Raw genomic sequence first — 546906 nt, 5'->3', positions numbered from 1 at the left:
TCCTATTAAACATATTTTCACATTAATCATGTTGTAAGGAAGAATTAGAATCAATAGGAGGAACCACAAGAAAGAAGAAACAAAACAGAAAAGAAAGGGGAAAAAAAAAGAGCAAATCAGTTGCTTCAATCTGCATTCAGACTCCACAGTTCTTTCTCTGGATGTGGATGATATTTTCCAGATGATGCAGTTTATTAACAAAGTAACATAATATCCCAAAGACATAGGAAATTATTTACAATGTTTTACTCATGAGAAAAATAATAGTCTAAAACAGATTTGAACTCAGAACTTCCCGACTTCAAGTTTCTATCCAGCATATCCCCTAGCTGCAACCAGAGTCCTTGCCCTCAAGGAGCTCACATTTTAATGGGAGAGATAATATGAAAATATGAGATACATATGTGTGTGTGCACACACACATATATATATATATATGTGTGTGTGTGTGTGTGTGTGTGTGTGTGTGTATGTATATATATATGCACACACACATATTGTATCTGTGTATACACATACATAACACTCTTGTATAACACTCTTGTATAACTCTTGCATAAACATACATAAATGTTATACGTGTGTACACATAGTGTAAGTGAAGGGTAATCTCAGAGGGGACAACTAGGTGGTACAGTAGATAGAGTGCCAGGTGTGAAGTCAAGAAGATTAATTTTCCTGAGTTTAAATGTGACCTCAGACACTTACTAGCTGTGTGACCCTGCCTCAGTTTCCTCAACAGTAAAATGAGCTGGAAAAGGAAATAGCAAATCACTCCAGTATCTCTCCCAAGAAAACCCCAAATGGGGTCATGAAGTTGGGCACAACTGAAAAAACAACTGAACAAGAGGGAAAAGTAATTAGATATGTAGCATATATAAAATATTTATGTTATGTGTAATATATATATAAGATATATACACATACATATATGTGTATCTAGTATACTAGATATTATATATTGTATAGCAAATCCTGCCTCAGACACTTAGTAGTTGTATGACCCTGGGCAAATCATTTCCCTTCTGTGTGCCTTAATTTCTTAATCTGTAATATGGAGCTAATAATATCACCTACATCCCAAGATTATATATGTGTGTATACACACACGTACGCACACACACACACACACGTGTAAATGGGAGGTAATCTTAGAGGGAAAGGTGATAACTAGTATGGGGGAGCTCAAAGAGAGCTGGGAAGGGCCCCTTTTAGAAGGTGGAATTTGTACTGAGTCTTGAAGGAAGCAGGGAAACCAAGTGGCAGAGGTGAGAAAAAGCATCTTCTAGAGGTACTGAAGATATGAGTAATCTCTTCTTCCATATGATCATGTCATATTGATATGGCTTTGTATTGATGGTTCAGGTCCAGATGTCTTCAATATCATTATATCCCAGGAATTTGCTTTATTCTCCAAAATAATTTAAAATCTATTTGTGTTGCTTCAATGTGACACATTTCTGCCATTTTGGATTTCTTTATATACATATTTCAATGAATACTATCAGAGAAACCAACACTAAAACTTGTCCCATGGTCTCATTACATAGAAGCATGTACCAAACAGGATCTCATGGCAGAAAATTCTGTATGAGTTTCTATCCCATAGAAAGGATGAGAAAAAGCTAGAAAACAGAATTAGAAACACATACGCGCGCGCGCACACACACACACACACACTCAATTGAGGAGGCACAAGGGAGTGGTTTCAAGAAATTGATGAACATGGACAGGCATTTCAATGATCAACTTAGATTTTCAAGAGACTGGATCAGACGATGGAAACAAGGCAAGTTCCAGAGGATGAAAATAGAAGCGTGGGACCTCCTTGTCAGAACAGTGTCACCAGTGTGAATACTAAGGATGAGCTAAGATGAGCAAGGGAAGGGAAGGCACCAAAAAGGATGTTTCAGGCTATTGTTGATGTGATGATCAAAGAATGAATGGGACTGCTGCTCGATTCTTTTTTAGTTTGTTTGCTCTGCCAAGAAGGATGATCTGTATACAGAAAAAGACAAACTGAAACTAATGGGGAGCTGATTCTCAAGATAAGTAAGAGGATCATAATAATAATAGCTAGTATTTATGTAGCACTTTAGGGTTTGCGAAACAGTATATATATAAATCATCTCATCTGATCATCACAACAATCCTGAGAAGTAGGTACTGTCATGACTCCCATTTTCTGCAGATGAGGAAACAGAGTCACCTTAAAAGAGGTGACTTGATCAGAGTGACACTGCTATTAAGTGTCTGAGGCAGATTTGAACTCAGGCCTTCTTGGCTCCAACTCTGGCTTTGTGTCCATTATGCTGCCTAGAAAGAGAGCACCTAGTTGCCCTTAATGAATTCAGGTCACCTGCTGTGGACAAAACTGCATCCTTAGGTTATGAAAAGGACTGGCAAGTACCATTGCTATGCTTTTGTTGAGTCATTTCAGTTATGTCTGACTCTTCATGACCCCACCTGGGGCTTTCTTGGCAAAGATACTAGAGAAGTTTGCCATTTGCTTCTCCAGCTCATTTTACAGATGAGGAAACTGAGGCAAACAGGGTCACACACCTAGTAAGCATCTGAGGCCAGATTTGAACTCAGGACTCCTAACTTCAGGCCCATTACTCTATCCCTTGTACCATCTTGCTGCTGCCCACTTGCTATGCTACTGTTAGTGATAAAAGTTGCAGAAGTAGTGGGGAACTCAGCTTGGGCAAACATACCAGTTATCAAAACAGTGTCTCTTTCCGGGATCTCTAAATAATGTGAGTTTAACTCAATTCCTGGCAAAATTATACAACAGATTATTAAAGAAATGTTTGGTGAGCACATAGAATAAGAAGCAGGTATCATAAGGAACAAACATGACTTCATCAAGAACAGATCGTGCCAGACTTTTTTGTTTACTTTTTTTTTTTTAGACAGAGTGGCAGTGGATAGAGTTTAGCTAGATTTTAGCAAAGAATTTGATTAAAGTTCCTCATGCTGCATTGTAGAAAATATGGAAAGATTCAGGACAGAGGATAATCCAATTAGGTAGGTTTAAACTAATTGAATGACTGAAGCAAAAAAAAAAACAGTTGCAAACGTTTCCATGTCAGCCTTTGAAGGAGGTCTCCAAGGGATAGGGATATGTACTTGGCTGAATGTTGGTTAATTTTTTTTTTATCAGTGATTTAGTCAGGAGTGGGGGACCTGTGGCTTTGAAGCCACATGTGGCCCTCTAGGTCCTCAAGTGCAGCCTGTTGACTGAATCCAAATTTCACAGAACAAATCCCCTTAATAAAAGGATTTGTTCTGCAAAACTTAGACTTAGTCAAAAGGCCAAACCCATTGAACTAGAAGGCCACATGTGGCCTTGAGGCTGCAGGCTCCCCACCCTTGATACCTAGATAAAGGCACAAATGACACGTTTATCAGATTTGCAGGTGACACAAAGCCAAATACCAAATGGAAGAGTCAGAATTCAAAGACAGGCCAAAACATTGAACAGAATCTACTAATAAGACTGAGTAGATATAATTTAAATTACACTTGGATTAAGAACATCGATTTCACAAGATAGGATGGTGAAGGAATGGTTAGAAAGCAGTTCATCTAAAAAGGATTAACAGGAGAGGAAGGAGATTATGACATGATGGCAGCTTATTAAAACTTAGAGGAGCTTAGATCCTCCACAAGCACCTAAGTAAGGCTCTAATTCCAGACAGAATAATGATAAAGAAAACCAAAAAGAAAGAAGCTATAAGTCATTCCAGCTAGTCCAAGAGTGCTCTAAAGGATTGTCAGAGTCCTGTGGGAGTGCTAAGCAAAGACAACACAGAATCAATGGAATGTCAAATCATCAAGTAGCCTGATCCCATGATGGGAAACAGGGCTATCCTAGCACACAGAGAAGTCTGGCCAGGGACACCATAGGAGATAAGGCTAGATCAGAGCACAGGAGCCTTGGCTTCAGCAGTCACAGGAGAAAGGGCCAGATCACCATCACCTCCACAACCTGTCTCTGAGCCACCACAGAAGACAGTGCCAAACCAACAGGAGACTTGGGCAGCTCGTATCAGAGATGCCACAGGAGACAGGGTCAGACCAGCACCCAAAAGCACACACCTGAACTGCAGCATGGAATGAGGCCAGACCAAGGCCAAGCAGCATAGCTTCATGCAACCTACAACCATGCCATTCCAGAAGCAAGAGAGAAGTTAGGAGCAGTGCTTAGCATGCTTAAGGCTGCAAGTTGCCCACCCCTGTGCCTAAAGAAAGTGCAAAGCACATGAATCTTGCAGGAGGTCTGCCACCAGCAAAATCAACATCATGCTGTGGGGTCACAGAAAGGAACAGAGCAAACTCCAAATTCAAGAGTGCAAAGAAGAGACAGAAAAGGAGTCAAGTCAAGCCACCAGGAGACCGAGTCAAAACCCAAGAATTCTTACAGAAAGTGGGGTTTGTTCTTAACCATAGCATCTGGGACCAAGTGAGTCACTCCCATACTACCAAAGAGTATGGAATGGAGTGGAGTCTGAGCTCCAATCCTGAAAATGAAGCTGGAGATTTGAGTAAACAAGAAAGTGCTGAACACACTGATCAAACATTATGGACTGAGAGCTGTCCGAGAGATAAACCCAATAAATAAGAGTAACTCCACAAGAAAGCCAGGTAAAATCTCAGAGGGAAAAAGAAATGTCCTGGCCAAAAAAACTACAAAGACTGCCTGGAAAAAATGAAATAAGAAATAAAAATGTAGTTAAAGGAAGTGATAGTGGGGTGGGGAGGGAGGGAAAAATGGCAGTGAGAACTGAGAACTTAGAATAGAAGATGGTAATGACTCCCGGCAAATGAGAATGGGCCAAACAGAAAGAAATGACTCTATGAAGCAACAAAAAATATTAAAAATAAAATGGAAGGGATTTGGAGGTTTGAGTGGATTGCAACTTTGACATAAATCAACAATAAGATTGACAGCCAAAAAAAAAAAAGATTATGATCTTTAGCCACACTAAAAAAGGCATGATTTCTAGGACTAAGTTCTACTGTGATCTGTCCTGCTCAGGTGAGTAATGAGTTCAGTTCTAGGCACCATGCTTTAGGACACAGACAACTAGGAGAACATAGATCTTGAGTTCATGCAATAAGAGGATCAGTTGAAGGAAATGCATATATATATATGTATACATTCATACAAATACACACATGTAAATGTTTAGCCTAGAAATAAAATATATATACATATTATCCATATGTACACATATATGTGTATGCATATTTACCCATATACATATGTGTCTATACATATGTGTGTGTATATGTTTAGCCTAGAAATAAAAGATTTAAGGTGGGACATGATAGCTTTTTTCAAGAATTTGAAGGATTGTCATGTAAAGAAGGGGATTAGTCTGGTTCGATAAATGGATGGAAGTTGCAGATTGGAAAACTTAAGATTAATGTCAGGAAAAAATTCCCAACAATTTGTCTGTCTGAAAATGAAACAGGTTGCCTCCATAGATTGTTGGATCACCAAGCAGAGACTGGACAGCCACTTGGTTATCTTATAGTTGGGATTCCTTTAGTGTGTGGGTTGGATTAGAGGCCCTCTGAGGTCCCTTCCAAATCTCAAAATATGTTATTCTGTAATTATACTAGTCTTCCTTTTGGATAACAACCATAGTTAGGTGCCTGAATGATGCTTTAACTATTCAGCTAATATGCAACTGTGAACTGTGTTTCTTTTGTGTTTAACGTCACTCTGTTTGGCAATTTGAGATCCTTGACAGCTATAAATCTATGCTCCAATTAACATAATAGTCCTACTTCTTGTAAGGGAAGGTCATGAATAAACCATCTAGTCTGACTTCCTCATTCTATACATGAGGACCAGAGAGGTTAAGGTCTTACCCAAGGTCACACAAATAGCAAGTAGTAGACCTGGGATTTGAACTCCGGTTCTCTAACTCCAGATTCAGACCAGTTCCTTCTTTACCATGATGCCCTTCAATGTTCATGTTATTTCCAGGACAGGCCTGGTGGCTACCTGAGGGTGAACATTCCCTGCCCATTATTAGATGCCACTTCTTCCTTCAGCTGAAAATTTATGCTACTATCCAAGCAAGGTAATGAGAATATCCCTCTGTTGACAATATTACGGTTGGAAACTCATTAGGCGTTCCTGCAATTTTTTTCTCCGTAAGTATCCCTTGAGATATAAATCAGAAATCCAAAGCAACAAATGAATGATGACAGGCTGCCCTTCATTTTTATTATTATTTCAAAAAATTTTAATCGTAGATTTTGGGGGACACTATCTGTGATTCCATTAGTATAAGGACCCCCATAATGAGTATATTCCTTCCACTATTGAAGATCAACAGCTTCTCAAATCCTGGTCTCCCTGACTCTCAGACCAGTGCGCTAGCTCCTGCTCTCCCGCACTTCCGCTCCCCCTCCCTCTCTCCCTCTCTCCTTTATGCTAGCCTTCATTTCTGTTACAAATTATGATTTTGATTATAAATAATAAATATTAAAAATAGCTAACACTTACATGGACTTTACATTTGTATATAAGATGACTTGTTATCTCACTTGAGGCTTTCATAATCCTCAAGGAAACTGAGGGTCACCCAGTGCTTTTGATCCCCAATCCAGGAATATGACGAGTTCATAGCAATGGAAAGGGCCAAGCAAGATACTTGTCATATCTTTAGGGCACTTAATGAAAGAGGTATCTTTTCCCCTGCCTTTTCAGATGAGGAACAGAGAGCTTATATACAAGAGGAAGTCCTATTTTAGCTTCTTTTTTCTCCCAAATTTCTATCATAGAGGTTCTCACACTTTTTGATTGCAGGACCTCTATACATTCTTGAAAATTATTGAGTGTTCTCCAAAGAGTTTTTGGTTATGTGGGTTATATCTATCAATATTTGCTATATTAAAAATTAAAATATTTTGGTAATATCATAAAAATAGTTTTGACCTCACAGACCCCCTGACAAGCTTTCAGGGATCTCCAGGGGTCCTGGGACCATACTTTGAGAATCACTGTTCTATTGGATTTTGAACTCCCCAATTCCCCTCCCCTCTCCTCCACTCTCATTTCCTTCTTCATTATCAATCATTTTTGTTATCATCATAGTTACTAAAAATATCAGGAAACATGGTGTTCTGTGCATAGGACCATAACTAATTAGAAGTGGCCCAGGCCAAATTAAGAGGAAGCAGGGTGAGATACGAGGCTGACTTTATCATTGACAACAATGGCTCCAAATGTTCTTCTACTACGTCCTTACTCAGTGAACAGAGGTGGTGGTAAATGGAATGAGTTGCAAGCAACCAAGGAAAGTAGTCGGAGGAATTAGCAAGAGAGAAGTGAGTAATGGGGCCAGAATTGCAGCCGTCAAAGTGGGTGGCTATCCCAATCTCATCCAATGAATGAGAGCTTGCTTTTGTGAAACTATAATGGCAACTACTTGTGGCAAAAGGAGCACTGAATTAGGAGACAGAAATACGGTTTCAGATCCAAGGTCTGCTACTTAGTACCCATGAGCAATTTACTTAACCTTCCTCATCTGGAAAATTATGGGGTTAGACTAGCATGACCTCTAAGATCCCATCTAATTCTAAATCTAAGAGGCTATATAAGTTGAAAATAATGGTATTGCATTCCTGTTTTACTGAGAGTTTGTGGAGGGCAGAGTGAAAGGGCATATATAATAACTAATGATAATAGTTAACATTTATAGACTGCTTACTATGTGCTGAACACTGTGCTAAGTACTTTAAAATTATTCTCATTTGATTCTCACAATAACCTTGGGGGGGTAGGTGTTATAATTAACCCCATTTTACAGATAAGGAAACTGAGGCAGAGTGACTTGCCCAGGGTTGCACAACTTGTACGTGTCTGAGGCCATATTTGAATTCAGGTCTTCCTGATTCCACGCTCGATGCTCTATCCGCTGTACTACCTAACTGTCCCTATGTTAATAATAATAGAAACATTTAATAACACAGTAAGAGTGCTTACTTTGTGCAAGGCTCTTCATAATTACTATCTCATTTGATCTTCCCAACAACCTGGAAGGTAGTGCTATCATTATCATCCCCATTATCAGTTCAGGGTTACAGAGCTAACAAATGTCTAAGGTCAAATTCGAACTCAGGTCTTCCTGATGCTAAGTTTGGCAATCTATATACCGCCAACTAGCTGCCCCTATGGTATGGAAATATTAGGAGTGTCTAGGTTGAAAGCTGCTTATTACTAGGAATGAAGCTTTGCTACTGAATTCTCATCTTCAAAATGAAATATTCCAGAAGAAAATCTCACTGTGAAATTGATTAAGGAATATAACTGAAAAGTGTCCCCCTAAAAAGCATCCTCAGAATGCTCCTGATCTGGTGCTGAGAATATCTATTCAATACTGGGTTCTTGATGCCTCTTGGCACTAACTGACATCAGAGCGTAATTGGCTGAGGTCTCCTCCTCAGAGGGATGCAGGAGGGCCATCCAATTTTGATTACTTGTAACAACATGCATCTCATCACCATGACAGTGAGGCAAATCATCGTGCCTTGATGAAGTTTCTCTTTTCAATCCTGTGAGGCTAAACTCAGCAATCATAGATAAAGACATGGTGAGTCAGTGGTCTGGGTCTCATTAGCACAGTGGGGCCCTTCTGTCTGCTAACAACCAGCTTTTTTGAACATTTTACAAAACAAGTAAAACATGCTGCCGGAACCGGGCAAATTCCAGCAAGTGTCATGGGAGCCCAGCTCTGCTGAAAAGCTGCTTTAACCCCTCATTTGCCAGGCTTCCTTCTTGACACCACATAAATCGATTCATTCCTGGGAAGCACATGGAAGGAAAAATACACGTCCAACTTTGTCCTGAAGAATAAAACAGTGCTGCTATTTTGAAGGGTTGACTGGTCAAATACAGCTTCCCTAAAAAAAGATTTGCAGCCAAAGGAGATGATGTGCCAGCCTGTTGCTGAGTCTAAAGGCCGAAGAGACAGGAAGTAGCAACTGACGGCAAACAGCTCTGCCTGGAAGTGGGCCAATGAGGTGGTTTGGAACATTTTGACTCAAGGAGGTGGCCCTGGGGATTGTAGACATGTTTTGCAGTAAAAGGGGGGAAATGGGAAGAGGTTGAGCTCCTGGGCCTTAGCAAATGAAAGCAACTATTTAATTCAAAGTTGACCACAAATATAACCTAAAGGAGACTAGTTACACAGGGTCAAAAAAACAGCGATAGGGCAGCATTCCCTGGCCTTTCCTCCGCCCCATCCCCAACCACAAACACACACACACACACACACACACACACACACACACACACACACACACACACACACACACACACACGATGGCAGCCTTTGGAGCAGAGAACCAAAACTCTGAATTTTTATTAAGAAAGGATGAACCCCAGCCTTTCACAATCCTGATTTCAGAGGCCTTGCCAACATTTTTAAAATGTAAAGCCAGCAGGGCAGAAGGTTCTAGTTATAAGCTAGCGTCCCCTAAATCCCCCTCAAGAAAGGAAATTGGTGAAATAAGATAAAAACCCCTTGAGCTTCCCAATGGCAGGTGGGGGTGGGTGGGTATTGTTTATTGTCCACTGAGGTCATCACCTCACTTCCCCTCACAGGATTTATAATTAGAAGACCAGAATTTGAATTCTAACTCTGTTGCCTGTATGATCCCAGTCAAGTGACTACATATATCTGGACGACCTTGGTTCCTTTCTCTATAAAATTATGGTTGAACTTCATGATCTTTAAATTTCCATCTGATTCCTGCCCTCAAGATGCTTACAATTTAATGTTAAGAGCTTACAATTTAATAACTGTATAATAGCTAGGGGTGGGGCAGCTAGGTGGTATGGTGGTTAGAGTTAGAATCAGGAAAACCCACCTTCATTCATGAGCTCAAATCTGGGTTTGACTCTGGGCAAGTCACTTAACCCAGTTTGCCTGTGTTTCCTCATCTGTAAAATGAGCTTTGACAAGAAAACACCCAAATGGGGTCACAGAGAATCAGACGTGACTCAACAATTATACATATATATGTGTATGTATGTGTGTGTGTATATATATATATATATATATATATATACATATATATAACATATATATGTGTGTTTATATATATGTTATATATATGTATATATATGTTATATATACATATGCATATATGTATGTATATATACTTATTTTGCATTTCTCTCTTATTAGCTCTCTCTGGACTTTTTAGAAACCATTTAAAGAGGTTACATGACTTGTCCTTATTTTTTATTTCATTCTCATTTCTTAGGATCCTTCTGATCAGAAATCCTGCAGTCCAATGAAACAAAAAGAACTTTTCCCCTAGGGCTCTTTTTCTTTTAGGTTATCAGCAAATCTGAATTGCTAGGGATTTCAGAATACTGATTTGGGTAGAGAACCTGTGGCCTAGAGGCCATGTGTAGCCTTCTAGGTCCTTGGGTTTGGCCTTTTTTTTTTTTTTACTAAATCCCAGTTTTACAGAACAAATCCTTTTATTAACTGGATTTGTTCTGAGAAGTTTGGATTCAGTCAAAGGGCCGCACTTGAGGACCTAGAGGGCCATATGTAGCCTCGAGAAGGCAGGTTCCCCATCCCTAGTAGGTGATTTAATTCTCATCAGTTAAAAATATGGTCCCAACAAACCTACTGTTCAGCCCTGATTGAATAATCCTGTACTGAACCAATCTGAGAATAGGATGGATCAAAACAAGTGAGTTAAATTCATTTCACAATGTCACTCAGAAATGAGTTTCTGAAGCTTATCAGGATTAGTGTCAGCCTGAGACATAATTAATAAGGCCATCCAGAAGATAGATAGATTGTAGAAGGCCAAGAAATCCTCCTGAAAAATGGCAGCCTTGATTTTTCAGAACAAGGCCCAGAGAGAGATCCTATCAAGCAAAGAGATGGATTTGAGCTCCTGAAGGATCTTGCAAAAGAGTACTGGAAGGGATATAGCGTCTAATTTTGAATTGTTAACAAGTTCAGGAGATACTGAACCAATGACTGAACCTAACCTCAAACATGCTACTCAACAAAATTTCACATCCCTGCTAGGGATGGACACCTCGTCTGTGGCCTTGCCCCAGGCAAGAGTTGTGGAAAGACAATTCATGGGCTTGCTCTAGGATTGTTGTTGTTTTCTCTTAAAACAAACTCTCTAAGCCATGCTAAATACCTTTGCAGGTCACTCCTGTTCGGGAATACAAGTAAATATCATTCAGATAGCTCACCCAGGCTGCCCTATTCTCCTAAGGTAATTCGGACTTATAACTGAAAGTTTCAGCCAGGTGTTATGAATTATTCTCACTCTTTGGCCAGGAGAAAACACTGATCTGTCTCCCCAAACTAGATTACCTTGAAGAAAACAGGTATTCCTTTTACAACACAGTATGCAGAGCAGACTTAAAATGTAAAAATAGTTTTATTCTGCCAACAAATATGCCTTCAGTTAGAGATGATAAAGTGGTTTAAAATGAAAATATTTTTTCATGTGCTTGTTAAAAAGAAAAAATATATAAGAATGATTACATATTATACCTTCAGATTGTCAGTGTTTTATAAATATTCTCTTATTTTACACTCACAATAGCCCTGTGAAGCTGGTATTATTTTTATCCATATTTTACAGATGAGAAAACAGGCTAAGATTAATTGACTTGCCCAGGTTCACACAGCTATTATCTGTCCAAGACAGCATTTGAATTTAGGTTTTTCCCACTGGGTTCCTCCAAAAATAAGGAGAACTGCAAAGTCTATATCCCAAAGAGATTTTTAAAAAGGTGGAGAGGAGGCTCTACTTGCACTAAAATATTTATTGCAGCTCTTTTTGTGGTGGGTAAGAATTGGAAATCAAGGGAATGCCCATCAATTGGGGAATGGCTAAACAAGTGGTACATGATTGTGATGGAATACTATTGTGCTATAATAATATAATGACAAAAATAATAATAAATATAATATGTGACAATATAATTACATAATAATGACAATAATAACAATATAATGACAAGCAGGATGACTTCAGAAAAACTTGGAAAGACATATTATGAATTGATGCAAAGTGAAGTGAGCTGAACCAGGAGAATGCTGTACACAGTAATAGCAATGACAGTATGATAAAGAATTGTGATTATTTATAAATAATTATTCTCAGCAAGACAATCCAAGACAATCCCAAAGGACTCATGATGAAACATGCTATCTGCCTCCAGAGAAAGAACTGATGTTGTCCGAATGAAGACTGAAGCATACTGTTTTTCTCTTTATTTTTTGTTTGAGTCTTCTTCTATAAAAGGACTAATATGGAAATGTTCTACATGATTGCACATATATGACCTATATCAGGCTGCTTACTGTCTCAGGAAGGGAAGAGGGGAGAGGGGAAGGACAGAATGTGAACCTCAAAACTTTTTTTTAAAGTGTTAGAAACTTTTAATGTGTAATTGGGAAAACATAAAATATATTTTAAAATAAAAATAAAGGAGAAAGAAACAAGATAAAAGGGATAAAAGGTAAAGTTAAGGACTCTCCTTCCACTGTAAAGGGAATTCAGAGTAATATTGAAAGTCTTAATTCTTGGTCTCTTTGGGCTGAACCCAAATTCTAAGGTGCAAATATGGAGACTGCAACTGCAGTTTAAACCATCTTCTATGTTTGTAAGCATCAACACAGAGAAATTTCAGAGAGGCTGTGCCTTGCATAATAATGATAGCTTACATTGACAGTCTGGAAGAGCTTTACATACATTTTTTCATTTGATCTTAACACTAACTCTGGGAAGTTGTTAGGGCAAGTATCATTAGCTTCACTTTGCAGATGGGTCAATGAGGCTTGGAGATGTTAAAAATACTTTCCCTTCTAGTGAGTAGATAGCACAGGACTTAAAACAGGATGTCCTGGATCTAAGTCTCATTATCATTCTACTATTCCATATTGCTTCTAAGTATATAAAGCTATTACATGGGCTGAGGGTTGAGGCAAAGCTGTTGTTGTTCAGTCATTTTTTAGTCATGTCCAACTCTTTCGTGACCCCATTTGGGATTTTCTTGGCAAAGATACTGGAGTGGTTTGCTATCTCCTTCTCCAGCTCATTTTATAGATGGGGAAACTGAGGCAAACAGGGTTAAGTGACTTGCCCAAGGGCACACAGTTAGAAGGCATCTGAAGCCAGGATTACCTTCCTATTCAGTGAGTTGGCTAAGAGACAGTTGGAGTTTTCTTCATGATGTCAAAGGTTCTAAGGGGAAGTCATGAGATTGGTCAAGTCTATCCTCATTTCCCACTTGCAGATCTGTACTTTGTGCTATTTGGGGCAAGAGATAAATTACTAGTGTCTGAGGAAGATCCCCAGATCAACCAGATAGGCACCCTGCTCCCATGAGTTCAAGATTTATTGGTGGGGAAGACATATATCCCAAAACAAACAAACAACTATCTTACAAGTCAGAATTGGAAAGAAACAGACAATATGGTGCTTTCTTATCCTATTCCATGCTGGGATAATGTCAACACCTGCCAAACTCACAAGCTTCTGAGAGATTTAGTTCCCCAAGAGAATGTGGCATTTATATCACAATACATGCCCCCTTAACACTCACAAATACCTATAATACAAGTCAGAAGCAGATAGGAGCATAAATGTTGCCACGGAGATCTCATATTCCAAAATTATTCTCTGTCATGGGACTAGTTTTCTTTGAAAGTCTACTATGTAAGATTACTACTCTTTACCAAGTACTCTCAACCAGAGCCAGAACTAGGAAGGCAGCAGGGGTCAAGTCCCAGGAGAAAAACTATCCCCAGGATGGCAAATTCAAAAGAAGTCTGATAAATTTGTATTCCTCTAAGGAAAAAGTGGTGGAAGTTGAGCCCGAGATAGGGAGAACAAGGGGTAGGCTCAGGAATGGAAAGCACTGTGCCGCTAACTCCCACTCTGTCTCATGGGATTCCCTAGGTCAGTCAGTGAGGATAGGGGTGTCAGAAGAAGTGACTGTAAGGATGGGTGGGTTGTGTCCTTGTCAATAGGACCAGGAGAGAAGGATGTACCAGCCCCAGAAATATGATCCTGATCTCGTTGAGCAGTGGCTCAAAGCTTCTTGAAAGTGGGATGGAAAAGGCAAATAAGGCTAGTGGATAGATGGATGTTCTGTTTACTAGGGCAGGCCTCTGTTTTCCCTAAAGAAGGCTTCTGTGCTACAGTCCCTGGCAAAGACTAACATTTCATAAAAGCAGAGTGCCACCCTTCCACTCCATTGCTCTCCTGAGTCATGAGACCAGAAAGCTAGTACTCAAGAAGGATCAGTGCCTCTTACCCCCACGGGAAGGGCAGCCACATGTTAGAAGGCCGTTATTTCAATAACCTACCTGAAATAGCTGGCTAGGAAAGGTTATATGGTTCTTAGGGACTAGCAAAGCAGCAGGGTGAATGGTGAGGCCTTAGGCACCTGTGTTAGAAGGCCATATTTCAATAACCTACCTGAAATAGCTGGCTAGGAAAGGTTATGTGGTTCTTAGGGACTAGCAAAGCAGCAGGGTGAATGGTGAGGCCTTAGGAACCTGTGTTAGAAGGCCATATTTCAATAACCTACCTGAAATAGCTGGCTAGGAAAGGTTATGTGGTTCTTAGGGACTAGCAAAGCAGCAGGGTGAATGGTGAGGCCTTAGGCACCTGTGTTAGAAGGCCATATTTCAATAACCTACCTGAAATAGCTGGCTAGGAAAGGTTATGTGGTTCTTAGGGACTAGCAAAGCAGCAGGGTGAATGGTGAGGCCTTAGGAACCTGTGTTAGAAGGCCATATTATAATAACCTACCTGAAATAGCTGTCTAGGAAAGGTTATGTGGTTCTTAGGGACTAGCAAAGCAGCAGGGTGAATGGTGAGGCCTTAGGCACCTGTGTTAGAAGGCCATATTCCAATAACCTACCTGAAATAGCTGGCTAGGAAAGGTTATGTGGTTCTTAGGGACTAGCAAAGCAGCAGGGTGAATGGTGAGGCCTTAGGCACCTGTGTTAGAAGGCCATATTTCAATAACCTACCTGAAATAGCTGTCTAGGAAAGGTTATGTGGTTCTTAGGGACTAGCAAAGCAGCAGGGTGAATGGTAAGGCCTTAGGCACCTGTGTTAGAATGCCATATTTCAATAACCTACCTGAAATAGCTGTCTAGGAAAGGTTATGTGGTTCTTAGGGACTAGCAAAGCAGCAGGGTGAATGGTAAGGCCTTAGGCACCTGTGTTAGAAAGAGCCAGACAGACTATCCCCAACTAATGACTTGGGAAGTGTGTAGTAGACTCAGGGGTCACAGTGGAATGGGACTCTAGGTTGCTTCCAAGAGAAGGAAAATGGAGGAGGGCCAGCTTCTAGCCAAGGGTGGATTAGGGCAAAGGAAGAGTAGAGTTTCCAACCTATTCCTAGTGGTTGGCAGACTGAGAAGGGGAGTAGAAAGTCTTCACTAATCTTTAAGGTCCCTTTAAGATGAGAAAGCTTTTTGTCACTATTCAGAAATTGTTTAATCATTTACCCATGCTGCAGTGGTGGGCTCCATCTGGGAAAGGTGAAGAAAACAACCCATCCATGTCCATCCCAATCCTTCTGTAAGTTCACCCCAGGCAGGATTTGACTTTACAGGCTGGATGCTTCCCTCAATTTCTCCTGATACCATGAGGCTACTAATGGAACACTCTATCTACTTCTTATCCCTAAGGTCCAGACATATGAACGTGCATATGTTTGAGTATCTCCTTTAGTACTATAAAGATGACTGACCAAATTTTCTATTGCCACAGTGTATGACCCACTTATGGAACAAACACTACATTGTTATTGCTGTTCAGTCATTCAGTTGTGTCCAACTCCTCATGACCCGTGGACCATAGTATACCAATACTGTCCATGGGGTTTTCTTGGCAAGGATACTGGAGTGGTTTGCCACTTCCTTCTCCAGTAGATTGAAGCACACAGAGGTTAAATGACTTGCCCAAGGTCGTATAACTAGTAAGTGTCTGAGTTCAGATTTGAATTCAGGTCTTCCTGACTCTAGGCCCGGTGCTCTATCCACTGAACCACCCAACTGCCTCAAAGACCTTTAAATTTGAAAACCTTTACATTATATTTGTCAATTATCTATTTATTAATATGAATTAATTAATATATATCAGTTAATTAACATTTATTAAGTACCTGCTATGTGCCAAACATTATGCTAAGAAATGTGGATACAAAAAGTCCCTGCCCTAAAGGAACTTACAATCTAACAGATATCTATATCTACATATAATATCTATGCAATTATTTCCCTATTATTAGCCTCTTAGGGCTTTTAAGATACCATTTAAAGGTACTAAATTACCTAATAATACCCTTTTTGGTGGGTAAACCTGAGTAATCCTCTTTCTGTCTCTAAAAGTAGCCATGAACATCATCACTAAGAAAACCCAAGATGTAGGGAAAAAATCAGAATTTTATAGTTAGCATAATGAAATATGTAACATTGTGTGGTTTTATTTTTGTTTTGCTCTAGACCTGTGATTTTTTCAGAATGGGAAACTCCCAGTGTGGAAACTCCTGCTTACTGGTATAGTTGATCAATTCATTTGTTACAGTGAAAGGTCTTGTCCTTAGTCACACAAGCAGTATGTATCTGAGGCAGAACTTGCCCCATTGCCTTTCAGCCTGGTCATATGAAGGACACGAAGAGAGGAGAGGTAAATTTCTTCATCTCAAGTATTGTGGTTTGTTCTGGTTACTATAGTTAAAGAAGGATACTCATGGGCTGGAGAGTGGTATTGGTAGAAGAAATGTTCTTCCCTAGGAGTTCCCTTTATCAATGAAATCCCCTATTCAGTCCCTATTCCTTCTCCTCCCTAAATCCTAACCTCTTTAGCATTTTCAACTGAATAAACCAAGTCACAGAGAAGCTAAGTGATTTTCTGAAAGTCACTGAGGAAGATCCTAGTGAAATTGGAACAATAATCATCTGGGGTCTAGACTAATGCTTAGAATGGCCCTGGCCTTCATACCACCCAGCTAATGTTCCAGGTAATGACATTGACATTAACTCTATTATCTAATCACATGAATTGTGAAAGCCCTGGTACATGAGGCTTCTGATATTACGATACTTGTTAACTATGTTGATTAACATAGTCATTCTGCGCTTCCTTTGGGTCTCACTGTTCTCATTTGTAAAGTAGAAGAACTAGATTACATGAACTCTCATGTTCCTTTCAAATATAAAATTCTATGACCTGTGAATCTCTACTTTGCTGAATTTTACCATGCCTTCTTCATCTCTTCTTATGCTTGTCAACTCACCTTCCATTTCAAGTAGATGTACTTTGTGTTCATTCCCTAAGTATCCACAGAATCTCAAACTTTCAGCATTGGAAGGAATGTTAAATTAGCTCACCTAAATCCAACTCAGATGCAAACAAAAATCCTGTCTCCAGCAAAGTAGGCTAGTGGTCATTTGCCTTTGCTTGAAGATGTCCTTTGAGGCCTCAGCTGTCACCTCCGGAGGCCGCCTGGGGCTCTTATGGATAGCTCTGATTTTTACAAAGCTGTTTATTATATTAAACCCAACTTTGCCTTTTTGTAATGTCCACTCATTAGTTCTGTCTTCTGGGTCCTGGTAGAACAAGCTTAATTTTTTTTTTCTTTCCAAACACTTGAAACCAGCTATGATGTCCTATGCCATCTTTCCCCCTAAGTAACTGAATGCTGTTTTTAATATTTTTTTTTCCCAATGAAACTTTCATTTCTCTTATGGTCTTTGGAATTAACTATGATCATTAGCCCAGGGTCATCAGATAAACTTGCTTTGCCTCAGTTTCCACATCTATAAAATAGCTATACCAGTGTTCGTGTTGACCACTTTCCAGGAGCATTGTGAAGAAAGTACTTTGCAAACTTCAAAACACCAGAGAAATTGAGTTGTTGTCATTCTTATCATTATCAAAAACAACATGCCTCTCTGTTTGATCATCCAAGTTATCAAGCTTAACCACAGGCTAAGATCCTCCACCTTGATGAAACAATTTTTGTCATTTTTATTGCTTAATAGGATTTTCAGGAAAGAAAAAATTGATTTTTTTTTCCAGCTAATATGTGTAAAAATTTCTCCTCATCAAGTTTGGCAGAAGCAAAGTGATACTGCCATCTGTTGTTTAGAATTGGCATAAACTCAGCCTGTTTACCTCCCCTCAACTCCCCTCTCCATTCTTCTTTTCTCTTTTCTTTTCCTCAGTTCTTCTTTCCCCTTCCTTTCTCTCCTCTCCCCTCTCCAAAATTCTTTCTTGAGCTTGCTAGCTGTGGGGAAGCAAAACTTGCTTCATTCTTTAATGGGAAAACTAGTGAAATGTCGTTTCAGTCTTAGATAATTAAGAGTTAATTGCATAACAGTAAATGGAACTTCATTCCTCATGAATGACTCAAAACATTCCCTTTAGACCATGCGCTCTTCACAGGAAATGGCCTAAAATTTTCTGGTTTAAAGAATGTCAAGCTAACCATCCTCTGTGGACATTTTTGCCAAGATAGGCAAATGCTTACGTTCTTATGAAATGAATATAAAATTTCCAGTTTTTCACCAGACAGCAAAGGTACGTTTCTTCACTCAAGTTCATTTGAAACAAGAGTTCTTAGTGTTAAGAGGCTGGTACCTGATTCTGGGCCCTGTGGTTGACATTGGTGGATTTTCATGATATAGAAGATAAGATGGACTTTCTTCTTTGTTTCTAGAGCAGTGTGATCAAGGTAAGGTATTCTTGAGTGTGTCACAAGCTGTTTTCATGACTTTCTTGCTACAGATGCTCAGCATTTCTATTTCCATGTTATACCATATTCATAATGGAAAAGAGAATAGGGTCTCATGGCTCACTTCATCTTGTGCTAAGCAGTTTACAAAGCACTTTCCGCCCAACAACCATTTAATGGAATGAGTGGAAAAAACTTTTATTAAGTGTTTACTATACTCTAAACATTGTGCTAATTAATGGAGATACAAATTAAAGAGCAAGACAGCCCCTGCTCTCAAGGATCTCACATTCTAATAGGAAGAAACACATATAGGAAGGTCAGGAAAAATGGAAAGGCCCCATGGTCCTTAGAGTGCAATTACAGGGTAAATGACAAAGATCAGGAGTCTTTAGTGAATAATGACCAGGCCCAGTGGCCCACCATCTTATAGGAAGGATCCTAGTTGGTGACTTCCTGCTCATCTAAGCATTATGGGCAGCCATGTCCTCAATCAATCATTGATGGGAAGGTGGATATAGTCCACTGAGTTGGAGTGGATTACCTCCAATGGTTGGGTTGAGATGGGATGGGTTAGCATCTAACTGGAAGAGGATAACCAACATCTGGTAGGAAAAGGACAACAGAGGCTCTGAAGAGAAAGTTAAGATCTCCCCATGGCCACTTCCTTTGAGCCATCAAGAGACTATAGGCTGTGGGTGGCTTCCAGCAGGTTTGGGTGAAAAAAAGGAAAAGGTCCTCAAGGGGCACAGTGGCTCAGCCAGACCAAGCAGGGAGCCTGCTGGAGATCTCCATCCATTTCCTAAGCACAAAAGCAGTCTACATGCACCATCTCCCAGGATCTGAGTAGCTCCACAGAAGGGCTATCATTTCCTCACCCCAGACATAGAAAGGATGCAATATTAGTTGACATTTCTGTGATGTTATAGAGCATTTTGCACCCATTTTCATATCAGATCCATTGAGCAAAGCTAACACAAAGGTAATACACGTTATCTGAGGCAGTGGGATGTAGAATACAGAGGGAGCTGGATTTGGAGTGAGAACAACCTGAGTTTGAATCTTACCTCGAATGTTCACTTGCCTGCGTGACCTTAGGAAAGCCACATGACCTGACCCTCGGTTTCCTTATCTACAAAAGAAGGGTAATAATGGTACCTGCTTCTCACAGAAGTTGTGTGGACTGAATGAGTTAATATATAAACAGTAGTTTGTAAAATTTAACATCTTATAGCAATATGAGCTATCATTATTATTATTATCATTATCATTATTATTACTATCTCTCTTTAGCAGATGAGAAAATTAAGGCTAAGCAGCCAGGACAAAGCTATGCAGCTAATAAATGTTAAGGCCTTTGACTCTCAGTTGATGACTCTCTGTCCTCTACCACAGTTGCCAACAGAAAACTGAGCTCCGAGAGGTCATGTGACTCTGTCCTTGTTTGTACAAGTAGTAAGTTGTCAGTTTGGGGCTGGAACTTGGGTCATCCCCCCCTCCCAAATCCAATGATCTTTTCATTGCACTGCACTAAATTTTCTTTATAACAATGAATTCTAGGAGCTACTTTCTTCTTCCCTGGGAGTTCTTTTTCATGTGGGTGAAACCTTAAGGGGTTAGGATCACTGTTTTGTTATTGTTGGAATGTTATTAGGCACAAGAGAATTTCTTGTGCATTGGTTAATATTGTACCAGATTCCTCAATAGATTCAACCACAGAAATGACTTTTCAATCACAGGCAGCTAGGTGGTACAGTGGATGGAGTGCTGGGCCTGGATTTAAGAAGACCTGATTTCAAATCTGACCTCAAACACTTAGTATGACCCTAGGAAAGTCACTCTGTTTGTCTCAGTTTCCTCAATTGTAAAATGAAAATAATAATAGCACCCCCTTCACAGGGTTGTTGCAAGGATTGAGTAAGTTAATCTTTGTAAAATACTTAGCCTAATGCCTGGCATGTAGTAGGCACTTAATAAATGCTTATTCTTTCCTTCCTTTTCTCAATTACTCTGTGATTATTATTTGTGCATTAGCGATGCATAAACCAAAGAAATTTATGCTCTCCAAATCTACTTGACACTGTTATGGAGGCTGTCTTGCCTGGGGTCCAAACAGAAAAGGGATTCCTAGGTTTGCCAGATACTATTTGTAGGTGATATGATGTGGCTTCCTCAAAAAGACTGCCCTAACCATCCATACAGGGAATATTAATTAGATGACAAATGCCTATTGTCTGTGGCATGCTGTTGGACTATTGGCTCATTTAATCAATACACATATCTGAGAGAGATGTTACCTGTAGACAATAAATTGTACCCAGAACTGAACAGCATGCATAAAGTGGACTAGACTGAATTTTAAAAGTTATGCAGGGTTTTTAACAATCCTAAACTACTCCCCAACACAAAAGCCCAAGGTTTTGGTTTTGTTTTAATATCAGTAGTTTTCCAGTGATACTATACAGTAGCAAATAATGAAACATGACAATCACTGAAAGGGCAAAATTGCGAACATTTCAGAAGGAGAAGAAAAGACATATGTTGGTTAGAAAAAGGCCACAACATATTTCCAAACATAGTTTACATGCAAAAAGTGGCACAAAGTAGATTACATCAGATATGTATGCTCAGAAAAGGAGGAGGGTAGGTCGTGTCTTTAAAGCAACAGATGGACAGTCTATATGTTGCACTGGGATCCGTGAAATGTAAAGGAACTTAGAGAAAGTCCTGTAGAACACAAAGCAAGATGGCCTGGGTAAATTGCAATCTGAGCAATGGAGAACATATCCACCTTGATGAGATCATGGATCCATGAAAGTACCGAAATCCTGGTTCTAAGAACAAACTTACAAAGCATTGCTTCGTCCCTTATGTTGTATTTTCAGGACTGTTAAATCATGACATTCATTTCTCTCTTTGGATCTATGTTGGTCATTTATATGCGGGTCCCCTTCAATATTGGTTCTTAGACTATAAGCTAGAGGGTAGGAACTTTGCCTATTTAAATCCATTTACATACTGCCAATATAGCACATGCCATGGGCAAGATAGACATTGAATTAGATTCACTGTTGATCATTACTAATTGAACACCCCCTCATGCCCTCCTTACTATACAAACATTGATTCAGATGTAGCTTATCATCCATTGGGAAATCAAAACAAGCAACAGGCAATCTGCTTTCTGCAGTGGAGAAGTTAACATTGATTCTACAATAAGGTACTAGAATTCCGGTTTATTTTACCTTGCATAATTCCACTGGCAAACTATAACAATATTTCTTACGTGTTATGATTATGATTATGTCTGTGTAAACAGTTGAGGAAACTGAGGTAGAGGTTAAATGACTTGCCTAGGTCAAACAGCTAATTAATTATCTGAGGCTAGATTGGAACTTAGTTTTTCTTGACTCCAGGTCCACTGCTTTATCCATTGTACCACCAATATGCCTGTAAAGGAAGATTTCTTACTGGATGACAGAATAGAGGAAGGAGTTATCAATTATAAATATAGGGTAAGGGTCTCTGGATTCCATACTTCGGATTCCGTCTAAGAAGAGAGATGAATGTCTGCTCTTTTAACGAGGATCAGACTCCCTTCCATCTTGCCTTATTTCTGGGTGAGGTTCCAATGTCCATAGGCCTCATCCTAAGAGATCAAGCAGAGAGAAGATACTAGAAATAGCAGGGAAAGCTTGTGGAGTTTTGCCTCGAATTTGTTTCCTAGGGAACTTGGCCACGGGATGCTAAGGGAGCGAAAGCTTGAAGGTTCTGCTTTTGCTCTTTCTCTTTTTCCTGCTGAATGGAGATAAGAGAAGAAACTATAAGCCTGGCTTGGCTGTAGCCTCCCTTTTGCATGATTTGATGTTTGATGAGAAATCAAGAGCCCAATTTCTGCTGCTGCTTTTATTCCCTTCCCTTTCCTTCTCCTGAACCTGGGGTTTACGGATGTTCAAGGAGGCCTACCTCCTCTGCTGTGAGGACTTGCTGGGCCCTTTCTGGGCTGCTCACCCACCTCTGGCATCCAACCAGTCCAGCCACCTCCCACCTGTGGCTCCAAGAAGCTCTAGCATGCGCAGCGACCACACCCTAGTAAACCATCTTGGCAGACAGGTTGAGGATAATCAATAGGCCACAAACCCATTGATGAGATGGGGGGTATCTACCCCAAACATGTGAAGACTTCCCTCAGTGGAATGGGTGGATGAGAACAATTTGTTCCAATGGCCATAAACGTGGCTGAAGCAGGCTCTGTGGAGCTCTTAGAGCTTGGTCAGACATAAAAGATGCCCAGGTCATCCACTACATTCTGGGCCATCACCAGTCCTCTTGACTCGTGTCTTGCCACTGGATTTCGATGACTCTGGAGGAGAGAGTGAGGTTGACGAATTTGTTTAACCCTGCCTCACTTAAATCCAATTCACACAAAAGCCAAGACATCCCCCTGTGATGTCACTGACCCTCTTCAAAAGCAAAGGATGAAAAACTACCCCATAGACCTTTTCTATCCTGGAAGTGAGAAACTGAGTGGTAAAAACTTGGTTTTGTATTCTCAGTCTCTTTTACTCTACTTTCTAACCTCTCCTTTTTCCTCTCTCCCCTCCCTCCTCTCTATTCCTTTCTCTTCCATTATTTGGTCAGTTCAACTTTTGGGGCATATTAAAACTAAATACAAAAAAACCCTAGGAATCCTGGAATCCTAGCTTTGGGGACACAGAAGGCAATAGCAAGATAAAGTTTGAGCAGGGCTCCCCTTTGAACCAACCCCTAGTCTCATTAATGGTTCAAGCCAGGAAGAATCACAGGATGCCAGGTTCTTAGGCATTGGAAGTAGCTGGCCACTAGTGCCTGTAATACCTAGGAAAAATGCAATTAATTAGATCCCTAGGCCATCAGGTAAATATCCTGTTCCTCTCCAAAGCTGGCCAATACAAATTTGACACATCACCCCCTTCCCTGCTAGGAGTTCCAGGATATGCTACTGTGACTCCAATCAGTCTAGAAAAATCCAACATTGAAAATCCCTCTGCCCCAGTATCCCCCCCCAAAAAAAAAAAAAAAAACTTACTCAAGTCTTATAGGATCCAGGACTTTTTACCAAGTACTGACTAGAAAACGTGCTAAGCCTCCAAATGTGGAATAGCTAAGTTGGCTCATAAAAATGGTGCTCTTAAAAAACCAGAACAAATACATAAATTCCCATAGCTTGTAAACTCATAGGCGCTGACTAACATTTCACAGTATTGAGGGAGATGGGGTTTAGAAGCATAAAGGCAGAACCATAGCATATCAGTATTTGAATGGGCCTCAGAGGCCAACTGGAACAACTTGGGTATTAACAGTAATCTCTACAACGTTGCTGACACAAGATCCTTCAGCCTCCTCTTGAGAACCTTCAGTATTGGGGAACTCATCTCCTATGGTAGCTATAGGTCAGCACCAGTGAAGAGGCATTGACTCTGCAGCCCCTGTCTCCATGCTCATCACCCCCCTCATTACTCCTGGTTCCCTGGTCCCAACCTCTATGGTCAAGAACAAGAAGTTGGCTCCCTCCTTTACGTGACAGTCCTTCACATCCTTGAAGCCTTCTTCCAAGTTCTCCCTGAGTATTTGCTTCTCTAGGCTAAATATCCCTAATTTCTTCAACCAATCCTCAACCACACATATAGAGATTTGGGGCAAATATTTAAACAAAGCTTTTTCTCAGCTTCTTCACTTTACGATACTCTTGATTACATGACGGTGGGAGAATGTGTGAGAAAGACAAAGAAAGATGAAAAAAAGTCAGTAATAGGAAAGAAATACAAATTTCCAATTCTGTGTTAATCTGTGTAAAATATGCCCTTAATGTCAGGGCAGAGGTGTAGGGAAAAGATAAAGAGAGGTATTAGAATAAATTGCCTCCAAAATCTTCCTAGTATACTGAAACAAAATATTTTTAAAATGTCTTGTCACCCATCAATACTTTGCAGGTGCCCAGGTTTCTGAAGGGTGACTGAAGGTGAGAGGACAATTCTTTATAATTATTAGCAACTTATTTTCTACTAAAATCTACACAAGCCTGACACCTGGTGGTATAAAGTTGTGGTATAGAGAAAATTAGGAAAAGAAGAGGTGGAAGAGCCCAAGAAAAAAGAAAAACCATGCAATGTGTTTTGCAAGAGAGTCTGTGGCCTGTGCAGACCAGGGCAACATATTCTCAAATTGACGTCCTTTTCGCTTCTTCCGCCCCATGCCCGGCATTTGAACAGACCTTCACTCTTACAGATAAATGTAGGCAGAGCTGACCTTAGAAAAAACTATGAAATCAGAGATGTGCCTTTGGGGCCCCCTAGCTTTCTTTTGTATCTCTTTCTCCTCCTTTGTGAAGTGATTGATGGCATACCTCTCCCAGAGCATTTTCATCATAGCTATGGAATATGGCTTTGTTTCTTCTTACAGAGAGTTTAGGCCAAGACCCTAGGATAGCATTAGACTGGTCAGGGACTGAAGAGATCATCTGGTCCAGTCTTTGAATTTTATAAAGAAGAAAACTAAGGCTGGAGGTCATATAACTAGTTAGTGGAGTTGAACAGTCATATTTCCCAGTCTGGTGACTTTTGCTCTTGAGTGGGAAGCCTTAAGACTAAAATTTCTTTTCTTTTCTTTCTCCCCCCTCACCCCAACCATGCTCTTATGAACTCCACTCCTCATACAAGGAGTACTCGGGAAGCAAGCTCTAGCAGTGAGAAGAATTTTATGCAACTGAGCATGGGTCTCTAGTTACATCTAATCTTGGCCTCTCCCTCCCTTTCCTGTCTTCTTATACTTTATTTTCCCTCCTTTTACAGTACGTTCCAGTCACATTGGTTTTCTTGATTTTCCTTATACATGACACTCCATTTCCCACCTCCAGCTCCTAGCATTTTTACTACTAGTCTCCCATGCCTGGAATGTTCTCCTCCTCTCCTCTGCTGGCTTCTCTGGCTTCCTTCAAGTCTTAACTAAAATCCTACCTTCTACCAAAGGTCTTCCCTGGTTCTTCTTAATGCTAGTGCCTTCCCTCTGAGGCTACCTCCAACTGAACTGATCCAACTTGTACATACATGTTTGTTTGCATGTGGTCTCCTGCATTAACAGGTGAAGTCTTTAAGATCAGGAATCACTTTTATCTTTCTTTGTATCTCTCGTGCTAAACAGAGTACTTAGCACATAGTAAATGCTTAATAAATGTTTGTTGATTGACATTCAGAGACTTTGTAGCCATCAATTTTTAAAGGAGTTTCTGAAGTAGTTATTAGTAATGATCCTAAATGGCTGGCATGATAGAGTACTTTTAGATTTGTGAAGTACTTGCTGTTGTGGTGGTGTTGAGGTGTTCAGTCATTTCCTACTCTTCGTGACCCTATGGACCATAACACACCAGACCTTTCTATCCTTCACTATCTCTCAAAGTCTGTCCAACTTCATGCTCATTGTTTCCATGATGCTATCTATCTATCTCATCCTCTGCCATCCCCTTTTCCTTTCACTTTTAATTTTTTCCATCATGAGGATCTTTTCCAGTGAGTCCTATCTTCTCATTGTATGGCTAAAGTTTTTAATTTTCAGCTTTAGCGTTTGACCTTCCAGTGAGTCGCCTGAATTTATTTCTTGAATTATTGACTGATTTGATCTCCAAAGGACTTTCAAAAGTCATCTCCAGCAGCATCCATTCTTCAGAGCTCGGCTTTCCTTGTAGTCCAACGTTCACAGCCATACGTTGCTACTAGAAAAACCATAGCTTTGACTATATGGGCTTTTGTCAGCAAGATGATATCTCTGCTTTTTAGTATGCTGTCCAGATTTGCCATAGCTTTCCTTCCAAAGCACAAGCATCTTTTAATTTCATGGCTGCAGTTGCCATCTGCATTGATCTTTGAATGTTAACTAATTTGATCCTCATAACAATCTTGCGTGGTAATTACTATTATTATCTCTATTTTACATATGGGGAAACTGAGACTGAGAGAAATTAAGTGACTCACATGGGGTCACATAGCTAGCAAGTGTCTGTGCCAGGATTTAAACTCAAGTCTGCCTGACTAGAAGTCCAACACTTTATCCATGGAGTTACCAAATATGGGGCTATATCAAAGATACTTTGTAGGTTGCCAGAAGTTACCAACACTGACTTGCACAAAGTTGGTTCTATCATTCAATAAAAGCTACAATGAAAAAGGAAGTAGAATGGTAATGTACCCACATTGGGAAGATCTTTTATGGAACATTTTTGGGGACATAATTGGAAGGTATAGATGGGTTAAGACCTACACCAATACTTCCACCAATGTGATCTTTGAAGAATTGAAAAAATAAGACAAATAGAATTAATAATTTTTGGGGAAAAAAATATATATATATATACACATACATACACACATATCTATCTATCTATAAAACATCTATACAAATTAGAAAATAAAGTCAATAGAACAATCCAACTGGTTGTTTGTTATGATGTCATTTTTAGTGTATTACCACTTTTTTAAGGAAAAGAAATATTTTAACTGGATTCAACCAGGTTTTTAACTTGATTTTTTAAAAGCCTGCTTGTGTGTATAAATACAGTCAATTTAGGAGTCATCATTTCCCCTCTCCTGGGCCAGGTTGTTCTCAACAACCACAAATCATTATATACCAAGCATCAGTAGATTTAAGCAAAGTTAAAAGGTTAAAAAATAATTCCAAAGTTAAAAGGTTAAAAAGTTAGTGCTTTATTTGCATAATAGTAAACCACATAATAATAGCTGACATGCACCTTAAAGTTTAGAAAGGGTTTTTTTGGGGGGGGTTAAGTGCTCAGGGTCACACAGCTAGTGAGTATTATGTATCTGAGGCTGGATTTGAACTCAGGTCCTCCTGACTCCAGGGCCAGTGCTCTCTATCCACTGTGCCCCTAGCTGTCCTAGAAAGTTCTTTACAAGTATTTAATCTTCATGACCCAAAAAAGTTGGTCTTCATAGAGATTACCATTTTCATTTAGAAGAGGAAACTGCGGGCCAGAGAGGTCAAGTAGCTTACCTATGGTCTTAACATGGATAAGGGCCAGAGGCAGACCTGGAACCATGCTCTGTTCTAGTCTTCCAGTCAAGCTCTCTCTACTCCAGAATGTTTGTTTTCCAAGAGCAGTTTACTGATTAGCCCTAGGGAGTGACTCTTGTCTATGGGATGGTGGAGGAATAAATTAGGAAATTAAAGTGATGTAAAAGCAAAACATCACTTTAACTTAACCTTGCCTCTTGATTTGTTTAAAAGCCATTTTACTGTCATCTTTTGTAGTTATTTTTAATCATTCAATCAACAGGCATTTTTTAAGCTCCTGAAATATGCTAAACACTATACTAGGCACTGGTAAAAGTGAAAAAAGGAGCTTTCATTTTAAAGTACGGATTAGCTTATTTAAAAGTAGAACAAAACAAGACAGAATTGTTTGGGAGCAAATATGGATATGCTAAAGAAAACTGATTGGTCTCAGTAATTCTCTCCACCCAGCACCCAAGTAAAGTTTGAGAAAGGGCAATTCCAGTGGAAAGAACAAAAAAGTACCTAAAAAAGGCTTTCTTTCTTTAAAAATCAGTGCATTGGATTCTAACACAATAAGTGATATGTCCTACATGGCTGTTGGATAGTTTTTCTATGTCTTGAGTCATTTCAAGCTCTTTTCCGTGGGTTAGTTAGAAGGATGTCCTTCAGGGGCAGGGAACCTGCAGCCTCGGGGCCACATGTGGCCAGATTCAGTCAAAGGGCCACCCTTGAGGACCTAGAGAGCCACATATGGGCTCAAGGCCACAGGTTCCCAGCCCTTGAGAATTCCTGGACCTTGAATGGAGGTTCTCTGGGTGAAGGGCTCCTTTGCAAGGGCTCTGCGTCACTGAGAAGTCACACAGCTCAGTGTCCTTTCAGGGATATCTCAGCAAGACCCTTCTGGGACCTAATTGGGTTTTCTACTATTGGCATCAGGCTCAGCTATTCGCCCTCCCCGAGAGACCTACCACCTGACTGTTTAGTATTCATTGTTACCTCAATGCCAAAGGAAGTGTTTATAGCTTATCAAAGAAAAAGGACAAAAAAAGAAGACAAAGGAAAAAATTTATGCGAGAATGCACCCCAGGCAGGAGATTTCCACTGAGGAGAGCATTTACTTTGATAGGAGGTCTCAATAAGAAAAACAACCAAAATCAGCACTCAAATGGAGGGGCTGCCTGTGGGGGCACACACACACAGGGGACCTATTTTCTTAGATCCATTTTGCCTTTTGCTTTGTTTTGCTCTCATGAATTTGTGTGTGTGTGTGTGTGTGTGTGTGTGTGTGTCTAAAACAGACCTGTGTTTTACTGACAGATGTGTTGTCAATGACAGGGCCTTTAATTACTGAATTATCCAGATGGGAAGAGGGTTTGCTGACTCCCAATTAGAGGTTTGATTCTATTACACTGTAATGGAAGAAGTAAGCCACTCACAAATTAATGACCTGACTCTTGAGAAAGAAAAAAAATGTTCTTCCAGACTCTTCCAACAATAAGGACACCATTTGCCACTGCCCACAATTGGCAGCATATTTCACCAAGGAAGAAAATGTGGTCTTTGTGGGCTGCTGGCAGATGGTGAGCTTTAGAGAGTTGTCTTGTATTACAGACAAGTCGCAATTATCCATGGTAATTGGGGCCTGGTGAAAAGAATGGATGGGCGAATTCCTCAGAGATTTCTCCAAACCTCATTTCAACACAGTTCCATTCAGTCTCCTCTCTGAGAAAACTTTTCACTGGAACTTATGAGGCTGGTGACTGAAATGATTTGAGTTGGACATCTTTCCAGGCTTCTTCACTCTCCCTGGGTTAGGTGCTAACAAGAGTGAAATCACTAAAAGACAATAAGTAGAGCCCAAACTAATCCAGACCTTAATAATCTACTCTTGATTTTACTAAGAGAAATCTAGACTGTGCTTTAAAAGTCAACAGTCATACTTTCTTCTTGGGGTTTTCCTTCAGCTAGCTACTCAGAAAGATGGTGAAATTCTATGCATTTAAGGGCCACTGATAAATTTGATCATATTTATATCTAGAAGGCACTTTAGAGATCATTTAGTCTCACCTTTTCATTCTACACATGAGAGAACTGATATCTTGAGGGTTTAAGAGACCCGCTCATGGTCACACAGGTAATAAGTAGCAAGAATGTGTTTCAAAACCAGACCTTCAGATTCCAAATCCACTGCTCTTTCCAATACATGGTTGCCTTCTGTCCCATTTTCTGCAGCAGATTGCCCCCCATCATCCCCATTCTCACATTATCCTCAACCTTTCACTATCTACAAGCTGCTTCCCTTCTGCCTGCAAGCACACTCTTGTCTCCTCCATTCTCAATCCCCCTTCCTTGACCAATTAGTCCTTATTTGCCATCATCCCATGTCTTTGGCTAAACTTTGTGAGAAGGCTAGTCTATAATAGGTGCCTCCACTTTCTTTCCTCCAACTCCCTTTTCGTCCTCTGCAGTCCAACTTCAGACCTCATCATTTAACTGAAACTGCTTTTTCCAAAGTTACCAGTGATCTCTTATTCACCTAATCTAAGGACTTTTCCTCAATCCTCATCTTTGTCTTTCTTGACCTGCCTATTTGACACTGTAAATCACCCTTTTCTCTTTGACACTTTCTTCTCTCTAGCTTTTTGTGGCATTGCTTTCCACTCAGCTCTCCTCTTCCCTGTGTGACCACTCCTCAATTGAAGGCCATCTGCAGTCATCCTGACCTTGCCACTGGAGAGCTCTGGAGGAGAAAGTGAGACCAGTGACCTTGCACATCCCTCCCTCTCTTAAATCCAATTCATTTGCAAGTCATGGCATCATCTTCCTGATGTTATGATCCTCTTAGAGAATGAGTGGGATAGAGAACACTTACCCAAACAAAAATTCAGAGGTTTCTCTCAGTAGAAACAGAAGTTTTATCTTAGCAAGTCTCGCGTGAGAATTGGGCATCACCTACCCAGGGCGGATTGGAGTAGGGAGGCAGGATATAAGAAGCAAGCAAGCAGTTATATACTCTTAGGCAAACCCCTCCAAGAAACACCCCTCCCCACCTGTTTATCTCAATCTCTTTATCCTCATTGGTTGAGGCAAGAGACCTCTTACAGTCTATATTTAGAACCCAAGAGATACATTTTACCCAAAGCAAGCTTGGGAGCTAGAAGTTGCCTTATTTGGCAAAGATAAGGCTGGGGTGGTGGTTACGAAACAAGGGAGAAGGTGGGCAACAGATGTATGACCCGATCACATGATTTACAGGAAAACAAAACTTAGGCCCGGCTAAAACCTTAACTAAATTTTGGGGCATAGCTTCCATTTCATATGAGAAACTTTCACTTGTCCCACACAAGAATTAAGGAAAACAACCTATGAGCTGTTCAAGCTGCCCCACTGGGAACCAACTGGCCAGTTCCAGTTGGGCAACACAGCTCCTTCTTCCTCTCCTCCCCTCCCCTCCCCTCCCTCCCCTCCCCTCCCCTCCCTCTCCTCTCCCCTCTCCCTCTCCTCCCCTTCCCTCCTCTCTCTCCTCTCCTCTCCTTCTCCTCTCCTGTCCTGTCCTGTCCTGTCCTCTCCTCTCCTCTCCTCTCCTCTCCTCTCCTCTCCTCTCCTCTCCTCTCCTCTGCTCTTCCCAAAGGTGTGTAAATTTTGTTGGCTGAAACCTAGCAAGACATCTTTGGGTTTAGCGGCTAGGTTACTTTCTTAATGACCATGCCTTAAACCCAATTCACTCTGGCTCTCATTGGTTGGCCCACAACAGGTCCTAACCCAAACACCACTTAGTGGTTATTCTTTGGGCCCTGATGGCTCAGAGTGAATGGTAAATAGTAATTGTTTCTGTTTTGGCCAGAAATCCCAAGAGTATTCACTTCCCAGATTGATTTTTTTTTAATTAAACAAAAGGGGCCATTCCTTGGCTTATTTCTTCACCAGCCTTAATCACTGAAGGGGCATTGCCTCAAAGTGAGAACTTGGAGGAAAGACCTTAGCTTAAAAAAGGCCAAGTTCTCCTACCATATCTGGGCTATCTGCAGTCATCCTGATCTATATCTTGCCGAGGGACCCAGATGGCACTGGAGGAGAAAGTGAGGCTGGTGACCTTGCATAGCCCTCCCTCTCTTAAATCCAATTCACTTGCAAGTCAAGGCATTATCTTCAGGTTGTCTTGGTCCTCTTAGATAACGAATGACTAACAGCAGCTTCTCAACTTCCTTCCCTGGATGGATGTTCCACAGGACTCTGTCCTGAGCCCTCTTTCTTCTACCTCTATGCCATTTCACTTGGTGATCTCACCAGAGTTAATAGATTCAATTATCATCTGTATGTTGATGGTTCTCAAATCTATTTATCCAGCTTTTTCTGGCTCAGCAAGCAGCTCTTAATTGCCAAATCTAATAACCTTTTCTCAATCCTCAACTTGTTTGATTTTTTCTGGAAACTTTAATGCTGTGGATCACCTTCTTCTCCTTGGTACCCTCCACCCTTTTTTTTTTGGTGAGGTGATCTGGGTTAAGTGACTTGCTCAGGGTCACACAGCTAGTAAGTATCAAGTATCTGAGACCAGATTTGAACTCAGGTCTTCCTGACTCCAAGGCTGGAGCTCTATCCACTGCACCACCTAGCTGCCCCCATACTCTTTTCTTTCTGGGTTTTCGTGACACTTCTCTCCCCTCCTATCTATTTGACCACTCCTTCTCTGTCTACTTTGTTGGATCTTCATCCCAGTTATTCCCCCTTACCTTGTGTGTCCCAAAAAGTTTTGTCCTGGTTCCTCTTATCTTCTCATTCTATACTACTTTACTTGGTGATTACATCAGCTCCCATGAATTCAATTATCATCTCTATGCTAATGACTTTCAAATCTATTTATCCAGTCCTCCAGAGAGGTAGAAGCCAATTTGAAAATCCAGGCAAAGATGTATGGATAAGGGAAGAGTTTATGACCAAACAAGAGATAGAAAAGATTATAGAAGGTAAAATGAATAATTTTGATTACATGAAATGAAAAAGGTTTTACACAAAGAAAAGCAATACTGCTGAAATTAGAAGGAAAGCATGAAACTTGGGGGCAGGGGGAGATTTACAGCAAGTATCTCTTATTAAGGCCTAATAAGAGCCATTCCCCAATTAATAAATGTTCAAATGATATAAGCAGATGGTTTTCAGAAGAAGAAATCAAAGCTATCAATAGTCATATGAAAATGATCTAAATCACTAATAACTAGAGAAGTGCAAATTAAAATAACTCTGAGATACCATCTCATACTGACCAGATTTACTAACACAATAGAAAATGAAAATGACAAATGCTAGAGTGTATGTGGAAAAATAGGTACACTAATGCTCTATTGGTGGAGCCGTTAACTGGTTCAACTATCCTGGAGAACTATGCCCAAAGGACTATAAAACTGCGCACAGAAATACTGCTTTAGATCTGAATTCCAAAGATATAAAGAAAAAAGGGGAAAAAACTACATATACAAAAATATTTATAGCAGTTCTTTTTGTGGTAGCAAAGAATTGGAAATTGAGAGGATACCCTTCAACTGGGGAATGGCTGAACAAGGTGTGGTATATAATTTTAATGGAATAATATCATGCTGCAATAAATAACAAAGTGGATAGTTTCAGGAAAACCTGGGAAGACATATATGAACTGATGAAAAAAGAAGTGAACAGAGCCAGAATATTATACATAGCAATAGCAATACTATAAAGATGATCAACTATGAAAGACTTAGCTACTCTGATCAATACAGTGAGCCACAAGAATTCCAAATACTCCAAGGTGAACTCTTAGTACAGATCGAAGTATATTTTTTTCATTTTATTTTTCTTGCTTTTTTCTTTTTCTTTTGCAACATGGTAAATGTGGAAATATGTTTTGCATGACCTCACATGTATAATGGGTTAGTTGCCTTCTCAGTGGGAGAGGAAAGGGCTGAGGGAGAGAAAGAATTTGAAACTCAACATTTTTTGAAAATGAATTTTAAAAAATAAATAAGCACTAAAAAAGAATCCCAGCTAAGATGCAGAAGGTCAGTTCTACTGAAGATGAAGAAAAAGAGTGATTTGAGAAAGGGCTGGCAAGGGTGTTAGCTCAATTGGTCTTGGCAAAAGTTGAACGTAAGCCCTAAAATTCAGCAGAAGAGAATAAATCTGAGGGCAGAAATAAATAAATAAAAAAGTCAAAGTAAAAAGAGCAAAAGAAAAACAAGCAGAAGTGCCTAAGAAGAAAATAAAGATGACTTCCCAAAGGAAAATTAAGAAACTCTGATTTCAGGTCCCAGGCTCCAATTCAACAGGAGAGAAATAGACCAAGTCTGCATAGTATCTTATTCTTACACCAAGGCTGTTATCAGTGATCCCTGTTGCTTCTCTTCTTGAACATTGGAGAGGAATACTTTTTTTATCACCTATTTTGTAAATGCAATTTTTTAGATGCTCTAGAAAAACTTTTTTAAGAAGGCAGAAATCCCACCTAATCAATTTTTTTTTTACATATATAGGCAAGCGTAAATGCCTTTTTAATAGGCAAAATCATGTGCTGGTTCTCATTTTTCTTAGTAACAACAACAGTACTAATAATAACAAAAATATTTATATAACATGTAAAGATTAACAAAATGCTTTTACTCATATTATCTCGTAATGGTATATTGATTAAGGGAAGCATGTCCTATCTGGTACATAGACCTAACATTCCATAGGCAGTTTTTGTATCATAGGGAAGTGAAGCACACATGGATCAAAATTTAATTTAATTTTTACTTTTTATCAATTTTAATTAATTAATATATCAATATATGAAAATAAAGTATATAAATTTATCAAAATTTAATTAATTAAAAATTAATTGATGATTAATTTTATTTTTCAAATGCTATCTTTTGTTTTGACACAATTTTAATTTCCAAATTAAGTGCTCCTTCCCTTTGTAGACAACCAGCTATCACCTATAAAAAAGAATTTAAAAAGGAGGTAGAGGGGAGAGGCTCAGCAAACCTGATCAACATATCAACTGAGTTTAGCAGTGGGTATAATATTCTTCATCCATAGCACATACCCCACCCCCAACCTCAGCAAAGAAAGGAGACAGGTAGATTTTCTCATTTCTTCTTCAGGACCAAGATTTAGGTCTTTGAATTTGACAGATCTTATCATTTCAGTTATCCATACCATTGTTTCCTAAATTGAGCTGTTCCTTAGTGTTATATCTGCCTGTCAGAATTGTGAACTGTGAGACTATCATCTCTGGTTGGGGCAGTCCAACTTTTTTCTAATGTGTTATAAGAAAAGGAAGGCTTTATTAGTGTGGTTTTATTAAACATGGAGTAAGCAAGACTTTCTTTGCAGATGATTAATTAAACCATATTGGTTTAATTACTGGTACTTGGTGTTCTTTTCTTTAGGTACAGATGTCTCCAAACTTTTAAATTGGAAAGTTACTAGACAATAGAAAAGAATTCCAACTATATGATTTTTAGATCCTTTAATAGGTACCTTAAAAGATATATAACTTGTTCATAGTGTCTGTATACTGATCACCAAATAATCAATAAAATCTTGGTTGCAAGAGAAAAATCTGTTTGCATCACATTTTGCCAATTTAAGCAAAAGAGATTGATGGTCCCTTTTAATTTGAAGAAGAAGCAGGAAGGAAGGAAGGAGGATGAAGAAAAGTAGCCACTAAGCTAGATCTCACAGAGAACAGCACCAGTGTAGGAGAAAATAATACAATTAGATACATTCAGGAATGAATTTTTAGGAGGCAAAGTCCGAGAACAGAGACAGCAATAAAAATCACAGTCTTGGATGTCTACATACAGCTACAGAAAGGATGCAAAACAAAGTCCTAAACCTAGAAATCCTAATGCAAAGAGTCATGTTTGAAATCAGATAGATAATGAAACTGGGTGACACAGGACTGTGGGCAGAATATGGCTTTGGAAGAGTATACATTATTCATTGGGAGTAGGATAAGTAAATAAGGAATGGGGGACAGAGTAGGGTATATCTCCAATGTGTACTGTTAGGCCATGAGTTCTGATCACAGAGACATAGAGAAAGTTATGCTGGTAGAGAGGGAGAGAGAAAGAGAGAGACAGACAGAGAGAGACAGAGACACAGACAGAGTGCAACAAACATACTACAGTAAAGGCTATTTCAGGTAAAGGTAAGAGATGTTTATTAGTCAGTGCCTGCTAGTGAAAAAGTTAAAAGCTTAATAGGTGTTTTTGTAGGCGTTTGGTAGGTGCTTAATAAACATTGACTTGCAACTTCTTGAAACTTCTTAAAATTTTAATTTAATTTATCAAAAATTAATTAATTGACCATTAATTTTATTTTTCAAATGCTATCTTTTGCCTGTTAAAAAGTTTAATATTTTCGATGGGGGAAGGAGAGAGGAAGAAGGTAGGATTTGCTGTGTGTAACATTCTTGAGTTCCATGAGAAGCTACTTCCAAGGTGACTCAGACAACAAGAGACATCCCTAAGGCTATTTGCTGTTTCAAAAAGGTGCACAGAATAGGCCTCCGTCACTGCCTGCCCAGCCATGCCCAAGTTTGCTAAATGCTATCTCAGCAAGAATTAAGAGGGAGCATATATACTGGCCAGGACTTTTTCAACAAAGTGCCTACCATGTATATGTCAAAAACTTAAAGATGTAACAACAGAGAGAACTTTGTCTGGGGACTTCTCTAATAATATCAAGCAAGGCAAAAATAGGGAGATATATGATCACCACTGTCACAGAGGATGCCATGAGCACAGTCCAATTCAAGGAGGGATTCCCTAAAAATGGGGGGGACAGATGTTCCAGTTGGTGGGTTATATTAACACAATGGCGTAATCCCTGCAACATTGTAGAGCCTAGTAAATGAGATCCATATATGACCCTAAAGAGCTCAGCCTCAGTATCTTTGAAGCAAAAAACAAGGATATGCAAGAGGATGGATAACCCATATCTTTTCCTTAAGAACATTCTAATTTGGACACTCAGATGGATAACAAAGCAGGCCTGGAATTGAAAAAGAAAGGAAGGGGGAAGCTGAATTGCCTTTGAGAAGTTATGATGTGTTTTTAATGACTCATAGTGTCTTTCTACAACTGTGCTTTTTATCAATAATTGTCTACTACATGGAAAAATCAAAGTTACAAGTCGTTTAAAGTACTATGGAGAGGCTCATGATGAGTTTGAATAAGTTGCAACAAATGGCACAGTGAAAGGGGTTGGCAGCCTTTGGTTGGGACTTTGAGGTGGGAAGGTTCAGGGAAAGAAGAATTAAGAATCCAATGATGGGGAATGAAGAATTGAGTGTGGATGATGACCTCAGGAGTTTGGAAACACTGGGATGTGTAGGGTATGATCAGGTATGACAATGATAATCACTGAATGGAAGGTATCACTTTCTTTCCAGAGGAGGCTATGCCTGGCAATGAGATACAAAATGGAAGGCCCGTGATCAGAGGGAAGGCCTCTGTTTCTAATCTTTTCTTCCCTACAAAGGGTGGAGATTAGACAAGAGATGGAATCAGGGGGAGATGGATGTCTCAATAATGCAGATGAAAGGCACCGGCCTCCATGCCACCTTTGTTCGGGGGATGTGAGCAGTAGGACATGGAAAGTGCGCAGTCAGATGGGAAAGTCCTTAGCAGTAGTACTCTGCCTTCATCAGACTACACCCCTGCTTGGTCTCGTGTGCCATATTTTCAGAAGGACTATGATAAGATGGATACTTTTGACAGAGAGATAACTAGTACGATAGAGTACCTTGAAATCAGGTAGAATTGGCTGAAGGAACTAATGACAATGGCCTGTACAAGAGAAAACTTAGGGAGGGCATGATAGCTGGCTTCAAGTCCTTGAAGGAATATGGGAAGAGAGATTAAATCTGATCTTATTGGCCACAGCAGACAGATTTAGGAGCAAGGGATGAAAATTGTTAAAAAAAAAAAAAAAGCAAATTTGGGGAGCTAGGTGATACAGTGGACTGGAATCAGGAAGACTTGAGTGTAAATATGGCCTCAGATACTTACTAGGTATGTAGCTCTGAGCAAGTTACTTAACTTCTGTCTGCCTCAGTTTTTACATCTGTAAAGTGGGGATAATAATAGCACCTGCCTCTTAGGATAGTTGTGAAGATAAAATGAGATATTTGTAAAGCACTTTGCAAACGTTAAGGATCTATAAAAATGCTAGCTGTCATCATCATTATTATCATCATCATCATTATTTAGGATTGATGTAAGGAATGCCTTCCTTCTAACTAAAGCTAACCAGGAGTGATAATGGGCTGTCTCTGGGGTGGCTGAGTTCCCCTCAATAGGGGTCTTTAAGCCAAGAGGATAAGCACATTTCAATTTTGTTATAAAGGGCCTCTTTGAGTTGGATTAGGTACCCTCTGAGAATCCTCCCATTAGGAGGTCCTTGAACTGATGGTTCCATACTCACAGTTAAGCTTGGGAACCAAATTCTATTAGAAATCGAGAATCTGAACATCTTTGGAAATATTAATCTCTTTTAACCAGGTCTAGGCAGGCTTCTTCTACTGATCTGGAATACAAGATTTGGAAGCAGGGCTTAACTAAGGGTTAATTCCTTGGATGTTTTCTTGGAAGATTAGGGTTAGCTTTTAAGACTTTTCTAACTGAATTTTTTTTTCTTTTCTTGTTTAACCCAAATCTTTGCATGGCTCCTCATAAAGATTTGTAGTAACAAATCTCTAAAACCCCTAAACAAAACTAAAGGAGGCTTATGTGCTGATTTCAGAGACAGTAGAACAGAAGAGAGGTTTATTTAATTCATTTATCCTAATTCAAGCAAAAGAAAGCAAGTTAGGAGTTAGCAAAAGCAAAATACTGGTATATGGAACTGGGAAGTTAAGTTCTAGTGCTTGTTAGGAGCAGAAAAGTAAGGACCACAAGGATACTTCAAGCCATTAAATGACATTATCATGGAAACTAGCAATGCCTTCTCCTAGAGCAAAACTGAAGAACAATTATTGTCTAGTCATTTTTCAATCATGTCCTAGTCTTTGTGACCCCACTTGGTATTTTCTTGGCAAAGATGCTAGAGCAATTTGTCATTTTCTTCTCCATCTCATTTTACAGAAGAGGAAACTGAGGCAAACAGGGCTAAATGATTTGCCCAAGGTCACATAGCTAGTAAGTATCTGAGGCCACATTTAAGCTCAAGAAGATGAGTTTTCCTGACTTCAGGCCCAGCACTTTATCCACTGTGTCACTTAGCTGCCAGAGCATGGATTGAGGAGCAGAGACTGGTGATAATTCTAGTGGGCTCCCTGGAGGAAGAAGGATGATCTGTTTTGTTCCTCTGTGGTGCAGCATAACCACCTTCAGTCTTTCCACAACCATTGAGAACAGAATCCTATGGTCAGTAAGAGCACAGAAGACACAAATATCCCAATAAGGAGAAATGAAACATGATATGCACCTACCTCCTGACAGGAAAGTAGGTGATGCAATCAGGGTATAGAATGCTATATACATTTTTTCAGACATGACCAATGTGGAAATTTTCTTTGAGTGACTATATATATTTGTTACAAGGATTTTTCTTATTTTTAATGGGGGAGGAGCAGTCTGAGAGGGACAAAAAAATAATGCTTGGTAATTGAAAAATAAAAATTAAATTAAAAACGTATAGAAGTACTAGGTGCCTAAAGGGGTGGCCAGTGAAAGATGAGGATGAAGGTCTGAGTCCTAAAAGAAAAGTTCGGGCTGAACTTATCCTCTACAGTTCTATAGAGGACAGGGTAAATCAATAAGTCAATCAAACAAACATTTATTAATGCCTACCGTGTGTGAGGCATTTTGCAAAGCGCTAGGCATACAAAGAGAGTAAATGAAACAATCTCTATAGGCAAAGAGCTTACCATTATCATAATGGTGCTGAAAATTGAAACTATTTTTCTCTAGTGATCAGTTTACTTAGTAAGTAGTAGTGTGGCATTGCTTTTGAATGCTAGACTTAGAATCAGTAAGACCTGGGTTCAAATCCTACTTCTGTCATTTACGATTTGTGTGGTTTTAGGCAAGTCATTTAATCCCTATATGATTCTGTTTCCTTATCTGTAAAATGAGAGGATTGAACTAGAAGGCTTCTAAAGTCCCTTCCAGGTAGTTCCTGCGCTAGGATCCTAAGAACCTCAGTTTCCTCACTTGTAAAATGGGGGCTTATAATACCTTCACTACCTGCACAGAGGTATAAATGAAGTACTGCATGAGATGCTGCCTTCCGTAGTAGATAGTGACCTCAGAGTCACTAAGACCCATGCTCAGCTCCTTCCTTTGACACAGATGGGTGTCTGAGCCTGGGAAAATCACTTCATCTTTCAGTCTCTCCAGGAAACTCTTGAAGACAGAGTAGGTGTTTGTCCTTGATGGTGAAAAATATCCCTTCATTGAAAGATACATCAATAAAATCACAAGTGCAAAAAACTACATATATCCAACCCAAACAACATTTATTAAGTGCCTGCTATGTGCCAAGCACTGGGCATACAATTAATAAAAAGAAAACTAGTCCCTGCCTTCAAAGAGTTTACAATCTAATGAGGGAGGTGGAGACAGCACACAAAAGGAGGCAAAAAAGCAGGGGCAGGGAGAATCAGAAGATAGCCAGGATGGGAGCAGCTTGTTTTGGGGAGTTGAAATCAGGCAAAGCAGCAGATGCAGAGTGGAGTAAATTGAGAGTCCAGTTTCTGCCCTCTATAAAGGAAGGCTTGGGAGGAGTTTGGTACTCTGCCTTCCGGTCAGAGAGGAGGCTGAGAGAGGTGATGTCGATCAAGACAAGTTAGCCTTGGTAGTGAGATTGGAGGTGATGAGCTTATCCTGGGAGGGCCATCTTGGAGATGAAACCAGTCAGAGCAGCAGATGCAAGGTAAAAATAAAAACCAAAAAACCACACACATATGTGTGTATGTATTTATATGTGTATGCATGTGTGTGCACACATTTGCATATATGGGTCGTACATATGCACACATTTGCATATGCATATACATGTTTATATGCGTATATAGAGATACGTTGTACATATATACACACCTACATGTCTGTATATTTGTTGAATCCTATGTGTTGTGGAAACACCAAAAAAAAACCTGTTATAGCTATACCCATAGCCCATGTGAGAAATGTGCAGGTAATAACCTGCCTTATTATTCCTGAGCTGGTTGACCCAATTCTCATTGATCCTAATCCAGAAGATCATGAAAGTGGGCTTAATCCTTCTATTGCTGCTATGTACAGAACAATCTCACCACACCACACCTTGCCTGGGCATAGATTCAATCATACTGCAGACATTACTGCATGGACATTATACACCTGACAATACAGTGTATACCTCTACTGTGCCAAGAAAAACTCAGAATAAACAACAATAAATCCAAAACAGAAACTATAGCAACAACAAAAAAAATCCTCATAATGCAGAGGCACAAGTGACTTTCTTTCTTTTTGCCTTCCTTCCTCTGTTCCCTCCCTCTCTTTCTCTCTCCCCTCACCTCTCTCTTCCTTCCTCCTTTCTCTCTCTTTTCTTCCTCCCTCCCTTTCCTTCCACTCTTTTCCTCCTCCTTCCCTTTCTTCTTCACTTCCTCTCTTCCTTCTCTCCTCTTTCCCTCTTTTCCTTTCTTCTTTCCTTCCTTCTCTCTCTTTCTTCTTCATGATTAGAATAAGACAGGAAGGAATATGGTATGGTGGTTAGAATCCAATGGATTTGGAGTCCAAAAACACCTGAGGTCAGATCCCACCTCAGACACTTAGATGTGTGACCCTGGACAAGTCAGCTAAGCTCTCTTTGCCTCAGTTTCCTCATCTGTAAAAGGAAGGGGCTGGACTCGAAGTTTCCTTCTAGCTTTAAATCCATAATCCTTTGAGTGCCCTGTGAGGTAAGTAGGTCCTCTCACACTGAATTCTGGAGCCTGGTGTTGCTGACCCAAAATGGCGGATTTCATCTTGGACAAAAGGCTTCACTTTTCTCCTTCATATGAAACTTTTCTCTCAGATCCCTGAGATTATTTCCTACATGACAATCCCCCTTCCAACCTATGATCCCCATATTGTTTACACTCTTTCTAGACCATGTTAACATGCTACCATGTTCTACCCACAATGGGTGTGGGAAGGCTCAAGGTGGTAGTATGATATTACAGACATACACAATGGAGAAGCCTTCTTTCTCCAAGAAGCTGGCCAGACCATCAGCTCTGCCTTCTGTGTGAGCTTCTCTCATGCCTGTCAACAGAGAAGAGAGCATGTATAGCTAGAAACAAACAAAAACTCATTTTAGTTATCCCAGTTGGTTTAGGATACACAGAGCATGCCAAAGAGTCGTAACAGTGGATATTGGCAGGATATGAAAAGCCAATTGGAATGCAGTGTGGGGAATCCCAGAGGACCTGGAGTTCAAATAGTGGGCTCTTTAATAGTGGGCTCTGCTACTTAAGACTGATGTGATCTTGGGCAAATTCTTTAACTTCTTGGTCCTTTAGTCTCCTCAGCTATCAAGTTGCCTGGGTTTGGATGAAAGGACCTGGAGAGGTCTCTTCTATCTCTAAATATATGATCCTGTGTTGCTGTTCAGTCATTTTCCATCATGTCTGTCATGACTCTTTGTGACCCCATTTGGAGTTTTTTTTTAAAGAGATATAAAACAAATGCATGTTTTTAATTCAAAGGAATTATCTGTATCTGAGCTAAAAGATCAGTGACTGTAAAATCCAGTCAATATTATAAGCACTTTTTTTCTTTACTATACAATGAAATAGTAAAGGGTTAATTGGGTAAAACAGAACTCAGTTAAGCCCTTCTTTAAAACAACTACCAATCTTCTTGTGCCATGCCTCTCTTCCAAAATTGCAGGTTTCTGACTTTTTATATTCAGCAGGAATAAGAAATAAATCCTTCATAACAAAGCACTTTTTATAAAATCATTTGGAGTTTTCTTGGCAAAGATACTGGAGCAGCTTGCCATTTCTTTCCCCAGCTCATTTTACAGTTAAGAAAACTGAGGCAAACAGGATTAAGTGACTTGTCCAGAGTCACACAGCTACTAAATGTCTGAGGCCAGATTTGAACTTGGGAAGATGAATCTTCCTTACTCCAGGCTGGGCACTCTATCCACTGCACCACTATGATCCTGCAATCTGCTCCCAACTAAGGCTAGTACTGACAATGTCAGTAAGACCTGAGCTCAGTTCTTCCCTCAGACATTTGAGTGACTGGGCAAGTCACTTAACCTTGGTCTGCTTCTATACAATGGGGGTAATAATAATAACATCTACCTTTCAGGATTGGCGTAAGGTTTGAGATAATACTTATACACTTTGCCTATCTTAAAGTGTTATATAAGTGCTAATTATTATTGTTATTATTATTATAGGTTGAGAAATGCTTTTATGATCTAATGGCCCAGAGCACCTGGGTTCAAATTTTATGTCTACCTCTTACTGTCTAAGTGAGCTTTGTCGAGTCCCCCATACTGTGCCCGCCCCCCCAGATGCCTCTTCTCTTATTAGTGTAGTGCAATAGAAAGGCCACTAGACTTGAAATCAGAGGACCTTAGTTCTAATCCTCGAACAAGAAAATCCTTCTCCCTAATCTAAGCCTTCTCACTGGCTGTTGGTTATAGCCTTCGATGCTCTCCCTGCCTCCTGACTGCCCTGGCTTCCTTCAAGTCCCAGCCAAGATTCAACCTTCTACAGGAAACCTTTTATGATCCCTCTTAATTCTAATGGCTTACCTCAGTTTATTATTATCAATTTATCCTCCCTATAGCTTGTTTGTATGTCGTTATTTGCATGTTATCTCACCCGCCAGATAGTGAGTCCTACTCTCTTTGTATCCCCAGTTCTTAGCACACAGCACGACACATAGTAGGTGCTTAATAAATGTCTACTGATTGATTGAGTCACTTAAGGTCTTTGTTTCTTCCTTAGTTTCTTCCTCTGAAATCTGATAGCTTCCAAGGTCTCTCTCAGATTTAATCTATAATCCTATGCTCTAGAACAGAAATCAGCAAACTGTAGTTGGCTTCTCTGCCTGTTTTTGTAAGACACTCAAACTAAGAAACTTCATTTAAAAATATAAAACAATTGCTCAGCTGTCAGCTGTACAGAAACAAACAATGAACTAGAATTGGCCAGTGGGCTCTAATTTACAATGATTTAGAACATTGCAAATGGCAAGCCATTCTTTAGTGACTTCAGTATTAACAACTATTATTCTAATATATTTTACTTTTTACATGAGCTGAGGCCTGAGGGAATATTATAAACTAACCTAAAATAACCTCTTTAATTATTCTTATAAAGTAATTATTATTAAGCTTATAATAATTGAGCTGAAGGTCATATTAATAATATTACTGTTATTAAGTTACATAGCATCATTGCAAACAAGGTTAAGTAACTTTCCTGGGGTCACACAGCTGGTAAGTGTCTAAGGCCAGATTTGAACTCACAAAGATGAGTCTTCCTGACTCTAGACTTGGCACTCTATCCACTGCGCCACCTAGCTTCCCATAATTGATTTTTAATTAATTAATATTTAATGACCCTATATATATGTATATACGTATATATACATATATATGTATATATACATGTATATGTATATATATGTATAGATATACGTATATATATACATATATACGTATATATGTGTATATATATGTATATATACGTATATACGTATATATACATATATACATATATACACGTGTAGATATACATATATGTATATATATACATATATATGTGTATATATATACATATATACATATATACATATATATATACACGTATATATATGTGTATATATATGTATATATACGTATATACGTATATATACATATATACATATATACACGTGTAGATATACATATATGTATATATATATATATATACATATATATGTGTATATATATACATATATACATATATATATATATATACACATACACACACATTTGATTTTCACAACAACGTTGTGAGGTAGTATTATTATCCTCATCATACAGATGAGGAAACTGAGGAAGACAAGGTTAAGTGACATGGCCAAGGTAAAAAAGCTAGTAAGTGTTGGAGGCTTGTTTCAAACTTAAGTCTCCTAAGCAGTTCTCCTACTCTGCCACCTAGCTGCTTATTTCATTGTACAGAGTCAATAAGCATTTGTTAATCACTTACTATATGCCAGGCACTATGTTAAGCGCTGGAAATATGAATAAGAAAAAGAGAGACAGTCCACGATGTTTGGCATGGCGGCATGATGTTGCTAGAGCCAAAACCAAGCAGAGCAGTTGGTGTAAAATGGAAAGATGGCTGGAAATTTGGAGCCCCCTATAAAAGAAGGCTTTGAGAGGAGTTTTTTGCTCTGCCCTCTAGCCATCCAGGCAGAGGCAGAAACCAATGAGGATACTGAGGAGGTGTTGAATACCAATGCCGAAGCATTGATGCTGAAATTTCTGGTGATGAGTTTATCCTGAGGGAAGCATCGTTTTTGTACAGCTGAAACCTAGTAAAGTAGCTTGTATTGTGTTGTACTTAAAATACAGAATCAGATTTTCAGGGAGAAATAGTTTCCTTCAAGTCTTTTGCTCTTGAAAGAATGAATGATGCTGGCTGGCTAGCAGGGTGAGTCTGTGCTTGGCTAATGGAACCCAGGGCCACTTCTGAACAATGTCTATGTTGGGAGGGCTTACAAAATGAATGGGACTTGGGATGCCTGGGCTTAAGATCAGAATGGAAAACACACTTAGGGTACTCTATAGTTTATTTGTGCTATTTTGGCAAAAAAGGGACTTTGTGGGTTCATCAAGATTTCCCGACTGTTTATCATCCAAATCAACTGTTCTTCCATTTCTCTCCTACCTCTACCCAACCTAAACCCTTGTCAGATTTCCACTATCCAGGTCTCCTATGTGATACATTTCATATATACACACACATATATGTGTATAAATACATGTATGTATATATACACATGTGTATTTAAGAATATTAATTAATATAAATTATTAATTTTAATTGATCAGTTATTAAAATCTATATTTAATTGGCAACTCTGTGAGGCAAGCTACAGGATAAATTTGTACCTCACAATTAGGTGTGAGTCTAATGGCTGAGTTAGAAAGAAAAAAATCAGCCCTGAGAAGTTAAATTAAGTGAATGTATAGGATTATATAGCAGTCCTTTCTTTCAGGTTCCTCTCTATATGAGCATACAATACACTTCGGAGGGCCTAGTTATAATCTTCTTTCAATAAATCCTGCCCTTTATAGATTATATCCTTCCATTCCAATAATCTTCTTAACCTAATCTTTAAATCATTGCTGAAGATGGATCTTGGTAACATCAAAATAAGCTCAAGGCCTTGTTCGCTTCCTAATTGGAGTTTTCTCACTCTTATCCACCTTGCCTAGGACTGCCAGATTAAACTTCTTAAAACAAAACTTTTAGCATGTAGGTTTCCTGCTCTAAAACCTTCAGTGGTTCTCCATCAACTACAAGAAAAACTACAGACCAAAGTGGGAAAAAAAAGCCTTAGCCTGATATTTTGGGTCACATCTGACCTGTCCTCTCTTCTCAATATTCTCTCTCACCTCTGAAAACTCCTTGCTTCCAACCAAACTGGTCTTCTCACCACCCACCACCATGCAAACCTAGAAACACTGTATTAGTGCCAGGTATTATTATTAAATGCACAACACTGAGAGGTAGGTGCTATAGGTTTTAGTAATCCTATTTTACACATAGAGGTTCAGAGAAGTGATTTGTCCACAGTCAAATGGTTAGTTAAGTGTTCATAGTGGACATTGGGACCCAGGTCTTCCTAATTCCGAACCCAGAACTCTATCTGCTATGTTGTTATTGTTATTCAGTCATTTCAGTCCTGTCCAGCAGTTCATGATCCCCTTTGGAGTTTTATTGGTAAAGATAATGGAGTGGTTTGCCATTTCCTTCTCCATTTCATTTTACAGATGAGGAAACTGAGGAAAACAGGGTAAAATGACTTGCCAAAGGTCACACAGCTAGTAAGTGTCTGAGGTCAGATTTGAACTCAGGAAGGTGAGTCTTCCTGTTTGCAGGACTGTGCACTATGGCATCACCTAGCTTCTCCCTAGCTGCTATACCACCTGATAAATTACCTAAGACTCGGAGAAATCACAAGATCACAAATTTCAAACTGGAAGGGACCTTAGGAGGCATCCAATCCAACCCTTCACTTTACAAATGAGTGGCAATGCTCAAAAAGATTACAAGAGCACAGATTTAGAACCAGAAAAATCTTAGTGGTGTCTGGTCTAACTCTCTTACTTTACCAGTAAGAACACTGAGGTCCCTAGTGGTGAAGTGACTTTGCCCAAGGCACACAAATAGTAAGCAGGATTGGAACTCAGGTTCTTTGACCACAAATCCAACACTCCTCATACTGTACCCTACTGCTCAAGGTCACACAGCCTGTGTCGGAAGTCTGCTTTTAATCAAGGGCTCTTGACTTTTTAAATTCAGATCCTTTTCCATTACAGCTTACCAAGTTACCTTTCTGGTGTTTAGGTCATTTCTCCAACTAGACTGAAAGCTCCTTGAGGCCAGAATCCATGGTCTTACGCTATATGTGTGTGTGTGATCCCCTTTAATGCATAGAACAGGGCCTTGCGGAGAATAGACACCTAATAAATAAAAGCTTGTTGATTTGATTGATTTGATTGTGTATCTACCAAGTATAAGAATGTGGATAAAAGATTGGGTTTATGTGTGTGCTTTACAAAACACCTAGCAGAATGGGTCTTTCTGAATGCAGAGACTATTATTTGAAACTATACATAAATTGGTTTATGTATAAACATACAACATATATATGTATAGATGTAATACATGTACATTATTCATCTATAAATCATATGTGTTAAAATAGCATTAGAATCATGGAATCTCAGGGTTTAATGGGATCTCAGAGATCATCTACTTTAACCTGCACCTGGAAAGGAATTACCACTATATCCCTGGAAAGAGTTCTCTACTCCTTCACCTAAAGATCTCCTGTAAGGATGAATACACTATATCTGGAGTCCATTACCTTTCTGGATATGGCTCTAATACTCGGGAAGTTCTTCCTTACAATATTCTAGCATGTCAGAGTCTTACCCAATGGAGATTGGCTAAAAAGCCTACAAGGTGGATTACCTACCACTTGGAGATAATTAAAGCATGTTTGAGGCAGGGCCTCATCCTCATCTGTAAAATGAGTTGGAGAAGGAAATGGCAAACCTCTCCAGTATCTTTACCAAGAAAACCCCAAATGGGTCACAGAGAGTCAGACAAGACTCAAAGGATGAGCAACAAAAATGAGGTGGGGGAGGGGTGAAAGATCTTGACTCCAAATCCACATGCATTTTACTGCCCTGCACTATATTATTTTTCTCTGGTAAAGAGGACATATATTATATCATATTGTTGTTGTTTAGACTTTTTAGTCACACCTAACTCTTTGTGATGGGTTTTCTTGGCAAAGATACTGAAATGGTTTGACATTCCTTCTCCAGCTCATTTTACAGATGAAGAAACTGAGACCAACAGGGTTAAGTGACTTGCCCAGGGTCACATAGCTAGTAAGTGTCTGAGGCTGGATTTGAACTCAGCTCTTTCTGACTCCAGGCCTGGTGCTCTATCCACTGAGCCACACTGCTTATTTATTATTCTGACTCAAATTCAGAATATCAAACATGAGGAGGCAAAGGGGGGGGCTGGGAAATTTCTGTATCAAAGGCAGATAATTTTGGGGGGACAAAGGACTGTGACTGAGTATCAGGCGTCAGGGCTATCTTAGCCCAAGTCTACCCTGCCAGACTTTTTTGGTCCTTAGCTGTATGTGGTACCTTATAGTCTTGGCTATGATTAAAGACCTATCATCTTGACCTTGTCATGGAGAGGCTTCTTAGACACTCCACTCTAATAGATGGCAGCTGAGAAGGAAAGCAGAAGCCAAGGAAACTCAGAGGCTGGCAGCAGAGAGAAATCCTGGGACATCATACAACAGTGACCATGAGAAAATGTGGGGCGTAAGACTGAGAAGACATCACATGCCATGCCTACATACCCAACACAGACTCTACACCATGTCCTTTGGCTGACTGCTAAAAACAAACACATCAGTGAAGGTTTCTGAGCTATGAGCAATTTGTTTTTGTTAGTTTTTCTTTTGAATGGATATGGACCCAAAGGCTACAATAAACCTGAGGTCGCTTTTCTAGGGGCAGCTGGGTGATGCAGTGGATAGAGCTGCCTGTATAAAAGTGCAGCATAGCTAGTATACCAGGAATGCAAGAATCCAAGGATTCTGGCTCCCAACTCAGTGTAGAGTTACAAGTAACAGACCCTCTCTGGGCCTGAGTTTCATAGCAAGAAAAGCCTAACTTTAGAGCTGGAAGGGACCTTAGTCATTGAGGTCTTACCCCCTTTCTGAACAAATGGGTTTCCTTTTAATCTCTCTGGGGCTTAGTTTCCTATTGTATAAAATAAGAAGGCTAGATTCCATGTCCTCTAAGGTCCCCTCAAGCTCTACATCTTATTGTTATGAAACTTAGTCAATCAATAAACATTTATCAAGCTCTGACTATGTGGCAGGCACTCTGCTAAGTGCTGGGGATCCAAATAGAGGCAAAAGACAGCCCCGGCCCTCAAAGAGCAGTTACTGTGTGCCAGGCACAGATCCCTTTTAAATCTAAATCTATGACCTTAAGTAAATGCAAAATACCCCTATCCTAGGGCTGATGGGAATAACATGATGTTTAAGATATATTTCCTGGCCTTAAGGAAATCAGTGTTGGGTAAGGAATGGAAGACATACACACAATTTAAAAATGATAACTGTGAACATGACTAGGAAGGGTTTTCATGGATTTTGATAGCAGCTTAATCTAATCAGTGCTTAGGAAATGTGTTTCTCTTTGCAGATGTTTCACCATCTGTATCATCCTGCAACTTAATTATATGCTTTGAATCACAGAATTTTTGGAAAGGACAGAGCTTAGAAATCTTTCCCGCCTGTTGAATTCTCTCCACTCTTCAAGACTTAGTTCTAATCCAAATTATCTCCTTCCCACCCGAATGAAAGTGCAAAAGGAAGAGAATAAGAATTTATATGGTGCCTACTATGTGTCAGGCCCTGTGTTAAACACCTTTTTACAAACAGATCTCATTTGATCCTCACAACAACCCTGCAAGGTGGGTTTATTATGATCCCCATTTTATAGTTGGGGAGACTGAGGCAGATAGTGGTGAAGAGACGCAGTCAGTGTCTGTGGCTGGATTTGAACTTAAGTCTTCCTGACTCTAGGCCCAGCCGTCTGTCACCACCAGCTGCCTCAAATTTCCTCTCTAAAATCTCTCATAGCACTTTTGCGTCTCTCCTGTACCCTTTTAATTTCATCATAATTGTGGATTGATTACAGGATGATAGAAGGAATGAGACAGGTCATCAGGGACAACTCCCTTATTTTACAAAGGAAGAAACTGAAATCCAGAGGGATCGAGTGATTTTCCCAAGGTAGTAATAGGAAATCCTGGATTTGAATTTAGTTATGAAATTCCACGTTCTTTATCTTATACTATGTTTCCTCTTGTTCTCTCAGTAAGAATATAACACCAAGAGGTGATGCAAGCTTGCTCCCTTAGTCATTCCCTGTATCTCTCATATTCATTCTCTTCCTTCCTGTTGGCAGGGTGGATGCTGAGTGATTAAAATTAAGAATGAAAAAAGAGACAGTAACAACTTGTCAGTGGAGAGTGTTAATGAATGCTTTTTGAATGGGGAGGGGTTGAGGTGTGTATCCTGGGTCCTGGTATCAGTTCCCACAGAACAATCTCACACATTTCCTTTACTCTGAAGACAGTAACGAGTCGTTGTGGCACCGGAGACTGAGTGATGAGTCAGGAAGACCTGCAGAGACATGGCCTTGGTCTTAGATTGACAAGGCTGTCTAAGGCTGTCCTCTCTAACTCATAGCACACCTAAGTTCAAGAAAACCTCAGATTTATGCCCAAAGGGCTATACAACTATACATATCCTTTGATCCAGCAATACCACTGCTAGGTCTGTATCCCAAAGAGATCATTAAAGAAGGGAAAGGACCTTCATGTACAAACATGTTTACAGCAGCTCTTTTTGTGGTGGCTGAGAATTGGAAATCAAAGGGATGCCCATCCATTGGGGATGGCTCGACAAGCTGTGGTATATGATTGTGATGGAATATTACTTGTGCTATAAGAAATGACAAGCAGGATGATTTTAGAAAAACCTGGAAATACTTGCATGAACTGATGCTTAGTGAAGTGAACAGAACGAAGAGAATTTTGTACGCAGTAACAACGAAGAACTGCGAATGACTTAGCTATTTTCAGTAACACAGTGATGCAAAACAATCCCAGAGGACTAACGATAAGCATGCTATCCGCCTGCAAGGAAGAACTGATGTTGTCTGAATACAGACTGAAGCATGCTGTTTTCTACTTTCTTTCATTCTTTTTCTCAATCTTCTTGTACAAAATGACAAATATGGAAATGTTTTACATGATTGCATATGTATAACCTCAATCTGATTGCTTACAGTCTCAGGGAGAGGGGAGAAAAAGGAGGGATGGAATTTGGAACTCAAAACTTAAAAACGATGTTAAAAATTGTTTTAACATGTAATTGGAGGGAAAAGAAAATATATTCAATTTAAAAAATAAAAAGGGAAGAATAAAAAAGATCTCTTTGTCCTTTATGTAATGCTGATAAGTAGCCATCTTCTCTTCACCCTCACCACCACTACTTCCCATCATTATGACCATCATTAGATGATCTCTCTCCTGGCGTTTCCTTTGTTTTTGTAACAACCCCTGGCAAAAAGCTGGCAGGCTACAACCCCCACCTCCACCCCACCCCGGGATTTGCAGTTCTTCCCCAACTTTGGGAGAGAATAAACCAGGAAGAGATCAGCCCTCAGACAAAGAGGGAAGGAGCTATTTTCCCATGCCTGGTATCACCTGGAGTTGGGAGACTCTTCATGGCTTCTTTTGGGGGTTTTCTTGACAAAGATACTGGAGTGGTTTGCCATTTCCTTCTCCAGCTCATTTTACAGATGAGGAAACTGAGGCAAACAAGGTTAAGTGACTGGCTTAGGATCACACAGCTAATAAGTGTCTGAGGTCAGATTTAAACTAGAAAGATGAGTCTTTCTGACTCCAGGCCCAGCACTCTATCCCCTGTGCCACCTAGCTACTCCTCTACCACCTAGCTGCCCCTCTTTGCCCATAGTAAGTGCTTAATAAATTCTTCATTCATTCATTCAAACATTCAATGAATATCATGCAGATATTCATCAACTAGAGGATATATTACTTAAATAGCAAGCGAAATAAATGACAAGAAATATCCTTTTACACACAGGGGTATACTCACACAGGTTATCATATTACATATGGGGAAAATGTATGGCCAGGGAACAAACATGGAAGGGGTGCATGCATAGGGAGCATATGATTGGTAGCATGAATAGAAAGGATTCACATGCAGGAAAAACACACAAAAATAATGTGCATGAATAGAAAACTCATGCTTTTAAATCAATGTCCCTGTTGCAACAATTCTCTGCCTCTGATATTGCAGCTTGCTCCCCCATAAACCCCCATTGTGTTCTGATGAAGCCATTGGCTTCAAGCTGGCAATTCTGTCATCAATTTATCTTTAGTATGAAGGGAGAGTTTATTAGGTTTTTTAGCTTATAGCCCCAGGGTTTGTTTAGTTTTTTATGATTTCCAACCCCAGCCATAAGCACACACCCAGTTAATTAAAGTAATCTTTAGACTTCTGTCTGCCTTATAAACTTATGTCTTCTGCTGCAGTTCAGACTCCCTTAATCTAGACTCTTATTTGAGTTGTAGTCATCATTTGCCTTTAACTCCTGTCATAAATCTAGTAGCCTGCCTGGGTTTTTATAAGTTCTGGGAGTTCCATTTAGCAAAATTGCAATGGAGCTATAGTGAGAAAATTTCTTTCAATACCCATGATTTTCCTGGTCTATGAAAATCTCCTTGGAAGACCACATAGAGAACTGGGTGGAGCTAATGAAGTAAGCAACATTTGTTCTACTCTCCAGCAACCAAATAACTTTACTTCCCTTTCTCATCCTATATGTACACTTCAATATTTCAAGAATCTGTGATTTTGTCAGGGTAGGTAGTCCTTCTACCAGTGTAGCTCCTCTGTCTTTCTACAACTCAGAGTGAAAATTCATCAACCTGCAGCCAACTTGGGGATGAGTTACTCCAAAATTAGCTAGGCTGATACCTGCCACTGTTCATCACCAGGCCATCACTGTTATGGCATGACACAACATTAGGATGCACCTTTAGTGGAGCATTGATGGGTGTAGGTAGGTAGTAGACGGATAGATAGACAGTAGATGAATGGATGGAGAGAAATAGATACACAGAACTGGATAGATAGAATATATATTATAGACATATATAGATATAGATATAGATATATGTGTGTGTGTGTATATGTGTGTGTGTTTGTGTGTATGTGTATATATACATACACATACATATACACACTATATATACTATATATACATACACACTATATATGTGTGTGTGTATATATATATATTATGTACGTGTGTACATATATATACTCAAATTTTAAAAGTCAAGTCAGATCTATTGTATTTTGTCTCAGTGACTGTTTCTTACATTTGGGGTAGACTATGCCACTATCGAATATTCAAATCATTGCTTTTTGAATGAGACTATGGTCATTGACCTCATTTTCCTACAAAGATATGAGAGAGTTCATCTTGTTGAAAAACCAGATTCATTCTCTGAAACACAGTTTTCATTTTCTGAACCTGTGTTTGGAAGATTCAAAGGGAGATGACTATCAGTCACAGATACTGCCTTGTTTAATGTTAAATAAAAATCTTACAAGAATGACAGAGAGAAAGTATAAGTGGAAGGCAAGAAGGAAACATGCGTTTAAGCTCTTTATATTGGATCCTCACAAAAACCCTGGGAGGTAGGTGCTATTATTATCCCTATTTTACAGATGAGGAAACTGAGGCAGATAGAGATTAAGTGAGGTGCCCTTCAGACATCTCAATCTGAATGTTCATTAGACATGTTAAACTCAACGTATCTAAAATTGAACTCATTTTTTTCTCCTAAAGCTTTCCCCTTTCCAAACATCCCTATTACTATCAAGGGTGCTACTGTCCTCCAGATCTCTCAAGCTCACAACCTAGGTAACATCCTTGACTTTTCACTATCTCTTATCCTTCTCCTCCCCCACCCCATCCCATCCCTATATCTAATCTGTTGTCAAGGTCAGTTGATTTCACCTTCACAGAAGGTCTAGAATATACCTCCTTCTTTCATCTGATATTGCCATCACCCTGGTGTAAGCCCTGATCTCTGAATGCCTGGACTTTAGCAAAGAGATTTCTGGTTGGTCTGTTTACCTCAAGTCTCTCCCCACTCCAATCTGTCCTACATCCAGGTACCACTCCGATTTTCCAAGAGCGTCAGTCTGTGTCACTCCCATTCTTAATAAAGTCCAGAGGCTCTGTATCACCTCCAAGATCAAATACAAAATCCTCTATTTGGCATTCAAAGTTTCTTATAGCCTAGCTCCCTCCTGTCTCTCCAGTCTTCTTGCACCTTAGGCCCTCAACATACTCTTCAATCGAGTGACTTACTTGCTATTCCCTAAACAAGACACTCTATCTCTTGGCTCAAGGCATTCTCTCTTGCTGTCTCTCATTCTTGGAATGCTCTCTCTCTCCTCATCTATGCCTCTTGGCTTCCCTCAAGTCCTGTCTAAAATCCCTCCTTCTACAGTAAGCCGTTCCCCTTCCCTCAAGTTGAGGGAATAATATCAACTCTGTTGATTCCTACTTAACTGGTATATAACTTGTTTATATGTATTTGTTTGCATATTATCTCCTCTACTAGACTTTGAGCTCCTCAAGGGCAGGGCCTGTCTTTTCCCTTTCTTTGTGGCCTCTGTACTTAACACAGTGAGTGGCGCGTAGTAGACCCTTAATAAATGCTTATTGATTTAACTGACTAGGTCTAGGAACTTCTTTACCAAATATCACAGTATTAATGAAAGGAATGGATGAGTTTGTTTGTTTGTTTGTTTTTTGCTAAATCATTTAATCCCATGGCTTCAACTTCCATTTTATGAAGCTGACTCCCAAACTTATTTCTCCATCTCCAAAAGTCTACCGGATTTCTCTCCCTGGAAGCATTTCCCCCTAAGTATGTTCTTCCTTCATGAGGTAGCTAGGTGGTACAGTGGATAGAGAACTGGGCCTGGATTCAGGAAGAGCTGAGTTCAGATCCCAACCTCAGATACTTCCTAGCTGTGTGATCCCGGGCAAGTCACTTAATCTCTCTCTGCCTCTGCCTATAACAGCACCTGTCATTCAGAATTGTTGTGAGTATCAAATGAAATAATATTTGTAAAGCATGCAGCACAGCACCAAGCACATAGTAGGTACTTAATAAACGTTTTGTTTTTCCTTCTTTATTTTTCTATTTGTGGCACCTTTCACACTATCTGCCACGTCCATAATTTGAATTTTTAAAAACTCTTTCCCTTCCACTCTTACATCCAATCAGTTATATCCTATTAATTCCACCTTAACAACACCTCTCAATATCAACCCTTTCTCCTACTGACTACTGCCCTCCCCCTGGTACTAGTGCAAGATGACCGCAACAGCTCCATTCTCTCTATCTCTCATCCATCCATCCACTGCCATACTGATTTTTCTTATGCATAGATGCAGTATTGTCACTTCATTGTTTAAACATCTCTGTAAAGGACAAACTCTCCTGCCTGACGTTGAAAGTTGTCCCAAGTCCAGTGTAATACATTGCCTTTCCAAACTCACCTTACTCCCATCTATTCACTCCATGCTACACTCATATTGAAATGTTGGTGCCCTATGCTCCTACTAGACTGTGAATTTCTTAAGAGCAGGCATCATGCCTTGTTTGTACAAAACAAGTGTTCATTTTTTTAAAGGCTATTGGGGGTTAAGTGACTTGCCCAGGGTCATACAGCTGGTAAGTGTCAAGTATTTGGTCCAAGGCCGAGTTTGAACTCAGGTCCTCCTGACTTCAGGGCTGGTGCTCTATCCACTGTGCCACCTCGCTGCCACACGAGTGTTTATTTTATTATATTCAAATTCATTGATCTTCAATAATCTTAGAACATAGAAAATTCATGCTGGAAAGGATCTGACATGTCATCTAGTAGGATACTTTATTTTATAGATGGGAATGTCAACTATTATCTCTTCCTGGACTTTGATGGAAATGGCGTTGCTATTTATGATAACAATGACCTTTTCTCTAGAGAAAGGATTAAGTAAGAAGGATTCACTCCAGAGGTTTTTCAGGTTTTGAGCAGGATATGATAGAGTCTTGGGCAAAGACCTGTCTTTTGTTTGGATCAAACAGAGGAAACTGGGCTCCATCCTTCCTCAGTGTTTTCTCTCCTCTTCTCCTCTTCGACACAAGGGATGCTAAAGGGCTCTGGGGTAGCGGAGGGCATCATCAAAGCTAGAAATGCTCTTACAATCACATTCTCCTTATTTTTTCTACTTCCTAGTTTGATGAAACAATGTATTCAGCTGCTGCCACCTGCAGATGGACTCCTAGTATAAACCTTGTAGAACTAACTTCTTAAACCCATATTTAGAAGGCTGAAAAACCCTGTCTCCTAGGGAGGAAGCAATTCATGTGATTAGCTTAATGTGATTTCATTTTAATCCAGTGAGTCAGCATCATAAAGTTTTGGGATTTCATAGGGAGTCTAGGTAAAGTGAACAGACCGAGAGAGATAGAGAATGGACATGCTGAGTGGACACAGAATTCCTTTCTTTGTTAAAGACCTGCTGCCAGCACTAATGTGGATAGCCATTCATTTCACTCCACCTCAGCTGAATGAGAAAAATTGCTATGAAACATCACAGTTTGGTATTCTTTTCTAACCCTTTACTCACCTCTTCTCCTTAAAAAAATCATCTCCTTTGTGTCCACAAGTAAGGATTATAGATTAAGAGGTGGAAGGGACCATAAAGATTCTCAAATACAATCTACTTCTTTTATAGATGAAGAAACTGAAGCCCAGCAAGATTAAGTTACTTGTCCAAGGTCACTCAGGTAGTAAATGGCAATCGTGATTAAAACCAGATCCAGGCACTCTTTATACTGCACACTGTCTCTTCTACTTTCTCACCTTTTTTAATGAGTGTCATGAGATTGTAGAATTATAGATTTATACTACGTAGAACCTCAAATGTCATCGAGTCAACCCACTCATTTTACAGATCATGAAACTGAGGATCAGGAAGGTTAAATGATTTTCCCAAAGTCACTTCATCATAAGTGGGATGTGAATCCAGGTCCTCAGTGTATCTCATTCTCTCTCTCTCTCTCTCTCTCTCTCTCTCTCTCTCTCCTCTCTCCTCTCTCTCTCTCTCTCTCTCTCTCTCTCATTCTCTCTCTCTGTATGTCTCTCTCTGTTTCTGTCTCTTTGTCCCTCTGTCTCTGTCTCTATCTCCTCTCCCTCATTCTGTCTCATTCTCTCTCTCTCTCTTTTGGTCTCTCTCTGTCCTTCTCTGTCTCTATCTCCCCCTCCCTCTCTCACACACATATTCTCTCTCTTTCTCTCTCTCTAACACACACACACACACACACACACACACACACACACACACACTCACTCACTCTCTCTGTCTCTCTCTGTCTCTGCCTGTCTCTCTCTGTCTCTCTCCTCTCTCTCACACACACTCTCTGTCTCTCTGTCCTTTTCTGTCTCTATCTACCTCTCCCTCATTCTGTCTCATTCTCTCTCTCTATCTCTGTCTCTCTTTATTCTCTCTCTCTGTCCTCTGTCTCTATCTCCTCTCTCATACACACATTCTCTCTCTCTCTTTCTCTCTCTATCTATCTCCCTCTATCTCTCTCTGTCTGTCTCTCTCTCTCTCACACACACACACACTCTATCTCTCTGTCTCTGTCTCTCTTCCTCTCTCTCACACACACACTCTCTGTCACTGTGTCTCTGTCTTTTTGTCTCTCTGTCCTTCTCTGTCTCTATCTCCCTCTCTCCCTCATTCTGTCTCATTTCTCTCTCTTATTCTCTCTCTCTCTCTCTCCTTCTCTGTCTCTATTTCCCTCTCCCTCTCTCTCACACACACATTCTCTTTTTCTCTCTGTCTCTTCATCTCTGTCTGTCTCTCTGTCTCTCTGTCTCTCTCCCTCTCTCTCTCTCACACACTCTCTCTCTCTCTCTCTCTCTCTCTCTCTCTCTCTCTGTCTTTCTGTCTGTGTCTGTCTCCATATGTCTCCCTCTGTTTCTCTGTCTGTCTGTCTCTCTCTTTCTCTCTGTCTCTGTCTCTCTCTCTGCCTCTTTCCCTGTCTCTGTCTCTCTTTCTGTCTTTGTCTCTGTCTCTCCCTGTCTCTGTCTCTCTGTCTCTCTCTCCTGTTATTTGATTAGCAGGCAAGTAACAATAGATGTTTTCACTTCCTAGCAGTTCAAATTGTATGTGTGCACAGGAAGTGTAGTTAGAGTTTCAAAGAAATCTGTCAGCAAGCCATGACTGCACCCTAGTGTGTACTGACTATCCCGCTTTGGATATTTTTGTCAAGGCAAAATAGAAATCTGGCCAATTCAATAAAAGGCATTCCTGTTAGTCACCCAGTGACTAAGCCTTGACAAGAGGAAAATAAAGGAAAGAAAATGGCATTGTCAGCAACATTATTAGGGTCCCTTCTATGCTACTGCCTGCACTCATGCTTGTGGATTAGGTCTCCAGGAGATGGCTTCTACCTCAGGTTCTGTGGAGTTTACACTATTTATATTGTAGTTCATAAGGCCACACCAGTGTGTTTTCCCTTATAAATCATCCAGGAGACACAAAGAGCTGTTAGCAAAGACATTTACTAGAATTGCGTAGTAAAAACAGTGGCCTGGGCTCAAGAAAACCTGAGTTCAAATCAGGCCTTAGACACTTCCTAGCTGTGTGATCCTGGGCAAGTCACTTAACCCTGTTTGCTTCAGTGTCCTCATCTCTAAAATGAGCTGGAGAAGGACATAGCAAACCACTCCAGTATCTTTTCCAAGAAAACCCCAAGTGGGGTCACAGAGTCAGTCATGACTGAGTTCACACACACATACATGCATACATATGGTTACCTCATAAAAATCAACAACTCATGTGCTTAAACAGATTGTTTCATTGCCACATACTGTAAGGCAACAGAGTAATAGAGTACAGAGTAATAGAAAAATGTAATAATGAAAACTAATACCAGCTGTTAAGAAATGAAGGGAAGCTGGGAAAGGGGCTGACTACAAAATGTAGCATAAAAACATTAAAACTTAATGCACAATGACATAATATGTATAATGGGTATCATATTGCTTGCCTTCTCAGTGGGCAGAGGGGTGAAAGGGGGGGTTTGTAATTCAAAAAAAGAATGTTAAAAAATTTAAAAAATAATATAAAAAAAAACCCAATTCACAGGGGTGTGTTGGAGGGGGCAGTATCCATTATGGTATGACTCCATGGGAATTATGAGGGGTCTATAAAAAGTGGTCATTTGAGAACTGTCGGGGGAAGGAATGATATAGATTAGGACTAGATAGGATGATATAATATTCATCAAATGGAGAAACAAGTATGAGAGAAATTTAGGAGTGGGAGGATTTTCAATTATCAACTCTATCCCTTTGTGACCCTAAACTGAACCCATGTCAATAAAGCAGACCAAAAAAAAAAAAGAGGAAGAAGATGACAGAACCCTAACAAAGAATCAGAAACAACGACTTCCTCTTATTCATTGATTGATAACAGACTGTACTAAACCACCATGCAAAAAGAGCTCCTTCAGTATTTTCCTTCTTCAAAAGTATTCCATATTTCTAAACACCTTTATTCGTGGGCTCATATATTAGAAAGTACTTAGCCCCTTCCCCAGTCTGTTATAAATAATCCCAACTAGGATGACTCTATGGAAGCTTTTGCCCACAGTGACTGCAGGCAATCCAAGCTCAATTCAAGGTCTTTTCCATTTACTGCATGTCATTTAGACCTCTTTGTTCCAGTGGGACCTTATTCATCTCTGAGCTGGACTTTGTCATTCCCAAGGTTGTTTTCCCTTTCCTTTTTCCTAATATAGCTCTTTAAAAGAGCATGCTATTCACAAGGGCTTCTTTCACAACCATCATTTTGAAGTGAGAAAAAGGCTAAGAGCAGAGAGCTCATCAAATGGCCTCTGTCATTAGACCATATTCACTAACATTAAGGAGCCGCAGGCCACCATTCAGAAAGTGCCCACAAGTAGTAAGGGGCATGGAACAAATCAAGGACTTATCTTATTTCAAAGGCCCTAAAAAAGTTGCTCCTTTGGAACGGTATTTAATTCTTTGATCCCACTTAGTTACCAAGATTCATAGCTTAGATGAATTTGGAAAACACCTGAGAAATAAACCAAATTGTCTAAGTGTGGACTTTGTGTGATTAAAGTAATGAATATTATCAAGCCAAAAATACGAATTTGAACTAGACCTTACTGATCTATGACTATTTCAATTACATTTTGAATGTGACAACCACAAACATTTATTTGGCATCTACCATGAACAAAACAGTATGCTAGGTAGTCGTTTAAAGTTGGTAAAATGAAGGAACTGAACAGCCACAGCCCAAGAGAAAAGAAAACTTCTAAACCCTGCTCTTGGGAACCAGTGCCTAAGAGATAGTATTCCCTTCGACCCAGCTATTGAAACAAATCCCATGGTGGAGGACATTCCCATAGTGGTGAGTTCAGGAAAGTTCAGAGTTCTTCATCCACAGTCCCAGCTGTTAAAAAATCCTCACCATCTTCTTCTCCTCCTCCTCATCTTCATTGCTGTGATGATATAATTCGTAGCTGCTTCCAAATTGAAGGCTTTTCCACCTTCAGAGTGACATGAGTAACTCTCTGTAGTCTTTTGAACAATAATATGGAAAAGCAACTTAACTCTTCCCCCTACTCACTGATCTCCTAGCTCTATAACAAGATACTAGTCTCCTGGAGAGGAAAGGGAGCACTGAAGAATAACAAATCACTCTTGCTACATTTAACACTTGTACATTTTATTTAATTAAATCAGCCATTGTACACATTGCAGCTATGTGTTGTTAGTGTTGAATTTTTTTTCCTTTAACTAATACATGCCCTCATAGATATATTCAATTGGTGTTATCACCATGGGAACAAGATGCTGATTCATCAACTTAAAATTCACTTTTTTTTTCTCACAGTATTCAAGTTCTTTGATAACACAGCAAAAAACCAAAATCAAAAAAGGTGAATAACCATTATGTTGTTACACAGACATCATCTGCACCGCAAAAAACACAACAGAAATGCTTTCTTGAGCTCCGTTAAAGGTCAACCAATGCTGTCCTTGACAAGAAGAAATCCGTGGTGCATCTTAAATGTTCCACCCTGGATCTCTCTCATTTTGACTGCCAAAGAACACTTTATTCCCTATCTGACTGCCAAAAAGTGCTAGTACGGGAGTCTTAGGGGTTTGGCCTCTCAGCAACTTTGCCTCCCCCAAAAAAGTTGTTTTTATTTTTTTCTCTTGGCATTATTACTTTAATGATCAAATGCCATTGTATGCAGCCTTTTTTTTTTTACTTTCAGAACAAAGAGTGAGTCATTTTTTTTCCCCACAACAGGAAAAGACCAGATAGGATTGGAAAATTTTCAGTCCGTGGAGGATTGACTCATTTTTTTTCCTTCATCTTTGAATACACTTTATCAAATAACTGATTCAAAATGTATATTGTTTATATGTAGATATTTGCATATATATGTTAAAATACTACACAGCTCCAACCACTAGAAGAATAAGGTATAGGACATGGAAATTTCTCCGATTTTATATTCCCTTCTTTGAAACCAAACAAAAAGTGCAGAAATGTTCTTGTAAAGTCTTAGCATGTTAGCCAAAAATGTAAACAAATAAACTGAAAATACTAACCAAAATCAAATTTTCTGAACCTCATCTGCAAACAGAAAAACAGTGCCAATCTGAAGTTCAAAACTGATCACTCAGTGCTAAGAGGAAAGGATGATAAGCTCTCAACATGATTACAAGAGGGTTTTTGTTCTTGGATTGAATTTTTAAATGCCACATGCATGTATCTGGGAAGAGGCAATCCAGAAAATTAAAAACAAACAAACAAACATGGTGAAAGAGTTTAACTTTATATCTAGTGAGTAAACCTTGTTTCCCACTGAGTTATCTACAGTGCAGTGGCCAGCAGAAGGTACCACCAGTAAGACAATGTGGTTTGCTAAAGCAGTGAGAACAAAAAACAACTGTGTTATATCTATTTAATACACCCTGCCCACAAGTCCCAGTTGGAAGGATTTCAAAATTCAAATGTGCCATAGGATGTAGTTTAGCTGCTAGAGATTTGATTATTTAATCGTTTTCTTTAGTTCCTTCATTGGTTTTGTCCCCCAGAATTCTTTAAGTGGCAGTTAGAGAGTCTTAAAGTGTAGCTGGGCACAGCCAGCGGGCACTTTGCAGCAAGGGCTGTACTTGAAGGTGATCTCCACCTGACCCTTACAGCCCTTCATGGTGAGAGATCACTAAGCTGGAAGTCCTATAGACAAGGTAGGTCGGAAGGGCGCTTTTGCAGCAGATCTGTATTTTCAGTCGATTGTGTTAGCAATATCTTTATTAATCATTGTTCAGCAATTTCTATAAACCCTTTATTCCAGGATGATAAATGTAGTCATGATAGACATTTTCTTTTAAAGTTTTGTAAGTTCAAGCACTTTAGCTATGTACAGTTTGTGGAAGTATTCTTTTCATCAGAACATGTACATGGTCACTCAAAGAGGCCTGCAGATGGTGCTGTCCGGATCAATGGATTCTCATGGAACTAGCTCGGAAGCAAAGGAACAACTGAAGTGGTGAGTTCCCAGTAGAGCCCAAAGTCAACAATTTAGTGAATAAACCATCCAGAATGAAGGATACTATCTTTGGTCACAAATTGGCTTACAGTTAAAAACAAAAGAAAGAAGAAAAGAGAAAGAAAAAGAAAACCAAAAGCAAGTGTGTGATAGAAGTAGAAATGCCAGTGTATCCCATTAATTAGGCAATTTGTGATCACTATACCTAGTGAAGAAAGTGAAAGCTGCATACTAAGTAGGTATGTAGTTTTCTTGTATAAGATGTGGGCAGTCTTTCATTTGGCCTCATGCTTCCAATCCTCCCTACAGAAATGTCTAAGAAGTTGCTGGAGGTCATGCTGGAGGTCATCCGGATTTAATGCTTCTGGTACATCCTCAGCTGTTCCAAGTGAATGTGTTTTCCATGCTGGTCCTTTACTACAGTCCTCTTCTGTGTCCTGGCTTTATTCATTGTTGTCCTGAAGGGAAAGAGGAAGGAAAGAATTATTGTTTCTGTCTCTCCCTGTAATTCTTTCTCTCTGTATCTGGGTCTTCGCCTCTTTCTTTCTCCTTCCCTTCTCACTGTGTCTCTCTCTGTCTCTCTGTCTCTGTCTCTCTTTCTCTTTCTTTTTCATTCAAAGACAGCTAAGTTTACTAGTAACTAATGAAAACCACACTGGGCTGAAATGTGAACCAAAAAACCTGAATTCTAGTCAGGCCTGGCCATTAACTATCATCAGAAAATCACTAAAATTCACAGGATCTCAGTGTTCAATGAAGGAGTTGGGCTAATTTCATCACTTGTAAGATAAGTCAGTGATTTTTTTTGAATCTTGAAAAATAAAGAATATGCTCATAAGTAAATGTAAAGAGATCAAAATTCCACAAAAATAGTTCCTGTATTTACATTATTGTTTTATCTATATATGTATGTATGTATGTATATATAGATATATATGGAGAGAGACAGAGGAAAAGGGAGAGGGAGAGGAAGAGGGAGTGGGAGGGAAGGAGAGAGAGAGAGAGAGAGAGAGAGAGAGAGAGAGAGAGAGAGAGAGAGAGAGACAGACAGACAGACAGACAGACAGACAGACAGACAAAGAAAGAGAAAGGTAGTATGGGTTATATCAATATTAGGACCCACACACTTCTTCTAACCTAGGAGAGGTTTTTTGAAGGGACTGAGTGACACCCCGAAGGATGAAGACTCTAGGTTTCAATTTGCTGAAGTGTTGATGGCCCCTATATTATTAATTCATGCATATACATGCTACAGTGATTTCCATATATAAATACAAAGCCTTAAATATGGAACTTGACATAATACACCTTTAATGAATATACAATTATTAGTCATTATTACAGTTTTAACTAACCATTAGAGGCAAGTAGTACAAGACGTGACCTCCTGACCCTGGAACACCACCTTTGGTAGGGATAGAAAAACCATGGGGCTGTAGCCCTGATGGGGTGTGGGAAGCAGTGGAGTCATGAGTTGAGTCAAAGCCAGGGAAGAGCTTGTCCTTTAATTACTCTTACCAACTAGGTGCAATGCTGTGTTGTTTTAAATGATACTAGCGCCATCTAAATATCAGTACCTGATAAAACCCTGGTTGTGGTTCTGATTACTGTTTGTCTATTTTCTAAGCTCTAGTTCATTATTTAACAACTAGAAGGCATTTCTTTTGAAGTTCAAAATTGAAATTATTGTAACTTTTTGTTTATTGTTCTTAACATGTGAATAAGGCATATATTATTTATGTAATCCATTGACATATGTAGTGGAGGGACAGTTTACTCCATTTGAAGACACAGAAATGGAGAGACAACAGGGTATGTGGAGAGAAGTTCAATTTGTGAGGAGGTAATAGGGTGAGATCAGGCTGGGCAGGAAAGTTAAGATTTTAATGATAGGATTTTAAGTGGTCATTCCCCAAGAATATTTTTTTTTCATGGTAATACTTTACTGAACAGAAAGTCAGAGTACAGTATTACATACTGGAATGTGGAGTAATAGCAAAAGGGGGAAGAGGGATGGGGGAGTTCTTAAAAAAAAAAACAACAACAGCCCACTCACCACATTGTTCCCAGTATAAACATAGGACATCAGAAGGGCATATACATAAGGATCATCAAAGATAACCTTTTGGAAAGGGATGAAGTTTATTATCTAAGCTAGGAAAATCATTGATTATTCACTAAATTCAGGGAATATAAGTCATCTCATTTCTGCAAATGAGCTTAGTGCTAGAGAAATCAATCCCTTAGATAACAAAGAGATTTCTTACAGGTGATGCAAGCTTTGAAATAGTAAATGAAAGCCATCTGCTTCTGGCTATGGGGAAGGGGTTGTTTTATCACATTCGAGTTTCAGGGATTATGGTTTTGGTCATCTAGTGCGCCTAGTTCAGGGGTGGGGAACCTGCAATCTGAAGTCCACATGTGGCCTTCTAGGTCCATAAGTGTGGCCTTTTGACTAAATCCTAATTTTACAGAACAAACCCTTGATTTGGGAACTAGGCCCAGGTGTTAGCCTAGAATATCAGGCGAAGAGATTGGTCCTCATCAGAAGAGTAAAACCAGTTTTGAGAATTAGCTAGTTGATTGGCATCAGGTAAATTAACCAGCATAGAGAAAGGGGTTGTGGGTGGGAGAGACACTCCAGGAACTGGAGTGATACAGACCTCAGCAAGAGCCAAGGAGACCATCGTAAGGATTATGCAGGTTAAAATGTAGAATGAGCCAGCCCAGGGACTGAATCTTTGGGGTGGTCGGATAGAAAAGCTTCCTTTTAAGTAATTTTGCCATAGTAGAGATAAAACTAGGGAGGAGGTCTTAGAACAGAATCAGAACCAACCTGCATCTTTGTTAGATTAAGGACCCAAGAGTTTGTGTTAGCTTTGGGTTAGAAGCCAACCTGGACAAGAATGAAGTGGACAAGACTTTATAAACAAGAAGCAAAAGAATGAATTCGTTAAAGAAAGGCCAAGTCTAGCTTCATTTCAATTTTCATGGAAGACCAAGGTAACTTTGGAACTCTCCCTTCCTGTTTTTAATCTATTTGAAGCAGGGGATCCTAATGTGAGGCCTATGAACTTGCATTTTTAAAACATTTTGATAACTGGATATCAATATAATTGGTTTTCTTTTTAATCTTATATATTTTATTTTATGCATTTTGAGAAGGGGTCCATAAGTTTCATCAGACAGCCAAAGGAGGACATGGCCAAAAGAAAAAAAATCAGTAATGAACCATGGTTATGGCCATATCTCAAAGTGAAAATGAGCTGCCTATAAAAGGTTGTAGATTCCCCTGGGGTGGAGGTCTTTCAGCAAAGGATGGAAGGGCCTTTGTTGGCTATTCTTTCATAGGGATTCCTGGTGAGGAACAAATAAACTCATCTCTGAGGTCCCTTTCAGCTGAGTCTGTGATTCTCCTGTTTTATACCCCTGCATGCTTTTGGGCATAGGTAGACCTAAAGGGTGATAGTATCCTTTAAGTGTGACAGAAAGGTAACAGATGAATTAGATACTTGTGTCCTTTTCTACAGGGACATCTTGATTTCATCTTCACTCAGGGGAACCTGAGAGGGAATGCAGTGCTTGAGATACCTAAGAGAACAGGTGAGTAAGCTTTGGGATCCTAGATCCCAGATTAAGAGAGCATGGAGTTCAGTGTTAAAGATGAAAGACAGTAGGACATAATTAATAGGTTCAGGTCAATAATAAAATATTGTTTAAAGTTACATTTTAATCGCCTAGGCCACATTTTATCCACACAGTCTTTGCAATGCTCTCCTTAGCTCTTGCTGAGGTCTGTATCACTTCAGCTCCTGAAGTATCTTATTTCACTCACAACCCATTTCTCTTTGCTGGTCAGTTCATCTGATGCCAATCAACTAGCTAATTTTGTGCAAGTCACTTAACCTTACTGGGTCCTGGCTTCTTTCTTTATCTATAAAACAAAAGGATTTAAATAGATGATTTCTAAGATCTCTTTCAGATTTAAGATTCTATGGTTCTAAAGTATAGGTGAGGGAAGGGAGAGAGCAAGAGTTATCTGGGTTTCTCCTAAATGACCTCATTAATGATAATCTTAAACATTCCAGAAATCCAAATCACTTCACTTTTTTTTGTGGGGGGAAAATGTTAAAGAGTGTATTTGAATTCATATTATTTGAAGTTAAAATTATGTAACAAAATAGTCACTGGTTCCAGTCCAATGAAAATATTCAGTATGAATTCTAATAATGCAGCTACTTCATGGGATTTACTATTTGCTCTTCTCAGAATCTAGCTGTACAGAAATAAAACCCCTGTGAGATACTGGATACTGCTACTGCTTTTCACATTTGGCTGAAAAAGAAACTAGTGAGAGAACCTCTGATTTCTTCCTGCAAACTTGGCCTGCTTAATGGGTTTTAAATCACTGCAGAGAGCAATGGGAGTTTGAATAGTAACTTTTCACTGAGGTACTTTATTAATCTCATTAATACTCGAATGAACTTCCTCAAAGCAAGATACAGTGATTTATCAAAGGTTTATTGGCGAATCAGTGATTGAAACAGAAGAAAAACAAAGATTCCCTAATCACATTCACAGCCATGAGCACAAGTGATGCTTTCTGATTTTATGGGCTGTTTCTGGCAATTCATTCTGCAATTTTTGTTCAGTATCTTTGAATGCAGTCAAGTGTCAAAGGCGAATAAAGATCAGGTCCATGTTATTCACCACTCACATGCAGAGGCTTTAAACCTTGTTAGTTAAAAAGTGTTACTTTCGTACTTTACAAAGCTAATATTTAGGAAGACTCCCAATCAACATGATTTCTTATTGTACTAATGGGCCACTCTCTGTGCTATAGAAAAGAGATATGGTTCCACAAAGTTGATTTTATCTCTCAAGTGTAATAGGTTATTCTGTATTTTTAAATATTTGTTATTGATGCACGCAATAGTCTTTTGTGGTTTAAGCATTTATCTTGTTTTGGAGGAAATAAATAGCTCTCCTCTACCTAGGATCTACTTTGTACACTGAGAAATTTTTCTGGAAAAAAAGCAAAAAAACCCCAAACAACAACAACAAACTTTAGTCCCTTTTAAGGGCAACTCTAGGTATGAGCCAAATCTAAGCTTTATTTAAGAAAAGTGTCCCTGGGACTCCTGGGTGAGGGAAATGATCCAGAGACTGAAGAAAAGCTTCACACCCCTCTGTGGAGAGAGACTGCTTCCAGGATTGAGTGTGGCTTGGGTGAGTCCAGCATATAGCCCCCTTTGTTAGAAAGGGGCTCCTAGGCCATCACCCAACACCTGAATTTTCTGTGTAACTACGTATGTCCATGTTATTTCCTTTTGTAGAATGTAAGCTCCTTGAGGGCAGGGATTATCATGATTTTGTCTTTGTAGCACCAGCTATTAGCACAGGGCTTGGCATGTCGACTTGCCAAAGCCTTGAGATGTAATTAGAGTCAGCATTTCATCTAGCAGCTATGATGTGAAAGGTCATCAGCTGAGTTGGGTGTCAGATGTCCTGGCCAGATCATGAATCCTGGCTCTAGTTATTTCTATTGATGTGACTTCAACCTCAAAATTTCCATTTCCCCATCAGCAAAATGGACATTATAATACATTACCATCTTCTACTTTGCAAACAAAAACACTGTAGCATTGCAACTATTGTTATTACAACTCCCCTACTGCCATGAAAATCTTTTGTACAATGTTAGTTGGTTAATATTTCCCTATCATAGTAAAAGCATCATACCATGCCAAACCAAACCTTTTAATAACTGATCCATCCTCTTTCATGATCTCATTTTCTACTAAACTGGGTAGATGGACTTTCGCATGGCTACCTGTATAACTCAAAGCCTGAAGTAAAAATGCAATGCAAAACAAAATCCCATTATTAAGCCACAAACTCCTGAAGGAAATTGAATGAAAAAAATTTTTTTAATCCAAATTTAATATGGACAGAAATACTGGAAAGGGAAAAAGAACTGGGTGGCAATAAAAAAATAAGTTTTGGGTTACACTGTAAAGCTATGTTTTTAATTAAGTGGGACATTTTCTTCTTAGCTTGAAAAAAATGATAACAGCAAACTCCAATTGCTTTGAATTAGGAGGCATAAGAGGTGCACAGAATTTGCCAATTACTCCACAATTCCCTGTAAACCTTCATAAGCTACACTGCTCACGAGCAATTGAACATTGGCTGCTATTTCATTTGTTCCTTCAACCAACTGCCTTTCTATGATGGTGACATAAATGAAGAATGAAATAACCAAAAGAAAAAGAAAGACATAAGTCTGTAACTTGGACAATCCACACTTTGATAATCAAAAGTTTGCAGAGCTTCCAGAATGTCAGTGACTAGATGGCAAAAATATTTCTCCTCACCAAAGTTAAACTGAAAAACTAAATGGACAAACCGTTTGCGTCACCCTCTCCTCACACCTAATCTGTTTAGTAGACGGAGGGCACATACATATTTATTTCTCAACCAGCCTTCTTTTTGCTGGCTGAGCTAGAAGTGCCCATCCATTTGTAAACTTCATGGAAGAAAAGGTCAAAGAATGCTATGGCATCAATATTCCATCTGATAGCACTAAATCTAACATAAATGAAGTAAAGTTTGACCATCTGTATTTGGATGTGAAACTAAAGGAAACATTTAAACACGAAAAACCAAGAAGTGTCTGGATTTTCATAAAAAATTCATCTTTGGCTGATGGAAATTCAGTAGCTAAAACTAGCATCTTCCAGATTGTTTTTTAAAAAAAATATGTCAAGTTTAATGTAGAAATTTTTTAGGAAGTGAATTCTCAAACTTATAATTTATGAAAACTAGAATTTGAAGAATTTTATCTTTGCTTTTGATTTATGTATGGAGTAGGTGAATTCCCAAACTACTTATTCACAGAAACCAGAATTTGATGAATCTTATCCTTACTTTTGATTTATGTATAGAGCACACCCATTATTTTATTTAGCTCTTTTTTGCAAATATCTGAAATGACTATGAACATTTGACTTGTAACCTTCTTTATAAAAGCCATTCCAATCAAAAGCACTCATTTAAAAATGACAAGTATGGGGCAAAAGGGTTGATAACATAATCCTGAATAATATTATATTGCATGATCATCAAAGAATTACACATACATACAAAACACAGAAAGATGATGGTAATGCTGCTATACCTCTTCAAAGTCATCTTTGGCTGATGGAAGATCAGTAGCTAAACTAGCATCCCCCAGATGTTTCTCCATCCTTTCTCCATGTACCACCGTTGTTTTAACAACTTTGCTGACCTTACGGCCTTCCACAGGCTCAGACTGAAACTGTGAAGCACTGGGCTCAGAGAAAGTTACCTAGTAAATGAGGGACACACAGGATAAAATTTCAGTCCATCATACTGGGCTGTTAATAAATCTGCACTTAAGTCAGTCTCCTGAACAAGTGGGGAAAATTCACAGGAGAATCACCAGAGCATTTCAGCTTCACTCACTAGTAAACTTGAGAACAATTCAAAGGAAAACTGGCTTTTAACACCCTTTTAGTGAAAATGCTTTCAATAAAAAACACATGCTTATTACTCATTAGATAATATGATAGTGACAAAGGGAAGGAAGGTGGTGACCAAAATGGACACTACCTTTAAGTATCCATAAGAAACTTGAGGGCTACTTGACCTTGATGAAGGTTGTTTATACAACACTAAAAACCACCAGTTATTTCAGTGAAAGAAATTGGTTGGTTTTAACTGTTTGTATGAAAACAGGAAGATAAAAGTCATTTGTAGACTTACATTTTTCAGTGCAGAACTGGGGTTGTGTGAACATAATATAGCGTTCCCCAAAAGGTGTGATTATGGATGAATTCTTATGCTATGAGAAGTGGAGAAGGCTCATTTGCCTAAAAATAAGGCAATAGGTCACCCTGACAACTGACAAGAGCCTTTGGAAGAAGGAAGACAAGGATAGCACCAGTATCTGTGATTTCATTGGTATAAGGAATTCCTGGGTGAGGAAATTGCAGCTTTGAGTACTTTTTCTACAATATAAAGAGTAGCACTTAGATTTGCCCAGGGTTACTCAGCCAGTAGAGATGGGGCTTGGATCCAAGGCTTTAAAGCCAATTCTATCCACTATGTCACACTAAAATTAAAAACCCATATCCACAACCAACACTTAAGAAGCTTTGGAATCCTCTTGGAAATAGTTCGGAGCAATTCTGAATACCATTTATCAAAAATGGACTAGAAAAGGCAGATAGATTAATGACAAGAATCACTGACATATATGTGCATAATTTCCTTATGCTGTTTACCCAACTGCTCCATTCTATTCCAATTTTTTCTTACACTTTTGCTGTCAGGCTATGACATGAATGGAGAATGGAAACCAAATTATCAAGGGCAGACAGTGGAAAAATGAGAACAAATCTCCCTGTGTTTATTAAAGTAACACATAAAATGATTCCTTCACAACAACGTGAAAGATGTAATAATGTACTCTGGTCAAAAAGATACAAAACAGACATGGACCTATCTCAATGAATCCTCTCCCCCAGGTCTCTCCCTCCTCCTTCTGAGTTCTCTTTCTTCTTCCTCCATATACTGAGTTATCTTGGGATGTTTGGGGTGAGATATGCTCACCTCTGACTGTTCACTGTCACTCTTCAGCACCACACGTTTTATAACCTTGGAATAACCATCTCCTTCCTCAATGTTCACAGGCTCCTGTAGTGTGCCACACAACGTCATTTCTTCTTTTTCTATGCCTTCTGGGGATAGGTACCGCCTAATGACCTTTCTGGTGACCTGTAATTATCATTGTCATGTTTGCATCTCAATTTTGCCTTAAAATATTGAGGTATGGATAAGTTTTTAGAGAGGGAAAGATAGTGAAAACCCAGATGTTAAGGTAAGAATAATCATACCTTCTTCACCACAATGTGTCCATATTCATCAGTGTATTCTTCTTCTGTTACTGTTTCTGGTGGTATGTCAGGCATATCATCTCCCTAAATAGCCAAGAGAACCATGTCGTACAGTGTGCATTTCAAGTAAATTACTCCAAGTGTTTAAAAGTAAAATTAAAAGAAAAAAATTAAAGGAGCTGAGAAGCATTGCTAAGGTGCAAAAACCTGTAAGTAGTTTAGTTATGATAATTAAAAAAAGGAAGAACATGCGCAAGAAAAATCTGTTAGAGGAAAAAGAACAAAAACATACACAGCCCATAAAATTGGTGACTTTGAAGAGACCAGATCTTCCTGGTCCTCTGTCATATGACGTTAGGGAAACAGGTTAGGATTGCAGGAACCACCACATTTCTTTCCAAACAAAACTTGTTAGTGTGATGGGATTCATTTTCAAATGGTCATGCATTATTCAGGGAGCGTGCTAAACCCTCACTGCCGCAAAGGGCCATGGGCCACTCTCAGAGGGTCACCTGGACAAGGCTGCCCAGGCGCGTGCAAGAATTTCAGAACTTGTACCTGAATTATCACTCGGCGACGAACAACCCTGGTGGTTACCATAGCATCCTCATCTGAGCTGACATCCAGCTCACCTAATTCCTTGGTGAGCTCCTAGTGGAAGCAGGGAAGCATGGCTTTGTTTAATATGCCAAACACTATTTAACTGCTGGTTTCTGCCTGAGTTCACACTGGGCTTTGAGAGTGTTTATTCAGGGATCTGATTATATTCCTTTGCTTGAGAAAAGTCTACCAAGAACCATCAAGTGATTTCTAATTGAGATATAAATGCATAAAAGAAGGCAACTGTAGCAATGAATGTTGTTCCCAGGAAGAATGTTGGCTTTGGTTATGGTGACTGATTAATGCCATCTGGAATCAAACTGTTACTCTGAAGGTTGTTATGGCATCATCTGTCACAATCTGGGGAGAAGAAATGACAGCTTTGCTTTTGGTAGGGGCTACTGTCTCATATGTATGTAATTGGATGAACACCTATAACCAAAATGATATAATTAACATTTGTATTGGGTCAGCTGCACGTAGGCTGAAAATTAATAATTTAATGAATAGGAATTTCTGCTATGTATAGAGTACCACAGGCAGCATGGCATAGTTGTTAGAAATTTGAGCTTTCTAGTGGAATTCTTTCCAAGAAAGGCAGTGTAGTTCAATGTATGGGGAACTCATGGCTAGCATTCAAATCTTAGTTTTTCTGAGTTACTCTCACTGAATTCCTTCAATGTAGTGTGGCTTTAAGAAAGTAGGTTTAAGGGACAGCTGGGTGGTGCAGTGGATAGAGCACCGGCCGAAAGTCAAGAGGACCTGAGTTCAAATCTGGCCTCAGACACATAACACTTACTAGCTAAGTGACTCTGGGCAACTCACTTCACTTCAACTGCCTCGCAAGAAAAAAAAAGTAGGCTTGACGCTGTCTCTTTTTCTGCATTTGTAAAGTGAAAATTGTGCCGAGTTGCTGCTTAACAAATGTTCAGTGAGTCATATGTGTCTACTGTTGAGCCCAGGAGAATATTTTGAAGGCTGCGGAAAGTACGCTTGATATGATTTCGGTGATGGAGGGACCTCCTGGTGTACGTGACATTCCAGGACCATAGATTTGGGGTAGTGATGAACATTGAAAATCATCTAGGCCAAACTGATATTTTACAGATAAAGAAAATGAAGCTTGGATAACTTAAATAACTTGTCACAGAATACACATGTAGTTAAATAGCAAAGCTGAGATTTGAACCCTGGTCTTCTGAATGTATTTGTACCATTTTTTCCAAGAATGGAAACACATTATTTCCTTTAATGGAATGAATGATATTTTAAAACAAAAGTAAGTTTGAAATTTTTAATAAATGCATATGAAAACAAGACCTGAGTACCATTAATTACTCAGGAATCACATTCAGGTAGGTTAATATGCCAGTGGAAGAGAGCATAGGCTTTGGACTCAGATGACTTGTGTCCCAGTGACTTGGACTCTCCATCCCTTCCTCTGTAACTTTGGGAAAACACTTAACTTTCTTCTCCTGTCCTCAGTTTCCTCGCCTTAAAATGAGAGATTGGCTGCTAAGGTTTCTTCTATCTCCATTTAAAGAAAATTACCAGGTCTATTTCTCCTAGCAACTACACTCTTATTCATGCTTCTCTTAATGGGAATCCCATGAAATAAGGAAAATACCTTTCTTAAACCAGTTTCCAAATTAGAACATCAGAGTCATGGGACTGGGATTAGAAAAACATAGCCATGTTTTAGTCATTGGGAACATACTTCAAGTTGACATTTGGAGATTTGAGTAGATTGTGAAATTCAAATGCTATTTGTTCACTCTTAGGGGATTCAATGTGAAAGATAAATTGAATGAATGGCTGTAGTTTTCTAAATTCAGAGACTCAGACTCTATAAGTAATAAATGAATTGAACTCCTTGGGAATAGTTTCTATTCATGGAATTTTCCTCATGAAACTGTCAATGGAGCAGTACTTAATGTCAAAATTAATATCTAATTATTAGTAAAATAGTGAATACACTTTAATTGGGAAAAATAAAGTTTGTAAAATCTTTTCTGAAGGAGAATAAAGAGTGCTCTGATTGGGTTTCAAGACCTACTGGTCCATATGTGAAATAATTTCTTTTTCTAAGATAAAAGAGACAGAATTGGGGCATTGTCTCACTGTGTTTAAGATCTGGATGGGATCTTTTAGATCATCATTTTAAGTCTATACATTTTGTAAATAAAGAAATTGCTGATCACAGAAGCTGAATCACCTAGATGCAGATAGATAGAATGAAGAACTCAGTTAATCACTGAGCACTGGAAATTTTCGGTACTCGTCCAATGACTAAATTCATAGAATTAATATCCTGATCAGTAAAGATCTTGCAGTGAAGGTTAGATGATCACTTGTTTGGGATGTTAAAGAAAGGATGGGTTATTTCAAGTCTGATTCTATCAAGTGACTGTCCTGACACTGAGAGGTTCTATGATTCTAAATGCATTGGTTCTAAAAAATTAGAAGTTATGAACTATTTCCCTTGTGCCTTGGTTTTAATTGATTTAGAAAATCTTTATGACATAAATAATGCATTCATCTAAAAGGGAAATCTCTAGCTGGAAGAAATAGATCTCTTCCATTGTTTATTTGATTTGGGCTTTTTGGAAGGTAGAGAAAAGAGGAATCTTGTTACCTTTTCAAAAGATTCCTCTTCAGATTTTTCAAGTTTCTGTGGTTGGTCTTCAGCTGACTCTACAATGACAAGACCACTGCTCCTTGGAGAGCTTTCTTCCTTACTTAATGGGAACTCCTCAGGTTCTTGCACGATGGGAGATTCCCCTTGATCACTGGGCGTTGGGGTCTGGAGGTAGAGCCTCTCTTCTTCAGACGTTGCAGTAATTTCTTCAGGTGTTTTAATGAGGGAACCAGATACTTGGACAACTTTTCTTGCTTCTGCCTGTTCAGTTCCTGGAGTGGTGACACTGGACCAGAGAACAAAGGTAATGACAAGGCAGGCCATTAAAAAAGAACAAGGTAGTGAGGTGGCACAGCAGACAGAGTGCTAGACTTAGAGTAAGGAAATCATGAGCTCAAATCCATCCACAGACACTTACTAGTTGTGTGACCCTAGGCAAGTCACTTACCCTCACTTTGCCTCAGTTTCCCCATCAGTAAAATGAGGATAATAATAGCACCTACCTCACAGGGTTGTTGTGAGAATCAAATAAGATCTATTTGCAAAGTAGTTTCCTCATCTGTAAAATGAGCTGGAGAGGGAAATGGCTAACCACTCCCAGTATATTTGCCAAGGAAATCCCAAAATGTGTCATGAAGAGTTGGCCCTGACTGAAAATGACTAAACAACTAGCATAGTGCCTGATACATAGTAAGCAGTTGGTAAATATTAACTAAAGCTATTGTTCTTCTTCATCATCATCATCCCCAGCGCTTACATCCCTTCAGAGGGAGAAGTGATCTCCCATTTTCTCTAACAATACATAGTATCCCCAAAAATTTTCCCATAAGAACAAAAGTTTAAATTATGCCATAACTTAATTTTCTAGGGGTAATGATGTATTGATGAAAATCTTTCTTAAATTTGTTAGTCTGCTGCATTAGTAAAGAACATATTTATTATTTAGCATAACTTAATCTTTCCTTAATGACTGTCATCATTGTGAACATCAATTATTACACAGTGCTATAATACAATGATGTCTACGGTGTATACTGAGCAGTGTCTCATTGTTTGCCTCCATATTAAATGGTCACATTCTATTGTGAATTTCATAGTCGGAATATCTGCTATAAGTGTATTCATTTCCGATCACCTCTTTTTACTGCTCTCAATAAGCATCTACTAAGCACTTACCGTATAACAGATAAGCACTGGAAATGCAAAGACAAAACTTTCTGTACTCAAGGAGTTAAAATTTATTGAGAGAAGAGCAAGGCAATATGGGACAGACTATTTAGGGAAGCTTTATAAAAGCAGAGGGAACTAAAAATGAACAAGATTCAAACAGAAAAGAGGAAAAGGCTATTCCAGGTCAGGGTGACAGGAGCAAAGGCTTAGAGTTAGAAATTTTTCCTGAGAACATACGGTTTGTGTTGCTGGTTTTTTTTTTTGAAAGAGAAATAAGGTCAGAACCCCTACGCACCCTCTAACCTTAGTATTTACTATTATCTGTATTCTTAATTATGGTATTTAATCACACATTTCCTTGTTTTGTTGCTCTTCCCAACAGAATTGTAAATTCTGGGAGGACAGGGGCTATGTATTATATCTCTTTAATATTCCATTCAGCAGCCAACATAGTGGTATACACACGCAGTAGATCCTCAATAATGAATCCATCATCCAAGTATTCATCAATAATCAATCCACGATCAAAGAATCTAAGCATTCATTAGATTCCTGCTATGTGCCAAGCAGTGTGCTAGGCATTAGAGATATGCAGACAAAAACTGAGTAGTCCTTGCCCTCATGGAGCTTACATTCTATCAAGGGAGACAACATTTATGTATGTGAGTATATACTATAAAATATATACAAAATATATTTTATATCCATAAAATATATATACACACTACAAATTATATGCAAAATATAAGACAATAGTGTCTTGAATAATTGAAGGCTTTTTTGCATATATTATTCATAAGGTTTTTTTTTTTATTGATACACAGATCAACACAGATACAACCGAGAAGGAATAATAAGCTTTTGCATGCATACATGGTATCCCAGTATTCCTCCAGTAAGATCAAGCTAAATTAGTACCCTATTAAGTTAAGAAAAAACTTTACTTTCATTTAAGTCTATATAGTGACTCATAACATTCTTATGGAATTAATTCTAAAACGTGGGAAAAATATAAGAATATAGTAAAAATGGAGTACTAAGGCTTAAAATGGTCATCTCAATCATTTCAATTCTCGTATGTTACACCCCTCCATGGAAGAAATTGAAATTAGCTGGATGAAAAAAAACAACAGCAACACTGGATGCCAAATTAGAAGACCTGGGTTTGAATGCTGATCCCACTACTAATATAGGACCATGGGTAAATCATATCCTTTCTCCAGGCCTCAGTTTTGTCATCTGTAATAATTTGGATTAGATGATTTCGAAGTCTTGTTCCAATTCTGTGTCCTACAATTCTTTGACAAGCATGCCAGTCATGGTGATTTAAAAGTTTAAAATGGGAACCTGGGCCCAGAGTAAAAATACCCAGATATACCTATATAGTCCTATTATTATGTTGTTATTAAATTCTCTTGGACATTAATAATGCTTTATCAATCTATTGATTGATTAATATTAATCTATTAAATGTATTGTCTAATATGCTTTATTAATTCCCTGTGACTGTTGTATCAAACATTCCACCACTGCCACAGAGTATAGCAATTCTAGCACAATCTTTCAAGTGCTGTCCTATTTCATGTTATTCCTGATGTTTTTTTAAAGAATTCTTTCATTGATTGTCATATCTACATATTTTAATTTTGGGGTATTTAATTCTATTCCCATTTGTGAGTAGTTATAAAGTGCTTCAGAGTGCCCATCTGCCTTTCTTCTTATCTTCATTTTCTTTCTTTTCATTTTAAAATTTTCTTTCTTCATTTTCTATTTTCCTTTATCTCCAAATCCAAAACAGCAAATGGTTATAGGCACCAGTTAATACTGAAAGGAAAGATCGTTCCAGTACCCTCCTTATTTTTTTCTTCATTGTTGGATTTGCTTTTAAGAATCAGCAGTGAGATACAATGACATAGATGTACATGGTGGCTATTAAAATATCTGATGGCCTACTTCAGGTATGGAAGGTTACTGCTATCAATTTAGGGGAGCTCCCCAATCAGCTTGATGAGTTCATAGGATGGTGTGTCTTTGTAACTTTTATTCAATATTACTAATTAGAACTATATGGTTGGTACAATGGGTTGGAGTTATCCTCTTTGTTCTGGCCTATGAGAGCTGGTGGTGGGGTAAGTTGTAAAGGTGATCTTTTTGTCTCTTTTTTGGAGAAAGATAGGATCACAGATATGATTGGAACTAGGTCTGGGGTCAGGAGGCAAGGACTTTATACATAGTCTGGCAGTCCCCCAACATATTCCATAGCTGCTTTGGGTAGAAGCATGTAGATGTCATATGCTCTTACCTAGGGGCCTGAAGGAAGAATTCCTGAATGTGGGCTTCCTGGAAAAAGGAGGAGGGGTTTCCTGAACACTGCTGAACTCCCACAAAGTTTCAGAATCCAACCTTCTAGAAGAGAAGGGGCATGTTTTATTTTATTTTTATTCAGTATAAGGAAGGAGATAGGGAGGGAACAATTGTGAGCCAAGCACTGAACTCACTGAGGAAGGAAAGAGAATGTCCTAGAAGTCTACAGATAACAGCCATCAGGATTTAGATTGTATGATAAATTTAAAGATTGTGAACCTCAAATGAGATTACTTAGTGAAGGTAGCTGAGGAAATGGAAGTGACCATAGGGAACAAGGATTATTACAACTCTCCATCATGACCAATCAGTTGGGAGATATAAAAAGAGTAAATGGAAAAAGTGGTGAGGGAAGTGAAATTGTCAGGAGAGAGCTGTCTTAGCAAGGGCTAGAAAATAGAAAGAGTAGGGGAAGAAGTTTAAGATTAAAGAAGGCTTGGCAATGGTAGAACAGGCTTTCGAGAGTGCACAGTGGAAAGAATAGGTAAATCTGGAGTTGGATGGTAGGACAAAAGTGTTAAGGTGGCTAGGTCTGAGGAAACATTAAGTCTGAACAGCAGAATTCTAGAATCTGGTCTTCTGAGAGAGAAATGGGAGCTACTGGGCAGTTCCATCTCTTAGACCCTGGAATTCAGTTTTCTAGAAGGAAAACCAGTTCTTGGGCATTATGGCCTCTTAGGAAGAAGAGGGATGAATATATGGGTCAACATCTAGAAGCAATAAAGAATGAAGCCAAACATGGAAAAGCAAAAGACTTGGACTTTGCCCTCCTGAATTATTTGGCAGTTCAGATCCAATGGTGAAGAAGTTTGCCTTGTTAGCAACCTGAGATTTATCTTCATTATGGGGAGTTGGGGAGTTCAAGCCCTTAGGGTAGTTCCAATGAGGCTGCAGGCCTATATATGTCCACTGGGTAAAAGAGTTTCTATTTCGGTTGATGGAAACATTATCTCAGTCATGCAAGTTCAAAACCTTAGAGTCACTTCTTTATTCTTTCCATCAGAGCTATAATTAGGAATCCTGGCACTTAGGGAAAATTCAGTTAAGAGCCAAAGAAGGGGAGGAAAAGAAGTACCAATAGTTTAACCTGGTTATATTTATTGTAGTTGTATTGGGAGAGGGAGTGACCCATTCTCTATATTAGGTCCTAGTACTTAAGATACATCTGTAAACCTTGGAAAGCTCAATTCCTGGCAAGAAGAAGGTGGAGGATAAGAAAGGGAAAAGTAGGCAAGGGTAGGGGGAGACTGGCAGTGGTGGGAGATAGGCTTAAGTCTGGTACCGTATTGGTGAAAGACTGGTAGAAGAACTCGAGGCTGGTGGGATTTCAATTTGCCCTGTTGTACAGGATACCCAAATCGATGAGATCCCCCCACCCAGGTCAATTGAAATATCAAATGTATAAGTTTCTATCACTGAAGTTATATGTATATAATATTCGTAAAGTGCTTTGCAAACCTTAAAATGATAATACTAGCTATTATCATTATTATTATATAAGTTTTCTTAAAGGACAGTCCATTGCACCATTTGTCATGGTACAATTATGAAAGGCTATTAAAGAGCTTGACAAAGAAAAGACAGGGCATTAACCCTATGACCAGTTGTCACAACTGAGTCTTACTCAGGGTAGAAGATATTTGTCTTAAGTTTATTATTTACATGAGGCTTGCCCATGACTTCTCAGTCCTAAAGCAAGAAGAAAGAGGGACAAATCATAATGTCTTTTCTGCTGGAATGTAAGCTCCTTGAGGGCAGAAACTTTTTTTTTCTTTTTTCTTTGTATCCTCAGGACTTAGCACAGTGCCTGGCATGTAATAGATGCTTAATAAATGTCTTTTGACTAAGGACTTGATAAATGCTTGCCAATGGATTGGTTGTTTGATGAACTATTATGTAAGGTGGATCCAGACCTTAAATTAACAAATTAAAGTCTACACCAAAATGTGTTAGCTTATTCTCTCTGACCAAAAAAAAAAAAGTTCGTGACACAAACTCATGGCCTGGAGGCAAAATCAGCTTTGGCAAGAACATAAACAATGGGAACATTTTGTGGTTATAGATATATGTTGGTTCGGATAGGTCTTTCCAAATTTCTCTGAAAATAGAGAATGTTTCCAGTGCACTGGAGATCTTCCTCTCATTCTTTTAATGTTGGCTTTGATATTTAATGCTTACTTCATACTTGTATTCTAGCCTGGGCCCTGCAGTCACCCTTGAGGGGAGTGATTCCAGGGGAGAAAGGAGCCCCCTTTCCTTGCCACCACCCATACCAACTGCCACTGATGGGCAAGTAAGCCCAAGGGCACAGGGAATGGAAGCACCACATGGAAAACACTGCTCTTGCTTTCAACCACTTTGTGACGTCAATTGGGTTTTGTTTGCAAAGACATTGAAGTAGTTCGCCATTTCCTTCTTTAGCTCATTTTAAAGGTGAGGAACTGAGGCAAATAGGGTTAAGTGACTTGCCCATGTCACACACCTAGTAAGCATCTGAGACCAGATTTGAACTCACAAAGTTGAGTCTTCCCAACTCCAGGCCTGGCTTCCTATCCACTGTGCCACCTATGACCATTATACCAGGAAACAATTCCCATTGACAGTGAGCCCAGCAATTGTAATTGAGGGGGCTGCAGCCATAACTGCTGAAGATCCAGACAAGATATATTTTACTACCAAAGTCCTTGGTACTGTCAAATGGCTCATCATCAAAAATTGATATGATATTACCGGTGGAAATGACATAGAAAAAGACGTCTCAGTCTTCTTTCCCATTGCACCCTAAATACCATGAGAATCTTTCATCTGACTTGCAGCTAGAACCTATGTGTTGTCTCCTCCAATAGAATGTGAACTCCTTGTGAGCAGAGATTGTCTTACTTGTATATTTCCATCCCCTATGCTTAATATGGTACTTTGTCAATGCTTAATGTGTGATTTTTCATCCATTCATTTTTGGGTTCCAGCACAACCCCCAGGCTATGCAATTCATTCTTTTTCCACAACCAGTTCACCTTTTCTGACCACACATGTCCTTGACAAACGCCACTCTTATGGAAAAAGTCACCATGTTGTAGTTCACTATGCCCTCTCCATCCCCTCTCCATGCATCTTTAAATTGCCCTTTGGGTCACCTACAATTTTGATTATTTAGAACTAATAGTGTTCTAAAGTGTATGTCTGAGCACATCACCTCCAATTCAAACTCCATTTTCCTCTACAAATGTATCTCAAGATAGCTCTGTAAGGGGGCAGCTAGGTGGCACAGTGGATAAAGCACTGATTCTGGGCTCAGGAGGACCTGAGTTCAAATCCAGCCTTCGACTTTTGCTAGCTATGTGACTCTAGGCATAGTCACTTAACCTGAATTACCTACAAAATATAGTTCTACAAGTTCATTTCTGATATTTGAAAAACCCTCTTTTGACACTTACAAGTATTCCTGCTGGTGGTCGACAGAAGAATCTTCTATCAGATCTTCCAGTTTCCCTGAGAACTCAGCTTGCACTCGCTCTTTGTGAATGTGCTGAGTCAGCTCTTCCACTGTCAATTCTCCCTCAGTCTTAGGGATGCTGTCCTGAAAGGAAGAATAGCCAACAGAAATGTCCTCTTCGGAGACAATGGGGGGATGATCGGAAGATGGCTCGTGCTCTTTAGAAACAGCTTGCTCATGTTTCTTCTTGTGCTGTGGAGTGCACACCTCTTCCTGAAGCACCGAAAACCCTATGGATAAGAAAAGAAATTGACTTATTGAACCAAAAGAGATGGCACTTCTACACTGCACGACCAAGGTTCTCTCAAAGAGGTTCAGTGATTCAATATACATAAAAAACTAAGCATCTGTGCATAGAACACCATGTTGGGTGCTTGGAGACCCAAAATTTAAATAAGATGCTTCTTGACCTCACAGGACTTCTGCCAAGAAAACAGATTCACAAATAATTAGAGTCCAAAATAATGTGTATGTATCGGAGAAACAGTGCTTTCCATTTATTCATAAAATGGTATGTAAGGTCCAAGCATTGGAGGAGGTAGTTTTCTAGTTGGACTTTAAAGAATGAGTAGCAGTTGGTTTTGCAGAGAGGTAAGGAAGGGACTGCAGGGCATGGGAAACTGCACAGAGGTGGGAAAGTGAGGCATGCCCAAGGAATGTCCAGGTTAGCTAGGTTGTAGAGTACGTGGAGGATCGCAGTATGAGATGATAGAGATAGGGTAATACCAGTGTAAACAACTGCCCTCTTGACAGTAGGCCAAACTGTGTAAAAGTAATGCTATGAGAAAAGCTCACCATTTATGTTTAACTAGCATAGTTCACCACATAAATCAAGAATACCATCAAATGTGCTATTGTAAATGATATTTGATTCAATACATTCTGCTCATGAATGCTCACTCAATATGTGTTCATAGACCAGAGCTATTTTTTCATAACTTTTTTTTTTCCAAAGAGGGGAAATCCCTCCCCCCACAAGGTTTTAAGTGCAGCGGCCGCTCAAGACTCAATCTGACTATTGATAGGGGCTTTCACTTTCACAAATTCTGACCTGGCTGGTTTACCTCTCCTTTGACAGCCTGGTTCTACCTCCCACCCCCTCCACCCCAGCTCCCCATCCTCCCACTTCACTGGTCCAGATTAGGGACTCATCATATTAGAATTACACTTAGTGTAGGCACCCTATCAACTCTGGCCCTATTGTAGCACAGAACTCCAGAACCAAGTAATAGACCAACCTCAGGCTCCTTGTACCAGGGACTACGAGATTACTACTTGCTTGTTTACAACTAGAAGAAAAAACAATTACATTGGTCTCTGACGTGTCCTCATAGAGCTAGCTCTATAGTAATAATAAGATCAAGGTTTTTTGTTTCCCGGTGCATATAAAAGTTATGTTTATAATATATTGTAGTCTATTAAGGGTGCCACAGTATTATGTTTAAAAAGACAAATGAACATGACTTAATCAAAAAATACTTCATTGCTATAAAAAAAAATGCTAATCATCATCTGAGCCTTCAGCAAGTTGCAATCTTTTTGCTGGTGGAGGGTCTGGCCTTGATGTTGATGGCTGCTGACTGATCAGGGTGGTGGTTACTGAAGGTTGAGATGGCTGGGGCAATTTCTTAAAATAAGACAATGATGATGTTTACTGCATCCCTTAACTCTTTCTTCTATTTGAACATGTAAAGGACATTATAGGGCTATTAACTGACCTACTTTTGCAATGTTGTGTCTCAGGTAATAGGGAGGCCAGAGAAAAGAGAGATAGGAATAGCCAACTGGTAGAGGAGTAAGAACACACAATAACATTTATTGTTTGCCATCTTATATGGGTGTGGTTCATGGCATCACAAAACAATTACAGTGGTAACATCAAAGATCACTGATTACAGATCACAACAGATATATTAATAATGAAAAAGTGTGAAATACTGTGAGAATGAGCAAATTGTGATGGAGAGAAACAACACGAGCACATGCTGTCGGGAAAATGGTACCAACAGACTTGCTCAACACAGGGTGGCCACAGACCTTCAACTTCTAAAAAACAAAACAAAAAACCCTCAGTATCTTCAAAGCACAATAAAGTGAAGTAAGATAAAATGAGGTATGCCTGTAGTATATATTAACATTAGCAAGATAGTGCCAGAATTAACGTATTTTCCTTCTGAACTTTGTTTTTGTATGTGTGTGTATTTTTTTTTATTGCATCACTATTATTGTTGTTTTTGTTCTTCCTCCATTCTCAAAGAGAACCTTGACATCAGGGAGGTGATGCCATTATGTGCAAGTGAATTGGATTTAAGTGAGGGAGGGCTGTGCAAAGTCACCAGCCTCACTTTCTCCTCGGGAGCCAAATGGGTCCAGTGGCCAGATACAGATCAGGACAACTGGAGATAGCCCAGGATGTAGTGGGGGACCTTGGCCTTTTCAAGTTAAGGTTTTTTAGAGTTCTTATTTTGAGTGAGGCAATACCCATTCAGTGACTAAGGCTTAATAAGAAATGAGGCAGAGAATGGCCTCTTTACCTAGTCCAAAAAAAAAATCCATCTGTGAGGGAAGACCTTCTTTTCGGGCCAAAAGGCAAACAATTGCTATTTATATTCATTCTGGGCCAATCAGGGCCCAAATAATGACCAAGTAGGGATTGACCCTATTATTGGCCAATCCATGAGAGCCAGAGGGACTTGGGATTAAGGCTAGTGCTTAAGAAAGAAAAAAAAGTTTCAGAAATTAAAATTTACTTTCCCTTTCAGCAATGCATCTGTGTGTGTGTGTGTGTGTGTGTGTGTGTGTGTGTGTGTGTGTCGGGAGGGAGGGAGGGAGAGGGAGAGGAGAGAGAGAGAGAGAGAGGAGAGAGAGAGAGAGAGAGAGAGAGGAGAGAGAGAGATGGATGGATGGATGGATGGATGGATGGATGGATGGATGGATGGATGGATGGATGGATGGATGGATGGATGGATGGAGATAGATATGCCCAACTGGTCAGTTTCAGTTTGGTCCCCAGTGGGCTGCTCATTTTCTTCTCACAGAGGTTGTTGTTTGTATCACTATCACTACCCACTGACTCACCCTCTCTCACTTCCTTATCAAACAAAAGCTTTCCTCTGTAACACTAAGTATAGTCAAGCAAAACAATGGACCACATTGACTGTGTCTGAAAACATATGTCATTCTGTATGCCAATCTATCCCAAACCACTCTGCCAACAGAAAGCCTAGAAGCAGATTTCATCATCAGTCTTCTAACGTGATTAGTTATTGCATTGTTCAGAGCTGTGAATTCTTTCAAAATTGTTTCAGGTAAATCGTTCTTCCCATTCTACTCATTTCATTCTGTGAGTTCATTTGAAAAAAGAGAATCTTCCCAGTGGACTGGAGGTTTAATATTTCCTGTATCATCACAACACTCAGGCTGTATCATTCCTCCTTCTTGTCTTATGACCATTTTGTCTTTTCTGGGCACATGTCTTTTATGCCATTCTTTATGAATGAGTCACTATAGAACACATGGCATGGTTTACTATGCTCCCTGTGCATCTTTAAATTGTTTCAAAGTCACGTACAATTTTGATTCTTCAGAGGTAATGGAGTTTTAAGTTATACAATGAGCATGGGATCCCCACTCAGTTAACTCTAATTAACCCTATTATCTCCTGTATCAAAGATAAAGCTCAGTTTGACAGAATAAAAAGTAGTAATAAGCATTTATGTAGCACTCTGAGGTTTCCAAAGCACTTTACCTGTGTTATTTCTTTTGGTTTTGGTTTTTTTCTTTTTTTCCTTTTTTTAGCCAGTTGGGGTTAAGTGACTTGCCCAGGATCACACAGCTAGTAAGTGTCAAGTGTTTGGTCTGAGGTCGGATTTGAACTCCGGTCCTCCTGACTTCAGGGCCAGTGCTCTATCCACTGCGCCACCTAGCTGCCCCTCTGTGTTATTTCTTTTGATCCGCACAACACAAGCTGATTTCTTCATAACTTCTTAGTCTTACCCCCACTAGACTATCTATTGTTCCTTGCACATAACAACTCACCTCTTACTTCCATGCCTTTGCACAGGCTGCTCCCCATGCCTGGAATGCCCTCCCTCCTCACTTCTGCCTCTGAGTTTCCTTGGCTTCCTTCAAGACTTAAAACCCACCTTCTGTAGGAAGCCTTTCACAGTGCCATCAGTTCCTATTGTGTTTCTCTCCGATGTTTCCTTCCATATTCTCTGTATGTATCTTGCATGTGCTTGTTTATTTTCATGTCATCTCCCATTAGAATGTGAGCTCCTTGAGGGCAGGTATTCTTTTCTGGGTTTGTTTTTTTTTTTTGATCCCCAGTGCTTAGCACAGCGTCCGGCACGTATTAATTGCTTAACAAATGCCTATTGACTGACTATCCCATGACTTATAGTAATGTAATATTACTGGAAAATATTGGTGTTTAAAAGTTGGGCTTTTACTGCTAAAAGCTTGGCATCTTTTTATTTTTTTGGTGAGGCAATTGGGGTTAAGTGACTTGCCCAGAATCACAGAGATAGTGAGTAAGTATAATGTGTCTAAGGCCAGTCTTGAACTCAGGTCCTCCTGATTCCAGGGCCAGTACTCTACCCATTGTACCACCTAGCTGCCCTTAAAGAACTAGCCTTTTTTTTGTTGTTCAGTCATTTTCAGTCATGTCCAACTCTTCATGACTCCCATTTGGGGTTTCTTGGTAGAGATAATGCAGCGGTTTGCTATTTCTTTCTCTAGCTCATTTTAGAGATGAGGAAACTGAGGTAGACAGGATTAAGTCACTTGCCCAGGGTAAGATGCTAGTAAGCATCTGAGGCCAGATTTGAACTTGGGAAGATGAGTCTTCCTAACTTCAGGGCTGGTGCTGTATCCATTGTGCTACCTAGTTGCCTGAGCTTGGCATTTTTAAAAGTACTTTCTAATTTCCTGGGGTAATATAGTTCATTCTTTTCCTCTTATTCCATTCCGAGTCAGCAACTTGTATATCTTGAATGTCTGTTTTTCACACACATGCCCACATACATATATAAAAAAACATACATGTATGTATACATATGTATATGTGCATATATGTGTCTATATACACACACCCACATACACACACTGGACTCTCAATGAGTTGCCCATAGAACTCTAAAATTATGATCCTTTGAAAAGCATTTTATAATTTGAGTGACATACTTTTTTGTAGGATAATTAGGTTAACATCTTTTGTTAAGCTTATGTTGTTTTGAAGTGACTTTGTAATATTCTGAGGCTCAGGACATTTATTCAACATTTATCTTTGGACCACTTAGATTCGAAATGGGTCAGCATGATGCTGAATGATGTCCAACTTGGGTAAGCATATATAGCTCCCTGGTTTACGTCTTTCTTGGTATCAATAGTCACTGGAATATTGAACAGGTATTTCTGTGCTTGTATTAGCTGTAGACTCTTCTACGAATTTAAGCTGCATCTGAAAAATACCTTGCCTATGCAGAACCTTTAAGATCGCATTTTGTCCCAATCAGTCAAATCCTTTGAAATTAACAAACACGAGAGGATCTTATGTTCATAAAACTTCATAGTCAGTTGTGGGATTGTGAAAATTGTTCTGCTATAGAAAATCATCTATGAAATAGGTGTTAACCTGTACCTGTTGTCTTTCCCCTTGGTGAGGAGACAAAATGTCCACTGACTGAGGTCGTTTCCACACTTTTTTCAGAATAAGATGATAAAACAACAATTCTCATAGGACCATATGTTAAAACTGCCCCAGAAAGCCTCTCTTAGCATGATCTGAAACATGAGATTCTAATTTGATATTACATCCCTAGCTGGATTCATTGTGCACTCAGGTCTAGGTATTAATTTATTATTTGCTGATGTTAGTTATAAAATACTGTATTACCTTAGTCAAAACTTTGTCTTATGAAAAATTTATGAAGCACTTTGAAAAACAAAGTGCTATGAAAATATTATTATTATTATTAATTATGATTGACTATGAAGGTAAAAGAATAAAATTTGGAATACTAATTGTACTATTGCATATACTTTCATGATTTTTTGTTAATTTTATAATATCTATTAATAATACTATTATATACAAAATAATAATATTAATATTAATAATAATAATACAAATATAGTTATATTTGTATACTATGAAACTTATATAAATATATAGTAATATTATTAATATTAATTGAGGTTCTCTACTCTTCTAACTTCTTAAGGTTGGTGCCAAAAAAAAGGCAAAGCTGATATGTAGAGATATAAGTGGGCAGAGAAACTGCCCCGTTTCCTCCAAAATATTTTGCAGTTAATAAAGATTAAGTGTATTATTTGCATCAGTATCAAATTCAGAGTGCTTAAGAATGCTTTAATTTATCAGTTAAAATGAATGGAGCATTCATTTCCTTCTTGGCCCAAAGAATTTTCTTGTGGTTAGCCGTGACTAGAATATGAGGCGGAAGAGCATGTGGGCTGTTTTTCCTTTCCTATCCACATTGTTGAGCATTCCTTTTCTAACAGCACAGACAGCATAATAATAACACAGTTTTGAAAAATTAAAGGTTCTAAGTAGCTTGAAGGTAGCCATCCTACTGTAAAATCCATCAAAACTTCAAGTAGGAAAGAGATTTACATGAGAAAGGGTTTCACTAGAGAGTAAAGAAATCCTGATTGAATTAAAGTTTAGGTAAAAGTACATTTAATATATAAGAAAGGGTGATCATGGCAAAGAAGTATTAGTCTTTCTCTCTTCTGTGTGTGTGTGTGTGTGTGTGTTTTGATACTTGCCCCAAAGAACAGAACAAGAAACAATAGGTATAAGTTTTAACATGTCAAACTTAGGTTTGATATAAGGAAAAATCTTCCTACCAATGAGAACCCTCCACCTGAAATGGGCTGTCTCTTAAGGTAGCAGGTTCTGCCCTCACTTTGGGCTTGGACCTAGGCTGGAAGGTCACTTGCTGGGCATGTTGTAGACTCCTCTACATTTTTCCTCAGCTATGAATTGTTCTAGATGGTCTTTGTAATCTTTCCTGAATAAGGTATTTTCCAATTGCTTGGTGCTTGGAATTACAATATTTGATTAATTTCAGAAAGGAAAGAAAAAAGGGAAAAAAAGATGAAATTTTACCTTCACTATGGTCCAGTGCAATTGTCTGCTCAATTTCTGCATAAGTACGGCTAGTCCGCTCTTGGAGAGGTTCCATGGTGCTAGTTTCCATTAGATGAACAATATCCATCCGATTGATTTTAGTTAGACACTCAGTGAGGCTTTTGTCTGTGGAATTAGAGAAGGAATACTTATAATAATTGAGAATTTGTTGGTGGTTTTATCTTCTCTTGAATAGCGATTCATTGAGTACCTACTGGAGCTTTTGATATAATAGGAGAAATGAACTTACTGTACTGAAAACCAGTAGATGATGGAGAGGTAATGCACAAACCAGTACATGATACAGTAGGACATAAATTTTAGGGAAATGTAAAATAAAGGAAAGATAAATATGGAGTATAGTTAATCAAGAGAGGCTTCCAAGAAGACATGAGTCTCAAGCTAAGTCTTTAAGGAAGTATAGGATGCGGATTATTGGAAAGGTGGGAAGTTTTAATCTATTTTATATCATAAAAAAATTTGGGTGTTGGGATTTAACAACAAATACATATAAACATAAATTAGACATTACAAATCCTATTCATTGATAAAGTTTCCTAGCTGGCTCTTTTAAAAGTAGTTGGAAAATGACAACCAAAGAGGGCACCCTATTATAATGGAAGTGTATTACATCACTCTACTTAACACCACTACTGAGAAATTATCAGGTTTCTTCTTAATAATCTATCATTATTATTTTCTCCATGAACACATTAAAAGATCTAGAGGAAAGGTATACTAACTTGCAAATCTAAAATAAGTACTTTATTTTGTATGCTATTCACTGCTTACCTGTGGCATGTTTACCATCTCTTTCAAGCCAGTATTTTAGTAATGCATGACTCTGGTCCTGTAGGGAATTGGGGTTTTCAATTCGGATTTGGTGAATTTGTTCTTCTGTGAAATCCAGTTCTCTTGCTAATTCTAGGAAGAAGAAAACCATTTTGTCAACCTTTTTTCCTCTTCTATTTATCCCAAAGTTTAAGTCACAATAAAGATTTACAATGGATGTGATCGATTACTATATAATTCTCTGTCTTAATCTGATTTATATGTGGACCATTACTGTTTCATTTCTGTTTATTAGCAATGACCACAGTTTTTCTGTGGGGGTTATCTTCCTCCAAGGCTGGTGCATTTCATTCAATTCACTACCAGAGAAAAGAGAGCCATCATTAAGCAATTAGCGATGGCATCAGTATATAATCAAATTGTATGTACAAAGTTAAAGAAGACCTTCCTGTGTATACCTATAGTCATATCTTGGATAATTCATTATGGAGAAATACTGAATAGCGGTTGGACGGCCATTTTGAAGATCCTTCAATGATGCCCTTTGAGTTTGGGATTCTAGGATTTTGTAAAGAAAAATACAGGAGACTTATGATGATTCAAATCCAATCATCCTCAAGTGGACAGAATTTCTATGAGGCCTTTCTTTTACAGTGAAGGTAATCCAGTTAACTAATTGTATGAGCCAGCTGCTTGAGGTTCCCAACCAGTCACTTTCTGTGAGTCTAGAAAAGTCCCTTTGAATGATGTTCAAATCTGTATTCTTTAGTCTAACACCTGCTTAGGGTCACTTAGAGACATAATGTCTATATGTTTAAAGCAGTGAAAAGATCTAGTGCCATTACATGTTGTAATAAGTATTTGAAAAATGCATCAAAGGCTTTATCCTGGAGAAGAATCAGTAAGTTTCATAGAGTTGGAACTGGGAAGGGATCTTAAAGGTCAGCTAATCTGACCATTACTTTTTACCGGAAACTGATGCTTGAAGAGGTTAACTAATTGTCCATGGTTATACAACTGAGATATGATTAGGACACAGGTCTAGAATCCACATGCTCTATCCATTATGCTACTCTGGACTTGGGAGATGTAACATCTGGTTTTGACACAAGTTGCATGATACTGGGCTAGCTAATTATGTAATTTCTAGCCTCAGTTTTCTTATCTGAAAACTGGGAATGATAACGATTGCAATAACTCTACTACAAGAGATTGCCATGAAAAAAGGTCTTTGTAAACTTTAAAGCATTTTATACATTTGAATTATTATTATCATTACCACTAGCACACCAAATGGTACCATTTAATCTTGCTACCAGTGACAATCAGATAATTTTAAATTATACAAGTCTGATTTTTTTGTAAAGAGCATGCTGTATCACCAAATCTTTGAACTGTTTTCAAGAGGGAAGAGTTATATTCTATGATTATCTCAATGCAGTAGTTTATATAAATAATAGGAAGGATTCAACATATAGGTAATCCTACTTGAAATAATTACAATTAGGGTAACCTATGGTTTTAACAACATGTATAATGTCATTTGATAATACCTCTTATAATCTTATAACTTGCCTTACTGAATGTGTTTAAAAATTAGAAAGTTTTAAAAAATTCTAATATTTGCCGAAGCCATATATTGGCTTCCTTTATTTATACTTCCAGTGCTTGCCATGGAGTTTAGCACATAGTAGGTGTTTAATACATGTTGTTTTGCTGACTGACATCAAAATTTTTGAGACAAAATCAGCAATTTTTCTTAAATTTTGAATTAAACTTATCACACTTGATGAAAATTAGATTTGATGAGCATTTCTGAACCTAGTCACCTCCCAAATGCTCTGCTTTCCAGTTCTCCTAGGGGGAATCCCATAATCTACACTTTTTTCCCCATTGAATATACTTGGTATTCAAACCAGGGATTTGTCTTTGGAAAAACAGATTATTCTCATTTTACCTGTCCAGCTGAAGCCAAGGTGATCAGCGATATGAGCCAATCTTTCTTCAATATGCTCCTGGTCATCCTGCGGATCTAGAGAAGGTCAAAGAAAAAACAGCCATAGGTTGTCTATGATACAGTGAGAGGAAATGACAATATGGGAGACATCACAAGTAAGGAAACTACTTTCCTAGTGTACTGCTACAAGGTTGCTGTTACATTGAGAATCATATTTAGTCACCTCTTGCCCTGAATTCTAGGGAGGGGGGGAAGACAAAGTACCTAAAAGGAACCTTTGAAAACAGCTGCTTCCATAGCTCTTTCATCCTAAGTGGATATGAGTTGTCTATTTTTAATAAACTATACTTAGGTTAAATGATATTAAGGTACTACTTTTAAATGACCCGAGATCATGTTGCCTACCAAAAGGGGACCACCTTATTTTCTTCTCTCTTATAAGGTTCACAATGGGTCAACTTCAGAACAGGTTAGGAATTGGGAGAACCTAGCCATGTATTACACCAGTGATCTTCAGAGTCGACTCTTCTAGATCTCCCTCGAACAATCTGGAGCCTCATTTGAAGATCAAATGAGATAATGAATTAAAAAGAGCTTTGCAAATCCTAGAGGGATGGAGCTGATATTGCTGCCATTAATGAATTACATGCACTTGGAATATGCTAGAACCTCAAGGCCATATGTGCATGAAGCTGGCTGTTAGTTTGCATTTCAAGTGTCATGCTTGTCTCTCTGAAGCATTGCAAGCTGTCACATCATTCCCACAACCTGATATTTGCCGATTCACTGTTCCACCCACTGGTGGTCAATATTTAACAAAAAACAAAATCCCCTTTCCAGTACAGTCATTGCTCAAACCCCCATCAGGGAATTAAAATTACTCTTGTGAATTTCAAATCATTTTAGGATTACTTAATTCTGTTTTAATAAATGGTCTCATGAAAATTTTGCAGTATCTAATTGTAAGAATAATCAAGTTGTTGGAAGATGTCTCCGCTCTGTTTTTCCCTTTCACGTTTTGATTTACTTATGATGGGTAATATTCCTCCTTCTCAGTCCACTTGAGTCTTGCCAAGTTTGAGTTTTTGTCTCCTCAAAATATGTTTTTGTATCCATCTCTGCACATTCCCATTTATCTACTACATATATGAAAAGCATGTGAGGTTTTATTTTTCTTTTACCTTTTCTTTGTTTGCTTAAAGAGTTTAGCAGTGGTAACCAACCTTTCTGTACCAAAAACAGATCCACAAGAACTGGAATTTCATGATATGTGAAATCTTCTTGAGCAAATTGCTTCCTAATAATTACAAAATTGCAGGTACAAATGATTTCAGAGTGCATAAGAGTGAGAATAAAAAAAAAAACAAAGTACCCTTAGACTGCCAAACAAAATCAATTTGGTTGTTTCTCCATCAGCAACATTGCTTAAATTTATGGCCAAAATATTACTTCAGAAAAAGCAAAACTCAAAACTTGCATGTCCTGAAGCATATAGCAGTTAGGCTAAAGGCAAACTAAACGTTGCCCAGTTTGATCATAAATGTGAACGTTTTCCATAAGCATTCTCATTATGCAATCTTGAGATTGTTTTCATGGACAACAAGAGTCTACAGAGAAAGCACAAAACACAAACAGCTTACACAAGCACATTAACCACCACAGAAAGCTTAAAGAAAATGAGACACAAATCACCAAAGGAAAAGCAAAAATATATATATATTAAAAATCATGACATGCGTAGCACAGGGAATCCCAGTGGCTGGCAAATACCTTCAGCATGGTCATGGCCATTGTCATCAGGAATGCGCTCAATCAGAGTCTCAATGGACTCATCCCAAATGGGCCTGGTATCAAAGATGTCCTCTTGCACTGACTGCTCCGTCTCAACGGGTAGCACATTTTCAATTACAGAAACTTCCAGGGCACTGCTGCTTTCATCATCTGACACTAATTCTTGCTCCCTCTCTGATTGGGTAAGCCTATCTACTAACTTGGAAGCTTCATCACTAATCTCCTCAAAGAACTCTATGGAATTTCTATAAAGGTCAAAAAAGTGTTCCTTACTATCTTTTGTGGGGCTAATGGTCCTGCAAGATGAAGAGGTGTTTCTACTTTTAACTGGCAACCTTGAGGAAAATGTCTTTGGTTGTAGAGTTCCCTCATCTGTTTCTAACTGGAGCTGGGTCTCCCCTGAACCCTCTCTGGCCTCTGATTCTACCTCAACATAACTCCTAGCTTTTTCTAGATGCTTGGTCTTTGAATCCCAAGAGCTAGCATCAGATTCAGATTTACTTCGATTATCATGTCCTTTGCTTATTGGGTCTGAGGGCTGAGGAATCACTGCCTGCTGGTCAGATATCTCTGTGTGTGTAAACTGTTGCTCAATTCTTTGGAAGGAAGCTTTGATGGGGATTTTAGACTTTGGTTTTGCTTCATCATTCTTACTTTCATCATCTGGGCTGAGTAGAGAATCCTCAGAAATGGAAGCCTCACATTCTACAGGTGGCAATTCTGGGGACAAAGGTGGTAGAGTCCGGACAGGAATTTTGGACTGGCTTTCAGCAGAAGGCACATTCTCTGTGGCTCCAGTGGGTATTTCAATCACAGATTTCTGATCCTCAGGGGAAGAGTCTGGGGAATCATCTTCTCGTTCAGAATAGACAGACCTGGTGACAGTAGAAAAGTCTAACTGAACTTCTGTAATAGTCTCGGGGGAGTCAGAACAAGGCATCTGAGCTGTGCTGGATGCACTAGCCACATCACCAGTTTCCTGAGGGAAGAAAGTCTCAGCTTCTGTTGTGTCTGTGGAAATTGCCTCTTTTGTGGTTGATTGAGAGGAAGCTGAAATTCCCACTTCGACTGGAATTCTTGATGTGTGTTCAGCTTTGATGGCTCCAGCATCTATAGAGGCTTTTTCATCTACTTTCTCACTCGAGTCTTCTGTTGGCAAATCTGTTTCTTGTGCAATTTTTCTTCAGAATCTACCACTGATTCTGGTAATCTCTCCAACAGAGAAGGCTCCACTGTTGTCCCTTCTTTTATGTCTTTGGATAAAGTCTCTTGGCTGGCTTCTTGCCCAATTTGGAAAAAGTGAAAACTTTCATCTGCATAGGTTCTTTTGGTCATGTCAATGGCACCACTTCTGGTCATCTCAAACAGTTTTCCTTCCTGGAAGAGAAAGGGATTTTGTTCACTCGTAGGTGTCCCCTCTTCCGTTGGTGTTCTAGCAGGTGTGGTATCAGGCGTTGTACCCTGGGACTGCCTGTCTACCATCAATCCAAAAATCTTTTGTTCCTCTTCTTTCACTCGAGCCTCGAATGCTTCATCGTCTTCCCGTATTTCACTCCAGGAATCAGAATCCACATCCGTTTTGGTGATGATGACTTTACTTCTCTGCTCACTGGCAGATGCAGGCATTCCTAGGGATGAGGTAGTGTCACCTGTTTGCAGGGAACTTTCTTGTTTTGGTTCTATTTCCATGTACTGGTCTTCAAAAAGTGATGTTTCCTTTGAAACAGATCCACTAAAGGAACTCTCCACTATTGTGTCATGAACAGTGGATTTTACGGTAATAGAATGAGCTTCAGTGGAAAGCAAGTTTCCTGTTTGTCTAGTGATTGTTTTGGTCCTACTTTCTTCACTAGAGAAAAAGTATTGGGAAGGGACATTTTCATAAGGGCTTGTGATCTGTGGAGCATAATGTTCATCAGTGTCAGCCGCATCAGTTACAGGAACAACCATGGACAATTTATCTGTATCGAGAGCAATGGAGGAGTCTTCAGTAGGAACATTCTTGGTAGAGCTCTCAAAACTGTGATCACTTTTCGCCGTGTCTAATTCTACAGCTGAGGATGTGGCAGAGCTATCTTTATCTTGCTCTATTTCATCAGATGTTGAGCAATGGGAAACTGAGGGCAAGAATTCAGAGCTTTCTTCACAGGGACAATCTACTTTGGTGGATTCAATTCTGTAAACATCAAGATCTTGCTTTTCTCCTGCTATGTCTTTTTCCTGAGTATCTTGCTGATGTAATGATTTTTTGTGGGCTACCGATTCCTCTTCAAAATCATCACCAGTGGAAGTTTTGATGCCTGGTTGGAAGGAAATGGCTGGCTCATTAGGACCGCTGTGTTCACATTTGTGTCCAGTACAAGACTCTGCTTGGACGGTTTCTATCTCCTTGCTGGCATCAGAATACAGATCCTCTGATTCTTCAACAGAAACTGTGTCTCTTTCCTCAGGAGAAGGAGATTCAGAATCTTTGTCCACTGTAGGCTTCGCTGGGTCTTTCTGGGTCTCTTCCTCCATTTTGAAAGTGTATTGCTTAGAAACAATGGGCTGGAATCCTGCTTCTTCAGGGCTGGAATTGGAATCTAAGTCAGATGGAAGTGGAGAAGGAGGCTGTACTCGGATGACTGGCTCCAAGAGACCTGAGTCAACACCCTTCTTCAGCTGGGTCAACTCGGGCTCACTCTCTGAGGACGAGGATGTCTTCCTGCTTTCAGATATCATGACTACTACTGGTGTGTCCCCTTCCCTTTCTTCACTTGCCATAGGCTTTTTTTCTTCTCCTGCAACTGTATTGTCACTATCTGGCTCAGAGCCTGGAGAGGAGTCTTCTTGTTTACAGTCCTTTTTGCAGTCCCTCTTCTGCTTGGCTTCCTGTTCCAGTTCATCAAACATTTTGATCTTGGTTACCATTTTAAACATTTCCTCTTCAGGGGTGAACCTCTTCTTTTCTCCATTTTCAGAATCATCCTCCTCTGCACATTCAGGGATGATTGCTGGCTTAGGTGCATTGGCATCAGTTGCTTTGGGGGTGATTTCATAACTAATTTCTTCTGAGCTGGGGGTGTCAGGAGAAAGAGGACTCTTCCCAGAACTCTCCATTAGAGAGGTTTGTTCTAAGCTGTCATCCTCAGCGCTACCATCAGGGTCACGGAGAAGCCTGGAACGCACAGAAGCTAGCTCTGTGAAGGCTTCGGCTTTGGAGGAGGGTGCAGGAAGTGGAATGTGACCTGTGAGAATTCCAGCCTTCATCTTTGGCTCAACTGGACTGCTTTCAAGGGAATCACGGCAAGGGGATTCCTTCAAAGGACTGGGCTCCAAAGAGTCAGGGGTTTTGTGGGAGGAGTTGTCTTCTAGGACTGGACTTGCTTCCAAAGAGTCTTTGTGACTGATTGCCAATGATTCATCAGCTACGGGGCTGAGGCCTTCACTATCATGGCTAGGAAGGGAAAGTTCTAGTCCTTGGGGGCTTCTGACAATGCCATGGTGCTCAGGTTCTGACTCTTTACCTTTCTTTACAGAGGTGTCCAGATCTTCATCTTTCTGTATGGAGGTGTCAGAAAGCTCTGAAGCTTTTGTTTGATCTGTGTGTTCATCGGTGGTTGGTTCTTTGTCCTTGCCACCAGCTTGTGTCAGGGAGGTTGAGCCATCAAGCGTCAACTGACTTTCACTGCCGGCTTCCTTGGCAAGTTCTTCTGATGCTTCCTTGGGTAGGCTTGTACTATTGCTGCTGGTGCTCGTATGATCAACTTCTTGTCTGTGGCATATATCCCTAGAACTGTCCTCATCAGCCTCTTTTGAAGGACACTCAGCAGTAGACTTCTCAGTCTTATTAACTATAGCAAGTGGCTTTTCAGAAGCATCTGTGACATCTTTGGTTGTGGGGTATTGTTTTGCTGAATGGGTTTCACTTGGCCCATCTACCACGGCAATTTCCTTTGTTTCCCCAGTTTGTTCATCACTTTTCTTTGGTGAGAAAGAAAGACTTTCAGGGCTTGTCTCAGGAGTCTCTGCAAGTCCCTCATGCTTATAGCTTTCCTCTGAGCTAACCTGAGGTGGTGTCCCTTCCATGAGGCTTCCACATGGAGAAGCAGCCACCCCCTCATGTTTAAGGTTTTCACAGCTGCCATCTAAAGCACCGCTCTGTAAAGTCAGCACAGGCAAAAACCCATCCTTCATGTAGTCAGATGGAAAAGTGGCATTGAATGGGCTTGTGAGCACTTGATCTAAATGGACCTGTGCCTTTCCTGTGTCTTCATGCTGTCGGAACTGTTGGTATTTGTCATTGTCTTCTAGCTCTTCCTTAATGACCTCAGAGAAGTCAGTTGAGGTTTTTCTGTCTGGGCTGATCTGGAGATCAAGGTCTCCCAGTTCATCAGCTCCCTTTCCCTTTGTTAAGGAACTCTCTTTTGTGCTTTCTTCTTGAAGCACTGAGTGAGTGGGTTCAGTTATTTTTAGACCCAAGACTTTCTCCTTTCCGCCAACTACATCTTCTCTCTTCACGCCTCCTGAGGAAACCCGAGCTCCTCTCTTGGAATCAGAAGATACTGTTGTCTGAAACTTCTGGCCTCGTTTGATTGTCTGACTCTCTGATTTCTCGGGGCTTTCTTTCTGTGTTAGTGCCTGACCCCTTTCTTTTTCTACCCGGGCTTTTCCTTTCTCTTGTGGTGGTTTTTGTTTTGCAGATTTGTGTTCAAATAATCCAGTTTTATGTTTAGATGGGTCCTGACCTGACTGGAAGGCTTTCATCAATTCTCGAACTGACATTGTCTCTTCAAGCCTTTCTGTTCTTGAAGATGGTGATACAGGTGGGTGCTTCTCTGTTTTTGAGGAGGGTGATACAGGTGGGTGCTTCTCAGCTTTTGAGGAGGGTGATACAGGTGGGTGCTTCTCAGCTTTTGAGGAGGGTGATACAGGTGGGTGCTTCTCTGCTTTTGAAGAGGGTGACACGGGTGGGTGCTTCTCTGTTCTTGAGGATGGCGATACAGGTGGGTGCTTTTCTGTTTTTGAGGATGGTGAAGTGGAAGAGTGTCTTTCTGTTTTCCCAGAAGGCGATATGGGTAGGTGTTTCTCTGTTTTCCCTGAAGGTGATACAGGTGGTCGTCTCTCTGTTTTCCCAGAAGGTGAAACAGGTGGTCGTCTCTCTGTTTTGCTGGATGGTGATACAGGTGGGTGTTTCTCTGTTTTCCCAGAAGACAACATGGGTGGAGGCCTTTCAGTTCTGGCTGAGGGTGATATAGGTGAATGTCTCTCTGTTTTAGCTGAGCCTGAAACAGGAGGATGTCTGTCTGTCTTAGCGGAGGGTGAAGCAGGTGAATGTCTTTCTGTTTTAGCTGACGGTGACACAGGGAGATGTGACCTGTGAATTGTCTTTTTAGGGAGCTCCTGAGTTACACCCTCTTTACCTTTCACCCTGACAGGCAATTTGCTGCGGCCTTTCTGTTCATCTTCTACGCGTTTCTGCAGTGCCTTTACTTTGTCTTTTATTGAGCCAATGGGTGTTTCTTCTATCACTGGAGACACAGCTCTGACAGTGGGGACAGCTTCAGGTGCTAAGCCTGATTCCTCATCTAATGACTCCTCTGAGCTACATTTTTTAAGGTCAGCTGTGCCTTCACTGGTTTGTAAACCTTCCTCCTTTTGCTTTTCTTTTAATTTCCTCCTCACTGGCTTCTTTATCCCCAAGCTTGGTCTGTGTGGTTCTTGTATACTCTGTGTCTCATCTTGGCCCTCCTTTTCTGAACTCCTGCTAATATCAGTAGCCCCAGATTTCTTTCCTACTGCATCTTGGCCTGTCTGTGGCCGCACTTCGTGAAGAGCCTCATAAGAATTTAGATCATCAGTGAGATACTTCACTATCCCAGTTGGGTCTTTTTTAACTTCTTCTTTTTTCCCTGTTTCTAGTCTAACCTCTACACACGGAGATTCCGCGACTTCTAAGGGAGCCTTTCGCTTAGCCTCTTCAATTTCCTCATCACTGACAATAACCCACTCTTCTTCTACTAATTCTCTCCCTGACTGAGACTTCTGATTTAGGCGTTCTTCTCTGGTGCATGTTCCACTTCTCAAAATTTCATTCACTTTCTCTAAGTCCTCCTTAACTCTTTCAACAATTTCAAAAGGCTCGCCTGGCTCTTCGTCAGCTGCCTTTACCAACTCTTTCACCTTAATAGAGCCTGTCTTATCTGAGGCATCTGTTGTCAAGATGGCAGTCATCTTAATCAAATCTTGCTTCATCTCAGAAACTTCAGAGAGCAAGTCCGGACTTGCTAGGACGGGAACTTCATTAACGAGGTGGCTTTTCACGACAGACGTTTCTGTAGATTCTGTCTCATCGTCTTTGACGTGAACAAAAAAACATTGAAAGTAAAATGGAAATCAAAAAAGATATCGGAAAATGTAATCAGGACTGAAACAACACAAAGTCTTTGGCTGCAGTGGTAGGAAGATCAACAAAATGGGCTGGGAATGGTGGATCCACAAGGCCTCGGGGTACAAGAGCAAAGCAAAGCTAACAGAAAACAAACCAAAAAGGAAAAATGAGCAGGAAATAACTTGCTTAATTTTCTCATCGTAGCAATCCACACACACAACACCAAAGCTGTAACAGACAAAATCAACGAGACATTAAAAAAGGCCACAAATCAAAACAATGGAAAAAAACCACAGTGAAGTTACACAGAGGTATCTCAAGATTGTTCAGATGTTACAGATCAATGTTCAAATAAAAAAATAAACAAGGGGGAAAAAAAAGGTGGTAGTGGGGGGAAGCATTAGAATTGCCAGAAAATTGATTTCCTCTAAGAGAAAGCCAGTGGTAGCAAACTGTCAGAATAACATTTGAAAATGTGTTCGCATTTTTAAATAACCAAAACAAAGAATTCTTCTTGAGTTCTATGTGTTCAATTCTGGTATGTGCAACATGTTAGCTATATTAGGTACGTCAATCTGAGTCAGCTGCAAACCGGCATTTCATCTAAGGGAAACTCACACCTAACAATGAAACAAACAGTGTCCTGTTGAGAGGCACGGGCCTTTCCTTGGAGCAACCTCCTTGTTTAGACACAGAATGAACAGATCAAAGGGAGAAAAAAGAAGAAAAGGGGAAAAACAAGGATAATTGTGAATCAACTGATATGTGAGTTGAAAGGTAATGGATGGCAACCCCAAACTCAGAGACATTCACACTAGACACACGCACTGTTTATGTAAGCCAAGTTATTTCCATGCAAAGCAAAGATGGGGCAAAATTGCTGGGAATATAGCCTTATTGAAGAGCACTGGCAGGAGAATGGTTATAAATAAGAGTTGGTTAAGGAAAAAAAAATACTGTGGTGAAGCATATTTATTTCCCTACAAACCAATATGCAAAATATTGGATGTAGGCAGCTTATGGTGCAGACAAATGTGTAGGCATATGAACCAAGAATAGCAAAGAGATTCGGAAAACTAGCCTCTAGTTAAATTGACAGAGGAGTTTCTGAAAGGAAATAAATTTTGTCCCTCTTTGAAATCGTCAACTTGGAGCACATTTTGGTAGCTTATGATTTGAGTTTATCAAGAGTATATACTTTGTCATTTTAAAAATACATCATTGGCATCTATATGCCTATATTCAAAACTAAAACTAAAAATAAAAACCTTAGTGCCTTAAATCATTTAGTTACAATCATAGAAGAACCCTTCTCTCATAAGCAAGGTGAAGCAGCTTGGGATAGTGGAGGGAGGGCTAGACTTGGAGTCAGCAAGACCCGAGTTGGAATTCCTTTACAGAGATTTAATACATACTTGTGGGCAAATCATTGTGCTAAGCCTCAGTTTCCTTGTTTGGAAAATGGGGGAAATAATAACACCTACCATCACAGGGTTGTTGTGAGATTAAATGAGATGAAGCAGTATTATTGTAAAGCCCTTTGAAAAATTTAAGGCACTAAATACGTGTGAGCTCTCTCCTCTTTATTGACCCCCCCCCCGGTCTTCTCTCTCTTACTATACTCTATTCAGGAAAAGTTCTTTTTTACACATTAGTTTCAGAGGAGGACATAGGGAAATGAGATAAAACATCTAATAGAATCAGAGAGAACAGTATAGGTCATTCCAGCAAAAAAAATCTCTTTGGGAAATTAACACTTTTAAGAAAAAAATGATTTCTGCTGGCTTTGGAATTGGGAAGACCTGAGTTTAAGTCTAGCTATGTAGGCTGAGAAAATCCCTTAACCTCTGCATTGCCTCAGTTTTCTCATCTGTAAAACAGAGATAATAATGGTATCTACTTCGTAGGGTTGGTAAGATCAAATGAGACAGATATAAAGCACTTTGAGAACCTTAAAGTGCTACATAAATGCCAGCTATCATCATTATTATTATTATTGTTAGAATTGCTCCCCTTTTGAAGGACAAACTCTCAAAAATCAAACTTTCAAAGTTAGTATATTTCTGATGATTTACTTATTTTTGAAAGTTTGGGTTATGATGCCCCCTCTCAAATAAAACAAAACAAAATAAGCTCCAAACCATACAGGCTAATATGAAGTCAGATGTCTTCATTAAATCCTTTAAAGAATTGATAGGGTATGTATGCATGAAATGCAATCATGCAAAAAGAACCCAAAATACTTTGGGATTTTTTTTAATATATAAAACAACAATTTAGTGGTACAAAAGGTACATTTTCCTCAAAGGTGCATATTCATTTGAGGTAGGCCATCAGATGTAATATGAATTAAACGGTCTGGGAAATTTATAATATTTTAAGTGTTTTAAGGCTTAAATGAGTTGTCAGGCAGCTGTCTCATGGAATACCTCATAAAGAGGAATTCTGGCCTTGGGAGAAGGATATCACAGTGCTCCACACATAACAAGCTCTTCATAAAGGCTCGTTTATTTGACTGATAAACAATGTCTAAAAACCACCAAAGGCCCTTCCAGTTCTAATAATCGATAATTCTATAGTTCCCACTTAAAAACAAAGAAAAATTCCATCTGAAACAGATCTAAGTGGGGGGGGGCAGATTGTACTGTTATCCAAACACATCTCCATGCTAAGGCATCCTTGGTTGGCTTTGCCCAATTGGGTCTTTTTCTTTTACTTGTTCATTGCTGACTTCTGCAAATGAACAAACACATTTTTCCCTCATCATATCAGAACTGATTTCCACATAGAGCCATAAGCTTGGTAACACTTCACCACAGAAAAAGGGACTGCATAGCTTCATAAATTTCAGACAGTATCACTTTTGTACATACAGGCACCTTTGCAAATAATGAATTTTACTCAGAAATTGGTAGGTGGACTTAAAAAGTGATACTGTCCTTTCACTAAAAATCAAGTGTTGGAGTATTAGCAATAAAAAGACAAAACATAAAATGGTGGGATGGGATTCTAAACGAGCATAAGAGCATAGCAGGATTATCAGGGATGTCAAAGGAAAGTGAATGCTTAAATGAGGAATCATTGTATTTTATTGCTAATTAGCTCACTGATTAGATATGTTTGTAATTTAACTGGAAAGCTGCATTTGTAAGTATAAATTAATGCTTAATAATGATAATGTAATTATAATAATAAAGTTATTATCATTGTTAGTAATGGCAACTAGCTTGCATTTTTCTCTCATGCTTTTTTTAAAAATTCATAGCCAGCTTTCATACAAACTCCATTTTATTTAAAATCTTACTTTTTTCTGATGTCATATCGATCTGAAAGAAAACATACATAAATTGAAATGGTTACAAACAGTGTCTTGTCTCAAAGCCTCTGGTGTGCACAATATCCTGTTACCCACATACTACATACAAACGGGATGAGGAATGACTACGTAGCTGATTCTCACTCTCAGAGCTGATGGCCTGGGGTTGTGGGCAATCTTTCTTATTCTTGTTCATCAGAATTGAGATAGTTTCTCTATATTCTTCACCAAGAATTGAGTATTGGGAGGGTGATAAGGTGAGGCTTCAAGTGGTTTAAATCCTATTTAAAGCCTTTCCAAAAAAGCTAGGGCAGGGAAGGAAGTATTGGACTGGAAGAATTCTGAATGTTAGAAGTAAATGTGTGGGGGGGGGACAGGGAAGAGCTCAACTTGGCACTGGAGCCTGAAGGTTAATTTCGTGGAATGAAAGGTAAGGAAAAGGAAGGATGCCAAGGGTGATAATCTGTGTTTTGTTCTGTTTTGCATGCTATTTTCATTACAATGAAATCAGCAAGGTCCAAATTCTCTAATAATGTGATTTCATTTTTTTTGTCTGTTTCAGACCTGTGATTTCTTTGGCATGAGGAACTCCCAGATGAAGAAATTCCTTCTGCTATTGCAGGTCTGTATCTTCTCTGCAACTCAGCGTATAAGAGAGTTGTTTTGGGACATTATGTGACTTGCTTGGGGTCAAGCAATTAAGTGTTCTTGACTCTGAAGCCAATTGCCATGCTGACTCATGATTTCTATAGTTTGCCTTTAATCACCTTGATACCTTTCCCTTTCACCTAGATGAAAGGATTTGTTAAAAATCCCCAATTTTTACACACCAAAATTGTCATTTGTATATAATTTTGTATAGGTTTCCAGTATTTTTTCCAATGGGAAATATGAGGATTAATTCACAGAATGATATACTTCCATGCCTCATAGGTTTAGTTAAGGCTGAATTTCAGTGGAAACAAAGAATTCTGTTTTCTCACGCTTAGTATGCGTAATTTGATGTGGATAACGACTGCCTTTTACTTAATCATCACCCCTCCTGTTACATCACTCCATTTAAAGTGGAATTGAAAGCATGGGAGTTCAATTGAGATGTCTCGCTATTAAGAGGCAAAACATACAAAGGTTTTTCCGTGTTTTATTTTCACATCTGAAATGCTTATTTTCAACGATTTATTGGATATCTCCCAATCTTTATACAGTTAGTGTCACAATAAATATACTTATTTTTAAAAACTGAAGGAACCTAAATTTCAAAAAGTAGAGCCCAATTTAGTATTTAGTTGGTATAGTTAAATATCCATCTTTCTATAACTGGAAGTTTTATTTTTTTTTAAAACCACCATTTGAAACATCAGTAACTGAAACACCCCACTTCTTGATTACTACTAGAAACAGAATACTAGATTACATGGGGGAAATAATAATTAAAGTCTCTTGAGGAATTCTATGCAGAATAAGTCTTTCAGTTTTGGACATGGCTAATGCAGGAATTTGGAACAAAAATGCAGTCAATCAAAACAAAGGTGTTTAATCCCCATCCATCCCCCAGTGGAGGAGGAGAAAGGGAGAAAATACATGCTTAATTGGAGGGGGGAGTTGTTTTTTTAAGTCTCTGGGATATTGGTTCAAGTCACCATAATAATGTGGAAATGCCTAAATCAGTAGTTTTGTACATGGCATCAATTTTAGTGGAAATCTCACCACCCTCTGAAGCTGGGACAGCTGGGCATTTTCCGTGTTTCATGAGCGTGTCTTAAGGGTTGGGGAAGGATCAGTAGCTGATAGTCTGAGTTCTCCTGCCGCAGCCATCCCTAAAACACATTTTTCTTTCCAAATTGAGCACCAGTTGATTTTGTGGTTGGAAGTGGCAATCTTTACCTTACACTTTGCTTATACTACAAAGGCATGATACACTTTCAGAAGGTCTTTTAAATTTTATACTGTTTGGTGTTCAAAAACAAGGTTGTTGAACCCTCTTCTTGAATTAGAGACCAAAGCTCCACAAAGGGTGGACCTTTCATTGGATAAGACGTAGGTCACTAAAAGTGAACCCACAATTTTTCAGCCTAGTTGATGGCCAGCAAAACAAAAGTATAAACCACCTTAAGAAACGTGTAAGTCCTGTGTGACTTAAGCCTCTAAGAAAATCATTTCAGTTCAGTGTCAGGGAAACAGAAGTAGGCATTATACTTTTGGGCTTTTCAAGAACAGCTGCTTCATATGCATGCAGGGTCCCACTTGTTAGTGATTAGAACACTGATAACAGCCATAAGCGAGTGACACAGTAGCAAAATTACCTCTTCCTCCTGCTCTTGATCTGATTCTGACTCCTGGCAGCCAAGATGCCATGCAAAAGGAGGAGGCAAAAACAAAACAGTAGGAAAAGCAGAGACTATTTAGATACAAAGAAGAGGAAAATACCCTGTTGCCAAATGCTAACAGGAAGATATTCAGAGAGCATACTTTTTTACAATCAAAAGACAGGCAGAAAAATTCAAGAGGATTGACTTAAACATTGAAGTCTGTAGACAAAAGATCAAAATTATAGTTAACTGCTAGACTGATGGTAGATTTCAATGCCTGACTTACACATGCTAACATAATGCATACCAGAGTAGTAATAAGAAATGTTGGTAATTACATATTGCTTCACATATACTTAATATGATTTTTTGTTATAATTCCATGTATAAATATTTTTTGGACCATGACACATTCCACTCATTAGAGATGGATTATGAGATTAATAAATATATGTTAGAATGCTCTGGAGGCACATGCTGAAAACAATTTAGCATAAGAACATTAGTTTTAACTTCAGTTAACCATTGCTACTTAATCAGTAAAGACATACATAAACAGACTGGAAAAAGTAATATTTGATAGACTCCCCATTTTGTCCAATGTACTGATTAGTAAGCAATTCCACAGCACTAGAGTATTGGTTAGGATTACGTTAGAGATGTCTTTTGCCAAAAAAAAAATACATTGCATAAGCACAGTAAACTCTCTGATATTCTATGTCTTGGGACTTTCTATTAAATAATACAATAGTAATGATAGAAATTCATTAGGATAACTCTAGGGCTATATAAGAGGCTGAATTGCCTTATAAATAAAAAAAAGATTAAATGATATTTTAATAACACAAAGTACCTTTTATTACATCCTAATTGTCCAAATTCATATCATTCATACCTGGTTGCTATATGTTAAATGTATTCAATAAAATTGAATTAAGCAGAATATACAAGTCTTTAAGTGTGCTAGATAACAGATCCCTGGTCCTACTCCACATACATGCCCCCATCCTTATTCTCATACTCCTCCAGCACCTCCCAGTGTTAGTGTGAATCTGGTCTTAACGAACACTGATAATGATTATTTCTACTGAGACTTCAACTCTGAAGAATTTAAAAGGGGAAAACTTCAGAGAGAAAACAGGCAGCTGTCTGAAACATCTTGTGTCATGTAGGGAGAAACCAGAGACCCTAAGCCTCTCCCCCTGTACAGTGCATGATATTAAAGTAGAGCTGAAAAAGTCTTTTAGACAATTGAAATTATGTTTATATGTATATGTGTATATACACATTCTCTAACATTAAACATGCAATTCTTTCCATGATGGGATGAAAATATCATGGGATTTCCCTGATTTTAAAGTCTATAAAATTCCTGCAGATGTTCAATTTCTTTCTTTCTCTTTCCTTCCTTCCTTCTCTCTTTTCTTTCTCTTTCCTTCCTTCCTTCTCTTCTTTTTCTTTCTTTCTTTCTTTCTTTCTTTCTTTCTTTCTTTCCTTTCTCTCTCTCTTTCTCTCTCTCTTCTTTCTTTCTTTCTTTCTTTCTTTCTTTCTTTCTTTCTTTCTTTCCTTTCTCTCTCTCTTTCTCTCTCTCTTTCTCTCCCTTCCTCCCTTGGCATTCAGGGTTAAGTGACTTGCCCAGGGTCACACAGCTAGTAAACATCTGAAGCTGGATTTCAACTCAGGTCCTCCTCACTGCAGGGCTGGTGCTCTAACCACTGTACCACCTAGCTACCCCTAGATGTTCTATTTGGGAAGTGGAATGTGATGATATCTTGTTGGGTCTGAATAGATTACTCTGGTTTCAAAATGAAGGAAACATAGGAATCAAGACAATGTAAGTTTCTTTGTTATCAGTTAAAAATGTTAAATTATTGGAACCATAACTTTTGCCCCTCTTCAGTGCTCACAACAATTTTTAAGAAATCTATCCATTTTTAATTCAATTATTTCCTCTGGCAAAAGAATAAAAGTGACTGCTCCTTTTCCCCCCTTAGGTTGAGAGCTAGAAATGGTACTGGGAATTATAAAGAATCAATTCTGTGTGATCACAACTAGGTTGCCTTTGTCTCCCTAAACAAAGCTGGGGAGAATCTAGTCCCACAGTGGTTGAGGTTCTGCTGCAGTAAGTTAGACGGTACCTTAGTATAAAGTGGCAGTGTGATATTTAAATTGCAGATCGCTTGGTGCACCAATCCTCTTGTCGATTTGGGCTCCTTCATAAAGGAAAGTCTTCCACAAGGTTCCTGAGTTGTGTCCCGTACCTACAAGAAGGACAGCACAGAAACAGAGTTTGGAATTTAGACCTACTTCGTTCTTAGCAGACAGTGTCCAAAACCATCAGGAAGGGAAAGTTTTGGGGCAGAGAATCTTCTCTTAATGTGTGTATCTGTATGCATATGTATATGTATACATCTGTGTGTACATGTGTGTGTGTATATATATATATATATTCCTTTATATATGTGTTATATCTATTTTATTTATATATGTATTACATACATAGATATGTATATGCTTATATTACAGACATCTTTATTCATGATATTTGTTTCCAGCCAGGAATCAGAGTTCTATTTTAGACATGACACATTGTAGGTTTTGGTGAAGATCTAAATAACATGTGAGAAAGCATCTTTCAAAAGTAAATGATCTATAATGAAAGAGAATAATTTGTACCGTAATGTACCTTTTAGGAAAATGTCCATTTGGATATCTAGTTTATGGGACTGAATTGTGAAGAATGGAAAATGGTGAAGTAGACAGAGGTAAAGGGAAATGGTGTTTTCTTTTTATTCCGTGGTTTTAATATGTAATTTTTGAACCTTACAGGCTTGTAAACGTGGCTGCCTTAGCTATGTCTTGGATCAGCAAGTCAAGAAACATTTCTTAAGCACTCCTATGTGCCAAGCCCTGTGCTAAGTACCACCTTGGAGAGACAAGTCAAGGAAAGCTTCTGGTTTTTGTGAAAAGAAGAAGAGAGAAGATAGAACTTTTGGCAGGCAGTCTCATTTTTTTCTGTGAAATATGAGACAATATTCTCAGATGCGAAAGTGGAAGGAGGATTTGGAAAATGACTGTGGAAAGTGGGATAATGAATCAGTTATAGGGAGGTGTAAAAGAATTAACCTGTATGTATAGAGGCTGGAGAAAAAGATTTTGAGCCAGGTACTGAACTCACTGGGGAAGGGGAGTGTCCTGGAGGTCGGGAGACAAATGCTAGCAGAGGGGTTAGGGAAGGCTTCCTATAGAAGGTGGGATTTTAGTTGGGACTTAACGGAAGCCAAGGAGGTCAGTAGGCAGAACATTCCAGGCAAGGGGAACTTGAACCAACTGGAGTTGAGAAATGGGGTGGCTTCTTTATGTAACAGCCAGGAAGCCACTGTCACTGGATTGAAGAGTATGTGTTGGGGAATGAGGCATAAAAACCCTGGAAAGATAGGAGGAGGAGGGGTTATAAAGGGCTTTGAATGCCAAATAGAGCATTTTGTATTTGAATATGGAGGTGCTAGTGAGCCACTGGAGTTTGAGTATGTGTGGAGACTTGAAGTAGACAAGACCCACAAGCAGCTATTGCAATAATCCAAGCATGAAGTGATGAGGGCCTGCCTTAGAGTGGGGGAAGTGTCAAAGAAGAGAAGGGGTCATATATGAGAGATGTTGCAAAGGTAAAATCAGCAGGCCTTGGCAATAGTTTGCATAGAGGTGGTGGTGAGAGATAGTGAGGAGGCCAGCCTGAGTGGCTGGGAGGATGGTGGTGCCCTTGACAGTAATAAAAATATTTGGAAAGGAGTAGATTTTTTGGGGGGGAATGAGTTTAGTTAAAGGTATCTGATAGGTAGTTGGAGATGTGAAATTTGAGAATTATCACCATAGAGATAGCAATTAAATCCATAGGAACTGATCAGATTACCAAGTGTACTATAGAGGGAGAAGAGAAGCGGGCCCAGGACAAAACCTTGTGGGACCCCTACAATCAAAGGGTGTGATTTGGAAGAGAAATCAGCAAAGGAGAACCAGGAATAGTCTGATAGGAGGGAGGAGAACGTGGTGTCCCAAAAACCTAGAGAGAAGAGAGTGTCAAAGGCTACTGAAAGGCTGAAATCAAGCAAAAGGCACATTTCCTAGGTTCTTGACAATTTGAAAACAGACCATTGGAATTGATGACTAAGGGATCATGGGTAACTTTGGAGAGAACAATTTAAGAGGGATGATAATGTTGGGAATTGGACACATGTATGGTGTATGTATGATGGACTTTTGAAGAGTTTAGTTACAAAGGGCCAGAAGTGATAGAGGATTGTAGAGGAAGCAACCTGTTGGAGGAGACAAGATGGAATATCACTTGAACAAGTGATAACAAGGGTTAGCCTTGGTAAGGGGTAGGGCCACTTCATCATGTGAGACAGGGGTGAAGGAAGAGAGCATACCAGAAAGGCACCTGAGTGATAGGAGAAGAGGGAGGTCAGAGTGAATGGCCTCAACATTTTCTGTAAAATAGGAAAGGTTCTCAGCTGAGAGGGTGAGGAATGTTTTAGGAGGGATAAAAGGTATGGAAGAATGGAATAGTGAGTTGATAAAGGAGGTATAGCAAGATTTCCTAGCAGCAGTAAGGGCCCAGTTGAAGTTGTGTAATCCAAATCTTTGGTGGACCCTGTCAGAATGATCATGTGATTTTCTTCACCTTCATACACGTTAAGTACATGTGTAAGAGTAAATGTTGGGAGTGACCTAAGGCTGAGGCTTGGTAGAGCAGTCAACAGAATGATAAGGGGGCTAGGGATTCACAAGAGGAGGAGTGTAGAGTCAAATTGGCTCACTAAGAAGGTCAAGAGGGGGAAAGAGTGGCTATTGCAGGAGAGATAGCCTAGGAGAGAATTGAGGGGTTAAGGGATTGGAGGTCATGGTGTGAACAAAGAGCAAAGTTTTGTAAGGGAAGGGAGAGATGACAAGACTAAGGGTATGACCATCTTTGTGTAGAGTGGAGAAATAGCTCATAGGAAGCAAGTAGGGTAAAAAAATCTGTTGCTTAGGGGGTTTGAGGAAGAGTCAATATATAAGTTGAAGTCTCCTATTATGAGGGTGGGGGTTGGGGAGGAGAGGAAAATGGTGAGTCATGAACCGAACTCTATGAGAAAGGAAGGAAAGTGATCTGGGTGTTGATAGACAACAGCTACTAAGATTTTGATTGGGTGGGAGATATGAATATTATGAATCTCAAAAGAAGAAAGGTTAGTAAGTGATGGAAGGAGGGAGAGAACATGGAAGTGTCAACAAGGAGCAAGGAATATTCTGACTCTTCCCACCTTTACTAGTGTTCTGAGGAGAATGAAGAAAGATAAAACCAGTACTGGAAAGGGTAGCCAGCGAGGCTGTGCCATTTGGGTAGGAGCCAGGTTTCAGTAATTTGTTAGTAGATGGAAGGAGTAGAAGAAGAAAAGATTAAGGATGAAAGGAAGTTTGTTGCCTATAGAACAGGCATTCTAAAGGGCACAGTGAAAGGGCTGGGTCATGTTTGTTTGAAAATTTGACATAGGAGGGTGGAAAATGGGATCTGGAAGATGATCTATGGGAGTTAAGAATCACTGGATGCAAAAAGCTGTGAGACTTCGTCATTCTCTTAAAAGAGAACCTCTCTTAAAAGAATGAAATTGAAGGATCTGTTCAATCATACACAGTTTTGAAAATACAAATTTAACAATGCTTAATTGTGAAATTTAATCACTAGTCAGCTAGGTGATGCAACAGATAGAGTGTTGGGCCTAGGGTCAGGAATATCTGAGCTCAAATGCAGCCTCAGACACCAAACAGCTGTGTGCCCCTGGGCAAATGAAAAATAGGGATAATAGCAGCACCTACCTTGCAGGATTATGAAAATTAAATGAGATAATATTTGTAAAGCACTTAGTAGGCACTACATAAAAAGCTTATTCACTTCCCTAATAAAACTCATTTAAAAAAAACAACATTAAGGAGTCCTCTGCTAAGTCATATCATTTCAGTTCAAAAAGCAATGGAAGTTAGCTATAAATATAAATCTGCTCTATATGCTTAAAGCTATTCTATGACTCTAGGAAAAATGCCATAATATGAAAACAAAGATAAACTATTCCCCACTACCATGAATTACCTTAAGTTTACAACTTTCTCAGCATTTATGCCATTACCTTGACAAACAGTGGAAGTCTGTTTTCTTTGAAGGCAAAAAAACTGAATATGTGATGTTGACCACTCTTTGTCAGTGGTACTAGATTCCCAAAGCAGTCCACGTAGATAGGTTTTCCTTCTAATACCTATGGGAGAATTGCAGGGAAAGGAGTGGAGAACATGTTAAGGTAAGTGGAGTTTTATTTGTTTGGTGAAGATATAACTGGGCATTCACCTAGAATTGAATACTCCCAGAGCATATATGCACCTACCATGACTTTTAGATTGTCCATAATAATTTAAATTAATATGATGCAAGACATCTGGTGTTACCTACCCATTTTATAACCATTTGGAAGTTTCAAATGATTAGAACCATTTGAAGTCTCTGCAAATGCTACTCCTTGCTTTTCGATGTGCTATAGAAAAATAGCACTGACTGTAAAGACCCCAGTATTTTTAAAAAATGAATAAAGCTTTCTTGTTAATGAAACTAAAATTACTAAACTGAGTTACTTCGGCACCATTGAGATTCAGATTATGCTGCTAGCCAGATAAATTATAGTGTTAAACTATATTAAAGAGAAAAGTTTATTGGTTAAAAAAATACTCCACTCCTAAATTCAACATAAGGTTCTCAGCAACTTGAAAACTTAAAAACAATAACCTAATTTTTAAGGGGCATGATTCACTACTCATCCTAATGGAAACGTCTGCGATAGATGTCTATATTCTGCTCCAGCCTTTGACCTTTACTCTGTATGTATCTCTCTACTTCAAATGTGTTTCTTGTAAACAACATATTGTAGGATTAGGGTTTTTAATCCACACTTCTATCTGATTCTGTTCTATGGGAGAGTTAATCCCATTCTATTTTGCAATTTTTTGAAGATTTTACAAAGACAACACTTTTTTCCCTGTAGGACCCAACAACCCCAGCATCTACTAAAAATCACGCTCACTCCATAGAAGTATTGACTATAAAAGCTCATAGGAATTTTGGAGCCACTTTTAACCCAGTAGTCGATAGGTCTGTAACCATCCAAACCAGTAGATGAAGTGAACCCCAGTACTACCGGACAAAGCTATGGTTATTTTGTTTTGTTCAGTCTGGACTCATCTTATTTTCATTCTGCTTTCAATCTATTTAGGTTGGATAGTTACAAGGGGTCCATCTGGCTTTGTGCATCCAGTACCTCCACATCCCTGCTCCTGGCGACCTCAGCAAAGTTCTCCTGTTGTTCTAGAGTCTTGTCCACTTTGTCATCAGTCATGCAGAAGCATCGCAACCGTGCTTCGATGGGATCCTGTGATTTGGCAAACACTACAAATTTGGCCATATAGGGTACGCAGATAATCTCTCTATACACTTGGGAAGCAAAAGTAACAGATTCCTGAATTTGTCGACAGTCTATCAACCAGAACCTAAAGAAAGAAACAACATAAAACTAGTAAGTACTTCACTCATTGTAGTTGTTCAATAAATGCAGAGTGGAGATGGATGAAATATGATCACATCTTTAAGGAAAAGTTCTTGAATATTTTAGTTGTCCCTTTAAGGGGAAGGGGCTTCTTTCATAAATCATCTGAAAGTTTGTACTATTAAGAACGTTGCAAGAGTTTTAAAAAGACCTTTATAACCTTGACCTTTTCCTTTGGTCAGTTCTCAAAAAAATGTTTTACCTATGAAACAACTTAAATTTATATTACATACCCCCAACACCAATCGATGGTAAATACAAAACTGCATTTCCTCTCCGTAACCTGTGTCTCCTCAACTTGTCAATCACTATCAGGAATCAAAGAATTTTAAAGTGGTGGAAGATACTGTTAGGATTAACTAGTTTGACCCCTGAGTTATACAGAAGAGGTAACAGCCTTATTACAGTAGAGGGAAAAGGGAGGGAGGGAGGCAAGAATTGTTTGGGCCTTACTTTCACCAGATTTGGCTCAAAGAGGGAATAGTATATACTTTCAGTTGCTTATAGAAATCTATCTTACTCTACAGAGGAGGAGAAAGAAAAGGGAGAAAGTGGTCAGAACCAAAATATTGGTGAGGGGGGAAAGGGTGAAAGGAGAAAGAAAAGTATAAATGGGGGGGGGAAACAGTATGGAGAGAAATACACAGTAATCATAACTGTGAATGGGATGAATTCTCCCATAAAACAGAAGCAGATAGAGAACGGATTAAAAACCATACTCCTATAATATGTTGTTTACAAGAAACATATTTGAAGCAGAAAGATACACAGAGTTAAAAGTAAAAGTCTAGAACAGAATATATTATGCTTCAGCTGAAGTAAAAAAAAGCAGGAACAGCAATCCTGACCTCAGACAAAGCAAAAGCAAAAATAGATCTAATAAAAAGAGATAAGGAAGGAAACTACATCTTGCCAATAGTATCATAGGCAATTAAGTAAAATCAGTACTAAACATATGCACAAAGTGGTATAGCATCCAGGAGAAGTTCAGGGAGTTACAGGAAGAAAGACAGCAAAACTATATAGGGGATCTCAACCTACCCCTCTCAGTACTAGATAATTATAACCACAAAAATAAACAAGAAATAAATTAAGGAGGTGAATAGAATTTTAGAAAAGCTACATATGGTAGGCCTCTGGAGAAAATTGAATGGGAATAGAAAGGAATATACTTTTTTCCCAGCAGCACATTGCACCCACACAAATATTGAGCATATACTAACTAGGGCATAAAAACCTCATAATCCAAAGCAGAAAGGAAAAATATTAAATGCATTCTTTACAGACCATGATGCAATAAAAATTACATGTAATAAAGAGCTATGGAAAGATAGATTAAAAATTAATTGGAAACTAATCCTGAAGAATGAGTGTGTCAAACAACAAACCATAGATACAATAACTTCATCAAAGAGAATGACAATAATGAGACAACATACCAAAACACTTTTTAGGGGAAATTTTATATCTCTAAATGCTTACATGAATAAAATAGAGAAATAAGAGATCAATGAATTGGGCATGCAACTAAAAAAATCTAAAATTTTAAAATCCCCAATTAAATACCAAATTAGAAATGCTGAAAATCGAAGGAGAGATTAATAAAGTTGAAATTAAGAAAACTATTGAAGTAATAAATAAAACTAAGAGCTGAATAGTAGCACCTCCCTCATAAAACTGTATGAGACTCAGATATGCGAAGTATTTTGCAACCCTTAAAGTTCTATATGAATGCTACAAGTATATGTAAGGAATATTTTAAAAACAACAAAAAAACCTCATACGGATAACTGGTTGCTTTTAATACGCTGGGCAGCCAGGTGTTGCAGTAGATGAGTGTCAGGCTTAGAGTCAGGAAGACTCATCTTCCTGAATACACATCTGGCTTCAGACACTAGTTGTATGACCCTGAGCAAGTCACTTTACCTTGTTTGCCTCAGTTTCCTGGAGAAGGAAATAGCAAGCCCCTCCTGTATCTTTGCAAGAAAATCCCAAAATGGGGTCACAAAGAATCTGACACAACTCAACAACTTTCTTATACTCCTGCAGTTTCTCCAGTTTTGCAAATCAACTGTTGTGTGTAGGAACAAACTTTTGAAGGCCCTTTACATTTTGTTTTAAAATTGTGAGTTATCATTCATAGGATATTCACTCATATACTTTTGTTGTTTTAAGCAATGTTGGTCATTTTGCTGACAGCAGGAAACTCATGTTTAAGACCTGTGAGTCTTTGGAAAAGTCTACTGGATGCTTCTCAAATCATAACAAGTTAGAATGGGAAGCTATCCGTTTTCCTTATATTGGACTCTAATGGGACATGTTTTTCATTATGTCATCACTATTAGTTCTCCTGAGAAATCTAACTTAACATATAAAATTAAACCCACTGTACATAAGAAAGTATCTAGTCTTTTTCTCAGAGAGAATGGAATAAAACAAAGTCAGGAGCAGGGACTTCCTGTGCATCACCATACCTGGCAGACACATTAGTTGTAAAGGAAACACATTCATTGACAAATGTGAGTGGTGTGGTCCCTGTGATATCTTCCCACTGTGCTGGAGTCGTTCCACCTGAAATAATAACAATTGCAGACAAACAAAAATTAAGGATCAGAAAAAGCTCCATCCACAGGATTATAAGAGATAGGGCTGAGATAGTTACATGCCAAGGATCATTGTGGTATCAGTTTTATAATTAAAATTTTGGCTTAAACATTAATTGTTAGCCCCTGAAGACTATATTTGAATCAGGTACATTTTCCAATTAAACAAATACCTGGCCAAAGTGGAGACTATTAATTCTACATCAGTAGAAGTATTAATATATAAACATTTATAATTTTTTTTCCTATTAGAGATTTGATAGCACAATTAACCTTGCTGAGCATTTTGAGTAAATATGGAAAAACCAGAGGTTCCAGAATGCTGTGTGCATACCATGCCAAAGCAACCTATGGTATTCTTAATCATCTATCAATCCATAAGGATTAAGTGCTGGCTTACTTTGTCCTGAACACTGTGCTAAGGGTTGAGGATACAAAGAAAGGCAAAAATATGGTCCCTTAGCTGAAGGAGCTTGCATTCTAATGAGGGAAATATTTAAATGTGTGTATATATATAAGTTGTACTCCTACATATCAAGCAGATATTTAGGAAGTGCTAAAAAGGGACGCCCTAAATAACATTATTTTTAAAAAGATGGTTTTCTTTTTAAACAGATAGGAATCAGACAGTTAAGAACATGGAAGTCATTGCCAAATCAACAATGACTTGTTATAATATAATCAAAATCAATAACTAATGAAAATGAGAATATGCACCAAAAGTAATTCCAACCTGACCTACTTAAATGTTCCATTACTGCCCTGAATCTGAAATGGATAAAACAACAGACCCTCCTCATTTCCTAAAGAAGTATAACTGACATAAATCAAACACAGTTTCCTTGCCAAGGCAACCCCTATTTAGAACATGAAATTATTTTTAAAGTTATATGGAGAAGGGGGGTGATTATAACAGTATTGCCTGGAAAAATATATTTACAGAAAGCTTGGCAAGAGACCTAAGTTAAGACAAAGCATACTGAAGACATTTAATAATGAACTGGAAGGACAATAAAAATATTGTTTCTTTTTCATTTGCCTTTTCTCGGTCCTCATTTTTCTTGACCTCTCTGCAATAGACAACACTGCTCTCCATCTATTCCTTTTGGTTATATTCTCCTTTCTGGGTTTTTACGATGCTGCTCTGTTGTGATTCATTTCCTATCAGACCATGCTGGTCTTTACAGGCTCATCATTCATGACTTGCCCCCTGTGCATGGACACACCCTGGAGTCCTATCCTGGGCCCTCTTCTCTTTTTCTTTGTATTCTTTTGATGATCTCAACAGTTCTAACGGACACAAATATCATCTATATATAGGGGACTCACAAATCTTCAGATCACACTTTAGTATCTATCTCCAACTGCCTGATATCTCTGCCTTGACGTCCAAGAGGTACCTCAAATTCAATTAGTCTAAAATAGAATTCATTCTCTTTCCTCCCCAATATATTCCTCCTACAAACTTCCAATTTCTGTCAGTAGCACTTTTATTCTTCTAATCACCAAGGTTTTCAATATTGGAGTCATTCTTGACTCTTCATGCCCAATCAAACTTTACAGCCAATTGCTTCCCAAGTCTTGCTGATTCACATTCCCACCTATTCATACCACAACCACTTTAATTCACTCCCTCATCACCTCTTACCTTGAGTACTGCAATAACTTCCCAAATGGTCTCCATGCCATCATTTCCTCCTTTCTCTAACCCATCCTTCACTTAACTGACAAAACAATATTCTTAAATTTCAGGCCTGATCATGTCATTTCTCTGCTCAAGAAGATTCAGTGATTTCCTTTCATATAAAATACAAACTCCTCTGTTGGGCATTAAAAACTCTTCATGAGCTCTTTCCAGACAGACTGCATGCAACTCCTTTCCAAACATTCTGTGTTCTGGCCAAACTGGCCTGTTTTCTGTTGCCCATACATTCCATCTCTTGACTCTATTCCTTTATAAAGTCTATCTCCTATATCTGCAATGGTCTTCCTCCTGACCTCTAGCTCCCTTCAAGGCCATATTCCATCTCCTTCAAAAAGCCTGTCCTGTTTATCTCAGCTGTTAATATCTCCATTGCTATGTGTTTATTTTACTATAAATCCTTAATTATATGTTCTAACCCCTCCAGTAGAGAGTAAGCTCCTTGAGGGCAGGGACTGCTTCATTACATTTTCATCCCCAGCTCCCTGGACAGTGTTTGCTACTTAGCAGTCACTTAATGTTGATTCATAGCACTTACGCAAATTACCATTTTGTATCATTTCTGATTGCATTTGCAAGAAGATTGTACTTAAGACAGGATAAAAAGGGATACATAGATTATAATCTGTACCACTGGATTAACTATCCCATCCATCAAGGAATGGCACCCCAAAATACCTCAGAGTTGTTTGCCTGATTTTTTCTTTCAAATGAGTTAGCGTTATGTGGATACAGGCTATTTTCTGAGCAAGCTGGTCTATGGCATGTGTCTAAATCTACATCAATATATCGTCCACATAACAAAATTAAAAGTGAAAAAGGGGGAAATTTGAGTCATTAATAAATAAACTTCAGCACTGAAAAAATAAATTCTGTTAAAATGATCATTCATATAGACACATCTAAAGATGGAAAAGATTCTGAATTGTAAAGTTTCGCTTTAAAAAGCTGAGCAACAGATCATTGTAATTACTTTTTTTCCCTCTAAGATATAAAAGAAAACCTTCACCAGGTGATGACTAATTAAAATTTCTTTAGTCCATGTTTCTATAGTTCTTTCATTTAGCACCTATCTCCAAGGGTTGTTGTGAGGATGAGATTAAATAATAATTGTCAGGCACTTAGCACAGTGCCTGGCATGTAATAACTACTAAATAATTATTAGCTAGTATTATTTAAATAGTATAAGGCAAGCTAAGTCAGCATTTTCATGCATCTAGCATAAATTCAGTGGAGATGTCTTTATAACTCACCTGTTATGCTGCATAGTAACCTTAAAGTAGGTGTATCACCCCCGAAACCATTCAGCATGCCGTCACTGGAGGCTTTGGGGACAGGAATTGTCATTGTGATTGGCTTGTGAAATTTTCTTCTTCTGGGTTCCAAAGTGACTATTGGACTGAAAGTAGCTTTATTGCCCAGGATCTTCCTAATGAGTTCATTGTGCATAGGTTGGGCCTTTCCAAAGCGAGGGAAAAACATTGAAAATAAAATTTAACACTGAATCATATTATGCAACATCTCTCAACCCCCCTAAAACCCAATCCTCTACCTCTTCCTAAATGTTAGTTTGATTTATTTCTGAAGTAATTTTACAGAAAGCTTCATTATCTAAATTCACACGAGTGTTCATATTTTCAAAGAGCTTTGTGATTAACTGTATATTACTGAGTGTACCTCTAATACCTTTACAGATTTTATTAGCATAACCAAATTCATATAAGAGATAGTGCAGGATAACACGGCCTGGTATGCTGTGGTCCATGGGGTCACAAAGAGTCAGACGTGTCTGAATTGACTGAACAACCACAAAACCCAAATTCTTCAGAATTGTTGGCATGCCAAATGCTATAGATACCTGCAAACCAACACGGATCCGCTTTGTTAGCGCTCCCTCAGGGAACACAGCCTGCACTTGGGACACCACGGTACTGCTTAGCACACCTCCCTCTGGTCCGATCAAATTGCTGTCCTGCTTGATACGGGACACCACGGCAAAGTACTGTGGGAAGTCTCTGGTGATGATGCGACATATACGCTTCTTTTCCAAATCTTCTGGGCTATCGAGCACTGAGACAAGAAATGACCCATTTTTACAAATCGAGGATATCTTAAAGAAAATATTTTCATGTATTTGGGCCTGTGAGAATAATCTAAAGTAAAGAGAGGTCACAAGAAAAATGAAAATAGCAGGACCTCTCCACCCTAGTCCAGTACTGTATTTTAACTTTCTACTTCTTTTTTTTTTTTTGGTTGGGCAATAGGGGTTAAGAGACTTGCCCAGAGTCACACAGCTAGTAAGTGTTATGTGTGTCTGAGGCTGGATTTGAACTCAAGTCCTCCTGAGTCCAGGGACGGTGCTCGATCCACTGCTAACTTTCTACTTCTAACGGGAGAATTTAAAGAAAGAACAGTGGTCTTAAAATTATTTACAAAGGCAACAGAGGGATGATGCCTTGAAAAATTTTGCTTTACAAATGAGGAAATTACGATTTTCTCATGTTCACCTAAACTAGTAAATGTCACAGCCAGAATTCAAACCCAGGTCTCTAATTCCAAATCTAGCACTTTCCTCCCCACACTGAAGTGTTTGCAGCATATCATCATTGCAATGTTTATCTTTGATTCTTATAACTCCAACTTTTTTTTTTTAAGATTAAAAAGTAGATCTGTCAGGTCATAGAAAGTTGATGAGTAATGAAGAATGGTATTCATCTCCTAACAGCAAAGAGAAATGAAATGTGCAGAATGATAAACACACTTTTGGAAATGAACAGTGTGAGAATTTGTTTTATCTTGACTACATGTGCATATCTGTCTAAAAGGTTATTTTGTTCCCTTCCAGGGAGTGGAGGATAGAGAAAATAAATCTTGTTAATATTTTAAAAGAAAATTTAATTTAAAAAAATTAAATGAGATCAAACTGCTTTAGGGCAACTAGGTGGCACAGTGGACAGAATGCCAGGCCTGAAGTCAGGAAGACTTGAGTTCAAATTTCACCTCAGACACTTACTAGTTGGTGACCTTAGACAAGTCACTTAACACTATTTATCTCAGTTTCCTCATCTGTAAAATGAGCTAGGGAAGGAAATGGTATCTTTGCCAAGAAAACTCTAAATGCGGTCATAAAGAGTCAGACTGGAAAAAAAAGATTAAAAACTGTTTTAATGCTTTCATCTTTGCCTCTTTTGAACTATAAGAACTCATTACCTTCATCCATACCATTGAGGATTTCATTCAATTCATCCTCTGTGTATTCACAATAATGCTCTTTCCAGCTGTCTCCATTTTCACTTCGAAGAATCACCAGTTCCCTCTCTTTTCCTCGAAGGGCCGCGAAATGAGGGATCTCCACAATTACAGGCCTGGTACAGCAACATAGGATGTTAAATATGGGGAAGAGCTCCCCAGGGGTAAAGTAAGAAGTTCTATTCTGTCTGTTCCAAAGAGACCTGGAATGACTCTCTTTCTAGTGGCAGGCACATCATGGACGGCTATCAGAGTGAGGAACTACTCCCACCCTCACCCACCCTCCCAAGCCTCAAGTAAATGTTGCCTTAAGTCAAATGGTGCTATACTATGAATGCATGTGTGAATCCTGGACCCATCATTTTGTAAATATGTGGAAAATACATTTAATCAAATAAACTCATGGGCAGCTCTACGATTTCTATTTGTCTTTAAAACATTTTAAACAAGGTACAGGGTGGCAGACGAGAAAGGACAAATGGTAGTTTAAGAGGGAAAATGGCTGGCTTGTATGCTTCACAGGTTGATGTTCTTAACTACAGATAAGGTGATGTGGAAAGATTTCATTATTTATGGAGAGTCATGCATTCATGGATTGCTTGTATTTTCTCCAATCAAGGAAAAAAATAGGCATATCTCCACAATATGAAACTAACAAATGGGAATGATCAACTCTGCCCAATTGTGTCATATGCCTATTATCATTAACTTCCACTGGATGCACTATCCCATAGAGAGTATTGGCTTTTTTTTTTTTTTAACGTTATACGCTCTTAGCATACAAGGTTTCCTTACGGCTTCTGATTCAAATCCAGGTTGCTTTGCTACAGACTTTACATTCAATCCGACAACACCATAAATGGCACATAGTACAACTAGGCAGATCTCATGCTTGAACGAAAAAAAAAGTCACAGAACTTCAAGAAAAAAAGGTATTAAAACATATCACTCAAAACACAACAACAAAAAATAACCACACGCCACAAGAGTCAGAAATGGCCCGCTAAAGGTAGATATACAGAATTTAAATCATATAGAGGGACAGTGTCATGGGCACAATGACATAAAGAGAAATCATATTGCAGAAGAAAGAGAAGAATGGGAAGGCCAGCAACCATCAATTTGTTTTAAGTCGCTCCTACCCAAGGAATTTGGTTCCAGGAGGCCCCAGCTGAAGGATTCGGCTGACCAAGCTTTCTCCCTCATTAAGTGGGGGAGGAGCCGTTGGCAGGTGAAGTTTACTGAGTACATCCAAAGCAGCAGTGAAAGAAAGAACATAAGTAAGCTTGATGTATTTTTCTTTTCCTCCACAGAAACCAGTGTCACCATCTGATCAACAGAATGGAGTAAGTTTCACACTGCCTTGGGTTCTGCCCCCTCCACTACTCACAAGGCCTAGTGAATTGAAGCCCAGGTGTACTGTGGAGGTGCAAATGTAGTGGGAAAGCATCTGTTTTGGTAGACCTGTCACTATCCATTTTCATTGCTAGGACACTCCTCAGAAAGTTTACCCCACGGGAGAAGACCAAGCTGTTAGGGATGCTATAAAAACTTTGGCTCTGTAGAAATGGTTCAGATGAGTTTTCATGGATATTTCTTGATAGACTTAGAGATCAATATTAAAAAAAATGGTGGAACCAACTAAGGGTGTGAGAGAAGAAAAGGGATTGATATGGAGAAAGAACAGCAAGGAATGATTCTAAGCATTAGAGAAATTTATGACTGAACCCAGAATTGGCCAGTTGCTATTTTTTTTTAAGGGATATGGAAAATGGCTTCTGTAATTAGGAAATACAGATAAACCTATTTCCAGTTGTGAAAGTTGTTTGATGCTTTGAGATCTGCACCGGATCTCAAAGCTTCAGAACTGGCTGGGTTCTCAAGCAGAAACACTGGGTGCAGCAACAGTCAAATTAAGCTAAGGGGACTCTTGGTCCCTAGGCTTCCTTCCTGGCATTTCAGGCTTAAGCAGGTAACGATAGGACTTAAATACAATTGATTCGTTTCAAAACATTTTGAAACTTTTCCCTCTCCCCCAGTTTCATTCTTTTGCCAGTTTTCAGCAGTTGCTATTCATTTTTTTGGCACCTTGGGATGATACCACTTCATATAATAGCAGCTGAACAAAGAAACAAAAGACTGGAGAAATGCTGGTTTGGGTTCAAAATTGCTAAAATGAGCATGGCAGGAGTTAGTCTTGATCTTCCAATGTTCCTGTAAAGTAAGACTAAACAAACTGCCATAGTAATTCTAAGGCTCCAAGTTGCAATTTTGATTGGGGGTGAGGGGATAGGGAGTGGTTTGAATCACAAAGGCTCAGTTATTTGGAAGTCCTAAGGAAGAGGTTCTTAACCTTTTTTGTATTATGGATCCCTTCTCAGAATAATGTCTTTAAACACATAAAATAAAACACACAAGTTACATCCCCCACACCCAATTTTTTTTTTAAATGCTCACAGACCCCAGGTTAAGAAACTTCATCCTAAGGTAATATAGTTTTGCACCTGGAAGGTCCATGTCCAGTGATTCAGGGTTATACCTAGAGCAGACTTTAACAATAATTTTGGATTTTGTTTTTTTTTTTTTTGCACTAAACAGGTATGTTTTAAATATAAACTACTTACCGCCAGCAAGAACATGACTTTTATGTTAGGAACCCAGCAATAATTGTGATATTGAAACAATCCGTTACAAAAATAGTGAACTAAATAATTAAAATTGCCATTTGAACCAAATTATAAGGCATTCACAATCACATTAATCATTAATGGGCTATTACCTTTGTTATGGTATGCCCAATGTCTGTTTTCAGACTGGCCCAAAATACATTTTCAGTTTCATTTCTAGAATCTCACTTAGAAGATGTAAACTTTTTCATGATTGACAGAAAGATTCACTAAAAACCCTTACCCAAGGAACTGGGCACCAGAAGGTCCAACTTCAATCAGACGGCTGGCCAGGCCCTCTCCTTCCACCATCGGGGGCATTGTGGCCAGTCTATGGCGTTTGACTAATCGGCAAGTGACTCGTGTTGGGGCAGTACATTTCCGAGGTGGAATGATAATCCTGAGTCCATTGTGTCTGCAACCACGCATAGCACCACCTCGGGCATCCACCATGAAACTAACCAGGAAACTAAAAATTGAAACAGATTAGATGTATTTGCAAAATACTGGGTATATGTTCAACTCTGGTGTTTTAGTACTCTTCATATACTTTATTTCTTCCAAATACCTTCCTTCCTAAATGTGAACAATAAATACCACCTGCTTCTTCCCTTAGATACATAGCAGCAAATATTTGTTTTAATGAGTAATCCTATTTTGCACCAATGCCTGTGATCCTGGATCTTCGTACCAACATGAGGAATTATACTAATTTGTGTTGACAATGGTGACATCAAAATGTCAGCTGGGAATAAAAATATGACTAAATGAGAAGAAAGTAGAAGGGAGTAATACAAAACAACTTCAGCATACATCAGTGTATTCTCATTCTGTTGTAAATGAATAGGTCTATCACCACCATCCCTGTCTCTTTATGTATAAGTGTGGGTATATGTTTAAAGATGGTCCCTTGGAAAAACCGCATTTAGATAGGATGTGAGGGCAGTCTTTTGGGGACATAAGATCCATTAGCATTTAACAGGTTTTTGATACGATCTGATTTTCTAAAATTAGCTCATGGCCAACTCATCATCTTCTATTAATCAGAATTTCTAGGCTCAACTTGGTGCATGCACAGCCTTATTTGACATCCTCAAATTTTAATTTTAACTTTTTTAATTTTTTTTTTATCTTTAGGCAGTTAGGGCTAAGTGACTTGCCCAAGGTCACATAGCTAGTAAGTGTCAAGTGTTTGGTCTGAGACCAGATTTGAACTCAGGTCCTTCTGATTTCAGGGCTAGTGTTCTATCCACTGCGCCACCTAGCTGCCCCTTGACATCCTCAAATTTTATGAGCATTACTGATGATAAGTTTTCAAAATCAAACAGGATGCCAAATTCTGAGTAGACTTTATTAACCTTCTTCAGGTTATTCACTGCCTTTACTTCCATACCTTTCATAATCTACTTCCTTGATTGAAACCACAATGAGAAAAAATAAGGAACAATTTCAATGTTAATTCCTTCTAGTACATAATTTAGGCTAATTATGCTATTCTTGAAGTAGAGATTTAAGAAATTTGGGGCTCATTTAGATATCAGTAAGGTTTTTCCATGAAGTAGTTTAAGCTAAGTGGCTTATCCCAGCTAATCATTGGCCGATACAAAAATACCCCCATTCTTTTTGCCTTGTTAATACTTCTAGAATAGATCTGAAAAAGATCTGGAATAACAAGGACCCTATTGTCACTCACACAGGAAGGATTTCGTTACTTTCGTGAGGTGAGTTGGATGGAGAGAGATGCACTAGTCATTATTTCAAGTAACCTTATTCCATCCTAGCTTTTGCCTGTATCTCTCTGCCATGTGTTTCACACATCAAGGCCTCTTCTATTTGTTCAGTAACAGCACTTAAACAAGGGTCTTGCATATACACACAGGTAAAGTAGCCACTCCTTAAACAACCCTGCTCTTTAAAAATAATTTCTGATTGCATCTTTATGAGGTGTGTTTGAAAATCAGAATGCAGGTGGCAGGGATATTACAGGTTCACCTAGCAGCATAATTATGGCAGAATTGCAGCAGAATCATCACATCTAGATATATCCATGACAACACTTTAAACTGAAAGAAATGTCATAAACATAAATTATATGATACGAACACAATACATTTATGTTATCTTTCAGGGCATACCAGAAAAGAAATGTTAGCATCCAGTTCATATCCAAACACACAAAAAAACTTCATTCCACATGCTGTCAAACAGAAATCCCACTGTTGATTACAGAATGGATGAGGAGGCACCGAGTGCCAGTCTGAAGCATGTCATGCATAATGAGACCCCATGAAGAAGTACGGCAGTCCTTCCCACACATGCAGCAGCCAGCCTACCACCTACCATTCATTCATTCATTCATTCCCAGCCCTCTAAATTTTTAGTGTGAGGTGTAAACTGGGGAGTACAATCAATAGCTCAGTCCTGAAGGGTTGATGTTTCTTTTCCTTATCAAAAAACAATAAGAAAATGTTGGCTGCTTTTCATCTCTTACTATTAGAGCTTAAGCATGAGCCTTATATTATTTTTTTTCTATTTGAATTTTAAAGACTCTATGACTCATAAGAATGATAAAGATTTTAACATGTGTCCAAAATTTTCCATTTCCCCCCATCTCTGGCTGTGGTATTTGTGTGGAGATTTGTAATGAATTTAAAAATCTTGCATGTCCATGATAGTAAAGATTTATTAACGTTTCATCCAGTGCATCCTCCATGGCCCATACAATGCTGCTAACCCTTATATGATTGCCATTGCTTTCTCTGTTCTCATGTTGTGGGACTCATCATCTATTATTATTAGTGTTGCTATTGATATTAATCCCCATCATTTGAAATGACTGTTTGGGTGTACTTACGATCCTCGTATTGATGCTTTTATGTGGTATTTGTGATCATAAGTTAATGTATAATTTAACAGTTGTACCATACCTAAGTGGAACATATTGGATGGATTATTCCTCTCTCCTAAATTCTTTCGCCTTCTAGCTACTTCTTTTTTTTTTTTTTTTACTTTTTAAGGCCCCCACAAGGACACCATCATTTCTGGAGTACTTTATCTTCCAGACAAATGAGAAATATATTGAAATAAAATATACATATTTAAACAATCCTGTTCTCTTCAAGGTCACCAGTGACTTCCAATTCTCAGATCCAACAGCCTTTTGTCAGTCTTCATTTTTCTTGACCATTCTTAGGCATTTGTAGTTCTCCTTCTGGCTGGTCTACTTATCTACCTCCACCACCTCCATAGTTCATACTTCAGTGACACTGCTTTCTCCTTATTTTCCCTCTAGTTCTGACTCATCCTTCTGGATGTTCTTTACTGGTTCATCTTTCTCTAAGTGTAGATGTTCTCCAAAGCTCTGGCCTTCTTTACCCTCTCCTCTTTTGCATCTGCACTATGCCTTCTGGCCTTCTTATCCATCCTCATGGCTTCATTCACCACTTCTGTGCAGCAACTTCCAAATCTGTATCCAAATGTTAGCCTCTTACTTCAATACTAGTTTCATGTTTCCAACTGCCTTCTGAATAACTTCACACAAATAGGAACAGGGAAGGGAATAAACTTTTATTAAGCATCTACTGATATGCCAGGCACTGTGCTAAGCTCTTGATAAATATTAGTTATCCTATTTGATCCTCATAACAACTTTTGCAAGGTAGGTGCTGTTATTACCCCCATTTTATAGATGAGGAAACTGAGGAAAACATAGGTTAAATGACTTGTCCAAGATCACACAGCTACTAAATGTCTAAGGCTAGATTTGAACTCGGATCTTCCCAATTCCAAGCCCATCCATTTATCATCCACTCTGCCTCACCAGCTGGTGTCTCAATATTACCTCAAATCCAAAAGTCCAAAGCTGATCTCATCCTGCTTGTCCCTCCCAATGTCCTTATTTGTATCCATTGAAGTACTATCTTCCCAGTCCTCAAGGCTTAAAACTTCTCAGTCAGCTCCTTGAGAACAGGAATTGTTTCGTTCTTTATACTCTCTTCTTCAGCACCTCGCAAAAGTGGCTTGCAAATAGTAGGTTATTGAATAAATGCGTTTTGCCTGGGTACTCTTTGTTTCTTTCCCTTTCATCACACTCCACATTTAATAAGCTGCTTTTAAAATCCTGCCATGTCTTTCTTGAGCATTACCTTTCCCATCCCATCCTCTCCTGTCTACTCAAACTGCCTCTCTGATATTAGTTAAGGCCTGTAGGTCCTCTTGCCTGGCCTGCTACAGCTTCTTGAATGATCTCCCTGACTCGTGTCCATCTCCTGTCCAACTCAAACTCAACACAGCTGCAAAGGCAGCCCCCTTGCCTCTTACACCTTTGCATACTTGTGCATGCCTTCCCCCATACTTGACCAGCATGCTCTCTACATCATTGCTGTTGCAATCCTCTTCTGTCAAGACTCAATTCAGCAGCTACTTCCTTATTATAATGAAAATAATTTCTCCCCAACCCCCCGCTGCATTCTGTTATATCACATACTTTGGACTTTTCCTTTGCTCTTATCACATTCATACTACTTCACACTTACTTGAATATATTCTGATTTTGTTGTTGTTGTAGTGGAGTCATTTTAAGTCATATCTAACTCTTCATGACCCCATTTTGGGGTTTTCTTGGCAAAGATACTGCAGTGGTTTGCCATTTCTTTCTCAAGCTAATTTTACAGATAAGGAAACCGAGACAAAGAGAGTTAAGTGACTTGCCCAGGGTCACCTAACTGGTAAGCATCTGAGGCCAGATTTGGACTCAGGAAGATGAGACTTCCCGATTTAGAGCCCAGTGTTCTATCCACTGTGCCACCTAACTTTCTCTATATTCTAATTACCCTTATAAAATTATACAATCTCCTTTAGAATTTGGACTGTTCCATTTTTTTTCTTTTAGCTTTGTAACATCATTGTTTAAAAGAGTGCTTTACACATAGTAGGCATTTAACATATATTTGCTGTGTTTGAACTGGGGTACTTTATGGTCAAATCTGTTGTAAAGCTCTGTACTTAAAAATTAAGGAGAGATTGTAAAGTAGAAAGATATGTTCTTTGTAGCAGCAGACTATTCTTTGGTGTCTGCTTTGTCACAGACATCGAGATGACAAACCACCTGAGATGATAGGGCTTCACTCAAAAGGTTCCAAGACAGAAAACAGAGTAGCAGCTGCCTCTGAAAGGACCATCTCAGCTCTTTCTCATGGAATAGCAGAGCAAAACTCACTTATTTCCTGCTATTCTCTTAAGGTAGAATGCCAGAAGACTTGGAATGAGGGAAATGAAGGGTATGACTCTTAACTTTTCCATTAAGAATGAAAAAAATGGATTAAGAACAAAAATCAGGAAATAAAGATAAATCTGCCCAAAGACTAGTGTCCTGAAGGTGGACATAGGACAATAATTCATTGTATTATTTAGAGTCAAGATGCTTTTTTGAAAATAAAGAAATGGGCAAAGATAGAAGAGCAAAAAGACCTCTGGACTGGGTAGCACGAGTGTGCTGTTACTAAAGGATGATCTCAGTGTGTCCTAAGACAAGAGATTACAAGGGGACGATGGAACGATCATTACACAGGAAATCAGCAGAGAAACAGATTTATGATTGGTTTGCCTTGACCCATCTATGTGACCTTAGGCAAATCACTTCACCATTCTAGGCCTTGGTTCCCTTATATATAGCAAGAGGGTGTTGGAACAGAACAACTCAAAGGTCACTTCCAGCCCTAAGCTTTTTTGGGATTCTGTGAGGAAGTGGTAAACTTGCCTCTTGAGGGGGGATAGGAGAGACAGGTAATGTTCCATTGTATATCTAGGAATACGATTTGTTGCTGTTCAGTTATTTTAGTTGTGTCCTACTTTTTGTGACCCCATTTTGGAGTTTTCTTAGCAAAGATACTGGAGTAATTTGCCATTTTCTTCCCCAGTTCATTTTACAGATGTGGAAACTGAGGCAAACAGGGTTAAGTGACTTGCCCAGGGTCACACAGCCAAGAAGCCTCTGAGACTAGATTTGAACTCGTGAAGGTGAGTCTTCCTGACTCCAGGGCCCAGCATTCTATCCACTTCCTCACTTACCTGCCCAGGGATATGATACTGCATTAAAATTAAAAAACATATAACCAAAACAAAAAGAGATAAAAAGCATGGTTCAGAGAAAGGAGATAACAAAATATCCTAAAAAGCATAATGTATAAATCAAAGAAAAAGGGATAGGCTAGCAAGAACCTGGATTCAGGTTCTGCCTCTGATGTCTACTACCTGTGTGACCTTCAGCAAGTCACTTAACCTCACTGGGCCTCCCTTTCCTCATGTATAAAATGAAGGACCAAAAGATGTCTCTTCCAGTTCTAAATCTATGATCTTAAGATGCTAAGTAGGTTCTGAGGTTATTGCTAAATTTAGACGAGAAGCTAAAGAAGAAGAAAATTAGTATGGTGAGGGAAAGAAGAAACAAGATGAGAAGTACCATTTTACAAAACTAACTGAAGTCTGAAGGAAAAAAAAAGCAATAGGGAAGAACTCTAATCTATATAATGGAAAGGAATTTTAAAAAGACTTTGATAAAGTATATCAATGAATATAGAAGTAAATCAGATGCTAAATGATAACAGAAATATCAAGTAACTGGACTGGTTATACAGATGGATATATACAAATATACACATTAATTTCATATATAACAGAGCATTTATTCAAAAGTAGAATGAGAAAAGAATGGGTATTAAGAAATACTAAAGAAAGCTGCTTATATCTAGTTGTTGATTTAAGAAGCTTGTTAAAAGTGAAGAAATGCATTAATTAGATAATATAAATATTTTAAGATAGATTTTTAAAAGGGTTATTTAAGCTTTTTCATTGAAAAAACAAGAGGAGAAACTACTAAATGCCACTACACAGATAAGCAGTACAATTGTAGTCAAAGAAAGTTTAGAATGAGCAAAATAAAACTGTACAAAGCAATGAACAAATAGAGCAGGAACAATTTTCCCTCATGAAGTAAAAGGAAAAGTCTTAATGTGAATTCTTCGGGAAGTATGTGTCAGGCAGCTAGGTGGTGCCATAGTGCACAGAGTGCTGGGCCTGAAGTCAAAAAGACCTAATGTTCTTGAGTTCAAATCTGGCCTCAGACACTTACTAGCTATGTGACCCTGGGCAAGTCACTTAACCCTGTTTGCATCAGTAGTGAGGCAAAATATTTTCATCAGTTTGTTTTAGTAATCCACAAATGTGTAAGTAGAGAATAACAGGGCAAATTAATTTTTGAGATACTGAGCTACCCTAGGGTCCATTTCTCCACTAGACTGAGTCACCTTATCTCATCTGGAACTCCAAATTCCACCAAGTAGTAGACTGATTAAAATATTGATAGAAACTAATAGTAAAGTTAATAGTAATAGTGTAACATTGGACAAATCCCTTATCTGCTTTGGGCACCGCTTCTTCATCTATAAAATGAGAATCAGGTTGTGCTACACCAATTCTGGGGTCATTTCCAGCTCTGGATCTATGAGTTTATAATTCTCATGTTCAAATCTGTTCTCCCACGCTAGCTGCGTAATCCTGAGCAAGTCATTTTCTCTGCCTCAGTTTCCTCAAATGTAAAATGGGGATAAGGAGAGGACCAATCTCACAGGTTTGTTGTGAGGATTGATTGTGATAACATTTGTCAAGTGCTCGGCACAGTTCCTGGCACATGGCAGGTGCTTCATAAATGCTTATTTCCTCTGCACTCCTTTCCCTTATGTTGGTGTTGCAAAATGATTAGGAATGAGGCCCATGAGTACAAGATTTGTAGGGATAGTCTCAGTCTTGATAGAGAAGTAGTGGTGTACACGGACATGGGTGTGTATATGTGTGCAAAGGGGTATGGGTGAGTTAGTGTGGATATGTATGAATATAACACATATATATGTATGAATATAACACATATATACGTATATGCATACATGTAGAACTTAAAAATAAATTTTACTCAAAATATAAAAGTAGTATATATTGTATGTCTTATTTCAGTTAATGAACTAGTTCTTTACAGAAGGCATTGAAATAACATTGGAGTACCATCCTAATATTAATTAGGCTAACAAAAATTTTAAATTATAAATGATTGGTGAAAAGCCTATTATTCTCCATCTGAGATGCACTGGAGGAATATTTAACAGAATCAATGGACCATGATTAATGCCAGAAACACACAATATATATGTATATACATATACACATATATGTATATACGTATATATACACATATATGTACATATACACATTTGTGTATATATACATACATATTTATAATTTTTGCTGTGTCATCATCAAAACTTTCAACTAAGATGCTCTGCAGAAAACCGTAAATGCCTGGCATGGTATTTGGTACATGCTAGGTACTTAATAAATGTTTGTCAACTGATTAAACATATTAAGCTACATAGCTCTGAAACTGGACTGTACAGACAAAAAAATAGCATAAAATTAGCTTAAATTTTAAATACATGACTTACTTTCCAAATAAAATTCACAATCATGCAAAATACAAAATCATACTGGATTTTCATAAATTGTGACATATTGCAAGTTATCACAATTTGAGAGAAAAATGCAAAAGCCACACAGAGTCATTAAGCAGACCACTGGCCTACAAGTAGATTCCATTGAGCTATACAGGGTTACATGCTTCAGTTAATGCAGCAGGAGATAAGGACTCCAGTCTTCAGACCACTACATCCACTCCCAAAAAATCTGCTAGTTTTTAGGTGTAGGTACTTTTAATTCATTCAAGACCAAGGTTGGGGATGGGTTTGGAGAGGCTGGGCAGGAAAAAGGATTAAGACATTCCGAATTAGTGACTAGGTGAAAGCACAGGGCAGGGGAAATTTATCAGGTTGCTTCAGTTATCCGCAAATGTACAATTAGAAAACATAGGGGTAAATCTGATTTCTAAGATACTGAAGTAAGAAAACAAAACAAAACCAAAAAAACCTGTCTATCTCTTCCCCATCTCAAAGGTTCCTCCAGATTTTGTGAGTTGAGGGATTGACAGAAATAAAGTACAAGAAACAATTCAATCAAAATCTATTCATCATCAGATTTTTAGTGTCGTTTTAATTTCATTGTTGCTTTAAAAAAAAGTGGGATAGTAGAAAATAAGCATTGTTTTTGTAATCAGAAGACCTGAATTCAGGGTGAGTCCCCAAATCTCAAAGACACTAATGGGTGACCTGAGGCAAGTTATTTCATCTCTGCAAGCTTCAGTTTGTCATCTGCAAAAAAGATACTTTCACAACCAATCTCACAGGATTGTCATGAGGAAAAAGCTTTGTAAACCTTAAAATGCCAAAGAAATAATAACAAAAGGTAATTCTAGAGATAAATACGATACATTATGGTATTTGAAATTGGAAAATTTAGGTTACATTCTCTTCATAGAATGATAATCTGTGATGTACCAAACGATGAGTACGTAAGTGAAAGAATAACTATCTACATAATTGAGGAATAATATCAATTTGACTTTTTTTGGGCATCTCTAGTGCCTAGCACAGTGCTTGGCACCTGGTAAGCACTTAATAAATGCTTGTTGACTAACTTAAAAAAAAACTCCAATTAACAAAGAACAATTGATCATTTTTATTAAAACACTAACTGAAAAGTTACTAGGTGACATAGTTTTCTGAAATGACCCAAGGGTATTTATTTAAATGCATAAAACTTAGGGCATAATTCATTAAAGAACATCTTTGTTTCCACTAGAACATAGTGGAAGACTCTAGGATCAGCTCAGTGCCACCTAAAATGATAACCCTTTAAGAAGACTTAAAATTCACTGAAACAATTTGTATATCTTCTATAGAAACCTTGTGTTCACCTGTGGAGCTCCTTCTCATGAGAGGAAACTGGGAAGTATTGGCACATGGTCTATACTATCTCAAGCTCCCTCCTACCTAATTACTAATAACACCCCCCCAAAAAATAGCCACCCTTCCTTCTACAATATACAAGATGGCTAATGGTCCTCTCTTTGGTGACAAATCTCTGTTAACTACATAGCCCCACACTAAAGCATCCTGAGTAAGGTGAAGAGAGATGATCCAAGAGGGAGGGGGAAAAAATGGGCGACATGTTGGAGAAGGAAATTATGCACAAGTTCACCTGCCGTTGTCACGATCAAGACATGGAGATGAGCGGCTGCAACAGAATAGATACTTTAGCACAGAGAAGGAATGGATAAAGTGAAATATAAAGAAAGAAATCAGAAGAGAATGCAACTAAAATATATTGTATACTGGAGCACACACCATATATATGTACATATACATATATACATACATACATGCATATATATAGATATAGAAAAGATAGAAACAATGGTTGAGTCTTATGAAAATATTAAAGCTCTGTGTAAATGTTGATGAGGGAGAGGAAAAACCTCATGGTGGCCACCAACATAAAATTTTAAAATCCATTTATAAATTCATACTGTATAAACCAAGTAATTAAAGATTATTTCTATTAAAGTGTTTTTAAAGAATATATTTATATAATATAAATATATACACTTCCAATTGAAATTACTGTGCCCAATTTTGTAGAAATGGTCTCTAGAATCTATCTTTAGCGATGTTCAGAATTTGTATTTTACAAAGGAGCTCTATGCTGGTCCATATTGGCAACTCATATGTAACTTATAGTTTTAGAGAATTGTCCAGAGCCCTGAAGGGTTTAATTACTCTCTCATAGTCATCAAACAGTTAGGACAAGTCAGAGCAGGTCTGGAACCTAGGTTTTCCCAATGCCAAAGATTTGCCCTCTATCTACCATGCCCTCTCTCTGCAGTGAGAGAGGTTAAAAATGATTATACCATTCTATAGTACCCCCTACAAAGATTTATGCATAAAATTAATGACATGTCCATAAAACATTCACAAGTGTGACCTCCTGTTTCCCATTTGAGAGTCATTTATGTTATGATGTGTATATTTGTGCAAGCCTTGTTAGGGTAGGGAATGCACCTCCCCCTAAAGGGTAATGATGATTTGTGTCCTTGAAAACATACAATAAATGCTAAAACTAGGCAGGGAATCTGGAATGACTTATAAAAATTATTATGCTATGAATGTTATTTACCTATAAGCTGATATCAAGGTAATCTTTTAAATATTAGGGACCTCACGATTGATAAGTTTCCAAAATTTCTCAGCACTTTCCTGGATTCAGCTGATAACATGAGATCATTCAAAGAAAATATTCTGAAAGATACTATGATTGTTATGTTTGGAATTCCTGGCATGGAAGTTTTATCTGCCATTTTAAATTGGTAATGGCTCTTTAATTTATAGTCGGAGAGTTTTGGGGGGATACTGAGAGGTTAAGTGACAAAACTGATAGGTGTCAAAGCTAAGTTTTGAACCTAGACTTCAAGGCCCATTTTCCATCCAGTATTAACATGCTGCCTACTGGGGAAATATCAGAATAGACCAATAATGATAAAGATTGCTATTGTTCATTATGTCTCATGTGATATTACTACTAAGTAGATATTGAACGTGCTGTTTAGCACACTTTTGCCTTTTTTTATGGGAAAAAATAAATAGATGCCTGAGTTCTTTGCACATAAATTTAAGAGACAATGCCAAGGAAACAGAAGTTTTCCCTTAGTTCAATTAAGATGAAGGAATTCAAGAGCTCATAAATCCTCGAAAACATTGGGAACTTCGGTTCCCTGAATGCTTCAGCTAATTAAAAGAATTTAGAGTCATTTCTCATATGAGAGAGGTCTTTTCCCACAGACTATGTGGAAGATTTGTGTAAGACCATTGGTTAAAACTCCCATGAGAAAGTCCTTGATTCTCCAAAAATATTAACCTTCAACCACTAAACTCTCGACTTTTAAATCCTGATGAATAGAAATATACCTTAGACTCAAATAATAGATATATTTAAGCTTTATAAAATAAAAAGTTCATAAATTGATATGATTAAACAGAAAAATTACAATTGATTTATTTTTCAGTTGTGTCTGACTCTCCATGACTCTATTTGGGATTTTCTTGGCAAAGGTACTGGAGTGGTTTGCCATATCTTTCTCCATCTAATTTTACAGATGAGGAACTGAGGCAAAGAGGGTTAACTGACTTGCCTAGGGTCGCATAGCTCATAAGTGTCTGAGGCCAGATTTGAACTTAAAAATATGAGTCTTTCTGACTGTAGCACTGTCACTCTATCCACCACGCCACCAACCTGTCTCCTTTAATTGATGGACTACCACTAATTTAAAAAAAAATTATCTTAATTCCTTTTCTCAAGTGAAGAATTATTTTGTACAATGGATAATCACCACTGTTTTTTTGAAAATCAAATAGAGGATTTTCTTAAATCACACTTCACTGGAATTCACTGTCCAAACCAAAATCAATGTATACTGGGCATATTCAGTAACAAGCAAAGCACTGGAATTAAAGAGTCAAATTTTATGGGTTTAATGCCCAACTCTGCCATTAAATATAATGTAATAATAATTCTGATTGTAATGAAGTAATACTAATAAAAGCAAACATTTATATAGTGCTTTCAGGTTTGCAAAGCACTTTATCAGCATTATCTCATTTTCTCCTCAACAACCAGGTATTTTATTATTCCCATTTTACAGATGAGAAAACTGAGGAAGACAGCATTAGGTGACTTGATCACTTAGTAAGGGTAGGGGACTGGCTTTGAACTCAAGCTTTCCTCTCTTCAGGTCAAGTGTTTCTGTCCATTGTATCACGCACTTGCTTCAAACTTCACTCTTCTGGGTCTGTAAGATGGGGATAATAAAATCTGCCCTGCTTATGGGAGAATTAAATTAGGTTTTATACAAAGTACTTTTTAATCATAAAATACTATATAAATGTGAGTTATTATTAATACTACCCAAATATTTTAGCTTCTAGGACTCTCATTTTTTTTTCAGAGAAGTGGAAGATTTTAGATTGAAAGGCAAGTCTAATAGGGTTGTTGAAAAGGAGGATCAAGTTTAATATTCAAAGCTAAATATTTCATAAGAAAATCAAGAATATTAGTAGCAGAATATAGAGGGCTTTTTCATGAATAAATTAAAGAGGAAACTTTGAATTATCTATTTATCTATCTATTTAATATTCACGTTCAAAGTAATCACCTACCAAACTTTGAGTTAAAACCTACTAGAAAAATGGCTCAAGGCATATTTCATTAATTTATACCTTGTATTCCAATTCTGCTCCTTAACAATCTAAAGTTCAAGTATCTTTTAATTAGGGGCTTAAGTTCAATCCCCCGTCTTTTAACATGTTAACATCAGTCCCATTTCCTTGTTTATTCACATGAACATTCAATACAAATTAATTAATTGATCAACAAGCATTCATTAAGCACCTACACTGGGGTAGGCAAGTGGTCCTGGGAATAAAAGAATGAAATACATGATCTTTATTCACAAGAAACTTACATTCCAATGGATGACACTAAATTTGTATCTCCATTTGGAAATTAGTTGGTTGAATGAAAATAAATAGCTGAAGATGAACTTCACCTTATATTATTGATCTATTCTTTCAAAGCTTATGTATTTTGATTTTTTTTCTAAATCAATTAATAGTTCAAAGACAATTAAGTAATAGGTGATCTCTTTAAGGAACCCCCTTTTAAAGGAATTCTTAAGAACAAAGGTCAACTCAACTTTAAGCGTAGGTATTAGCTAAAGCCAAATGGAACTGCAGTTATTTTTACTCTCATCTTTTTTATCCTTTAGTTTGGATAGATAATACTGATTTACTCACCCAGAATGAATTGGACTGGAAGAAAGAGCCACATTATCTAAATGGTCAGTACCCCAGCTGAGACGATAGGAAGTCCTTTCTGCCTCCTTGGCCAAAGTTGATACCTAGACACAAAGAACAACATCGAATAAAAATCCATACTTTCAGTTAAAAAATGAATTATAACTCATATGATTCTAATTAAATTAGTTATGTGATTATGTAAATCTAACATTTACATAGCAATATCCAGTGACAATTGGCTAGAAAATTCTTTCAGATTGGTAAGCCAATAAACAAACCAGAATGCGGATAGAGATACTAGGTTCAATTTAACAAGTATTTATTAAATGCTTACTATGAATAAGACTCTGTGCCAGGCTTTGAGGATTCATCTTTGATAGTCAACATAGCCGCTCCCCTATTAGAATTTATATCCAATTATTGGGCCATAAGAAATGATAAGAGAGATGGTTTTGGAGAAACCTTAGAAGACTTGTATGAACTGAGCAGAGATAGCTTCAGGGAGGAAGCTGAGAGCAGGAGACAAGGCTGTAAAGGTAGGCTGCAATGAGCATGGGAAGGATCTTGAATACCAAGACAAAGTACCAGTGTTTTATCTGGGAAGCAATGGGGAGTTATTAACATTTCTGAATGTAGAAGTGATGGAATCATATTTGTATGCTTGGAGTTTATATTTATGTGAAGGATGGGTTGGATAAGTAGAGGAAGGAGGCAGGAAGGCCCCTTGGGAAACCACCATAAGCCATTTCACAGGTGACAGAAAGGAGGAGACAGATACAAGAGTTATTACACAATTATAGCTTTAATTATGTTTCTCCATTTTGTAGAATTATGACAAAACAATAGGGACAGATTTACCTGTGGAGGTTTATAAAAATAAGACTAGCTCTGTTCTTGAATTCTAAAGTCATTCACACCAAAACCCAACTAAAACATCATCTCTTACTGGCAGGTTTCTCCCACCCCTCTTAATTTTAATGCCTTCCTTCTAGTAATTATTTCCAATTTATGCTATACATTAGCAGACATGGATTTATTTTCTTTGTTGTCTTCCCCCTTAGACTGTAAGCTTCTTGACGGCAGGGCCTGTCTTCTTATTTTTGTATCTTTGGTGCTTAGCACAATGCTTGCCATTTGGTAAATGTTTATTGATTGATTGATTACAGAAATAGCCAAAAGAGATTTGCAATCTCTTATGGTACCCCTTTTCTAGTATCTTAAAGTATAGATTTATGGAGACTTACCCTAATCTAAATTGATTATTCCTCCTCTTCATCTGACCAGAAGATGAAGAAGTGAGGATTTTCTTACTAAACAAGACAGCCACTGGTTCTCCATATCTTTGTAATAATGCAATGTAACTGAACATGGTTAAGAATGCTTTTAGTAGTCTAACTTAATCAAAACTCCCTGTTCAGTTGAAAATATATATGAAAAAAATGCACATTTTTTTAATAATTTGTGTAGTTGTAAGAACTAGAAAGGACTTTCATAATCATCTATTCCATTTAGCGATATGTCAGAGTCAGTTTAAAATCAGCTTAGGAGAGCTGACTTAAATTTTCAGTGTGTGCATTTCCACTTTGAAAGTCAGCCAATGCTACAAATCAGGATTTGGTTTATTGTTTTGCTAATTGTGTAGATACAAGAAAGTGATGGAGAAAATGTTAATAATGCAGATTAAACTTGTCACATATATATTTTCCAACTCCTTTATTTTACAAATGAGAAAACTGAGGCCTAGAGAAATCAAGTGATTTGTCCAAGGTCAGACAGTTAGTAGCAGAGCTGGGACATGAATCCATCTTTCCTGATTAATCTCTGCTCCAAATTCATAGATATTGGCTTGTTGCTTTGCCAAATAAATTTCAGTTAATGTATTATTTATAAAATGATTAAAACTCTTCTTCAGTATATTTCTATTAATAAACAACATGCAAACACAGATGCTTACCAGTGAGTAATGAAATAAAAGGAAAAAAAAACCTGCACATACCTGGTGGCTGGGGATCACAACTGTCTCATCAATCATGGCGCTATCCCTCAGGTAGGAGGCATGGCTCAGGGTGTGGGACCTGTCTGAACTGAAGGATCGAAGGCTGGTAGGTTGGCAGGAAGTCATTGCCACAAGTCAGCAGCAGTGGCAGTTTTGTAAGGATGAGATGGTAGGCAGAGCAAGGAGAGTGGGAAAAAAAGCATGCAATTAGCTGACAATGCAACTTCCAGGAGGCAGGAGGGGCATAAAAAGTGACCGTGGAAGGAGAAAAAAAACTTACAATTGTGACACTAACTTTTGCTTTTTTCAGAGCTGAACCAAAACATCTCTTGACTAGCCACTATCATTCAATGGAAAAAGTAGGAGAGAATCCAAGTTAAAACTTGGTCCTCAATCAGATTCATTTTTTTGCCTAGAAATGCTTGAAACCAGACACTTGGTTTTGTTTGCTACCCATACAAGGAACACAAAAAATGGGAAGCACTCCTCTATGGACTCCTGAAAGAGGTTATGGTGTTAATCTCACTGCAATTTACAGGAGAAAAAAAAAATGTTAGGACCGAAGCAGATATTCCTCTGGAGAAGAGGCCAAAGTGAAAGTCAAGTTTCTAAACACGTTTCATTTTCACTCATTCTGTCACTCTTTCTGAACCTATGAATGGTTTGAAGCTGGTGCCTGTTCTCTCCTGGAAGGTACACAGTGGTGAATTCTGGCCAGCTGCATGCTTCCTGCGGAAATGGAGTTTTTTCTTGTGGGTTTCCAGCCATTTAAAAAGAAAAGCCCTGTTCTTTTTGTATGCACTGTTTGTGTTGACCATAATAATGCCAGTAGCTGAAGCAATCAGAGACAGAAGAGCACACGAAGCGACTTCTGAGCTCGGGATCACAGACATGACATCTGCCAGCTCATACTGAAAACAATCAAATACCTATGGCTATCGAGCAAGAATGGGGCTTGACTGCAGAATGGACTTTCAAGATTTGAATAATAAATGTTTTCAATTTTTAATAAGCCTAGAATTACTTATTATATATATATAATATATATATGTATATGTGTGTGTGTGTGTGTGTGTGTGTGTGTGTGTGTGTGTGTGTGTGTGTGGTAAGCAAAGTTGTAATTCATCTCTTCTCTACCATCGTGTGTGGTCTAATACATTTTAACTAGAAGTGAAAGGAAAATCACATTTTATGCATATTCTATCAGTTAGCACAAAAAACTCAGTTTAAAGGTCAGGGGAAAGGGCATGGATTCACAATATCTGCACATCTATTTTGGGAAGATGGAGGGCATGGAAGGACAGGAACTACAATTTCACTAGTGCAGGGAATTCTCAATAAGGAAACTCCCTCTATCAGTGCAGATCAAGAACTGTTCTGTAACTTACAGTATAAAAGTGTTCTCTGGGGGCAGAGAGAAATTAAGGGATTTGCCTACAGTTGCCAAACTAGTATGTATCAGAGGAAAGAACTAAGGAAGGATTTGACCTCAGCTCTCTCTGACCCTGAAGCTAGGTATCTATCTACTAGTCACTGATGCCTCAATTTACTTTGAACCACCTCAATTTACTTTGAACTGCCTCAATTTACTTTGAACAGTGGGCATTATTTCATTACCAGCAGTGCTTGGAATTAAACAGCACATGCTAAATAGCACGCTTCTTAGAAAGTATGGCATCTCACAATGAGAATACTACATCCATATACGTGTGACACCTATTTATGTGCACCTTTTTTTAAGGTTCTCTAACAAACAGAGTCAACTCACAGTTAACAATATTGTTAATAATTTAGCAAAAACCAATGGTGATCTGAAGCCTCCTTCCATATTTCTCATCTAGGCTCTGGCCCAATCAGTAATGATGAACTTGATCTTAAAGCTAGTTGGAACATGACAGTATCTGACTCAATGGGCATATATGAATTTCATGCTAAATCTAAACATAAATATATTAGGAATTGTCTGCTGTTTTGTATTATCCTTCCTATGTTTTTGTTGTTATTTTCAGTCACTTCAATCATGTCTGACTCTTTGTGACCTCATTTTGGATTTTCTTCGCAGAGAACTACTGGAGTGATTTGCCATTTCCTTCTCCGGCTCATTTTACAGATGAAGAAACTGGGGCAAACAGGGTTAAGTGACTTGTCCAGGATCACACAGCTAATAAGTATCTGAGGTCATATTTTAACTCTGGTATGCCTTACTCCAGGCCCAACATTCTATCCACTGTACCACCTTTATTAGCATTGATAATTAGTATTTGACTTTGTGTATAAAAAACAAAAAGATGAACAATCACTCAGATTGTATGTGCTTAAATGTGAATGGCAAAATATATTATTTGTGCTGCGAACTGATAACATTTTAGCAGCAGATAATCAAGTTAAAGCACATAAATGTCATCCATTCCTGTCCTTAAAATTAAGGAGCAGTTAAAGACCCCATTCTTTGTGACTAGCCTTGCTTTTCCTTAATATTTTAAATCAGAGGTGGGGAACCATTTTTTTCTCAAGTAGTACTAACCCATAGGAAAAATTTAATTTAAAGGCACACAGATATTTAATCTTAGATGTGTTTTTTTTCCTTGAGAAATACCTCAAAGTCAAACATTTAATTTAGAAATTAAGAACAGAGAGCATATAACTTCATTTTCGTTCATACAATTAATTGTATATCATATTATGTCACATTATTATAAGTCATATTTATTATTTGACATGTTTTGTGTCATATAATATAATTATAATAATATTTTAAAGTATATTTTAAAATACATCTCTTCAATGTCATTTCTAGGTTAGGGATAGAGAGAGGTGGGAAGAAAGAAGAAAGAAAGGGGAAGAAGTGGGAGGAAAGGAGACATAAATAGAAAAGGAAGGGAGAGATAAAGACAACCATAGAGAGGACGTGGGAGGAGAAGACTGAGAAAGAAGACAGAAACAAAAGTGGAAATAAAAGAAGAGGAAGTGTCATAGCTAGGGAAAGTAGAAGAAGAACTATTCAGGAAGAGAAAGAAAGGAAGAGAGGCTGAGTAGGTTTTTGAAAGAAGTGGTCTGGACACACTCTCCAGTCACCAGAGATTCCGTTCTGAATAGGCTTCTGGAGGGCAGCCACAGAAACTGAATGTCCTAAGTCTCTGGGCCAGAGGTTCCCTACTCCTGCTTTAAATACTGAGTTAGTTCACAGAACATGCAATGTTTTACAACACTTTGCAAGGGGAAGACCACTTTCTATGCAAGTCACAATTCCTGATGTTCAGTTAACAGCCTGATGAAAATAACAAAAACATATGAAATACTAAAGGATCACTGGTCTTCCAGGTCATACATGTCCGTCTAGGTTTTGGAGAGTTTTTGGCTGTATATATCAACACAATGCCTGAAACTGACAGTAATGACTGGTAAAGATGTCCACAATGATTAAACAATTGAGGAAGATGGGCATCATTTAGGAATTAAGCATTTTTCAAAGAACCGTTTATGCTTTAGACCCACATAGAAAATATTTAGGGCAAAATGTTTCCTCATTTTGCATCCACTTCTTCCACTGTCTATACAAATAATGACTTTTTTGTCATCTACTGCTTAAATTGGGATCATGGTAAAAGCTGGTTGCCAGCAAGTCTCCAAGGCTATTAAACTATATGCTTTATAGAGATCCTATTTTTTTTCTTTTCTGGATGTATGCATTGACAACACTTTGTTCCTTTCTCTTGGATAGCAAGCTTGTTTAATTTCAACCACAAGGTGGCGGTGTAAGAATGGCACTCAAAGGCTCTCTGACAGAATCCTGCCTCTGGGATCTTATTACACTCACGTCTTTCTAAATGATTTCTTTCCTGAATTTGTAATGTTGGCTGTTATCAGCTGAATGCATACTTTTGAATACATTAAAAAATCCTAATCCTTAAGACAAATCGACAGTTCCAGGATACAAGCCACATCATTTGATCAGCAGGTTCACAAAGCAAATAAGCAATGGTGTAGCAAGGTAGCATCTGGGGAGATGATGTTTTCATGCCATGTAATACCTACCTGGGTATGTTGCTATTGAAAGCATACCCCCCAAGAAAAAAAGACAAATAAAAGGAAAAAAAGAAACGGAAGGGGGAGAGAAATAATGAAAGAGAAAAAATGGTTACCTTCCTAAACACAGTGAAAAAAAGAAAAAAAAACCATGACAGTGAGACTCTTCCTTTAACTCCCTCTCTGGAGTCCCTGATACATTAGCATTCTAGAAATTACAGCGTGGGTTGCAAAGAAGCTCTGTTTTGTTCCTCCCTTTCCTTTACCATATTGCTGTCTGACAGGTGTTCAATTTAAACAGACACATCAAACCATTCTTTCCCGTTTTACAGATGGTTTCTAAATCCATTATTCTAAATCCATTCTCACCTAAGTACTCTTAAAGGAAAAAAAAGCAACAGATCAATCATTCATTCTTGCAAAGAGCCCAAGGTGAAGGTGCTTCAGTTGTTGGAAGTGTAATTGTCTACTCCACAAGGACAGCATAATCAAATACCAACATCTGCTTGTTAGTAGATTTTAAAATCTTATTTAAAAAAGTAAAAGGATAGATCAGAGGTGTCAAAGTAAAAACTGGGTTAGTACCCAATGGTATAACCCAAACTCTGCAAGCACTTTGCCATTTAGAACTGGACTCTGTTACATACTATACATAAAATTCTTGATTAAATATACTGAACAAGCTATAAACCTGAGACTAACATTAGTACTTAGCAATATTCACTGCTCTGCACTGATAATAACAGATTACAGATGCGTTAGCAGATACATTTTTGATCACTTATCAGGATAATGTTCTTCCTTGATATCTCAAATCATAATAAACTCCAATTATTTCAGTTGGTATACCAAAAGATATCATTTACATAAGTTTGTATGTGTACATACATACACACACACACACACACACACACTCTGATATAGAGATCTTTATCTATACGTTTCTCCCTTTTTATACTTATACATATAGATAGGCATCTTTCCATTGGCATATAAAATCTAAGAGGTCCCAAGTTTTACCTGATTCATGCATCAAGGTTAGGCTCCTCTGGAATTGGTGTTCTGGTTTCCCAACTGGGGAAAGCTACTTTCAATCACTAATTTGCTTCTAGAATTTATTTTTTTTCCTGATGATTTCCCTTTAGAATATAGTTATCATAAAAGAGATCATGATATTAACAAAAACCCAAGGAAATTAAAGCTAACAAATGTCAACATGTAATAATGGCCAATGGCCCTCCAAAATTCATTTTATTTTGCTAAGGGAAAGAGTAACAGAAAATGAGGAAAACCTTCCAGGCAGCATATTAGTTGACAACCAGTGTTATCAGTTATCATCTGAGCACTTGCATTAGACATTGTAAATAGGTGCTTTAGGGAAATACCTGTCCGATCGTCCTCCCTCTAAGCTGTATCTCAGGTAACTCATTCCATCAAGGAATTGGCTGCTGGGCAGGGAGTCATCACCTAGTTCTTTCAAATCTTCAGGTCTCAAATACTCCCCGCCATCACCTGTCATGGTATCCTCACCTTGAAACAATTAAGCAAAAACAGGACTCATATTTATTGTTGAATGACTAGTCAACAGAACAGATGATAATATGCCAGCTGGATTGACAGTGTAAGAGTGTCAGGACATTTCTACCAATGCAACACTGCACACCAGGAAAGAAAAAAACACAACACACTCATACATGCACATACACACACACACACACGCACTTAAAACTTTTCTATAGACCTGTTCCTCTTATTCTATTTCTGTTGGTGGTACCACCATTTATCCCATCTACCATTGCTAAGAAGCCAGAGGTTATCTTTAATTCATTGCTTTTCCTCACTTCTCATATCCAGCAGGTTGCCACACCCTATCAATTCCCTGTACCATTTCTCTACCACCAAGGTAGGTAACATCATGTCCACTTTACAATTGAGGAAACTGAGAAATACAGAGTTTAAGTGACTTTCTCATGGTCACAAAGCTACAAAATGTCTGAGGTCACACTGAAACTCAGGACTTCATAACTTCAGGCCTAGCACTCCAACATTGTGCTACCAAGTGTCTCTATTCGAGAATGACAAAGTAGGTCCTCTACTACTGGGTAATTTTTCCAGAATTCATCAACTGGATGGTTATATACAGAACTCATAAGCATTAAACTTGTAGAAGCCAATGGAAATGGCCAAAGAGACTAAGCCATCAAAAGACAAAGGAATTGAAAGCAACCTACTAGTAACTGTCTATATCAACAACTGTAATTGATGGATGAAGATCACGGCATGTTCGATAGGGCTACAGAGTCTAGAATCACGTAGTCATGCTACTGTGTAAGGCCATCAGCCAACTGCAGATAGCCACAGCCTTCTGTGCTTGCAACAGAAGGGACATGAACCTAATGACTTTAGTTCAGAATCTATTTTAGGAATATTAGTTCTCCTCTAATTGGATAAAACCAATACTGTTTCTCTTTTCTCTTTTGGGAATGGATGGGATTAGGAGGTTAGCCAAGCTAAGGGGGGGGGCAGTGGTGGTGCTAATATTTCCTAACATTCAAAAAATTAGTATTAAAAATCACCTCCAAAATTAAATTACCCAAAAAAACCCAAAATATTTTCTTTACTGTTTCCTAAAAAGAAATTCAGATATGAATTTCTGCCACGGTGACAATAAAGGTATGAAATTGATTCCTTGTACACTCTATTGAAATTAGTTTCTTATGTTACAGGTAGACTTCTTATCTTCTATTTCCATCTATATATTGTTTTCTTTTTTAAACTTCTAAGAGTTCCTTTAAAATGAGATTTTTTTTAAAAGCACCTTTTTCTACTTCTGGCATTTTGTAACATCAGACTCTTTTCCCACAGCTTAGCCACAACTTGGTTTTCCAGGCACATCCCCCATCACTCCCTAGTCATTCATATACTCACTACGTTTTAGCCAAACTAGCGTACTCATTATTCAGGAAATGTGGTCCAATTGGAGCTATTTCCCCTATCTCCCTCTCCTCATCAGTTCTTCATGTCTTGTCCTTATGTACCCTTTAAAACCCAATTCAAGTGCTACCTCCTCAATTAAACTTTCGTAAACTCTCCAGTCAAAAGTACATCTTTCTTTTGAAATTTTTATTTTTTTCACTGCACTGATACCTTTTATGATAGTTATTTGTATTCACGTCTTAATAACCATAACATTTTATTCTTCCATTTATAACCCTCCCAACATCTATAATAACAATGTATGGTTATATTGTGACTTACGATTTACAAACTGCTTTATATACATTATCTCATCTGATCCCCACAGCGTCTCTGTGAGGCATCATTACTTATTTTCCAGATGAAGAAACCAAGGCTCAGACAGGTTAAGTGTTTTGCCTATGAGCTCACAGTGCATAGGTATGTAAGATGGGTTTTAAACCAAGATATCATTACCGAAATCCAGTCACAACACTACTACCCACTCATCTTATGGAACTCTTATTTATAGTCATTCATAAGTCTTAACAAGGGATGTACCCAATATGCTGGGCAGTTTTCTCCAGATCTCATGACTTGGTACCAGTACTTACAAGGGTACACAGAATTTCCCTCTCACTTTTAATGATGCTTCACCCATCTTATCTATCAAATGCACCCATTCTCCATGACATCTTTCATGGTGATTGTGGTGCACTTTTGGCCATTTGTGGCTGCTTACTCATCTCTCCATTGCCCTTTGGGTGACCCACATGTCTAACTCCTGGGATATTGTTTTATTTTATGTCTGATCATCAAATGAGAAAAATGATCAACACTCATCCCTTTCAACAACTGTCTCTTTTAGTATTAGCAAATCAAGGGACTTTTAAAAATCACCAAAACAGCTTGTGATGGTCAAACTAATTGTTTACATCTGTAGTGACACATGATAACTTTGCTTTGCTACTGTGTCACCTGTCTGATAAGTTACAGATAATTCCAAGAGACTGAGTGAGCACAGTTCCTCATTTCACACTCTTCTTTTAAGAGAATGAAATACCAGACATCAAGGAAAGGATTATTCAATTGTCAAATGATAGAGAAAAACCACCATCCACATCTCTGCTACTACATTTCCCTTGATAAGCTTGTCATTCAAAAACTCTGCATCTTGTGGGCATCAAACTTTATTAGGCATTGGATGAAAGGGGAAACAAAGATGATATATTCCCTACCTCCTTCAATAGCTGTAAAAGTCAGGTAGGGAAAGAAACAGATAAAACGAATTCACATATAGCAGACTAAGAGTAGAAGAGAAAGAGAGGGAGAGGGAGAGGGAGAGGGAGAGAAGGAGGGAGAGAAGGAGAGAGAGAGGGGAGAGAGAGAGAGAGAGAGAGAGAGAGAGAGAGAGAGAGAGAGAGAGAGAGAGAGAGAGAGAGAGGGAGGGAGGGAGGGAGGGAGGGAGGGAGGGAGGAGGAGGAGGGAAGAGAGAGGGAGGGAGGAGGGAGGAGGAGGAGGGAGAGGAGGAGGAGGGAGGGAGGGAGGAGGAGGAGAGAGAGAGAGAGAGAGAGAGAGGAGAGAGAGAGAGAGAGAGAGAGAGAGAGAGAGAGAGAGAGAGAGAGAGAGAGAGAATATGTGTGTGTGTGTCTGTACATACCCACACAAGCATGTACAGAGAGGCAAGCCCTTGCATGGGATCCATATTAAGATGCTCATAATTTGTGGCATAATCAGCTTTTTGAGAAAGTCGTTCATGAAAGCTATCAATTAACTGAGACTTTACAACCTTATTTAGAATTTAGAAGTATAAGAAGAGAACTATCAAATGTTCTTCAAATAAAACACTTGACTTCAGGATCCAATTAAATCCCAATTCACTCCACTTTTTGTTGTTGCTGAGTTATTTTCCAGCCATGTCTGATTCTTCTTGACCGCTTTCGGGGTTTTCTTGGCAAAGACACTGAAGTGGTTTGCATTTCTTTCTCCAGCTCATTTTACAGAGGAAACTGAGGCAAAGAGGGTTAAGTGACTTGCACAGAGTTACACAGCTAAGAAGTGTGAGGCCAGATTTGAACTCAGGAAGACTCTTCTTGACTCCAAGCCCCGTACTCTATGTACTGTGCCCCCTACCTGCCCCTCTACTTCATTTTTAGGAAATGTTATAAATAACTTCCATTCTCACACTACTGGGAACATCTCAGAGTTCTGTGCAACTGTTTGATGGGGTAAGTGTTTGATTCTGAAGCTATTTCCAGTAACTTCAAAAACAAATTAAGTGAGCGAAGTACTCAACTCATTAACTCACATCAGGACAGGATTCCAGCCCTAGCTCTTGTCTGTCAATGAATTAATTGTGTGACCTTGGGCAAGTCAATTAGCCTATGGACTTCATTTCTTCATCTGTAAAATGAGGAAGTAGGATGAGATGATTTCTAAGGGTCCTTTCAGCTTTAACAGTTTTATGCATCACTGTTACACATAACAAAACCATTACAAACTGCTGTTTTTTTGGACTTGGTTTTGTAACAATTCCCTTTCCCACACAAATCCCATGTAATTTTGAAATGGACAAGACATTTAATATTGTACAGTAATGCTATTAAAATTAGCATTACTACATAAGAGATGGAAAGCTGGTTTAATTCACTTAATAGCACAGCTGTAGGAAGTTATAAAGGGACCTTTATAAAGGGGAGGCTGAGGATTTCAGGAACCGCTAACCTAATTTCAATAATTCAAATTTATACAATTACTTGCATTTTTCATGAAGAGTTCCAATACAATGACTGATTAGGAGCCACAGGACCTAAGCTTGTACATTGCCTCAGACATTTCCCAGTGTGGGACCTAGGACAAGTCACTTAACCTTTCCCATCCTCAGTTTCCCGTAAAATATAAAATTGGAAACAATAATAGAACCTATCTCACAGGTTTTGGGGAGAGTCAAGTAGAAATAATGTGTATATTTAGTGTGTTTTTCAAACCTATAAAGTTTATAATTATTATTATTAATGAATATGAAATCATTGTACACACACATTTGTGTGTGTGTGTGTGTGTGTGTGTGTGTGTGTGTGTGTGTGGATGTGTGGATAGATGGATAGATAGATAGATAGATAGATAGATAGATAGATAGATAGATAGATAGATAGACAGACATAGATATTAAGGCAATTGGGGTTAAGTGACTTGCCCAGGGTCACACAGCTAGTAGGTGTAAAGCGTTTGCTCTGAGGCCAGATTTGAACTCAGGTGCTCCTGACTCCAGGGCCGCTGCTCTATCCACTGTGCCCCCTAGCTGTCCCCATTATACGCATATTGACCAAGGAAGGCTAAAGTAATGGGCACCATTGTGTTCATTAGAGATGTTTCAAAATTTAGCACTTATCCTCTCTTAGCAACCTGGATTTCACATTTGTTTGCTATATCTACACGAGTACTTCAACCAATTCCAAGAAAGGTTTTTGATGTTTTTTTTTCTTATAGATTTGCTACTTAAAAATAAGAATTACAGGACAGAAGTGCCTTCTGAGCTTATTTTAACTAGGAATAGCATAATAAATGGAGGAAGTTAGGTGGCTTAGTGGATAGAGCAGTGGGTCTAGAGTCAGGAAGATCTGAGTTCAAATCTGGCCTCTGATACTCACTATCTGTGTGACCCTGGGTAGGTCATTTAACTTCTTTTTGCCTTAGAGAAAGAAATGAAATGAAAGTGAAAAGAAAAAAGAAATGAAAAATCACTACAGCATCTTTGGCAAGAAAACCCCATGGACATTATTGGTGCTACGGTCTATAAGGTCACAAAGAGTTGGGTATGCCTGAACAACCACAGTTAGCGTAATATAAAATACTTGCCTACATGTATGGAGTACTTTGTGGTTATAAAGTGCATTCATCCATTTAATTATGAGCGGAACACTTTGTAGGTATGGAGGACATACAAAGTTTTGATGACAGCCCCTGCCCTCCTGGAGCTTACCATCTAATCAGACACAAACACAAGAGTGATAGAGAAAAAAAAGGATAAATGCTCAGAGATGATTGGATGGGAGATTATAGAGATGGTGGGAAAGGAAGAAGTAGAGCACGATGGGACCTTCCTGAAATAGGGCTCTAGGAGAAGCCATCACTTAAATAATTATACTGATATTACTGTGTTATTTTTCATTACAAATGTATTTAGATAAAATGTATGTTGTCATATTTGATATGATTATTACCCTTATTGGATCTACATATCAGAGCTATGACTACACTTAGATCTCTTGATCCCCATCTTATCACTGCTTCTTTTACTGTGAAGAGAGCAGAGGTATAGGTTATCCAAAAGAATGGATTATTGATATTTGCCTTTGAAATTCAGATAGACATATTAAATCAGAAACAGATACATATATGTATACATACATTTGTATGTGTATAAATACACACATTCATAGATTTCTAAGGCAATAAAGGACTTTAGAAAATCAAGTCTAGTCCCTTCATTTTCTAAATGAAGGAACTGAAGGTTAGGAGACATTGACTTGTCCAGTCACACAGGTAAGAAGTGTCAGGAACAAGATTCAAATCCAGGGCTTCTGATTCCAAATCTCCTGCTTTTTTTCCCCTTCCAATACCCTATGCTTCCTCTCACTAGACTCTAGACCTTAAAACCTCTTTCTTGTGCCATCTGTTTAGAAGTCCTGTGGAAAATACTGGCCCCATTTCAGAATAATATGTTTAAAGCCTAAAATAAAATACTTGGATTATAAAGGAAACTACTTACATTGAAATAAGCTATTAGAATGTCTTAAAAAAAATGTTCAGAGACCCTGGGTTAAAATCCCTTACTCTAGATCAAGCATGTTACAGATAAAGAAATCAGGACCCATTTCTAAAAGCCTTTACCACATACCATGTATGTTCCATTCAAAATGTAGCTGTGCAGCCCTACCCAAAATGATTTTACCTTTGGTGCACAAATTGAAGTCGGGCTTCAATTTCCTTACCTAGAAAATAGAAGGGGTGTAACTGATAACCTTTGAGGTCCTTTCTAGTTCCAAATCTCTGATACTATGATCCAATGAGCACACTGTATCACTGATAAGTCTCTGTTCTTCTCTTTTTTCTCTTTTGTTTAAAAGTGGTAAGCTGGATAAAGTTTAACTTTAAATTTAAAACCTATCATACTTCACTCCTGGTTATGTGACTGTCAGCAAGTCACTTTATTTCTCTGGGCCTAAGTTTTTTCATCAAGGTCCAACTGATGGTGCTGTTGGCTTTATTTGACATTAAGTGACATATAAAGATGAGGTACCTTCACTACACAGGGCTGCCACATCTGATTCACTGTAATGGGTCACTCATTGAAATGCTTAATGTAGTTTTTCAGGATCCTCAAGTCCAGACACAGAATTGGGGCTGATAGCAGCAGTAGGAGCTCTTACTGGTGTGCTACTCACGAGGCTAATCTCAGGCTTTGTTTTGTGCTTTTATTCTATCTTCATGTCACTCCAGGGATGCTCCCCCTTTTCTCTCATCTCCAAGTGTCTACATCCTTTTTAAACTCACTGTTCTTGCAAACTGACTTCCACACCCCCCCATCTGCTCTACTGTAATTGTTCTCTCAAAGGTCACTAATAACAATGATGATAACTCCTTAAGTGTGCAAAGCACTTTACAAATTTATCAAATTTGATCCTGATAACCTAATGGGGCTAGTGCTATTATGCCAAATTTTGCGAATGAGGAAACAGACCTAAAGATGTTCATTAAGTCACCACTCCAAGGTCACACAGCTGGTCAGTTTCTGAGACAGTATTTAAACTCATGTCTTCCTGACTCTAAGTTCATTAGACTGTCCACCATGTCACCTGGCTGTCAGTGACCTAATTGCCCAAACCCAAAGGCCTTTTCTCAGCCGTCATCCTCTACACAATGCGTAGCATCTGACACAGTGGACGATGTCTTTCTTCTCGGAAATCTCTCCTCCCTTTATTTTTAGTAACAATGGACTCCCTTGTTTTTCCTGCCTCTGTGACCACTCCTATTTCTCTTCCTTTCATTTCTTTTCTTCCCTCTGAAAATGAGAAAATTACTCAAGATCAGTAAGTGGGAATTATTTAGTTTCAAGGGAAAATCAAGCTCATTCCAGGTTTGTAAATTGTTCTTCCTCCCTCACTAGTCATTAACTTATTTGCTAATAATAAGATACTTTAAAATTCTCCAGATATCTTATCATGTATTTTTATATCATTTTTTAAAAGGAAGGGATAAATTCTATTGAAGTGTTTTTCCCCCTGGGGTAACAAATGGAGATATACCTAATTAGCACTTAGATGACATTGTTATTATTAATTAGGCTTGAAAATTGATAAATGGTAGCAATAATGAAGAATGAGTTATACTTGATTAAAATATGATATACCCTTTGCTTAGCCATAAAGTTAGAAAGACCACAAATAAGAAAGAAAAACACAATGGACATACCTCAAATTCTGAAAAAAAGAATTGAAAAGCAAAGAATAGGTATTTCTAGCGTGTAAAATTGTGAAATATTTCATATCAAGTATTAATACAATGAGTTTTAATATATGATAATATACATCTGTTGTGTTTACAGCATTAGAATAAAAGAGTGAGGGAATTGTTCCAATTGCTTTTTATACTAATGATTACAATTTTCTGCATGAAAGAGTTTATTCTCAAAATAAGTATTTTTCATATATTTGAGTTGTTTTGCAAGAACATATTATCAATTTTTAAATTATCATCTTCGGTCTTTCCCCAGAGCTCCAGGTCCATATCTGAATTGCCCTCTGGACCTTTCTACTTGCTTTGTCCTGCAAGCAATTAAAAAATATGTCTCAAATTTAATATCTCTCCAAAACCAGGCTTTCCCCTCTAGTATCTTTAAATGAGCTTACTATGGTCCCAGCAACCCACCTCAAAACCTTAATGTCATCTTTGTCTTTTGCTTCTCTCAGGCCCCGCTTCTAATCACTGACTTATAGATTCATAGTCTGTAAAAGCCTTTGGAGGACACTGGGCTCAGTTCCCTCATTTTAGACCTGAGAAAATTGGGGCTGAGAAGGGTTGAGTGATGTGTTTGGAGTAACATGTCTAATAAATGTCAGAGGTAACATTTGAACTCAGGTCCTTCTGACTCCAAGTCCAGCACTCTACCCAGCATGCCACATAGATCTCTAATTACTGGCCAATTTCTTTCAATTACACCTCTCCAATATTTCTCACATATATCTCTTCCTTCTCTCTTTTATTTTTTGAAAATATAGAAAAGTTATTCTGGATAGGACCACAGAGAGAAGGTGCTAGCTTTCCAGCTTCTTTATGAATATAATTAGTAAATATTTGTTGACCACCTTCCTGGTAAATGCAGTTACCTACTCATTCTTCTTCTGGAAATCATCTGGTCTCATTCACCACAAAGGAATCACACCATCAACTGGAAAAGTCCCACATCATCTAATGTATCTGTATATGCTAAAATAAGAGGTCTTTTTCTTTTTGGTCTCAGTAACAGGGAAATACAATATGGAAACCCAATTCTCAGGATGACTAGTCACACTAAAAAGATCAGCATGATTGTGGTTTCCATCTTCTAAGACTAGAAATTCACACACTCAAACACACAACTTCTACACCCACATGCATTTCAGAATAAACAGATTAGTGTTAGCCACCCAAGTTTAAACATTATGCGAGTTGCTTTAAGCAACCAAAAAAAAGGAAAAGAAAGGAAAAACAAGGAAAGGTTTCACTCCAAGAATTTCACTCCAAGAATTTCATCTAATGGTACCTGAGTCACTAAGTGCTTCACCATCAGAAAAGTGGCCGCCAGACTGTTTTAAGGCTATGCAACATACAAGTAAAAATAAAGATGGTGCCCAATTACAAAATAAAATCCTACATACCAATCTCCTTTTCATAATTCTTTTTCTCTTGCTGACAAATTAATAAATTGATTGCAAAGTAACATGTACATGATTCTGTAACAACATATCTTAACTGATTATTTGATGACTCAATTTCATCTGTTCTTGATAATACACAGTGTCAAGTTTGTCATTCCATGGCTAGGTGTTCTTGGCCAAAGCTTGATCCAATTAAATACTTACTAATTGCATCCAAACACAAAAAAATTTCAAAATGTAATATGAATTAAATAAGGTGTATGTTAGTCAACTCTCAAGTTTTTATTACCAGAATACCAGAAACCAAAGAAAATGTTGATGTCTCTTTATAAAAGTAACTGAAGGACAGACCCTGTGATTTCCTTTTTGGATGTAACATTTCAAATCTCTATATTGTCTTTACCTATACAAAGCTACGCTATTTTAAAATTAGAAATCAACTAACCATTTCTTTTATAAAAATTTCTACCTTCTTTAATTAGCCCAACTATTACTTGGATAAGATTTTCCAACAAATATTGGTTTTAATATTTTCTCCTCCTCAAGAGCACCTGATTTTGAAATTATTCCAACTATTACTAATTCATGATCAAGTTCAAGTTTGGACTCATGAATCAATGATTTTTGTTGGACAACTGCATATTTGCCTTTTGGCCTTAAATGTACTGTATATGTATATATCAACAAGAAGTAGAGATTTAAGATTATTCCTCTGATACAAATGGTATCTCTTCAATACTAAACATTTAAGTGTACCTCAGACTATAAGCAGATTTCAAGACAAAAAAAACGAAATCCTTATTAGATTTAATTTAATTAATATATTTAATATATCTTCCATTTGATCTCTATTTTTCTATTGCCCTCTGCTATCTTGGAATTAGAAAACAATAGTAAAAACAACTTAGGGTGAAAATGAATTGATCAGAATATTCTTACTTAGAACATTTTTTCTCTAGTAGAAATAAACATATTTTAAAAAAATAAAACCAACTTTTTCAAAGACTGGGATGGAACGGCATATTAAGGCTCTGCCAGTCTCAATCCCTATACCAGTTATTTCCAACAAAAATGTTTATTGTGTATCCATGCTATGTAAAGTAAACAGTATTTTAAAAGAAAGTTAATGAAATACTCACCTTCTTCATCAGAAACATCAAGGACCTCGGTCATTGTCTCAGGTACATTTAGCTTGTGTTTCTCAGTAACAGTCTGCAAAGACAATCATGAATACTCAAGTTTTGTTTTTGTAAAGGACCATCAAACCAACAAACATAGAGATCTATCTTTCATAGCCACAGTCCAAAGCCACTGAATCATTCCATCTTTTCTCCATTTGTATTTTGAAGCGTTGATTCTCTTCCCTAAAATATTTCTTGTTCAAAAAAGAATCATCTCTCCCAGTGAAACTTTAGAGAAAGAAAGCTGTCTTTCTCTGGGTTCCCATTTTTAAGAACACTCTTTAGCACAAATATTCATAGATAGATAGCACACTCTGAGAAATTCAACTAATGTTTTAGGACAGTTTAAAAATGAATTAGGTAATGTCTACAGAAGAGTTTTGCAAAGTTGCAAGGAACATATGGAATTTATTAAAACTGCCAAACCCTTGGAAATAAAGCTAGGAGCAATGTGAAATGTCTAAACTAAAAAAAGATGTAGGTATTTGGGCAAAGAATATGATGCATCTCTTCAGGGATTAGGAGATCAACAGAAGAGCATCAATCTTTCAAAGTATTTCTCTTCTCTAAGGTTTTGTTACGATACTCTGTCCTGTTATGAATCTACATCATGGTTTCCAAATTCTCTGACTTGAATTCTTGTACTTGGTACTTGGGTTTTTCTTAATGAATATGTGGATAGAAAGTTTATTTCCTATTATGTTGTCTATGTCGTCTATTACAGTCTGTGATGGCCCAAAGTTGAATAAATCACAACTCCCAGTAACATTTTAAACACCCTTTGCAAAATGTGTATATATGCAAATATATAACTGAGGCCCAACAGAGAAAAAGATAAGTCATAATGATGTCTATGTCACAGCTTGTTTCTTATTTCTCCAATCCTCACTTCTCTTTCCTGTTCCTTGTTCTGTCTGCACTTCAAAAACATCCTGGTTTTGCATGCTATTACCATATCTAATATTCAATAACATATAATGTGGCATATAAAAAGCAGGCATCACAGTCAGGAAGGGATGGGTCCAAGTTCCACTGCTGGCTGGAAAGGCAGGAGGGAATAAGCATTTATATTGGCACCTATCATGTGCCATGAACTGTCCTAAGTCCTCTACCAATATCGTCTCACTTCATCCTCACAACATCAGCTGGGAGGTGGGTACTTTTATCATTCCCACTGTACAGATGAGGAAACTGAGGCAACTTGACCAACATCACACAGTTGGTGAATTTCTGAGGCCGGATTTCAACTCAGGTCTTCCTAACTCCAGAACCAGTGCTCTCTCCACTGTGCTACCTAGTGGCCTTTATATATACCAACTTTTTGATCATGAACAAATTTCTTAACCAACCAGCTCTCTAAAAACTCTCTAAGACTGTCAATTTCAGAGCAAAGGCTGCTCTGCACAAAGAGAAGGAGTTCCTCATCCCTGATATGGATGAAATCAGAGATCAGGAATTGAAATGCTTTCATGTATTCAATAGCACACAGCAATATTGACAGAAAAGTGAGATGAGTGATGAATTCAGTCTACTTCACATCCCCACATAGTGTTAAGGATTGTTGGGAGCCAGAAATTAAATTATTCAAAATTCATTTGAATCAGAATTGAAAATGGAGACAGTAACAGCTTCTATTTGAGATGCCTCTTAACTGACAATTTCCGTTTCAGGACAACACTATGACTGAAGTGGCATTGGCTGTGAAAGTTTTCACAGCTGTAAACAACTATAATGCTTTGAAACAACCATACCCCAAAAGTGTAAAAGAGCTGTTAAATGAAGCAAATAAAACTCTATACTCAATGGTGAATATTCTACATCATGTTTCCAGCAAAGAGAATGAAGGAAGATGTCAGAACCAGTCGGTGGTCAAGACTTCTTTGGAGTACAGATATTTTTAGACCAGAAGACTGTGTGGGAGCATTCATATCTTCTCAAATCCTACTTTCTTTCTAGTCCCAGAAACCACAAACCCTCTACTCTTTTTGGTTGACACTGTGGTGGGGAGGGAAGGGGTTGAGAGAATGCTGAAATACAGCTACCTCATTAAAAAGCTTAGTACATCTTATTGACTTATTATGAATTATAAACTTCTGAAAAAGATTCAAAATATCCTGTGTCAAAAGAGTTATAAGATTTTTGTGCTATAATGTTTCTATATTATCGATATTTTAAATAATTCATTAGAATAGAAAACATAGCAGAGTCACCCTTCCTGGTAATTTGTGGAGTTCCGATAGCACCAATCATGCTCTGTCCTGTATACTACATCTGCTTTATTTACATACCTGTATAGAAATTTTATGTAACTCCTCCACTAAATTATAGATGGTTGCCCCTCTAATACCAGCTGTGTGACCACGGGCAAGTAAACTTAACCTCTATGAGACTCAGGCAACTGTCTAAAGTTTATCTCTTCAAATTATACATGAGTTTTTATTTAGATTAGTACAAAGAAATACCACACTGATATTCATGAATCCATAACTAGCCTATTATAAGCCCCTTGAGGAAAAGAATCATGGCTTGTTCATCTTTGTCCATCCCTGTCATGGTATTCATGGGAAAACTTTCTCAATTAAATACAAATAATCTAATTAGCTAAATATGAGAAAATCACAAAATGGAAATTAAATGTCAGAGTGTACTGGACAAATAAGTTATTATCAGAGTTTTGCACCAAGAGGCTTCAATATTGTAAAACAAGGTGCTATGAATGCAGGATCAGCCTTTTTTTGTCTTAACTGAAGAAACAAATTAAATAATCTCTTTGAAAAGTAGAATCAAGAACTTTTTTTCTAAATGATTATTAATTTGAGCATGTTTAAGCATGTCTTAGAAATGAATTATCTAAATTAAACAATTCCTTTTTATTACTCTTACATTTATAATAAATGGATGAATAAGGTTCTAAGCCAATTTAATACAAATGTATTCAAAGCACTTGGCCAGGTTCTATGCGGGACACAGAAATGGACAAGGTGTGTTCTGGGTTATCAAGGAACTTATAGCCTAGCAGGGGATTAAAATAAGACATCTGTACCAATAACTACGTAGGATCTAATAATATTCATAGGTGGGAGCAATGTTCACAAAGAACATGGGAGCACAAGAAGTAGTCACTTCTTTCATTTGGGGAAACCTTAGAGGTAGTAATATTTTAATGGGGCTTTGAATTATGAGTAGGATTTTGATGATGCATTTAGGGACCACTTTAGCCTTCTGCTAATTGCCTGCTGACGCAATTAAGAAATTCAAGACAACCCAATATACAAAGGGCTCTGAAAAAAAAGAGCTTTGAATAAATATCTGGTGGGTTATTGCCTCTCAAGTATTTTTTAGGCTCAGGAGAATTAAGAATTAAATTAGAAATTCAGGTCATGAACAGATTATGACATCTTTGTTTTTGGTTTTGTTATGAGCTAACGGCCACCCATATGGAGGGATGAGATCTCGGTTCTGGAAATATTTCCAGAGTCCAGCCAAACTCATGAAGGGCAGGTTCCTACTTTTTGAGAAAAAGCCCAAAGTTAGCCATGGGAACAAGTTAAATTGTCTGTCCTCTTTGACACCTGTTAATCACTTATGATGTTCAAAGATCTCAAAGCACGGACCTTCAAGTAGAGGAAAGAGAGAATCCCTGCCATGCATTCCTTGAGAAGTAAGAAAAATTGACTAACATAAGAGAGAGATGGGATGGCTCCTGCATACATCTTTGCATTCCTTGCCTGATAATTACATTGCAAACAGACCCGGAGGTTGGCAGCACACTCTCTCTCTCTGTCACCCCATTTTTGGTCCTCTGAGGCCTCAGTCAACTACAGAGAATAAATCTTGTTTGAATCCCTAGGTTTTGTGTGTGGGCTCACTTTTTTTTTTCCTTCCCTACTTGAATTATGATTTACCACACAATCACTCACTGGGAGAGGCATTTGCCACCAAATGTAGTAATAACATGAGTAGGAGATCTTGATAAGATCTTTTCATATTGAGGAAAAAATCCTAGGAATGTGAAGAAATAACCCTAATTCAGATGGGAATGCAGTGAAATGGCAGAGATAATTGGGAGAGAATATTCCAGGCATGAGGTGTGCACAAAGACAGGAGAAACTGATGCAAAATGGAAGAATAGCGAGCAGCAGAATTTTGCTATAGTATAGATGGCGTCAAGATCATGGAAGGGGAAAAGGAACAAGCACCTATCCAGTGCTACTACGTGCCAAGAACCATGTGCGTGCACTTTGCAAACACGATCTCCTTTGATAACTCTCGTTTGATAAGCAATCGATAAACTAATTATTCTCCAATGGATCTGTGATAGCATCCCTCCTGTGATGCCAATTGTCTCCTAAAATCTGCTGCAACTTTATTAGCTTAATTGGAAATCTTGCATATTAAACAATTAATTATTTCCCCAAAACTTAGGTACTTAGAGATGACTGTACATGAAATCAAAACTCCATTTAGTTTGCTTTAAAATGCAAATATTAACACGAATATAACAAAATGATCTTTCTCTTCTGAACACATTCTGAACATCTATGTATATTTTTCAAATTTTTTCTGTGATAATTAAAAATGTTAAAATGTACTACCTTTCAGTTTCTATATTCCTCCCCAGCAATTCATTTATCTTTGCCTTTTAATATTCTTCATTATTGTCATTTCTGAGGTCGCAATAATATCTCTCTCAGCCTCCATAAAACAGAATTTTTTTCAGTCGTTCCCAAGTTCGATAGGTTAGTTGCTCTGAGTATCTTGATATTATTAATAATGCTACATAATACTGGTATCAATAAAACTATAAATATTTTCATACAGATGACTTCTTTTTTCACTTTAATAATATCCTTAAGTTCTAATCCTAGGACAGTGGGATGACTGAATCAAAGGGTACAAAGAACATTGAGGTGGTTCTTGTATACGCCATATTGCCTTTTTTTTTTTGGCTAGACAATGGGGTTAAGTCACTTGCCCAGGGTCACACAGTTAGTTAAGTGTTATGTGTCTGAGACCAGATTTGAACTCAGGTCCTCCTGAATCCAGGCCCGGTGTTCTATCCACTGCGCCACCTAGCTGTCCCGCCATATTGCCTTTTAAAAATATCTTTTGCGTCTCTTCAAAAGTAGTAGGTAGGGCCTGGTGTGTGTTTCCATTGTAATAGGAATCTCCCCGATGAGGGAACACCCTCTTCCAATGCAGACTGATACCTTCTTTATGAGTCAGAACCTGAGAGAGAGAGAGAGAGAGAGAGAGAAGAGGAGAGAGAGGGAGAGAGAGAGAGAGAGAGAGAGGGAGAGGGAGGGAGAGAGAGAGAGAGAGAGAGAGAGAGAGAGAGAGAGAAGGAGGGAGAGGAGAGAGAGAGAGGGAGAGAGAGAGAGAGAGAGAGAGAGAGAGAGAGAGAGAGAGAGAGAGAGAGAGAGACAGAGAGAGAGAGAGAGAAGGAGGGAGGGAGAGAGAGAGAGAGAGAGAGAGAGAGAGAGAGAGAGAGAGAGAGAGAGAGAGAGAGAGAGAGAGAGAGAGAGACCGAGACCTAGAGCTAAGTAAAGTTTAAAGATTTTTCCAGGGTCACACAGCACATATGTATTAGATTTGGGACCTGAACCTAGGGTTTCTTGGCTCTAAGGCCTGCTCTATATCCACTATTCCATCCCATTCCTCATTTCTTCTTGAAAAGCCATAAAATTAATTTCCTCAAATAATGCAAAGTTTTCATCAATTCCAATAGTAGTCATCAGCTGCATTCATGATAGATTGTTGGTCTAGTTGAGAAACAACAGACACAGCTAGGAAAAGGGAATAGCCAAAAGGAGCTCATTGGCATTCTGTCAACATTCCCCTAGAGTCACTCAGAATCAAAAGCCTCAGATTTTTACTATGTAACGGAATATAATTGGGAGAAATTAAGTGGCAAAGTACATAGACTGCTGAACCTAGAGTTGGGGAGACGAGTTCAAATCTGGCCTCAGATATTACTAGCTCTTTGACCCAGCTGAATTTTCCTCATCTGTAAAATGGGTATAATAATAACAATGACCTCATAGGTTGTTGTGAGGACAAAGTAAGATAATTTGTGTAAAGAGCTTTGCTAAACTTGAAAACACCATATAAAATCTCTCACGTATACTCACACAAACAACATACTAACTAATTCTACCTCTCTCCTGCATTACTATTACAACCTAACAGGTGAACCTGACCACAGGCTCTGCCCTCAGAGGCCATGAGGTGGTGCCATGGTGCCCAGGGCATTAGGCCCGGAGTCAGGAAGACGTGAGGTCAGATTTGTTCTCAAACAAACATGACTAGCTGTGTGACGCTTGGGCAAATCACTTCCCTCATTTTCTTCAGTTATAAAATGAAGACAATAACAGGGCCTACCTTGCAGGGTTATTTGTAAAGAGCTGCTTTTAGAGTGCTTAGAAAATTCATTCCTAGTTCAAATATTTTCCTTAAAAGTCTTTACAGTATTAATTTGCTTATCAAACACTTTAAAAATAAATGATACAAAAATAAAACTTCAGTCTTGCCCTTGTCTGAATAATCACGAATTCTAAAACAATAGTGAGGCGATAATGTAATTATACTGTAGCATCTGTGTGATTGTCATTAACTCTGTCATCATGGTTAATATTTACATGGTGCCTACCATGTGCCAGGCACCATGCTAAGTGCCTTACAATTATTATCATAGCTGGAGATATCCTACCAGCCTCCAAGATGGGAAGAGAAGAACCTCAAGAGACAGATTTGGTCTATGGACCCTCTACCAGGGCCATGAGCCTGAACTGACTGTGGTCTTGTCTCACTGTGATTAGGTAGCACCCAGATGAAAGCATAATTTGATTATCACTCTACTGGAAGCATAGATAATGACATGAATATTGTGTGTAGGTATAGAGTGTTACCTGAATCACTTCTCTCAATACATAGAGCGCCAGACCTGAAGTCAGGAAGATCAGAGTGCAAATCTGGCCTCAGACACTGACTAGCTGTGTGACCCTGGGCAAGTCACTTGACCCCATTTGCCTCAGTTTCCTGATCTGTAAAATAAGCCAGAGAAGCAAACGGCAAGCCACTCCAGTATCTTTAAGAAGAAAACCCCAAATGGGGTCGTGAAGAGTTGGACACGACTGAAATGACTTGAACAACAACAAATTCTATCTTAATTAGATTTGGGGTATGGATTAATTTTCATTTACTCTTTGGATGTTCTGATGTAGAAATAGCAGTGCTGGTACTCAATTTTTGGTGAGGATACTTGATGATCTAAGATAGCAAAATAAATCTGAGAAGTAGTAAGGAATCCCAGAGTTATGCAGTTATTGGGGGTGGAGTACAGGACATGTGTACAATTGCATTAAGAGTTAATGTGGCATAATAAAGAGTCATCAGAGCCAGAAAGACCTGGGTTCAAGCCTACCTCTGACAGGCAACTCATTTCACCTCAAAGTGCCCAGTCTATTGACTATAAATTACGGAGCAGGTGCTAAATTGCACGCAAACACATGCATGCACTTATACAAGTATGTGCAAGTACATACGCACACACACACACACACACACACACACACACACCATTCTTTTTTTTTTAACAGATTTTGTTTTTTCAATCAATTATTACCCCAAACTGTCCATATTTCCATGCCCCAGCATCAGAGGTAAGGGAACACACACACCATTCTTAAAAAAAAACAAACCCTACACTACTAACAGGATGGCTGTTGAGGAATGAGCTTTGTAAACTTGAGAGTGATACACAAGTTTGAATTCTCATCATTCTCGGTAGAAAGTCAGTTTGATTTTAGGTGGTATACTGACAAACTCCAGCCGAATCAGTGGATGGCAGTTAGACTTCCTACGGAGTGGAGACAGTAGTGATTAGACAGTCCTACCCAGAGAGATGAGAGGAAAGCAAAGAGATGAATCCAGCGCTATAGGGGAAGCCCCTATTTGCATTCCCTATTTTCTATCTCTTCTAGAATGAGAAAAGTCATGGAAATAAGGAAGTGAATAATGGTGATTTCTCTCCATCCACTGACATTCTGTTTTCAACTATAATTTGATCAGATGTTGAGAGAGGCAGAAAGAAAAAAAAGCTACCGGTAACCGGTGAGAACAGCTCATTTTGATAAACTTGAATGCACAGTTGTTAATGTGAAAAATGATTTTCAATTCAGCCCACACCTTGCTAGGTGGCAAAGTGGATAAAGCACGAGTCCTGGAGTTAAGAAGACTTGAGTTCAAATCCAGTCTCAAATACTTCTTAGCTATGTAACCCTCAACAAGTCACTTAACCTCAGTTTGCCTCAGTTTATTCAACTGTACGATGGGGTAATAATAGCACTGACCTTATAGGGTTGTTGTGAGGATCAAATGAGATAATATTTGTAAAAAGTGCTTAGCACAGTGCCTGGCACATAATAGTGCTGTATGAATGCTTGTTTTCTTCACCACATCACTCACCATGTCCCCAACCTTAATGCAAGAAGCATGAGCCAGAAGCAGAAATAGACATGCAGGGCAGAGAAAATAAGTACAGAAGACTTGATTAAGAGCAGTTTTAACATAAGTGGAACCATATTTCTCTCTGGGAGATTACCAGACAACTTGTTTAGAATGCTGCTTGATCCAATTTTAAGCATAGTTTCATATATTTCTTTTTAAATAATGCGCTGCAACTGATATCTTCTTTCTGATGTCTCTTGGGAACGAGTTGTGTAAGTCATATAGTTACATTAAAGTAATAACTTGTTTTCTCAGAAAACAAGAGGCTCACTGCAAAAGTGGTAGATACTGGACAGCTCCACCCTCCCTATTTCCTTCACCCTTCCCACTTCCCCCTCCCCCCAAATAAAAGACTGTAAACCCACCACCTAGTGGTGACTCCCTCAGCCTACACATATGTAATCTCTGCTTCCCAGAGAGATATGGTGTGTGATGCATCCGGCTAAAGTCATTCATACGTTCCAATAAATTATTTATCAACAAGCATTTACTAAATGATTACTTTGTGATGGGTAACAACATGACAGCTAAAGATTAACTTGTGAAATCAGAAATCTTGACAGTAAAGATTTTTTTTAATTTTATACATTATTTCTGAAATGCCAGTTAAAGCGTTGTAAATATACAGAAATTTAGTGAAAGGATTTCCTAGGAAGAGGAAATAATAAGTCACTGTGACTCGGTGTTATTTGGGCAACCATCCGTCACACTAGATGCAAAAATCCATTTTTCCTATTAAGTATTTTAGGCACACTATTATCTGGGAAAAAGAATCAAAACTGGACCTTGTTTAAAGGCAGTTCTTAAATAAGTACAATTTCAGTTTTCCCTCTTTTAAAAACACTGCAGTGCATTTGCCAAAGGTATTAAAGCTTCTTGGGAAACAAGCTGTACTATCCTCTCCAATCCAAATTCAGCCTGTGTTTTGCAGTTCATTAATAAATCATAACCCACTCTTCTTAAAATTACACGTCAACCAGTTGGATTCCATCTTCCTCAATGTATATCAATAGGGACTCCGTGACAGGATGTAAGAGCAAGAATTCCTTTCCCTTTCCTCATGTTTCTCAGAAGAACCGAGTGTTCCAAAACCCTGCATGCATCACTCCTGGCTGAAGGCATTTACTAGAAACTCGTTCAAAATTTTCTCTTAGTTTGATTTACGATCTTCCTATCCCCGTGGGCCATTAAATATCTTAGGACTGTTCAAACTATTGTAATGCATTGTTAAAAAAAAATTTAAACTGTTATTGTCCTTAAAGTTCAGGTTTCAAGGTTAAAAAAAAAAGGGGGGGTCAATAAACAAATGAGCACACACTATAAGGGCCTCTCAGCTTTTGGTCAAGAGGCCCTCCTTTGGAGGACTTCTTCCCTTCCGCTGTACTACAACTGAACTATTACTTTAAAAACCCCCCAACACATTAGGACTCATGCTCTCATGCCCTTCTTTACTCTTTTAGTCTGTCTCCATAATGTCAACTACTTGCACTAAATTAAATGGATTCAAATGTTAATTGTTCTTTGCCCAAGAGACAACAGGTTTACTCAAAATAATCAAAGAGGAAATAAATACTGAATCCTGAGATGACCACCTTATCACCCAGTGAAATGAATGAAATTTGACTTAAAGTTAATTTAAACTAATATAATGTTTGACAATAGGAAGAGAAGGAAAGAAGTTTTTTTTTCATGATTAGTAAAACAAATGTAGTTGAATGCATTTGAGTAAAGCTAGCTTTTTTTTTTTTAAGGAAAGCTTTTCCACACATACCCCCAACCCAAATCTCTGTGGCACCTAGCACAGTATCCCTGCTAAGGCTCCTGATGTGATATGGCTATGCCACTTTACCAACTGTAGGAGTCGTGAAGCAAGAGCACAAGGTAAAAAAAGGATCAAAGGATAAAAAACAGAACAAGAAACTAAGTATTAAAATACACACACACACACACACACACACACACACACACACACACACACACACACACCCCAAAGCATAATTTTCTCACATTTGTGTGGCTAGAAATTAGTTACGAACTGTTACTATTTGTGTGGAACTTTCCTTTTGCCTCAATTATTTCCACGTGGGTGCTGTAAGCGCAATTAGTGAAAAAATTATTAAAGAAAAGAAAAAAAGCTCGAATCCCAAAGGGTCTCAAGAATTATAAGTAAAAAAGGATCAAACAATTCCGATGCCCAGGCCTGTGATTCAGCGTGTACTCACCGTTGTGGTGGTGGTAACCTCCTCAGTTACAACCTTCAGCGTGTCGACCACAGAGATGTATCCCAGACGTTTAGCAATTGCTAGCGCAGTGTTGCCATTCTGAAGAGAAAGAGAGAAAGAGAGGGAGAAGTGAGAGGGAGGACTGTGCTGTGAGCCAATGAGATCACCCGCAGCTCTGCATGAGCCAGCATTTCCATCCAAAACAAGGCACAGCTTAGGAAAATCACTGGTTTTTACCATTACATCTGAATCTGTCTTAGTAACTTCTTTAGACTATAGTCCCAGTCACCATGGGAACACAACATGCTTACATCTGCCTGCTATTTCTAATAAAAAAAGTATTCTAATGCTTTAACCCTGAAGTTGTCAAGTATCTCTTACAAATAATGTGTCATGACCGAAAGAATGCCTGCTAAATTTAAGGGAGTGAAACTTAGCACGTGGGAAGTTAACTTTTTCATTAGATATTACAACATCTGCTGTAGGTCCGATGTTGCCTCGGGGAATACAGTGAAATCCTTAGATACAGCTGTGCAAGAGCTCACCATGCAAATAACAAAAACAAAGAATGCAGCCTGAACCACTAGGGATTCTAGCTTAATTGCATAGGTTAATTTACATTTTAAATGGTTCCTTAGGCAATGGGACTTTGTCTTAAAACTGCAACACAGACTGAGCGACCTTAAAGCAGCCCAAGTTGTTAGAAAGACCAGAAGAGAGATGTGTTCCCACATCTGATAGCCAGCTGTAAGCAAAGCACATTCAATATGACCCAAGTGAAAGACTCACTCTCCAGAGAGGAGATGACGGAGTCAGTCAAACTGTTGTTCTCCGTCAGGCAAAAAGTTCCCACTTAACTCACTGAGCATGACTTCAGTAAAGGCTTTCTTTGGCAGCTCAACTTTGCCGGGAATTTGGTCTGCTTTACAACGATGAATTGAGGCTCAGCTATGGTATGAACCACCCCCGATGGGCTAGGGAGGATGAACAGTAGTGGGGATGCCTAAACTTTGTGTCATGGAAAGCTTACAGACCCTCTCTCAAACAAATTTTTTAAAAATTCATAGAAATACAAAGGAAATTATTTATATTAAAATACAGCTATCAAACAAAACAAAACAACAAAAACCAGTTCACAGACCACAGATTAAGAATTCCTGATAGTGATACATTTTTCTTTTCCTACTTACAGCAGTAATGGCATTTGGCTTGGCCCCATGCTGGAGAAGCACGTTGATGATGTGAGTGTGGCCTTGTTGGGCGGCTTGATGCAGAGGCGTGTAACCATTCTGGTGGTCATGGTCACCAGTTGGAAGGGGGGGGAAAGAATATTAGCTTTAATTTTGTACTTTGTAAAAATCTTCTTTGTACTGAGACAATTAAGGATGCTTTATTTCTATTCAGCAATCCATAATTCTCAGCAGCAACAGCCCCCTCATACCGTCTGGCCTAGTAAATAAAGTAGAACAGACTGTCTTATTAAACAATAAGACTAACAGTCTCTAAATATTTGCCCCCAATTGTCAGCAGAGAGGGGTGAGCAGAAGCTTATAAATGGCAAAGATAATAAGTCAGAATCTTGTGTTGTTTTTCTCCCTTCCTCACCCCCCAACCCCATCCCCTCCACCCCTCATTCCTCTCTAAGAAAAAAAAAGAGGGTAGAAACTGTTAGCTGAAGACCACAGATCATCTAATATCCAGCTGCTTTCATTGCCCTTTCTAATCATTGCTGTAAGATTTATAACAAATTTCAAGTCTAGTTTCAAAGATTCGTATATTCAGTGTCAATGAGTCTGGGTCTCATATCAAAGGCACTGGTCAAAAAAAAAAAAGCCAAGAGTACCTAGTTAAGCAATAGTCATTCAAGTGGTAAGGGGATGATGGGTATTTAGTTTGAAATGGTTTTCCAAGGCCATGTTATTTGCAACATGAGGACTAGTCTTTCAGGAAGATGAATGCCTGGGGCTATGTGCTTCATGTGGCTTCCTTGTTAAGGTTGGTATTTGTGGAATGGCCTTGAAGCCAATCCGGCTTTGATCCAACTACATAGACATTCTGGCACTGAAGGGAACAGTCAATTCAGATGTCCACATGTCATTGAATGTTATACTTGATTTGAATAGTATCTGAATCTTGGTGGGGTGGGTGGTTGGGGTGGGAGGAGAAGATTCTTCGGAAAGCTTCCAAAACTTAGAGGTAAGATGGTAGAAGCAAGAAGCGATAAGAGGTACCATTATAATGATTATCAGCCTTGCCCATTCTGGGCATAAAAGTCTGAGGATGAATACTATAATAATCGTAATCCTAACCCTAGCTCACACTTGGGGAAGCAATGCAGTATAATGCACTGTCTCTATACTCAGAGACCTGGGTTCAAATCCGACCTCTGATGTTGATTGTGTGACCTCAGGCAACTCCCTGTGCCTTAGAGACCTCTCAATTATAAAATGAGGAATCATGTGACCAAATTTTTAGAGCTAGAAGGGACTTTAGAGGCCACTCAGTTCAACCTCCTCATTTTACAGATGAGGACACTGCAGACCAGAAAGGTTAAATGACTAGCCCAGAGTCACACAGCTAGTCAATCCTAAGGCAAAATTTGAACTCAGGGCTTCCTGACTCTTAACTCTAGTGTGCCACCTGGGAGGCCTCTGAGGCTCTTTCTAGCCCTATGATGTCGATCTTCTAACCCAATATATTCAGTGTCACTGTTACCTGTATTCACATCTCCTTATTCTTTCTATACACACGCACCTAGATGGTGCCATAGTGCACAGAGCACCAGGCCTGGGATTGGAAAGACTTGAGTTCAAATCCAGCCTCAGACACTTACTAGCTCTGTGACCCTGGGCAAGTCACTTAACACCTGTTTGCCTCCATTTTCTCATATGGAAAATGGTGATAATAATAGCACCTACTTCCCAGGATTGTTGTGAGAATCAAATGAGATGATAATTGTAAAGTACTTAAATATTATATGTTGCATGTCTAGATAGAGACGTGCTAATTTCTCTATTTGGCATCAATGAGTACCTGCCTATCTGTGTATCTCTTTGGCATGGACTGGAACTCTGGTTAAGAATCTGGCACACTGGCACTATGATTAAGAGTTGTGGTGCAGGTGCCGAATGACATATAGTTATCCTAGCATGGGGGGGGTGGAAAAGGGGAGCAAGGAAGGATAAGTTATAGTTATAATGTATAAAGTACACAAGGTCTATGTTGTTACAGCATCGTATGTCATTTCATGCTGTTTTTAACAAAGAATTCACTTAAAAATGTTTGTTGAAATGAATGTGTACAAGTAAATACAGATATCTTTCATCTACGTGTTTGCTTTTTATCTACATCTCTCTCTATATATTCACACATATATAATGCACATATACACATATATGTGTTCCTCTACATATACATTTCTCTCATATAGTTTTGTATTCTTCTACATCTATATGCATTTCTACATACATGCATATATACACATACGTATGCATACATATGTATATATGTGGCATATAAGTAGTTGAAGCTGCATATAATTATTATATTTTATTAGTATAGTTATATATCATATGTTATATAATATATATTATTATATTATATATATATTAGCTCTCTAAACTATATCTTTGACATCTTTAAGCTATAAAGGTTAAGATTTTTAGGACAATCCGTATTTTACTCTTCAAGGGCACAGAGTAGGCAGGGTAAACATGATACAGTGAAAAGATCAGAGGATTTAAAACTAGATGGGACCTTACAGATCATCTAGTTTAACCCCTTCATTTTATAGATGAGAAAACTGAAGCCAAGAGTCGCAGTTGAGTGACCTGACCAAGGTCATGTTGTGGTGGGTTGGAATCTGAACCCAGGTCCTTTGAGTTTAACTCTATTCACCTGTTCACTTTGCATCACAAAGAACCGTAGCAGTAGAGATAGAGGAGATTTCAGAGATGATCTAGTCCACATTGCTTTGTATCAAATGGTGGTTAGTGGGTGAGGTGAGAGGTAGATTAGAGGTGACACAGTCACCTGGTCAGACTGCTTCCTCTTATTTCCCTCAGTATAAGCTCATCACTAGGAACCTCATTATCATTATTCAATTCCTATATTCAGTACTCTTTAGTACCCTCAGTTACTTTTCCTCTCTTATTGGAGGGCTGGAGAGTAGAGCACAAAACTCTTCCCAAAGCCTTCCTTTATAGAGAGCTCATCTCGATCGATAAACATTTATTCAGCCCTTACTTGGGGCAGCTAGGTGGTGAAGTGGACAGAGTGCTGGGCCTGGAGTCAGGAAGGTTCACTTTCCTGAGATCAGTTCTGGCCTCAGAAACTTACTAGTTGTGTGATCTTGGGCAAATCTCTTAACTCTGTTTGCCTCAGTAATAATAATACTGGCTCCCAGGATGGGTGCGCAGCTAGGTGACAGAGTAGATTAAGCACCAAGCCTGGAGTCAGGAGGACCTGAATTCAAATCTCACCTCAGACATTTACTAGCTGTGTGACCCTGGGCAAGTCACCTAACCCTGTTTGCCTCGGTTTCCTCATGTGTAAAATGAGCTGGAGAAGGGAATGGCAAACCACTCCAGAATCTTTGCCAAGAAAACCCCAAATGGGGTCACGGAGAGTCAGACACAACTGAACACAAATGCACCTACTCATGTGCCATACAACTGTGATAAACCCTAGGGATGCGAAAAGAACCAAAAGACAGGCCCTGACCTCAAGGAGCTTACAGTCTAATGGGGAAGACAACCTGTATACAGATATATACAAAGCAAGCTATATGCAAAATAATCAGGAAATAATGCAAAGAGGAGAAGCACTAAAATTAAGAGGGTTTGGAGAATGGGCCCAGGAAAAGATGGGATTTCAGTTGAGATAAAGGAAGCTCTGCTTGGTTTTTTTTGTTGTTGTTGTTTTGTTTTTAAGTTTTTTTGGTGAGGTGATCAGGGTTAAGTGACTTGCCCAGGGTCACACAGCTAGTTAGCGTCAAGTGTCTGAGGCCAGATTTGAACTCACGTTGTCCTGACTCCAAGGCTGGAGCTCTATCCACTGCCCCACTTAACTGCCCCTCTGCTTGGTTTTAACTCCAAGAACATCATGTCCCTGCGCTAGGCACCCTCTGGCACCATCACTGCCTTTTAAGAATTATCTTCCCATTAGATTGTAAGCTCCCTGAGGGCACAGATCACTTTTCTTTTTCTTATACGTATCCCCGGTGCTCAACGCAGTAACTGGCACACAACAGTGCTTAATAAATGTTTACTGACAATTAGTGACAATTAATATAGCATTTTCTTATCTTATAGGACAATAACTCACATCTATATATTTCTTTAAGGCTTTACAAAGCACTTTTCTCACAATAACCCTGGGAGGTAGTGTGGGGGGAAATGATTCATTATATTGTTCAGGATAAAATGATTAGACTGTTTAAATCCAAACTTATCTGATTAAAGATTGTCCAAACCTAGAATGTCCCTGACTCCATTGATTCTCTAGGAATGTTGGAGATGGCTATAAGGTATTTTGCGTTCCCCTAGGTCCTGGGTACGCTCAAAGCACTCTTGCTTTGGGTCACTACACCCAGGATTTACGATGGGGCCATTTTGGCTTCACACCGATTTTCTTGCACTTTTATACTTATTCATAATCTTCATCTCAATCTACCTTGTTTTCAAGTTGTCCTTTCAGTTAACTTTGTTCAAATGTATGCATGTGGTTCATGTGTGGGCACCCTTGCCTGAACCCTATATAATGCAAACCTTCCTGGGAGTTAGGGAGGGGGTGAAGTTTCTGACTTACTCTCCTCCACCCAAATGGCCAGATAAATCTGTTTCTAGAACTATTTCAGATTTTGGGTTTTGTTCTTATGAACAACAGTAGAAATATACATACAGGATGTGCCAAAAGCTTTAATAGCTTAAAACTTTCCCAATACTTTGGGGATACCCTGTATAATTAGTTTTCTGAACACATATCACTTAACCTACCAGAACCTCCATTTCCTAGTCAGTAAAGCGGGAATAATAAAACTTACACCTACTACTTCACAGAAATGTCATGAAACACTTCTAAACCTTAAAGTGCTCTATAAATGAAAGCTCTTTTATTATTACCTGTTATTATTAAATTTTTAAATGAAATGAATCCCCCAAAGCAAACATAGCATGCAAGCATCAGAGCTAGTATTCACCTACAGGTCTTCTGTTCCAAAGTCCATGACCCTTTCCATTGAACCACACTGCCTCCTCAGGTTAAGACAGAACCCCAGAATCTATCTATGAGCTATATTAGATTTAACATAACTGAGTGAACAAAATCATTATTTTTTGAAAGTATTCATAATTATGTACACCTCTAAATTAATGTCCTATCGCAGTGTAAAATAGTCATTCACTGTAGTAGATTCTCTGTGGTCTTGCCATTTCATCTGAAACAAATAGGGATTCATTCCCAAAGTCATCTGCAATGAGCATTGGAACGAGAAAGATGGCATCTTTAACTGATTTCCATTTAAACATTTCAGTGTTAATCTCCTTTTCTGGATATGGTTGGGCAGGTTAGGAGATTTTTCTTCAAATAACAGCAGGACCAAAATCAGAAACTTAAGGCCCATACATTTTTAGGGTTCAAATAGGATAATGATGACAATAATCATGATGACTACCTTTTAGTTCAGATTTTTCAGAGCAGTTCTGAAATTTCATAGAGAATCCATCTGTGGAAAAGATCATTTTACCTAAAGTTTAATCATTTTAATTTTTTTTTTAACATTTGAAGTGTTTTCAGTGCCAGGAGCTCCTTCAGTATATTTGGTTCACAGGTTAAAAAAAAAGTCTCACTATTAATTATGTAATCTCTACAACGCCTATGTCATTTGGTGGGATGCCGTGATTCTTTCAGTTAAGACTCCAATAAGACCAAAAAATATTTTCAAAAGCATCATGTCAAGGAAAAAAATGCAAAACCTCCCAAAACCTTAATTCCTTCTTCTGAATAACTCTGGGCACTTCACAGAAAGGACAGGAAGCAGGAATGCATTAATCCTTTGGAGAATCTTTAGATGCTGGACTAAGTATACACATATACATCCCTGAAGAGATATTATTCCATTTGGCACAGTAAAAATGACTCAGTTTATTTGAGAAGATTAATTATGACATTAACATTTTTTTCCTTCTAATCAAATATTTACTTGATCAGGTTAGACGCTGAGACACAGAAGCTATTATTTAATGTAATTTTTAAAAAACCCTTATCTATACTGTAACATAATTAAGTGCATTTTTAAGTATTTTTTTTAACAACAGTAAGGTGACCTACTTTGTTCCTAAGCCAAATTTTACCTCGGTAGACCAGAAGTCACTACAAAGTCACTACTGAGATGAAATAGGGGGCATGTTAAGAGAAGGTCCCAGGTTCCCCCAAAACACTGCTAAAGTAGCTATTGTGTGGCGTGGTCAATAAAATGAATATAATAATGGCTTAAGGTAGGACGGTTGAGAATTAGTATAAGAACTTTCCAGTGAACTGCACTGCAGAATTTCAAGGGTGCTTAAAGAAGTAATAGATTTGGATCCTAATTAAAAGTCCATTTTCCCATAAAAACTTTTCTAAGAACCAAGTAGGGGAATGGGACATCTCTGAGTTTGTGATTACCACAAACTGTCTTTTTGTTTTTCTAGTGTAACACCATCTGTGAAAGGGAGTGTCAAAGCATTTTGGAGATTAAAGACAATGTTCTTTGAAACCATAATATTTCTTGCTTCAAGTTGGCCAAGTTGCTGAGCACCAATATTCAATTCTATATCTGTGTCTCTGAGTTAATTGGGAAGGAGGGAGAGGGGGGCATTTCTAGGTAAGTTTTCTTTTCTAGTTGGCCTGTAAATATAGGTTTGAAAATGGGCATATGTGTGTGTATGTGTGTATATATGCAAAAAATGCACACATAGACACACATGTATATAGATATACATACATACTCATATGTATATACATGCATATATTCATGCATACATACACACCTCTGTCAATGGGCATAGATGTGTCTATATGTGTATGTGTTTCTACTTCTTCTAACAGGATATGTGAAGAAACTGATTCACAGAACTGCAGGAATTAATTATATGCTGAAAGTGGAATGCAAAAAATTATAAGTTGATGAATTTATTTATTTGGTTTTAAATAGCTGGGGGGTTGAGAATTCTCATATGGGAACTTTCACAAAATAGAATACAAATAAATATGTTTGGAATGAAGAGCTACATAAAGCCTCCTAATTTGTCTCCTTCAATCAGGTCTCGCCACTCCAAGCCATCCTCCACACTGCAGCTAAAGAAGTTTTTCTTAAGTATGGATCTGACCAAGGACTTCTCTACCCAACCAATTCTAGGGCCTTCACATTGCCTCTTGCATGGTGGTTCTCCAGCTTCTTAGTCCAGATACCTCTTTATGAAGTTAAAAATTATTAAGGACCCCAAAGAGCTTTCTTTTTTATGTTGGTTATATCTGATGATAGTTATCATATTAAAAATTAAAACATTTAAGTATTATTACGTAAATAGTCTTGTCTTAATGGATCCCTGCAAAGTATCTTGGTGATTCCCCATGGTCACTGGACCATAATTTGAGGAGTATTGCTCTACGATAGAGTAAAAACTCCTCTGTTTAGTTTTTAAAGCTTTATACAAATGGGCCTAAATTTATATTTCCATCCTCACTGAACTTCACTCTCTTTCCTGTACTCTAGAATCCAATCAAACCAGCTTTTTCTATTCCACCTCTCATCTCTATGCCTTTTCATTGGCTATTCTCCATCCCCAGAATGCTTGCCACCCCTTCATGGAGTCCTCTTTCTTTAAAATGCAGCTCAGACAACATCTTCTGCATCAAGCCTTTCCAGATCCCCCCAACTACCAGTGCTTCCCTACCCTCCCAAACATCCTTATACTTGGTACATATTTGTCTTTATTCCTTTTATATCTATGATACATGCATGCATACATATATATACATATATATATACATATATATACATATATATATATACACACACATATGCACACATATATGCACATACATCTATGTATGTGTGCATGTATATATATATATATATATGTATATGTATATATATATACGTATATATACACATATGAGAGAAAGAGAGAGAGAGAGAATGTTGTTCACTTGTTCAGCCATATCAGATTCTTTGTGATCCTGTAAACCATAGTAAGCTAATATTGCCCATGGGGTTTTATTGGCAAGAATATTGGAGTGGTCTGCCATTTCCTTCTCCAGTGGATTAAAGAAAACAGAAGTTAAATGACTTGCCCAAATCACACAGCTAGGAAGTATCTGAGGCCATATTTGAACTTAGATCTTCCTGATAACAGCCTATATTTACTGACCCCCCTAGGTGCATCTATATGTATGTGTGTGTGTGTAGGAGTATATACACACCTACACACACATATATATTAACTGTGTGTGCTTGGCACCTGCAGGGGCTTAATCAATACTTGATTCTGCACAGTGCTAGTTAATTATTGAGGTGGTGATTTTTTTTTCTATTTGAGAGTACTGCATTGATATGCTTAATTAGTTGTTTTGAATAGGGCTTTTTATACGAAAATTTCAAGAAATGATTGAGGTTAAGGGGGCAGCATGACACATGTTAGAATTGCTGTGAAGAAAACTAGGTTTTCTCTCTGCACTGTGTGACCCTGGAAAAGATATGTTATATCTCAAGATCCCAAGGAAATGCTTTAAAATTAGAATACGATTTTCAAAAAAGATGAAAAGTTATGAGCATCAAAGCCTAGTCATACCTGGAGGAAAAAAGACCCAACATATACTCTCTACATCATAGGGCTATTAGGAGGTTCATAAGAGAAAATCTAGGTAAAGCATGTTGGAAACCTTAAAATATTCTATAAATGCCAGTGATCATTGTCATCTCTGTCTTATACTTCAACTTCTTGCTCAGACTTAACGTGTCACTGCTTCATCAAATATGTCTATAAGATGATTCCTAGTGTGACATGACCCACTAAATATGAAAAGGAGGCATTCTAGGCTTCTAGAATGTATTTTGTAATGGGAAAAGGGGCTTGACACAACACGGAATCTGCCATAACATTCTCCCACTTGGATCTATTTCAAGTAGTTACTCTACCCCAGAGTTTAATGTTAAGTTTTGTCCATTATGTATCTTCTTTAGAGCTAGAGCATTAAGGAACCTCCTAGCTAATGAAACTCCTTGGAATGAAAGCAGACAAGCTGCAAATATTAATATTTAGAAACCCATGTTAGAAATGTACAGACCAAAAATGAAAAAAACCCTCTCTTCTCTCTGGAGGTAGTGAAGAAGTAAGTGCCATATGATTGAATCATTTATCCAACTACAGTGGGGGGGAAAAGGGACCTCTCCAAGAATTTTACCTTGGTTTTTGCATTGACATTTGCTCCTTGCTTCAGAAGAAAGTTGACCATTTTTACATTTCCGTAGTGGCAGGCCACAATCAAAGGAGTATAACCAAGCTATAATTGGCAAAGAAAAAAAATTAAGTACTCTGAATGTTTGACAAGACTTCAAATTCAAAATATTTTTAGATCAGGTGGCAGAAATAATAAAGAAAAGCTATCATCAGTCATTGCAGGAGAATAAAAGTCAAGTATAAGTTTTCTTTGTTCCTCCAACCTGAAAATGGGAATCCTGTAATATGCCCCATCATCATCCTTTGATTTACCTTAGTCTGAGCATCCTTGTTGGCACCATGCTTAGTAAGGATTTCAGCAACATTCACTTTATCCTCTTGAGCTGCAAGATGCAAGGATGTCAGTCCACTCTAGAGGACAAAAGAAAAATAGAAATATTAAGCAAGACAGGGGATTTGGTTTCTTAAATGTAGTAACTCAGAAAATAAACTCTTGAAACTGTCAAAGTTATGTGCTTGAGAATATCATAAGCAGAAGATGCCCGTTAATTAAAGAATGGCTGAAAAAGTTATGATATATGTTTGGGATGTGATACAATGGTGCTATAAGTAATGACGAGCAGGATGCTTTCAGAAAAACCTAGGAATATTTACACGAACTGATGCAGAGTGAATTGAGCAGAACCAGGAGAACATTGTACACAGTAACTGCAATATTGTACAATGATCAGCTGTGAATGACTTAGCTATTCTAAGCAATACAATGATGTAAGAAAATTCCAAAGGATTTATGAAACAAAACGCTATCCACTACGAAAGAAATAATTGATGAAATCTGAAGGCAGATTGAAGCATACTTTTTTTTTTTTACTTTCTTATTATTCTTGGGGTTTTTTTGTCTGCATTTTCTTTTGCAACATGGCTAATATGGAAATTTTTGCATGACTGCACATATATAATCTACATCAAATTGCTTGCCTTCTCAAGGGAGGGAAAAAATTTGGAAATAAATATTTTTGAAAATGAATGTCAAAAAGCTTTTACATATAATTGAGAAAAAATAATAAAATAAAATAAGAGAATCTCATAAGTAACATCCCTCCACTTTCAAGTTGAATGTCTTGATTAGCAAAAAGCAACACCTTTAACAAACATTGTGCATTTTCTGCATGTGCCATTTATGGTATCATTGTGAAACTTTAAAATAGCTCTGTTAATGAAGCTATTAAACAATCCTCATCTCAAATCCATCTGGTTCACACTTGATCTATTTATTCACTTAAATAATTAAGAAACAAAACCTGGCTTACATTTTTTATAATTACAGGAATAATTAATAAAATTGCCATGTCAGCATCAACAATCAAACACAATGGCAGGAAATTAGTTTAGAAGAATACATACGTATGCTATAACTGGGAGCTATAATGGACAAGACTTTGTAAGTCAGTGATGTCAAACTCAAATGGAAATGGGGACCAATTAATCTGTACAGAAGGATTCCTGTGGGTTGCATACTGACTTAATTTAAAATGTGATGTTATTTGTTTCATCGTATTTTTATTTATTTTGTTAAACATTTCCCAATTACATTTTAATGTGGCTTGGGCTGCAATCAGGAAGTTAGTACACATTGTGGCCTAGGTACCATGTTGGCCAACTATGGTCTAAGTAACAGAAGGGGTTACATCTGTTACTGGAAGTAAGGACACAAGCATTTATTAAGTAGGCTAAGTGCCAGGTACTGTTCTAAATGCTTTAAATATCTCATTTGATCCCCACAACAACCCTAGGAGGCAGATGCAATTATTATCCCCATTTTATAGTTGAGGAAACTGAGGCAGGCAGTTTTAAATGATATGCCCTGAGTCACATGGCCTGTGGTCATATCTGAAATCAGGTCTTCCCAATTCTAGGCCCAGTACTCTATCCACTGTGCTAACTAGTTGCCTGGAAGAATAACTACGTAGATGAAATCATGTGTCCTTGAAATGATGATGGGGTAATTGATCATTTAGTATCTAAGAAAATGATTATTTTAATAGCATTTCTGACAAGTGCTGTTTACCAGTGAGATAAAAAGTAAAGCTAAAATGTTCTCTTTATCCTCAATGGGTCTACAATTTAGTAGGAAGGTAAAACACTAATACAGTTTGCTATATTACCAAATATTTTATAAGAAGTAAGAAGTACATAAAATGTTATAAATCAAAGAACTATGTAATGTCTGAGAAGGATGGTCTTTATAGACTGAAGGATCTGGTAGGGCTCCATAGAGGTGGTAGCATTTGAGTCGAACATGAAAAGAGTGGATAGATTTAAGCATGCTATTAGTACTTCAAACTGGAAATAATGATAAAGGAAAAGATATCTAGATTATTATTATTTCCCGTAGGGGCATCTAGGTCACACATGGATAGAGTACTAGGCTTGGAGTCAAGAAGTCTTCTCTTTCTCAGTGCAAATCTGCACTTACTAGTTGTGTGACCTTGGGCAAATCGCTTACCCGTCTCTGCCTCAGTTTCCTCATCTGTGAAAAGAACTAGAGAAGGAAATGGCAAACCACTCCAGTATCTCTGCCAAGAAAACCCCAAAAGGGGTCACCAAGACTCAGACATGACTGAACAATATTTCCCATAGCAGTTTAACTGACATAAAATAATATTAACAATAAGAAAGGTGAAAGAACTCAGACAGTTTTGTCCAGAAAACATTTGATCTCTACAAAATGGAAAGCCACAGCAGACAATGGAGAAACTAATCTCAGATAGAAACTCTTTTGTATAATATTATGAAAGATCATGGTGGAAGGTATGAGCAAGACAGAGTGGTGAGGAATGGAAGAAAGAAAACAAGTCTGAAGATAATTTGGTAAGAGATTCAACTAAGCCAAACCATCCTCAAAGCACTTACAGATGAAACTGGAATGAGAAAAACAAACAGATGAAAAACAGAACAGAACTACCAACTGTCTATTATGATCTATTTTCAGCACTGGTAACAATGCAGGGACAACATTGGGACTCTAATACCTCAGTGCCTGTTGTGCTATATAAAGAGACAGAAATGCTGGAGAAAATAAAATTAGCAAGAACTGCTGCAATAGATGAAGTACAAACAGAAAAAAAATCTATTTGTGAACATGATTGAACATATATATATATATATATATATATATATATTATATATATATATTATATATATATATATACAACGTGTTTTGAACACAATGAACAATATAATTTTTAAAGATTTGGGGGGTCAATTTTCAAGCTATCTGAAAGAGGGGAAGAAGGCAGTAGATGATTAGAAGAATTAATGGTGGGCATTACCTTAAAAAGACAATTAAGACGACTTCATCTATCAAGCTATGGCAACTTTGTCATCTTTATAAAAATTTTTTCTGAGATTGATCTATATACATACTGAGTGTATCCTTGATGAAAATATAAGAAAAAATCTAGAAGGCTTTAGCCGATGATTTTCTACAATATATCAAATTTTAGCAGTCATACAACTCATAGAAAGATATTAAAATTACAGAATCATTATATTTATTTTTAGTTAATTATGTTTTAAAAAATTCACTCAGAAGAACAAAATGGCCTTAAAATATCTTCTACAAGTTGTCTTTCAAGAATAAGGTAAAATAATTTGAAATTTGCAGTATGCAAATTCAAAAGAATTTGAAATATGCAGCCATAGAGGAAACTTTATTCATCAGTGTTCTAATTATTATTTGAAATGAGGAATAAAATGGGGAGAAGTATGTTAACTAAAAGAATTTACATCCACTTTTGTGCATATGAGAGCTCAGAGGATATCCAGTACAGAGTTCAAATGGAAGGATTCCCTCCAGATGGTAAATTCCTTCAGATGTTCTCATTTGCAAATGATGTAGTGGTGATTGCATCAAGAATCAGAGTATTATAGAGCTTCTTCAATAAGAACCCCAGGTACTATAAAAATATTAGCCTAACAGTCCTTATGGGTAAATCCTACATATGAAGAAAACCTATCATTCAGACAACGACACATAACTGAATGCGCAGTCATTTCATCGATAGCTGTATTTGGACAGATACTGCTGGTGGAGTAAAATCGGGGCCCAAAACTGACATAAAGGAAGGGAGTGGACAAGACTGTATTTGGTAATTCTATAATGTTTGTAATGATCCCAAGCTGCTTCCTGGTGTAAGTATTGACCTTTTTAGTTCCAATGTCCTGGTGATGTTGTATCAGCAAAACATGGGCAACCATCACTTCCCAAGTATTGAAGTCATAGGAAACCCACAGGGCAATGGAGAAAACTATAGTGGGGGCAAATAGGATATTATTAATGAAAACTTGCACACAAGAAATTGTATAAAATATAAATTAGAATGTGTGAAGTCGAGAAAAAGGTAAAGAGAAAGCAAGCAAGGAAGAAAGGATGGGAGGAAGGAAGGATGGATGGATGGACGAATGAACTTATTAAGTATTAGCACACAGTGCTTTATAAATATTATCTCATTTGACTCTCACAATAGCCCTGGGAGGGAGGCATTATAATTATGTCCATTTTATAATTGAGGAGATGAAGGCAGAACAGAATGACTGTCAATTTCTTTATCTGTAGAAAGAAGGCATAACACACAGGCAGATAGGCAGCATCCTTGGTAGAATGCTCGACTTGCAGTCAGTAACACCTGAAATCAAATCCTTCCTCAGACACTTATCAGACACGTAAATCTGGGAAAATCACTTAACTCCTCTGAGAGTGAGTTGATTGGCTTCAAAGGTTCTTAAATGCTCTTCCAGTTTTAAGGCGATGATTCTATGATTCTTCCAGACCTAACCCTATAAAACTATGAGAACTGCACAGGATGAGAAGGCAAGCATGGATGGTTTACCTATGCCATGGACAAAGGGCTTTGCAGAGTACTACCACCAAAATATTTCTCACCTAGTGGCTGACCTAGTAATGAGCCTCTCAACATTGAGTTAGGTCCACTGCTGGATCTGAATAGAATGATTTTTTCAATGTATTACGATGTAATAGAGCTTTCTTTCTATTGGATTTCCCTGTGAGATTACTTCCCACTTACAGTGTTTATATCTCATATTTATATAGTGGTTTGCACATTTCTTCCCATCAGAATGTTAGCTTCTTGAGTACAGGAGCTGGTTTTTTTTTTTTTTTTTGCTTTCACTTGTATCCTGCTCCTGGCACAGAGTAAGCCCTGAATAGATGCTTACTGATTGACTGACTTGCTCCCACAAATCAGTTTCATCTCCATGTGTGCCTCTTGTAGTCTTATATGAATGTACTCTAAACTTGTATGAACTATTTTGACTATTTCATGCAGTTTAAAACTGTATTAACCATGTAACACATACAAATGAAATCAGACATTGAACAAAGTACGTATGTGTACGTGAATATGCATACATACATGCACATAATTGTATTTGTATATATGCGTACATGTACATGTGTGTGCATGTGCTTGTACATATCATCTAGTTTTGTTGTTGTTGCTTGTCCTTCATTCTCGAAGGGATCCAGTGGCCAGATATAGATCAGGACAACTGGAGATGGCCCTCTATTTTTAAATAGATAATACATATACACATAGACATATACATATCTATGTAAGTAAAATAGGTGACATATACACATAGATGTGTACATATCTATGCATGCCACATGCACAGAATACACAATCGTGTATGTATGTATATGTTAGATATATAGATATATATGTAATTTGTATACAGATTATATTACACATACATATTTATATCTGTCCTTTTACTGGCAGCCTCTTTTTGTTCAATCAATGGCAAGAACAAATTACCTTAGTTGACATGTGGATGTTGGAGCCTTTATCCAGGAGCAGGGTTACCATATCAGTATGGCCTTCCTGAGAGGCCAGATGAAGTGGAGTGACCCCTTGCTTTGTCACAATGTTGGTCTCTGCTCCATAGTTCAGTAATGTAGTAGCAATCTGCATCTGATTCTTCTTAGCAGCAATATGCAAAGGAGTGTAGCCATTCTAGAGAAGGAAAAGCAACATATGGTTAGCCTTTCTATAAACAGGCATAATCTGAAGTCTCTTAAGATCAAAGATCTTGAACTGGATGGGACTTCAGAGGGCTCTAGTTCAGTCTTTTCATTTTATAGATGAAGACATCAAAGCCCATAAAGGTTATATAGCTTGCCCAACAATGCACAGGGGCTAAGTGATAGTACATGGTTTTAAGCTTGAATATTTTAATTCTAAATTTTTCTAACATATCACATCTTCTACATTCATATAGTTCAAAGGGGAAAGAGACCTTAAAATCATTGAATCCAATCAATCATCCCAAGGAGAAGTTCTTTCTACAGTCTTCCTAAGAAAATAACCAACCAAGCTTCTGATTAACTACTTCTATAATAGGGATACCACTACTTATTGGGAGATCCATTTCACTTTTCGACATTTTTAGAAAGAGACATTTTCTTCCTTTATTGGGTTAGAATCTGCTTCCTCACAACTTCTACTCATTAGTACTAGCCTTTCCCTCTGACACAACACAAATAAAGTCAGATCTCTTGTCTACCTCAACAGCCATTTTAATATTTGAATATACTGATCACGTATACTTTTATTTTTAATTTCTCTTCCAGGCTAAATAATCACCAGTTTCCCCAATGGTTCCTTTTATGACAGGCCCCTCAACATTCCGATTTCCATCCTCTTACAACATAGTGAATAGAACTAAAGCCAGTACTCTAGATATGGTCTGATCAGTGCAAAGAATAGTAGGATTATTATTATTTATCATTAAGTGTACACCGTGCTTATATCAATATTTGCTCACATTTCTAGAACACTTAATAATTATAAAATATTTTTCTCATGAAAATTCTACCTTGGGTAGTAAAGCTATTTCCAGATGAGTAAACAGAAGTTTCAACTGGTAAAGTGATCTGCTCAAGCTCAAATAATTGGTGACTGTGCCTATATTAGAACCTGAAACTTCTATGTCTTAGTTTAATGATCTTTCTACTATATTATACTTCCTCTTGTACATGCCAATGGAGATCAAAAGTATATTAACTATTTTAGTACCCGTATGACAATTTAGGTTAAATTAAGCATGTGTTCAACTAAAACGACCATTTTTGTTTTAGTTAAGGATACATATATACGTACATATACAAATATATATACACCTATACATTTATATACACAAATGCACATATGAAATATTATAGAAGACTATACTACATAAGTAAAAAGAGTGATATAGTTAATCTTTTTTTATTTTTTTTATAGGCAATTGGGGTTAAGTGACTTGCCTGGGGTCACATTGCTAGTAAGTGTCAAGTGTTTAGTCTGACGCCAGATTTGAACTCAGGTCCTGCTGACTTCAGGGCTGGTGCTCTATCCACTGCACCACCTACCTGTCCCCAGTGAATCTATTTTTAAAAAATGATTTAGTACACTTATAAAAGGAAGTCATGATCAATGAGTTGATGGCTTCATAATAAACTAGCCAAACTAATTTTATTTCCTCTTTTTTTTTTTGACAATTACTAAGTAGATAGATTGGGGGAAGGGGTTCCATAGACAGAAGTAGACAAAGATTTCAATACCCTAACCTTCTATAATTATGTAGCTTTTTTGTACAAACATATGAAACACATAGATTTTATCATGTGAAAACATTTGACAGAGTCTCTTAGGTTATTTTAGAAGTGTCATGGAGATTCAGAACTAGTTGAATGATAGAACTGAAAGAATAGTGATTCATTATTTTCATAGTTGCTGGGGCCCACTCTTTGCTGGTGGGCTGTTTTGTTTACTGCATGTTCTAATGCATGAAGTGACTGAATCTTGAAAAGGAGTCTCTAGTGGAGTGTTTCTAAGATCTGTCCTTGGATTTCTGTTGTTTAACAACGACATAAATGACTTGTATGAAGCAAGGATAAATCTGTAGACGATGCAAAGCTTGAAGGAAAACTAACACACTGGATGACAGGAGGATCCGAGAACGTCCTGACAAGCTGTTATGAAGGGGAAATTTAAGAAGAATAAATGTAAAAGACTTCAAAAAATCAACTATAAAAATAAAAGTTCAGAGAGGCCTGACAAAATGAGAGTTCAAGTGAATTGACCTAAAGGTATTAATGAATTGCATAATGAAAATGAGGCAATATTGTGATAAAGAGCTATCAGAAAATGTAAAGCTCTACCTTAGGCTGAATTGAGAAAGGAAACGTACAGAATGAGGGAGGTTCATAATCCTACTATATTCTGCCATTATCAAACTACCGCTAGAGTATCATATTCAATTCTGGATACACCACATTTTGGGGAGTACACTAACTGGAGTGGGGACAGAAAAAAAAGAGACTAGTAAGGCAAAAAGACTGGAGATCCTACCATATGAAGTTTAGTTAAAGGAAATAGTCATCTTTAACTCAAAAGAAAACTTTGGGGCATATAATAGCTGACTTCAATTATGTGAAGAGTTTTTCCATGGGATATTATGATAGCCCTTCTTGAACCAGCAAGTCATAATAATGGTAAGAAGTTACAGAGGAGGCAAATTGGAGTTCAATATAGGGATAATTTTTTTCCCCTAAAAATTAGAGCTGTCCAAAAGCTGAATGGTCTAAAGCCACTGACTGGGGACATTATAAAAGGGATTATTCCTAGGCAACTGGGAAGTCTAGTGGGTGGAGGGCTGGACTTGGCATGAAACAGAAATGAGCTCGGATTTTGCCTCTGACACTAACTTATAATCCCAGGCAATTCATTTAACTTCTCTCTTCCTCAGTTTCCTCATCTTTAAAATGGAATCATAAGTGTACCTATTTCAGACAGTTGTTGTGAGCATCAGATGAGATAATAAATACCAGTGAAACTCCTTGTGAACCTGAAGGTGCTTAAGTTGGCTGTTATTATAATTATTATTACTACAATATCATTGAATTGCTTCATGGGTCCAACTTTAAGATATTTTAAATGTGTACAATATAACATAGTCATTTTCCTCAAAGAAAATAGTTCCCTATAGGAACTAGCACGATTGGTATTTTTTCACCTAATTGGCCCATGATAATTATTTGTTGATTTTTTAACTATTTTCCTAGTTGATGATTGAGTTTATTGCATCAAGCCCTGGCACACTGAAAAAGTTCCTAAATAAAATCCATAATCACTCATAAGAGCTTGGCCTATCTTTCCACATACTAAAAATTAAGAGAATGAAAAATATCTATCATCCACACTATAATATGTACCTTATGGTGGGCCTAGAGGTCTGGCCCATTAGTACATACATCTCAGAAACACACTGCAGATGGGCAGAAAACCGAAGTGAGAATTGAATGAGAGTGCAGAGAATGCGGTGGATTTCATTTGAAAGATTATGTAGTGCTTTCATTTGAAAGATTATGTAGTCCTTTCAATGATTCCAAGGATTTTCCCTCAAACAAGACTCCATGATATTAACATCAATATTCTTCTGTTGATGCTAGATAGCTACAAATTATGGAACACCATATCTTCAAGGATTTAGAATTGTGGGGAACACAAAATTCAATGGAGAGATGAACAGCAGGCATCATTGGGCTGTATCATATTCCAAATGATGAATCACAAATTAAAAAGCTGAGTACAGGAGACCATCTAAGAGTATGTGCATGGTCAGAAAAAATTCGATTGGTCATGGAATGAAAACAAGGGATAAAAAGATAGATAACAGCATCATAATCTGCATTATACATGGGATGGATCTTTTGTGGATAATTTATAGGAGAACATAGAAAAGAATTCCAAAGGATGAAGGAAGAGAGGATGGGTTGTGATCGCTACCTGTTGGAAAGACCACCTATATCAATAAGACCACAGATCTATTAAAACAGCAGGAATGGTCAGATTGGGAAAATAATGATTTAAAAGATCAGTTAGGCAATTATTTTTAATTAGTATAAAATGACCATTGATACATTCACTCATCTAACAAATGTTTATTGGAGGTATGCCTTGTAAGGCACTGTGATGGATAAAAAATGATTAAGAAGCCCCTTATTCCAAGGATGTTAATGTCAAGAAGATATCATAAAATAATGCGATAAGAAAAAAGGGTGTATATAAGTGTATGGTCCTGAAACCATGATGCAAAATAGAATGTAAGTGACAGTGTTATTTAATGAAAAGAGCACAGACTTGGTGTTAAGCTCAACACTAGGGGTGGGGAACCTGTGGTCTCGAGGCCACATGTGGCCCTCTGGGTCCTCCAGTAAGGCCCTTTGAATGAATCCAAACTTCACAGAACAAGTCCTTTTATAAAGGAGATTTGTTGTAGTGTCTACACTATCAGCTTTGAGAACCCACTGCTGTCTGTAATCATTAAATAAAGTGGAAGATTCAGGTATATGATTTAATAAAGTGGCTGAGGGTAGAGTTATAGCTTGGAGACGAATCTTGTTCACCTACAGGCTGAACTAGATAGACCCAGGGTCTCTTCCAACCATAAGATTTCTATAATTCTGGAACCTATTTTTCATCATTTATAAAATCCATCAAGGAAAGGTGGTCACTATGGTATACATTTATTTCAGAGTGCATAAAAATGAAAAAAAAATAGTGACAATGAATGAGAGGCTACAGTTTAGCTGAAGATCTCACTAGGTATGAGAAGAAAATCTAATTGACTTTTAAATGTTGGTAATAGATTTTGCCATAGCTAAACCTAAATTCGGGTTGTTTCCTCTAGGACCAAATACAAAATGCTCTCTCTCTTTTTGGCATTCAAAGCCCTCCATAACCTAGCCTCCTCCTACCTTTCTAGTCTTCTTTTACTTTATTCTCTGACATGTACTCTTCAATCCAGTAACACTGGCCTCCTGTCTATCCTATGAACAAGACATTCTATTTCTTAGCTCTGGGCATTTTCTCTGCCCAGAATGTTTTCTCTCAACTCTACCTTGGCTTCCTTGAAATACCAGCTAAAATCTTCTGTTTTATAGGAGGCCTTTCTCAACCCTTCTTAATTCTAGTGCCTTCCCTCTGTTATTTCCTATATCCAACCTGTAGACATCTTGCTTTGTATGTATATTTACATATTGTCTCCCTCATTAGATTGTAAGCCCTTTGAGGGAAAGGACTGTCTTTTGCCTCTTTTTGTATCTCCAGCACTTAGCATAGTACCTGGCATATAGTAAGAACTTAATAAATGTTTATTGATTTAGTTAAAATTCAAAAGTGAAAATTTAAAACATTAGGTTTTTTTTTTTTGGAAGAGAAATGCACCTCCAAAGTAACATATAGAGAAAGTAAAGAGATTTCCATTTTTGAATAAAATGTTATTTTTAGGGATGTATTTGGAATTTCAACTCATTGACTTTGTTCTGTGAAAATTCTTTTATAGTAAATGTCAGCTAATACTCTACATTATATTTTCTTTGCTACATTCAAACCATAGCATGTGAAAGTTGGAAGAAATCTTAGAGACTAGTTATTCTGATCCACTCATTTTACAAATGTGGAGGAAACCAAAGCTCAGAAAGATGAGGTAATATGCAAGAATTGCCAAGATCAGATGATTAAACGGGGGTCTGGGGAAGAGAGGGGTATAAGAAAGGGTGAAGCAGGGATGGCTCCAAAGTTTCGAACATATGTAGATGAGAGAAAAGCAGTGTCATTAATAAAAATAGGGATATGGGGAAGAAAAGCAGTTTTTGGAGTGGAAAGAGATATATGTCACTGGAAATATCATTTAGGGAGTTTGAAAGATAGATCTGGACCTTAGAAAAGAGGTCAGCCCTGGAGACACAGCTTTGAAAGTCATCTGTTTAAAGGTGATAGCTGAAGCTACGAGAGCAGATGAAATCATTAAGAGAGAGTATAGAGAGAAGATGACTTAGAGTTTAAAATAAAATCTTGAGACAAGCTCAAATTTATCAGGAGCAGATAACTTACCCTAAGCTTTTCCCTTTACTTTTAAATTTAAAAAAATTCAATTTCATGGGGAAATCACTGTCCTAAGGCTTAATGAGATCTATATTTTAGTAGTTCGTACCACATATATAGAGAAAAATCTCACTCTGCTCAGGGAACTTTATTCCTCTTTAAATTCAAAAGATAATATATTCTTAAGAGAATATCTGAGATCATGCAACCAAAAAGTAAATTTGAGGCCATGGGTGGCTGGAGGGCAAAAGTCACTAATGGTTTTTATGTAAGTTTCAATTTACTGCATTTCATATATAAGTTCTCAAATCAGGGTTATGATCCTGAGAAAAATGAAAGGTCCTTGAAGGCAAGGATCCATTTTTGTCTTTGCATCTTTAACTCTTAATACAGTGTTCATAATCAATGATGTTAAATTGAACTGAATCATAATCATTCAATCTATTAAGTTGGAGTAAGAAAAATCTTCTCTGGTCAATGACAGCTCTGCCTTTTTCAATAGTTGTTAAATGTCTTAGGGATTTTAAACTATTAAAAGTTAAGACCTGAAGGGGGAAAAAAGGAATACTTTCAAACATTGTAACTAGACCTACATAGAGTTTCACTGTGTTGTATATGCTTAAACCCCAACCCCCCCATTCCTTCTGATCACAAATCAACCCAATGTGTCTGGATCAATTTACATGACCTACAAAAAGCAGACCCATTGACATGTTAGGGCATAGTTAGCCACAGCAGACATCTCACCTTGGCAGTGGCATGAGGAGATGCACCTTTCTCCAGTAACAGCAGCGCCACCTTCTGGTTGTCATAATGAGCAGCAACATGGAGTGGGGTGAGGCCATTCTGTAAAGGGTGTTTTTAAGTTGAGCATTAAAAAAAGATGGTTGTTAGCTGGAAGGAAGCTGCCAGGAGTCATTAAGAAAAATAAAATTGATACTGATTAACTTCATGTTAATAGATTAACCAAAGGACACAGTGAACTAAAGAGAAGAAAAATGAACAATTACAGAATTATTTTTGTATTAGAAACTTCATCTGAAACCTAAAGATAGGCACAATGAAGCACAGCATACCTTACTGAGAAGCAACTAAAGAAACCAACAGATGTTACTTTTTATTATAAACCAAAGAATAAAAACGTGAAGCTGGAACCACCAAGGTTTCTGTTACCTTGGAGCTTTGGCAAAATAAGACATCTCCCTCCAATATCAGCCCATCTTACAATGTTTGTTTTTCAATTTGTTTGATAAAAAAAAAAAACTTGAAGGGTCTACAATAAAAAGTCCATAACACTGGTATGAATTGTCAAAGTAATGAATAGATGGAGACACTGCTGTATAGACAGATAGTATAAATTGGTTTCTCTATCTCGATGTGGATGGACACAAATGATCCTTTATCATACAGTTTCTTCTACAATTTAATCTGCTGCATGTTTAGAGTATAAATGACATTTAATCACCACATGGTCACAGTATCTCTAGACTTCTTATTCTTCCAACATATCCCATGCCCAATAGCTTTACCTTGCCAGCAGAATCCGGGGAAGCACGGCGTTGAAAGAGCAGTTTTGCCACATCTAAGCTTCCATATTTTGCAGCTACATGCAATGGTGTAAATCCCTTCTGAAAATGTGAAAGAGAGCAGGGTTGGGGGGTAGGAAATGGAATTGTTACTTCAGCGACTTCTAGACAAGTCATTTAAAAAAAATAACCTGACCCAAATGATGACTCTAAAATGGATTTAGGAAAAGAAAGGTAAACATAATTTCCATTACCAATAAACAAGGACTAAGAAAAGGAAAGAAGCTTATCATAGAAAGATCAAGATAAACTTGGATTTGCAAGAAAAATACATATTTCAGAATAAACTTAGAAAACTAAATTTTGACTTTTGATGTTTGTACACTCTAACAGAATTTGACATGTATTTAGTGCCTATTGTGTGCAAAACATGGGTATAAATAAGAATAACATCTAGCATTTATATAGTACTTCATGGTTTGCAAAGTGCTTTACACATATTATCTCATTTCTGACCCTCACAACTCTGAGAGGTAGTTGCTAATATCTCTGTTTTATAAATGTAGAGACTGAGGCTGAAAGATTAAATGACTTGCCCAGGGTCAGTAGAACCTTCTTGAGAACAAATACACTAAAAAGAAAAAGATGGAGAATAATTCCATATTTTGCCACAACTAATAACCATCTGAGGAAGGATTTTAACTTAACCCTACCTACATATTCATAATTAGTACAGATGAAATAAAACTATACTTATCTTTTTCTTGGCTCATGAATCCAAAAGGATTGTGTTCATGGATGCTTAGCCTCATTCCTTCTCTCTATTATGCCTACCATTTCCTTACTTTTTTCATTGGGGATTTCTCTAGTCAAGGTTTTATATTTTTAGTGGCAAGGGCAAAGAATACTTTAATTATTTATCATGTTGTTGATTTATATTTTCAGGGGATATGACTAGTGAAGTGGTCTGCAGAACAAGATGATAAAAATATCCTGCATCAGCAGCATCCTCCATCCTGGCTGGCTGATTTTCCTCTTTCCCAGAAGAGCAGTACTATGTCTACAAGCTGATTCCTTCATAAAACACATTCAACTTCTGTCAAAATACAGGGTTAATTAAGGCCAGTCTGTTAAACATGGTGATATCTTGAAAAGATTTTTTAAGCCTACTTTCAACTGAATGGCAAATAGTCTTCAGTAAACATGTTTGTAAATACACACAAAAATGTAATTTTATATTTCTAATCAATCGGCACCCACTGTAATGAACATTGTGTTGCAATGTAGATAGATATGTAGCCTGAGATAACAGCTACTTCCCACAATCTGAAACCGTCATCCTGGAGTTGCAGTGAACTAGTCTCAAGAGAGTCCAGTAGTCATACCAATCAAACTACCAAAGATTTTGTAGAGCTAGAAAAAAAAAATAATAAAATTCATCTGGAAGAACAAAAAGTCAAGGACATTCAAGGGAACTAATGAAAAAATATGAAGTTGGCCTAGCAATACCAGATTTCAAACTATATTACAAAATGGTAATCATGAAAACAATCTAGTGCTGGCTAAGAAATAAAGTGGTAGATCAGTGGAGTAGATTAGATACATAATACAGAATAATAAATGATCACAATAATTTAGTGTTTGATAAACACAAAGATCCAAGCTTTTGGGGTAAGAACTCACCATTTGACAAAAATTTGCCGGGATAATTGGAAAGAAGTTTGACAGAAAGTAGGCACAGACCAACATTTCATTCTGTATACCAAAACAAGGTCAAAATTAGGGAAGCATGGAAAAATGATCTATGAATCTATGGTTAATGGAAGAGTTTAAATGAGAGATAGAGAGGATCATTGAAAGTAAAATGAATAATTTGGATTGCATGACCTTTAAAAGTGTTTGCACAAACAAAATGCAATGCCACCAAAATTAGAAGGAAAACAGGAAACTGAGGGAAAAATTACAGCAAATTTCTCTGATAAAAGCTTTATTTCTAAAACATGTAGGCAACTGAGCCAAATTTATAAAAATAAGAGCCATTCCTCAATTAATAAATGGTCAAAGGGTATGAAAAAGCAGTTTTCAGAAGAAGAAATCAAAGCTATCGATAGTAATGTGAAAAAATGGTCTAAATAACTACTGATTAGAGAAATGCAAATTAAAACAATTCTGAGATACTATCTCACACCTATCAGATTGGCTAACATAACAGAAAAGGAAAACGACAAATGCTGGGCGGGGGGATCTGGGAAAGTAGAGACACTGATGCATTATTGGTAAAGTTCTGAATTAGTCCAACCATGCTAGAGCACAATTTGGAACTACTCCCAAAGACCTATAAAACTATGCATAGCCTTTGACCCAGCAATACAACAACTAGTTCTGTATCCCAAAGAGATCAGAGAAAAGGAAAAAGGATATATTGGTACAAAAATAATTATAGTACTGTGTTGGCAAAGAATTGAAAATCAAGGGGATGCCCCTCAATAGGGAAGAAGTTGTGATATATGGTCGTGATGGAATACTATTGTGCTATGAGAAAGGATAAGCAGAAGGGTTTCAGAAGAACCTGAGAAGACACATATGAACTGATGCAAGACAAAGTAAGCAGAACCAAGAGAACATTGAATACAGTTAACAACAAAATTGTAATGAAGTAACTGTGAAAGACTTAGCTGCTCCGATCAAGACAGTGATCTGAAAGCACTTTGCAAACCTTAAAGTGGTATACAAACTCTAGTTATTATTTATATTAGAATTCCAAACTTATAAAATGCCCGATGCAGTGAATTAATTGATTTACATAACCCAAAACCATGAATTTAAGGAATTTTTACTCTAGAATTTGTCATGTATTTAAAAAGCAACATCTATTGTGTAACTGTATAGGCTATCTTGAGTTGAATGCTGTAAATATCTAGATGAAGGGGAAAAAATGAGACCAAATTTCTAGAAAGAGGGATTATAAAGACAAGATCTGAAAAAGCATAGAGTCAAGATGGTAAACTACTAAGTGAGACTATAATTTGTTTCACACAGTGGGCTGCTGGTAGAAATTGTTAGCATGTGATAGGGATATATATATATATATATATTTTATATATATAATACATATAAATACATATTATATATATATTATATATAAATATAAAATATATATTTACATATATGTATTATATATAATATATAATATATATTCATATATATTATATATTATATATAATGCATATATAAATATATTATATATTTATATATAATATATATTTTTATATGTGTATTTTATATATCATATATAAATATATATATATATTTATATATATTATATATACATATAAATCCTTAATCAGAAGGGATACAATTTAGTATATTGGGGAAGGTTATACTTGAGGTACTTGGATGAGAAGGAAAGAGAACACACCTTCATTCATAATAGAAATTAATGGAGCACTCTAGGATTGACTTTATAGAAATGTCTTATAGTCAACTTTATTGAAACAATGTATAATGTGTCTTTTTTGTTCTTATGTCCAGGATATAATCTGAGCAGTGATGACATGTCCTGTAGATATGGCTTCCATAGCACCTATCTGTTCTTTCACAACTGAGCTGAATCCCTCATCACTCAGGATGACTTCCCAGTGACAGGAATCTTATTGAAAGATTGTGACACTATGATTTAAAGTTAGAGATACACGTACCTGGGAAATAATGCCACTGTTATTTCCAGTAGAATTAAATTCAGTATCCTCCTCCAAAATAATATATGGGTTCAGCACTTTTTATTGAATATATTATTAAGCTTATTCCCAACACTAATAAGTAATTCCCATTTGCTCTTTTTTGACTTAGGGGGAGGGGAAATGGGACATTTGAACCTTTTTTTTTTAAGAAAATGAAGCTAAACATGTCACTCCAAAGGGTCAAATATGAATTTTAGGCCAAGTTTATGTCTGTTTTTTGCAGCCCTGAAAGCCCACAATTTGAGTTCTCTTATTATTGCGACTACTCTGACTGCTTATCTCAATATCTTTTTCAAACTAAATTTTATTTCTTCAATGAATAAAAATGGATTCTCTCCCTAATACCACCCATCACCATTGAAAAGAAAAAGGAAAAAAAAACCTCCTGTAACAAAAATGGATAGTCAAGCAAAACAAATTCCCATCTTGGCCACGTCCAAAACATCCATGTCTAATTCTCCAGTCTCTGTCAGGAGGTGTCCTTACCTTAGTAGCTAAAGAGTGGGCTGCTCCTGCTTCTAGAAGTACTGATGCCACGTCTACCTGGCCTTCCCTGGCTGAGATGTGCAGCGGCGTATATCCATTTTTAGTGGCTGCATCTGGGTGAGCCATATGTTGTAGAAGCAGCTGGACTATTTCTGTCTTACCCAGGCGAGAAGCAATGTGCAAGGGAGTCTGTTCCTCCTACAACTCAAGTCAAGCAAGAAGTTAGAGCCAGAAGGACTCCCTAATGACATATGCCAACCTGACTGCCCTTGGAGCAATGTCCCCCTGCAATTATTATTACTCTCGTTAGTCTTCATTGATATAGTATTTTAAGTTTTGTGAAGCACTTTACATGTATTATTATCTCGTTCAATCTTTATAATAACCTTTGAGATAGTTGTAAATATTATCCCTATTTTATTTATAAGGAAGTTGTGTCTGAGAGAAGTTAAGTGACTTGCCCAAAGTCACAAATCTACTAAGTAAGTGAGACAGGATTTGAACTCAGGTCTTCCTCATTGCAAATTTCACACTCTTTCCACTTGTGCCACCTAGCATTTTTACAGTACTGAGTTGATGCACTGTTAATAGGCATTGTGGACAAGTACATATTTCCATGACTGTGATCAATGTTTCTTTTCACTTCTACTTGCTTCTGATAATCAACACATCTCTGTTTTCAGCTGACTGAGGTAAAGGAGGCTTCAGTATTCACTTTATTTAAATATAAATCAACTTTGAAAATGTGTTTTTTAATTTGTTTTGTTTTGATTACAGAAGAGTACAGGACCCAGTACCTATCCAAGGATAAAGATGAAGATAATTAAAAAGAGAAATCACATCTCAAGAAATATGCAGTATGGGCAACTAGGTGGCACAGTGGATAGAGCACCAGCCCTAGAGTCAGGAAGATCTGAGTTCAAATCCAACCTCAGACACTTTGGCACTTACTAGCTGTGTGACCTTGGGCAAGTCTCTTAACCCCAAATGCCTCACATAAAAAACAAACAAACAAAAAAGATATATGCAGCATTATATGCTTGTCAAAGGTAAGAAATGCTCCTGGGTCATTGGCATCTTATTACTCCTGTTGACTGAAAATTCTGAAGGCAATTAGTCAAAAATTATGGGGAAGGACTGGCGAGTCATTCACTAAGAAAGTTTAGTCAGTCATTAAAAAGTAGGAAAGAAGAACAAAGAGAGTATGACTTAGGAGCATTGACAAGAGGGGTAAGGACAAGGACCTAAGATGTCAATGATGTAGAGCACCCCTGGTCAAAAAATCCTTCTATCAATGTAGATCTGAAACTGTTTTACCATTTATACTCTTAGAGACTACAACTGAAATGACTAGTTCAAAGATATGCCACTATCATCCCACAAACCCATAAATACATGTCAGAAGTGATGCTTGAGCCAAAGACCTCTCGATCCAGAAACTGGATATCTATGCATTTATACCACACTATGTTATATAGCTTACATATGTAATATATATGACATAAACATAACATACAAAATTAAATATAACATATGCACACTTAATATATTTTTAATGGAGCAGGAATAATATGAATTCCATTTCAGAAACAAACAAACAAAAAAGATAAAGTTCAGGTCTTAATTTGCAAAGCATTTCCTTCACAATAGCCCTTTGAGATAGGCAGTATAAATCCCCATTTTACAGAAAGAAAACAAAGTTAGGTAATGACTTGTCTACAGATGTGGAGCTAGTAAGTGGCAGTTGGTATAACTGAGCCTAGACACCAATCTAACAAAGTCCAGTTTTGACTGACTCAAATCTAGAGTATTCTTTCCACATTTTCAGAAACAAGGGAGCCTAAATGTGTAAAACCACAAAAGGTCACAAGGGTAAAATGTATTCATTAAAACAAGAGGAGAAGCAGGTGAGTGGGGAAAAAATGGAACATTTGAGAGCAGTGATTTTATAAGGAAACGTGCTTGGCTTTGTTTTTTTTTTTTAAGGCAATTGGGGTTAAGTGACTTGCCGAAGGTCACATAGCTAGTTAAGTGTCAAGTGTTTGATCTGAGGTCGGATTTGAACTCAGGTCCTCCTGACTTCAGGGCCAGTTCTCTATTTACTGCACCACCTAAATGCCCCCTTGGCTTTCTTTGATACTGGGAGAAGCATAGATAGATATAGTTACAGATAGATAGATAGATAGATAGATAGATAGATAGATAGATAGATAGATAGATAGATAGATAGATAGATAGATAGATATAGATATAGATATAGATATAATATATGTATACACACATACATACATATACATATATACATATATGTGTGTGTATGTGTGTTTGTGTATGTGTGTATATGTATGTCTGTGTATATATATGTGTATATTGATGTAGAGGAAGTACCATTTTTAGCTTAAAAATCCAATGATAAATGAGATAATAGATGCACAAATGCTTTGCAAAATTAAATATAAAAGTCTTCTCTCTGGTCCTCATGATACTCCATCTCCCCTCTCTGGGCCTGGTCAACCCAGATCTGAAATGCCCTCTCTCCCTCCTTACTTATGCTTGACAGAGTCCTATCTTCCTTGAAGATGCAGTTCATGAGCCATCTTCAATGTATGAAGCCTTTCTTAAGCCCCACTATTGCTACTGCCTCCCCTCCCAACCTACCCTGTATTTAACTACTTTGTGGGGGGGGGGAGTTAAAAAGGTGGGGGATATATACTTATATTTTCATTTATTCACTTTATATTCACATATTTTTATATAGACCCTACTCGAGGGCAGGGATTGTTTTCTTTTTTATATCTCTGGCAACAAGTACAGTGACTGGCATACAGTAGGTTCCTAATATATACTTGCTGATGATTGACTGACAATAAAGGATATTAGATCATGGAACCACTGCACTGTTCTCACTGTCAGAGCACAATACCCTTATTTAAATGGAGAACACTCTACATGATGGGTAGAGAGAGCTGCCTAGATACCTACCCTGGCTCGGGCATCCACGAGAGCACCATTTCTTAGAAGGCAACGGACTACTTCCACCTGCCCAGCTCGGGCTGCCATATGTAGCGCAGTCTCTCCACGCTGCCAGGAAACAAAGAGTTGAATCACAAATAAACCTACTCCTCTGGATGGTCATAAATAAATATGTCCATGGTACTGCAATTCAGGAACATGTCAATGGACTGGAGAAGATCTAAGCGGAAAGACTAAAGGAATTGGGATTATTCTAAGGAAGAGAAAGGTTTGGGGTCAATTAAAAGCAATTTACAAATTTATCAAATATGTTATACCCCTCCTTCAATTTCTCTATGGATTTAACAAGGAAGAGCATCTAAAGCCAGTGTTTCCCAACATACTTTCAATGTGTAACATCCTTGTAAACTCACCTGAACATTCAGGGTCCAGCATACACAGGGCAGGGGTGGTGGGGTGGTGGAATGGTTTGCCAGGAAGGCAAGGAAGCAGTATAGTTAACTTCAAAACTCAACATAAACATAGTCTCCAGTGAGATCATCTTTGTCATAGCACCATAAAGCAGTTTCTTAACCTGGAATCCATAAACTTGTGTGTTTAATATTTTGGTAACAGTATTTCAACTGATTTCCTCCATAATCCTATTTTATTTTGTGCATTTTAATTCAAGATTTCTTTCCCATGTAGTCTTCCCTCCCGTATTTGAGAATATTTTTAAGTTTGGAATAATTTATGTTGGAGTGTACAGTGGCTTAGATAATCTCAGGCAGTCACCCTAATCTTAATGACTGTGTTTACTCATACATGGTTCTTTGAAGAGACTTCCTAGCTTCTGGCTTCAGGTCAGAGATTGAGAGGTTAAATGTGGATTTCCAGGAGATTCACTGAATCACCAGGGAGTAGACAGGCCCAGGTCATCAGAGCATGCCTAACAGCATTTTCGTGATGCAATACAGTGCTGTGTCTGGCAAGCTGACTTAAGCTGGAGCTTGAGGGACAGACATCAGATCTAAAGCATAATTAATCAACAGTCAAGTCTGGAGTGTTCTTTGCAAGGGATTATAAGCATCTGTCTATCTTTAAAACAAGAAAGCCTTATAGTCCTGAATGAAGGCAGAAGGATAGACTAGATGGCCTGGCAACATTTTGTTTACTCTTCTGATAGAATCTTCTGATTCTTTAGCTATGCATGAAAAAAATGAATGGGGAACAAACAAATATACAGGTCAGAATTATTTTAAAAAATAATTCTGGTTTATCCTTGGTAGAATTAAGTACTTATCTTCAACATCCTACTTCCAAATTTAGGGGGTTGTCGGGACATTTCTCACAAATCCTAATGAAAAACTTGGGTTTTACTGACCAAGAAAAAAAAGCCAAGTAAATAGAAATCTAGAAGAGATTTGGGAAGATAAAATGAGACATCTGATATGCTGGTTACAGTCAAGCTCTGTTGATCCCTGAGACCTGTTGTTGTTTTTTGGACCATGACACCAAGAAGGCGATGCCATAACTTGCAAGTGAATTGGATTTAATTAAGGGAGGGCTGTGCAAAGTCACTTTCTCCTCCGGAGCCACGTGGGCCTAGTGGCAAGATAGAGATCAGGACAACTGGAGATGGCCCAGGAGGTAGGAGGAGACCATGGCCATTTAATCGATGAACAGTTAATATTCAAGTGAGAATAATCTCTCTCAAAAGATATTAAATACTTTATGCTAAAAGTCTCTATATTTTCTTGGATTACACATCACACACTATTTAAGAAGAATAGACACTATGAATCTAAAGTGCTGTCTGGAAATTGACACTGATAACAAAAGCCATTTTCAACTCCTGTGTTTTATAACTGTTAAGTATTTAAGATTTTTGCTCCTTGGAAAGACAAAATTTCTTAGTGCTTTGATGTCATTGACCAGTCTCTCCAAAGAGACCAGTAATACCAGTAATTAGACAACTCAACCATTTTTTATCACATCTCTTGGTTAAATGGCATTATGGTAATTGTAGCTTACAAGATTTCTTGGTGAAAGCAGAGAATACGCTTAGACTCCAGAGGGGCCCAATTGTTTTTTAATAAAATTATGAATCCAAAGAAGTATACTAGACCTACACTGAATTTCAAGTAATTCACTCTTGCTTTTACCATATTTTCCCTCAATGTTGTGAGAAGGTTAAATTCTCTGTGTGTATACATATATGTATATATGTATGTATATACATACATACACTTCACACATATATAATACACTACAGAATTATTCTGCTTTGATGTTTTAACTAATTTTAAGTTAGTTTAGTTTAAGTTTTAGTTTAACTAAAACAAATTTAGTTTCTTTCTTGATAATTCTCCCATAATATATAATCATATTTTTTTCTTAATTTCATGGAATTAGCTTTGGGGTGGGAATATGAAGTATATTTCCAGAAAAAAAAAACTTCTCCATTCTCTTCCCCTCTTTGCCATTAAAAAAACTTACTTTGCTGAGAAAAGAAGAAAATAAAAATCTACCATTGCCTACTACAGGTATGTTAGTGATTTGTTTTTTATTCTAGTATTGTGTTTAATTGACCATTATCCATTACTAGTTGCTAAAATATAATCATTGCTAGTTTTAGTTATAGTCTTCAAAGTGTATATATCAATAAAAGGGAAAAAAAAGTTATGTAGCTAAAAAAAATAGAACTGTCCAAGTAACTATTATCTAGAACTTAAAAGCTCTGACAAATTTGATGAGAAAATGATTATGGTCACATTTCAAGCAAGTTCCAAGTCTAACGCCACCCCCATCCCATCAGCCAGCTGGTGAAATTGACCCCACTGACAGCGATGTCAAGTTACAGTATTGCCGCATCAAGTCAGAAAGCTGTCAAGCATAACAGACCACATCGCATTCATGTAATGCAACAGGATTTCAGGCAACAGACAAATGATCTGGGGGTGGGGGTATTTGTAGGCAGGGAGCTGATCAAGTTGGAAACAGCAAAGCAGGCAGAAGTGTCCACACAGTTTCTGAATCAACTTCACAGGAGTTCTGGTTACACATTAGCTATTTTCTTTGTCTTTTTTTTTTTCTCAGAAGAGTTCACAAGCACTCCATCCCTTGATTTCCAGTTAAGTTCTGTTGATGCTATCGTCCCTAAAAGTCCCATCTCCTCCTAATGACACCTAGCGTTTTTTATTGTGCTTTATAATTTGTGAAGCACTTCACGGATGTTATTTCATATGTCCCTCATAACAATCTTGTGAGGTGAGTAATATAGGTGTTACACCTATTTTGCGATGAGGAAACTTGAGGAGAGAGTAGATGAACTTGAGGAGAGAGTAGACGAACTTGAGGAACTTGCCAGAGGCAATAGATTCAGTATTTGAGCCTAGGACTTTGACTTCTAGCTTTTCATGTTATATCACAACTGCCTCAAAATTGAAGGAAAAGGAAAAGGATGTTTGGGAAAGGTTATACTGTCAGGTATCTAAAATATGGAGGGGGTGTGTGTGTGTGTGTGTGTGTGTGTGTGTGTGTGTGTGTGTGTGTGTGTGTGTGTGTGTGTGTGTGTGTGTTCCTGTGTGGACATGTGGAGCTAGAACAGGGAAAAAGAGAATAAAGGGCAAAGGATGAATTCTCTTGAAATAATGGATTCCCTGAAAGAGATGATTCTCAACCCTGGATTTATGATACACCAGAGTATTGTTAAGTATGTTAAGGCATTATCACAAAATTCCCCCAAGAAATTTATTTTAGCTTAATATGAAAAAATAGATTATATATACCATATAGCACTTTTACTAGAAGGAAGGATTTGCGAAATCAACCAAACAACAGTAAGGCACTATGATTTCTAAATGGCTGGAAATTAATCAATTAAAAGGAAAATCAGAGATAGAATCTTATTTATGGTGCTGATCTTAGCAAGACTCCCAAAATAATATTTTATAGGATTGAAATCATAGACACATCATTTTGTATCATGTTTTCAACTCACACAAAGTTTTTTATAGCACAAATGATCTAGAATGTTGCATAAGTATAAGTAAGTATGTTATAGCTTTGGTGGTATTTGTTGCATTTAAGCTTTTGTTTCTGTTCAAAGTGGAGTTTGCGAATCCTAGTGTGAATGAAGAGGGTTTCATGATTCTTATTTTCTGTTAAATTTGGTTTCATCAAGGACATAAAATAATTTGTACTCATATTAGAAATTTAGGCACAGAAACAGTGTACAACTACAGAAACAATGATGTGTGAAAGACCATACACAAAAAGTGAAATTGGCTATTCTATTTCACAATCCAAATGGAATGAGGCATCAAAAAAAAAAAAATAGAAGCAACAGTGATAAGCCAATCTTTTAAAGACAATTTATATTAATAATAAAAAAAATTAAATGGACTTTTGTGGTGAATAATTGTTGTCAAATGAATTTGAAATAGTAAATGCTTTAAAATTTCAAACAGCAACCTCTTTGAAAAAGCAAGTTGATTTCACTCAGGAAGTTGTCTCAAGTTAGGATTAAAGGACATTAATTTAGAAAAGAGATTAAAAATATTCAGGCTTGAAGGGAAAGAAAATAAGACATAAAACAAAAATAGGAAAGGAAAATGAGGTCAAATGTTAGGACAACCTGGCCAAAAGAAAACTGGCCTATCCAGCATTTTGTAGCAGAATAAAAGTCACCTGAAAACTAATGCTGGTTTATGTTATACAAGAAAAACTGATGTGAAGCAGCTATTTCAGGGTATACAGGCCAAAAAAGGCTAGAAAATGGGGGGGGTAACAAGCAATAAAAGAAAAGAAAGTTGTTCTTAATTAAAATGTCCTTAGGATTGGACCACATCATCCTGATTTTTGGGCTGATGTTTGTTGGAATTACACTTCTCTCAAGCAATATTATGCATCCTCCTGGTTCTACCGTGGTCAATCATTTTTCCACCTTCTGGGCAGCTTAGAAATGTCTTACTTTTAATAAGAGTATTCAAGAAGATGCCTATTTAACCCATCTGTCCCAAGAGGCTCAAAATTTTCTGTGCTGTTGCTTCCAAATTTATTTTTGCTATATTCTTTTTGAGAAGCTAAGAAGCTGCCTCTTGGATAAATGTCTGGAAGTCTTATTAGTCAGAAGTACATGATACTGGAGATCTCCGGGGCATCTCAGCCCCTTGCTTTGACATGCACGCGCACACACACACGTAAGACCACGCACACACGCAGAACTCTCTCTCCCTTGCCCTCTGTGGTTATTCTATTCCAAGCCATACTCACAATGTTAGTGACATCTGGAGAGGCTCCATTCTGCAGCAGAAGGAGGACTATGTTCAGGTGGCCCATGAAAGCAGCCACATGTATTGGTGTGAGGCCAGACTGCGAAACAAAGCAATAGTAGTTTTACTCCTCTGCACGAGTGAGGGGCTTGGGGGCTTCTTTAGATAAAGAAAGCTGGAGTGAAAAAAAAGTAGAGAAGATGGACGAAAGGAGGAAGGAAAAGGGGGGGATGGGGGGAGAGAGAGAGAGAGAGAGAGAGAGAGAGAGAGAGAGAGAGAGAGAGAGAGAGAGAGAGAGAGCCAGAGCGACAGCGAGAGAGGGAAAGAGAGACAGGAAGAAGGGGAAATAGATAGGAAGAGGGAGAGAAAGGGAGACAGAAAGGAGGAAGGAAAGAGAGGAAAAAAATAGAGAGAGAGAGAGAGAAATGGACAGGAATGGGGATAGAGAGGAAGGAAGGAAAAGAGGGAGGGAGAGAAAGATGGGGGAGAGAGAGACAAAGATAGTGAGAGGAAACAGGAAGAGAGAGACAAAGAGAAAAGTAGAGATGGACAGGAAGAGGGAAGGACAGGAGAGGGAGAGAGAGACATACAGACAGACAGAGAGACAGAGACACACAGAGATAGAGACAGAGAGAGACAAAGACACAGAGACACAGAGACAGAGAGAGACAGGCAGAGAGAGAAGAAAAGAGAACAGAAAGAGAGGAGAGGAGAGGAGAGGAGAGGAGAGGAGAGGAGAGGAGAGGAGAGGAGAGGAGAGGAGAGGAGAGGAGAGGGAGAGAGGAGAGGAGAGGAGAGGAGAGGAGAGGAAGAGGGAGGAGAGGAGAGGAGAGGAGAGGAGAGGAGAGGAGAGGAGAGGAGAGGAGAGGAGAGGAGAGGAAGAAGGAGAGGAGAGGAGAGGAGAGGAGAGGAGAGGAGAGGAGAGGAGAGGAGAGGAGAGGAGAGGAGAGGAGAGGAGAGAAGTGAAGAGAAGAGAAGAGAAGAGAAGAGAAGAGAAGAGAAGAGAAGAGAAGAGAAGAGAAGAGAAGAGAAGAGAAGAGAAGAGAAGAGAAGAGAAGAGAAGAGAAGAGAAGAGAAGAGAAGAGATGTTTCTGGACAAGCTGAAACATTTTCTACCTCTGTTATAGCCTGGATTGAGGCCCCATATTTCACCAGCAGTTCCATGACTTTGATGCGGTTTTTCTTGCACGCAATGTGCAGTGGAGTAAAACCGTTCTGTGCGAGAGACAATCAAGTTAGTTGAAAACATGCAGATACAGAATCGTCACACAACTCCATGCTGGCACATTGCAGGCAATAGTGTTACCTCATCAAGGAGTGCGACCAGGGCCGCTCCCACCCTCGTGAGACAGGACACAGGGAGGTAACAGCAGCAGTGCCACACTCCTGTGATACTGGACTTTCCCCTCATAAGTCACTGGGGAACTGGCCTGCGTGCCCCAATGCTGGCAAGTTTTTGAAAAGGGAGGTAGGGGAGGCTCTCTCTTTGGAGGAGCAAAGAGGACAACATTGACTCTTTTAGAAGGTCTAAGAAGTGCCCAGAAATCAAATCATCATTGGTCGAGGTCTGAAAATATTGGCTTTTCTTCCAGACTTTGTAGGAAAGAAAATATTTTGCTGGTAAAGAGACGAGTTTTAAAGTATCTGAATTGCTAACCTGTTTGAAAATTAAGGCCTGTGGCCCTTTGCCTAATGTTTTGTTTGCCTCATTTGTTTTCTGTTATTCTTCTGGGAGTCATAACTGAAATATAATGATTATATATCAATACCTATATTTGTATGTATTTATATATGTATGTATATGTACATATACATTTTGTAATTATGCTTTTCAAATAAAAAGATTTTTGGAGCCATTGATCTGGAGTCTTTGTAACATAAACTAAGGATAGTAAAACCTCCAGGTGAGGATTTTGCTCCCTTAATTAACAATAAACTAAATAAGACCTATGTCCCAAGTTTTATGCTGCTGCATCTAGGAATTGGACCTGTGATGCCTATACTCCTCTGGTTCTGGGACTAAACAGTTAACTAGCTAACATTTTTATATATAAGGTATAACCATAAAGTAACGAGACATTAAAAATCTCCACCACAAAGTTTGCTTGCTATAATAAATACCTCATACACGGAAATCTATGTCTCAGCAGAATTAATTAACAGCATGTCAATGAGAAAGTTTTTTTTGTTTGTTTCTTAATGAGTACACCTAAAAAAGTAAAGGCAGAATATGCCTTTTAAATAGTTATTATTCTGGTACATTTGAGCATTTAATTTTCTCAATCGATGACAATTTAGCTATCTTTTTCCTCCATTAAAGTTCTATTCTCATTTCTCCTCATGGTTTGGAAGTTGTAGTAAAGGGTGACTGTGGGTTTCTAAGACTATGGGAGCAGAGCACCAGCACCACCATACCCTACCAAGATGGTAGACCTGGTGGCCCGTTTGAGAATGAGCCCACCTAAGTTTGGAGGCGCACCTTACCAGGGTGGCAGCAGGGGACATTTTTCAGTAGTTCTCAGGGACATTAGGGTTGGCCCAGTGTGTGTGGGGGTGGATTTGCCGTCTTTGTTGGAGGAAAGAAAACCTTATAGCAACAAAAATCACATCTCTGAAGTTACAATTAAAGTACTGAAATAACTATTATAAAATGCCTTTTGAGAAATGTGCAGCTGGCTCACAGCCACAGTTGGAATACATTCCCTAAATAGGGATGAAATGACAGATCTTTTCAGGCACTTTCCACCTACTGACAACTCTTAGGAAATTCATTAATTAGGGCCAAACTTACACTTATATAGTCAAATTGAAACTATTTGAATGGGTCTTCTTAATGTATTCTACTCTAGCTGCCAGTCACAAAGAGGTAATATGCTTGAAATGTACCAGTGTTTGTAATTAACATAATTTTCTATTTTATATTAGTTAACACTTACATAGTATGACTATTCTTAAAAAATACAAGGCCTTACTTAAGCTAATAAATAACTTATCTTTCACTATGAGATTATACACATAATGAATTTGCTCATTTTTTTTTTTGCTTAGGAGTGCTAACATTAACCTCCCCCCATGTATGTGTGTGAATATATGATATACATATGTATATCATATATCCATATGAACACACATACTTGTATAAGTGGTTCATATGAATTCTCATTTCTTGGTTACTGTATCTGACATACATTTATTTCCTATTAACAAAATATTTTCTTCTTTTTGGGGTAATGACTCCATATAACGACCTCATAAACTAACTTTGCTCCTAAAATCCAGGGCAGTCAATTCCATTGCAGGATTCTAAACAAGAAAATTTTAATTTTAATGGTCAGTGACCTTGGTTTTGCCTAGAAATGTGATAAGCTATTTGGAACTATATTAACAAGTGAAAAAAGATGAATTTCCTATTAGTTTGGGAATTAGCAAACATGAAGCATAAATATATTAGAAATATGCCAGGTCCTTTCAATGGATATTGTTAGGCTAGCCGGTGTTTAACCACAAGTAAAGCAAGGGGAAATTGGTTAAACGATAAGCCTTAGAAAACATAGGAATAGTTGTAGTAGCAGCTCTTCCCAACTTTCCTTTTCAATCTGTCCATATTCCAAGAACTGGAAATTAAATAAAAATGCTTACTGAAGCACTTAGAAGAGAGACATCAATTCCCCACCCCCTCTTGAATCAATTTGTCCAGACAGAAAATCTCAAAGTTATTATTCACAGGGTTGTTTCTTCTTATTCACAAAATAAAGTGACTGGTCAACTGAACTGTAGTCATATGTAATCCCCAAAGTCTTAGTGCAGTTTTGAGCGTTGAGAGTTTAAAAACTCAGACAGCTTAAAAACTGCACTAAGAATTTTGAGCCACCCTGTATTGATTTTAATAAACATCTCTAGGATGGATTACCCAATGAAACTGTACTTTCAACAAAGCTTCAGACAGGAATGAAAATAAAGAACTGATATTTTCCTTTTAATTTAGAAAGTACTCCCTGAATTCATCATTGTTTAACCCTTGCTTTTCTTTTTTTTTAAAATAACTCCCAAGAATATCCTATATTCAGTTAGTCTACCCCTAAGCACCTGAGAAACTGAAATAGTTTAATTCTGCCTTCTTCTAAGATTTTAATTTTCCCTTGAAGTTTCTCTTGACCTCAAGGGATTGACATCAGCATGTTTGCAACTGATGGACTTCTGAAATGTTACCTTGGTGCCCTCTGAAATCTATGCTGTTTCACCATCAGAAAATAGCAAAATAGGAAAGCGTGAACGAAGCAGGAGCATGATGTGTGATAGGTAGGGTAGAAATGACTTTGTCCCCAAACCATTCCCTATTTTTGTTTGCATAGTCAATCAATAAACACTGGCTTGATAACTCCCTTTCTTGTTTCATTGAGGTAGAGTGGGCCAGGTTTACCAAGGCTCTGGCGTTAGGATTGGCTCTCTTGTCCAGGAGAAGTTTGGTCACACGGTAGTGGCCACAGTGTGCAGCAACATGGAGGGCGGTCAGGTAATCCAGGGTGACATCATCCACTGGGGCCTTATGCTGTAGCAGGTGTTTTACACATTCAACATGGTCCCCTTGTGCAGCCATGTGAAGTGGAGACAGTCCATTCTAAGCAATGACACAAACAAAAAAAACAGTAAGTACACATTCTTCTTGTTACTTTGGTTATTGGTATATTGGTATAGAAATCCACAGTAGCCTAAAGAATTTATGCTTAGCTTTAAAATGCACGATATGACTTTCAGTGTCCTGAAAATTTACCTGAGTATTTCTTGGGCTAAGAAACTTCACGTTGTCCAGAAATTCTACTTTGCTAAATAAGTATTGCTCTTTACTGAAAGTCAGGATACTTGACTCTCAGTTCCGGCGCTTCCATTAGTTCAAGCGAAACACTTTGTGTCTCCATATTTTGGGGTTAGTTAAGATAATTAGATGACTCTTAAGGTCTCTTCCAACTCTTCGGTCCCACAATTCCCCAAATTAGCTGAGTAGGCACTATCTGATAACAGAAGTTAGGCACTTCAGAGCCATCCTAAGTGGCTACCTTCTGACTCAAAGAGAACAGGATAATCAGCACTAAGATGGAGGGTTGATCATTTCTGTACATTTAGACATATCCCACATATCAGGTAGGATATGTTGCATGAGTCACTTAAACTCTTTGGCCTTCAGAGTCCTCATCTGTAAAATGGGGAGGTAGGAGGATTTCTAAGCTCTTCCCCTCTATGCTTTGATTCCCACTGTCTGTCTCATTTTTTGGTGCCAAAAGCAAAAGCTAAGAGAGGTGTTAGTAGTAGACAGGGCTTCACTCAGGGTCAAAAAGTTCCGGCTCAAACTCCAAGTCTGGCCCTTACAGACTCTCTGGCATTGATAAGTTGCTTAACCTCTCCGAAATTCAAGCAAATAGAGAGGTAGATAAGACCTCATGGGTAATTTAGTCTGACATCCTCCCTTTTCCCCCAGCATCATTTTAAAATATGGAAGCTAAGGACCAGAGAGGTGACTTGAATGTTAGGATCACAAAGGAGCTATGTGGCGCAGCTGAGATTTAACTTGAGGTTATATCATTCCAAATCCATCATTCTTTCTACTGTACCACGACGACTCTGAATTCTCTGAGATTGTATGGTCTGGATGGGTTGCAATCTGCCCTCCTGAAACTTATTCTATACCAGGAATTCACATGCTGATAAAATTAGTTTCTTGGGGTGTGTGTGTGTGTGTGTGTGTGTGTGTGTGTGTGTGTGTGCGCAAGCACACAAAAAGTAAATTTTAATATTTCTATGAGGTCAGTAGTATGGGAACTTCCTTCCACTAAGGCAGATATCTTAAGTAAATAATAATAATAACTGATATTTATATTGTTCATAGTATCTGCCAGGTACTGTGCTATGCACTTTACAAATATTATCTCATTTGACCCTCACTACAACTCTGGGAGGTTACTGTCTCCATTTTATAGATGGAGAAGCTGAAGCAGAAGTTAAGTGACTTGCCCAGGGTCACGCAGTTAATAAGTATCTGAGGCCACATTTGAACTAAGGTCTTCCTGACTCTAGGTCCAGTGCTCTATCCACTATACCAACTCGCTGCTTGTAGTAAATGTGTATGTATGTACGAACTCAAGAGGTCCACGAAAATAAAACTTCATCTGAACACGTCTTCCATGTACTGGAGGCCTAAGTAAATTATTGTCCCATTAACAATCAGTGTAAATATGATCACTTAGGACAATAACTGCTGAATAAACTCCTAATCTGATAGCCAATGAATGAGAGGGATTTACCCTGTAATACAACAAAACAAAACAGAAATTTATCTGTATAAGGTGCCAGTATAGGGCAGCTAGGTGATGCGGTGGATAGAGCACTGGGCTTGGAATCAGAAAGATTCATCTTCCTGGGTTCAGATCTGGCCTCAGACACTTACTAGCTTTGTGACCCTGGGAAAGTCACTTAACCATGTTTGCCTTAGTTTCCTCATCTGTAAAATGAGCTGGAGAAGGAAATGGCAAACCACTTCAGTATCTTTGCCAAGAAAATCCCAAATGGGGTCATGAAGAGTTGGATAGGAATGAAATAACCACACAACAATAATAAGGTGCCAGGAACAGCCTATACTGTCATGGAGGTATCTACCTTCCACAGCTCAAAAGGCAGAGCAGTTGAAAGCCAATTGGCACATTGGTATATGTGCCCTAGCTACATGTGCTGCCTATGCATGAGTGCTCCCTATTACATACAGCCCTCCACATATGAACCATGCTAACATGCTCCCTATGCATGGGACTTTTCAAGCATATTCATTAGGGGTGTCCACTCTTAGCACTTGATGGCATATTTGTAAGAGAGAGTATCCTAGCTTTATGGGAAAAAAAACATTCTATTGCTAAAACTCATCTTAAAGGATTCTTTCAAGAATTGGATTTGCTTTGAATTACTCCAGATTAATGAAAGTAACCTGAGGAGGTAGCGAGGCAGCGAGGCAGACAGAACCCTGGGCCAGGAGTCAGAAAGACCTGAGTTCAAATCTACCCTCAGATACTTACTAGTGAGGTAACTCCGGGCAAGCCACTTAACTTCTGTTTGTTTAATCCACTGGAGAAGGAAATAGCAGACCACTCTAGAATCTTTGCCAAGAAAACCTCATGAACAGTATGGTCTCTGGGGTCATGGAGAGTCCAACATGACTGAATGATTGAACAAGTGAAAGTAAAGACAAGGGTGGAAGCTTATGTTATGATTTTGTGGGTTCATTTGGGGTCTCCAATTTGAAATGACCTGTGTGGATAATAAGTCACTTTTGTCACGGGTGACAGATCTACAATTGAAGCAGTAATCATGAAAGGCCTCATTTTGAGGTAGTACCTGAGCTGAATCTCTAATTGTTTCAAGAGGTTAAGGTGAGTATGGCAGGTGGTAGATTGTGGAGATGGAATGTCATATTATCCTAATAAAAACATATGAGGTCAGTATAGGGATTGTTCTTCTCCCTCCTCTCCCATCCCTTTCTCATGGGTGATGGAATTCAGACTCAGAGAAGTTAACACTTATTTCTGGTTGCATACGTTAGAGTGTTTGCGATCCATTTAAGTGTAGTCAAATCCATGCCTCTCATTGCTTCTCCAATATGGTGAAAAGAGTTTTTGATTCAGTCAAATGGGAATTTTGCATTGATGCACCCTTGCTTATACTTATGGAGTTCAACAAAAGCAGTGCCTTGCTATATACTAGTATCTTATTCACCATCCATACAGGTCATTTCAACTTTCATTCAAACAACCTGGACCCACAAAATGGGGAAATTAAAATGCTAATGTACTATTGGTGAAAGTATATACAGATTCAACCATTCTGGAGAGCAGTTTGGAACTATGTCCAAAGGGCTATAAAACTGTGCATACCCTTTTGACCAAGCAATATCACTCCTAGGTCTGTGTCCCAAAGAGGTGAAAAATGAAAAAGAAAAAGGACCTCTGTGTACAAAAATATTTATAGCAGTTCTTTTAGTGGTGGCAAAGAATTGGAAATTGAGGGGATCTCCATCAGTTGGGGAATGGCTGACCAAGTAGTTGTATACAGTTGTGAAGGAATACTATTGTGCTTTAAGAAATGATGAGCAAGATGCTCTCAGCAAAACCTGGAAATACATGAACTAATGCAAAGTGAAATGAGCAGAACCAGAACACTGTCCATAGTAACAGCAATGTTGTTTGATGATCTATTATGAATAACTTAGTTATTCTCAGTAATACAATGATCCAAGACAATTCTGTAGGACTTAATATGAAAGGTGCTGTCCATTCCAGAGAAAGAACTGGTAAATCCTCAATGCAGATCGAACATATGTTTTCTTTATTTTTCTTGTTTTTTTTTTTATCTGTGTTTTCTTTCACAGAATGACTTACACAGAAATGTTTTGCATGACTACACATGCATAACCTATGTCAAACTGCTTGCCTTCTCATTGAGAGAAGAAGGGCAGCGTGGAGAGAATTTGGAACTCAAAATTTGAAAAAAAAATGAAAAAGAATGTTAAAATTGTTTTTACATGTAATTGGGAAAAATAAACTATTAAATGAGAAAAAAATAAAAGCAAATTAATTCCACATGTGCTTTAAATGAGTGGATTGTTTTTCCACCCCAAATGTTTCAAATTAAGTAGTCAATTAAAATATGAGAATCCTTAAAATATATGCTTGAGTTGGTGCTTCTTTTCCCCTCTCTTTCACTGGTAAATGCCTCAGCCAAGGCCAATTAGGAGGGAGGGAAGGGAAGGAGGAAATAAGCATTTATATAGAACCTACTATGTGCCAGGCACTTTACAATTATCTCATTTGATGCTTCCAACAATCTTGAGAGGTAGGTGCTGTTATTATCTCCATTTTACAATTGAGGAAACTGAGGCAAACAGGAGGTAAGTGACTTTTCCAGGGTCACACTGAGGGTCAGAAGTCATATCTGAACTCAAGTTTTCCTGACCCCAAGCCCAGTGCTCTATTCACCATTAAGCTGCCTCAGTGGTCAGAACTGGCTCAGAAGGAAGAAAGAGGAAACATATGAAATAGGTTTGGGATCACTTGTGACTATATAGAAATAGCTAGGTGGCCTAAGGGATAAAGCACTTAGACTTGACACTGAACCGAGTTGCCCTAACCATTGTTTCTTGCTCTGCAAATACTCCTATATTTCTATTTTTAAAATGTCAATTAGTTGGAATTGTGTCACAATTTTTTTCCTTAAAATGTGCAAGGAGACTAAAATTATTCTGCAAGCTAAAGACATTTGAAATATCCAGCCATCTTGGAGGACATGCAATGAAAAAAATATGTATGTGCATATCTACATTTATCTATCTATACACATACACACACACATATAAAATTATGTATATATGTGTTTATGTGTATGTTTAGGCTTTGTAATATAATCCAAAGTTTTTTATTTTTTTTTAAAGCTCAACCACCAGAAACAATTAAATATCTGGCTTTTATCTATGTAGTGGAATACTACTCATTTGAAATATATTTCTCCCACAGTATGACCTAGTCATGAGACAGACAAAAGTCACTGTGCCACAGACATTATCTTCACTTGACACCATTTACTTCATTTCCCTCACTAAATTCAGGCAGGCCACATAAAAGGGGGCTTTTTAATCTCATCTTTACCCAACACAAACACAGTCTCACAGCACTACTGTGGGCAATTCTCTGTGCCATCCACAGGATGAAGCATTCCTCTGCTGCTATTAATCTACCTTCAGAGACTTATTTTGCAGTATCATACAATCCAGAATAGAGCATATAGGGAAGGCAAATTGAAAAAGGAAAGAAGATATGAAGCCTTGAGAAATTTTTTAAGGAAAAAAAAATAAGTCTTTTGAGTCACCATCAGTGATTACATCTTCAATTGTCAGATTAAAAACTTTCCCATAAAAATCCTTAAAACCCAAGAAATCCTTAAACAAATAGTTTAACAAGGGTCAGATGCAGCTCTTCAGTGTTTACTTGCTGTTTCAAAAACAAATAAAAACAAACAAGATAATAAGACCTTATTAGTTATTCCTATGATTTTTAAGCTTTTAGAAAATTGAATCAATCATGTTATAAACACAAAGTGTATAACATGAAAGCAAGCATATAATTCCTGTCAGAACACTGTGTAGAACTCTTTATGGGACTCTGTGACATAGAATCATAAAGTGCTGTAAGTAGAAGGGATTTTTAAGGCTATTGTTATGTAGATGAACATAAAGATGAACATAATATATAGATGAGCATAATTTGTTTCAGAATATAGGATATAGATGAGCATAAATGTTTATCTGAAAAAGTGAACAAGGAAGGAAGGAAAGAAGGAAGGAAGAAGAAGAGAGGGAGGAAGGAAGCAGGGAGGGAAGAAAGGAAAAGAAAAAAGGAGGGAAGGAAAGAAGGAGGGAAGGAAGGAAGAAAATCAGTGGCCTAGTCCCGATCCTTATCTATAAACAGAGGCTACAGCACTGAAGTACAGAAATGTGCATGAATATAAATGTAGGTATTTTAAGTTTTAAAGCAATATGTAAATTTCATTAAAAAAAAAACCAAACTGCTGCTGGGTTTCATGCCTAGAAACTCTGCTGCTGGAAAGGCTGAGGCTGATAGATTGCTTGAGTTCAGGAATTTGAGCTGAAGTTGGGCTAAAGCCAATGCGGTGTCTTGCACCAAGTTCAGCACCAATACAGTAGGGGGTTACCAGGGAGTCTAAGGAGGGACTAACTAGTCCAGTTTGGAAAAACAGAGCAGATCAAAGCCTCCAGGATGATCAATAATATTGGCCCATGAGTGGCTGTTGTACTTCTAGCTTAGGCAACATAGGGAGAGCCAATCTCCAAAATGAAACAAAACCAAACAAAACACACACATAAATCAGAGGAAGATAAATGTCCAATAAATTGACTTAATGAATTAACACAAGTTATTGCCATGTTGTGGATGGAAGAGATGATAAGAAAGCAGTTTAATGATTTTCCAAGGGCTTTGTCTTCCCTGGAGACACTCACCTTGGTCCTTGCCAGCAAGGGGGCTCCTCTTTCTAAAAGAAGTTCTACCACCTGGTCATGCCCACTCCGTGCTGCACAATGAAGTGGTGTCAGCCCATCCTGAAAAGAGAATTAAAAGATGGCATCTATGGGTGGTGTCTTTTTCTTTTATTTCCTTTTCATTTTTAACCAATGTTACCAAGTCAATAGATGTCCATAATTCCACCTTGTTCAATTAAGAAATCAAAAATTGTCCTTCTGAGAAGGGGAAAGAAAATATTCACCTCCCCACCTTTCCCGACCAAGATAACTTGATGGATGAAACCTGCTGACCAGTCAGCCAGTTATTGATTCTGAAAGGTCAAAAAGAAGGTTGTGGCTCTCATGGACACACAGATCTTGTCTCTCTTCTCTCCTTCCTCTTTTTCCTCCTGCTTCTCCACTTGTTTTGGGAATTCCCTGCCCTAGTGCTTAACTCAGCAATACCCTAAAGCATTTTCTGGCAAATGATTCTACTTCTGTTTGGTTTGCAGTTGTCAGATGAAAATATGGTATAGTTATACCGGAAGACACAGTACAAAAAATCTCTAAAAAGGGAAAAGTGTTCAAATCAGAACACTCTTACAATTGAGCAAACTTAAAAGGCCCCTCCTTGCTGAGACAGAAGAGACTTGAACAAAAGATCAGCCCTTTCCCATTAAATCTGCTGTTATGGCAGCCTCTCTCTGCAGTATTTTTGTTAATAAAAAATGTCTTATGGGCAGCTAGGTGGCACAGTGGATAGAGCTCTGGCCTTGGAGTCAGGAGGACCTGAGTTCAAATCTGACCTCAGACACGACATTTACTAGCTGTTTGACCCTGGGCAAGTCACTTAACACTGACTGTCTTACCAAAAAGCAAAAAATAATTTTAAAAATATCTTGTTAAATCCGCTCATGCATAGAAAGCCTAACAATACCAAAAAAAAAAAAGGGTTAATAAAATAGTTACTATTCCTTGTACTTTTCCCAAGACCTAGGGTAGTAAGGAATAAAGTAGGGAATAAAGAAGGAATAAGAAAGAATAAAATAAGCAATAATAAAAGACAACAAAAATAAATTCCCATATATTAAAGTGTGAGCATGTTCGGGCTTTGTTGTAAATTCTGAACACTCAAACAATCAAGCACTCACCAGCACTGAAACATTCAAAGGGAAAATTCTTTCTTTGGAAGGAAAGCAATTTTTGAACAAAAAACAAGTTTATAACATGATGCTCATCCTTATAGGTTTAACTAACAGAGAAGGATCTAATTTAATATAGGGATATATATTTAAATAAGCAACTTACCTGGATCTCAAAGACAGTTTTCTACCATCTCTTTTCCTTACCATCTTTCATCAGGTCATTGCCCCACCCCAAAATCATGAAAGGCTGCCTACTGACTACAGAATGCACACTCTACAGATGGGCATCAGACTCTTCTAAAATATATCTCCAATTTACCTTTTTCCATCCTTATTTCCTGTTTCTCTGTTTCAGCCAACCAATCCTACTCACTCCCTTCTGAATCCTTGAGCATGACCATCTATGCCTTTGTGTCCATACAATTCAGTGGATGGAGATACAGAAGTTAAAGATGGCTTTCTTGTCTCTAACTGAGTTCCATCCATTCTTCAAGATCCATCTGAAGCATCTCTTTCTCTGGGAAATCTTCCCTAATTATATGAGGCAGCTAGAGGGTGCAATAGATTGAGTGCTGAGCTGAGAGGCAGGAAACCCTGAGTATAAATCCTGCCACAGTAGAACCCTCGGGGAAAGTCATTTAGGGTCTTCTACCTCAGTATCCTTGTATGATTCCCACAGGGTTGTTCTGAGGGTCAAAGGAGATAAGGGGAAAAAGGACCAAACATTTAATTAAATGCCTGCTATGTGGTAGACACTGTGATAAGCGCTTTACAGAAATTATCTCATATAATAACACTTGTAAAGTGCTTTGAAAAGCTTAAAGTGCTATGAAAATGATGCCAAGGTTATCTATCCACAGAGACTTTTGTTCCTGTGAACTCCCAAATCAATCATTTGGTGCCTTTATATATAATGTTCTTTGCAAACTTTAAAGCACGATATACATTTAGCTATTATTAATAATATTATTACCCCTCTGAGTTCGTATTTCGTCTCTTTCTTCCCTTGCATAGACAAACGAAAAAAAAATCATCTACACTTGATCCCTCCAATTCCTCCCCCGTCCCACTCACTCTTCAATCCCTTGTAATTGGATCTCTCACTCCACTGCTCTCCCGAATCTGTTCTCTCTCTCCAAGGTTACCACTAATCACTTAATTGGTAATTCCCATGGTCTTTTTCTCAGTCCTCATCTCTTTTTTTAAGCCCTCTGCAGCTTTAGACTCCAATGACCCCCCTTTCATCCTAGATACTCTCTCTTCTCTTAGCACTTGCAATATCATTCTTTCCTGGATCTCCTTTTGTCTTATCTGGCTATTCTTCATTGACCTTTGGATGACAGTGACTGTCCTGCAAAGCTCTGTCCTGCCTCCTCTTCTATCTGCATCTTCTCTTTTATATAAAATAATATTTGCTTTGGATGCTCTATGTATTCCCTAAAGTATCAACCATTCATGTTTGGTTGTTTGTTTGCTGTAGTTTGTTTTGTTTTGTTTTTTTCATTTGTCACATATTACTCACGAGACCTCAACTTCTCTGGACTTCAGTTTCTTTCTCTCTAAAACGATAACCCTATACATCCAGTCAATCAGCGCTTATTAAGCAATTATTTTGGGCTGAGTACTAGGAATGCATAAAAAGCAAAACCGCAGTATTTATGCTCAAGAGCTCACATTCTAAAAGGAGTTAGACAAACTTGTTGAATTTTTTTAAATGGTTATTAATATTTTTTATTATTGCTTTTATACTCTAGCAAATCTTATCACGCAAATAAAATTTATCCATGCATACTGAAATGTTAACATAATTTAGTTTTGCAACAGCTACACATGAAACTTTTAGGAATACAATGACTCTGCTACTCTCTGATTATTTTAATCCATTTCAGATAGAAAATACCCCAAAGCAATTTTTTTAATTGGGGTTAAGTCATAGGCTTGGTGAGGATTTTTATTCAAAAATAGGTATTTCAAAAAGATTGCTGATAATGATAATGACAGCTAGGTGGCACAGTGTGCTGGGTCTAAAGGCAGGAAGACCTGAATTCAAATCCTATCTCAGATATTTACTAGCTATATGACTTTGAACAAGTCATTTAACCTGTCTGTCTCAGTTTCCTCAACTGTAAAATGGAGTAATGATAGTACCCATCTCTCAGGGCTGTTGTGAGGATTAAATGGGATGTTTGTAAAGTGCTTAGCACAGCGCCAGGCATGTAGTAGACACTGTATAAATGCTTTTGTTGTCATTGAGTCATTTTTCAATCACGACCAAGTATTTGTGACTTCATTTTGGGGTGTTCTTGGCAAAGATAATGGAATGGTTTGCCATTTCTTTCTCCAGATCATTTTACAGATGAGGAAACTGAGGAAAACAGGGTTAAGTGACTTGCCCAGGGTCACACAGCTAGGAAGTATCTGAGGCCAGATGTGAACTCTCAAAGATGGACTCTTCCTAACTCTTACCCTGGAACTCTATTCACTCTGCTATCCAGCTGGCCTATATAAATGCTAGCTATCATCATTACTATTGTTATTAAAATTATAGATTTAAAGCTAAAAGGGAGCTTAGATGTCATCTAATAAAACTTCAGTTTATAGATAAGGAAATGAAAGTCCAAATTTAGTTAACTTTGAATTAAAGCCCCAAATCACATACATACTAAATAATATAGTTGCCAAGTTTAAAATCCAGCTTCTCTGACTTCAAATCCATAACTCTTTCTGTGCCATGCTGATGCCAAATACTTTTTGAACTTTATAGGAAAGAAGACTATAAGTAGATTTTCTATGGATACTTAGCAAAGTAATTTCAATGGTGATCCAGATATAGTGTTATAAGCATTGGATGTCTAAGGGTGGTTAGCAACTCTTGAGGGACCCTTGCAGGGAGTCCTTGAGGTCAAAACTATTTTTATAATTATACTAATTCATTTTAATTTCTAACACAGCAAATTTCAATTCATATAACTCACATATACAAAAGTTCTTGGGGGAGGAGTTGGGGACTCCTTCCTTGATTTTTAAGAGTAAAAAAGGTCCTGCTTGAGATATAAAATGTGGGAACCACTGTCAAGAGAGTTATAATTATAATCAACAATTACAAAGGAAGGGTCATAACAGCAACATCATTTTGGAGCTCACCATGATCCCATGGCAACAATAAGACACAATCAATTATTTGAGCATTTGTTCAATGTCTACTACATACATGGCCAAATGCTCTTCCAGATACTGAGCACAAATACAAGTGAGGCAATCGCTATTTTCAAGGGGGTTATTTACCATTATGACCTTTGCTTCTGCCATTTAACTTACTTGCCCTTTAAAGGAAGACACGGGTGAATCATGGTATTAAGTTCAAGCGAGCATATCATGTTCCCTTTGGATTGATTCTGAGTGCTTTTTAATCAAATCACAGATCAGATTGTAGCCATAAAGGTCCTGCCAAGGTGTTTTAAAGAAAGCAATCCTTGGGTTCCTCTAGAATCTCAGAGTGTGACAGAAAATGAAAAGACAAAGGACCTGAGGTATCCCTGGGCTTCTGAGCATCATTTCCCTCTTGTGATTACCATCCTGGACAATCTCATTGTTTGCATAGAATTGGGTCAGACCCTCGCGTGAATCTTAAAGGGACACAAAAATGATTACCTTGGCACAAGGGTTCTCCTCACCTTAGTAGACATAATCCTTTCACTTTCTTACAACCTTCATTGTCACCTTACTTCCTCCTCTACTGACCTATGGTTGAGCTTTCTGAGCTCATATTGGTCTGATCAGCCACAGTCGGACACACTGTACCTTGACTTCAACGTAGTAATGTCATTTTTGTTCCTCTTAGAGAAGGAAGGACAATAACCAACCAACCAGTTCCTCCTATGCTATCCTTTTTATCTCTCACCCTTCTCTCCATGACACTTTCATTCTCTCTCGTAACTTGTCAATATATTCTTGGAAATATCTCATTATCCAATTCACAATTTTCCAGGGACTTCATTGAAGAAAATAAAATGACAAAGAAAAAATTAATTTCTTACACATGATTTACCACTAGGTAGAAAGTGATGGCCCCAGATGCTTTTCTGGTTTCCTAACTACAATTATCTTGTAATAGAACATCTTCATTTATGCTTTCAGATCTCTTTGGCACCTATTTCTTCCATCTTCAGACTAGTAAAGAATATGTCACAATAGCACCAATGAGTCATTTTTTCCAATAAATTATAAGCAGGTCAAAAGGAGTATGGTATGATCATATGTACTTATTGGTTTTATCTCCACCATCTTCTGAAAGAATTTCAATTATTCAAAATTGAATATGGTGCGAAATGGAGCAGTTAGGTATTAAAAACAACAAAAAATTTAAAGGAAGCAAAAGGAGCAGATGCTATTAAGCATCTAAGAGATAAGTAGATTACTTCTACAAATGTGCTTGGAATTTCAATCTAAATTTTCTGTCACTTAAGCTCAAAAGAAACAGTACTGGATCACATGGAAGGGAGGAAAGGTGAGAGAAGAGAGGAGGAAGAAGGGAAGGAAGAGAAATGAGAGAGAAGGGGGAGGAGGGAGGAGAGGGAGTCACAGGCCAGTTGATTGACATGCCATGTACAGGAAAAACAGTAGTATTTATTTGATTATGGTTCTCAGAGCATTAGTTAGAAGGAAGTCAGGTCATCGCTACGGTAGGAAGATGCCTGTATAGGACGCTCTGGTGGCCCTACCTAGATATAAGGAGCTCTCACCAACTGGGACAGCAGGAGTCTAGCAGGGGAAGACCAATTGTCTTTATGACAGATAAAGGAAAGTATGGCTGAAAGATGTCCCTAGCTTCTCAGGCCAGCCCTCTGGTAGGGAAAGCCTCCTGACTTCGAAGGTCACATAATTTCCATTTGCTGACTAGGAAAAGCCCACCAACTGCAGAAGCAATTTGTCATTCCTCTGGAGAAGCTAAAGAGCCAGGCTAGTATTGCCAACCAGGCAGAAGGCCAACTTATTTCAGAACAGGTGTAGACAGAAGGGGTACCTGCATTCTGAGCCAGTATCTTCCTTAGATAAATGTTTCAATAAAAAAAAAAACAATCAAACACTTCTAATGAAAATACTTGCTTAAGACTTCAAAGTCCTTCACCATACAACCATTAAGAGATAACTGTGGAATGAAAAATGTTTAAGGCTGGTTATGATTCTATCTGGCTTTCTTCTCCATAAAGGAACTTCCATATGACTCCTGTAGAACATTACACTTAAGAACTGCATTTCAATGGACCTACCATGATATGAGTTGCAAAATGTCTCTTAAAAGCTGATTGAACTGACTTGCAGAATAAGGTTATTTCCCCAGCTACAAAATGGAGATAATAATGTTCTGCACAATCCACTTCACTGGTTTGTTATGACAATCAAATACAATAATGCAATATAATAGTTTGTAAATTATAAAGCACTTTATGAAATTAACTCCAATTTATCCCTTCTTTGTAACCTAGTTATTTGCACATTGTCTCCCCCATTAATCCGGGAAGTGCTATTTTGTTTTTGCTTTTCCTTTGTTTCTCTAGCATTTAGCACAGTCCTTGACACATTAGACACTGTTGACTTGACTTTATCTGACCCGTGAGGCAGTAGCACATGTTACTAAACAAAATTACCTAATACATTTACCAAATTGTTTAAGCACAGATTTTAAAAAGGTTGCTAAACAAAGCCTTATTGGAGATCTCTTAAGACAGACACTGTTAGAAGACAATTCAGGACGATAGGCTCCCTGTGTTTGCTCTTTGGAGAGATGAGGATTTTTCAGTTTGACAGCATCTTGTCTTCTTTGCTTCCTTCTACCTCTAAAGAGGGACAATTATTCCTCTGGGTGCTTGATGCAGGGTTTAACTAAAATTAATATGCAGGAGATTGAGTAAAGGTACATATTGCTAGGCTAATCTTTTACTTATTTCCTTAATTGGATTTTAATTGTTCTCAAGTCTTTAAATGGCTAGTCTTCAGATACAAAAGCAATTAATTTAATCTCATTTTGTTTTCCTGACCCAGCATCTAACTTTATTGAACATGGAAAAGAAGAATTGGAAAATGTACATATAATTGACATAGTAATGCCAGGGGCGGGGGTAGGATTAAAATGTAGATGGTATTTTAAAGAATATTATTATCACTAAACAGTGATTTTTCCTCAAGAATTCTAAGTCATTAATAAATGGGGGGGGGAAAACCCAGTAAACTCTTGAAAAAATTCCTAAAATAATCATATACTAAAATGCTGTTGGCTTAATTAACGGGGAAAGAAAATTTTAGAGTCTCAAAGATGAAAGAATGAAAACAGTATCACTACTAATTGTGAGAGCTCTAGGCCCGGAGGTAGGAAGGGCAGAGTTCAAATTGATCTTCATACATAGCTGTATAACTTTGGACAAGTCATTTAATTTCTGTCTGCCTCAGTTTCCTCAACTGTAAAATGGCAATAATAATAGGACCTACTTCTCAGGTTGTTTTGAGATTTAAATAAGATAATACATGTAAAGCAATCAGTACAGTGCCTGGCACATAGTCGCTGCTTAATAAATGATTATTTCCTTCCTTGTTAAAGTCCACACACAGAAGCACTGCTATATTACCTAGACAGAGTCCATGGCACAATGTGTGTGTGTAAAATATATGTGTGGGGGGGGTATGTGTATATGTATATATGTATATACATATACACACACACACACACATGTTATTTTGCAGTTGAGAAATAAAACACAGAAATTCCTTGTCTTTAAAAATTAAATAAGATATTCTAAAATTTAGAATGATCAGATGTTCTAAATTCTGGGTGACAGTTCATGATTCCAAGCTTTAAGCTAACCTGTCTCTTGCCTCCCCAACTTCAAAGAATGTAGATGGAAAAGACATTTTTACTTTTTAGTTTTAGAGAAATTTTTTGTTTGTTTGTTTGTTTTTAACAAAGAAGGGTTAGGGTAGAATACAGTTTAGGTTTTCCAAATCTTTGGCAGAATTTTTCTAGTCTTATCCATTGGAGCCATGGAAGTATTTTAAACTCTCAGGGGGAGAAGGTCTCAATGCAATCCTGCATGATTATGTCTAATCCCCATGGACAGCTGCCAACAAACCTCATACTGACAATCTGATCCTCCTGAGTTGTCAATCTCTGTGTGCAACTCAATCCGCTTGCAGTGGGGTTGCACATGTTCCTTCTTTTTTGTCTTTGAGGCATCTGGGAATCTTTGAGATTATCTGGTCCAAAATCCTCCCTTCACAGATGAGGGAATGAAGGCTCCCAGGTAGAGGTTAAGGAATTCACCCTAGCTCACACAGCCAGCTAGATACAGGACATGAACTCAGTTTTCCGTATTCCCAGACCAGTACTTATTCTACTAAAATGAGAACAGTGACTGTACCATAGTTCCTCCTCAGTGTTTCAATATGCAAATGAATGTGAACAAGGCAAATTATGGTACCTTTGAAATAATTGAAAACATTTATCTTCCCAAGAGTAGTAAAAAAGCGATAAATGCTTTCCAATAAATGAATGCAGCAGCTAAGCACTAAGGAAAAGTGTTCTGGCTTAAGATTCTTTTGCAGTTACATAGCGTTGTTATTCTGCTGTTAATGTGAATTTTTGGAGGCACCTCAAGAGAAACAGAAAAGGAAGTGCAAAAAAGGAGACAGACCAGGTTAGTACTGAAGGAGGAAGTGCCAGAACACTTCCTTTTAAATGCAAAGTACACTGACTATGGTCATGCAACTGTTCCTATGTCTTCAAAACCTTGCATACCTATGACCACAGCAAAGCTAATGCACGCAGGCAAAAGCAAACAGAAGAAGGACTCTGCTACCAAATAAATTAGAATACAAAGACATGAGACACCAGTAGAATCATCAACAGACAAAGAAAAGAAATGCTCTGTAATCTCCCCTGTCGTAAAGTGCCCACAGCTGGCCAAGCCCAAATGCCTTTGAGAAGGGAGATCAGGAAAACCAGCCAAAGCTTTCGGGGGTATGCAATGTCAAATTCTTTTGACCTCAGATGGAAGTAGCTTTAAGAGGCTTTAATGAATCTTCCATATGACACAATCTGATAGTCCCAGACAATGGGTAGCCTCAGCATTGAAGAAGGACTCTATTTGACCCTGCTTTCTTCAGAATTCAACTCGAACCTAGCTTACAGATCCCAGGTTCTCAAATGTTCACTAAGCTACAGACAAAATTCTGTAAAAAGAACTGGGAATATCTTCTATACTATCTTCTACGAGATTTCAAATCTCATATGTCAACCTTCCCTGATAAGATAAACATAAAAGTTTTGGAGAGAGGCCATGATTATCCAAACCTAATCTCAAAGACTTAAATTGAAAAAAAAAATAGCTATGTACTTAAGGGATAGATATCATTGAATTTTTAAAAAATTGTATTATAGAAATAGAAAGCAAACTTTATTCCATATCAGCAGAAAATAGCCAAGCAAACTGAAAAAGTTTTTATAAGCATATCTGTAGTTACAGTTTACTCATGACAAATCAGGAGGTTTGAAAATAAAAACAATAAATACGAAATTGATATATTACCTCTCAATACTAAGACTTGTGAATAATGTCAAACGGTGAAGAAATACACTTTTACTCCTTAGAAAACAGTTTATAAAGGCCTTCTCAAAAAGATGACTAAAATAAAAAACTATTTAGGATAATTATCTAGAAGTAAATATCTAGAACCACTGAACTAAATTGTTGTCATAGTTTAGTTGTCTTAGTCGTGTTCAAATCTCCATGAACCCATTTGGAGTTTCCTTGGCAAAAATACTGGAATGGTTTGCCATTTCCTTTTCCAGTTCATTTTTCAGATGGGGAAACAAAGGCAAATGGGTTAAGTGACCTGTCTAGGGTCACACAGCTACTATGTGTCTGATTTGAACTCAGATCCTCCTGACTCCAGGACTATCACTGTATTCACTGCACTATCTAGCTGCCCACAAGACTAAATGCTACATATTAATATTGCACTGGAATATAAAAGTAATTCATATATGCATTGCCATGTATAATAAAAACCCAAATCAAGGGCATGCATTCTGAATTTAGTTTACCACATTGATTGTCTGACAGAATGGTAATTCCATTTTGAAGGACCAGGAGCAGGAAAACTTTGATTTAAGCACAATTTAAAACTGCTATCTCTTTTATGGCCTTTTGAAGATCCTAGATCATAAATTTAGGGCTGCAGGGGACCTCAAATACCACTGAGTATCTGAGTACCCCTCTCATTCAACAGACAAGAAAAATGAGACACATAAGTATCTAAAGCTGCATTTGAACTCAGATCTTCCTGACTCTAATTCCAGTGTTTTATCATTGTGCCACCTATTGGCTTTGAGCAGTAACCAAGAAAGTTTCATTTCCATGAAAAATTGCTTGGTTTTGAGATGCCAGAACACGAAAGAAATGATAAAAGAAGGAAAGAAAAGGAATTACACACTCACCCTGGTTTTGGCATCGATCTGACCTCCACGATCCAGTAAGAGCTTCACCATATTTGTGTTTCCCCTTTTGGAAGCCACATGCAGAGGGGTGATTCCATTCTACACAATGGAAAAACCAAATAAGAGCATGTTGGGTTGGACAAGGGCAAGAGAGTGATGGCTTTGGATGGCTAAGAAGCACACAAACCACAAAGCTCCATAGTTAGAGGGTATGGGAAATGAAAAGGAACCATTGATTTTCTGAATAGAAGTTAGCCAAGAAAAAGAATTTACCAATGAGATGCATTGGTGGAATAAACAAATGGCATACCACGTTCATCTAGGGAACATTCTTGCACTATAGGAAGCTAGGCATTCAGAAATGCTAACTGGACTCAAATTCTAGATAAGCATCCATTTTCCTTCTTATAGTACTTATTTCCCTAGTAGTTCTGGGATCCCAAGGCTATTTTTTTTAAAAAAACATGCACATATACTTGAAAACTAGCTTCCATGGGAAAATGTGATCCTTTAAAAGACATTTTTCAAAACAACTCAGTACAAAATGCAATTTAATTTGAAAATAAAATCAAACAAATCTAGATTCCAATGAGAAGAAATCTGAGTTCATACAGGGCATTTCTGCCAAAAGCATTTATGAATTCTGCTGGCTACCATCTATAAAAATATTAAAACATTATTTCTACATTTGCTTTCCCATAAGTCTATTCGCTCATTAATTTTATCCTGAAATTGCAGTTTTGTTCAAATAGACCTTTTTTATCACTGAAAAATATTCTAGACCATTAAAACAAAAATGGGAAAAAAATGTGTGTACCTAAAATCTACTGCCTATGCTGTATATGTATTATGTATCAATTTCAATGATACATGTGAAATTTATCACTAGAGTTCCTTAAAATTAAATGCTTTATGTGGAAGAGGATGGAATATATATCATCCTCAAATTGCATTTATTACAAGTTAATTATGTACATGGCCTGTACTCTATAGTTGTCTGTGGCTGGGATGAGTGGTGTGAATCTTTAAAGACCATACTGAATATTGAATCACTGCCTAATAGCAGGAGGAAAAGAAATGATACCTTTGAATAAACCAGCAATATTCTGTTTGCTTGGATTTTATTTATTTCCCCATTAGCTCCTACCCAGAAATAGAAGAATTCCAACACATACCCTGGCTGTGAAGTCCACAGCAGCTCCTCGGTTAAGAAGAAGTGTTGCCACATTAACATTTCCATAGTGTGCAGCTATGTGCAATGGGGTAAAACCACTCTGCAGAAAACAAATGGAATAGAGGTCAGTAAAGTAATGCAGCATCCTAAGGAGAATATAGTGAATGGTAAGCTTTGATCAGAGTACCCTTTGGCTGTAATCTACTTAATATATTTGTGAGAGTTCAGATGAAAGAAGGCACAAAATAGTCTACTGTACTACTTGACAGTCTGTAATATCCCAATAGATTCTTAGTTACTTGTGAAGTCTTTTCCTATGGAACATTATTTCTTCTTTTGGCTTTAATGATGATAGAAGGGTTTTATTTTCCCCAATGATGTGATGTAAATAGTGTGTGATTTGGAGATGACAATATTTAGCTAAAATACCAAAGTGAATGGAATGAATAAAAAACAATGAATGGAAAATAACAAGCAATTTCCTCAAATGAAAAACTCAATAATTTTTGTTACCATGCCTGAATGGCAATTATCAACAATCTATTTGGAACAAAAAAGACATCTTGAATAAATTCTTATGAAGGAATTTCTATGATTTCTATGAAGGAAGGATGGACGTTCCATTTTCTACTGATTTTCCATTTATCATGGACCTATGTCCTTTTCCAAGAAGAGCTCTACACTCTGTCTTTAATTAGGCTCCTACTGAATAATGCCAAAACAAGAAGAAACTTCAGCCAAATGAGTTATTCAGGATGATGGTTAAATAAACAAGCAATTAAAAAAAAAACTAAACAAATAAGCATTAAAAAAGGCTCTTTCAGTGAATCCATTTTCAAAAAAATGAATTCTGCCAAACTAATTACTGGAGCAACATAATCTTTAGAGAACAAACTTTTTGAAAGTAAAAGCATTGTGTATAGGATAGAAAGAATTGGAGACCGTGTACACGTGCACGTGTGTGTGTGCGTGCTCTCTTTTGGCCATATTCAAAATAGAAATTATGCTATTTCCACATCACGAAAAAACATTAAATATTGTTTAATTCAAGATTATGCCAACATAATTATTTTGACTTAATTCTTTCACTTGCCTTATGGAAATATTACAGACTACTCAACATAATCACTAGCCAAATTTAGCTGTTCAGATATTATTTCCTATTGTGCCATTTGCTTGAATAAAAACTTGAATAGGTAAAATATCCGAATAAGACTCTAAAGCTCAAGCAGAGTTCTTTCCTGTACATATTTTCAATACATAATTTCAGTGTTCTAATTTATAAGAGATTTATTTGAATATGAATAGAGCCCACTTTGGGATTTGAATAGGTGATTAAATAAATCAGTCTGTAAACATCAACTAAGGACACATTTTAAGAGACATTCTTTTGCATCAACAAAATAATTTGCAAGGAAATTTAGAAGTTCATAAAACCAAGGCCGCATTTTAGGAACCAGCAGAAACTGGGTAAAAACATTCTGAAGTGGTATATGCAAGTTTCATAATGTCTAACATTAACCCCAACCCCTCAAAAAATCCTTATATCAGGCTATTTAACCTGATCAATGTTTCTAGTTTGGGAAATACATAATTGACAGAATTTTTTTTTCAGTTTTCATCCAGAAACTTAATGTCACACAAACATAATTCAATATGTGAATTATTATTTACCTGACTTTGAATCAATATTCATTGAATACTGCTGAGTCATTTAGAAATCATCGGCAATGTACTGAAGTTTTCTGCTTCATTTGCAGAAACACAACACAAAACTACACTTTTTAGCCAATATGATAATCTGTAAGAATGCATGATTTGGATTCCTGAAGAAGGAGTGGGGGAAAACACTTACATAGTGCTATTATGTGCTTGACACTGTATTAAACATTTTACAAATATCTTTACAGAACAAGGAAAATCATGCAGGGAATATGAATTGACATCCCTTTCTAATCAGACAAAAGCTGTACCATCTTACTATGCTTTATTTTTTCAAGGATATTTTTTAGAATATATATGAGCATGATAAATTGTGGCTACTGATTTAAAAGAGTTACATCAGCTCTCAAACATTTTGAAATTTAAAGATCATTAGTCAATGATTATGAAGATGTCATAAATGTTCATTTGTACCAACTTCCTGGTTTTTCAGCCTTTTTAATATGGTTAGAGAAATATGGCTTCTCTCCCCACCATCCCCCCAACCCAAAATTTGGTCTAGGATATTGAGATTCATAGGATTACAAGATTCAGATCTGAAATGGGCATTAGAGATTATATAATTCAGATCCTTCATTTTACAGGTTAGGAAACTGAGGCCCAGTGAGAGAATGTAACTTGACCCAGGGTCAATGGTAGTAAAAAGCAGAGCTATAACTTGAATCCAAGGCATCTGATTCCAAATAAAGTGTTTTTTCTTATTACACAAGCCAATGGGAAAACTCTTTGAAAAGAAAACTGATTTATGTAAATACAATATTTTTACTAACTATGAAATGTTTAAATATCCTCAAGTTCATAATTCAAAGCCTAAGAAGCAAGACCTATGAATTAGATAGAAAGGTGTGCCATTCACAAAACATGGGTTCTCTACACCAAAAAAACATTGATTAGTCATAATATTTTTATTTCCATAGTATAGAAGGCAGCCAAAAAATATTTTGAACAAAATGTTTGAGTCAGTGACTCTTGCACAGACATGGCCAAATAAGCTAGCAAGGAATAAAAATTTGACCATTGGGTTTCTGAACTGATTATCCCTGCTGACTGTAAAGGGTTAGTTTGGTACAAGGAAGAATAGATTAAGCCATTAGATGTGTTTTAGGACTTGAGAATATAAAGCTAAATGATCATGATCAAGTAGAATGAATAGGCAAGTTCATTATATGCCCAAATTTACCACTGATATACAATACAGTTTGATGAAAAGGCTACCAAAAAAAGGAACAGAAAGGTATGATACAGCAACTCCGTAAGTTTTACTTTGTTGAGTTGTTTGCATAAAAATCATCAGTAATAATGAGCAGAGGTCATACCTCTCCTTCAGTGGAAATAGAAGAGCACTATTTGGGACACACCTTATTAAATCTGTTCTCAGTATTTTTTATATTACTGTGAAAAGAGTATATGTGTATATTTACACACATACATAGGTGAGCAATATAATATGTATGTCAGAATATATATGTATTCATGTGTACACATATGCACATTTTGAGTATTGCATACATACATACTACGTGTAGATATAGATATTTGTATATATATAATATTGTGCATATATCTATCTATATCAATCTCTATATCAAAATAGAAATTGTGTGTGTGTGTGTGTGTGTGTGTGTGTGTGTGTGAGACAGAGTGTGTGTACCACAGGCAAGTCATTTAACTTCTCAGTATTCTTGACAACTCTAACACTATGAGTTATAGAGAAGATATCAATCTTTATGGTAGTGGGAGTTTCCATCTGGGGCTGGAGCTTTAAATACAGGTCTCATTCCTATCCCTTATCACATTTTTTTTCAATTATAGGAAAGTCTAAAAAATCAGTTTCCTAAAATGGGTCTTCTAATTATTAGTATGAATTAGTGAGCATTTACTGTAGATGGACAAGGATGAAAACAATATGCATCTTTGTATATTCACAATACTGTACCTCAGTAGTCCTATTCACCATCATCTGAAGCAATGTTGTTTGGGAAAAAGAGGGAAGATGTTACACAAAGATTAAGAAGACAATCATTTTACTCATTGCAATCAGGTACATTGTTTTGGCTAGACTAAACACATGCACTGTCACTAAACACATCCAATCTTATTCATTAAAGAAAAAAAAATGAATCTTATTCCTGCTCTTTCCTGTCCCTAATCAAAATAGGTAGATTTTCAAAGAGCGGAATTTTCTGGAGAAATGTCTCATGTTAATTTTCTTTCTACTTTCTAGAGAAGGCTTTTAAAAATTTGCTTTATCACTCTCTTTTCATGACCAAAATTGATTTTCCATTATCACTGAACTCAGTAGATATAATTTCATAAAGGATACCTGGAAACGGAAGCCTCGCTTTTTTGCAAGCGTCCTGAGCTTTTACCTTGGATTGAACATCAGCGTTGTGGTCATTCTGGAGCAGGAGAGCTGCAGATTTGGTGTCGTCTTTCCTAGCAGCGATATGCAGGGCAGGCAGGCGCACTTTCCCCTTTGTATCATTCTCCAGGAGGATTGCCACAGCTTGGTTGTGTCCCTGTTGCAATGCCACAGCCAGGGGAGTGAAGCCATCCTGGAAGATGAAAAGATCAAGAAGGTTTTGCCAAACTGTGGATGTTTAGCATATAAGTGTCCATGAACCTTACTGAAACTTTATGTCTAGCACTCAGCATTCAGCAGCACTTAATAAAAGCTTATTGAACGGATGAATTATTCAACTCAAAAACATACCTTTTATATTTTTTTTCTCAAACAGTGAAGAGATAATCAGTGCAAACACCCAGAAATGGGAGATTGAGTGTTGCACATGAGGAACAGCAAATAGGTCAACATGATGACCATAGAGTCCATGGCAGGAATAAAAAGATAGGAAGGAAGAAAGCTGTAAAGAGTTCTAAATGACAAACAAAGGAGTTTATATTTGACCCTGCTTCATGAGCAAGAAACCATGGAAACTAAAGATATTTCTGTAAAGTTTAGCCTTGTTAACAAGTAAAATTTGAAGCAAAGTAAATCTGACACATTTAAGGATATGAACAATAACTATAGTCCTATACAATATTTGACATAATTCACTTCAACAAACATTTAAATATTTAGCAAGCACAAGGTTTTCAGGGTACAAAGACAAATCCTTTTATACAGGTAACCAAGAAAGAATGTGATAAGTATGTAGGAAAGTAGATCCATGGAAAGTGCTATTAGAAATTTTGAGGAAGACATTGCTTTCAGCTAGAGGAAGGAGGAAGATGAGGAAAAACCCCAGGGCAGAAATGGGATCTAAGATTTGCCTTGAAAGACTACAGAATCATCAGCAGAATGAATTGAGGGGTGCTGACTTCAGGGAAAGTACCCTGCACCCAACCTCTGCTTCTTCATATCCCTGGCTTCCACCAAAAATCAGCATCTTCATGAAGCTTTTCCTGGTCCTTCCAGCTGCTAGTACCCTCCCTCTGTGATTATCCTCCATTTGCTTTGTATATATCTCACATAAATGACAGAAGAGTTTATATTTCTGTATATCTTACAGGGCAGATAGGTGGCATGATGGATAGATCACTGGGATTTGAGTCAGGAAGACTTAACTTCATGAATTCAAATCCAGCCTTAGACACCTACTAGCTGTGTGATTCTGGGCAAGTCACTAAACCATGTTTGCCTCAGTTTCCCCATCTATAAAAATGAGCTGGAGAAGGAAATGACAAACTGCTCCAGTATCTTTGCCAAGAAAATCTGAAATGGGATACAGGGTTGGGCATGACTGAAACAACTGAATGACAATAACAATATATCACATTGCATAGTTATTTCCACCATTTCTCCCCCATCAGGATATGGATTCCTTGAAAGCAAAAAGTATTTTTTTTCAAAGACTTTCTTCATATCCCCAGTCTTTAATATAGTACCTGGCATGTATTAAGTGTAAAAGCTTGCTGGTGTTTTGACTTACTGGAATATGGTGTGAGGAAAGGCATGAAAATGTGAGGTGGGAAGAGAATAAAAGGTAGACAGTAGTTCCGTTTAATGGTTATGTAGAATTAATGAAAGGGATTAGTTATGTGATAAATCTGAAAAGATAGGTTGGAGCCAGTCTATAAAAAAGTGATGAGTATAAGGATCAGTAGTTTATACTTTATTTGATAAACGATTGTTGAGGGCCGATCTTAAGAGTCTGATAAGGGTTTAAGATCCAAGGCAGAGTTTGACCTCTGCTCAGGCTTTCACCCCAAAGGGCTCAAGGATTAAGTGGTATGGCTCCCCAAATTCCTTCCTGATAAAGAGGTCTCTGAGACATCCCTTCTCTCTCTTTGAACCTTAGGTTTACATATTTACTCCTCTATGCAGGTGGCACCTAGGCGCCTGGGAAAACCTTGGAATCTACAGCCCAATCTAGGAACCCTGATAAGGAGGAAATTCATGATTGTTACATCCTCAGCAGATGTTCTGGGGAGTATCTCACGGGGGGGACTCTTTGAAGTTAGGCTAGATTTTCCCTATATATTCTGTGCCCTCAGATGAATAAACTGAGTCAGTAATTCTACTCCACCTGGCCCATGTCATAAGTTATTTCACTCCTCTCCGTTCGGTGTACAATCTGGTTGCGGGCAACAAACGTTGAAGAAACATTGGAAATTTTTAAGCAGAGAAGTTGTGTGCTCTGAAATTTTCTCTGACTCACTCCTCGTATACCCATTGTTTGTCTTCACTATAATCTCTAGTCCATCCATCTCTCCCCATTCTAGTTTCAACTTCCTCCCTGCCAATCCTATAGTTCACCAGTTCAACTATGTAATCAATCAATTAGCATTTATTTAGTGCCTAGTATGTACCAGGCACTGGAGACACTTAGAAAAGTAAAAGCAACCCCTACCCTCATGGAGCTTAAATTATAATGGCTGATACAACATTTATATAACTAGCTATATACAGAATAGATGGAAGATAGAGCCTCAGAAGGGAAGGAAATTGAACCTGGGGAAGAAGGGAAAAGGAAAGGTCTCTAGCAGAAAAGGGCCAACTAGATCTATTATAAACTTATGTTATCTAATTTCACACTGCTGTGTGCCAGTCCTCTAACACACAACCAAAAGCAACAATTCTAAATCTTCTGTTCCCTTCTCAAGCCTCCTAAATGACCCTGTTTCCCCTCCTCAGCACAGAATTATACCCCCTAGTTTCCCAAGAAAATCTATTATCTCAAGTTATGTCATCTTCCATTCTTCCCTTTGCTCCAGTCTCTGATGGCCTTTACCCTTATCAAGGTCAACACTTCTATTGCCCCCGATTTCTTCCTTTCCTGTCCCTTCTGGTTGCTTGTTCTCTTAATCATGCCTTTTTCCATCTTCAAGCACTTCTTATAGACCGGATCTTTCCTTTCTACCTAAAAGATGTATCTAGGTTTCCCAGCAACTTAAAAAACACTCCATCTCTTCAAAGTATAATCATTTATTTCTTCTCCCTTTGACAGCAGCCACACTCCTAGAAAAATGTCTCTACTCAATGTATCTATTATTACTTCACCTACCATTCACTTTTAACTCTTTGCAATCTGATCTCCAACTTCACCAATCAATTGAAATTTCTCCTTCCAAGGTTACCAAACCTTTTTTTCTCAAACACCATTCTACTTGAACTCTAAAATTTTTGATATTCAAATCATTCCCTCCACCTCAATACCCTCCCCACTCTACTTTTTGCTATCAATAACACTGCTCTTTATTGTTCCTCCTTCAAAATGTCTAACTACTTTAACCCCTTCTTTTGTGTTCTCTTTCCCCCTTTTTTTCCTCTATCTCTTTTCTTCTCTCTCCTGCCTGTCAAGTGTGGTCACCTTATAAGGCCCTATCCTACATCTTTCTTTCTCTACACTTTCTCTCATGGCAATATTCTCAGTTTATACGGGTTCGATGTTCACTTCTCTTCATATGACTCTCAAATCCATCCTTAATATCTGTTGTGGACCTTAGTCCTGAATAACCAACTATATGGGGGACATTTCCACGTAGATGAGTCATCATCAAACTCGTCATATCCAAAGTAAAATTTACTAGGTTATCCCAAAGATTCATCCTTCCTTCAAACTTCTCCATTTGTGGTAAGGTACCTTCATCCTCCCAATCATTTAGATTCATACAAGCACGGTCATCCTGGACTCTTCTCTCTCCCCTACCTGCCAGATTTACTCAACTGTTAAGCCTTGTTGATTCTGCCTTCACAACATCTCTCAATCTGTCCCAGCCTTTCCACTCCACAACCACTAACCTATTTAATGGAATCAACTCTAGGACTATCTGGCAAAGTTCCCTAATTGGCTTCCCTTAGAGTATCTTCCCTCTTCCACCCATAGGAAAATCTTAGTGTAACATCTAAGACACACGTCACTGACTCCTCTGCTCAAAAATCTTCAGGGGTACCCTGTGACTCAACGTTAAAATATGAAATCCTAAGTCTAGTATCTAAAACTCTTCACAATCTAGCTCCAAATTACTTTTGTAGATTTATTTCACATCTTACTCCTTCATGATGGTTAACATGCATATAGATTTTAAGGTGTGGAAAGTACATGTATATTCTAATTCCGATCTCACAACCCAGCGAGGGTTGTTAGGATAGCTATCACTATCTTCATTTTACAGACAATGAAAATGAGCCTCAGAAAGGTTAAGTGATTTCCCAATGGTTACACAGCATAGCAAGGATCACATACTTGATGTTCTAACCAACTTGGCTTGCTATCTGGTCCCCAAACTCACTCTTTTCTTGTCTCCGTTAGTTTACATAGTTTATTCTCCTTGCTAGAACATGTACACTTTCATACTTCTTTTGTTTTTCAGTTGTGTCCAACTCCTCATGGCCCCATTTGGAGTTTTTTTGGCAAAGAAATTGGAGTGGTATGTCATTTCTTTCTCCAGCTCGTTTGACAGATGAGGAAACTGAGGCAAACAGGATTAAATGACTTACTGTCATCAGTGAAGGTACTGTGCTCCGTGAGCAAAGCAGAATTGAAGTAGCCCAAAAGAAATGCAAGACACACAAATTTAGAGAATCCACACCAAATGTTCACATGGACTATTTGTCCCTGACCTGTGGTAGAGCATTCCTAGCTCCTATTGATCTAATCAGCCACAATAGGACACATTAACTTGACTCTAACATAGCGAGGCCATTTTGGTTCTCTTTGAGAATAAAGGACAACAACCAGACAGTGAACAAGTACGTGCTATGTGCCTGGCACTATGTTCTAAGGACAATGAAAAATAAAAGCAAAATCCAGCACCAGCCCTGGGAGAGCTCCCCAGAGACAACAAGCAAACAACTATGTTCAAACAAGATAGATAAAGGAAAAATAGACAATAATTAACAAAGAGAAGGCACTAGAATTAAGAAGGATTGGGAAAGGCTTCCTCTAGAAGGCAGGATTTCAGAAGCCAAGAGGTAGAGATAAGGAAAGGAGCATTCCAGGGATGGGCAACAGCCAATGAAGTTGCCTAGAGGAGACAGAGGATCTTGTTTGTGGAACAGCCAGCAGGCCAGTGTCACTGGACTAAAGAGTAAACAGGAGTGTGGGGGAGTGGGGTTGTAAGGTATAAGAAGACTGGAAAGATGTAGGGGTTGGGATGGGAAAGAGGATTCCCTCCCCCTGTTGGATAGGGTGATGTAACAAAACCATCTGGTAAAAGGGCTTATACTGTAGCATCTCCCATCAGCGGTAGGCACTCTAAAATTAGCTGGAGTTGATGACAAGTTGGGACAGAGAGCAGTGGAAAACAAGGAGGAGGAAGCCGATGACATTAATGTGAGCTAGTGATTGCCCCATAATGTCAGAAGTGTGGTTCCAAGCATGTGGTCATACCCGTTAGCTGTGTGTGTGACAAGGATGGATGCCCATATGTTCATTCCTACAAAAGTTCATTCTTCACATTGAGTGTGGATATATTTATAAGACAAAGGATCCAAGATTTAGGGAGGGAGGGAATAGTCTATTATTACTTTATTTATGACGTTGCTTTTTTTTATAGACAAGTCCAAACTTTATTTAAAACTACATGTTAAGGGGCAGCTAGGTGGTGGCCCTGGAGTCAGGAGGACCTGAGTTCAAATCCGGCCTCAGACACCTAACACTTACTAGCTGTGTGACCCTGGGCAAGTCACTTAACCCCATTGCCTAAACCAAAAAAAAAAAAAAAACCCACAAAAACCCCCCTACATTTTAAACTTAAAGCAACTGAATGAAACACAATGAAAAAAAAATTATAAAAAAACAAGAGAACTTTGCCTTTTAACTAAAATGCCTTTGTTTTTTTAACTGAGTATGTCATCTGGATGACAAGTTTAAAAAGTAAGACACACTGATCGCAGCTGGTGAGCTACAAAACCACAAAGAGGATTCTGACCCATAAAATATTTAGAACCTGAGCTGGCTAACTGTGCCTAGAGGGAGAAGGGCTTTTCTTTCTAAATCATTAGTTGTTTCCACCCTTTTAATATTCAAATTAATATAGATCACCTTCTCTCAGACCAATGTATGAATTCTTGATTACACACACACATACACTTTATATAGCTCTGAGAAAGCTATGTGTTTAAGACAAGCTAGCTATTTGCAGCTAAACAGAAGAGTTTTTATATTTAGTAGCACCAACTAGAAAATTTTAAGCCAGAGAGAGAAAGAAGTTAACTTTATTTTTGTATGCATTTTGCTGGCTTTTTCCCCCCTAAGAGAAATAAAAAGCCCATCTTCACTAAGAAAAGCAGATAAATTGGCCTAGCTCTTTCTGGGGTAGTCAGGGAGACAGATGAGGTAGGTAACCATTTTGCTTTTTGTTGAAACCAGAAAAAAAAATCCTTAATTTTGTATTTTTCCCCTATCATTCTTCTTTTCATATTTCTATTAGCCCCCTACACTTGCAGATATCATGTCTTCTGACATTCCTTTTAACAAAGAAAAACAAAGATGTTTTGCCCGGAGAAGTTGCCAGAAGGTCTGCATAGAGTACAAAACTACTCCCCATAGGCACTGAGCATCAGCCAGGCACACCTGAGACTAAGAGATAGTTCCACAATGTCACCATCATGTCTATACTTTATCTCACATCATCTGGCTGTCTCAGGACTTTGTATTACATTGCCATTTTTTATGTGTGTGTGTGCAACTAGGCTAAAGTTCAGAAATCCATCTTTCTTTTTTTTTTTAAACTGACTGGCAGAATAATTCTTTAATAACCCCCTTGAATTATTTTATCAGAGGCTCCTTAAGACATGAAATGAAAATCAACCCTGATAACCTTTTTCATCAAAGCTCTCATATTTTGAGAGATTTTGGAGGTTATATCCACTTCTACCATGATAATTTTTCTTAATTTAATTGATTGAATGTTCTCGATTGACTGAATTTTAGTGGCTAATGTATACTTGGCAATTTGGAATGATGAAGAGACTGTAAGGGGAAATTTGCCGTTTGAAAATAAAATGAAGGAACTGAAGATGTTTAGCCCGAAGAAGACTTTAAGGAAGGGATAGTATTTAACCTCAACTATTTGAAGGGTTGCCACAGGGAAGATGAATTAGAGTTGTCCCATTTGGCCCTGAAGGGTGGAATTAGAACCAATGGAAGTTGTAGACACATATATTTTGGTTCTAGGACAAAGTACAAACTCCTCTGCTTGGCATTAAAAGCCATTCACAGTCATTATTCCCCTAGCCAATCAGTACTACTTGCTTTTCTCACAAACAATAGGAAAGTCAAGGGAATAAGCATTTCCTAAGTGCCAGTTAGGGCAGCCAGGTAGTGCAACGGATGGAGAGCTGGGCCTGGAATCAGGAAGACTCATCTCCCTGAGTTCAAATCTGGCCTCAGACACTTACTAGCAGTGTGACCCTGGGCAAGTCGCTTAACTCTGTTTGCCTCAGTTTCCTCATCTGTAAAATGAGCTGGAGAAGGCAATGGCAAACCACTCCAGTATCTTTGCCAAGAAAACCCCAAATGGGATCAGCAAGAGTGGGACATGACTGAAAAATGACCAAACAACAACAAAATGTTGCAGGCATAGTGCTAAGCACTTTACAAGTATTATCTCAAGTGATCCTCACAACAATCCTGCAAGAGCGTGTCAATACCACCTCTATTTTGTGGAAATTAAATCAGATAGAGGTTAAGGGTCTTCACCAGGGTTACACAATAGGTAAGATCAGTCTGCATTTAGATTTGAACTCAGGTCTTCCTGACTCCAAGCCCAGCATTCTATTCACTGCACCACCTAGCTGCATTTCCCATGCCTGTGCTCTTGGATAGGTTCTCCTCCATCCCTTGGACTGCACTATTTTCTCACCTCCATTTTTTTTTAGAATCCCTAGCTTCCTTCAAACCCCAGTTCAAATGGCACTTCTTACAAGAGACCTTCCCCAATCCCTACCCTTCCCATAACGACTCATCCACCACCCTACCTTTGCCCTGGGAAATTATCTTAAATTTTCTTTGTATGTTTTTTGTACTTATTTAAATGTGAATGTGCTATTTCCCTTCAAAGAATGTAAGTTCTTTAAGGACAGGCCCAGTTTCATTATTGCCTTTATATCTGAGGCAACTAATGTCATGCCTAGCACAAGGTGAATGCTTAAAGAGGCTTGTTGATTGAAAACAATCCAAAAAGACAAAGAGAAATCTTCCTAATTTTCAGGAGCTGTTCCAAACCATTCATTCATTCAAACAAGCATTTATGTGCCAGACACTGTCCTAAGATGCTGGGGTTACAAAAACTAAAATGAGACAGTCTCTATCTTCTTTTTCAAATGTTCGTGAGACAGACACTATTTGCCTGAAGAGTAGGGTAGATGTTAATAATAATATCTAGAATATAGAGACAACTTTAAACTTTGCAAAGCACTTTATACATGTTATTTCATCTGATTATTTATATAGGAGGTTCAGATGGAATTTAGCTAGGTAGGAGTCGGATTTTATGAAATGCAAAGTCTTTTCTAATTCTGAGATAAGATGACTCCACCTATAGCTTTTTTTTTTTGATGCTATTTCCCAGAGTCTCTGGTAGAATACAAGAGCTCTTTAAGAAACCAAGCTGGATCTTTGTAGAGCCCTCTTTAATCAAAGGATCATGAGGATTAAAGAGATCTCCCTCATTTTTAGCTTTACTGGGACTCCTACTATAGATGATGCCTTATACATTTCTACAGAATTTAGGGAAGAGATAATGAGCTAATGAGGATACAACCAAGAATGCACAAAGGGCAGTGATATGAAATACATTTGGAAATGCAGTTGGAAGTCAGATAGCGGAGAGATTTAGTTGTTGATAAAAAGATTTTGTATTATATCTTAAAGGCAGTAATGAGCCACTGGAAAAAAAAATGAATCAGGGGAGAGGTGTGTCTTAAAACTATGAATCTGACAGCTCTGCGGAAAATGAATTGGAGGGGTAAGAAACTGGAAGCAGGAAAACCAGTTGGGACTCTATGGCCACCATTCTCAAAAGAGGTGATGAGGGCTTACATTAGGATAATGGCTGAGTGAGAGGAGAGAGGGTGAGAAATGTGAGAAAGTAGAAATGGTAAGATCTAATGATTCAATAACTAAAGAGATACGGAGGGTAAATGAGAGGGAAAAGCCAAGGGATGATTCTGAGGTTACAAATCTGGATGACTAGATGTTATTAACCTTACCAGAAGTAGTAGTAGTAATGACAACTACTACAACAACAATAATAATAATTTTAGACAGCTAGGAGGTGAAGCAGGTGGAGCACTAGCTAGATTTCTTTCTTAAAAACCAGGTCTTAACCCCAATTCACTCTGACTCTCATTGATTGGGCAACAATGGATCCCAACCTAAGTATCACTCAGAGGTCTTTGTTTGGGTCCTGAGGGTTCAGAGTGAAAGTAAACAGTAATTGCTTCAGTTTGGGCCAGAAACACTCAGGATCTTCCCCTCCCAGATTGATCGTTCTGTTTATTTGTTTGGTTAGATAAAAAGGGGCATTCCTTGGCTCATTTCTAAACCTGCCTTAATCCCTGAATGGGCATTGCCTCAAAGTGAGAACTCATGAAAGATTTTAGCTTAAAAAGCCCACGGTCCCCCACTGCATCCTGGCCATCTCCAGTCTTCCTGACCTATATCTTGTCAATGGGTCCAGGTAGAAATATCTAGCATGTAACTAGTTACACTAGCACTGTAACTTGAAAGAGAGATGAGATATAGTTGTATATATAACACATACATACATATATATATATATAGAGAGAGAGAGATGTGATATAGATAGATAGATAGATAGATAGATAGATAGATAGATAGATAGATATGGGTGTGTGTATGGGTGTGTGTGCATATATATATATATATATATATATATATATATATATATGCACACACACCCATACACACACACACACCCATATATATCACACTTATATATATGTGTGTGTGCACATACACACACACACACAGATTAGACGTATGTAGATTTAGGAATGCTCATTGTACCTTCTACATAGTCTTCAATAAACCTTTATTGATAGCAATGAAATATTAGAACCAAACCCAGGTCAGTTCTGCTACTGAACGGTAAATAAAATGAAAAAAGTATCAAATCAACATTGCAAGTCAACATATGATATGAATGCACCATCAAAAACACCTATATTATTTTCTAAAAGAAAATAATCATCAAAATGGGGAGAGAAATTAAGTAGATTATGTTTAAAAGAAACACCAATCATAGGCAACTTGCTTAACTTCTCTGCATCTCAACTATTCATTTGTAACACTGAGATAATGTCTACAGTATCTATCTCCCAGAGCTGTTGTGACACTCAAATGAGTCAATGTAGTAAATCACTTTTCAAACATTAAAATACTATAGAAATCCTTGTAATGATAATTGTCATTGTCGCCTTCAACATCATCATCTTCACCACCATCATCATCCATAGTAGTGATGGTATGTTCTAAGGACCTACAAGGCCACAGTTTCCCCTGTAGCCTTTACCAACTACAGTACTGCTAAGTAATTGGCTTCTCTACAGTGAATTAAGAGAGGGACAGCTGAATGAACAGCTGAGTTTGATAGATGAATTAAAGTTGTAGGAGCCTAGGTGGTAGATGGCTTAATATACTATCCTTCTTCTCTCTACCCCACCCTCACCCAGAAACAAGGGGTGGAGTGGTGGGGGAGGGAGAAAAATTCAAATCTTGGCATAGTGACAAGTAAAAAGAAATTGAATTATATTAAGTTAATCTCCATTTGTTCACACACTCTCTCATCAATAAAAGATCACAAAGAATTTATAGGGTTACAAAGTTTCCATATCATCATACCCTAAGAATAGGAAAGAAAAATGATAAAGTTAAATGGTATAGTGGGGTCATGGCAAATGAATTCTAGCCATCCTCTCCATGAAAATCATATATATTTTTTTTTAGAGAGAGGTAGTTCAGCAAAGGGCATGTGTCTTTGGACGTGGGAAGACCTGAGTTCAAGTCCTGATTCTGAAATAGCATATATTGGCCATGTGACCATGGGCAAATCACTTAATTACTCAGTGTCCTATGGAACTAATAATATAAGTTGAAGATGATTTGTTGATATGCATTGGTGGAATACATTCCTGTACTAACAGATTCATAAGTTCAGATGGGATAAAAATATATTGTACTGATGGCAGTTGCTTTCATAAGGGGAATTGTTGCAACCATAAACCACAATTAGTTGTTACGCTTCATAATTGAAGAGGATAAAATGACATCAATATGTCAGAGTCAATGTACAGTCTGTCCAACTATTACTGGTCAGACCAATAAGATCAGAATTAGGGCTGAAGACCCGAGTATACAACACACCTGCTGCTTGAGGGGTAATGGATTTGAAATGAAAAATGAGATACATTTTTGGAGGTAATCAATGTGGAAATTTGTTTTGCTAGACTAGGTGTATAAGTTTATTGGGGTTTTCTTTTTATTGTTCAATGGGGGAGTAGAGGGAAAGATAAACACTTGCATAAATAAATAATAAATACATATAGAGAGGCAGATGATTAAGAGACAGAGAGATGAAAATTTCAGAGGTGGGAGTTCTCTTCTAGTTGGTTATAATAGAACCATATTATAAGTGTATATCAAAAAGACAAAATTTAGCCACCATTGCCCAATGGACTGTCAAAATAACAGTAGCCAAAGAAGAAAAAGTAAAGTGTAAATGAAGGATTTAAATACTAACTCAAAAATTTTTTCACAAGAAAACATGATAAGTAATCAGAATCAGAATCATATCCTTCATTTTATCTAAAAGCATTGTTATATAACTTTCAAATATAAATCACACAGAACTTTTAATTAGTAAATTATGTATAGAAAGGAAATAGTTAAGCCTCTTTGATATCATTTCATTTTTCAAGAGCAATCATCTCCATATTTCTGTGAAATATCTATTTCATAGGCCACCATGGTCAAAGAATTAATCACCTGGGGTCAACCAGGTACTCATTAGCCTCTCTGTGCTAGGCCTATCTTTGGAAATGAGCAATTAGCCTATCACTGAAGCCCAACTATAAGCCAGTTCATCTCGGTAGGTCCCCTGTCAGTTGAATTCAAACTCTAAGAAATTCTACCAATCTGGAAATGTTTCAGGTGACAGACTGGACCTACTGTTTGAGGATCAGCCTAGCTAACTACGTAAAGGGTCATCAGCAGCTGGTTGATTCCAGAGGATGAATTTTGTGGTCAAAAGTTTGAGAGCCCAGTGTCATTGCTACACCATGATGGGCCAGGACTTTTTTGGAGATAAATGGAGGCCTACCCCAGTTTTCTTCTTATTATTCATTGAAAAGTTTTTCCAATATGCAAAAACTTATCAGAAATTTTTTCATGCACTTATCCAAATTTTGACCTTTAAACAAATATTTAATTCACCATTTCGAATGAAAGTATCCCTGAAAGCAATATTTGGTTCAATTCCATAAAAATCAAGATTACATTTATATTATAGGGATGTAAAATTTTATTTACAGCATAGCTAATTTAGGGATTTTGTAAGTATCTCACTATTATAGCAGTCACCCAAGTGAGCCAATTATATTAATCAGCATTAGACTTTTGAATATTATATGTTTATATAACATCTATTTTTTATGTCTGTCTCAGATATTTTTTATCAATATTGAAATTTTTGCAGTTAGCTTTGAGCCGTTATTATTAGAGGATGAAAAGTTGAGAAAAAGATGAGAGTAAATATTTGTAGCTAAAATAATATTCAATACTCTCTAATGTGTTTCTTTTTTATTTACCCTTCAACTTAATAGCTTTGGTGGCTCTCACCTTCTCCATAAAACAAACTAAAATATACTTACTTCCAGAGATTCTTAATTGCCAAAAATAATTTGGCTCAAAGGAGCTCTAAAAGAAATGCACTTAATGTTCAGGACTGATGACCGTGTAGACCTTAATGACCACTGGTCCCTCTGGAAAAAAACCAGTAATTGGTTATTGCACCTACGGGTGTTAGATTCTACAAATGGTATATTATTGGGCTTAAAAAAGTCCTTAACATGTTTTTGCAGGAAATCTCTAATCAGATGTCTACTATCTTGCTGCCCCTGACAACTCAAAATTATTAAAGGAAGAGAATCAGATGAGTTGTCTCTGTGAAAGAATTGTCTTGAATCGTTGTAATTAAGTCAAAATATTGATTAAAAGGGAAAATACATTAATTTTCATTTCATCCTCAGAAAAGTCTTGGACAACACAAAGTAAAGACATGCCAAACCGGTACTTTGTACTGTGGCAGATCCAGGGTCCGCAGCACCAGATTTAGTATCAAAGGTCAAGATCTTTGACAATTAATACCAATGTGACCTTAGACAAGTCATTTACACTTCCTGAGTCTCAGTTTCCTCAATTGTAAAATGAAAGGTTTGGACTAGATGGCCCAGGAGGTCCCTTCCAGTTCTAAATCTATGATCTTTTGATACTTCCTCCTAAGGCCTTCCACTGATGCAGATTGCAACCCACTTTGCAGTTTCGTCCTGTGTGATCTTGATTCACATTTTCCCAGAAACTCACTACAGAGAATCTACCCAATGTGCTGGAGACTCTTCCATAGATTATTACTTGTTCTTGCTACATTAATAGTCTACTTGATTTTGTGGCCAAACACTTCTTTCAAGATAAGACACGATATGGTAAGAACATAATTTCATGTAAGAATAATTTCAGTAATTAATACTCTATTGTTCTACAAAAGTGAATCTTAGCAGGCTAATCAGACCTAAAACAAATATTTGTAGTACTATCTATGGATGACAATAAATAGCACAAATAATTAATATGCTTTTCATGATGACAAGTTTTAGGGTCAGAAGTCAGAAAGACCAGAGTTCAAATTTGGCCTCAGAAATTTACTAGCTGCATGACCCTGGGCAAGTCACTTAGCTCTGTTTGCCTCTATTTCCTCATCACAAAATGAGCTGGAAAGGAAATAGAAAATCACTCCAGTATCTTGGCCAAGAAAACCCCAAATGGGGTCACAAAGAGCTGGACACAACTGAACACAAGTGAACAACAAACTGTAGGGTGTCCCTACAGCTACAGCTACCTCTGTAGCTAAAAACTGGTGACTCATGAAAAGAATATGAAACAAAGACAAAGAGAAGCCATTAGGTCTAATCATGTTTTACCTCTGTAGCAGTGCTCTGATTAGCTCCATTTTCCAACAAATATTTCACTACATCAATGTGATTCTCTTGAGCCGCCATATATAGAGGAGTGAAGCCATTCTGAGGACAAAGAATAAAACAAATTTTAAAAATCTAGTTATTTTAATGCATTAACAAAGGTTTTTTTAAAAAAAAAAAGCTTTGTACCCCAAACTATAGACAAGAAATGAGATAAATGTGGAAAAGTATGTTTAAAAAGGTACAATTGTTCCATGTATACCTCTATGCTTGCATATACAAACTCATATAGCATAACTCTAAGCCCACTGCAAGCGAGTTAGTTTTAGCACACTCTTCTCAAGAAGGAAAAAAGAAGCGAGAAAAAACATGGTCCTTATTAGCTGTATTCATCTTGGAGTCTGAGAGTGTTTCTCTAAGATCTACATTTGTCTTCTTATTTTTATAAATAAGAGTGTTTTCCCACCCCTCCACATAATAAACCAGCAGCTCCTTCTTTCTCAGAAAGATATATAGGTAACAAATTATTACTCTTTAATACCACAATCATTACTTACCACATACAAGTCAATGAAAGGCAAAATTAATGTTTATTAAAAATAACATTTTAAATCTAGTAGAGCAGTTTACACTGAACACACTGTCATTCTTCCTAAATAAGAACACTAGTAAATTTCCTTTATTCTTAAGTGTTCTTCCATAAAATTTCCCCCAAAACTATGGGCCTTAAGTTTGGAACCAAATTCAAACTGCTTCCTACTTTTTTTTTTTTTTGGCAAAATATCATATCCTCATTCAAAAAGAGTTGACTTTACAAAAATGATTCATAGGACTCTCTGGAAACCTAATAATCCTTACCAAAAAGTACTGATGACTTAAGCATAAATAATTCAAAGACATATGGATAAAATTTCCCGTGTTATTCCCATGGGTTCACAAAATTAAGGGAAAACTCTGGCAAGTAATGAAGGTTTTTCAGAATCTAGATGGCTGGAAAAAAATAGCTTGAAATACTTTGTCAAAATGAAAATGCGTCTAGATTCACCTATTTTCTTTACCCCAAAGTAAAGAAACACAACAGGGTTTGGAATGAAATGGAGAACTCATTCAGTTGAAGAAAGAGCAGAAGGTCTGGTTATGAAGATTATTTAAAAAAAAAGGATATAAGAGAAGCTAGATGTTGAAAGAGAATATAGTCCTGTGGGGAGGAACCTGCAGCCTCGAAGCCATATGTGTGGCTTTGGGCCACATTTGAAAACCTAGGGGGCCACACGTGTCCTTGAGGCTGCACGTTTCCCACCCCTGGATTAGGCTGAGAGGTTTGGAGGTGAGAGCATTCACCTAAACCTGAGAAGTTAGAGAATGGATTAAAATAGATAGGATGAAAATAGTTAGGAGGAGGAAGAGCAGTAGCTAATAAATTAGCTAGTGAGAAATGTAAAACAAAAGGAAACAAGAACAACAAAAATCCCACCAGGTTATTTATTTAGAGAAATCTGAGAAAGTGACAGAAGGAAAGGATTAGAAAAATCCAAAAGATGGGTAAAATAAAAGTCAGTGAATATTGTGAAAAAGAATAAGTGTGTGTGAATGATGTTTGTTCACAAAGAAGAGTATAGCGATTCTGTAAGACAGTATGATCTTTTAATAGCCCAAATTAATCTGCTGCCTTGTCTTCTCTCAAAGGAGTTGTATAAACAGAATAAGAGGGAAAAATAACAGAAGTCGGCTGGTTGAGAGGGACAGAAAGTCAATGTTAGTGGGGGAGGGGAAACAAGAATCAGATCTCTCATAGGAGCACAGATTTAGAGCTGGAATGATCTTCAAAGGGCATCTAGTCTAATCCCATCAGTTTTCAGCTGAGGAAGTCCCATTTAGCAAATGACAGAGCTGAGATTTGCACCCAGGTTCTTTGACTCCAGAACCAGAGCTCTCTCTATTGGTATAAACACTGCCTTTCTCGGCAAAGACAAAATGTACAGAAAGGGTAATAAACCACACACACACACACACACACACACACACACACACACACACACACATACACACACACACACACCCCACATCTCAGTTGGATATTACCATGGCTATCACTCATAAAATGAATGATACAAAACTGGCAACACAGTTTTACTAAAAGTGACAAAAGAGAGGGAAGATGTCATTTATTTATTGTCATTGTTTAACAAGAGAAATGTCACTGGAGACCATAAAACATTTCTGCCTCTAGACAACTTGGATATGGCATGACAGTATTCTGGAAAAAAAAATCGTAAATTTTTTTATTTTATAGAACAGCATCAATCTTCACACATAGAACAAGGTACCAACATAGAATTTATTGGGATGAGTAGTTCTAGCCAGAAGTGTTGCCCAAAACACTATTTGAGGATTTGGGGCTGTTTTCCCCCCACTATTCTGGTCCTGGGCATATGAATTAAATATCCCCAGTGCTTTGAAATATATTTCTAAAAGCCATAGTAAATTCTCAATTATTTCACATGTCTTGTGTGGGGGCAATATTAAAGGAATATCAGTCTTCATGATTTAGTTAACACTGACATTAATTTTTAGGATAATTAAATAGCTATAACAGTCTTGTTTCTAGTTATGAAAATTATTGTGGCTGTATTTCAGAAGACTGCAATCCCACAAGTGTTTTAACAGGGGTGAGATGATCCGCTCGCTGCCAATAGCACTTGGAAGTTGTAGAGGTGAATCATACATCAGGGAGGGGAGGAGGATCATATGTCCTCCAACGTTCGTTCCAGCCCTAGGCATCTTTGATTCTAAGCTGAGGCTAATTAAAATTATTTCCTTAAATATAGCATCAATGCACAGCTGCAGAGCATGTAAAAGGCAATGAGTACCAATGAGTAGCTACAAAAATAAAGACCATTTTATCTGTTCTGGAGAAATAAATGGGGCAAGAAAACAAAAGATGAGATTATCCCTTTGCTTGGAACCACGGAGGCTTTTAATTAATGCACACGTGCATTTCCTCAGAGTAGCAGGAAATAATAAATGTCTGACCCCGGAAGGATGTTATCATTTACACACTGAAGGTTTCCTCCCTTCAATAGACAACATTTTACCTTGGTAACAAAATAGATAGAACTGTAACTGCTAATGGCAGGAATTCTTAACAAGTGGTCCATGGATACATTTCAGCAGGTAAGAGTATGGGAGCATGAACTTGAATGCATTTTTTTAAAAAATCTTTATTTTCATGAATTTCTAACTGAAATTGAGCATTTCCTTCAATTATTAAAATATTATTCTGAGAAGGGGTTCATAGACTCCACCAGGTTGCCAAAAGTGTTCATGATATTAAAAAGGTTATGATTCCCTAGCTAAATGTATTTCTAATATTCAAACCTGTTGTCGGAATCCCTCCATTCCCACTGCCCCAACCCAATTTCTCACATCTAAACTACTGAAAAAGACTTCTGTAATAATCTCCTTATTACTATTCTTTCCATGGTCTAGTATATCCTGCAACCCACCTCCAAAATCTTCCTAAATCATTGCTTTCAGCAACTGATTATTCTATAGCCTATCAGACCAAATTCAAATTCTTCAAGGCTCTACTTCTGTGAGTCTCACCTTATCTACATGATATTGTTTTCCTCTTCTACCCACTACTGCTTTAGCCTGAGAGTCTCACTAAGTCCCACCCTCATTCTGCCCACTCACTCCTATTTTCTGAGTATTTGCTTCTGCTATTTGTTTATCTCATATATGGCATGGTCACAAAGAAATTAAAAGCAAATGAATCACTCCCAAAGGCATAAATTCCAGCCATTATGTTTCCTTAGCACCAAGAAAGCCAAGTCACTGACCCTAGAGGGCTTACTTACCATTAAAGTTAAAACCTAAGATCTATCTGGGAAAGAAATTGTTAAAATTATGAAATTATTAATTACTGAAACAGAAATGTATTGTTTTATTAAAGAATTAATATTTTATGTGGAATGTTGTACTTTATCACTTTTCCCTTTCTTATGATACTAATCTATGTACATTGAAGAAAGGTGGCTCAGTGGTATTATTTTATTCTTTACACAAGGAAAGGTTTACTTTATATTTTTTTCTCCTTCAGACCAAATCCCTATGAGGAAACAAATAATGCAGTACCAGCCTTTTTTTTTTTTAACCATCTCTAAGTCAAGAAGTTCCTCTCTCACCGAGGGTCCTCTGAAATCCCACTCTTTTTGATAGCTGAGTGAACAGCTGCAAAGAGCCAATGAAGCAGCCCAGTAGCACTGAGGCCCACTCTGGGTTCTGGACCTTCACAAGTTAAATATAGACCATAATGGAATTGTGTTAATCCTGCTCAAAACAGGGGCACTGTTTTAATTTTCAATGATTCCCATCCTTTCCCACATAGGATTTTAAACAGCTTTGCTGCAGCCCACTCATTCCACTAGAACCATGGTCCCATAAAGGTTTTTGTAAAATTTTTTAAATGGAATGCTAACATCATCATTACCAGTTCATGTGTATTTCACAGAAAATTCATTGCTAGTTCAATTATTAGTGTTAAGCTATTTCAATAATGCAATGAAAGCACCATGCTATTTAAAATGTTAGCATAGATATCGCCTAATTAAGGCTTATGAGTTACTACAACTGTGCTCCCACCCTGCTTTCCACAACTGGGTGGATCTACTTTAATGGAGGAAAGAATGTGTTATAATTTTGTTTTTAAAGAAGTCAGTTTGGAAACAGAGCCATTAAAGCTTACACTAAACAGGGTGCAGAGTTAAGAGACTGATAAAATTCTCCTGTTGGAGGTTGGCTGCTTAACACTCCATGTAGTTGATGTTTTATTATGTATTTATGATGGAATAAAAGTGGAATCATCTTTTTGAAATGACATGACATTACATTGTATATTTATGCTGTTACAAAACTAAAACTTTTTAACATTGAACCACTTTCCAGAAATGGACAATGAACTTGACTCAATTCAACAAATATATGCTATGCAGTTGGGGGAATTACAAAATTTAGAGGTGGCATAGATCTTACCCTCATTGGAGTGATAGGGGCTAAGACCCATGAGGATATGGATAAGCTAAATATTAATACACAGTAAAGCATTGGAAAGTTGCAAAATAAAATGCTCTGTGAGATCCACAGGAGGTCATTCTCAGAAAGAGGCAATTAAAAATGCAAAAATAAAGTAGCATTGGAGTTTGGCCTTAAAGGATGGCTGTTAATTCAGAAGGTGAAGAGAAAGAGAAGAAGGGTATTGCAAGCACATAGAATGGTGCCAGCAAAAACATGGAGGTGGGAAAACTCAGTTCATGTTTGGAGGACAGCTTTCTAATTTGGAAAACATTTATAAAATGCATGGAGGAGAATAACAAAATGAGGCTCGAAAGGAAGGGCATTGGCAGATTGAAAAAGGACCTTAAATATTACCTGGTGAGACAATTGGGAATCAATGAAGATTTTTTTCCATTCTCATTTTTTATTAATTTATTTTGATTTACAATAATCACTTCCATAATCTTTTAAGTTTTAAACTTTTGTCCCCCTCCTCCCTCCCCACCTCCCCGACAGCATGCAATCTGATATAAGCTACACATATACATTCCTATTAAACATATTTTTACATTAGTGATGTTGTAAGGAAGAATTAGATCCAATAGGAGGAACCACAAGAAAGAGAAAAAACAAAACAGAAGAAAAGAATAGCAAATAGTATACTTCTATCTGCATTCAAATTCCAGAGTTCTTTCTTTGGATGTAGATAGCATTTTCCATCATGAGACCTTTGGAGATGTCTTAGATCCTTGCTGAGAAGGGCTAAGTCTATCAATGTTAGTCGTCACACAATGTGGCTGTTACTGTGTACAATGTTCTCCTGGCTCTGCTCAGCATCAGTCCATGCAAGTCTTTCCAAGTTTTTCTGAAGTCTGCTTGCTCATCATTTCTTATAGCAAAATAGTATTCCATTATATTCATATACCACAATTGATGGGCATCCTCTCAAATTCCAAATCTTTGCCATCACAAAAAAGAGCTGCTATACATATTTTTGTACATGTGGGTCATTTTTCCATTTGTATGATCTCTTTGGGATACAGCCCTAGAAGTGCTATTGCTGGGTCAAAGGGTATGCACATTTTTATAGCTTTTTGTTCCAAATTGCTCTCCAAAATCATTGGATCATTTCACAACTCCACCAACAATGAATTAGTATTCTAATTTTGCCGCAGCTCCAACATTTATCATTTTCCTGCTTGGTCATGTTAGTCAATCTGATAGGCGTGATGTGGTACCTCAGGGTTGTTTTGATTTGCATTTCTCTAATCAACAGTGATTTAGAACATTTTTTCATATGACTACAGATTGCTTTAATTTCTTCATCTGAGAACCGCCTGCTCATATCCTTTGACCATTTATCAATTGGAGAATGGCTTGTATTCTTATTAACCTGACTTAATTCTCTGTATATTTTAGAAATGAGGTCCTTATCAGAGAGACTGGTTGTAAAAATTCTTTCCCAATTTTCTACTTTCCTTCTAATCTTGGTTGCATTGGCTTTGTTTGTGCAAAAACTTTTCAATTTAAGGTAATCAAAATTATCCATTTTGCACTTTGTAATGTTCTCAATCTGCTGTTTGGTCATGAGTTCTTCTGTTCTCCATAGAACTGATAGGTAAACTATTCCTTGCTCTCCCAGTTTGCTTATTGTATCAGCCTTTATATCTAAGTCATGAACCCATTTTGACTTTATTTTGGTATATGGTATGATGCCTAATAGATGCCTAGTTTCTGCCATACTCTTTTCTAGTTTTCCCAGCAGTTTTTGTCAAATAGTGGGTTCTTATCCCAGAAGCTGGGGAGTTTGGGCTTATCAAATAGTAGATTGCCATAGTCATTGACTACTGCGTCTTGCACATCTAACCTATTCCACCAATCCACCACTCTGTTTCTTAGCCAGTACCAAGTAGTTTTGATGATTGCTGCTTTATAATACAATTTAAGATCTGCAATGGCTAGGCCACCTTCCCCTGCATTTCTTTTCATTAGTTCCCTTGATATTCTGGGGTTTTTTTTATTCCAAATGAATCTTGTTATTATTTTTTCTAGCCCTATAAAATAATTTTTGGTAGTTTGATTGGCATGGCACTAAATAAGTAAATTAACTTAGGTAGAATTGTCATTTTTATTATATTAGCTCAGCCTATTCATGAGCAACTGATGTTTTTCCAGTTATTTAGATCTGACTTTATTTGTGTGAAAAGTGTTTTGTAATTGTGTTCATATCGTTCCTGGGTTTATTTCAGGAGGTAGACTCCTAAATATTTTATAATGTCTATAGTAATTTTAAATGGAATTTCTCTATCTCTTGCTGTTGGGCTTTGTTGGTAATACATAGAAACGCTGATGATTTATGTGGGTTTATTTTATAGCCTGCAACTTTGCTAAGGTTGTTTATTTTTTCAAGTAGTTTTTTACTTGATTCTCTAAGTATACCTTCATATCATCTGCAAAGAATGATACTTTTGTTTCTTCTTTGCCTATTCTAATACATTCAATTGCTTTTTCTTCTCTTATTGCTAAAGCTAACGTTTCCAGTACCAAATTGAACAACAGTGGTGATAATGGACATCCTTGTCTCACCTCTGATCTTATTGGAAATGCTTCCAGCTTGTCCCCATTACATATGATGCTTGCTGAAGGTTTTAGGTAGATGCTACTTATTATTTTAAGAAGACTCCATTTATTCCTATGCTTTCCAGTGCTTTTAATAGGAGTGGATGTTACATTTTGTCAAAAGTTTTTTCTGCATCTATTGAGATGATCATGTGGTTTCTGTTAGTTTTATTGTTGATATGATCAATTATGCTAATAGTCAATGAAGATTCTTGAGAGAGAGCAGTGTTATGACCATATCTTTATGTGAAATGACATCAAGATAAAGCAAGAAGCCACTGATGAACTCAAACCCTCCCTAAGTTTCATATTTTGACTGCCTTATGGTTTATACATTCCATCATAAGAGAAGAGTTACTTCCCACAATGCCAGGATACCACACAAAAGAAAAAAGTTTCCAGAACTTTCTTCCAGGACTGGTTTATGCATCCTCCTAAAATTGACCCACAGCCCAGCCCAGTCTACTCCAGAGCCTCTAAGTCAACAAACCACTCTTTGGATGCAAATGACTCTACTCATTGGTATACTATACAGTGTCTTCACATCCATCAGTCAATATTATCTTGAAGTGCTTACTGTGTGCAGAGTTATACTATAACCCTGAGGCAAATTACTTAGTCTCTCAGAGTTTTACTTTGCTTAGTAGTTGTAAAATATATGCTACTGCTTTGAAGAATGCAAGTCTGTACATTCTAAGGTATTATACAAATGCTACTGTTTAATTTATCATAGAGTTGCAGCTGAAAATTACCTTAGAGCTCATTTAGTCCAATCTATTATTTTATATATAAGGAAGCTGAGGACATCTCTTGATTCATTTCATTTGAGTTGAACGGCACTTGGTACAAGAAAGAGTTATATTCGGTGGAGGGTCAGGGAGTGTATAAATCATTAAAAGTGACAACAATGTATAAGAGTGTGTGTGTGTGTGTGTGTGTGTGTGTGTGTGTGTGTGCATCAGGAAAGGAAAGGGGAAATGGAAAGAAACTAAATCCCAAAGTGGTCAAGTCATTTACCCAAGGTCACAGAAATAGCAAATGGCAAAGTCAGGATTTGAATCCCGTTTTTCTGACTCCAAATCCAAGATCCCTTCCTTTGTACTACATTGTATAAAGCTATGGGTAAACTACAAATTTAGCTATCATCATCATCATCATACCACCAATTTGGAATCAAATGCCTCTTTCCTCTTGTACCTTATCTGCCACCTAACTGGACAACATGCTATTATTACCTAATCACACCCTATAGTTTCCTACCTCTGTGCATTTGCTCTCACTGAACCTTCTACTTAAATGCCCTACTTTATCCAGATCCACTAAACTACTTCCTACCCATTTTTCAAATCTGCTACCTCTTCCACAAAGGCTTCCTTGATCTCCTTAGCTAGAATTGCTCTCTCCAGTTTCTGGACCAACACGGCATGTATTATCATACACCTTTTAATATAGCTCTTTTCTTTTGAATGTCTCTGTCCTTTTACACTGTGAGTCCCATCTTAGCACACTGCATGTGTTCATTATATATTTCTTGAATATATATGAATACATAACTTCACAGAACAAAATTTGGATTCAGTGAAAGGGCCACACTTAAGTACCTAGAGGGCCATGTGTGGCCTCTAGGCTGCAGGTTCTCCACCCCTGCCCCGAATCAAAGCCTCATAAACAATGAATAAGGTGGCACTTTTTACCTGGAAATTAACTTTCTAATTTGTTTTGATCTGCTTTGAAAGATACTATTTAAATATAAGCAATTTTACAAAAGAAAATTAAGGGCAATTTCTATGGGGAAAAGTATAAAGGAATACAAAATGATAATAATTCTCTTTGACAGGTTATAAACAACATTGTGAAAACCAAGTTGGTTCATTTTTGATTGTTGGATTCTAAATCCAATGTCCTCAATTTTCAATCAGTTCCCAGAGGTACATTAACAAAGCACCCTATTCCAGAATGACTCCTTGTTAAAGCTGCCACTAGGAGTATTCAAGTGATTTTGGGGGCGAGGTGGAAGAAACTAAAGGAGCAGACAGATTTCGTAGTATTTGGTGACCCTCTTAGGATCATAGGATCAGACGGCTTGAACTAAAAGGGAACTTACAGGCCGTCCAGTCCAATCCCTTGTTTTACAGATGAGGAAACTGAGACCCAAAGCAGTTAAGGTACATGCCCCAGGATACACAGGTAAAAAGTGGCAGAGGCAGGATTCTAATTCAGATCCTGATACCCAGGACAACGTCCCCATCCCTCCAATAAAACGTAATATGAAGAGCAGCAAAAAGGCTGCATCCTTAAAGCACTACATAGGACCTTCTTCTTGGGTTCAATGAGCTGAGGGGAAGAAAAGGAGGAGCATATTCCCTGGTCCCCTCCCCCTAGCCCCCAGTATTCCTCGGTCCTCCATCACTAGCTGGCTAAGTGGATGATTCATATCAGGTTAGCTATCAATCACAATGCAACATTTAATTGGTACCACAGTAGGATAATCTGATTGCAGTTGAGTCAGCCAGTACCTGTTATTGGTGCACTCCAAAACTATTTCTGGGGTACCATCAGTACAAAAACTTTACAGACATTCACAGCTTTTTTTACTTAGAGATAATACTAAGAGAGAAAGTTCCCTATCTCTAGCTCTAAGAGTTAAACCTGTGGCTTTAGACTAAGGATCTTAAACTTTTGTAAGACTGGTATCAAGAGAGTTGATTAGAAGTGTGAGGCATGTCTCCAGGGCAAGCTGTGATGAGACTCAGCGTGTCTGCTGTGAGCTGCTGCTTCTGTCTCTCTCAATTTCTCATCCTCTCTTTTCACACATACACATGCGCGCACACACACACACACACACACACACACAACTTGTATGTGCTAGAGCCTCTATTTCTTCCCTCTCTCAAAAAATAAAGCCTTAGGGCAGTGTTGGTTATAGGCGGGGATAGTAGATGGTAGAGGACTCTAAAGAAAAGGAAAGGACAGTCAGTTAGTGGGAGGATGGCAACAGGAAGAGAAGAGGAGGATTCTGGACATCTCATTATCATCTTGAACAAAGGAAATGACTTCAAAACACTGGAGGGCTCCAGAGACTTGTCTTCATCTAGTAGAGAATGCTGGCTGACTAACGTGCTGTGCAGCAGGGAACAGTGGGCTAAGAGAGGCCTTGAGAGGAACCTCTATCAGAGGAGTTTTCATAGTTAGGACAATAGCTCTGGAAAATAACTGTCAGGTCTATATTTATGAGTATGTGTTTTATTTTCTCTCTTGTTGTAATACTGCATCAATCTGCAACATTGGAAACTGCATAGATGCATGTTACAAGTTGGTCTTGGCATACTGCAGTGGCGGGGATTTTCTCAGGTTTTCTAGTTAGGGGCTGTAAGTCAAGAGAGTGAGAAAATTCACACCCTTCTCTCCAGTAACAATTTGTATTTGAGGTTTTTGATTCATGAGAGACTAGTGAATAGAGCCTAGAGTTAGGAAAGCCATAGTTCAAATCCAGCCTCAGACACTATCTGTATGATACGGGGCAAGTCATTTATCCACTATTTACCTCAGTTTCCTCAACTGCAAAATGTGCATAATAATAACACCTACCTTACAAGGTTATGAGGATCAAATGTGATGATATTTGTAAAAAGAACAGCACCTGGAACATAGTATATGCCATATAAATCCTTATTCCCTTCCCTTCTGACACAAAAGTTAACCTTGAATAGTACCAATAAATGTGTTTGCAAATGACTATACTTTGTTAGTTAAGCTTTTAGTTGTACTGCTTAATAACAGCTTTTACGTGGATTGTCACTTTCATCCTCCCTTTGCTGCCACTGATTTTCTTGCTCTTCAAAAATATTCTTAAACTTTTTTCAATCTGTCAGTGGTAAGGGCAGTAGAGGCATTGACTCATAAATCTGTTTGCCTTTAAGAGACACTCATCTGCTTTATTACTTGATGTTAACATTTTAGAATATTTTTCATTACACTTTGTCAACTATATTTCAATGAAATATAGCTCTTGTTTTGTAACAGACCAAAAAAATGAGGGACATTTTTAAATAAAATTATTATTAATAATGAATACTATTCAGAATAGTAGAATACTATTATATTAACAAATATTCTCTTGCTAACTTAGAACAAAAATATAAAGGTATGTGGTGCACCAGTACATGTATACCTTCTTCTAGACATCAAAACACTGCATAGAAGTGTAAAATTTCAGAGCCAGAAGGATTCTCCCTGGCCATCTTATCCATCCTATACCTGAAGGAAAAAAATGCCCAGTATACCATATCCCCACAAGAAGCCATCTTGCTAGTGATTGAAGACCTCCAATAGGTGGCATCCCTCTATTGCCGCTAATACATTTTATCTTTGGATAATTTTCCTAACATCAAGCTTAAATCTGTCTCTTGATAACCTTTGCTCCTAGTTCTGCATTCTGAGGTCAAACAAACCAGTTTCCACATGGTAACCCTCCAAATACTAGAATTCATTCAGGTAAAGACTGAGGACCTGTTTCCTCCAACCACCACTGAGCAGCCTAAGCATAGGTTTTCTGATACCAGAAGACAGATGGTGAGCTCACATAAAATAATAATAATCAACATCTATGTATCACTTTAAGCTTTGTAAAGGACTAAATACAGGTTATATTACTTGAATTTCACAATAATTGTGTGAGGTAGGTATAATAAATGTTTTTTATTTTCATTTTGCAGATAAGGAAATTGAGGCTTCAGAGAGATTCAGTGACTTTCCCATGCTTATATAGCTAATAAGTGAATCTGAACCTGGGTGTAGCATGCTATCCACTGGTAGACTATGATGCCTCATATAAAATCCAAATACCGAATACTCTACCAACATGCATGGTGTAGCACATTGCCTGGTTTCTTTCTATATATTGTTGAGAATTTTATGTAGGACCCTGGAGCATAGACCAAAATAGAATACTTTTCATTAAGGTATCAGTTTGACAGAGTCATTCTCATTTGTAAAACCTATTATATTCTTTTTCCAATTAAGCCATAACATTCCATTTTAAATGAGTTAATCTGTTTGGATTTTTTACATATATATAATATATATATATATATATATATATATATATATCTCAACCATGTTGATGTGATTAGAAACTCTCTTAGGTACAAATGTCACACCCACTGAAGCATCAATTGTCTTCATGATGCTTGTTTTACTCCAGAAATAACACAAAGTTTGCTGTTCTCTGAGGAGCTGACATTCTATAATAAATTCTCTCATTTCCTGATGTCTTAACAATCCAATGTAGGTGGCAACTTGGACTCAGGGAAGCTCTAGACACTTTGTATGGATACAGCATTACATGATTGAGTAAGAAGCTAAGCATGTTCTAGCCACATGTTTATGGTTCCAAGGACTATAGAGTTAAATCTCAGGATCAGATCTTTTGTCAAGGAGCTAACAGCCTCAGAGAGCATCAAAAGTGACTCTCCTTTTATCAGTCTCTCAGCTCTTTTGTATCTCTAGGTTCTACAAAAAGAGGCAAAGCCTACCTTAAAAGAGATCTGATTTAATGTATTAATATTGGATCCAAGGCCACTTGGTATTATCTAAGACAGATTCCATCTCAGGCGATAAGGGAATGTGCTAGACCCCCATTACACTAGTTACTAAAATCAAAAGATGGTTGTGACACTGCCCACCTAAACAGAATCTGAAGTGAAGTCATCACATATTGGGAAGTCATTAAAGTCATCACTAGGGCAGGTAGGTGTTACAGTGGATGGAATACTGGGCGTGGAATCAGGAGGACTCATCTTCATGAGTTCAAATCCAGCCTCAAATGCTTACTAGCTGGGCAAGTCACTTAGCCTTGTTTGCTTCATTTCTTCATCTGTAAAATGAGCTGGAGAAGGAAATGGCAAACTACTCCAGTATCTTTGTTGAGAAAACCTCAAATGGGGTCCAAAGAATCGGAGATGACTGTAATGATTCAACCACAACAATATCACACATTCTGTCTATGCCAGCACCTTCATCTAGCTTTATTATTATCCACAATACTCATTATTATCCATGATAACATTTTCCTGGTCTAAGTTCCCTTGAAAGGGAGGGAAGGCTGTCCCTTCCTCATTTTCTCCTTTTTTTTTTCTAGAAACCCCATCAAATCAGTCACCCAAATACTATTGATCCTTCACCTACAAAACAGAACACTCTAGAGCCACAGCCTCCATAACTGCTGCAATAGATTTCTAAATTGTCTTTGGTCTCCACTCGCCCCAGTGCATGCAGTTGCTGAATTAATCTGTCTAAATCACGGATTCATCACTGTAAGCACTGGCTCAAAAACCTGCTATGGTTCTCTACAGCCTCGTTGTTCAAATCTAAATTCCCCAGTCTAATGTCCACCATCAACCAGTTCACTCAGTTGATCCAGCTTCATCCCTTGCTATTCACTCTACTGCAGACGAGGCAGTGTCTTTACAATCCCAGGCACACAGCTTGTATTTGTTCTGTTTTTTTAATCTATAAATCCTTCCACATCTCTTCTTTGAAAATCCGTCTCTGATACTTTCGGCAAGATTCTGCTTAACAACTAAGTTTTCTCCAACTCTTCCACATATCTACTGAAAAATTAAATACTTCAGTGCTTTTGAGTGTTATATAACATGATAGCACAGATTTATTTGTATGTTGCCTTGGAATAATCTATTTAATATACAACTGTTTTGCCTCCATAATTGGCCTGTAAAAAAATCCTGAAGTGCAGGGATTTGGGGGGGAGGGGGTTGGGATATATATTCTCATCCAATTTCTGTGTTATTCTAATATTTATTTCCATCTTTTAACAAATCATTCTAATTAAGAGATACTATAGCTCTGAAGCTAAGCTACATTTGTACTTCAGATATCCTATATAGATTAAATCAAAAGGCTCATGAGTGATGGAACAAATTGGAGGGGCATAAGGGATAAGAATAAACTCAACCAAAAGTATGAATATCTCCTTTTGATTGGTGAAAAGTATCCATGAGAGTTGTTTCCAACCTGGAGAAATTGGCCTCACAAAAGAAAGATTGCTGAGAATAAGAGAGACATCAGAAAAAGGAACTAGAAAAAAACTTGTGGCTCAGGCCAGAAGCAAGCTGATGTCTCATCATGGAGCAGTTGGAGAAAATATCCTTGCTTTTGAAGGTCGACAGCCAAGAACTGAGGTTAAGCACTCTGGAGTGATTTTTTTTTTAAGCACAAGATTAAGCTTCAAAGGACCAGAGCTACAGAGTTCAGGCTGAGTTATAAAAGCTGGCATTAAAAAAGCAAGGAAACACACATATATTATCTTAATATTTCTCTTTAATTTACTGTTTCATTTTTTAAAAGTATGACTCTTTGCTATGGATTGTTATTTAATTGAAACAAAGGTCTGATTGCTTAGTAAAGAATTATAATTTTTTATTTAAATAATTGTGAGAGCTTAAAAAGGTAGGATTATCCAGGTTGTAAGCAAGATAGAAAGAATGAAGCCACCATCTTGAATTCAGAAAAGGTACACCTCCTGTTTGGATTACAAGTAAGCAGTACTCTTTTTCACACTTTGGTGGCAAGCACTAACATCTTAGAAGTCACAGGATCAGATTCAGATATAAATAAATAATCGATGAAATACAAAGTAAATGTCATGGAATACAATATCCTTACTCATAAGCATATACTATCCATATGGAAAATATTACACTTTTGGAGGGAGCTTACAGTAGATAATGCTCTCTAAGTGTCTATTTCTTCTTTACCAAGATAAAGAGCGGTCTAGTAAAGGATCTTCAGACTAGAAGTCCAGAGACCAGAGTTTTAGTTTTGCCTCTTCCACTAACTTGTTATGTAACATTGGGTAAATCATTTAACCTTGCTGGGACTTAAATTCCTCATTTTCTTAAAAATGAGGATAATTATATTGAATGGTTTTGAGTTTCAAATGACATAATGGTTATGAAAAAATTTAAAGGCATACCATATAGTAAAAGTAAACGTAAGTTATAAATATAGTATAGGTGGTGGGTTGTGCTGAGTTATTCTTATTTTCTCATTTGGACTTAGGAAGATTAAGTGAGATCTGATAATGTTTAAAGGTATAATCTGTAGCCAGAATATAGTTTTCTTCTGTATGAAGCAAATAGTCCTACATATGTTAAAAGCCTAACAATATTTTGAGGGAAACCTAGGAGTGTTTCTCCATACAACTGGACTTTTGACTTTGTCTTCATCAACACCATACTTCAACCAAATAGGCCAACCCAACATTTAGAATATATTCTTTAAAAGTTCCAGGGGCAAACATTAATTTGCCAATCTTTTTTTCAAATTGATATTTCATTAAGGCAAATCTATATACAGGCAGGCCTATTCAAACTGTATTGCACAAATAATGTCTGTTTTAAATGGCATATCATTTATTTGGTTTCAGTTGTTATTATTCTTAATCTCCAAGCACAGCTTACTCATGTTATCTTAGAAGAATGCTTCTAATATCCAGCTTGATTGACTTTTTCCTAGGGAATTGCTGTTTAGATCATGAATTTCCTGACTAAAAAGGTGCTTTTGAAAATTCAAGCATTCATATTTAGGTCATTTACGCAGTTGTATCAATTGCAACATGTAATTGTTCAAGGGCAATAAAATAAAGTATGGATTGATTAGTATTTTTTTAATTATCACTGGATTTATTGTTGATCTGTACTTTTCCATTGCATTAACAAATCAATGACTTTGTGGTGCTGTCAAGGGGCAGGTAGGTGATGCAGGAGAGTACTCAGTTTGGACTCAGGAAGACTCACGTTCCCGAGTTCAAATCTGACCTCAGACACTAGCCATCTGACCTTGGGCAAGTCACTTAATCCTGCTTGCCTCAGCTTCCTCCTCTATAAAATGAGTTGGAGAGGGAAATGGCAAACCACTTCAGTATCTCTGCCAAGAAAACCCTAAATGGAGTCATAGAGTCAGATACGACTGAAAAAGACCGAACAACAAAATGTTATCAATTCTAAGCATGTCCAATAATAGGTATGCAGGATGCATTCTCCTGTGCTTTTATTGAAGGGTAAGCAGGATGGTAAGCCCTTTCCTTAAACAATTCACTGGCAGTACTCATAAAAAACCCCCACAGGTTTTCTTTTGATTCCATTGCCAAACATCAGTTGAAAACCTGAGTGGTAAAAAATAACTAGAGAGATTTACTTGCTGCCCACTGCCTTGGTTGTATCAGAAGTTTGATAACTGCCAAGTTGCTTTGAAATAAACTGGGAGCAGCTCGGTTAAATCACTATTTCAGTCATGGTTTTGAATGGTGGAAACTGTACAATATGGACTCAAGGCATATATAATTACAGAGTGGTATATCACTAATGGCTTTGAGATTCATATGAACCCTCAACTACAGATTATCACTGAATGTTCTCTCAGTCAGAAAAGTGTTATCTATTGTGGAAGATGGCTACAATAACATTTATAATGGGATCCAGGCACCTACCAAATGGGACCTTTTAATGTGCAGATGTCATTTTGCATCTTTTAAGGACAAAGAGATAGGCTAGTGTTGTAGAATCCACTACTGCTGAGTAGATCACTAAGTCACTGTGAGACTTTATGTATATACCTACTTCCACTACAATTTATATTCTAAGAATTAATGAGATCATGTATGTAAAATCCTCTTTGCTTTTTAGTTTGAGAGCTATAAACCTAAAGTTCTATTAAGTAATATTTTATAGGAAAGAACTTTGAAAAACAAAGTGCTAAGGGGCTGGAGATCATAGATATAAAATGAAAATACTTGGTATTATATCTTTATGGAAATTACACTCATGGTAACTAAAACACTATTTATGAAAAAGAAATTTCCTGATGCATTCCCTCCCCAACTGTTGATTCTCCTTTCCTCCTCAAATTATCATGCATTTACTTATCTGTGTAAATGATATGTCTTCTCAGTAGGATATAAGTTACTTGAGGTTAGAGGCTTTTTTAAAATTTGGTTTTTTTGTCCTTCCCTCTCACTTCATAACTGAGTCCTTTTCCGATAAAAACAGACCATAGAATCTCAGAGTTGAAGGGACTTCAAAGAAAATCTGTTACAACCTAAACAAGAATCCTTCCTTTTTAAAAATTGATTATTTTTTACCCATAATATTTTATGGGTATTTACTCATAATATTTTACACATTATATCTATGATTTTGTTTTTATATCATATATCTTCCATTGTATCCTTCCCAACAACTCCCAGATAATCGTTTCTTATTACAAGCAATTGTAAAAAGAAAAAGAAGGGGAAAAGACCAGTAAAAACCAATATAGAAAAAAATCTAACATTATATGCTATGTTCCACACCCTGGATCCTAATCTCAGCAAAGGAATGGGGAAGTGGGGAGTTATTTCCTTATGTCTCTTCTTTGGGAACAAATTTATTTTGTATAGTTTAGTAACATTTATTTTAGATTATTTTGTGGCTATTCTTCCTCTTCATATTGATGTAGACATTGTCCATAGTGTTTTCTGGGTTCTGCTTGTTCACTTTGCATCAGTTTGTGAAAGCACAAGAATCCCTTCTACAGCACATCTGCTAAGTGTTTATTCAGCCTTCATTTGTGATAGGAAGCCCACTACTTCTAGATGCAGCCCATCCCATTTGTGGATGTCTCTAATTATTAGGCATTTTTTCCTTAACATCCAAACTGCATGCTTGGAAACCATTATCATTTGCCTTCTAAATTTTCTCTTTTCCAAGATTAAGCATTGAAGAAACTGGGAATCAAGATTCATATGGTGTGAGGGAATGGTTTCCCATCTGCTCAACCTTCTGGTTCCCCTCCTCTGAATGTACCTTCTACTTGTCAATGTCCTCCTTTGATGATCTCCTTGGTAATGACTTTGCAATGCCTTATGTGCATGATGATGTCACTCACACCACCTCTCAAGTCATGATTGGTAATATGTCACAACGTTCTTAAACTATCACGCATTGTCCTACTGCTCTTTGGGTAATCTATCCTTTGGATGCATCTGAGATTGTGAGGTTCCATGATTTATTATAGCCATAAAGCATCAGTGAAATAACACTGATTTTGAAATGCTGGGCATTTTTAATCAGTGATATCAGAAAAAAAAGGTACAAGTGTCCCCAAGTCTTTGAAGTTGACCTAATTGTGAAATGTCAGTATGAAAACAAGCTGTATACCAATCCATTGGCTATGGAATATTAATAGCTAGAATTTATTTATTAATTTCACATGAGTTTTCCAGCAAAGCATATTGAATAAGGATCACACATAAAATGCTAAACCATGACATTTACCCAGTACAGTTCAAATTTAGCTCATTTCTCTATATATTATCATCATGCCAGCTTCTCATGCCATAAAAAGATTTTCCCTTGAAGAAAATATTCAGGGTGATAAGGGAATAATTACACACTACAGGTATCATTGGATTCAGCAAGTGACAGTATACCTGAAAAGTTACATAGTAAAAAATATTTAGCAGTATTTTAAAGTGCCCAAACAATATGTTATATAAAAATCCTTTTTCATTATTTTTCTACCATGAATACATATTATGTGAATGTTTTAAGAAGCTACCCACTTTAAAAAAAAAAACCATGGGGAAGGAATGTCCTCCTAAGATCATTGGAATTCTAGGTCACCAATAGGAATGAGCCCATTCCTCCCAGCTTTATCAATATCCTTTCATAATAATATGATAGACACAATAAAACAAAATACTTTAGCTGGCTATTGAAAACCATTTTCAGGAAGCCTATGACAGCACATGGATTTTTTTTGACACAGGAACAAGGATAATTCTAGATTACTTCTCATCTACTCACCAAATGACTTTACTCTGCTACCACTGTAATCTAGAGTCCTGTTGCTCTCGGTTTTGTTTTGAGGAGAGTGATTTTGTGTGTGTGTGTGTGTGTGTGTGTGTGTGTGTGTGTGTGTGTGTGTGTGTACGCACGCACGCATGCGCACAGCATGTTTTAAGTCTTGCCATAACATATTCTCTACAGTTCTCTGAGAACTGTATTTCATTTGTATTTCATTTCTTTGGGGAGGATATGGAGAGGGACGAGAAGAGAAGTCTGCATCCTTAACACCTTTGATCAGGAAAAGCCTGAACTATGGGATTTCTTATTTCTATGCCTTCATTCAAATTTGTCAGTCTATCAGCTAAATTTTCCTAGGTGTCTATATATACCAGTCACTATACTGGGAGCTGTGGAGATACATAAATACCCAAATAGTGTTTGTCCTCAAAGAGCTTACTGTCTCTATTAGAAGAGACAGACATATACATATGTACAGGTGTATAGAAAATAGATAGCAAAGTAATTTAAGGAGGGGAAAGACATTAGGAAGAGTGAAAGATTTCATGCAGACACTTGCATTTATATTGAAACTGGAAGGAAAATTGGGATTCTAAGAGGCCTAGGAGAGGAGGGAGCACGTTCTAAGTAAGGTATTTGGATGCAGGTAAGATTGCTTTGATTTATGATTTATAGCCAAATAATAATAATAGCTTTATCTAGTGCTTACTATGTGCAAGGCACACATATATGCCAAGTGCTGCACAAATATTATCTCATTTGACCCTCACAACAACCCTGTGAGATAAGTGTTATTATTATCTGCATTTTGTAATTGAAAAAACTGAGGCAAACAGAAGTTAAGTGATTTGTCCAAGGACTCATATCTAGTAAGTCTCTGAGATTAGATATGAAGTCAAGTCCTTCTTGATTCCAGACCCAATGCTCTATCCATTGTGTTACTTAGCTGCTTCATGCAGCATCAATGGAATAATGCTGATTTTGAAAAGCTTGATTTTCCAAACAATGACCAAATAAAAGAGGAAAAGATGGGCTATCCTCAAAATCTCTGAAAATGACTCAGTCGTCAAATGTCATCATGAATACAAGCTGTTAATCTGCCCACTGGCTCTAGAATATTTATATTTAGGACTTATTTATTGTGTTCACAAGACTTTCTCTCATATGCAAAGGCACAATGATAGAAGTTAAGGTGTCCTGTATGAGGAACAGAGAGAAGGTTGATTTGGCTAAACTGTAGAGCTCATGAAAGGGAATAATATGTAATATGGGCAGAAGTTAGGATCAGGTTGTGAAGAACTTTGAATACCAAACAATGGAGCAAATTTGATCCCAGAGGCTATAGGGAAGGAATGGAAAATAATGGATAAGAGAGTGTCAGGTTCAGATCTGTACTTTAGGAAAATTACCGTAACAGCTCTACAGAGGACGGATTGGAGAAGGGAGAGACATAAGGGAAACCAATCAGGAAGCTATTGCAATAATCCAAATGACAGGTGATGAGTTCCTAAGGTAGAATGGGAGCTATATAAACATAGAGAAGGGGAAAGATACAAGACACGTTATGAACAAAGAAATGAACAGAGTTGACAAATATCTGGATTTTTTCCTATGTCGGCTTATACCATTTATCTTGTTATGCATGTGCTCTAGCTTCCCAACATCCCTGGAAACTTCTTAGGGCAAGAGATGACTATCTCATGCCCTTTTTTGATCCTCAATCTGTATTATATTGTCTTGCTCATAGTAGGCATCCAATTCATATTTGTTGGTGATGAATATAAACAGAAGCACATGTAATAAAGGGAATAAATAACTAAATAATTTGCATATGATTATCAGAAGTGATGGATAGAAAGACCAAGTTTGAATCCTAACCCTGATATTTACTATCTGAATGACCCTAGAAAAACCACTTAACTTCCTCATTTTTTAGGACATATTACTAAGTCAGGGAAGGAGTTCCTATTCTAGAAGTTCACCATGCTGATGAAATCACTCATTTTTCCTGTTTTTGATGGCTCCATCCTTCTTCTAGTCATGCAAATTCACCGTCTTAGAAATTCACAACTCTTCCTTCTTCATCACTCCATCAGTCCATTGCTCTCTTCTTGATCCATCTCTACAACACCTTTCATATTTGTCCTATTATGTCCACTTATGCAGCCACAACTGGAGTCCAAATTCTTATCATTTCATGCTTGAAATCTTACAATACCTACCTAATATCCTTTCTTCCTCCTTTTTCCCTTTTCAATCTGTAATCCACAGAGAGTTAGCTAATTAGTAATTCTAAAATGCAGGGCATTTTATGGGTTCTTTTTGTAATCATGGATCCACTGGGCAGTTTAGTAAAGCCTATGGAGTCTGACTCGGAATGATATTTTTTGTTTGGTTGGTTTTTTTGTGAGGCAATTGGGGTTAAATGACTTACCCAGGGTCACACAGCTACTTAAGTGTCAAGTGTCTCATCTGAGACTGTATTTGAACTCATGTCATCTTGACTCTAGGGCCCGTGCTCTATCCGCTGCACCACCTAGCTGCCCCAAGAATGTTAAGTGCATAAAATAAAATACGTAAGATCAAAAGGGAAACAAATTATATTGAAATAGTTACCCAAATATATCAAGGGGGAAAAAAAACTCCATGGGCCCTAGGTTAAGAACCCTACCTTGGAGAACTCCTGATCCTGGCTTTTAGAGTTTTCCATTATCTGGCTCCCAACTACCTTTTCATATTAATTTCATATGATCCTCCTGTTATTCACTCTATTTCTGCCAATGTAGCCTACTACATAGTTTTTTTTTAACTCCATTCCTCTGCTTCTACAATTTTATCAAGTCTGATCCTCAACTCTAACCCAACGACATCTTCTCCTCCATCCCTTAGCATCATTATCTACCTTCAGCATAGCTCATGTGCCACAGGTCTTTCTGAGATACCTTGTTAATGTTCTCCCCACCCCCTTATGTTGTTTAATATTGACCTGTCTCTTCTTCGTATATACACTATATCTCCCCAGTAGAACGTAAGCTCCTTGAGCACATGACGGTTTCATTTTTGTCTCTTTATTTTATATACTCATATCAAATACAGGGCTAACTTGACTGTCTTTGGATTCTAAGGGTTCTGACTACAAGATTTGTTGCCCTTCATACTCAAAGAGGGCCAAAATGACATCACTATGTTAGGGTCACTGTCCAGTGCATCTGACTGTGGCAGATCAGAACAATATGAGCTCAGAAAGATCTATCACAGTTCGGGTACAAATAGTCCATTTGACCATTTGGAATGGAGATGGCTCTGAATTTGTGTATCGCATGTTTCTTTTAAGCTACGCAGTTTGGTTTTGCTCGCAGAGCACACCTCTTTCTTTGGCGCCAGTACGCCATGATGGACAGTCCTGTGCCAGTGTCTCCCATGTCTACTAAGCGATATCAAAGTTTTTCAGAGAACCCTTGAGAGTGTCCTTGTATTGTTTCTTCTGACCTCCGTGTCAGTGCCTGCCTTTTGTGAATTCACCATAAAACCCATCTACAAGAGAGCATCTCTTAGAGTTCTAGATTCACTTCAGCTCTGAAAGGATGAGATTTTAAAGATGATTTTTCTGCTGGTTCTGTGTCTATCAAGGTCTGAAGTAGCTGCCATTCAAAGTGAAATGTAAACCTGTATTTAATGTGTATTACCATTTAGTTTTTCCTACGTAAATGAAGTACATTACTCACACGCTTGTACAAAGTCGTGAAGAATGTGATTGAGACCCTCAGGGAACTTTCCATGTAAAGGTTTTTGAAGGCAGCTTTATCAAGAAGCTCTAGTTCATCAATTTCCCCATAATAAGCTTTCACTATTGTTCAATAAGGTCACTTTTACTTGAGATACTCAATGATCTCTTTGAGAAAACAATTTTTTTTTTAAATATAGTTTCTATATTGATGGCAACACTGACTGAGACACATTTTGGGAAACATCCGCTATGAAAAGCAAATAAGAACCACACAGAACCTGGATCTTTCAATTAGCTGAAGCCCAGGACAACAAAAACTTTGCTAAATCCCCGTCGGGGGTTTGGCGATACTGGCAGCTGTGAGGAGCTTTGCTGCTTATGGTTTACTTTGGGCAGAGGGACCTTTGAGGATTGTACTCACCTCCTCCAGCTGTTGAGGGAAAGGAAAATGTGATGCCATAAGGGGAAGGCAGCTCACAAATGGCTCCTCGGGGGCAAGACTCTTTTCCCATTTCTTAGTAAGTCTCAGTGGAGAACAATCTGCTTACAGAAAACTCCAGCCTAGGTATCACAGTATCATAATAACTTGCACACTCAGCATGTTTTATTTTCAAAGTGCTTGCTCATTTGTGTTTGGATTTTTTATTTCATTTTCATAACAAATGAAAAGAATGATGGGAAATTATAAAGCACCCCACTCCCATAAAATGATGATCAGAGGCCCTAGTACATAAGCCAGTCAAAGGGAGGAGTCAGGACTAGAATCCTGCCTCCTGCATCTCTTGGATGCAGCTTTGCTATTTTCGGCCAATCTTTAATCAAATGGATAAGGAAGGAATTTTATATTAGCACACAGAATTACAGGACAGATCACTATGCTCAAAAGTAAACCTGAAAATGTTTTTGTTTAGTGTTCTAATGCCGGAGGCATATTGAACTTAGTACTTCTCAGGGCTAGCCCATTTTTCATCTAACTCTAGTCTAGGAAACTATATTTATGGAAACATCTATGTTTTCTGACTACTTTAGTCAATGAATAATCTTAAACCACCACAAAAACGTGCTAAGTTAAAAAAAAAAGGAAAAATGTTAATATCCACAATGATTCCTCATTAATATCTGTAACTATTTGTAATATATTTAAAGTATATGTATTATTTTGTAATATAATTATCCTCCCTAACTTATAATTCCCTGTCTTCAGACCCAGATGCAGATTGTCCAGGACCACAAGCCCAAGTGCCCCAGGAATAATAGTGTCCCCCAGGATAGCAGGCTCCAGCTTGCCTCTGAAGGGCAAGGAAATAAAATTTATGAAGTTGTGCCCTGGGCAATGCCTCTGCAGACCATGCAGTCCCCTCCTTCTTGACAGCCAACACTAGTGGAGACCTAACGTGTCTTACAACCCAAGTCTTCGGTAGCATCAGACGCTCCAGTATCAGAAACGTTAATGGTGTTCCTAATAGAAATGACACTAAAGAAGATGCATTAGCATCTTGCTTGCCACTGTACCTTAAGGACAACTGGGTCTCACCAGGTGATTTAAGCCAAAACCTCCTCCAGAATTCAATCTCCTTGAAAGCAGGGGTCATCTTACTTTCGGATCTACCCCCTATGCTTAGCATAGAGCTTTGCACATAGTAAATGATCAATAAATGTTTGTTCATTCTATCATTTAGTCACTATTCTTAACACATATAAGACTTACAAATAATTCTTGAAGTAGTCTTATAACGGATTCCTAGACTTTTCAATAGTTATTTTTGTTCTCACTTTCTCCTGATGATTTTTCTATTCCATTCCTGTGAGAAAGGTTCCAAAGGTATTGCTTTTCATACTCATTTCTTTAATTTTCTTTTCCTTGCAAGGGTAAGGGCAGGTAAATAAGTTGCTCTATTACATTTTGAACTTCTGATATGGTATATTCTTAGATTAATTTAATTACTTTCTTCCTTTCTGTTTCCTCGATCCTATTTTCCTTTTTTTTTTGTTATCTATTCTTCTTCAGTATCTCAAAGTGAAAGGGACTTCAGAAGTCATCTAGCCCTATCCATATCTAAATCAAAGATACCTCTGTTACAGAGGAAGAATGGTATGCTACAGGGGTGGGGAACCTGTGGCCTCCTAGGTCCTGAAGTGCAGCCCTTTAACTGAATCCACATTTCACAGTCAAAGGGTCGCACTAGAGGGCCACATGTGTCTCGAGGATGAGGTTCCCCATCCCTGCAGAAAGTGCTGGATTTGGAGTCAGAGAACACGAGTTTGAATCTTGTCTCTGATAATTAGTACGTCCATGACCTTAGGTACATTATAACTTCTCTGGGTCTTAGTTTTTATTCTATAAAGTGAAGGTGTTTGACTAGATGACATCTATGACCCTTTGATGTCTAGAGCATCTCTGACAAGTTGTCATCCAACCTTTGTTTGAGGACCTCCAGTGAGAAGCACCCATTCTACTTCTGAATTGAAAGGAAATTTTATTTTCCTTTTTAAAAACCTCTTTCCAACTTTTATCTGTTGTTCTTGGTTCTGCTTTCTTGGGACAAGTTGGACAAGTCTAAAATATCTTCCATATGATATACCTTCAGATACTTGAAAATAGCTATCCTACTCCCTCACAAGCCTTTTCAAAACAAGTGGTTCTTGCAGTTCTGAATATTTTATCTCAAAGGAGATCTCCTCACTGCAGCAGAAATCTCATTAGAAGTGTTGGTACAGGCTCAGAGATTTCCTTCACAGCATTAATGTAATTTCAGATATAGGATTACCTCACACATAGTACCTTCACACCTTCACAATGAAGTACTTTCCATCTGACAAGAAACCATTAATTAGATGGAAGGACAGATGTAGTTAAGGTGTGATTTCCACTGGTTTTGTCACAAACTATTTTTAATTGGGTTGTAAAGGGAACAGTTGCAAGGGAAGAGGCAGCACTGAAGCCCACACAGTTGGCCAGAGTGCCAGAGTGCCAGCACAGTGAACCGTTTCCATATGGCACACCACTGGCTCTGGCAACAAAAGCTTATAAATGAACATTCTGTCCTGTCACAAACATGTGCAAAACTAGAACTTTGGTCAGAGATTCCAATAAAAGGCTTCTTTATTCAGATTAATTTTGTTTTCTCCAACAATACAATGCCAAAAGTACACTTCCCTAAAAGACTGTTTTATGGAGAACTCACACAGGGCAAGTGCTCACGTGGTGGTCAGAAGAAGTGATGCAAAGACACTCTCAAGGTTTTTCTTAAAAACTTTGGAATTGATTGTGTGAATGGAAGATACTGGCACAGGCCCGCTTAGGATGGCTTGCCCTCATCAGAAAAGGGGCTATGCTCTCTGAGCAAAGCAGAATTGAAGGAGATCAAAAGAAATGCAAGATGCACATATTTAGAGAATCCACCCCCAAATGTTCACATGGACTATTTGTGCCCAGCCTGTGCTAGAGCATTCTGAGCTTGTACTGATCTGCTCAGCCACAGTTGGAACATGGTGATATCATTTTAGTCCTCCTTGAGAATAAAGGACAACCACAACCAATTTCATTCTCTCCAAAAATACATATTTGGTCCTTCCGGTGGAAAGGGCTGATTTCAGGAGGTAGGATTAAAGTCTTTAGTTTATTACTTTAGGTTCAACACTACAATTAAATGAGGTACTCACAAGCTGCTCAACAGTTAATAAAAGGAAGTGTCCTCAGTCGTAGCATGGAAAAGATATTCAATAAGAATACTCCAGCACTTTGTTTGGGTAGGCATCTCTTTACGGAAATATGTCTGGTCAGAAGGGCAGCATGTAGTGACTGGTATGATCTTGGAATAGCCTCCAAGTCTGAAGAATCTTGACTTCATATGGGTGGGCCAAAGGCTATTATAGCAGTGGACCTGGGTACAGGGAGACTTAGTCCTGTAAGCTAATCAAGTCTTAGAGACAGCTTAGGGGAAAACTAGCCTAATTCATGTTTCACCACGATGGAAGAAATCCTGGTTGAATGTTGCCTCTATCACAACCTTTATTATGACTAGTGGTCATGGCATTTAGAACAAAATATAGAAAGACCAGCTTTCGAGTCATTCTTTTGCATATGACATTCACTCATTATGTGTCTTTGAGTCAAGCAATAGAATCCATGTTCCTATATACAACTAACAGAAAAATTTAAATCAAAGCATCTGTTCCATAATTAGAATTGATGTCTATAAAATTGTTATATTTTTAGATGCATAATATTTTATAAGGTATTTACCCCTAGTACCAATGGAATTCCAACGTTAAAACTACCAGCAGCACCATGTATGAATTAAAAATATGATGAAAGCATATGTTAATTATCCACTTAAAATATAGCTAAGCTATTTGCTCAACTCTTTAAATAAAGAAACACAATTATAGTCTGCCTTTGTACTCGCTTCCAAGGGAGTGGTGGGTGGGGAATAGCTAAATACTACTTGTGTAGCTTTTTCTTCTGGAAATTGAATGTATGCTGGTATAGCCATTATCAGGAATAAAAATAAATACTTGTGCTAATCGGTCATCTTGCCTAATGCTTTCTGAATTCATGAAAGTAGAATACTTCTTCTAAAGGAACTCTTGGCTCAGGGAGGCCTTGTAGGAACAAGAAAATGAAAGTTCCTTTAACCTTTTAAAGAGTTTAATGCAAAAGTATTCCAATAAAGAGGATATTCTGGTGCCAAGCCATGGCAAGGTATAATTCTACATACCAATTTCGGGCCTTGTTCATGCAGGTTTGCAAGCTGGGTATTATCCTAGCCTTTCATTCATCCCACATATCCAATCAGTTGCCGAATCTTGTTAATTCTGATTCTACAACGTGTGTCTCCTCCCTCTCCATTCACGCAGACACCATTCTAGCTCAGGTTCTCATTACCTCTCACCTGGATAACCGCAATACACTTTTATTTGGACTCGTCTTCATCAAGCTTCTTCCCACTCCCCTATGCCTTCCGCACAACTAACAAAGTGATTTTCCTAAAGTATTTTGTTGTTGTTGTTTAGCCGTTCCAATCATGTCCAACTCTCCATCATGGCAGTTGGGGTTTTCTTGCAAAGATACTGGAGTGGTTTGCATACTCCATAAATATAAATGTTATTACTATCTTCATTTTACAGACTAGGAAACTGAGGCAGAGAAAAGTTAAACATCTTGCCCCAAGTCACAATGACATGAATATCAATTCTCAATTTCATACATATCTGTTATAGATATTGAATAGCATTTTTAATGTTGAATTTCCTTCTAATCTCTAACAAAATTCCTAAAAGCAAATTAAAACTTTAGATCTTTATATGTATAGCATTTAACTGCTTAAAATATTCAAATTAACCTGCAATTAAAACAAATTATTGAATTAATCCCATTGCAAATATTTTTTCATTCATTTTTTCCTTTCCCCTAAAACATTAGTAAGAGTTTTTTCTAGTCACAAGGGAAAAAAATGTCATGACTTTCTCCAGAACATAGAATTTGAGAGATTTTCTACTTCAGGTTCTACTTCAGGACCAAGATGCTATGTACTTTAAAGAATATCAATATGTTCTTTTGAGTCAGGGCTTATGTGAACAAGTTGTACAAAGTACTTATATCATGGACATGCAAGAAATAATAGAAAATATATTTGTAACCTAATTGGTAGTCTGGATTGTAAGGAAATAATTTTTCCCATCAATAACAATAACAATAATAATAGGTGATATTTATGGATTCCTTAAAGAGAGGAAATGCATTCCTGCAAATGGCAAGGAAGTGAGGGTGAAGGTGAAGACTTTTATCTCCATTCATATGTAAACACAAACCACAGAACTGTGGAGGAAGTGGATAAATTTCAGTACTGTGAGTTTGAGGAAAACATTTTCACCTGAGAAGTAGTATTCTTAGAACTGAAAGAAACAGACATATGGGGTGGTTTAAATAGACACCCTCAGGCTGGCAAGAACAAGATAAAACCTGATTGATTATTTCTTGAAGGAAGCCTTCACTATCTTAGAGACTTCCTTCTCAAACAGAATATTCTGATAAGATTAACTGCAGGGAAAATATTATCCCACTGGAACAAACCTGATCTTTTCCAATTTCTGACACTCCAAGGTTAATATATTCTCCTCCAAATCACCTGAAATCCTGTCCCTATTATCAACCTCCTAAATAAGGAAAGTGGCCAAGCAGCCTCACTTGATAGGCTGATGGAGCTTTCCTTTGGCTGTGTAATGTTACCCTAAGACTGTGTAAAATCTCTAATATATATATATATCTCCTCCGGTGTGGGGCCTCTGCTATCCACAACTGCCCATCAACTGATGCTAAGTAAACTTGTTATCATTTAGTCTTGCCTCCTGATTTATTGACCTCCTCTCAAATGGACCAAGATGGGAAGAATTACTCCCCAAGAGAATCTTAATTAAGGATTTTCCCCAACAGAATCCAACATATTTTGGGCAAATCCATTCTCATTCTCATTTTCTCATTCTCTCTCATTCTCTCTCTCTCTCTCTCTCTCTCTCTCTCTCTCTCTCTCTCTCTCTCTCCCTCTTCCCATTTGCCTCTCTGTCTCTGTCTCTGTCTCTGTCTCTGTCTCTGTCTCTCTCTCTCTCTCTCTCTCTCTCTCTCTCTCTCTCTCTCTCTCTCTCTCTCTCTCTCTCTCTCTCGGGCTGGGGACGGGAAGAGACAAGAATTGGCCTGAAAGTAATACTTGAAGCAAATTACCATTCCTGTATTTCTAAGTGCCTATTTATTCCCCTCCTCACCAAAAAAACTCTAAGCATATGAAAATTTATTAAGTATTAACACATAAGGGGAAAACAGTTGAGCCATGGAAGCAAGAGGCTAGAAGCTGCTGCCAAAATCCTAATGAAGGCATCAGCTTCTCACACTCTAAGGTTACCTGTAGCATAGAGGGGCCAGGCCTCAGACGGCCTTTCCAAGCCAGTTATTCTACTCTGGCTCTCAAGCAGAGTGTGCTGGAGGGAAGGGAAAGTAAGAGAGCCAGATTAGACCATTTTGTGACAGAACAGTGCTGAGGAATGGGATCAGGTGGGCTCCTTGTTCTACTTTTCAGCTTTTGTATTCCCTCAAGTTGTGGGTAACCCTGTTGCGGAGCAGCTGTAAGCTGCCCCAAATCTTGGAGGAGACCAAAATGCTAGGCAATGATGATTCATGTCATAATACCAGTGATAGCTGTGCCCAGAAAAAACACCATCTGAGTCCTTCACCATCTGAGAGAGCTTGCCTATGCCAGAGGAATATGCAGCCCTTACAGGGTCACAGGACTCTTAACACAAAAAGACAAATATTTGGAGAGTGACTGAACACTATTGTAGAGGAACAGAGCAATGCATGAATTAATATTGCTTATTTCACACAAAAATTTTTGAAATTATAGCTCATGTTTAAGATTCCTCCTGAGAGCTCAGAAGGATACTAAGAAGATTTTTATCAAGTTTCCACTAAAATTAACATTAAGCAGAGTTTTAGGAAAAGAAGAAATATCTTAGATATTAGTAGAAAAAAATGATCATTCTATGAAGCAATAGAATTTGACTAAAATAAGTAATCACAGCCCTCATAAGGCACATTTTTGTCCAACATCTGGTTGGATTCACTATATAAATTTCACCTAAACTCTTCCATGAAAAGCCATGAATATTAGAGAAGAAAATCGAATCCATACCTGAGACTGTGCATTAATATTGGCTCCTTCCTTGACCAGAACTTTGACAACTTCAGCTTGTCCAGCCAAAGATGCAATGTGTAGAGCTGTATTCCCCTTCTGTTTGGGAGAACAAAAACCAATAATAAATATATAAAAACAAAAAACAGAAAAAGTTAGAGCAAGCCCAATATTTCCTTTGTTGTAAAAATCTTAGCTTTCCTCAGAATGCTTATAAGTTTTCATTAGACTAAGTTGAAATACACTTACTAGACATTTCATGTAGGCATGATACTGCCCCCAAAATGTTGCAGACTTGTACAAAGACAAAGGTGTGCTGGAGCAAGCTTCAACCAGCTGAAGCTGGTTGTTACATTTTCATTGTAAGCATCTATACCTCAGAAATCAGCAATCACTATAAATCCCAGCTTGGTTTTCATTGTCTAGACTGGGATGGGGAACCCTCCTAGGTCCTGGGGTACAGCCTTTTGACCAAGTTTTACAGAACAAATACTTTTATTAATGGGATTTGTTTTATGAAGTTTAGATTCAGTCAAAGGACCACTCTTGAGGACCTACAGGGCCACACGTGACCTCGAGGCTGAAGATTCCCTACCCCGAGAATTTACAAAGTGCTAATAATAAATTAATAAAAGATTAAATTATACAAGTGTGTGTGCATAAATTCCCCATCACCATCAAGAGCTTGGTCATTAAATGCTTATAAGCACACCCTTATACTGCTCTATAAGCACTGCTTAAGGTCAGCAGTAATACAGAATGATAAATGTAGAAAAGGCAGATTTCAATATTGCATCCATGAAACTTGAAGCTAAGTGAAAATGGGATAGCATGGAAACAGAGATGAGAGAAAGCACTCAGAGCAGATCAACTAGTTTGGCTGAGACATCATGTGTGGAAGCGTCTATTCAAGAAGGAAACTATATTCAGCAAGGAACTTTTATGGATATCTCCTGAGACAGAAGGAGTATATAACAAAATTTGCAGTTCCAGAGTTACCCTGGGCATATGGGTTTTCCCCACTCATCTGCCTCCCTTTCAGGTTTCTATAAGTGTATGCCTACTCTCCCTGAAAGATACACTGTACACTGGTGGTAGAATATAACCTAGCCTCCTTGTATGGACTATACTTCACTATATTACTCTATTTTCTTTAATTCATCAGTACTTGTGGTGTTATTCTTTCTTTTGAATTGTTACAAAGGGTTATATTTAAGATCTAAAAGCCTAATTATTTTGAGTGGCTGGTTTTCTATAAATAGAAGTACATCAGTAGGGACCTGAAAGCTGAAGCAGTGAGCAGGCAGAGTGCATTCCCTCACAACAGAATTACACCTTAAGATTCTGAGAGATTTCAATTGCAATTATGTGGTTATGGTCCTTCTCTTGGAAGCTAGACCTGACTACATAAGGCTAGACTGGAATAAATGAGCTAACCCAGAGAGTGAGTAGATGTCCACATATTCTTTATGAGTTTGAGGAACTACTGTGTGTGCGGCCACCCCACATAGCCTGTTATGTTTACATCTTAAAAGAAGTAATATTACATTCATTCATTTATTCAACAATAATTTATTTAAGGCCTACTCTGTGTCAGGCATTGTTCCAGGCATGGGGATACAGAGTCAACTCTCTATCAGAGTTCAATCGTGCTCCTGCTGACCTGAAGCAATACTTTGCCCTCAAGATCTTGCGTTCTATTGGGATAAAGAGTATGCACTTCTAAGTACATACACACACAGAGTATACGAGTGAAAAAGAGGGCAGTAACAGCTCAAGGGATCAGGAAAGGCCCCTTAGGAATTTAGGCTGATCTGTGAAGGAAAGCAAGGATTCTAAGAAGTAGAGAGAAGGGAGTGAATTCCAAGAATGGAGGTGGGGTGGGGGACACCATCTACAAAGACATGGAGAGGGGATGTTGACGAACAAAAGGCAGGCCAGTTTGGCTGAATCAGAGAGTGAATGAAGGGGAATATATAAAGTAGAAAGGTAGCTTGGAGCCAGATCATGACTAATTTAAATGCCAAAAAGATCTCATATTCTATTCCAGAAGCCAGAGAGAGCCATTGGAATGTCTTGGTGAAGGGAGTGACATGATCCAATCTGTGCTTTACAGATGTCAATCTGGCAACTATATGGAAGATGGGCTAATTAAAACAGAGACTGAATTCAGGGAAACCAAGTAGGAGGCTATTATAATAGTCCAGGTTACACACAGATAGCACTAGATATATAGCTAGATCTGGGATTCAGCTATGCAGAGGTGACAACTGAACGCATGGAAGCTAAAGAGATAACCAACTGTACTATGAAAAGAGTGAAAGAAAGTGAAAAGTGAATCTAGTCAAAGACCAAATGTGGAGGCATAACTAAGGAGCAGGAAATGGATGACAGTACAGCAAACAACACTGAGAAGAACAGCCAGACTGTTAAGAGGAGAGTGGAGAGCAGCGTCACAAAAACACAGGGAAGAGAAAGTGTCCAGGATGAGAAAATGGCCAGCAGGATCAAATTCAGTGGATGCATGAGGAACAAGTCCTGTGAAATTAGAAGCAAGAGACTTGGTTTCTAGTTCTTGTGCTGGTCACGACAGAACCTCTATGAACTTCACTGTCCTCATCTCAAGAATGAAGCAGTTGTCCTAGATGGCCTCTAAGCTCTAAGAGAGAATCAAATACCATCACCTCCAATTCTTCACTTCTTACTCCTTTCTGAATCCCTTGCAATCAGTCCTTAGAACCCACAATTCAAATAAAATGCCTCTCCAAGTTTTGCGATGTCTAATTCCAATAGTCCTTCCTGAGTCTTCATTCTCTCGGTCTTCATTCTACTTGACCTCTTAGTTTTTGGAGACTATCTACCCCAACTTCTGGCCACTCAGCCTTCTTTTGTAGGCACATCCCTCTCCCTAAGCATGAGCATCCATCAAGATTCTGTCCTAAATTCTCTTCTCTTCTTTCTTTACATCCTACCTCACAATGATTTCATCAACATCCATTGGATCAATTATCATCTCTTTGCAAATGACTCAAAAATCTACATATTAAATCCCAATTTCTTCTCTGAGCTCTACTGTTATATTACTGACTACCTGCTAAAAATCTCTACCTGCATGTCCCATAAGCATCTCAAACTTAACATGCCCAAAACAAAGCTATTCTTTTCTCCAAACTCAATCTCCTTCTAATTTCCCTGTTTACATTGAGGGCATCACAATCCTTAGAGTTTCCCAGATTCACACCATCAAAGCTGTCTTCAACTCTACTCTTCCCACCAATTCCCGTGTCCAATCAAGTGTCAAGTTTTGTCAATTATATCTCCACAACATCTCTCACATTGATTTTCTCTCCACTTACATAGCCACCACCGTAGCTCAGTCCTTCATCGATTCACTTTAACTACTGCAATAGCTTCCAGATTAGTTTCCCTGTGCCCAGTATTTCTGTTCTTCAAACTATCCTCTACATACCTGCATAATCAATATCCCCAATGGACAGGTTTGACTATGGTCCTCCCCCTTCAATAGACTTTATTGAAAATGCTCATGTTTGGCATTCAAAATGTTATGCAATCTGTTTGCAATCTATAGCTCTATACCAGTGCTTCTCAAAGTGTGGTCAGGGGACACCGTAGCTATATCTGGGACCCATTCAGAGAGTCCATAAGGTCAAAAGTATTTTTGTCATAATGCTAAAATGTTTTAATTTTATAATATGGTAAACATCTACAGCTATAATCTACATAAATAAAAGTTGTTGAGAAGGGTCTTCAATAAATTTCAATAGTAACTAAGTCTCAAAACCAAAAAAAAAATTGAGAACTAAAATTCTAAATTAATTTCACATTACTTTCCTTCATGTACTCTACACTCCAGCTAAATTGGTCTCCTTGCTCCCCCTCAACACCTCCACATGATATTCCATCTCCTACCTTCTGCCTCTCAAGACAAATTTACATGGTCTGTATTCCACAATGTTTTCATTCTCTCTCTCTCTCTCTCTCTGTCTCTGTCTCTCTCTCTCTCTCTCTCTCTCCTCTCTCTCTCTTCTCTCTCTCTCTCTTTCTCTCTCATCACCTTTACCTCTTAGAATCCCTAGCTTCCTGCCAAAGCTCAGCTCACATTCCACTTCCTACATACATAAGAGTTTTCCTGATCTTGCTTGTTAGTGCTTTCTCTAATATCCAAAATTAATTAGAGTTGTTCTTTGTCAATGTAAACCAAGCCCTCTGAGGCCTTGGTTGTAGTTATCAAAGAGTCAAGGATGTAAGCAAACTGGGAGAAGAGTCAATGGCAGGGAACAGTGGAAAGGGGAGGTTTCCCACATTTAGAAGAGAGAATAGAAGAGACTGAAGGTTGAGAAACTGTGCTATTTGATAATTAATGGGAAATAGATTTTGGGGAAAATGCAATGAGTTCTATTTTGGAAATGTTGACTTTGAGATGTTCAATAGACAGTTGGTGAAATGGACAAGAAGAGGTAGTTGGAGAAAGAGATGAGGGCTGGATTTGTACATGTGGGAGCCATCCTCTTAGAGATGACAATTCAGTACATAAAGTTGATGAGATCACCGAAAAAAGTGCATCATTTATGCTTTATAAATGTGCTTGTTAAAGCTTTCATTACTTTGATGTATTTGAAAGTGTTTTGTAAACTCTAAAGCACTCTACAAATATAGGACATTGTTATTAATTTATTGTCATGCCTTATAGTGATAGGGAGTGAATTTCACTCCCAATCTCAGTCCATGTATTAGAGAGCTCTTTTTCCCTAGAGTAGAAGACATTTTTCTTTTCTTTTTTTTATGGAAATGCAAATGAATGAGAAAGCTTGGGAAATCAAGAAGAATTTTTGGCTTCCATTAACAATGAGTGTTCTACATCAAAAGAAAAATGAAGCACCCTAAAAGAGGGTTGTGTTAATAGCTTCTATGGTTTCTGACAGCATGTCAATGTGAATCAAAGTTCAGCTGTCAACCATCCCCTCCTCCATCTAATACACACATACATGTGTGCATACAGTAAAAAAGGAAAGTATTTATTTTAAAAGCTAAAAGTATAGATGGATGGTGCCGAAGACCTTTCCTTCTGCTCTATAACTGAAATGCATATAGAAGGAATCATTTAGCTTCTTTACAGTATAATGAAACAGCTTTCATTCCCAGTGTTGCACTGTTTGGATTCCACGTGTCCCAGCAACCCAATGAAGTGGCCTGCTATAAAATTCAGATTTGAGTTCTGCAGCCCCTTCCCTGAATAACACAAATTCCGTACGCATGAACACATTACCTTAGTGGCAGAATCTACGGCTGATCCTCTTCCCAACAACTCTTGGACCAGTCCCACATGGCCTTCCTTGGCTGCCAGGTGCAAGGCATTGAGTCCATTCTGGGAACAGAAATACAACAGGAGCCAAAAGTAAGATATCTGTCAAGACAATTTTGTGACCTAATTCAAATAGTTACACAAACAATAGCACAATAATCACTTCCTCTTGTTATTTTTTTATTTACTCAAATTTTGACTAAAACAAACAAAAAAAGACTCAGAGTGACAGCACTGAACACTAACCAGTTAAGACTGAGAAAGATGGCAGAAAAAAAAAGATGGCAGGAATTAGAAGTTGGCATTTTCCATACAAACCAACCCGTCTATTGTACTAGGCAATAATAGTTCATTACATTTTCATTAGAAGAAAGCAATTCTGTCTCATTGATTATCTTGGTAAGGATAAGGGAATTAAAGTTCTTGAATCCTATGGAACTTTATCTAAATAAATACCTTTTAGCTGATGGGGATTGTCTTTTTTTTTTTTTAATAACGAGTAATTTTAAAGTCACAGGGTAACTTGTGACTAAATTTCTCTTAGTGGCAGCTCTTGTGACTAAGACCTATAGTTACACCACTTTTGTGAAAGTTTTTCCCCCCAACATTTCAAGTTCATCCCATGTTCTTTTTATTAACATTGTAACATCTGGTTCACATCTACGTAAGTCTTCAACATTCAAAACTCTCACCATGACATGTGTATGAAAATATTCCATTTTAAATCCCATAGAATGTGAATACCTGAGTTTTAATATCAACATGAAGCAAAGCAAGTTCTTATTCCCTAAATAGTTCAATTAAATTTAATTTAAAAAACAAAACTATGCCAGGAGGATTGGCTAAAGGAAATTGGAATGTTTAGCTTGGAGATGAGAAGAGAAGACATAGGGAGGGCATGTTCTTTGCATTCAAGTATTTCTATGGCTGTCTGATAGAAGAGGAACTAGATTTGTTTTGCTTGGCCCCAAGATGGCCAATGGAGCAGGGGAGAAGATGAGTGGGGAGAGCCAGATTTCTGCTTGATTTAAGGAAAAAATTGCCCAAAAGTAAAAGTAGCTCCTTCAGGAGACCATTTATTCCTCATTTCTGGATATCTTAAAGTGGAAAAAGTATAATCATTTGTTGTGGGAAGCTGTACAGACAATTCCAGTTGCAGTATGAGTCGGACTACTGAGATGCCTTCCAACACTGACATTCTACAATTAAATGACCATTTATTGCACTTCTAATATACAATGAAATGCACTAGATACTAGGGATACAAAGATAGAAAATATCATAGTCTCTGACTTTGAAGAGCTTTCAGTGTAGTAAAGGGGATGAGTCATTTACATGAATATAATATATTCATACACATACATACATATATAATATGATGTAATTAATACAACATAACAATACACATACAGAATTGCTTAATTGTTCATAGTTACTGCTGTTATTGTATACAATGTACACTTGATCCTGCTCATTTCAGTCTTCATTATTTCGTGCAAGTCTGTCCATATTTTTCTAAAATCAACCTGCTCGTTTCTTAGAGCACTGTAGTGTCCCATTACGATCATACCACCAATTACATGTAATTTTCACACAGTTTCAGGGCATTCTAACTGTTCAGTCTCAAGCGTCTTTCGGAACACAATGTGGTTATTTTAAGTAAGGGTAATAAACTCACAGATTTTTATTTCTGGTTGACATTTTATTCCAAGTTTGTTAATAAGAAAAATCTTTCATTCTGTACTAAAAAGGAGAATGAGTTCTTTTTAGCAAATAGCTTTCTTTGTTAGTTCTAGTCAGTATTGGAAGCCATAAGTATTAGAAGTTATTAAGGCTTCCTAACAAACCAATGTCCTGCACTTAACATCTTTTTTTAATTTCTGCATAATTCTCTGACCTCATTACATCTTTCACTGCTCCTTCATAGACTATCTCTTCTATCCCTTCCTCTCCCTTCCCCACCCTAGGGTTCTTACTTCGCTATTACTTATTTAAGCTACTTTACAGGGCTTGTAAGAATAAATTTAATTCATACACTCTTATATCTTTAGGGATAAGCACCATTGAAATCCAGTTGTTACACCACAAAATCCTGTAATAAAGCACTTCATTATGCCACAGATCCATTAATATCACCTGTCAGATCGCGTCTTTGTGAATATAGTGATATAGAATGTGGCTCTCACGAGAGAACAAAATGTCAAGTGGGGGGGGATATTTTTCCAGACTGATATAAGTATTAAAATAGAGTTTAATGTATGTATGGGGCTCCTTCATGTAATAATGTCATATTCCCCCTATTGAAAAACGAAGAATTATTCTGCCCATATGACAGGGGAAACTAAGTTAGTAGAAGAATGAGAGAGAAAAGAGAAAAGGAATGTGAGACTAGGGAGAGAATACAATAGGGAAGGCGAGCACGGAGGAAAGGAAAAAGGGAGAGAGAAATGAGAAAGTAAAGAAAATTAGACAGAAAGGAATAGAATAGGTAAAGGAATTCCATCATGGAAGAGTGGTGATGAGTTGGGATGTACATTCATGATGTTTTATTCATCAACCTTACTTGGCTTCTCAATGTCCATACATCTGGTCCCATTCTCACTGTGGTCGCTCTCATGGCTTTTACCTGCCAAACAGTCACCCAAAATACTATTCTGGAGTTCACTGCTACCACTAATAAGGGGGCCACTGCTTGCCTTCTGCTGCAAAGTACTATACTCCATGGCAACCAATGGGTCTAGGACATAACAAAATTAGAACTATAACCAAGCAAGTTTCTGGCAGTGTTTTATGTTTCTTCTGCTCATAGAAAGAATGTTTTCATTAAAGCTGCTTTCTGAAGTACCTCTAGATGCAAGGATCTTAGATACCACTTTTCAATTAGTCTCCAATGACACAATGCAAAGTTAAAAGGTTACTGCAATGGAAAGTATTTACAAAGAGAATGGGCTTCCCTTTCAGAAAAGCCATTCTACTTGGAGAACATTTTTATCACAGCTAAGCCACTTCTTGAGGCCATGTATATCTATGAGTGATGCTCCACAGAGAAAGTCTATAAAACAACATCTCTTTATTTCAAAGGAAGGGGAACACAGACATTCTATCCAAGTCAAGGCCACAATAGCCCTCACTATAGAGAACAGGGCTTGTTCTCATATTTTATCTATCTAGAATTATTAAATCATCTTATAGAATTATGTAAGGTTTGCTCGTTTTCTTCTAAGCAAAATTTTGTTCAGAGTCCGAGTTTTGTGTATGAGAAGCACAAATAAGAATATTGATAATGTACCTGCCACTCTTCATGTTAGGATCTACTAAAACCTCTAGGAAAAACCCCTAGAACCAGTGACCCACAGGAAGCCAGGCTGGCCCACAGAATTATTTTGAGGAGAATGCAATATCATTTTTTCTAACTCTTTGTCATTCATGAAATAGCTAATAAACAAACACATATTCTGCACACTAAATAAATGCCAGTTGCACATACACATTATTCTTCAAAAACATGTAGCTGCTGTTAAGATTAATTAAATACAAGATCATTTGAAGTATTATTGAATCCATAGCAGCTTTTTGACATAATTTTTTTAGCTGAGATGATAAGACAAAACTTACTATCCTGTGATTCTTCTTTTTTAATCTGAAAATGCCATTCTCATATTTAAAAGGATAGGAAATCACTGATTGAGAGCTATTAAGAAGCATTAGGCTCCCTCATTCTGACTCAGTAAAGATTAGTATTTTAAAATCTCCATCCATGTAGTCATTCATTCTGCATATCTTTCTCTGACCCACTAACTGATAAAATCATATATTTACTAAGATACCTCTGCTCTTCCTTATCCACACACACACACACACACCATGAATTAAGTTATTTTTTCACTAAAAGATAGTAAAGCCACGACTTGATTGACTACAGGGTGGGGCAAGACTCAAGCTCTGTCTCCCTTGGTAGCAGCTTCCTGGTAACCTCTGTCCATGTGGATAAGCATTCCTTGTCACTTAAGTGCATAAAAAGTACCATTAGGGTGGGATCTGAGTCCAGCAGACGTCCCAAGACTACATGAGTCAATGACCAGATGTATCTCCATTTTGAGAATAGAGGGACAATGTCCACCCAAACTAAATGTTCTTATATCATTGTTGAATTGCCTTTCTGTATTGGAACGAAGTAAATTTATTTTTTTAAATGTCTAATGATCTACAAACGTCTTATTTTGTCCCAATGGTGAACCTGAACTATAAGGGGGCCAGCATGAGTGAGTCAGGACATTCCCTTAAACGTTAATTGACCAAAGACAAGCTCCCAAAGTCTCAGGTAATTTAGGATAGGTTTAATCTTTTGTCTTTTGATGTTTATCAAAAATACAAGCAACCTAACTCTTGCATCAAAAATTTTCTAGAATTACAGAATGGTCATTCTGGAAGATACCTTAGGTTATCTACTCTTCCCTTAATAACCGAGAAAACTGAGGTCCGGAGGAATTGAAATAACTTATCCAAAGTCATACAGGGTACTGAAACTAGAAGTCAGGCCTCTCAACTCTTTTTATGATCCTGGACATTTCCCATCTATTAGAGGCAGCTCCAACTCCAATATTCTCTTAGTTCTAGTTTGATATTGGTATGACATAATAATTCAAAGTCATTGGGCAGTTAACAAAAAAGGATTTGTACATAGCAAGTATATGCAACAAAGATACATTAACTCAGCTTCTCTGGACACAACCATTCTCATCTCCATATGGAAATGGATCTGATGAAGGCCATGGTGACTCAGATCTTCAGAAGTCCACCAAATCCGTGAGGCTAAAACTCCTTGTGATTGTGACTTTTTGCACCTTTAGTTGATCAGGAAGCTTTGCAAAGGACGTGGAGGGAAGGAGGACAATCAGGTACTGGGGACAGCTTTGTCTATTTTTAGAGAAAACTAATTCCAAAAGATTAGGGAAAGAAAAGTGTCCCGAGTCTTCCCATTTTGTCAGTGTGGGGAGAAAAAGGAGGAAAGCTGTGTCAGGGAAAATATTAGCCCTATCACACCATACAAATTTGCTGATATTACTGTTGGTTTTGAATATCTTTTAATGATTCATCTAGGCACAAGTGAGGTTCCTATTTATTAACAGAGGCAGTTTTCTTTAAATGTGTATTCATTTTTTTAACCATTCATTCCTGCCACCAACGGCCTATAAAGCATTTATATAATTCATCAGCATTACATTACATCAGAGGCACCACTCTACCATGAGCATCAGTCTAAGAATCTGAATCACGAACCATGACAAGTTCTCTAAATATCATCTATAACACAAATTAAAGAACAAGCCTCACATGTGCAGTGAGGCAAATGCTGCCAAGTCATGCATCGATAGGTTTAGTTACATGCACACATTGATAACAACTTCCATAAATAACATCGTCCTGGAAAATGAAAAATAAAGATCAATTTATTTGATATGTTTCTATAGAGATGGGCATAAGTTCTATTTCTCTTTAATGAATTGGATTTTAAATGTACTGTGCAGGAACTAGGGGTCAATGTGAAGGGATGTTCTTTAGAGAAGCCTTGTCATTACTCTTTTGGTAAAATAAAGACTACTTTTATTTAAAAAAAAATACTGGTCATTTACTGTTATAAATTGTTTGAATTAGAATGTGTGAGGTGTTTACTATGTGCCAAGCTATGCTAAGTGCTGGAGACTAAATAGAAAGAACATGCCCTCAAGAACCTCACACTCAAATTTGGAGAGACAACCCATGGACAGAGCAATGGTGGTCCAGAAGGTGCAGAGACAGTGTAAGTGATATGGCCCAGTGATACTTAAGAGTGCAGCATTAAGACCAATTGTAATGATCTTGTGATGAATGTAGACAGGGAGGACAGCTAGACCTTGACTTGACTTGCTGCAGTCTGTTTCTATCCTCTGGCCTCAGGGGAAAAGTACATGCTCCAAAAGATGTAGGTTAGATGCCTTTTTTCCCATCCTGTTAGTGTCTCTCAAGCTATTTTCATAACCCAAAACAAACTAATGTCACGGTGATAAACAGATCTCTCTATCCTAAAGGGCTGCCCTCTGAAGAAGGTCAATGGTCTACAAAACAAGTCTTTGAATTTAGCAAGAGCTAAAATTTCTTTCACAACAGAGCAAAAGTCAACCCTCAAGGACAGTGCAGAAGAACAGCCAGGATACTGTTGGGGAGGAGGAGCATATCAAGAATGATTCATAGAATAATTCTGTCTTCACATAAATCTAAAAACAAAAATCCATGGCTACAATCTACATCATTTTTTGCCACTGACCAATCCTCCTCCATCAGTTCTAACCATTGACAGTAAAGTGAGCAAGAAATCATATTCAAAGAAGGTCCTTCAATGCAATATTCCAATAATTTTAATTTTAGAAAGTCATCAAGTGATCCTGAATAATTCCTTAAGTATTTCTGGAGAGAAGTAAATAGTAGAGCATTCCTATCTATCACTAGTATCTTTTTTACACTGATTGGACACTAAAATAAATGTGAAAAACTTTATCCATCTTTAATGAAGGTAGGGTTTTAAAAGAATTTTTCAGGACCTTTCCCTTCAGGATCTTTAGATCTGAGACCACTTTAATAACAGATCAAAATTTAGTTGAAAACCAAGGGCTAATTCAAATTCCAAAGCTGTTCAAGACCAAGTAAGCTGTCAAATATTTCAACTATCATAGGCTTTCAGGACAGACAGAGTTCCTCAAAGTTCCAAGGTACTGAGAGCTCATCCTTTACTGTTTATACATCTAAAGACAAATTAGTTGGGGCTATCACGAGTAGGCTTGCAACATTTCAAAAATTAGTGGCCAAAATACAGAATATAGTCAGCATCAATTCTCCCAAAGCAGAAGATCATTTAATAATCTTGTCTTCACTATTAGAATGCAAACTCTTTTTGGAGCAGGGACTACCTCCAATATTCTATCCTTAGCTTCTAATTCAGTGCTTTGTACATGGTAAGAGTTTAAAACATGCTTGGTTTATTTTTCATTCATTTATTCAGACATTCAGTCAAATTCTTCCTTAAATATATAATCCAACTGGTACTTGTCTCATCTGTGGAATCTAACCAACAATGCCCTGTCTTACTATGTAATTTTCTTTCAAATTTCCTCTCCAATAATCAATCAAACTTCCCAGCTTGATCCTCACTCTCAATTTCTACTCAAGTTACAACAAAAGTAATAATCATCCTCTGTATCTGCATGAATTTCTTAAGCCCAGTGTCTCCTCAAAAGGACTGATAAGAGCTCACTGATCTGAGGCCATCTAATCTGGTGCAACCCCTTCAATTTAAAGTTGAGGAAACTGAAGTTCAGGAAGGGAGAGTAAGTTATTTGTCAAAGGTCACACAAGTAGTAACTATCAAAGGTAATATCTGAACCCAGGTTCTTTAATTCCAGAGCTAGTACCTTTTACATTGTCCCATACAGCCTCCTACTAGGAAGCCAATAAATCTATACACTATAAGACCCCAGACTTCTACTGAGCTAGGCCCATGTAAGCCTAATTATATTTGAGATTTTGGTCAAACCCTTTGATCCAGCAATACCACTATTAGGTCTGTATTCCAAAAACAGGAAAAGAACCTATTGGTACAAACATATTTATAACAGCTCTTTTGTGGTGGCTAAGAATTAGAAATTGAGGAGGTACCCATCAATTGGGGAATGGCTGAACATTGTATATGATTGTGATGAAATATTATTGTGCTATAAGAAATGATGAGCAGGTAGATTTCAGAAAAACCTGGGAAGACTTAAGTGAACTGATACAGAGTTAAGTCAGCAGAACCAGGAGAACACCATACATAGTAACAGCAATATTTTACGATGAACAACTGTGAATGGCTTAGGTATTCTCAGCAATACAATGATCCGAGACAATCCTGAATGACTCAATGGTGAAAAATGCTATATGCCTTTAGAGAAAGAACTGATGACCTCTGAATACAGACTGCAGCATACTGTGTTTCATTTTCTTTTTGTTTTTTGTCAAGTTTTCTTCCACAAAATGACTAATACAGAAATATGTTTTATATGATTGCATATGTATAACCTATATCAGATTGCTTACCATCTCAGCGAGGGGAGAGAGAAGGATGGAAGGGATAGAATTTGGAACTCAAACTTTGAAACGAATACAATATTAAAATTTGTTCTTATATGTAATTAGGGGAATAAATATTATTTGTTAAAATGAATTTTATTAGTATGGAATTATGTGTTCTTAAATCCTCAAAGTTAAAAAATGAAAGTATTCATTTTCTCTAAGACTGAAGGTGTTTGTTTTGAAATGTTTCATGACAACTACAAATCCTATCCTGGAATGTGGAAAAACAGAGAAGCAAATACAAACATTTTGACCTTCTTACCTTCCTGCCTGGCTTGTAATATCATCTGTTTACAAGAGGTCTGGTTTTTAAAAAATAAATCCCTTAAATCCAAGGTATGAGGACTTTCATCTCATACAATCACTTGGCAAAGTAATTTTGGTGGAAGCAAAAATGATCCAGGCAACCCAGTTTCAGTTGCATCATGGGAGCCTCAGAATTATGTATTGGATAAATTGATACCCCTGAATTCTGATCCAGCCTGATGATCTTTGTTAGTTTGTTTTAACATTCCTATTTTCTCTACCAAGCAATGTAACTGAGTTTCATGTTGCATGCTCTGGATATCTCAGATATCTGATAATTTTCTGAACTTTGCATTTTCTATTATCTATTTACATCATAATCCTAGGAAACCAAGTTTGTAAGAGTTTTGCCAATATTTCTAAATTGGGAAAATTACTTCCCTCTGGGATGTTTCTTTAGGGATAACCCTCTGAGTGAAAGAGAAACAATATCATCAAATTAATTTACCATCACAATCTAATAAGATTCAATAGTAGTTTTGGCGATATCTCCAGGAATACCTCTCTCACCATGGAATCAAAGCTATTGATTATTTTATAATCTGTTCTTCGTTGCTTAGCTGTATTCATGAGATTCTAGACCAAATAAAACCGATCATTTCCTCCTTAAATTTATTCTAACAAGCAATAGAAAGGATTACACAAAATACAATAGGCAATTCTAATTACATACATGTTTTTGCACATACAAATCTATTGCCGTTAAAAGTGGAAGACAAACAAGTAAATGGCAAAAAAATTGCAACAAGTTTCTCTGGTAAAAGTTTCAGATCTAAGATATATGAGGAACTGATAAAAATTTATAGAATTAAAAGTCGTTCTCCAATAGATATGTGGTCAAAGTATATGAGTAGGCATCTTCCAAAAGAAAAAATCCAAGCAATCAACCACCATATGGAAAAATGCTCTAAATGACTAAGAAGTGCAAATTTAAAAAACTGAGATTTTTATCTCACACACATAAGAGTTGCAAGGATGACAAAAGAGAAATATGATAAATGTTGAAAGACTTATAGAAAACAGTCAATATATATAAAAGTGCCTACTACGGAGTAGGCATCATGCTAAATGCTGGAGATACTAGTGCATTATTGGTGAGGCTGTGAATTGGTCCAGCCATTATGGAAAGCAATTGAGAACTGAGCCTCCAATGTAACTAAACTGTGCATACCTTTGACCTAGCTATACTTCTACAGGGACACATGGTATTGTCTTATGGAGATTCTGAAGAGCACTTGGCAAGATAAGATATCAGACCCCAAGGTCTAAACTGCCAAACATTCAAACTCTACTGCAAAGAGTGCAACTCCAATGGGTTGGCCATGTTTTTTGAATGCCAGGCGTAAGTTTGCCTAAAAGACTATTTTGTAAAGAACTCATTTAAGACAAGTGCCTACATGGTGGTCAGAAGAAGTGATACAAGGACAGTCTCAAGGCCTTCCTGAAGAACTTTGGAATTGATTGCATGACATGGGAGATGCTGGCAAAGGACCATCCAGCATGGAGTACCTGCATCAAAAAAGGTGTTGTGCTCTATAAGCAAAGCAGAATTGAAGTAGTTCGAAAGAAACGGGAGATGCATAAATTTAGAGAATTCACTCCAAATATTCACACGGATTATTTGTGCCTGACCTGTGGTAGAAAATTCTGAGGTCATATTGGTCTGATCAGCCACAGACACAGTGTATCATGACTCCAACACAGTGACGTCATTTTGGTCCTCTTTGAGAAAGAAGGACAACAACTAATCAACCACTACTAAGCCTAGATCCCTAACAAGATCAAAGAAAATTTTAAAAAAGGAATTATATGTACAAAATCATAATAGCTCTTTTTCGTAGTGCCCCCAAATTTGAAATTAAGGGGCTATCTTCCTTGTAGAGAATGGCTAAACAAATCACGGTACATGAATGTAACAGTGTTATCATACCAAAAGAAATGACAAAATGGTCACTTTCAAAAGGAAAATGGGAAAGACCTCTATGAACTGATGCAGAGAGAAGGAGCAGAACTAGAAGAACAATTTATACAGATAAAAACTGTATAGAGAATAACAACTCAGAGACTTTAGAACCCTGATCAGTGTAGTGAGAAACCTTGGCCCCAAAAGAATGAAGACAAACCACCCTACTCACTTCTTGCCAGAGAGGTGATGAACCTGAAGTACATTTTGAGGGATGACCAAAGGGGTATTTGTTTTCCTGGACTATACATGCTTATGATGAGATTTTGCTTTGGTTTGGTTTGGTTTTTTGTTCAGGAAGTAAGGTTAGGGAGAGGGAGCAGGAGGGATGGTATAAATGTATGTAAAGCATAAATAAAATTTTTAAAAATAAAATTTAAAAACATATTCTGACCTTCAGTTATCACCTTTTTTATTCCCCTTAGTGGAAGTGACCACTGACACAGTGAAATCAAGAGAATGAAAAAGCTGATATAATAAAAGAAGATTTCTTCAATTTCATGATCACTGATCTGAGATGGAATGCATTTACAGCACTGAGCTCATCATGTTATCTTGTGGGAGACATGTGTTCTCTAACTGCATATCAACAGATTGTACATAGGACTTTTTGGGATCTGGAAAATCTAAGAAGAACCAACATATCTTTCGGTTAGTGAAGATTAGAGAAATACTACACCATTATAGAAATACCCACCATCAAAACAAACACGTAAAAAAACTTGTCAAAGTTATGTCCAATGGTTTTGAGTTTAAACCATTTTACTAAATTCAAAATTTTCAAAGAGATACAGCATAGTGTAGAGAAGTTGGCCCTGGGAAGACCTGGGTCCAAATCCAACTACTGAAATTTACAGATTATGTGACATGCAGCAAGTCATTGAACCTCTTAGTGGTATTAGACAATTTTCTTGGAATATAATTATAATCATAATTATATCTACTTAGCCATACTGCCTCTAAACTTTTTGAAAATGTATAAAATTCGTAGATGGAAATTTTTACTTTGAGTGATCCATTCAACCCTAAAATGAAAGCTATCACTTAATATTGTAAAGTCTCTTTCACAGATGTTGAGAGACTGGTGTAAATTAGAAGAATGTAACTAAATTTATGTGTCAGAGCCCAGTTAGGACTTAGTAACCACCCACAGATAAATAATTTGAAAGTTTTTATGGTTTCACAGTAAATCTGTGTTTCTCTCTAGATATATATATGAATCTGCTATTCAAATGAGTACATAATTGTAGTAAGGGGTAGTTTCATTTTGGCAAAGACTGGTGTTTTAATAGTGGCAAAATCAGAATATATTTCGAATGTTAGGAATCATGTCACGTTTCAAACTGTAAGAGAGTAAGTGACTACAGGCTTACACTTCCAGCTAGCAGGAGAGAAAAAAAATTGTCATTAAACTCCTTTAGAAGAAAAAGTGAGAAATGGAATGAACAACTCTACCTTTAAATTTGGAATTTGGTGGATCTTGGAATTTAGAAATTAAGGAATTGATCTGGAAGGTTTCAGGTGATTCATCTTTCTACACTTATCCAGCTTATGACAACTTCCAATATCTAAATTAATTGTGGTAAAGGACAATATGAATTTGGTAAATTTGTGTATTAGTATATGAATACGTTAGTGTGATGAAATTCCATTTATACAGGCTACCTCAAGGTACATTAAAGAAACGTGAAGAATGGTGGGTATTATTTAGTCGCTTCAGTCACATCTGACTCTTTGTGACCCCATTTGGGGTTTTCTTGGCAAAAATTTTGGAGTGGTTTGCCATTTCCTTCTCCAGATCATTTTACAGATGAGAAAACTGGGGCAAACAGGTTTAAGTGACTTGCTCAGGGTCACATAGCAAGTGTCGGAGGCCAGATTTGAACTCAGGAAGATGAGTCTTCCTGACTCCAAGCCCAGAGCTCTATCCATCTAACTGTCCCTAATGATGGGTATAGGCTAGTATATTTGTGTTTCTCGCCAAATAAATGCAGGTCTGCTATTCACAAGTATGTATAACTGTAGCAAGAGCTAATTTCATTTTGGCAAAGCATAGTGTTTTAGCCATCTACGGGCAAGTGAAGCAATACTAGATAGACCCTATTTCAGAAACAAGACCCAATTCATGAGTTGTATCATAGAAAATAAGGAAATGGGCTGATCTCTCCTAGACAGTGCCAGATAACTACTTCTACTGTCACCAGGAAGAATATTAACTCTTAGTGTTCACAGAGAGAAACTTCTGATATGAAGGAAAGAACAGGAGTTTGCTAAAGAAGACAATGGGAATACAAAAAGAACCCACCAGCCAACTCAGATTTCCAAAAGGTAAAAGAGTGGGTATAATAGTAGGTAGGGAAAATAATTTAGCATAGTAAAAAAGGTGTCAGGAATACATAAGCTCAGAATAAGGTAAGGCTAGGAAGGAAAACTAAACATAACAAGAAGGTGGGTGTTTTATTTTTGTTTCTTGTTTGTAGCAGGAGGTTACTATGTTGAGAGGAAAAGAAGATCAAAGAAGGGACAGTACTGGGGCTGTCCCAAGGGCAGACAGGAGAGATTACAGACAACAGAGAGAAGGCAGACCACTGGATTCCTAGTCCTGTTTTTTTGTTTTTCTAAAAACAAACAAAAAAAAAACCAACCAAAAAAAACAGCAAAATTGCCTAATTTATTTTGTTTATTTGTTTATTTTGTTTCATTGGTCACAAAAGAACGATAACTAGAAAAGAGTAATGCCCCTAGGTCCACATTTCAATTGATCTGAATTTCAGAACCTGCCTATGTTCCTCTCAGGACAGCCCATTCCAGCTGAGGAAGAAGAAGAAGGGAAAACTATATTCTTTTAGTATAAAATCTTAAAACAATATTTGGTAAAATGCAAAACTGATTTAGCCTTCAAATATATAACTAACCCTCTCATTATTGAAAGGAATTTTTGTTAGTGAGGAGTCAAGACAATTAATTAGCAAGGTCAAGAGAATGGAAGTTGCTTAAATGTACAGTCTTTAAAAAAAGACATTACTTATTTTTAGTTTTCAACATTCACTTCCATAAGATTTTGAATTCCAAATTTTCGTTCTCTCCCTCTCCTCCCCCCACTCCAAGATGGCATGCATTCTGATAGAGGGTCCACATATACATTCATATTAAACATATTTTCACATTAGTCATGTTATAAAGAAAAATTAGAACCAGTGGGAGGAACCATGAGAAATAACAAACAAAAAAAAGGAGGAGCAAATAGTATGCTTTGATCTGCATTCAGACTCCACAGTTCTTTTTCTGCATGTGGACAGCATGAAATGTACATTTTTCTAGCATCCTCAAAACTTCAATATTTTATCCTCAGGATCAAAACATCAGTTGCCCATTCTTAACAATTTGCTAGTATGCATCAAATGTTTGATGGCTCACATATTGATACTTTCTAATTAAAGAAAGGGGAAAAAAAAGACTTGTCATAATTAGCATGTATCCTAATTAGTGCTACTCATATCTTTTCTTGATAATGTGTGGGGATCATGGCTGCTTTTTCTAGATACTCACAAATGATCCTTTTAATAATATGTTCCAGATAGGGGATTCTTGACATGGATCCGTGGATAAATGTCAGAGGCTCTATGAACTTGGATGGAAAAAAATAAGTCTTTGTTTTAACTAATCTTTAATTTCTTTTACAATATTATGTATTTTGTGCATTTAAAAACATTATTCAGAGAAAGGGTCCATAGGTTTCACCAGATTGTCAGAGAAGCTCATAACACAAAAAAGAACTACTATTCTGGAATTTTGGCAGGAATCATAGTCAAGTGCCTGACCTATATTTTCTGTTATTCATTCTCTTCCCTTTCCTGAAAATCTTGTAATATCTTTCCTGTTCTTTGTGACCCCTTCAAAGGTTAATAACAGTGGCTCAAAAGTCACATCCAGCAATTTTTTCAGTAGCTTAAGATGGAGTTTGGCTGAAACAGGTGATAAGCTCATAGAGGGCAAGCAGATCCTCTCTTCACCTCTCTTTGAGTTTCATCTCTCTATCTGCCATTTTTTTTTGGTGCTGCCCTTTCCAGTGCATATAGCCTTCTCCTTGGCAATGAAAATAGAAACAAATTAAGAATTATATAGTTCTGTCTTGACTCACATGCTCACCATCATTGCCCTATCCATTCTGAGAAGGGATTTCATCCTTCTTCGCTATTTTTTCTCTAGCGAAACTTTAAAAAAAAAAAAGCCCTTCATATTGCTTTTAGTTTTTCTCATCGCTTTTAGCTTATTCCGGGCTTTTAGTATGTTGTACAATTCTACATATATGATACTATCTACATAGTATTAGTGTTAGTGCTATCTTAAAAGACAATGCCATGTTTTTGCTTTCATTCTCCATTACCTGCCCTAGCTTCCATGTTTATGCATGTCTTTAAAATTTGCAGAGGTCACCGAGTCTCATGTGTTGTCCCATTAGCCACTTTAGACACCATCCTCTTTTCTTCCTCATTAAAATTATTTCCTTTTATATCTTTAAAGCTTTGCATCCCTCTTGAGTTTATATTTCTGGTAGAATTCTAGTCCATGGGATCTGTGGTGAAAGTAATATTTTAACCTCTGACTCACACAAATTAATCTAATTTTTCTTTGAAAGATATTGAAACTATTCTTGAGAAATGGCTGGCTCAGAGTACTAAAGACTCTGTTGACATGAATTCTATCAGTCACAAGAAGCCCCAGGCAGGCCCTGCTATTTGGCTGGTGAACAGAGAAGGGCAACTAGTCAGGGAGATTTACTCAGCTGAATCAGCTCAGGTTATCCTCAATGACTAACCTTGTTGAATATCCTTCTCCTTAAGTCTATCTTTTGTTAACAGCTAAATGATCTATGTTCTTACAACCTGTGAGGACCTAGAGAAGTCATTTAATTTCTTGGGGCCTTAGTTGACTCACCTGTAAAATGAGATTAGACTGATGAACTCCAATGGCCCTTCTGACTCTAAATCTATGAGTCTCTGAAGTCAACACAATTTTCTCTTGAGAGACCAAAAATTATTTCAATAGCAAGAAATCACCAAGAAAGTGATTCATTTCTTCTTTCTCAGACCCTTAATAGATAATCTTACATTGTTTCACACCACTAACTGTCAAACTTCCTTCCTTTTTACTGAGTTCCTTGTAACCGTGAGGTTGAAAGTTATAATGCTGGCTTTTCCTTCCTCTTCCAGCCATATGAAAAATCTTGTGCCTAATAATCACTACCCTTAATCATATGTGACCAAGAGACAAGGCCAGGAAAATCTTACAAGGGGAAGGCAGATTTTAACGTACACACTAATAGACTGTTGACTGGTCCTATACACCTTTCTCAAAATTCTGAAATATAGGATGCACATCTCTTTGAAAAAATCTATCACTCAGCAATATAGCCTCCACATCTCTAGTTGGCTTAGGGGTTTTTAAATATGCCTCTTTAACCCTTCCTTTGCAGGGTTACCTAGTAAAGCTAACTATACTATTATTAATAGTACGTAATTATTAGACCTGATAGCCCAATGGGAATTGGTGATACAAAATAAAAGCAACATTGGTAAAAAGCATTATTGTAATTCTACAATAGTAATTCCATGTATGGAATAGGATAGTAGATTGTTCAGGAGAAAAAGTGAATGTGTAATCTACATTTATTTGGCCCTTCTTTAATTAACACATTGTTAGGAAAGAGGAGCTTTTACACCCATAAATAGTCTCTCCCAATTCTGTTTCCATTTTTCATCATATATGGCCAAAGTTGAGTCATTCAGAATAATGCTGCCTTCCTCCAATGCTCCAGATAAAGATTCTCATGTTGATGGACTGGCCTTCCTAACCATTCTGTTTCACCACTTTTATTTTTTCCCTGAAAATATATACTTTATTATGAACTTAACTAACATTAATAAATATAAATTTTATTCTCATTTTCTCTCTCCAGATATATGTGTGTGTGTGTATCTATATCTATATCTATATATGAGGCTTATATATGGAACTGATAGGTGAATGTGTATATATAATACATATATTATGTAGGGCTTTTTAAAAGTATAGATTAAATTCAATATAGCAGTATTAACACTGCCTCACTATTCTATATCCCCTTCTGAACTACCTTTTGCTCTTTCTTGTGCATTATAAAATGTTTCATTGACATTCCTGTCTTCTTCTTTTTTCCAATCACTATCTCCAGCCCCTACTTACTCCCCCACTCAAAACTAATAAAAGCCCTCTCCCTTGTAACAAATAAGTAGAGTCAAAACTAATTCACACATTGGTTGTATATGAAAGTATTTCTCATTCCACATCTAGATTCCACCCGCTACCTGCCAAGATCTCATCAGTCTTCTGGAGTCAAGACCAATTTACATCAATCATAGTTCTTATGTCTTTCAAAGTACCAGAACTTTTGGGGGTTTATAGGGACTTTGTGAGATAAAACTTGACTTGTCTCCCTCAAAAAACAAGTTTCCTTCCCCCATCTTAGCCTGAAAACAGCTGTGGGGCAGAGTACAAGGCCAATCCCTGAACTAGACAGTGGGTGATCTTGCCACCTAAAGGGAAAAGCCACATGAAACATTACTCATGCCAATACTAGCATATCTGAAGCTGGGAGGCAATGTTTTGGAGAAAGGGGGCTTGCAGGTGTCTGTGCAGTGATGCACCAAGTTCTTCGGGCTTTATGAACGGGCTGTCCTGCAGCCTAATAATTTCCACCTAGATCTCACTGAGAAAGGGCAAAACCTCTGGCAGGTGAACATACACCTGCCTCTGTACTCAATTACTAGAGATCCTACATTTCCAGAGGGTCCCAGAGCCCAGGATGGAAGGAAGAGGGAATGCTTTACTCTGTACCTATCTTCATTGGCACTCAGGCCCTTTACCTTCTCTTCTAGGAAGGAAACCAGATAGCACTTTAAGTAAGAAAAAAAGTTACTACAGCATAGCAAAAAGACAAACACTGCCTATTCCACAAAGATTAAGGATCAGAGACTAAACCTGGGGTACAAGGTAATTTGGGAGGGAAAACAGTAGTAGTTGGGAGTATTAAGAAAGCCTTCATGCAGGAGATGGTGCTTTAGCTATATCTTAAATGGAGAGGTGCTTTGTGAAAAGATAAGGAGGGAGTGCATTCCGCATACATACACAAACACACATATGTATGTGTGTGTATATATACATATGTGTATATGAATATATATATATATATATATATATATGTGTGTGTGTGTGTGTAAGTGTGTGTGTATGTATATATATATATATATATATGTATATATATATATATATATATATATATATATATATATATATATTTAGGCTTTATATCTCTTCTCTTGATAAGATCAGAGACAGTTCACAGTATAAAATAGGTGACCAAAAATAAAACAAAACTTAATTACAGGGAGCAGGAAAAAAGATACTACTCTAATGATCTTCCTAACTCTCTGCCTCCAAAACCCTTCAGTCCATATAGCTGAGACCACTTAACCCTACCAAGCAGGCTAATCCCCATTCTAGGATCTAAGACACTCTAAAAATTCACTTCATACAAAATCCAAGAAAAGAGTCAATAATAAACACCATGGTCTCAGACATCTATATACAAATTCATAAAGAATGGATAGCAAACAAGATGAACTAAAGATAAGAATGTAATGAGGTAATTTTACCCTCACAGACATCACCAATTTGGTGAGATGAGACTCTTGACAAGATTACGTCTCTGGAATGGGAAAATTTCATACAAAATAAACAGCATGTGGGGTGGGAGGTGGTAAACTGAATACAACAGAAAAAGAACTTGACCATAAAATGTTACTATGGTAACAGGGAAGACCAAGACATAAACATAGAAGATAATGTGAAAACAGCTACAAGCAAAGCCTCAAAAAAAAATGCTAATTGGACCCAATCCAAATAAGAATTCCTGGCAGAGTTAAAGAAAGAGATGACAGTAACAGAGGAAAAAAATCGGGAAAAAATGAAAGTGATATAAGAAAATTATAAAGGTAATTAATAGCTTGGTAAAAGAGGCACAAAAATACTGAAGAAAATTACATCTTAAAAACAGAATTGGCCTAGTAAGAAGAAAAATACTTCCTCTAAAAGCAGAATAGGCCAAATGGAAAAGGAGATGCAAAAAATTTGCTGAAGAAAAGAACTCCTTAAAAAAAACAGAATAGGCCAAATGAAAAAGGAGGTACATGCATTCACTGAAGAAAAGAATTCCTTAAAAAGAAGAATTGTCCAAATGGGGTGGGGGAAGCTTATATTGTGACAAATACTGTGCTAGAGATGCCTTTTTTAAAATGAGAAAAATCTCTGCTCTCATAGAGTTCACATTCTAGTTAAAGGAAACATTGTTTATAGGAGTGCAGCAGTAGAGGAAATGTAAAGGACCAGACATTCTAAGGTTCAGTAGTAGAAGTGATGGCAAGGATCAGAGTTCCTTAGGTTATCTTAAGAAGGCACATGCGAGGAAAGTCAGAAGCCAGAGTGAAGAAGCACGGTAGAGAACATGTGGGTAAAAGTCAAGGGAGCCAGAAACAGAAGAGATATTGTCATCAGAGAATACTGCAGAACACCCAAATGGAAAAAAAAAAAGTTCACAGATGACAAGATTGGGAGACATCACAAGCACAACATATGACACAGTGGTGATAGATGCCCAATTACTCAGACTCTTATGAAAGCTCTCTCTGGCAAAAATAAAGCAATGAATAACAAAACATAGCCTGGATTTAAATCACTTCTCTAATATTTAATAGTTGGGTAACTATGGACAGCTCTCAACCTCCCTGACCCCATTTCTTCACTTGAAAAAATGGAGATAATAGTAGCTATAGTATCTTCCTTACAATACAGTTGTGAGAGTCAAATGAGATAACATATGTGAAGCATTTTGAAAACCTTAAAAAGCTATATAAATGTCATTACCAGCATGGTAATACACCTGGAGAATGTGTCATTTGAAGATGTAGCTGAAAGAAAAGGGATATATAACAGGAATAAGAGAAGACAGAGGGGACTGATCATCAAATATCTGGGAGAAGGATCAGATTTGTTCTGTCAGGTCCCACATGGCAAAACTGGGCATAGCAGAGAAGAAGTTGCAGAGAGACAGCTTTCAGCCTATGTAGAAAACAATGACAATATGAGCTGCCTAAGGGTGGAATCAGCTGCCACAAGGGATATATGCAGAATCTGAATTATAACTCTTCAGGGATAAATGGTAAAGGAGATCCCTGTCCAGGTGACCTCTGAGGTACCTTATAACATATGTGTTTTTATCCAGTGATATCAAGGAGCCTCCAAGGAGGACTGAAAAGTATCTATTACTATAGGAAAAGACTATTCTAAATCACTAATAGGAGAAATATAAATGAAAACAATCTGAAGTGCTACTTTATACCTAGCAAACTGGCAAAGATGACAAAGAGAACAGTCAAGTATTGGGGTGTCTATAGTACACTAACACACTGATGGAGTTATACATTGGTCCAACAATTTTGGAAACTGATTTGAAATTAAGCTAAGAAAGTGATTAAAATGCCCATACCATTTTGACTTAAAGATCTCACTGCTTAGCCATAAATCCCAAAGAAGCCAATGATAAAAGAAAAGTCCCATATGCAACCAAATATGTAAAGTAGCATTTTTGTAGTAACAAAGAACTAGAAACAAATGAATAACAACAACAAAGGATGCCCATTGATCAGGGAATGGCTAAACAAATTAAGGTACACGAACGTAATGGAAAATTACTGAGGAGAAAGAAACATCAAGAGAATACAGAAGATCATGGGAAAACTTAAATGTGCTGATGCAAAGTGAAGTACACAAAACCAGGTAAAGAACATGCTCGGTGCCTACAGCAATAGAAATTGAAATAACAACAACAAAAAATTGAAAATGAATACTATGAAATCCTAATAACTAAGCTTGGACCTAGAAAAATTGAAAATAACACAAAAGAGGTGGGGACAATGAGTATGAAGCACTGAATGTAATACTGGACTTAGTTGATACACTGGTTCATGTTACTGAACTTCCTCCCCCTCTTTTTTATCTTCAATAAGTGATGGAAGAAATAGGGAAGAAATATTGGGAAATGAGAGTAATGCAGAAACTAATGAGGAAACTGAGGCTCCCTGAGGTTAAATGATTTGCCCACGATCACAAATCTAGTAAATGTCTGAAGCAGGTTTTGAACTCAAACCTGCATGACTCCAATGGAAGCATTCTCTCCATCTAGCCACTGGTCTGCCCAAAGATTTTGGTCCTCTATTCCTCATGCATATAGAGTCTCCCTGCCTTTGGTGAAATCAGCAAGGTAGACTAAAACATGCTTTTCAGACAAGCTCTTCAGGAAATACTACAGGTTTGACATCCAGAGATTGGTTACGCCAATCACATCAGTTCTCAGTTTTCAGGGCTGCTATTCTTTCTACTAAGTATTCTTGCTGGTAGAGTACAATCCCTAAGTTTGAATGTTTCTTTGTTTCATCTATAAATAGGAGTAATCAGAGTCATTAACATTTTGATGACTAGGAGTCTCTGTTCTTTATTACCAAAGTTAAGAAATCTAGGAATTAATAGTGAATGAGAATTCCGAGGATAATTTTCTCCAAATAACATTCACTAAGTCCTTAAATCTCCCATCAATGATTTTCATGAAAGCCTTTATTCTTTCTTTGGCTTTTGTTTCTCTCTCTTCCCTTCAAGTATATTTATGGTGGAGCTGATTTGAAGCAATGATAGTGGTAATGGCAAGAATAAGGGAGTGAGGGTAAGCCAGACCTTAGAGTGTCATAAACCCATCATTGTTGAGATTGCTATTTATTCAACAAGCACTTGTTAAATGCCTACTACGTGCCATGCATTGTGTTAGGTGTGTCTATATGACTGATGGTTTTTCTACCATATTTTTCTATTTCAGGAAGAAGATGCTAATAAATCACTCGGCTGAGAGAGCAATTTGGATAGGGACTCAAGTCATCACAGAGGGTACCAGACTCTGAGCAAGAGTGGTAGATGAAGCCAAAAATTCATTTAAAGAGGATTCATCCATTATATCTAGGTGGCTTTAGAGAAACAAGGACAAAGAAGAGGTCATACAAAGAATCTTCCAAGATCCATGAGTCATTGAAATCTCTAGAAGTGGGAAAGAAGTGTATACCTAGTCAAAGCTGAAGGCCTACACCAAACAAGAAATATTTTGTAGCCCAGATAGGGAAAAGTCCTACCCAGGGAACTGGGTAAAGGGACAGTTGAGCTCACAGATCTCAAACTCAGGTAATAACTCAGTTGGAAAGCATTTAATGGGAGTACATAACACAAATCTGGGGCTCCAGATTACTCAGAGCTAAATTAGATAGGAAGCAAATTCTAGAAGGTAAAAACAAGAGAACTTGAGAAACTGAAAAAAAAAACACAGCTAGAACTGACACTAGTTGTGTGACCATGGGTAAGTCACTTTACCCTGTTTGCCTCAATTTCCTCATCTGTAAAATGAGCTAGAGAAAGAATGACAAACCACTCCAGTATCTTTGCCAAGAAACCCCAAATGGGGTCACAAAGAGTTGGACACAATTGAAATGGACTGAACAACAAAAGAAATATGGGATATGATTTTTTTTTTTGGCAATTGGGGTTAAGTACCTTGCCTAGAGTCACACAGCTAGTAAGTGGCAAGTGTTTGGTCTGAGGCTGGATTTGAACTCAGGTCCTCCTGACTCCAGGGTCAGTGCTATATCCACTGCACCACCCAGCTGCCCCAGGACATGATTTTTATATCTAATTCCAACAGGATTGAGCCAGTTGAATGAAAAAAATATCATGGGATAAAGGAAAACCAAAAAAAAAAGAGCCTCCCTAAATGCACCTTTAAAAAAATGCACTCTTTATCCCACTTTATCCTATTTTCCAGTAGATGGCACCCACTATTATCCCCACTTCTTTGACTAATTCCCCAATCTCTTCCAATTTACTGACTACTTCTCTGCTGCCTATAAACATCCTAACATCATTAAGAGACTTAACCCTCACTGATCCTTTCATCCCCAGCAGCAGCATATAGTAGGCATTTCGGAAATGTTGTTGAATAAATAGCAACCTTTTCCCAGGCCCCAACAATAATAGGTTCAAGGTTCTATAAAGTCTGACACACCCCAAATCCCCCTTGCTCTTACTATCGAATATCATTGTTTCATTTATTGTTTATCTTGTATCTCTTCTCTCCTTTGTGGTTAAATTTCTTGAGAATATCATCTACAGTCAGTATGTCTGTTTTTTTTCTCCTCTTACCAGATTCTAAACCCTTCAACCTCATCATTCAACTGAAACTGCCGTCTCCAAAGTCAACCAATGATCATTAAATTGTCAAATCTAATGTGATTTTCTTCATTCTTCTTGACTTACCTGACAACTTCTCTATAGGTTTCCATGACACTGCCTTCTTTTGCTTCTTCAGATGTATCTATTGGCATGTTGCCTCTCCCCATGAGATTGTAAACTCTTTGAGTGGAGGGACTTACTCTTTTGCAACCCTTAGCACAACAGTAGATGCTTAATAAATGTTTACTGAATTGAACCGACTGATTAAAAATAGAGGTAACAATTCCCAAATGCAAGCATGGGTGAAGACAGCATTAACCTACCAGAAGTCATTATGTTAAAATGATTTGGCATGAAATCATTTCAACCAATCAAAAAGTCTTTCCTGAGCACCTACTATTTACAGTGGTCTCTGTCTTAATCCTTCTCAGTCTCCTTTGCTGAATTTTCACCTGGGTCACAGGCACGAAGTGTGGGTGTCCACTAAGGTCTTCCTCTTCTCCCTCTATATCATCTTGTTTGATAATCTCATTAGTTCCCACGGGTTCAATTACCAACTTGATGAAGAAGATTCTCAGACCTGCATATCAGGCCAGAAATTCTGTCCTGACTCCTACTTTCACATCACCAACTGCCTCTTGGATATCTCAGACTAAATGTCCACTGATGTCTAAAATTCAACATGTCAAAATCAGAACTCATTTTCTCCCTACACTCCCTTAAAATGCCCCCCCCTTTTTTTTTTTAACATTCTGGGCATTACCATCTTCCAAGTCATTCAAGCCTGCAACCTCACTACCATCCTCAGCTCCTCATCTGCTCTCATGCCACATATCCAAACAGTTACAAAGTCTTGTCATTTCTACATCCTCGACATCTCTCACCAAAGCCTGCTGGTTGGTCTTTCTGCCTCAATCCTCTTCTCTTTACAATTCATCTTCCATTCAACTGTCAAAATTATTTTCCTAAAGCATAGGTTTGACCATGTGACCAGCCTTCCCCACCTAATTTCTTGACTCCAAATTATAATTGCATCTTGTTATAATATGAACATGTAATACAAAAATATTTAACACTTATGAATTCACTAAGCTTATATCAAAATATAAAATCCCTCATAATGATGTTAACTGTTATCTATTTCCCAGATTGTCCATGCTTGGTGTCTGACACATAGTAGGTACTCAATAAATACTTATTGATTCCTCTTTTATCTGCACATACCTTATTTGTATACATTTGTTTGCACAGTGTCTCCACAATTCGATCCTAAGCTCCTTGAGGCTGGGGGCTGTACCACTTTTTGTAACTCATCACTTAGCATAGTGCCTGGGACTTGGAAGGTGCTTAACAAAGGTTTACTGATTAACTCAGCAGGTTGATTGCACTGGCCATGAACAAGACACTCCATCTCTTGGTTCTGCCCATTCTCTCTGGCTGTCTCCTATGCCTGGAACGCTCTCTTCCCTCCACTCCAATACTGACTTCCCTGGCTTCTTTAAGTCTCAGTTAAAATCCCACCTCCTACAGGAAGCCTGCCCCAATCCCCCTTAATTTCAGTGTTTTCCCTCTGTTAATTATTTCCTATTTATTCTGTGTGTGTGTGTGTGTGTGTGTATACATATGTATGTGTGTGTGTGTGGGTGTGTATGTATATATATATATACACATATATATATATATACATATATATATATATATATACACATATATAAAATATTTGTTTACATGTTACCCATTCCCCCCATTAAACTGTAAGCTCCTTAAGGGTAGGAACTGCCTCTTTTTGCATTTCCAGCACTTAGCACAGTATCTGGCACATAGTGGATACTTAACAAATGTTTATTGAATTGAATTGATTAACTAAAAATAGAGATAACAATTCCCAAATACAAGCAGGGGTAGAGACAGTATTAACCCTACTGGAAGTCACTATATTAAAGTGATTTTGCATGAAATTATTTCAACCAATCAAAAAGTATTTCCTGAGCACCTACTATTGATAGTGTTTCTCTGTCTAATCATACTTTTTTTGTTGTTAGATTTAGCTCTGCCCATCCAGTACAAAGAATCTCTTTGGTTGTGAAATTTTGAACCACTCTTTCTTATTATATTATTTCAGGGATAATAGCAAATGAAAGATAGTTGATTAAAAGAACTTCACTCTACTTTGAACATGTGTATGTACCTTGGAAAATCTAAGCCATCTTATTCTTTAGATTTACTATCATGTTATGATGTACTTTTGCTTACAATGGACAATGAGTTTTTTTTTTTTTTTTTTATCTCTAAGAGCCCAGTATTGTGCCCTTAACAAGTGTTGGTTACTAAATGAATGAATGTAATCATTTTTATCATTTATTATCACAATCATGTTATGAGATAGATTTTCATTTCCAACATCCCCTATATCTTGCTAAAAGCAATATAATAAATTAATGATGAAACACCAGTTAAATCAAACATCACTGATTTTTTTTAATGACCTGTTTTTCACATTTCTGACATTTCAAATAGACTATAGATATCCCTCTTTTGTTATACATGTAATTCGAGGTCTTCAAGAAATCTGGAAATATGTTCAATGAATATATATGCTTCTCGATATGATTTCCATCAGCAAATATTTCTTGACCAGTAAATAGGCATTTATTTTGTCTATTACTATATGCTGGGCATAGCCTTAGGTCACTCGTGAGAAACAGAAATAGAACAAGATCCCAGTCTTAACACAGAGTTCACATTGTAGTTAAAGGAATAAAACATGGAGGACATAATTAGGGAATAATTAATGCTTGAAATATGGGTGATGATTTTCATTTTCATTCCTCTGGGGGGGAAAAATCCTGATTTGCATACTATTTGAATAAATATGAACATAACTCAAGCATCCCTGGGTTTAAGTATTGTTTCTATCATGGTTCCTGACATTTTTTGTTCTACAATGCCCTTTCAACAACAACAAAAATGTGTTGGGACCACGCCAGGGTAAACTAATATACTACTCATAATATATTTTTAGGTTTATTTATTAAATGTTGACAATAACTACAATAATAACTTTTTGCTCACTAAATGTTCCAAATCACTGAAGAAACTTATAATGTTTCAAACATACACATGCTTGTAGTCACAGAGGAAAATATATGTTTGTAACATAATTGGGCAATTATTTACTGCTTAACAATCTATTAAAGTATTTTTAGCACAAATTCCTTGTAGCAAGGAATCAAGAAGTTAAGAAAGGTCTATATAATTCAAGTTAGATGACTTTAAGCAATCTGTTTCATGTTGGTACTTTGGTAGATCCAAGATTTGACTGCAACTCTCACTTCTGTGCCTTCTCATTCTGAGCAAGTTTGTCTATACTTTGTCATAAATGATTTGTTGTGGATCTAACCCATTGTACTAGAGGACTTCCCTTTCAACTTTTAGTAGTTCAGATGTACCAATTTAATATTATTCTCTCCTTAAGGGTAGGGACTGTCTTTGCTTCTTTGTGTATACCCAGTACTTAAACAGTTCATGGCACATAGCAGGCACTTAATAAATATTAGCATACCAATTCATCTAATTATCAATGAAATTAAGAATTTACCTTTAGTCATACTAAACCAATATTTAAGGAAAAGCATTTGAAATCAAATTTATAAGCAGTAAGGGTGAAAATTAAAGAAATGACTAGAGAATGGATAAATAGTATATTGTCAGGGTTGGACAAACTCTAAAAAAGGCACAAAAGAATTTTGGAAATAACTAAAAACACTGCAGCAATACAACTATGGCTAGCTTTGTGATGTAGTCTCAGAACTCTGCCTTATGAACTCTAAGTACCATCTATGGCATGAAGATTTTTACTAGGCACATGTGCAACTCAAGGGAACATACACTGGGAAAGACACCCAGGCAACCAGATTCCCCAAGGCTGTATTCCTCTGGCATGATGGTATCACTTGGCCTTCTCATTTCTTCCCTCCCTTCCACAGTCAGTTTGGCAATATAAGGGTCAATTTAAGAATGCCAGTCCAAAAACCTTGACAGGCTCTGTTTTAACAGGATAGAAAGAGGCAGCCTCAGAAATTGAGAGAGACTGTGCCCTTAATAAAAGGATTTTTGTTAATAAAAAGGATTTGTTCTGTGAAGTTTGGATTCAGTCAAAGGGCCACACCTGAGGACCTAGAAGGCCACATGTGGCCTTGAGGCCACAGGTCCCCCATCCCTGCAGCAGTCTATGAAACTATAATCCAGGAGATGAGAAGGGGCATGTCCATGCTCTACAAAGGAAGATATGACCAACGTCTCTCTTCCATGTAAACTTATTGAGTAATCAAGAAATTCCTTTGATCAACCCCATGAGGTTAATATTTTTAGTTTGAACTTAAAAAAGGACAGCTATGGAAATCTAGCAATGTAACAGAATCCAGAAAATTAATTTAAGTTCAGGGATATAGAAAGAATCAGTCTAGTCCAAGCTAGACTAAGCCCTATTAGCAATAGTTCTGATAGGTCTGAAATAGCATAATCCAAAAGTTGGTTTTGGCTGGCAATATTATTAAGCCATTTATTGCATATGAACCAATTAGACCTCTACCTAATGAATGCTTAAAGCTTTAAACATCATAAGCTAAATTGAAATTATAAGTTGGATTGAAATAGAAATAAGACAAAATAAAACTGGTTAAGCAATTAGAAGCCCAACAGAGGAAATCAGCAAATATTTTCAGTAAATGCATTAAAATACCGTCATCTGGAGCTCTCCTTTTGTTCAATTCAATTAAAAAAAACATTCATTAAGCGCCTACTGTGTGCCAGAAATTATGCTATGTGCAGGGGATACAAATAAGAAAAAGGCAATCCCTGTCCTTAAAGAGTTTATAATCTGATGAGGGAAGATAACACACAGAAGGAAACTGTAAGTGGAGGGCAGGGGAAGAAAAGGGTATCCTGTTCCATGGAGTTGAAACCAAGCAGAGCTACAGATGGAAAGGCCATCATCTTTTATGATCCTTTGAATATGGCCAATAAAATAGTGTTGTGTAAATCAGAGCCAAGATGGGCTATTTTTACAAATAAACATGCCTGAAGTTTTATGAGTTTCCTTGAACAAAAAAAAAATAAGAAAAAGTTATTTTCTCTTGAGTAGATTTGAGGAGCTACATAGCTGAATCAAAAGAAAAAATGGAAGCATTTGAAGTATAAGCTACACTTTCCTTTTGTCAAAGAATTCATTCTCATTTGATCACACCATCACTTTTGTCATTGCTTTTTTACCCTCAAACAATATTCCCAGAAGACTGAAAGGCACGGGGAAACAAGCTTTAACTACCTCTCAGCAATTACATATGGGCACACTGTCTGGCTTTGCTCATTCGTTGCAACTATATGTTAGATTTTCTCATTTTTAAAGCCTATAAAGTAAGGTTAGGAAAATAGATTCACTTACTAAAATTTTAAATGTTGAACAGCTTTTTCAAAAGCCATAGAAATAATGCTTAAGTAGTTAAAATGACTTAGTACATGCAATATAGATTGTAAGGGATGTAGTTAAATTTTTATTAAAATCATCATTTTTTTTATAATAGCAAAGAAGTAGAAACAAAGTTGATGTCCAGTGATTAGGGCATAACTAACATGAAGTAGTGGAATATTACTCTACCATAAAAAGAAATATGAAGAATTTTGAGAAGCATGGAAAGACATATACAAACTAATTCAAAATGCAGTGAGGAGAGCCAGGATATAGATACAGATACAGATACAGATACAGATACAGATACAGATACAGATACAGATACAGATATAGATATAGATATAGATAGATATATACACATACATACATACAAATATGTGTATGTATGTGTGTGTATGTATAAGCACTCTAAGAAAGTAAATAGAAAAACAAAACACAGAAAAATGAATGATGCTGTGTGATTATAATAATCAAGATTAGCCCCTAACAATAGATAAGAAGAATGCAATTTTCCTCCCTTCTTTGTAGAGATATTGGTGTGGTACATTGCAAATGCATTGAGGCTTAGGTGATGTGTTGCTTTGTTTTGAACATTTTTTTTTGCCTTCTTTTAATTTTTTTTATTTTTTTGTTAGTAGGGGTGGTCTCTGAGTAGGAGAGGGAGCTGTGCTATTTGAACATCAAAGTGATCTAAAAACTAAAGATATTAATACAATAAAATTTTAAATTATAAAAAGTAATTTAACACCAAGCTTGAACCTTGTATTCAATACTAATTTGCATGGCTATTTTTTCCTTGTTTTTCTTCTTGATCAGCAGCCTAGGACAGAAATAATCTAATACAGATAATTTGTCATTCACTGAGCTCTTTGTTGACCATGGTATGGAAACTTTATGAAACACACACACACATACACACAGAATTTTAAGCCTGGAAGAAGCTTTAAAATTGCTCATTTTATAGATAAGGAAACTGAATCTCAGGTGACTTAAGTGACATAGCAAAGGTCAAAGAAAGCAAGAGGACAAAGCTAACACTAGATTCTAGATCTTCTGGTTCCCAGTTCAATGAATCTTTGCACAACAGTACAGTCTCTCAGGCAAAACTCATTAAGACATGACCACAACGACCCCAATCATCAGTGTCAACCCCCACCCACAGCAAGGTCCTTTCTGTTTTGCCGCCTTGGGAAGGCACAGGCAGTTCTAGCACCAGGAAACCATTGGTTTTGTTTCATTTGCTTGGATTCTTTAAGGAATATGTGGAGTGTTTGAGCCATTCCCTTCTCTACTGGGAAAGTGACAATGGCATCCCCTAAACTGTGCCCTAGGAAGCCATCAGAGGGAGAGTCCTACACTGTGGTCATTGCAAAGGGTCAAGGGAAGAAACTAATCCCAAGGTACATTTCAGATGGGCAAAAGCCAGAATGTTTCTCTAAATCCACTCTGCTACATAGTTCCATCTGGTACATCAGGATGTGCCATAGACTCTCCGGTCTTCTGATTCCCCAAAGCCTCCTCCAATTCAAAAGCTCAGAACCAAAAGCAAATCCCCCGAATCTGATGCCCCGGCCTGGCTCTGAGCTGCTCTCAACTCTCTTCACCTGTTGCTACAGTTGACTGCTCGCTTACTAAAAATACACACTGTAATAGACAGTAAGAGCATTATCTGGTTGTAATGATTAGTGGAAAGAACAAAAGATATCTCATCTCTGCCGGGCACAATTCAACCTATTTGACAAAAAGCTGGCTGGTCTCCAAAAGTTTCTAGATTTAATTAGATTGCCCAAGGGAGAGTCATAGAGGAGAAATATTTTTATTAGTATATTATTTTCTCCTATTCAGGACCATCCTCCCCATTCCAAAAAGAGAAGCTCTGTTTAAAATATTTATGTCAATAACCTCTTAAGATTGTTGGAATTTGTGTAAATAACTCCTCATAATGATAGCTAACATTTATATAGGGCATGCTAAGTGCTTTAGCTGACACAGTGGACAGAATGCCAAGCCTAGGGTCAAAAAGACTCATCTTTTGTCCTTGTCCTGCATACTTAGTATAAATTCCCTCTTCACCTCTACCTCTTGGAATCTCTGCACACCTTCAAGACTCAGGTTATGCTTTGACTGACACGAAACCTTCTCTTAGTTCCCCCAGCTAATAATAATAACTACTACCATTTATGTTATACTTGGAAAGCTTTCAAAGTGCTTTACAAATATTATCATTATGAATATTGTATTATGACACTGGTGGTAATATTTAACACTATCCTGAGGCATTAGCCTTTTTTTTTCATTTAAAGCAGAGTGGATAAATGGCTTTATTATTTTTTTATTAAATCCCCCTATTATCCCAAAACAGTTTTGCAATGAGCAAAGAAAAGAATTCCAGGATGGGTTACTATAATAGCAATTTTTTCTGGCAAGTTAAGCTATAAATAAAAAGGAAGATGATCATATCCCTTAATAAAATCATGGTTTATTCTTAAAAGAGATGCAATGAGACACAGTGGATGGAAAGCTGGCTTCCAAACCACAAAAATATTGGTTCAAATCTTGCCTCTGGTTATATGGGTATGTCAATTAACCTGTTATTGCTCACAGCCAATGGTGTCAAACTCAAATACAAACAAATCCCATCACAGGCATATTGATTTGGAAAACTACAAATTGACATTATCTATGCTGTATTATATTTTTATTTTGTTAAACATTTCTCACTTATGTTTTAAGATGGTTCAGCCACTCAGGAGTTTTGTAGGCCCAGTGTGAAATCTCTGCTGTAGACAACCCTATAAGATTAGAAGATGAAGAGAAAGTGCTGCCTTGTACTAGTAGAGAAGATTTCCTTATTTGGGAGCTCCCTATACCAATGCAATTACAAATCCAGCCCTGTCCCTGTCCCTATCTTAAAAGAGGCTTTGTGGCCTGAATTAGGTAGCCTACCACTTTAGGTTCAATTTTTAATTCACTTGTTTATACCCATTTTGTGTGATGGTTATCAAATACTAGTTACCTATTTCATTGGTGCTTACAAAATTACAAAATCTCTGATGTCTCCCTCACTCTGTGACAGAGAATTAATCTTAGCTGAATGCTAATTAACTCAGAGCACCTGAATGTCATTTAGTGCTAAAAATGGGTCAAAAAAGAGTATGGAAACATGTTTTTAAAACTCTGCAGCAAAGCACAGACTAAAACTTGGCTAGTAAAGGTAGCTTGTATGGACACTCTGCTATGTTCGCTCCTTCTTAATAAGATGGCTCCCTGAGGAAGGCTTGCTGGAAAGAATACATTCTCTATAGTGGGGGCAGGTGGTAGCTGCCAAGGACAATTTGAATATTCTCATCCACTTGCTTCAGAGAGTTTTTTAGTACCCCAGAGAAGTAATTAAGGAGAAATTGGGGTGCCTTGTCAACTTATAAACAAGAAGACCATGCTCCCTTGGGTAGAGGACACCTTTCCCAAGTAACTGAGGCAGAAAGAACATTCATCATGTCTTAACCTGAAATTACAGATAGGGATGCTCTTGAAAATGGTAAATGGTGGAGTTCCATTCCTTGATGAGCTTTTGTGGGGTCAGAGGTCAGCAGGATTAATTGCAAAGGAGCCCCAAGAGAGCAGGGCCATGGTTTGGTCCTTAATAATTAGAGCTATTAGAAAAGCCGAGTCAAGGTCAATGGGGAGGGAGAGGGATTACAAAAATTATTGTGATAAAGACAAAAAATCAGTGATTTGTTTTTGTTTTTGTTTTTTTGGAGAGGCAACTGGGGTTAACTGACTTGTCCAGGGTCACACAGCTAGTGAGTATCATATGTCTGAGGCTGGATTTGAATTCAGGTCCTCCTGACTCCAGGGACAATGCTCTATGCACTGCACCACCTAGCTGCCCCTAAGTGATTGTTTTTAAGATAAAAAAGAGTGGATATTATTAAATGATCTCTATCCCCTCATAAATGATGCCTTTTTTATAAAATTTTATGATTCCAAGATTCTGACACCGTGAAGTAATTTATTCTTCAGAACTCTGGTCAGCTGCTGCTCGATATACTAGTTCTTATATCGCAAAGCTTTAATTTGTCCCAGGCTCACTTCATTTTTCCACTAAAGAAGAATACAAGTTTAGAATTTCCTCTTTGTAATGAGAAGGAAATAGTCTGTTATGAAGCTTTACTATTTGTATCTGGTATTAAGCTTGGGCAGAGTGTCACTATTTATTTAAAAAAAAAATTCAAGGTACAATCAGCATTTGAGTTTTCATGTTAAATACAGGCAATGGCTGCAAGTTAGAACGAACACATAATGACAAGATTGCCCTTTTTAAAACATTTACTCCATTCATTAAGCACCAAAGAGAAAACTCTCCTGGCAAGCATCTCCTCTAGAGAACTCTCAAGAAAAAAAAATGACTAACGCTTGTATTTTTAACTTATCTTCTAAGTATAATATAATGTTGCTAATCATTACTATAAAATGGTTTTCTTTTAAGCACTGATATAAATTAAAGTTAAAAACAACAGAAAATTCAAAGAGATATGACCAAGAGCTCAAAGTTAATAATATGCAAAATCAGAATATAGTACTAGCTTGCTCTTAAATAGTGCCTTAAGGTTTGCAAAGTGATTTACAAATATTATCTCATTTTATCCTCACAACAACCCTGGGAAATAGGTGTTATTATTATCCCCAATTAACAGATAAGGAAATTGAGGCATAAAGAGGTTAAGTGACTTGTTCAGAGTCACACCACCAAGCATCTGAGGGTGGATTTGAAATCAGATCTTCCTCACTCCAAGTCAAGCAATCTTATCAACTGTGCTAGCTGCTTCCAACAGTAACATTAACATAGAATAATACTTTCTACTTACATGAAATCCACTTTCTGCCCCCAGTTTAAGGAAACAATTCTTGTGCCACCTAATTAATTTCTTGATATCTAGTCCATTTTCTCAACAGTCAAATATTCCTATTTTGTTTTTATCTAAATGTGCAGACATTTAGTTTACCATTCCAAACTCAGCCCTGGATGTAATTGTTCTTATGAGAGTTGTAAATACAGAAGATGTCTGATAATGGTGCATCCACTTGTAGAGTGTTCTATGCTAAAGACATTTTATTGTCTATGACATTTTCAATGATTATTTTACCAAAATAAACTCCATAAATTCATCAACAAAACACTGTAAGAGTTACCTCAAAATGCCAGCTTTCAACACTGCCATATGAATATATTAGTACATTTTATCAAATCAAAGAAGGGTGAAGAAATTCATATTAAATGTTGTCTTTTCATTACCTTCTGACATTGAAAACAGAAAAATAACTAATGTGATTTGTGTGTGTACATATGTGTGTAAATGGTTTACACAGAGCTTCTCAAACAAGATTTCATACAACAAATGTCCATATTACCCCCATTTCATATATGGAGAAACTGGTTTAGAGGAGCTTTTTGTGACTTTCCAAAGGTTAAACAACCAGTGGGGACCAGACAAGGGATTTCAACTTAAGCCTTTCCTCACTTGTGTGATCTTTCCACTAATCTTTCAACATATGAAGGTGCTATTGAGTATGCATTCTCCCATGAAAGGCCCCACACCAAGGGAACATGTCTCCTGAGAAATAAATTCCTGAAGAAGAAAAAAAGTTAGCAGAATATAGTAAATAGTTTACTGAGTAGTCACTTATTAATTTTAGCCAGAAGTCATTTCCATACTGCATAACTGAAACTTGCCAAGTCAGCTACTTCATTTGTAAAACAAAGCTAGAGAGATTTTTCTCAGATATCAGAAAACCATTCCTGAGACTTATGGTCTCATACAGAATGATCTGTCAAATGTTCATATCTTAGGAGAGCAATGGTTTTTCACCGTTTTGTGTCATGGACCCCTTTCACAGCCTGGTGAAGTCTATGGCTCCTTTCTCAAAACCTTTTAAATGCATGAAATAAAATACACATGGATTACAAATAAAACAAAATGGCATTGAAATACAGCTATCAAGATATTTAAAAAAACAAATTCTCAGATCCTAGGTTAAGAATACCTATTATATATTGGGGAATGGCTAAGGAAATTGTGGTACATGAATGTATTGGAGTATTACTATGCCATAAGAAGTGATAAATATAGAAGCTTGGAAAGATTTATGTGACCTATGCAGAGTAAAGTAAGAAAAGCCTACAAGCCAATATACACAATGACTATGACAACAGAAATGGAGAGAACACTCATAAGATAATCAAAAGGAAATATTGCAAAATTACAAAGAAGCAGCATGATTCCAAAGAAGATACATAAGAAGATACCTCTGCCCCACTCATTTGCAGAGATGGAAGATCCACAAGTGTGAAACATTACATATGTTTTCAGACATTTTTATATATCCATTGATTTTTATGGGATTTTCCCCTCTTTTTCCTTGTTTTCCTTTTTCCTTTAAAAATATTTATTATAGGAATGTCTCTCTTGGAAAGGGAGGGACAGTGAGAGAAATTATGATGATATATAAAATATATCATTAAAACTTACTTAAAAAAAAAAAGAATCCATGTTATAGAGAGAAGCCATAGTTGCCATCAGCCATATTAACTGAAGGGAAAACAGAGTGATGTATAGGTACATATGTGTATTTAAAGAAGACTTAGAATTGAAAAGCCCAAAATTAAGATTAAGAAGGAGAAAAAAGAACTGCCATAGGCCATAATATTGGTGGCTATATCTATTGATATTTTTTTCACTTTTGTCTTGGATTTGAAGTGGCCTTGCAGAACTTAAGAGTTTGCCCTTTGGGGGAAGGGGGCACAATATGGAGAATCAGAGTATTTCAGGGTCATCTGATAGACAAGTCTTACACCTTGTCCATCTCTGTAGAGAAACAGAGGTTCTCCTTGATCCAAAGGTAGTACAATAAGTAGAATATTTCCCACTAAGGAATCTTTTTCCAAGATGTTCTCCAGTCTGAGGATCTTTGGTTGCACACTCCTCTTGTGTCTCTATTAATGACTTAGCCTGTCTTTTCTTCATAAGAGGTCAGGAGTCCTGTGAGTGGTCCATGTGTTATAAGATGACTTTTTAAAAGATCCCCTCTGGGGAATGTTTTGTAAGCACTACCTTAGTTCAAATTCACTATCCCCTGGAATCTATATGATGGAGAAGAACATGCTTCCTTGTGTGGGGATTGAGCAGAAGGGGAATAAATTGAGAGGAAATAATCGAATTTCTAATTTTGCATCCGAAACCAACATATTTGTTTTATATGATTGTAAAAGGGAACAAAAATCAAGACAAAAGTGATAAATATTGCAACATTTTGAATATTATTAATCTTTTGTTTGACATACAGCATAGTTGAAAAATGATAATGCCAGTACTTTACCTTAGTGGCACTATGGCGGTACAAATGAAATCTTGCCTTGCAATAAAACTTCCCAAACCTCCTGGGTATTTTATTTGCTTATTACTGATATAATTGTTTATGAAAAGGTTATATGGTCCTTTTGCCTACCTATTACAACCCTGATGGTTGAAGCTTGTCTCTTTCATTCTTCTATCAAGCAGTATTTTTTGCTTGTTTCTTTGGATTTTTGGTTTTGTTTTTGGGAGGATGGGGAGCCCAGACCTGTGATTTTTTTTTTAATCAGTGTAAGGAACTCTGGTATGAAACTCCATCCAATAATCCAGAGCTTCAGCTCAACTGTTGCTTCATCTTGGAGAGGTGACTGTGTCATTGAGAGATTAAGTGACTTGCTTAAGGTCACATAGCCAGCATGTATCAAAGGAGAGATTTGAACCTAGGTCTTCCTAACTCCAAGGCCAGCTTTCTGTTGATCATTCCAAGCTACCTCTTACTATTAGAGACAAAGGAAAGGGAATAACTGATTACTAAGTCACACCCAAAACAACACATAAACAACACATAAACATGATACGATAGATCAACACGCAAACTCACTCCTTTGATCCACAGGAAATAATAAATGCTAGATAGTTGAAGCAATATCTATTTTTTTTAAAAGATTAATATCATTAAGGACCAAAAGGATCTCATTTTTTAAGAATTCTGTCACATGATAAATTCATGAAATCTCATATTTCTTTTAAGCCTACAAAGTTATCTTGGGTTAGTTTTCGAAACACTTACAAGAATGGTTATATAACCATTCTTACAATGAGAAATCATTTCATCCAAATATCATTTTAAGAATTCATGGGTTGACTACACCTACGATATTTCTAGAAAGATACAGCCCACTTTCTTCTTCTTTCCTCCTCCCCCTCCCACTTTTGCTTTCATTCAGAAATAAAGCAAGGTACATAAGGTCCAGATTTCCTTATTATAACACCACAATCCCAGAAGTAAAAGGGAAAAATATCAAGAGCATTCTGTTTGCTTTGTTCTTTTGTATTTTACATTAGATGTAAGCACTGATTGTTCAGAGGTAACATTACTTCGGTTGAGCAGTGGAGCCTTGATTACAATGGTTTTATAGAATATTTATCACTGTCATCCATTTCACATGATTTCTGTAACACTATTAAGACTGCTTAAATTAATGGCTTGCCAGTCTTTTCTTTATAGCTCAATATTTCTATTCATAAGTATTTTAATTTTAATGCTAACAGGTTTAGAGAAAAACTAGATTGGAATTTTAAGAGACAGAAAGAAACATTATACTCTGCCTACCAGAAAGAATAGTCTTTGAAAAGACTCTTGAATGCTCATCAATATAATATGTTGAGTGTTGGCCTATCACCCCTCACACCTTATCAAACCCCAGTCATAGATGACTCCCACCATCCTCCTCCTCCTCCATTCTTAATTACTCATGAGCTACTGAACAGAGCTAGAGGAAGTCATGCAACTCTGCTAATTGGGTCAGCTACAAATGTAGAGGATCTAATCTCAACTGGGCCCTCTCTACAATAAGACAGTTTTTCTACTCCTCCTAATTGTAGCTAGGTAGTACAGTGGATAGAGCACTGGGACTGGAATGGCTCAAGGAAGACCCAAGTTCAAATCCAGCCACAGATACTTACCAGTAAGTCACTTAACATGATTGCCTCAGTTTCCTCATCTTGTAAAATGGGGATAATAATAACTCTTACCTCCCAGAGTTGTTGTGAGGATAAATGAAATATTTGTAAAGTACTCTGCAATCCTTAAAATGTAATAGCACTGCTAATTATTATTAATCTTGTCTCCAAGAGCACCCTTCCACCCCCCTTTAAGTGAGGATCTTATTTCATACTTTACTGAAAAAAAAATCAAAGCCATTCACCGTAAACTCCCTCTTGTTCTATTCTATTAATTTCCCATTCTCTTGACATTACACCAACCCCCTCTATCCTTTAATGAAATATCCTTCTCCTTGACCAAGGCAACCTGTCCACATGTAGCCTCAATCCCACTACCTCCTGATTCCTCCAACAAAATTGCCCCTACTATCATCCCTCTTCCTCTAATCTTAAATCTCTATCTACCGGCTTCCTCCCTGCTGCTGGCCATCTGCCCAAGTCTTCTCCATTCTCAAAAAACCCTCAAGAGATCCTAACATCCCCTTCTAGCTATCATCCTATATTTTCCCTCTCTTTACTCAGGGCTCTCCTAAGCCCTCTGAGATATAGTTACTTACCTCTGTCCTCATCAATTGATAATGAAACCACTCTCTCCCAAGTTACCAATGATCTCATAACTGCTAAAACTAATTGCCTTTTTTTCTTAAACAATCTTCCTCCTTCTTGATCTCTCTGCAGTTGTTGGCTACTTTATCCTCAGGGCTACTCTCTCTTTTCTGGTTTTTCATGATTTTGGTTTCCCCCTACCTGTCTGACCACTCCTTCTCATTCTTCTTTGCTAAATCATCCACTAGCTTGCTCCCATACTGTGATTATACTCCAAAGGTCTGTCCTGACCAATCTCTCTACACATTCTCTTTTGGCAACTTCATCAGCTCACATAGGTTTAATTAATTCTATGCTGATGACTCATATCTCTACATCCATCCCTAAACTCTTTCCTGATCTCTAGTCCTACATCACCAAGTGGCTACTGGACTTGGACATGTCTAGTAAGAATCTCAAACTGACCATGCCCAAAACTAAACTAATCCTCATCCTCCTCAAACCCACTCCTCCTCCAAACTTCCCCGTCAAGGCCAAAACCATGCTACCAGTAATGCCAGTTCCCCAACTTGGTGCCATATTTAATCTCATCACTCTCACCCCATGTACCTAATCAATTGCTATAACCTTGCCATTTCTATCTCTACAACATTTTTCACTCATGTATATCCCTTTCTCTCTAATCACATGACTACCACCTTGAGATCCTCATCACCTCACACCTGGACAAATGCAATAGATTCCTAATTGGTCCCCCTCCCTCTAGCCTCTCCACACTCTAATCTATCCTCTGTGGAGCAGCCAAAAGAATTTTTCTAAAGTAAGCATCTGACCATGTTATAGCTCCTCCATATTCACACTCCAATGACTCTCTATGATCTACCTAAAGATCAGACGTAAACTCCCCTCTTTGGGATTTAAAACTATTTACAATGTGGCTTTCTCCAATCTTCCCAGCATTCTTATGCATTATTACCCCTTGACATATCAGCTGTCCAGCCAGCCCACTCTTCTTGCTGTTCCTCACCTATGATATTTCATAGCTCTTCTCCACGCCTTTGCCCTAGATGTGCCCTCTGCATGGAATGCCTTTCCCCTCACCTATGCCTCTTAGGATCCTAGTTTTCTCCAAGACTCAGCTCAAGCTCCATCTGCATGCATCCTTTCTTCACATACCCAGCTTCTAATGCATTCCTCTTTAAAGTTACCTTGTATGTGTTTAGTGTATACCTATATATGCACACATTGCACCCCCTCCTCATTAGAATATAAGTTACTTAAGGACAGAGAGGGTATTACATCTTTATATCCTCATCATCTCCATGCCTAATGCATATTAAGTGCTTAATAAATGCTTACCAATTGACCAAAGTTGAATGATTACCTAATGGATGAGCTGGGATTGAAATCCAGGTCTTCTGAGTTCAAAGCACAGTGGTTTTTCCCCTGTGCCACAATAGCTCTGATAGAAAAATATATACCTGCACAAAATATCTACTATCTTTAATTATTACTAAGATATAAAGTAGAACTAGAAAGTTCAATTGTTTATGCTCAAATAGAGTAAAGCATTTATTCTATTAAGGAAAAAGTGTGATACACACAAGTCAGAACAACAGACTTAAATTTTGCTCAAATTCAGTTGTGATAAATTAAAATTCTTCACTTAGGTTCAGAAAATTGTATAAGTATAGGAGATTTGGCTAGGAATCAGTTTATATGAAAAAGAACTGGGGATCTCAATGAAATATAAGTGCAAAGCATTCAGCTAAGAAAGCAAATGTCAAGGGGCACCTACGTGGCACAGTGGATAGAGCACAAGTTCTGAAGTAAGGAGGACCTGTTCAACTTCGGCCTCACACCAAACACTTGACACTTAACTAGCTGTGTGACCCTGGGCAAGTCACTTAACCCCATTGCCTGCCCCCCCAAAAAAAATGAAAGCAAAAAAAAAAGAAGCATACTACCCACAATGAAGAAGGACAACATGACTTCATGTTGTCCTCTTCCTCAGCAGATCACAGCTAGAGTTTTTTGTTTATTTCTGTGTTTATTTTTTAAAAAGAAACTGACAAATTAGTTGTTCTTGATCCTGTTCAGTTGTTTAAGTCATGCCTGACTCTTTGTGTGTGACCTCATTTGGGGTTTTCTTGGCAAAGATAATAGAGAGTATTCACAGAGGGGTAACTATAATAGCGAGGAGACTCAAAACCATGCCATATAAAAAAAAATCACTTAAAACAACTGGGGATGTTTAGCCTGAAGAACTAAAGATTTAGTGGGGAGTTGCTATACTGTCATGTGGATGAGTGATTGGGTTCCTTCTACTTGGCATCAGGACACAGAAAAAGAAGCAGTGGATTGAAATTTCAGAGCGTAAAGGGAAACAGTCTAACAAATTAGGATTGCTCAAAAGCAGAATGGACTACTTTGACAAATAGTGAGGTTACCCCAGTGGATGTCTTCAAGTAGGATTTCGTTGATGATTTGTTATAAAGGGTATTCCTGTTTGGGTACGAGTTGAACTAAATGATCTCTGGGGTCCCTTCCCACTCTGAGATTCTATGATTGTGTTCTCCTACTGAGAGGCCAATTTATGGGTAGCTTCGGGGTTTTTTTCTCCATTTACTTTCATTAATTCTGAAAGACTGCAAAAGTTCAAATGGCGCAAAGCCAGAAATATGATAATACAACTGAGTTCAAGATGTGCTCAGAGATAGAATAAGTGAAACTACAGATGGAATTGAATCCACAAGTGAAAACCTCCTGTGAGCTTAAAATTAGCCAGGATTATTCATTTCTCCAGCCAAATATCTGTTCACAAAAATAGAGATTTAGCTTACTATAGTGAAAGCTGAGATCCAATGTGTCTTTTTTTTCTTTATGCCATTAAAATATTGGTCTGAAATAGTATAAAGCCAAAATCTTTGAGGCTCTACACTTGATTCAAAGGCTACAGTCTCATTTATAAGGAAATGGTAGATAAGGAAAGTAATCATTGAAATGTTTAAGCTGATCTAAGGATTCTAAGCTCCGCATTAAGTCAAGTTCAGGCTCTTCAACTAGGCCCTTTTGGCAAAACTGCTAACAAAGGGAGGGAGGTGGGGAGAAGTGATTTGAATTTCATTTGCTTTTATTCCCTTTGTCTATGTTCTAATAACCAACACAAGAGTAAAGGGCAGTCCCCAGCACTGGGAATGAGAGCCAAGGGTCGAAAACAAACAAAAAACAAAACAAACAAAAGTTGACTCGCTATAATTCTCCGACAAAATTTCTGACAAGCAACAATCAAACCATCTTGCAGGCATTATTGTTACCTAGGTTTTAAAATACTGGCTTCTTGTTGACCTGTTGGCTATGACCAGCAATACCAACTCTAGATGAAAGCTTTGTCCCTGCCAGAGTTAATGGATTCTCTATACTTGAAGGCCGTGTCAAGGGAAAAACTAGGTTTCATTACTTCTTAAGCTCTTAGTCACTCTGATAGTAATAAATAATACTGATAACCATGAAAAAGACCCCAGCGCTCTGAGTCGGTCCAAAACAGTGAGTGTTATTTCATTTTAGGAGATGCAGGGTGTATTAATTTTTTTTCTTTATACCATTAAAACCTTGGTTTAAAAAAAGTAGTATAAAACTAAAAATCTTGAAAGATGCCACAAGCTCTTACCTGATTGCATGTATTGATGTCTATTCCTCCCTTTAAATACTCCACCACTTTGTCAAGATTGCCAGCTCTGGCCGCTCTAAGAAAGCTGGCATTGCTGTCAGACTGCGGAGAGAAGGAAAGCCCTGTGGTTAGTTACAGCTAAGAGAAAACCAGAATCTGATAGAGTCGCACAAGTTTACATTTCAAATCAAAGCAGCTTAGGTTGCAAAGACTTCTTAATGTGAGGTTTAACCTCGAGTTATTATAGGCAATAAAAGGTGGCAATAAAAGATCACCTTTTTTCCAGAGAGTAGTTGTTTGCTTAAATTAATGACAAATGTGCTCTACTATTTCAAAGAGAATAGGAATCCAAAGTTACTACTTGAAAATAATTAGCACCAATTTATTCCCAATCTTCAGCACGTGCCTGAATTGGAAAGGAAATTTTTATAACCCTGAAACCCAGGCTGTGCTTTTGTGTCCCAAGCCTAAAAAAATTACAATTCTAGTAAGAATCAGGCAGTGAAAAGAAAATTAATTCTCTTTTTTTTCTTTTTTAAACTGCTGTGCTGTTTAATTTTCCTGTGCATCTCTGGGAGAACTCTAAGTAGCAAAAGTTTAATTCTCTCTTATGAGAAAACAGCAGAAGATGATAAGGTGATCTATTCAGTGAAGCCAAAGCAAATACTGAGAGCCAGCCAATTATGTCGGGGGAGACAGGAAGCTGAATTTAAATCAGCTGGGATAAGCACCAATCTAAAATCACCTGGACAAAAAGAAGAATAAAAGTGTGACTATACTTATTCCATACTCTTTCCTGACTTCCCTAAAGCCCTAATTGTTGGGGTATTTCCTGATGGGTTTCCTATAGAAATATATTAAGTGACTTGCTAGTAAGTGCATGGTACATAGTAAACACTTCATACTAAATGTTTATTGGCTGACTGGTAATAATCAAATAATATCATTTTCTTGGGGCTAGAAGAAACCTTAGAAATGTAAGAGAGTTCTATTTTTCAGATGTGAAAACTGAGACCCAGGAAAGTTAAATGGCTTCCCCAGAGCTAGAAAATCTTTCGTGTTATAATTTTAATATATTTTCAAAATAAATATAATATGATTATCTCTCAATGACAATTTTTGAGCAAAAATTGGATTAGTGAGGAAGCCATCACACAAGGAGAAACCATTTACCCACTGTCAAAATCCAGGTTTGCCGACTTCCACACAAGCATGCACCCACTACATCGTATTATTTTCTCAGAATGCCACCGGCAGACAGTTCAGGACAGCTATAGTTTCTGAGAGCATTTAATGATGGAAATGGAGATCATTTAATCTATAACCTTGACTTTGATATGATTTGCATACTTTTAATATTATTTTCGGGGGGGGGTTGGTAAGCTTTGAGACTGAACAGCTGTCCTCATTTCCCATAAGTACATATGCTATAGATTTGCAAAATCTGATGTACTGTTTACTACCACACATGACTACATTCAACTCTTAAAATGTCTCACTCTACTTCTTAAGCAATGCGATCTAGAGATGATCCCACACTGTCTCCTTTAAAGGCGATACCGTCCTCTCCATCATTGCTTTAAGTCATATACATAGCAACACACACAGAATGTATCTGCAATGCTGCAATGGCTGTGAAATGTGACCTGCCTACTTCATGACACTCAGGAGCTTATCTCAGCTAATTCTAAATGTTCACAAAGATTCTGCTTGTTCAGGCTCCTAGATGCCACACCACTTTAAAATGAAATTTGAATCTATTCACGTGCCTCCCTGGACAACCAAAATAACACACAAGTACAGTTCAATTGAACCACAAAGAAAACATCATCTCTCTCATCTGCAGGCTGTTCTCTCACACACACACACACACACACACACTCACACACACACTTACTCACTCACACACACTCACACACACACACACTCACACACACACACTCACTCACACACACTCACTCACACACTCACACACACACTTACACACACTCACACACACACTCACTCACACACACATACATACATACACACACACACACACACAGATGGTATAAAACATTTTGTCCAAGAATGAACAGAGGACAAGATTTATATGAGCCAAGATGAGCCAAGAACATTAGATTTACTTCTGCTCCGGATTTTCATAAGACCGAAGTTTGTGTGGTAGATGACTAAGACAACACTATTCACTACAGATGAATAATCTCATGTAACTGAGGATGAAATTCTGAATCCTTATGGCTCTCAGGGGCACCTACACATAGCAGAGTAGAAGGCAGGGCCCTAGGTCATACAAACTTAGGAATCTGCTTTCAATGATTTTTTTTACCTGAGTGGAGGGTGAAAGCGGTGGGAGGTACAGGGCCCTTCAAAGTAATATGACTGTGCCAACCCAATGTCTAATAAGTGTGATCTGGGGAGCAAGTCAGTGTATTAAGGGTTTTTTTGGGGAAGGAATCTCCTACCTTTCTGTATCAATACAACAAGAATCTCATGGCTGGGATAAGAACTTGTCCTATTGAAGCTAGAATTAATGGCAATGACTCTCAATAGTCTACAATAGCAGAAAAATGAAGAGAAAATGACAAGAATTTTATAATAGTTGATATTCACATTGTGTTTTAAAGTTTACAAAGCATTTTATAAGCAGTATCTCATTTGACATTCACAGTAACCTTGGGAGGAAGTTTTGGAAAATACTATTAGCTTTATTTTGTAGATGAGGAAATGAGGCTCAGAGGTAAAAAGATTTTTCCATGGTTACACAGCTAGTAAGTTCTGGAGATAGGATTCAAACCTGGATCTATGTAATTCAAAATCCAGCTCTCAATCTACTATGCAATACTGTTGATGCATATTTTTACAGCAGAATTGTGAATTAAATTATACTTAAGTCTCTCTATTAATGGGGTTTGGTCTCTCATATACAAAAGGACTGCTTCTAAGGGAATCTACCTATAAAGTCTTCCTATGACATGGACCCCCAAGGTAGTCATGATGGCTTACTCTAGATCTCATTGTGTGTACATGTACTCATGCATGAATAAGCATGCTAATATGCATGTGTGTAATTAACTTCAAGTCAACAAGATTTGTTTTTTATTCATTATGTACTATGTACTGTACTGGGCTCTGTCTTACAAAGACAAAAATTAAATTGTCCCTGCTCTGAAGGAGCTTATATGTTATTGAGGAGGAATAATACGTACCAACAGAATTAAAATGAAAATATATAGAAAAAAATAATTTCTAGGGAGAGGGAACAGGTAGAGAGGGAACAGCCAAAGAAGGGAGTTTTGGTCTAGGCAGCCCATAGTTCAGAATCCCAAGAATTCTTAGTGGAGCCATAGGGTAATAGATGGATAAACCCTTAATAGGAGCAATGTTAATGTTGATTGGCTTATCAAGTCTTTGAGTAAGAAATAGGAAGTGAAAGATATAAGGTATTTATGGGTCAGGTGGCAAGCCTCTGGTCAAAGCAGGGGCTACAAAGGGCTACAAAAATGTGCATACCCTTTGATCCAGCAATAACACTTCTAGGGCTATATCCCAAAGAGACCAAACAAATGGGAAAAGGACCCACATGTACAAAAATATTCATAACAGCTCTTTTTGTGGTGGCAAAGAATTGGAAATTGAGAGGATGCCCATCAATTGGGGAATGGCTGAGCAAGTCGTGGTATATGAATACAATGGAATACTATTGTGCTTATAAGAAATGATGAACAGGCTGACTTCAGAAAAACCTGGAAAGACTTGTATGGTCTGATGCTGAGTGAAGTGAGCAGAACCAAGAACTTTGTACACAATAACAGCCACATTGTGCGATGACTAATATTGATAAACAACCCTTCTCAGCATTACGAGGATCTAAGACATCTCCAGAGGCCTCGGGATGGAAAATGCTGCTCACATCCAAAGAAAGAACTATGGAAGTCGAATCGCTCTCACTTATTTTTACCTTCTGTTGAGTTTTGTTTCCTCGTTCTGATGGTTCCTCCTATTGGTTTTAGTTTTTACTTACAACTTCACTAATGTGAAAACATGTTTAATGGGTATGTAAATGTAAAGCCTATATCAGATTATGCGCAGTCTTGGGGAGGGGGTGGGGAGGAAGGGGGAGAAAAATTTTCAACTCAAAAGCATATGGAAGTGATTGTTGATAAATCAAAATAAATTAAAAAAATTAAATTAAAAAAAGCAGGAGCTAGTGGAGACCTGGAGTCTAGCTGGTTATAGAGGATTGAGGAATAATTTAGGTTCTCACCCCCAATATTTAATAAGATCAGCTCTACCCCCAAGATTCATTCATATGTAGAGTAGATCTATCTCTGGAGCAGAACTGGGACAGATGCAGAAGTGTGGCAAACTCAACTTTAATATGCTGGTGAGTTGGTTGTTAAATTTTCAGTATTACATTCATATCAGCAAAAAGCTACAATGCATGGCTTATTGTTTTGTTGATTTAGTCTAGCCTTAAGAAAGTAATGGAAAAAAATGTTAATAATATAATTCAACTTCAAGGTGTGTTGTATGACAGCCCCCCACTCTCCCTACCTTGTTAAATATTTACCAAGCACACCACTGGGAGGCTGTATATAAATGCAGAACTATTTTACACACATACACACTAACACCCACAGCCTGACCCTCAATGAAGCCAATCTATAATTAAGACTGCTGTCAGAAGGGACTAGGGGAAGCAGTAGGTATTCTCATTGCCTTCCATCAAAACAGAGATGAAAGAGGATTCAAGGACTCATGGAGAGAAAAGTATTAAACTATTCCACTATGCTTGCCTCTGATGAAGACGCAAAGCGGGAAGGTTTTTCAAGGGAAAGGGTATGAGTAACCTTTCACAATAAGTGACAGCTTTCCTCAAAAGAAGATTTAATGGATAGAAATGCCCTATTGAGGAAATGAGTCAGTAGCATCTGTTAATATTTCTTGTGTGACAAATCTTGGATTAACGTAAAAACAATCTCTGTTTTAAACAGATTCTTATGGCCTCACATGCCGCTCCTTCCTCCAGACTCCACAAAATCTAAAATCTGCTTTGACCACGCTCGTTAAAGGGCCCTGAATATATCCAATTATTTCAATCTTCAGCTTTCTGTCTGACTCCAGACAAGAAATTCAATGGCTGGTTCCCACCTATTTTAATCTGTAACAGATGGATATCATTAAAATTGTCCCTTTTACAACCCTTGGCACTGTACCTCAAGCCAAGAAAGAAAGATTTCTTCCTAAATTCCTTTCGACAAAGTCCTGTACATTTTTTCAGTCTCTGAGCGTTAGAAAAACAGAATATCTTTCTTAGCACACAGCAGGGTAAAGAAGAAAGGCAACAGAGGAATTTGCATTGACAGAGGCATATTATAGCCTGAGGATGGGAGCCAATTTGACAGTCTCTAATGCACGCAAGAAAATGAAAGAGTTATGTCTACCCTCACCTAAGGAAAGCACAAGATAATCTTTATGGAACAGTAGGGAAGTCTCATACCTTCTCTAGGTTTGGTTACTTATTGTAAAATGGGAAGTTGATACAAGCTAATCCACACTTCAAATTCCATAGTAATACAATATGGGGAAAGGAAGTCAGTTTTTGAAAGAAACAAAATCTTGGAAGGAAAATACAATACAAAGCCCAGAGCAGCAGAAATGTTTCTACACTTCCATATAATTCTTCACAGGGCAACTGATTCTTTTTTTTTTCCCTTTTAAGAAATGAACAGTATGGCAATTAAAAATACATATATGTATTAACTATCCACTTATTCCTTGAGTATTCGTCATTCTCTATCCTTGAAGGTGATTAGCAATAGCTCTTATATAACCATTAGATGTTGATTTGAACCATATCTTAGGGATATTCCACATGGTTCTGGACCACTGGGACAAGTTGTCAAAAATACAGCATGGTATGAAACTGATGAGGGAAATTCTCCTAGTTCTTTATAACAGCAGATATACCCAGACTTCTGTATTTGGATTTTCTTGGCAAAGATACTTGAATGGTTTGCCATTTCCTTCTCCAGCTCATTTTCCAGATGAGAAAACTGAGGCAAAAAGAGTTAAGTGACTTGTCCAGGCTCACACAGCTAGTAGGTGTCTGAGGCTGGATTTGAACTTAGGTCTTCCTGACTAGCTATCTCCTAGGGGCAGCTAGGAGGTACAGTCAATAAAGTGCCAGGCCTCAAGTTGGAAAGATTCCACTTCCTGAATTCAAATCTGGCCTCAGACACTTACCAGCTGTGAGACCCTGGGCAAGTCACTTAACTTCAGTTTCCTCAACTGTAAAATGGGTCTGATAATAGTACATATCTCTTGGGGTTGTTGTGAGGTTTAAATGATATATTTATAAAAGCACTTCACACAGTGCCTAGAACACAAATGATGTTTAATAAATTCTTATTTTCTTCCCTACCTTTCCCATTTTTTACGCTATGCTGAGTTTTTTGACCAAATTAAGACTTTATATTTATCTCTATTAAATTTCATCTTATTAGAAATGGCCCGATGTTCTAATATGTTCAAAGATTTTTGAATCCTGACTCTTTCATTGAGTGCATTAACTGATCCTCTAAGTCCTGTGTTCATCTGAAAATGTGATAAAGCATGTCATCTGTGCCTTTATTCAAGTCACTTATAAAAATGTTATACAATACAGGGACAAGAACAGATCCCAGGGACCCTGAACCAGAGACCTAAGCTCACAAGCTGATAACGAATTCTCTGGTATCAGCTAATCAGTCAGCTTCAAATTATCTAGCCAATTTTGAACAATCTTTTCCACAAGAAGAACATGGCAGACTGAACTGGCTGAAATCCAGGTAAATAATATCTACCTCACTCCCCTGACTACCAGTTTAGGAACCCTGTCAAGAAAGACACAAGGTTCATTTTTGACCTGACTTATTCTCGGTGAACCCACACTGGCTATGTGTGATCACCTCTTCCTTTTCTAGATGTTCATTGACCATCCCTTTATAACAAGTTTGAGAAATAACATGTTTGAGAAATTTCCAAGAACTCAAAGTCAGGTTCGTGAGTCTATAACTTTAAGAATCCAGTCTCTTCCATTGTAAAAAAATCTTGGTGCATTCCCTTCTCAAATCCTGCAGTACCTCTCCTGTTCTCCACGATCTTTCAAAATGTTGCTGACTATGTCTCAGCAATCAGCTCACGGATTTCTTCTAGCATCCAAATATATAGTTTATCTAGACCATGTGACTAAAACTTATCAAAAACAGCTCATCCTCTCCTATTCTCTCCCTACTTAGCTCCATTTCATCTATTATTATTATTATTTTATATACACTGAAATAAAGCTTTAAGTCAAGCGTTCTTGAAAGACAGGTTAAAATACCCCTTATGTTTATCCTATAGCTGGCAGGCATTTTCATAGAAGACACTAAAAATATTCAACAATTTCAGAACCAAAGCAACATTGAGTTAATGTAGACTACATCAGAGGCAGCTAGGTTGGGCAGCTAGATAGAGTGCTGGGCCTGAAGTCAGAACCCACATGGGGTCAAGAAGAGTAAGACACAACTGAAAATGGCTGAACAACAAGAAGATTACGTTTGCCAGACAGCTAAAGTTTTGTAAAGGTTAAGATTATGGATAATAATACACATACCATTTTATTCCCTAATATTAAAAAAGATTTGCTAACAATGCATCTCAATAAGCCTTAAAATGATTTTTTCTAGCCATTATTACAATATTCATAGATCATAGAAATTACACATTCAAATTTCACTATTAATTATATAATTAACATGAAAGAAAAAAATTAACTCCTATACACATTTACAATAAACACATATTTATGGGGTTGTGAAAAACTAACCATATCCAAAAATATGTGGCAATTTGGGCAAATAAAATATAATTTTGCTCATAAGATCAAAAATGAGCTGAATCAAAAAATATAGAGAAAGAGAAGATGGTATTTTTAAGTTGTGTTATATGTTTGATAAAGAGAAACTGGCATAGATCTTTATGAATTTGGAATAAGGAGAAATAGATTAACAATGCTTTAACATATGGGTCATTTCTCAAGGGCTCATTAGATATTCAATGAAAAGGTTCAGCATTTTATTTGGTGGCAGAAACATGAATTGAAGATTTAAATTTGCTTCACTGTTATAATCTCTCTTTCTGTGTGTGTGTGTGTGTGTGTGTGCGTGTGTGTGTGTGTGTGCGTGTGTGTGTGTGTGTGTGTGTGTGTGTGTGTGTGTGTGTGTGTGTGTGTGTGTGTGCAAGTAAATCTCCCCTTCAAGATTACAAGTTCTTTAGGGGCAGAGATTGGTGATTTATTATTTGGTCCCCAAATATACCTTACAAAGTGTACATGTATATGTATGTGTACAAACAGTAGATATTCAGAATGAAAGACTGAAGGAATGACTTTATAAAAGCAAGCAAAACATTTAACAAGTTCTGGGCTGAAGTGTTACTTTGCCAATTTCATAATTTAAATAATTATTTCACACTGACATTTAACACATCATCATCAATTGTGAAAAATCCAAGGTAGTTCAGAAATACAATTTAAAGAGAAATACTTAGAAATGTGTTTCATGTAGACTTTAATTTCAATTTTGTTAACATATTAGTGTTTCAAATGAAAGATTGAAATTCACTTAATAAAAATAGCTTTAAGAATTGTACTTTCTTAATATTTGTTAATGTTAACAATAACCTCAAAAAATAAATGAATGACAAGGAAAAACATGGAAGAAAATTATTTTATGTTCTTGGTATGGGATGTACTAGAGATTTATAATCATTTTCCATCAGAGAATTTCTAAATCTATTTTTTATTTTTAATAAAAAAATGTTATTCCTGATCATGAAGATGGACAATAACTTTATAAAGTTGTTGATTTTGTAAAACTAACTGAAACATCTGGAATAGAGACAACAGAAGTAAGTACTTCAAAAGCTTCTACTTTCATTATAACACTTGAAAGATTTATTAATTTTTCTCTAAGAAATTTTCTCCTAACAAAGTCATTTTAACTCTCTGACTTGTATCCATGTTAAAATATTCTGCTAAAATTTGAAATTTGGGTGCAAAAGTACATTAAAGTACATAGCACGATAAGAATACAGGACCATGGTAAATGAAGCTAACTTACCTTTTAATATCTCTTTTAGAACTGTTAAAATGTTTTTTTTTAAATGAAAGTATCTTTTGTTAACTTATTATTATGTAAGATATCCTGCAGGGTTAATTTACCCATACTTCCTTGAGGTAACTGCAAAAATTTTTGTCCCAGGTGGCTTGAAAATTCTTAGTTTCAGAGACCACGTGCTCTAAAGGAGACATCACTCAATAGAGCATAACTTCAGGAAGCAATGCAGATGAGGCATCACCCTCACCCTGCAGATTTCCTATACATATTATAATAGAGAGGTGGGAGAGAAGGATATTCCCAAAAAGAGTTACCTGTTTGCTCAGGTTTGTCTTTAACCATTATTTCAGAATTCTGTGTGTATCATTTATCTATCATACTAATGTAGTATGACCCTAAAAGATATGTGTTTATGTATTTACAGCACTCAGATTACTAAAGTGAATTGACTTTCTAAGGGATTATTCAATTATACTTTAAAATTCCGTGAACTGTCATGATCCGTTTATCTCTAAATAGTCAATGTAATATGGAGCATTTTTAAGTTTTAGACCAATTTAGAGCATGCAGTGAAAACCATGCTTTTAAGATGAGGAAAGTCTAAAAATTAGAATTCTAAATTGGGAATATATGATGAGATTTCCCCAATGTAAAATTGTGGTTTTCACTCTCTGTGGTAATAAAAATGTTTCAGTAAAGCAATCATTTCATTTCTTCCACAAGTGTAGATTCAAACACATGCACGCCTTCTCATCAGGTGTGCTTAAGAATCTTTATGCCCTTCCATAATTCCTCCCTGGAAGATTCAATAACATGGTTAAGGTCTTCCTCTGGGTTCTTTATTATTTTATGGATCAATTACTCAATCAACAAAGATTTATTAAGCATCTACTATGTGCCAGGAACCATGCTCTTACAAAGGCACAGAAAGAAATAATCTCTACTGCCAGAAAGTTTGTATTCTAATGGGAGGACAATAAGGATATATACAATTATATACAAAATACGAACAAAGAGAATAAATACAAATCAATACTAAGTAACAAAATGCAAAATAATTGCAGATGGAGGGCACTAGCAGTTTGGGGGAATCAGGAAAAGCTTCACGTAGAAAGCATTACTTGATCTCAGTCTAGAAGAAGCACAGGGTTCTATCAGGCAGAGGTGAAGAGGGAATACATTCCAGGTCAGTGCGAAGGTATGGAAATGAGAGATGAAGTATGAGGAATAGAGAGAAAGCCTAATTTGGCTAGATGACAGCATGTGAGAACAGGAATGATGCGCAACGAGGCTGGACAGATAGGCTGGGGATCAGAGTGCAGAAAGTTTTAAAAAGTTAAACAGAGTAATTTTAATTTTATCCTAGAGGTATAGGGGAGTGGTATGGCCAGATCTGCAATTAAGGAAAATAACTTTGGCAACAGTGTGGGAAATGGTTGAGAGTGGGGGAAATTTGAGGCTAGGAAACCAATTAAGAGACTATAAAGGAGCAAGAAGTGACGAAGGTCTGAAGTAAGGTGGTAGCTGCATGAGCAGAGAATGGATGTGATATGGGAAGATCTGGTTGTTGAATAAATATGTGAGATGAAGGACAGTGAAGAGTCAAGCATGTGAGAAGAAATCTGGGAGATTAAAAGTGCCTTCAACAGAAATAGGGAAATTTGGAAGTAGCATGGATTTGGGATGAAGTTTTTGACATGATGAGTTTGAGATACCTCCACGATATCAAATTTGAAATGTCTAATAAACAACTGGTGATCTGAGACAGAGACAGACTAGGGTGGATTATATCCATTTAGTCAGCAATATAAAGACGGCAATTAATTCCAAGGGAGACAAGGAGGTCCCTGAGCAAAGGGCACCTACAGTTAGAGGGAGAAAGGAAGAGAGACTGATGGAGGAGTCAGATATGTCAGACAGTAATGTCACACAAACTTAGAGCTGAGAGAGAATCCAGGAAAAGAAAGCTTCATTAGTAGTAAATGTAACATAGAGGTCAAGTTGGAGGAGGACTGAGAAAAGACCATCAATTTTGCAATTTAGAGATCCTTGGTAACTTTGGAAAGAATAGTTTCAGTTGAATGAGAGTATTGGCAAAAGGTATAGGAGTGAGTGAGAGAAGTGGAAGCAATGAATAGAGACACCTTTTCTAAGAAGTTTGGCTAAGAAAGGAAGGATATATACATGAATGAATGAAAATGCATTTATTATACACAGGTCACTATGCTAGGTGCTAGGGATACAAAGAGAAAGTATGGCTGCTCCTCAAGGGGCATAATCTAAAAGAGAAGACAGCACATACATATGATATAGGATAATAACTACATAAAGAGGGATACCTGTCTTTTATCTCTTGTTCTATAACAATTACTACCCTCCCTCCCTTTTCTAGTCATAAATATTCTTGCTGATATTTTCATACCATTTTTTTCATACAAGTCTAGAACTCACTATAACATACATAGATCTAGCATTCATCTTTCTATTGCTCTTTGAGTCACCTGAAACTCCATTTCTTCCTAGTTTGTGAGATGTCTGATTTGTAACCATATAACACTACAAAGAGAATACTGCGTGGTGTTTATGTAAGCATAGCAAGGAGACTGCCATGAAGGTGGCTGCAAGTTAAGAACCTTGCATTTCTGGCAGAATTAAAAGTAAAACAAGGTTCTTAATCTCGTTTTGGATCATAGACCCTTTTGGCAGTTTGGTGAGGTCTGTGGACCCCTTCTCAGTACAATGGTTTTCCATGCAAAACATAAAATATGTAGGATTGCAAACAATTATACCAAAATAAAGCTATTAAAGTATTCTTAAGAAATAAGTTCCTGGATGCCAGGTTAAGAACCTCTAACCTAAACTGAGGCACCACACATTTTACCAGTTTAAACAAAAGCCACTTAGCAAGAAAATGAAAACACTTTGTGGTGGTATCTCAGTCTCCAACATTTCTTTACCCCCTCCCCCAAATATATACAAAAGGAGCTGAGTCAGCTTCACCCTTTTGTACAAGCCCTGGTCACACAGCGGATGAGTGGAAATGATGCATTTAGGTGAGGAAGACATTCAAACTTCAGTAAACCAAAGTATTTAACATTTCAAATATCCTGAAAATAAGCACATCACCTTGCACACAGCAAATGTTTTAACAAATTTTGAATAGAATTGCCCAATTGATTTTGTCATGTAAGCTTCCTGAAAGCAGAAACTGATTCATGTTTATCTTTGTAGCCTCAGTACATAATGGATAGCAGGGCATAATAGATGAAGAGTTGGTCTTGAAGCACAGAAGACCTAGGTTTGATCTCACCTCTAACATATATTGGCTATGTGACCCCAGGCAAGTAGCTTAACTTTTCAGTGCTCTAGGAAACTCTCAAACTGCAGAGAAAGTACTGACCTACATTGTTAGAGCCAGCTTCCTGACTACAGATTGTTTTAAACCAATGAAATCTCAGAGCTAGTCCCTATCAGTGCCTAAGAACATTGTAACTTTAATAAGTGTTTGTTCATCAAGTGCTTAAACGAATAACAAAAAGTGAAAACTTTCATAGGATCATAGGTCCAGATCTGGATGATGATTTTAATGTGAAACTGAATAAGAAATAAATGAATGGACCAAGTCAGGAAAATACTTCTCATCCTTACCACTGATGCATCAAATTCTTCTGATTAACTATTTAATGCCTATACAAATAACAGGAGAAAAAACAATTTCAAATTGGTGTGCACATGTATGCAGAAATCTCTGGCAGAAAGTAAAATAAATTTTATCTACAGTAAAGACAAACCAGACCAAACTGGTTATTTTGAACGACATAGCTGTATTCATTAACTAAATTCATTTTCTTTTTTAAATCACATTTTTATGTTCAGAAACAACTGATATCTTACTATTACCATCTGTGAAATGAGGGAACAGCACAAGTTTCCTCATTAGTCCTCAGAGATCTTTTTAGATTGATGAAATGTTTGTAAAACGTTTTAATGCTTTGGAAGGTGAGTACTATGTCAAACAGATCCTCATCATCCCAATGCCTTACTCAATACCGATGGTCCAGGGAGACCCCTCAATAATCATCACTATATCATCCATTTTATATAAAACTGAATTAATCTGAACACCAGCACTCTAACAGAGTGTACCCAAAAAAGAGATCCAATCAATACGAGATGTGTTCCTGAATTTCTTTTTAAGTCACTTTTCTAAACTGCATTACACATTTCCAGATCATAATTTCACAATTCCAAGTAATGGTATCTAAGGATTTAGAGCTGAAAGGACCTAGGACATCATTTAGGAACAGCTCTTTTATTTTGTCCACTGCCTAGCATGCAATAAGTCCTAATCTTGTGAATGGATTGGTTTTAGAGATGAGGAAACTGAAGCCCAGAAAAACTAGTTAACTTATAACCTGCTTAGGACAGCAAAGAGAAGGTTTACATGCTACTTCAAGCTCTTACTATTCCTCATGAACCCTCACTCTTTGACTACTTTGAGCAGTATCAGAAAGCATAGGTTCAGAGCTAGAAGGCAGCTCAAAGGGCTCATTTTAGAGCTTAAAAACAAAGATTCCAGGAGATTATGTGATTTGCCCATGTTCCTCCAAGTAAAAAGCATCAGAGATGGTATTTGAGATCAGGTCTTCTGACTCTAGAGCCAATACTTTACACACCACACCACATTGAAAAATTGTTTGCTGCAGCTCATATATTTACTTTAGGACAGAGTAAAAACCAGGATCTGTGCATTCAAACCCTGTGCAAAGACCTCAAACACAAAGCTTGACTACAAAATAAATGCATGTTCTACATTCATGGACCCTGCTAGGTGTAATACATTCCCTGCCATCTTGGGAGTGAATTTATAGAACTTGGAGTCTTGCATCTTCAGTCTGATCTCTGAACACTTGACCAGAACAGATCTACACACCCAGATACGCAGTGTGAACTCCCCCCAGGCCTCTGGCACCTGAGGAGAGAATATGCTGTAGATTCCAAAACTTCTGACCCCATATCATCATCACAGAACCCGGGATGCACCCCAATCATTGCAAACTCCCTCTCCAACCCTGTGGGTAGCAAAATCCTACTTCTTGCCCTTCCCCTTTAATTCCCATGATTCTGAGAAAACCCTCTCCACACTTCTTTCACCAATTCAATTCAATACCATTACCATCCAAAGGTAGATTACCTTTTAGACAAACTCCTCAGCCTATCATCTAGATTCTTAAAATATGGCCCCAATCAACCTTTCCATAATTGTTTCAAATTACTCCCCTCTACATAGCCCCTTTATATTCCAGACTAATTAGACTACTAGCCGTGTTCCAAACTCCCTTCTCCCATTCCCACACATTTGTATCAACCACTCACTATATCCTTCCTCATCTCTGCCTCTCAGAACTCTTCATTTCCTTCAAAGCTCAGCTCAAGTATCACTTACTTCAAGTAGCTTTTACAGATCCCAGACAGGGTGCTATTGCCCTCTCTTTCCTAAAAAAAAAATTTGTTTCCATGTATCTGTATAAATATTATATCCCCTGATATGCTCCTTGAAGTCATGGATTTTTTGCTTTTGTATCTCCAATACATAACACAATGTATTCTATGACTATGAATCAAATTGATTTTGAAGTCAAAAGCTCAGATACAATATAATCAGCTTTTGTAATAGTTTTTCTGTAATATTCCCTAGGAATTCTGAGTCAATATTTCATATGAAATAATTGAAATTCAATAACGAATATTGATACTATTGAGTGTTAATATTGAAAGCTTTCCATTATCATTCATGAACGCTTGGAATGTATTCATAAAAATGCTTTCAATGAATTCAGCATTCATTTCATCACCAATGTTTCCTCCCAAAAATCAAAGTCATGCAGGCATTTACTACATACAAACACAAAACAAAACAAGCAAATAAAAAAAAACTTTAAAGAAATAATCATTTCAGAAAATATAAACTTATCTTTGAAATAATCAAAACAATCATTAAGTAACATTTTTAAAGCACGCTATAAATGAATGAATGAGCATCCATTTGACTATAAATTACCTTCAACCAAGTAAACATTTCCTCAAAATGCTTAAAGAGAAGACCGCAGAATTAAGGAATCATGACTATAATTACAAATCACTGTTGTTTTCTCCCCTTCTCAGTGCAGAACTAGTTAAATTACAAATAAAGTTTTGAGCATGGAGGAGCAAATTTTTCTGATCCAGCGTATGGACATAAGACAGCCATTCTCTAAAGGAAAATAAGGCAGTGATCCTGGTTGGAACCTTTGTTTACTCTCTAGTAGGACAAGTGGGCTTCCTTCCAACTTTGTACTGCTTGCCTAAGGACTTTTCTGGCGTTTGATTTTGTTTTGCATTTTTTCCCCCATGGTATGTATTCCCGAAGCACTATCCTTCCCCCCCCCATAATGGACAGGCTTTTCTTTCTTTTCTGCTAACTACAAACATCCTATGCATGTATATATGTAGGTATGTATGTATCTATTTATCTTAAATTGAAAAAGCAAGGTGCCATTTCCTTCTCCAACTTCACTGTGATGAGACTTAGAATTGTGATTTTAAGAAATTTAGAAGATCAGATAGTTTAAAATAAGAGGAAAACGACACACTCTTTCTACTCTTTGCATTCTGTCTCCTGGACAAAGCACAGGGTTCACTTCTACTATACTGTACTATACATAGTGCATAGTACTGTAAATCTATAAAATAATCATTATCTCTCACACTACTTTCTCCCTCAAACAACAAATATTCATTAATCTCACATTCTCATACTGAACAAAATAGCCTGCAGTAAGTCAAGTTCTTGGATCCAAGAGACCAAAGATAAAGTTTATTTTCCAATGAATAATAAAATAAAAATGTTTCAGAAATAGAATCTTGGGTTGAACCACTGGCGAAAAAAAATCACACAATGACCTTGTGCCAAATTGATAAATACAAGGAATACTAAGGTTTTATATTATGCTTACGTATCACTCAACCTCAGTTGTACTTTTCTTCAAATTTGGGAGTTTGCGACAAAATAATTGCTGTGATTAGTAGCTTAGAAGGCCAGGAACCTGTAGGCCTTTTTAACTCGTCAGTGAATCAAATTACCAAAGTAAAACTCTTTTACAAGTCTAATTTTGTAGTGCCATGCTAATACCTGCAATAAAAGCAATAAAAACTTTCCATAATATGGCAAGATAGGACTTCTATACATTGTTATATATATAGAGGACCTAACTTGATAACTGAGGTATAATTGAATTGGTTTTGACGATATTCTGCTGTATTAAGTATCTCCAGGGTATTGGGCACTGTGCATTTTATTGCAGAAGATACGTTCTTTGTCCACTCTGAGTTTATAGTGTAAAATTAAAGAAAGCACAGATGAAGTAAACATATGAGGCAAGATTTGAACACACAATGGTAAAGTCACAACTAAATGAAACAATGAAAATACAACAATTGGTTAAAAAAATCACATCAGTTTTACATTGTAGACTCTCTGGAACCAAAAATTTTGAACCAATGAGGTTTAGCAGTGATTGCTGACATGCCCAAGACATCCTCATCTGCTCTTTCTTTGGTTCCTGGTTTCACACTTACCAGAGCCTCAGACTCTCTGACATCCTCACAGTTGTAGCCATAGTAATCTGGGGTTTTATCCAACTCTTGCATGTTTCCTTGTGCTCTTAGGCTCTTCTCTGTATGACAAGATTGGCAGAGAGCTGCATTGCCCATATCAGTTTTAGTATCCCCTGTTGTAAGTGTGTCTGTCCTCAAACTATGGGCTAAGTCCAAGGTTCCCAGGGAGAAGTTAACATTGGAAATCCAAAAGGATGATCCCTGATCACTTTGCTCTGCTCCCCTACATGCCCCACACCAGTTCTCCCCATCTGCTAGCTGGCCAGTGTCAGAGAGAACTCAAAACCCCAGCAACCGCAGGCAACATTCAGTGACCACTTCCAATTCAGGCTCTGTCTGTCTATTTTTACACCTACCAGGCCAGCTATGCATGTCAATGGAGTGAGGGGAGGGGGAAGTAAGGCAGAGAATGAGGGGGGAGGAAGGGGGAGGAGTTGTTCTGTTTTTCAGCATGCTTCTAGCTTGCCTAACGCATCGGCTTAAAGTCCTACTGTGTAAAATGCCTCTACGTGGAAGGTTTATTCAATTTCCTTGTGAATACTTTGGAATGTTTTTATTTATTGGTTTATATAACATATGACAAACTAAACTGCATAATCAGTTCATAGAAGAAAGCACTTGTAGAAAACAGTTAATCATCCTTTCAACATTTAATATTCACTGAAAAGTAATCAAAATAGGTTCATTTGGGAATAATATGGATGTTTTATATTTCATAAAAATACAGTGGCAATTTTTCATTGTTAGTCTCCTTTGTTAGCATAAGCTTTTGTCTAGATTATATTTATTGGGTTGTTAAAGTCAGAAAAAAGTTTCCCTTCACTTTTGTGTAAAAGCCAACCTAAGGCAAGGCTTACTTTCAGGACCATGTGCCTTACCAACTCTAAGTTTTCATGACAAGACCATCTTCCACTGAGATAAACACAGCCAATAAAAAATGATTTATGAGACAGCATATGGTAAAGTCATGGCAAGCATTACGGAATATAATGGATTTAACATGATTTCAGGCCTAGCTGAAGTCCCATCTCTACCATCAAGCATTCCCCACTATTCTGTTCTTGAATAATCTCTCCTCTTTATACCTAAAACACAACATCTGTACCTCTCTTTAGACATCATGCTTGCCTAATTTCTTTCAACTGTATGTAAGATTATAACTTTTCAAAGGCAGGGACCATATCTTATACTTTTCGCTTGGCAAACAATATAGGTACTTAATAAATGACTTTCCCTCTATCCGTCCATCCATTCATTCACATTCAAAGGCCTCTAATAGGAGCTCAATAAATATCTGTTTAATTGAGAAGGGGGGAAATCATTAACAGAGAGCTTTATCAAGAAGCTTAACCTTTTTTTTTAATCATACTACAAAAATGTGAAACTTTGCCTAGAAATGCCCAAATACTCCATCAATCAGATAAGTACTTGTTTTTTTAAAGCTGATTATGTTAATTTCCATGATATTCCCTTTCTTGTTATTCATAGCATACTCTTTTACTCTTGGATTAATAATTCGGAGATATAGTATCATCTTAATTCTATGCTTAAATATTAATTAATTCTATGGTACTACCAACATTCAGGAAAAAAAGAGAAAACAGTATATTTATATCTATGCTCTTGGCAAACTTACAATAAAAACCTTAATTCCTCCACAAAAGTGAAAGATTATCAAGTTATTTTTCAAGGTTCTGTACGTCCCATATTTCACATTAAAGACTTTTCTGAAAATGCTCAACTGCTTCATCAATCCCTCACTTTGTTTTCTTGGCATATTTTAGAGAATTTGGATTATATTTTGAAGTTTTTCTTTTTTCCCTCTATGTACATATGTATTTATATGCTGCAAACACTGTGGTTCATGAATTCATATATACTTACTTGTATACATGTGTGCAGGTGTGCATGTATTTTAAATATGTGTGTATGCACACATGTACATACATGTACATGTGACACACCCTACTATCGGATCACAGTTTCTACTTCTTAGTTTTCCTCAGTGTCATGGCACAGGACCATGCACACAGCAGTTATTTTTAAAATATCAAATGAATGGTAAGCAACACTAGGTATGGCAGCATAGTTCACGTTATTAATGAATCAAAGAAAAGGCTTTTATGAAGTGCTTACTCTCTGCCAAGTGCTAGGGATACAAATTTTTTAAAAATGATAGTTATTATCATGAACGATAAAGACCTCAGTTTCTCCTGATGAAGTCTTTGGCTGTGACAATATTCCTCCTTTCGAATTTCCTTGGACAGAATTAGGATGAAGCAGTAATCAGGGTTACAGAACACAAATCAAGACTTTTGAGTTTCTGCCACATATCTGGCAAAAGACCATTCTGTGGCCTTCAGGAAAAAGATGCGTATCTGTATAATTCAGTTTTCATAGACAATGGTTTGTTGTATTTGCTTCAAGTCAGCCTCACATGAACATTTAGGGAATAAAATTTTGCAAAGCACATTGATATCACTGACCTAACAGATCTCTTAGTCGATCTTTTTACCACCATGGTAATCAACTACTATTTTCAAAAATTTTAGTATCTTACCATTGCACCTTCTTCTTTCCCTCTCACCCTAGAGAAATCTTTTTTTTTCACTTTTACAACCTGAAAGCTGGTTTTACTCTCAGAACAATTCTCCTTTCCCTTATCATTAGCAATGACATATTTTCTCTTTTTTCACTAAAATGTCCTTAAAAGCCATAAGAGAGCAATTCTCTTAGGAATCTTTCTCTTCTTCAGAGAGAAAAACTGTCACAGGTACATGAAAGATGACTACCCTCATTTTGAGTTAGAAAATTAAAATGGCTGGAAACCTTCAGTGAACATGCAAATTGTTCCATTTTTAACTGTTTTATTTGGTAACTGGGACTGGCAATCTAACCATGAGGAAAACTCAAGAGTTAGGGTCCTTATTATTTCTTTGATTTAGGAAGAAAATAATATGTGTAAATAAAGCACTCCACAGAGGAGAGCCATGTCAAGAATTGATGCTTAAAGCCTACTTCCACTGAGCTGCAACTAAATTGAAGGCACGAGGAAGAAGAAAAAGGGAGGCAAACCATTTAAATCCCCAGTGGCCCTGTAGCTGCTGGTGGTTTCTATTTTCTACCTGAATGGATTTGAATAATGAACCTGGAAGGTTTCACAGCTGTGAAAACAGAAATTTCCAGTGAGTAACTTCACATCAATGATTGCACAAGGCCCTGAAAACCAGGCAATTCTTTTTCCCCTATGAAATTTCCCTGTCCTCCTGATTCTTAATGAAAAATCACAGGCAGAAAAAAATAGTTATATTTGCATATCCAGCAGTTGCCTACTAATGAATGGTTGAATGTAGTCCTAAGGTCCAACAATTCAATCTTTTCATTTATATTCTGGGTCAGATGACAGATAGGAATATGAACTAGACTTATGATTTCATGGGTATAGGGAACTCTCAGGTGAGAAAACTACCTCAATCAGTACAGGTTAGCACCTCCTCTGCAACTTAGAGTCTTAGAGAATTGTTGATAGTGTTAAGAGATTAAATGACTTCCCAGGTTCACACAATCAGTAAGTGTCAGAGACAGAACTAAAACCCAGATCTTCCTGGCTTCGAGGCCAGCCCTCAAGGTAGTATACCATGCTTCTTCTCAGCTCAGATGATAATTCTTATAAATATAACACCATTGGCCTGAAAGAGATGTTAGCCAAAACCATGAAGCAGTCAGTCAATAAACACTCATTAAGCACCGACCGGGTACCAAACTCTGTGCTAATTATAGTATCATATGATGTATCACATTTTGATACTTCAGCAAATCCATTACCTTACTTGATACATTCTTGACATCTTATTCTATTCAATGATTTTCATATTTTTTTCATAAATCTTCCATAGAGGTTAGATGCGGTTCAGCAGTCTAAAGGTCTTCCTCTCAGCATTTTAATATTTCATGGATAGCAATCTAATACTTGCACTGTCTATTAACTAGCCTTTCATTTGCACTACATGACTCATTCACCAACTCTTCTGACCATCCATGTCCTTGACAGCATCTTTCAAAACCCACCTTGAGCACAGTTCATGCTGTCAACTACTTATCATCCACCATATGTGCTTCCACTCTCCATAATCAGGACAATATGCATTTTTCACTCAGTTTTGTCAGTAGGGATCAATAGGCCAGGCTCATTTTGAGTGATTGCATCTCAATGAAGATTGTCCTTAAGTATTCTAAGAATCAATATAATCAACAGGTCATCTGATGAAACTCATCAACTATAAAGACTCCCTCTACTATTTGGACTTTACACAAGGTAGTTTCAATGACAATGGCAAACATCTTTGGCAAATATCTGCCCCTCTGTTTTAAGTGTCACTTAGTGATGATCATAAAATAAAGTTGTCATTGTTGTTGCTTCTATCAATGAATCTTAAACAATCTTAACATTCTTTGTGGGAGACACTACTGGAGAAGGATCTTTAAGTTTTGGTTTTAGTCTATCAAATCAAATGCTATTTTTAATTCACTAAAAAACACCAGAGGAATATTATGTTCACTATACCTCTTGGTCAGTTGTGTGATTGTGAAGATGTATTCTGCTGTTGAAAATCCTCTACCAAAGCCTGACTGTTCTTTTCTCATATCATTATCAAAGATATCTTTAATGTGTGTGTATTGCTGTCTTATAAAAAGTTATAGAAATGTTGTTCCATATCATATCTATTTGTTGTATTCTTTTTAATCTGATCTATAAAAGTTCTCACTATAATCTGGCTTTTCTGGCTGATGTGGTTTCTGTACTCTGTGGGCCTCATTGTGACAGTGATTTTACGTTAGTTATACTTCTCTAAGAAATGGCAATTGTCAGAATCAATGCATTTTCTTTTTTCTGAGTCCAGTTTTTCAGAGTTAATAGCCTTCTTTAAAAGATAAGTTTACTAACCACCAAAATTACACATCATGTCTATTTATCTTTATTCTTTCTTCTAATCTGGTATTCATTTTTTTTTACCTGTGCTCTATCCAGTCAGTAATCTGAATGTACAAATACACATACACACTGATTTTGAAAATTACTTAAGCCAATGGTCAGTCATTTCCTATCTGTTGGTTTCATGTTTTCAATAACGCTGTTCAGTGTTTTTCACATATAGTACATTTTATCTTCTTGTAGTATTCATTATATATAGCCTAAAGATTCTGAATAATGCATAAGCCTTTGGCCTCTTTTGTTTCTGATTTCTGATACTTCTGTAACAGATGCTGGCCCTTAAGTGGCAATGACCTTCATGGTGGTCTCCCTTGCCTTTGCTCACATAAACACTGCACAGTGAGATGACCAGGTGTGTCCTATGAAGCAATACTGCTTGTATTTCTTGTTATGTTGACTATAGGATGAAACCAATTTAAACAAACAAGTCTTTGTTTCATTTCTATGAGAAGAACCTATGAACTACATCCATTTGGCTGCAATTTCTTCTGGTTTTATCCATAAAGAGTATTTAAATTTGGTTACAGTTCATTGGTACCAAAAGTAAGTCTTTCATTGTAGATTACCTACAGTTAAATTAATGTTTGGGGATAATCAACGAGCTGTGATTTTTAGCACCCTCACACTCTTTCCCCAATCTGTCTGTCACTATGGAACTATATACAGTCCACAGAAGATCAAGGACCATTATTTGTGTATATCTATTTCGTGGTTCAGGACAGTCCAAAGGCCAGCTTCTAATGACTGATATTACTTTCCATACTTAGCTACACAGCATCCTTGCCTTGAAATATTCCAGTAAAGAGCTGGTATCTATGTAGATGTTGGACAAGGGGCATGTTTTCTACCAGAGCAGAACAATGTTACTGCTGTTTCTCTGAAATATTTCAAAGGCATTAGGGCAAATTACTCAGAAAGCAAATATTTTCATGTTTAGCCAAACTTTGTTAGAATATATACTTGAAATAAGAACATATGTTAGTAAGTAAAATTCAAAGTCCCCATGATGTGACATATTTGCAGTATCTTAAGTTCCCATGTTTTTTTATCATTATTATTATTATTTGTCTGTACTGGTGTACTTCAAATCTATCAAAACATTAAAGGGACTAAGGACTGAGAACAAAGGCTTGTTTCTTGGTTATAATGTTATGAAAGTGGCTATTGAAGTCCTTGTACCAGCAGCTATGAATAATAGTTACTGCACAGTTTTCAGCTTTAAAGCAAGAACTGAGAATCACAACAGACTTTACACCAACCGCCTAGAGAACAAATTACTCTGTTGTTTGTTGGTGTTTGGTTTCATATTGAAACACCAACATTAGCTCATTAGTATCTTGGTTGGTTATCAATGGTATAAAATAAATTTTATCATTAAAGATCATTCCTCAAAAGTTAAAGAACATTTTAAGCAGAATTCCAGCATAGGCAAATGTAATATTTATGTGTTTCCATTATTTCACTACTATTAGTTTAAAGACTGAGTGACTTACAAAATTGCTGTAACAATATAAATCCTATTTGGTTCTGATGGGAAATAAAAGAATGTATACTGTTAAGATGATAACACTGTAATACTTTCACTGAGAAGGGACAGCTAGGTGGTACAATGGATAGAGTGCTGGGCCAGAAGTCAGAAAGATTCAACTTCATGAATTCAAATCTGGCCCCAGACACTTACTAGCTGTGTGATCCTGGGCAAGTCACAACTCTGTTTACCTTAGTTCCCCATCTGTAAAGCTGGAGAAGGAAATAGCAAACCACTCTGGTATCTCTGCCAAGAAAACTCTAAGGTCCATGGAGAGTCATACACAACTGAAAAATGACTTAACAACAACATGACAATTATGTCAAAAACATAATAAGAGGAGGGCAGCTAAGTGGCACAATGGAGAGAGCACCGGCCCTGGAGACAGAAGGCCCTGAGTTCAAATCTGGCCTCAGACACTTGGTACTTACTAGCTTTGTGACCCTGGGCAAGTCACTTAATCCCAATTGGCTCACCAAAAAAAAGTATGTTAAGAAGTCAAACTTGTTCTACCACTAAGTAGCTGTGTGATGTTAAACAAATAACTTAATATCTCTGGGTGTTTCCTCTAGTTTGTGGATTAATCTCTCAAATCTCTTCTAGTTTCTAAATTCTATAACTATGGGGAAAAAATTCACCAGTACTAAATACTGGAATTCATTATCCTAAATCCTTTCTGCTTTTAAAAGCTCATTACCAATTGCTGGAATAAAAGAGAAGAGCTCACCACCCCTTACGGATTACCAAATACCTGAAGACTTTTAAGAAGCTAGCATTACACCTTCTCATCTTAGTTGAAATAGACCTGATTGTACATTTATGAACTTTGTCTTACCTGAACACCTAGCCAGTGCATCTGAACTCATAGTACCTTCATCAGTAGTAGCACTGGATTGCTATTCACCTTATTTTCAACTTATTTTTGTAAACCAAATGAATCTAAGGCTTAAAATTTTACTTTAAGGTAATCAAAAGGAACAAATGAATGAATGGCCTAATCTGACTGTGAGTTGATAAAAAAAAAATAAAGTATGAGGTGATTTGGGGAAACAGTGACACCTATGGGCATCAAGTTCACTATGTTGCATCAAAAGTTCAAGAAAAAAGGAAGGCTAGAGAGTGGGAAGTTAGCTACTGTCCTCTGTAAGTTATCTCTATGGATTTAAATGGAGGTCTTCTTGCTTCTAAGTTCCACTCTCTTGGTATGCCAACACTGCCTCCCCAAATTTTCCATCTGTCATTTCAAACACATTTTTTCCCCCAGATACTTAGATGATACCTTATGGGAGAGGGAAAGGGACAGAAGGGAATAAGCATTTAGAGGGTGTCATTGTACCAGGCACTGTGTTAAGCACTTTGTAAAAATAAATATCTCATTTGGTCCTTATCTCAAATGATCCTCAGTATACAAGAAATATTCTTCTTCTATTTGAATGGATATATATTGTAGAATGGGAATTTCAGCCATAACTACATATAGAGGCATGGTTAGTGGCACCACCTTTCAGCACAAAGCAGCAACCCAAAATTCTGATCACCAAGTACAATACTTCAATGCCTTTCTTCAATCCATGAAAAACTTTTATAACATACCCAGAAGGACCCTTCCTCTTAGGGACTTCATACACTGAGGACAGTCTTTTAGGAAATGGTGACACCCATGGTCAGCAAGTTATATGTTTACTTTTTGGGGGGATGGGGGGGATCTGCACCTGTGATTCCATTGGTATAGGGAACACTGAGACAGATGAGCAATCCACCTGTAATTTATAGTTCTAGAGAGCAGCCTGGAACAATGAAAGACTAAGTGACCTGTCAAGGGTCACGCATGCTCCTTTGAATATCCAAGAAACAACTAATGCTAGATACCAGTCTGAGGATTTTAAAGAATTTTAAGGAAATATATGTATATTTTATAACCAAAGGTGATTAACAATGTAGTATTGTTTTACTATGTAAACTTTTGGAGAACACTGCCAAATTCATGAAGCTCATTCATGATGCTTAATATATAATGACTTAATGATGCTTTGCCATTACATTTTAAGGGGTACAGTTCTGCAAAGTTATCAGTTCCCATATAGTAAACTTACCCTATACCAGTTGGTCTCCAATATAATTTTTGTTGTTCTTAACTTCTCAGTTTTCTCAGTGCTTATAATGAAGATAGTTATACAAAGTATTACGTTAAGAACAGTTAACTTTTGTAATGGACACTAGTTAACTATGGGCTTTGTCTTCTCCCATAGTGCTTAATACAGGTCCTTATACGTAGTATATGTCACATGAGTACGCTTGAATAAATATGTAGTTAGTTTTTATCTAAAGACAATAAGGATCTCATTTAACATGTTCTACAAATGTTTTTTACAATATGGAAAAATGTTCATTTTAAGAATTCAAGTGGTTTGTGTTCAACAGTAAGGACTTTGGGTAGATTTTCAGCTACTCTCACCAAATACAGAAATACTATCATTGTTTATTGTAATTATTTTAGTATTCCAGGTAATAACAGTAGTTTAGATGTCTGTAGGACTTTACATACTATATATAAGCTAGTCTGAGTCTTATAACAACTTTTCAAAGTAGGTAAAGTATTATTATCCCCGTTTTACAGATGGCTCAGAAAGGCTGTGATTTGCCTCTGGCCATACAGTTAGTATCAAGAGCTAGAACTGAGGCCAGGTTCTCTGACTCAAATCCAAGGCTTTTCATCATGCTGCTTTTCTGTCATGATTTTTGGTTCAAATGTGTTGATTAGAATCAAAGGACAATATCAAGATTTATAATTGCTTCTACTTTCGTTTACATTTCCATCCTTAGCATAATTCTCTTTTTTTTAAAAAAAAAAGTTATGATTTAGTTTTCAAGAAGAGTAGAGGATATCAGAGGACATGGCTGTCTGCTTCAAAGCATGTGCAAGACGTTGGCAAGTTCTTTCTTCTCCCTGGGACTCAGTTTCCTCAATTATAAGATGTTGGGATTAAACCAGATGATCTCTAACATCCCTTCAGGCTCTAGATATATTATTCCCTGATGCTTATGTCAATTTCAGCTAATTTTTTTTTACGCTTGCTCAAATATAATTTATCTGATTAAAATAAAATTTGATTGTTTCCAATATATGTGGAACTCTTTATGTCCATGTAGTTAAATTAAAAAGTCTTCTGGCTGTTAGAGCCAATATGCTGTAGAAATTGTGGAAGTCACTATGTAATGACTTATCAAACTTGTAACTATTTTTTTCCATTAATGTTACATCCAATATTAGGAGAACCAAAAATCTTATCATGATTTTCAGCAATCAGGGCTGTTATATAATCAGAGCACTATTACATAATTGATAGATGAGGGCTAGAATGCATATGCAAAATTGTTCTAGTTGAGGTCAGTACTAATGAGTTTTTCCTTTATATGCTTTAAACAAGTTAATCAAAATGACTATTGCCGTGCTATTCATGTGCTCACAAACATCAATTAGCCAGTTCATTTTTACATTCCTTCCAGCTACAATTTTCATTCCAGACTGTTGTCTCTTCTAAATTCTGGCATATGAAAAATGACATTTCTTTTTAAAAAGCACTAGTAGCTGCTCAGGGCTACCCCTAAACAATGCCCAGGACAATGTGGACACTCAAGAAAGGACGTTGGCTGATATTAAAGGGATTATGGGACAGAAAACTGTGGGGTGTCGATGGTAGGCCAAAAAAGTCTTATGACTAACTCAACATTCCATCATATAGAAACAGACAAGGAGAAAGAAACCAGAGCAATGGAAACAATTCAGCTGTTGTATTTTCCTATTAGGCAGTTATGTTTTCTAAAGTCAATCATGACTTGTGAGTTATCATTTTGCCTGGGTAATTGTTACGTGATGGCCATTGTTTGGGTTTTTTTTAAGTCATTTTGGAAAATAAAAGCTGCTTTAGGCATAATTTAGAAATGGATGATCAGGTGGCCCTAAAACTGAGATAGGAGCCAGGAAGCATATAGTTCCAATCTCACTCTGTAATCTGGAGTGTTTGTTAAATTCAAAACCAACATCTTAGCTTAGAAATATAAGCATTTTTTTTAGGTCTCTGGCTATAAAGTAAAAAAGCAGCCAGAACAGATCTATGAAAACAATATAGTGAACATGTTTTTAAAATTAATGGTGCACAACCACAATTCCAGAGGACTCCCAAATAAACATCCTACTCACCCCCTCATAGAGAAGTGATGGACCCAGAATACAGACAGATGCATTTTGGAAGACGTGACCAATGTGGGCCTTTGTTTTGCTTGTTTACTATATATGTTTAAAATAGCAGTTTTGTTTTTCTTGCTTTCTCAATTGTGGGAGAGGGAAAAGGAGAAGGAGATAATGAGGATTCAAAAATTAAATAAAATTTAATTTTAAAAATAAATTAAATGAATGGTGAATTGTGTATACTCTTTGACCCAATTATACCACTACTAGATATATACTTCAAAGAGACCAAAGACAAAAAACTCATATTATAAATATGCACACATGTATGTGTATGTGTGTGTGTGTATATATATATATAAATATATATATAAATATATATATAAACACATGTATGTATGTATGTATATATACATGTGTGTATATATACATATATATATATAAATGAAATATAATATGTTTTGTTGCTGTTTAGGTGTTTCAGTAATGTCTGACTCTTCATGGCCCCATTCAGAGGTTTCTTGACAGAGATACTATACTGCTTTGCCATTTCCTTCTCCAGTTCATTTTACAGATGAGGAAACTGAGGCTAACAGGGTTAAGTGACTTGCCCAAGATCATAGAGCTAAGTAAGTGTCTGAGGCCAGATTTGAACTTAGGTCTTCCTGACTCTAGGTCTGGAGTAATTACCATCTAACTGCCATATATATATATATATATATATATATATATATATATATATATATATATGTGTATGTATGTATATATATATGTATGTATGTATATACACATACAAATAAGTACATATATACATGCATACATACATATACATACTATAACATTTCTTTTATTTGTAGAAAAGAACTAGAAACAAATGGAGTACCTATTAACTGAGGGATAGCTGAATAAATTATGATAGATGGATGTGATGGGATATATTGTTTCTCTGTAAGAAATTATGAAAGGGAAATTTCGGTGAAACCTAGAAAGACTTGCACACATTGCTATAGACTTAAGTAAGCAGAACCAGGGGCACAATTTATACAGTAATAACATTATAAAATGAATGGCAATGGCTCATCTATTGATCAACTAATAAGAACATTGGGGCCCAAATCCTTTTTTTTTTTTTTTTGATTGGCTTCATGCCACTGGAGGGAGCATGAAACCATTTCCCTCCCCTTTCCTCTGCCCAAAGCTAACTCTTTTAAAATGAACATTTCTCTGGATATATCTGTGAACTTTCAATTAAGTGGAATGTTCATACACCACAATAAATAATGCAAAGTACTTTGATTTCTCACCTCCGGAAACAAATCTTTCCAAACCAATGAACAGATAAACTCTATGCTATGGCTGAGGTTCCCTTAAGACACACATGCTTCTTTTTGACCAACATAAGCTCCTTAGGGAAACAATCTGGGCCATTTGCTATCTAGGCTACTTCATAAATGTGTTTCCCTGGAGGAAAAGCTAAAGTCGTAATTTTGAACCACAATGAAAGTAAATTTCTAGTCCATGGGATTTCTACAGAGGGGAAGTGGTGGTACATGAGGTGGTGCTTATAAAATTGTCATTGATCACACTCAAGTGTTAAATAATCAGGAGAGAGTGCTTTGATTTGTTTTTAATAAATAGCATATTTATTGAATACCTACTCATTGCATACCATAAAGAATTCTGCTTATTTATTAAAGAGCAGCTTACATATCTCAACAGTAATATGAATAGGTGTTTTTTCATTTTGATAAACTGAGTATTTTCAAGAAGTTTTCCAAAGGTAGCCTTCAAATTGAAACAATGGAAAACCACTGGGTTTTTTGTTTTTAATTACCGCAATATCACTGTGATATCACTCTATCACTGAACTCCAAAGAGCAAAGAACTTCCCCCTAATACTTCCCAGTCAGGGCCAGGCAATGACCATCATATTTATTTTTCACATTTTACATGTCTCTTAGGGTTTAACCACAGCACTCCTTTTACGTGGAGTCATTATTAAAAAGCACATTTTGTATATTAATCTCAAATACTTTTACAAAAAAACTTTCTAGCATGTGTTAGAATTATATGATGGATTGCTATTAATACTTTAACAATGTTAAACATATAGTGATAAATATAATAATTTGTCACCATTGGAAGCATTTTTTCAACTACTCCATTAATGCAGAATACAGCCCAGTCTCTTATAATTAGATACTCAAATATTCTTATCTATTTCCTGAAAATGGAAGAAATAACATTGGGACTATATGGCTCATAGGATTATTACGGGGCATGAATTGTTGTTTTTTCTTTTAGTTTTTTAATATTTTATTTTTCAATGAAAGATGGCAAGTCAGTTAGAAAACTACTATTTTAACTACTCTCAATTTACCTTTTCTTTTAAATTTAGGAGCGACTTATTGATTGACTATTTTACTTTAAATAACTCCTTCCCTTTTCTCTTTTTATATGTCTACCATCTCCTCATAAACCAGTTATTTTAGGTAGTAAACTACCCAATATTCTTTACCCAGGCTGGCCCTGGACATTTTAGGACATGATTTCACTTTGGATCCTATATCACTGCTGATTCAGTCTATGCTTTCCATGAAAGATGATTTGTTAGTTATTGTAAAAGATTTCCTTTTACTTTGCTCAAATGTTGAGTCAAGTAATTTCACCCAGCTGTGCTCTGTTTTCTTTGGGAAATAACTGTGGAATATATCATTAAGTAGCATGTGGGTATGACCAAGAAGAGTTGTACTGCTAATGTAAATTGTAAAATAGATGAAATATGATTTATTTTTATAAAGGAGATATATTATCTTGGGGCACATAAAGTAATTTCCTTCTAGTCCTAATAATTTTCTATGAATTTTTAAATAAAAAGCATCAGGTATCATCAGATTTTTTCCTAATGCAAAAGTACCCTGAATCCATCTAATTTACACAAACAGATGTCATCTTTAGAAGACATTTTTAATTGTCATCAGCATAATCCTTTTGGAAATTTAATACTATTTTAGTAAGGAGTACATGAGAGAGATGAGCAAATTTAGTACAACCTTAAAAAAAATCAATATATCTCATAAATTGCCTGAGAAGTATGGAATGATGGCTTCTATGCTAAGATACTAAGGTCAAAAGTGCATCAAGACTAATATCTGGGGGCATCTAGATGGCTCAGTGGATAGAGCACTGGCCCTGAACTCAGGAGGACTGAGTTCAAATCCAGCCTCAGACCAAACACTTGACATTTACTAGCTGTGTGACCCTAGGCAAGTCACTTAACCCCAATTGCCTAAAAAAAAAGACTAACATCCTGCAGTGACCTTCTGCAGACCAGTTTTGAGCTTCTGATTCTTCATTATACCCTTAATGTCCCCTACACATATTTGTACCTCACTTTGACAATAAATCCAATAAATGAAAATATTATTTTTTATAGAAGGTACCTTAATAGCTAGAATTCACTTTACAAATTTTTCACAATGTAATATACAAAATTTTTAAGCTAGAAGGGGCCTTGATGGCCACTAAGTTCAACTCACAGCCAAAAGCAATCACTACTACAGCATGCCCAACACGTGATTATTCAGTCTCCTCTTGAAGATCCTAATTGAAGGTTCCACACCATCATAAGTCAGCCCACTCCACATCTTCAAAACCCCATCCCTTAATATGACAGTCCTTCAAGTGAGTACTTAATAACATCTGCCATGTCCTCCATGTCTTCTCTTCTCACAATCAATCATCCCCATTTCCTTCAATCCAAATCTCATATGGCACAAATCTTGGCACTTCATACTCTCTCCCTAAAATATGGTACCCAGAGCTGAAAATAATATTCTAGATGTGGTCTGACCAGGATAGAGCATTGGTAGAAATATATTGCCTTCTTCATCCTGGAAGATGTGTTTCTTTTAAAGCAATCCAAGGTAACATGAGCTCTTTTTGGTTGTCACAACACTCTGCTAACTCATCTTGAGCTTGTAGTTCATTAAAACCCCCACGTCTTTTTCAAACTTCTGCGTAGTCATGCTTTCCACCATGTCTTCCACCGATTCTTTACCGCCCCCCCATCCTGTTTTACTTAAATAGATTACCTTTCAGGGAAAAAAAAGTTCCTGAAGAGTCATAATATATAACCTTGATTTAAAAATACTTTAATTGCCAACAACTTTTCAGGGAAACCACTATTACATAAAGTAATGCCCATCTGAGAAGTCTTCACCTACATCACATGGAAGTTACGATGAATAATTTAAAAGAGCAATTTGTACCTGTCTAAGTAATCAGTCGTCAATATTCCTACTATTTATTTTAAGGTATAAATATGTGGTCACACTTGTAGCATCCCTATGAAATCCTGCATATTTTCTTCTACTGATTTCTGACTCAGTAAAGACAGACTGATTAATAAGTAACCTTACTACACCCAAGATAATTTTGTTGTATAGGACAGAATAAACATTTTGTGCCATAATATTTGCTCAAAAAGGAGCTAAAATCACAAACTAAGAGTTTAGTCAAGGTGAGTGAGATTATGGATTCCAGGTTGGAAGAGGCAGACTTGGTGGAATGGTGGATAAAGTGTGAAATGTGTAGTTAGAATGAACTACTAGATTCATATGCTATCTCACATACCCATTTGTGACCCAGGCAAGACACTTTTTTCTCCAGGGACTATGTAGATGCCAGTTATTAGTATATATTGATGCTTTAGCTGAAATGAAATTTATTTAACCAAATATATAAATAATAAACATTTAATGCAAATATATGCATTCCTTACAAGTAAATTAACCACACTGAATAAAGAATTCATCAGTTTTCCATGTATATATACTCTTTCCAAAGGTTAACTATGCTTGTCGTATCTTACAAGGAGAGATTATTTCATTTATTATATTTGTGAGCCTAGTACCAAGGGCAGTGCCTGATTCGTAGTCAGTATTTAATAAATGCTTGATGATTAACTGATTTTTGCTTTACAAACTTTGTTGTTTCTACATGTAAAATGTTATCTAGACTTGACAGTTGGTATATAATAACACACTTGAGGAATGCAAACATACTTATATGAAATGTATACAGTCTCATTAGGATGTTCTCCAACTATCTATAATCAAAAAAATCTTGAATAAATAATTATCTTGTTTGAAAGGGTATAATTGATGAATTTGCTCACTGTTTCTCTTTGTTGAAGCTCTTAGCTTCTGATGATAAACATGTATGTACATGTCTCCAATAGCAAATATTCTGGTAGACATTTATTATCACAATCAGATCATAGTAAAGCTTTGGCTATCGTGAACCCTCTGGAAATGAGCTATTATGAAAGCTGTTGTTTCTAGAAATCTGTGTTAGCATGCCAAGTCCAAAAATACTATTTAATTTTAATGAGTTTCTCCAAAGAAAATTTTTTTGTTGGGGGGGGGAGACAATTGGAGTTAAGTGACTTGCCCAAGGTCTCACAACTAGCAAATGTCAAGAATCTAATGCCAGATTTGAACTCCGATCCTCCTGACTCTAAGGCCAGAGTTCTATCTACTGCACCACCAAGCTGCCCCCAGAAACATTTCTTAAAAGTGTTATACAGTTCCCTGCCTCCTTAAGTGCAATTTAATCTTTTCTTAATGACACAGTATCATCATTATTATCACATATTTATATAATGTTGTTCTTATGTCTCTTTTAATTTTTTTTTAACTCTTAGGCAATTGGAGTTAAGTGACTTGCCCAGGGTCACACAGCTAATGTCAAGTGTTTGGTCTGAGGCCGGATTTGAATTCAGGTCTTCCTGACTTCAGGGCTGGTACTCTATCCACCGCACCACCTAGCTGCCCCCCTAATGTCTCTTTGAGATAAGGAGTGCAAGTATAATTAACTGAATTTTATAGATGAGAAACCTGATGTTCCTAGTTGCCCATGGTCACACAGCTACTAAAGATCAGAACTGGGAATGAGAACCAACTTTAAACGCCAGGAATAAGGTTCTTTTTATGCCAGTGTAAATGTGATGAGCTGTAGAAATACAGTTACAGATCCAGATACAGTTTATGTGGGATTCAGGGTTGAATACTTCAGCAGTGGTCCTGGATGAAGCATAAGCTGTCAAATGATTTTTGGTCACCTGCCCCTTTACCCTAAAACTGAGATTAAACCACCTGCAGTTGCTTAGTCTCAAGGACAACATGACACAGTTGCCTTTTTTTTTTAAGAATTTTAGATTAATTTTTTTAAAAGAATTAATTAGTAGACCTAAGGCTGAAATTATATTTCCCAAGCACTTTTCTCACTGCAGAGATCGCTTCTCTTCTTCATTATCAGTGTCAATGACTTGTTAGCAAGATTGCAGACACTTGTGATTCCTAACAATATAAACAAAAGGGACCACTTTTCCAGCTTGTAAATACAGCCTTCTACGTCGTTTGTACTGTTTGCTTGTAAAGTGTGAAAGTGTTTCCCCAGCATCTCAAGATTTTCTATCAGACGTTTTTACCCTGTTTTGTGTTTCTTCAGAAGAACGTTTTTAAATGCATAACATAAAATACATAGGATTACTAATGAAATTAATTATATTGAAATACAATTATCAAAATATTGTTATAAAAAAGTGCACAGTTACCAGGTTAAGATTCCCCCCCCCATTGGCCACAGGATTCATTCAAAAGTCTACAAACTGTTATCATCATTAAAAGATGACACTTCTCATGTCCCTGGCACAGTTTCTGGCACATAATAAACACCTAAATGCTTCTTGCCTAATTGTACAATGAAGTCACAAATTTATCCAAAATGTCCTTAATACTCAACTTTAAAAATTCTAGATTAGGAGAACATGAAAAATTATATCTTTATGATCTTATTCACCATTCCTATAATGTTCTAGACCAAAATACATCTCCGGAGACACCACTCCCCTATGTCTATTTGTTTCCCCATTAGAACATAAGCCCTTTGAGGCAAAAATTGTCTTTGCTTTTGTATTTATATCCCCAGCCCTTAGTACATAGCAAGGACTTCATAAATGCTTTCATTCATTCATTCATTCATCCCTTCATTAGCTTAAAAGTCCTGCATAGTCCCTAGTGGTGGCAAAATCTCTTAGGGAATGTCTGGTAAAAACACTTATGTTTTGATTGTTAACTTGATCCGTGGTTTCAATAAGTATAAGGTAAGTCTGGGGGTCCAGAAAGAGGGTTGAAGTGATCCCTAACACAAGCTCTTTCTCCTTAGATTGAGTTGTATAATCACTTACCACACTAACTGGTTTGAAATGAACTTTCCCACTGGGTACAAAAATATGATAGAAGCAGTCTAGGAGAAAAGATGTCTACCAATGAACTAGCTAATGCTCTTAAAATAAAATATAAATATATGCCACATTTGATAATTCTAAGACAATGACACTTTCCAATCAGCAGAGATTTTCATTTCTGAATGCAAGAACAGTCAACCTGTAACTTACTCTCTTTTCCCTCATTAGAATGTAAGCACCTTGAGAGCAGGGGCTGTCTCTACTTTACTGTCTATATCCCTAGTGCTTTGCACATAATAAATGTTTTATTCATTCATTCATTCATTCATTCATTCATTCATTCATTCATCATTCATCCATTCATTCTATTCAAGCTTCATCTCCCAGGGCAAAAGTTAGTAAGCATCACAAAAAAAGACTGGGCTTCACAATACCACAATTTATTCAGGAATAAAGGGTGTTTCAAGGTGAATTTTCTGAAAAAGCAACACAGATCACCTGCTAACACTCTATTTTTCATTGACTATAGCTAGCCTCCTGATATCATGTCCCAATTTGAAGTGACAAATATACTCCCTTCAAATCCTATGAGCCTATGGTTTGGTTATAATAATATTTTATCTTTTAAATCAACAGTGGGAGAAAGATAGGAACATGCTCAGAGCTTTTCATTAAGCATATGGTCTACATAGAGGATGCACTACATATAGTGCTGGTCCACACATTAGATGATAGAATTTGCCATGATTTTTATAGCTGTCCTTTAACGTATGGGGCAGTATTCAGGATAATATCATACAAGGCAAATTAAGCAACTGTATAATGACTTGCCAAAGGTGAGAGGCAACAGAGTATAGTCAAAAGAGAACTAGCCTGAAAGCCAGGAAAAGCCAGGTTCCAACTCTGGCTCTGACACAAGCCACCTAGCTCTTCACGTTCTACACGAATCATTAACACTAGTAGTTTCAGAGAAGATTTTGACCCTACCTTGGTAGAAGGGATTTCTTCATCCAGGAGTTCTCTACATCAATAAAATCACAGACCCAGTTCCTACTCCCATCAATGCTTCCATGAGGCTCGTTCTTTTAAAGATAGCTATAGAGATTTCTTTTAAATTCAAATATGTAGCAAAATTTCTAATCATGACTGGATCTTATGCCTTTCACTAGAAGGCGGGAATTTTAACCTTCAAATAGTGTTTGTTCTATTGCTTATATATAAACTAGATTACAAATTAGAATACTCTAACTGGCTCAGCTTGTCATTGGAGAGGTGCCCTAAAAGTTCCAGATTTACAGTACTAAAATGCAAATGAATTTGGCCCCTCCTTCTGGCTCCCCTCTTTCCCCCCAAGAATAGAGATGTCTTCCACCTTTCAAGGGCTATATCATGGATGTAACTCTCTTCTCCCTTTCAAATATACCCATTCAACATTTTCTGAGCACTTTCTATTCAACATAAATAAGACCAAAGACAAAGACCCTTCCCCCAAGAAGCTTTTATCTAGTAGAGAGGTATAAGATAATCATGCAAATAACTCTAATAGAAGGCTGCTTTACAGTTAATGCCACAAGAAAATTTACAGAGTAGCAATGCATTATAGTGGAGAGAACATTATATTTATGGTATAAAAGATTGTAATTTAAATCCCACCTCAAATTGTTCCTAGCTGTGTGACCCTGGGCAAGTCACTGACCCTCCCTCAGTTTCCTGACCTATAAAATGAGGGGGTTGGACTTAATAACCTCCAAAGACCCGTCTAGCTCTTAAATCTATGATTCTCTGTCTACTTTTATGATTCCAAGACCCTCTGATTTCCTCTCACCCAGAGCCACAGTACTGAGGTATAAGTGGCTTTTTTCCCACACGGAGAATGAAGATATCCTGTGTTTACACTTGTGCCAAACTTGTAGATGCCCATCTGTCTCTTGAGTCTGCAGAGATGTTCAATTCTTTCTATTCATGTTGTCACACTGCTTACTACCTTTTATCTCTCCCCTCGTTGTTTATGTCAGTTTTGTTCTTTCAAAGGAGAAACTTAACATCTCTACAGCTCCAACCATGTGTCACACTTAGTCCCTCTCATGTATTTAGTACTATATTACAGTTCTCTGCATATTTACTGTATTACCTTACTACATTATAAACCCCATGAAGGTGGGATATGTGCCTCCTTTACTATTTGTATGTGCCCCCACCAGATCAGTGTTTGATAAATGTTTGTTATACTGAACACACGTGGTGCGGCATGGCAAGGTGGAAAGAGCTCTCTTTGGAACCAAGAAGATGTGGGTTTAAGTTCTTCTGACACATACTGGTCTTATAGATTCTGGACAAGTCACTTAACCTCCCAGTGCTCAAAGCATTGAGTCTCTAAGACTCCACATTTTGGAAAGACCTTAGCTTAAAAAGGCCAAAGTCTCCCACTGCATCCAGGGCAATCGCCAGGCATCCTATCTATATATTGCCACTGGACCCAAAGAGCTCCAGAGGAGAAAGTGAGACTAGTAACTTTGCACAGCCTGCCCTCACTTAAATCCAATTCACTTGCAAGATGCGGCATCATCTTCCTGAAGTCATTGGTCCTCTTTGAGAACGAAGGACAAGCATCAAGACACCAAATTGCAGAGGAAGTGTGGACCTGCATTTGTTGTGGGTGTTTCCTCACCAGAGAGAGTTCTCTCAACCAATGAAATCCCAAGTACAGTCCCTATCCTCATCTCTCTCCAAACAGAATACCTATAGCTCTTATTTCATGATTTCATTTAGAGTTGAAAAACTACTGAAATATGGGGAAAACAAGAAGTGTCTCTTAGTGAATTTCACTATACATGTAGGACTTAATCCACGGTCAAAAATTTTAAACTCTTCTCAGACCAGCTCCTTTATAAAATAAGAATTATTATTAAAATTGAATGCAAATAACCACGAAATGTTTGAATGCCTAACCTGTTACTACAGTTGCTCAGTTTTCCTTTTTTTTTTTAGCTGAAATGAAAACAACCCTGAAAAGCCATTTATATTTCTAATTATATTTATTTTTCTCTTTCTTGTGGCCTCACAATTAATGACTAAAACTTCAACTATCAGGGATTGCCATGGCAGTACAATTTAACTTAGTCACAGAACAAGATAGGGGAGGATTTCTCTTCCTGTGATGTGAAGGTGAAATACACATTCTTGGCCTCAATGTTCATCACAGCAGAAATGTAGTTTAAAGTAATTTCAGAAGTAAGCATCGACACAGCAGCCTCACTCTTTTTTCTCGCTGTTTTCAATATCCATCACTAGCTTGCTGATTGTTTTATGCATTAGGATGATCTGATCCTTTCATTCATAGCTTTCAATGATTAATAAGCAAAAGCCTTGTACTTCTGTTTGGAAAATTACATAATTCATAGGTTTTGATAAAACGAGCCTCTAGCCAACAAGAATTTTATCTTTTCCTCCCCCCATATCTCTACTCTCTTTTCTTTATTTTTGCTGAAATTACTCCTGAAAACTGTTCTGCTAGACTCTTCATTTGAAAAGCTTATTTAAATTAACTAAAAAACACTCCCTCGACAATGATTTTCCCGAAAATTGAGCAAAATGTCTCTCTGCAAATGTGCACTACTCAAAATGTTTTTTTCAAAAATCCATAAAAATACAAGTATTATTAATAAGCTCAAGTAAGTACTTTGAAAGGCTCTTGGGATGTGAATTTCAAAATAGTCTTTTAGATTTGAAAAGCAGTGTTCAAATTCCTGGGGTAGTATTGTACAAAAAAATTCTAGAAAATAAGTATCACACAATTTATTGAAGTGAAACATGTTAGAAAACTTGATTAATAGAAATATGTGTTTTTTTTAAATTATTGGACAAATAATCAGAGAACACTGTATTCACAAACATGCCACTTATGATAGACTAATAAAAGATACCTCCATCAGGTACAGAATGTGAGGAAAATTATCTAAGCTGCAGAAAGGAAAGAAAAAATAACCCTCTAATTGCATATTTCTTAATCAATCTAGATTTTACTAGAAGAGTAGTTTTCTTGGAGTTTTTTGGGTTTTTTTTTTTGGTTTGTTTTTTTGGAGACCATGACTGCCCCAGTGGAGGTCAAACTCTTGATTAATCCATCAATGATATGGCTTGGGATGAGAATTAGTCTCAGTGAGAGGTATGACAAGAAAATAAAAGAAAATTAAGGGATGGGAAATCAAGGGAAGTCAAGACAAAGGAAGAGAAAGCAAGAAAAGGGAAAGCATAAAGGCCCTTTGAACTCCAAGATTTTTGTCTTCACATTTCCCTCTAACTTCTTTAGTGGATATGCTACCATCACCCCTCCCCGATCTTCCATGAAAATATACGTGTTGTCATGGAATGAAAAACTGCTTCTTTGAAGGCGTTAGCATCACAAAGGTTCCATTTAAATCTGCTTATGTGTGTGTGTGTGTTGTATCATGCAAGATTATAGCCTGTTTTAAAGTTCATTTACAATATATGTTTTGTTTCAATAAAAGTGTGAGGTCAGTATTCTATCCCAAGGGTTTATTTCACTCAGGGGTCCATAAAATACTCCGATATAACAAGAATAGTCTTTTAAGTTTCAATGAGTCTCAACCATTCAGATCTACATAGTTCCCTTATAACTACACATTGAAAGCACAATGCCTTTCTCAAAATGGATTTTTTGGTAATCAAAGTTTTTTTTTTTTTTAAAACATGCCCAAGTTGTTCTGGAGGTACCCAAATGCTAACAACTGACTGATACTAGAAATTTTGGAGAAAAACCCCAAATCATTAAGAAATTAGATAGATAGATAGATAGATAGATAGATAGATAGATAGATAGATAGATAGATAGATAGATAACAAAAAGAATAATACTTAGTTCATTAAGATGTAAACAAAGGTAACATACTAGAGGGCATGAAGGAAACTACAAGCAGAGATGACCTCGCTATCCAATTTAACACTGTTCAAGACAAGGCAAAAGCAGAGCTAGAAATTGTCCAAGCTTCAAACATGTTGGCACACTTCATATCATGATCCTCTTACTACTTGAAATGTAAGTAAAGACCTATGTAAAAAAGTTAAGGGGGGATATCATTGGCCTGGGGATTGAGAAGTGGTGAATATAGAACCATGGAGATGGTGCTAAATGTTCAAATATGGATAAGCAGTGTGAATCAGGGCTTTATCAGTCAAAAATTTTATAAATATGAATGACTAGCTTTTGTGGGTTTGGAAACAACTTCTTAAACTTTAATTACCAAAGGGAATTTGCCTTTAACTATCAGTGGCAATACCTATTACAAACTGAAAAGAAATAGTTTATGACCTTATTTCTTGCTTCCAAGACATTGTTATATCTATCTGTCCATCTTGAATTTTCTTGTGAATACGTAAACATGCCAACAGCTTTTCCAAATCTTTACTTCTGATTGATACAGAAAATGACTTTTTGACCTTTACAACTTTATCACAGGCTGACAAAATTACTTCTCTGATCAAAGGCTCACAGGATTTTGAGATGGAAAAGACTTCATTAGTCCAAATCTAGTGTTAGTCAATACCTAATTAAGACCAAGTTCAGGTCAAAGACAGCAAAATCTTAAACCCCAGAACATAGTATTTTGTTAGGTCTCTTATATTTAGTTACAAGGGTACAGAATTCTAGTGCCTAATGGTCATTCTACCTAAGATCAGACTACCTCAGAAAAGCAAGCTGGGCAAACATATATGATGTCAGGACAGTAGGCCAACTTTCCAGGCAAGCTACTGGTGCTTCCTCCTCCCCACTGATTAAAAGTACAAAGAGTGTAAACTACTTCAAAGACCACCACAAAACTACCCACATGTCTACTGTATGACCACTGAACTGTAACAAAGAAAGTCTGTAATGCAGACGTTATCTTCATCTCCTTATAATTAAGACTCTGTCCTGATGTAAATAGTTTGAAAATCCATTTGAGATTCTGTAATCTCTTTGGACATTTCATCAGAATATGAAACTTGGATTCAAAAGTATGTAATCATCATATAAGATAATATTTCTATGAGCTGAAATTAAGATAGAAAACAAACAAGGAAACCAATTACATTAATTTTATGAAAAATGTATTACAACAAGGGTGCTTAACTTTTTGCAAAGGGCTAATTCATTAGCTATGAGGTTGTGAGCTATATCTGGAAAGCAGTTGCTGCTCTCTGTATATCATCAGATACTCAAATATGCTACATAGAATAGACAATTGTCATCCAAAAAGATCCACACTGAAAAGAGATAGCTCAGTCACGTACCAAAACTACTGGAGTACAGGGGAAAAACAAAATCAGTATCAGCATGTTATAGCTTCCTATAGAACTGCATGCTGTCTTCATCCAAAATGAAATAGAGATTTTAAAAAGAGTTAGCTGGATAATTTCAATCAAATGAATAGTTTTGATTTGAAAACTTCAGGCAAAAATACAGTTTTTTTCTGAATTCTCTAGATCACTGCCTTTATTTCCACTTAATATGTATATGTAAATGTTGCTTCTAAATACATGCAGATTTCTTTTAGCTGCTGTTATTATTGTTCTGAGTATGGGATCCTTTCTTCTTCCTAATAATTTTTAAAAGTTATTAAGAGATATTGTTTTCCACACAAAGGCATGAGCTGTTGCCATACAAAGCCATTTTTCTTTTTGAGAGGATGACGATTTCACCTTTTTCCATATTAAGTAGTACTAGTTATTTACATGGGCAGTGTGCATGCCCAACGCTGACATTTCTGCTTTTCCTTGATGAGATACTGTAATAATGTCTATGTTTTGTTTGGGTCTTCATTTTAGGGCAGAACCTTTTTGTTTGTCCAATTGTAATCGCCTACAGCAAATTCAAATAGAAATAATTTCATTCTACCACTGAAGATCTTATAATATTTCCAGTATAATCATTTGCTCTCATTATAGTTGTATGTATATGCCTATATACATATATATATACATACACACACATATAAAATTTGCCTTGCCAAAAATCTATTTTCCCTCTCTCTAGATAAATCACAATATTAAGAATGAAATAAATTGTACATAATCCTTACAAGATGACAAAAAACAATCAATGTTATTTCTTTAATAAATCTTTTTAAATCTTTTAATATTATTTAATTTGTCATTCTATCTACTAACATTTTCTTTTATGTACCCATGTAGTACTAAGTGATATTTCTAATGATAATTTTGAGCCCTTAAAAAGGATATTATGTTCAATATAATTTTTACATTATGTATTTAATCATATTCTAATTATTTTACTTTTTAATACTTCAGTGACTCCCTCATTTGTAGGATAAAATGCAAACTTCCAGGTTTGGCATTCCAAGCCTTTGACAATGACACCAAACATGCCATGTCCTGCTCCTTTATCGTTGCAAAACCTGGCTGCCATACTTGTGATGAACGCTCTCCTGACCTCCGCCTCTTAGAATCCCCAGCTTCTTTCCAGGTTCAGGTCAAGTGCTCTATCTTACATTTCCTGAGGTCCCTTACCCCAATTACTAGTGCTACCTCCAGCTGAAATTGCATTTTGACAGATACACGCATATACATGTATATGTGTATATATGTGAAGAATACATAATATTCTTATATATATACATAAAATATATTATATATTTTTATTTATTATAGTATAATATATTTGTCTATTTTATATTATTTATTATATTTATTGTATACATAATGTTCTTAAATATGAAAAAGAGCACTTGAAAGACAGAGAGGGGTAGAGAGTATTCAAGAGAATAAAAACAAAGTTTAGAGTAGAAAGAGACCTTAGAAGGCACAGATTCCACTCTCCCTTAGCTTACAGATGAGAAAACTGAGGACCAGAGTTGTGAGGTGATTTGCTTATGATCACATAGCAAGTGGCATAGCCAGGATGTGAAGATAAGTTTTCAGATTCCAAATTCAGTGTTCTTTAATTATATCTTACTGAATAGGTACCACCTTCATCATCATTATCCTCATCACCACCACTACCCCATGAAATGTCTAGTGCTTTACATGTATTATCTCATTTGATAATCTCAACAACCCTGATAGGTTAGGAGTAATGGTATTATCCCATTTTACAGACAAAGAATACAAAACCCAGAGAGGTTGAATCATTTGCCCATGAACACACAGCTAAGACATTTCAGAGGCAATATTCAAAGCCATGCCTTCCTGACTTTGAATCCAGTACTCCATGCACTCTACCACCCTGCCTGTCCATTATAGGATGCGTCCATCTTTGTATATGTTGTCTCCACTAGAATACAAGTGCCTTAAGTTGGCACACTTTTGTTTTTGTCTTTATATCCTCAGCACTATACATAGCATATGCTTACTAAATGCTTGTTAAATGGCCATCCTTTTGAATATTATACAGAATATCTGTTGAACCAAAGCACCTTATTCACTGATCACACCAGATAAGAATTCATATATATGAAATTACTGCATGTGGCCAAGAAGAGTTAAAAGACTGTTATGAGAACTGTGAAATATAAAATCCACTTATTCCTGACAACAGATATTATGGTGTTTGAGCATTTGCCGCTTCCTTCTAATTTTGAAAGCAAGCAGAAAGCTACTAAATGGGGAAAAAAAATTAAAGGCCACCTTCACTTAAAATAAAATAGCTAAGTTACTTGAGACATTTTCCACAGAACTACAGAAATCTGGTCCAAGGCTTCTAGGACCAAAATTTTCCCCTGAAAAAAGTGGGTGATTAATTTTTTTTTAAATCAACAAGAAAGAACCCATTAAAATGACTAAAACATCAGAAAGAACAATCTTTGCTCCACTCAATTCAAGTTAATAATATTTAATATATAGAAAGGATAAACAAGGATTTATAATAAATTTGTAATATATATATATATATATATATATATATATATATATATATATATATATATATATATACATGTAATAAAAACAAAAAAAATTGGTCAAAACCAAAGGCTATGGTAGCACAGGCCTGTGAACCCAGCCAGTAGGTGGATCTCTTAAGCTCTGGAGCACGGAGCTACAATAAGTTAGGGCAATAGCCAAATAATTATTTTGTACTAATTTCAGCATTAATCTGATAATCATCTCCCAAGGGGCAGATTTCCTAAAGAGTGGAAAAATGGCCCAGGTCTACGACAGATTAGGTCAAAGATCCTCTGCTGATCAGTTCACTCTATAGTAGCCCCTGCACTTCCAACCTGGGCAAAATAGAGAGGGAGAGAGGAAGGAAGGAAGGAAGGAAGGAAGGAAGGAAGGAAGGAAGGAAGGAAGGAAGGAAGGAAGGAAGGAAGGAAGGAAGGAAGGAAGGAAGGAAGGAAGGAAGGAAGGAAGGAAGGAAGGAAGGAAGGAAGGAAGGAAGGAAGGAAGGAAGGAAGGAAGAAGGAAGAAGGAAGGAAGGAGGAAGGGAGGGAGGGAGAGAGGGAAAGAGGAAGGAAGGAAGGAAGGAAGGAAGGAAGGAAGGAAGGAAGAAAAGAAGGAAGGAAGGAAGGAAGGAAGGAAGAAAGGAAGGAAGGGAGGAGGGAGGAGGAGGGAGGGAGGAAGGAGGGAGGGAGGAAGGATGGGAGGGAGGGAAGGAGGGAGGGAGATAAGGAAAGGATGCTAATTCAGTCAGCCAGCCTACGACATTGGTTGAAAGAGTAGAAATGAATTGACCTCTTTCCTTTATAGTAACAACAAAAAAAAAGACCCAAATTGAAAACACCATGATGATTATCTGAGGCACTGCAGTCAGTCAGAAGCACAGTTACCAGAAGTGTCAAACGTATGGCCTAGAGGCAGGAAGAGGGGAGGGGGAAGGGACAACAAGATTAAAATGCAATTGGAAAATATTCAATAACATAAATAAAAATACAATATAACACATAATATTGCATTTTAAAGCTAAAGCAACATGCAGTCAAAGGGATCCTTATGTATGGCTTAATGGCCTCAATTTCTATTTGAGTTTGAAATGACTCATGTTCACTCTATCCTATTTACTTTATAGAACTCTTTTCAACAACCATGTGTTGAAACCAAAAGTAGTTTCTAATTACTCCACAGTTACCTAAAAATAAATTAACAAGAAAACTCCATTTCCTAAGAATTTGCGTTAATCTAGGTTTCACTATATTACAAAAACCTTGAAAAAGGATTAGAGTGTTTTGAATTATAATCTGCCACCTATAATTTGCTATCTTGTTACCTTTTTTCTCTCTTTTTTTCAGGTTTTGGGTGTTTTTGTTTCATTGTTTTTGCTTTTTTAATGGACACAGTAGGTCTCCCAATCTCACTCAGCCTGGAAATGCAGCAGTCACCTATGGGCCAGAGCCCAATTCTGAGACACAGGAGCTTTCCTCTGATGTTTCCATCCTTCGTGAACTTGAAAACCCTCCTCAGACATCCTGGTGGTCTCCCACACCAGATGGCCTATCATATTAGTGCCAGACTTAGTACATTCATCCTGTAATTGTTAGGCCAATGCAATTCAGACTACCTAGCTTGAGCTTCCCCAGCCTCAGCTTTCTTGGTAGTAGGTATTAGAGACAATTAGCACTACAGAAGACTACCTATTCTTTTTCTGTGCAATAGCCAGCCCAGCGGAAGGTACAGGTGGAAACCTAATAAACACGTTCTGGAAGCTAAATGTATTTTTAAAACAGAAAAAAAAAATCTCATTTATCCTGTTACTTTCTTATGACAGCTGACCACATTTTACATCGCTAATTATAAACTTCCTTTTCATCTTCCCACCCTCCTCAGTCAAGTTTCAGACAATGGTATCAAAGCAGACATTCATCTTTCAAAGAGCAATTGGACTCGGTGACTTCAAACTCATAGTCGACTTTACTGGGGACTGACATGTGTTCCTTGGTCATTCATAGTTGCCCCTGACACTATCGAGAGAAATGGCATCAATCTGTCATCATTTCCCAGATGCTGTTCTGACCCTTCCACCTACCCCCGTTATTTTGGCTCGACTTTCACGGAACCGAGACCAAAACCCCATGTTCCATAGGTGACTGGAGTGAAAAAAAAAGGCTCTTCATTTCCTAACTGAACCCTTTTTCTGAGAGAAGCAGTATTGCCAAGGTTTTCATCCAACCAGACTCACTTTATTGGCTTCAGTGAATACAGGCCATGACAGAGCTTAATTAGACATCCTGGTATAGCTTGAGGCAATGGTAACAGTGACACCTTACATCTGTGTACACCCACACCACCCTTTATAGGGCATTTTTCTATTTCTTTTGGGGGCCAGCCCTATGATTTCATCCGAGCATGGTTCTTCCAGTGAGAAGCTCCCCCTGACAATGCATATTGGCACCTGCTTTGTCATTTATAGTCTAAGCCAGTTGCCCGGGGCACTACGAGATTATGTGACTAGCCTGGCATCACTCAGCCAAGCATGTATGAAATGCCAGGCTCAAAACCCAGGTCTTCTGGCCACCAATTCCAGCTATCCTCTATACAAGCTGCTTCCTATGTTCTTTCTTGATTCTCATAATATCACTTAGGCAGGCTGTATAGGTATTATTGCTCCCATTTTATAAATAAGGAAACTGACATACAGACCAATTAATGACATAACTTGCCCAAGTGGAAAGAAACAGGATCAAACCTGAGAATCTTCCTACTCTTACCCCTGTTCTCTTTCCATCATTAATTGCCAGTAGCATGAAAAGTTTGCTTATTTTTGCCTACTTGTACAGCTCAAAGGTCTGTGAACATGTTTGCTGCTGGCTCAGAACAGCACACAACAGTACAAAGAAACTTTATAATCATCCCTCCAGAAAATGATCAAGAGTGTTCTAAGCACAAGGTTATTATCTTAAACAGAGAACCTAAGAAAGTTCAAAACGCGGAGGAAGCCAAAGAAACTAACTTCTCTGGGTGGAAAGCTAAAATTTGATTTGAAATATCAACCACCAAAAGAAAGATGATGTAATTATTTTGCTTTCTATGTATTATAACTGAATGTCCTGCTTAAATACACTCTAGAAAAATTAATACTCGTTATCAACTATTTCTAGTTATTATAATTTCCATTGATGAACACCCCCAACATCTTAGGTCTATTTTAAAAGCCTGGGACCTACAAAACAATGAATCTGAATTTAGGAATTCATTCAGACCAGGTTAGGGCTTAAGGGGTGTTCATTAGTTGGTAACGTACTAAAACTAGTTTGTAGCTATTCAGCTATTATTTAACTCAAAACAAGAAATTGCAGCCAATTCTCAATTAATTTGCATTAGTGGAGGAAAGCAACCACATGGATAGCACAAAAATGGCAGAAAATCGTAACAAATTAGAGGTAGAAGGGACTTTACAAATATTCTAGCTCAACAGTTCTCAAATTCTGCTCCAGAGACTCTTGAGGTTTGGGGGTCTGTGAGGTCAAAACTATTTTCATAACACTTATTTGCCTTTAAAATACTCCTCCCTTTTCCAACTACTGATCTGTGTGAGGCTGGATTTTCTTCATATACCTCACCCAAAACAACATATTGCGACCAACTGAATGCAGAAACAGATGTGAGAATCCATCTGTCCTCTATTAAGGCAAACATTGAAGAAATTTGCAAAAATTTGTAAAATTATGTGACTTCTCACAAAATTGTATTTGTTTGGAAAATATAGTTATTTTTCATAAAAATATGTTGTGTTAACATGTAATGGCTTTTTTTATTTTAAATGAAGTAATAAATACTTTATAATTTTAACAGCTTTTATTTCTAATACAAGAAATATTAATTGATAACAGCCTATATAAACAAATGTTCTTCAGGGCCCTCAATAATGTTTAAAAGTATGAAGGGGTGCTGAGGCCAAAACATTTGAGAAGTGTTGATCTAGCCCCCTACCCAACAGGAAAGAAACTGAAGCCCAGAAATGTTAAATTTCTTGCCCAGTGCCAAGCAGTTAGTAAAAGAACCAGGTCCCTGGATTTCCAGTGTAGCAACCTTTTTATGTTTTATTTGGAATGTGAATTGGTGCATAGATTAGAATATATGATTAGTCAAGGCTTTAGAAAGATATTACAGTTAAATTCTGGCCCCAAACAGATTGATCTCCAAAATACCAAGGGTCAGTTCACTGATGTGAGTACTCTGCTGATGCAAAGTTCATTCCTTCTATAAACTGAGCCATCTTCCTGAGTTGCTATGGCTGAAAAATTCATCACTCTCTAGGAAACTTGGTAACAAGTCCTTCTAAATTTAGCTAGGCTAGTTCTCAGACCATAAGCATATGCAACTATAGATAGGACTATTTTCTATCTTTCCAGTTTAAGAGGCATATAATTAGTGGAGAACATTTTCATTATAGGCTAGATGTAAGAGCCTGCAAGCTCAATGAGGGCAGAGCTGTTATCTTATCCAATCTTCCTCTTCTCCCCAGGAGACACTGATTTACTTCCACTAACAAGAGAACTTGTTACAAATTGACCAACAGTGCAACTTTAAACACACCATCCACTTACATATCTATTGAATTTTAAGGTAAGTGTTTGTATAGTTGTATAGTAAATGTTTAATAAATGTTTGTGTAATTGAATTCAAATGCAAAATTTAGAAGGCTTCAGGGCAGCTAGGTGGCACAGTGGATAGAGTGTCAGCCCTGGAGTCAGGAGGACCTGAGTTCAAATTTGGTCTCAGTCACTTATTAGCTGTGTGACCCTGAGCAAGTCACTTAACCCCAAATGCCTCAAAAAAACCCCAAAAAACTATTGCCAAGTCTTGTCATCTCCACCTTCACAACATTTCTTGGATACATTGCCTTCTCTCCATTTACACAGCTACCACTCTGGTGGGCCACTTCATTCCTGGAAAAAGCCTGTCAGCTATTTGTTCTCCTTGATGCCTAATCTCTCCCCATTTCCAAACTTTCCCTCACTCAGCTGTCAAAGTGATCTTCCTAAAGCATAAATCTAACAAATCTCTTATTCAGTAAATATCAGCGGTTCCCTGATTACCTCCAAGATCCAATATAAACACTGGATTTTAAAGTCCTCCTTAAAGTCGTAACTTAAAGTCCTTCTTAAAGTCCTAACCTTTCTAGTATTCTTACATCCTACTCCCCTCCACATGCTGGCCTTTTTCCTTGCCCTTGCACAAGGACACCATATCCTGACTTTGCGCCTTTTCACTAGAAACCCCTCATGCCTGGTAAGGCTCTGCCTAAGCTCTGCCTCCTGGCTCCCCTGCCTGCCTTCAAGACTCATCTCAAATCCCACCTTCTATAAGAGGCTTTTCCTGATCTCTTACCTGCCAAACATAAACTCTTGTCTTCCCTCTCATATGACTTTCCATTTATACAGACTAGATCTTGTATGTATGTAGTTGTTAGTGTGTTTTTTTCCCTGTTAGTATGTGAGCTCCTTCAATGGAAGGGCTATGACTTTTTTTTTTCATTTCCTCATATCCCCTAGCTCTTAGCAAGGCCTGACACACAGTAGGTGCTTAATAAATATTTACTGACTACCTGACTCAAATAAAGACAGTGAAGAGCAGTAAAGGAAGCACAAGTATAAGGAAAATTTTCGAAGGTTTTAAGAAGGGAAACTAAAGTAACATAGAAAACAAATATAGGAAGATGAACATAGAAACATGTTATATGGTAGCCAAGAAGGGACCAGTCATTTTAAGAGGTGATAAGGACAAAGAAATGCCAGAGAACCTCAGAGGGAATGCAAGATGAGTTGTAACTTTATCACATGGTGATCCAATCAATGCTGGGAAGCACTGTTGATCAGCATGAAGGATGGTGAACAGCTTATCATGAGGCCAGGAAGCATCAAGAGATGTGCAAATAACAAGCAGCATACGAATATGGTATTAATGGCCCAATCTAATGTAATATGTACCACCTTGGGGACGATGGTGAGTTTTCCCTTTATTGTAAATAAAAACCTCCCACCAATGAGAACGGTTTAAAAGTACAATCAGTTGCTTTTGGAAGTAGCGGGTTCCCTTTCATTAGAGGATGCCAAGCAAAGATCAGATGATCATTGCCTAGGAATTTTGCCAAGGGAATTCTCAGGCTTGTAGGGGTTCAACTAGATCACTTTATCTCCCAATTCTAAAATGCATGATTCGATATACTCTTTAACATCTCTGGGTCCCATTTTTTTCTGGTCTATAAAATAGCAGCTGTATTATTTTTTTTAGGATAATAAGTATAAAAATGCTTTGTAAATTGAAAAAAAGCATTCTACGAATATGAGATTTTGTTTTAAATTACACAATGCAAACCTTACTCTGTAGTCCTTTCCCAGTATTCAGAATTCAGTTCTAAATATTTAGGGTCACCTTGTATCCTTCCACCTGGAGACTGTAGATCAGATGCTCTGATATGGACCCACCACTTCAGAGTTGGCTTTCAAAGTAAAGTGTAGGCCAAAAAAAGTGTTTATCTTGCTAAATTCTACTCCATGTCAGTTTATGGGGCCTGGGCTGGGGCTGGCTTGAAGATGGAAGTCAAGCCAAGGATGGGAGCAGGGCCAAGGAAAAAGTACATTACATCATTGCAGCAAACAGAAGATGCACACTAATGGAAAATGAATTCCCCATGCCATTCTATTCCTCCCAGTTCTTAGAACCTCCAGTATATACTGGTAATGTAAGCACAGACATGAAATCTTCCATTTATCTACTGAAGAATCCCAGATTTGACTATTAATGAAAATGAAATTCCATCAAAACTTAACTATTTTTATTCCTAGTTTGGATTGTAAACTTACAAGACACTAAAAGTTATTTTGTATCTTAAGCCAATTTCATAGGATCACATAATTTAGTAGAATTATTAGAGTTAGAAGGAAATTTTAAGACCAGCAAGTTCAAGTTCCTTCACTTTATAGCAAGAAAAACAAACGAAAAACCAAAGTTAAATAATCTACCCAGAAAGACACCACTAGGTAGTGAACGGCTTACGTGTCTGACTCTCACTTTGGGTTTCTCCATTTTGCCCTAAAGCAAATGAGCTCAGTAGTTATTATTACTACTGACTAAGTCAAGCAACGGGCTCTGGTTCCATATTAATTAGTTGTATGACCTTGAACAATCACCTGATCTCTCTGAGCTTCAGTTTTCTCACCTGCAAAAAGAGCCAGATTGGCTCTATCTTTCCCATTTCAGTTCTCAATACGATTGTGGACACTAGTAAAGTTCTACTGTTGAGAGGTGAACAAATGGGCCTTGCACATTTGGGAATTAGAAAAGAAGAATAGAGTTATATGTCATTCTGTTATAAAGGCTAACATTGACATATGGCTTTTTTCATGTTAATCATTAACATAGGAGGTTTGATACACGTCATATATTCATTAAAGTTACAAAACCACTTTTAATGTAATAGCATGATACTTTAAAAGCTACTTAGAAATGTTTGTTAATCTTGATAGGATAGTAATGAGATGGCAAGAGAGGAATAATAATTTGACCAAATTATACATGTGGAGAAATTAATCTGAAGAAAACACTTGATAAAACTAATTGTGGGAGTCAATGGAAATATGAAGATTAGGACTGGTTTTCATGGAGCCAAAGCCAAGCTTGCTCATCAGTTAGCACCATTGACTGTCCACTGTGGGACGACTTTGTTAAGGTGGTAGATAATGGATAAAAAAGAGAGACATGGCCTTGGCTTTGAATATCTTGCCTCAAACACTCCAAAATATTTGGAAAAGAAATATTTTTTCTCTTTCTAACTAACATTTAACCAATGTACAGATAGCAGAGAAATTGGAAAGGACCTCAGAATCCCTTAATTAGTATTAATAATAATAATACCGATGTTTACATAACACTTTAAATTTCACAAAGTGTCTTATGGTCAGTCTCATTTGATCCTCACAATAACCCTGTGAAGCAGTTGCTATTACTATCTCTTTTTTTAAATGAGATAAGTAATTCTAGGAGAGAGTGTGTGACTTGCTCAGGGCCACACAGCTAGTCTTAAGATTTGAATTCAGATTTTCTTGACCCCAAGTTCAACGATCTAGTCACTATGCTATCCAAAGCTTCCCATCTAACCTGAGCAAAAATCTCTTCTACACCTTTCCCAACAAGTGACCATCCTTCAGCCTTTGCTTGAAGGCTTCTAATGAAGGGGAATCTCCTGAGGCAGCCCTTTCCATTTTGATATAGTTCCAAAGGTTGAGAGAGGTTACCTGTCCAAGTTCTTATGGCTAATAAGTAGCAGAACTGAGACTGACGCCCAACTCTTATGATTTTAAGGATAGTACCTTTCCTTTGTAAATTTATCATCCTAGAATAATGCCTTATGTTTGTAGAGCACTAACTTATAAACAAAATGTATACCGTGTCTCAGTTGGTCTTCAGAACTATCCCTCAAGGGGACCAGAGGAGTACTGTTACTCTCACTTCTTTTTTCAGATGTACAGCTTTAATACATATTCTGAAAACACATCATTACATACACAGAGGCATTCCCAGCCTTATTTATAATCTTGGGTTTTTTTACACAATATAAACTCAAAACAAGATAATTAAATTTTGAGACTAAATCAAAACACCTTTTGGAAATTAAATAATAAAGCCAGGGCACAGCATTAACACTGACATCCACAATTCATACCACTGCAATTAACCAAATAATTTAAAGCTAAATTAACAGTATTTATGACAACTTTCCCATTATTCATTGCTACTTCTTAAACTCTTGAGGTCATAACAACACATTGTTACTTATGGAGATATTTCCTGAAATGAAAGTTATTAATATAAGGATGCATAAAATGTTAGTAAACATGTATTAATGTTTACTGTAGACAAATATTAGGTTAAGTGCTAGACAGATGCTAAATTTAGGTGCAATGTGGACCCTAATCTGACGGACATTATAATCCATTAAGGGGTTACTTTAAAAGTAACTATAGTACAGAATTATACTTGAAAAGAATGGAAAAGAGGTAAAAACCAAGTACGAGGTGAGGTCTGTGAGAAATTACAAACTGAGGGAACCCCCTTGTGGGTGTCACTGGCCTGCAGGCCATGTGTTTGATAGGATAGATAGGCATTCAACAGGCAAAGGTAGGATAGTTGGTCATTCTAAGAAGAAGAAACAGGATGAGCATAAGCGTGGAACTGGAGAAGAACAAGACATTCAGGGAATCACAAGCAGTCTAGTTTGTCTGGAATGTAGATTTTAAGATAAGGTGGGAAAGGTAAAATGGTTCTAAACTGTGAAGGTACTAAAATGCCAAGCAAAGAAATTTATATCTTACTCTATAGGCAGTAGGGAGCCCTTGATGATTTCAGAATATCATGACTAAATATGTGTACAGCCAGGAATCACTTTATGTGGTCATACCATTCATATTTGTGCTGCACATTTCCAGTGGGCTGGGACCAATGACTATATTTAATGTAATTATAGTTTCAAATAATACAAATTCAACCATTATGCAGGATTCATTATTTGCAGAACCTGGCTACATAAGATTCATCAGCCAGTAGTGGCAAGGATGAATTGGAGAGAGCATAGAAGAGAAAATTCAACTCAGCATTTTTTAAGCACAAGCAATCTCAATCATTAGAAAGAGAACTCACATTGATTAAATCACAAATTAAATTGAGTATTTCATATATGTAAGCAACCGAGTAAAAAGAAAGGAGTTTATAATCCAATGGGAGCAAAGACACACACTTGGATGACCATGAACCAAGAGACTGTGAGATAAGCACTAGGAGAAATCTAGAAAAAGTGTCATGAGAAATTTTAGAAGAAGGAGATTGGGGAAGGGGGGGAGGCTTCTATGAAAGTTTTCTTGAAGAACAGAGCATCAATATTGATCCTTGAAAAAGAGGATTTCAAAAATAGAAGAATCCATCCTAAGCATAGGAGATGGCAGGAAAACAGGAAGGGACAAGAAGAGAACATGGCAGTGCTGGTGGAAAGTATTGCAGTTTGCCTTGAAGGTTTGTAAAGTTTATATGTATTCTTGCTTCTAACCTATGAGGTGGATATTACAGGTATCATTATTCATTTTTATATGAAAACACTGAGGCTCAGAGAAGCTAAGTTAGTTGTCCACAGTTACTTAGCTGGTAATTGACTTGAACCCAAGTTTCTCCTTATTCAAAATCTCCAAGTCCAATGATCTTTCCATTATATACCATGATGCCTTTGCCTCACTGAGGTAGAATGAGATATAGCTAATGCCATATTGTTGAGGTCCCTGAATACCAGGACAAGGAATTTATCATTTATTAGGGAATAGTGAGCTTCTGAAGGTTTTAGAGGGGAGGAGTAACATGGTCAAAATGGTACTTTGGGCATTTGCTTAGGTCAAAATATGAAGGAGAGATTGGAGAGGAGATGAAAAGGGAAGCAAGCAAACCAATTAGGAGGCTAATACAATAATTCAGCAGAGAAACATTAGGAGCTTGAACTAGGGAGATTGCAGCAGGAGTGGAAAATCAAAGATTAAAAAAAAAAGAAAAGTTAGGGATGAATGGCAAAAGATACTGTGGAAGCAGAATTAACAAGAACAGTCAACTTTAGCTAGGTAGGGTAAAGAAAGTAAGGGCAATAGCACGGAAAGAGGAAGAATGAGGGCCTTTAGTAGGGTGGTGACTACAGAGATAAAGAAGAAGAAATAAGATGTAGATACTCGCAGAACTGGCAGGATCTAGAAACTAAATGACTATAAAAAGGAGAAGAGAGGGTCTAAAACTACAGGCAGATCAAGGAGGATGAGGACTGGAATCACCAGCTACCATTCAAGCTGATGCCTTCATCACCTCTAACCTGGACTATTGCTATAACCTCCTAATGGGTCCCTTGGCCTCCAGTCTCTCCCCACAGTCCAATACGTCCTCCACCTAGCTGCCAAAGTGATTTTCCTTAAGCCTAGATTAGACCATATCACTCGCCTACTAGGTAAACTCCAGTGACTCCCTATTACTTAAAGAATCAGTTATAAACTCCTCTGTTTGATTTGTAAATCCTTTCACATCTTGGCCCCATCCCATCTTTTTAGCCTCCCTGTATATGGCTCCCCTTCCTATATTCTATGGTCAAAATGAACTGGGCTTCTTTCGGATCCTCACAAATTATAGTCCATCTCCCATCTCCATACTTTTCCATTTGTGGTGCTCCCTATGCCTGAAATACACTCCTTCCTCAATGAGGCCATAATGAATCCCTTACTTTAGTCAAGATACAGCTCAAGCTTCTTGCCCTAAATGAAGTCTTTCCTGTTCCTTCATCTTTTAGAGCTCTCATTTCTTAACTACTCTGTATATATTCACTATATACTTTGCATATATTTATCATGTCTTCTCAGACAAATAGTAAACTCTCTGAGAGTAGAAATTGTTTTATATTTTACTTTTTATCTAACACCTAGTACTGTGTATACATACACAGTATGCTTAATAACTGCTTATAGACTGATTGGATTTCCATTAGATTTGGCAAGTTAGGAGTCATTAATGACCCCTGGGAAAATATTTTCACTGGAGCAGTGGGAGTGGAAGCCAGATTGCAAGGGATTGTAGAGAGAGTGGGTGGTAAGGAAGTAGAAGCATCTGGTGTAGAAAACTTTTTCTAGAAGTTTGGCAATAAAGGAGAGGAAAGAGGGAAAGAGAAGGGATGAGAGCTGGAGGGAGTAGAAATGTCAAGGGAGAGCTTTTTTTTTTTAATATGAATGAGAGAGACCTAAGCATGTTAACAAGTAAATGGGCAGGAGCCAATGGACAGAGAGAGACCAATTATGCGTAAAAGGGCAGAGACCTCAGCTGGGCCGCAGTACTGGAGGACCCAAGAGGAATGAGATAAGGACTCAGATACAACAATAACTTGGCAAGAAGTAGACATGGCTCTTCCTCTGACACAAGGGAAGTAGGACAGAGAAGGTGATACTGCTGAGAAATGGTTTTAAAAGTTAACTGGGAAAAATTCTACACATTTCACCTCCAAAATAGAAAAAATAGCATTCCCTTCAGCACTGCTGCTAATGAGTAATTCAAAACATGAATGCTGAACTGTCTATGCCAAAATGCTGCAGTCATGAAAGAGTGTGTGGGTGGAGAGGGAAGGAGGAGAGAATCCTTTTGCCTAACACTAGCCCCTTCTGGATCCTATACAAGGTTTCTTAACCTGGACTCCAATGACAGATTTTAGTGGGTCTGTGAATTTAATTGGGAATATGTGTGTATGTACATGTGTGTATATATGTGTGTGTATGTACACACACATATATAAAACTTTATTCTCATGAATCTTTAGTTTCCTTTATAATCTTCTTATTTTATGTATTTAAAAATGTTATTCTGAAGTGTCCATAGGCTTAATCAGATTGTCAAAGAGGTCACCTTGAGACAAACTATGCTGCAGGGGTCCTGTCCCATTACCTTTTCTTCCAATGACCCCCAGCCGAAGGGAGGAAATGTACATACTTCAATGCTATGATTAGGACAACGGAAACTCAGGAAGCTGAATACATCACATACATGTCCTGAAAATAAATATTTTGGTATGCTATCAGAGCTGTGCCTCCTAAGAGGCATCTGTGTGCGTCCAGAGTTTGAAATTCTTTCCCGTTTCTCAAGAAGATGGGAAAATACTCTTACGAATAAATAGGAAACTAAAAGTGATATTGGAGAATCCTATTCTATCCACAAAAGCCCTGAAATCTCTTGAGATTTGAGTCCACAGAGCTACCAAAGAACTCTTGCATATCATGAACATTTGAGTCAGCTCAAAACAATACAAACTTCTTATGGCAAAACTTTTATCACAATCTATTGGACTTCCTTCAAAAACTTAATCCAAATAGCTCTTCAGTTCTAATTCTACTAATTGTATGGAAAGAACTTCTATTACTGAAACAATATGCACCTATTAACCATGAAAAATGACAAGTGTAACCTCACTTAACACATCTCATCTGCAAGACTAACTGGCTATTATTTCAGCCAATTAGTCTCATTAACCTTTCAAAAGAGACACCAACCCTTATTCTATTTACACATGTAAAAATTCTTCTCAATGTCAGTGCAGGGTCAGACTATTTTTGGAGGCAAGCCAAGAAGTGTTCAAAATTCCAGACAAGGGGCAAGTATCAAAGGAAATAAAAATGACCTATTCCACTCAAAGCATTTAAAATGATCTTTGCAACAAAATGATCACAGTCAGTAGAACAAGATGGTCTAGCTCACAATTGGTCAGGGATCCCAAAACTTGGAGACAACCTTCTTCTTTGTTCCAACAGAACTCACATAAACTGCTTTACAATTTGTAATCCACGAGAACAAAACCAAGCATCTGTTGGGGAAAAGAATTCTGAGGAATAAGATGAGATCTGTATGCGTAGCGAGAAGGATAGCAGAGGGTTACAGAACTAAAATGAAGAACATTACCCACCATTTGAGCCCAACTCTGGCTCAGGAAATTGTATGTGTTTGCCCAAACTGACAAAATTGCATTTTCAACTGGTTTCCATATCCTTCAAAATGATGTAAGCTATTTGTATAGCTCTCTGCTATGCTGCATGCAGCTAGATTTGATTCCTAGGTACAACATGTAACTAACAGAGCACCAGGCTGTTTCATTATTGACTTTCTATTACCAAGGCCTCAGTGCCTTGAATGCAACAATAATTTAATAAGTGTTTATGGAATTAATTGAATTTATGTATCCATGTCTACACATACATGTGTGTATGTATGTGTGTGTGTGTGTGTGCTTTCATGTGTACAAATTAAAATATGGGTCAGTTGTGAAATATCTCTGGCTCCTTAGAGTTGAATACTGAAAGTTCTCCATCCCATTGTCTGATGTATTAGAAGGAAAGACCATAAGACTATTCATAGTTTTTGAATCTCTACAAATAAAGCCAACTTTTTTTTTAAGTTTTGAGTTTCCAAAAATATTCCAGTTCACACTAAAATAACAATTTTAAAAATAAGTGTTCCCCCCTTTAACGGTCTTCTCTTGGAGTGATCTGGAATCAGATTTTCCATAATACTAAGCCTATTTTTGCCACAGGCAAACAAATCTGACAGCTGTAACATTAAGCTGGTATTTAGTCACCCACTCAAAGGATGCAAAGGGGTTCTTTATAATTAAATACCATGGAAGAGCTCAGATTTACAGTACTGTCTGAAAAGAGTGCCGTTAATAGTGCAAATCACTTGTACCCAAGGTCATTATTACAGGAAAAAAATGGTTTGTGAACTGAGCTAAGAATTAAGGGGTAAATCTGAACTAAAATAAGGTTTTTAAATAATCAAGGCACTGAAAGCTTCTCAAGTGAATAAATATGTCTTAACAATTGCAATTCAAAGTCAAATGGACTAGTAAATCAATAGACTATTTTAATTTCCACTTGTAAGTGGGCATTAGGATACATAAAGGGCATCCTTCCAGATGAAACTAAATACTTTATTACTCCATCCTTACTTTATTATGGTTTTGTGGAAATATTGATATACTGATATAGAGGTAAAAATTGCAGGCAACCCTGAGAAATTTTGTATATCCCAAAGTAGTTGATTGGAATTTTCCATGATTAGACAGTTTTAGGAATTTACTACATCACAAATCTCCTTTCTGTTGGCCATTGTATTTTTAGTTACAATGGCATTTGGTTTGGTGCCCAGAAACCTTTGAGCATATATTATTTATTTTTTCCTTGATAATGTCGTGCCACTCATAGAGTTAGATTCTTATGTACAAAGAAGCTCACTGCTAGGTTGTGGGCAGAGTTTTCAAGGGCAGCAGATAACTCTTCTCCTCCTCTACAACTGCAAAAAAAAAAATTAAATAATTCAAGTTTCTCTTCAGGCTGCTAGATTATTGACACTTTACCACTGCTAAAATTAATGATATGTAATTAACCATTAATTAAAATTGTATTAGCATGTTGATCTCCCTCAAAAATAAATGCATTTCCATTTTAAGGTAATAAACTAAAGTTAAGAGAATAATAATAATAATAATAAATCCTTTTTGACACACACACATATGTATATATGAGGTAGACTGTGAAAACATCATTGAAAACAATTGTGACAAATTAAATTCCTCTATAAGATTATTATTAGTTTATACTATTCCATTATGTTAATATATCATAAAGATAGTGTTAATAATGAAATGACAAGATTATACAGAGATACACAGAGATGATATATATGTACAGTGTGGGATTGGAAAACAGAAAAGGGGGAATAATTCCTCCAAAGTTATTACAGAATTTTGAGCTTACAATTGTTTTATTCCAATTGGTTAACTAAGTTAACTATTAGATCAAAGGTTTTCTCATGAAAAAGTTACAAGAGTGATTCCTTCACACTCCATTAATAGCGACCATATTGAAACTAAGCATGTTTCATAACTCCTATACTAGGAGATCAAAGAACTATGGGACGTTCCATTCATTGTTTAGCAACTGTAATATTCAGTGAGGAAATATATGTTTCTAATAGCAAATACAATAAGAGATAAAATAATTAAAAGTCAAAGTAAGGTTACCATTTTAAACTTATCTGGCACTTGTCACGTACATCATTTCATTTAGTCTCACAGTGTCTGTTGTTGTTCAGTTGTAGCTGACTCTTCGTGACCGTTTGGACTATATTGTTCATGAGGTTTCCTTGGCAAAGATATTGTGGTGGTTTGTCATTCCTTTCTTCAGTAGATTAAGGCAAACAGAAGTTAAGTGACTTGCCCAAGGTCACACAGCCAGTAAGTGGTCTGAGTCTCAAAGTTAAAGCTAAAATAGACTTAATCAAAAAAGAAAAATACAGAAACTACACTGTGTCAGCAATATTATTCAATATTGTTTTAGACCACTAAAAATAACTAGAAAATATAAAATACCTAGGCATATACCTGCCAAAGTAGATGGAGGAACCATATGAACATAAATATGAACATTTTTATACAAATGAAGTCAGACCTAAATAATTGAAGTAATCTTTATTGTTTATGAGTAGATAAAGCCAATATAATGAAAAATGACAAATTTACCTAAGTAATCTATTTATGTAATGCCATCCTAATTAAATTGCTAAAAATCATCTTACTGAGTTAGGAAAAATAATAACAGTGTTCACTTGAAAGAACAAAAGATGAAGGAAGATGCTATCCACCTTCAAAGAAACAGATAACAAGTGAAAATAAGCATAGTACAGTCTTACATATATGTGTATGAGTGTATGTGTGAATTTATTTTCATGTTCATAGCTATATATGTATGTGTTTATATGTATGTACATATATTATATATGTGTGTGTGTGTGTGTGTGTGTGTGTGTATATGTATATCCACACTTAATTATAGCCTTCTTTGGTGGGGGGGGGGAGGGGAAAATATAAAGTAAAAGTTGAATAGGAGAGAACAAAAGAAAACCTAGAAAAACTGGACAGCTTTGAAAACAATGTGTAGTATTTATTATAGAGGTTTTCTTGAGACAGAAATTTACCATTTTACATTGAATCCTCTCACGTTCTGCTGTGTACATGGCAATGTTTTCTCTTCCTTTCCTTATTTTTGTTTTTAAGTTTAAATAAACTTAAAAACTGAAAAAGAAATTAAGTGTCTGAGGCCAGATTTGAACTGCAGATGTGACTCCAGGCACATTGCTCTGTGTTCTTAGCCACCTAGCTGACTACCTATAGGCTCATCACTATACTGCAGATGGGAAAGCTGAGCCATGAGATGCCCATAGTGCTAAACAAGACCAAGAAACAATGTTTCCCATTTCCCATTACTCTTCTATCTACAGGAACACCCAGAGTTACATTTTGAGCGACTCTTTTTTTTTTTCTTGCCTGGTAAAATTTCCAATAGTACACACACACATACACACACACACATGTATTTATGTATGTTTGTATGTATGTATGTATGTTGAGGTATCATTCATAATGACAACAAAAAATAATTATATATATCTTTTCCTTCATTCCTTTTTAGGCTTTCATCTTTACTTTCCATATTCCTTTCTGCACGATGATCCAGAAGCCTTCTCACCCTTGAAGAACACTCTACCCTGAAGTCTCTTCCTCTAACTAACTGATCAGTTCTACCAGCAACCACCATTTTAAAGAAAGTGCCCTATCTGCCAAGGTTTACTCCTTTATTCTTCTCTGATCCTAACTATATAGACTCCTTTCTCCAACATGACTCCACAAAGGGAATTTTCCTTCCACCCCAAATCCCTGCTTCTCATCTTCCTCCTATATGCTGTCTTCCCCCATTAGAATTTAAGCATCAGGAAGGCAAGGACTTTTTCTTTTTTGCTTGCATTTGTATTCCCTGAACCTAGTACAGGGTCTAGCATATAGTAAGCACTTAATAAATGCTTGTTGAAAGTTGCGGTTTATGAATGTAATGGAATTACATGCATACATGCAATTACAGTAATGCTATTGTCCCACAAGAAATGATGAGCGGGTAGATTTCAGAAAAACCTTGAAAAACTTACATGAATTGATGCTGAGTGAAGCGAGCAAAACCAGGAGAACATTGTACAATAACAGAAACATTGTGCAATGACCAACTTTGATAGACTTAGCTCCTCTCAGCAATGCAATGATGTAAGGCAATTCTGAAAGACTTATGATGGAAGGGAGGAAAGAAGGGAGGAAGGAAGGAAGGAAGGAAGGAAGGAAGGAAGGAAGGAAGGAAGGAAGGAAGGAAGGAAGGAAGGAAGGAAGGAAGGAAGGAAAGAAGGAAGGAAGGAAGGAAGGGAAAATAGATATCTTGAACAAATAGTACCAATAATGAACTGAGCTCAATATTAAGTAAGAAGAAATCAATAGGCTAGATTACCCTCCAGGAAACATAAAGTTCTTTTAATGACCCCAACGGTGTTTCCAAAACAAAGTCTCATCTTTTTAATAATACCATTCTACCAGTGTTGTGGAGAGGCTATGAGTCACTCTGGTTTCTCAGGAATTAAAATGCAATATCACACAGAAGGCAATGGAAAGGCACATAGTGTTCAGGAGCAGGCTGCAGAAGGTAACAAACTCAGAAGAATTCTTGGAGTATAAGTAAAAAAGCAGCTAAGTGATACAGTGTATAGAGTGCTGGGCCTGGAGTCAAGAAGACTCATTTTATTGAGTTCAAATCTGACCTCAGACATTTACTAGCTGTGTTACTGTGGCCAAGTCATTTAACCCTGTTTGCCTCAGTTTCCTCATTGTAAAATGAGCTGGAGAAGGACATGGCAAACCACTCCAGTATCTTTGCCAAGAAAATCCCAAATGGAGTGATGAAGAATCAGACAAACAGAAACAACTGAACAAAAAAAAAAAGCAAAAAAAGGTAATGGACAGGTTATATGGCAAAAACAAGGGTTTAACAGGTGATAGACTAGATACTACATGGATATCATTGCAATATCAGGAAACGGTAAATAAGGCTACTAACATATTAGATGTGCCTTATGTGGCAAATTTATGGGAAGAGTAGGACAGGCAGGTATGGATGGCCAGGCAAGAATGGGTTATGATCTGCATCACTGGAGGGCACACCTAAACCTATGAGACCACAGATCCATTTGAGTATTTGAGCATATCTACTTTAAAAAAAATACAGTTGAATTAAAAGGTACTAGAAGTATGAGCATCTATGGAAGGGAGAAAAATCTAAGTTACAGAGCTGAATCTAATATAAAGCTAAACCTGAATATTCTGTCTCTTCCCTCTCCATCCCCTCCAAACCCTGCCCCCATTTATAAACCTAAGCATAAGGAAAATTAAAAACAAACAGAAATAAATTAAAATAATTGACTATTTGTATGAAAAGAGTGAATTTAATCATTTTACTTTGTGAATTACTTAACATTTGTTCACTTGCCCAATCATGTTGATTCTTAGTCCACTAGAACATGACTACAATTTTTAGGCTGTAAACTCTGTATCTTGATTATCTCAGTTAATTAATCAACAAATACTTATTAAATACCTACTGTGTGTCAGAGACTGGGTGAGATACTAGAGATGGAAGGACAAAAGATGACACAGTGGCCACCCTCAAGAAGTTTACAATCTGTCTTGGGAAACAACATATTCATATATCAATACATACAGGGAAAATTGATATGTGTATACATACATATATATACATATACATACATACATATATATATATATATATATGCATGTATACACACACAATGAACAATAACAAATACAAGATGGTTAAGTACAAATTAGATGAAGAAGAAGGGCACTAGAAGTTGGGGGTATCAGGAAAAATTTTCCACTAGAAGTAGTGCCTCCTCTACATCCAAAAAGAAGTGAGGGACACAATGAGGAAGTGATGAAGAGAGAATATTTTCCAGGAGTGTGTAGGATGGGAGGGAGCATAAGACAGGTCCCATGGATAAGGACCGAGGAGAAGGACCATTTTGCTGCATGGTAGAATTCAGGAAAGGGAGTGATTTATAAAGATAAGCTGGGGACTAGGTTGTAAAGGGATTGAAAAACTAGACAGAAAAGTTTCTGTTTTATTCTAGAAACAAGAGGGAGCCATTGGAGTCTATTGATGAGAGGAAAGATATGATCAGATCTACATCTAAGGAAAATCACTTGGGCAATAGCTGTGTGAAAGATGAATTGGGATGGGGAGAGACCTAAAGCAGGGAGAACAATTAGGGAGCCATAAAAATATTCTAGACAAGAGGTGATGAGGAGCTGAAGTTAAGTGGGTGAGAGAGGGAGGTAAAGAGGGAGGGAGGGACAGAGAGACAGAGAGATAGAGAGATAGAGCAGAGAGAGAGAAAGACAGAGACAGAGAGAGACAGAGAGAGACAGAGAGAGACAGAGAGAGACAGAGAAAGAGAGAGAGAAAGAGAGAAAGACAGACAGACAGACAAAGACAGAGAGAAGGGGAGGGGGCTGCTGATCTGAGAGATTTTGTGGAGGCAGAAACAGCAAGAATGGCAAAATCTCACAACTGACTGGACATGGGGGATAAAAGACAGTGAAGATTTGAGGATACCTCTGAGGTTAGGAATCCGGGAAACTGGAAGGAGTGTCATACCTTTGACAGAAACAGACAGTTTGTTTGAGGCATGGATTTGGTGGGGAGGGGAAGATAGAGTTCTGTTTGAGACAACTTGCATTTGAGATGTCCTCAGGACATTCAGTTTTAACCGTCTAACCAGCTGGTGATGAAGGACCTCAGAAGAAAGTCTGGATAGGCTGCATTTTGCATTGCTTATAATATTTGCTTAACAATAAATGGTTCTTGAATGGAAGAGAGACAAGAAGACATGCACAAAATGCACTTCACAACCAGTCCCCAACCTAGCTTTCTTTCATCATTATATATCACTCACCTTTCTGAACACCATTGTCTGTCCAGGCTGGTCTCTCTGTTCTTTCCCCCATGCCTGGTGCACCCCTCTGCCTCATAAAATCACTTTGGTCCTTAAGGACAGGCTAGTCCAACTTTTCTCTGTACTTTGGCAAGTCCCATCTGAAATTTTCAAATAGGCTGGCCTATTTGCAAGTGGCCCATTTTTTTTGTACCAGAGTACACATATGTATCCTCCATTTTATATCATCTGTACTATGATACACATCTTTATTGTCATTTCAAAAAATTCACCAATAAGTAGAACAAAGTGATTCTTGAATTATTGTCAGGAAACTTCCTACCTTCTTATAACAGGAATTGGATTGGGATAAGAGACTGGACTTTTAATTTCATTGGTCTAGGGAATAGCCAGGCGAGGAAACTCCCTCTTTCAATGCAAGTCAGCATCTTTTCTTCAACTGAGAGTTGAGATAATGGTCGGGGGTAGGGAACCTGCAGCCTTGAGGCCAAACTTCACAGTGGATTCAGTCAAAGGTCCACACTTGAGGACCTAGAGGACCACATATGGCCTCGAGGCCACACATTCCCCACCCCTGGCCTAGGCCTAGAGCACTGAGTGGTTAAATGACCTACTCAGGGTCAAACAGATCTTCCTGGCTTCAAAGCCAGCTCTCTAACCACTATACAATACTATCTCTCCAAAATACTTCATTAGAATGCCACTAATAACCCAGTGTTGAATTAAAAAATTCAACACTAAACATAACCTATTAGTATGTGCAAGGCATTCTGATCGGTGTTGTGGGATATGCCATGATATAGCAATTTCTGATCTAGATGAGGGCAAGGAAAGCATGCAAATACCTAGTGAACAAGAGAGAATATTACAGAGAATAGTACAGAGAAGTACACAGTGTTATAGGGGTTCAAAGGATTGAGACAGTATGTTCCAGTTGCATGAATCAGGGGAATCTTCATGGAGCCAGGGTCAGGTGTCATTTAATCTGGCTGTTGGAAGATGGGTAGGATACTGGCAGGTGGGATTGGTGGAGCAGGCATCCCAAGCAAAGCGGAGAGGAGGCATGAAAATATTAGACATGTTCACAGAATAGCCTAGTCTGGCTAATGAGTAGCCACCATGTAGAGACAAGGCTAGGTTAGGGCCATGTCATATAAGGCCTTGAAATACCAAGTGGAGGAGCTTGTGTTTCAGTCTGTAAACCACAGGTAGCCATTAAAGGTTTTTTGAGCTGGAAGATTAATGTAAACATAGCTGTACTTTAGAAAGATTACTATGGCAGCAGTGAACCAGAGTGGGGAGAGACTGGAGGTGGGAAGCTATTGCAGTAGTCTGGGCTAACACGCATTCATATCTTTAGAATTTATGATTTTTGCAATCATGTGCAAATAGCAACATATTTAAATCTCTTGACTTGAAGCAAATTGTAGAAAGAATTCAGGTGAATGTCTATTTACAGAGAGAGTAAAGCTCAGAGATCTGGAAACCACACCCATCCAATTTGCAAGCAATGTTTTTGTGCAGTCTAAGTATCTCCGTAACTCTACGTGCAGCTGCAGTAAAAGAGGGGTGGGGGGGGGACAGATGGCTCTCTACCAAGAAGAGAACCAGTACAGTAGTAACTAGTGCAGATTTCCCTAAAGATTTTTAACAGTGACTGATATTTCCTAGATATGAAAATCTTATGACACTACCATAAGTCCATATTATTGACTTGTGGTGGACCATACCTGGGCTTAATAAATTCCAGTGGAAGAAATGTAGTAGCCAAGTCACTGAGAATTATAAAGACTATTTCAAACATTTGGGATTTTTAATACTGGTAGCAGTCATGTTTGTAGAATAAGAGAAAAAAATCCAAAATACAGAGTAGAACAAATTACTGCCTTCCTTGTTATATGTCTGTGTGAATGTATGTGAAGAGGAGGGAGAAAGGGAGAATCAGAGAGAAAGAGAAAGAAAGAGAAAGAGAGAGAGGGAGAGAGAGAGAGAGAGAGAGAGAGAGAGAGAGAGAGAGAGAGAGAGAGAGAGAGAGAGAGAGAGAGAGAGAGAGAATATGCTCTTGAATGTACAAGTATGCTGTCTAGGCAAAGTTGCTAGGTCACAACTGACTGCTGAATAGGCAACAATTTCAAAAAATCACATATTATATTTTCAAGGGAAAAAGGGGTTGAAAGGATGTAATCCCAGATAACTCCTTTATACTGCAGTGTCCCATTTAGAGGATTAAGAGTAGAATCACAGCAGCTGTGACATAGGGAGCTAACTCCTGCCAAAATAACCAATGGCACTGCTGATCTGATTTTTTTTTTAAAAAGATAATTCGAGCATAACTCGATGTACTCTTGAAATACAGCCTTTAAAAGGTCATAAATAGGGTATCAGATCTTCCCCCCAAAGAAAAACTCTAATATGGTACTCTTTTTATCTATGCTAATGTAATATGAACCAATTATTCCAGTAGTAAGTTGTGAGATTGAAATAAGACAAAGCCTTGTATTTTCCAGTATTGCACAGAGACACAGAAACTTTGCTAAGGACTAAAAATAAAAAAATGTTCAAACAATATGTATAGTATCTGACTTCTTCTGACTGAGACCCCCAATTTGAAAAGTCATTATAATGGACCCCAATTTTAAAAATTTAAATGATACACTACGGAGGAAATATCTTCAATCGTGGGTCTGTACACCAAAAAATGGGCAAACCCTAAAAATCTCGAGAGTAAAATGTTACTATTAGGGTAATAAAGAAAGGTATATCAATTACTAAGAACAGATGTGTCCCCAATGCAACCCTAATCCCAAAGCTATGCTTAACAACAGCTTCTCTGCAAACCATGATTTTCACTATTTTTATACTCCGTGAACATAACATACTGTTGATCATCTTCTGAAGATATAGAATGACCTACTTTGGCAACTGCAGCATTCACAAGTAATTTTCTCTCTTGGTTTTAGGAGAACAAGAAGATCAGGTGAAATGACTACTTCATTTTCAGTATGGCGTGGGAATTTTGCTGCTCTGATGATAAGAGATGAAATTCTCTAGCTGAATGCACAACAAACCCACATATTCTCACACTGTAGCCACAGTATGCTGTAACTGGTCTTCATTTTTTTTTCTCCCAACCATCAGAAACTGAAAGCACAATATTCATCTTAGAAACAATCCAAAAATAATTTTTCAACCTACCCAATACACAGACATTTAACGTCAATGCCCTGAAGCCCACTCTAAAACAGAATAATGGCAAATTATTTAGGGGAAGAAATGAAAGCAAATCTGTAGTTCAGGCTTATACAGAACATGTAGTTTCAGGGGAAAGACTCACTTTAATGCTAATGACTGTGGCCCAGACCATACAGAGCAAGAAGAAAATACCTTAACACTGCAACCATAAATCAATTCCTTTCCTTCTCATTTGACAAGTGTCTAAAGACAGAGGCATAATTGAAAATTTTGAGGAGGAAAAAAAGGCACTGATCATTTTTGCTGGCTAAAAGGAATGGAGATCTATACTGCTTAGAGTACCCACACTCTTCCTGATGCAGAAATTCAAGATCTGAGCCACAGCCTTATCAGGCTGATTTAGACACAGGGCAAAGGTGACTGAACGGTTGGGAAAGAGGATGGCGAAGTTGCTAGTATCGTGACAAGAGATTTCCCAGGTACAGTCAGCTTTATGGAGCCAGTGATGGGGAAAGGATAAAAGGATAGAGAGCTCTCCATACCTTTCGTTTCCTCTCTATTCGTTCCCTAGGGATTTTCCGTTGTTTTTTTCTTTCCCTCTCAAGGTTTTTCTCCTTTTCATCGAGCTCAGCCTCCCGAACTTTTTTAATGGAAGCAGCAGCATGAGCCATTTTGCAGAAGCAGGCAGCAGCAGTTCCTGAGAATCAGTTTCTACTACAGAGCAATCCAGGTGATGTTGCATATAAATAGAGATTTCCCCCCCAACAGTGCAACGGCTGGGGAGCCAGAACCACTCACAAAATCATCCACTTCTCCGCCTTCGTGATAGGTCACACTCTTGCTTTAGCCTCTGCACCACCCATAATTCACTGCAGCATACCAAAACACTCCCACAAACACACACCTGCACACAAATGCTCCACAAGAGAGAACTAGATGCCCGGAGGGAGGGGAAAAAAAGAAAAGAGAAAAACACCCCAAACTGAGTGTTAGACCAGAGCCTCTTCTTCAGTCCTCCAACCACAACTGCAGATAAGCGTCTGACCAGTTGAAATAGCCATCCTTTAGCAGGTACCCATCCCCAACTGGAAGAGTCTCTTGCAACTCTTCCAGACAATCTGTGCCCTCTGACTGGGGCCAGGAAGAAGCCACCTCCGTAGCACCAAGAGGGGGTGGGCAGTTGATTGCAGCTCCCAGGAGCACCTCTATGCAGGGTGAGAAGAAAATGGTGCAGTCTGACTTAATGACTGTGCTGCTGTGTTGCTGCTGCTGCTGCTGCTGCTGCTGCTACCGCGGTTGCTCCTGCTGCTTCTGCGATAGCACATGACACAGATTTCTTCCCTTCTCTCTTTTTAAAAATCTCTCTTACATTTCCTTATTGTATGCTCACTAAAAGGCAGGAGAGGGGGCGGGGGATAAACAAGGCTGCTGCATTCAGAGGAGAAGACCAGGGATGGTGAGTTCACCTGCAAGAAACCACTACTGTACCAATCCAAGGGTGTACAAGCTTCAGAGGGCTGGGAATAGCCTAGTCCTCATTGTGTCATTTACAGACCCACGTGAGCCTGCATTAGGGATCTGCATTAAGCAAGGGAACCAAACGGTGCTGTCAGTGGGAAAACACAGCATAATCTGGGCTCTGCTTCGCTTTGCCAGCAGAGAGACGACAAGAGCAGAGAAGTGAGGAAAGAATCGTAACCACAGAAGGCATGGCATCCCCACATCTTGGGAGAGTGGCACGTGGGTAATGATCATTAAAGGCCAAGGTTCTTTTTTCCAGTAATTACTGAGCAGAGTTGTGAAGCAGTGATGAGGAGGAGGTAGGATTAATGTTTCAGTGTACACATACACACACACACACACACACACACACACACACATACACGAGACACAAAGAAAAAAAAGACAAGGAGAGATACATCACGTTAATTTATGAAGGAAAAACATGCCCATCTCTGATTAAACCAAAAGAAAGCAACTTTCCAGAATCTACAGCGACTTGGTTAAAAAGTCATTAACAACTTTGGTATTCACCTGAAGGCACAGGGACATTAGTCACATTGGGTTCCGTTGATTTTGGACAAATAACTCATTAGAGACAAAACATCCTATTTGATGGAATACATTTGATTATTGGGGGAAATGATATAATATAAATTTGTCGTGTAATTAAACAAGCAGTGTACCAATTTGCTAATTTGTGTCCCAGGAAGGAGCTGCTGTCCAAGTAAGGCCTTGGGCCATATGCCTCCAGATGTTAGAAAATTCACTAAGTGAAATACATAGACTGATAGATGATTTTCTATTGCTGTTGTTCAGTCCTTTCAATCATGTCTGATTTTCTGTGACCCCATTTGGGGTCTCCTTGGCAAAGATACTGGAGTCGTTTGCCATTTCCTTCTCCAGCTCATTTTACAGATGAGGAACTAAGGCAAAGAAGGGTAAGTGACTTGCCCAGGGTCACTTAGCTAGTAAGTGTCTGAGGCCGGATTTGAACTCATAAAGATAAGTCTTCCTAATTCCAAGCCCAGTGCTCTATCCACTGTGCCACCTAGCTGCCCCAAGATCTTCTAGATAGTTTCTAATGTAACTCCTTTTTCTAGCTTCCCCACATGAAATTAACAGCTATTCATTCTGTTAGACACTATGCCATTCTACTCTGAAGCAATACCCATATACCGATTACATACTATCAGAATTTATAATTGTTATTCATATATTCCTTAAATTGCCCTAAGCAAATCAAAATAGTCATGGATGTTAGAGGGGGCAGAGAAAAAGGGAGAAGAAATGCACAAAACAGAGCAAGTCAGAGAACCAACTGAAAAGCCAACAAACATCACTCCTCAGCAAGTAATTTAGACGTGGCATACGTTGGTGGAAGCATTAATCATCCCCAGTGCAGCTTTATCAGTCTTGAGCATCAGAAACTTCCACCTCTGCCTTTTCTCACCTTGGACTTTGGCAGATCAAGATTCATTTCCATATTCAGAATCAATCAGCTATATGACCCTTCCAATTCCTCTCTCACACTCTATTTACCACAAGGTAGAAGATTAATTTCAGAAAAATTTTACCTAAATGAGTCATTCATGGCCTGCATACATGACTACAGTTCAAATGTGTTCTTTGCTATCAAGACATAGCACACTTCAGGAAGACCATCCAGTGTATTATTAATGACAATAAGAATCACCTTGTTAAACATGTTGGATCATGGAGGTCCTGAAGAAAGCAATGAGGTCAGAGCCTAGGGTACCAGATGAGATACTCCACAGTACCTTTCTAACTTATCCTTCTTCATACAATCATCCTTCTAGAGTGATTTAAAAAAATACTTTTTAAGAGAACAACTTCGGAACACTCCGTCTGGACCATTTCCTCTTTTCTACCTGCTTATTCCAGTCTGGGAGTCCATGTCCCCAGCTGGGGAGCCTGCCCTGAAGCCCACCCTGGAGTCTAATGCGGAAACTGAACTGGAGCCTCCCATGGCCTCCCGTAGCTTCTGGGAGCCACCTGTCTGCAACATGGACAGCAACAGCGGGGATGAGGGCGTGTGGGGCACCTGTGATGATGCCTCCCTATGCAAGAGGTTTGCTGTAAGTGTTGGTTACTGGCATGACCCTTATATTCAACATTTTGTGAGGCTGTCCAAAGAACAGAAGGCTCCTGAAATTAACAGAGAGTACCTTAAAGTAGCTTAGGTTCATGGTGCCAATCATCTGCTAAAGGCTTTCCGAAAGAAGACAATGCAATTGTCAAGTTATAAATCTTGGTGCTGGAATGGATACTACATTCTGGATATTAAAGGATGAAAATCTTCTACCAAAAAAAATTTTTTTTGAAGTTGACTTTCCAATGATAGTCACAAGAAAACTATATAATATCAAAGGCAAATCTTCTCTATCAAAACCAATCCAGGAATTACATCCAGAAGAATCTTTTCCCCTAGATGGACATGTCTTAGATTCAAATAGATTTGCCATTGTGGGAGCAGATCTCAGAGCCTTACACAACATGGAAGAGAAACTAAAGAAATGTAACATGAATACACAATTACCAGCTCTGCTGATAGCGGAATGGGTACTGGTTTACACGAGACCGGAGCAGTCAGCCAGTCTTATAAAATGGGCAGCTAACACCTTTGAAATAGCAACGTTCATAAACTACGAACAGGTTAATATGGGTGACAAGTTTGGGCAGATCATGGTTAGAACCTTTGAAGGCGACAGTGTGACCTGGCTGGAGTTGAAACCTGCTAATCTTTAGACTCTCCAAAACAATGTCTGCTGTCAAGTGGTGGAAACAACCTAGGTCTCAAGGATATCATCTACTAATAATCTCCTCAGGGAAGTTGTTGAATAAGAAACCAAAGCTACCATTCCTTCCATGGAAGAAATGCTTTAGAGCTTTCGGCAGTGAAAGAACAGTGCATGTACACACCTCACTCTTTTCAGTGTCACTCACACTCCTAAAAGACTCAAGTAACCAGTGTTGCTGGGGATGTTTCCTGGTGTTTTATTGTGTTAATAAAACTTTCTTGTCTTTAAAAAACAGCTCCTTTGATAAGTAAGTATCATTTTATCAGAACATCATCTGTGGTTTAAAAACATGGCTCTGTTCTCTGTATCTCCCTATAATTAAAATGATGCTTATGGAATGTTTCCTGTGAGAAGAGAGGCTTATGGAACCTGCTTCTACTAAATAAAATATCTCCTTCCCCTTTCTGAGGATGTCAGTTGGGGATGTGAAGTATAACAAGGGTAGCCAACATCCCGAAGACTACATAAGCATGATAGGGAGAAGTCATGCAAGGTGAGGGCAGGGATGGGGGTGGGGATTGCTAAGCAAGTTTTTTCCTGAGAGCTTCATATAAACTGAAGAGATAAATCTACTTGTAAAGTTTAACAGTGTCAAGTCAATTCTCTAGCGTTCAGATGTTTAGACACTGCAAATTTTCTTTGGATTTTTATTATAGTTTTTTTTTTAGACTTAGGCCTTAGGATCTTAGATCTCCAATGTGCCTAACCAACTGTTATAAGTGCCAATGGAAGCCATTTATTCTGTTTCCTGATATGTGAGGAGAAGGGAACAGATTCTAACATACCTCACCATATACCAAGATGATGAATACATAAAAGATTTCATCCAATACCGACTCCAAAAATGCTAACAACCATCATATCTTCTCTATATAGGTCTACATTCAAGGACCCCAATATCCTTCATGTATCCAAATTCTTGCAATATTTTTGAATGAAACAGTAGAAGTAATGCCATCCTACAGATCAAAAAATAAGATGAAAGATAACTGACCTGCTGTAGATAAGACAGCAACATAGTGGCAGAAATGCCCATAGAGCCATGATTCCTGGTTCCTAGCCCTATAATCTACCCATTAGAACAGGGACTCAAACTGGAGTCTATGAACTTCATTTTGCTGTTGTCATTTTTAGTATTTTGGTAACTATTTCAATATAGATGGGTACCTTTGTGATCCTCTGTATTTTGTTTGCTGCAATTAAAAACACTATTTTGAGGAGTCCATGGACTTAACCAAACTGACAAAGGGGTCCATGACATGGAAAGGCCCCCTGCATTAGTATGTGCTGCCTTCTGAAAAACTTACACACACACACACACACACACACACACACACACACACACACACACACACACCTCTCTATCACAGGCCTTATTAGACTCATCACAAACAGAAGAACATAAGAAACTAGCATGGATTTTTTAAAAAGAAAACCTAAAAGCTATTCACTGGCCACCTTTTTAGCAGACTGTTTTTCATTTATTCTTTCCCCCAACAGAACATATTGTCCCCATGTGAGGGAAGCAGAATGACTTAATCTTTTCATAATTAGAATGCCAGAAAGGTTTGACGTAGTCTTAGCCTCTGAAAATGTTCTTTCTTAATCTAATTTGCCCAATAATAGCCTATTAGGCATATGATTTTTAATGTCCCCTTCTTCTATATTGGTTGCTCAAACTTCCTTGTATCTCATATTTGCATGGAAAAACTCATATTTTGAGTCTCCCCATGCAAAGACAGAGAGAGCAGTACACACTCACCAGTTGACCTCTGCACAGACAGGGCACCCTCCTCCAGTCCCAGGAGCTCATAGCCATTTAAATGATTCATGGACCACATAAAAGGGGTCTTCTTTCAGGCCTCCAGCAGACAGTATGAATTTTAAACTGGGACAAAAGATGTTTCCTTCAACAAAACATCTTCATTCTCACCCGTGGAAGCTTGCGTCTGTCTTTTAAGGTAAGAACACACTGTAGTTCACATTTAAACTTGATAGCCAGCAGAAACTGCCCTTCAGAGGACACATTTAATTTTACAGACCAGGAGAGAAAGTGGACATTTGCTGCCTTCGGTGTCCAGTACTTCATTGATCAGAATTTAAAGAAAACCATCTGCAAACATCAGTCAGGGAACACGATATTCAGGGCATCAGTCAATAAAATCTGAGTTAGCCATATGCAATGTAATTTCCCCTTGGCCTCATCCCCACCCAGCATAAATAGCTATGCAATTAAGGACCACATATTGTTACACTAACACAAATAGAAGACAGGTGGGAAGAGGTAGAAGAAGCTGATGCTAGAAAAAAAAATCACCAAATCTGCCTTGAGACATGAGGAGATTCTATTTAGTTGTGAGATAAGCCAGGAATCCCATGAAACTTAACTAGAAATATATACATAAGGATCACTTTGGGCTGCGTATTGATTTAGAAAACCATGAATTAACATTATCTATGTCCTATTATATTTTATTTGTTTTGTTAAATATTCATATATAATATAATATATAATAACTTTAATATTTGTTTAATATTTCCCAATTAGGAAGTGGTGTAGGAAGTCTCTGACACCTCTGGTCTACACTACTCAAGTTCAGAAATGAGTTCAGCTCAGCACTTCTGAGACTTCATTACTTGAAGACAAAAACCTTAACTAATGTAGGAGACCATGTAAACTTGGCAGACAGAGCACTAGAGACTTTGGAGAATTCCAGTTCTGACACTAGCTATGTGACCATGGCAAAATCTCTAGAAATCTCAGTTCCCTCATTTGTGAAATGTGGCTTCTAATGCTGAATCTCTTAGCCCTTTGATTTGTATAAAACAAAAGGAACTAGATTATAAATCCTATGAGAGTCCCTGCAACCTTGACGACCCTGGAAATTCATTTGTATTTATTTATGTGATAGCATCTCCATAAGGGCATATGGAAGGTATTTTTAAATGAATTTATAAATAGTTTAAGCAAGGAAACTTTTTAAAATTCTCATTGCAATAATCAGTGTTACTCAGAATTACATCTGTCAGTAAATGGAAAAAAAATGTACATTTTAATGTGTTGAATTGATAGAAATATATGGATTGGCAATTAAGTAAGAACATATGCTTTGGAATTATTTTTCCAAATCAAAAGTTAATTATACATCAGATATGTACATTCTGTGTAGCATGGATTATGAGAATGTTTCTCACAAATCCATTTTGTTTAACTGCATTGTATAAAAAATCATTAAAAAGCATGTTTTAATCAGTATTTGATAGAACAAAACTGGATGTTTCTTAAATTGGACAAAAATCACATTTTGTTCTTCATGTGAAATCAATTTTAAAATGAAGCCATTTAAATTTTCTTTAAAAACACTGCTTTTCTTTTTTTCCAAATACGTGATGAATTAGCCAATATAAAATAATTATAATTTTTAAATCAAGCCAGGTTCATCAAGGTTTAAATCAAGTTCAGGTTTCATTTATGGGATATTATCATTAACATGCCTTTTTTCTGAGAACCTTAAAATCATAATTTTGGATCCTTAATATTTCTTCAAAATAAACAAAAAAGTAAATGTATGTTTCAAAACTTTTACAGAAGAGAAAAATGCTTATAAGTCTAATTACATGATACATAGGAAATTTGCTGAAGTTACACATAAAATCTGTGACAGATAATTTAAATCTTTCCCCTCCTAGTAGATTACAATTCCCATCACAGAAAGCACAAAGTCCAACTCTGCTCAGCACATTCCCTTGATAATTTCAACAAATAATAAATAAATAAATAAACGAATGAATGAATAAATAAACAAATAAATAAATGCCATGTTGTTTCAATAAAATTGTTTTCCTCACCCCATACCCACACATAGCAAAGTACAGATTTTTTATTAGTTCAATTGAGCTCAGTCTAACCTAACCTAAGTAATCTAACTCACACCCCAAAAAAGACTTAGTACTATAGCACACCCAACAAATTGTCATACAACCTTTGCTTCAGGATCTCCAATGAGGGGAAACTCACTGCTTCCTTAGGCCATCCTCTCCACAATTGGCTAGCTTTACATATTAGGGGTTCTTTCAGGTGTAAAGCCTTAATGGTCCTCTTTGCTTTCCATATCGCTCTTGATTCTACTCTCTGAGCTAAACGGAAAATTTCTGATTGCTCTTCCACAAGACAACTCTTCATATACCTAAAGAAAGCTATCAGGTCCCCATGAAGTTTCTTTTCTTCAGACTAACCATTTTCTCCAGGCTAACCATCCCCAGCTCTTTCTTATTTTGTGAGGCAATGGGGATCAAGTGACTTGCCCAGGGTCACACAGCTAGTAAGTGTCAAGTATCAGAGGCTGGATTTGAATTCAGGACCTCCTGACTCCAGGACCAGTGCTCTATCCACCATGCCACTAGCTGCCTCCCTCCCCCAGCTCTTTCAATCAGTCTTTATGTGGCAAAAAACACAAGTCTTTTCACCATCCTGGTCCATTCTTCTCTAAATGTTCTTTTCTAAACTGTGGTGCTCAGAACTAAACCCAATATTCCATAAGTAGTCTGAGCAAGGGAGCAAACAGTAGGACTATTACCCTTCTTATCGGTGGTTACATCTCTCTTAATGCAGTCCAAGATCACATTAAGCTTTGGGGTTGATACATCTCATTGTTGATTCATACTTAACTTGTAGTTCACTAACACCTCCAGGTCTTTTTCAGACAACTTTCCAACCATCTCTCCCAACACTAATGTATTTAGGAAGCCACTTTTTAAAGCCTCAAGTGTAAAATTTTACATGTTCTCAATTAAAATTCCTCATACATAGTTTAGCCCAACTTCTAAATTGTCACGATTTTTTAGATCCTGATACCATCATCCAGGGTGTCAGGAATCGTTTCCAACTTTGTATCATCTGGAAATCTCATGAGTACACCATCTGTGCCTTTATTCAAGTCATTGATAAAAAATGTTAGGCCCAAGCACAAAAATATACCTCCTATCCTTGTGGCTACATCGCCAATTCAGGAGCAGTTAATGCGTTACCATCTGGTCATTTCACCCATTGAAAAATGACTGTTTGTATTTACCAGTGTCCAGATAGCCCTACAAAGGTTCAGACATCTGGATTGTTACTGCTTCTGGACGGATGATTTTGCATTTCACTGTTTTGTTTTCTTTTTGTTTTGTTTTACTGGAGCAGAAACAGCACATTGGATCCAGTCTACATTACTCAGTAAGTAAAGGTGATAGGATGTTGTAATATTGTGCTTTTGAGTCCTTTGATTAACCAGACTACATTATATCACCAGTTACCAGGTTTCTGGTATCTCTTATTTTTTTTTTAACATGGAGCCAGATCTTTCCATTTTATACCCATTCACATAAAGCTTAAGAAGAATATACAAATTGAACAAGCTTACTTTCAGAAGTCACTATTAAAGATAAAAGATTTGCCCAGATCTCTTTTCTGTGACAGGCCTGGAGTCAGAAAGATTCATCTTCCTGAGCTCAACTCTGGCCTCAGTCACTTACTAGCTGTGTGACCTTGGGCAAGTCACTTACCCCTGTTTGCCTCAGTTTCCTCATCTGTACAAGGATCCTGAGAAGGAAATAGCAAACCACTCCGGTATCTTTGCAAAGAAAACACCAAATGGGGTCACAGTCAGAAACAACTGAACAAGACAAGTTGTCAAGGAACTTGGCTATCTGATGAGGTTATACATACACACACACACACACACACACACACACACACACACACGTGTGTGTGTGTGCACGCATATATGTGTACATATATAACACATATATGTTATAATATGTGTCAGTAAATATAAGATACTAAATATATGATCTAGGTATCAGGGATTGCATAAGTTTACACGCAAGAAAGATCAATTCATCAATTGATAAGCCTACTATAGGACCTACTATATGCCAAGTACTATTCTAGGCTCTGGAGATACAAAGACAAATATGGAACAGTCTCTGCCCTCAAAGAGCCTTGAGGCTTTCATTCCATTGGGGAAGACAACATATGTGTATATACATTTGTGTATGTGTACGTGTGTGTATATATACATGTATGCATATATTATACATGCCTATGTACATACATATTATATATGCCTATAGGTGGATACATATCCACATACATATATATATACACACACACACACACACACACACACACACACACACACACACACACACACACATATATATATGGAGAGAGAGAGAGAGACAGACGAGAGAGAGAGAGAGAGAGAGAGTGTATGTGTGTGTGTGTATCTCCACCTATGTGCATGTGCATATGTATGTTGTCTAGGCCAGCTAAGTGGCACAATAAACAGAGTGCTGGGCTTGGAGTCAGAAGATTCATCTTCCTGAGTTCAAGTCTTGACATTTACTAGCTGCGTGACCCTGGGCAGGTTACTTACCCCTGTTTGCCTCAGTTTCCTCATCTATAAAATGAGCAAGATAAGGAAGTGGCAAACCACTCCAGCATCTTTGCCAAGAAAACCCCAAATGGGGTCATAAAGACTTGGATGTGGCTTAAAAAATGAAATATGTATGTTTATGTGTGTGTGTGTGTGTGTGTGTGTGTGTGTGTGTGTGTGTGTGTGTATACACACACACACACACATATATACACACACACACACACACATATATATATATACACACACACATTGTATGTAAGGTTGTGAAGGGCTTTAAAGCTGGAGGAATTTACCCTACAGGCAATTAAAATTATATGAATTTGGGAGTGATGTGGACAGTTTTTTTTTATTATTGTTGTTCAGTTACTTTAGTTGTGCCTGACTCTTTGTGACTCCCATTTGTGGTTTTCTTGGCAAAGATTCTGGAGTGATTGGACCTGAGCTTAAGGAAAGTCCATTCGGCAATAATGTAGACAAGGGACTGGAATGAGAGAAAGAAACTGTTACTTACGTAAAACAAGATGATAACATAATAGATCCAGGAGTGGAGAGACCTCAGAGGCCATTTCTTCAAAGGTCCTCATCTTAACAGAGAGGAAACCAAGACCCTGAGAGAGTAAGCGATGTCTATTTACACACAGGTAGTAACTGTCAGAGCTGGAATCTGACCAGGACTTATGACTCAAGATCTTTTAATAGTATCACACTGCTTACTTTTTATGTTACTTAGGCATTATGGCATATCTGAAAGAGTACTGGACTCAAGAGACACTTAGATTGGACTATTCTCTCTGAAGCTAGGCGTACAAGCCTGGGCAAATCATTTCAACTTTCTGATGATCAATTTCTTCATCTATAAAATGCGGATAATAATATTTGTCATAATTATCTCAGAATGTTGTTATGACAGAAGTGTTTTACAAATCTTAAAACACTATATATACATGTTTTTATTATATTGTATGTAATAATAGTAATAATAATTTGTAAAGTTTCACCAAATTCTAATAGAATACATATGACATGGATATTAAACAAATGCAGTGGGATATTTTTCTCCAAGTGAAGTGATGGAAAAATGAGAGAAAGATGATGATGATGGTGATGAGGATGATGGTGGTGGTGGTGGTGGTGGTGGTGGTGGTGATGATGATGATGATGGTGATGATGATGGTGGTGGTGGTGGTGGTGGTGGTGGTGATGATGATGATGATGGTGATGAGGATGATGGTGATAAGGGTGGTGGTGGTGGTGGTGGTGGTGGTGGTGGTGGTGGTGGTGGTGGTGGTGGTGGTGGTGATGATGATGATGATGGTGATGATGATGATGGTGATGAGGGTGGTGGTGGTGGTGGTGTGGTGGTGATGATGATGATGATGGTGATGATGATGATGGTGATGCTGATGAAGATGATGATGAAAATGATAAATATGATGATGAGGTATAGCTCTTTGTAGAATATTCAGCAAAACTAAAAAGCAACTAACAGAAAAACTATGAGCTTTACCATCATTGCTTTAAGTCTTGTGATCACTGATATGGTTGATTTTATGGCAGAATCAAAAATTAATTCACTGGCAAGAGACTGGGGAACTCTCCACCCCAATCCTGCATAGAATTCATTTTCTGAGTGCAGGGTGAATCCTAGAGAAACCGTGGAAGTATGTATTTATAGAACTGGAACAAGTTTGGGCCAGGGGTTGGGGTGGGGAGTGTGGAGGTAGGTTGGAAAATAAGAGAGAATAAATTGGTTAAAAAGCAGATGTAATAAGGGGTTTTCTGAATTGATATGGATCAAGGTAAAATACATTCCCAAGAACTTGCATAGTACTGCATCCAAGAATGCTGCATGCAAAAAGACATAGTGTGGTAATGTTTGCATCAAACGCAAAATCTATCTAACTGTTTAAAAGAGTCCCCAAGTCAGCCTGTGTGCAGGGTAGAAACAAGAATTTTAGGCCTCAAGATGTATTCTCTCCCTGCAAGTAAGCCCTGCATGGTGTCCTTCCAAGAGAAAAGGTCTCTATACATTTGCATCATTTTTTTGCTTCAGTGCCAAACTTTTAAATCAGCTTCCCAAGTCAAAAGAAGCCTTTTATCAAAACGAAGGGAAACTCCTGGTGGCTTTGTTTTTGTTACCAGAATTGTAAGAAGAAGCAAAGGGCAGCAACAACAATTTGGCTGCAAAAGAAGCATATTTACAAGATGAAATGGCTGTAATTGGTTCCTTTTCAGGCAGTCTCAGTACTGTGGCCAAGTTACAGCTAGGCAGGAGACTGAACTCCCAGAACCGACCCCTCAAGGTCAGGTTTGAGTAAGGAGAGGAAGCTGGACCAGAGCCTTTGTCATGATGTGGGTAAATAGAGGACTTCACAGTATACCAGGCTGTCAATTTGGCACCCATTGAGAATATCATGGGGAAACCAGTTACAAAATCAAAGAATATCACGGTGAAAACCAAGATCCTTTCAGTTACAAAATCTGAAATAGTTTTTCATTTTTGCCTTTGTATCCGACAAATGTGCACATTTGCAGGCATTTATAGTGTTTGTTGTATTGAATTAACTATGTCATCTCTTCTCAGAAAAAAAAAGGAAGTTTACCTTCCCTCTCCTCCCCTCAAAAATGAAAAGTAAACAGCAAATGACAACCTGGCAGGTGCTTCCCTTCCCTGGAATTTGATCTGCATATCTCCCACTGAACTGTAATTACATCTGAGAATGAAAGTCCAGTCATCAGAACTCCAACAACAGAGGCATGATGCTCTTTATATATTCTACCTACAGAGAGAAAGCATGGAGCAATGGACAACAGATGACTAGAGGCATCATCATGTCACACCTACTGGCCGTATGACAGACGAGTCATTTATCCCCTTAGTGCCCGGGGAGCATTCTGCAGTAGTAGAAGGGGTTTAGTCATGGCAAGTTCCCTATCTCTATAAATCACAGTCTTCACCTTCCCCCAAAAAGAAAGTTATACCTACAGTGCCAGAAATATGACTCATTTAAGGGGGAAATCATTTTCAATCACAGCAAAGAAAAGTTGACTTTATAAATACATCCTTGGATAAAACCAGAGGACCTCGTTTCAAAGCCTGCTTCTGTCACTACCTGTGTAATCTTGGACAAAACCCTCTCAACCTCTGTGGGATTGTCTCCTCACCTACAAAACGATATATTTGTACTAAGTGGTCTTTAAGTTACTGTCCAAGTCTAAATCTGTGAACTGATGATCCTATGACTATCTAAATTTGTTTTCCTCTTGAATGTTCACAGAAATGAATGGAAGTTGGTAGCCCTCTGCTGGAGAAGAAAGGTGATGTCTAATAGCTTCATGGATAACTGTTTCGGATGTTATGGATAGCTAATTGTTTTCACGGGAATTAGAAACAACTTTTTTGCATTAATACAACTCTTTTTCATTTTTACAGGAGAGAGAGAGAGAGAGAGAGAGAGAGAGAGAGAGAGAGAGAGAGAGAGAGAGAGAGAGAGAGAGAGAGAAGGAGAGAGAAGGAGAGGGAAGGGGAAAGGAGAGGAGGGAAGGGAATGGAAGAGTAATTTAGTCTGCTCACAAACTAACAAAATATCACTTGATGTAACCTCAAGTGATTGAATATCATTCATCAAGTTAGTTATACTCATATGTTATACTCAAGGGCTCAGACAATTACTGGAATTTACCTAATAAATAATTTCAGAAAATTTTTGTTGTAGACATTAATGTTTTAACATGATAGCACAATTATTCTAAAATTCTCAGCTGCTATTAAGGTGTATAAAAGCAATCTTTAAAATACTTTAGACACTCAAATATTCTTCTATCTAAAGGAAATATGCCATCAAATTCTGTATCATATATCAAACCCCATTATTGAACCATTCATATGTGGTTTTGCAAGTCTGTTAATAAAGGCTTAATTATAATTGTTATATTTCAATAATATATTGTGATCTTGAGATCATTTTCTACTTTCCACACTGATCATTATTCCATCTAGCCAATCTGTAATAGATCCTGCCCCCACCCACTCTTATACAGTATCTTGCAAATTAGTCCCTTCCTTTCTTTTTCTGTCTATACAGTCTTACTCCTAGACCCTGCTTGTTTCTTAAATACTTCTCTCCATACTGCTAAACTCTAGAATTATATCAATATTGTTGGTCCCCAATGCTGTTGCTAGTTTTGTTTTCTTCACTCACACTATGCTTTTAAAAGTCTTCCATTGTGACATCAAATCACATGATAAATTCAGAGCAGTACCCTCACTTCTTTGACCTCATAATCATGTTTTCCTTAATTTCTTCTAGGCAAAGCTTCTTTTTCTACTGACCTGTCTTCAGAACTTTCCCCCATTCAGTTCCCCACACCTATGTTATCCTTAAAAACCATTGATCCTGTATATTCCCTCTGTCTCTCTGTCTCTGTCTGTCTCTGTCTCTCTGTCTCTCTCTTTCTCTGTTTCTTTCTCTTTCCTCTCTCCTCAAACAAGGCACCTCAAAATTCTGAGTGCAGTTTATATTATTTGTATGTATATATGTGCATGTAATACACCTATACATATATAGAGAGAGAAAGAGAAAATGAGACAGACATAAACATAAGAAAAGCAGAACTGTTTCAGAAGAGGAGAATTAACATCTTAATTTAGAAGAAGTAAGGCTAACATGTAAGGGCCACCTTAGTAATTGTTCTTGAATGATTACTAAAGGGAAGGACAATTAAGAAAGTAAAAGCACAGAGAAAATAGGTTTAGCTATTCAAACTTTCTCTGTACTTCCAATCTATGACTTGAAGATCCAGAGTTTCAGGTTCTTAGTCCTTTCCCTCACATCTCATTTTGAGAAACCATGCTTTCTGGGCATGCTAACATTTGAAAAAGAAGTACAGTGGGGTGAGTTAAGCACAGAGATACTTTTTATACCATTTTATAAATAATTTTATTTTTCTAATTTCAGAAAAACTAAAACATCAAAAAGCATAAATCAACATGTCTAAATATTATCTATTTACATTTCATTTTATTTGGCCATTAGAATGAATATGCATATTCCCAAAATATGATTAATCTGTGTGCGAAACATTTATATAAGCACCAACTTTTTATAGCTGACTTCTAAATCAGTAGCAATAAGAGCTTATACTCCAAAAAAGCTGATTGGTCATTAAAAGCTATGTCTTTCAGAAGCATGTGTATTATTTTAAAACTGAATACTGCTTAATGCTAAGCAAAAATCAGAATGACTAGTGATTCTGAAAATAGCAACAAACTCTAATAATGCATATAAAGGAAATAAGACATTATATTTTTAGACTATACACATGAACAGAGCTGCTAACCCACTGGCATAATGAAAGAAATCTAGATCCAGCTGATACCAGCTGTTGAGAGTCAATTGTTAAATTTTCAGGGCAAGGGTTTATACCTCAAAATCAGGGATTGATTTATTCTGTTGATTGTCTAGAGTAATGCAGAAAAGTAATGCAAAAAAATGTTAATAATGCAAATTAAACTTAAAAGCATGTTGTGCATTTTATTAAATGTCTACTATGTGTCAGACACATAGTAGGTACAACTCCCTTGGAGAATAAAACACATTAAAAAGAAGGAAGCCTATCTTGTTGATTGCAAAACTAAGGCTGCTTTTGTAATCTACAACCTTTCCTTTTTATTACTCTAGATTGGGGCAGCCTGAATCTCCCAATAGGAATTACTTAAAAAATAACAGGTCTATATGACCTTAAGGCAGACATGGTAGTATTAAAATCACATTAGCACAATATCTTCATCGGTGACATAAAAAAAGATATTCCTAACCAGAGCAGAGTTTTGAAGGTTATACTGAGCAAAGTCTGTCTAATGCTTGTGACTTAAACACAAAGTCTGATGCAATGCAGCATACCTAAAGAATTTTGGGAAGCAACTGGGACATAAGGATGATGCTAACATGTGGCAGGGAGGGGGGAAGTGATCCCCAAGCACCTAATGAGGTAAAAAGGCCAAAGTACAGTGCAAAGCACATTAGACTATAAGCTTTTGGAGGGTAGGAACTATCTTTTGCCTCTTTTTGTATCCAGTGCCTGAAACATAGCAGTAGGCATTTAATAGATGTTTATTGATTGATTGACAGATAGAGAACACTATCCCATAACCAAATATTCCTATTTTAGTGTGGAAACCATTGCATTCTCCAATTGGCCTTGACAGTCATGCATGAGGTAGAATTCTGACAACAGTCTTTCAATTTCAAAAATGAAGAATCCAATGCAAATTAATTAGTAGATATTAGGCAGTCAGAAGGCATTGTGCATATACGGACTATCTTATTTTCAATTTTTATCCCCAGCTCTTAGCACATTGCTTTGTACATATTAAGTACTGCATTCATTTGTTCATTCAATAAAAGGGGAAGAAATACAAATAGCATTGTTTGAGCACTGTATGTTCCCTTATATTTCATGTCTGCTATGCTAGATGAGGTGGAACTACAATAATAAGGGAATATGACATTTTGGGGAAACAATAAGCACCCATGATAATAAGTAGATAATGAAGACTCTTTTCTCTCCTAGTGTTCTCATCATAATTAAAATAAATTAAAAATAAAAATAAAAATAAATTTAAAAATACCATTACCATTGGTATTAAATGATGACTAAAGAATGTCAGTCCTCTAGATGTTTATTATCTAAATATAGACAATAGGTGATGGAAATAGAGCAGAATAAGAGTATTAAATGTAAATAAAAACAATATATTGGCAACAAGACATTTATTTAGTTCACCTATTGGCCAAACACATTTCAAGTCCATTTTAGTGATTGGAGGTGAGGTACAAATTTAGCAAATCCTTTTACTACCCACATGGCTATATCCAGGAATTCTTAATATTGAGGTCTATGAATTCATTTTTAAGAGATTCTTTTTGATAACTGCATGTCAATGTACTTGGTTTCCTATGTATTTTATTTTATGCATTTAAAAACATAACTGGTTCATAGGCTTCTGCAGAATGCCAATAGGGTCTAGGACACGGAAAAAGGGTAGGAACCCCTATCCTAGAGCCTTTGGGCTCAGATCAGAAACAAGTGAGAGGCTGGCAGCCTGGGGTAAGACTCGAGGCAGGAACTGAGGATCAAAAATAAATGGGAATTGAGGAACTAGGTGATCCAGAAGATTCAGATATTCACAATGAGCAGTCCAGCTAGGAAAGCTTTTCATGCTAATTGGTTTCACACACAATTAATGTTCACAGAAATTACCATGGAGAGCCTGATTCTCATTCCCCAAGGAGGTTGGGGGGGGGGAGTGTGTGGAGAAAGTGGGCTTAGGATGGCTCCAAAGTGATGAGATTGGGAAAGTGGGCAGTATTCACTGCCCCCAACGTCAACACCCTGGACATAGCCCCATTTGAGCAGATTCACATATTAAAGAAAGGGAAAGCCAGCAAAAGGGGAAAAGAAGGTTAGGAGAGTAGGTGTGTGAAGGCATAGACCATTTCATTTATTTTCAGTCTCCTCTGAAATTATTTTCTATTCTGCCATCATCCCTTAGCCCCAAGGCATAAGCCAGGCTGTGGATGCTTTAATGTCTATTAAGTAGTTTATAAATCTACTTTTTTCCCCTGTGCCAAAGCCTTAATAATTTGAAAAGTCCTATTTTTATATTTGTGCTGCCATTAATATCAATGAACAAGCATGTATGAATCATCCACTATGTGCCCAGCACTGTACAAAATACTGAGGATACAAAGAAAAATGAAGCTATCCCTTCACTCAAGAAACACATGTTCATAAAAAAATGTATACAGAATAAATTTTACATTTGAGGGAGAGAGGCTCTAGCAGCTGGGTGGGTCAAGAAGGGCCTAATGTAGGAAGAAGGTGACCCTGGAGTTGAACTTTGAAGTAAATTAGGTATTCTAAGACAGGGGGAAAGAGTTGGCAGACTCCAGCTATAAGGGACAGTCTGAGTGTGAGCAGCGTTCTGGAAACTGCAGTTTGTGCAGGAGGACCAGTAAGGCCATTTTGCCTGGACCAAAGGGTCTGGAGGAGAGTAAAGCATAAAAAGGGAGGTCACAACCAGATGGCAAAAGACTTGAAAGGCCAAACAGGATTCATATTTGACCATATAAGATGTTTATTAAGTATGGAAGATCTAGAGATGGCTACCATTAGATACAAATGTGGAGGGGAGAAAAAAAAAGGAGAAAAAAGGAAAAAAAATCTATATGATAATTTTTATTACATATTTAAAAGAACAGCAAGTTGTACATAATAGATTTGCAGTTTCATGTGTAATCATGTTCTTTTCTTCTTATGTTACAGAAGCGCTTGTTGTATTCTATATATTAAAAATAAAATATGTTTTTCAAAGTATGGAAGACCTACATTTTACAAATAGCATTTTGGCAACTGTGTAAAAGACAGGATGAAGAAGAGAGAGATTTGAGGACAGGAGATAAGTTTATTCTTCATAAATTCTATTGTTCATCAACAGTGTTTCCTCAACGAAGGTATTAATCTGTATTAGATTATTTCATCACCTAAATGCTAAGAATTATTGCTGTAAGAATAGTGTACTATTCTCTTTTTAAAACTGAAAATATGTATTCTTGGGAAATTATTTTGAATGAAAACCTTCTATAGAATAATTTTTCAACTTGATTTAAAAATGTTTGGGGTTTACTTTTCTCTTTTCTCTCTAATAATATAAAGCAAAAACAAAATTTCACATTTCATATATGATGTTCCTGAAGCCTCAAAATTCTAGAAGTTACATTCATGGCTATGATTTTCCCCCTGATACTACATGCTTAAAATCCCCAAGGAAATTGTTTTGGGCTTAATTTTTCCTACTGAGATAATAAAGTGGATAATTCACATCAATAGGACAGTTTATTAGAGGCCCTTAACATTATCATATCCCATTACCATAATCAAAAACATTTTAATCCTTTCTTTTTTTAATGTATTAGGTGCCAAACAAAATTAATTAGACAGGCAAAGTCCTGCCAACACTGGCCCTATGCCTGGGTAGACTCGATGCGATTCCAAATGCACCAAAACCCATTTTCCTCCTTCCCAACTCCCCACCAACATACACACACCACTTTCCCCTTACCAATCTGCCATAGAGCCTGGAATTCCCACATTAATCACTGCTTTGGGTTAAGTAAGCCATTAGAGGTCCCTTAGAGCAAATATTTTTTTATGGGAGTAATAACACATTTAACTGGAGTGAGTGCCAGTCCTAGAGTCAAAAAGATCCAGGTTCACCTCCTGCCTCCGGCATTCACTAGCTATGCATCCCTGGGTGAATCATAAACTTCATGCCTCACATGTGTACAATGGGGATAACAATAGCACCCACTTCACTGGACTGTTGTGAAGAGCAAATGAGCTAATGCATCGAAAGCACTGTACATGCAATATAAACACACTGCTATGAATCAGCCTAATAATATATCATTATTATCGCTACTGCTACTACTACTACTACTACTACTACTACTACTACTACTACTACTACTACTACTACTACTACTACTACTACTACTACTACTACACCACCAGACATTAACACTTCACACTAGCTTCAACAATCTAACAAAGCTCCAAGGAAATGGGAAACCAAACAAGTCGACTCATTTTCATGGTTTTTTAAAAGGTTTGTTTTTACGGGGTTTTTTGTTTTGTTTTGTTTTGTTTGCTTATTTCTTTCAGATTTGCTTGCATGAGTTTTTGTTTTGTTTCATTTTTGTTTGTTGGTTTGAAGATTTGTTTTGGGTGAGGCAGGGAAAGATGAAGGAATTAAACCCAGACTGTGGAGTGTTGCTGAGAAGTGACAGCTCATGTGAGGATATAGACCTTCTGCAGCCAACTTGTAGCAAAGACAAACTGAGATGCAAGGGGTACCAGAGTTGCTCTCTCCCCATAGAAGTGTATAACTTAATTCCAACTTGTTGCAGACAGATTTTAGAAATATATTTCTAATTAACTGGCTAATTAATCACAAGCCACTTTGTAAGATGTATTATTTTCTCTTCTTGAATGGAGATACGTCTATTTTCCGTCCTGCTTTGTTTCCCAAACAATTGCCTCTTTTGCTTCTGTACTCCTACTTCTTTTCTCTAGAACAAAACCTCCCAGCCAAGCTTCCTTGATTTTCCATTCATATGGATCATAGAAAGAGCTTGCTACAAAGCCAAGTTGCCCAAATGACTCCGTGGAATAACATGAAAGATCTTATCATCCTTTGGGACCCGGGAGCTTTCTCCCCTCTCTAAACATTTATCTCCTTGCTCTTGGCTTTATCAGTAATCAGTCCAACTTGATTATTTTTTTAATCCTCTCCATTCCCTCTGCAGATAAGTCATATAAAACATGGTTCTTGTTGTTGTTTAGTCATTTCAGTCATGTCTGAGTAGTTTGCCTTTTCCTTCTCCAGCTCATTTTACAGATGAGGACATTGAGGCAAACAGGGTTAAGTCACTTGCTCAGGGTCACACAACTAGTTAGTGTCGGAGGTCAGATTTGAATGCAGGTCTTCCTGACTCTAGACCCTGAACTCTATCCACTGGGCCACCTAGCTACCCCAAACATGGAGCTATAGTTTGTATATTACAAATTCTGTCTATCTGTTTATAGGAAAGAATCTGTAAGTAGAAAGTCTGAGTGGAAGGAAGGTAGGGGGAGGCAAAGGAAGGAGGGAGATGGGGAGAGAAGGAAAGAATGAAAGAAACAAAGAAGTAATGAAGGAAGGGAAGGAAAGGAAGGAAAGAAGGAGCTAGGGAAGCTTTATCTTTGAAATAAATTCAAACTATTATTATAATGCCAAAAACTTCAACACCTTTTGATTATTTTTGGTTCTTGTTGATAACATTGGAGGGAGCAGTTTCATTTGAGTAGTCTTGACAGAAACCAGATTACAAGTGGGTTGTGAAGTTAGTGGGAAGTGAGAAAATGGAGGTGAGTGTAGATAAATGAGACAGGATCCCTGTCAGGCCATTTATCATCTAATAGAGACTTAATACAATGGACAGCGGTGTAACAAGACATATGCTAATAGCTCTTTCTTAGTCTGACAAGACTAAGAAGATTAGAGATTTGGATGGAATCCGTGGTTTTACCTATATAAATAATTCCAGGAGAGGAAACTCCAATGCCAATTTATGCCTTTTCTGCAACTTAAAGTCTTAGAGAGCACTGAGAGGTTAAGTAAGTTGTCCAGGGGTCACACAGCCAGTATGGGTCAGATGTGAGACTTGAATCCCGGGGTTCATGGCTTGAAGGTCAGGCCTCTATAACCACGCTACTTTTAATTAATGTTAATATACTAAAATGCTTCACTCTGAATATGCTGAGAAGAACACAATCCAACGCAGGAACTGAATTCCCAAAAAAGAAAGGAAAAAGATTAAAAGTGCCTGATGGTTAAGCATACATTGAATTATGCCAGTGAAGTTATAAGTTAAATAAATAGTGGCATGGTGTGCTTAGCACAGTGACTAGCAGAAAATAAACATTTAATAAACACTTGTTGACAAAATACAGGGGCTTCACAAGATCATAGGTTTAGAACTGGAAGGAATGTTAGAGATGATCTAGTGTAATCCCAGAATTTTACAGAATAGGAAACTGAGGGAGGTCTAGAACTGTTAGGAGACTTGTCCAAAGTTATATTGGTGGTAGAGCTGAAATGTGAACCCAAGACTTCTGACTTCTGACCCAACTTTTTTTCCATGGGATCTTCTTTCCTATGCAATGTTTATAGTAACTGGACTATTCTGTAGTATTCAACCCTTTTATCTGATTAAAGGGTTTTTTTTTCCTGAGTTAGGATAAAAGAGTAACCCATAATCAAAATATATGGGTCAAGCATCTGAAGTCACTGAGAAAGACTGCCTATTTGAATGAGATGATTTATGTAAAGTGCTCAGCATGATACCCGGCACATTTGTTGAGTTGTTTCAGTAGTGTTTAACTCTTCGTCACTCCATTTTGGGGCATTATTGGAAAAGATATTGGAGTGGTTTGCCATTTCCTTCTACAGTTCATTTTACAGATGAGGAAACTGAGTTAAACAGGGTTAAGTGACTTGCCCAGGGTCACATAGCTAGTAAGTGCCTAAGGCCAGATTTGACCTCATGAAGATAAGTCTTCTTAACTTCAAGTCCAGCACTCTATCTACTGCACCACCTATCTGCCCTGACCTGGCAACACAGTAGGCACTAAATACTTGTTTGCTTCCTTTCTTCTTCCTTACTCCCTTCCCTTCTTTCTTCTCTAGCTCCTTCTTTCCTTCTTTCCCTTCCCTTCCCTCATTGCTTCTTTATTTCTTTCATTTTTTCCCTCTCTCCCCATACCCCTCCTTCCTTTGCCTCTCCTTACCTTCCTTCCCTCCTCCTCTCCTTCTTTCCAATCCCTTTACTTCCTTTCTTCCTTCTCACTTTTCCTTCTTCCTTCACCATTCTGGTCCTTACAGCAGGTAGTCTTCCCAGACTAAGAAAGAGTTCTTAGTATTTGTCTTGCCATGCCATTGTCCATTGTATTAAGTCTCTATTAGATGATAAATGGCCTGACAGGTATCCTGTCTCCTTTATCTATACTCACCTCCACTTTCTCACTTCCCACTAACTTCACAACCCACTTGTAATCTGGTTTCTGTCAAGACTACTCAAATGAAACTGCTCCCTCCAATGTCGTCAATTATCTCTTTATTGCTAAATTTGATGACCTCTCAGTCTTCATTCTTCTTGACATTTCTGCAGTGTTTGACACTATTGATCACTCCCTTAGTACCAAAGCTTTGTCATTTTTCTCCTTCTACATGTCTGACTTGTCCTCAGTCTCCTTTGCTGAATCATCCGTGTCCCACTCCCTTATGTGTGGAGCTACCTCAGGTTTCTGTCGCAAGCTCTTTCCTCTTCTTCCTCTATACAATTTCTCCAAGTGATCTCATCAGTTCCCATAGATTAAATTATCATCTCTATGCAAATGATGCCCATATCTACATATCTAGCTCGTCATCTCTAGCTGCTTGCTGGCATCTTTATCTAAGGCATCCCAAATTCAAAATGTCTAAAACAAGACTCATTTTCCTACTAAACCCACTCCTCCTCCAAATTTTCCATTTCCATTGAGAACATCACCATTGAGTTACTCAGGTTCACAACTTAGGAATCATTTTCAATTCTTTACTCTTACTCATCCCCATATCCAACCCGACTCTCTCATCTCTTCTCTTCATTCATAGCACAACCACCCCAAATGAAGTTGTCTACCTTCACATGGACTGTTGCATAACCAACTAATTGGTCTCCCTGGCTCCAGAGTCTCTTCTCAAATCTCTCAAATCCATATTCATAAAGTGAGGTCTAACCATATCATTCCCCTATCCTTCTATGACAAAAAGACAAATTTCTTTGTTTAGCACTTACAACCCTTCATATTTTGGCTCCAACTTATCTTTCCAGATTTATTAAACATTACTACCCGTCCATGCACTCTTCAGTCCAACAAAATTGGTTCTCCTCCTACCCATCTGACCACTCCTTCTCTGACTCCTTTCTTGCATCCTCTCTCAGAGTTCTGTCCTGGGTGCTCTTCTCTTCTCCCTCCATAGTACAGACTCTATACTACTTGACTTGGTAATCACATCAACTTCCCCGAATTTAATTACCATCTACTTACTGATGATTCTCAAACCTACCTATCTTGTCCCAAACTTCAAATCTTGTATCTCCAATTGTTTTTTGAACATCTCAAACTGAATGTCTGGTAGACATCTTAAACTCAGTATATCCAAAAGGGAACTCATTATCTTGCCCACTAAACCTCCATGCCTCCTACCTTCCCTATTGTAAAGAGCAACACCATCCTCCCAGTCCCTCAGACTTACAACCTAGAAGTCATCCTAGACTCCTCAATGTCTCTAACCCCCCATAACCAACCTATTGCCAACATCTGTTGATTTAACCGTTGCAACATCTCCCTAATTCATCCCTTTCTCTCCTCTGACACTGCCACCACTCTGGTGTAGGCCCTCCTTACCTCATACCTCATATCTCCCCACTCCAATTAATCCTTCATTCAGCCATTAAAGTGATTTTCCTAAAGCACAGGTCTAATCATGCCACACCCCCTCCACTCAATGAACTTCAGTGGCTGCAGCATTGCCTTGGGACCAAATACAAAATCCTGTTTGTCATTTTTAGCCCTTCATAACCTCTCTTACTTTTCCAGTCTTCTTACACCTTGCTCTTCCATCCAGTGACTGGCCTCCAGACATTTCCACAAATAAAACTCTCCATTCCTCTGCTCCCAGGCATTTTCTCTGGCTGTCCCCAACACTGGGAATGCTCTCTTTCCTCTGTTCTACCTACTGACCTCCTTGGCTTCCTTTAAGTCCCAACTAAACTAGCATCTTTCATTAGAAGTCTTCCCTAACTCCCCTTAATTCTAGGGCCTTCCCTCTATTAATTATTTCTCATTTCTCCTGTACACAGCTTGCTTTGTATACCTTTGTGTGTTTTCTCCCCCCACTGTAAGCTCTGTGAGGTCAGGAGCTATCTTTTGCCTCTTTTTGTATCCTCAGTGCTTAGCACAGTATCTGACACATAGTAGGCATTTTGTAAATGTTGACTGATTGACATTGATTTCAGTCTTTAATATACTTTGTATACATGGCCTCATCTTGATCCTCACAACCACCCATATAAGGCAGGTGCTAATAATACTCCTACTTAGGGATGAGGAAAACTAAAATTAAGACAGTTGAAGTGATTTGCCCAGTATCTTACCAGTTAATAAGTGTGTGAGGTGGAATTTAACCCAGATCTCTCTCATTCCAAGTCCAGCATGTTATACACTTTGCTACAATACCTTCTTGAGCTTAATAGATAGATATTTCAAAGAGATATCTTTGACAAAGACTTGAATTTGCTTTTAAAAAAAACCCAACAACTTACTGATTCTCTAAATCTTTGTTTAATATGTTTCCACTTTGAGATATGCTGATTTTCCAAAATAATAAAGCAGGCAACTCCATTAGAATCAAAAGCTTTACTGGGTTTCCTGAATGCAAAGCATCTTATGTTCCATAGTTTGGTCACATTTTAACTTATATTGATAATTTTTAATTGCATATATTATTTTTTTTAAATGTGCTTCTAATATTTTATTCAAAGTACTTATGGAAACTTTCCAAGACTTTAAGTCCTAGATTTTAAGTCTAATATTACATAGAATTCTTGTATATATTTGCTTCCCTCAGGCCTAAAATTTGCTAAAGAAATGTTATTCTTCAGTGGTGCTACTGGAGGCCAGTAATGCTATGGGAATGAATCTCCACTAGGCCTAACTCAAATCCTCTTCAAACTACAAATGAAAAATTATTATCTTCTCATGATTAAGTAAGAAAATATGAGCTTCATGATCTCATCAGTGCTGATACTCTCTCCACTGGTGCAGAATGTTACCAAACCTTATTATCCAAAGACAATTCTAGGTTAGTACAGAGAGGCTTACTGTCAGGAGGTTGTCCACTATAGGATGAAATCCACGATTACGCATAAAATAGATAAAAATGCAAAATGGGCCATAGCCCATTCAACTTGGTCACCAGTGAAAGTAACCAAGTGAGTGAATGGATGAATGAAAAACCTTTTATAAAATATTGACAGGCAGGAATATCGCTAAGTGCTTAGGACACAAATACAAAGGTCACTGGTCTGGAAACGCTTACATTCTAATAGTGGAGTCAACCTGCTTAAGGGAATGGTGGCCAGGGAATGGAGTTCTGGTCTAGGAAGTCACAGGGATGGTAAGTTGATCCATTAGGTAGACAACTGACCTATCTTTTCCAAAAGCAATGATACTATTGATTTGATTGCTATGCCAAGAGCAAGAAAGAGGTGGAACAGAAAAATAAAATAAATGTTCTTTTTTAAAAGGGAGGGGGAGTCAGAGATTTCTAAAAATTATGGTTTTTTAGACAACCAATAAGCAGCATTTTACATATTGGCATTATAACTGAAAATGGTATTATGATTGAGGCAGCTAGGTGGTACAGTGATTAGAGTACTCAGCTTGGAATCAGAAAGACTCATCCTTCTGAGTTCAAATCTGGCTCAGACATTTACTTGCTGTGTGACCCTGGGCAAGTCACTTAACACTATTCGCTTCAGTTTTCTCATATGTAAAATGAGCTGGAGAAGGAAAAGACAAACCATGTCAGTATCTTTGCCAAGAAAACCCCAAATGGGGTCACAAAGGGTCGGACATGACTGAAATGACTGAAAACCAACAACACTATAATTGAATTTGATGATTATACATGAAACAAAATCTGAAAATAGAAGTTGAGGGGCCTTACAAACTATATTAGCTTTTTTGCAACTGCTGGTAGACATGTGGATAAGTTGTCTGGAATAAAACTGGATAGGCATACATCTTGCCAAATCCCGGTTGTTAGCTCTTTACCAGTTCAGGCCCAATGACTTCATTGCATTCCTAGGCAATCCTTAACAGAAAGGTCATACAGACATGGCACCTGCATTTTTGGTGCTCGATACACTACTGAAAAGGTGAACCATATCCATACGACATTCTGGTTAACAAGTTAAATGAGAAGGTATAGAGCAGTTGCAAATAACTGGAAGGATGGCTCATAGGCTCTGCTCCATAAGGCAAAAGAATGGAGGAAGCTTGTTTCATTGCAGTACGATTTCATGAAATGATAGGTCATCCTGACTTACATTGCTTATAATGAGCCAGAGGATCACCATGAAGATAGGTGCTGTTAATACATTAACATCTGTTTCAAGGGATAAAGAAAGAGGGAAATTTAATGAAAAACTTGACAAGATCTTCCAAATCAAGTCAACAGGTACCTTGATACTGATGATAAAGTGGGGGCAAAAGGGAAAAGATAATTCGTCACGGAGAAAGGAAAGAAGCCAAAGTCTTATGGATTACCTAGAAGCCTCACCCTATATACAAGGAACAAATGCTATAAAAATTTTTTGAAGAATAATGAAAACCAGGGCAGCTAGGTGGCACAGTGGATAGAGCACCGGCCCTGGATTCAGGAGGACCTGAGTTCAAAGCCCACCTCAGACACATAACATTTAATAGCTGTGTGACCCAGGGCAAGTCACTTAACCCCATTGCCTAGACAAAAAAAAAAAAGAATAATGAAAATCATTAAAATCTCATCAGGGAAGAAATGGAATCTATAATCACAATAACCTTAAATTAATGTATAGTCCTCATTCTAAATGCATTCAGTTCTTATCAGTGGATCAACTATTATTAATCCATAGCCAGAGGCCTTCCTTAGGATTTTTGAAGGCACTGAATTTATGAATTTCAAAACCACAGTGGACTAAGCATGATCTCAAAGAGCTGTCCTTTTAACTGTCTCCAAGTTTTAGTATCAATGATATGCTGCTGTCTTTGAAGGAAAAATATTGTTTTATGACAGATAGTAATACTTAGGCATATATTTGGCACTGTGCTTACCAAATTTTTAGGAAACCTCCCTTTTATCACCTTGTCAACCTTGCAGGCACCCCTGTGGGATCAGATTTTTTTTTTAATAGATTGCAGTGAACAAAAAAAAAAAAAAAAGAAAAGAATCAATTTGCATTCACTTTAACACTCATGAAAAGACTTTGGCTGTCACTTTGAACAACAGATCCACCTCTTCTCCCTGGTTCAAAGAAAAAGAGAATACAAAAGGCCGCAGAAGACTTTGTTTACTTAAGAAGGTTTCATCATTAGCTTATGAATTTGGACTGATTAGCTCTCCAAGTTAATTGATAACATAACTGAAATTGTCTGGCACTAGACAGCTGATGGGTTAGAAAAGCAACAAATTTTAGTGAGTAGGTAGGAGCTATGTTAAAGCTCAGATCAGAAAAAGAAAAATAATGCCACAAACAAATGAAGCTTTTATTATACCAAAGTGAATAGAGAGATGTTGAATAAAGAGCATGATAGAAGATTTTGCTTTTAAGCCTTAACACAGTTCCTAGTACTATAATGTAATTACCAAATTTTTTTCCAGTGAAAATTAAATTATTTCATGGGAATAATATTGGAATTTAGGTAATTTTTATGGAACCAGGATAATAGTTATTGGTCGAAACTATAATTTGGTGGTGAAAACTAAGCATATTTTCCAATAATGTTCAAATTGATAACAATGAAGAAATAATAATAATAATACATAGCATTTTAAAATTCACAAAATAGTTTACATCAAATTAAATGAGGTAACATTTAAATATAAATAAATATATATTGCATAAGAATACAACATATTCTTACACATGATTTCAAATTTTAAAGTCCTGTGTACATGTTAGCTATTACTACACAGATTATTCCATTTGATCTATATAACAATGCCATAAGATAAATACTACTGGTATTACTTAGCCCCACTTTATGGATGAGTGACAGAGGTTTAGCAATCTGACTATAGTTGCATGTCAAGTCAGTCTAAGAGGCAAGACTTGAACCCTGGTCTTCCTGACTTCCAATTCTACCATTCTAGCCACTATATCAAGTTCCCGCTTTCATCATGCTAACCAATTTCCAAGGACGAGTTCGTAGATTTCAAGAATATAGCTCTAAGTACATGTATGGCAAGGGTACCAGTGCCAACCGTCTAAAATATAACACTCACATTTTATTTCATTTTTTATTTTAATGAATATTAAAATATATCTGTATAACAAGTTGGGTATTGCTTGGGGAAATAATCTTACAACATCAAATTAACAGGGCAATTATATGATTTATCATATTTTACATCATAGACATGTTGACAAAAGTCCTTCAGAAAGTTTCACACTGGAGAGGACCCTAGGTTTCTTAAAAGTTATTTCAGGATGATGAAACATGTCTTAGAAACAACATCGCTTAGAAATAAGAACCTAGGGGCAGCTAGATACTTACTAGCTGGGCAAGTCACTTAACCCCAATTGACTAAAAAACGAAAAGAAAAAAAAAGAACCTAGAGAGGCTAAAATCTTGTAGACCAGAGATGTCAAACATGTAGTCAATTGGCTTCATGTGCCCCACAGCAATCCTGAGGATGGTCCAAACCAGATTAAATGTAACTGAGAAATATTTAACAAAAGAAATAAAAATACAACAAAACATAGATAATGTAAATATGTGGTTTTCTTAGTCAACACGCACCTTCAGGGACTTTTATGGTGCCCCCCCACCCCGGTTTGAATTTGGCATACTATTATAGAATATCAAGAAGCCTCACATCCATATAGCATGAATGCTTTCCTAGAGGAAAAAATTATATGTGATGCTAAACATAGCAACTCTCAGTACCATCACACACACAAAAAAGAGATCGATGAGAGTAAACTGCAGTAAGAATTTTGGGATACCATGCGTGTGTGTGTGTGTGTGTGTGTGTGTGTGTGTGTGTGTGTGTGTTTATGTTTGTGTGTGTGTGAGAGAAAGAGAGAGAGAAGGAGGAGGGGAAGGAAGGAAGGAAGGAAGGAAGGAAGGAAGGAAGGAAGGAAGGAAGGAAGGAAGGAAGGAAGGAAGGAAGGAAGGAAGGAAGGAAGGAAGGAAGGAAGGAAGGAAGGATAGATACAATTATTATAATTGGAGGCAGCTAGATACCCCACTGTGGTGTCAAATTCAAATAGAAATAAATTCCTAATGCTGCATATTGACTTAGAAAACAACAAATTACAATTATGGGTGTTGTGTTGTATTGTATTTCTATTTATTTTGTCAAAAAAGATTACAAATTACACCTTACTCTGGTTTGGCCACTCCAGAGTTTGGGAATGGTAAGTTTGACACCACCAATGGAATGTGCGGAATCAGGAAGATCTGAGACCAAAAAATCTCCCTCAGAAACTTAGTAGCTGAGTGACCCTGGGCAAGTTATTTAAATCTCTCACTCTCAGTTTCCTCATCTGCAAAATGAAAATGATGAGAACCTCTACCTCAGAGGTTTTGTGAAGATCAAATTGAATGAGATGTCTGTAAAGCACTTTGCAAACTTCTAAGTGCTCTATAAATGTTAGTTATTATTATCATTATTATTAATGATGATGATTCATTTCATTTCTACCAGCCTCAGAGTACCTGCTTGTGAGGTGCCCATCAATTCTTCAGCTCCACAAATGCTACCGATTCAACAAAGAGTGACGATAAAATATCTCCACTCTGCCTCCTTCAAATCTTTGTGGCATATAACGGACCAAATTCAGATATTTATTTTTGCTGTTTATTCAGATGTCAACTCATTTGTATCTCTCCAAACAACAAAATCAAAGAACAGTCATTTTAGGCAACACATTTCTATTTAATTAATCTCAAAAACTGCTACTTCATACAAAGATTGATGCCTGTACCTTGGAAAATATTTGATAACTGCTAGCTCTGTAAGACTTGCCACATAATGGAGGAAGGAAGATAAAATGCAGCAGGAAGACTGGTCAGTTTACAAGATGCTTTAGGCTTTCCAGAGCACTTTACTCACAATCCCAGGAGGTGGAGACATAAATGTGATTATTACAGATGAAGAAATGTGTCTTAAGGGGTTAAATGGCTAGCTTACAGTCACCAAACTAGCTGATGTGAAGCAGCATCAGGCTTTTTAATTAGATGATCTGGCTCCAGCTGTAGTGTTCTTTTTACTACATGCTTTTTACTTAGCATGCAATAGAAATGGTGCTATTAGAGTGGCGTTAATACATTTCATCAGTAGGTCTTCATTCTTTGGCTCAGAATTCAGAAATGACTTTGGGACTATACTTTCTATCCTCCATTCTTCTAAGGTGGTTAGGCTTTTGAGGGAATTTAAGAGTCATGCCATTTTGTATTGGTCCAAAGATAATGGTGATTGATGAGTGGTATTCCAAAAGCATCTGGTCCAAGCTGTGCTAATACATTATTGCCAAATTCAAGTTTGGGGACACATTTCAACAAAGCATCAGGAACATTTTATGATGTAACTAACCATAAGTTACATCTTGTAATTTCATTTCAACAAACCATCAGTAACATTTTAATATGTAACTGAGTTATTTCTTAAGTGTCTACTACGTGCCAGGTATCATGCTACGTGCTGGGGGCTACAAAGGCAAAAATGAAATAGCCCCTGTTTTCATGCAGTTTACATTCCATCAGAGGAGACAACATGTCCATGTATAATGATATGCAAGAATATAAACAAGGTAATTTGGGGGACAAAGGAAACCGCTAGCAGCCAGCGAATCAGGAAAGACTTCATGTAGGAACTGAACTTTTAAGGAAATGAGGGGTCCTAAGATACGGAAGTGAGGAGAGTACAATACCAGCTTAAGGGACAGCTTATCCAGAGGCAAAAAGTCAGAAGATGGAATGTCTCGCGTGAGAAACATACACATCATATAGAACAATATGTTATACATAACATATGAGAATTTTTCTTTTTACACACAAATCTAACAAGCTCCAAGCATTATCAATTCAATTACATTTAACAAAGACATTAATCACCTACAATTTATAAGACACCATGATGGCTCCTCAAGAAATAAAGACAAAAAATTAAGTTACCACCCTACAAAAGCTTATATTCAACTAAGGGTCTATAACATAAACACAAATAAGTATCATAAAGAGGAAATTACAGAGGGCAAGAATATTAACCTTTGAGGGAAACAAGGAAGGCTTCATGGAGGAAGTAGTATCTGAGGTGCCATTAGAGGAGACAAAGATAAAGAGAGAGAAAGATGAGGAGGAGATAGTGTTTTGCAGACATGTTGAATACTGCAAATAAATGAAGGCAGGAGATGGAGTATCTAGTTGGTAGAATGGTTGCTAATCAACTTTGGCTGGAATGTAGAACTTACAAAGGCGAATGGGATAAAATAAGATAGGTGGCAACTAGCTTGTAGAGAACCCAAATGCCAAGCTAACAAGTTTATATATTATCTCCTTTGCAGTGGGGAGCCAAGGGAATGCCTTGGCCCTGGTTAGAACACATGTGGAGTACTGAGGGGCATTACACTTTAGAAAGGACATGGATGATCCTGATTTGTCCAGGGGAGGGCAATGAGGATGTGGCTGTGGCTGTTGCCGTTGCTGTTACTGCTGTTTATCCTTTGTTTTTTGAAGAAGACCAACGACATCATAGGGTGATGTCTTGACTTTTGTGTGAATTGGATTTAAATGAGGCAGAGTTGCACAAAGAAAGTCCTGAAGATGATGAGGCATGAGAATCACTTAAAGGAACAGGACTATTCAGTTAGAAAAGGAAAGGCTTGGGCAGGAGAATGAGGGAGGTGATAATTGTCTTCAAATATTTAAAATACCACCAAGTGGAAGAAGTTAGATCTGGCCTGATGGTCCTGAGAGGGAAGAACTAGAAACAACAGGTAGAAGTTACATGCAGACAGATTTAGGCTCAATGTTGGGAGGAGGTAACCTTCCTTCCTAACAATGAGAGCTCTTCAGAAGCAAGAGATCAGTTTGTGAAGTAATGAGTTTAGTTCTCTCACTCTGGGAATCTTCAAGTAAAAGCTAAATGACCAACCATTCACTGGGAATATCACAGAGGAAATGCTTCTTCATCTAAGGGCTACATTAGATGACCCCAGAGGTCTCTTCACATTCAGGGATCATTTGACTCTGTGATTCTAAACTATGATCACCAGATAACGCTTTTAGCTAAGCATTGTCAAATGGTGATGATGAAAATATGCCACTTTATCTGGTCTCACGTCCAATTTGGAGGATTATGTTTGAAAATTACAGGTAATGTTTAGCTCACTTATTTATATGTATTCAGAAATACTGCCATGGGAACCTCTCAAGTGGGTTGCAGATGTAGGTATAAAATATGAACTTAGCTTTTCTGCAGTCCTCTGGAGGAGATTGCATCCCCGTAGTGTGCTTGTAGAACATTCTCTTTGGAGAAAGGATTAGTGGTCACTGAGATTTCTCCAGAAATGCCAGTGTGGCTATGGCTGATCAGATAGTAGAAAGAGCAAGATGAGGGATATAAGATTCAAGAGAGTAGGCCACTCAAATGTTGCTATTGTATTGTTTGTCCTTCATACTCTAAGAGGACCATGACGTCAGGAAGATGATGCCATGACATGCAAGTGAATTGGATTTAAGTGCTGTGCAAGGTCATCAGTCTCACTTTCTCCTCCAGAGCCATCTGAGTCCAGTGGCAAGATATAGATCAGGACAACTGGAGAAGCCAGTTGGGTAGCACTATTTCTGAATACATATAAATAAGTGAGCTAAACATTATCTGGGGAATCAGTACACTGCTTGGCACAGAAATTATCAGCTTATGATGAAAACCATGGGGAGCAATTATTTAAAGATGATACTGACTCGAAAATATTCAAAATCATAATTAACCTAACTTTTTAAAAGACACATTATACTTTTTTTCTTTTAAAATGCTTTCATGTATTTTCTCATTTTATTCTAATACTGCTATATCCTTCAAGCATAGACAGGTGATAGAAGCTGATAAAGTTTAAATGACTTACCAGGATCACTGGGATATTTAGTGAAAGAAGTGAGAGAAGAGCCCCTAGGCTTTGCACTCTTCCCTCTTGGCCACCCTGCCTCCTCAAGAGATAAAATGCTTGAACTCAGTTTTTTTTTTGCTGCTAAGATATATAATCTAGGAAAACATAAGCAAAAACAAAAATCTAGAAATATGAGTCCAAAGGAAATTTGCCTAATGCATCCATAATGGCAGTGATAGGCTGAAGCAGGGCTGCTAATTGATTGTGAGAAAGGCTAAGGGCAACTATGATTTCCAGTTAGCTTTTAATATAAGCAACTAGACATAACAGGTAGCAGCAGTGCCATTGCTTAGGCATATGCATATAGATTGATATAAAGGTACACAATGTGACCTAGCTGTATGTCCTTGGACATGTCATTTAACACTTCATAGCTTCTGCTTCTTCATCTGTAAAACTGGGATACCCATAATGACCACTTTACAGGGTGGCTGCGAGGATTCAATAAAATAATATTTGTACAGTGTCATGTAAACCATTCAGTGTTATGATTTTTTACAATATATGGAAACAACTGTCTCTGAAGAATTAGAAATTCACATTACACTAATGGCAGCAATGGAGAGGTGCATGGTGGGCATGAGCAGATTGCAATATAAAATCAAAAAGGAATTCCGAAGAAGAACAGGAGCAAAGGATGCCTTCATAGAAGCATATATTAGGTTCTTTTGTATGACTTCACATGTAGAATTGATATATTGTTTGCTTTCTCAATCAGTGGAAGAGGGGCTGGAGAAAAAGACTTTAAAACACAAATTTTTTTAAAAAATAAGTAAATAAATACAACATAATTTAAAAAAAAGGGATTGTGTATTTGGAAAAGAAGATGGGCTGGTCATGTGGCAAGAATGAAGGATGAGAAGTAGACAGCCTCATTTGGTACCCACACAATGTGAGGAAGGCCCCCAGGATGTTGGGTGGACCCTTTGTGGTGAATGTTTTAAGATATGGATGTGAATCACACAGGATGTGCAAGCATAGACAGATTTCAATGTGCATCAGTGGAGGAAAATTGTTGACGATATCAGAGATACATTTGAGAATAATTTATAGAAACAAAAATATTTCACAATGTAAGTATTACATAAATCAATACCTCCAACTCCTTCCAGGGGACAAAAAAAAAAAAGGTTTTTAATGACAATCTGATAACATCCTCCTAAAGGCAGTTTTCCCCGTGTTTCATTGATGATACTTGCTTTCCAACTGCAGTGGAAACCTTTGCAAGGTGAGCAGAGGAAACTATCATAGGAGCAAAATATTTAGAGCTGAGTGGGCCCTAAGAAGCCATCGAGTCCAGTTCCATCATTTTACAGATAAGGAAACTGAGGCTCAAACAGATTAAGTGACTTGCTCCTAGGTCACACAGCTAGTCAGTACCTGGACTAGGATGTGAAACCTGGTCTTTCTAACTCTGAAAAAGCAAGGCAAATGATAGCAATGAGGCATAGCTGAGTACTTCAGAAAAACCACAGGAACGTGAATTAACTTTTTTCAAGCTGAGTGGTAAACAAAGAAGTAGATTAGCAAACAGCTATTCAACCAGGCAATCAATAAGAATGTAAGTAAGTGCTAGGCACTCTAGTAGGCACTAGAGATACATAGATTGAAATTGAAAAAGTCTATGACCATATATAGCTTATATTTTATTGGAGAAACATGTACAAATATAAGTAGATAATATACAAAGATACATAATATCTACTTACATATATCACACAAACACATTATATAAGTAGATATTATGTATCTTTATATATTATCTATTTATATTTGTACATTTGTGTGTGTGATATATTATGCTATATATGCTATATGAGACATAGATAGATAGATAGATAGATAGATAGATATAGTCTCATATAGTATAATATCTCTCTCTCTCTCTCTCTCTCTCTCTCACACACACACACACACACACACACACACACACATATTAGATACTATAGCTACTACACAGTAGAGTACCACATAGTATCTGTAGTATCCAGGGCTATCTCCAGTCATCCTGATCTATATCTGGCCACTAGACCCATATGGCTCTGAAGGAGAAAGTGAGGCTGGAGACTTTACACAGCCTTCCTTCATTTAAATCCAATTCATTTGCATGTCATGGCATTACCTCCCTGATTTCATGATACTCTTTGAGAATGAAGGATAAACAACAACAACAACAACAACAACAACACACACACACACATACATGTCAATACAGGTAATTTGGAGGAAGAAGCACTAACAGCTGGGAGAGGGTGAGATAAGGAAATGTCTTCATTAGGAGGTGGTCATGACTGTGTAATGGCATTCAGGTGGGTGATGGGATGTCACGTGTGAAGACACAAGTAGAAAAACTTGGCTCTACTACAGAGTACATGAAAGACAAAGACAGTGTGGAGATGTATCATGAAGGGTATTAAATATAAAAGTAAGGTTTTTTTTTTTTATCCTAGTAGCAGTAGGGAGCAATGAGGACTTCTTGAGTAGGAAAATGACATAGACTTTACGCATGAGATCAAAATTTACAACCATAAAGGACATGGAGAAGTTGACTGCAGGCTTGGTCACTAACTATCAGACAGATAGGCACCACCCTAGGAGATTGAATGAAACCATTTTAGCACAATGAAAGATTATGCTATTTTATACAATGAAAGATAAATTTGTGATATTCCTTATACCAAGAGATTGAATGGGCTAGAAATGTATACAGGAGACCAAATGAATTAGAAAAATAGATTAACAGATTATGGAACTACAATGGTTTTGGAATAATAACTAATGTAGGTCCATGATGATGGCAAAAAGTTCTCTTTAAATGTCAGAACTTTAAGACTTGCAAAACACTTTCCCGACAACACCCTTGTGAGTTAGATAATATAAATATTATTATACACATTTAATAGATGAGGAAACTGAGTCCTGGAAAGAGAAAATGACTTATCCAAGTCACACAGATAGTCTAGTGATAAAAGTCTCTCCTGATATCAATCCCAGTACCCCCTCCTTCTTCTACAGTACCTTCAGAACATACTAACCTTCTGAGTTCGGTGCCATACATCTTACACAGAGTAATCATGATCACCCACAAAAGATCCCTAAATGCTACCATCAGCACACTCAGGATGGAAAAAATATCATTGGTCCCCGTAAATAGAGGCATTTTATCTTCTCCTGGTGGGAAAAAAAAAAAAACCTAGTGTCTAAATAGTCATTGTTTCAGAAATTAGTCCTTACTGCTAGGGGAAATGGCTGATAGACATTGGTTGCTAAACAGTGAGGAAAACATTAAAGCAGTATGCAGAGGCATGCATTTCTTTCTCCTCAATGGCCCTCTTTGCCTCCTTCTTTCTTCAAAAGATATCTGTAATCATACAAAAGTTAGGACATCCAAATGAACCTAGTAGGTGTTAATTTTTTCTCAAAAAAAAAAGCTTTGATTACACAGTCTTGTGTTCTGCTCAATGGTATACAAAGAAGATTAAACAGAGTTTGTCTTTACAGACTTGTTACTTAGTTATTTTTCAATAGTATCTGCCTCTTTATGACCCTTTTTGGGATTTTCTTGGCAAAGATATTAGACAAGTTTACCATTATTCTTCTCCAGCTCATTTTACAGATGAGCAAACCGAAGCAAATTGAGGGTCAAGTGACTTACCCAAGGTCACACAGCTAGTAAGTGTCTGAGGCTGGATTTGAACTCAGGAAGAAGAGTCTTCCTGACTCCAGGCCTGGCACCATGCCATCTAGCTGCCCTCCTTTACAGACTTATCCCACATAATTACCTCCCCACACTCTTATGTTCCAACCAGACTGCCCTGATTAGTGTCCCCTGCATAGATCACGCCATCTCCTGTCTCCTCATCTTTGCACAGGCTGGCTCCCTTGCCTTGTATGATCTTCCTCTTCACCTCTGCCTCATGGAATCCCTAATTTTCTTCAAAATCAGTCTTTTGAATATCTTTCCTGATCTCCCTTAGTTTTTAACCACCTCCCCACACCCACTAAATGAAAGAATTTTGATTTACCTTGCATATGCAGAGCATCCCAAAAGTCCAAGCACAGTTTCAAGCTTTATTAGCTGTAATAGTTTTAAACCCCACTAAGACTTTTGGAACACCTTGAATTTTGTAATGACCTATATGTGTATGTGTTGCTTCCTTCACTCCATTAGAATATTGGCTCTTAGTTTTATTTTCGTCTTTGTACCTCAGTGTCTACCATATAGCTTGATAAATGTTTTCATTGAATTGCCTCTAAGATAGGACCAAAGACATTCTGTTTTATATGCCAAGAATACAATATGAGAACACACACTAGGGGCTAGTGCTGATTTAAATCCTTTCCAGGACCCGTCTGGCTTCCTTCCACTGAAATGCCCAATCTGATGTCAATATCATGTTTAAATAAATAAATTGGCTCATTCCTACAGAACCATAAATCTGGCATGAATCTAAATCAAGGACAATCTGAAGGGCATTAATTTTCTTCATCACTTGAAGAGAGATGAGTCCAGGAACTAAATCAAAACCTCCCAAGGGCAATGACGTAATCCACCGCAAATGGTTAATTTAAGAGTGATAACTATTAGAAGCAGTTAGAATCAAAACCTCACCCTCAAGGTGTACGCATGCCCTTCTTCTTCTATAAAATTGGCAATGCAATCTAGTACTTAGGCTTTCCATAATATTTTTAATTGATCGATTTACTTGTTGATCTCTTAAATGTAAATGTAATTAGTAACAAAGACTGTAATAGGATATACAAAAGAACTCACCTTTTTATTACAATGACTTTTAAAATAGTTATTATCTGTATGTATGTATCTTGTGAAGTTAATATGTGTATATTGTGTATAGAAGTGTGTATATAACACACACACACATATATATAAATTCCCTAGGCAACTTTTTAAAAGTATATAAAATTGCAAAGAAGGTGATAATTTGAATTGATAGAGGGAGCTTCCTCACAGGTAGTTGCCTATACCAGTAACATGAGAGAGACAGACAGGCAGGCAGACAGACAGAGATAGAGAGACAGAGACAAAGAGACAGAGAGACAGAGAGAGAGGGGGGATAGACCAATCCATATAGAAGGAAACATGCATTTATTAAGTACCGACTATGTACCACATATTAGACTAAGTGTTTTCCAAATATTATCTCATTTGATCACCACAACAACCCAGGGAGGTAGGTTCATTTATATATTATATACGGCTCTAATTTTATACAGTAAACTTGTTCCTTTGGGAAAATATTTTTTCAAAACTTTTTAAGGCATTCATATATTTTAGACAATTATGAAATTAAAGTATACTGTTGAAATTAATCTTAAAATTATTGCAAAAAATAAGAATTTATAAGAGATAAGATACTGGACTGGGAGATAGGAAACCTAGAATCAAAGGGAACCATATTTTGCCATGATATTTATACACAGTAATATTTACATGTATGTTCAGTGTTGGTTTTAGATACATTTTAACAAACTGAAGTAATGTTTTATTATTCTGTTATCAGACTTCTGGCAACCCCAGCTAGTATAGTGGGAAGAATACCAGAATTGGCATCAGAGGATCAAGGATCAAAGTCTCGATTTTGTCACTACTTGTATTATTTTGGGTACATCATTTAAATCTCTCTGAGGTTCTGTTTTTCTTCTATGAAATGAAAGGTCTGGCCTAAATGATCCCTACAATCCCTTCTAGCTATAAACCCTATAAATAATATAGTCACACAACTAGAAATTAGAGAATAGGCTTCTAGGCATAAAAGCAAAGTAACTGTCACATATCCCACACATTTTATTCCACAGTAAAGTCTTGGAGCCAGCCTCAGGCTTAAGACTTTCTTCCATGCACAAAATAACCAACAGTAATTTGGGCTCTCAAATTTACTTAGGAAACCTTTAGCTCTGCCCTAAAAAAAAAGAAACTCTAGTCTTACAGCAGCCTAAACCTACTTAGTCTTGGCACATCCAGCCTTATACATCTCACCCATCCCTGGGAACATCAGTGCATTACAGTACAGTACAATAATTAGTATTTATAATGATGACCTTGAGTCATTCAAAAAATGAAATGTTTTAAGTGTCTTCCGCTTAATGAAGCAGAGAAAAGTGTGATTAATTCATTTGAGAAGTATTTCTAATAAATTATTAAAATAGAGTAAATGATTTATGTATTTATAGGAGGTAAATCAGTGGTCTAGAAAAAAGAGCCATGTACAATACCTCACTTCCCATCATTACCATATAAAAGAGATGTTGCTGTACTCGAATAATAGTTAAATATCCTATATATAACTGTTCCATTCTGTTGCACAGTAAATACCATTCCTGATAATGAAAGAAAATATTAATTCAGTTTGCTGATATCAAAAATGCTCTTTAAATGTCAAATTCAACAAACATTTACTATGTGCCTAATATTTATATGATGCTGAGGAGACAAGATTGGAGCTGACTGTTCTCAAGTAATTTATAATCAAATGGGTGAGGAGGGTTGGAAGGGTAAGGGAGGGCAAGGGCAGGACAAGGGAGATAAGTATAGAAATAACATGATAAGAGGGAAAGTGAGTTAAGTGGAAAGGATCAGTTCAGATACAGTGCTATGAGAAATGTGAAGAGACAGACAGATCAGTTTCATCTGGGGCAATCAAGGAAGGTTTCCTGAAAAAAAAGGGGTATATAAGTTAGGCCTCAAAGAAAAGGAGAGATTTCAATAAATTAAGAAGTGGAGAACAAGCATAGAGTATGATATGAATAAAAGTGCAGAGGTAGTAGAAGGCGAGATGGTTACAGGACAGAGAAATAAGTCCAGTTTGGTTGTATTACTGACTAGGTGAAAGAGGATAGGATGTAATAATACTAGAAAAAAAGACTGAGCTAATTTATGAAGGTCCTTGAATGCCAAAATAAATACTAAACACCTCTTTCAATAGGTAATGGGGTAGAATGATGTAATTAGAATAGAACTTTAGGAAGATTACTTGAGCAGTAATATAAAAGATGGATCAGAGAGAAGATAAAATGGAAGCAAGATGACTAGTTAGGAGGCTGACATTGAGGCAGCTGGGTGGTGCAGTGGATAGTGTACTGGCTGTGACCTGAGTTCAAATCTGGCCTCAGACCAAACACTTGACACTAGCTGTGTGACCCTGGGTAAGTCACTTAACCCCAATTGCCTAAAAAAGAGAGAGAGAGAGAGAGAGAGAGAGAGAGAGAGAGAGAGAGAGAGAGAGAGAGAGAGAGAGGCTGATATCTATAGAAGAGGAAATGGCTTAAATCAGGGTGTTGTAATGGGAGTGGAAAGGAGGTACTAAATGAGAGATATTTCAGAGATAGACCAGATAGGGCTTGATAACTGTTTAAAATGGAAAGTGAGGAAGAAGGAAGAGGTAAAAATGACTATGAAGATAGGGAGCTTAATGACTAGGACATCAACAGAAACAGAGATTTTAGGTGGAGAGGGATTTTGGAGGGAATAAGATGAGGTATTTGGAGTACATTGAGTTCCAGGTGTCAACAGGATATCCAAGTGCAGATATGAGACTAGAGCTCTGGGAAGAGCCTAGGGATAGATAAAACTTTGGGAGAAAAAAAGCATGGTAACAGTAGAAAGATCCTTGGGTTCAGAAAATCCACTGAGCTCAAATTCCCACTTTGCCACTTACTGCCTGGGTGACTTAGGATAAGTCATTTAACCAATCTGGGACTCATTTTCTTAATTATAAAATGAAAGGATTGGACTAGATTACCTGGAAGGTCTCTTCTGGATCTAAATCTGTGATACTCAGTCATCTGTACCAAAGTAATAAGTGAAACCCATAGGACTGGATGCAATCACCAAGACTAAGACTGGAGGGAGAGAATAGGGTCTAGGACAGTATGTTGGGGGTTATCCATATTTAAGGGGTAGAAGGAGGATGAAAAGAAAGTAAACTTCTTAGAGCTATAGTTTTTAAAGTGCATTGCAATGACTCACACCTCTTAGCTTTTCAGTTTCCAAATCAAACCGGATGCATATTGTTGAGCCAAGAAAATGATCAAAATCTATTCCATGAGTTGGATTACTCTGTATGTGCTGGAAGGCAAGGTTGCTCTAGATTTCTTCTGGGTCTAGACCAAGACAACAGAAATGTGTGATAAGATAAAAAATAACAGTCACTCCCATAACCTAGTATCAAAATGGTTTCATCAGACTATATTATTCTACTTATTTTAAGAATTAGAGCAGCCAATTAGTTGCAGTGAGAGCTGAGATTTAAATGTTCACAGAGTATAGCAAATAGCATGGGGATTTACTATTTACAAACACTTAACTGGTACAAATCAGAGAAATTGGTTGTTTGTCTCAGATAAAGGGAGTATATATGGTAAGTAACTTATTTTTTAAACTATTTTTGAAGAGAATGAATGGATTGTGATTCAATAAACAATAAAAGATTATTATGTTGAGAAAGCCATAGTATAGTGGATAAAGTAGATTGAAACCAGAAAAATCTGGGTTCAAGCCCTACCTCTAATATATACTGGCTGCGTGATGCTGGAAAGACAATTTGACCTATTAAGTGTTCTAGAAAGCTCCTTAAGCTTACATGCAGCAGAGAATATGCTGACATGCACTGGTAGAGAAAATTTCCTTATCTGAGAGTTTCCTATACCAGTGAAACTAAAGGTTCCATTCTTAGCCATATTGCTATGAATAAATAAACAGGTAAGGACTGAAAAAGGTTTTTAACCTGACCAATCTTCATGGTTACCAACAACCATGCCAGAAATCACTGTAGCAAGAAATTATAGGAAATCTGTTTAAAAGCAGTTTTCCTTGGACAATAAATGTCACCTAAAAACCCATTAATGTCAAATATGTAAAACCTATAGGAAGAGACCACAATTTTGAAGACAGTAATATAGACATAATTATAGCTAGGTCCCCATAAGTGCAAATAATGAACCACCTGAAATACTCTCATTATTTGAATTCAGACCCACATTTCCATTGGGCTGGAACAAATTGCCATATTTTACATAATTATACTTTTGAATAGTGCTAATTTGAATACATTCAACCACATCAGGGGATTCATTACTCACACTAATTGGGACCTAGCTATAAAAAAGTAAATAATTTAGTATGAGCACTATAGGCGCTGTTTAATAAAGATTATTCATCAAAAAAAAAAATCAAAGCAACCTGGAATTTCCCCCAGGTTAAATTGTAATATAATAAATGACACTCCACCTCCCCAAATACCATAAGAATTAGAGCCATAAATGTAATTAGAGATGTAGTTGCTAGTATAATAGTCCTGCGTTATCCAACCCACACCCAAGAGGATATGCTTGTGTGACAGGTAGATGACTGTAGTAGTCCTGCAAATCAAGAACACTGAAGACCCAGTATAGTGAAATCTGCTATGGGAATACAAAATATGCTTACTCTGACAATTAAAGTTATTTTAAAACTATCAGCACTAAAAGAAACTGAGGCTACTTCTTAAACCAAGCGCCTCATAAAAATGCATTATGAAGTTAGGGTTTAAATTTTGTTAGAATTAAAAGTAATATAAATAACCACTAAACATCATAAGCAGAGCACATTTCCATGTGTGTGAATTCTTAAGTATATACTGAGAATGTATTACTAATGCTCACAAGCCACTTCAAATGACTCTTTGATACCAGAAGTCTCAGACCCAAATATAAACATCACAGCAGTTAATATGATTGACTATTTCCTTAGAATCTTTTAAAATTCAATTCTATTTCATCTTCAGTTCTAAATTCTCCCCTTCATCTCTCCCCCTTCCCTACCCAGAGTGAAGGCAAGAAAAATAAAAACCATTACAAATATTTATAAGTAAAACAAATTTCCACATAGCCATATTCCAAGAAATAATAAAAGCAAGAAAAAGAAAGAATATACGCTGCATTCTGCACTCTGAATCCATCAGTTCTCTATCTGGAAGTGGATAGCATGCTTAATCATGAGATGAGTCCTTTCACAATGTGGTTACTCACTGTGTTGATCAGAGTTTCTAAGTCTTTAAGTAGCAATATGTATCTCTGAGAGTTGGACCATAAGGAAAGCTCAGTGCCACAGAATTAATGCTTTCGAATTGTGGTGTTGGGAAAGACTTTTGAGAGTCCCTTGGACAAGCAAGGAGGTCAAATCAGTCAATACTTAGATAAATTAATTCAGGCTATTCACTGAAATGTTAAATATTGAAGCAGAAGCTGAAATACTTTGGCCACATAATGAGAAGATAGGACTCATTGAAAAAGACCTTAATGTTGGGAAAGATTGAAGGCAAAAGGAAAAAAAGGGACAGCAGAGGATGAGATGATAGACAGTGTCATAGAAACAACAAACCTGAATTTGGATAGACTTTGGGAGGTAGTAGAGGATAGAAGGGCCTGCAGTGCTATGTCCATGGGATCATAAAGAGTAGGACGCAACTGAATGACTGAACAGCAATACCACTAAGTCTTTCAGAGCTGATTATCTTTACAAGATTGTTCTCTTATAGATTGTTCTCTTGGCTCCACTCATTTGATTTTGTTCATACAGGTTCTCCCAGATTTTTCTGAAATCATGTCTTTTCATCATTTCTTACAATATTTAGTATTCCCTCCAGTTCATATATCATAACTAGTTCAACCATTCCCCAAGTGATGGGTATCCCCTCAGTTTCCAATTCTTTGACATCACAAAAAGAGCTACTATAAGTATTTTTGCACATATAGTTCTTTTCCCCTTAGATTGATCTCTTCGGAATACAGACCTAGTAGTGGTATAGCTGAGTCAAAAGGTATACAATGTTTAAACTTTTGTTCATAGTTTCAAACTGTATTCCAGAATGATTGGACCAGTTCACAATTCCACCATAAGGACACCTATTTTTCTAGATCCCCTAAAGCATTTGTCATTTTCCTTTTGTGTCATCTTAGCCAACCTGATGGGTGTGAAGATGGTACCTCAGAACTACTTTAATTCACATTTCTCTATTTATCAGTGATTTAGAACACTTTTTCCATATGGCTATTGATAGCTTTAATTTCTTCCTCTGAAAATTGCCTTTTCATATACTTCAACCATTTATCATTTGGGGAACTGTTATTCTTGTAAAGTTGACTCAGTTCCTTGTAAATTTTGCAAATAAGATCTTAATCAGAGAAACGGCAAAGATATTCGCCTTCATTTTCCTGCTTTTCTTCTAATTTAAGCTTCATTGGTATTGCTTGTGTGAAAACTTTTTAATTTTATGTAATCAAAACTATCCATTTTACTTCCTGTGAACCTCTCTAATTCTTGTTTGGTCAGTTCTTCCTTTATCCATAGACATGATAAGTAATTTCTTTCATAATTCATTAATTTACTTATGATATCACTGTTCACGTCTAAATCATATACCCGTTTTGAACTTATCTTGAACAATGGAAAAGTACAAACTCAAATACTAAACTACTTCCTTACTCATCCAAATATATTCAACTATTAAGAAAAAAGTTGGTCTTAATTTTTAAGAAAGTGGATTGGCTTCCACTGTCAGCATAATTCTCTACCTACCCATATTGCCTAATGGGAATTATTGTCAGATTCCTGTACTGGCTGTAAATAGTAGTCAGCATATTTTTAAAAGCAGGTATGTACTACAGGGAAATTTCATGAATACGCTGAATGATTTCATTCAAAAAATCATTTACATTAAGCATTTTACCTGCTTAGTATTGATTTTTTTTGTTGATTTTTGTTTTAATGGAAATTTAAATTCTTCAGAGAATAAGCATTATTTTCTATGTAAATCAATACATCTACTTCTGTAGCACTGTATTTCAACAAACCTGATTCTCTTTGGCTCATGGGTGCTTGTCAATTTTGAGAATGGGACAAATAAGAAAAGTCATTTTGACATCTATCAATGGTCAGCTCGACTTGTCTACTTAATGAAATGCCATGCCAAAAGCCATGGTCAAGACTTAAAATGAGATACAAGTATTATTATCTCATTTTATAGATAAGGAAACTGAAGGTTAGAGGCGGGAAGCCATTACTAATAAGTGTCAGAGATAGCATTTGAACCCACATCTTCAAACTAGCAAATGTTATGTGAAAAAAGAGAAGGCAACAGGCGTGAGAGATAATGTGGGGAAAAGACCCAACAGAACTTGGAAATGACATGGTGCATGTCACAGGCAGCATTTGAATGCAGGTCTTCACTCCCTTCTAAGAGCAACACGATTTCTGCTATACTAGTGTCCCAAGTTTTATCCAGAAAGGAATTTTCCCAAAAGTTACTGAAAACAGTGGGAGGCGTAACTGGTGTTTGGCTTTAGACAAATTACTTATCCACCCTGGGGAAACAAGCATCTAAAAAGTAAAATAAAGGACATTCTCAAAGTAACATACGGCTAGAAAAGGTTAGATGGTCATATATAGACATGCAGGGATGCCAAATAGATAGCTTGATTACTATATAAGAAGAAGAAAGCTTCCCACAGAGCAGATAGATGCTCTATGGAGAATTTGCCATATGTTACCAAAACATATGAACAGGTTGCAATGAGGATTTGTGGAAGGAGTACCCCAACCAATTAGATTATGGACCTGTCAAAGAACTTGCAACCTAGTACTACTAGTACTCCAGACCCAAACCACAAAATACAATGTTTCTATTAGAAAGTAGAAGAGCAAACTCAATTACACAATCTCAGATGTGGCCACATGCTAATTTGTTTTCCATTTGAATTACAAGGGAATGCTTCTATGGCAGAAGACTGGTGTTTGGGGTAGGGTGGTAGTTTAGTAAGTAATAGTAGATACACACACAAAAAAGAATATCCATAAAATCTTTTTAATGAACAGAAGATAACAGGAAAGTGCAAAAGGATACAAAGAAGTAATTTTGTTAATATACTTCTTTATAAAACAATGGAACCGAAGTTCAGAATTTCTTACGCAATCATTTCATGTTCTAAGTTAAAATGTTTTGTTGGTGACTGTTAAGTTTACAATAAAAAAGGAAATTTCAAGGAAAAAATTAATTCTGAGTCATAATTCAAGATGTCAAGTATCACCTCCACAACCACAGGTTTGGGAACTACCTATCCCCTCACACATAGACACACACATACATGCACATAACACACATTTTTCCTTCCCTTCTACCTGCTAAGCAACAGAAATGCCTCCAACTCCCAGCCCTTGCTGTGGGTTCTTCATGTTTTGAGACAGGATCTCCTACAAGATTGGGACTGAAGCAAAATGAGAAGTTGAGTTTTGGACATGTTCAATTTGAGGTGCCACTGGAGTAGAATTTCCATGAAGAGATTTTCAACTAGAGTTCAAGGGAGAGATTAAAGCTGAACATATACATTTGAGAGTAATCTGAACAATGGTTTTAATTGAACTCATGGGGCCAGATGAGATCACCAAGGGAGAAAATGAAAGAGCTGAAAGAGAGAAAAGGAAAGAGCCAAGGACAGAGCCTTTGAGAATACCTAGTTGGAGGTTGGAGAAAGATGATGCTCTACTAAAGAATACTGTTAAGGAAATGAACTTTTTGTGTTCTCAGTTCTCCATGGTAACACAGTTGGGAAGGAAGTTTTACATAGTAGAAGTATTACTTGGATGATTAGAATTATTTTTAACCAACTAATATGCACTAGCTCTTGTAAGTACTATTTTTGGTGTAGTAACTAGAGCAAGTCAACAAGTCAGTCAATAAGCATTTATTAACCACCTATTGTGTGCTAAGCACTATGCAAATCACTGGTGATAGAAGGAATGACAAACAAACGAAGGCACGTATAGACAGAAAGAACAACGAACTAGTCCCTGAGCTCAAAGAGTTCACCTAGAAGAGACGACATGGACACAAAGAATGTACGAACAAGACACACACGTGCACCCACACGCACAATAAATTGGAGCAGCAGATTTAGAATTAATGGGACCTGAGTTTGACTCTGAGTTCTTCTGCTACTAAATTGCAACTTTGAGCAAGTCTCTAATTTTTTCATCTCTAAAGTGAAGTGGCTGGACAAGATATCTCTAAGTTCCTTTCTACTTTAAAAAAAATTGTATTTTTAATTTCTAGAATAAACCAAGCATTTCCATAACATAGTATGTTCTACTACGTTTGAAGATAATTGCCCTTCTACTTATAAATCCTTTGAGCCATATGTTCTACTAATGTCATATTTCTATCATTTCTATGGTTGCTTCTCAAGCTTTTAAAAGCTGCTTTGCACCAGTACCATTCATTAGTTCCAGAAAGAGTTGCTTCATGGATCACGAAGAAATAACCAGTTGATCTTTGCTTTAATTCTCATAAACCCAGGTCCACACGGTTAGTGGCAGACCAGAGACTAGATTTCAGTTCTTTTTTTATTATTACTCTAGCAACCCTTCCCCTTCACTAGATAGACAACGATGGGTATGAATAACTGGGGGAAAACAAATTTTGATAAGTTTCTTGCTATAAAATACTGTACATAATGGATCCTTTAATAAATGAATGACATGTATCTCACTGTCTGATCACTTTTGCTTATAAATAAGATCATTCTAAGCTTTTTGCTGACAAAGGTCTTTCATTAAGAAGAATCATTTCCAAAGTAAGAATTCATTACATCACTATCTCTTGTATTACTGTTTCCCAAACACAGTTCTAAGAAAGGAAAACATGAGAGCTGTCAGAAAAGGGGGGGGGGGAACCCTCACAGGGTAATCTCTCAGAAGTGTCAACTGGTGTGCTGTTGTTTGATTTTCCAATTTCAGTTTACAGAGCTGACACAGAGAAGTTTGGCTGGTTTCTAAGGTATGTTTTCATGGTAAGCAAAGATCATTTTCTATGAGAGCAGTTTTTATGAGCTATTTTACACATTTCAAAAAATAGGAGTCAATATACTCTGAGGCCTTAAAATCACACTTGACTCAGGGCATTTCTGTATCCCAAGCAAAGACTGAAAATTGTACCTCCTGTGTGTTACTGTGTTACTACCTACCATAGGCATCAAGCCCTCTTTCATACATATGTGATTTAACTTAGTCCAACCTAAATACCTCTGTATTATGGAGAGCAAAATGTGCATTTACTAAAAAAGAAGTATTTTTTTTAAAATTTCTCTCCCTTGGATAACTTACGTATTACAACTCAACCACCTTGCCTTTTCCTGGTTATAGCTCCACATAAAAATTTTCCAGAATTAATTTATTTAATTGAAGCAAAACACTATTGAGTTATTGTGCTTATAAAGCCTAAAAGAACTAATTTCACTCAGCACCTCTCAGAGGCAACAGATCTGGTGACAGAAAATGCTTTGTCCAGAAATATAAACTCTAAGGAAATTCAAGTAGCAAATTCCATAGGTTCTAAACAAATATTAGCATGTGTTTATAATGACAAGATAACCTATGTTTTGCTACTTTCACACCTAAACATTTCTTAATCTAGAAGAATTTAGAGATAGAAAAGGAATGATTTGAAAAGAGAGAGACCAAGGACAGGGGAACTAATTGAAGGGTAATTGAAATCAGGGGAGGAAGCGATGAGACCCTACTCTAAGGTAGTAGAATAGGAATGAAAAAGAAAACTAGACCCAAGAGATTTTGCTGGAAGAATCAGTAGAATTTCATATCATATTTGATACTGTTGAGAAGCAATATCAAGTAATGCATAAGGCTTTGAAGACTGGAAGATCTGGGTTCAAGTTCCATTCCTAATATACATTGGTTGTGTGACCCTGGGCAAGCATTCAGGCCCTTCCCAAAACACTTCTCAGTGCCCTAGGCACTTCTCAAAAACTAGATGTTGCAGAGAAGGTAAAGGGGAGTTCCCAAAACAATGAAAGAACTCTGAGCTTTCTACCCAGAAATATTGAAATCCAAGTTGTTTTGGAAGGAAGATGATTAGTTGGATTTGGGTTGTACAGAGTTTGAGGTGACATCATCCTGCAAGGGGTTTGAGTAAATGAGACTTTGGGGAATCCTCTTGTCCAGCCACCTATCTTCAAGAAAGGCAATATTTATCCTTTGCAGACAAATTTGAATATTGTTTAAAACTGCTGAAGAAAGAGGTTCTTAAACCTCACTTAGTAAGCCAACCCAATACTGAGTAGAAGTTGATTATCTTGGTGCATCACCAAAACCATAAAATATGGCCATAAAATGAACACTAAGTGTTTTCATTGTGATTGCTATGTTTGCAACCAAGAGAACAAAGGGGGAGGTAAGAGGAAAGAAATGGGGATTAATCATCTACTAGAAATACAAGGCTATCCCCAAACTGAACGTTTTATAGTCTGTTTTGTTCAGATCACTTGAACCAAGTGCATTTTCCACCTCTCACTTGCCACCAACATATTTCAGCCTTATTAACCTAACACATTTAGACTATTTATAGCCAATTTTCCTAGCACCAGCTCAGAGCAGTTACTTAGTGGGAATGGAACAAAGTACTGACTGAAATGCAAGAGTCAATGTCTTATGGAACATGAGAAATAATGTAGCTTTGGGCTGTGAATTGATCCAACTCTCCTGGAAATTAATTTCAAATTATGCTAGAAAAGTCAATAAACTGTAGATATTGTTTAACCCAGCAATACCGCCACTAGGCACATATCCCAAGAAGGTCAAAGACAGAGAAGAGAATTCCAGACATACAAAAATATTTCTAGCAGAACTTTTGTAGTAGCAAAGAATTTGAAGGAAAGGAAGAGTTCATGAAGCAATATGTAGTACGAGTCAGGTAGGTGGCTCAGGGGATACAGTGCTAGGCCTGGAGTCAGAAAAACTCATCTTCCTGAGTTCAAGTCTGGCCTCAGATACTTACTATCTGGGTGACTCTGGGCAAGTCTCTTAACCCTATTAGTTTCAATTTCCTCATTTGTAAAATGAGCTGGAGAAGGAAATGGCAAACCACTCTAGTACCCCTGCAAAAGAAAACCCCAAATGGGGTCATGAAAAAATTGGACATGGCTGAAATGATTGAACAACAACAAAAACATGTAGTAGACAGCTGAACTTGGGACCATTCAAATACTATTTCAGCCATATATAAGCTGTGTGACCCTCGACAAATCACTTAACTTCTCTGGGCTTCATATGGACCCAGTGGACTCAAGTCCCTTCCAACTATCAATTTATGGTCCTATGAATGGATAAACAATATTACTGTGCCATAAGAAACAATGAATATGAAGAATTTGTAGAAATTTGAGAAGTCTTGTATGAAGTGATGTGAAGGAAATTAAGCAGAGCCATAATAATCATTCATACAATGACTAGAAGAATATAAAGGAAAACAACACTGAAAGAAATCAGAACACTGATCAAAATAGCACCATCATGGTACTATTCCAAGATAGAAAGCAATCTTCCTTAGAGGCACCTTGAGCTAAATAAACAAATCCATTGGTTTAAGATAGCAAATAGTCACTCAAGGATAGACAAACAAATCAACAAATAAACACACACACACACACACACACACACACACACATTCCTGCCTAGGTAGCTAATTGCTATAAATTTACTAGTATCTAATAATAAATAGGCATGGGTTATTGGGATAAATGAGACATTGAAGGATTCTCTTGTCTATCCTCCTGTCTCACTGACCTAAAGGACTGATGGCAAAGCATACTTCTCGGCAGAGCAATGGTGACTATAGGTATGGTATGAGGCATACATGGTCAGGTACAGTCAATGCCTTGATTGTCTTGCTTCACTGCACTTTGTTACAATGGAAGGTTCTATGCGGTGAGAGGAAGGGAGAAGGAGTCATTGGGAAATGATGGAGATATAAAAAAATAAAATATTTGTTGAAATAAATGTGTAGGGGTAGAAAAGATGGAAAGAAATAAGATTGCCTCTCCTTTCTAAGGTGAAAAACAGCTGACACTGACCTAGCTAGCAATATTCCTGCAAATCAACTTCTCTCCAACATCCCAGCTCAAGGGACTTAGGTACAGTTCCTGGGAATACCAACTTTCCTATGAACTGAAGGAGCTCAATACAAAGAACTTCTAATCCTAGGTTATTGGAGATGAGATGAATTCTAACAATGTCTATACTACAGGCTACAGAACACCCTGTACAAGTATGCTTAGGAATATCAACAAAAATGGTTTTGTCTGCAAGGAGCAATATTGAAAGCTTTTGTCATTGACATGACCTCTAATACCATCTCGTCTAGAAAACTTGATTGACGGAGTGAAAAGGAAAGATATTACATTTTAATTTCAACACTCTCATTTCTTCAGTCTGGTCAAGGACAATGGCTGGGCTGACTAAACACTACCTTTCTGCTCCAGAGACACTCCAGCCTCTATCAAAGATTCTCCCAGCCCTGAGTCTTCCTTTCCCATCTGCCAAACACCACAGACCCCAGAATATGTGTATGGTGTGATGACAGGTGCATGGCATATGGGATCATTATGGATTTGTAAAGGTAGTTTTGAGAATGTAGTTTTTGTAAAGAGCAGAATTATGTCTTATTTAAGATTCTAGGACTAAAGCTGAAAGGAAACGTTCATGCAGGCGGTATGAATTTTATTGGATTATACAGGGACCAACCACAAATAACACATATGAAAGGCCTTTAGGACAAAAAAGAGAAAAAAAATTGTAGTGTATTTATCTGGCCAAAAAAAAAAGTATTTCTCTCCCTTAGTCAATATTAAACAGAGATTGAATGATTGACATTTACATGTCCAATTTCCCATGATTATGGTATTTTTACTATCTGGAATGATGATGAGCAAGAAATTGTGTATTAAGTTTAAATATTTACAAAAATTGTACTTTTGGACTGAAAACATGTATAGATATTAACCAGTTAATCACTATGACTTTATAGCTAAATATCATTGTATGTATGTTATGAAAATAATATACATAATTACATGTGCTACCTGGAATAAAGTAATATGCATTACAAACATTTACAAACATACAAAAGAGCTTTTGTGCACCCCATAGCACACAAATATTACTATTACTACTGCTATTATTTTGTATCTGTTTCATCATAGCCAAATCCCACACTAATATTTTGAGTTTGCAGTTTGGCATATGAAAATACTAACTGAAGGATTCCACAGCCTCAGGAATCTGAAAATTACTGTCCTAAAGTAGGAGTCCTTAAACATTTTTATTTTATAGACCCCTTTGGTAGTCAAATGAAGCCTATGGACCTCTTCTCAGGAGGTTTCTAAATCCACAAAATAAAATATGTTAGATTACAGAGGAAATAAATTATATTGAAATTCACATGAAAATATTTAAAAACCAAGTTCATGGACCCCAGATTAAGAACTTCTATCCTAGAGGTAGAATATGGGGAATTATCTCAATCTAGACAAAATTATAAACCCATAGTAAGATTTCTAAGGATATTCCATATTTAGCAGGTGAGAAAAAAATACTTAAACTGGATTCCTTTATTCTTCAATTTTATATTCTTAAATGTCACAAAAATCCTCCTTTTTTCCATTTTGTAGGAAATTCTGAAATTGCTTACATTTTCCTCAGCAGCTTTTCCATCAAAATAATGGTCAATTGCCTGGGACGATCCAAATGAACCCAATTTACTTTGCTTTTCACACACAAAAAAAGCATTTTTGCCCTTGTTCACTCTGAATAAATATTACAAGTCATTAATAGAAAATTCTGTAGCAAACACACTGGAAATAATCTGCTGGCATTCAAGAGAGTACACTCTTTTTGCTTCTGTCACATGAAATTAGTCACAAGCTCACAGCATGCTGAGTGTACACCGAGTTTGGGTAATATTGGATAGGACGTCTCTGAGATATGGCACTCAGCAACAGACAGCAAGATGCCCAAGTTGTTGTCAGATGCCATAGCCATAGTGGGTCTGTGCCCACTTCACCTCCGTTACCCTCTTCTTTTCTTTCTTCCTTTCAAAATCTGAGGGAGGACTTTTTGGCACTGCATTGAGAAAACCCTCCTGCCAAGGAAATAAGAGTGTAGGCTCAGAAGAGCCTTCAAGGAATGAATCATATCCGTATATGCCTCGTTCAGTAACATGACATGTTATGACTGGGTCTCTATTAGCAAAGCAAAGTCAAGAAGTGAGGGAATTATCTAGGCAATTCAGGAGTAATATCCATTTTCACCCAAATTACATAGATAATTTATTTCCTTTCTCAGATACTTCAGGTGAAGTTGGTTCACTTGCCTAAATGAATTGAATTTCAATACTCTCCAGTGCTAATGGAGATATGAATTTAAGCAGCTATCCTATTGATGTGGGGGTGACTTTCTCTGTATTCCCGGCACTCAGCACAATACTTGGCACAGAGTAAACACCTCCTAAGTGTTTGTTGACTTTCCTTGTTTGTATTCACTGACTTCAATCCAAAGATGGGCACAGTGAAAATGGCATATGTACATATATGTGTGTGAATGTATGTGCAGGCTGTATATATATATATATATATATATATATATTATATATATATATATATATATATATATATATATGTGTGTGTGTGTGTGTGTATGTATGTATATACATATACACATATATGTATGTATGTATATGTATATACACACACATATATGTGATGTACACATATAAATGTATATATTTCTACACCTACTTACACACATATATGTGTGTTGCAAATCAGATTTTGTGATTAGGAAACCAAAGAGGCAAAAGGCCAGCAGAGTACTCATGAGCCTCATACCTGTTTATCATGAATACTCTCTTCAAGAAGAATTGATCTCTGGAATTAACTCAGGAATTACTTGCCCGCCTTCCCTCCCACTCCTGCTCCAAAAGATACTTACTATACCTTAAGCTTCTGTGAACTTCAACCTGAATTAAAGCTTCACTTTGTTTAAATATAAAGGTAGTGGTAAAGTGCATGTTCTGTCTGTGCTTTCTAAGTCAATAACACAAATTATTTTCGGCATATGAGAAGAACGTCTTGCAAGCCAATGATGGATGCCATCTTGCTCTTGCGCTTTAGTCATTTTTCTCACTTCCTTGCCTTTCTAAAAATAAATCTGGTGATATGTTCCTTGTTCCTGACTTCTCTGGGTCGTGATTGCCTTTATCACTCCTATCATCATCATCATCATCATCATCATCATCATCATCATCATCATCATCATTTAAAAAAGCATTTATTTAGTACCTCCTTGGGAATTATGTCATTCAAGATACCATAAAACAAGTGAAACACAGCATACCAGAGCTTTTAGTCTAAGACAAATACTCAAGCAGACCAAGACATTAATCCTAGACATTAAAGACATCCACAGCCACAAATTCATTAAACTGGCATTCTTTGGTGGTAAGGGAAGGGAATAAACATTTTTATAATAAACATTTATAAAGCACCTAATACATTCCAGGTACTGTGCTAAGCACTTTATAAATATTATATTGTTTGATTCTCACATCAATGCTCTGTGGTAGGTACTATTATCATTCTCATTTTACAACAGAGGAAACAGGCTTGTACAGGATCACACATCTAATAATCCACACACTCTATCCACTGTGCCACCTAGCCACCTCTATAAAATACAAAAGGCCAGTGTGCTTAATGGAATGGGCAGTGAGGTATAGTCATCAGATATCAATTTGAAGAATATGAGATGTTCTATGACTGGGTATTTTTGCTAATAGGACAAGGCACCAGAAGATGGGACACTCTGATACCTACAGAATGTCTGCTACCCCCTCTACTTTGGAGAATCACCACCACTCTTCCAGTCAGGTGGAGAAAGCTTCTTAAAGGAGACAGTAGTTCCCAGAATAGTGAGGTCATCCTGACTACAGGAGTAAAGAAAAAGCAGTTAGATGCAGCTTGCTTTTTTGAAAGTAATATTCTCATGTTTGGTCTGGATCCTAGATATAAAACACAAAGATGAACATGGGATTAAAATGCCAAAAATTTTTTTTAAAAGATAGCATTGCCCTGTAATGGCTGTTTCCCTGTGCTACTTATAGTATAGGTGTAAGTATAAACTGTATATATTTGTATGTCTATATGTATATGTAGCAAGTGCAAGCCTAAAATGAGAGGATTGGACTTGGATGACTTCTGGGAATAAATAATATTACTAAGAAGATGTAAGAATTCCGTTTTCAGCATATTTCAAATAATGAAGTGGTTTTCTTAATCCTTTCCCTTCTCAGTCCTCAGTATCTTAGAGCTAGAAAGGACCTGAGGGACAGATCATGTCCAATACCCTCAGTTTATATATAAGCATAAATACATTTATTTTTACTTCTGAAAGATTTACTAGCAATTGGTGAATTTTCATGAAAGTGTTGAACTTAATTAAATTTTGTATAGAATATTTCACCACCAAACCTTTACTTTATTCTCCGTAAGTGTTCATGACATCTGTTGCTATTCATCCATCCATTGTCCGTCATGGCATGTAGTAGTGACCGGCAGAAACCATTCTGTTCCAATCTATCTAAATTGATTATTATGGCAAATGAGTTTCTTCTTCCTTTCAGTTCTGCTCTCTAGGTTGCAAGGTTGTTTGAAACAAATTGCTGAGACACTAATTAGGGCATAAAGTGTGATTTTCTTTATTTCTTCCTGTCCCTGCTCTTTTTCAGGTCTTCACTGATTATGTCCCTGAGGAGTGTCTTTCACTCTTCTCTTCTTAAGCTTTGTCCCCTACGTGACCTATTTCCCTCACTTCTTACTTGTAGGGCGCATTGACTTCCAAGTCTACATTTCTATCTTTCTTCACCTGTCTAGTCTGGAATGGCTCGCCTGCTTTTCTAATACTCACTGAATGTTTTCCAACAATCTAAAGCAAGGTGTAATTGCTTTACCATCTCAATGTTCTCCTTATAAATGCCAAAACTTTCCTTGGTCAAACAAATATAAAGTCATGAGTCATTTTAAATCTCTTCTTTATCCCCAAACATCTGAAACTATTTTTTTTTACTTTGGAAAATGACTGCTTAAATGTGCTCTAATAGATGTCCTTAGATGCCTCTTAGCTTCACCAAGACTATTAAAATATCAATGTAATACATGTTTTATTTACCACATATTGTATTTTTTTTTACTTTATCTGTGATTTCATTACTGGAAGGAGCTGTCTCAGAGGAAGTCCTTCTACTGAGGCAGGTTATCACCTTCTCTGCAGTTTAAAGTCTTTAGAGAGTTGTCTAGGACACTGTGAGATTAATTGATTTGCCCAAGGTCACACGACCAATTTGTGTCTAACTCAGGTCTTCCTGACTCCAAGGCAGATTTTCTAGCCATTATGCAACACTGCCTGTAATATATGCTAGATTTCACTGTATTATATATGTATGTATATGAATACATTCATAGATTTATATATAACAGGTGAGCTTTGGGCAAGGATAATGAAAAAGGTGAAAATATGGACAATGTAAGAAAAAAAACCAGAGGTAAACATGAAGAAAGCTCGGAGGAACAATACTCTGCTACGAAAATCTCTACATTTTTTCTATTCAGAGACTTCCACAGCTCATTTGTAGCCTAATGGGGAAAATCTTCTCCCCCACCCCCATACAAGTGCTGGTATGAAAGAGGCAGAGATGCACCCAAATAAATATATCTGGAAAGATCCAGTTAGTGATTTTCAAAGGGAAAGTGACTGCTAGTAAAAGAAGTTTTCAGTGTAGGAGCTCTTGTTGCCTCAAGACAGACCGGCTGAAGGGATATAAATGTCTATATCACCCCCAACACACTGGATACTGAACCCCTGGGAGATTCTAACATGAGCAGAAAACCCAAGAGTAAATGTACTGCTACCTCCCTAGAGCGCTGCTGGTTGGGGAAATGAGCTTGGGGCTTTGACCTCTCTTCCAAAGAAGATGTATGGCAGAGGTTATTAACTAATTTTTTTGATTAGGAGCCCCTTTGGTAATCTTGTAAACCTATAGATACCTTCTCAAATAATTTTTAAGCAGTTGAAGGAAACACTAAATTTTAAATAGAGGTTAATGAAAATAAGGATGGAATTTTTCCCTATCCAAGTTCACCAACCCCCTGAAATATAGCTATAGGCCCCTTTTGGATCCATAGGCCCTGGCTTAAGAATCTATGATCTATGGGCTATAAAGTGATGCCAGTGCTAGGTACATTATTATTGTTTACTTTATTCATTTTTAGTATTATGATCAAAGTTTTATACTATCTATTTCGCCAGTGACCTTTCACAGATACACTGTAGGGATGTAAAAGATTTCCCAGTCTTTTTATGGGGTCTGTGAGTCTGAATGGGTAATAATTTGACTGAGTAATCCTCACCAGACCTAAACTATGCAAAAGAATCTAGGCTGTCACCTCCAAAAGAGGCAGGTGAAGCAGGTGCCACTGAGCCTGGGGAAGCCAAAGGAATTGTGGCCAATACCCTAGAGCATCCTCTGGTAGAGTGTGGTGCATATCACACACGGGGTTGACATAATTAACAGCACACATTCTCTGCTCCCGTACTATCAAAAAGAATCAGACACTGTACATTGCTGCTCCTGCAGTCATACACAAAGTTGACTATTTCCAAAATGTTTTAAAGTAATTGTTTATACATCATTCATAAGCTATTCCTTCATAGAAGGGTAAAAGAAACTGAAGGAGATGTAAAATTCTAGGTGCTTCAAAGACATTATATATATATATATATATATATATATATATATATATATATACATACATATATATATACATACATATATATATGTATGTATATATATATATATATATATATATATATAAAACTTCAAATATGTCAAGGATAAAACAATATGAGAATGCATAGAATAATTTTCATCATCACCTATGTGTTCCCCAAATATGTCATAATTAATTTGCCATTAATTTATTTTTTCCCATCTCAAAATCAATATGTCCAAATCCAGACCTAACTCCTCTTCTTTCCCTAATAGCTAGCAGTTATCTATGTGTGTGTGTGTATATATATATACACACACACACATATATATGTATATATAGACACACATACACACACACAAATATATATATATATATATATATATATATATATGTCGAGGATAAAACAATATGAGAATGCATAGAATAATTTTCATCATCACCTATATGTTCCCCAAATATGTCATAGTTAATTTGCCTTTAGTTTATTTTTTTCCTCACTTAATGTTTGTATTGAAATTATCTGAAATAAAACATTTGAAATAGCTCTTGAGTAAAACCTCACATTGCTCAATATTACAAATATGATATCCTAACTCTAAGCCAACCTCCTTCAACATGGTATATAAAGTGGCATTTGTTATTCTGCAATTGTATACTCTACAAGCAACAATGGGTACCTTAAATGCTGCCAATCTTTGTTAGGTTATGATCAGTTTAAAAAGTCAAAAAAAAAGCTGATCATCTCTCAGAGACAACTAGCCCGAACTACTCCTTAAAATCATTAGCTCATCTATATGAGGAACATTTATATTTTATATGAGCTTCATAATCAATGATCCTTACCATACCCTTTTGAGTCAGGGGGACAAAAGTATTTATTACCTGCATTAGTCAGAAAGAAAAGCTGATGTGTAAAATGGAGCAAAATTTAACAACCAGTGTTTTCACTGTCATTTTCTTTTTCTTTGCTTAAAAAAAAAATCACTGGAACATTAGTTGCGTCATTCTTTACTATAGCTGAGATTTCAGATAAAAGCTGAAGTTAAACTTCTTATAAACCAAAATAATGGGAAAATTTATACAATAGTCCAGACAATCTACATTTGCAGTTTTGAAAACATGGGGAGAAGCAAATTACATCACTACAAATGGAGTGGTAAAGAAACCATGGCTGCTATGGAAGATTGGGTCACAGGAGAAACAAAAGGTACGAATAATACCATTTGCAGGATGGTTGAGTCACTGCTCATTAATCTTAAAAAAATGCTGCTTGAGTACTATCTGCCACCACCTGCTGTTTTGGGCATGCCCACAGAACCACTAGCATCTGCCCATGTGAAACATGATTAATGAGACTTGTAAACCCGTAATAATTATAATTCCTATGCAATATCCTTGTAGTAGTCTAGCTGGGGAAGAAAGAGACTTAGATAAGTGAAAAAAATATCTTCCTCATTTTCCACCCCCAAAACTAGATATGTAAAACTAGACACTTAGTGCTTGGTGTCACATTGCTTCAAACTCTCAACTCAAAGAATAAAGACAATTTTCCCCAATTTCTATCCAATGAAACTAGTTCTTCATCTGCTATGTGAAACAATTTAAAAGTGAGCATATATCACTAAATATTTGAGAGAATGGCGTTCAAAGCAAATACAGTCATTTAGAGTAAATAGGTTTCAGAATAAATGGATATTTCAAATGGATATTTCAGGTAAAAAAGAATAGAAAGCTAAGTTGTTTCAAAACCAGTTTAGTATTGTATGTTCTGTAGCAAAGGTACTTAGTGAAAGAAGGAAACATCTTCCTTAACTTTCTCATTTTCACTGAATTGAAAAACACCAAAAATAATAAAATTCTCACCAAATCTACTTCTGAAATTTCTTTAGCTTGAGGTATATAGTTCAATAACAATACCAGCACAATTTCACGAGTGTGGAAATAGTATGCCTTTTTATAATGAGGTAAAACTTCAATCTATTTCTCATATATTTGCAAATGGATTGGAAAAGTTATAACGTGCCACATAGTACTTTCTTACTTACAATTTTCATCACGGTTTTTTTTTTAAGCCCAGTAAACTTACCCATAAAACTAGAATATTATGTATATAGCTGTCCATTTTTATTCACTAATTTGTCTTACCTTCTTCATTAGACTGCAAACAACAGAGGTCAGGGGAAGGGTAAGAAATATGTTTTCTCATCATCTAGAATTATCATAAATGTAAGCTAAGCATATAAGATTTAATTAAACAGTCCATGCAAATGACTCCCAAATCTACATATCTACTCCTAATCTTTCTCCTGAACTCCTGTCTCATATGGCTAAGTAATGTTGGATATCTCCTCTCAGATGTCCCATCTCAAAATCAATATGTCCAGTTGAGACCTAACTCTTCCTCTTTCCCTAATAGCTAGCAGTTACATAGTACTTTGACGTTAACAAAACATTTTACAAACAGCACCTCACTTCATACTCAAAATAACCCTGGGAGGTAAGTGCTATCATTATCTTGATCTTATAGATGAAGAAACTGAGGCAGACAGATGTAAAATGATTTGTGCAGGGTCACATAATTAATAAGTATCTGAGGCTGGAATTCAACTCTAGCCTTCCTGACTTACAGGTCCAGAACTCTATCTGCTGTATCATATAGCTACCTATAGCTAGCATTTTATAATCTTAGACTTATCAATGACTAAATGATGTCATCAGGATTACAATCAGTATATATCAGAGGTGAAATGAGAGACTCAATTGCAAGCCTGATCTTCTATCTACCCGCTACACCAATGATCTCCAGAGTTGTAGATGGGCATGCCAGAGGGTGTATAAGATAATCTATTGAGGTAAAGGAGGAAAATATTAAACCTATTTCTGTTTATTTACATATTTTAAAAATAAAAATTAAGCTTCATTTATACCTATTATTTATATGTGCTATACAGAAAGGAAAAGAAAGAAAAATTAAAAGAAAATTAATTCAGTTATGGACATGATAGCTATTTCCTAAGAAGCTAATACTGAAAATCCACTTTCACAATAGATACCCAACTTAATAGTTATCATTATTAAATGCAGACTGTTATCTTGGTTACTCTTAAAAATTAAACCGGTAAGGATTTCTGCTTTATTTTGCTTTTCATTCAAGTTGTGTCTGACTCTTTGTGATACCATTTGGAGTTTTCTTGGCCAAAACAAAAGTGGTTCTCCATTTCCTTCTCCAGTTCATTTTACAGAAGAGGAAACTGAGGCAAACAGGATTACATGACTTGCCCAGGGTCACACAGCTACATTTACTAGAATACAAAACACTAGTGACAGTTAGAAAACACTGTCAGTTTTGTAAAATATACAATTATGCCATTTAAAGGAAAACATGTTGATTATTTATCTGCTGCAAATACATTTATAGAAATCGAAATTTCTAATTAAATCTGTTGAAATCTTTTCTGAACCTTGCACTTAACATGTATACTGGCATGCTGAATCTGGCTTTTCTTCCCAGCCATACCCTAGACACCTGCTTCCTGTGAACTAAATTGGCATCACCAGCTCATTTCCTAAAGGTCACTTCAGGACCAGTGGGCAATAATTACCTTCCACTACTGCTAGCCTGATCCAAAAATCAAATTAATAATCTAGAGATGAAAGACTCTGAATCCCATTATTAAAAACCTAAGCCATCTAAACCTTTCATTTGTTGGACAAATGCTATAAGCATTAGTGTTAAAAATCTGAAAATGTTTTCTGACAATTATATATAATAAGGTGGCATGATAGAAGCCATTTTTACCAAGATTTCCATTACTCACCTAGTGCCCTAGAGGATTTAACTAGTCATATCTTCCTCAAGCCCACTCCTTCCTGGAGAGGAAATTAAGTCAATATAAAAAGGGTTTCACTTACACAGGTAGACTTCCTAGCAGCCTTATTATGTTGTATGATGCAATCTAGCTTGTACTGAATTATTCACAACTTTATATCTATTAAATGTTAACATAAATAAAAATTGGACTTTGAAAGTTGAGTATATTAGAATTTTCACAATCATGTGGAATTTGAGCAGGTATACAGGTATAAGGCAAATGCCAAGCAAATATGTAAACCAAATTTTGTCTTATCACTACCTTACATGAGCTTACTATTTAAATGAATAACATAAATTCTAACTAACTTGTAGAAACATTCAGAGAACTATAAGAAAAAAAAAACTGAACAGAATTAGTCCAGTGTCATGGATCAATAATGCCCTTACTGATTTGGGGGGGAAAAAAAGTGAATATTCCCATTCCAGTTAGTGAGAATTCAAAAGCACAGAGAAACAATCATTTCAAAGTCACGAAGATGTCTCATACATGCATTTAAATTGTGGATTACAGAATTGCAGAGTTCTGTGCAATGAAACACAAGCCTGTCCTGACTCTTGGACTGAATGTCACTATCATTCTCCCCACCCAAGAAAGTAGGAAAGCAAATGAAGGACACGTGAAATTTTGTAAATTCCAAAAGCATGGTGTCTAAACTCATGGGTTATTAACTTTAAAAGGCACCTGAAATCCATACAGGGATTGGCATTAGGTTTTGGCTGCTCATTAGATAGTAGTCACTTGTTACAAAAGCAATATTAAAAACCTGAACGGACTTTGTAGGTCAGTATCATATTCCCAAGGATTTACTGAAGAGATGTGGCTATAACATATTCCTTACAAATAAAAAAAATGACACAAATATCACCAGAGTTCTGAAGCACAGACTTACCCAGGTTTATTACTTACTTTTGCCAAAACTCATGACATTCTTATAAGTAGACTGGGCAAGCATCTGCTCATTCCCCCTGGGTAAGTTGGGACAATTTGCTGTGCAAAAGAAAAATGTACTATCCAACTGTCTCCATACGTGGGGAGGTTATAGTCTATTGACCTTTTTATAAAAAAAATGCATTTAAAATAATTACTGGAAAGGACCATTAAGAGGAAAAAAAGAGTTCATTTTTCCATTGAACAGAGGCCAGTGATTCAGAAAATTCAACAGTGGTTCTTTATTTGATCAAGTACATTATGTGAATGTAAGGTTAAGTTCCCATAACATAACCTGTTATAATTCTTACGAACTACCTCCTCAAAGAAGACTGGGCAAATTCTTCTGATGTCAGAACATGAGGAATAGTTTCCAGGGCTGACAATCCATACTGTTCTCACCCTTATGCCCTCAAAATATGCAAAAAATGCAGGCTATCACACAAGCATTAGGCAAATGCCTGCTAGGCCTCTAAAACTGTTCAGTGCTGCTAACCTATTAACTGGAGAGAGGGTCTGTCTCTATAATTAGATTATGGAGCATTTGATCAGTGACCTTTAGAATCAGGGCAAGAAATGTGAACCTAGTAACAAATTCTCCTTTTTCTCATACATTGGAAAGGCCATTCTAAGAGAGCCATCATTTTGACTAAAACAGTTGAATTGGAGATAGAAAGATCCCCTCATAACAGCTTCTGTCTTTCATGTTTCAATGCCGAGGACTATGAATCCTAATTAGTTTCTATATATTTTCTAAATACTGAAGATTTCTATGTACATGAATAAATGATTTTTAATATTTTGACAATCTAGTCTCCTGAAAAGTCAATCAATCTAGTTAAATTTCACAATTTATTTCAAATCTCAAATAAACTGAATTAATCAATCACCTCGGGCATGATTGGCAAATTGGCAAAGTGTGCAGAGGAAATGTCTCTGTGTCTCCTCTTCATTGTTTTTATAAAACTTTAGTCTTTTACAAAAGATTAATCGTATATGAACTATTCTTTCTCATTGAAGAATTTCACTCTAAGTTAAGCTTCAGCTAAACTGATAGAAAGGATTTCAGAATACTTCATCATAAATATTTACCCATCATTTTAAAAGGATGATGAAGCTGTTCATGAAGAACCAGAGGTCCCTTTTCATATTGAGTAGACATGTATATATTGTCTTCATGATAAATAACGTTCTGGCCTTTTCAAGTGAATATAAGTGCACTGACCCAGAGTCATTAGAACATGCTTTTTGAATTGGTTTTCTAGTAATAGGGTTAGATTCATAGTGATCCATCCATGCTGTCTCATCAGATACTGTATAGTTATCAGAGAGTCAAACTGGTCTATAGGGAAATCAAACCTATGACTCTGGATTCATTAACATCACAATTTAAACCAGTGGTCTCCAAGTGGGGGGAGGGGCAGAGAATGTCCTTTTACCAGACCATGGCATGGCCCTAAGGGATATATAATCAACCAGAGGGTGGGAAGATGGGTAGCATCCCCAGGCAATTGTGAGGTCTTTCTCCAACAACCACTACTATACTTATGTTTCAACACTTTCTTCCTTCTCCTAAGCAAGATGTAAACCTTCCCTCCCTCCCCCCACTATAAGAGCCCAGCATTGTCCCCTCAGGGAAGTTATAGCAGAACTGATACTTGGACTTATGTGAATGACACTGGAAAACTCATAAACATATCCATTACTGGTGAATAAAAGTCTTACCACCCAAACCTCCATTTAAGAAGGACACCCAGGTCAGCAATGTCTTTGTTCCTCTCCAGGCTTCACTCCAAACTTTCTCTTTATGCCCCTTTCTTCAGTTTCCATTTATTTGTTTTCTTCCCCCATTAAGATGTAAGCTTCCTGAGGGCAAGGAATGTCTTTCTGCTTTTATTTGCGCTTAGCACAGGGTCTGCTACATACATAGTAAGAGCTTAATAGATGTGTTCTGACTGTCTTTTGTTTTGGGTGTGACAGAGTGAGTATTATAGGATCATCAGTCATGGGTGGGTTGTGATCATCCCTGAAGATCTTATTACATCATCTATCCCCCAAGCCCTTCCCTCCTTCCTATTACTGTCAAGGATATCACCATCCTTTCATTCAAAAAAGTTCACAACTTAAGTATCATTTTTTACTCCTCACTGTCTCCCACCCCACATATCTGGTCATCTTGTCTTTCGACCTCTTCAGTTCTCAAATTTGTTCCCTGCTTTCTATTTCACAACCATCACTCTAGTTCAGTCTCTCAACATCTCTTGCCTGAACTATTAAATTAGCCTCCTCGATGGTGTCCCTACCTCAAAGTTCTCCTGGCCAATCTGTCCTCCACACGGCTGCTAAAATGAATTTTCCTAAAGTACAGCTCTAATAACATTCCTTTACTCAATTCCAAGAGCCATTATTGACCCCAGGATTACTATTTTCATCTTTATCTCAACTTTTTCTTTTTCTTTTTATGTGAATATATAATTAGTACACAAGAAAATTATATAATTTATAAATAGATAAACATACACAATTAGGGGGTATTCAGATTTATTTTTTACTAATAAGGGTCAAGAGCAAAAAAGTTTAGAGACCACTGCCATAAAAGTGGCATGTAAGGCCACGTAAGACCTCCAAAACAAGTCAGGAATGACTGGAGGCAATTTAGGCTGTTTTCCTCTGGGGGATGTGAATGGAAGAGGATGAGCACATAGAAGTTAAAGAACTACTGATAAACTGCACAAAGGGAATTGTACAACTCCTTTGTGCATCTTTATCTAGCTTACTTCTGATTGTTATATTTTTTAGTGTTTGTGCTGTTTCTTATCCTAGAAATAGGTATCTGTAAAGGGCATAGGCTCCCATTATTTATTCCTGGGTATAAAACAATTTAAGCTCCAGTATTTGGGTGGCCACTCGTGCTCAGTCTGAAATACTGGCAGAGATGGTCAGCTCCTGGTGACACTTCGCACATTCAGCAGCACGTCCGGCAATTAGGACAAAAGATGATTATGTCATAGTCTGGCATATGCTGTTCCTGAATCCTTTGTACTGGTATAAGGAAAAAAATTATGAGAATGTAAGTTTCTTGTGAGTGAGAGCTGGGCTTCTCTTTCTATATATAGAATAGACTGGTATTTTGACAAAGCATATAGTGCATAATTCTTTATTTATTGGAAACAAAGGACAAGAACATTCTACTTCATATTATAGTTGTGCAATTTTGTTCTTGCTATGTTATTTACAGTACTTTTCAGTAATACTGTTCACACATAATTTACAATATACAATAGTATAAAATGCTTGGGTGGTTCAGCAGTGGAGCTCTTGGGTGACCACAACAAATGACTACAAATGCACAGAAATGGGCCCAAATTTTTAAATTTCCACCTAAATATAGTTTCTTGAACAAAAAATTTCACATCTTCATCTTTTTCCTTATTTGTTTTCAGAAGAAATTATTAGGAACATTTTAGTAAAAATATAAAGAATATTGCACAATATAGGTGCTACCATATAATTCAATCCATCTGTTCATAATTGGGAAGCATATGTGCTGATTTTATGCACAACATTAAATCAACCAAACAACATTTAAGAGCCAAGCTGTGTGCCAAGCACTGCACTATGTGCTTGGAATACAAAGCCCAAAAACGCATATTTACATATACATATACATGTATATATTGACTTCAAGGAATGTACATTCTATCATGGGGAAAATATATTTAAAAATAAGTCAAACACAAATATCTGTAACTATATATATACATATATATGTATATATGTATATGTGTGTATATGTGTATATATATACATATACATATATATATATACATATATATATATATATATATATATATATATATATATATATATATATAGGCACCTTGACAGAAGAAATTCACACATACACGTGTGGATTATACAACACATATAAACATGTATGTATATATGTGTGTATTTTCCTCTATGGATTTATAAGTTATTATATGTGTGTACTACTGGGAACGGCGGAGAGAAAAGTCACCTTAGGCTACTCTACGCTTCTGCTTCCCTTAGTATTCTTTCTGTTAAGTTTGTTGTTTGGTCTTTTCAGTCATTTCCAACTCTTCGTGACCCCATTTGGGGTTTTCTTGGCAAAGATACTGGAGTGATTTGCCATTTCCTTCTCTAGCTCATTTTACAGATGAGGAAGTGAGGCAAACAAATAAAGAGATTTGCCCAGGGTTAGACAGCTATTAAGTATCTGAAGCCATATTTGAACTCAAAAAGATGAGCCTTCCTGATTCCAAGTCCAGTGCTCCATCTACTGCATCACCTAGCTGTCCTTATCTATTAAGTTACAGTTGCATTAAAATAGTAATTATTTCTAATATATCTTCATGTTAGGCTAATTTAATTTAATATTATTAAATATTAAACTATGTCTAATATATGTTCACATATTAGAAACATCATTAACACCACTGGAGGTGGAATTAAGAAACAGTTTCTGACACTAACAGGCTTTATGATCCTTAGCAAATCAATTAACCTCATGCCTTAGTTTCCACATATACTTCAGTAAGAGGTAATGTGATATAATTGAGAGGATATTGGAAAACCTGGATTTAGATTCCACTTCAGTCAGTTTTTTCATCTATAAAACAAGGAGGTTGGACTCAATGAATTCTAAATCCTTTCCACCTGTAAATTTATGTTGTTGTTGTTGTTTTAATTATAAATAGGCACTTAGTCCTTCAATACTTACCCCACAGAGGTGTTATAAGGAAGTTTCTTTGCAAACCTTAAAGTGCTGGGAACTATTATTCTTGAATAGTGCATTTGTCTCATCCTTCCAACTTCCACAATCAAGGTATTTTGCATTTAGTTTTACAGTCATATTGTTTCTTTATTTCTAATATCACATATTCCTTTGAAGCTAGTTCTCTTACAGAATACCATAGTGGTTATTTTATGAATGGAAGGAAAAGAACAACAGGAGTTATAATGGCTTGACAAATGTCAAGTCCATCAGGTAATTAGTGTTAATTAAGTGCCCTCTCTATGTAGAAAACTAGAGTGACTTTGGAGAGTCACAGAGGAAATGGAATCTGTGACTCCTTTTAGTCAAGAAGCAAATGATCTAGTAGGAGATAGAAGACAAACGTGAAGAAAATTAGATGAAAAACATGCTAACTATATCCCTCAAAATTATTACCCAAGTATTAAGAAGTTGTTGGAATAATTAAAATGATTGTCCTAGCGAGGCATCATGAATCTGGTAAAAAGCTTCATGAATGAAATAAACTTTTAAAATGTATGTGATAAAGTAGATACAAAAGGGAATCTCAAGATCTAGGGCAAGAGATAATTGAGTCCGACTTCTGGAAGGGGACACACGGCAAAACAAATAGAGAAATAGGTCATCCTTGAGCAGGACAAACAACAATCCACATGCTGTATGATTATTTGTCTACAGGAAACCTTCCCAGAATTGACCCAACATGAGGGAAGTTACTTATGTCCTGCCCATAAGGAATACTCTATTGAAATCCTACAAATATTTTGGAATCAATTCCAGCCTCACCTCCTCAAGATAGCGTTTCTCTCCTATTCCAATCCACAGTGAATTCTCTCTTCTCTGAACTCCTTTAACATTTCATTTTCTAGTTGCACTATCTTGTTGAAATGGTGTTTGTTTCCTAACCATTTCTCCTATATTTATTTCTCCCAAGCAGATTGTAAATTTCTTGAAGAAAGAATCTTTATATAGATTTAGAACTAGAAGGAACCTTAAACATCATCTGCTCCAAACCTCCCATTTTTCAGATGAGGAAACAGAAGTCCTTAGACATCAAGTGATTTGCCCAAGGTCACAGAAGTTGTAAGTAGCAGATCATGTTTTCAACTTCTTTTAATAATCGGAAGTGCCTAGATCCACGGTAAACACATAGTGATTATATGTATTATGTATGTATGTGTATATATGCATGTGAGTTTGTATATATACACACATATATGTATTATATATAATAATAAATATTATGTATATATATATATATACACATGCACATATACATACATATTTGTTTAACTGAAAGACTCCCTTGATATTATCATAATAAAATTTATTTATGTAAAATAATATGATTTGGGGATAATTTTAACAAGTTTTGAAAACATTCAAATAAAGTATGGCATAATGACAGGTGCCAACAGAAAGGTAATGGCCATCTTGGAGCATGTAAAGGAAGAACGTCGAGCATCAGGCAATGTTTTTCCAGGACTGTGGAGTGGTCTACACGAATATCCAATTGTTCTGGTGTATCCATCTTTCATGGTAAATTAATAAATGGGCATTCAGGTGTAAGCCCGACTTAAATGAGTTTAAACAGTGCAGGCCAGTGCTCCCAATCCTGATGATGCCTAGATAAAATGGTTACTGAAGTCACAGGACCACAGAGATAAAAGACAAGGTCTTATGCACACCCAATGACTCAGTCAAAGTGCATAAGACAACTTAATCAAAAGTGTATAAGACAATAGGAGTTTCACTGGCTAGGCTTACCAATTAACATGACTACATGCCCACGGGAGAGAAAAAAGGAGATACCATTATAGGCCAAATAAGGGCACACATAGCTCTAAATCCAGAGAAAATGAGGTCTTTGAGAGAAGAGGATTTATGTTTGCTTGGCTAGGGTGAAAAAGAGAAGTACAAAGAGAGATGAGGTTAGTTAGCAGGAAAACCATGAATAATGCCCAGGTCTCCTGACTTTCAATCAGAATTTCTCTCAATGGTGAATTAAGGCAGAACTCTTGCCTTCATTCTAAAGATAGGCCAAAAAAGGACAGTGTAGTAGATTTTTGTTGTTCTTGTTGAATTCATGTCGTATCCAACTCCTTGTGGTCCCATTTGGGGATTTCTTGGCAGAGATACCAGACGGTTCACCATTTCATTCTCCAGCCCATTTTACAGGTGAGGAACTGACGCAAACAGGATTAAATGACTTGTCCAGGGTCACGTAGCTAGTAAGTGTCTGAGGCCAGATTTGAACTCAGGAAATGAATCTTCCTGGCTCCAGCACCAGTACTCTACCCACTGCACCACTTAGCGTCCCCAGTGTAGTACAAGGGTGAGAAAATTTTAAAGGCTAAGGAAAAAAATGCTTCAAATAAAAACAAATGTCTCTTCAACCATACTAGATTTGCTATCTTAAACCCTACAGTTAAAACATTATCATTACCATACAGATTATAAATTCTATCACATATGACATTCATATCTGTCTTGCCTCTTCTCCTTGTGAAAGGTATTTGGGATATTGTCCCATCACTATATTAGCCCCACTGTGTCAGGAGAGCATGGTAGTGGTGACACTCAATTGTGGCTATACTTATGGTAACCGATTCTGCCAATATCCTCTGAGATAAAAATAGGCAACGCCTTTTGCTTTCTATTTCTGTCACAAACAAAAATTAGCATGAAACATGAAGAAAGAAGAAATGAAACTGTCAATATGGGGATTTCATAGTGAGCAATTAAAGGAACAATAAAACAGATTATTTCATGAAATGAAGGGTCAATATTTCAACCACATTTTTATTAACCCTGAATCCAGAAGGGAAAAAGCGATTAATATTTATTTTTAATGAAATTTCAGAAACAAATACCTTCATGCAAAAAAGAAACTTCATATAATTATTAAGAATATCAAACTAACAAAAGGACTTATTATTAAGAAATAGAGTTTTTATGCTATCTTGAAAGTTCAGCCTAAGCTACAAAAAGAGACCAGTTGACTTATTTTGCCACTCCAATCACGTCTACACAATTTCAGAGTTCAGCACGTCATCATCTCTACTGCCACTGGTAGAAGTTCACTCATTTTTCAGTCATGTCCAACTCCTCATGACCCCATTTAGGCTTTTCTTGGCAAAGCTACTAGAGTAGTTTGCCATTTCCTTCTCCACTTCAATTTACAGATGAGAAACAGAGGCAATTTGCCTAAGGTCACACAGCTATAAGTGTCTGAGGCCAGATTTGAACTCCCGAAGATGAGTTTTCCTGGCTCCTGCCCTGCCCTTTTAATAGAAATGCCTATAGAGAAATACCACTAGAAAGAAATGGGAGGAACAATTGGGGGTGTGATTATGGATGGTAATACCCTTGCCAGTCAAACAAGAAAATAATATTGATATCTGGAAGGTTACAATTGTTTGAGCACAAGGAAAAATTGAAATAAAATTTAGGAGAAATCAAACAGATGTCCCAAGTTGTCTCAGAAGGTGATTTAAGCACATGAAAACACAATGATAATAGCAGCAGATATTAAAACCACGTGGAAACATGACAAGGAGCTTATCATTTCCATGATCCTCTCTGTTTCCAGAGTACTACTAAGGGTGTTTTTCAGGATCCCAGAGAAGATGAGAGTGGAAAGAGTACTAGGCTTGGAGTCAGGAAGACTTGAGTTCAAATCCTGCCTCAGACACTTATTAACTGGGTGATCCTGGGCAAGTCACAACCTCTGCCTGAGCCTCAGTTTCATCATGTATTAAAATGAAGATAATAACAGCATTTACCTGCCAGAATTGTTGTGAGAATCAGCTAAGACAACACTTTGAAAATACTTTGTAAACCTTAAAGTATTATGGAAACACTAGCTATTGTTATATATAAATGTTAGTTATTTAATTAGTTCCAAAAGGCAATTATCCAATTCTCTCATTTTATAAATAAGGAAATGGAGACTCAGAGAAGTTAAATGACTTGTTCAGAGCCACACAAGTAGTAGGAAAAGATGAGATTTGAACTCAGGTCCTCAAGACAGCATCACACAGTGAAAAGAGCACTGACTTTGGGGTCAGGGGACCTCAGTTCAAATCCTGCTTCTGATGTAACCTTATATAAGTCACTTAATTTTTCTTTGCCTCAGCTTCCTCAATTTTAAAATGAGGTGATTGAACTAGATGGGTCAGGTACCTTCCAGCTCTAAATCACAGACATCTATGCCACACTCAGCCCCCTTTCCACTGTACAATACTATCTCATAGGGAAGTGGCAAGTTACTTTTTTCAGAAAATTTTCCTCAAAAGATTGTATCTTTACTGTTCCATAACCAACTTAGAGGGAAAAGAGACTACCACATCCAGAGCACCTACTGTTTGTTGATTATTTTCTTAAAAGTACTTAACTAGAGCAAATTGCAGCCTCAAAGGCTCTTCTCTAATAAAGTGTTTCCTAAGCATATGTTAAGCCAATAAAAGATTCACCAACAAACTGAATGGAAGAGCTAATTTTTACCAATCTTTTAATTACTGGCTATCAAATAAGGCACAAAATAGGAAGACATAAGCTCACCAAAGATGTTTTCTAGCATCCTGGAAGATGTCTAATGCAAAGTCCTAATGGAAGAGCAATTACCCTAACTAAGGTTCTTAAACTCCTGTTTAGGAATGAAATTTTGCTGAAAAATCAAGATGTGCTTACATCAAGCCCAGAAATATCACAAGATCTCTTCAGTGAGAACAGCTGACAAAGACTGGCCTAGCAATCCATATAGGAAAAGCCAAGTGGATGAAGAATACTAGTGTGATGGAGAAGAAAGAGTGGAGGCAGAGAACTTGGGCAGAGAATTCTAGCTCTGCTACTACATAAGCTGGGGTAAGTCATGTCACCCTTCTAGGCCTCAGTTTCCTCAAATGCAAAATGTGGCAATTAAACTTATTGTTGTTCAGCCATTCAATTATGTCCAACTCTTCATGAATCTGTGAACCATACTGTCCACGAAGTTTTCTTGGCAAAGACAATGGAGTGGTTTGCCATTTCCTTCTCCAGGGGATAAAGGCAAATAGAGGCTAAGTAATTTGCCCGTGTCTGAGGCAGGATTTAAACTCAGGTCTTCCCGACTCCAGATCCAGCTCTCACTGCCTCAGGGGCTTAAACTAGAAGACCTCAAAGATCCCTTCCAGCTCTAAATTGTAGGATATTAAGAATGCATATTGCCCAGATTAGATAGACAGCACCACAGAGATAGTCTTTCCATTTGTAACATATTAAATTAATGCAGCTAATCAAAATTAGAGATGCATCTTTCTGCAAGACAATGCAAAACTACAGATCAGATTCTATAGGATGTTTTAAGAACGAGTGAGCTAACAAGGCCAAAGACACTGGAAAGCAAAATCCAAACTCAAGAACATAAATGAGCAGAACAGAGAAATGGGACAACTAAAATACAGGAAGACTAGTGTTGTAGCAACAAAAAACAAGAAGAAGAGTAGCTAGGTGGTGCAGTGGACAGAGCACTGGCCCTGAAGTCAGGAGGACCTGAGTTCAAATCCAGCCTCAGACCAAATACTTGACACTTACTAGCTGTGTGACCCTGGGCAAGTCTCTTAACCCCAATTGCCTAAAAATGAAAAAAATTAAAATAAAAAAATAGAAAGAAGACATTCCTACTGAATTTAGAGTCCAGTTGTTATACTCAGTTTCTTTAGACAAAATGGCATAGTAAACTTGGGTGAGTATTGTTACAATTAGGTATATTATCAAGAATTCACAGGTCCTCTGTTAACACCTTGTCATCAAATATAGCTTTACTATCTCTGAAAGCATAAGTATGAGAAGTATTTCCAAAAGATTTACATGTATGCATAATTTGAATGAAGTAACAAATTATATTTTAATCCAATCTACTAGACTGGTATACTGAATATTAAATTCCTACAGAGTTCCCTGGTGCTGGTGGTATGCCAAAAATTCACCAAAATCCCTTCTAAACTTCACAGAGACTACATTTCAACCCAGACTTTTTATTTAGAAGCTAAAGCAGTCCAGGTTTCTGTTAAATTGAACCTACTGCTGGGACACCAGACACAAACTCACAGGTACCCTTTGGAACCCATGGCAGGCTTTTTATTGAAACAACTGTGACCTAAGAAAACTGTTGAGTGAAATGGCAAATGAGAAAATTTTCTATGCATGCTATTGCAATATTACTCCCGCTGACTTCCTTTTCTCGAGTCTCCAAGGAGTATCAAATTAACATGAATCCTCAGAAAATGTCTTTGCTACTGAGTTCAATCTAATGGAAATAAGAGATTTTTCACTTTAAGGAAACTGGAAGACTGTTTCAAGTTGAACTGTATGTAAGCTATATTAAATTTACTTCAGAAAGACATTATGAAGTCTTTACATTTCCTTTTGCAACTCACTCACAAAGATCTTAAGAACATAGTAAATAGACTTGGATCCAGAAGGAACTTTAGAGGTCATATAAGTCTACCAATACTATTTTACAAATGAAGAAACTGAGTTTCAGCAAGGTGGAGCAACTTGCTTAAGATCACAAGGCAGTAAGTAGCAGAGCTGGAAATTTAACCCAGTCTTCAGACTCCAAATTGAGTTTTCAGTATCTAGAGAGACTGTTACAGAAGACCTAGATTTGAGTTCTAGCTTGAGCACTAGTGACCTTAAATGAGTATCTTTGCCTTTCTAAAACCCAGTGACTTTGTCTCTTAAAAGGAATGAATGAATGAGTGAGCATTTATTGAGTTCTTTATTGAAACAACTGTGATCTAAGAAAACTCTTGAGTGAATTAGAAAATGAGAAATTTTTTCTATGCATACTGTTGCAACACTATTCCCTCTGACTTCCTTTCCTTGAGGCTCCAAGGAGTATCAAATTAACATGAGTCCTGCCAACCACTATGTCAGCCACGAACTGTGCCAGGTACCAGGGACACAAATACAAAAGTGATATGGTCTCAAGGAGATTAAATTCTAGTAGAAGACAACACATAGAGGAGTGAGGATTATGTGTGGAAGTTTTAGTCTATCTATAGGTAGACTATTTTGTTGCTGCTATTTACTCATTTCAGTCATGGCTGACTCTTCATGACCCCATTTGGTGTTTTCTTGGCAAAGATACTGGAGTGGTTTGCCATTTCCTTCTCCAACTCCTTTTACACATGAAGAAACTGAGTTAAACAGGGTTATGTGACTTGCCCAGGGTCAAAAAGCTAGGAAGTATCAAACTCAGGAACCTGAGTCTTCCTAACGCCAGGCTCAGCTAGGCTCTATCCACTACACCACCGAGCTGCCCAGATAGACTATACCTCCTGATAAATTATATAGCTATAAACAGACTCATCAAAGATAATATAACCCACTAAAACCATCAAGTTTTCCCAGCTCTTCTGAAGAATTGAAGAGACATTCTCTCTTGACGATGAAGTGCTCAAGATGTTTCTGTCTATGTACGATTTTGTATTTACTCCATCAAAACCCAGATTTCAGAGCCTCCTGAATGAGATTCATAACCACTCAAAAGACTTCTGCCTAACCACCCACAGAGGAAAAAAAAATAAAAGCAGATGAAGAATATCCATTGTCCAGCTAATGACATGCAATTAGCCAAACAACAGATAGAGCTCATCTATCAGTATATATATCTTGACCCGACACTATAAAGAGACAATGAATTGGGCTCAGAATTAAAAGGGAAAAGAAGAGTGGGATGGACTGCCCCTAGGAGAAGGCAAAGCTCCTTTAATGATTCCAAATTTCTCCTTGAAACAAAGGCTTACATTTCTTGATATATTTACCTGTATGACTCTAAGTCATGGAACCCTACAGTTCTTAAGAATTATAAATACTAATCACTCAGAGAGCAATGGAGCGGCATATGGTCAATGGGAACAGGTTGCAACACATAACAAATAAAGAACTAAAAAAATAAACAAAAAAAAAGGATGTCCTCAAGGAAATGTAGGATCAAAATAAGAAGATAAGCTAGTTCTATGGTGAAAGCAAGGGATAAATGATTGGAGATCCGAATGCTTCACTGGTATCTTCACAATGTCAAGAGAAATCAAGAAAGACTTCCAGCAGCTTGAGTGGCAAACTTGGGCAGAGGTACAGAGGATGGGCAGGTTGTGATCTACTACATTATCAGGCACACACACATATCAATGATATCACAAATCTAGAGGATAACTGAGTCTTCTAAAGAATTTGGCCTAATAATTTGTTTTTAAATTGAGTAAAATAACCAGTCAAAATAAAAACAAAAATGGAAAAATATTTGCTTTTAGTTTTGCTAGTTTTAAATGGCTCTTTTTTTCACATTTTGGTTTTTATGATAAAGGACTCAAGTTCTGACCCACATATAACACAGAGAACAAACATTTTGTAATAATGATGTTGAGTTATGGCCTAACCATGAAAACACAAAGGCTCTGCTCTCTCCTCAAATTCAAGTGACAATAAGCTATTTGATAACAATGTTTTAATCTACAAAAACTTTGCTTGAAACTCTAGGATTGCATGCTAAATCCACAATAGTCAAACAACACAAGTGGTTGTCCTACTCAGATCCTAATTTTCTCAAACATAGGGACTTCAGTTTCATTGCTTGGTATAGATCTGGGAGGAGAAGACTCTCTTCATCAAGTAAACAACTCTTAGCTATCATTTTCCATTGGAGACCATTCATTATCATTTCTAAGCCAAACGAAAATCTAAGTTGTCTGCTACACAAGGTGACTTTTGAATGTGTTTAGGGACTGTCTTAGAATATACTTACAGAAAAGCCAACAATTTTTAATGAGTGAAAGTTTTCAATAATAATAAGACATTTATGCAGACCTTTAAAATTTGCACAGTGATTTTATATTATTTCATTTGATTCTTATAACCACCCTGTAAAGTACTTACAGGTATTATTCCCATTTTACAGATGATGAAACTGTGAGACCAAAATAATCCATTTAAGTCATACAAATAAGAAGTAAAGAGGTAGAATTTGAACCGAAGTCTTCATAACTCTGAGTTTCAACCAATTTTTTTAAAAAATAACTAACAGAACTTAGCAAATCCCAAATAAAACTTCTTGTTTTGTCTTTCTCAAATATATAGACAGTAATGAAAGCTTTTCTTAAAAGCTCTTTTCGATTTTAAACAAAAGAATTTCAAACTAAGGAAACACTATAAATTATACTTTCTTAAGCACTTGAAATTATTTTAGGAAACTTAATTGTAACAGCTCAAAAATGGATCTGATTAGAAGCATACATACACACAATTTATACAGATAATTTGGGTTATAGGATGCTCCTTAAAAAAAAATAAATGTATAAAACAATGAGGATTTTTCAAAGTATAGTTATTTCTTTCTCTTTGTCCCTTAAAATTCTCCAGCATAACTTTTGGTCATGATCATGTAATATAAAATAAATTCTCCTTGAGAAACCATTTTAATAGTGCACATGCTCAAACAAATACACACACAGTCTATTACGGTTATGAAATCCAAAGTACTGCTGACAGAAATGGAAACTATTTTTAAACGATCAGTTGAGCTGAAGCAAAAAATTCCATTTTATCTTTCCTGTTCTGTGGTATTAGCTAATAGCTAACATTTTCTTTTTAAAACGCTTTTGTGGGTTAGGAGTATCAAAAGAACCTGAGTCCAGTAACATAAGGGAGGGATTCTTTGGGCATCTCTGCATTACCTTTTGGTTTTGATCTTAGTTTTTGTTCAATTGCAACTGTCTCAATGTTAACATCAAGTTATTTCCATATGCAGTGTGTGTGGCTAATTCTAATTACACAGAAATGTGCAAACCCACACCACAGCTTTGCTCCAGTGGTGCAATGCTCTTTTAAATAACCTGGGTGTGTAGTATTCCTTTCAGACTGTGTTGGAGATAGGTAGCAAATCAGTGGTTTGTAATGTTCGAAAACAACATAGCTTTGCTACGATTAAAATGAAAAATATTTGTCTAATCAGAGATATAGGTTTGAAATTTTCTAAGTTACATAATCCATTTACTTTCTAAGAATTGGATTTTAAAACATTAGAACTATACCATGTATCGAACTCATAGTATATCTACAATAAATAGATGGATGTGATAACCTTTATCATGAAGCATCTACTTCATAGGTGGGCTTTGCTAAAAATCTATGATGCTGCAACACTTTACCAGAAGGAGTCAGGCCATAAAGAAAGAAGTGCTGAAATTGGGTGGGGCTGAATAGTTTGCATTTTTCCCCTTATTTATCATTTACATGGAAATCCAAGATGTGGGAATCTATATTGGGGAGGGAAATTCTATAAGTTTTGTTCGTCCCTGGAGTGACATCTTCCACAATAAATCTAAATCATTAAAAGATTACTCACACCAGCATTTGCCAAGATCATCATTGAAATAAATACAATAAATGGAGAGCAATCATAGAAAGACACCATACCACATCAGTACCTGATAAAATTATAGTGGAGTATAGGGGAAAGAGCATGTTGCGGGATCATATTTCTCCTGTCACTACAGTCTTTGCTCCTTAAAGAACTAAAAGGCATTTGCTGTCTAGTCATTTCAAGACCATTACAAAACAGAGGCATCTGGCCAAAAAACAAAATCCTCTCTCCCTTCACTGTCCATCTTGGCTAACCCATTTCCTTGCAACCCCCATTCTAAAAATAAAACGATTTTCTTTACGATGGGGTTAGTGCCAATGCGATCTAATGGTGACAACACCCCTTGATAGTTCCACATGCTGAATACACCCTATCTGTGAAGCTTCATGTTTTAGACTGTGCATCCATTATAAGTCCTTGTTTCTTAAATATTCTCAGTGAACAGCACCTGTCTTTTTTTAAAGCATCAAACAGAAAGCTTCTGAGCTCCTTATACTTATCAATAGAGCTTGACAATTCTAAATCTTCTGTTATTTTCTCTCACACACACACACTCACACTCTCTCTCTCTCTCTCTCTCTCTCTCTCTCTCTCTCTCTCTCTCTCTCTCTCTCTCTCCAATAAATTACCTTTTTGGGTCTTCTCCTCCTCTGACTACAACCATTGAACTTCTCCCCACTGTCGCTCTTTTGAGCTGCCTCTTCGTTCATCATATTGAACAGTTTTGAAAGAAAAGGGCGCTGCCATTAAAACCTCCCGACTGTACAGACCACTAGCGAGTGTGTCACTTAACTGGAGGGAAGGAGGAGGAAAAGAAGGAGGGGTGGGGAAGGGGCACGCACTGGGAGGGTAAGTACGATGACGTTGCCATGACAGCAGCTGCCACAACTGTTTATCTGACTGCATTGTTAAATCTGATTCAACCAATTACCATCAGAGGCTGGTTACAATGAAGAAAGCCTTTAGCAAAGAATGCTGGATTCGGGATTAGGATGGTAGGTATTTGACACTTCCTCATTTTGATGAACTATAAAATGGCAAACATAATCAACATATGATTTTATGCCTGCAGGTACCTTAACATGGACCAAATTCCAGGAATAGTAGAAAATAACAACTGTGAATGTTTTTTTTTTCTTTTTCTAAACCTTGCTAGGTTTAGAAGAGGGGATGACCCCTAACTTAATAAAATAAATATGATTAAGTTATATTCATAACTTTATAAGGGTTGCATTCTTCTAAATTCCCTATTATCTACTTTTCATTCTATGAAAATTAGGAGCAATTATAGGAAAAAGATCCACTGCTGAAATATTAGGTTAGGAACATGTACACATTAGTATATGCAAAATAAAAATCAAGTGTAATATTCCATAATTTTGCATACAGTTACAGATCCATAAAAGGGTGGTGTATATAAGCATATGCATACTCCTCACACACTCTCATTCCTTTATTAAGAGAAAAAAATGTTTCTTGATGTAAAAACATGGTATATAGACAGTACTCAACTCCCAAAAGCTAGTTTTAGAAGCATCCCTTAGATACAAACAGCTACTTCAGATCTTTACTAATTCCATTTTAGGTGAGAACTGTATGGAAAAGGAGACATCCTGCTGCCAGAATAGTCTCTATCCTGCTGTCATTAAGACTCTCCCACCTCCACCCCTGAACCCCCACCACATCCTACTTGAATTACCCTCATTCCTCTCCTGCTCCTCCAATCACATATGATCCTGTGCTACCACATTTAACATACCCTACTGAGGGTAGGTTTTTCTGTGAGTTAACATAATTCTATTGAGTTCAAATTCTGCCTCAGACACTAATAAGTTGTGTAACCCTGGACAAATGACTTAGCTTCTCCCTGCCTCAGTTTACTTATCTGTAAATGTAATCTGCACTCTAATGTAAGCTGTAAAATCATAACAGCATCTACCTCACAGGGCGGTTGTGAGAATAAAATAACATGCAAAACACTTTACAAATCATAAAGTGATATATAAATGCTAACTATCATCATTATTATTACTTCCCCAAATCTTACCACCTCCTTATTACACAGGACCCCATCTTCCTTCTCTATCAATATTCAACTTTTTGCTTTCATGGTCAATCTTGCCTACTCCTCCTAAACTCTATCTCCCCTCTGCGGATCCTCAAACTTAATGGATGTCCCGCAATATGAGCTCATTAACATCAGAGTCACTGTGCCCTTATCAACTTTCCCATAGGAAGAGCTGTTGAACTTCCCCTGTCCCTCCCCGCCTTACATACCCTTACAGGCACTACCATAAAATCTTTATTCCCAACTCACAAGAGTTCCCAAGGTTTGCCCACTAGATACCACACAGTGGTCACTATCAGAGCCAGCCCTTCCCTAATTGCCTGTGTATGAAGGGATTCCCTTTGTTTTGCTACTACTACAGGAAAGGAAAAGGAGGGGGATGAAAGAGGGTTAGAACAGAGGAAAGGGGATTCTTGTCTAGAGACTGGGACCATGGAGACCCAGTTGGTACTCAGAACCTATTTTCCCATAGAAACAATAGAAAACTATAGTACAATTAGTGCTATAGTTTGAGCTGCATTATAGATTAAATAAGCTTTTGTGGACCAGCTGGGGATTTAACCTTCACTTGAAACAATGTTTCTGTGGGGAACTATATTCCATTCTTTTTGGAATATAGCCTATTTTTAAGCTGAAGACTGCCTTTATGAAAATAGACGGTGTGGTTAGCTCCAGCCTAAGTCACAGCTACAGTAGATCCTATAGAGAATTGTCTATTTGAATGACTTTTAAACCCAAGTCCAAGATTCTCCTTGCCAGTTACTTGTAAGTCATTGTTACTCTGACATTATCAGATCAACAGCAGATACTTTGCACCTTCATTCTGCTACTTGGGACATTCTTCTTGTATCGAATTGGAAAGAAATTACCAAAGGCTTTACAAAATATGTTATCTCATTTGATAATCACAATAACCCTCTGATGTAGGTGCCATTATGATCTTCATTTTACAATGAGGAATGAAGGATGAGAAAGGTAAGTGAGTTGCCCAGGGTCACACAGCTGGTAAGTGGATGAGGCCGAATTTTAACTAAGGTCTTCCTGAATCTGTATCTATCGCCATGACTGATGCTGATCCTGAAGTTCACTAGGAGCCTCCTCCTAGTCTCTAGCATGGAGGAAAGGAAAGAGTAAGCATCCCTCCTGTGAATGGATTATATAATATCTCATGAAAATTTCTGCTCAAAGTAGAAAATAAAAAGTTACAAAGTAAACAACAGTTCGGCAACTGCAAACATTACCACACCTAATAGAACGCCAGAAGGTAGATCTGCATTCAGGGAATTCTTAATAAGCATTTTCATCATTTACCATAAATTTGTACCTACAGTATAAACTTCTCAATAATGAACTGCTCATCCTTTGGAATTCCTTTAAAATCTTCCAGTGATCTTATTCACCTCCAAGAGCTCCAAGGAGCAGGCAGCATATGGGGATATTTATGCTTTAAAGGACATCCAGGAAATGTAAGAATCTAGGATTAGAGGATAAGTAAACACTTCCTTAAATATAGTCAGGTAGGGTAAGACTTAAATAGGATGGGAAGAAACACAGTCAAGTTACAGAGAGACGCATCCCTACAGAATCTCCTATTTTAGAATAATGAAAGAGAGATATGCATGGATGCCTCATTTGACAAATGTAAAATGTACTTTATGGGCACAGAATTTGAGTAGAGTGTATTAATTTTAATATCCTCATTCTGTCTTATTAAGCCCTTAATCAGAAACAACACAGTATTACAAAATCTGGTATATCCTGCCTGACTCAAAGTTTTTTTGAAATGTATGATTCACCACACTATTATAAAGGATTTTAAGAGGATGTAAGTAAGAAGTAATTGTAAAGGGCTTGGTACCAGCAACCATGTTGAATATCTGAAATGGAATATTAGGGTAAAAAAAAAAAGGAACCAGGAGATTATCTTGTCCAATGCCCTCTTTTACAAATTAGGAAACAGAAGGCCAGAAGTGACTTGACTGAGGTCACAAAGCTAGTTAGTAGCAAAGTGGAAAAGAGAATCAGTCTCCTAATGAGGAATCCAGTGTTCTTTATAATGTCTCTACTAACAAAAAACAAAATCAAAAATATAAAAACAAAACTCTTTAAGACAGTCCCAATTTGTTGAAATTCCTAAAGAATTTTTATCCAATATTATTTGAAATTGAGGAGCCATTGGTAGTGGCCATATCTTATCCTCTTCACTCTGTACCAGGTTTATGGAGGGGAAAGTAATTAAGTTGTGGAATTTTGTCAGTTTCAGCTTACCTAAGGGGAATCAATCAGGGAATATAGGACAAATGGCTCATGGCCTCACCCTAGGCCCACACTTAGCAAAAAGGTGAGTACAATAATATTAAGTACTCAGTTTGTGTAAATATCAACAATCAATCACAGGAGATTAATGTGAAACTTAATGTAATCATAAGGCAGATATCTTCTTGTGTGTGTACCAACCCACACCTAAGCTATTACTGACTGAGTCAAGTTTTTAGGGCATATTATCATCTGCTTAGCTGTAAGCTTTTTCTACTCAGCCTCTTGTGGAGTCAGCTCTAGAAAATCACTGTTATAATTGGGTTTCCCTGCGGAAATAAGTGGTACATTGGGGCAGGCCATGTCCTTGACAGAATTTTTTTCCCCCATCAGAGATAGCTTTACTGCTGTAAGCAATATTCAATTGTAAAATCTTTAAATAGGTTACATTAAAAAGATATCATTTTTTCCCGTACTCATGAAGAAAATTATATATTTATTGATAAAGAGGTCACAGGAGTGACAATTGCTCATTTGTTTAGTGTCATGCAAATCTAGATCTTCATCACAATGTGTGTGCATAACACAAATTGTGACAAATGAATGTAATAAAATATTTATTATCATGCTATAAGAAATTACATAAATGAAGGATTCAGAAAATCATGGGGAAATAACATATCTACAATAATACACAAGAAAAAACACTACAAGACAACACAAATCAGACTAAGTGTGATCACAAATCTTGGCTCCAGAAGACCTATGATAAATATATTTTACTCCTCTTGGTAAAGAGATGGTAGCCTCTAGGAGTACAATATTTGCATATGTTGACAGACACAGTCGCTATGAGGAGTACCATATGTGGTTCCTGCCTTCAAGAAGTTTATAATCTCATTGGGGAGACAAGATGTACGCATATGAAACAATTATGTGACAATATATGATTAAATGGCAAAGTGAGTGGTAAGGAGAATAGTAACACTAGCTGATATTTTTAAATAGATTTTTAAAGTTTACAAAGAGCTTCACTGTCTATAGGGAACACTCTCAAGGAAATTACAATCCACTATAGCTAACTTTTTAAAAAAAAGTGGTTTTAAGGTTTAAAAAGTATTTTTCACACATTGTATCATTCTATCATTTACATATTTGATTTCACAGCCACTCAGTTAAGATAGATCTGGGCATAGGCTGGCCTCTGGAAAGGTTCGGACTTGGCCAAGGCCACATGGTTAGTAAGTGGAAAGATCCTACATTCCTATGAGAAGGGATTTCTCTAGATCAATCAACTTCCAGCTTTTCTGAACAAGGAACAAAATGGGGTGGGGTTGTGCACTATTCATGCCCTACTCCCTATTCACAGTTTTTTGAAGACTCCAAATTGAAGGCCTGCCTGTATGTTGAAGCTACAATATTATATTTCTTGTGCTTAGTTTTAATCCCAAATGGCTGAAGCCACCACAAGAGGGTTCCTGAGCCAAAGCCATTATTTTGTTTAGTCAAATATCAGAGTATGGAAATTTGTTTCCCGCTTCCCTCCCTTACTCCTCAGCACTTCTTTTTTCCATAAGTGTTCAACTTATGCTTGGAACTGAGTAAGTACTTTATAATTAGGTTCCAGAAGTCTTACATGATCAATTGATTTGCATGGGTGATAATGAGTTAATATGCTACTCCTAACAATGAATGTATCTGCATTTTAACAGAGCCCCAAATTTAGGTGGAAATTTAAGAATACTATGACAAATCAATTGTAACAAGGACAATCTTTACACATCATCACATTTCATAGGTAGCCACTACTCTGTCTCTAAGTCTGGCCATACTGGTCCTTTTGCGTTTTCTTCAGAAATATACTCAGAGGGTTAAAGTAAGGTCATTTCTGAGATCTCCTCCAGTTCTAAAGGTATAATGCCTGAAAAAGCCCTTCTTGAATTAGCCAAAATCCAGATTGAGCATATATAGGAAACAAATACCCCAGGACAGCTACAAATGAGATTTTGTATTTATAGTACATGACTTGCTGACAATATTAGTCTTACTTTGACATCTGGGCTATTTAATATTTCTGATACTAGAAAGTGAGAGAAACTGGGAATTGGGAATACATTTTCCCATTGTAACAATTCATATAAAAGGCAGTATGGCACAATAGGTAGAGGGTTAGGCTTGATGCCAGGAGCACCTGAGTTAAAATTCCAACTTTGAGCCTCGTGACTCCCAGGGAAGTCACTTACCATCTCAGTGTTCTAGCCAATTCTCTAAAAATAGAAGTTGCAGAGCAGGTATCTGCCTGTTATGGCAAGGGGGAGAGGATGGGAAGAAAGAGCTACAGTGTCTTTAACTGGAAACTATACCTTCTACCAAAGAAATCATTGGTCCTGTTGCTGGCTCTGTTCCTATAATGTTAATCAACATTTCCCAGTGTATTGCCTATATCTAAAGGAAGAAAGTGAATAGTATCTTTCTGTCCCTGATTATTGTTTTAGAGTGTTCACTTACAGAGCAAAAGGGATATATTTATTTAACATTCTATGCCAAATGCTAATAGGACAACAATCCCACTGCTCCCATTTGGAGATGTTGGGAGTCCCAAATGGAAACTTAACTCTTCCTCTGTACCATTTTCTTACATATTTATATGCCCCATAACTGTTTCTGGTCCCCATTAGCACAAGATTCTTGCCTATAGCCCTGGTGTTGTCATGACTAGGAGGACAATTCATTTTTCATGTTAATAACAATGAAATGACATATATTCTAGTCCTCTAAATCAGTGGTGTCAAACTCAAATAGAAATGGATCTCTGCAGCTATATATTGACTCTGAAAACCAAAAAAAAAAAATTAACATTACCTATGTTTTACTGTATTTTAATTTATTTGGTTGAATATTTCCCAATTACATTTTAGTCTGGTTCCTATATATTTAGGAATGTTGTAGGTTGCATGTTTGCTACTTTTGCACTAAATCTTTTTTTTAACATGCCCATAGCCATAAAAGAAACAGTAAGGCACTATACCAAAAAAAAATAAAATAAAACAAAAAAAACCCTTCACATTCATAAATCACTTTAAAATTTACAGTTTTCCTCACAGTAATCTAAAGCTGGTAATGCAAGTATTGTTATACCCATTTTTACAAATGAAGAAACTGAGATTCCAAGAAGTTAAAAGATCTGCTGAAGGTTGCCTCGCCAATATTCAAACCCAATCCTCCTGACTCTAGAATGAAGGTATTCTTAACACTGTATCTGCCGCCAGGTTGATGCTTACTACATTTGAGGGTTAACATTTTCCAAGTATTTTCCACACGCTTTCCAATCTTCATTACATAGTTTAACACATTCTCATCTCTATTTTGTTTTGGTGATCTAGATCCATTTTAGCATCTGCTAGAGAGGCAGAATGGTTTAGCAAAAAAGAGATCTTGAGTAGGAGTCAAAAGACTCCTCTTAGTTCTGGAATGTGTGACCCTGGGCAAGTCACTTAACCTTGTTTGCTTCAGTTTTCTCATCTATAAAATGAACCAGAGAAGGAAATGGCAAGTCACTCCAGTATCTTTGCCAAAAAACAAACAAACAAACAAACCCCAAACATGGTCATGAACAGTCAAACATTATTGAAAATGACTGAACAATATCAAACCCAGATTAATTTAGGGCACTAGTCTACTATTATTTCCAGAAGTTTTCTTCAATTGAAGAAACTCTAAATACAAATAGATTCATGTTTCAAGATAGGATAAGAGTGGATATTTTAATGGTATTATATGATTTAACCCAGTTTTTGGAATTTTTTCCCCATGGGAACAGCACAATACAGGACTTCAGAGTCGGCAGAGAATTCAGAGGTCATCTAGTCCAGAGATGTCAAATGCATGCAGGTTTCAATGCCAAATTGGATTAAAATACAATTGGGAAATATTTGGCAAAATAAATAAAAATATAATAAAACACAGACCATATTAATTTGTGGTTTTCTATGTCAACATGCAGTCCACAGGGACATTTTCTTTCATATATATATATATATATAGGCAATGGGGTTAAGTGACTTGCCCAGAGTCACACAGCTAATAATTGTTATGTGTCTGAGGCCAGATTTGAACTCAGGTCCCCCTGAATCCAAGGCCAGTGCTCTATCCACTGCACCACCTAGCTGCCCCACCACAGGGACATTTATGTATGCCTTAGTGGGTCCCAATTTCTATTCAATTTTAATAGCACTGATCTAGCCCAACCCAAACCAGAAAAAAAAAAACAACCCACCTGTACCACATGCTCTTTCCAAAAAAAAAAAAAAGATTGATAGTTACCTTAATTTGGTATAAAATGTTCCTTCTAAACTGAACCTTAAGGGCTTCCCTAATATTACCACAGATAAAAAATAAATTTGTATTCTTTAGCTGTAACGAAGCAATATTAATTGTTTAAGACCTAGAACAGTATCATTTAGTACAAAGAGCAATTACCAAGTTGGTGGTTTACAAAGAAAAAAGATTAATGTTTTTACCTTGGAAAAGGAAAAGTCTCTATGTAAACCCTATTTAGGGGAAATAGGACAGCAAGAGAGGGAAACCCTGTTCTTCCCTATTTCTGGAGACTCAGAGGATGCTGGTAGGTCTAGCTTCAAAACCAATCTAGAAAATCCAGGTCCTAAGACCATCGGATAAATTAAAATATGAGGGTGAGATTAGGACCTGGCATTCCTTTGAGGAAGCTTTTGAGATTTACTTGATATCCTCAAAGAAATGAGGTTAGTGAAATCTGCCTCTTTAACTCTCTTCCCCCAACACCATGGGGATGTGGCATAGAACTCCTTTATGCTTTAAGGTGGATGAGAAGTCCTTTTTGCTTTGCCTTGACTCTATAATATGCCAAGAATAGCAGGCAAACATCTTCCCTGAAACCAGAATTCACAGCCGTTGGTGACTTCAGTCTTATTAAGTGTTATGCATGCTCTGGGTTACTAGACAACTCCTAAATCCTCAGGGCTATCCTTAAAGCCCTGATGGGACCTATTAACTATACTCAAGAGAACAGACTCATCCCAGTGAGTGGGAGTTAGAATAAGGGACCCGGCGCCTTTGTTTCATTGCAAAATCGCAATACTGAAATGGAAAAACTATTGGTATTTCTCCTGTCTTGGACTTGCAATATACATGCTTCACTTCTGAAGTAAATCTGCACCCACAGGAGGGGATTGTGTCTACCTACACAAATCCATCAGGAAAAAATATGAAGCTAGATTCAAACAACCTCCTTGGGTTTTTTCCCTCCAAAAATAACTAGTAATTCAGTAGTCTGTGTTGTTTCAAATGGGTTCACATAGCCAAAGCTTAGTACAGATTATAATATTGAGTCAGAATTAGGATCTTAATGTTTATTGATTGATGACATTTCTGTCACAACTCACTTGGCTTAAGGATTCATAGTTTGCTTCCCTGCACATTCTTTTGGTGGTTTGGGAAGACCTTTATTTATGAAACTATCTTTTGAATTAAGAGAGGGTTTGATCAATGTAATATGACCACTTTGTAACTATATCTAATAGGAACAACTTCCTATCACACTGTTACTTTTATTCAAATAAATACATTTTTTCCCTCTCAGGAAATAAACAAAATTATTTTAAGGGGGCAAAATGTAGTTATGCTGGGGGATTTTAAACATACCCTTGCATTTAATATTGAAAAGAGGCTTTAATTGTTGCATTCATTAAGCATTCTATGCTTCCTGAACAATCTGACAAGGAAGATCAGCTGGGATTTCCCCCACTCTCCTTTAATGAGAGGTTTCTACTGGTTACCTTGTGATGAACCCTGCAGTTACATCTGTCCCATCCTGATAACAAAGGAACAATAGAAGAAACCACTGGGCAAAGCCAGGGTTTCATCACTGATAACACTAAGTCTTCAAATCAAACCAGAGTAAAAAAAGAGAAAAAAGAACCATAGAAAATATCTTTATTTTTAATTCTATCTCCAAGACTAAGTCACATTTAAAATGGCTTCGATCCCAAAGGAGAAAGCTTGAAGTTAAACCATACTAGGTTACTAATAAGCAAGAAATCAGCCCATCTGCACATTATTCTGGAAGAATCCCCAGAGGCATCCTTGCTCCTTCCTAAATAAATATATTCCAAGTAAAACCAATGGCACAAGGAGAGAAAGACAAGTAGGACAAAGGAGAGCTGGGAGAGAACTACAAAGTGGTTTTGATTCAAGTTAGTAACAAGCTGATATTTAATAAATGCAGAAAACTCAGACATCCTTCCATGATTCCTAAAAATCATGGTTTTATAATGATTTGCACTGTGTGTACAGACTTTCAGTTTTAACTTAAAGTTTTGGTTCTTAAAATACATCACTCTTCTCATTTAATTATCTGTAAATTCAATATTCTGGCAAGCAATTCAAATAATTACATAATCTAGACCTTCAAATAAGTGAAGATCTACACTGTCTAAGGGGGGAAAAAAGGGTGATTATTTGTTCTACTTCTCTTTGCAGCCAATTTCAGGGTTTTCTCACCCTGATGTTCCACCAAAAATATATTTTTGCTGTAAGCCTATCTCCTTCCAATTGCAATATGAAGAACAGTTGATAATGCATTTTAAAAAACCCTTCACATAAAGTGACTATGCCTTGCACAGAGCAGGCATTAACAAATTTCGTTAAATTAAATTGAATTGTCATCATATAGATGCCTCTTTTCTAAGCAAAATAATCACAAATCCCCTAATCTTTCTTCAAATTTGACCTGTGTTCAATTTCTTTAGTCATTTTGGTTGTTCATAGAACCTTCTTGTTTCTCCACATAATTTTCAGTGTTGTGACTAAAAGGGAACATGATACTGTCATAAGGGCCTTACTGATACAAACTATAGGCAGTATTGTGTGCCCTGCTATTTTTCCCTCATAAAAAGGCATTGTATATTGTTAATGCCTACTCAGCTTGGATCAACTACCCCCTGGTATTTCTTTGTATATTTGTGCCTAATTCAGTCCTATAAACATAAAATACTGTGTGCCATCATCTTCTCTTCAATTTAATGCAATTTTGGGGATGACATTTTTCCTCCAATTTGATAAGGTCATTTTGAAGTTTTGTGTTCATCTTTCAGAGTCTTGATTAATTTAGCATTATCTTCAAGTCCAGGAAAGATATTTTAGGGGACAGCTAGGTGGCGCAGTGGATAGAGCACCGGTCCTGAAGTCGGGAGGACGTGAGTTCACATCTGGCCTCAGACCAAACACTTGACACTTACTACCTGTGTGACCCTGGGCAAGTCACTTAACCCCAATTGCCTAAAAAAGTAAAAAAATTAAAATTTAAAATTTAAAAAAAAAGAAATTTTAGGTCCTCTTGCCTATGACATCATTAAAGATAAACAGAAAGGACCAAAGATTCATCTTGACAGGTCATCACTTGAAATTTCCCACCAACTTGAAAATGATTTGTCGAGACTTGATTCTTTGGTGTTAGCCTTCAATATAGTTGTTTACCCACTTCAGAGTAGCATACTCAAGGCCATGTTATATTAGCAAACATGGAAAAATTTCATGAAAGATCAAAGTAAAAACAGTGAAAACTAGATCAATTATATCCAATACTTCCCCTCTGATTTTTGTTCTGTCACTGTATCACAGCAGATATAAAAAATTTACTCCTCTCTGTTCTTAGCTTATTATCACTGAAGATGAACTACCCTACTATTCACTTCAATTAAATCATTCATAATTCACAAAGTACACTAAATGTTATTTTCTGAAATACGTATTTCACAAGAGAAATCAGCTTAATTTTTTTTAAGGCTAAGCATTTGAATAGTATGTACTTCAGAAGTTTATGCATTCCAAACCAAGAACACGTAATCATAAATAAAACAGAAATAAGTTGTTCTGGTGATAGCAAATGGAAATATGGGACATGAATTTTGAAATACTCTGTTGATTAATGTTTGGGTAAAATTTAAACCCCTCAAAGTCTATCCAGGCAGGTCATGAACCATCATTACCAAAGTTAACATTTCTATTATGGTCAATTAAGATTTGAATGAAAGAATAAAGCCTTTATTAAGCACTCACTACGTGCAGATCACTGTGTTATATATTGGGGATATAAATAGTAAAGGAAGACAGCCCCTGCTCTCAAGGGGCTCACACTATAATGAGGGAGAAAACGCATATGGAAGGTTTCCTCTGCGAATAAGATAAAAAAGTCCCATGGTCCTGAGAGCGCAACGGCAAAGTAGATAGCAATGCCTCTTCTTTAATGCAAGTTCCACTGATAAAATTAGACCAGTGGCTGGAGTTGAACAATTTGACTTTGGTGGCCAGAACTTTCTGTTCTGAGCCCTCGATAGGTATGGCTATAAGACCAACAGGAGCCCCTGTCAGGCTATATCCCTACAAGGGCTGTATGCCGGGATGATGGCTCTTAGGTTCAGGGTTCTGGGCTTTCTCCATCAGGGAGATGGTGGTCAAGGTGAGGGTGATTGTCTTACTTGCCTGACTCCTATCTCTCCCTCAAGATGACTTAGCAGTTTCAGCTCACCCGCCTTTACTGTGTCACCTGGCAATTGGTTTACAAATGTTTCAGGACAATCTAGTGCAAAAGGTGCTTTAAGTATTATTATCTCCATTTTAAGGACAGGAAGGTTGAGACTCAGCTGGGTTAAACATTTTCTTCCTGGTCACACAGCTAAAAGGTGGGAGGTGGGGCTGCCTCCAAACACAGTTGCTTTCCATTTACCAGATTTTCTTTCATAAGGACAGACAAGGCCTTAAACAAACTTTACCCTTATGAACAATCAATATTTCGGCTATTTAAATAGCCTTCAGCTATTTTAAAGCAAATAGCCCGGTGGAAAATGGAATTGGGTGTAAGAAGACATGGTTTTAGTTTCCAGCTGGTTCTGTGTGACCTTGGGCATGTCACTTAACCTCCATAAAAAAGCCAACTGTCATAACATATTTACACTGCCCAAGATGAGAGGTTTACCCTGAGGTTGCTCCTCTTCCACTACCCTCCAGTTCCTGTTATTAATTTCAATCTTTTTTTTCCCTACCCGTCTTTTCTTTCCTGCCTTTTTTATTTTTAATTATTTAATTATTTTTAATGCAACCCTGCCTGTTTCTACTCTCTTCCCTGTATCTTCTCCACCATCTTCATTTCTTTTTTTTTTCTTTTAGGCAATTCGGCTTAAGTGACTTGCCCAGTGTCACACAGCTAGTAAGTGTCAAGTGTTTGGTCTGAGGCCGGATTTGAACTCAGGTCCTCCTGACTTCAGGGCCCGTGCTCTATCCACTGCGCCACCTAGCTGCCCCCACCATCTTAATTTCTAAAATTAAAATAAATCACTTACATTTCAAAGACAATTCTCCTTTAGATTTGTTTGATATACCTTCTGTCTAATTTTACTGCTTTGCTTCTCAATCTCTTCCCAAATGTCACTTTAGAACTTGAAACGTTCTCTGCACTTACAAAAAAGTAATTTCCTCCCATTTACTTATCAGATCAACAATTGTCCCAACCACAGGCACTTTCCAATGGGTAAAACAATTCTATGGTTGTGATTTTACATTCTGAATGTTTTTGTGGGGGGGACAAAAATTCTAGAGGTGGAGAAACAGTAGGATATGATTCCTCTTTAACTAAAACTGATAAATTTTGCATAAAAAGAACTCTGAAATAAAAGAAGAAAAACATTTCACCCAACTATCATTAATCTTTGCAAATATTTGATTTTCTTTGCAATAGTCTTTTTAAAAATTATAGCATATTGTCTTGGGGAGGGGAGGGAAGAAAGAGAGAGAGAAAAATTTGGAACTCAAAATTTTACAAAAATGAATGTTGAAAATTATCTTCACATGTAAATGGAAAATAATATATAATACTATTAAGGAAAAAAATATACCATATTACATAAAACACCTATTTGGAGAATACTTAATTTTTGAATAATAGGTTTCACGGGAAAAGAATATTTATTATTTTACAACCACATTGGCATACACATATACATATATTTATCAGACCTGTAATTTTATTGGTAACAATAAAAATAATAATAACTAACATCTGCTGTTGTTGTTCAGTCATTTCAGTTGTATCTGACTCTTTGTGACTCCATTTGGGCTTGGGGGTTTTTTTGGTAGAGATACTGGAGTGGTTTGCCATTTTCTTCTCCAGCTCATTTTACAGAAGAGGAAACTGAGGCAAGTAGGGTTAAATGATTTGCCCAGGGTCACACAGCTAGTAAGTGTCTGAGGCCAGATTTGAGCTCTGGTCTTCCCAAGGCCAGGCCCAGCTATCTACTCACTCCACCACCTAACTGCCTAAGTAGGAGTAAACTCCTTTTCCCAATGCTGGTCGGCATCTAAAGAATCACCTGAAACAATGAGAGATTAAGTAATGCGACAAAGATCATACAGGAAAAATGCCAGTGGCAGGATGGGATTTAACTCAGGTACTCTTGATTCTGAGGTCAGCTCTCTATCTACTACATACATTAAAATTATTGAGCAATTGGTATGACTTAAAAAGTTTACAATAATAACTTCTCTAATTAAGCTGAAAAAAGTAGGCTTGATGACTACCTGCTTAGCACAGTGGCTGGCAAATAGAAGGTACTTTAATAAATGCTCATTGGCTGACTGACTTAGGGATACTGTAGAAGGCATTAGGGATGGATTAGAGAAACTAAGATCTCTTTACATCCTAAGATTCTAGGATAACACAAGAATAGATTTGACTTTTAACTCTAACATTGAAGCGAAGCTAAGTATTTATTTGTTTGGCACGTGGTAACATGGCCATCCATCCATAGATTAACATCTCTACCACAAAATATGAATATTTGATAGATAACACATTTTATGATCTTCACCTCTTCACCATTTTCTTTTCCCAAAGAAAAAAGAAAAAATAAGATCTCCTACCATGTTATGAAACACGTGACAATGTATTAGAATTGAGAAGTAAAGCCTTTCCTTTATCAAGCTAGCAAAGTCAGTGGAATCAAACAGCAAGACATTTGGTTCTTCTCATCCCTGATATTTATCGTTGTTGTTCAATTGTTTTTCAATCATGTCTGACTCTTTGTGACCCCATTTGACATTTTCTTGGCAAAGATACTGGAATGATTTGCCACTTTCTTCTCCAGTTCATTTTACAGATGAGGAAACTGAGACAAAAAAGGTTAAGTGACTTGCTAGATCACACATAGGTCTGAGACCAAAATTGAACTCACATCCTCCTGACTCCAGGGCCAGCATTCCACCCATTGCACCACTTAGGCATATCAGAGGCTGGGGCTAACAGTCATTTTCAGAGCAGTTTGACAAAAAAAAAAATAGAGCCTTTTGTTTGTTTTCTCCAATACCTGCGTACAAAGAATTTCTGATCTGCCTGTTTGCATCATACAATGTTGTTTATATATCAGCACAGGAACTGGGAGAAATTGGAGGTTTGCCAAGACATTCATTCCACATAAAAAAGAAACGTGCTAACTTTAAGCATGACATCCAGTTCATTATGAAGCAGTTTTCAGGAAGAGCCATCACTGGTAGAAAGGCTGCACACCCACAAATAAAGATCAAGTCCTGTACAATCAGCAAAAATGACCACAGAGTATTCTCAGTACAGTGCAGACTGTCTCCAATATTATCTGCATTATAACCCATCCATCCTGAGGCTCCATTCATTATAAGGACACTTTCTTGTAGGTCCTTTCACGGACTTCTGTGGACCTAATCTTTGGTGAACTACTGAATACACTAAAGTCATGTTCATTGGCTCAAACAAAAGTGCACATGATTCAGTATCTACTAATCATATATGTATGATATGTGTATGTATACACACACACACACACACACACACACACACACACACACACACACACACATATATATATATATATATGTATACATGTATATTCTTCCACAAAAAAAATTGTGTTTTATGAATTCCTGATTTCAGCATAGAATCCCAAAATTTTAGATTTGGAAGAAACCTTAGTAGCCGTCATGTCAGAAGTGGGGTGTTCCCTACAAGACATTGGAGAAGTAATCTTCCATTCTTTCCCTGATGACCTCCAGTGAGTGGGAACCTACCTCCTACTTTAGGACAGCTGTAATTACAAGGACTTTTTCCCTGCATTAAACCCAAATTTACCTCTTGGCAGCTTCCATCCATTGCTCCTAGCCCCACCTTCCAGAGAAGTCTAACGCGTTCCACCCAACAGCCTGACTTAGAGCCCAGTTTTGTGCTTTCAGAACTGTAACTTTTTCATCTCAAGGCTGTTACAGGATCATAGCTCTACAGCTGAAAGAAACTGCAAAGGTCATCTACTCTAGCAACCTCATTTCACAGTTGAAGAAATGATACCCAGAGAGTAACCTCTATGTGGCTTGTCTTAATGGCTTCTCTGTGATTATACTAATGATCTTTCCCCATCTCCATCTTGCATATTTCAATATTTCTAATTCCTTCAGTCAATACTCATATAGCATAGACTTGATCCAAGATCTTCATCATCCAAATTGCCTTTCTCTGTATGTTCTTAAATTCATCAATGTGTTTCCTAAAAGAGTGTGCCCAGAACTGAACATAATACTCCTTATATGACCTGACCAGGGCATACAAACCACATTACATCCCAAAATACAGAACTGAAAAGTCATATTAAAATAAGCTTTCCTTTGAAGGTAGCATAACCATAAAGGGACTGTATTTCCGTCAAATATCTAGCATGTACACATTGTCTCTGCTTCCAAAACACCTTCTCTTTATTCGGCAGCCTCCTTCAGTTTCCATTTCGGTGTACAAGCTCATAGAACACATGCTGTTTTCCTAGATTTTCCAACTTGTCACCCCTTACTCCTTCTACTTTCTCCCAACCAAGCTACTGAATTACTCTTCAGAAGTTTTCCAATAACCTCCTAAAAGCCAAATCTAACGAACTCTGCACTGTGTTCATTTTTGTTACCCGACTCACCCCATTAGCAAATCTTAATATTGTGAAGAACCTCCTTTAAATTATCTTCATCTGCTCTCTATATATCTTACATGTATCTAGTTATTTATATTTGTCCCTCATTAGACTATGAACTCTTCAAATGCAGGGGGCTGTTTTTTTTGTTGTTGTTTTTTGTTTATTTGTTTTTGCCTTTTTTTTTGTTTCCTCGGTGCTTAGCACATAGTAAATGTTTAATAAATGATTTTTTATAGACATAACTGATGTTAATTGCAAAGCATTCTCCTCTGTAGGTCTCCCCCTCATTTATTTAATCATTTCTTTGTTGCTTTTTTGTACCCTCCTTCACCTGCTAGCTACTGGATGTCATTCAGCCCTTACTACTAGGGCCTTTTTTTCTAGACACTCCTCCATTAATTACCTCATCTTCCCTCATTGGCTTCCATGACCATCTGTTCATGGAAAATAAGTCAAGTTTCTCTACAACATATAGAATTACAATGAAAGAGTCACTAAAATAATATATACGTGTGTGTGTGTATTCTTGCTGCTTTCTAAATCCGATTTGTATCAGATCTCAGAACACAATAGGAGCATAACACTTGTGTTATTGGCCAATTCTGTAACATCTTCACTTGACTCAGATGTTTTACTTAAGAATAGGAAGACAGTAGTATTTTTTCCTAGGTAAATGAATGATGAGAGGTTGCTATGCCTCAGAGCAGACTCTCTCTCGCTCTCTCTCTCTCTCTCTCTCTTCCAATATATATCTTCCAATTTTATTTTAACTGAAGTTGTCATTGAATAAGAAAGGTACAGAGAGATAACCTTGGAGCCAGGAAGACTTGAATTCAAGTCTTTTCTCTTACCTATACTAGCTATGTGACTCTGGGCAATTCATTTAACCATTCTGTACTCTAGACAATTCTTTAAGACTTTAAGCTAAAGAGAAGATGCTAAGCTGCAGTGATGCAGGGAGTTTCCTCATTTGATATTGGGAAATGGATAAAAGTAGGAATACTGACTGATCATTTCTTAGAAAAGTTCATCTCATACAAAAGAGTTTCAACAAGCAGGAAATTCCCCCAAGATACTCTATCGCCAGATCCAGGTTCTCCTTGCCAAATAGAGAGATGACAGTCAAAGACAACACTGTACAAATCACTTTGCAAAATATTACACAAGAGGATGACTGAAGATTATGAGTAATTGTTGTTCAGTCATTTTTTTAGTTGTGTCCAACCTTTCATGACCCCATTTTGGGTTTTCTTGGCAAAGATACTAGAGTGGTTTGCCATTTCCATCTTGAGCTCCTTTTACAGATGAGGAAACTGAGGCAAACAGGGTTAAATGGGTCACACCAGGGTCACAAAACTGGTAATGAAGTCAGTTCGAACATTTTTGTAAAGTCCACTTCTTTCTTGGTGTAGGAGCCAAGATGATGGGAATTGAGACCAAAAAAATGAATTAGAATGACTGAGGAAGTTAATATACTCTGCTCTATTTTTGAAGCTATTGAGTTCTAAAAGCAAAAAGTTCATATTTACTACTACAGAAAACATGCCTGGACCAGCTGAACTATAATTTGTAAGAACTCATATGGAAGGATGATTATAGAAATGGACTTTCATTATGTGCTACAAACTTGTCCCAAGAAAATGCATAAATATTTAGTTGATTCTCCTCTCCCCAAATAATGCCACACAGTCCCATTTAGTGCAAATGAAGTGGTCGTTTTATTAGAATTCATACGGCATGATTCCATTGTGTTGGAACCAACTACTGTATCTTAAATAATATATCTAATAGGACAAATTTAAATACATCTAAGCATTTCATGTAATTCATTATTCCATTTGGACCTGAACTTGCTAACAAAATAGCATTTGCATTTCAATAAATGGCAAATATTTATCTATGAGACAAAAAATAAAACATTTTTCATCATCAGTCTCTTATACTTTTATCAGAATTCACCTTTCTTCCTTTTGGAGAGCCCTAAGTGAAGGGTTTTTTTTTTTTTAATTTGCATAATCTTGTTCAAAACCTCTGCATTTTGAGCCACGCAATCTTTCCAGAGACACAAGAAAAATGGCCTTTCTTAAGTGTCTTACATGTTGGCCACATACCATGTGACTATTGCTGTAGTAACCAAACTTGTGCCATGGACAATTTCATTACTAGGAGTATTCCTTTGGGTATCTTGGATTCTTCTTTTCTTTTGGCATTTTTTTTTCCTGGAGATCAAGAAGACTTTTTGTATCCTATTCAAGGTTTTACTACTGCGACCAAACATGCCCAAAACCTGGGAATATGGAAGGAAGGAATGCAGAACGGAGAAAATTAGTATCCTTCCCACCTCCCCCCCCCAAAAAAGTGCCACCTCATTTGTATGAAGCCGACAAGAACAAATACATTGTCAGTTTCTGAGGTAAGCCACAATTGCTTTCTTAAGTATTAAGCATCAAATAAATATTTTCTTAGGGCAGCTGGGTGGCTCAATGGATACAGTGCTGAGCCAAGATTTAGAAAGTTCTGAATTCAAGTGTGACTTCAGATACTTCCTAGTTGTGTAACCCTGGGCAAGTCATTTAACCCTGTTTGCTTCAGTTTCCTCATCTGTAAAATGAGCTGAAGAAGGAAATGGCAAACTGCCACAGTATCTTTGCCAAGAAAGCCCAAAATGGGGTCACAAAGAGTCAGATATGACTGAACAACAAAATATTTTCTTGGGCTGAATATATGCTTACATGTTTATATATTTATGTATCAGTGAAGATCTTCATTTCTTCCCTCTTTTAAGGTTCCTAGTTCTAACATGAGATTAGGGTTTTCCTACCATTCCAATCATTTCTGAACATTTTTACTGATTTTTTGTTTTTGTTTTTTGTTTTTTTTGTTTTGTTTTGTTGGCTAGGCAATGGGGTTAATGACTTGCCCAGGGTCACACAGCTAGTACCTGTCAAGCATCTGAGGCCAGATTTGAACTCAGATCTTCCTGACTCTAAGGCCAGGGCTCTATCCACTGTGCCACCTAGCTGCCCCCATTTTTACTAATTATTAATATAGCACTATGGCATTTAATGCTACTTATTAATACAAGTCATTAAACTTGATGGTCTAAGTTAAATTCTACACTGTATTCCAAAACTTTTTTATTTAGTTATATTTCTTACATGATGAACACCAAAAAGATAGTGAGATAATCTTCCAGAATTCCTATCTGACCATGTCACTCTTATGCTCAAGAATCTTCAATGGCTCCCTATCACCTTTAGGATAAAATGGAAACTCTGGCTTCAAAGCCTTTCACTCTCTGGCTTCAGCCTATCTTTCCACTTTGTTATCAAATTACCCTGACTCATGTATTCTACATACCAGCAACTGGATGCTCTCTGTATATAATATTCCACCCCTCATTTCTGTGCCTTTGCTAAGAGTATTTCCCATGGCTGAAATGCTCTCCTCCTTTCCCTGTACCTCTTAAAATCTCTGGCTTTCTTCAGTCCCATTTTAAGTGCTATTCAATACAAGAGACCTTTCCTGATTCTGTCTGCTGTTAATGCTGCCCTCCCTCAAAAAAGAAAAAGTCTCACTTTGTATTCATTTAGAACCATATATACATATATGTTTGTTTTCTGTCCATTAGAAAACAAATTCCTTGAGATAAGGGCCTGCTTCATTTTTGCCTTTGCATCTCTATTGTCTTGAACATAGCAGATGCTTAATAAACATTTATTACATTGAACTGGATTACTGTAATGTGGAAGAAAGGTTATATTTGTTTTATTTGACCCAAGAGAGAAGAAAGAGAAGACTTGGATCAAGATACAAAGTGTCAGATTTTCAGCTAAATATAAGAAATTTCTTTTGTTATTTTAGTTATTTTTTTAGTTTTTGACCTTCACTTTTATAAATTTTTTTCTCCTTCCCTCCAGTCCCTCCCTAACATGGCAAGCAATCTGATATAGGCTATACATATACAATCATATTAAACATATCTCCACATTAGTCATCTTGTGAAAGAAGAATCAGAACAAAAGGGAAAAACCATGAGGAAGAAAAATATGAGAAATTTCTTAAAAATTAAAGTTCTCTAAAAGGGCAACAGGTGGCCTTGGAGAGAGAAGGCTTAGTTTTGTTTTTAATTGAACTAACTCATGTAGGGCTTCATGCTTCAGGTAAAGGTTAAAATAGGTGACCTCATAGGTCCCTTCCAACCCTGAGTTTGATTTATTGTGTTGTCCATTTGGGAATTCATATTATATAGTTTATTTAGGGTAATATTGTATTATTCAAATTTAAGAGTGGAATAAAAAGATATTAGGGCCCACTCTTCAATGCAAAGTCCACTCCTGCTTATGGGAAATGAAGGGGTAAGAGCCGGGGAATATGCTACGATCTGTATGTTACACACAACAGGAGACCAATGCATGGCACTGAACAGCCACAGCTGCTCTGGGGAAAGAGTCCTAGAGGAGAGGATGATCATAGCTCTTACCTCAAGACGAGACACCTCTGATCTGGAGTATACCATGATGCTTCCTAGGGAGTGATCACTCCTGGGAAAATCCAGGCAATTGCTGTAAACCTATAACAGCAAGGCTGTTACTGTCTAAAAGAGTTATTGCTCTTTGAGAGAACCATGTACCTATTAATAGGTAAAAATATCCTCAGAACAATTTTTTTTTCCTTTAGAGAAAGTGATAGTGGTTTCCACTCAAGACTTTGCCTGAAGGAAAACCTGTTGTTACCAACAGGTAGGGTTTTCTTAAGGGGCAGCTAGGTAGCAAGTGGCTAGAGGGCCAGGCCTGGAGTCAAGAAGGCTCATCTTGTGTTCAAATCTGGCCTCAGATACTTACTAACTGTGTAGCCCTGGGCAAGTCACTTAATCCTGTTTGTCTCAGATGTAAAATGAGCTGGAGAAGGAAATGGCAAACTACTCCAGTATCTTGATCAAGAAAACCCCAAATAGGGTCATGAAAGAGTTGAACATGATTAAACAACAAGGGTTTTCCTAATCCATATGTGTGTGTGTGTATATGTGTATATGTATGCATATATGCGTATGCATGTATATATGTATATGTGTGTATATGTATGTGTGTATATATACACATATGTGTGCATGTATATGTATGTGTATATGCATATATACATATACGCATATACATGTATATGTGTATATGTATGTACACATATACATGTATGTGCATATATGTATATACATGTATGCATACATGTCTGTGTATGTATGTGTACATACATATGTACACATATACATGTATGTGCATATATGTATATGCATGTATGCATACATATCTGTGTATGTATGTGTATGTGTGTGTGTGTGTGTGTGTGTGTGTGTGTGTGTGTGTGTATATATATATATATTTTAAATTTTATTTTATTTTTACCCAGGGAGCAAACAATACATCTTGGGAGAGGAGTGTAATGGGAAAAAAATGTCAAATATAGAGTCAAAGGACCAGCTCTGCCACTTACTGGTGTGACCCTGGGCAAGTCATTCGGTCTCTTCATAACTAAGCTTCCTCATCTGAAAAATAAGGGGGCTGACCTAGTTTCTCTGACCATGCATCCTATCCTATAAGTTCCTTCAACTCTACACTCTATGACCCTATCATATTACTATCTGATGAAGCAGAATGAGCAAAGACTGAAGTCAGAGGACTTGGGTTCCGATTCTGCCTTTAATGCTTCCTACTTGTATGATTTTAACCTTTCCAGACCTCAGTTTCCTCTTCTATAAAACAAGGAGATTGGACCAGATGGCCCTTTCTAGTGGTCCCTTCCAGCTCTGAATCTCCAATCCAGTGATCTCTGATGATCTTATGAGTCATACCAGATTGTAGGAACCTACCCTCTGCAGAAATAACCATGTCAGGTATCTCAAGCACCAAAAAGTCCCAACCCCATTATACCATATGCTATCTACAAGTACAAAATTGCAACTATTCTCCTTCCCCCCCAGAAAAAGGAAGGAAAAGCCAGAGATCACATGGCAAAAATGGAGGTATAAAGACAACTGAAGAGTAGCCAAGTTTTGTGTAATAATATTTTTATTTATTATAATTAAATATAATTTAATTTTTATGTAATAAAATATTTAAGATTTTGTATAATAAAATTTTGTGTAATAATAGGTAGTACTTTTAGTGTGCTATAAGGTTTGCAAAGCACTTTACAAATATTGTTTCATTTTCTTCTCATAACAACCCTAGGAAGTAGGTGCTATTATTATCCCCATTTTATAGATGAGAAGACTGAGACAGAGATGAAATGACTGACCCACATCTACACAGAATCAAAGCATTACAAGGACTAATAAATAATTCATAGTTATCTCCTTCCAGGACATCATTCCCCAGTGCCATGAAATAAAAACACAAAATAGATCTTAAATATACAATATGAGCCTATAAAGGATCTGGATAAAGGCCAGAAATAACAAAAACAACAATTGAATGAATGAATAGATTGATTGAGAGAGAGAGATAAATGAAAAAATAAGTAGACCATACAATACAGGAAGGAGGAACCTTACATTGGGGTTTTAGTTGTCTGGCTCGCTATATATTCACAAGATTACAGGATCACACATTTAAAACTAAAAGAGATTTTAATCAAGTCCACCAACACCCTCACCTTTTAGAAGATAAAACTGAAGTGAGTAACTTGCCTAAGGTCACATAGGTAAGAGATTAAACTACATAGTCTCTAAGGCCCCTTCCAACTCTTGCTGGTTAAAATGTTATCCTAAGTAGCAGATCTTCTGACTCTAAATCCAGCTCTCTTTCTGCTGTAATTGCTCTCCTCTACATCTCAGAGTACTTAGACTAAATATCATGATATGACTCTGTGTGTGTGTGTGTGTGTGTGTGTGTGTGTCTGTGTGTGTGTGTGTGTGTGCATGTACCCAAAACCTAAGACAATCTTGATGTCTCTTAATAACAATATAATCCAAGAAAGGCAATAGTCTTACTTCATCCTACACTAGTCAGAGCACTGAAGTATTATGATCAATTCTGGAAACTCATGATATCAACCATACGGATGCTGATAAACCACAGTGTGACTAGGGAAGACAACCAGAATAATTATGGGACTCATAATTTACTTCTATAAGAAACAGCTGAATTTGTTTATCCTGGTGTTAGCCTGAAGAAGAAAGAGATTGATGAGCCAACTGTCTTCAGATACTTTGACTCTATTCCAAAGTAGTAAGCTCCCTAGCACTATGATTATTAAAGGCTTTAAACCTTTCCAATGAACACTGAGTCATAAATTATGGGGAGATTATAAAGAATATTCTTGCTTGGAGTAAATTAGACTCTATATATGATCTCTAAAATTCCTTCCCATTTGAAGGAACTATGATTCTATAAGTACTGAGAATCACTTGCAATTCTTAGGATTAACTTCTTGACAAATAAAATTTATTCCTAAGGTAACCAAAAACCAAAGCAAAACAAATCATGAGGTAGGCAACTTGTGGCTTTCCCCAATTATATAATGTGGGAACCTTGGACTTGTTAAAAAAAAAAAGTTTCTATTGAGTTTCTCATTACTAATTTTTTATTAAGCTTTAATCTTTATTTAAATCCTTAAAAGAAAGCCTAACCCTCTCTAAAAGAAAGACAAATGCCAAAGAAAGGTGAAAGAATAGATTGGATTTAATTTTTGGAATTTATTTTCAAAAGCCATTTGGGAATAACCCCATCTCAGCTGGGTCATTAAAGAATCACCAAGCTATTAAACACAATTAGCTGATGCTGTCAGGTGTTTGTCTTAAAATGAGAAGATCTGAACCAGATGGGACACCAAATGATTGATGGATTCTGAAAAAAAAAAATTCTGACTTATAAAGAGATAGATCATCTGGAATTCATATAGAAAGATGAGTGTAGGATGGCTGAAATCACAGTGGTTATGACTATAGAAATAAAGAGTAGATTAATGGAATATGTTGGTCTTCATTACAGGCAAATGAATATCAGTAATTTCCAAGTTACTCAAAGGAAGTGCTTGATTTTAATGATAATTTCTCATCAACAATTATCAGAGAGATTCCCTTTTTCATCCAGATTTGTCTTAGAAATTGAATTCATATTTTCCTCTTTAGTAAGGCATTATTGAAAAATGAGTATAGGCAATGATAAAACAGAAAACAAGAGAGAACATTCAATGGCCCTCCATTTCTTCTTCAAATTACTCACCTCACTCCATTCTTTGAAGGCTGATAGGCATGAATAATATTATGAGCTGCACTACCACATAATTTCACACGTATTTTTTTAAGAATAAAAACATCTAATTTCTAAACATATCCATATTTCCTTCATTCTTCTTCCCTCACTCTCCCTTGCCCGCCTTGCTTTATAGGGCTAACTGTATTTCATATGATTATTTAGCACATACAAACCTTTAGTTCTGAGTATATACTGTGGCAGAGAACTACTTTACCTTGAAACAAACTATGAGATAAATCAAAGGGACATTCTATTATGTTGAAGAGATAGTAATAAGGACCAGACCTGTGGCTTCATTGGTGGAAGGGACTCCTAGGTGAGGACACTCCTTCTACAAATACAGGTTGGCACCTTCTCTGAAACTTTTGTCTTAAAGAATTACCCAGAGCTCTGAGACATTAAGTGACTTGCTCAGGGGTCCCGAAGCCATTATGAGTCAGAAGCTGAATCTGAACCCAGTCTTTCCAGGCTTCAAGGCTAGCTTTCTATTCACTGCCTCTCTAATGAAGAGGACTACAAAGAAGGAAAGTTACATTGTGAGAATGTAGGACATTCTGAATTCTCTTGGTTTAAAAGTTCCTCTTTGATCAATCAATAAACATTTATTAAGCTCCTATTATGTGCCAGGCACTGTGTTAAGTATTTAGGAAGACTTGTATAAACAGATGAAGATAAAATGAGCAGAACAAGGAGAAAACCATAGAAAACAACATTGTAAAGACAAACAAATCTGAAAGACTTAAGAACTCTGATCAATACAATGATCAACTGTGTCTCTAAAGGACCAATGATGAAGTATGAACCCCTTTCACCGACAGAGAGGTGACAGAGTCTAGGTCCACAATGACAGTCTTTGGGCATAGTCAAGGTGGGGATTTGTTTTGCTTGACCATATATATTTGTTACAATAATTTTCCTTTTTTTCTTTTTCAACTAAAATGGATTTTTGTTCATTAAAAATTAAGTAAAAAATTAAAATAAAACTTTATCTTCACTGGAATCTAAGGAGGGGGACCCTCCTTTTTTTCTATGCTTTGAAATGTTTACATTATTGCTACTCATATGCCAAAATTCAAGCAAGCAGCTGCTGTATCCTAGGCAGAAATCCATGAATTGCATTCTCAGAAACAATTGCTATACATTTCTTCTTTATTAACACTATAGCTAATATCTTATCATAAATGTTTATTTGCCCAAAAGAAGACATAAAAAATATTTTAAAATTAATCTGACCTAAAGCAACATGCCAACTGTGCATTTTGTTTTACAACTGAGATACTACACAAAGTCCATTAAAAAGCTACCACTAATAAAATGGCATCATAAGCAAAGGCGCAGGAATTCTCCTTTACTCAATAAGGTAATAATAATAATAATAATAATATGTTTCAATACCACTTTAAATCGTGCAAGAATTCAAGTTAACAACAAGTATTTAGTGGGAAAAAGAAAACTTGAAAGAGCTCCCAAGCACATTAAAAAGCTACAAGCCAAAATAATATAAATGACAACACTACCTAGATTTACTTACAGATTTAGTGTTATATCAGTCAAATTACAAAGGGGGTAATTTATAGAGCTCAACAAAGTAAGAGCAAAATGCATTTGAAAGAATAGGTCTAGAATTCAAAGGAAATAATGAAGATATTAGGATTGAATGGGACTAGTAGTGCTACACCCCCAAGTATATTATAAAGTGTAATCATTAAAACTATTAAGTACTGCTTTCAATTAAAAAGTAGAGAGTGGAACAGAGTAGGAAGTAAGAAGTAGAAACAACTAAACTCAATAAAACAATAATCAATAAATCTAAGAGCACAAACTTCTTGCAGGAAGAACCCTCTATTTGACACGAACTTCTGGAGAAAATGGTAAGTGATGGGGCAGAAATCAGACGAACATATTACACTATATAACACAACAAATTCAAAATCGCTACACAATGTGAAAATAACTTGTCACATTAAAAAAATATATATAGGAGAAAACCAGATCATGCACTTTTAACAACTATGGCTAGAGGAATAATCCTTGACCAAACAAGAGATAGAAGTGATCACAAAAGATAAACAAATACATACAATTTTTATTCCATCTAATGAAAATTTTTTTGTACAAGCAAAATCAATATAGCTGAAATTTAAAAAAAAACCGGTTTAAAAACATATTTCTATCAAATATCTCTGATAAGGGGCCTATATCCAACATACATTGGTAATTAACACAAACATATAAGCCCAAGACCTATTCCTTCAATGGATTAAGTCCAGAGATGACCAAATGGTTCTGAAAAGAATTGAACAGTATTTAAAAAAAAAACTATGTAGAAAGACTGCTCCACATTGTAATAAGAAAAATACAAATCAAAGCAACTCTGAGGCTCCACTTCATACCCTGAAAACTGACCAGTTTTCAGATAACAAAAGATTTTGTATTAGAGGTGTGAAAAAGAGAACCCCTGATCAATTTGTTGAGTCCCCCAATGCAAGAAGGCATTGACCTTTTTTGGAAAAGCACCTTCAGCTTTGGTTTTTGTGCCCCTTGCTGTGAAGACATGGGAGATTCCTCTCAGATTGGTTCCCAGTGATTGGGGCTACTTCCTATTAATTGGTTGTATAGGGCTTAGGAGGGTGTACAAAGGATCCACCAATCCTCTCCACACCTCTACCTTGGTTAATAGAAGAGAGCCTTGGTTGCATTCCTCTTTTCCTGTACTTTCTGTCTTTAGGACTTCCAAATTGGAGTGGAGCAAGGAGGGTAGGGTAAAGAGAGAAAAGGAAATCTCCCTCACCTCCACCCAAAGAGAAAAATGGCCAATTCCTTGTTTGCTTCTTTTTGCCTCCTAGACTTCTTTTCTACACAAAGGTCAGAGATCAGCAATCCTGAGATTGTATTTTTCCCCAGATTACCTTGTAGGTAATCCTAAAATTGCAAATTTCTGAATTAGAGAGTTGAGTACTGACCTACCAGAGAAGATTTCCTTTACAATGTATTTCTCAGAGAAGAGGCCTATCCATAGAGGATCAGCCAGCACCTGAAAATCTAAAGCTATACTACAAAGATCAAGTGATTGGGATCCTTGCCAACATTCCTTGATACAGATGGTGTAGATCTGAGGTAAATGGAAAGTATTTGTTAAACAGTCCTTAAAATATGCCTTTTTTGTGGGGATAGAAATGGAGGAGTCTAATGGGCTATTTAATTTCTTGTTTGTTTTTACATTTATTTATGAGTTCCAGTGAGAGTTTTTAGTCTTACATGTTTTCTGTGGCAAAGAAAATAAAGAGATATCCCATACCTAATAGTCATACTAATTACACTATACTGTTGTAGGAGGAGATTCTGTTACTTAAGTTTGGCGAGACCTAGACACAATATTTACCTAAATTATATTTTAGAGATTTTCATAAAGAAATCCAAATGAGGGTAGAAGTCAAAGAGAGAGACCAGCACATATGGAGTGAAGCACCCAAAATCAAACCTGGGTCTGTGTGAGTTCAGGAGTTTGGGAGTCATGAGCCATACATCACAACAGGAAAAGTGTTGAAAGTTCTTTAAGAAGTCAGACACACTAATATCCTAGAGCATCTTAGCAGTACATGGGATAGAGAACTGGACTTGGAGTCATGAAAACCTGCTTCAGACCAGCTATATGAGCCTAAGAAAAGTCATTTAACCACTGCCTGCCTCAGTTTCCACATCTGTAAATTGGGTATAATAATAGCATTTAACTCATAGAGTTGTTATAAGGACATAATGAAATGATTTTTGAAAAGCAGTTTGCAAACTTTAAAGCAAATGTTCTCTCTCTCTACAGATAGATAGATAGATAGATAGATAGATAGATAGATAGATAGATAGATAGATACATATATACATATATATACACACACACAAGCGATGATGATGGTGGTGGTAGTGGTGGTGTTGAAGGTTATGGTAGTGATGATGATAATGATGGTAGTGATAGAGACACAAACTGGTGCAATTATTTTGGAAAGCAATTTGAAATCATGCTTTTAAAAGGTGAATCCACCATACCCTTTGATCCACAGGTCCAACTACTAGACATGTACTCCAAGTCAATATTTATAGCATCACTTTTATGGGAGCAAAGATTTGGAAATAAAGTAGATACCCATCGATTGGTAAATGGCCAAACAAATTGTGGTGCATGAAAGTAATAAAATGGTACAATAGCAAAAGAAATGGCAAATATGAATAATTTAGAGACAACTATGAAGAATTCAGAGTAGCATGAGAAGACATGTATGAACTGATGCAAAGTGAAGTAAACAGAACTAGGAAAACAATATGGGGTAACACTAAGTGGAAAGAACAATAAAACAACTCTGAAAACTGTATAATTATAAAGAACTTAGTCACAAAGAATAGTTAAGAAAACACACTCACTTCCTTTCATTTCAAAGATAAGAGAGTGTGTGTGCAAAATATTGCATTACTGCCACATATACTAATACATTGGTTGGTTTTGTTGAACTGTTTGTCCTAAGTCTTTGCCAAAAAGTATGGTATGCTGAATAGAGGATGGGGAGTGGGATGATGGGATAGATAGATGGATGGATGGATGGATGGATGGATAGATAGATAGATAGATAGATAGATAGATAGATAGATAGATAGATAGATAGATAGACAGATACACAGACAGACAGACAGACAGATAGACAGATACATACATGCATACACATACATACAGACGGATATACAGAGAGAGAGAGAGAGAGAGAGAGAGAGAGAGAGAGAGAGAGAGAGGAGAGAGAGAGAGAAATACTTTGTAACAAAAATCAATTTTAAATATTTAAGCTCTAAATTCTTTTCATTAAATGTTCAGGTCATATGATAACCAACTGACTCCAGAGAAACTGACTGAAACAATGTCAAACTCTTGTCTCATGTATGAAGTAAATAATACCCAATCTTTACAACTTGTTTTTACCTTTCTTTGGGGATGATAAAAAATTTCCTCCTGTTTTAGGTTGAATTGAATCTGATAGCACACAGGTATGTTGAGACCTATGATGATCATTTATCTGTCCTATAATCATTAAAAATGAAACTTACTTTAGATTTAAAATTAGTAATCCAGTTATTTTCTACAATTGAAAAATGGGCTTCTGAAAGATAATGCAAATTTAAAGACTGAGTCTGTCTAAAAGAAGGAAAGAGCTGCACACCGATGCTGTTCACTCCCAGGAGATATTGATAATGAGCACCAAACAATAGGAATATTCAGAACGGTTGCTAGTTTGGGCTAAGAAATAAGTAGTAACTGTCTTTTACAGGTTTGCTTTCTTACAAGTTCACACCCTCAGTAAACAGCATGAACGAAAAGAGCTTTATTTGTTCAATTTTTCAACAAATACATTTTTTTCTCTGAAATACCTTAATCCTCTTTTATTTTTCCTAACATTTGTTGGCCACAAATCAAAAAATCCCAAGACAATAATGGAATATATATTAATTGAATGAAATGGATAGTAAGACTATTCTTAGGACATAGTTCTGAATCGGTAGTACTCTGGAATCTTCAAATGAAGATATTGTTTACAAGTGTTGAGAAACAAAATCTCCAGGGAGTTATCTGCAGTATACATTATGCATTATGTACATAATGACAGTTTCTTGAAAGGTTGGGAAGTCTTAAATCTTATATAAAAAATGCATACATCTTTCTCAATTAGATTAAAGTAAATAACACAAGTAACATACTAATAATTAACTGTTATAATTAATACTATGTCACAAAGTGTGGGGAAGGGACTATATATACAAACACTCAATGACATTTCAAGGAGGTTTTTTTTTTTGTTTTTTCATTTTTTGTTTTTTTTTTCAGGCAATTGGGATTAAGTGACTTGCCCAGAGTCACACAGCTAGTAAGTATCAAGTGTTTGGTCTGAGGCCAGATTTGAACTCAGGTGAAATAGCATATTAAGAAAAGCAAAAATCAGAACATTCCCCTACCAACCCAGGCCACAACACTCTGCAATTACATACTGCATAATTGAGGATGGTAGGCACAAAAAGGTATCACACATGACGGGCACACGCACTTGGCCATGGCACACATGCCTCTAGAAATACAAGAACACCAAGAGAACTACCTTGAGCACCATGAGATTCAGTGACTGGCCCAGGGTCATACAGCCAGCATATATTCATCAGAAGCAAGAATGCAAGTCAGGTCTTCCTGGTTTTGAGCCTGGCTGTCTACCCAATATATCCAATGAAGCCACGTACTTGTCATTAAATTACAGAATTCAATGGCTCTGCTTGGCTAAAGCAAAACACTGCAATATATTTCATTGGTCTTATTTGAAATCAGAAGGAAACCAATGCACCTGGTTGGTGACTCCTAGACTAGGTATAGGTTCATAAAGGATAGTTCCTACGGCTTTAGACTTAGAACATCCTTTCCCTCCCCTACCTTTCTCATTGAATGCTATCTTAAAAAATGTGAGCAGCAACCAAAACCTTTTAAAATTCTAACTAAAAAGTCCCTCATAGATTTTCTACAAAAAACTAGAAGTTTATGTGCTTTGAACACTGGTCAGTGATTAATATCTTAGAAGCCCAGGCCCTAAATTCAAGATGATCCTCAAGTCAGTCAATCAGTCAGTCGATGAACATACATGAGGCACCTTCTATGTGCCACACACCATTTCAAAAGAGAAATGACAGATCCCGCTCTCAAAGGGCTCACATTTTATCACAAGATGACGTGTAAACTTTCCCTAAGTCACCATCACAAACCTCCTAAAAAAAAGTCTTGTCAAGGTGTCCATTTTCTCTGCCACCAATTTTTAAAACCCATCTACCTCAGACCAGAGGTCTCGTCACTTTGAAGGTCCCGACATCAAGACTGACAACTGAAGATTGTGGTAACGGTTTGATGGTGCCGATTTTTCATCTTGTTATTTTCAAGGCAAATAGATGCCAGAATCATGACAAATTTCCCAGACCTGCACATCTATTATTTTGAGCTTTTTCTCTGTTTTCCATTAAAGGCACATCAAACTGCCTCAATGTCTCTCTGCTATTATAGTCACCATTTTCAATGATCTGAAAGAAAAATGCTTTTAGCATCAAAGGGATCATCCCCATGGTGCAACTGACCCTGAAATTAAAATGAGGCAAAAGAAACAGCTTTCATGTGCTTTGCATTTGTAGTATTCACATTGGTATTAAATTGCACTTATTTAAAGGACTTGAATCCAGGTATATCAGAAAGACTCTACCTAGAGAATCTCCTTGCTGGGATCTTTCACTAGAACTGTTGTTTTGCAAATCGAGTGGAGGGCTCCATTAGCCGAGATTTTCAGATTCATCTCCAAATCCACTGGAACCAATTAAACCCTTCTTAATGCATTGCTGACAGACAGACACACTAATAAGGGATCTGCATCCATAATATAAAGGGAAGTCAAAACTATGAGTTTTCAAAAGAAAAAATCTATAGTACTTCTGCAGCAGGCCTCACACTGTAGTTGTGTCTGCTAATAAATGAGGATCTGCAATGATTTTATTACATTTCAAATTCCTGCAATGTTCAGCAACTACCTCTTTTTATATGTGGGGCCCCTGCCCATCTCAGGAAGTTTTTTTCTTCAAAAAAATAATATGATGAGCTACATGTAGTATTGTTTTGTAAACTGTGCCTCAATGTTTGGAGAATCCAAGAGTATTCTTTGCTAATAAAGGCAAGGTGTAATCCTTCCCAGTAGCTGGTACTGCCAAAGATGGAGAAAGAACGAGACAAATTCTCCCCACATTTTAGTCATTGCTTGATAGTAAACTAGAGGTTTATTTGCATGGCCTCTAGGAATATTTTAATATCGATAAAAGCAAAAAATGAGATGATAGATAAAAAGGAATTAATAACAACAATAATTAAGACATTTTCATCTTCATATAATGCGATATATTTGATACAATACATTGCGAGGACAAAAACCAGTAATGGCACCAGGATTAATCGTTATTGGCGATTATCCACACTATAACTCTTCTTCCTGATTACTAAGAATCAGCTGTTTAGGTTTGTTATCGATATTTGTTCCTTCCAGAGGAAAACGCTAAGTTTTGTTTTATTTATTAAAGAATAAATGGGGGGAGGGGGATCTCTCCTTCAAAAGCAGGAAAGAATTGGAAGTAGAGTAGATGTATCCCACGGCCCCCTCCTGAGAGGTCACTGCAGTGTAAAGTGAAGCAGCTGGGGACATCCCCATGGATTGCCCTCCCTCCCACCTATGCCTCATTAAGAAGGCCCACAAAAGAGAAAGGAACCAAAAGGAAGCCCTTTAGCCTCTATGGAGACTAAGGTATCCAAGGCCACTGGGCCTTCTTATTGAAGATAGAGTATTCTATATAATAATAATGAAAAAATTTCTAAAGTTTGCTCATTGAAAACTAAAAACATATATCCTCTAGTCTAAATAACTCAATAGCCCATGCCTTTACACAAGTGGTGGAAATGGGTGGTCTTACAATGGTTTCGTTATTATTCATTGAATATAAGTGAGGTCAACAAAAAACTATAGTAATAATGTATATTAATACTTTTACTAATTTTATTTGCATCTATGAATGTATTAAACAGTAACATTTAGTTCAATATATCAATAAATGACTGACAATGAATGAATGAATGAAAAAGCATTTATTAAGCTCTTACTATATATAAAGCATTGTTCTGAACATTAGAGCTATGAATAGAAAAGTAAGACAGTCCCATATTCAAGAAGCTCATATTCTAATGGAGGAAACAACACATATAGGAGGTTTTAGTCTGATGAGTGGCTAATTCATGGGGTATAAGGAAATGGCAACCACTGGGAGTGGCTCTCATAAACAACAATAGCTAGCATTCATTTAGCAATTGAGGGTTTACAGAGGAATCTAGAATAATCTCATTTGATCTTCACAACAACTCTGGGAGGTAGGTGCTGTTATGGTCCTCATTTTACACATGAGGAAACTGAGGCAGACAGAAGTTAATTGACTTGCGGGGGGGGTGTCACAGAACTAGTAAGTATCTGAGTCAGGATTTGAACTCGGGTCCCAAATCTAGGTCCAATACTCTTTCCACAGCATTATCAAGCTGTCAAAATAAATGGAGTGTGTCTGGTTATAAGATACTACACTCCCTTGAGCACAGAAATAACACAATGCACACTCTGATGTACCATCAGGCAACCATGTTCCACAGCTGGTTACACAGTGATGAAACATGGCTTCAATGTGATGCAGTGCACAGAACACTGGGCTTGGCGTCAGAAAGAACTGATTTCAAATCTGACCTTGGATACTAGCTGTGTGTCCTGGAGGAAGTCATTTAACCTCTGCCTGCCTCATCAACCATAAAATAGAAATCATTATAGTGCCCACTTCCCAGGGCTGTTGTAAGGAAGAAATGAGATAATAATTATAATCGTTTGGTACAGTGCCTGGCACACAGTACATACTTAATAAATGCTTGTTTCTTCCCTTCCTTCTAACTCCATATAGTTTGTTTACTTTCTCCAGGAGACATCTCCCAGACCTGTTTACCCCTTTAGTTACACATACATACACACACACACACACACACACACACACACACACACACACACACACACACACACAAAATCCATGGAAAGAGGTAATGAAAGCAATTGTTCTTTTTCACTTTTTTCCTAAAGTGGGATTTCTAGTTTTCTACTTTTGATATGTGTTAAATGATTTGGATGGGGTGGTCATTGCCATGTTATTTCTTTGGAGTTCTGTTATATTTATATATAAGGGGACTGGGCTAAACCTAAGGTTTCACTGATAAAAGTGACACCCTCTTCCAAGACTGAAAGGTGAGTTACCTTAAGCTCTGAGGGTCTGAATGTGCCTCGGGTCTGTATGTATCAGAAGTACCACTTGAACCCAAATCTTCCTGGCTCCAAAGGTAGCTTTCTAGCCACTACTGCATACTGCCTCTCTAGCCTTACATAAAATACTTATATCCTATGTCCTACTTCCTGGGCCTTACAGATGGATGGTCCCTTGTTTCATATACCATTAACTCCAAGAATACGACAAACTAAAGTTTTATAGCGTTGTTCACTCCTTAGAGGACACATATTCCTTTTACTGGGAGCCTCGCAAATGGTTTGTATGTGCAGTTACAGACAAGGATCCTCTGGTGATTAGTGTGGGCTAAATGGCCCATCGCTGGACTTCAATTTGACCAATCCAATACAACAGGGAAATTTCATTCATTGGCAGCATAAAGATTAGTCAATTTACTATCTTACAATCCTGGGGAACCTTCAAAGATTTTCTGTTTGGTTTCATTTCTGACTTGGTATTTATTTCTGGCTTCTTTCAAAATTGATACAGAAAATAAATTAGACCTATTTGTCCTTGGTTTGTACTTATTTATAAGATCTTAATCAAGCTGATTAATTTGGATTGTTTCCAGAGAAACCAACAAACAAATCATTCTTAAATAATCAAGAGAGATTTGAATAATAGTACCATTAGTATTAATTTTTGTTGTACATTTTCCTTAAATATACCAAAGAATCCTTCATTAGTATCTCATTTATCCTTCAGATCTTTTTTGTAAAATGGATAGTTATCATCACAGTCCCTTTTTACAGAATAGAATAACTAAAACCCAAAAGGTTGTTACCTAATCAAGTTTTTTTGGGTTTTTTTTAATGACTTAAGTATGTCTAAGTGCAAAAGAATCAGAAATAATAAAAAAGATCAATAGGTCAGGTCATTAGGATAGCCTTATACTAGATTGCTACCTCCAACTCACATCCAAGTTAACCACACACATAGAAATCCTAAAAACCTCAGCTCTCTTGACTCAACTTATAAAATATTTAATTCCCCTCCCCTTTGATTTAGAATGGATTTTATATGATACATCTCCCATACCACCAGTGCTGAATTCCATTTTGAAAGAGCATAGATTTAGAGCTAAAAGGGACCTTAGAGGCCATCAGGTACAATTCCCTTATTTTAAAGATGAGGAAACTGAGGCACAAGAGGTATGGGACTATCTGTTGCCTTTCTTTGCATCCCCAGTGCTTAGCACAGTGCCTAGGACATAGTAGGCACTTAATAAATGCTCGTTAATTAACCTTCTGTAAATTGTCTAAATCTCTGAACTTTAAGCCACCATAGAAGAAGGCTTAAAGGACAAACTTCGTATATTGAATGGATATCTATAGACAAAGATATCTACATACATGTATGCATATATATTGGAATAGACTATTTTCTTTGCATATTCATTAGTTTTGGATAAGAAAAATAATGAAGAAATTACATTTTTGCTTTTTGGAGAAAATAACATTGTTTTCATCTTTTGACCCTAAAATCTTTGGTAGAACTTTGTCCCAATCACACTTGAAAAACCACAAGAGCTTATATGAGCTCTAGATATTGTAACTAGGATGGTGCACACAAGCAGCATGACTTTGATCTCCTACACATTTAAGGCAGGCCAGATGTGAATGAAAAGTCACCATCTATGTCCCAGGCACTGTGCTAAGTGCTGTGGACACTGAGAAAAGCAAAAACATGCTCTCTGCTCTCAAGAAGCCCACATCCTAATGGGTAAGACGACTACGTACATGCCAGATCTGTAACAATATAAATGGGGGTTGATCTCAGAGTAAAGTCAATAGCAGTAGTGAGTGAGGGACCTCTTGTAGAAAAAGTGGATCTTGAAGGAAGCCAGGGAAGGTAGGAGCTAGAGATGAAGATGGAAAGCATGTCAGACATGGATACTAAACAATGAAAATACAGAGTCAGGAAATGGAATGTCTTTAGCAAGATGCAATACACAGGCATGTTACTGGATTGTAGTGTATGCAGAGGGGAGAAAATTGTAAGAAGACTGGAAAAGTAAGAGGAGCTCTAAGAACCAAACACAAAAAATAATGCCCCTGGTAATAATGTCTTATGAGAGGAAGATGAAATTAGACTGTTCCTTTCAAAAGATCAAAATGTAATTACTTTGAGCCATTCTAGAAACAAAGACCCTAGAAAACAGATTACTAAACCCCAAAGCAATGATGATGATGATGATGATGATGATGATAATAATAATAATAATAATGACTAGTGATTATATAGCACTTACGGGCTAAAATTATCTCATTCAATCCTCACAACAACCTTGGGAGGTATAATTATTATTCCCATTTTACAGATGAGGAAAGCAAGGCAAACAGTTATGTCATCACATAGGGTTACACAGCTAGTAAGTATTTGAGGCTATACTAAAGAAAGTCTGTAACTTTAGGAGATAAATAAACCAGTCAAAGCACAGTATGGTACGTTAAAATATGAGGTCTTCCCCAAAGTCAGGGATGTCTGCCTTGGTGTGGTTAGGTTTGCTTTAAAATGTCACTGAGTTAAACAGTGTCTTTCACTTATGAATTCCAACTAATTTCAGGAAACTTTCGGGTTCTGGCAACCCTGTTGCTATAGCAATGCAATCTGATCAGTTATTCTTAGCAACCAGCCACAACTCCTTACACCCACAGAGTTCCTTCATTTATTTCAAGTATAAGCTTGATATTCAGATTTTCAAAATGTGGAGATATCAAAAAGTCATCACTCTGTGAGATGTCCATGAACTGAAGTGGAATGTCGAGATAATAAACAATGCAGACACTCAAAATGTGCATTTGTTAAGGTATAGAGTATTATATAGTGGAAATATGAGGAATTTCATTTGATCTTCCTAAAGCGCAGGTCTTGCCATGTCACACCTTTATTCAACAAACTCTCCTGGCTTCCTATTATATCTAGAATCAAATCTCCTCCTACTTTTTCCAATCTCCTTATACCTCCCTCTCTCCCCCTCCTCAGTCTGGTCTCTGAACACTGTCCTCCACACTGTTTCTAGCACAAGACATTCCAGCTCTTGTCTGGAATTCTCTCCCCTCTCATCTTCACCTTCTGGCTTCCTTCCAGTCCCACCTAAAACCCAGCCTTCTGCAATAAGCTTCATCTGAACCCCCTTAATTCTAGTGCCATCCGCCTGCTGTTTATCTCCAGTTTATGCTGTATATATCTTGCATATACATAATTGTCTATATGTTGTTTCCTCTCTTAGAAGACTATGAGTTCCTTGAGGTCTGAGACTATCTCTTGCCTTTCTTTGTATCCCCAGTGCTTAGCACAGCGCCTAGCACATAGTAGACATTTATTAAATGCTTGTTAACTAACCTTCTGAATCTCTGAACTTTAAAGCCACCATAGAAGGCTTAACATACAGACAAACTTAGTATATTGAATGGATATCTATAGACAGAGATATCTACATACATGTATGCTTATATATAAGAACAGACTATTTTATTTATATATTCATTAGCTTTGGATAAGAAAAATAATGAAGAAATTACATTTTTGCTTTTTGGAGAAAATAACATTGTTTTCATCTTTTGACCCTAAAATCTTTGGTAGAACTTTGTCCCAATCACACTTGAAAAACTACAAGAGCTTATAAAAGCTCTAGATATTATAACTAGGGTGGCACACATAAGCAACATGACCTTGATCTCCTATATATTTAAGGCAGGCCAGATATGAATGAATGATCATAAATCTGATAGAAAAGAAAGAGTCTGTCACATTCTAAATAGTGTCAACTTGAAGTGCAATTGATTCTGGAGCAAGCCCAGGTTTTATCTTTAGCAGAAGAGCCAAAGTGTTCATTCTCATCTACTGAGGTCTAGAAAGGCTAATGATGGTCCAACAAACTCCAACATGCCTCGTTATTCTCTAATTAGGTAAAGGATTTTTTTTCACTTGCTGGTTGAAACTCAGCCATTCATTTCAGATTTAAAAACAGAAATAATAACTAGGTTAGAGACTAGACCTGTGAGTTCATTGGTATAGCTACACTCTTTACCAATAAATGTCAGCATTTTTAATCAACTCAGTGTGTTTCATTGAGCACTGAGAGGTTAAGTGATTTGCCCAGGGTTACACAGCCAGTGCATGTCAGAAGCGAGACTTGAACCCAAGTTTTCCTGGCTTCAAGGCCAGCTCTCTTTCACTGTCCAATGCTGCCTCCCTAAAACCAACATTGTATTCTCCCTGGAGGGAAATCTGCAGGTTTGTGATGGAGCTGATTTAGACTGGCTCCTGCTAGAGCCAATTGTTAAATTTTCAATGTGCACATTTACACCTGGAAAACAAGCAAATGCTATAAATCAGGGTTTGATTTATTGTTTTGTCAAATGTCTAGACTTAAGAAATGGTGGAGAATATGTCAATAATGCAGATTAAACTTAAAAGTGTGTTGTGTGTACTTCTTTTTTCCCAGAAAGCCAGTTGTTAAACATATAGCAGCACCCCTCGGTTATAAATCAACATAAGCAATTCAAATTCTTTGCTTCTGCACTTCCCTTTTCTTGTTTCTTATGCCTATGCTTTTAAATGGTCTGCCTGATGAAGAAGACAAATAAAGGTGGTCAGAGGTGGAAAACGACTGAGAACAATGCATGTGCTTTTATACTACCTTTCAGAGCTATGGAATTTTGGCTAATGTGGAAATATGCTTTGCATGACTTCATATGAATAATGGACATTGTACTTCTTGCCTTCTCAATGGGTGGCAGAGGAGTGGGAAAGAGAGAATTTGGAACTGAAAATAAAAACTTAAAAACAAAATAAAGCGATGGGATTTAGTCCCTGGATCAAATACCATGAAAAATAATATCTCCCAACCCTCAGAGGTGTTAGGAAGTTAAGAATCCCCTTTGAGAGATCCAGAATTCCAATAATAAATGCCAACCCCAGAACACCGAAGATGTATTCAGAACATCAGGCAGACAGGACAAGTGATCATACAGCAAAGCTCTCAGGGAAAGTATCCTGTGGGAAAATAACAGTCTACTCCACTACCTTGACATTTTAAACTTTTCTTCAAGTGTCTTCAACAGTGCAAAGATAAATCAGGGCACAGCAACCATCGATTCTGTTTCCAATTGTTGCTGCTCTGTCTTTTCAGTCCTGACTCTTTGTGACCCCATTTGGGGTTTGCTTGGCAGAGCTCCTGAAGTGGTTTGCCATTTCCTTCTCCAGCTCATTTTACAGATGAGGCAAACAGGGTTAAGTGACTTGCCAGGGTCACGCAGGTAGTAAGTGTCTGAGGCCAGATTTGAGCTCAGGAAGGTATGTTGTACTGATTCCAAGCCCTGCACTTTATCCACTGTGCCACCAACTACCTTGATGCTTCTCATTACTTCTTCCCTGAACCCCTGTTGATCACTGTGTGTATTTCTTGCTGCTTTGGCTTAAATCCTCAAACCAAAGTGCTCTTGCTTTGTGTTACAGGCATAGATGTTTGCAGAAAGGAGGGAACTGTTTACAATAAATACAAACCAAATTGGTTTATATTTTGCCAACATAGTGGTTAAACTGGAACTTTTGTTCAACTTCCTATCATGAGAACAGAGTACACACACACACACCTGAGACAAAAAAAGTGAAGCACTCAAAGAAAAAAATCAATATCTCTACAGTTAATGTCACAACTGTAAGAAAATACTTAGAAAAAAAGAAATATGCTATTCCCTCCGCCCCCTTACCCATGTACAGATCAGAAATGTGCAATTACTTACCAAAAGTAGAGCATCTTGTCCACTTGAGAGTGAATGCCTCTCCTCCCCTCCCCTCCCATAGCTACAGCATCTAGTCTATGTAGGGAGAGCGACCCCATCTGGATCTGTGATATATTGGTGTAGGGAGGTTCCAGGTGAAGATACTTCCTTTGCCAATGCACCTTGGCCCCTTCTCTACAACTTAGAATCTTAGAGAGTTTCCTAGAGCAGTAGAGTCAAACTCATACAGAAACAGGGACCACTAATCTGCAACTTAACATCTTAGTTGCCTGGAGCAGTAGTGTTACACTCAAATAAAAATAGGGACCACTAAATTGTAGGTAAGGATCACAATGGTTGCATATTGACTTAATTTTTAATGTAATATTATCTAAATTTTATTGTATTTTACTTATTTTGATAAATATTGCCCAATTACATTTTAATCTGATTTGGGCTCACACCACAGTATTGTCGGCCAAGTGCAGCCAGTGTTTGACATCTCTGCCCATAGCACTGACAGGTACTGATTTTTCCAGGGTCATCTGTCCAGAACATGCCAGAAATAGTACTTGAACTTGGGTCTTCCTGGATTTGAGACCAGCTTCCTATCTACGAATTTATCACTACCTTCTAGAATTCACTGGTTCTTAATTTCATGATGCTGATCTTACTCAAAACAAGAAAGAAATAATGCCTAGGTCCTCTTCTTTTTTTTTTTCTAGGTCCTCTTCTTCAGACAATACAGGACTCTCCTTCCATGGTGAAAATAAGTGACTTGGATTAATAGTCACAAGGACCTGGTTCCTCTTTATCTCCACACCTTTAATTAACAGACTTAGTAGAAGGGGTAAGAAGGGAGATGTTACCATGAGAATTCTACTTCTCCAGATCTGGACAGGTGTGTTGTATTGACATGTAAAACATGTTGTTTAAAGTAAACGAATTCTTTTCTCAGAGGCCCTTTAAGGGAAGCAGCTGAAAACCAGCAGCTGCCAGTATTCTGTTTAATTTCCCAGCAGTTGTTTGCTATCCCCCAGTCACTGATTCCTTCCTCCTAAATGAACATTCTGAATTTGCGGAGCAGCTGGACTGGATTATTCACAACCTATCCACGCAACATGGGGAGGGGGAAGGGGGAGAGGGACCCTTTGGCCAGTCGGTGGTGACCAATAATTTTGTTTCCTTTAAGTGATAGGTTGTTTAAGATATTTAAGGAATAAAGTTGTATGAATGATGACATAAGAATGGAAAAGAACCCTTCAGTTAAATGGACTTCTTACATAGCCACAAAGTAGAATTTGGATGTGTTCAGGGATCACCCTTCTATACTTGAAGCTTGAAATTTATTCCATCGAAACACCAATTGATTCAGGCTACATCAGATGGTACATCTTCGTGCTAACCACTAATAAGGTTAATATTTTGATAGTATCAGCTGTCCTACATAACCCCCCTGAAGCAAATTCTGAAGTTTCTGTTTCTAAGTGATCTATGGTTAAATAAGCCAAAATCTTTCTCTTCGTTATGGAAAATACATTTCTCCTCTAAAATATTCAGTCTTAAACTAAAAATAAAATCAAATTCTGATTGGTGATTTAGAACATAAATCTGGGGCTACACTTGCAAAATTAAATGGTTTTTTTCTAATTACAAGTATAATGTGTGTGAAACCCACTAAACCTATTTTAGAAATTAGTAAAATATACCATACACAATCTTATGCAGTAATTGCAGCCATAGACAATTAAGAAATGCTGGGGTTGAAAACTGAGCCTATTTTCATTGGAAATAGAATTAAACAGCTCATCAAAACATAGATTTATAACTGAAATGACCTTAGTCCAGAGATTCTTCATTTTTTTGTGTGTCACTGACCCCTTTAGAAATCTGATAAAATCTATGCACTCCTCGTAATAATGTTAATGCATAAAATATGATACATAAGATTACAAAGGAAACTAATTATGTCAAAATAAAGATGTAATTTCCCTATCCAATTTCATGGACACCCATAAATCTATCCACGTACTTCAGGGGCTAAGAGGTGTCTATAGGTCCAAAGTTAGTCCAATCACTCATTTTGCAAATGAGAAAACTGAGGCTCAGAATGGTTAAGTGATTTTCCTGAGGTTACACACAATGTAAGAGCAGGTATTCAACCCCAAGCCCTCTTGAAACCAAATCCAGCAGAATTTCCACTACAATATAATATTTTCCAAAGGTGATCTTCCTCATTCATAGATCTCATCATGCTACTCTGATGTTCAAAAATGTCTCCCTGTAGCCCACCCAAAAGATTCCCCAATACTGCTGGTAAGAATTAAAGGCCCTCTTCGATCTGGACCTGCTTTATTTGTTTCTTATCTCTTGCTACTATCTTCTAAACTCTATTACCCTCTGGATTCTGAATGCCCCCAATGATTTATCACCACCTTCCCTTTTATGACATTGTTCCTCAAGGGTGCAACTCCCCCAAGACCCCCCTTAGCCCAACCTAAAGAAGAGCTAGGAGAAGATACCTTCCCCCTCCTTCGAAGAATATGCAAAGTAGTGATGGGGAAGTGTTGCTCCCCACAAGTGTGGAATATTGCATAGAACATCAGATTTTGCTGATTGTTTTCCTCTTTTTTATATACATATAACAACCTAATAAGGGATTGTCAACCAAAGGGATTCTATATTTTATGCAGAATCTCCTGGAGGGTCAAGGTCAAGGTCTATCAATCAATGAAACTCTGTATTTTACTTTGCCTCTTCTATACCATCTGGGTGTCAAGCACCATAAAACTAAGGCCCTAGAGGAAGGAGGCACATCAGATTGTGAGAAAGATCTGAAGTCCTCTGTAAAAGAGGAGAGAGGAGGAAGGATATGGGGAGAAACTTAGGCCATGTAAAAACAAAAGGTTTCACTAAAACCTATTTTAAAAAGAAATAAGACTGTCCCAAAAGTTTACAAATCATTAGTTAATTTAATTCAGTTTAACTGCACAAACATTTATTCACCGTAAAGAATTGTGTGAGATGCCTCAGATTCAGTTAAATATATCACAAACCCTGTTCTTAAGTAGTTTACAAACTAGTGGGGTGTAGAACAGCACAGACATACAACTAGCCGTCACTCAAATTCATTTAGCTCCAAAGACTCACACTGATCTTTTTGCGTTTCTGAATGACAATGGTACATGTATGGAATTCTCCATTGCTAGGTTTTGGAATGTTCTTTTTTCAAGCCAGGGTCAAAGGAGACAACCCGGCTAATTTATTCCCCATTACCTGATGTAGCCAGTCTGTAGCCTAAGTCTCAAAATGTCCTTGTCTACAGGAGCACTTCCCACTGGTCATCTCTTGGCTTAGTTCTCTAAGATTTGAATAACCTTTTAACCAGAGATGTGGGAAAATCACTTAGTTTCCTTTAGAAATACTGTGGGCATCATGTGTTTCTTCATTTACCTCAGTTGAACCTCGAATGGCCTTAGGCAGATATGTACTTGCATATGACTCTGGGAAGACTGAAACCATTGAATTCATTCTGCTTCCCCCATTACCCCCCCCTTACCACCCTCCTGCCCCAGAGTAGCTTTTAGTTCATAATTCAAGATTTATTATTGTTATTTTTTTTAAATGTTTTCATGAGAGAGTATGGTATGAGTATGATATGGTATGATAGAGAGTTGGCCTCTGAGCCGGGAAGACCTGAATTCAAGTCTTGCTTTTAACACACACTAGCTGGGTAATGCTGGACTGTGGGGTCAAAAATTGTCCAATCTACAATAAAGGAAACTGAGGCAGAGCTCCAAGCCAATAGCAATTTATTAAAGCGTCCATGGCTCTTTCTCTAATGAAGTGGACCTCAGATTTCCTCATGATCTGACATGCTCCCTTCCTTAGTTTTATAGTGCTTGATACCTAGATGGTATAGAAGAGGCAAAGTAAAATACAGTCTCATTGGTTGATAGACCTTGACCTTGACCCTCCAGGAAGGTCTACAAAAAATACGGAATACGACTGGTTGACAAACCTATATCTTGACCTTATAGGAGGTTCTACTGAGCTGATGAGCAGACTTTGACAGACTTCTCTTGGCCTTTTAGGAGGTCCTACAAGGCCAATGAGCAGACCCACATTGGGCTGGCAAACAGACATCAAAACAGCTACATGGGCTAATGTGCCAGGAGGCAGGCTGCAGGTCAGCAAACAGGATAACTTGTTGGCCAAGTACTCATGGCCATCTCTCCATGTTGGGCAATAGAGGGATGATGAGGGATGGAGGGGCAACAAAAAATAGCTGGGGGACTTTCCATACCATTGAGTCATCTCTGACATCCTGAGCTTGGTCACTACAACAAGGCAAAAACAAGAGTGTAGGTCCTCTAGTTAGCTTCCTATGATTAAGCAAGTAAATTTCATATCAAGCAAGTGAACTTATAATCTTGTTTAAAGTTTGGGGCCTGTTATAAGAAAGACTAGGCTGACTAAATGTACATTGATAGGCAAGTATAATCACTACCCCCATGGAATCACACTAAACTGATTAATGCTGTTGGAATAAAATAGATGTGCAATAAATCATTCCTTGCAGGACACATCACTTAACCTCTCAGTGTTCCATACAACTAAGGCTACAAGATGCAGAGAAGGTGCCAACCTGCTTTGCTAGAAGGAGTTTCTCACTGGAAATTCACTATACCAAAGAAATGACAGGTCCTAACCCTACCTCTATCCCTTTTGATTTATAACTATCTGTCTAAGTACAATATGCACTATTTTAAAGAAGAGACAATAATAATAATTAATAATAATATTTAAATAGCACTTTAAGGTTTGCAAAGCATTTAACAAATATCTCATTTTGCCCTCACAAAAACCCTGGAAGGTAGGTGTTATTATCCCCATTTTACAGATGAAGAAACTGAGGTAGAGTTTAAGTGAGTTGTCCAAGGTCACACAGAGAGTAAATGTCTGAGGAAGGATTTGAACTTGGGTCTTCATGACTCCAGGTACAACATTCTAACCCCTGTACCAAAAGAAGGCACCCAACAACTTTTTGTTGATATTTTCCTCTCTGCAGGGAGGGAAAAAGGAGGGCAGGCTAGCTTCTAAGCTTGGTAGTAATAATTATAATATTTTTTCAAACATTGCGGGAAAAAATTACAGACAATAATTAGGATGTTCCCCTTATAATTGACATGAAGGATAAATACATACTTCCTGAGGTACATATTCTCCAAAATAATAGTGCCATTCTTACAGATTCACAGACTCATCAAAATCTTAGAATATCAAAATATCATTGAGATAGATATCAAAATATCATATAGATATCAAAATGTCATAGAACCCAACCATCTTATTTCACATATGAGGAAACCTAGGCCGTGGAGACCGTGACACACATACTCAAGTTCACATAGCTACTTACATAGATGAAGACTAAAATATTACCCCATATAAATGGACTAGAGTTTTTCACTAGCTTTTTTCACTGGTGGGGATCCTCTTACACTCCTCCATGAGATGGCTGGTTTAGGCCAATAGCTGTGAGCGCTGTCATGAGACAAAACACAGCTAACTAGCCAAAACCTGAAGACTGAAGTCATAAATTTGATGTCTTTAGTATCACTTTCCTTATCATAACCAAGGGCAGAAAACGTGTGCCAGTTTTGCTCATAAATACTTGCTGATGCATCCTTTTTCACTATGTACCATCATCCTTCCTTCCTGTCTACCATACTGACTTCTTTTCCCAAGAGTCATTTCCAAAAATTGTTTCATCACTGCTGGGCTGAGGAGCCCAGATGTATAGTTTTCTCCATGACAAGCCCATAAGAAAGAACCAAAGCTGGAGTAGATGGAGGATGAGACACAAAATCACCACACCTCAATTCTAGTTACAGTTCTGTTACTCATCTGTTGAGCAACTTCTTTAGTGAAAAAGCTACTCGAAAACTCTTGTCCTATTTATATGGGGTGACAGCTTCATCTTCATTTATGTAACTAGCTATGTGAACTTAGACATGTATATCACAGGCTGTCTGGTCTAGGTTTCCTTATTCGTGAAATGAGAGGATTGGGCTATGTAATTTCTATATTATTTTGATATACTAATATTTTATGACTCTGAATCGGTGAGAAGGAAGAATATTTATTGATATATTTATCTTTCATGTCAATTATTATAAGGGAAAGCTCTCTAGACCTCAGGATTAGAGAATCCCTAAGATCTCTTCCATAATTAAGATTTTATGACTCTTTAAAAATGAAAAATAAAAAACAATTTCTAAAACTTGGAAAGACTTGCATGAACTGATGCAGAGTGAAGTGAGCAGAACCAGGAGAACATCGTATACAATAACAACCATATTGTGCAATGACCAACTTTGGTAGACTTAGCTCTTCTCAGCAATACAAGGATCTAAGACAATTCCAAAAGACTCATGATGGAAAATGCCATCCACATCCAGAGAAAAACTATGGAGTCTGAATGCAGATGGAAGCATCCTATTTTCTCTTTTTTGTTTTGTTTTTTTTTTTTCTTGTGATTTTTCCCCTTTGTTCTGATTCTGTGGAAATATGTTTAATATGATTGTACAGGGATAGCCTATATCAGATTGCATGCTATCTTAGGGAGGGAGGAAGAGAGGAAGGGAGGAAAATTTATAACTAAAAATTTTATAAAAATGAATGTTGAAAACTAAAAATTAGTTATTTTTTTTTAAAGAAAAAAAAATTTCTCACTTACATGAACTGATGCAAAGTGAAGGGAGCAGAACCAGGAGAACATTGTACACAGTTACAACAATGTGATGATCAACTGTGAATGACTTAGCTTTTCTAAGAAAAAATAATGCTCCAAGACAATTCCAAATGACTCATGTTAAAAATGCTTTCTGACTTCAGAGAAAAAACTGACGGAATCTGAGTACAGATTGAAATACACTATTTTTCATTTTTATTTTTTTCATGGTGTTTTTTTTTGGGGGGGGGGTTGGTCTGTGTTTTCTTTTACAACATGACTAATATGGAATTATGTTATCCATGACTGCACATGTATAACTCATATCAAATTGGTTACCATCCAGGGAGAAGTGAGGGAGGGAAGGGTTGAAGACAATTTGGAACTCAAAATTTTCAAAAACAAATGTTAAAATTGTTTTTACATGGAATTGGGGAAAAAATAAAATATTATTCAAGAAAAAAAATTTTCTAATTTTCTTTTTGATTACAAACTTGAGGACCATCAATAAATTGGAACACTTCAATATTATGACCACGTTTTAACCAGGAAAGCTCTTCTAAGATATAATCACGAGGCCTTCCAAAGGTTACTCACAGCAAAAACAGTCACTGAGCAAAAATCTCTCCTGCTATTTTCCATTTCTCCCTAGAGGACATTCCCATATTTTTCTTTTTTGTCATAGCTGCCTAACAAATTAGATCATAACCCCCTTGGGACAGAACTGCATGTTTTGTTTTGGTTTGGTTTTTTTGGTGAGGCAATTGGGACCAAATGACCTGCCCAGAGTCACACAGCTAGTGAGTATCATGTGTCTAAGGCTGGACTTGAACTCAGCTCCTCCCGACTCCAGGGCTGGTACTCCTTCCACCGAGCCACCTAGCTGCCCCAGAACTGCCTATCTTGTACACTCAATATATTGTGACTATCCTGCATAAATATTTATTCGTACAATATTATATTAACTTTATAATATATTTAAAAGAAATAGCAAGTTGCACATAATAGATTTGCAGTTTCATGTGCAACCATCTTTTTCATTATTCTATGTTATGGAAAGGCTTTTTTATTCCATAAATTAAAAATAAAATAAATTTTAAAATAATAAGGGAAATGGGATTCTTTCATGGTATACACTGAGGCATATAACATCCATTTTTTGTTACCCATCTGCCTTTACTGATGGAAGGTAAAATATCACCCCTATACTCTTTCCTCAAATAAATTTTGTTCTTATGTCATTTTGGTTGTGGCCAACTCTTTGTGACCCCATTTGGGAATTTTCTTGGCAAAAATACTGAAGTGGCTTGCCATTTCCTTCTCCAGCTCATTTTACAGATGAAGACTGAGGTAAACAAGGTTAAGTGACTTGCCCAGGGTCATACAGCTAAGTAAGTATCTGAGGCCAGATTTGAACTCAGGAAGATGAGTGTTGCCGGTTGCAAGACTAGTGCTCTATCCACTGTGAAGTCTACTTGCCCCCTCAAAAAAAAAACCAACAGGAAATTCAAAACTGATCTACCTTATAAAATGTCAGGGAGAATCAAGTTAAGACTATATCCAAGGGACTAAACCTCTTCATGACCACATGGAGAAAGAAAAAAAATGGTGAGCAACTTGAAAAGTCAAGTCAGTCTGAAGTAAAGACGTTTAAATCAAAATGATACTGAAAAGACTTTTATCAAGTAGCCTTGGAAACTTTAAAGGTCAAGAGTCACCTGAATAGAATTTTCTTCCATGGTAATATTGCTTATTTTGTTACACTAATTCAGGAGCTAAAATGTTAAGTTTGGGGGGGGTTAAATGACAAAATTCATTCAAGTGCTAAAGTTTATGAATACTATTATTTTAATGCTTCATTTTTCCTTCAATGGATATTTTTGTTGATCACCCTTACATAAAAATCTTTAAATATATAAAACAGTAGAAATAATGCCGTTTCAGAGATCAGCAAAGAGAGGAATAATGATGGAAAGGTATATTGGCCTTGGACATCTCCTGCAATCATAAAATCTTAGGCAGAGACTGAAGGGGTCCTGAAGTGGTCATCTAGTATAGACAAAGCAGAACTCCATATAAGAATCCACTTCTCAACATCACTAGATGGTCATCTATACTCTATTTGAACAAGTCCAGTGACAATGAGCTCATTATTTTGACCCAGGAGACCTCTATTATGAAAGATTTTTTTTTTAATAATGAGATTAAATATACTTCCCTACAATGTCAACCTACTGTTCTCAGGAGCCACAGAGAACAAACCTAATCCCTCTTCCATCTGACAGCCCACTTAATTTCTAAAGACACTCATTGTGGTCTCCCTCACGTCTTAGATGCCCAATTCTTGTATCAGTTCTTCAAGTGATATGGTTTCTAGACACTTCACAATGTTGGCCAATCCTTTCCTGTACCCATTCCAGTTTTGTAGCGTCCTTAAAATGAGGTACTCAAAGCTATGAATACAATAGCATGAATGTGCTCTGCCTATAGTGGTTCTATTATCTTCCTTCATCTGAACACTACCCCACAAAATAAGAAGGGGATACTTCTTGTATGCAAAGAGCTTTGCAAACTTTAGAGGGTTATACAAATTCCAGCTATCATTTCATCATTATTATAATGATGATAAAATAGCATCAGTTAAGTGGCATGGTGGATAGAGAGTTCTGGCCTTACAGTCAGGAAGACCTGAGTTCAAATACAGTCTTAGGCACGTACTAGCTGTGTGACCCTAGGCGAGTCTGCCTCAACTTCCTCAACTGCAAAATGGGAATAATAATAATAGCACTGACCTCATAGGGTTGTTTTGAAGATAAAATAAGGGAATATTTGTAAAGCGCTTAGTATAGTGTTTGTTGTAAGCTGTTGCTGTGCAGTCATTTCAGTCATGACTCTTCCTGACCCCATTTGGGGATCTTCTTGGCAAAGATACTGGAGCGGTTTGCCATTTCCTTCTCCAGCTCATTTTACAAATGAGGAAACTGAGGGAAACAGGGTTAAGTGACTTGCCCAGGGTCACACAGCTAGGAAGTGCCTGAGGCCAGATTTGAACTCAGGAAGATCCAGTACATCAAAATAAATGCACGTTTCTTTCCTTCCTTATGATGTTTAACAATAATCATAATAGGCAGCTAGGTGGTGCAGTGGCTAGAGCACCTGGCCTGGAGCCAGGAAGATCTGAGTTCAAATCCACATGCAAATCCACAGAGATAAGAAAGGCAAGACGGAGTGACACTGATATATAGTCTGGGTGGAAAACTAAGTGTATAAAGGAAAATATTGTAAAATTAGCTTCAGTGGGTCCCTACGGCTTCCAAGATCAAATACAAAATCTCTTGTTAAGTACTCAAAACCCTTCAGAACCTAGCCCCCTGCAACCCAAACCTTATGCTCCACCAACTGCTCTTCAATCCAGTGACACTCACCTCCCTGCTGTCCCATGAAAATGACACTCCATCTCCTGGGTCCGGACATCTTCCCTTGCTCGCTCCCCCCATGCCTGGAATACTCTCAGTAATGGAATGCATTACCGCCTATTGCCTTCCCTTGTTTCCTTTAAGTCCCAACTAAAATCCCATCTTCTACAAAAAGCCTTTCTCAATCCCTCTTTTCGGTACTAGAAAGTGCTTGCCCTCTCTTATTGACTTCCTATTCATCCTGCACATAATCATTTGTTGGTTCTCTCCCCCATTAGATTGTAAGCTCCTTTAGGGCAGGAATTGTCTTTTCCCTCTTTTTCTATCCCTAGCACTTAGCACAATGCCTGGCAAATTTGTTGTTGTTTAGTCATTTTTCAGTCATGTCTGACTCTTCCTGATCCCATTTGGGGTTTTCTTAGCACAGATACTGGAGTGATTTACCATTTCCTTCTTCAGCCCACTTGACAGATGAGGAAACTGGGGCAAATGGGGTAAAGTAACTTGCCCAGGGTCGCATAGCTAGTAAGTGTCTGAGGCCAGATTTGAACTCAGGAAGATGAGTCTTCCCAACTCCAGGCCAGGCACTCTATCCACTGTGCCACCTCACTGCCAGCCTGTCACATAGTAAACACTTAATAAACATTTATTGACTGAAATAAAGCTGGGTAGGAAAACAGGGCTAGTAGCATAGTACATAGCACAGTGGAAAACGGGCTGGATTCATAGTCAGAGAAGGTGTGTTCAAATCCTGGCTGTGATGTACTATCTGTATGAGCTTGGACAAGTCATTCAGTTTTCTAAGCCTTCATTTCCTTATCTGTCTAGTAAGGGAGTTGGACTAGATGCCCTTCTTGGTCTAGCTCTGTGGTTCTATAGTCTATATAGGAATAGACTATTTTGAATCTGACTCAACAACAAGTAGTTATTAACTACCTGCTGTATACCAAGCCCTGTGATAGACACTGGGGAAATGGAAGAAAATGAAATAGCCCCTGCCCTCAAGGGGTTTAGTCCTACTGGGGAAAATGCTACATTCAAAAATAAGTAAATACTATACAAAGTACACAGAAACATATATAAAAGTTGTGCCAGACTAAAAAGTTTTGAATTATCTTATTCGGTAGATCATTTATCAGGCAGATTAGAGGCTGAGATACAAAACAAACAAACAAAAAAAACCCCTAAAATCATCCCCGCCCTCAAGAAGTAAATTAAACTGAGGGGAAAACACACGTCAATCAATCACATCTTAATCTTTGAATGAAAAGGTGACCCTTCTCCCAGAGGAATCTGACCCAATATGAGTTTATTAAGTTCTTACTATGAGATAGGCAGACAGCTAGGTGGCTCAGTGGATAGAATACCTGGCCTGGAGTTAGGAAGACTCATTTTCCTGAGTTCAAATCTGGCCTCAGACACTTATTAGCTATGCGACCCTGGGTAAGTCACTTCACCTCATTTGCCCCAGTTTCCTCATCTGTCAAATGGGCTGAAGAAGGAAATGGTAAACCACTCCAGTATCTGTGCCAAGAAAACCCCAAATGGGATCAGGAAGAGTCGGACATGAATGAACTTTTCATAGCCCACAATTATTAGAGGGTAAGGAGGGAACAAGGGACAGAGAATCTGTGTGGCAGGGAATTATTTATTTTCATAAGTGAAAGGGACAGTGCTTTAACAAATAAATATCTAACTGAATTGAATATTCAGAAAAAGATCTGAGGCCATTCCAAAACACTGCTCTACATAACAAGCTAATTAACAGAGTCACGCAAGTCCAGCATTTGAGGATTTTTGCTGAGATTTACCTATTTTACTATGCTATTTATTCCTTTAGTTTCTCCTGTTGTGATTTGCAATTCATGTTCTACAGAAATCTTGGAGACAAAAGTCTAATAGGGTCCATAGTCCCTAAGCTTTTCCATAACAATCTGGAGATTCTGAAGCAAACCTTTCATCTAAAGGTCCATCACAATCAAGAAAAAGTAGACCAAATACAGAGCACCTGGTGTCTATTGCTAAACTAGAATCCTCAGGAGAGAATTTTTCCTTTACATTTGCTAATGTCTCCACCTCACACTCCACCACGAAGTCCCTCCTGGTATACACTCCATAATACCCTTATGTGTCTTGACTTGGCTCAGAGACAGAGAACCCTTCTGGCAAATGGCTACAAAGTGTTAGAGCTGCCAAATACCATCTGTCATCAGAGGCATGGAACTCCTGCTGAATTGGGCCCTGAGGGCCCAGCTCTGGTGAGAACAGGAGTGCCAACATAAGTGACCTCTGCTTTCAAGGGCCTATTAACCCTTGGCAAGACTGCCAGATGTGCCTAAACATTGGCACTTACTAATAACTACCATTTAACGTTTATTAACTTCTCACAGTGTGCCTGGCACTATAGAGAACCCAGAAAAGACCAAGGTCTAATTTGATTATGAGTATTAGTTCCAATGAATGGGCTTTTTACAATTCCAGTAGATAGTGAGACTAAAACTGGTGGAATGAAGGACATCCCCAGTGGGGCTTATGTAGTCATGGGTCATAGCACAGGCAAGATAGTCCCCAACACCCTTTTTTTGCCATGACCGAGGAATGCTGGCTAAAAGATATACAGAGCTTACACACACTTAGCTGTGAGAAAAGGACAACCCAAGTGTGGCATTCCCAAAAAGGCAACCTCCTGGAAACTGTTAAAATGCATGTCAAAATGAGAGGAAGAATAATCCATATGAGAAAACTCACTACTCACACGTCTTACCTCTGCATTACTGGGCTTTTCAAGATAAGACTGTCCTGTTAAGCTCACTCTCAAAAACCTCAGAGGAGGGCTACTTAAGCCTGGGGTCCATAAACTTAGGTGGGTTTTTTTTTGGTTTTTTGTTTGTTTGTTTGTTTTTGCTAGGCAATGGGGTTAAGTGACTTGCCCAGGTTTACACAGCTAGTAAGTGTTTTGTGTCTGAGGCCGGATTTGAACTCAGGTCCTCCTGAATCCAGGGCTGGCACTCTATCCACTGTGCCAGCTAGCTACCCTGTTTTTTTTTCCTAAAAAATATTTTGATGATTATATTTCAATATTATTGGATCCCTTTACAATGTATTTTTTATGTATTTTCTGTATACATTCAAATGTATGTTTCCTAATGTAATATATTTCTATTGCTACATATTTTATTTTATGCATTTTAAAATATTATTCTGAGAAGGGGTTCATAGGCTTCTTCAGACTTCCATAGGGACTGAGACACCCACAAAAAAAAGGGTAAAATCTATTGCCTTAGAGACTTGGTGAATTTGGTTAATTGAGGTATTTTGAAAATGTGTAGGGCAAACTTGACTGAAAGTTAAAATTGGCATAGGACGCCATGCAAAGATATTATAAGTGGCTTCTAGCCAGAGATAGGACAAGTCATTTCTATGCACTAAACAAAATGTGAAATTGTGTCTCCCATGACACTAGGTCCAATAGAAACTCAAAGCCTTCTGGCTTGCAGTCTGACCACAAAATCATGATGTTAAAGTAATGCCATGGAAAGCAATTTAAAATATTTGCATTTATAAGCATATTCTTTATTGCACTGTCCTACATGTAGCATGCTAGTGCTAGGTGGCACCATGGATAGACTGCTGTATGACCTTGAGTAATCTTGCTGTCTATGAACCTCGGTTTCCTCATCTGTAAAATGAGGATAACAGCAACACCTATCCCACGGGGTTGTTGTGAGGATAAAGGAAAGCATTTGCAAACTTTAAAGCATTATATAAATGCTAGCTGTTGTTATTGTTAGCAGCTCCTTGATAATTATTATTTTTATCATCATCATCTTAGTCTTCTTAGCATCCTAGGGACACATCTTGGCAGTAGTCTGAAACTCTCTGTTTCATCAAACCTGGACATAAGTAGGAGGGAAAAACATGGTAATCAGTGACAACTTGTCCTGACCAAAAGACGCAGTACCTAAAGCCAGGTTGTTGAATACTGAATAGTAAGTTGAATATCAGGGCAACTGAGTTCAAATCAGGCCTCAGATACTTACTAACTATGTGACCCTGGGTAAGTCACTTAACCCTGTTTGCCTCAGTTTCCTCATCTGTAAAATGAGTAAAAAAAAAAAAGAAATGGCAAATTACTCCAGTATCTTTGCCAAGAAAACCCCAAATGCGGTCAGGAAGAGCTGGACGCAACTGAAACAACTTAACGACAAAAGTTGAATATTAGGTGGATGCGTTAAACCTTGAGCATTCCAGGATATACAGCATCCTTCCTCTCAAGGCCACACCACTAATGTTTTGACCCACTATTTCGATCATTTGGGATGTGAAGGACTGTATCATGATTTCGGTCATTTCCACTGAGTCCCTTTAACCTGTTCTAGTTCTTTGGGCCTGTAACGCAAACTCTCTGAAGCCAATCAAGAGAAAATGTTCCACTAAACCTCTGGGAGGTGTTCCTGAGGAAGACTGGGGAGAAGGGGAAGCAGTGTGTGACTTCTCATACTTCCTTCTTCTTCATTATATCGGATTTCCCTAAATGAATCTGACACCCCCAGGCTCTCATCTCAAACGTGGCCTGGTTTTTAGGAACATGAAAAGCTGACATGCCCTGACCTCCTGTCACCTTCTATTCTTTGTTCCCCACCAAGACCAAAAACATACTAGAGATATTACACTAAATTCCTGCTAAGCCTTTTACTCATTTTTTTGTTATTTCTGTGGTGTGAGGGACTGCAACAGAAGTCTGTGGGGTTTCTACTGAAACTGCTCATTTAAAAACTGTAACGGCATGTTGTTTCTACCATCCAAAAATTCAAAGAATTATGTCATCTAAGTCAAATGGGAACATGCTGTACGAGACTGCTGAGTCTTTCAGATGCACCATTACTTATTTTATCACTAAAACCAATTCAACTACAACAAAGTTAAGAACTACTACAAATAAAAGGAAATATGGGAGACAAATATTTTGGCTAAGAGGCATTACTGAATCATAGTTCCAACCACATGTTTTATCAAATGTTTTCCTACAGTCTTCATTTTCACCCCAGGCTCACTTTTCCTTTTTAAAATGATTAATGTCTCTAAGATGCTTCAAGGAAAGAAAAACAAAGGAAAAGAGGCTAAGTTCTAGAGTTGCCTATATGGAGTGATTTGAGTGGTAGAACAAGGCCTTACCTCCTCCAGAAGCTAGGATAGGTGTACTAACACACTCTTGATGGAACTGTCCATTGGTCCAATCATTATGGCTATCGAAGGATAATAAGCTCACTGAGGTAAAGCTAGGAGAGATCTCAGAAGTCATCCAGTACAACTCTTTTGTTTTATAGATGAGGAGATAGATGCCTAGGAAATAAAGTTACTTGCCCAAAGTTGTATAGAAATTAGGCATCAAAAGCAGGATTTGAAACTAGGTCCTCTGACTTCAGAGTCACTATTCTCTCCACCATCCCATAATACCTCTCCTACTTAATATAATAAACTATTATTGCACAGGAAGAAATTGAGGATAAAAGGAATGCAGAGAAAAAGGGTAAGTTTTACCAACTGATGCAAAATGAAATAAGCAAAACTCAAAAAAGCAATATATGCAATAACAACAACAATGCAAATGCAGAGATTACAAGAAAAAGGAGGAGGAGGAGGAGGAAAAGGACAAGGAGAAGGAGAAGGAAAAGGAGCAGGAGGAGGAGGAGGAGGAGAAGGAGGAGGAGAATTCTGGTTTACTGAAAAATCAATAATGGCCCCAGAGAACAGGTAATGAAATCTACTTTTCTCTTCTTAGTTGAGAGGTAGAACACAACTAGAGAAGATTATTACATATAGTATCAGATGAAATACTGTATCAGCCATTTTTTCTTAGCTGTTTCTCTGTTACAAGGGAGGGTTCAAGGTCAATGAGACCTGGAAACTTGGAGCACAATCTTTTTAGGGATTGTTTGTGTCACAAAAACAAAACACTCAAGTGAACCTTGGGGAAGTAGCAAGGGGCTCCACAGCTAGAGTTCTTAGTGTGTTTTCAGGTGCCCAATTTTGATAGCAGCTCATAAGAAGGGTGTAGAGGCATATTTTCAAAGCTGTGTTCAAAATCTTCTTAGATTGATGGGACACCATCTCCTTAGTTCAGTAAAGGATTGCAGAGCTGTGCTGTAGACACCTATACATGAAGAACTGAACTGAAGGAACCAGCATATTTCACAGAACCTGGGTGTAAGCAGCCAATGATGGCAGAACTTCAAGAAGGGAAACAGTTTCATGACAAATCTACAGATGCAAACTTCCCCTCTACCAATCTGAGTCATCCTGGCACTCCAGAACAAGGTGAATTTTAAAACCACAGAGCCAGGGTCACCTGCATGCCTCGGCAAAGAATTAAAGCAGGTCTTTAGGGTAAGAAAATAGTATCTACTGCATTAATAGTAAGTTTCTCTGAATATGTACACTTGATTACTTTTACCCAGTATGTTACCTTTGGTGATGCTATTCTCTCCTCTACTATTGGTTGAATATCCTAGGGAAAATGTGCTGATGCTCTAGCTAGTTTTACATGTGACAGAGAATTTAACAGCAGAAGTGCAACTTTTTTTGTCAAGGATGATAAAATAATTATATTCTGTCACCCAGAATTCTATCAACTGGCACTTCCATAAACCTAAGATAATAATTAGACCTGTGCTTTCATCGGTATAGAAAACTCCTGCATGAAGAAACTTCTATGCAGGTCTATACCTTGAAGTTTGAATTCAGTCAAAGGACTTCATTTGAGGACCTAGAGGGCTACGTGAGGCCTTGAAGCCGCAGGTCCCACCCCCCCTTCCCGACCTAAATTAAAACAACTGTTACCTGTAGTGATACTGCGTCTCTGAAGTGCATTCTGAACTATCAAATGAAGAACGAGAAGCAAAGAAAAGGAAAATCCTTATATTCAGGTTGAAGCTCAGGCTAGTTTCACCACAGAGTCTCCCAATTTTCCCACCAACACATTATAGAGAGAGAAAACAAGACAGCAAAGCAGGAAAGAAAGTTACATCAGACATTGAAATTATTACAATACATAGCAGTCTCATATTGGAAGCATATGGACTTAAGACCACCAAGAAATCCATATATCCCCAGTGATAAGAACGACACAATGAATTTCTAGTTGAATGTTCTTTAAGCAGTAAAATTACAGTGGACAATTAGGTGAGGGGAATCTAGAGTACAGCATAGCATAAAACTATGTAGCCTAAAATATGTATTGTAGCATACATATTTTGTATATGTACCATAAAAATGAATCTTCTAGATTACCTGGGAGGCTCATAAGACTAGGAAATAGAAGTCTATATTTGGAACCATGCATTATTCCAAAATTCCACATCATCATTTTTTTTTTGCCATCAAAGCAGACAATGAAAAAGACTGTCTATTTTGAAGAAAGCTAAAAATACCACCAAGATTTAATGAGTGAAATGAAAGATGATTACTATTATTAAACAGCGTTCTTCAGGTTGTCGAAATGTGGCGTGCGTCTGATGCTGCAGTTGCCATGGTATATATTTTAAGTTTCTTAAATAGAGCACAAAACATTTCCTCAATAAATGACAAGAGAGAGAAAGATAAATTCTGTGGCTCATATACCCCAAACTGCTTTCCTCCTTCAGCTTTTTCCTAGAGTCACCAGCAGGGGGAGGAGCAGTTCAATGGAAAGGCTAAATAAAGCTTCCAAGTTGTAACAGCCTTAGGTCCCTGAGAGTTTTGGAGGGGATGATACTAATTAGTTTGGGTAGATTATATCTCAAATTCTACTGAAAATTTCATGTAGAAACTCATTTGACTCATTTGCTTTTTATTAATTAATTCATTTTTGGTTTTTAACAATCATTTCTATAAGCTTTTGAGTTTTCAATTTTCTCCCCCTCCTTCCCAGCCTCCCTCCCCATTTAACTCATATGTTATATACAGGCACACAATCAAACTACGATTAGTATTCTGAAAAAGAATACCTTTTCCCTATAGGGTAAAGATATCATCTGTCCCATACAACCCACTGTGCGTAAGACCTCAAAAGTAGTTTTCTAGCCATGCTAATCTACCCATTATTCCTTTACTATGGCAGAGACACTTGTTTTCTCCATCATGAATTACTATTTGTTCATTCTAAAAGACCTGTTCCTCCCTGAATAACAAAGCTTAGCATTTGCATAGAGCTTTAAAGCTTGCAAAGCATTTTACAAATATTATCTTATTGTATCCTCCCAACTCTGAGAGGTAGGTGCTATTACTATCTCCATTTTATGGAGAGAAAACTAAGACAAACAGAAGCTAGGTGATTTGTCCAGGGTCATACAGCTAATGTATGTGCAGTGGAATTTAAACTCAGATCTCCTTGTTTCCATTACACCATCTAACTACTACCAAGGAAGAAGTCAACCCAATTGTGCAGGGGGCACGGAGTCTTATTACATTCAACCCTTTGTTTTTCTGTTTGTTTGATTGTTTGTGAGGCACTCAGAATCAAGTGACTTGCCCAGGGTCACATAGTTAGGAAGTGTCAAGTGTCTGAGGCCAGATTCAAACCCAGGTCCTCCTGCCTCCAGTACAGTTGCTCTATTCACTGTGCCACCTAGCTGCCCCTTTAATTTTGTTTTTCAATGACAGGTTTCAAAGGTTGGGTTTTTTTATATGTAATAGTAGACCATTTCTAACAGTAGCCTTATTCTGTGTGGTGCTGCTGGTATCCAAGTAATATAATGAGTTTCCAGAACTGATTCAGGCCATATTCTTAATATTAATTATTAATTAATTCTTAATTCTAAAACACCCAATAACTCCCTGAATTTTCAGCATTATTGATTCTATGACATGCAGCGTTCTACATCTTCAGTTTGATAAGGATGTAAACATATTTCAAAACTGATGTCTAATGCAAGGTGTATATAATTTCACCTTATTAGTTGGAAGGACCTGTTCCCAAACTCAACCACGTGTGGTCTTTGGGCTTTTACAGTGGCGACATGTTAGTCTTTTCTGAAATGTATTTCTTCATCACCTTTTAGTATTCTTTGTTTCTTTCAAGGTTCAGCTTCTCTATGAAGTCTTCCTCCTCTTTCAACTGTCTTGTATTTACTTCTCTGTGTGGTTGAGAGAGTACATAACAAAGTGGATAGAAAACTGGCCTCAAAGCTAAGCAGACCTGAGTTCCAAGTTTTGCCTCTGACAGTGGCAAGTTATTAAAACAACTTCTCAGCGTTCTACAGGACGAGTCTCTAAGACTATAAGTGGCAAAGAATGTGCCAGTCTACCACTTGGGAGTTTCCTAGCCTACAGAAATCACAGGGCTAGTACCCTAACCCTATCCCTACTTATCAATACTGTCTTCTTGCCTCCTTTTCTACCCTTATTCATCGACCCACCAGTTTAAGTCAGGAACTGATTCTTTATTGCCATTATTTTTCCAAAGCCTTGAACACAGAGTTAAATAGGGGTTAATTGAATTTAATTTAACTAGGTGGCATTTCTCTGGAAGCCAACAGAATGCTAGAATACTGATCTAAAAGTGGTTTAAAAAATCTGCTTTAAATAATCCAATTATGGAAGCATTCATTAAAAACTATTAGGATTCCAGGAATAAATTTATGAATTAATTTGGAAATGAAATAAAGACAATTACTGGAGTGAAGGGAGTGGTTGATTTTTAAACAAAGAAGAGAGTAACTTTTAAAAACAGTCAAATATATTAAATGGGACAATAGTTATCTGCCTCAAGTTGTGATTAAGAATGTCAAAAATTAGAAATACTTCACAGCTGGAAATCTGGAGGGGTTCCTTTATCCTCACTTTAAATTCAGAAAATGAAGCTCATTTTTTCAAACTTCTTTGTACTTCCAAAATAATTCACATTTTCACTCAGCATTCTCAAGTTTCTTAATTCAATTCAATTCAACTTTTATTGAGAGCTTTACTAAATACAAGGAACCATGTTAACTGCAGGAATACAAAGACAAAAATGAAAGGATCCTGCCAACAAAGAGCATGCCTTCTGCTGAAAAGAAAGCTCCCAAAGCACTTTCTAACATATTATTGGAGGAAGGGAAGAAAGTGTACATTTTGCTAAGTGTTCTTTTCCCACAATAGCCCTAAATTCTTTGTTACATTTAAAGTATTTGTCCATTGTGAGCACAATTTGACAATCATTCAATATTTTAAAGGTTGTTATCAAATATAAAGAAAGGGGTAATGTGATTGTCATCATTTTACCTAAAAGTAATTAACCTGGGTTAATTTTGACCTTCCCATACTTTATATTTAGATGGCTCTGTAAGCTAATAGGTTTGAGTTTATGTTGTTCATTTGTTTCAGTGATGTCCAACTCTTCATGACCCCATCTGGAGTTTTGCATTATGGAGTCATGCACTATGGTGCTACCCAGTTGCATTCGGATTCAAATGGAGCTGTCTGGCTATGCCTTAAAACCCAAATCACTCTGGCTCTCACTGATTGGCCAATAATGGGCCCCAACCCAAGTCTTAGCTGGTCATTGGTTGGGTTTTGTTGGCTCAGAGTGAGTATAAATAGTAATTGTTTCTGTTCTGGACAGAAACCCTGAGGGCCTTCCCCTTCCAGATTGATTTTTTTTTTTAGTAGGAAAAAGGGGCCATTTTTTGCCTCATTTCTTACCTAACCTTAATCACTGAATGGTTGTTACCTCAGACAAACTGAGATCTGGGAAAGACATTAGCTTAAAAATGCCAAGGTCTCCCACTGCATTTGGGGCTATCTCCAGTCACTGGACCCAGCTGCTTTTGGAGGAGAGAGTGAGGCTGGTGACTTTGCACAGCTCTGCCTCACTTAAATCCAATTCACTCACAAGTCAAGACATCACCTTCCTCATGTAATTGGTCCTCTTTGAGAATGAAGGGCAAACAACAAACAATTAATTATAACCAAATAATGCAGAGTGAAGTAAGCAGAACCAAAAGGAAAAAAAAATTCTACAACAAAAATATTGTAAAGACAACCTTGAAAAACTTGGGAATTCTGATTCATGCAACTACTAACCATGATTCTAGAGGATTCATAATGAAACATGCTAACCACCTCCAGATAGAGAGGGGATAGACTCAGAGTACAGACTGAGAGTACAGATAGAAATAGCTGTAGATAGGGTGTGTGTGTGTGTGTGTGTGTGTGTGTGTGTGTGTGTATAGGTAGATCTATAGATTTATATATATATATATATATAAAAAACACACATAGATCTATATCTATATATATACACACATATGTGACATGGCTAACAGAAATTTGTTTTGCTCAACTATACATGTCAGTAACAAGGGTTGTGTTTTTCTTGATTTCTCAGTGGGGAGAGAGGGATAGAAATGGTGGGAAGGAAAGAAGGCAGGTTTTCAATGATTGAAAAAAAATTAATTTTTAAAATAATCATAATTCTGCCAACACTTTCTTACCTGATTCAATTCTTTTACATGCCTTTTACCCCCAAGACACTACATTCTTCACATGCTACACTCTTCCAGATCCCCATCATGCCCTCTGAAACCTCTTCAATGTGGGTAGAAGATCATTTCATCCCTATAATTCACACCTCAGAAGTATCCTAAACTCCTGGGGCCCCTCCCTCTGATTGGATGGCTCCACCCAAAATCTCCATTTGAGGAGCACGCCCAAAGCAGCCATCTTTTCATTTCTCACCAGTCTATACTCCATAATGTTCTCTCCCTGGGTACCTTCCCCCTTCCCCCATACTTTCAGTTTCCTTTTATGTGTTGTCTTTCCTATAAGAATGTATGCTTCATGAGGACAAGGACAGTCTTTCTTTTTACTTGTACTTGTATTCTCAGCACTCAGCACAGTACCTGGAACACAGTAAATGCATAATAAATGCATGCTTACTGATTGAATCTAGAACCCTTCTTTCGGTTCTTCTACTATGTCTGAGATACCAATATAGCATCTGGGCTATCCATAGATCTCTATGGTTCTTGAAACATGACCCACCTACCTCCTTTTCTTGTAAACAGAGTCTTATTGATATCTTTTACTCCATTTCTAGCACATAAGTTATTGTTGATAGCATGCTCCAGTGTCATTATGCCCCCTCTGCATCTTTTATAACCCTTTGAGTTACTATACATAGTTATTATAACTCTTTACCTAAAAGAAGCTAAAAAATGAGTCAGAAAACAGAACCTAGTTATCCTACCTGCCCAAGCTTCTAAGGAACTTAGTCTACAATTTTAAAATTGTACCATCAGCATGCCTTCCTTGTCTTAAAGGAAAAGCAAATCACAGGTATGGGATGAGGCCTCCGTTATCAGAAATGACCAATGTATTGATTTATTTTGCTTAGTTGTACATCTTTATGTAGAGTGGGGTTCTATTGATAGAAAAAGTCACTAGAAAATGGTAGATTACAAAAATTAATAATGAATTTAAAGAAGAAAGGAAAGGAAAGAGAGAGTGGGGAAAGAAAGAAAGAAGGAAGGAAGGAAGGAAGGAAGGAAGGAAGGAAGGAAGGAAGGAAGGAAGGAAGGAAGGAAGGAAGGAAGGAAGGAAGGAAGGAAGGAAGGAGGGAGGGAGGGAGGGAAGGAAGGAGGGAAGGAAGGAGGGAAGAAAAGAGGTAAGGAAGGAGGGAAGGAAAGAGGAAAGGAGACACAAAGATTTAGAGAGAATTCCTAGAACCAATGCCTTGACTTATACTACTCTGTCACTGAACTTCTTAATGATAAGTTAGCCTTAGGAAAGGGATAAGAAATTTGTGAAAAGTGACTGATGTCAAATGATTAAACATTAGAAAAGATATTAGAGATCATTTAGTCCAGAGGTTCTTAACATTTTTTTGTCATAGACTACTTTGGCAGTCTTGTGAAATCTATAGACCTCTTCTAGGAATCATGTTTTTAAATGCATAAAATAAAATACATAGGGGGATTACAAAGGAGACCAATTATATTGGATTATATAATTGTTTCCTATTCAATCTCATGGACCCCTTGAAATATATCCACAGAGACCCTAGGTCTGATTTACTATATAGCTCCATTATTTTATTGATCAGGAAACTGTCTCAGAGAGGTGAAATAAGTTGTTCAAGGAAATACAGATAATAAGCAGCACAACTGGAGTTTGAATCAAAATCTCCTAAATCTAAATCCATTGCTCCAAGTATAGTATATATAGGCTTACAAAAAGCAACCTGAAATCCATCTAAGTTTCAGCCAAACACAAGCTGCTAGGTTGGTAAATGTATTAACAAAAGAAGGTTGGAAACTCTACTTGTCCAGCTGTGATGCTTTGAATAACAAAAAAAAAAAATGCTGAGCTTAACTAAATCCATATTCCTGTAATCATAACCATGCTGTAAGAGGAAACATTCAACCTTTTCATTTAGAGAAACAAATTAATTGACTTGATAATTTTATAATTAGAAAACTTCAGGATAGTATGCAATTATCAATTAAAAGAAGCTCTTCTCTGCTGCTCTCCTTAGTTATCTTCATTATTAAAAGAAAATATGTATGCAAAATTAATAAAGAGGAGTGAAAGACCAGTGAAAGCCTTATTGGGAAAAGAAGTTAATTTGATCCCATTCTGGCAGTCCATTATTTATAGGAGGAAGGAAAATTGAAGTGGTCTTCTTTCAAGGGAGAGGACACTTTGACCAAAACTGTCAGCATATTCCAGTTTAATTAAGCATTTATTGGGATAATTGAATATATCACTCACTAAGATACATGATTTCTAAAAGGGCCTTTTGTAAGGTATAAACTATTTTCCTTTCAAATGACTATTTGCCTGAATTTTGCTTGAGGTTCTGAAAACAACTGAACAGAGATGATGAACGCTTTAAAAAAAATCCAGAAGTTCTTGACCTGGGGTCCATGTACTTCATAGATAGATAAACTGATTGATTGATAACTGTTTCAATATGACTGGTTTCCTTTGCAATCCTATGTATTTTCTTTTATACCTTTAAAAAGTTATTCTGAGAAGGGGTCCATAGAACTTTACCAGATGATAGATAGATAGATAGATAGATAGATAGATAGATAGATAGATAGATAGATAATAGAAAGATAAATAGATGAATAATCTTTGGTTTCAGCCTACAGAAAAGTCAATTGGCAACAGGGAACAATGGCAACATTCAATTATTAGGCATTTATTTGTTTGGCTGGTTTTGTTTTTGTTGTTCTTGTTGCTGTTGTTATTTTTTAGACACTAGGTCTCATTATCCAACCCACACTGAAAGCACAGTGGCCACCTGCAGGGGCTTGATCCCACAGCCGATCACACAGAAGCTTTGCCCTGTTCAGTTTCCAGCCTGTTTGGTTTGCCCCTCATGAGCCTGCCATTCCACCCAACCCCAAATAGGGCTTTCACCCAACTATAGTTCAGAATATCTGTGCTCAATCGATACATCTGCCTCAGCCTCTCTAGTGGCAGGGATTTCAGGCATTCACCACTACATTTAGCATGACTGTTCAGTTTTAAAATATTTTCTAAAAGGAATAATGCTTTGAGTGAAATGAGTAGTTGTTCTTAGTGTTGTCAAAAATGTTCTACTCTTTTTTTAATTAATTTATTTTGATTTATCAAGAATCACTTCCATATGCTTTTGAGTTTAAAATTTTTCTCCCTCCTCGTCCCCACCACCCTCCCCAAGACGGCACACAATCTGATACATGCTATACGTATATATATATATATATATATATATATATATATATATATATATATATATATATATATATATATATATATACACATTGTTATTAAACATATTTTCAGATTAGTGCTGTTGTAAGTAAAAATTAGAACCAATTGGAGGAACCACGAGAAAGAGGAAACAAAACTCAACAGAAGAGAAAAAAAAACAGCAGATAGTATGCTTCGATCTACAATCAAATTCCATAGTTCTTTCTTTGGATGTAGATAGCTTTTTCCATCATGAGCCCTTTGAAGATGTCTTAGATCCTTGTATTGCTGGGAAGGGTTAAGTTTATCAATATTAGTCATCGCACAACGTGGCTGTTGTACAACGTTCTCTTGGTTCTGCTCACTTCACTCAGCATCAGACCATACTAGTCTTTCCAGGTTTTTCTGAAGTCAGCCTGTTCATCATTCCCTATAGCACAATAGTATTCCATTACATTCATATGCCACAACTTGCTCAGCAATTCCCCATTGATGGGCATCCTTCAATTTCCAATTCTTTGCCACCACAAAAACAGCTGCTATGAATATTTTTGTACATGTGGGTCCTTTTCCCATTTGTTTAACCTCTTTGGGAGATAGCCCTAGAAGTGCTATTGCTGGGTCAAAGGGCATGCACATTTTATAGCCCTTTGGGCATAGTTCCAAATTGCTCTCCAAAATGGTTGGATCATTTCATAACTCCACCAACAATGCATTAGTGTTCCAATTTTCCAACATCCTCTCCAACATTTATCATTTTCCTGCTTTGTCATGTTGGCCAATCTGATAGGTGTGATGTGGTACCTCAGAGTTATTTTCATTTGCATTTCTCTAATCAATATGATTTAGAGCATTTTTTCATATGACTATAGATGGCTTTAATTTCTTCATCTGAGAACTGTCTGTTCATATCCTTTGACCATTTATCATTTGGGGAATGGCTTGTATTCATATAAATTTGTCCTAATTATCTATATATTTTAGAAAATGAGGCCTTATCAGAGAGACTGGTTGTAAAAATTCTTTCCCAATTTTCTACCTTCCTTCTAATCTTAGTTGCATTGGCTTTGTTTGTGCAAAAACTTTTCAATTTAATGTAATCAAAATTATCCATTTTGCTTTTCATAATGTTCTCTATCTCCTGTTTGGTCATGAATTCTTCTGTTCTCCATAGATCTGATAGGTAAACTATTCCTTGTTCTCCCAGTTTGCTTATAGTATCAGCCTTTATATCTAAATCATGAACCCATTTTGACTTTATTTTGGTATATGGTGTGAGATTTGGTCTATGCCTAGTTTCTGCCATACTCTTTTCCAGTTTTCCCAGCAGTTTTTTTTCAAAGAGTGGGTTCTTATCCCAGAAGCTGGGGTCTTTGGGTTTATCAAATAATAGATTACTATAGTCATTGACTACTGTGTCTTGCATATTTAACCTATTCCACTGATCCACACTCTATTTCTTAGCCAGTACCAAGCAGTTTTGATGATTGCTGCTTTATAATACAATTTAAGATCTGGAATAGGCCACCTTCCCCTGCATTTCTTTTCATTAGTTCCCTTGATATTCTGGACCTTTTTTTCTTCCAAATGAATCTTGTTATTATTTTTTTCTAACTCTAAAAAATAATTTTTGGTAGTTTGATTGGTATGGCACTGAATAAGTAAATTAGCTTAGGTAGGATTGTCATTTTTATTATATTAGCTCGGCCTACTCATGAGCAACTGATGGTTTTCCAATTATTTAGATCTGACTTTATTTGTGTGAAAAGTGTTTTGTAATTGTGTTCATAGAGTTCCTGGGTTTGTTTTGGGAGGTAGACTCCTAAATATTTTATAATGTCTACAGTAAGTTTAAATAGAATTTCTCTTTCTATCTCTTGCTGTTGGGCTTTGTTGGTAATATATAGAAATGCCGATGGTTTATGTGGGTTTATTTTATAGCCTGCAACTTTGCTAAAGTTGTTTCTTATTTCAAGTAGTTTTTTACTCGATTCTCTAGGATTCTCTAAGTATATCATCATGTCATCTGCAAAGAGTGATAGCTTTGTTTCTTCTTTGCCTATTCTAATGCCTTCAATTTCTTTTTCTTCTCATATTGCTAAAGTTAATGTTTCCAGTATGATACTGAACAACAGTGGTGATAATGGACATCCTTGTTTCATCCTCGATCTTATTAGAAATGCTTCTAGCTTGTCTGCATTACATATAATGCTTGCTGAAGATTTTAGGTAGATGTTATTTATTTTCAAACGTTCTACTCTTCTACGTCCATGTATCACAGAATTGACCTTAGGTGTTCAAAGGTTATTCTAGCAGAGTGAGAAGAGCTCTGTCAGCTTCTGTCAAACTGAAAAGTCTTTGAACATGGACTTGATGACGCATTGCTCTTGCTGTTCAAACAGCAGCCTAGGTAAGTATGGAATAGCTTATAATGAGGAAGTTTGTCATTAAGGAGTAGAAGAATTATTTAACCAAATAGATAAAAATAAAAATACCAAGAGATAAAAATACATCTAGGGTGAAGGCATGGAGACAGAAGGTAGAGTGTCATTTGTGAGTCATGGAAAAATGACCATTTTGGTGATCATAGTGCATGATGGGAGTAATGCCCAAGACACTGGAAAGATAGGTTAGGACCAGGTTGAGTAAATAAGCTGGCATGCTCTCTCCATTCCACCCCAAATTAATTGTATTTCCTCACTACATATCTCGTATGTGCTTGTCTGCATACATATTGTTGTGCCTCAGTAGAACATGTGCACCTCGAGGGCACAAACTGCTGGCTTTGTATTTCAGCACATGTCACAGTGTGTGATACATCACAGGCACTCTTAAGACGACAGACTTAGAACTAGAAGGGGTCTTAGAGACCATTAAGTCCAAACTCCTCCTTTCACAGATGAAGAATTAGAGGCAGAGAAAGGTTAAATAACTTGCCAGAGTCACAAAGCTAGTGTCTGAGGTAGAATTTGAACCTGAGCCTTCCTGACTTTGGGTCCAATACTCCATATGCTATGCCACGTTGCCTCTCAAAATACATTTGTTGCATTGAACTGGAGAAAAGGAGGTATGCTGGGCACATAGTGAGAGTGTAGGATAGCAGACGGTAGCTACAAAACACTAAATGACCCAAAGGAAGGTCTCCAATGTACTAGGTAGATCCTATATGAATGACTCAGGAAAGGGATCAAGAATCACACAGAATGAAAATGCCTGGAGGAGTTGGCACTTGGAGAGTGAAAGAATGATCCATAATAATAAGATTATGAATCTACCTAAGTATTAAAGTAACATTTGTTCTTGCACCGAATTTTTAAACTGTTATAATGTAGATGACTAGAAAGCATGTCTCTCCTCATTTTGCAGAGGCAAATGTTGAAGCTTCCAAACATTAAGCTGCTTTTCAAAAGACAATGTCAGAGATAAATCCTTAACTTAGAAAAATCAACAGATTTTTCTCAAAAAGATTTTTTTTTCTGTGCCTAAAAGGAGAAAGCAAGGAGAAGATAAGCATAGTATAATGAAAACACTAGAATGGAATTCAGGAGGCATGCTCTGGTCTAGACTCTATTATTAACTGGATGTCACCTTGAACTTCTCAGTTTCAATTTTCTCATCTGTAAATGACTGGGGTCCCTTTGAGCTTCCAAAGTTTTTGGTGTTCCCCGGCTTGTGTCTGTAGCTTTCATTCTGCTTCTGTCCCTCTCAAGGGGCACAAATAACTCCCAGATGCCCTTTCTATACCCAGACTCTCCTTGTCTTGTCTCCTCCTCCTAGTGAAAGGAAGAAAAGCCAGGCTGGTGGGAGATTGGATTGATGCACGGAAAGACACAAGCTTAGGTTTGGGGAAAATTTTTTTAAATGCAATTTCTTTCTTTCTCTTTTTCTTTCTCTCTCTCTTTTTTTTTTTGCACCCTTACTCAAACTCTGAATACTTTATAATCCACTTCTATATGTGTGTTTGTTTGTGTGTGTGTAAATAGATGGATAGTATCTCATCCTGCATGTAAGATAAGACCTTAATTTAGTAACAGAAAAAAGTAGGTGTTTTTATTAGCTTTTGTTTTTCAAAATTTTATTCCATTCAACCTGTCAATCTGATAAAAGGGAATTAGTGGGGTCTCCCTTCATGGACAACAATTATGAGGTAAAAACTAGAATGCAGATAGCGAAAACAGTTCGTATCTTTGTCATTGCATACTCATTAAGTCACCCTATTAGCAGTACACGGATAGATCCCCCTGAGACCAAGGAGACTCATGAAAATATTAACAAGAAGGTGTATCATTTTCCTTCAGCACTACCCACTGCAACTAAATTAGAAAGACAGCTAGCTCTTCAGCAGATGGGTCTCCTGGCTTCTTTCCAATACATAATTTGAAGTTTATATCATTGCCAACACAAATCAAAAGCTAACTAAAACTGGAAATCATTTTTTATATTTCTGAGACTCCAGTGAGAGGCACAACTGTGGGCACTTCTTTATTCTTTGCACCTAATATTGATTTGCATTTTTAAAATAATAACTAAAGGAGTAGGTGGTTCAAGAGCTTGAAAATGGATTGTAGCATTGTTTCTTCTTTCCACTCTGACAGATAGTGATTGATCTCCAATGGCAATTCAGTGACACATAAAATGAAGTTGCTGACTTTCACACAGTTCTTTAGTGGGAGACAAGGTCACTAAAATGCAAGAAAGTCGGGCTCACTGAAGGAAGCCAATGATGTGTTGTCCCTCTAGGGAACGGTCCTGGCTCCAGAGCTAATATTTTCTTCATCGTCCTGGACAATGTAACAAGAAACATGTTCCCTCACTTCTCAATCCTTTGCAATATGGCTCTCAGCTTCATCACTCAACTGCAATTTCTGTCTCCAAAGTCACTAATAATCTTTAATTGCCAAATCCAAGGGCCTTTTTCTCATTCTCCCTCTCCAGATGCAGCATTTGACCCTTTCCTCCTGGACAGTTCCTTCTCTGGGTTGTATCACTGCTTTCTCTTGGTTTGCCTCCTACCTGTACAAATATTTCTTCCGGGTCTCCATGGCTGATTATTTTCCATGTCCTTTGCCACAACTGTGAGTGCATTCTAAGGCTCTCTCCTGGGCCCACTGCCTTCCTCTCTCTACATCCTCTCTCTTGTTGATTTCATTAGTTCAATCATCATCTCTGTGCAGATGACCTGTGATCTACGTTTGTAACAGCCTTAGTTTCTCACCTGTGGCCCACATCACCAACTGCTTATTGGATGTTAAGAGTATATACGAAAGGCATTAAAAAATCAGAATGTTCTTCAAAACTCAGCTCAAAAATCACCTCTCGTGAGAAGCCTTCCTTGGTTCCCCCTCAACTTGACTGCCATCACATCAAGACATTACCTTGTATTTTGTTTTTATATACTCATACATGCACAAGCTGTTCCTGCTCCCAGTGGAATGTAAGCTCCTTGAGGGCAGGAGTTGTTTCCGTCTTTGTAGCCCCACTGGCTAGGACAGTGCCTGGCACATAACAGGCACTGAATAAATTCCTGATGGTTTATTAATTTTCTTCAATATTATTATTATTTTAACTTCCACATTTTTAGGACGACCCAAGTGTCATAGAATGACAGACTGAGAGCTGAGAGGGACCTTAGAGTCAAGGACAAGGTCATGGACCTAATGGAAGCAAGTATAATGATGGGTTAGAGTTAGAAAGCAGATAGCACCAAGAATGGAAGTTGAAATACGGAGAGCCTACCAGAGACCATTTAGTGCTTTAAACCTACATCAGATTAATTGATGAATGTCACTGTGCACCTATATCGCAATAAACAGAATTTAATTTACTTCCCCAAAATTCTCTTGAGCTTCAGTTAAAAAGAGAAAAAGTTTTCCAAGTTAAAATGCCTGGTTTCACATGCTGTACTGCAAGAGTACAAGTGGAAAGGGAAGTATTTGAATTCTGAGAACTCCATATTTAGAGAAGCAATCTGGTTCCATCAACCATGGGAGATGTAGAAATCTACCTTGTTTCCAGAATATGATATGATAGAATTAATTTTAAACATTTTGTGATTAAAATTAATATTTCTAAGTATTACTGATCAATGGCATTAACTCTTTGAAAACTAATTACATGAGATTCTGCCCAAGAAATAGGATGCTAGCCTACTAACAGAGGTTAGGAAATAATTAGTGATTCAGAGAAAAATAAACTCAATGAATCACATCAGCCATCTGAAAAAGCTGAAAAGTATGCATTTAATAACTGTACATACTTCAACACAACATGATACAGAAGAAAGGTGGGCATAGAAGAATGACAATGAACTTTCTTTTGACAGGCTGCATTTGAAATGCCTCTAGGACATCCATGAAGACACAGAGAGGAACATGATGGACGTCTGAGAATATCTGAAGTTCTATAGAGTAAAGGGGTATTGGAGTTGATCTGCTTGGTCTTAAAAGGAAGAACTAAGAGCAAAACTAAGACACTGAAAAGAGACACATTGAGGCTTGTGATAAGGAAAGAAGTCCCTTCCTCTTGGAACTGTTCAATAGTAGAGGGTCTGTTTGGGAAGAAATGGGTTCCTCTTCGATGAAGATCTTCAAGGAGAGGTTGGGTGGTGACTTGTAAGGAGTGTTGGAGAGGGGATTCTCATTCAGCTCTGTACTGGATTCTGTCTACTGGCTTCTAATTCTGGGATTCAGATGCAGGTGATTCTTTCCACTCTTCACACTCCTCAACGTCATACTGTCTCATTAGAAGCAGTAGAGGTTGTCATCAGTGACAGGAGTCATTGTTTCATGTGTGAGATGGAACTTCATCTCTTCTGTGATCAATTTCCCCAATGAGATTGATCCTGCCTTTCCTTCTAAGAACCCAATTCCAATACCTCCAACCCAAATCCTCTTCATGAAGCTTCCCTGATCTGGCCAGCTTGAAAGTGATCTTACCTTCAACTTTCTCAAAGCACATTGCCATCTTAGCTCTCTATTTCCTTTAGGCTTATTACAAGGCTATTTCCTATTCCCACATATCATATCCATCTTGGTCTATCCAAGTACTTAACATGGTGTCTTCTATATTTTAGATGCCTCATAAATGTTTCTTTAAACTGAATTAACCTAAACTTTGAGCTACTACATAAATGTCCTATTAGAAATCAGCACAGCAGATTTGATGGGGCATTTGTCTTGTTCTCCTATGGAGAGATATTGGCTACACAATATTCCCTTACTAACCCTGCAAGCTTCTTTATCTACACAATAAATACTGAGAAAGAAAATGATCAGAGAGTAAAATAAACAAGCTTCTATCTCTCTGTTCCCACCACTCACAGCAGGGACTCCATAGTCAAGGTTGCCTGAGTGGAATTAAAGCACTAAAAATGAAGTTCCTAACTAAACAAAGCTAAAATGGAAAGGAAAACTAGATTAAACAGGTTTTTCAAATAAAATATACAATATTTAACATTTTGAAACTTCGCACCAATTTTTTAATGTTGATAATAAATTATAGATAAGCATACCATTTCAGCATCTTTTCAACAGATAAGGAATAGAAGGTACTGGAAGGGACAAACAATTTTCATCATATAATATCTTGATAGTCAAATGTTAAGACTTTTTCTCAATCCTTACCCTTCCTGACCTTTCTATACTATGTGACACTGCAGACAACCACCTGTTCCTGAATACAACCTTTTGTCTGGATTTTCATGACATTTCTCTTTCTTGGTTCTCATCCTACCTATCTGACCACTTCTCAGTCTCCTTTACTGGATCATAATCTATATCTTGCCTCCCAAAGCAGGTGTACCCCAAGGCTCTGTCTTGGGCCCTCTTCTCTTTTTGTTCTACACTTTATTAATGGATATTATGGTCATCTCTATGCAGATTACATATATACATACATATACATACATATATACATATGTGTGTATGTATCTCCTGCTTTATTCCCTCTCTCTCTTGAGATTCAGGCTTGGATCACAAAATGGTTATAAGATATTTCAAACTGGAAATCCTGTAGATACTATAAACTTAATATGTCCAATACAGAGCTCATTGTTTTCTGCCCATATTCTCCCATCTTTTAAACTTCCCTAACTTTGTTAAGGGCACCAATACCTTTTAATCACCCAAATTTGAAATCTTACTGGAATCACTGACTTTTCATTCTCAGTTATCTCACTTATCCCATGAATTATCAAATCTTTTCAATTCTGCCTCCACAGTATCTTCCACTCTAACAGCCTCCATCCCAAGTTAAGCCCTCAATGCTTTTACTACTACAACAGCCTCCTAACTGACCTCCCTGTCTTATGTCTCTTCCCATTCTAATCCATCCTCCACATTGCTGACAAAGTGATTTTCCTAAAGTGTAGGTCTAACCATGTCATTCTCCTTACCTCTAAGATCAAACACAAATTCGTCCATTCAACATTTCAAGGTCTTCAAAAACATACTTCCACAATAACTGTCCAGTCTTATTACATACTACTTCCACTTCATGCACTCTACAGTAAAGCCAAATTGGATTTCTTGCTATTTCTTACACACGCATCTCCATGCTTTTGCACTAGCAGGATGCTATCTCCTATGCCTGGAACATACTCCACCTTCACCTCAACCTTTCAGAAGCCCTTATTTCCTTCAAAACTCATTTTTAAAACCACCTTCTATATGGGGTCTTTCTTGGTGCCCCCAGCTGCTGGCATCGCCTCTCCATATTATCTGGTATCTGCACTGGGTTTTGTATATGCATGTTGCCTTCCCCTTTTAGATGGGAATTTTTTTGAGGGCAGACACTACATGATTTTTGTCTTTGTATCCCAAGTGCCTGGCATAATGATTAATGCTTTACAGGTTCATATTAAATTCTTGTTGATTGATTGACTGGGGTTTTAAGGCTCTTGGAAACACCATTTTAGAGGACATATTTCCATAGGCAAGAAAGATTCATGGGCATATCGGAAATGCTAACCCAAAAAAAACAAAAACAAAAACAAAAAAACCCCCGCAATATATCATTCCTTCCATGAATGCCCTAATGCTCCTGAATGGAAATCAGCACAACACCCAAAGAGATTAATTGTAAACTCTTAAAGGGGAAGGACTCAGATTTATTTTTCTGAAGAGAATTGAACACAACATCATCACATTGGAACATTTGTTAAGATGTGATTAAGAGACTTGACTCTGAAGTTTTATGACTTTTTCCCTCCTTTGTTGAGCTCATCTTCTAACATAAGTTGCAGTTTAGTGTTTTTAAAGCTTCCAACACAAAAATGATAATTATGTAAGTATATTTGGTGTTATATGTGTTACCCCGGAATTTAAGTACAGGCTTAGAAATGATCACCCTCTGAAATGTTGCAAAAAGAATACTAGGTCTGCAGTCAGGATATTAGTTCAAATTCTTACTCTTCTCCTTATTCCCTGTGGGACCTGGGACAAGTCACTTATTTTTTCTAGTCCTCAGTTTCCTCATTTATAAAATGAGAAGGTTATACTAGATGATATTTCTAAGGTCTCTCCTAGCTCTGAACATGTGGTCCTATGAAACTGACAATAGAAAGAACCAACATAAAATGCATGAGATGAAACATCTTCAGAAGGGCCTCACTCTAAAAGATCATTTGTAAATATGTTACTGATGAGACTAGGTTATTTCCCCAATCTGAATTATCAAGATGTATATGACATAAATAATGATTTCTGGAAATTTTAACATAGCAAATGCAAACACAAGTATTGATGTCTTCATGGAGCCCAGAAAAATGAGGGACAAACAATGCCTGCTATTATTTATCCAGTATTCTCTAAGCGAGATTCTAGTTACCAGTAAGATGTACTCAATAATGTAGAAAAAAATCTAAATCTCTAGACTATAAAAAATGACAACTGTAACTCCTTTTACTAATTCTACAGCATCGAACAACATTCTGATCACTTTCTTGTTTTTAATTGATACTTTAATCCAGAGAAGGGGATGGCCCTGAATAGTGAATAACTGTAGTCCATTCAAAATGAACATTTTCTACTGTAGACTAATAGGTTGGCATTTCAATTTATAAATTAGCCTCTTGTCAGACTGGTTAGCATAAATCCAGTTTTTCCCTGATTACCTGAATGAAACGACAAAATTAAGCTTCTGATCATATGAAACTGAGTCCCAAACCCAGGACCTGATTAAAATGCAGAAACTTTGTAAGGCTGAAATTTAGTAATTTAAGTGGTATTACTTTATCACCTTCTTAGTACAGACTGAAAGGAAACTGATGCTTTCCCACGATGTCTTGTCCTCAAGGAATTCCTTGGAATGTGTTTTCTTTGTTTGTTTTTGTCTTTGTTTATTCTTGTCTTTCTTTGTTTCCTTGGAATTTGTTTTTTTATCCATTGATTCTGCTTATCTAAGTGAAAAATAAATTTACCTCAGAAAAACTTACTTTTAAAATTAAAGTCTTGACCAATTCCTCAATTGAATCTGTATATCATTACTTTCTGTCAAAAAAAGGGAGAAGAAATGGAAGCAGTACCAGATTTTATATTCTTGGGCTCAAAGATCACTGCAGATAGCAACTGCAGCCATGAAATTAAAAGATGATTCTTCCTTGAAAGGAAAGCTATGGCAAATCTGGACTGCATATTACAAAGCAGAGATATCACCTTGCTTACAAAGGTCCATAGTCAAAGTTATGGATTTTCCAGTAGTAATGTATGACTGTGAGAGCTGGACTACAAGGAAGGCTGAGCACCACACAATTGACATTTTTGAATTGTAGTGCTGGAGAAGACTTTTGAGAGTCCCTTGCATAGCAAGGAGATCAAATTGGTCAATACTTAAAGAAATTAATTCAGACTAATTATTAGAAGGACAAATACTGAAGCTGAAGCTTAAATATTTTGGCCACAAAATGAGAAGACAGGACTCAATGGAAAAGACCTGAATGTTGGGAAAGGTTGAAGGCAAAAGGAAAAGGGTGATGACAGAGGATGAGATGGATAGAAAGTGTCATGGAAGCAATGAATATGAGCTTGGACAGACTTTGGGAGATAATGGAGGATAGAAGGGCCTGGCATGTTATGGTCCATAGAGTCACAAAGAGTTGGACATGACTGAATGACTGGACAGCAACAGGGTATGTGACCTAGACTAGCAGTGAGAATTGCATCTCTCAAAGCAATTCTCAAGCTTTTTTTTTTCCAGGACCCCTTTATACTCCTTCTGATCATATAAAACTGAGTGCCAAAGAGTTTTTGTTTATATGGGTTATGTCTATTGATAGTTACCATAATAGAAATTAAAACATGTTAATATTGTAGTGAAAATTGTTTGACCTCAAGGACTTTTCCCCACAGGTCCTAGACCATATTTTAAGCACGTCTAGGTTGGGGCAGCTAGGTGGTGCAGAGGATAGAACTCTGGCCTTGGAGTTGGGGAATCTGAGTTCAAATCTGCCCTCAGATACTTGATACTAGCTATGTGACCCTGGGCAAGTCACTTAACCCAATTGCCTCACCAAAAAGCAAACAAACAAAAAAAAAAGAACCTCTAGGTCTAGAGCAAAGATAACGTACCATTCAACTTGGAGGAAAAATGATAGATGCCAAAAAATCAACTATCAGTGATGTGACAATTCTTAAAAATTCTTTAAAATCAGCGATCTAGGGAATATAAACAGTCTTTTTTTGAAATTCTAAGGTAAGAATGTATTCTAACATTATTATTATTATAAGAAAACATGTTACCATAGCAACATTCAAAAGTTATTAGACATTGGACTATTGGGCAGAAACCAATAAATAATAGAAGGTGTCTAATGAAGAATTTTAGTGAAAAAAATTAAGGCTGTTCTTGTCGAGTTGTCAAATTTGAAAGAAATTCAAAGAAATCAAACTGTTTTTTCCATTTTCCTAAATGCATTCACTGCTATAAACCTTCTATAATACTAACATTCTAAAATTTAATAATAGTAAGCATTATCATCAATGATAATAATTGAGCCAATCAGAATCTGTATCAAAACCTATCAAATGACTAAAGGATGATGAAAAATTATACATTTTGAAATAACAAACAGTATTTCAAAGATAAATTGCATTTAGCTAGGTTGTTCTTACAGCATTTAGGCCTAACAGAAAGTATGCCACTTTGAGTTCATAAAGAAGAAATATGGATTTAGCCAATGTCATATTAGCATGGTGAGAAAGAGAAAAGTTAACTAGATAGCCAGAGGTCACACATGAAACAGGGATAGAATTGAATCAAGTACAATACTACCACTCCCATGTCTTTTCACTTTGGCTAAAAGGCCACTCTTTTGCTACTAAAACCCACAAGTGAGTCTCAATAATCAATATTCCAAAGCTATTTTCATTAACCATAAACTATTTCAAAATTTATCATTTCTCTGGTTCCAAGGGTGACCAAAAGCAAAGTATACTATTTGCCAAACTTCCCTCAGGTCCAATTGTACTGGATTCTATAAACATTCTGACTATTTGCAGTTGTGAGAGGATAATAGGTGTATGAAGCCAATTGATTTCCCAGAAAGGAATGTTCTTGGCTTACCACACACAAGCTGTAATGTTTAGAAATGTTTCCAGAATCATTAGAAACATGAAAAATTAAAATAACAGAATTTTTTTAAAAAAATCAACATAAGGTCATACACCTTTAGACTGAGCAAAGAAATGCATTTGGAATTAAAGGAGAAAATGGAACCAAAAATACTCAATTCTTTTAGTTATATGGAAGGCATTTTGCCTTGCTCTGAAAGGCCAATCCTGGCACCAGGATGTGAAATTTAGAATTAATTCAGCTTAGAGGAACTTGACCAAGAGAGGTTTAAACATTTCTTCTGGGCAGTTTAATATTCAGTGGTAAAAGGTGATAGATGCAGAGTAAATACTTTTTGTTGGTTGA

General features: G+C 37.3%; 1 protein-coding gene and 1 pseudogene across 1 annotated transcript; one reads left to right on the top strand and one right to left on the bottom strand.

Annotated features, from left to right (window-relative positions):
• Window positions 1-63181: 63181 nt before the first annotated feature.
• On the bottom strand, window positions 63182-338689 carry ANK2 (ankyrin 2). Its single transcript, XM_078148698.1, is given in 49 exon segments — window positions 63182-63349; window positions 70072-70242; window positions 71529-71693; window positions 71813-71896; window positions 75048-75336; window positions 82019-82307; window positions 89210-89356; window positions 90023-90154; window positions 91980-92054; window positions 93750-94946; window positions 94949-100105; window positions 103445-103466; window positions 105760-105792; window positions 107904-108026; window positions 111930-112055; window positions 113106-113334; window positions 115865-115961; window positions 118949-119153; window positions 119554-119765; window positions 120906-121060; window positions 122087-122185; window positions 123855-124079; window positions 133751-133786; window positions 137398-137501; window positions 139397-139499; window positions 144808-144952; window positions 155436-155508; window positions 166208-166306; window positions 167398-167496; window positions 176654-176752; window positions 176962-177060; window positions 182490-182687; window positions 189351-189449; window positions 190133-190231; window positions 194356-194553; window positions 197338-197436; window positions 202585-202683; window positions 203700-203798; window positions 207004-207201; window positions 213634-213732; window positions 224269-224367; window positions 225444-225542; window positions 229101-229124; window positions 229534-229719; window positions 243831-243929; window positions 274778-274876; window positions 280065-280163; window positions 321638-321739; window positions 338401-338689. Coding segments are annotated over 49 exon segments (12234 nt in total). The 5' UTR covers window positions 338536-338689; the 3' UTR covers window positions 63182-63334.
• Window positions 338690-392424: 53735 nt separating this feature from the next.
• LOC110218599 (leucine carboxyl methyltransferase 1 pseudogene) lies at window positions 392425-393273 on the top strand (annotated as a pseudogene).
• The last annotated feature ends 153633 nt before the right edge of the window (window positions 393274-546906 follow it).

The sequence above is a fragment of the Phascolarctos cinereus genome, unplaced genomic scaffold, assembly GCF_003287225.1.
Source record: "Phascolarctos cinereus isolate Bilbo 61053 unplaced genomic scaffold, phaCin_HiC Scaffold_9;HRSCAF=440, whole genome shotgun sequence".
Lineage (NCBI taxonomy): Eukaryota > Metazoa > Chordata > Mammalia > Diprotodontia > Phascolarctidae > Phascolarctos > Phascolarctos cinereus.
This window is presented reverse-complemented; position numbering and strand designations above follow the sequence as displayed.